We start from the raw sequence: 446,027 nt of genomic DNA, 5'->3' as shown, positions 1-446,027 counted from the left end.
AATAAACACAACTGTTCAATTCTAATTAGAAAATAATTGTAAAATATCTTATTCAGTGAGGGAACTTAAAAACTTGCCAGTTACCTGAGATAATTAAACAAGTATTTCAAGTTGGATAACCTCAGTGTGAGCAGTAGCCAAAGTATTTTGCATGGTAATTATAGGGATTCACAATGCATAGATGATGAATTTACCATACTGTTGTGCTCAGAGCTGCTTATGGTTGCCACCAGGGGAGTGGGAAGGCATGTACATGATCCAAAGACAATCACAGACCTTGTTAAAGTCAGTGAGTGTGTCAAACACCCTCCTTCAGGCTCAGTGGAAGGATCAATTAACCTCTTTATGCAGTCAAAAGAGCTACAGCCAAATGGAAACTGCCACCTGAAGCACTGAGCCACATGGCCTGGCCAGAGCTAGGTTAGGCAGATTATCAGGGGTTTCCCTGATTAAAAGCCCTTGGGCTAGGATATTGGTTTTAAAGCCTGTGTGTTTTAGATGCAGAAAAATGCCAGCAGAAAGCCTACAGAAGAGTTGAAAGGGACAGGACTCACTGAAGTAACACACCTGAGGATTTCTGATCAAGGAAACTGCCTGCTGATGTTTGTTTCTACTGTGTTCAGGGAAACAGGACTTTGTTATACATTCTTTGTAAATAAACAAGATAACAAGAAAGAACATATACAATTTGTGTAACTGATTTCTCCTCCTAAAGGACACAATCCTGAAATGCTCTCATTATTGGCTAAAGACATGGGCCAGAAGGTCAACAGCATTGATTTAAGTTTTATATACAATTGGTAAGTTTTTATAGGCTGTGACTGTAATGTAGAGAGTTTAAAAAACAAACCTGCCATTCTGAGAGACTAGAAATGAGGTGAAGGAGAAACAGGCTAGACCAGTGACAGATGAGGGGTTTAATATTTTTAATTATGTTAAATCATGCATTCTGAAAAGGTACAGATTAAAGCTATAATTTCACATTTTCATTCTATTCATAGCAAACCACTCAAAAATTCTTTATATTATTGCCAGAACACTTTGGTGAGATTACAGCCTGTTGTAGTTGCAGCATCCTTAACAAGGAATTTGCTCAATGAGTGTATCAGTTTGTCATATTTCCTCAAAGACCACTCCCAATACTCTTTTATGCCATCCATTCTGAACACATCTTTATAACAATCTTAAATCAGATTTATTATGATTAATCATTTTTAAGATTCCATCAGCTCATATCTTACTTGTTCTGCTAGGTCTCCCGCCTTGGACAACATCCAGAATGGCCTCTGATCCTACTTATTGTTCAACAAGTTATTTAACAAAACACAGCTGATCTTCACAGTTCTACAGTACTGCCAGAATTGTATACACATTTTTTGGTTGTGCTAGAATTTTTATTCTACTACTTATAAAAGTATAATTGAAATTCTTTAGGATTTATGTGCTAAGCTTTTTATAGGCCCTTTTTATCTCCAGACACAGCTACAAGTTTGCTTTCTCTTCTCACTGGAGAGATCAACATTAACTTTCTGTAAACACTAACTTTCTGTCATTTCTGGTGAGAAGATTTCTACCCTGTGTAGACCAAATCCTACCCTGTGTTGCATAGATCTGCTAGGGGGCAAAACTGTCCAAGGAACATCTTGCTTTTCTAGTGCATCTGTGCAGTGGCTGAGTGGTATTGCAATCTAGTAGTTGATGACAAGAAAAACAGCCCTGCTTTTGTATCTGCCAGGGCCCAAGAGGCCATGATTTGCCAGTTAGAAACTTACGCCCCTATCTTGCAAGAAACTCTGTGTGGATGAACCCCTTTGCCTTCATAGACCCCTTGACTTCATTGGGAGCTCTGTGTGAGTGCAGGGGTCTGCTGTCATAGAGCTCCTTACAAGATTGGGGCTTTAGTCAGTTTCTCAAGCACTGCATATATTGCATGCACTAACACATTGTTTCATTTTGCAACAGTATTAAGATGCATGCAACCACGCCTTTCCCCGCCACTCTGAGCCATTGTGCGTGCAGGCTACCTCCAGTGTGGTCCTTTGGCTCATGCTGCTTCTTTAACACTATTCTCTCCCATCATACCCTGCAGAAATAAGGGCAGGATCATCTAAGGGAAGGATTTTGTAAAAAGTACATTTCTTACCACAGTAATTTTGATGTATATAACCTTCCCTTTCGACATCCTCCTAATTACTTTATCTCCTCATAAAGAAAACTACATTTACAGTCCATTTCCTGATTTAACTAGTACCTATACCCAATTACATTACATTTCTTTTTAAACAAGTTGAATCTCTTTGCATTTCTGCTGTTGTTTTTCATGTTCATTTTATTTGCATAGAAACCAAATTACATTCTGTGCTGTACTTTCTTTTCTTTTAAGGAAAGTGTATTCTTTTAATATCTCCATCTGCTACCTTTTCTCCATAGGACTCTTTTTTTTTTAGCTTAAAAAATACTTACCTGGCAAACCCAAGGACATGGCCACTCTCCAGCTGGTAGGCGGGAGGGCTTTGAAAGTCTTCCAGAGATGACTTTGAAGTACTGTATTATGTATATTTTCATTCATACTGGAAATTTGGAGAGGATGCCCAAACACTTACCAGCTTGAGAACTGTGTAATATCTGCTTAAGACCCTGTCTGAGTGGAATGAGGTGCTCCAGATACAGAGGTGCTGATTGTCAATTTAGGAATCTGACCAGACACACAGAACAAACCATTATTGCCATATTTATCTTTATGTTAAGAGGAGAAATTCTATTCCTCAGAGTGAATTTTGTTGTGAGAAGCTATATAGTATCTTGTTCGCTTACACCAGTTCGCTTACACCAGTTCGCCTACCCTAACTGAGTTTCTGTTGACATGGGACTCAGTAGAAAAGAGCTCACCAATTTGGATCACCATAAAACAATAAAGAAAACATGTTATACATGGCGTCCTTGCTGTATTGCATAATGGGACAATCTGTAAACTAACAAGAAACTAAAGTTTAGTGATGATACTTCAAAAGAAGTGACTCAAAATGAACATTTAATAATTTGTTTAAAGGTTCCAGATAAGTGGGGCAGTTTAATCAACCTTCCTCCATGGACAATGTGGGAAAGAGAATAGAGAGGACAAGTGCAGTGGCTGGGAAGGGAAGTTTGTTGCCAGGAGGATGAGAGAGAGAAATAAGAGGGCCAACAGAGTTTTAAAAATTAATGAAACAGTTTTGAACTGGATTCAGGGATAAAATGGAAGCTGAAGATGATAATGAAGGACATCTGTGGTATGGTCCTGCTTCCCTTGGTGATTGCAGTGTGGCAACAAACTTATTAAAACCCTGAAAGTAAGCATTTGAGGAATTAGACTGTAACAAGAGGAGTTACTATGCTAGCACAAGATCAAGACATGAACAACAATTTCAGCACAGGTGGAGTCAAAGGATGAAATTTTGAGCTACTCACTTTTTATTTAGCTTCAGTCAGGTAAACTACTACTGAAGCCAGACGGAGTTTGCCCAAGTAAAAACTGAGTCGATATCAGATTTGTGTCCCTAAGCAAGATACATTTATTAGCAATGTTCCAGTGGCAGGGAAAGGCCGTTACTGTATGTAGCCAAAGAATACTGGAAAGGCAAAACAAAGAAAGCCTGGAGTAAAAAAAATAAGAATTCCAGTCTTAGGACCCAAGTTTGTATATGAGGTAAATGTAATTATTGAGGCCCCTGGGAGATGAGAACTTTATAGTGAGGAGGATTGCTTCCACCTTTAAAGCATTCAAGCAACAGAAATTTATGCAAGAGCCAGGAGATAAGTGAATATGGTCAGATAGAACAACCTGAGGTGTAGAATTGTGAATTGTGCTCAGAAGTAATAACCAAAGATGAGATAGCTACAAGGGGCTCCAAATATGTGGGACATTCCCTAATTTCTGTATGGAATTGTGGCTTCTGTGTATACTGCTTGGCATTTGGGGAAGAGAGATTAAGGGTATGGGGGGCCCTAAAGACTATCCTGTAAACAAGAAAGCTAAGTGGGAGAAAATAGAAGAAGGCGGAAAGTGTGTTGCAGTGGAAATAGTAAAAGGAAGACATAAAACCTTAATTAGATATGAGAAAAGAGCCATTAGAGTTAAGATTTGTACCAGAAAGAGAGACTTGTTTCCTGCAGGAGGTATTCCTGACGAACTGAATAGTCAATGTTTGGGACCTCAAGTGGGATGATAAAAGGGAGGGATCTGATTAAAAGTGCTGAGATCACTGAAAGTGCTCAGGCAGATTGTTCTGTGTGAGGAGAGTGGACACTGAAGACAAAAATCTTGGCAACTTGCTCTTATTTCTCTCTCTTTTTTCGCTCATATGTTGCATTTTCAGACACACCATTCCAGTTAGAAATAAGCAAAGTAGTTCTTGAATATAAAAACCTAATTTAAACCCTCATCCCTTTTTCTAAACTAAAACATATTGAGTGAGTAAGGAGTGCAAGGGGAAAGTTTATCTGGTGTAGTTTATATGGGGAAGTGGAATAAGGTGGTACAGAGTCTTTAACAGTCCTGAGGGCTGGTTGCTGTGGAGGGGCTTTTTTTTTTACCCAATTGACCTTGGACTTGTGGATGACTATTCAAACTAAACTGCTAAACCTTCTGAGGCTTGCCAATCACTAATGCATATCATCTAATAAATATTACTTAAGGCTCAGTATTAGCAACTGACTTATATAGAGATGCAGTTAATATGTGGAATACTCCTTCTCCCATAATATACTTCCTCCACCTCAAACGGACCCACTTAATAATTCCCTTATTTATTTTAGCCCCATAATCCAGCTCAGTGCAATAGCCTTTTATCTTATCCAGCAACAAATCTGGCATCAGTTTATTTCTATTTTTCAACACATACAGGAGTTTCTTAAACCTTTCTTCAGAGTCTCGGGTCCTTCTTTTTCCTTTTGCCATTTATATGTAGATATGTACCTCATCTGGCTCCCACTGACTTCAGGGAGCAAGACTGGGTCCACTAGATGAAATCCACATCCCTTCCTTGGCTCAGCTTTCCTTTTCTCATTGCTTTTAACCACAGCCCCAAGTAAACACATCCCTTATCTATTTTTCCCTGTCATGTTGACAAACTGACAGTGCAGCATGGGATAAGTGCCTCTGACAATCATCTTCTAATAAGCTCAGTTCTTCTCTTCTTTCTGGTCTGTAATCCTTTCCATTTCCTTCAGTGCCTTAATCTGTTCAGCAAGATTCCACTTCACTCGTTCCCACCATTCTCCTTAAAATTAACCAGTCACTCTTATTGTTTCCTCTTCCAAGCTTATGCCATCACTTGTTTCACTGTGCTTCCTTAAACGCTGCTTCACATTTTGCATTTGTCATAAAAAAAAGTCTTGTGTATTCATTCACCTTCATGAGTATCCCCTACTCCTTTCTTCAGCTATTTCTCACCTTTACCATTAGCTTTATCACTACCAAAAGCCAAACAAATGTAATGTAACCCTTTTGCCCGTCAGAGTTGGCAGCAACAAGGGCTGGGTTCAATATCTAGGGGATCCATTCCAATAGCACAATGCAAACTGGCTCGAGCCCCCACCCAGTGACCTGGGACAAATATATACCACCCCAGCTGGGCGCCTCCAAGAGGCAATACTTCCCCTCTCGCAAGCACATAGTCTGAGTGTAGCAAAAAGCCTTTTAATAACAGAGAGAAACAATGTGGCATTATGTTGGGGAAACACCACCAACAGGATTCATAACACAACCCATGAGCAAAAAAACCCACCCCAAGCAAATTGGGGCATGCCCTTTCCCTTTGGTTCTTGAGTCCAGCAACCCCAAATCACCCAAAGTCCCAAAAGTCCAATGACCCAAAAGTCTCTGTCCCTGGTCAGGGCAGCCCCAGAGTTCAAAAGTTTATCTACAGAGCTTTACCTCCCAACCTGGGAGGAGATGGGGGCGGAGGTAAGAGGCACCTTACGTGATCTGAAGCTGACCGCCCCACAGCTCCATAGGCCTTCGCTCCGCTCCACTCCGCCAGCCGCCCCACGAACTGCTTCGCTCAGCTCTGCTCTGCGGCCCACACGCAGCTCCCGCTGTCCCACGAACTGCTCCACCAGCCGATCCATGAACTGCTCCGCGTCCCACCAGCCGCTCCCGCCATCCTATGAACTGCTCTACCAGCCTGTCCACAAGGCACTCCAGCCGTCCCGCAAACTGCTCTACAATATATCTTCAGGCTCCTCCACTACTTAACACAACACTCAGTGATTTCAGCTCTTAGTCAGTTCAGCTCTTTGGTGAATTCAGCTTGTAGTAGGGGAGCCTCAGTACTGGTACACTATTAGCCCAAAGTGAGCTTAGCAGCCAGCCTGTAACTAGAGTTCTAATGAAATCAAAATTAGCTCTAGATATTCTACAGTAGAGAGGAGACAGTGCAATTAGCATGTAAGGCCCTCACTAAAAGACCTATGCCACCAAGTATTAATACTTGTCCCCAGCCTCTCTCAATTCACAGAGTTTTGGAACCCATGACCCTTGCCTAGCGAGTGCTACTTAGTTGATGGTGAGTCCCTCCATCATAACAAAAGGCCAAGTACAGTTCCAAGCACAGTTCCCATAATCAAGGTAATAACAATTTATTCTTCCTGCCCCAATAACAGAGACACTGGGGATCCCACAGCAGCCAAAGTGACCATTTGGGCAGCTATGGCCTCATTCTAGGCAGGGTGGGTGTGCCTATGCAAATGAGATCGGCCCCTGAAGTTCTTTTCCACAACTTGCTACACCTCACCACCAGATGTCAGGGTGGAGCTCATCCTGACACTGCTTACAGTAAATTAATTGTAAATGTAAATTAAATATAATTATATCTGATAATGCAGTACTGTTCATATCAGAGCCCTTCTTTCTCTAACTTGTTTAATAATGCTTATCTCTCAGTTATCTCTGATTCTAAAGCAGTGGTCCTTAAACTTTTGTACTGGTGACCCCTTTCACATAGCAAGCCTCTGAGTATGACCCCCCCTTATAAATTAAAAACACTTTTTTATATATTTAACACCATTATAAATGCGGGTGGCAAAGCGGGGTTTGGGGTGGAGGCTGACAGCTCACAATCCCCCATGTAATCTGGTGACACCCTGAGGGGTCCCGAACCCCAGGTTGAGAACTCCTGTACTAAAGATAAGGTGCAAGGAAAACATTCCCTATGCTGACTGACTATAATGGATCAGGGGAAAAAATTACAATATAATTCTAAATGCATTTGAAATAGTGTACAACTCCTATCTACACTTGGCATAAAAAAGTCTATAGAATGAACAATTCAAAATCCATTCGATAAACCCAGTTATAACAGAACAGCCACAATCCAATTTGTTCATACAAATACACTGCAAACAGAGTTAAAGAGGGTCAGTCAATAGTTATTGCCACTCTAAGGCCTTGATCTTTGAAACATTTACACGTGCTTAACTTTATCCGTGTCTATAGTCCTTTTGATTTAAACTTGAGTAAGTACTTCATGATTGAGGCCTAACTTTTCTTGTTTTAATACCTTTTTATGTGGTTGATAATTCTAATTATTGTCTGTACTTAGAGTTTGAACTAAATAGTTGATGGACAGAAATTTAAAATGACCAGATAGGAATCTCTATCTAAGAGCAGGATTAAATCTGAAGTATGTTTATGAAGTAAACAATATATTCCTCTATTTGCATGAAAAAATTCGCAACAAAACAACTCCCTATATCTCTTACTAATAATTCAGACACACAGGAAATCAAGCACATAAGTAATCTAGTGTCCAAATCCTTTCAGTTTTATTACAGAAGATAGTATTTTGTTTAGGACAATGCAGTTTATGAAATGTAAATTGTTTTATCAAGAGCTTGAAAATTAATCAGTTAAAATTAATTTTAAAAATTTATTAAGGATGTCATGTCACTAATTATAAACCAAGCTTTTCCCCCTATTTTGAGATAGAAGACAAATTCAATTACCTTTTTGCTAACTGTATGAGGCATATTCTTATTGTGAGGCAGAGCATGTTAAGCATGCTACGCTCTCTATTGCCAGTGATAGACAGTTGATGTTAGGGCAATAAGCTGCAACTTCAATAAAATTAAATGGTAGCAGGAATTTAAAACCGCAGATAGTTAGGTGGCAGAAATGTCAATCTCTCTTTCCAAATAAGCAAATCAATCAGGATGGAATTGCCCTGTGCCCAGCATTTCCTAAGAGGCACAGCCCCTACAGGGGAAGAATCCCTAACCAAATCTTGCCCCCTCAGGAAGAATCAGGTATGTGTTGGTATATAGCTTTAACACTGCTAACCATGTCCAAACCAATACAGTCCAAGATCCTGGTACTCTTCTTCAAAGATTTTAATGGACATAGGTTTGACTGTCTCAAGGACTTTCTCTATTTTCACATCACTCCTCAAATATTATGAGCAATTGGAAAAAGCTCCAGCTATCTGAGGACAAGGAGTGGAATCCACAAAGCTCCTAAACACAGCTTTAAGCACCTAAGTCCTATTTATAGGTACCTAAGTCACCTGCTTCAATCCACAAAATTCCAACAGAACACTTTAGGTGCCTAAACTCACTTGGCAGCTAAGTTTTTCAAAGAAAAAAATCCCTAGGTACCTACATTTCTGCTTTTGGGCATGCTCCTTGCTGCCTCCATCTAGAGTCTATCTCCTGCTTAAGCCCCAAAGCCCTTCATGAACCAGGGGAAGACAGGTGTTGCCTTGCCACCTAACTTGCCCAAGAGGCCTGATCCAGTAGACGTGCTCTGAGAACACCTACCAGCGCAGGCTCCTGTGACAGACTGTACCCCCACGTTCATCTCTTTTACAGGACTATGATAAATTTTGTACAAAGTTTGCCTTGTGAGGTATCATTTGAAAACTCATAACATGCTATGTTGTTATTGTCCTGGTAAAATAAGTGGTGGCAACAATGCACATAAAGTTATAAGGTTTCTCTGTATATTATTACTAGAAGTGTTCCAAGTCTGGGGGGAGCAGCCACACACCAGTTCCCCAGAAAGAAAAGGCTACTGAATGCCTCAGCCAAGCGTCAGCAAAATCAAATGGATCATCACCTGGTTTAAGTGGCCATTCTTTGGCAGGAAAGAAGATGTGAGTAAACATTTACACTTTGACAAAGAAACAGCTTGGGGTTCCCATCCACCCAGACTTTCTCTCTTCTAAACCCCAGCTGGAGATGATTCTCAAAGAAGGGGAAAAAGTATAAAAATGGGGAGCAGATGCCCCAAGTGATTCTGCCTTTCTCTCTACCCACGGCATCTACTACACCTGAAGAACAAAGGAAACAGCTTTGGACTGGGGAAGAGATCCAAATTGAAAGATTCGGCCAGGAAGACTGCTAAAACGTGGTGTTTTGCTTTGAATTAGGCATTAGTTGCAATTTACTTCTATTTTCTTGTAACTAATTCTGACTTTTATGCCTCATTACTTTTAATCACTTAAAATCTATCTTTCTGTAGTTTGTAAAGTTGTTTTAATGTTTTATCTAAACCAGTGTGCTTGCACTGAAGTGTTTGGGAAACTACATTTGAGATAACAGTATTTATGCATATGGTTTGCTATTAATAAAATAAGAGATTTTATATGAGCTTGTGTTGTCCAGAAGATGGCTGGGCAGTACAAATCACACATTTCTGGGGGAGAGTCTGGGACTGGGAATTTGCTGTTGGTGCTCTGAAGTGTAATTCAATAGTGGCTACAGCATAATTCAAGAGTGGCACTCACACAGTATAGCTGGCAGTAATTTACATGATGGAGGCTGTTTGTAAGCAGACCAGGAGTGGTTGTTCTCACAGCAAAGCAATGTAAAAGGCATCCCACATTACAGAATTAAGAGGACACAGCCATTCAAATGTCATACAAGTCAAGATTGTACCATGGGTAATGTCACATCCCTATTCAAAGGCTGGCTGCAGCAGTGGCAGTGCCCACCTTATGACTTTTAGCCCTGCGGTTTGAGTACTCATCTTGGATGTGGGAGACCCAGATTCAATTCTCCTCTCCCTGGCAGGGGAGAGAAAGGATCTGAACAGGAGAGTGCTTAACCACTGAGCTATGGGATATTCTGACGTGGGGTTCCTCAGTCTCTCCTGCTAAAGCTGTTGCACTCTAGATACGTAATGAAAGAGTGATTTGGTGACTGAGATAATGTGTGGGAATAACTCGGTAGCGTGGTGGTTCAGACATCCACGTGGGGAGCAGGAGATTCTCAGTCAAGTCCCTCTGCTCTAATCACTCTTTCATTATCAATCAGAATATCCTATAATTCATTGGTTAGAACACTCTCCTGAAAGGTGGGACAATCCTGTTCAAATCCTTTCTCCCACTCTGCCAGGGAGGGCAGAATTGAATTTGGGTCTTCTAAAACCAGAGCCGTCCCGAGGGGACACTGAATCAGGGTGACTGCTCCAGGCCCCACGCTTTGGGGGACCACGAAGGTGGGCACGATTGGCTGGTGCTACATGGGCAGTAGGTAAACCGCTGGCTTGGGGAGGCTATCCCCAGCCCTGCCCCTTTCGCCCAAGGGAGAGCGTGGGCCCCGGAGCGCCAGGAGGGAGAGCGCTCGGCAGCAGCGCTGCAGCCTCCCCAGCCCCAGAGCACCGGGAGGGAGAGCATGTTGCACCGGGAAGGTGGGCGGTGTGGCCCCAGCCCCCTGGAGTCAAGCAGAACTGCCGAAGCAGGGCCCTGTGGGGGGTGGGGGAGGAGTGTGGGCAGGGCCACACCTGGCTGTTTGGGGAGGAACTGCCTCCCCCAGCCTCCCCTCCCCCTCTCCAGTGCAGTCGGTCCCGGAAGTGATGTCACTTCTGCCCTGGGCCCCGCATCCCCCTAGGTATGGCGTAGCCCACAACCCAGTTAGTACACTTTTAGCGCAGTGGTTAGACATCAGGTGGGCACTGGCACCTCCACCTCCTCCTGATGTTGTGCATGGAGAAAGGCAGGCACTTTACTCATTCCCGCAGAAAACTATGTAGATGCATAAGACAGGAGAGGGGTTCCCATTTGTGGATCACTAGCAGACCTAGGCACCTCCTGGCAACCTAGACTTAGGTGCTTATCTCTGAAAAAGGGATGGTTTAGAACACTGGCTAGCTTGGACAGTTCCCCACATAACAAGCTGGCTTTTATGGGTCACATTCTTAGGAGCCTCTCTCTCCCCATTCATTGTATAGGTAGGGAACCGAGGCACCTAGCTCAGCTTTGTGAATTGCACTGTTGTTCCTGTGGCTTTTCTAGGCACCTAACAATTAGGCAACATGATGCTCAGCATTAAAATGCCTACGGCTATGTCTACACTACAAAATTAGGTCGAATTTATAGAAGTCGATTTTTTAGAAATTGATTTTATACAGGCGATTGTGTGTGTGTCCACTTAAGACCATTAAGTCGACGGAGTGCGTTCATAGTACCGAGGCTAGCGTCTACTTCCAGAGCGTTGCACTGTGGGTAGCTATCCCACAGTCTCCACCGCCAATTGGAATTCTGAGTTGAGATCCCATTGCCTAATGGGGCAAAAAACATTGTCGTGCGTGGTTCTGGGTACATGTCGTCAGGCCCTCCCTCCCTCCGTGAAAGCAACGGTAGACAATTGTTTCATGCCTTTTTTCCTGGGTTACCCATGCAGATGCCATACCACGGCAAGCATGGAGCCCGCTCAGCTCACTGTCACTGTACATCTTCTGAGTGCTGGCAGACGTGGGACTGCATTGCTACACAGCAGCAGCTCATTGCCTTGTGGCAGCAAATGGTGCATTACGACTGGTAGCCATCCTTGTCATCTCCTGGGTGCTCTTGGCTGGCCTCGGTAAGGTCGGTCGGGGCGCCTGGGCAGACATGGGTACTCCTGGAAGATCTCGGTGAGGTCTGTCAGGGTGCCTGGACATAAATGGGAGTGACTCAGGTCATTCTCTTCTTTAAGTTTTGTCTAATGGAGATTCAGTCCTACCTGGAATATCGGAAGAGGGATAGCTCAGTGGTTTGAGCATTGGCCTGCTAAACACAGGGTTTAGCCTGTGAGTTTAAGCCTTGAGGGGGCCATTCTGCCTCAGGCTGCTCTCCCACCCAGCAGCACCATGAATACCCAGGAGACAGTAACAGCTAGCAGTCATACTGCACTGTCTGCTGCCAGCCTACCCCTTGCTCCTCCCTCCATGAAAGCAACAGCCGACAATCGTTTCACACCTTTTTCCGTGCGGGTGCCATATTGCTGTCAGCATCATCATCCACCCACCGCTTCTGCTGCAACTCTGCCCTCCTACAGATGTCATACCATGGCAAGCATGGAGCCCGCTCAGATCACCGTGGCAGTTATGACTGTTCTAACCACGCGCATTATCCAGCAGTATATGCAGAATCTGAAAGAGTAGTTGACGGCAGTGCAGTGAGGAGAGTGATGAGGACATGGACACAGACTTCTCCCAAAGTACAGGCCCCGGCAATGTGGACATCATGGTGGTAATGGGGCAGGTTCATGCCATGGAATGCTGATTCTGGGCCCGGGAAACAAGGACAGACTGGTGGGACCGCACAGTGTTGCGGGTCTGGGACGACTCCCAGTGGCTGCGAAAATTTCACATGCATAAGGGCACTTTCATGGAACTTTGTGACTTGCTTTCCCCTGCCCTGAAGCTCCAGAATACCAAGATGAAAGCAGCCCTCACAGTTCACAAACGAGTGGTGATAGCCCTGTGGAAGCTTGCAATGCCAGACAGCTACCGGTCAGTCAGGAATCAATTTGGAGTAGGCAATTCTACTGTGGGGGCTGCTGTGATCCAAGTAGCCAACACAATCACTGAGCTGCTGCTATCAAGGGTAGTGACTCTGGGAAATGTGCAGGTCATAGTGGATGGCTTTGCTGCAATGGGATTCCCTAACTGTGGTGGGGCGATAGACGGAACGCATATCCCTATCTTGGCACCGGCGCACCAAGGCAGTGAGTACATAAACTGAAAGGGATACTTTTCAATGGTGCTGCAAGCACTGGTGGATCACAAGGGACGTTTCACCAACATCAACGTGGGATGGCCAGGAAAGGTACATGACGCTCGCATCTTCAGGAACTCTGGTCTGTTTCAAAAGCTGCAGGAAGGGACTTACTTCCCAGACCAGAAAATAACTGTTGGGGATGTTGAAATGCCTATAGTTATCCTTGGGGACCCAGCCTACCCCTTAATGCCATGGCTCATGAAGCCATACACAGGCAGCCTGGACAGTAGTCAGGAGCTGTTCAACTATATGCTGAGCAGGTGGAGAATGGTGGTAGAATGTGCATTTGGATGTTTAAAAGCGTGTTGGTGCAGTTTACTGGCTTGGTTAGACCTCAGCGAAACCAATATTCCCATTGTTATTACTGCTTGCTGTGCGCTCCACAATATCTGTGAGAGTAAAGGGGAGACATTTATGGCGGGGTGGGAGGTTGAGGCAAATCTCCTAGCTGCTGATTATGTGCAGCCAGACACCAGGGCAGTTAGAAGAGAACAGGAGGGCACGGTGAGCATCAGAGAAGCTTTGAAAACCAGTTTCATGACTGGCCAGGCTACAGTGTGAAAGTTCTGTTTGTTTCTCCTTGATGAAAACTCCCGTCCCTTGGTTCACTCTTCTCTGTAAGCTAACCACCCTCCCCCCCCCACCCCCGATCACCACTTGCAGAGGCAATAAAGTCATTGTTGCTTCAAATTCATGCATTCTTTTTTAATTTATCACACAAATAGGGGGATAACTGCCAAGGTAGCCCAGGAGGGGTGGGGGAGGAGGGAAGGACAAAGCCACACTGCACTTTAAAACTTATTGAATGCCAGATTTCTGTTTCTTGGGCAGTCCTCTGGGGTGGAGTGGTTGGGTGCTGGAGGCCTCCCCCACTGTGTTCTTGGGCGTCTGGGTGAGGAGGCTATGGAACTTGGGGAGGAGGGCGGTTGGTTACACAGGGGCTGTAGCAGCGGTCTGTGCTCATGCCTCCTTTCCTGCACCTCAGCCGTATGCCAGAGCATATCAGTTTGATACTCTGGTAGCCTCAGCATTGACTCCTGCCTTCTGTCAGCAAGCTGACACCACCTATCATCTTCAACCCGCCACTTATTATCTTCAACCTGCCACCTGTCCTCGCGTTCATATTGTGCTTTCTTGGACTCTAACATTGTCTGCCCCCACGCATTTTGCTGGGTTCTTTCAGTGTGGGAGGACTGCATGAGCTCAGAGAACATTTCATCGCGAGTGCATTTTTTTCGCCTTCTAATCTTCACTAGCCTCTGGGACGGAGATGATAGTGTGAGCGTTGAAACATTTGCAGCTTCGGGAGCAAAAAAAAAAAAAAAAGGGAAAGTAGTAGTTAAAAAGACATTTTAGAGAACAATGGGTAGATTCTTTCAGGGTGAACCTTGCTGTTAACATTACATAGCACATGTGCATTCGGTACAAGGTCACATTTTGCCTCTTATATTGAGGGTCTGCCAGTTTGGTGTGCGAGATCACACATGCAGGGCCGGCGGGCAGCAGAATTCGGCTTGCAGGCAGCCATGGTAAGCCACAGTCTTTTGGCTTCTTTAACCTTCATAACATGTGGGAATGGTTTCAAACAGCAGCACCCTTATTTCCTATACCAAACAGCTGTTGGGTTGGCCATTTAAAAGGGGTTGGCAATTTAAAAGGAGGGGCTGCGGTTTTTGGGTTAACGTGCAGCACAAACCCAACTAAACCCCCCTCCACACACCCAATTCTCTGGGATGATGGCTTCACCCCTCCCTCCACTACGTGGTTAACAGCAGGGAAGATTTCTGTTCAGCCACAGGCAAACAGCCCAGCAGGAACGGCCACCTCTGAATATCCCTTAATAAAATTACCCTATTTCAACCAGGTGACCATGAATGATATCACTCTCCTGAGGATAACACAGAGAGATAAAGAACGGATGTTGCTCGAATGCCAGCAAACACCGGGACCGTACGCTGCCATGCTTTGTTATGCAATGACTCCAGACTACGTACTACTGGCCTGGCGTGGTAAAGTGTCCTACCATGGAGGACAGAATAAGGCTGCCCTCCCCAGAAACCTTTTGCAAAGGCTTTGGGAGTACATCCAGGAGAGCTTTATGGACATGTCCCTGGAAGATTTCCGTTCCATCCCCAGACACGTTAACAGACTTTTCTAGTAGCTGTACTGGCCGCAAATTAATCATTAAACATGCTTGCTTTTCAACCATGTATTATATGTACAAAGGTACACTCACCAGAGGATCCTTCTCTGCCTGGCTGGTCCGGGAGCCCACCTTGGGTGGGTTTGGGGGTACTGGCTCCAGGTCCAGGGTGAGAAACAGTTCCTGGCTCTTAGGGAAAATGGTTTCTCCACTTGCTTGCTGTGCGTTATCATCTTCCTCGTCCCCAAAATGCGCATCCCTGTTGCATGATAATCCATTGATGGAGTCAAAACACAGGGGTGGGGTAGTGGTGGCTGCACCCCCTAGAATGGCATGCAGCTCATCATAGAAGTGGCATGTCTGGGACTCTGACCCCGAGCGGCTGTTTGCCTCTCTGGTTTTTTGGTAAGCTCGCCTGAGCTCCTTAAGTTTCACGTGGCACTGCTGCGGGTCCCTGTTGTAGCCTCTGTCCTTCATGCCCTTGGAGATTTTTTTCAAATGTTTGAGCATTTTGTCGTTTGGAACGGAGTTCTGATAGCATGGATTCGTCTCCCCATGCAGCAATCAGATCCTGTACCTCCCGTTCGGTCCATGCTGGAGCTCTTTTGTGTTCTGGGACTCCTCTGCTGAGGAGATCTGCACTCACCTGCAGCTTGCCACGCTGGTCAAACAGAAAATGAGATTCAAAAGTTTGCGGGACTTTTCCTGTCTACCTGGCCAGTGCAGCTGAGTTGAGAGCACTGTCCAGAGTGGTCACAATGGAGCACTCTGGGACAGCTCCCGGAGGCCAATACCGTCAAATTGCGACCACACGACCCCAAATTTGGCCCAGCAAGGTCGATTTCAGCGCTAATCCCCTGGTCAGGGAGGCATACAGAAATCGATTTTAAGAGCCCTTTAAGGCGAAGTAAATGGCTTTGTCGTGTGGACGGGTGCAGGGTTAAATGGATCTAACGCTGCTAAATTCAACCTAAACTCGTAGTGTAGACCAGGGCTTAGTCTCTTTATGGATTCCACCCAAATTATTCAGCATGTATTGCTACTTCAGGAAATCAGGATGACTTCACCTCTTGCCTCCTTTGGAACACAATGCAGAATGCATCTATCTGCATGGACTTTCACATCGTAAAGACAAGGACCTTTAGGTTGGTAAATGTTCCTTCCAACTGCTGCCCCTGGGTAACTTCTCCAAATTCAACTCCATTAAGATTGGAGCAGAGGATATAGCAGTGTTTTCATCTCACTTTTTTTAATCACAAGTCTTGAAATGTTTAACGTTTTTCTCCAGCTGCTGCTCTTAATTTCATGAGATCTCAGCTTTTGTTTAAAATAAGTTTCTAGCCCTCATGGCTGTGGAGAAAAACTTGAAAATGTGAGCTCTAACAGCTTAAAAACCAAAACATAATCAAAAGGAACCCAAATTACCGTATTTTTAAACCTCACAGTTATAAACCTAATCTCATGATAATCTTGGCCCTGACATATGATTTTTGAATGCTTGGAGTTGGCAATACTGTTATAGACCATCCAGGACTATACTGAGGGCTATACTATACTTCTTGGGTCTGCCTCAGCAGTTAAAAGCAGCCAGAAAACCAATTTAATTGGCTCTCTAGGATTCTCCTAACAAAAAGGGAAACCTCAGAGTAATATCAACAACAGGTGTTAAAGTAATATACTTAAAAATAGGGGAGACAATGTTTTACTTTTTATATGCACTAAGTAATCTGAGCATTAGCTAAGGCCCTGATCCAGCAAAGTACTTTAACATGTGCTTATCTTTAAGCATGTGTGGGCTCATTAAAGCCAATGGGACTACACACGTGTGAAGCTAAATACATTTAAGAATGCTGGCTGGATCAGGGCCTAAATATTTGACCAGTAAAGTTAATGAGGATGTGCCTCTTGCAGTTCCTACACTGACAATAGCTATTTAGTTAATATAAAAATATTTCCATGTACGTAGACTCTAAGGTAGCCTTGGTATAGAAGCATAAAATGCATTCATAAAGTTGTGGGAATAGAACCTGAGTTGAAACTGCTAGTTGATAAAGATACAGCACTTGCTTATAGAAGGTCTGAGCCTGAGGTTTCTTGCACAGAGCAGCTTGCAAATGTAATCCACACCAGCATGTGACTCTTCCTCCCCTCTAGTGGCTACCTGATCCACACAGGATGATAAGAGCTACAGCTGCCAGCTAGAACACTTGCGCCTTTTTAAATCCAGGTCTCTGCTACAAACTTCTGCCAGCATAGCTATCTTGGTTAGAAAAGTGAAGTGGTGTGATCCCTGACCAATATAGCTGTGCTGGCAAAAGCCCCTACCATAGATGCAGTTATACTGTCAAACTGCACTTTTGGCTGGTATTGCTTATTTCGCTTTGGGGAGCTGGAATAAACTATACTAGCAAATGTACATTTTTTGTCAGTATAAGCTGCATCCATACCAGTATGCCAAGACTGGTAAAGCACTCCTAGTATACACATGGCCTAACACAACCCATGCTGAAGGGTCTTAGTTCAGTCCCCATTGACAATCCATGGGGATGGGGCTGCTACACAAACAAGTACTCATGCAAAGTGGTATTAGGCAGGAAGAGTTGCATGCAGGAATCTGATTTTGTGCTGCTAATGTTGTTTGTTTAATACTGGTTAATAATTGAATCAGAATGTAGAACAGGGGTGGGCAAACTTTTTGGCCTGATGGCCACATGAGAGTTCCAAAACTGTATGGAGGGCCGGGTAGGGAAGGCTGCGCCTCCCCCAAAACAGCCTGGCCACCACCCCCTATCCCCCCCTCCCACTTCCCACCCCCTGACTGCCCCCTTCAGAACCCATGACCCATCCAACCCCTGCCCATAACCCCCCTGCTCCTTGCCCCCTGACTGCCCCCTCCCAGGACCCCTGCCCATAACGGCCCCCCTGGGACCCCACCCCTTATCTAACCCCCCCCCGTTCCCCATTCCCTGACTGCCCCCCAGGACCCCCTGCCCCTTATCCAACTCCCCCGCCCCCTGCTCCCTTACCATGCTGCTCAGAGCAGCAGGACTGCGAGCCAGCCATGCTGCAGCCCTGCCACCCAGAGCGCTGGCAGTACGGAAGCTGAGGCTGCGGGGGAGGGGGACAGCAGGGGAGGGGCCAGGGACTAGCCTCCCCAGCCAGGAACTTAAGGGCCAGGCAGGACGGTCCCGTGGGCCGCAGTTTGCCCACCTCTGCTGTAGAAAGAGGAATATAATCTTCAGTTTACATTACAAAACATTTGTATTTAGAAAGCTGTTAATTACTAGGGGCCTGGAGTGTCAATATTGCTGAACACAAATGTAGCCTGTGATAGAACCTAGACCTTTTAAGCAGTGTATTGTTTTAATAAATGCACTGTAAACACTGCATAGTTAAACAGAAGGAACTTAATTTGAAGATGCCTAACCAGATATGGGAGACATGCCTTAGAAGCCACTGTTTATTTCTATAGTTGCTGTTTGCAGGCAAAAGGAGGGCTGAAATTTTTCACAATCAATTTTTTCCTCAAGCTCCTCCCTCCCCTCAACACAAACAGTGTTCAACCTGTAAACTTATACAGGTAAACACTTTTAATATACTTAATAATAATAATACCTAGCTCTCACATATTGCTTTCCATCAGCAGGAAATGGTCTCTGTGTGAGGGGAGATCATGCATTTCCTCCTATAACTAAGCTGAAATGGCCTAACCTATTCTGAATTAAATCAAGTGCATGAAAAACAATTTTAAACAAAAGAATTAAACATTATTACATTCTAATGGCTGGATTGGTAGTATGACCTTAACTTTATCCAGCTGGAAAAGTATATGATTAGGTGAATTTCCCAGTGCAGAAAAACTATTTGCTGAAAAGAACTAGAAGAAACGATTCCCAAACCAGCCATTGCAAGGAGTAAGGTGAATATGAAGAAGAAGGAAAATTGCATAATTTGCATCCCAGAATAAGAGGAAGCAGAACATTCTCTCCCAGAGGCCTAGCTACTCATCGCACTCAAAGCCCATTACTGGTTTCTGAATCCACAGTTTCTAAGGGCTTAATTCTTGTCCTAGTTGCATGAGTCCCAGAATATATAAAATTCATGAGATTCTTGTCCCCTGACTGCCCGCTCCCAGGACCCCTGCCCATAACGGCCTCCCTGGGACCCCACCCCTTATCTAACCCCCCCCGTTCCCCATTCCCTGACTGCCCCCCAGGACCCCCTGCCCCTTATTGTTCTAATTGCCCCTACCTTGTTCTAAAGGTAATAGGAAATGTATTACAACAGAATCCAAGCATTAGTGGCCAGTCTGAGGTTTCAATCACAATATGCAAATTATACACATTATATAAATGTAGATCAAAAGATATAAAGAACGAAATTCAGCCTTGATGTAAGCAGGTGGGTCTCCACTGAAGTTAGAGTCCTTCATATCTAAATCAGGGTTGAATTTAAAGTTGTGTAGCCCTCATCTTGGTGTGAATTTCAGAAAAAAGGAAGGAAATTCAAGGTTGTCTAAAGCTGATCTTTATTAAGATTATTATTTTTTTTAATAAAAAAAAACTTATACTAACCCTTTAGCATTAATCCATTCAGGTGATGATGGCAAACAGTGTTTGTGAATGACCTTATCTGGGATAAAGGATAAATTGAACAATGCAGTTAGAGACTTCAATTTGTTTCTAAGACAGAGTATCTGAGCCAGAGATCCATGTTTAGAGCAGGGGAGCCTGCCTTAGCCCTGCTGCAGGCTGCTGCCAGCCCAGAGCCGCTCGAGGTAAGCGGTCCTGGGCCGGAGCCTTCACTCTGAAGCCCTCCTGCACCCCAACCCCCTGCCCTGATCCCCCTAACCCTGTGCTGCACCCCAACCCCCTGCCACACTCTGCACCCCAACCACCTGCCCTGAGCTCCCAATGTACCCCACATGCCTCCTGCAGCCCAACCCCTTGCCCTGAGCGCCTTCCTGCACACCGCACCCCTTCCCACACCCCGCACTCTCTCCCCAACCCCAGCCCTACATTCATGGCCCTGCATATAATTTCCCCACCCAGATGTGGCCCTCAGGCCAAAATGTATGCCCACCCCTGGTTTAGAAGAATACTAAATAAGAAGTTAGATGACAACAGTCTAGGTCAAGAACTGCTAGATCACCATTATTTTAAACATCATGGAAAAAAAGGGTCATAAACTTGAGAGAGCATGCTTTAGGGATGAGGAAGGGTACTATTTACATAAGATATAGGCATTTAGAGATGGACTTTATTTTGATTAAGGTAACTCAGAAAGAAAGGGACATGAGAATAAAAATCACTGGGAGGTTTTCATTAAAGGCACTTCAGTTACATTTTTGAAAGCAAAAGCAACATACACAGTTAAAGCCATTGTACTTGACCATTGATTGATAGCTCTCTCACCTCTTCTTGATATAGAAACTGACTTTGCATAAAAAATCCAACTCTACAGAAACAAACCATGAAAGTAGAGAAGTAAAAGGTAGAAAATAGAAGTAATAATGAAAACATTTTTCTCTCTTCCTTTGGATTCTTATGAAGACGGTGTTTTTGGATTGTTTGGGGGTTTTTTTGTAGCAAATATTATATATCAATGCTTCTTTATAAGCTTTCAGAGTATCCTCCTGTGTAAAATTATTTCGTATTAAAGAAAAAAATGTGACCTGACAAAGTGAACCCTAATTTGGGGGCTAGAAAACATTTAAAAAATCAGATAATACTGGATTTCTTTTAATGTGCCCTCTAGTAATGTTTGTTTTGTTTTCTAATTGCTTTATAAATGTTTTAGTATGGGATTTATGGTTAATTTTTTTTATAACTGCAGCATACAGTACTTATTGGAAGTCTCAAAGCTATGTGTATCTCTGTGATATATGTATTTCCACATTTCCATATTTCCCTTTTATGTAATGAAGTCTCTCTCACACTCAAAATGCCATCTGGAAACAAGCTTCATGCAGAGCATATGGATCAACTTTTAGCTGAGAGGTAAATTGTTGACTTGACACTTGGTGTTTGTGACCCACAGGGTGTCTTTACAGACAGCCGAGTCATCATTTTCCTTTTCTGCTAAGCAATGCCTGTTTCACTCATTCTGCAGAATACTTTTTTTTTTTTTATAAATATACACATCTAGGGCCTGATTTTCAGAGAAACTGTCCCCTACGACTCCAACTAAAATTGATAGGAATGGCAAGTGTTCAGCACCTTTGAAAATTGGGCCCTTAATGTTGGAAATGCAGTGAATGACTTATTACTGAAATTATACAGAATATCATTATGGTAGCTGGAATTGTGCAGGGAAGTCCCTGCAACCAAATGGATCAAAACAAAAAACACCCTATTGAAAGGAGACACTCCATTGCACACACTTATTCCCCTGGGGAGAGGATGAGAGTACACACACAAAATATGACAGATGTTAGCCACATCACTTAATGCACTACTGGAGAGTGCTCAGAGGTGAGGAGGTATAAGAACCTGAATAGAATACAATAGGGTTATGAGACAACCTCTACTTTTTCTGTCTGCATCCCAGCTTTTACTACTGTTTTCTACTATATACTTTTTGTGGAAACAGTGATACCTTTTGCTTTCTGTGTACTATACCTCTCTACTCCCCTGAGTGAGAATTCCTGCAACCATTTTGTTCTTAGAGTTCAGTGAATACTATTACATAGGAAACACAGCCTGTATACTCTTTCAATAACAAATCTCACTCCCACTAAAAATATACTGTTTATATATGAAGAAACATAACCTTTTTTTTAAAATTGCTGTTAGATATCTAAAACAGCACTAAATGAAAGACTATTATATTGTTTTGTTGAAAAGTAGCCTAGTATACAATTCCTCATATAAAACAGAATGCTAGAATTAATATAAACTATACAGGTTTTAAAATCTGTAATGCTTCATTAAAATTAATTGACAATCCATTTTAAAAGGAGCTATATTAGTGTCCTTAGTTTTTTTAAAAGCTTGTTTAAAATTTATTTTAAAATGTTTCCCTAACAGCCAACTGCGACAGACACACACACACTTTACAAACTGCAGTCACTTATTTTTAGAGATCTTAATGTTGCTTATACCAAACAGCTGATGACTGTATTGTTTGAGCTCTGTGGGATAAAGTGAAAAAATGTGCTAACTCTGAAGCTTCTTGTTCCCACTCTATCATGCCACTGAGCCCACACTGTGCAGGAAATACCTGTACTCCTACACTTCAGCAACAGGCAAGCTTTCCATTAGAGAGCGATGAGAAACTTTCAGCCAGAAAACAGTAACGTGCAGTCCACTCTGGATAGTAACTTTCAGGCTCTTGATAAGGAAATATCTGTGATTATGTCTCCCTGTAGTGTCTGGTCCACATAGAGGCCATGAATCTGCTATTTACATCTAACAAAGTTGTTCCATGAGATCATAGGATGCCTTTATTTACAAAGGTAGTAGTTGTGCTGTTGGTGCTGTAGGCCCTGGGCTCTGTCCTTGGTGATGACCCCTCCTGGTTTTGTTACAATAGCTCTGTCAACTGGGCTCCTTATGGTGGATACTAAACTAGAAAGTCTGAAGACTAGTTTACAGCTGAGGGTGAATTAATGGTGGGGGGAGAGAGAGAAATAAGAGACAAAATAGAAAGAGACATAAGAAAACAAAAAGATGTATAAAACCGAGGCATAGATCTTGAGGTGCAGCTAAATTGCACAAAGTGTAATTCTGGAGGCATGTGCAAGCGTAGATTAGATGGGTTAGCCTGCTTTAAAATCTTTATTACAGCTGTTGTTTTATTTGAATTGTTGCCAGTGCACTTTCTTACACTCCTCTCTTCTGACCTTTATGGAGCAGCAGTACTTTGCTGACCCTATTGTTACTTTGTGCAATCAGGTCCCTGTGCGCTGTTAGAGCAGCCTAAGGACTGCTGTAATTTATGCCAGCTGTATTGTCCACGAGAGGCTATAAAAGTACATTCATGCTCCTTTTTTCTCTTACACTGAGGTGGAGTAAGAGACTCCACCTCAGTGTAAGAGATTCTGTTTTTGTTGATTCTGCACCACTGCTCTTCATCCTCACTGGGCTGGTTAGAATGGTTTTAGTGCCAAATTATTCTAGCGATGCCATGCACTGTAACTGGAGCACACCTCTACCCCCAAAAAACTATGGACTGATTTGTACATAGAAGGCTTGAGTGCCAAAAAGATCTAAAAATCTCAGAATCCTAATGTAGAAAGACCCTGTGCCACTGGTGGCTATTTTAGAAAATAAAATCCATGTGTTGCTGGTTTTGGATATCAGTGGTGAAAACAATTGTGCCTCAGCAAAGAACACTGTGCACAATGTCTCTCTGAACTCACAGGTACACAGGGGGCATCACACCCACTGCTGCCCAACTGCAAAAAGGGTGCAGTATAAGATGTATTTGTAAAAGGTGCTCATACCTGACCTCCTTCTACAGCAAGGGACAAGTCTTTGAAATGAAAAGCAATGTAAACAGTAGTCAATAAATGTGGGACCTGAACTCATTATTCAAAATTCACCTTCCAATCAAAGAAAATTTGAAAAAGGAGCATCTTTTGCTCTTGAATTTGTTGAACATTTGAGCATTGCCTGACATGGTGGTGCAATGGACTAGAAAGCCTGATTCAGCAGATATGCTGAATGTTCAGCATAACTGGACACACACTTCATAGCTCTTTGTTTTTTCTTGTAGGAGAATTTAAAATAAAAAGAGAATGTTTGTTGTTAAAATAGTTCAAAATTAAACAGTGAATTCTGACAGAGCAGAACTAATTCCTGCTGATGAATAAAAGCATGGAATGCTTAAATCTTGAAAACTGTGTTTCATTAAAATATTCTTTTTTGAAGGGGAGAAGGATGGTTATGACTCTGCTTGCAGATAAAGTGAAGAGATAATTGCCTGAAGTGCAGAAAGAATAAGTACTGTTCTCTTGGTTTCGACCGTAATCCAGCTTCCTCTAAAACCAGGTGAATTTTATGTTGACATTAATGGGATTTGGATGAGGGCCCTTGGTTGCTGGGGTCCAGGTACTGATAGAAGGGAAAGGTCTATATGTATTTTACATTGTTTTATTACGATGAGCAGTGCCCTCAGCACATAGACAGCTAGAAACTTCATCATTACAAAGAAAATAATTTGAGGCAGAATAAAACCAGGGAGGAAGGGGAAGAATTGGATACACCCAGCACCCCCACCATGCCGCATGTGCCAAACAAATCATTTACTAGAGTTTGATCCGTTCCTTTTCAATCAATATGCAAATGAGGGGTGTGAGGCTTGTCCGTACAGCCCCCACCCCCACGTTACCTCGCCTGGATATTAACCGTGGCCGATGACAGTCAGTTTCCCTGAGCTCGCCAGGAAACTTCAGCCAGCGGGGGAGGCGTGTTACCGTGTGTCGCGCTAGCAGCGAGGCGCTGACAGCGGGGGAGCCCGGCGCGGAGCCGGGTCGCTGCCGATCTGGCGGGAGGCTGCCGGCTTTGGTCCCGTATGTGCGAGCGGCCGCCGAAGAGCCAGCCCGCCCCCGCGCAGCCAGCGGCGCTGGGGGCGCAGCACCGGCCCGGCCGCGGGCTGCGCTGCCCGTAGGGAGGCAGCTGGGCGAGGCGAGCGCGGTGGCCGGGGAAGCTGAGCGGCTGCTCCGGTAACCAAGGAGCCGACCCAGACACCCGCCCGCGCCGCTCCCGTCTCCTCCCGCCGGCCCCGCTCTGCCCAGTGCCTCGCCTCCGCAGCTGCCTGAGGGCACCCCCGCCCCGCCCGGCGCTGGCGAGCCCCAGTTGCCTGAGTTGGCTCCGTCCCTGGGACTTGGGCTTTCGTCTCCCCCTGCGGGGGCCCTGCCCGCTCCCGCCGCCGGAGAGCCCCGCGCCTGCGGGAGAGTGAGCCGGGCCCCCGCCGCGGCAGCTCGGCTCCTGATGGCGGCGCACCAGCAAACCAGGATCCAAGCCTACCTGGAGCGGAACAGGATCGGGCCCCTGTTCGAGGTGAGGCGGGGCGGCCCCGGCGACCGGAGCGGGGGCGGGGGGTGGGGTTGGGCTGCCGGGGCACGGCAGGTGCGAGCTAGTGTGTGACCCCCCCCCCCCCCAGTGAAACGTCACGCGATTCCACGGGCTGCAGGCGCGCGCCTTGTCCCCCGGCCGCGCACCTGCACCCTCACCCGCCCTGGCCCTGCTCTCCCAGACACGCGCCGCCTCACGCGCAGGGATTCCCCCCGCACGCAGAGCGCACGCCCCCAGCTTGGCCCCAGCCGGGGGAAGCCCGCCGGGTTCCGCAGCCCTTGGGGCGCGAGTGAGGAGAGCAGCGTGGGCAGCCGCCCTGGTCTGTGTGTGAAGGGAGCGGGGAAGCGTCCCGCGCGTTGCTAGGGCGAGGGGAGAGCGAGTGACTTTGCCCCGCCCGGCCTGAGAGGCGTCCCTGTCATTTCCATGGGAGCGCTGGGAAGGGCTCCCGAAGGCTCGCTGGGCAGCGCGACCTGTGCTCACACACACACAGCCGCCACATGGGAATACTTCCCTGGGCGTCCCTGTGCTTCAGGGCGAAACATAGAGGCTATGGGAGGCAGGAGAATGGAACAACTCCTTCTGATTGCTTAGAAAGAAATTCAACATAGCGAGAAATGAATGTGTATTTACAGGGAAATCACCGCACTGGGCTGGGAACATAATAGCAAATCTGCCTACTCCTACTGAAAATCTGTAAGAAATGACATCGGTGCTGCTGCACCCCCAGGCTTGAAGTGGATTCCATCATGTACAGCCTTTACAGTTCGGTTCAATGGCTCTCAGCATCCTCACTATACAAATTGCTCCAGCACCCGGAGACATGATGTATTTTACATCTGTATTTGCAATAAAACACTTGGCCACAGGCTACATACAGTATTTTGCTAGGTTTTCTTTAATATGAACAAGATCTACAAAACCTAAGTGTGTGTATGATCATATATAGTACTATTGTGAGACATAATCTGTTTTTCATTATTTTCCTTATACTTTACCAATCTTATTACATCTGATTCACCTATTAGTGGGAATTCACCTATTACTTACCTGGAAAATAACAGTTTGGTGAATTGTGTTTCTCCATGTTAGGAGGCATCTTCAAACTGCAATAAAAAACAGATTCAAATTTTGTTAGAAAACAAGTTGATAAGGGTCAGGTGTTTTATCTTACATGGACTAAGGCTGTTATGACAGAATACCTTGGTTCAGATTCAAGGAAGTGGATATTTTCATTCTTCAAATCTGCAATAAAAACTCTCTTTTAAAATTCAAAGTAGATACCAAGGAATAGACCAATTTTGGTATTTCTAGATTTTTATCAAAATCAGCACACACAAAAGTTTCCCCTTTTTGATGTTAATGAAATGTTAGATTTTTATAAACATGGTTGCTTGGCAACTATAATGAAAACAATGACTAATTTGTCTTCTCTTTTGACTTTTCACTAACAGACCTGCCTTTTATACACTAAAATAAAAAAAACCAAAACACCTGACCCAATATCAACTTGTTCAATATAGCCAATTTCTCTTAACCAAGTTTCACGATACTATAAGATGCTCATTTCTATTATTAAGAATTAGTAGGATGTATTAATTTTTAAGGACTGGGGGAAAAAACTGCAAGAGGTTGAACCTGTTTTGATACCTTGTATATTATTAGAGTTACACTTTTGGATGAAATTCATCTTGATGCAGAGCTCCTGTGCAAGGCCCTGCACACCACTTAAGCCAGAGGTGGGCAAACTTCAGGCCACATCCAGCCCACGGGACCATCCTGTCCAGACCCTGAGCTCCTGGCCAGGGAGGCTATCCCCTGGTCCCTCCTCTGCTGTCCCCACTCCCATGCCACCGTGCCGCCAGCTCTCTGGCCCGCTGTTCCTCCCGGGCAGCGCAGCTGGCACTAGCATGGTATGGGGGCGGGGAGCGGGGGGTTCTGGAGGGAAGTCAGGGAACAGGGGGCAGTTGGATGGGGTGGGGGTTCTGGGGGGGGGCAGTCAGGGGATGAGGAACGGTGGGCATTGGATTAGGCGTGGGAGTCCAGGGGGGCCTGTCAGGGGGCGGGGGTGTGGATAGGTGTTTGGGCAGTCAGGGGACAGGGAGCGGGGGTGGTGGATGGGGGTGGGGTCCCGGTGGGTGATTAGGGGCAGGGGAATCCTGGGAGGGGGCAGTCAGGGGACAAGGAGCAGGGGCGGTTGGATGGGTGGGGGATTCTGAGGGGGGCAGTCGGGGTGGGAAGTGGGAGGGAGTGGATAGGGAGCAGGGGCCAGGCTGTTTGGGGAGATACAGCCTTCCTTACCTGGCCCTCCATACAGTTTTGCAACTCCAATGTGGCCCTCGGGCCAAAAAGTTTGTCCACCCTTGACTTAAGCCTTGCAGATTACCTATGCAGCAGTTATAGGTGGATAAGCCATCAATACCTCCCAACATACCATTGAGGAGTCTCTGTACCAACTCCACTTAGGCCAGTATTGGGAACTGGTGTCAGGAAGGGAGTTATTGGATCCATAGAAAGGATGCAAGGGCCCTGTAGTTGCTTTTCTAGTCCATAAAATAAGTGTGTGCCTTTTTATGCAAAGAGTCTCCTGCCACTTCACCCAGATAAAGCCTGGCTGCTTCTGTTTTATGTGGGTGATGTGAATTTCGTAGAATCTAGGACTTGAAGGGATCTTGAGAGGTCTAGCCAGTCCCCTGCACTCAAGGCAGGATCTTCCTCCAACATTTACGGACTGTCTAAGAGGGATGTTTCTTTCCTCTTCATGAGAGGGAAATAAAAGTTTAGCTTTTCATTTCAAGATATATACACATCAAGATATCGACCATCCCTGACAGGTGTTTGTCTAACTTGTTCTTAAAAATCTCTAATGACAGAGATTCAAAAACCTTCCTAGGCAATTTATTACAGTACTTAACCACCCTGACAGTTAGGAAGTTTTTCCTAATGTCCAACCTAAACCACCCTTGCTGCAATTTAAGCCCATTTCTTTTTGTCCTATCCTGGGAGGTTAACAAGAATAGTTTCTCTCGCCCATCCTTGTAACAACCGTTTATGTACTCAAAAACTGTTATCATATCCCCCCTCAGTCTTCTCTTCTCCAGACTGAACAAGCCCCATTTTTTTTTTCAATCTTCCCTCAGAGGTCATGTTTTCTAGACTTTTAATCATTTTTGTTGCTCTTCACCAGACTTTACTCAGTGGAAATGTCAATTTTTCCTAGTTTGATCCTGACATCCTTAGTCAAGGAAAGCACCTTTGAAGTCAGTGGGAATTTGTCTTAATCAAAGACCACAGGATCAAGCTAATAATGGAACTACGTGTGTTGTTATATAGAAGGATATAGTAGATTGTGTGTACATTGTGTTCCTAATCAGTTAAATTGAATAATATTTTATAGCTTGTCATGCCTAACAAGTTTTGCCATAGTATAAAATGAAACAGATACTTGGGTTTCAGTGAAAGGTGGGTAAAATCCTCTTCACGTTATTTTTGGGTTCTTTATCCCATTTCCATTCCTGATTCTTATTAGTCACCAATTGGCAAGGACAGTTGTCCTTTGCAATGTGTACAATCTCCCTGGTGCCCAGCCAGTATAGGGTGAAGTTAGATGGAGCTCAGTAAAGGTTATATTTGGTCAGCAGGTCATGGCTATTATTGTCACTATATATGGTTCAAGGCAGAAGCTTTAAGGAAGTGCCTAAGTATTGCTGATTTAATAGTGAGCGAATGGAAGGATGCCACAAGGAATGGGCAGAGAAACAGTGAATTGAAGTGAGGAAAGCCAGGGATGGCAGAGGATAAACAGAAACTTGTCCATCTATGTACGTAAATGAGCAGTACGCTGTAGAAAACAGGATTTTGAACTCCAGATGCAATCGTACTGGCATAACAAGCTGATGTCTGAAATGCCAAACCATATGTTTTTATGACCAGTAGTTCCCTTGCATGTTAGTCTGGGTGGTTGAAGCTGTTGGTCAGTGCATGGTTTGTCCTGCCAAAGGTGCCAATTACTGACAGTTTTGTGTATGACAGTGTAACTGTCCTCCTTTCTGTCCTGTGTTAGCCTGTACTTGTTGCCTCCATTTCTGTCCATTATTCTCCCTATTGTACTGTACTAGTTGTGGCCAGATTTGAACACCAGCTCTTATGGAATTCAACTTCAACAATAGCAACACATGGTGTACATGGGGATCAGTAAAGTTGCAGTTGTTTGGGAAATCTTTATATTGTAACAATTATATGTTGTCCCAATGTTTTCAGGGGGATGGAATATTTCACTTGAATGACACAGGTATAATAACTGAAGTGGAAAATGTTTGAGAGTATTACCCCTTGCTAAAATTTCAGTTCTAGATACCTCTCCCGAGAAGGCTACTTGTACCTTCCTTATCTCCACAGTAGAGTTAATGAGCCATCCTTGCCACAGTGAGTCCGCGGGAATCAATTAGAATCTCCAACCCCTGTCAACAGGATGGTCAATACAAAACTCCAGGCATCCTGCTGCAAAGGGCAACACCCAGCTCCACTTAGCTAAAATCATGCTCAAGAGTGTGCAGCTATGATTGTGGCTTGGTTGTGGCAGGGGTGTTATATACAGCCGTTGGTGAGAGTATGTATGTATGTATTGGGATTTAAACAAAGGGTATCTCTACACTGCAATGGAAGCCCAAGCTAGCAAACCCTGGGTTTGTTAACCTAGGTCTTGAGCACCTACACTTATTTGTAATCCCAGGTTAGGAATTGTTGAACCTTGGGTCCCAACCTGGGGCTCCAGCATCCATACAGCATTATGCGAGCCATATCTCAAATTTTTCTTGTTGTCCTGTTGACAACTCTGTGATATATTGAGTCATAGAGTTTAAAGCGAGAAGGGACTGCCGGATCATCTACTCTGACCTCCAGGATATCACAGGCCCTTACGCTACCTAGCACCTACACACTAAATGCAGATTAATGTGGGAAAACTTGGCTGTCCACCAAACTTGACTGTCCAGAGGCCAAAAAAAGTCTGCTGGTAGATTGTGGAATACTCTTGGTGGACTCCCAGAGCATAAGTCCTGTGGGGCTGCGTCTACACCACAAAACAACAGCACCTGAACCCTTGGGCCTGGATTGTCTCAGGCTCGGACCTCCTCCCCGGTAATGTGAGACCTTGAGTTTGAGCCTTGGGTTAGCACAATTTGTGTGTAGACAGAAGGGGGTTAGGCTTGAGCCTGAGTTAGAAACCTGGGCTTACACTGCAATGTAGATATGCCCTCAGACTCTGTTTAACAGGAATTTTGAATGTGGAATTGTTTCTGGGGAAAAAAAAAAGTGAAGCTTCACAGTGTGAATAGGACCTGTGTATATATTGTGTATAAAGCTGGCCAGGAAATAATATTCTAAATCTGTACCCACTTATTTCTCTCCAACTGAAGTATTGAGTCACTCTGAATTCCCAGGACCCAATTCTAAAGTTCCTTTCTCATGCAAGTAGTTCTCACTCATGCTAATAATCCTAATAAAGTCAAGCTCCTTTGAACACTCGGAAACCAGGACATTACTCTTTTAGGATCAAACTGCTCCTATTTGTCGGAGAAAAACACAGTTCTCACTCTCAGGTTGGGTGCAGCAAATCGGATACACTTTATTATCTCAAGCAATTGCACAGAGGGAGAAAGTGCACTAGGACACAGGGTTTCCCCCACCTAGGCAGGTCTCACCCAGATAAACAATTAGAGCAAGTATTTATACCTTTATTACAGACAATAATAAGCAACAACTGCATATTGTTTATACATATTCCTTCATGATATCTTATTTTTCTTACCATTTCTCTTATAGTCTGTATTCTATTCTTATCTAATACAAGGTCACAACAGCCTCTTTCACAGTTGTTTTCCACTCGCTTCGCACTATCCCAGCTTCTACAAATCTCGAGTTATTAAAGCGAGAGTTAGCCTGATTCCTGCTCATTTCAGAGGCCTGCATCCAAATTCCCTTTATCTACTTTCAAATATTGAAGTAATTGGGCATTTAGCTATTAACCTGAAAAGGAACAGAAACAGTCCTTTAAAAAGAGATTGCGGCAGACCTATAACAGTTCTGAGACATATATAGTGATTTGAAGATTTTCTGATGTATAGAATTAAGTGTTTGGTTAAGTGTTGAAAAACTAATCTGTACATTGTTATGCAAACCAGAAAATGGTTAATTCCTTGAACTAGGTTTTTATTTATTTATATATTTATTTATTTATTTTATTTATTTATTTATTAAATGACTATACCTAAGATCTGGGCTCTGATTGCTCTCTTATAAAGCAATAGTGGAATTTTTTGTCTTAAGTTGACTTCAGGGACAGTTTTGCCTGAACAAAGGGTTGCAACATTAGGCTCACTTTGCCTACAGTTAACTAAACTTGTCCATAATTAAATTTCTAGCCTCTGAAAAACAAATATTTTTCAGTCTCTTTTTAAAATATGCTTTTAGTAACACATGTGCAAAACTACATTTTTCTTATCAAAGCTGTTGAGGGAACTTGTTTGATGTGTGTTCTAATTACGCAGTCAAGCTTTGTTGTTAGTTTTAATTTTTCTTTTGGTCTCAGAAGGACTAGTTGAAAAACATAATATCAATGGTTATTTCAATCCACTGTGTGTATCAGACAAATTATGTATGACACCTTAAAAAGAATTATTTACAGAATCATAAAATGATCTTAACATTTATAAGTGTATTTTATATATTACTTTACCTCCAAGCAGAAACATATTTTTTTATTTATTTATTTTTAGATACAGTGTATTTGAATTCACTAAGTTTACTTTTAGACTCCCCCGCCACCATTTATAGAACAGACAATCACTAGACACATTTACATTAAAAACCGCAAATAATCAGCCAACCACCATTGGTTAAGAGAACCAAAATAATTGTCTTGCTAAATCTCAGATAACCCTAAACCTGAATCTACCCCTCTGAATATTGTTATTCGTTGAACAGCTATTATACCATGCCTGCTCCCTTTGTTGGCCTAAGGCTGGAGTGAATTCCAGAGTTGTTGGTCATCTTCTGAGAATGTTATGCCCTTAGTCCTTAAATGTACAAATCCAGGGGCTGTCAACTTAAGTATCTCAGCTGTCATTGTATACTATCAAAAGTTAGAGTGCAACTTTCAGGATATAAAAATCATACTGGTATAATAGTCTCATAGAGATGCTTCTGTCTAGGCTGTTCAGAATTATCATTTATTTCTGTTTCAATTTTTCGGCTATCCAGACATATTCTGTTCCTGGGATGAAAGGTAGTGAATTCTGGGTCATGTGAATATTAGACTGAGAAATGTTGTTTCAGACAGCTAGGTGGAGCCCTAGAAAGACAAAGTTCTTTCAGTACTCATATTTCACAGGCAGAATTTTAGATTGCAGCATTCGTCGGATTTATCATACTGGATCAGACCAGCGTAATTGATCTAGCTTGGTATTCCCTTTCTGAGAGTAGTTAGAGTACCAGACGTGTCCATAGGAAGGTGAAAAACCTTTATGATGGACTACTATACTCCAGGGGACAGTGTTTTCTTATCCTCACACAATTTGTGGTTGGCTTGTATGCTGAAACTTGAAGGTTTATATCCTATACACTTTTATCCTATCTAATATACCTCTTGGATTTTGTTTCTGCTATGTATGTCTAGCCCTCTTCTGGGATACATTTATATGTATTGATTATTAATGGGGACTATCCTAGGGCCCTGATCTTAGTATCTTTATACCTGCAAGAGTAAAAGCTACTCATAGATAGGGTAGCCCCATTGAAATCAGTAGGACTATTTACATGGACGATGATCACTTATGTGTGAAAGGGTTGCCAGTCCAGTCCTCTATTAGCTTAGGCCCATATCTTCAACAGAGTCCACACATTTTGGGTGCCTCAGTTTTTGAGTGCCCAAACTGATTTTTCCCGAGTGCTGAGCACCAAGAAATCCAACTGAAATCAACTGGAACTTCATTTTCGGGTGTGAAGAGACTACATGTGGGAGTATTCAGACTTGCGTGCAGGCTTCTGAGTTTGCAGAAACATACGCTGTCAGGTATAATTTTGAAAATGTGACTCCCACGCTTCTATACACTCTTATTATTTAGAACTACATTATGCTGCCAGTGTAAAGTATGAGGTGAAAACTCACCGCCTTAGGGAATGTCTTCCTAAACCCCAATGCATATGGAGGAGTGGGACCACTAGTACACTTCCTTTGGGGACACTAGGTGCCCCCCGTGGAGTAGAGATGGAACATTTCCTTCACTGGGACTGCAATTATGCCTCACACTTACACAGACTGCACCTGGTAGGGTGCAGGAGATGGTTCTTTGCATACTGTTTCCATTACGCACCCATGTAAAGATCAGGCAGAATCTGGCTCTGACTGAGAGCTAAATTTTCATACACCTTTGCTGAAGTTGTACACTCTCCAGCCTTAGGTAAAAATATGTATGGATGAATGAACAATCAGGTAATTGAACTTGTGCAAACTCCATATTTGCTCTCTTGAATCAGGGTAATTATGTGTGCAGATGGGCCACACTGCATGTGCTTAACTGCCTATTTGCATGTGTAAGTGTGGGTTTTCTTTGCACAGTGGGTGCATACACAGTTTTTATTGGCACAGTTTAAGTAGTCATTTTTAAAGATTTTTGGCCCTGAATATTTGAGATATAGTGCAGGTCCAGAAAAGAACATGTGTGTGCCTCAGTAGTGCAGATCTATACATCCTGACTGATACATAATGAAAAGAGACATTCCTCAAAAGTCATAAACGAGATAATAAATTTTTCTATTACCGTGCTTCTGTGGGCTCCCCTGGTAGCTTGGATCACAGTGGAACAGGAACCAGGTAGTGCAACTTCAGGGGGGCTAAAACAAGGTGGGAAAGGTGTATTAAAATAATTTAGAAGTAGAATGCCCTCTGCTGTTTGCAGCATTCCGTACATATTTGTAGGGTTGCTTTTTTATATTAAAAACCTTAGCTAGGTATTTTTAAGAAAAAACCCAACAAGTCTGAAAAAAGAAATTAAGGACAAAACCTCCTTTTTGTTAAAAATGTTTGACATTACTGAAAGCATTGCTCTTACTCCTTTTAGGTAGCTTCTACAAATTTACCCATAATGTTTTATATCTGATGCTGACTTTGATTTGAAAGTGTAATTTTCAAATAGCTTCTTGACCCAAATGAAGAATTGTAAATTGCATTTCAAGCTGTGTCTGTGTGAAGGGTAGCACAGCAAAATTTAAGCCTCACCTAAAACGAACGTTACAAGATATCTTTTTGTTATATTAACAAGAATATTCACAGGTGAGGTTAACTTTTTGTTTGTATTGCAGGAAGCACAGCTAGTTCATAATAAATATTGAACATACAGAATTCACAACTACTGAAACAAAGTGAGGGTTTTAGGCTTGTGGGCATGTTTGAATAAGTTCATTTGCCCATCGTTGGGGCTTTCAGTGACTCTCATAACACATGGATATGTTGTAGTTTTTTTGGAAGCAGTGAAAAACATATTTTTAAATTGTCAGACTGAATCTTTCTACAGGCCAGTGCTTGTATAACTATTAATATGTATTAGTACTTTATTTTTATATAGCACCTTTCAACTGATGAGCTGAAAACACTTCAGAAAATACCGATTTAAGCCCGACAACATCAATCTAAATTTGTTAATCCTCATTCCCCCAGTAACACCCATATTTTTCCTTGCTTTTCCCGCACAGTCTCCAAATTTCTTTGCTCCCACTTTTCCAGCTCCTTTAAAGCAGTGGCTCTCAACCTTTCCAGACTACTGTGCCCCTTTCAGGAGTCAGATTTGTCTTGCGTATCCCCAAGTTTCACTTCACTTAAAAACTATGTGCTTACAAAATCAGATATAAAAATACAGAAGTGTCACAGCAAACTGTTACTGAAAATCTTTTTTACATTCTTCTTGTCTGTATGAAATTTTAGTTTGTACTGACTTCACTAGTGTTTTTTAGTAGCCTGTTGTAAAACTAGGCAAATATCTAGATGAGCTGATGTACCTCCAGAAGACCTCTGAGTACCCCCAGTGGTACATGTACCCCTAGTTGAGAACGACTGCTCTACAGTCTTCTGCACCCCATTTTCCCTTTCACTCACTCAGATTCCCTTTCTGCATCCCTCAGTTTCCTCTTGCTCCCACATGTTGCTGTGCTCTCTTGGGGCTTGTCTCCATTACCCGCTGGATTGATGGGCAGCGATCAATCCAGTGGGGGTCAATTTTATCGCGTCTAGTCTAGACGTGATAAGAGACGCAATAAATTGACCGCTGAGCTCTCTCCCATTCCCCCTGTACTCCACCGGAGTGAGAAGCAGAAGCAGAGTTGATGGGGGAGCGTCAGCTATCAACTTACCACAGTGAAGACACCATGGTAAGTAGATCTAAGTACGTCAACTTCAGCTACGTTATTCACGTAGCTGAAATTGTGTAACTTAGATCAATTTCTTCCTCCCCCAGCGTAGACCAGGCCTTAGTATCCCTGTAGACTGAAAGGGAAATGTGGGCCATCTTTACTGAGGGTAATCTATTTTTTCAGACTCATTGAAAGCAATTGAAGCATTTGATATAAGAACAGAAATTCCAGAGTTTCATTCCAGGATTTAGACAATCATGAAAATTGTATTTTAAAAATGACCCTCCTCACCCCACTACAAAAAAAAAAAATCACCCAGAAAGCTTCCAAATTCAGTGAGGTTTGCAGTTATATTGTATGGAAACAGGGTAGTATCTCTTTAAATCCCTTGTGAGCCTTGCAGTAGTGCTCACTGTGTTCTGTATTTTAGAAGCCATTAGAATAGTAGTGAGTATGTAGCTAGGAGTTGCATGTTGTGTGTATACAGTAAACAGTTATTTGGACCCCACCATGCCCATGTAGTTCCTTTGTATTATATTTGTTATGTGAAGAGAAAAAGACAAACAGTGATAAAACAGAATTGCTGCTACTTGCAATCTTCTGCCTTAACTGCTATTACATGATTATGTATGGTTTTACTTTCTCTTCCTCTTTGGTGGCTTTGCAGGCTGCTTCTTCCAGTCTCTTAGCAGGAGTGAGAGGGCAAGCTGTATGGTGCCAAAGCTACCTAATCTCTGCCATTTGGCCAAAAGCTCAATTTCCAGCTCTGCTACCTGTTGGGTGTTTGGCTTTTGGCTGGCTTCTGGTTTCTGAGACTGGTCTGGTTTCTGAGACTCCCTCCCCTCTTTCCCCACCAGCCAATCAGGCTGCCTCCTTGCCTTCACCTCTTCTCTTCTCCTCCAGTATGAGACCTAGAGGAAGCTGGGGGAGAAATATATGACAAGGTAGGCACCTGACGGGAAGGAAAGTCTGAGGAAGGGAGAAGCAGCCACTGGATCCACATGTACTGAGCAAGGAGTCCAGCCCAATGTTTGTGTGAGTGGCAGTGGGGAGAACTGAGAACTTGGGATGGGCTACTAATGGATTTGGGTGACAATGGGGCACATTAATACAGTGAGGATGAAGGGGAGGATTGATGGAATATGGGGTGAAGATTGAGGCAATGTTGCAAACTCTTGATTTTTTTGCAAGTCTCCTGATGTTTAGTGTTTTTCTTAAAGCCCAGCTCCTGGAGTCAAGGGATTACATCCAAATTCCAGCTTTCTTTTTTTAAGTAACTTTCTAGCCCTTATAGTTGCTGAGAAAAGCTGGAACTGAGTGTACTCTAAAGGCTCAGAAAACCAGAAGGCAGATAAAAGGCGACCTGTGATGATTCCAATATTTTTTTGGTGAAGGCTGACTCATGATTATTTGTAACACTTGCGGTTGGCAAAACTGTTGGTGTGTGTATGTGTGTGGTGGGGGTGATGGTTTTGAGGGGTTTGTGTCGAGTGATGAACCCACTGTAGGACTTTAAAATTTACATACAGGATTTTTTCCTTTAAAAAAATTATTTATTTATTTTTGCTGCACTAATGCAGGCAGGTCTGCCCTGTTGTGTTATCAGCTGCATTCTTCCTAAAAGTTGACAATAATATGTGACTGAATCTGGGGGAAACTTGGTGGCAAGATCTTGGGGATGAGTGGTGTGACATCTGGAGCAATCTTAGGGGAAGAATCTCTGGAAGCAATCATGGATGGATGGGTAGAAGAAACAAATTTGAAGAGGCAGATTCTATGACAAGGGTGGGGAATCTGCTCTGAGGGGGGTAGGGTGGGGAAGGAGGAACCTGGGGATCAAATCTGTCAGAGGAGAGAGAGGATCAGTCTAGATCTTGAGTCAAAAGAGGAAGAAAAGACTGGTAGAGGAGTATGACACACAGAGCTAGATTTTGACATGCTTGATGTGGATGTACAAGGCAGGGGGGAAAGTGCAAAGATTCTCTCCTTCCTCTGCCACAATGCAAGGGTCAAGAACAATTCCAATCCTTGTACTCATTTGAGCACAAGATCTGCACAAGTCAAACAGCATTAGTCATCCTGAAGGGATCAGTGACCATGGGGAACCATGCTGCACCTTCTTAAGGGGTTTTAAACCCCTTTTGTGGTAAGCAATCCTGGCAGGTACTGTACTGTGTTTTGCTGGTCAAAGTTGTCTCCTTGTGCTCTGGCTTGGGCAATGCACCCAATTTATAGTAGTGCCTATAAGGGACAGTTCAGCCTAGTATGTAGAGGAGAACAGATTGGAAAGAGATTTGGGGAATAAGACACAGAATGTAAGGAAGAGGAGATTTACCAGTGCGAAGGAAAGAGAAGAGACACCAAGAAAAGGAAACATGGTAACAAATAAAGAAACAAAATTATCACTGTTAACTTTTTACACAGATTATTTTTCTATGCTGTGAAGTAAAAATACTGAAAGAAAAGGTAAACAAAGGGAGGAAGAGAACCAGAAACAAATAAGAAACTCAAGAGAACATTTTTCTTCTGATTCCCAATAATAGGAAAAAAGATTAGAAGGAAGGAGTTAGCCAAAATAAGGAGGAACTCAAAATTAGTTTGGAGGAATACTGAAGAAAAGCATAGGGAATTAAAAAGGAGACTGAGGAGGGGGGGGAAAAGGAGCAAAAGATGTCTACTGGATAGAGCACTGGACTGAGAATCAGGAGACCTGGCTTCTATTCCTGGCTCTGCTGATGTCCTGCTGTGTGGCTTGAGCGTGCCACTCTACTTCTCTGTGCTTCTCTTTCCTTTCCAAACCACTTGTCTGTCTTGTCTACATAGACTGCACGCTCTTCTGCCCTTACTATGTGCTTGTACAGTTCCTACCACAATGGAGTCTGATTTTTAGTTGGGCCTTTAGGTACTATTGCAGGGTGGATTGGTTTAAATCAAAGCAATTTAAATCACTGATTTTAATCATGATTAAAATCAGCAAGCAGCAAACCTTGCTTTAAATATTTGATTTTAATCATATTTTGCATTTGTACTTTTTTACTTGTTTTCCTAAATAAAAGGTGATTCTCATTGGTTGCTAACCATTAAAATGTGTTCCTTTGTAACTAAATATAGCCTGTACGCTAAATTTGGTGCTTCTTTTTGCCAATGAAGAGGATATACTATTCCTACACACGTTTATTTATGTAATTATATAGCTTAACTTACATTTATTCGGATCCTTAATATTTATACTTTTTGATTATGTTAGAAAATGGTGAATAATGCAGTTCTTATTTACTAGATGATGATTAATTTTTTACTTGTGATTTGTGGCAGGCTGTACTTGGAAGGAAATTCAATTTAAATGAACAAAAACAGCCTTTTATTTATGTTTATTAAATAAACTTCCTTAAATATGCTGGATACATAAGAAAAGATTTCTCAAAACATGTTTTACATTTAAAACTAACTGATTTATTAAACAAAGGAAGATATTATCTGTAGTTAGTGAATTGAGCTGATTGTTCTGGTCACCATGTCCTTTAATATTTTAGAACTAGTAGATCTCATCTTCTCACACTTAGTTTTTATTCATAGACTGGAAGAGGCAAAACAAAATTTTCTGCTTTTCAAACTTTTCAACTTCCAATTGGTTTCTTAACTTTAAATTAATTAGTTCTTGAACTGAACTAGTTGAATAAACTAAAATTAAGAAAATATTCTGTCCGATCCTGAATAATAGGCTACTGCTGTCAAAAGTTGGCTTAATACTTCAGACTCTGGATCCAAGTGCTTAGCCAGTGACTTTCAGCAGTTCAGTGGTTTGACTTTCTTTAAAACTTGACAGCAAATATGTACTACTTAATAATTTTTGTATTTAATTTTAACAATTTGAGTAGATTATAATTAGTTTTGGCCTTAACATAGGTTGTCATAATTCCAAATTTAATTTTAAATGTTTATTTTCTAAAAATAAACCTATATTTAATTTAAATTAAAAAACATCCAATGTAAGTTTTTAAAAAAATCTGTTTTTATTTGATATTTTTGAAGCATCGATTTTATCCAGGGGTGAAAGTAAAACTGAAAACTTACTGGTACAGGGGCTGGCTCCACACACCCCACCCCCCCGAAGGGCAGGGTCTCGGGCATAAGGGGCGGGGCTAAGGGTCAGTGTCCCCCAGCCAGCCCTTGCACGCTGCCTGGCCCGCACCGCCCAGGGCTCCAGCAGCGATTTAAAGGGCCCAGGGCTCTGGCTGCCACTGCCACTACTACAGCAGCAGCCAGAGCCCTGGGCCATTTTAAATCACCAGCCCCGGGGCAGCTGCTCCTTTTGCCTCCCCTCCTGTTGGCAGCCTGGTGGGGGGGGGGGCAGGAGGGCGAAAGGGGCAGCAACGTTAAAGCGCTGCCGCAGCACCGCTTTAAATTAAGGCGGTAGGGCCGGTACCGGCGGCCACTTTTTACCGGTATGCCGTACCAGCCCATACCGCCGTACCAGCCCGTACCACCTTACTTCCACCCCTGATTTTATCCACCATGAACAAAAGAACAGGAGGCATGTCAAGTTTTGAAAATACTGTTATTCAATCAGTTTAAGTGGTATCAAACATTTGCGATATTTTCTTTCCATTTTGTCTGCCACAATGGCTGGTTAGGATGTGGAGAGGTCTAGAGGCTGCAATTTGATCCACGTGAGCCAGGGTTGCCAGGCGTCTGGTTTTCAACTGGAACGCCTGGTCGAAAAGGACCCTGGTGGCTCCAGTCAACACTTCTGACCTGGCCATTAAAAATCCGGTTGGCGGCGCAGCGGGGCTAATGCAGGCTCCCTGCCTGTCCAGGCTCCGCGCAGCTCCCAGAAGCAGCCAGAATGTCCTTGTGGCCCCTAGGTGGAGGGGTGATCAGGGAAGCTCCGCACACTGCCTCTACCCCTCAGTGCTGGCTCCGCAGCTCCCATTATCCAGGAACTGCGGCCAATGGGAGCTGCAGGGGTGGCGCCTGTGGGCGCAGGCAGCATGCAGATCCATCTGGCCCCTCGACCCAGGGGCCAGACATGGCAGCCACTTCTGGGAGCTGCGCAAAGCTAGGGCAGGCAGGTAGCCTGCCTTAGCCTCACTGTGCCACTGACTGGGAGCTGCCTAAGGTAAGCACTGCCAGGCCAGAGTCTGCACCCCAACCCCCTGCCTCAGCCCTGAGCTGCCTTCTGCACCCCGAACCGCTCATCCCTGGCCCCATCCCATAGCGCACACTCCCAGCTGGAGCCTCAACCCCTCCCAAACCCCAAACCCCTGCTCCAGCCCTGAGCCCCCTCCTGCACTCCAAACCACTCATCCCTGGACCCACCGCAGAGCCTGCACCCCAACCTCCTGTCCCAGCTCTGAGCCCTGTCCTGTGCTCCGAAACCCTTGGCCCCAGTCTGGAGCCCCCTCTTGCACCCCAACCACCTGCCCCCAGCCCAGTGAAAGTGAGTGAGGGTAGGGGGATGGAGTGAGTGCGGACAGGGCCTTGGGGAAGGGGCAGGGCAGGGGCAGGGCTGTGGAAAGGGGTAGGGCCTTGGGGAAAGGGCAGGGCAGGGGTGTTCGGTTTTGTGCAATTAGAAAGTTGGCAACCCTAACACAAGCAGATCTGCACCCACAAAGAGCTCCACTGAAGTCAATGGGGCTCTGCATATGTTCAGGTTCTGCCCATGTAGATCCAAGTCATCAGAAAACTGTAAAGTATCATTGTCAGGGTTGGCAAGCTCAAAATATGAGCATTTTTTTTTCTTATTTTCTGTGTAAAAAAGCAGTACAGTATCTTGCATGCTTTTTCTAAAAAAATAAAATAAAAAAAACAGGAAAAAAAAATTAGAAAAGGAGTACCAGCAGCATCTTGGCTCTTATTTTAAAACAAACAAACAAAAAAACACTTTACAAAACTTTAATTCTTTGCAATGAAGAACTGACCTGGCCTAATCCTGAAAGGATTAAGTGTCTCAGTAACTACAGTCTCTAAGTACAGTCCCATGGGACTACTCGCATGCATAGTTTCTCACATGCTTATGTTTTTGTGAATTAGCTCCTAAAACAGTCAATAAAAATGTTTTTAAAAGCTCTATGTAATATTATGCCCATATCCTTTTAAGCATCGGACAATGCTGTATGTTCCAGGGTATAGTTTTCTAAAGGACCTGTTCCTTTTATCTTTTTAAAACATAGCTTGTCCCTGGACCAGTTAGTCTCCCTTGTTGCTTAGTGAGGGCATATTGACTAAATAATCTATGACATTTACATTGGGGGTGATTTTCAAAGCACAAAGGGCAATTGCGCCTTTGAAAATCTACCCTGTTGTGTTTAAATACTGAAGTTGTTTTGTTTGGACTTGGAAGTGATTTAAAAAAAAATTCCTTGTGACATGAACATTAGAGGGCTTTTTGATGTCCCCTTTTATAATTATTTTGATTGTTTTTCATTTTTATTTTTTGCTTTCAGGAAAATACACACTTCTTAGTTTACATATTAATTACAAAGAGCCCTGCTTTCACAGGTTTTTCATTTTATTATTGCATATTGATTATATTTGATTAATAAAATATTAATAGTATTAATATTATAGTTATATGTAACCTAGTTTAACCTATAACTTATAAAATAGAAAGTACATCTAGTTTATGTAAGCTGATATTTATTTAGCTCTCCCATTATCTCAGACCTGCTTTACAGGGTGGCCCTGTTATGGTAAGTGTCACTTAAGCCTGTGCAACCTCTGCAGTTGGCTTCATAAAGGCCTAACAAAACTGTCATGCAACATCCCTTCATTCAAGTTGCATTTATGCAACTCAATTGCTGGCATATAAATATTTCCCAGTGAAGTTTGCAACCATGCTGTTAGTATAAATTGCAGATATGTGGTTTTTTTTTAAGGCTGTCTACTGAGGGGTTGTCTATACAAACTGTTAGTGGGTGGCAAATTGGGCTATACATCTACTTTGCACTAGCCTGCCGTGCACTGTCTGTGTGGACCCTGCTGCCATGCACTAAAAGTTCCCAATTGTGCTTTGATCTACCCTGCTTTGAAACATGCACTAAAGAACTTTTAGTGTGCAGCAACAGGATACACATAGACAATGCCTGTCAGGCTACTGCAGGGTTGCACCACAGCTTGCTGTGCACTAATTGTTTGTATAGACAAGAACTTAGAAGTTGATCTTGCAAAGATTTAGGCATATGAGTAACTTTCCTCATGTGACTTGTATCACTGGGACTTTCTTCATGTGAGTTGTCCCAGTGGTAATAAAGTGACTCACATGCCAAAAACTTTTGAGAATCACTAAGTTTGAGTCTAAAGGCTTTGGGTGAAATCCAAGATTTCATCTTTGAGTCTAAAGGAGCAAGGAGAGGACTGTGGTAAGGAAAAGAAACTACTAGCAGGCATAAGATGGTAGAAGTTAAAGTAGGTCAACTCCTACTTTAACTTACACCTTATACCTTTTTCTGATTCCTTAGGATGTAAGGTACAACATCTTTGATTCACTTTACATTTATGCACTGGTGAGTGAAGGGAGTGAAATTTACACCACCTCACATGTCTGAGTTTGGTTATCTGTTTCTGTCTTTTTGAAACTGGTAGTGTGAAAATCAGTACACTTCTGGTGTGTGGGTGTATGTTTTGTAAGATCAGGTTCCTCTATTTCTGTTAGCTGGCAGGCCTATTGCATGAAAGTTAAATGATCTTAAATGGTTTCCTTTTATTCCAAAGGTCTTTCCATCAATGTGAAACTGGTAGTATTTTTGGGTTTTGGAGATATTGAAAGTTGTACCTTCTGGGTTTCATTTCAGCTACATCAACTACAGATTCTGATGTAGTTTCCAGCTACCCTACTATAAAATTTAGGGAAACATATTTCAATTTGTGCCCTATTTGGCCTCCACTACTAATATAGAGGACTACAGATCATCTTTTTCCTATTAAATTCCACTGATTCTGTAAGTGTTGTAATGTTCTTTGACTATTTTAAGTTTGCATCTGGCTTAAAACTCTACTGTTTTGGTGGGTTGTGACTCTGCTGTAGGATTCTTGCTACTCAACCTAGGTAGAAGGTACAAAGTAGAGCAGGTTGAAATGACTTGTCCATATAAAATGCAGTTTCTGCAAAATTGAAACTTTCCAATTTTTCCATTGATTTAACCCATTTGGTCAGTTTAATACAAATTAAAATATTTTGAACTGATCCAACATTTTTTTGTTTCAAATCAGTTCATTATTAAACCTCATTTCCCAACGATGATTTATTGCCTTGTGGTAATTATAGTCCAGGTGTCTCATGCCCTCTGGCTGAGCGCCTTGGCTGCATTATATCTCCCATGATGCAACTTGGTCCTCCCCCATGTCCAAGCCGTGTGGTGCAGCATGGGAGTCACATGTCTAGGGGTGCATCAGGAAGATGTAGTCTGCCCATGGAGCCTGGCCCATACGAGGGAATGGAGCATCAGGCATCTGAACTACAACTCCAATAAGGCACTACAGGGAGCTGCAGTTTAAAGTTGAACTGACTCAGAATTAAATGTCAAGTCAGTTCACCAAACCAAAATGAAATATTTTGATTTGGGAATATAAAAATGTTTAAAAAATGCTGAAAGGAAATGTTTCTGAATAGAAACTTTTTAGAACTTGTTCCTCCAAAAATTTCAATATTTAACTTTTTGTCCCACTTCGAAACAAAAAAAAGTTGAACTATTGGGCTTTCCTGTGGCATGAAAATTCCCATTTTTGCTCAGCTCTAGTGTAAAGAGTAATCTCCTAAAGCTTTTTTCTGTTCCATGGCTATCTTGTAGTTATTTTTCTTGTTTCTAGTCATTCAGCTAGACTTAAGTAAGCACTTTTAATTGTTCACAAATTCAACCAAGTAAAAGAACCAGTGTCCAGAACACAATGGAAAAATAACTGCTCTCTTTCCTGGCTGGTTCCTTTTCTCTGATTTCCCTGTCTTCTCTATATCAGTTTCCTACCTCTTTCTCCTTTTCCACATGTTTTTCTCTTTCAGTGTTCTCTATTTTTCTCATTTCTTCTTACGTTGCTTTTCACTGGCCTTTTCTCTTCCTCTCCCCCCTCTGTCTTGTCTTGTTTTATTTTCATTGTTTTCTTGCTTTTCATGTTCTTTCTTTCATTTCCAATTTATCTGTCATTTTTCATGCATTTCTCTGTCTTTCCTGCTGCTGTAGCTCACCCCACTACCTTTTATATTTTCCATTCCTTTTTGTCCTATGAATCACTGCCATGGATTGCCACACCGATCGTCTTGGTTCAAACCTCATTCTAATTGGGAACACCTTACAAAGCGAATCTGAAACTTTGCTGGTTTTCCTCATAGAGTTTCCATCACATGATGGGGCACTGGTGGGTGGGAGATGTCCCCTGCAGAAAATCAGGATGTTCAGTCCCACCCCCATGCGTGTAGATTTTCCAAACTCTGCGTGGATTTCAAGGAAGCAGTTATCAGCTCATCTGTCAAAGGTCAAACACAGAGAGGTTTAGTGTGATATGTTCTTCAGAAAGAAAGACGCTGTGTCTGTGTCTGCCTATCTCATGGCTATCCCAAAGGAACTGCCTGTACGCTCAGAGCTTGAGAGAGATTCCAAATAATATAGACAAGCAAACTTTTACTAATCCAACCTGTTCACCTGGATACCTTAAAGAGTTTTACTGTCTCAGCTACCTTTGCTGTCACCTGATTCCCTGAATCTGCTCAGAGGCATATTCCAAAACATGAATGGGGAATCTGCCGAATATCCTGCAAGACAAGGTGTGTGAAGTAATATCTTTTATTGGACCAACTTTTGTTCTTGAGAGAGACAAGTTTCAAGCTTGCACAGAACTCTTCTTCAGTTTAATACCTTGTGTGTTTTAAATCGGGCAATGTATTATCCCAGGATAGAATGTTCTGTATGGTTCTCTCTACTCCCTCGCACAACATGTGCAATGTGGATCCCCAGACCCTCAGAGTCCAGGGAAGGAGGAGCAATATTTAGAGCCCTGCACAGATACAAAATTTGTATCCGCATCCGAGCTGCGAGCCACAAACATGGTCCATGGATATCTGCATCCGCCGATATAAAGCAGATATCTGTAGATTTGCAGGGCTCGAGATATAAAATTTGGATCTGCATCCATCTGCAGTCTGCAAACGTGATCCATGGACATAAAGTGGATATCCACAGATTACAGGATTCTAGCAATATTGCACAGCCAGGAATCCACCTACTTTTTTGATTCTTCCACCAGAGGAGGTGGTATTTGAGTCCGTTCTGTTGAAGGCAGCATGCTTTATCTTAAACGCTACTCCAGTGACAGATCATGGTTAAAGAGCATACCTCTTTGAAAGGAGAAAGGTGACAAATAGAATGAAGAACCTGGAGGAAATTTAAGAACGCAAATTTCTTTTGCCAGAAGTAATTAGTACATGCTTGAGACAAAAGATCAGAGGTAGGAAGCACTACTTCATGTGCTGTCCACAGGCTAGCAAATAAGCAGAAACTGAATACAGTGTATTAAAGGGTAATACTAAAATTTGATAGGACCAATATTTGACATGCCATATTTTCCCATATAGTATCTGTTTGCCAAGTCTATATAATTTTATGTGCTATTTTATTTCCCAGAATAATTGGCTTGATTATTTTTTTTCCTTAAAATATCAGCAGCTGAGCATTCATGCATAATGTTGTAATATCAAACCATTACGTACAGTCAGTGGAAGAAAATACATGTTATTAATAAAAGACATTCCAGTTCAGGTTGCTAGGGAGTTTTACAATTATGTATTAAATATTAAAATTACCTTGGGCTGGTGTCCTCTTAAATAATACAGGCAGACTCTTTTTATTGATAGAAAATAATACTTTTGAAAGTATTTGTAAACTCCTAGAATGGAGAGGAATTATTCAGGCTGGCAAAAGGAGGCAATGGACTGAAATTGAGAGGAAAAAAATTCAGCTGTGTATCAGGAAAGATCTCACTATCAGCAAGATTTAGGGAATTGTAGACCAGTGAGCCTCACTTCAGTACCTGGAAAGATACTGGAACAAATTGTTAAACAATCAATTTGTAAAAACTTAGATGATAATAACATAAGTAATAGCCAACACAGATTTGTCAAGAACAAATCATGTCAAACCAGCCAAATTTCCTTCTTTGAAAGGGTTACTGGCATAGTGGATGTGGGGAAGTGGGGGTGATGATCCTGATTTTGGTAAAGCTTTTGACAAAATCCCACTTAACATTCTCGCAAGCAAAGTAGGGAAATGTAGTCAAGATACACTCACTTTATAATGGTTTCACAACTGATTGAAAAACCATACTCAGAGAGTAGTTATCAATGGTTCACTGTCAAACTGGGGGACATATGAAGTGGGGTCCCACAGGGATCTCTCCTGGGTTCAGAATTAGTTGATATTTTAAATTGTATAATGGAGTAGAGAGTATGCTTATAAAATTTGTGGATGACACCACGTTGGGAGGAGTTGCAAGCACTTTGGAGAACAGGATTGGAATTCAAAAGGACCTTGTTAAATTAGAGAATTGGTCTGAAATCAACAAGATGAAATTAAATAAAGAGAAGTGCAAAGTGCTTCACTTAGGAAAGAAAATTAAAATGTACAACTACAAAATTGGGAATAACTGATTAGGTGGTAGTACTGCTGAAAAGGATCTGGAGGTTATAGTGAATCTCAGATTGAATACTTGCATGAATGTAATGCAGTTGCATAAAAGGCTAATATCATTCTGCGGTCTGTTAACAGGAGTGTAATGTGTAAGATCCAGGAGGTATTGTCCCACTCTACTTGGCACTGGTGAGACCTCAGCTGAAGTATTGTGTCTAGTTTTGGGTGCCACAGCTTAAAGATAAGGACAAACTGGAGCGAGTACAGAGGAGAGCTACAAAATTAATAAAAGGTTTAGGAAACCTGACTTATGAGGAAAGGTTAAAAAAACCTGTCCTGTTTAGTCTTGAGAAAAGATTAAGAGGGGACCTGATAGTCTTCAAATATGTAAAGGGCTATTATAAAAAGAATGGTGAACAATTGTTCTTCATAGCCACTGAAGGTAGGACAAGAAATACTGGGCTTAATCTGCAGCAAGAGAGATTTAGGTTAGATTCAGCTTTGGAATAGGCTTCCAAGGGAGGTTGTGGAATCCCCATCATTGGAGGTTTTTAAGAAGAACAGGTTGGACTAACACCTGTCTGGCATAGTCTAGGTTTACTTGGTTCTGTAGTAGTGCAAAGGGCTGGACTTGATGACTTCTAAAGGTCCCTTCTAGCCCTACATTTAATTATTCTAAGTTAGTTTATTAGATTGTGTAACACTCTCCTACAGGAATTGATAGGAGTCGCATCACTTGGGATAATTTACTAGCAAAGCACTCAACAATGTGCTGTGGGGAACGTTCCTTCGTTGGCAAGTGATTAATTTAGTAAGTTACCACTTCTAATTTAAATTCTAAGCTTCACACAGTCCACCACTCAAATGTCTAGTTTCATGCCCATTCTAAATCTCTTAGAGCTATAGTATTTTCTTTTTTCCAAGGAGGAAGATAAGATAATGCTTTGAATCTCCCCTGAAGGAAGAGGTAGACAGTGAGGGTCAAGGCATGACCTTCAAGAGGTATGGAGCCTGAAGATTTGCTGGTAATTTTGGGTCATTCCTTGTGGATTTCAGGATCTCTGTATGGGAAGACAATCTTAAAGTACTATTTACCAGGGCCACTTGTGCCCTTTCCATGCCCACGCCTTGGCTCCCCTCTGCACTGAGCAGCAGCGGGGAGCATAATTCTGTTAGACTCTCAGCTTTCTAACTCAAATGTTAAATTATTGAGTGGATAACTCAGGATTTCCATTTTTTATTGAGTGCTTTCAAAGGCATTAAAATAATTCATTACTGATGCTTCCTAAAGCAAGAATTTGACTGATGTTGAGTTATTGACCATGGCTTGGAAAACACCAGCAACAATGGGCTATAATAATGCCCAAAGCCATAGGCTGTGGTTTATATTTCCTTTTGGAAATCACCTCTTCAGAGCAATGTGTTATAACTTTTCACAGACCAGAAGATTGTTTTTCATTATTTCAAGAGTATTTCAGTACCCCATTTCTATTATGTAATTCTTTTATCAGCCAGCTGTAGAGCTACTACTGTAAGTAGTTTCCCCCCCAGTTTTTAAAGGTTAAGTACCTTCCAAACATTTGAAACACTTGTTTTCACTTAGAACATTTGGAAATGTTTTCTGGTGCCCCACACAAGTACATCAGTGTATTTTGTTTTTACTCTTCACCCTACTTTTTTTTTTTTTTTTGGTCTACTTTGTGTTTTGAGCCTAAGGATATTGTCCATAGTATTGCATAAAGTGTGAAATAAACATTAAGTCTCTCGCTAGAGTCTTTTTGCCCTAAATGTGGTGCAGCATCAGAATTATACTTTGCTTAAGGTTCTCTGTTTTAAGACAAAAGATTATATTACCAGTTTTTAGGGTTGCCAACTTTCTACTCGCACAAAACTGAACACCCTTGCGCCTGCCCTGCCTCTCCTCTGAGGCACTGCACTGCCATACCTCCAAGTCCCACCCCCACCCATTCCATCCGCCCATCCTTCTGTCGCTCGCTCTTCCCACCCTCACTCATTCATTTTCATCTGGTTGGCTTAGGAGGTTGCAGTGTGGGAGTGGATGAGGTCTCCCGCTGGCTCCCAGGTGGGGCCAAAAATGAGGAGTTCAGGGTGTGGGAGGGGGCTCCGGGCTGAGGCAGTGGGTTAGGATGCAGGAGGGAGTGAGGACTCTGGCTGGGGGTACGGGCTCTGGGGTGGAGCCAGGGATGAGGGGTTTGGGCTGGGGGGTACATCTGAGGGGTTTGGAGTATGGGAGGGGGCTCCAGGCTGAGGCAGGGGGTTAGAGTGTGAGAGGGGTTTCGGGCTCTGGACTGGGGGTGTGGGTTCCACAGTGGGGCCAGAAATTAGGGGTTCAGAGTGCAGGAGAGGGCTCCAGGCTGGGGCAGAGGGTTGGGATGTGTGAGGGCTCCAGCTTGGGGTGCAGACTCTGGGGTGGGGTTGGAGATGAGGGGTTTGGGGTGTAGGAGGATGCTCCAGGCTGGGACTGAGGGATTCAGTGGGCAGGAGGGGAATAAGGGTTGGGGCATGGGGTTGGGGCGTGGGCTGGGGGTGAGGGCTCTGCTGGGGGTGAGGGCTGTGGAGTGGGGCTGGGGATGAGGGGTTTGGGGTGCAGGAGGGTGCACCAGGCTGGGACTGAGGGATTCAGAGGGTGGGAGGGGGATCAGGGTGGGAGGGTGCAGGGTGTTGGGGCAGGGTGAGGGATCCATCTGGGGGTGCAGACTCTGGGGTGAGACTGAGATCAAGGGGTTCAGAGGGTGGGAGGGGCATCCAGGGTGGGGCAGGCACAGGAGGAGGTCAGGGTGCAGGTTCCGGGTGGCGCTTACCTCAAGCAGCTCCTGGATGCAGCAGCATGTCCCACCTCTGGCTCCTATGTGGAGGCGCAGCCAGGCGGCTCTGCGCGCTGCCTTGTCCGCAGGCGCCGCCAATGCAGCTCCCACTGGCTGCGATTCCTGACCAATGGGATCTGCAGAGCCAGTGCTTTGGGCAGAGTGCGGAGCCCCTTGGCTGCCCCTAAGCATAAGAGCTGGAGGGGGGACATGCTGCTGCTTCCGGGAGCCGCGTGGAGCCATGGCAGGCAGGGAGCTTGCTTTAGCCCCGCTGTGCCTCCGACTGGACTTTTGACAGCCTGGTTGGCGGTGCTGACTGGAGTCACCAGGGTCCCTTTTCAACCAGATGTTTCAGTTGAAAACCCGGCAACTGGCAACACTTCCAGTCTTGCAAGGTGGTCATTGGTACTTTGGAATACTATTGAGCAAATACTAGGGCAATAGATGGCCCTAATTCTGTAATGCGATCTGCACAAGGGAACTTGGGAGTCCCTACAGACACTCGCTGAAACAAGTAGGACTCTGCTTGAGTATTAGGATCTGCCCACAAATTGCTTTGTAGAACTGCCAATTTTACAAACACGACCCAGTTCACACAACTCTGGTTTGTTACAGTATCTAATAAAAAATATATATAAATAGACCCTTACAAGTAACTTGTGAAAAAGTGGGCACTTATGAATTTCTTACCAGATGGCTGATTGTTGCATGGGGATTACATATATATTTATGTTGTAAACAAAACTTAAAATAATGTCACATAGTGAAGCACACACAAATTATGAAATGCCATATTTACAGTACAGACATAGAGTAGAAGACAGTTCCTGCCTCAAGAGTCTTACAGTTTTAGTTTAAGACCATGCACAAGAGTAGGCCAAAAAAAAAAAAGCAAACAAAACAAAAAATCCCCCCCCCAACCAAAAAACAAACAGGTGGTGAGGGCGGTAATTGAACAGTAAGGTGAGCATGTATGTTGGTAGACTAGCTCCGTGTATGTCTTGCAGGTATAGAACATCTTTTGTTTGTTAATGGAGAGAAATAATCAATCAGTAGTAGTCTGCCACCTGCCAATGCATTATCAATGAGCAGTGTTCTGTAGGCTTGCACCACCACTAATGTAGGACTGTGCCAAATAGGAAAATAGAGTTCTCAGTTATTACTAATCTGTAATTTTTAAATTGTGTTAAAAATATGATAGACTAAGAAATATATTCCCTTTTATGGAAGGATTAGCAAAGCATCTTGGGAGGCTAAAGCTAAGGATTTTGCAAATGTGGCACTTTGGATTTTAAAGGGAGACTTAAGTTCTTGTATCAGATTCATGCATCCGTTGACTGCTTATGAAACGGTTATTTCACAAGCAACTTTGGAATAAACTTGCTGTCTCCTCTCTTGGTGGCACAGTGAATTCTGGGGATTCAGATGTTCTTTTTATTGGGAAGGAATGGGGTTAAAAGGCTGCCCTCAGTGATGTGATGGTAAAAAAAAAAAAAAAAAGGGGGGGGGGGGACGGCAAAATAATATCTTTTAATACAGAATTATGCACTGTGTTCTTAATTTGAATATGTAGGCAGCTTCATTTTCTGAAACCTCTCCATTATGTGGAACAAGTGGTTTATTTGATTTGAAAGGAAGAATTTATCCTTGAAGGCAAAGTCCTTTAAAAACCTATCATAACTGTGAAAATAAACATTAAGAAAGATCTCATTATTCTCATGTAAGCAACTTCTCTGTCGTCTCACTAATGGAAAAGGGCATACTAAGCAACAATATCTTAATAATTTGCTTCTGGTGATTAGCTTGGCAAGGTTGGGGAATTGTGTGAAGGCCAGAGGAGGGGGTTCAGAAAGATTTGGTGCCCATCGAGTATGGGTTGTAATTGCTAACTGATAACCCTACAATGAATCCATACAGGGTATAGGAGACAACTAGCATTGTGTAGCTTGGAAACTTGCCTTTCACCAACAGAAGTTGGTCCAATAAAATATATTTCTCTACCCACCTTGTCTCTCTAATATCCTGGGACCAACATGCCAACAACACTGCAACAAATAGTGGTATATTTAGAATAGTCTGTCTTTCCCAGTTGCTTTATAAACTTTACCCATGGGTTTATGATGTGTGTGTCAGTATAGGTCACTTAAATAACAATTCCAATATTTTTGCATTATGAGAACCAATGCTATATTTTTAAAATAAAGCTTAGTTCAGGCAGAAGCACATATACTAGCAGACTCAAGCCAAAAAAAAATCCCACACAAATGGAAAAAAAAAAAAGTATTTTCAGTCAATGTGAGAATTTAAGTAGAATAGTAAGAGAAGAGCCCATTTTTATAATAATCCTGTGTATGGAAAGAAGCACGCAATATTAATGGCATAGAACCAAACTGAATTCAGTCATTGCTGCATGTTTTCATAAGCATCTGAGAATTACCATAGAGACCTGAATATTCTGATGAGTTTTTTGGACAGAGATATTGAATATCTTCATTACCTGTAAAAGGCAAAGCAATATTATCTTTCCTATGGGAAAAAGGTTAAAAGTGAGCAACAGCTCAATCAAGTAATTGATTTTATGTTAAAAATATTTTCTGCTTTTTTAAACATAGAGAATTAAAACTAGCTAGATCAATATGCATTAGTCTTCCTAAAGAGCTCCCACCACATACACTGTTTAGCCAAATGTAGATTCTACAAATATATATTAAAAAAAACAAAACAAAAACCTTCTGTGTTTTTTTGGTTTTTTTACTCAGATGAAAATTAATTTCCACATTGTTCTAGGTCAACAGATTTTGACCCTTTAGTAACACTAAACTCAGTGTAGATCTACATAAAATCAGACTACAACATTTGTGTATCCTATCAAACCTATCCAAGTATCTCAATCTTTCACAGGTAAATATTAAAAAAAAATAAGATGCAGATCATATTAGAGATTCACAGTATGACTTTAATGATCACTTATTAGCCTGGATTGCATATACTAGCAACAATGTGTAAGTGCAAACTCCTAAATGACCTAACATTAAAAATGCTGAACATCCAGGTGTTTCTATCAACTCCATTGGCAGTTGCTGGGTGCTCAACACTGCAGAAAAATCAGACCCCACTTATTTAAGTGCCTAAAGGTAGGCTCCTAAATCTGTACTGAGCCACCGTTTTTTTGAAAACTCTTGATTTGAATTTAGTGCATGGAAATAATACAGCATATTCAATAATAAAGCTTGAAATACCTCGTCTCATAATCTTAGGATCCAATAGAGAGAGAGAGAAGTATTAATATCCAGAGTCATAAGAGGGCATTGTAGCGCCCAGGGTGAGCAAACATATTTGCACCCCCATTAGAGGCAATGTGTGGGGGGAATATGCAGGTTCACATCTCTTTCCCCCTCCCCCCCCAATTTCTGCCTTCCATTTAGCACAGAGGTTTTCAAACTAAGGGGCACACCTCTGTGCTAAATGGAAGGCAGAAATTGGGGGGGGGGGCACATGACCCCTTGGGCACCCCACTCTGCCCCTTTTGCCACCCGCCACGGCAAGGAATACTGTTTACAGTTTTGGTCTCTCATGTTTAAGAAAGATGAATTCAAACTGGAACAGGTGCAGAAAAGAGTTAGTAGGATAATCAGGGAAATGGAGGGCCTGTCTTACAAGACCAGTCTAAAAGAACTTGGCTTGATTAGCCTTACTAAACAAAGGCTGACAGGGGGTATGATTGCTGTCTGTCAATACGTCAGGTGGGGTGAAGAGCTAGTTAAGCTAAAGGACAATGTTAGCATGAGAATAAACAGGTATAATCTGGACCGGAATAAATTTAGGATGGAAATTGGAAGAAAATTTCTAACTCTGAGGCACGAGGTTCTGGAACAACCTCCCATTAAGAGTTGTGGGAGCAAACCACTTAATTAGTTTTAAGACAGAACTTGACAAATTTTTGAGTTGGATTGTGTGACAGGGTTGCTTGTGAAGGTGGAGGACAGGGCTTCACAGCCCTGAAGATTCCCTTCTGGTTCATGTCTCACTAGTTTCTAAAATGTCATGCTTTGGGGCTTCAGCTGTTCACCTACAGGGGTCAGTAATGGAATCTCCTTCCTCCCTAAGCCCCATGTGTTCTGTTTTTTGTTTTATTCTTGTTTTGGTCTCCTACTTCTGAAGCAGCTGTAGATGGCACATTGGACAGGATGGACAAAACTCTGAGATTCCTTTTTTAGGTTCTTGGCTGGTGGGTCTTGGTCACATGCTTAGGGTCTGACTGACTGCCGTATGTGAGATTGGGAAGGAATTTCCCCCAGGGTCAGATAGGCAGGGACCATGCCCCTCCCCCCCCGCTTCTTCTGCAATATGGGGTGTTGGTCACTTACTAGGATAATCTGGATATATGTCATGTAATCAATTCTTTGCTCTTGCAGGAGTCTTAGGAACTCTTGCACCTCAGTCCCTCTTAATTTCACCTGGGACTAGATGATCTGGTGGTCTCTTCTGGCCTTAAAGTCTATTAGAATTTGGCCACACAGGTTGGAGGGCAGAATTTTGTCCTAAAGCATCATATCTTATTTGTCCTCTTCAGGACTTAATTATCTTGAATGTAAGTGTGCGGTAATGCTTTCTAACTTTTCAGGATTGACTGTCAGCATGCACTATCCTTTGTTCACATTGTAGGAATCTATTACTTGCATGTGCTGGTGATAGTGTACCAAAAGTGTGTGTGGCAGCATGCACAGGCAAAGCTACATACTCAGAAATGGAGACGAAGCCAAGATTTCACTGAAAATCTGCTCCTTAATGTTCAAAGAGGAATTTGTTGTGTTACTTAAAGGGATGCTGTACCTCTGGTACTTCTAGTTGCCTTTTATGATTTTGAAATTTTCAGTATTAAAAAAACAATGAACTTTTTTGGATCCTAAGGAATCCAAACATTAATACTACAAGTGTCACTGATATGTCCATCTATATTGACTTTTAAAATCTGTCTATAGCATTTGTTTGTTATCCTTCAAGGATATCTGTGGAATTTACCCTCTCTTAAATTTGTTTGTGGACTTTTCATATTCTAGGACACACAGTTTTAGTTAGAAATGTCTCTTAGATTCTGTTATCTTTTCCAGCACACAAGCTAAAAATTTACTCTCAAGTTTTTTATCAGATAGATAAATAGTCATGGGGTGGCCCTATAATTCTAACATCCATAATAGTTTGTTTTGTTGTGACTTTAACAGAAGTTAAATGAGCTCTGAGGATTAATTTAAAATTGATAATCTTACATTTTGCAAATCTTGAACTCTGGGAAGCTAAAGCTATTTTCAATGTGAGTCCAATCCTATTCAGACAGTTGAAATCAGTTTCAAAATCATAATCCCATGCCCTTTTCTTTAATCTAGACATTGTTTGCTGCACTTTTATATATAGCAGAAATAAACCTTTTTGTTCATATTGTCCTAATTTTCATAGATATTTTCCACTTGTAACTTCTATAAAATCATCCAGTCCATCTTCTGTGCCCTGTCAGTGCAAGGTTGTTACCTTCAGTATGGATTCTACCATTTTGTCCTAAATATCCGTTACATTTTCCATGTTTGTTCCTCAGTATCTCATTCTCAATTCCCCTGAATCTTCTACTGCCTGTTGATTGTTTTGTTGTAGCCATTGGACAAGATATCATTTTGTTCCCAAATTGCCTTTCTGGAGCAGCTAGTTCCAATTACCAGCTGGATGTGGGTCCCTTCTGAAGGTCTTCAGCTGTATTGAGAGAGAAGAAAAATAAGAGCTCATTGCTTGCTGAAGAACGAGACACCTGAACCAGTCTTGAGTAAACATGTTTAGCTAGTGTTAATACATAAGTTGCAGAGTAGCAGCCGTGTTAGTCTGTATTAACAAAAAGAAAAGGAGTACTTGTGGCACCTTAGAGACCAACAAATTTATTTGAGCATAAGCTTTCGTGAGCTACAGCCAAGTGAGCTGTAGCTCACGAAGGCTTATGCTCAAATAAATTTGTTGGTCTCTATGGTGCCACAAGTACTCCTTTTCTTTTTGTTAATACATAGTAATTCAGCGTGATCCTGATCCCAGTCACTAAATAATGTCAGAAAACGTAGCCACCATGGTAGTTCATATTATAATGTATATATCCGCATACAAAAATACTGTATTGTAAAAGCACTTGCCTCCATTCATTCAGGATGGAGGCAGGACTGTACAAAACACTTTTTTCCAAAACTTCAAGCGGAAGAATTCATTCCAACACGGTTTCAGAGCAAAGCACAGGGACTGAGAGGCTTGTGTCTCCCCTATTGTACTGCTGCTGGGGACTGGAACAGCTCCTGGTGTGAGTTAGAGGAATCTTGAGGTGTAACCTGACTTAGTCTACCTAAGTTGCAACTGCCACCATGCGGCTGTGATATGGGCTGTATAAACTCCACAATGAAGGACTAAGGATTAAGGAGCAACTCAAGCAAATACAAATATATTAATTTGTCTTGCAGTCTGCAAAGTTTACCTGTAATAGTAGGTATGGATTCACCCCACATCTCCTTCTGGTCAGCCATCCTCTGAATTGGTGATCATTTTGTTCAGTCTTCTTAGCAGGTGAGAAAGAGGCTACTATTCAATGAACTAGTATGTAGGGAAAGCCCAGCATTTAGCCTGCTGTACGAGTATATAATCCAGACACTGAGATGTCTCTCATCAATATGAATGGGAATTACATGCCTAGAATAAGCAAGGAGAAGGAAATACAACCAATAGTAGTTAAAGAGAAACAGTAAAAGCCTGTAGAAAATCTGGCTTTTAGCTGCATTTAAAATGTTAATTGTTAATATGTATAATTCATTTTATAATATTCTGTCTGGAAAACTAAATGATGCGCTCTCAAGAAAAAATGCTCTGATTGAATAAAATTTCAGATTACTAACATAGAATCATAGGACTGGAAGGGACCTTGAGATGTCATCTAGTTCAGTCCCCTGCACTCATGGCAGGAGTAAGTATTAACATAACATAACTAGGTCCATCATTATTTTTTTTGTTACATGGCTGTCAAGTCAGCAAAATTTTGACAGGGTATTTAAAATGGCAGAATACAGACTAGGGAATTTTTAGATTACTCATTCAGAACATCAATATTTTATAGATCTAAAGTGCCATTTTATGTTATGTGTAAACTGTTTCAATTTGGTGAATAGTTTACATGAGAAATAATTGGGCTATGCAGTATTCCTAAATTCCAATGTGACTTTTATATTCAGCTAAAATTTTAGGACATGATACAGTACCATGTATTACATAAAATTTGTTAACCAATTTTATAGCAAATGAATTCCATTTCTTTGCTGCAAATATTTAAGTGGGGGCGTTTAAAAGCACTGTCTGGTATGGATATTATGAATGATTATGAATTTATATAAGTTGTACAGTCTCCGTATATTCAAGAGACTGCATTAATTCTAGTTCCCAAATACCACCATTTCATAATTATTTATGTACAGTATATCTGTACTCCATAATAGGAGTACAGATACTGTGTATATGCAGTACACTCTATGTGCATTTTATGCACTCTGACACACACACACAGAGTTGGGATTTTCAAAAGCATCTAAATGATTTAGGACTAGAAAATTCCACCTTTATTATAGGAGGAGCTAGTAGTGGCTCCTGTATTTAGGATGCCTAACACTTTCCATTTATAAAACATCACGGTGATTTTTTTTTTTTTTTTAATTTTTATATAACCTCCATTATCTGCAGCAGGCCTTTGAAACTCATCAGGGACAAACTGGCCTTTGTGCCATGGAAATCTTGGTCCGGTTTGGCTGAATTAAAAGCTGTTTTAACATGATCCTTTCTCTTTCTCTTGCTTCTGGTCTTAGCAGAATTTTGGCAGCCTGCCCAAACAAAAAACCATTCTTAAAAGCTCTGAGGCTGTGCTGCCACCACCGCAGCTCATGCAGCACTTGGAACACCTAGGAGTGCCAGAGCAGCTGTAGCTGCAGGAGTGGGAGGAGCCAAGTGAGACATCCACCCATCCCCTACAGTCAGTCCCCTACCCCCGACACAGTACCTTGCATCAACAGCCCATCCTTTCTCTCTGGGAGCACCACATGGGCCAGTACCCCCCTCCCCAGTTACTGGTGTGGGAAGAGAGAGGACCAGGCTGGGCTCTCCCAAACATACCCTGGATTCAGCATATGGTGCCAAAGTGGAGACTTAAGGCCTGATTCTCCTCATACAGTGGGGTAGATTGAGAGTGACTGCACTGAATACTCCGGAGTTATAAGTGAGATCAGAATCAGGCTCTTAAGTCCTAAACCAAGTTTATCAATGGCATGGCTATGATATTGTGGCTCTTGGTATTATAGTGGGCCTCTTCTTGAAGAAAATAACACATTGTTCATTTCATAATGAGTCTTCTCTTAACATTGGGTGTGGGGGAATCCGTTTAATTCTCCTTATTCCTGAAATGGGAACAGATGATAAAACATTTTTGGGATGAGAAATGTGTAACATGCACTTCTGCTACTAGTGGCTTCCTATCTCTCTCCCCCACCAGGTAACTAATCAAGAGGTATTGCCAATATACAATTCATTTCTGAAGCACTTATTTAAAATTATAACTTTACTTGATGAATTGCTTCAGTGGAAAAAGCTGAGATAGTATTTTTGAAAAATAACATGTTTGTGAAATAAAATGTCATCTTGTTTGATTTGGGGTCCAATTCAATATATTAATCTTTAAAACACTTACATAGTTTGGGTCTAGCAAAGTCCTAACTTTTTAGATGATCTCCCAGAAAAAGCATTGCAGAATCTCACCAACCCCACAACAAAACCTTAATTCAGTAAGGCACGCAAGCATATTCCTAACTTTAAACTTGTGAGTAGTCCCATTGACTTCACATGCATAAAGTCAGTCATCATGTGCTTATGTCTTTTGCTGAATCCGGGCCTTAATGCATCAATTCTTTTTCCAGTACAACCCTCTCCTTCCCCTTGGCCCTCAAAAGAAAACAATCAATATCTCCCAGCATAGTGGGCCCCACAAAAGAAATCCAGCGTTCTTCTTGCTAACCCAGCCCTTTGATAAAACAAATCCATCCATTCTGGATGGCTGGAAGCTGATGTCAGTAAAGGTCAAACTAGAAATAAGATGCAGATTTTTAACAGATCACCAAGGGATGAGGTAAATTCTCTATTATATGGAATCGTTAAATCAGGATTGGATACCTTTCTGTGCAGTAGCTCAACCACAAGTAATTGGGTTAGATACAAGAATCCCTGCGTGAAATTCTATGGCCTGTGCTTTTTCAGAAGGTCAAACTAGATGATCATAATGGCCTCGCTTGGCCTTAATATATGAATCTATTCTCCCCAACATAGATCTTCATGAACTTTCCAAAACCCCAAAGTAGTTATTTTAATTTTTATCTGGTTGAAACTGTATTGTGTTTTGCTGGCAAAAGTGAAATTTCAGTGGCTGGACAACAGGTGAATATTTTTGAATAATTGTTTTCATTACCTTACAGTGTTTCTGCTTTATAGTGAGTAAATGTTGTTTGTTTGATAAATGCTTGTTAAATTCAGATAGTGACGTGATTTCAGTAAGCATCAATGTGAATTTACCTGTAAATAATCGATGTGATGCAAAGAAAAACAGATGTTAAGGCTTAAACATTGAAGCACAAATGCCCTTACCAATGTCATAACACTGTGTGATCTGGAAGTGTGGTGACTGATAACCTGTACCACCATCATGTTGTCACACCAGAAAAAATCTTTTATTAGCAAACTCCATTTTCCAAATGACCATTGCAATCAAAATGGGAAAAAAATTCGAGGAATGTCATGTCCCACGTGATCCCTTTCTGGATCCAGGTGGAGGGCCATTATTGTGCATACCACTTGCCTTGGTAAAATACCACAAAACCCACAGCTCCCAAAACATCCGAGTGGATTTTTAAGTCAGCCTCCTGTAACCATTCCTACTGCTATAATGACACACCATTGAAATGGCTCAGAAACAGTTCCCACATCTCCAAATCCTCCTTCATCTCTCTAGTAACTCATAAAATGAGGTTGATGGTGGGATGGAAATTGTTGAAATCATGGTGGAATTCCTCAAGGGCTTCTTTTCCATGGGTCTAGATGATGAAGATGTCATCAATGTAGCGCAAGTAGAGTAGGGGCATTAGGGGACGAGAGCGGAGGAAGCGTTGTTCTAAGTCAGCCATAAAAATGTTGGCATACTGTGGGGCCATGCGGGTACCCATAGCAGTACAGCTGATTTGAAGGTATACATTGTCCCCAAATGTGAAATAGTTATGGGTGAGGACAAAGTCACAAAGTTCAGCCACCAGGTTTGCCGTGACATGATCGGGGATACTGTTTCTGACGGCTTGTAGTCCATCTTTATGTGGAATGTTGGTGTAGAAGGCTTCTACATCCACAGTGGCCAGGATGGTGTTTTCAGGAAGATACCAATGGATTGTAGTTTCCTCAGGAAATCAGTGGTGTCTCGAAGATAGCTGGAGTGCTGGTAGCCTAGGGCCTGAGGAGGGAGTCTACATAGCCAGACAATCCTGCTGTCAGGGTGCCAATGCCTGAGATGATGGGGCATCGAGGATTTCCAGGTTTATGGATCTTGGGTAGCAGATAGAATACCCCAGGTCGGTGTTCCAGATTACCCAGAAGTCACCTATTACAGGACAGCCCAACAAAGAAAATAACAGAACGCCACTAGCCATCTCCTTCAGTCCCCAACTAAAACCACTCCAATGCATCATCAAGGATCTACAACCTATCCTGAAGGATGACCCCATCACTCTCACAGATCTTGGGAGACAGGCCAGTCCTTGCTTACAGACAGCCCCGCAATCTGAAGCGAATACTCACCAGCAACCACACAACAGAACCACTAACCCAGGAACCTATCCTTGCAACAAAGCCCGTTGCCAACTGTGTCCACATATTTATTCAGGGGACACCATCATAGGGCCTAATCACATCAAGCCACACTATCAGAGGCTCGTTCACCTGCACATCTACCAATGTGATATGTGCCAGCAATGCCCCCTGCCATGTACATTGGTCAAACTGGACAGTCTCTATGTAAAAGAATAAATGAACACAAATCAGACGTCAAGAATGATAACCTTCAAAAACCAGTCGGAGAACACTTCAATCTCTTTGGTCACTCGATTACAGACCTAAAAGTTGCATCCGATCAAGTGAGCTGTAGCTCACGAAAGCTTATGCTCAAATAAATTTGTTAGTCTCTAAGGTGCCACAAGTACTCCTTTTCTTTAGACCTAAAAGTTGCGATTCTTCAACAAAAAAACTTCAGAAACAAACTCCGAGAGACTGCTGAATTGGAATTAATTTGCAAACTGGATACAATTAACTTAGGCTTGAATAGAGACTGGGAGTGGATGGGTCATTACACAAAGTAAAACTATTTCCCCATGTTTATTCCCCCCTCCCCACCCCCCACTGTTCCTCAGACGTTCTTCTGAACTGCTGGAAATGGCCCACTTTGATTATCACTACAAAAGGTTTTCTCTCCCCTGCTCTCCTGCTGGTAATAGCTCACCATAAGTGATCACTCTTGTTACAGTGTGTATGGTAACACCCATTGTTTCATGTTCTCTATGTATATAAATCTCCCCACTGTATTTTCCACTGAATGCGTCCGATGAAGTGAGCTGTAGCTCATGAAAGCTTATGCTCAAATAAATTTGTTAGTCTCTAAGGTGCCGCAAGTCCTCCTTTTCTTTTTGCGAATACAGACTAACACCGCTGCTACTCTGAAACCTGTCTTATAAAATGGTGTGGTCCTTCTATGCTTGTGGTGGCAGCTGCCAGCCAAGTGCAGAATGCCCACGCCGTGGCTATAACCCGACAGACAAATTTAAGGTACCCAATAATAGATTGCAGCTCTAAGAGTGTAAGTTTCTTGGTCTCTATACCTCTGATAAACAAGCGCAGTAATTCCTGAAGCTTATTCTGAGGGAGTCACAATATGCCTGGTCTGGGGAAAAGACTGTTTGGCTTGCCCTTTATCAACTCTCTTCTTTTCCGGTCCCCTTCTGCAGCAACATCCTTGCCTCTCTATCTCACCCCTGCCACAAGTGGTGTACCCCTTCCCCCAGCAAGCCAGACAACGCCCACCCATTATTGTTATCAATTACAAAGCAAGATATAGTGTCTTTTAAATAACTTCCTAACATGATAGGTACATTTAGACATAGCTAATTAGAGCTTTCTTGTAATTGGTCCTATGATTAAAAGGCTCTGAAGACTGTTCCATTTGTATTAAATGCATGGACAGTCACGGAAAGATTAGAATTTGAGCCTGCCTTAGAATCATAGAATATTAGGGTTGGAAGAGACCTCAGGAGGTCATCTAGTCCAATCCTCTGCTCAAAGCAGGACCAACACCAATAAAATCACCGCTGCCATTGAATAGATAATAGAGCACCCATGGAAAGGACAGAACAATAATGAAAAAATGTTCTCTTTATAAAGAATTCATGTAACTTGCATTTAGGTCAAGAAATGTTTTTCCAGATCGTGCACATCTTCCTTAATAAACAATAAAAGGATTCTCCCCTATATGTACATATGAAAGACACACAAAAATATATTTCCCTAAATGCTTCATTTTCACTTTCCTAACAGTATCTAATCTAAAGTATACTGTGCTAAAACATTAACGTTGTGGGGGTAATTATTGGGACAGTGGGTAAAATTCTGGTCCCATTGAAATCAGTGGAACTTTTGCCATTGACTATAGCTGGACCAGGATTTGCTTGAGTGTCCATACTCTGTAATTCTTGTTCTTGTTCGTAGTTCAGTAGCCTACTTTACCCTTCCCCAGACTGAACACTAATATTAGAAGAAAAATGTATTTTTATTCTGCAAAAAATAGCTGCAGATGAGCTAGTATGTGAAGCTTGCATCTGTTTATTTCTGTAAATAATTAAGATTATATAAATATTTTTTTAAGTCTGTGAACATAAAAGTGTGCAAATGTATCCCCAGAGAGTAGACTTCAAATAACTAGCTTTATATCTACCTTGCAATGGCAGATAAATCTATCCTAGAGAAGTTTGTTGGTTTAGAGAGCAATCCCACAATCATGCCCATTCTTTCTCACTCAATGTGGGGCAACCTGTGCAGGGCAGTACAGTGGAAGAGTCAACAAAAAAATGAATCTGCTCTCCTTTTTGCTGCACTCCTCCCACTACTATCCCATCCGTATCCCTAGTGTTACCAGTCATTCTCCCACTCTTTCTGTTTGTTGCAGTCTCTCCACTGGCTGAGGGTGGCTTCAGACCTGGTAACCTTTGAGTCTCTGGATTAAACACTTTGCCCTTGAGATGATAGAAAGTTGAAGAAGTTGTTCATTTTCTGGGAGCATGGAAGCCCTATCTGTCACGTGATTCTACAATCTATGATGCTGTTATGTATATTCTCGCATGTTCATTGAGGTCTGCATTTGAGAATATGATATTGTAGGCAGGACACCTTAATGCTGTAAAAGTCCACAGGCAGTATTTTCATAATGAATTGAATGGATTGAAAATGAAAACTGCTTGTTCTTAAGATATCTAGATTTAAAGGGGCACTGTTATCCTGAAAATTTAAAATCAACATATTAAAATAGTTTTCTTTGCACACCCTTTAATAGTACGTTCTGGATTAATTTTTAAGATTATTGTTTTTAAAAAATGGAAGGGTTTTTCTTCCCTTGTTGAGATACAGTTTGGAGGCAAGTCAGAGAGCATAACCACCAAACATACTCTCACCTGTCTGTACCCTTTGGCTTCTTCTGGGTAGTTGCCTGTCTGACTTCTGCCACTTCAGTTTCAGTTTTGCTGCTGCTGTTACTGACCTTTTGCAGGAGCTGGGGAAGGTCCTGCATGTGAGTTACTTGCCACAGAACAATGCATGAGAGTGATGCTGTCATGCAAGTACAGGAAGTGGAAATGATTGTACATGGTTTTCAACTGGAATGCCTGGTTGAAAAGGGACCCTGGCACCTCCGGTCAGCACTGCTGACCAGACCGTTAAAAGTCTGGTCGATGGCTAAGGCAGGCTCCCTGCCTGTCCTGGCTCCCATGGTTCCCGGAAGCAGCAGCATGTCCCTCCTCTGACTCCTATGCATGCCACACCCCAAGCCTTGGGTCTGCAGCTCCCATTGGCCAGGAACTGTGGCCAATGGGAGCTGTGGGGCTGGCGCCTGCAGATGGGGCAGTGCGCAGAGCTGCCTGGCTGAGCCTCCACCTAGGAGCCGGAGCGGGGACATGCCACTGCTTCTGGGATCTGTTTGAGGTAAGTGCTACCTGGAGCCTGCACCCCTGACCCCCTCCTACACCTCAACCCCCTACCCCAGTCTCAATCCCCCTCCTGCCCTCCAAACCCTTCAATCCCAGCCTGGAGCACACTCCTGCATCCCAAACCCTCAGCCCCACTCCAGAGCCCCCACCACCAGCCAGAGCCCTCACCCCTGTTGTGCCCCAAGCCCCTGCCCTAGTCCTGATCCCCCTCTCACAATCCAAACCCCTCGGCCCCAGCCCCACCCCAGAGCCCTCACCCCAAAGCCTGTACCATAACCCCCTGATTCCCCTCCTGCCCTCCAAACCTCTTGGTCCCAGCCCAGAGCACCCTCCTACATCCCAAACTCCTCATCCTTAGCCCTGCTCCAGAGTCTGCACCCCCAGCCCTGATTCCCCTCCTGCCCTCCGAATCCCTCGGTCCCAGCCTGGGGCCCACAGCCTGAACCCCTCATTTCTGGCCCCACCCCAGAACCTGCTCCCTCAGCCCAGAGCCTTTTTTCCCTCCACACCCCAATCCCCTGCCTCAGCCCTGAGCCTCCTCCCATACTCTGAACCCCTCAGCTCCAGCCCCCTGGCCTGGAGCCCCCTTTTGCACCCCAAGCCCCTCATATCTGGCCCTACTCCAGAGCCCACACCCCTAGCCGGAGTCCACACCCCCTCCTGCATCCCAACCCACTGCCTCAGCCCGGAGTCCCCTCCTGCACCCTGAACTCCTCATTTCTGGCCTCACCCCAGAGCCCACACCCCCTCCTGCATCTCAACTCTCTGAGCCAGCCCAGTGAAAATGGGCCAGTAAGTGAGGGTGGGGAGAGCAAGTGATGGTGGGGAGCGATGGAGTGAACAGGAGGCGGGGCCTTAGAGAAGGGGCATGGCATGGGCAGGGCCTTGGAGGAGGGGCAGGGCAGGGCAGGGGGCAGTCAAAAAGGAAAGTTGGCAGCATCCAGTCAGTAATCAGCCTCTGCCATGGAGCGGGGGGGGGAGGGGTGGGGGCAGTGGTGAGCTGGAGCCAGTTCGCACCGGTTCACCTGAACCGGTTGTTAAATTTTGAAGCCAGTTTAGAACTGATTGTTAAAGGGGTGGGCAAACTGCGGCCCATGGGACCATCCTTTCTGTCCCGCCTGAGCTCTCAGCTGGGGAAGCTCCCCTGAGAATTTTTACTCACCCAGCGGCGCTCCGGGCCTTTGGCGGCACTTCGGCGGCGGGTCCTTCGCTCACTCCGGGCCTTCAGCAGCACTTCGGCGGCACTGAACGACTTGCCGCTGAAGACCCAGAGCGACTGAAGGACGTGCTGCCGAAGACCCAGAGTGACTGAAAAGTATGAGAGATCTTAATTTGTGTCCTAAATTTGGTCTTTGCTTTCACAATTGGTATGAGTTGAGGGGACTGCTGAATGAGTCCCTCCTTGCTTCTCTTGTTAGACCCTTTGTGGGAAATGCTTTGAATGAAGTAAACAAGACCTAGAGGGCATTCTGTACGGCACTCATCAGCTGGAGGGAGGGTTTCCATGATGACAAGGCTGAAGATGGTAGGGTGGAAATAAAATAGCCTCTTGGAAAAAAAAATATGGAAGCAAGTTTTTTGGGGTAAGATTTATGCTCACATTTTAGCAATATTAAGTTAATGTTCCTCTATATAATATGGGCTAGAACTGAAAGTAAATAAAATAGATGATAATTATCAGGAACTGTGACCATATAATATGTTTGCTTATGCATATAATAGCTTATTGAAGCTTGCCTGTATAATGGTTAATTGTAACAGCACAAAATGTATCTCACTCAATAGCTTTAAATTGTTTTGGATCATCTTGTGATTTGCTAGCTATGCTACTGAATCAGAAAAGGTTTTGTTGAGACCAATTGTTTTAATTGTTTTGTTTTCCACTTGGGAATAGTTGTCTACTTAGCACATTGTGTCTATTTCTATCAAAGGATGCATAATTCTTCAAAACCTCAGACCAAATTCATGCCAATCCTAAAAGGATTTTGTCATTGTAACATATTATGTACACTTCAGATAATTAATGCATCTGTGCCACCAATAAGCAAGTTGATTCCTTTCTTAATGTAAACCACTTTTGTGACCTTTTCAGAACCACTTTAAAGTTTTTTCAAGTGTTTTCTTCAATATTTTGCTATTAAGATATCACCTAAATAGCAGATGAAAATGTCTAAATCTTAGAGAATCTGATCCATGAACTGAGCCAGATTCTCTTATGCAATACAGCATCTTTACAGCACTTAAATGGTGTAAAAGAGCTGGGATCTAGTTGCAACTGTCAAACTGAGAATTCCCAGTTCGGAATTCTCATCTGGCAGGGAATAACTCTTATGCCAGTTTCATTCTCTACCCTGCATACAGAGTTTCAGAGGCAGGGCAAACCCGAGCTCTTCTATAGTCTGGCAATTCACAGCTGGTGAAAGTCTCCAGAGTGCTCTGACAGCTAGGCTGGGGCAGCTTGAGAATTGGTGAGCCAGAAACCGCTCCCTGAAACCTCTCTTCTCCACCCCTTGCAACAAACATACCTTGGCAAAAGAAAAATATTTTACCCATAACCTGGAATATAGTAGCCTTTCATAAATAGACATTTTTGTATACTTATTTGAAATTTAATGTGCTGGTAATGCCATCTCTTTATATTATTGAGGTAGGTCAACTTCAACTCCTCAGACAGTTTAGCATGTATATTTTGTCGATCCTTCCAGCCAACAGTTTATGGTGACTCTGTAGTTCAAGAATCCTCTCATTTCCTTGTTTTAAGAACACGTGATGTTGTTGCAGCCCATTCACTAACCTGTATAGGCAAAAGTCTGTTGTTTCTGGAACTCTTCTGACTTTGTTTTCTAGACATTCTGACAGGATGAAACTGGTTCCTGTGCAGAGTATCAGCACGGGTTTATGCATCACCTCATTTACCAGTTTCCATATTTCATCTTACCAGGAAAAAAAGGTGGCTGTGGCTGATGTGCCATCTCCAAGTGAAAACCCATGAAGTGCTCTAACTGGGTAGAGAGACTCATTTAATCTTTTTCCTCTTCTTTGAAATGGGCCTTCCTTCCTATGACACGTGGACATGCTGCTGGAAGACTTTCTGGGTGGACTTTCACCAAAGTTCTGCTATTTCTACGTTCAGTTCCTTTTGTGATCACTGCTCATTCAGCAGCTGCTCTTGTTCCTCTGGATTTCTATTCCAAAACCAAAGATATCTCTATTGGCTTCTTATTAACAAATAATAACAGGTCACGGACAGTCCTCTTAATTTTTTTTATAAAAGCCATGAAACCAGACCTGTTTTCTCCATTTTGGTTTCTTTAGTGAAATGTCTTTTTTTCATCTAGGAAGTCTGTTTGGGGCTCTTTTTGCTCACACTTAAGCTTCTGCACCACTCTGGCTGTATAAAAGGGCCTTGAAGTGGATACAAATAATTTGCTCTACCATGTACCTGTGCAAGCTTTCAATTAACCTCCTTCACGTACCCTTTTACCAAACTGTCGTCTTCTAACTCAAGCCACTATTACATCAAACATCCACAACTACTAATGTTGGGGAAAACAGTCTAGTAGAGGAGTGTGTGCAGAAGGGCTAAGGAGGGCAGAGTTAACTTGCCATGTGTACTGTATGGTAATGATAGTTGTTGTGGAAAGGTGTGCGCTTATAACTTCTTTAACTTTTAAAACAAAGAGAGGGCAGAAGTGAGGAGAAAGCAGTGCAGGAAGTAAGGAAGACATGAGCCAAGAGAAATTAATTAACTCTGAGGTAATTTTAAAGTACAGGCAGCAGCAACGAGTTTAACAAATTGGGAGAGGACATAAAGGAAAAAATTGACCTGTATGGAAAAATATTTGAAAAAGGTTAAATTATCAGTTCTGAGTGGGGAGTTGGGCTCAATGGATTAGAGAAGGGGGGAGGGGGTGAAAACCAAGACATCTGGTTTTTATCCTGGCTCAAGAAGGAGAGTGGGGATTGCTGCCTGCTACTGAAAAACCTGAATATGTACTCCCAGTGCCTATTGCTTTCGTCTGTTTTCAGAGTGGTCTGCTGACACGCCCATGCAAATAGAAGTTAACTGGCTATGTGCCACAGTGTGAGCACCCTTTAGATCTTGTGCTTGCTGCACCCACTTAGGTTTTTCCCTTTTCTCCTGGCTACACTGTATTTGAAATTCCTTGACTGCATCTCTTGCATCCTACAAGTTACATGCTAAGGAGGTTTTCAAACTATTAACACCCTCCAGTTGCTGTTTTGAGACTGTTCTGCTCCTTGTCTGTATTTGTTTTCCATTAAATCTTTTATTCTACTGTTTAAAGTTAAGCAAGTTAAATAGAGCCCTTGCATAGCCATGCCCTTTCAATCCTTTTCTCTCCCCGTTTACTTTGTTTTTCCTCCATTTCTGATTTAAACAGATTACATACATGACCACAAGGGTCGAGGTTATTTACAATATTGAACCAGAACGATGCACCTCTGTGTTCATTTATAAAGTGTACAATAAAGGATTATAATGTGTCCTGTCTTTCCCTTTCATTAGCCATGTCTGTGATTTCTGTATATGCTTTTGCCTAGGAAACGCTTTAACTTGTGAATGTATACACACACTTAAAATGTAGCTTTTTGCCCAGGAATTCCTAAAGTATTGGTGTTTCACCTAGAGTGCTGTATTATGCACTATCTATAAAACTGGTTACTTTTAAAAAGGCATTTTGCCATAGTAGCGCTTATTATTAAAAATCATGGTAGCACCTCCTGTGCATACTGGAAATGTCTGAAAGCTTATAACTCTCTTTGGCTTGGCCAACTGCCTGGGTGTACCAGAGATTCACAAACACTAGTGTCCTACCACTTACTGAATAGGATCCCCTTCCAAGCAGTTATGTCGTGATCACATGCTTCTTGGTTTGACTGATGATGTGGCTAGATGGCTCTTGGCTGGCTCGCCAATTTGTTGATAAATTGTATAGTCAGTTGCTTGACTGCACTTTGGTTCGTAATGAAATATACTCGACGCCAAATAACCACTGTCAGTCAGATTTATTAATATGGTACAGGAAAAGGATTCTATACAATACCAGTCTCTGAAGAGCAGTCCCGTGCAGCAATGTTACATTCACCTTACACAAAATGTGTGCTCCCTCAAGTTACAGCCGTGAAGCCATCTTTGTATACCTTACTTGTTTACCACTACAAAGTACTGTATATATCACCTGAAACTGGATTCAATTTATCATCTTTTTACCTTGTTTATTTCTGGTACCATGGTGTACTTCTTTATCTTTTGTTCTTAACCCATGCATTCCAGGTACTAATGGGCGTGAAAACACCTCCTATGCCAGTACCAGGATAAATAGGTTTGTGAGGGTAACTCCCTTTCTGTTGCTATAAGGAAACAATTATGTCCTGATACTGACAGTTTAGCTTAGCACAAGTGAACAGGATTATAACAAAGGTACAGGACAGTTTGGGCACTGTAACAGCTATATTAGTGCTTAATATGTGTACTTAAATGCTTGTAATATATCTTGTGGATAACATTATCAGCATAATATATATGTATGCTAGCCAGCATGTATTAGTCAACACTGTGCATGGAAGAATTCAGGGTATGTACTCTGTTAGCTTCGTTTTTCATTTCTTCCTTGCATGTTGTGGGTTTGTGTCAGGTATGTTGTGGGTGTTGCAACCCCAAATGCTTTACAAGATTTTTGTGTATTGATTTTGTTGGTTTTGTACTTAGTAATAGGGTGGCTTGCCTCTTAAGGGCTAGAGACCTGGGGGCAGCCAATTCTGATTACTAAGGAGGAACATTTGAGGAAGGATCATCTGGTTCCCTTATAAAGGGCAGCAGGGAGCTGCAGGGGAATAGTTATCAGGGAAAACAGAGATTGTTGGGAGCAAGGAGGATCCAGCAGAGAAACTTGGGGAATGAGACTACAGGCAGGAAAGGCTTGAGACAATGGATGGACTTGCAAACTTTATTTTGAATGTTTAATTGAATAAAGCAGAATCGAAGAATGGACAAAAGTGTTTGAGAGTTATGAGAGAAGCCCCTTGAAGGGGCATATTGAGTCAGGGGGCCGCTTGCAAGGCTGCCCGAAGCCATGAGAGGGCTCATGGGAGGTAGCTACCATGAACAATTAGCTTAACCAGAAATGCAGAATCAGAGGATAGAGTGAACTACACAAAATGTGTTGGTCTGATGATAGACCATGTGATGAATCATGGTCTCTGACTTTGGCTTGATACACATGTTTTGTATACAATATTTGTTTTACATTCTGCCACCTGGGCTAAAATATATAGTACCATTTATGTATTTGTAGCTTAAATGAATAATACCAGTGTGGTTTGCAAGAAAAATGATTGATTTAAATGGGCATTGAGGGCACTCAGCATCTCGTATGCCTGTATGCTTTTTATGCTTTATGCTTTTTTTATATTGTTGGACTGTTAAAGAGTTAATTTACAGAACACATACCACACAAGCTGCCTTTAATTATTGACTTCATTGGATGTACTGGGAAAACTCTGAATACCTAGGGTTAGACTACATTAAAACTGGAAGCTAGTTTTAATTCAGAAAGTTTCATCCTCTGAGAAAATTTTGCAAATGCAGCTGTGTATAACTAAATTTCATTTTGCAAGCTGCTCAGTGAAAACACACACAACTACTCACATCTACAGTCAGTGGGAGCCGTGGGTGCTTAGCAGTTCTGAAAATTGGGCCTTGGGTATTTTCATTCCTGTAACAAAATCTATATGATCTGTTGAGTTTGTGGGCCAGATTCTGGTCTTACATTGGTATAACATTAAGGTTAATGGTGTTTCTCCTCCTTTGCCGTCATGCAAAGAGATCAGAATCAAAACGTGTGTGTCTTACTGGAATGCTTGTATCATTGCGGCTGTATCACTGTATGGAATACCAGACATGCTCAAGTGTATGTGATCAAGTGTCCTCAGGATCATTCCAGAGGACATTCTGAATAACTAGTAGTATTACACACATATGAATGCTCCACAGGTTAATACTAGTAATGGTTAATAATTTAACATGACTGACAACTCAAACTTTCCTCACAAATATTGACGTTAGGCTCTGGCTTAATTAATTACAGTTATTAATACACCTTTATTTTTTGATCAGTATAAGGTACAATGCTGCACTAAGTGTTTTGTTTTTTTTGTCCCCCCTGCCCATTTCTTTAAGGAACTGATGACCAAGCTGATAACAGAGACTCCTGACCAGCCAATCCCATTTCTCATTGACTATCTTCAGTCCAAACAGGGGAACCGGAGTCAGCTTCAGAGAACGTTGTCTGGATCTGCTGCTCTCTGGGCAGAAAGTGAGACATCAGGTAAGTGAGGAATATTTGTATGTTTTGAGATTTAAAAAAAAAATACTATTATGCCAAAGAAATAACATGAAGAAAACAGAGGTGAGTATTGTAAAATGAACAGAAACTAATATTTCTTAAATAGATTTTTTTATTTATTCTTTGTACCATTCAAGAAATCCATATGGTAGAAAGGAGACAAATCCATAAGGCATATATGGCCAGATGTTCCCCTAATTGGGTTATTCCCACTTAAGGGCAAGAAAACTCAATGAATTTTGACTTGTAACATTTAATTTTCTATCTTTTTTTCAATGCTCCACATTTAATCTTTCTGGGTACTCAGGGGGTTGGATATTGTTTGATGTGGGTATGCATGTTTATGAGCAAAAGCAGTTGGAGAACAGGCAGAGAGAAAGCATATGAAGCACGTGCAATGTGACCCTGAGGGAGAGCCAAGACAGAAGTTTTTTGGGCAGAGTGCTGTCTGGAAAGAGGCTTAGAACTATGAGCAATGGAAGTGCTGCCTCTTGTTTGATTCCTATGGTAAATAAACAGGATTGCGTAAAACAAAAAGCTTGACTCCATCAATTTCTCCTCTGAATGGAAACAGTCTGCAAGACTCTTATATAGGCTAATTGATCAAGTCAAAAATGGTAACAATATAATTCAAGATATACAAACTGTAAGAGATCTACAAAACAAATAAATATAGATGAAATATACAGTGGAGCTATGGGTTGGAGTTAATCTTTATTTAGATTTTTAATAACACATTTTAACCACCCTTCACCTCAACACTTTACAGGAAGAAGCTCTTACTATTGTATGAATCCCTGTGTGACAAATTTGTGTTTTGAGATTTTAAAACATTTGCAATAGCAAGCACTCTGAGTTTAAAATAGCAATCCCCACATTGATATGCCAGTAGATTTTGGTACATATTCATCCATAACAGTGTTTATTAAAATTTAGGTTTTGTGACAAAAGTTGACTGAAAATCTGTCGGAACACAGCAGGCCTCCATCAGATGTATAGTGGTTAATTTTTAATTGTGTGGTGAATACATTTCATTAAATGCAATTGACATTTACAGTTTTGAGTATAAGCACTTAACTTTTTTTCAGAACCACTGGAAGTTGGGGTAGAACATGGAGGGGCCTGAAAGGGGCCAGGGAGAGGGGAGTCAGACAGGAAGCAGATGAGCTCTGACCTCTGATGTGGAATAGCTTTGGCCTCTTGTTGATGCCCGTTATTTATGTAACTTTAAAGTGCAATTGATTTCCATACACTTTTCAAATAGTGCCATACAGTAATATGATTAAGGCTACCAGAATCTGTCCATTAATTTTTGTAATGCTTGTGTTTAATGGTAGCTCTTCCCTTGAATTACACTTAGAAAGTGTGACTGTAACTTAATTCCCACAAAAAACAAAATGTACTTAACTGGCAGGTGTAAAGCACTCATTAATGAAGGAGACCAAGCTGAATGTTAGCTATAAAGTTGGAACATATAAATAAATGCTAAATAACTATTTCCATTAACACTCTGTTGAGGAATAGTCTCAAAACAGGGATTGTTTTAAATACATCAAAAAAGAAGGATATTCAAAACAAGACTTAATTTAAACTCCATACCTGTATAATATATGCCAGCTCCTGCCCTCCACTGGCACAAAGTTGCCCTAAAGTGACGTAACTGGTCACAGCATGCTCTTCCATGCAAAGGGGATATTTAGGTGGTGTAAATCTGCTGTAAGGACTTCTGTGCCTCCCACAGGCTTGTGACTGGCACACAGGGCATGGCCTGTAGGTATGGGCATTCCTCCACCCTAGTGATTCCTGGCTGCAATATCCAGCCAGTGAAAGCTGGAGCAGCCTTCTCATTGCTCCAGTTTGTGCTTGTTTTCTGGCCCGTCAGAAAGTAGCCCTAGTTTTGGAGAAGTGCAAAGGAGGCTTAAAGATATTGTTTCCGTTTTCCTCACCCCACTTCTCAACTGTGTTGAGGCTTCGTGGTCACAGCTAAGGATCATCCCCTGCATTTTTACTCAAAGGCATGTCCATAAATTTCTCAAGTTAAATGTGAAAGAAAGCAAGCAGTAGTTTGTATATTCTTGTGCCAGGATCTGAAATTGTGTTTGGCATAATTCAGCAAGGGGAAGAGGAAGAGCAGCTGGCCTTATGGTCCTAGACTGATACTTTGGGTTGCCTGGATCTACTGGGTATATTTTTATCTGGTGTGACAAAGTCAGACCTGACAGCTATGAGAGAGTGGTCCTGTTGGGTTTCGGGGAAGTGGGTTTGTGCAAGCCGCCCCATGGCTAAAGGACCCTCCCCCAGCTATAGGAGAATCCACTGAGCCTGGGACTCAAATAAATACAGGGGGGACAACAGAAGAAAAAAAGGACAGGGTCAAAGGGTCAAAAGTAGGGAACCTGAAGGGGTCACTGAGCAGAAAACCCCAGGCAGCGCCCACTGCTCCTTGAAGATGTCAAGGAGCCAGCGGACGCAGCCCAGAGGAGCTCTGCACAAATGTGTGAACAGAGGCAGGATCAGAAATAGGCCCCACAGTCGCAGAGAACTCCCTGAGCCAACATCCTCTCTATGAGAGAGTAGTGGGAGGCTGGTTTATCAGCCATAGAATGGAGAAGGCCCTTTTTCCTGTGAACTGAAAAGAGGTTCTCAGGTTAATTAGAGACCAATTAAGGGCTGCCAGTGACCTTTAGAAACCCCTCTTCTGGTGGGAGAGGGGGGGGAGAGAGAGACACACAGACAGGAGGGGCGCAGTAGCTGCAGTAGGGTAGGGACAACAGGGAGAAAAGGTTTCTCCCAGATGGGAGGCTGCTCCCCTCCTTATAGGGGAAACAGTCATGTTAACTTTTGTTTGGAGAAGGACTGGCAACCAGAAGCCAGCATAATAAGAGAATGATCTGGGGTGGGGACTGGAAAACATTTATTTTGTGTTGTGAGTTTGATTTTTTTTTTTTTTTTTTTTTTGCTTAAAAGAACTGCTTGGGCCTACCCTGAGGCCCACAGTGTAAATATTGAAAAAATAAACCAAAGCAAAGAATTAAAAACCCCTGCAGTAGGATTGCTGCACTCCAGGCCTCCACCGCCAGAGAGAGAAACGCTGAGGCTAACAAGGTGAAGGAGGTGCCTTGTCAAACTGGGTTTATCATATAACATAACCTTGAAAAGTGACCATGCAAATGTAATCACCTGAAATTTTATTTTTGCGACAGAAAACAAAGGAACAAGAAGAGATTGTAGAAGTTATGATAAACCCTGGCAGGTAAATGCAAAGAAACCTAAAAAGTCAAAGAGTGACCTCGCTGTGTCCAACATTTCTCCACCATCACCGGAATCCAAGTCATGTAAGCAAATTCCAATGCTTTATTAATCAATACAACCATCCGATTGTACTCAGCGTTGAAATAAAATGCAAAACAGGGCTGTCTCTTCAGTTGAAATGGTTGGATACACGTCGTAATAGACTTCAGTTCTAGTTATATTTTAATACACACCATAGACTGTTAGTAGTATTGTGCTATCATATATGAATAGGATTAATTTAGAAAAAAATAAGTTTGAATGTTATGTACTGTTTTATGTTTTAAAATGTTGATTTTGATTGATGTTTCAATTGCCAACACATACACAAAACCTATTCTCTATATTCTTAGTGCTAATAATAGCAGAGGTAGGTAGTTTCTTCAATGAAATCAATCAATGCAAACAACTCATTGAAAACACATCTGGTTTTAGACACAAGTAGTGTCAGGAAATAGGAGGACTATTTGAGACTTGCTGGGAAAGCCTAATTATATGTTAAAGGAAAGGAACAAGAGTATTGACAATAACCTGTAAGGTAAATGGTGATAAAGGAATTTTAATGAAGTATCGTAGTGCCAATGCACACATGTATGGTACCAAATATTAAATAAACTTATTCTGAACTTAATAAAATCTAAGTTTTCATACAAGTAAAACAGATGCTTCATAAATCACTTACAACATTTCCCAAGATCAAAAACACAATGAAGCCATCCAGCTGTATTTGGGGGACTAGGATGCACTCCTACTAGGTCACTATTGAGAAAAAACTGGTTATAAATGTGTATATAACATTGTAAATTTAGGCCCATCAGTATAAACATAGCTACATTAATACTATCCCTATCAGGAGTGAGAATTCAGAAGAAAAAAGTATACAAAGAAAAAGAAATTACTAGTTTAAATTTTGTCTAAGAGCAGAAATGTACAGTTAGGCAGAACACTTCATGTTCACTGTCATTGTATAATTCCTACTTCAGAAAAAAATAATGGGGCCTAATTCTGATCCTCAGCTATTTAGATGTGAGGAATGCTCTAGCCTCTTGCTGCCACATAACCCAGCCACACATGAGGCTGACAGACCCTAAGGAGTCATCAGTATTGGGAAACCAAGTGGTGTTCTAAACCGAGTGGTGTTCTGGGCACCCCCTGGATTTGTTTAGGCATCTGCCACAGGAAACTCAGTGGTACTAGAGTTGTTGCAAGCTCAATATGAATGTAGGGAAAGGAGTTGGTGGAAACTGAACATTTAGGTTTATACACAAGATGTGCTCACTAGAGCTGATTTTTTACAATTTTCCTAGGGATATACAACATAAGCAGCAAGGTGGCCTCTCTGAGCCATTAATCTGCTAGTGGCCTAATCTCCACCACTGGAATGGCACTTGATTTAATGCTCAGTGCATTATAAAGATGGAGCCACACTGCAAACAAGAGGAATAGAAATACACATCAGAAGTCCATCTATCTTGACTCAGAATAATCAAAACTGGTACTTCCTTTCCCATTGCAGAGAAGAAAGGTACATAACATGTATAGCCACAGTACTTTCTAAAAGTTTCACTGTGTGCAGTTCCATAGATGTTGTGAAGGGGCATACCCTCATTCAGCTCTAACAAGGCACACCTGTAAAACTTGCTCTGCCAGGGTGGAGATGCTTAAAAAGAGAGAACCTGCCACAAGAAAGGGTGGTGAACAGCAAGAAGATTGATGTGCCTCAAAGACTGCTGGCCGTAGAGACTGAGAGGGAGACAGTCACAGGCCTTGCCGTCCTGATGCTTCAAGGACCAGGAGTAATGCAGCGTGCCCCAAGAGGATGGGCTGACGGTAGACATTAATTAAAGACAGTAGCCCAGCTGATATAGCTAATAATATTTTTAATAGAGTTTTAAAGAATTACCACATCTACCACTACAGATTTCAGTCCTTATTTTACCCATCTGGTGATCTTACCAACAATATTTGTGCTGAATTCCTGTGTTTTACTCTGAAATATTTATGCCCTCTTCCAGGACTCTACAAATCTTAGAACTGGTGATGGGGATTCAATATTATGAAGTATAAAGTCCAGGTTCTGGAATGGTATCTTAGCTCAAGTAATGAAAATGTCTTTTTATCATTTTATGTTATCCATATTGGAGGTCTGAAATTTCTCCCACACCTTTTAAAAACTGCATCTGAAATGAGATTTGCATATACTGTGTGCCATAAAAGCCATACTAGTAGACTAACTACAGAAACTCCTTCCTTCTGTAACTCTTTCAGTAGTGATTTCTGTAGTAAGTTTAAGTCCCAGAGTAACCAAGACTTCTGAAAGCCACTGCATCAATTGTTTGTCTGCCTGAAATATTTAATCCTTGATTTATTCTATCCTCTCAACTGTGCTCGTAGTTCTTTTGTTACTTCCGCTTTAATAAATCATGATAGTACATCACCGTGTCCCAGCATCTTAATCTTCACTTGGAGAAAAATTCTGTTTTATAATATTTATCGTCCCAAAATAAGTTTCAAAGTGATTAAATCAATTGAATATTATAGCTCATTGAGTCTTTGTCCTTAATTTTTTTTTATTGTTACCTAGTCTGACTTCTTGTGTAATTTAGGCCATATAATTTCACTCAGTGATTCCCACATCAAGACCATAACTTGTGGTTGAATGGCAGTTTGCGTTTTTGTGATTTAAAAGCCCCAATTGATGGAGAATTTACAACAATTCCCAATAAGTTTTTTCCAATGATTAATTATTCCTGCTGCTTAAAAATTTTCTTATTTCCAGCTGGAGTTTGCTGACTCCAGTTTCTGCCGATTCGATCTTGTAAGGCCTTTGACTGCTAGATTAAATGTTATCTATTTATGTTTATAGAATGCTTGTATCGAAGACTGTGATCAATTTGCCTCTTAATCTTTTATTTGATAAACTAAATAGATTGAGCTCCTTTCACATCATAGTAAGGACTAGTTTTTGTCAGACGACAAATCATGCCTATAGCTCTTCTCTGAACCGGGGGATACTGGAACAGTTTTGAAAGTGGGGGTGCTGAGAGCCATTGAACCGAACTGTAAACCCTGTATATGATGGAAACCACTTCAAATAGGGGGTGCTGCAGCACCCCTCGCACTGCTAGCTCCAGTACCTATGCTCTAAACCGTCTCCTTAACATCCTTTCTAAAGTGTAGAGACAGCATTTCAGCAGTGATCTCACCAATGTCCTATGCAGATGTAATATCTCCTTATTCCCGCTTAGTGTTCCTCTGTTATACATCCAGGGATCATGTTAGCACTTTTCGCCACAGGGAACTAAGAGATAGATGTTGTTGGCTTTAATAAGGGGATGGCTAATTTTATGACCAATAATGATGTCTGTAGTTATGCACACTAAGAAGTATATGCTACCTCACTTCAAGCATAAACTGGCTGCCACAGAGTGTCTCAATGACTGCGTAGGAATTTTCCACCACCACCATGGGTGTGTGTGCACATGCCTTATGGTGGTGGGAGTTGCATTCCCTGAAACTATTGCTAGAAGATTTAATGAGCCAATGGTCTGATTCACCAGCGAGTCCGATCTTTGAAAAGACAGTTGTGTCTCTTTAAAAAACAAAATAATCTCCCTATAGAAAACTGATTATTCTTTTTAGGAACAAAGGTTTAACTAAGAGACTGGATGTGTCTGTTGTAGCTGTTGGGAGGGAAAAGGAGGGGGGGGAGAGAGAGAGAGAGAGAGAGAGAGAGAGAGAATGGAAGCTGGTGGCAAAGGGGCAGCTTTCTGAGATGTAGAATGAAAGATTTCTGATATGAAATCTCAACTTTATAAAAGGGAAAAGCTAACTGACTTCCATACAAAAATGCTATGAATGTCATAAATTATAGGTGTATCCTTTCAAGGCAAAGATTGTTTATAGATCTGAATAACACACAAGGCTGATTCAGGTAATACGATGGGGATTTAAAATACGGAAACATTTTGATGAATGATTAAGCATAAACAGGAGAAGGGTAGGAATATTACTAAGGGGCTATACTAAATCTGAAGTGAGAAGTGAATAGAAATGAATAGAAATGATATGCAGTGAAACCTGTACAAGAGACTACCTAATTGTGGAAAAATAAGCCAAGACCCAAATTCAAAGGCATGGATGATATAGTTTCTTCTGCTAATTTATTGTAATATCAAAAGTTAATAAATGCTTAAGAGGGAAATTAGTAGAAGAAGCAACACGTGATTTTTAACTTCAGAAAAGACAATGGACTTTTGCTTTCTATTCTAGAATCTGTGGGAAATAATCAGTATTTCTATTTTTTCTGCAGTGCATCTGAGGAAAAATCGATTCTGGTTAGGGCTAATAAGGAAGACAGTTATTCAGAGTAGTATAAAAATAAGAAATAAGACTTTTAATAAACATTAAAAAATCCTAATATAGGGAATGGGAGAGCACTAAAATAAATGCAGTAATTAAAAGGATGACTAAAGCAACAAAAACAAATATAAAAAGGTCTTTAATTATTGTGCATGTGATTTCTATTGACAGTAAAGAGCTACATCCTCATAGTGAGGAAAGAATTAGATCCAGTGAAGTGAGCTGTAGCTCACGAAAGCTTATGCTCAAATAAATGTGTTAGTCTCTAAGGTGCCACAAGTACTCCTTAGCTTTCTTTATGTTCATCGGTTTGAATAACTCTTTTTAACCAGGAACCCAGCAATTCCATATCATTTCAAGTGCCAGTTTATGCTGCACAAGATATAGAAGTCTGTAAATTGTTTTTATGTATTTGGTGCAGATGTAGTTTGTAAATAAAGGGAGTTGAGATTTAGTGAAATCAAAAAGGAAGATGTCAAAGCTGTTTAAATGAGGTGAAGCAGTAGTCATGTTCTTATTTTCTTATAAATTATTTTCATTTGAATGTGGGGCAGTGACATTGGCTATTTCTTTTTGAAAGGAATGTTACTAGCATGACCCAGAATTTTGTCACTTCCATATAGTGTTTCTGCAGTGTGTATTAACTCGGGAGTTGCAGCTTGATGCAGAATGCAGCAGTCCACTTATATAGCTTTTGACATGAGGGAGCTTTCTATCCTCTGGCATAGCAGTTGAGGTCATCTTTTAGAGTTGAGCTAATGTTCTCTTAAGATAAAATCTCTTGGGTGTTGTAATGCAGACTCAACAGAAGAGTATGCTTCCCAAGAAGCCCAAAGGGAACAGAGTAAAAGCTCATATGCTTACAAGGCCTTTTACCTGGTATGTAATAGAGACCTATTTTGTTCAGTTTCAGAGTAGCAGCCGTGTTAGTCTGTATTCGCAAAAAGAAAAGGAGTACTTGTGACACCTTAGAGACTAACAAATTTATTTGAGCATAAGCTTTCGTGAGCTACAGCTCACTTCATCGGATGCAATTGTTTTTTTTTTTTTTTGCTTTTGTGTAAACTGAATTGAGACAATGGCAGGAGTATTTATATAAATAAAACATGTTTTGTTTATGGTAAAACTAATAATAAACAGAAATAGTAGTTCTTTATTTCCATTTTGTCGTCTTTCCTTTTATTGGCCAATAGGCACACGTTTCATTTACCATGTAGTGGTTTCACTTGCAGACCAATGTGTACATTGTTGGTTGTTTTTTTTTTTTTTGTTTTTTGTTTTTTTGTTTGTTTTTTTTTGGTCTGAGAATTCAGTGTTAGCTGTTCCTGGTGGTTAGTTGATTTGGTAACAAAGGTCATTTGGAAATCCTGCCTCAGGATCCTTCCCTCCCCCCCTCCTTTGGAACCTCCCCACTAACTGAAATAAAAATATATCCAGTTAATGTTATAGGAAGGGGAAAACTGACTTCAACATTATGAGCATTCTTGATCTTGTAGACTCATTGCACAGCTTATTGCTACTGTAGCTTTTTGAATTATGAAATCTAATCTTTATATATAATTTTACTTTAGTGCCAAGGTCAGTAGAGCATCCTAAATGGGACTGGCGGACAAAACCGGAGAGCCATGAGTTTGATGAATTAAATCATATTCTTCAGGAGAGTAAGAAGCTGGGGAAAGCCCTTGAGAATCTCTCTCGCAGTAAGTTGCTTTTAATTTTTTAATGTGACTGTGGAATATTGAACTTACTAATATATTATAAATATGTACTAAAGGTGGTGGTATTTCTTTTACACTGGTGTCATTTAGGAGTAACTCCACTGAAGTCAACAAAGTTACACTGGATAAGTGAAAGGGAGATCAGGGACACTGTTCACTTAAAATAAAACTTTTAATTAAAGAAAACAAGCCATTTCATGGCTTTTATCCCAATGAACAATCACTTACTTACATAAACTAGATTAAGAATTGTAAACGATATCGGTTTAAACTGGAAAAAAAGTAATTTTTTTAGAGAAGGTGTAAACGGTGGGTTACAAAAAAAATTTTGTCCTGATGGGGCCAAGAGGTAAAACCAAGGCAAATGGAGCATTTATTGTCCATTAGTAAAAGACATCAGACTTTTTTGGGGGGAGGGGGTGCTATTGCAGATATATTTCCCACACAAAAAAGGCAGGTCTTATATCGATTCTTTTCCCTGGGGTTTGCCATTATGGTGGAAAAACAAATTAACCCAATGTGTCTAGAATTCTAGAACTTAAATATAATCACAGGAAAAACTAATAATTTTAATTGGACCAGTAGTGCCAGTCCAACAGTTGAACTATGCCAAGTCTTAACTAGGGAGAAAGCAAATTGCCAACGTGTGAAAGCTGACTTATTTTAAAGAGTGATAACTTAAGGGCTGAGGGTGTTGGGAACCACATGTCCTCATGGAAACTCATATAGGATGTTCCATAGCACAGTTCTTTATGGCCCCAAAAGTCAAAGCTTTCCAGAAGTTTCTGCTGTTTGATGTAGTGTGCAGGTGTGTCCTAAGAGTGAAGGTCTTGTCTGGCTTTTGGAAGGAGAAGCAACACAGATCCCTGTCCCCTTCTATCCTACGAATCACTATGGCTATTAGCCATGAATGAGGAGGAAAGAAATCTGAAGCTGCTGTAGGAAGCCACTGGTGCGCTGTGTGGCAATGACTACTCTTTGCTCTTTCCCAGCTACCTGCTGTGCTGTAGAGGTAAATAGGAAAGAGTGCAGGGCGGGGCCAGTTGTCTGATGTGTATATAGGAGGCAGAAGTAAGAAACAGTTCCATAATGCCTGGGGTCCAGATTTAGAGGCTGTGCTTTAATAATAATTAATAATAAACTCCACAGATACCTTATCCATACTGACCAACATTCCCAAAGTAGTGGATGACTCTGGAGAAGATAGTCATCAACAGTGAGGAGGCAGTGCCTCCCGATACCTCTCCCAGGGAAGAGCTGATGTGCACATGTGTTCCTGCTGTGTTGGGAGTATGTGTCATGAACTACTTAAATACCCCGAGAACACTCTGAAAGGCAAGAGAGAGAGATTTCACAGACACATCATTATCCTCTCTACAGCATACACAGTGCACAACTGAGAGTGGGAAGTAATGCACCAAATGCCTCTGAGAGAACATTGAATATGCCCATTAAAACCAGATATTTCTGACCATCTAACTGAAAACACACAATTGTGTGGAATGCAGCTAGATTTTTATCAGTAATGTCACACTGGTTACATGCTTAAGATGTAGTACTTCTTTCAGTAAGGTACAGTTGTTGGTCTGAAACATGCTGTAGTCATTAAAGGTGACTTACCCACGATCAGTGCACATCTTGTCCTAAATGCCAGTGTACTGTGGTCTGCTAATTGAACTACAGTACTAGCCATCAGTATTCTGGGATGGTTTCTCCTTTTTTCTGTTCAACCTGAACTTTCAAATCATGTTGTTCTTGCTTGAGATCAATGTTTGTGATTTAATTTGAGATTGACATTTTTAGATAAGTTCAGTCGAACCTGTAAAGAAGATAAAGCTATCTCAGTACTGCAGCTGCTACATGATATTATGCCTTTGCTTATAGAATCTGTTTACTTTTAGTGTGATGTATGAGTAATAAAAGAAAATGATATTTGCTAAGATTGAAAAAGGAGGAATCTGCACATAGTTATTTCTATTCAGTTCTTAAATTAGGGCTTTCCTTACACTGAGATAACTGTGGCCTCAGTTGTAAGTATCCTTTTCCTACGCTCTTTAAATTTTTAATTACCTTTGCTGAACTATTTGGCATTTTATTCTAACCTACTATAAGTTACAGGACCACATTCATTTTTGAGTTACAGCCATTTGCAGAATAGGAATTTTCCTTGTGTGGGAGAGCTGGTACAGAGCCAGGAAATCAGAATATGGCTCCTGGGCGACCCCACCTCCCAGCCCTGGTGTAAGGGGTGTTATTTCTGGATTGTTGCCAGCTGGTGTAGGTTAGCAACAGTTTGATCTAACCTACTCAGGTGCAGATTTGCCCTGAAATCCGTGGATTCTGTGATGGCTCTTTGGAAATTGGCACGTACAGTGGCTGCAGGACCAATCTCCAGAATAGTTAGACAAGTATTCTTTCTCTGGGGACTTAATTAATTTTATTTCTCTTAAACTCATCCTTTGGACTGGACACTTAAAGATGGTCCTGTCTGCTCAGCAAGGATAGTAAAGATTAAAGCACTTTTCTCAAGAATGGGATTTATCCAAAATGTCTCCCTCCCACCTTGCTGGACAGCATACTATACACTGGTAAATTGCTGCATTGCACTTTGGAGGTGTTTCAGTGGTGTTGCATGGTTATAGTTTGTAAAGCACTTGAGCATCATTCAAGATGGAAGTCATAGAAACACAAAAAATAATTGTGATTAATAATAAAAGGGACAGAGACACATAGCATCAGACTTTGAATTGAAAGTGTCTTAAGGTTATTGGATTCTTACTGGGGAAAATAAAATTGTGGTAATGTCTTGTGGGTGAAGTGACTCAATGGAACATATAAGACTCTAGTAAATGAAACAAAATTGGGAAGTCTATTCTTGCTTTTCAGGCTCTGAATCTGAGATTTCATATCATTTCCCTGTCAGAGCGGTTGATCAGGTTATTCTGTTAACACTGGAACTATTACTCTCAGATTTTGGACAGAGCCCTGGTGCATGAAAACCAGAACGCTTTACTGAGCAGGAGAAAAATTGGCTCTTGGGAACTCTCTAGCCGTCTTCTGGCTGATTAGGAAAATGCAACAGTATATTTACATTCACTCTTAATGAATGCTCCTCTATATTACAAGTCGTATATCTTTTCCTAGAATATGGTGTACACAGCAACTTACCAGGCATGAGTTTGAGGGGGTGCGCATGTACAGAAGTGATTACAAAAAGGAAAGGATCTGGGCTGAACTAATAAATTACACACATTATGTTCTCTTTCCATATTTTAATTCAAAATGAGTCCCAATGAGGGCAGATGATGATAGATCTCCCTTAGTTTTGTGAGAGTCATTTTCACTCAGCTAACTTGCTGTTTTGAGTTTTTCATTGTTTTAAATACATTACATTTTCTTATTACATATAAGTCCATTAACTGGTGTGTTATTCATCAGAGAGGAGGTTTAGCGTTACAGGCTTTTTGATGCCTCGTTTTAGGCTAGGCCTAAGCTTATATATCCCCTAGTGTTTGTGAAAATGAACTTGTTGCTGTTAAATTTTTGACACCAAATGCTAAACATTGCTCCGTGAAAGGTTGTAGTCAAAGAGTGAATGAAAGTTAAAATATGCTATACGGTGTATTAATGATATTTGGTTTTATTACAATAGAGCAGTATGAATTATACTCTAGTATAAATGACGACTATATATAAGAGCTAGGAATTATTAATAATTTATACCCTTTCTAACTTTCTCCTTTAAAATATTTTGAAAGTGCACTTACGGCTCAGCATATCAAAGTTAGAGAAATCTGCCTAAAGACAAATTTACTTTCTTTACTACAGAAGATATTATTCCTAGATTGAATGGAATCAACCTCTATTCATTACTTCATGCTGGAAGTCAGTTTTAGGCAGAGGACCCTGCCTCCAGACACTGGCACAATGAACACATTTATTTCTTCACTCTGACAGTACTGTTACTACAGATTGCCATTTGACATCACAAAGAAATCTCCAATCCACAACAGAAAATGAGAGAACAACTTAGAGGACAAAGAGGTGGTATATTTATGGGCAGTATATTAATCTATGCTGAGATAAAAGAAAATCATGACAAACAATTGACCAGTATTCTAGATGTAAAGGAGTTGGAGGGTGCATGTAACAGGGTGGCTTATCTCATTCTTAGGGCCCTACCAAATTCACAGTCCATTTTGGTCAATTTCACAGCCATAGGATTTTTAAAAATTGTAAATTTCAAGATTTCAGCTATTTAAATCTGAAATGTCACCGCTGTTGTAATTGTAGGGTCCTGACCCAAAAAGGAGTTATTAACGCGGGGAGGGGGAGGGTTCACAAGATTATTGTAAGAAGGTAGCGGTACCTCAACCCCTACTTCTGCACTGCTGCTGGTGGTGGTGCTGCCTTCAGAGCTGGGCAGCTGGAGAGTGGCAGCTGCTGGTCGGGAGCCCAGCTCTGAAGGCAGAGCTGCTGCCAGCAGCAGCGCAGAAGTAAGGAATTCATGGTATAGTATTGCCACCCTTACATCTGTGCTGCTGCTTGCAAAGCTGGGCCCTCAGTCAGCATCCGCCACTGTCTGGCCACCCAACTCTGAAGGTAGCAACGCAGAAGTAAGGATGGCAAGGCATGGTGTTGCCACTCTTTACTTCTGGACTGCTGCTGGTGGGGTGCTGCCTTCAGAGCTGGGTGCCCGGCCAAAAGCTGCCCTCTGGTTGCCCAGCTCTGAAGTCAGCACAGAAGTAAAGGTGGCAATACCGTGACCCCCTTAAAATAACCTTGTTTACACACACACACTCACTCACTCCCTTTTGGGTCTGGACCCCCAATTTGAGAAATGCTCATCTCCCCTGTGAAATCTGTATAGTATAGGGTAAAAGCAAGCAAAAAACCTGATTTCATGGTGGATGCACTGTAGGTGTATTTGGGACCTGTTTGGTTCAAGGGTTGGGACTAGCTCGCTCTGGACGAGAGTCTGACTACATCTGGAGCCAATGAGAGCCACCAAGGGTGTCCCATTTACATGCACAGGGACCCGGAGCTTCTCTGGGGTCATCTTCTGGGCCTGTGGACTGGCTTCCCAGGCTTGTCTATAATTGCAATCCATGTAGGGGCAATCCCTTTGGAAATGCCTGTCTTGGCCATGCTCATAACTGTCTCAGGTCCCTGTGGCCAGAGAGTCCATTTTCAGCAACCCGAACCCCACCCAAGAGTCTTCATCCCATTGGGATGAGACTCGGGTGGCAAGCGGCCACTGAGTTGTGCCTGGGTGGTTGGCTGGGGTCTCAGACAGGCATTGGGATCCTCCGGACTTTGTCAGGCATGGGCTTTCCCCAGCTGGTTGATCCCTTTCCCCCAGCTCTTCTGGTTTTCAGTCCCGTGGCTCTCCACTTTTGGCCACCAAGTAAACTTCCCCCCGGCTGGGAGGATTTGAGTGAACTGCTCCAGGACTATGGCTTCTGCTACCTGGGTTCTGGACTGCTTGTCCAGTTCCAGCCACAGCCAGGCGTAATCCCTGAGGTGCTGGGCCACTGCTCTTCATCTAGCCCCCAAAAGGTACCACGCTCAACGGAAACACTGTTTGGTATGTCTCAGGGCTGATGCCTGTGTGATCAAGTATAGCCTCCTTCACCTTTTCATAGTCTAGTGCTTCTCAGTGGTCAAGGTTGCAATAAGCTGCCTGGGCGGGCCCTGTCAAGTATGGGGCTATAAGGGTAGCCCTGGGCTACTTCCTACCATGACTCTGTGGTCTGGGCGACTATTGGGTTCCTCTGCCTGGGTTGTTCCTGGTGGCTCCGAACTCCCTGTGGTGTCCGCAGGTATCGGGGCATCATAGAATCACAGAATATCAGGGTTGGAAGGGACCTCAGGAAGTCATCGAGTCCAACCCCCTGCTCAAACCAGGACCAATCCTCAACTAAATCATCCCAGCCAGGGCTTTGTCAAGCCTGACCTTAAAAACTTCAAAGGAAGGAGATTCTACCACCTCCCTAGGTAACACATTGCAGTGTTTCACCACCCTGCTAATGAAAAAGTTTTTCCTAATATCCAACCTAAACCTCCCCTACTGCAACTTGAGACCATTACTCCTTGTTCTGTCATCTGCTACCACTGAGAACAGTTTAGATCCATCCTCTTTGGAACCCCTTTTCAGGTAGTTGAAAGCAGCTATCAAATCCCCACTCATTCTTCTCTTCCGCAGACTGAACAATCCCAGTTCCCTCAGCCTCTCCTCATAACTCATGTGTTCCAGTCCCCTAATCATTTTTGTTGCCCTCCACTGCACGTTTTCCAATTTTTCCACATCCTTCTTGTAGCGTGGGGCCCAAAACTGGACACAGTACTCCAAATGAGGCCTCACCAATGTTGAATAGAGGGGAACGATCACGTCCCTCGATCTGCTGGCAATGCCCCTACTTATACATCCCAAAATGCCATTGGCCTTCTTGGCAACAAGAGCACACTGTTGACTCATATCTAGCTTCTTGTCCACTGTAACCCCTAGGTCCTTTTCTGCAGAACTGCTGCCTAGCCATTCGGTCCCTAGTCTGTAGAGGTGCATGGGATTCTTCCGTCCTAAGTGCGGGACTCTGCACTTGTCCTTGTTGAACCTCATCAGATTTCTTTTGACCCACTCCTCTAATTTGTCTAGGGCCCTTTGTATCCTATCCCTACCCTCCAACATATCTACCTCTCCTCCCAGTTTAGTGTCATCTGCAAACTTGCTGAGGGTGCAATCCACAGCATCCTCCAGATCATTAATGAAGATATTGAACAAAACTGGCCTGAGGACCGACCCTTGGGGCACTCCACTTGATACCGGCTGCCGGAGCCATTGATCACTACCCATTAAGCCCGACAATCTAGCCAGCTTTCCATCCACCTTATCGTCCATTCATCCAGCCCATACTTCTTTAACTTACTGGCAAGAATACTGTGGGAGACCGTGTCAAAAGCTTTGCTAAAGTTAAGGAACAACACGTCCACTGCTTTCCCCTCATCCAGAGAGCCAGTTATCTCATCGTAGAAGGCAATTAGATTAGTCAGGCATGACTTGTCCTTGGTGAATCCATGCTGATTGTTCCTGATCACTTTCCTCTCCTCTAAGTGCTTCAGAATTGATTCCTTGAGGACCTGCTCCATGATTTTTCCAGGGACTGAGGTGAGGCTGACTGGCCTGTAGTTCCCAGGATCCTCCTCCTTCCCTTTTTTAAAGATGGGCACTACATTAGCCTTTTTCCAGTCATCCAGGACCTCCCCTGATCGCCATGAGTTTTTAAAGATCATGGCCAATGGCTCCGCAATCACATCTGCCAACTCCTTTAGCACTCTCGGATGCAGCGCATCCGGCCCCATGGACTTGTGCTCATCCAGCTTTTCTAAATAGTCCCGAACCACTTCTTTCTTCAGAGAGGGGGGTTCACCTCCTCCCCATGCTGTGCTGCCCAGTGCAGCAGTCTGCCAGGGTCTCAGTGCCTCTGGCTTCTGCAGTCGGGGGCTGCGACGGCTCTGAGGCTGGAGCCTGCAGCGGACATCCTTCCTCTCTGGTAGTGAGCCACTACTTAGCTGAGCTGCTCACTCTTATACTGGTACTGCATTTGGGGCATGGGGATGGGGCTGTCTCAGCCCACTTACCCCAACCCTTTCCTATGCAGTGTGGGGTAAGATCACCCCGTTACACACAGGCACATTGCTAGCCCCTCTACAGCATACACAGGGCTCAACTGGGAGTGGGAAGGAATGCAACAAATACCTGTGAGACACCTTTGAATATGCCTTTGGATTTGCATTTCCCTCCTTCCAAGTACTTTCTAGGATATACACTTCACATGTATTGTCCCCAAAAGGGCTTTGGAGTTCCTAATACTTTCCAGGTGTTGCATTAGTCAGTCTCCTAAAGAAGTTACATACAGTTCATAATAACACATACACAATTGTATTTTTAATTCAATGGTCCCCAAAGGTAAAGGTAGAAGAGGGTTCCAAAAAGAATTAGATTAATTCATGGAACATAGGTCTATCAATGGCTATTAGCCAAGATGGCCAGGGACGCAATTCCATGGTCCAGGTGTCATTAAACCTCTGACTGCCAGAAGCTGGGGCTGGACGACCCTGGATGGATCACTTGTTAATTGCCATGTTCTGTTCATTCCCTTTGAAACATCTGGCATTGTACCATGTCAGAAGACAGGATATTTCAGAATCTTTAACATAAAATTCTGTTAGTTTTTAGATTAGATTGTATTAAATTAAATCGTATTCAGAGGCCAGAGTCTGAAAGACCAGGATTAAGTGATAATCGTTTGATTTCAGCTTAACAGTATGCGTTTAGATTTCATATTTACAAATAATTCTGTTTTAAACTGACACCATCAACTTGAAATGTAACCAGGTTACAATAAATGAATTTAAAATAGTTTCATATACCAGGTTTATCCCTTTGTCTACTTGACAATCTTTCGTTTTACAGTCATATTTTTCTTAAAATGTGTGTTCTCTCCCCTGTGCTGTATAAAAAAAAATATTCACACAAACAATGGAATTTGATAGGCTGTACGAGGGAAATGGTGTCAAATGCACAAGGTAATGAAAATGGAGTGGTGTTTTTTGCTCTAATTTTTATCACTTTTCAGAATTTTATGACTTAATTGTAACAATAGTGAGTAAACGTTATGAACAGAAGTGTGGTTTTTAAATTGACTGTGTCATTTTAAAATAAATTACTTTGAAAATAACCTGCTTTAACAACAAAAAGTCAGTATTTGCCAACAGTTAAAGAAGTAACTGTGGTAACTCAGATACAGTTGTTTGGTGGTTATGATTCACCCTGTCCAGGGAGCACCCATAGCCACTGGAAGTCTCTGCTAGCAACACTTCAATCAAGCTTTGCTATTAGGGAGTTAGAAGAAGTCACTGAGGCCCAGCATCAGTTCAGATGGCCCTGGAATCCTGTGGATCCTGGGGGATCTGCCTGCTTTGAGGGTTGTCCACATTGCCCCTTTTGAAGATGCATGAAAAAAGCTATGTGGGAGGATCTCTGTGAAGAAGTCCTCATTGAAATCCCTCTCTTGTTTTCCTGTATTGCCATAGGGAGGGAGTGATGTAGGTATGAGACAGGACTTCAGGATCTGGCCCTGTGATTACAAATATATGAATCCCTAAAATTCTGCTTTTTTTGTTCTGTGTTTATTTCTTATGATATCATCAGCTATAGTACATGTGCAACTTTTCCTACTTAATGTTCAGGGCGTGGTACCGTGGGACCTTCATCCCTGATTAGGGCCTATAAGCATATTTATAATGAAATAATAAATCAGTAGGTATCCTGTGGGAAGGAATCCTGCAAACAGAAAGCCTGACCATTTGTAGTATAGAATGATTTCCTTTTGGCATAATGGGAACATCAGGGTATGTCATCATTTTCACATTTCTCATTTCTAGTTCCCTGAATTTAAACTCAAGGAAAATTCCTTAAGAAGTAAATCTGGATGGAGAAATGCTCTTGCCATTAACCCTTTGAATCCAAAGGTTGGTGTATATCGTTATCTTCAGGATTCTAGGACATTGGACAGGAGCCAAGTTATGTTGACTTCCATGTGGCTCCTCCTTCCTTATACTCCTGCCATGGTCTCTTCTTTTCCTGCTTAAGAATGAGCTCTTCCCTAGGGTCTTGCAACATAACCCCTTCTCAGGCAGAACGTAACCCCTTCTTAGGCAGGTACGGAGCCCTTCTGCTTCTTGTTTACTTTACCCTCCTCGGTGCTAGGCATAAGCAGATTAAGCAATTGCTTAGGGCCCCACACAGCTCAAGGGGGCCCCCTGTTAGTTGTTAGTATGTGTTGTCAGGGTGCAACAATATTCCTGTTTATGGCCCCAAATAGGCTAGCACCAGCACTGCCTCCTAGGCATAGAGTCATCCTGGGCTTTGTAATGATTCTGCTTCTTGTGATTGCTTTTGACAATGAAAAGAAGTCCATCTGTGTTGCTTTCTGGCTCAAGAGACCCAACATTAGTGACTGGACATGTGGAGCAGGAGAATAGGGGACTGCTCACAGGGCAAAAAAACTGGTTTAAAAAATCATTGAAAGTTGCTGAGAAGATGTAGAGTGTCTGAATGGATAGATCATAATATCTGGATTAGCTTTAGTTTTCCAGAAAAAATCAGATGCTATGGAGAGCTGGGTTTTGGAAATCCTTACTTAGGTTTACAGAGCTGTGCATGGTGAAGAGACAGCTAAATTTCATTTTCACTCTTTACTTCTGGGCAGCTTCTTTCACTTGCATACACCCACACAACTCGAGGGTGAGGGTGAAGGGAGGAACAATGGATTTCATGGCATATGTTACTCGAACTGGGACAAGTTCCTGCTCCACATACTATATGGACAGTAGTGTAGTTATGTACTAAATAAAAGCCTTAAGGTATTGAAAACAGATTAATTGCTGTGGGGGTAGACAAAGTGCATTTTGTTGAATTTAATTTGTAAACACTGAATGACTGAGAAAATGTTCCATTAACATGTATTGATCAGGTCCTAAAATGTTAATTATAGTTCTATTTTTATTTCACTATGTTTTAAAAACAAATCAGTAAAAGTAAGCCATCTAAAATGAAAAATAACAACATGTTGGTATATTTGAAAATTTATCAATAAAGTTTAATAAATAAAAATTTATCAAAATCATACACCTACGGTATAAAAATAACATGCTGTTAACTGTGTGCAGTATTATTGGAAATAAGTTTAGACTGACTTAACCTCAGGGTAAATTTACAAAGATAAAGAACAATTTTAGCTCTCAAATCTGCTCCTAGATGTATAATGCATAGCTTATAAAATGAGCTGTCCTATACTGGAGAGCAGGATCACTTTATAAGTCTTAGATGACAGTCATAAGAACATAAGAATGGCCCTACTGGGTCAGACCAAAGGTCCATCTAGCCCAATATCCTATCTTCCAACAGCGGCCAATGCCAGGTGCCCCAGATGGAATGAACAGAACAGGTAATCATCAAGTGATCCATCCCCCAAAAGTTTTGGCTGAGGTTTAGAGCAAAATCACTCTATGGGTTCAGTGGAATGCCAGGAGAAAAGGGTGCAGGATGGTGTTGCATATGACATAGTGAGGCAGGATGAGCAGCATCCTGTCATAGCACATGGGGTTGTACTGGCAGCTATGCACGTCTAACACACTGCAGCCTACACCATATGCACACAGATATGATATAAATGGGACATAGTGAAGCCTCAAGCAGACAACCGTATATGTTGCTATCAGCCGAAAGTGTAAGTCATCAGAATATTAGGTGCCATGTTGTACTTCCTCAGGATTTGGAAGAGCTGCCCTATCTAGTAGCGTGATGTTCCCTGCAAGACACTGGACCTAATTCTCTTCTAACAGGTTTAATTCCATTGACTTTCATGGAGTTATTCCTGCAAGTGCAAAGTAGAGCAGAGTCAGGCTTATGTTGCCTTTTGATGGCAGGCAGATACAATACATATGCTGTGTGGATGTTTGTTGGTCAAAGCAGGATTTGAATCCTAATGTGCTCAGACTAGAAATATTAAATTGCTTTTTTAATTTTAGAAAACAAATAGAAGCAAATTTTAACTTTTCGCCAGTTCATTATCACAGCCACAAATTTCCAGAAAGAAAAGGAGTACTTGTGGCACCTTAGAGACTAACAAATTTATTTGAGCAAATAAATTTATTAGTCTCTAAGGTGCCACAAGTACTCCTTTTCTTTTTACAAATTTCCAGAGTTTCATAATTGTTTGAAAGCTCAGTTTGATTATATTGCACCTGAAGAAAATTACAGTACATTGCTTTTGGTCAAGTTCACTAATGGAACATAATATAACAGACTGCATTTGCAAGAAGAGAATTATGCAAGTTTCAAGATTAAACATTTGTTTTACTTACTGTAACAAAATACATTTCTACAAAAAATGTTTCTCAAATTGCTTTTTAAAATCTGCTTTGTTTTCAGGCATTGCTATTTCTGATGAACTTGAGAAGGTAAGAGATATTGTGTACCTAATGAATAGTGCAAACAGGCAGATTTTTATGTAGTTTTAGGCAATGAGAGTTCAATCTTGCAGTCCTTGCGCGTATGCTTAACTCTTATTTAGTTCAGTGGGGAGTTGGGTACCTACGGGCCATTGACAGGGCTCATATATGTTATGGACCTGATCGAAAGTCCACTGGCATCAGCGGAAAGTCTCCCATTGACTTTAATGGGGTTTAGCTCAGGCCACATAAAAGCTATTGAGCTGTACATCTTATTTTGCTTAATTTGGTCTACAGCGATAATTTAATAGGATATCTAAAGCTAAATATTTCCGAGAAGTATAAATATTTTTGATTTGAGGTCATATTTTTGGGTAGCTCCTATAAAATTTAAGTTAAAGTAATTATACTGTTTGTGAAAATCTTTAGGAGTATTCTTTGGCCCCAAATCTGATTAGGTATGCACATGCCAGAAAAACAACATGAAAACTAAGTTCACAGTTGCCTGCAGTATGAGCTCCTCAATTCTGGCCACTTAAAGTGGTGGAGAGACTTTTCCAAGACAGGGGTTTCAGAGAAGCATGATGGATATTGCCAAGGAGTCATGTGGGATATTGGGCTGCTATCTACAAATGATGGTGTTTACACACACCTTTTGTATGTTTTGGCACTGATCTTTCTAATGCTAACATGCATTCTAAACTCAAGTAATCCTGTTAATTACGTTAAGCATGTGCTTATAAGCATTTCAGGACCTGGACCTTTACTCTTACTTTTTACACATATCTAGAATTGTGTCCAGTAGTAGTTGTTAAATGTAAAATCAAAAGACCTGCTACTAGAACCCTGACAATGTGAATAGTTTGTATTGAAATGAGTGAGCCAGTCATAATTGTTTTGCCTGTCATAAACCTGTGAAATGTCACTTTTTTTGTTGAAGAACAGAAGCATTTTGAGTGAAAGAATTCATTATTCCACACACTTTTTTTTATTTTTGAGGAAGTATCTAAAGAAACTTATATTTCATCTTGATGAAGACCTGTTTTTGCCTCAAAACATGCAATATTTTGAAATGTTATGTTTCAGTGTGAAAATCACCATTTAATGGGAAGCAATGTATTGGTGACATTACTAAGATACTGATTTGTTAACTCCATTTTTGCTGAAATTTATTTAATTTGTTACTGTACTTAACTGCTTATTTAGAACATTCTGAAATTTTGTTTTAATCCTTGTCTACTTTTCAATCGTGCAAACCGTTTCACATCTTTACATTATTGCATCTGCTTTATCATATGTTTCTGAGTAAAATATGTAAAGTGGAAAAAATTAAAGCGAAACCATCACTTTGAAAATTACATTATTTTTTTTTAATGCAATGTAGTTGTAACTGTACTGGTCCCAGAATATTAGAGAGACAAGGTGCGTAAAGTAATATCTTTTGTTGGACTAACTTCTGTTTGGCGAGAGAGAGACAAGCTTTTGAGCTACACAGAGCTCTTCAGGTCACCAAAGTTTGTCTCTCTCACCAACAGAAGTTGTTCCAATAAAAGATATGACCTCACTCACCTTGTCGCAAATTCCTAAAATTACTATAATTAAAACAGATTAATTTACATATCTTTCCTCTTTTTTCAGTGTAATTACTTTGTGTATAGTTAGTTTTACTGTTTTGTTGGTGAGATGAAACCCTTTTCTAGCCCCTGCAAGAAGTTTATTTTTTTCCCCAGTAAGAGCAGGAGCAAAGCTGACACTGAAAGCAAAGAGGCAGCAGGCAGAGTGTGCACAGAAAGAAACTGAAGGAGAGGTGTTGTGATTCACAGATCAATAGATTTATGGCCAAAAGGGACCATTATGATCATCTAGTCTGACCTTTGAACTACAGGAGTCACCCTCTAACACTGTTCAGTAACTGTATTAAACATAAAACAGTATTATCCCTAAAGCTGCTCTATGTCTCTGCAGCACTATAAAACATCTCCTGCCTGGCTTAATTTTCATAAAGAAGCAGTAAACACAACTTCACAGGAGGAGGGATGAGCCTGAGCATGTTGGCTATCATAGTCTTAGGATTCCACAAAGGACCCTGCTCAATATAACAGGGGAACATAAAAAACTCACTCAGTTTTAAAGCATTTTTAGAATTCAAGATACACTATTTAAAGAGTGCTGTATTAGAAAACTGTTCTTTTAATTAGTTATTTAAAATCAAGTTGCATCCTTTCCTGAAATGTGTAGCCCTGGATATGTTTACTAAAGGTAATTAAATTATTTGAAAATATTTTCAATATTTATTCATAGCTACATCTTAAATGTGTGAGACACTCAGGTTAAATAGCAATGTTAATAATAGTGGGGTAATGGGTAATTATAGGCAATGGGTGGGTAATAGACAAACACTAATTGCGCATCTCCGTTCATGTTATTTCACAGACAGCGTTGCAAAGGCTAGGGCCAGCACTGCCCAAAAGGGTTCCTGGAAGTATGATTAGTTCATGCACTGGTTCTCCGGCTCCTCCAGTGAGGGCTGCTGCATTCTGGGTGCTATTTACATTTTAGAAAGGGCAGATGGTATTTGAACCACTGATATCACTAGGTTCCACTAGGAAAGAGTAGCTTGAAATGCAGCCCAGACTCTGAGAATGTCCTGCTGGTTGCCCAGAAGAATGAGTTGAATCAGCTTTTAGTATTTTGCTTCATCCTCTCCTGGGGCAGAACCTTCCACTTTGGGAGTGCACTGCTAGCTTCAGATCCTCAGCTTTATGGAATACGAATTGCAGGGTTGCAGCTGCAACCGCCTTCCAGTATACCTGCTACCAGCATGGGGCCCCTCTGCCTGTCCTTGTATTCCAGAGGCAATTCAAGTGCCTTGTTTTAGCTTGCATCAGAAAATAATGTGGCCAAGTACATTTACAATCTAGAGACTTGATGTTGGTCTGATATGTTTACAATGAAAATGTCTAATTTCAAATGCAGTTTTATGCATATGAGATGTAATAGTCGTATTGCTAACCCAATGTTTTCAAAACGTAATGAGTAAGACCCCAAAATCACGAGAGATTCAGAAGTCATGAGCTTTTTGAACAATAATATATTAATATACAATAATATATTGGGGAGTTTTATTTGCCTTTTGTTTTTTTACCTTTTTTGGCATTTCCAACCTTTTCTTCAGAAATGTAAGGGCTGTTTTTAAAAATAAAGCTAACATTCTGAATCAGAAGCCTCCAGGGATTGGGGCTTTACATAAAACTCCAGATAAAGTGAGATTTCAATAATATGGTGAGATTTGGCAACAGTGCATACCAATTCCTTTGTTTCACTCACTTTTAGCAGTAACAGTTAGTAATTGGAGAATACCAAAGAGTCAGTGATTCGGATTACACAGGGGTGAAGGTGGCCCAGTAAATAAGTTTTGACACCTTACCCCCCAGCCTAATATTAAAACATTCAATTAGGGTTTTTTTCTAAGACTGTTTTTTATCTGTGCTATCTCAAAGATACTTTTTTCATTTTCTAATCCTGTAAATACAAATATACTGCACCCATAAATACAGGATCCATTGAACTATAATCTAGAGAGGGGAACAAATCTCAACTTTAAACAACGGGTGAGTGCTGCAGTCGAGAAGTGGCAGAACACAAGTACCAGAAAAGCTGAGATGCTGTTCTGGCTCCCCAAAAAAGTGCCAGAACAGTGTGCTGGAGCATTCTGATGGGATTCAAGCAATGACTTTAAATCATCAAATTGGACACAATTCCCTCTCCTCCTCCCCAGCCTTATGGGAAGACACATGCGTATGGCTAAGATTACAGACTGACTCTCTTAAATTCCTACTCATCCTCTGGAAACTCCAGGACACACCATTCTGTATCCTGTTTGTCCTTTAAAGTACTCGTCAGGCTAGCATTTCAAGGTTTAAATGGGAGATGCAGGTGAAAACCTGACTGTAAATTAAACATTGTATCTTCATTTACTCAGTCATTTTGAAGGAACACTCCAAATAATGCCACAGTTTTCTCAATACAATCTTCTCTGACTTCTTGTTTACCACTCTTACTGTGAGGGGCTGTAAGATTGAAAGGAAAGAAATAAATTAGGTCACTGACGTTTTGATGTGTTGATCTAACTCAGTTTTAAAATGGAAGCAAGGTATAACATGATTTGTTAAACTTATTTATTAAATTGAGCTTGAAAATGCTGTGATATAAGATGGCCCAGGACCTCCAACTGTTTGAATGGAAGTCAGCATAAAAAGGGAAAACAGCATTCATGTGCTAAATAGTCATATGCAAAATGCACAATGTATATTGGACGCAGGGACAGGAGAAAATTGAGTCTGAAAAAAGTGTGGATTTTTAAGGGTCTCTTCAATTTTTCCTTATGGTAATCCACAATTTTCAGCAAAATATAAGGCAACAGATAAAACCAGTTTGTTAGCTCATTATAAATTACCCCTCTCTTTCGCTCGCTCTCTCCTTTGGCTAAGAGCAGTTGGAACTGTTAGCAAGCACTTCCGAGGGGTAAGAGAGGCCATGAGGCCTTTACATACTTTCGGAAACTCTGTAATTGGAACATTATCTGTAACAACGGTATGACACACAGTAATACTAGAAAAACACTAATCTTTATTTCTTCCCTCTAGTCACATGACATGGGTCAGGATTACATCTGTCAAGTGACAGGGACCACTGTCCCCTGATTCCTGTGGTGACTGTTATGCTACCTGACTGCTTTACAACACAATTCCTACAGCGAAAAACCATTTTCCACAAATTTCTGAAAACTTTAAGAGTACCACACAACAAAAATGGCAGCGATCCTAAAATGTGCTAAATCACTTTGTTTTCCCCATACAATTGTCTCCCTTTTAAACTACTAGCTTTTCAATTTTAAGATAGTTTTCAGTATTGCTACAATGTCATCTCAACCTTGCAGTAAAATGTCACCACCTAAACAATGATTTCAGTGGGCCTATAGGGAAACTCTGGGCAGAATTAAACTGACATGAAAAAGACAGTGGCAAACATACATTTTACAGAAGTGTAGGGTAAAAGGTGGAGTGAGGGAATGTGGTGAGGTGTTATGGTAATACAAATAATAATAGCTAAAGAGCAAAAGAGATTAAGACCCAGATTTTACAGCTGACTCTGCATTGGGGGAAGTTAATGGGTGGAATGGATGAAAGCCAACTGCAGGCTGGATATATAGATATCATTCAAAAACATCCCTTCCCATATAGGGTAAGATTCTGGCTCTTTCTAAGGTCTTCTGTGCCACTCCAAGTGGCCCTAAAACAGCCCTGAACAGGTAGCTGAGGATTTCCTCCTACGTAAGGAAAACCCTAGACTGGTGCAGAGTTAGACACCTATTATGTGAACAAAACGCTTGCGTGCTCACACACACACACACATGCACACATACAAAATTGATCAAGGAATATAGGATCTGGCATTTGAAATCTTTTCAATTTCAAGTTTTGTCTTTTAACTCCTACATTTGGCTTCCTTATGTTAATTGGATAGACATTATTTACAGATTTCAAACACTATGAACACTTTGGTGGTTTATATTATGAATAACTGCTAATATTTCAAACTTTGCATTTGCTATAATTTAAACTAGTCATCCCAATTATTTAGTGTTCCTTTAAAGATCATTTGTTGTTGACGAAGACAAAAATATATGATTGTGAATCTAAATAATCATCCTGCTGCTGCTTCTCCAGATGCCATTTATTAGAACTGTGTTGTTCTTACAGTAGGATTATTTCATGGGATGCAGAGCCAAATAAGGGCCATAAGGATTTGTCTTCCTAAAATGACTGTCTTTCATTACAGATCAGAATATACAATATATCTTAATTAGGAGCATTGCATTTTAAGTTTTGTTGCTGTCCTAGAAATGGCATTCAATGAGTGCAGGATAACTATCTCCATCACATCATTTCAAAATGGCAATTCTGGAGCGTAATGATTTTCTTCAAATTATCGCTATTCCGCATCAACTCCCACTGTACACATAAGGACACAACATCGAGAAAATGGGAAAGGCTTTTGCAGTACTTTTATACAAACTCTTTATGTAATCATATGGGCCATTTGTTTCTGTGTGATGCTGTGAAACATCAGTAAAGTTTTTAAAATGCCCAGTTATTTTTTTTTTGTCTCCTACTAGTTATTCCACCATATATCTTCAAGCAAATTGTCAAAAAATATGACTTCTAGCTTTGAAATTGTAGTTTATCACAGTGGTAATACACAATATACATTATTTATTGCCTATTGCAGTGCACTGAATGTCAGCCAAATAAAAAATATATTTTAATTGTGGATTTGAAAATATGGAACACAAAAAACCGGCAGGATTATTTTAAAATATTCAGTTAATTTCCATGCTCAGTAAGATTTTCACACTGAATTCATAATGCAAAAGAGAGATGATATTAAAGCGAAATATACCATCTTCACCGTGTTCTTCAATATTCAAGTGACCTCATTCATTGCTTAACATAATTGAAACAGTGGTGCTTCCAATAGGAGGGGGTTTATTAAGAATGTATAGTTTTAAAGCCAAATCAGTAGTGATGGACACCTGCCACTCCTGTTCAAAACTATTGGATTTTAAAGGGAAAAATGAAGAGAGGTTCTGAGTAAAGCTGGATGAAATTTTTCAGGCAAATAATTAGCTGCTGAAAAATGCAGTTTTGGGTAGCCCAAAACTATTCAGAACTTTGGGGAGTAATTATGGCCAAAAGAGAATTCTTTTTTAAAAAAATTGAAACATTTCATATCAACCTTTTAAAGTACAGCATTTTAACTTTGTTTTGAAATGACATTTTATTTTGAAAGTTAGCTAGATTTATTTATTCTTTAAAGAGGGGTAAAAGAAACACCCAAAACCAAAATGAAACTAAAAAACAAATAAACAGAAAAATTCTCACAGGTGGAACAAAACATTTTGTTCAACCTCAAATGATTTGTTTTGTTTTATAGGCTCAGCAGCTGAGCCAAAAATATTTTATTTCCTCAGCTCCAGTTCTGAGTACAAGGCTGGTCAAAACCTCTCTGGAGTTAGGGCCTAAATCCAATGTACACTGAAATTAATGAGAGTCTTTCCACTGATTTCTGTGGGCATTGGATCAGGCTTTTGACCTTTTAATCTCCTGTATTATTCGAATAAGAATCAATACATGAGGTGAAGCAGTAAGTTTTTGTTTGTTCCCTGTTTCCAATTTATAAACATCACTGAGAAGGAGTAGTGTAGAGTTGTTTTGGGGTTTTTTTTGCTTTTGTTTCTATTCAGGACACAACAGGTTTTAATGCTCCTCTTCTAAGACCTCGTGTGATTGGAGAATGGGTTGGTCGCGAGGAGAATGATGCTGATCCATTGGCTGCGGAGATGTTGCAACCTCCAGTACCAAGAAGTAAAAATGAACAATGGGATAGTGAGGATAGCAGCAGCAGTCCTGGAGGAAGGTGAGGTTTTGCTTTTATAGTTAATGACTCATGAAAATCTCATTGCAAAAAACTCTCTAATTTTTAAAAATTATGTAACGTCCAGTTTTAAGGATCAAGAATGTGAGGTGTATTATTTTCCATATACAGTATACCAGCAACTAGAAAATATGTAGTAGGGATTTAATGATATTGGGCACAATATTGTAGATCAGGGCTTGGCAACCTATGGCACAGCATGTGAGCTGATTTTCAGTGGCACTCACACTACCCGGGTCCTGACCACCAGTCCAGGGGGCTCTGCATTTTAATTTAATTTTAAATGAAGTTTCTTAAACATTTTTAAAAACGTATTTACTTTACATACAACGATAGTTTAGTTATATATTATAGACTTATAGAAAGAGACTTCTAAAAATGTTAAAATGTATTACTGGCATGCGAAACCTTAAATTAGAGTGAATAAATGAAGACTCGACACACCACTTCTGAAAGGTTGCCGACCCCTGCTGTAGATGCTTATGCACATGAGTAGTCCCATAACTTTATTTATGTGCATAAAGTTAGGTGTATATGTGTTTATGGTAGGGTGACTAGATGTCCCGATTTTATAGGGACAGTCCCGAATTTTGGGTCTTTTTCTTATATAGGCTCCTATTATCCCCCACCCCCTGTCCTGATTTTTCACATTTGCTGTCTGGTCACCCTAGTTTATGGAATTGGAGGCATGATTTTAGAAATGTTTTGATTGGTACTTCAGATGAGACAGTTTAAGCTGTCTTCCTTCTTTAGGTGGTTTGTTGTAGCTGTTTGCTAATTCTATCCTAGAGAAAAAGGAACAAATATGACTATCCTCATTTAAAAGAAAAATTGACGGGGAACAGCAGCTCCTTTATATTATTACAGGGCTTATCACCAACAAATCCCCCCCCCCCATTTTATTTCTCATGTTCAGTTCTTCAGTTAGCATCTTGGTACTAAGCTCTTTCTCAAGGAGAACATTATATTCAGTGTAGTGAATAGCTTTTGATAATTCACTGTACTCAGTTATCTCTTAGCTGAAGGGGGAAAAATCAGATTGTTAATGTGCCTCAATCACAGCAAATGCATTCAGTTTTCACAAGCAGAACATTTTACATGATTAGAATGACAAAAGTGGACTGTTTGTAACAAAAGGAAAAGGGTTCACATTTTTTTCCAAATGTGATTCACACTTTTTTTTTCAAATGCTAATGTTGTACAGTACCTTGTACAATGTTACATTCTGTGGTGCTTCTAGAGTCATCAGGTCCTCCATTGACTAGAAGCACTAAAGTGAAAAGGCTGTGTCTTCTATGTGCCCAGACTAGGACATTGACTGTCACAAGCACATTTCCATTCCTCCTTGACTTAGGTAGAAATACTCTTCCTTTGAAAACATCTGCAACATCTATGGCCTTGAGAGCTCCTTTATGTAAGAATTTGCTCCTCTACTTGGTCTGTCAGAAGCTGGTTTTGTTATTTTTTCAGGCTAGTGATCATTCCCTCAAGTAGGATGGCAGATAGCTCCTGTGTCTTTGCCAGTCAGTACCAAACTGAGCCAGGCTCCCTCTTTTTCTCTCCCAGGCCTGGCATTGTTTGCTGGTATAACAGGGTGGGGCTATCTGGGCCCTAAGGCTTTCCTTAACCCATTCCATGCTGGTGTAAGGGTTCTCTGCTTCACCACAGATGGGCATCTATAGGTATTCTTAAAAATTCAAGTAAATAGAAATACATGATGATGGTCAGCTCACTTAGCCTGGCTTCAGACTAGAGGAAGAAAAAAGAGCTGAGCTCCAACTGACTGCTCAGCACTGGCTCTCTAGTGGTGGTGTTGGGCAGTGGCAGTAATGGGCCATGCAGCTCATTATTGGGGCAGGCTTACCAGCCATGTGCCTGCTTTTTCAGCAGCATAATCAGAGCATAGAGATGTTCTGTTCTTGAGTGGTGATAGGAAAGGTGGATGCTGCGTCCCCTTCCTCAGGGGGAAGGAGGCAGAAGATGGCTTCTTCTTCCTAACCATCACCTAAGAGAGACAGAGAAGACAAGGGATCAACCACAAAGAACATTTTTATTTGTGAAGAAGGATATGGGAATTTTTATTTTCTGAGACTTTACTGCCAAGGGTGGTAGGGAGAATTCCGATTAGTTCCTTTGAGAGTATTATTCAAAGACACTTAATGGGGTGAGGGAAGCAACAGAGTCACCACTGTCGTATTGAGGGGAGTACATGAGAGAGAAGTATGTGGTGCCTGATATGAGGAGAGAATCCTAGGGTTTGGAGGAGCGTAATTTCAGATAGAAGGGGCTGATGAAGAGTTGTTGAAAGTTTAGCACATAAGTGTCCAGGGATTATATTAAATTACATTTTCAAAGTTTTCACATTCTCCAAAATAAAATCAAACAACTTGTTTTTATGTGATTTAAAGCTGTTATTTGTTACCTGGCCCTTAAAAGAATGCTCATGCCCCTGTAAGAGTGAATGGCCCCCAAATATATGTGATTTCATACGTGGGAGGGTGCTGATTTCATTTATGTTGTCTACCATTTCTCTTTTAATTAAATTCCATAAAGGGACACCAGTAAATATCTCTACTTTATTGCACAAGCAAAATTCATTCCTGCCCCACCACACATGGCCTACATAAACTGGCTTTGTGTAGGGAGCTAGCTGAGGTTCAGGAAGAAGCATAGGAGGCACCTGAGTCTTCTGCTTGGTGAGGGGAGTACATGAGAGAGAAGTATGTGGTGGGGCCTCACCATTTCACTCATTTCTAAAAATGACTTACGGAGCGGTGCACTGTGGGTAGCTATCCCACAGTTCTCGCAGTCTCTGCTGCCCATCGGAATTCTGGGTTAAGCTCCCAATACCTGATGGGGCAAAAACCATGTCACGGGTGGTTTTGGGTACATGTCGCCAGTCACCCCTCCCTCCGTGAAAGCAACGGCAGACAATCGTTTTGCTCCTTTTTCCGTGTGGACGCCATACTGCTTTCAGCAGACGGTGCAGTAGGACTGCTATCCATCATCATCCACTGCTTCCATTGCAACTCTGTTCTGCTGCTATTGTCTCAATAGAAAATTTCTCCATGTTGTCTGTCATGGGCTCCCGGGTACGTGTGTTCTTCCTCGGGAAATGTGCGCTGTGCTAACCGTCGTCATCCACCACTTCCACTGCAACTCTCCTGCTCTCATGAATCCACCTCACAGGTCCTCTCGTCGTTCTCTATCAATATCTATTGTCGTGGCATCCATCGTCAGCCACCGCTTCCGCTGCAACTCTGCTCTCCTGCAGACGCCACACCATGGCAAGCATGGATCCCGCTCAGATCACCGCAGCTGTATGAACCTTGTAAACAGCTCGCATATTATCCTGCAGTATGTGCAGAACCAGAACCTGCAAAAACAGGCAAGGAGGCGACGGCAGCGCGGTGACGAGACTGATGAGGACATGGACACAGACTTCTCTCAAAGTACAGCCCCTGGCAATTTGGACATCCTGGTGGCAATGGGGCAGGCTCATGCCATGGAACGCCGATTCTGGGCCTGAGAAACAAGCACAGATTGGTGGGACCACATAGTGTTGCAGATCTGGGATGATTTCCAGGGGTTGCGAAACTTTTGCTTGCATAAGGGCACTTTCATGGAATTTTGTGACTTGTTTTCCCCTGCCCTGAAGCACAAGAATAGCAAGCTGAGAGCAGCTCATACAGTTCACAAGCGAGTGGCAATAGCCCTGTGGAAGCTTGCAATGCCAGACAGCTACCAGTCAGTTGGGAATCAATCTGGAGTGGGCAAATCTACTGGGGGGCTGCTGTGGTCCAAGTAGCCAACGCAATCACTGAGCTGCTGCTATCAAGGGTAGTGACTCTGGGAAATGTGCAGGTCATAGTGCATAGCTTTGCTTCAATGGGATTCCCTAACTGTGGTGGGGCGATAGATGGAACCCATATCCCTCTCTTGGGACCAGACCACCTTGGCAGCCAGTACATAAACCGAAAGGGATACTTTTCAATGGTGCTGCAAGCACTGGTGGATCACAAGGGACGTTTCACCAACATCAACGTGGGATGGCCGGGAAAGGTACATGAAGCTCGCATCTTCAGGAACTCTGGCCTGTTTCAACAGCTGCAGGAAGGGACTTACTTCCCAGACCAGAAAATAACTGTTGGGGATGTTGAAATGCCTATAGTTATCCTTGGGGACGCAGCCTACCCCTTAATGCCATGGCTCATGAAGCCATACACAGGCAGCCTGGACAGAAGTCAGGAGCTGTTCAATTATAGGCTGAGCAGGTGGAGAATGGTGGTAGAATGTGCATTTGGATGTTTAAAAGCACGCTGGCGCAGTTTACTGACTTGGTTAGACCTCAGCGAAACTAATATTCCCATTGTTATCACTGCTTGCTGTGCGCTCCACACTATCTGTGAGAGTAAAGGGGAGACATTTATGGTGGGGTGGGAGATTGAGGCAAATCGCCTGGCTGCTGATTACATGCAGCCAAACACCAGGGCTATTGGAAGACCACAGCAGGGCATGCTGCGCATCAGAGAAGCTTTGAAAACCAGTTTCATGGCTGGCAAGTCTACAGTGTGAAAGTTCTATTTGTTTCTCCTTGATGAAAACCCGCCCCCTTGGTTCACTCTACTTCCCTGTAAGCCAACTGCCCTCCTCTCTTTGATCACCACTTGCAGAGGCAATAAATTCATTGTTGTTTCACAATCATATATTCTTTATTAATTCATCACACAAATAGGGGGATAACTGCCACGGTAGCCCAGGAGGGGTGGGGGAGGAGGGAGGCACCAGGAGGGGTGGTGGATGAGGGGAGGAGGGAAGGACTAAGCCACACTACACTTCAAAACTTATCAAATGCCAGCCTTCTGTTGCTTGGGCAGTCCTCTGGGGTGGAGTGTTCGGGTGCCCGGAGTGCCCCCCCACCCCCACTCCGCGATCTTGGGCATCTGGGTGAGGAGGCTATGGAACTTGGGGAGGAGGCCGGGCGGTTACACAGGGGCTGCAGCTGCGGTCTGTGCTCCTGCTGCCTTTCCTGCAGCTCCACCAGACACCGGAGCATATCAGTTTGATCCCCCAGTAGCCTCAGCATTGCAACCTGCGTCCTCTCATCACGCTACCACTACCTCTCCTCTTGCTCCCGCAACCTCTCATCTTGCTCATCCCTCCTGTCCTAGCGTGTGTGAGTTTCTTCACTTGCCTGCCCCCAGCGCTTCCCACTGCACCTCTCTATTCAGATTCAGTACAGACACCACTGTACACATTACTTTTGCTTACATCCACTCCTCTGCTTGGAATTCCCGGGGGCTTCCATGGTCCTTGGGATTGGGTGGTCACTCCTATGAAGGGAAGTATTTCTCTCTATGTGAAATATATGCTATATGTGAGACATACAAATCAGACAGTTCTGTGTATTGTATTGCTAAACAGCAAACACATTCCCCATTATTTTATTTTGCTGTAGGAAATATAATGAGTTGGCTGCACCCAGGGATACGGGTTCCTTTTGCTGCAGCAGCTGAGTGAGAGGCAAAAGGTGCTTCCTGGATTCTTGGGACTTGCCATGCAGCAAGCTGAGCCTAGCCAGAGTGCAGCAGTGCTTCTATTGCCAACTCTTTTTGTGGCCACTCCTTGTGTATTGTGGGCTGTAAGGGGAGATGGAATAGAACTGTTCTGACCTCTTTGTACTTCACAGAGTACCTCCTATTCCCCTAGCCACTGTGGTGAGGGGCTAGTTTCAGCTAGTTTACAATCCCTCTGGAACTGGACTTGTGAAATATTGGTATTCAAAAACGCATCTTGTATAGTCAAATAGTTATTTATAAAAATAAGCATAAAATAAATGCTTGGTTGTTCTAAACAGCAATATCCGTTGGTCAAAGTTAACTCATGTATAGTTCAAGTCAAAGATATTATATAACTAACTTTTAATTAAACATACATATAATACATCAATCAGTACTGGGAGCAGCATGCTCTGAATTTATAGGGCTAATTAGAATTCATGAAATATTAAAGTATTAATCAGTGTTTTTTGTTGACTGCAACATCTAAATTACAGTAAATTACTCTATTATTTAATTAAAACTGTTTGTAGCCTAGTCATTTGGTCACATTTTACTTGTAACTAAAAGAGGAAGCATTTTGTAACTCATAATCTCTGTTTCTATATAAATCTGGTAAAAGATGATTTATAAACATTGTGAAGTAATTTTAAGACAAATGTAAAGACAACATTTTTGATAGTTTATTGGCCATTCATTACCAGTACCTACATATGCTAAGCTTGTAAACTAACGCTGTAACAGCAAGAAGAGGAAAGTAAAAACTGCTGTTGTCCCAATATTTCTCCCTCACGCAGTTGTCCCCCAAGAATAGTGAAATATTCTGAGTATCCAGAGGTTTAACCCTTGCAGATTTAGGTCCATGTTGTCAAAGATGCAGGCTCTTTTTGTCAGCTCCTCCAATCACTGGGAGGATGGTTGTCATTGGTGCCATGTACCACTGAGTGCCTCCCCAGCCTAGCTCTTCTGACACGTCAGGTTGTGGTGACAGAGTGAAGAGGGCAAGTTGTTATTGCTTAGAACAGTTTAGGAAACTTTCGGACCTAATTTATGGCATTCTCTAGGGCGGTGTTTCCCAAACTTGGGACGCCGCTTGTTCAGGGAAAGCCCCTGGCGGGCTGGGCTGGTTTGTTTACCTGCTGCGTCCGTAGGTTCAGTCGATCGCGGCTCCCACTGGCCGCAGTTCACTGCTGCACATCAATGGGGGCTGCGGGAAGCGGTGGCCGGTACGTCCCTCAGCCTGCGCCGCTTCCCGCAGCCCCCATTGGCCTGCAGCAGCGAACCGCGGCCAGTGGGAGCCGCGATCGGCCGAACCTGTGGACGCGGCAGGTAAACAAACTGGCCCGGCCCGCCAGGGGCTTTTCCTGAACAAGTGGCATCCCAAATTTGGGAAACACTGCTCTAGAGGAATGAACAAATGTCTAGAATGGCTGGTTCCTAGGTCTTGCCTTTCTGTTGCTACCACACTCCCTTTTTTGGTACTAGCCCTTTCAGTATAAAATAGACTGTAGAAGATGCCAGTGGACATGTGGCTTGTGGGATGCTATGGGTACTATAGTCTGTGATGCCTCTAATCTCAATTTTAACAAGCTTTCCCTAATTTTGCTCCTCTCAGTACTGTACAGTGGAAGGAAAATATATTATCTCTTTGTTAATAATATGGAGTCTGGTTTTCAGAGGTGATAATCACCTATAGCCTCTACTGAAGGCAGTGGGAGCTGGCAAGGACTCTGCACATTTGAAAATCAGGTCTACTTATTTAAAAGGAAGCGGGAGTGATTTTTAGAAATTGATGGCATAGAGGGAGGGAAATTACTAAAAAAATTGGGAAAGGTACGTTAATCAGATTCAGGTAGGTTAGTAGTCACTGGTTTGTAAATTTAGCCCTTGATAGAGGCTCGTTGTTGCTGATGTACAATCGGGAAAGTTAGTAACATGTGATAAGGGACAATATGAAAGTACTAGTAGCAGTTTTGTCGGTAGCTGGCTGAGCTTCAAGAATTCTCTTTGTGGACATAGGATTCACTTTCATAGTTTCCAGCATGTCAAAAAATTTCCCTGGGATAGTTCTGAGAAGAGGATAGAGATCTGGGGATTTCCACACAGTGGTAATATGTGCACGCAGGAGGATTTTAGGGGGTTTTAATGAGAATCTCAGTTCTCAAGAGTTAAAAGCCAGGGACTCAACTAAGTAGCTAGAACCCATGGAGGCTCCACCTATATGCAAACAACCACCTCTTTCTCAGAACCTGCTCTATCTTACCATTACTTATGTGCCTCGGGGGAGGGGTGGTGGAGTGGTCTACATCTGTCTACTCTACACCTATATTCAGGAGGAAACAGCAAGCCCATTTGCCCCTGCTGGGATAAATGATGGTCTGAGGCATCTCCTACATTCTCTCCACAAAGTGGTGGGGTGGGCCTCAGATTTCTCTTCTATGGTGTGTCTCATGGGATCTGAGTAGTTTGGGGTTTCCCCAATTCCCAAGGGTCCTCTCTTAGGCACAGCCGCCAACTATCTTGCATCTCCAGGTGCCTGCCTGAATCCTAGGTTATGGGTACAAGTGCTTGATCAGTAATAAGGATCATGAACTGCACAGAAATATTAACACCCGTTACTGGAAGAGGAAAGACTAAAAAACATAGTCTCCTGACTTTCAGTTCAGTGGACCCTTCTGTGGGTTAAAGGGAAATTGTGACTTTCACACAAGATGCATGATTCTTGGTGGGGTCTGCTTATGCAGACTTCAACCTGTTCCCTGCATGTCCCCAATTCCTTGAGAAATCAGCTCCATTCTTCCGTTCCTCCCCTTCTCCCGCATAAATGAATTTGGTCCCTTTTGTACTGTTGTGATAATTGGACCATAAAAATTTACCCTAATTGTGACCTCAGCTGTGAAAAGTGAGTCAAAGTTCATAAAGTATCACAATAACCCGTAACAACAAATGTTGATGGGAAAAACTTCAAAGGGGAGACAGACTGAATTATTACAAACTAAAAGGCCTACAGATATAATTCAAGGACTGTGTTATGATCGCGCTTGGTAAACAAGAACATTTTGAGATACCAAAAAGCTATCAACCAAAATTGGTGTGTTGGAAATTAGGCTTAATTAGTGGACAAAGTAATGAAGGGATAGGCTGTTCTGCCCACCACACCCTTTGTGGAACCTTAAAGAAAGACTTTGGCTACTGGAGGGAGCTTCACCATCATGGCTGCCATCTCTGTTGTCTCCTGGGATCACAGAACCTTCTTTATCCTGATCCTGAAAGATGTCCTTACTAGTCTAGGCCAGAAAGAGGGAGCCAGATGACATGGCCAGCTCAGTTTGAACCACAGACACCAAGTGAGATGTGAGACCTTGTCTCCTTCCCCGCCCCCAAATGTGACCTTTTCCTTCTTTTCCTTATTTATCTTTCCTACCCTCTCTCTTTTTTCCTCTGTCTGATAAGAATCTGGGTTAGGTAGCCAAGACTGCATATTTTGAAACTCTGAAAGAGGGAGCTAAAGCAATGCCCTAAACAGCCTGATGTTGGAACATATATTCCATTTATATTGCTAGGTCTCAGAGTGGCTGATAAGACCACGTGCTGTGCCTGTGCTTTTCCAGCAGTGAGGCTGCAAGTAAAAGTCATCACCAGTGACAGAAGCTGCATTTTCTCTCTGTCATTCTCTTCTCTCTCCATTTGTGTGTGTTTGTCTTGTTTTGCGTTCTGGGAAATGGGAATGGACTTTAACAGCAACAGTAACAATGAGAGCTCCAGTCCATCTCAATTAACTTCTTTTCCTCAAAAAGGACAGTTATTATCATCTTTAGTACCATCTAGGAGACTATCAAACAAAGGGTTTTTTTCCTACTAAAAGCTCTCTCCAGCTAAAGAGAGAGAGAACCAGCAATGCTGTTAAAATAAAAGCCTTACTTAATACTTTACATTTCAAATGACTTAACTTGTTTTCCCTTCTTTTCCTAAGTCTTGAATAAAAGTTTTACAAGAGTTTTAGTTACAGGTTTCAGAGTAACAGCCGTGTTAGTCTGTATTCGCAAAAAGAAAAGGAGTACTTGTGGCACCTTAGAGACTAACCAATTTATTTGAGCATGAGCTTTCGTGAGCTACAGCTCACTTCATCGGATGCATACTGTGGAAACTGCAGAAGACATTGTATACACAGAGACCATGAAACAATACCTCCTCCCACCCCACTCTCCTGCTGGTAATAGCTTATCTAAAGTGATCATCAAGTTGGGCCATTTCCAGCACAAATCCTGGAAATGGCCCAACTTGATGATCACTTTAGATAAGCTATTACCAGCAGGAGAGTGGGGTGGGAGGAGGTATTGTTTCATGGTCTCTGTGTATACAATGTCTTCTGCAGTTTCCACAGTATGCATCCGATGAAGTGAGCTGTAGCTCACGAAAGCTCATGCTCAAATAAATTGGTTAGTCTCTAAGGTGCCACAAGTACTCCTTTTCTTTTTAAGATTTTTAATTGTGTCTTTGCCATAGTACTAAGCAGGCTATGGTCTCTTTATATCAAACCTGAACCCTGTTTATACTGTTTAACGTTGGACAGAGAATGGGCTATGTTAACACCTTTGGGCCATATATTCCATCTAAATTAATACAACACTACCCCCCCAATTAATCCCCATAGTTATAGGCTATTCCTAATTTTGGTTTAGAAGTAACGGGATAGTCCAGTCCTTAAAAAGGTTGCTAGGAGTTTGTGATAAAGCTTTGTCTGGGCATTATGAGAGGATATTCTAGATCTGTAGTGGATTATCTGCATATAAATCAATACTACCTAAATCCTTACCACATGTTTGCATGTGCATAATTAAAATATTTTTATATAGTATTTTAATATGAATCTTTACTTTCAGTTACATGTAAAAAATCACATAGAAATACCACCCAATTTTGGATATCTTTTTTTATGAACTGGGTCCATAGTTCTTTTTTAGGTCGAAAATGTGCTTTTTTGTTTCTCATACTCAAGTGAGTAAAAATATTATGGTGAAGATCATGAACCATAAAAAATATTTTTGTCTCTTAAGACACATCAATCTTACTGGCAAGATACTGTATATTCTATTTTCTTCTAAGCAAATCCAGCTGAGCTAAAAATTAAAACTGGAAAACATTGAAAAACATGTATTTCTTTTAAGCTTGTTAAAAGAAAGCATATATTTTTACTTACAAAACTAGTAAGATAGGGTTTTTGCCTTTTTATTGGGGACGAGGATTTATATTGCAAAACTCTGAAAACACTGAGACATTAAAATGATGTGGTTATGATGATTTAATCATACACTGGGGGGTTCTAAGCTTTCACTAGTGTTGCCAATTGGGACACTGCCATAACAGCAATAAGACATCTGTAACTGGCTTTACTGCTGGTATGATTTCCCCCCCCCCCCCCCCAGTTTTATATGTAAATGATTTGTGACCTGTTCCAGTGCTCTTTAAAGTCAGTGGGAGTTTTTCTATGGCCACTGGATGAGACCCTTAGGTAAGAACTAAAGGGTAGGCAATTGTACAAAGTTTAATTTTTTTTTAAACTGTTTGTCTGATTGCACTGGAGACTACTAGCCATCAGGGAATCCATGACAAAACAGCAGGGGTATAAATAACTAGGCTGTGGAGGGATGGTAATACCATGGGATAAGACTGACAAACCTTGGACAATATTTGTGGAGCAGTGAGTAAGAACAAAACATTAGCTTACAGGAGACTCCAAGTGGGGAAAATATGTTAGGTAAATAACCAAGGTCCATAAAATGTGCCAAAATACAAATAGGTTTGATATTTAAAGGATGGTTTTTGTGAGTGTGTGGTCAATTAATTGGGGATACAAATCCCACCGCTCAGATGTCACAAATATGTGCTTTATTGGTGTGGTTTGGTACTTAAGTGCCTACATAGTAGGATATACCTCATTATTTATGCATGAAATTTTGAACCCCACAAACAAAGAGCCCAGTGCAGAAAATCTCCAAAAATTAAAATTCATATGCCTGAGCCTGTGAAGGTACATAAGTTTAGTTTCGATAAAAATTGTGTGATTCATGCATGATTTCCCTGACTTGAGATAGTTACTGTGTCACCGAGATTATGTGATATTCAATATATATTGTCAAAAGGAGAAGACTTCTTTAGTGTTCAGTCACTTACACCCACTAACATTGTTATTAATTATTTGTATTACAATAGTGCTTAGAGGCCCCAACCAAGTTTGGGAGGCCCTGTTATGCTAGGTACTTTACATACTCCTAGTAAGAGATAGTCCTTCTCCTCTTTGAGTTAACAGTTTCAATAGACAAGACAGAAAATGGTGGGAGGGGAAGCCGATGTACATCTACAGTGCAATAAAAAAACCATGATACAGTGTATTAGAGCCTGAATCAGCTGTCTTGGGCTGTGGGGCTAAAAATTACAATGAAGACATTTGAGCTCAGAAACTCTCACCACTCATGGGGTTTGAGAGCTCAGGCTTCAGCCCAAGCCTGAATGTCTACATTGCTCTTTTTGCTATTGCCAAGCCCTGTAAGCCATAGCCAGCTGACCTGGACCAGCTGCAGCTGTGATGTGGGTCTTTTATTGCTATGTAGGCATATTCAAAGAGGTGAAGCACCTAATTCCAATTGATTTTCAGTGAGGCCTAGGCTCCTGTGATAAAGAAGCTTTTGAAACAGGACTGAGGGTTCTAAATCTTAAAAAATTTTTACCCAAAATGACTCATCCATGGTTATACAGCTAGGAATAGTCCCCTGTTACATACAAAATGGGAAATGACTGCCTATGAAGAAGTACTGCAGAAAGGGATCTAGGGATCATAGTGGATCACAAGCTAAATATAAGTCAACAGTGTAATACTGTTGCCAAAAATAGAAGACATAATTCTGGGATGTATTAGCAGGAGTGTTGTAAGCAAGACACGAGAAGTAATTCTTCCACTCTACTCTGTGTTGATTAGGCCTCTACTGGAGTATTGTGTTCAGTTCTGGGCACCGCATTTTAGGAAAGATGTGGATAAATTGGAGAAAGTCCAGAGAAGAGCAACAAAAATGATTAAAGGTCTAAATGACTTATGAGGAAAAATTGGAAAAAAAATGGGTTTGTTTAGTCTGGAGAAGAGAAGCCGGAGAGGAGACATAACAGTTTTCAAGAACATAAAAATTATTCTCCCTAATCTTGAGGCTAGGACAAGAAGCAATAGGCTTAAATTGTAGTAAGGGCAGTATAGGTTAGACATTAGGAAATACTTCCTAACTATCAGGGTGGTTAAGCGCTGGAATAAGTTGCCCAGGGAAGTTGTGAAATCTCCATCATTGAAGATTTTTAAGGGCAGGTTAGACAAACACCTGTCAGGGATGGTCTAGATAATACTTAGTCCTGCCATGAGGGCAGGGGACTGGACTAGAAGACCCCTTCCAGTCCCATGAGTCTGTGATTCCCACTCCAGTGGCCTAGCCACAGGACCATGCTGCCCCTCCCCAACTGACATTAACCCATAGTTTTAATATTAAGATCATGATGCAGGTTAAACCTATGTTGTTTAAGAGCTGGGCCTTGCACCATGATCTGAATATTGATAGACTAGTCAGACCAATGTTGGAATGAATTTCAGTTTTTCACTTGCAGTGCCTTACCAAGATCTCCTTGATGTTTAAATTTGTGGTCCATTAGCTTGAACTCCACAGCTGATTACATGTGAGGGGAGAGGCAATCTCTCTGGTATTTAAAGAACAAGGCCAAATTTCTGCATGGATGTTTATAATAGCAAAAAAAAAAAAAAAACCCTGAAAATAATTAGTCTATTAATTAAATGGTTTCATTTGCTCATGTGAATGAAATAGCTGCTGTAAAGGTACTTTTTTGTAGAGAGAGTAATGGTAAAAGGAGGTTATGCTTTCCCCCGCCCAGTTTAAAGATGGAGCCGAAGACCAAAGGATTAAAACAGCAGCAACAGCAACATAAGAAGCTACTGGCTGCCATGCTTTCCCAGGACTCTTTTGATTCTGTTCAAAGCACAGCTCCCTCAGTGACAGAAGAAGATATCGACAATGAGGATGATGCAATGGAACTGCTAGGTAATTGAAAACATTAATTCACGCAAGTATTTTTTCCATACTGTTTCCAATATTATATAAAGTATAACAAAATAGAGCCAAATTCTGCTTTCTGGAGTACAGATGTAAATCTGCAGTAGATGCACAGAAGTTAATGGAGTTATTGAAGACTTACATCAATAACTTAAAAATATATATAGGAGAGAAATACTAACTCTAAGTCTAACTAAGGGTGCACTCTAGCTGCATCAGTCTATTGTAAAATACCAAAGGTCTCAAGTGTTTAAGCTAAGGTAATTTATTTTATTTTCTCTTCCTAAAAAATATATGAAAGCGGTACTTGATACAGTGGACAAGTCTGCTTTACATGCTTTCTCTGGTTAATTTTTACCCAGTCAGATCCCAATCCTGTCTTCAGTGGGAATTTTGCCTAAGTAATGACGTAGTCTGACTAGCAGCAAATAGAGGGAAAAGTGTAAATTTGACTTACTGCACTGGTTTTAATTATACTTTTCCAGTAGACTGGATTGTGTTTTAAATGATATTCAAGGAGTCTGTGTCCTTAGCAGGGGCACTGGAACTTTTTATGTGCCTTAAGGGTGAGCAATGGGGAGAGGGGGCAGAGGTGAGAGAGCAGGGGGCAGGGCCATGGTTCAGGAACCAGTGGGGCCCCTCCACACACACTTCTAGGGAGTTTCTAGTACTCCTGGTCCTTAGTACATCCCCTCTCCCTTTCTGGAGTTATTTACTGTCAATCAAGTGAAAGAAGGGAATAGTACAAGACAGTTAGTTACTCTCTTCCTTCCATTTTTTAAAAATGCTCTAGCTTAAAATGGTCAAAAGGAACCATTGTCTTCAATATTTCTATAATCTTCATTTTACATGTTAGACCTTTTATGAGGGATCAGAGTACATGAATAATGTTACCTTTTCAGGATAGCTCAACCTTATATTTTAAAAGCACTATAATGAATGATTTATTTAGGGAAAAATCTGAGCTACAGAAAAAGCACAATCTGAAAATAAAAGGTCAAGCAGCACTTTATTCTATAGACTGGCTCCATGATTACATGATTACTGTATAAATTATGTTGCAGTTACTTCATTTTTACATTGTGCACATTGCATGGTAATTTAATGTATAATTCCCATGTACTGTAATTTCTAGTTTTGATATCACAGTACCATTTTAATTTACAAGGGAGGCAGTATTAATGGGCTTGATTACCCCAGCTCAAGGAAAACAGCGCAGGAATGGGCTAGGCACACTGCGGTGTTTCCACCAAATCATTCTACTGTGGATTTGGATTTGCTGCCCCAGGGAATGGGTAGGTGGTTCCAACACTTGGGTTGTGAAGGATCTTCTGAAGTATGGTAAGTATGGAACCTGAATAGATACAGCATATAATGAAGTAAACACTCTGAGAAACAGAAAATGCTTATAATGAAGAACTAGATAAAGCTTTTAGCATCAGGTTATACATTTTTGTGACTTTCCTATGGAAGATATTTATTCTCCATTTCATATATGCTCAAACTACAGAAGCACTTTTAATTCAGGATTCTGTATTTTGTTTTAGGCATTTTTTTAGTTACATTGGTGTTTGATTGAAATGCTGTATTGTTAATTATATATACGCTGAAACTTCATTCATCTTGGAAGCACAAAATAAAACACAGATCATCTGCCAAGTGGTGGGAGAAGACTTTTCTTTGGCATTCATACAGTGTTAAGAAATATCTTTTAAAGGTATACCTTTCTGTAATAGCCCTGCTATCTCAACAAACCTAATTCACTTTCATGGGGCCTGATCATCTTGTTAGTTGGCTTGGGAGATGCATAAATCAATCATCTTGCAGGATCAAACTGTTAGAGGGAGAGTTTTGAAACAATAGTTCCATATTCCTTATACCAGCTTACTATTTTAATTCTCATTTTGTGTTGACAGTACAAGTTTTAGATTAAATATAAATGTAGGGATTACATTGCTGCAGAAGTGCTCAAACTTTGGGATTGTGACAAAATGTCACACTGTAAAAAGCATCTTATTTTCTTTTGAAGCTAACAGCACAGAGCTTAACATTCTATCAGCAAACATAAGTATTTTTCATTGCTGTATTTTCCAGATCAGTGACTATACGATAACAGGAGTGAATTTTTATATTATATAGTGTACTAAGCCATTAACTGCTTTAATTCTTTTTACACATATAGCATTGCACTTTTCCAAGCATGGCTTCCTGCCATCACTCAATTCCAAAACATAGCTTCATATAACTGACATATCCCCTTTACTATTAATTCTTTTTTGCTTATTCAAGCTTTTCACAAAAAATATAAAACCTTATGCCTCTCAGTTTGCATCTTGGAAGAACAACTTCTTCTACTCGTAATAAATTACTTAAAATAGTATCCTGTTTATAATGTAGCTTTTCAGCTGGACAGTGGTTTAACCTTTTTTATATAGTCAGGAGAATCAGTGTCAGAAGTTGGTTTGTGGAATTAGCCATTAAAAACATAAAAATTACTGATAAATTAACATTTAATAATCTCATTAATTATATGAAAATTGTCAATGAAGTGCTACTGAGAATAAAACAAAGTCCCATTTTTAATAGAAAACCGTTATTAGAAAAGAAACAGCCATTGGGCGGGGCTCAGGCTGACAGCCCTGGGCTACAGGGCTCAGGCTGTCAGCTTAAATATTGTAAACATATCAATAAAACATTGTGTTCAATACATACATACATAAGTATTATGGCTAGGGAAACTAAAGTTCAGTGTTTTGTTTTGATTGTGGAAAAACACAGACTTTTTTAATTAGAGAATTTTGCTTTGTTTTGTTTTTATCACTGAAAATTAGGATCCCTGGGGATCATGCAATTAATGGTTGTGTCATAATGCAAATACACAATATTTAGTTCTGGCATTTCCTAACTTTTGAGCGCTTGACTTGGTGTCCTTAATAATGTTTTTAACATGTTTTTGTGTATAATTAGATTTAATCTATCTATTATAGCTGGGTATCAAGAAAAGCCAATAATTCGGCACAGGATTGATCAGAAATGAACATTTTAAAGTAATATTTATATCAGTTTTAAAACATCTCCTTCTACAGGGGCTGACGCAAAGCCCACTAAAGTCAATGGGTGTCTTTCCACTGACTTAAATGGGCTTTGGATCAGACTCAGAGTAGAATCCCTCCCCTCCAGCCATTGTATCGTTGATTTAGTTAGTCATATATAACAAATTTTTAGTTCTTTAAAGTTGAAGCCTAGGTTATTTCCACTTACTACGCTCTGTTTTATAATTGTCCCCTTGCCCATTTATAATTTTTGTTCTTCTTCAGTTATCATAAAAATATCCATATTAGGCAAATAACCTTACGCAGGAAACCAGTTAACCTTCTCTGCAGGGGAGTGGCTACATTAGAGAAGAAATGGTCCATTTCATTGTTCATGAATCAGAGGTTGTCCTGAGCTTGATCATTTAAGGTTTAACAGCAAAAACAAAAACTGCTTTTAAAAATGATCTTGTCAGTGATAAGTGCAATTTAGAAGGAGTCACTAAACTCCATTTACTTCCTAATAATTGATAAATTCCAGATGCCTTTTCAAAGAGATTCCACATTAAGCCATTAACCCATGTGGTGAGAAAAAACAAACCTTAAGAGAATGGTGGCAAACCCCCCCCCCCCCCTTCCCAGAACTAGGTTTATCATGGATTCTGAAATATTCTTGTGTCTGCCATGAAAGAAGCAGATATTGGGGCCTCCACAACCTGTGCATCTCTGGGTATCGTTCAGAGGGACATGGCCATCTGCCTGGAGACCCTGTGCTTCTGCGCTGACTCTGGTGGCCCCCAGAGCTTCTTGGCAGTCCATTCAGCTGTGGTGCCAAGAACTACACCCCTGAGGGTTGTACCTGAAGGGAAGGACATTCAGTGTGGAGAGGGGCTGTTCTAAAGGTAACAAAACCTAGTTTTCCATTTTGTTCCCCAGGTATCTGAAGCCATTGGAATGGTTAAGAGATGACATAGGCTACCGTATTTTCAGCATGGTGATGATGACATCCAGCCGTGTTTTTCTATCTATCTGATCCATACAACTCTCCCAAAGTTTTGTAGAGATTTGGGCTGGGATCATGGTTGGGAGGATGAGGATCTATGCAGATGATAGTAACAGGTTGTGGGGAAACAAACAAAAGATATGGTAAGGATTGTATCTGCCTGTCATGGGGCATCCACCCCTTGAAGAGGTGTCAGGGCCCTGTCTGCCCACGATTGCCCTTTTAAGGTGGCTAACTGCCCCAAGTTGATGTTTGTGATTAATTAGTAAACCAGCACCTGGACCTAGTAAGTTGCCCAACATCAGTTAGGGAAGGCGCTCTCAAGGAGACAGGAAGCTGCTGAGAAGAGGACGTCACCGGGAGAGCTCACCAGAGCAGGGAGGTGTGCTCTTAGAGCAGAGATCCTAGAGGGTATGGTCCAGGAGAGAGGGAACTCTCCTCCATAGAGCCCACCAGAGCAGTGAGCTTTGGAGGCATTCTTACAGATAGGAGGTTCCCAAAGGGAACGCTGCAGAAGTCAGACTTTGTCTGACAGAGGAGTCTCCCAAACAGTGGCAGGAAGCCCAGCCTGCCTGGAACTATGTGCTGTCCCAGGGAAAAGCAGCAGCTGACAGATATCCATGGACCCCTGTCTCTGGAGAAGGACTCTATCCAGGGAGCAGGAAGAAACCTGGCTCGAAGGGCAGACATCTGGGTCAGGAGAACTTTGCTGGTAAAAGGGCCTGGATACAGGTGAACAGAGGACTCAGGTGGGAACAAATAATCTAAAACTGACTCTGTCTCCTAGTTAAGGGACTGTGGTAAAAGTTTTACTTATACTTTGTGTTGGCCTTGTCTGTTAATAAACAAGACTCCCCAGTGGAGGTGCTGTTTTGTACCTCACACCTGCTCAGACTTGTTTATATCCCAGGTGAAGGGAAATCAAGGCACACTGATTGCCACACCTGATTGCAAGGGGGCACTTGGGAATGACTTTCACTATGACACTGCCCCTTTAAAACCACAATTTATTAAAACATTTAAACACATGCTAAACTTTCTGCATGTGAGTAATCCCATCCCTTTTCAGCAAAACACTTAGGCACATACAGTTTTGAATAGGGATGGGGTTACTCACGCTGAAAGCTAAACTCATGAGTAAATCTTTGCTGAATGAGAGCCTAAATAAGCATGTATGCCTGTCATTTGTTACTGGAGCTTGCAATCTGGGAGCATTGTTGGAAGATCATTTAGCAGCAGTCTTGAGGAAGTCCACAGATGGCAACAGTTTTTTGAGCTTGTAATGGGGTGCCTGCAGGGAGGCTGCGCAGGAGGCAGCCAATCAGAGCAGGGCTGAGGGGAGCAGCCAATCACGGCCAGGCAGGCCTCTATAAGAAGGGCTGCAGGACAGAGAAGCTGCAGTCACTACCTGGAGCTCAAGGAGGGAGGAGGACTGGCTGCCTTGCAGGCTGAAGATAGCTAGCACCCTGGACAGAGCAGTGCTGCAGGCAGACACCTGGGGAGCTAAAGGCAGCTCCTGGTGGTTGCAGGGATCTGCAGGCTGATGCCCTGAGGCAAGGACAAAGAGGGTGCTGGGGCTATGGGGAAGTGGCCCAGGAAAATCTACTGAGGAGTCGGAGAGGACACCACAAGCAATGGCCTTCTACAGGATCCCTAGGTTAGGACCTGGAGTTGTGGGTGGGCCTATGTCTCCCCCCACCCCACTCGCCACTGGAGAAGTGGCTAGACAATAGACTGCAGTCACACTGATATAAGTGGCTGGACAGGGATTGCAGAGATGTCCCCCAGAAGCGTGGAGCACAGAGTGTGGCATGCCTTGAGAGCTGTGTCACTGAAGAGGACACCACAGTCCTTGGAGTGACATGGGTCCAGAAGCAGAAAAAGTGATGGGCGGAGCACCAGCAGAGCAGAATGCACTGGCTAACAGAGCTAATTCCCATATCGGGCATAAGGCGGCGTCAGAGTGGTGAGTTGCACTCTGTCACAGAACCTGAACCTTGTTATCATGGTCTGTGGCACAATCACCACAAAATTAGACAACCGCAATGAGCTCTACATGAGGTTACACCTTAAATCAACTTGGAAATGGAAGCTGGTGCAGAAGGTAGTACTGTAGCTCTTAGTTTAATGACGTGCCTCCCTAGAGGAACATGATTCTAGTGCTCCGGTTTCCAAGTAGAGGAGGAGTTGGTGGTGGTGTGGAGGCTTTGCTTTTGTTTTTGATTTTTAGTGGAGTCTAAAAGGCCTTACGAGTCCCTCACAAGCAGGTCACAGGACAATCTCTCACCCCATAGCATACCACTGCAACTGTGGTCAGCAAGTATGTGAGCTGGAATCTTCTCCATTTGAGATGGAGCAGGATGTCCTTTGTTAAGGGATCCATGTGCTTGGAATTTTCTCCATACCTGTTGCCCCTGTGATCAGCAAGTTTGCAGATGACACTAAACTGGGAGGAGCGGTAGATATGCTGGAGGGTAAGGATAGGATACAGAGGGACGTAGACAAATTAGAGGATTGGGCCAAAAGAAATCTGATGAGGTTCAACAAGGACAAGTGCAGAGTCCCGCACTTAGGACGGAAGAATCCCATGCACTGCTACAGACTAGGAACCGAATGGCTAGGCAGGAGTTCTGCAGAGAAGGACTTATGGGTTACAGTGGACGAGAAGCTGGATATGAGTCAACAGTGTGCCATTGTTGCCCAGAAGGCCAATGGCATTTTGGTCTGTAAAAGTAGGGGCATTGCCAGCAGATTGAGGGATGTGATCGTTCCCCTCTATTTGACATTGGTGAGGCCTCATCTGGAGTACTGTGTCCAGTTTTGGGCCCCACACTACAAGAAGGATGTGGAAAAATTGGAAAGAGTCCAGCGGAGGACAACACAAATGATTAGGGGACTGGAACACATGACTTATGAGGAGAGGCTGAGGGAACTGGGATTGTTTAGTCTGCAGAAGAGAAGAATGAGGTCGGATTTGATAGCTGCTTTCAACTACCTGAAAGGGGGTTCCAAAGAGGATGGATCTAGACTGTTCTCAGTGGTAGCAGATGACAGAACAAGGAGTAATGGTCTCAAGTTGCAGTGGGGGAGGTTTAGGTTGGATATTAGGAAAAACTTTTTCACTAAGAGGGTGGTGAAGCCCTGGAATGCGTTACCTAGGGAGGTGGTGGAATCTCCTTCCTTTGAGGTTTTTAAGGTCAGGCTTGACAAAGCCCTGGCTGGGATCATTTAGTTGAGGATTGGTCCTGCTTTGAGCAGGGGGTTGGACTAGATGACCTCCTGAGGTCCCTTCCAACCCTGATATTCTATGGTTCCTTGATTCTATGATCCGAAATAGCCCAGTTAGCATTCAGTGCACACTGTAAAGGTTTGCTTCACCTAATCTTTTGGACAAGGATTGGCACTGTAACAACTAGTACTTGTTTCTGTAATGGCGTTATTAGTGTTACGTTTGACTGGATTGCTATCTGTGGTATGTCATCTTATTTTCTGGACTTGGAGAAGCTGCTGGTTGGTTGTTATATTTTATACATCATTGATCATCCAAGAGCCAAGCATGAGGTGTTTCTTCCTCTTCTTTTAATTATCAATCTCATAAATAGGGATGGTTTGCTTGTTGCACAGCTGCAAAGTGGAGAGAATCTGTCACTATCTACCCTTTATGGGGAATCTCCCAGTGTGAGGGGGTCTCCAGTAAGTATAGATCACTATCACACCACCCTTTCCTGTAGCCCCTTTGCATAAGTGATACAAGGGGTGGGGAGATGTCATGGCAGTCTGCGTCTCCTCAGCTAACGAATGCTCCTCCAGACTGATCTAATCTGTGTTGGGGCTGGGCAGAGAATCAGAAAGCCACAATGGCTCCCAGCTCCTACTTACCCCCACAACCTAATCTCTACTACGCCAAGCAGATCTCAGCTGAAGCAAAGAATCTGGCCCATAAAGGTTTTTTGATTCCCTGGAATGTTTGAAAATTCTTTGCTAAACACACTTTTTCCTCAAGTTCTCCATCTCAGCAATTAGCATAGGCAACCTGTCATATTTGCTATGTTTGTATCTGTGATGGGGTGTACCTGGCCTTCTCAGCTCTCCACAGGAGCACCTGCAGGCCTACTACACCCCACTCCAAGAAGTAGCGATGTGGGAGGAACAGTACAATGAAGTTGGGTCCTTCAGGACTGCCTAGAGAGGCCTCTTTGGAGCAGCCATCTTGAAAACTACAGAGATCTGGTCCTCCAAGGAGTAGAAGGGCCAGTCTGGGCCCTGCTGGCTTAGATAAAAGTTGCTGCTTGGCCTTACCAGTTCATTTCTTAGCCGGTACCAGAGGAGTGAAGAGGGATTCTCCCTGGCCAAAGGAGTCTAGTAGCTAGATAGAGTTCATGACCGGCTGAATTTAGATAGTCAGTGTCTCTCTCTGCCACCCCAGCTATGAGATAGGGCTGGGGATAAAAGGGCCTGGTAGGAGGAGGCATAAGGAAATAGCAGCAACTGATTGGTGTGATCTGTTTGTGGCTGCTGGATTTAGGGTCCCTGGGTTGAAACCTGGAGTAGTGGGCAGGCCCAGGTTCCCACTGGCTTCAGGTAAAGTGGCATAAGTGGACAAGGTTTATTTTGGAGCCTGAACAAAGTGCTGGATTGAAAGGCCCAGAGCCAGGGCTGAAGACACTAGTGAGGGCAAATAGACTGTTCATTAGACTCTTTAATACCCCAGAAGGGGTTCATTTGGACGTTGTGGCTCGCCCCCCCCCCCCCCCCCCCAGCCTAGTCACCGAAAACCTGCTAAGGTCGCTGGCAGCCTGCAGGGGAAACCAGGGGCAAGAAAAGGATTGTTGTTCCGCATCCAGCTGCTCGGAGGCCCTCGAGGTGAGTGCCTCTTGATAGCATCTCACTGAAGAAAAACTACCCAGATAGCATCAAGTTGGTATTAATTGGCTGTGGAGCTGGCTATATTCTATTCCTCTTTTACTCCTGAGGGCATTCTGTGCCAAAAAAATTAAAATTTTGTGCACAATATTTTAAAATTCAGCAAATTTTATTTGTCAACTAAATGCAGAGACTCCAGCATGGCATCGGGGAGCACAGGCCACTGACTGCATAGAGGTGGGAGATCACTGTGGGATCTGGGTGCAGAGATCTGGCTTGTAGGGGTGGTGCAAGGGAAGTGGTGCTTGTTGGCGGGGGGTGGATGAGGCTCGGCAGGAGGGTCTGGATACACAGGGGTTGGGTGGATGCGGGAGGAGCTCCCTGTACAGAGATCCCTCCCCCTGCAGCCGAGGAGCAATGGATGTAGGAAGTGTGTGTGTGTGTGTGTGTGTGTGTGTGTGTGAATTTGCAGAGCTTCCTACAGTTGGGGGCTAAATTGGGGGTGGGGTCTGACACGGCCCCAGATGCTGTGCAGGGGAAGAGAAAGTCCAGTCCTGCCCAGCCCAGCTGGGACTAGCAGCTGAGCCCGGCCCAGGGTAGGAGCCACCAGCTGGGTCTTCTCCAGCTCCGCCCCCTGTCCCACAGTGACTTACTTGCTGGGGAGGGTCGTATGACTGCTCTTGTGGCTTCCCTTTGCTTCACCATCAAAAAGCCATTTTTCTGCAGGGAACATAAATTCTGCGCATGCGCAGTGGCGCATAATTCCCCCAAAAGTACTGTTTGGCTACAAGGGATGGACTGGACCAGTGTGGGGCCCTTTGAAGGAAAGAAATAAACTTGGGAAACAATCTTAAATTCTTTAGAGATTCTAAGTCTGGTAAAAGAGAAGACTGAGAGGGGACATGATTACAGTTTTCAAGTACATAAACAGTTGTTACAAGGAGGAGAGAGAATAATTGTTCTTAACCTCTGAGAATAGGACAAGAAGCAATGGGATTAAATTGCACCAAGGGAGGTTTAGGTTAGACATTAGGAAAAACTTCCTGACTGTCAGAGTGGTGAAGCACTGGAATAAATTGCCTAGGGAGATTGTGGAATCTCCATCATTGGAGATTTTTAAGAGCAGGTTCGACAAACACCTCTCTCAATAATAGTTAGTCCTACCAAGGGTGCAGGGGACTGGACTAGGTGACCTCTCGAGGTCTCTTCTAGTCCTATGATTCTATGAAAACTGTCTCTTGCTTTTTATTTCAAAAAGGTTTCTTGCTCTCCACCTTATCACAGTTAAAGCTGGTCGAAAAAATTTCAGTACAACAGTTTTCCATTGACTAATGCAGTTTCATCATGCTAAGCATTTCAATTTGAAGTGTCAATTTTGATTAAGCGTTTGACTAGAAAAAGTCCAAATGTTTTATTTCAACAGTCATTTCAATTCATTTTGTTTTGACTTTTATAGTGTATTCAAATATTAATGTTAATATCTTTGTGTATTTAAAGTGTCAATTATATATGAATATAATTTAAGTCTAAATGAAATTAATCAAAATGACAGCATTGAACCAAAACTTTTTGGAATTTTCATTTCATGGGAAATTTCAGCCTTTTGTTCCAAATTGGAATTAACTTATCAAAATATGGAGTTTCCTGTGGAACAGAAATTCCAGTTTCTGACCAGCTCTAATTACAAAGACAAATTTTTCCACACTGTCACACTCAGTTTTCTTTCATAACACCACATAGTCTTGGCCACCCACTTGGTTTCTTCAGGTCTGTCTGCTGCTTGCTTAATATTTTGCTGTTGCTGAAAGAATACAATCCTCTCTTCATCTTCTTTCGAAGTGGAATATTATGTAAACCACAGTAGGTAGTAACATGTTTGTTACAGGAAAAAATAATTTCAGATTTACAATTGATAAGAAGTGTAGGACAATTATGAAGTTCTAGTACAAGTTAGTGGAGAGTGAATCAAATTCCAAAATAAGATTTACTAAAATTGAAATGTTATGAACTCAAGGAGGTGGTTTGAAAATCCAGTGTATCAAATGCACCAAAATGCAAATTATGTATGATCATTTTAAAGTACTTTTGCAACATTGTTTAACAGTTTCTGCCTTTCCATAATTTCTCCCTTTTTATTTGTTTGCAGTAGTTGAGTTTGTCATTCATATCTGCTCAAATTATATGCACTGGGTTATTTGTGTCCTATTTTTAATTAACAGATTAAAATGAGTTTTAGTAGTTGCTGTATTTGTGGAAAATACTTATCTAAGATTTACTCAATATGTGAGACAGATTTAATATTTTTTTTCTCCCTAGCACTGATACTGGTTACTCACAGAAATCCAGGTCTCTGCCACCAAGGGAGCAGCATACCCCAGTTTAACCTTAAACTAGTGTTTCTGTATAACACACAGCACTTGTAATGACACAAAAGAAGGTTTATTCTTCAAGAGCTTGCTCATGTCAATTCCATTCTAGGTATGTGCACACCCACGTGCACAGTTGTTGGACATTTTTGTCTTAGCAGTATCTGTAGGGCTGGCTGTGGCGGCCTCTGGAGTGCCACGCTCATGCACTGGTATATGAGGTGCCACAGCCCTACGCCCTCTCAGTTCCTTCTTACTGCCCATCACGGTTGGTCAGAGCACCTTCTTCTTGCCTCACAAGTGGATAGCAGTTTTCATAGTGCCTACTACTTTGTATATAATTGTTTACAGTAGTTTAATTAGTAATTAGTTGTTAAGTTTTACAACTTAGTAAGTTAGAGTCTCCGCAGGGACTTTGCCCTGAAGTGGGGCATGCCCCGGCCTCTGGTTTTCAAGCCCTGTTCAACCTGTAATAGGCCTAGGCCTATTAGTGACCCCCATAGCAGCTGCCTAAAGTGCTTGGGAGAGTTGCACGTTAAGGACAAGTGTCGAATTTCTAACAACTTTTGACTCTGAAGGAGAGGGACATTCATTTATGGGCCCTCCTCATGGAGGCTGCTCTTCGTCCGGCATTGGAGCCTTTCCCTTCTGACTCCATGTCTAGCACCTCGGCGTCGGTCAGGAGCACACTGCCGGCACTGAGCTCTGTCTGGCACCACTCTCCTTCGCTGGTGCCCAAGAAGCGCCTAAAGAAGTGAGGCTTCCTGGCACCGAGCAAGGAAGATCAGGGAGCATTGGCCAAAGGACCCAGTTCAGGCTGCCCATCCACTCCAGAACCTCACAGGGATATCTCTCCACTCAGATCCCCTAATCTCCCCAGGGATCTGCCTCCGACTCCTGGGAGCGGTAGGGAACCCAGGCACCTGGTACTGCCCTCAACATCTGAGGCAGCTAAGAACCAGAGAGTCACTCTGGGGTTGGAAGTGGCATAGGCTCTGCTCGCTAAGGGGAAGCTGGCCATGAGACCACCTCAGAGGGCTGTCGAACACTGTTGGTCTCTGGAGCAGAGGCAGTGCTACCTTACTCCACGACCAAGGTCACCAACTCCGTGTCCTAGGTCCCTGGGACCACAATCCCAGTCTCCACCAGTGCGGCACAGATCACCAGCGGTGAGGCATTGGTCTCCATACGCCCGGCACTGATCGTCCTCTCTCCAGCTGACTCCCCAGCGCAGATTCCTGTCCATGCACCGTTCCCTGCCGGTACAGGACTGCTCACCTTTGTGGCACCGGTGTCCGCACCCTTGGCACCAGTCCTCAGAAAGGCATCATTAACCTTACTCAAGACACTGCTCCCCCATGCCTAGGATCAGCTGCCAAGCACAGGCATCCACTGCCTCGCCTTGGTTCCCAGAAGGGGACTCGTCAGGGTTCGAGTGAGACTTTAGCCCCATGCTGAGGCAGCACTGATCCCTGTGAGTTCCGGAAATGGTCTTGGTTCCCATGGCAGCAAGGCCAGTGGCCAACCCAATGGCCCTATTGGAATGCTTGGGGCACGCTGATAATGTGGATATCCTGCTAGCACCAGTCCTCCCTTGCTGCTTCAGAGAAGCAACCCCCTGAACCGACAATACTGGGGTTGGTATGCAGTGAAGACTCAGATGTAAATTCTTCAATTCAGGGATCATCTCTTTGTCACAGAATCACAAAATCATAGAAATGTAGGACTGGAAGGGACCTCAATAAGTCATCTAGTTCAGTTCCCTGCACTGCGGCAGGACTAAATATTATCTAGACCATCCCTGGTGTTTAGACAAATTCCAGGTGTTTGTCTAATCTGTTCTTAAGAACCTCCAATGACTGAGGTTACACAACCTTCCTAGATAATTTGTTCCACTTCTTAACCAATCTTACAGTTAGGTTAGCAAGTTTTTCCTTACTACAATTTAAGCCCATTGCTTCTTGTCCTATCCTCAGTGCTTAAGGAGAACAATTTATCACCCTTCTCTTTATAACAATGTTTTATGTACTTGAAGGCTGTTATCATGTCCCCCACTCCTAGTCGTCTTGTTCTCAGACTAAACAAACCCAATGTTTTCAGTCTTTCAGTCATCTGTTTGTACAGTGCCTAGCACAATGGGGCTGAGGCTTCTAGCTACTATAGCAACACAAAATAATAAAAATATTTTCAACTGAAACTGGGTCAAAATGTTAAGTGTGTTAAACACTTAATATTCAGATCATCAGTGTTTTCCATCTCCAGAAATGTGGATATTTAAAACTACTATTATAGCCAATAGAAAAAATATATTAAAGAATGCAGTGGTACTCTAAGAATATCTAATATGGGCATCAACTAGTCTACTAAGAACAAAAATCACAGCATTTGTGAAAATTAACTATGATCTCGAGGGAGAATTACGGTACAATGAAAAGAACGACGTAGAAACATGAGGTCACATATCCCCTTTGCCATGTGATACAAAGGGGAACAAAATGTGACAGAAAAGCCACAGACAGACGGAAAGAACAGGTGCTCCAGTGCAGCTATCCTCAAACCCCATGCACTGCAGAGTTACTTCCGTGTCAGTAGCATGCGATTGGGACTCAGCAGTTTTGGCATGCGATGGTGATGGGAGATCAGTTACTCTTTTTGTGGTATGTTGTCTTTCCATGGGGAAATCCATTCTTAAATTACAGTTGGTACCATAGAATCACAGAATTGGAAGGGACCTCGAGAGTCCAGTCCCCTGAACTCAAGGCAGGGCTAAGTATTAGCTAAACCGTCCATGACAGGTGTTTGTCTGACCTGCTCTTAAAAACATCCAGTGATGGAGATTCCACAACCTCCCTAGGAAATTTATTCCAGTGCTTAACTACCCTGACAGGAAGTTTTTCCTAATGTCCAACTAAACCTCCCTTGCTGCAGTTTAAGTCCATTGCATCTTATACTAAGAGGTTAACAAGAACAATTTTTCTCCCTTTTCCTTTTATGTACTTGAAAACTGTAATCATGTCCTCTTTCAGACTTTTCTTCTCCAGACTAAACCCAATTTTCTCAATCTTTCCTCAGTTTTTTAGACCTTTAATAATTTTTGTTGCTTTCCTCTAGATTTTCTCCAATTTGTCCATCTTTCCTGAAATGTGGTGCCCAGAACTGGACACAATACTCCAGTTAAAAGAAAAGGAGCACTTGTGGCACCTTAGAAACTAACAAATTTATTTGAGCATAAGCTTTCATGAGCTACAGCTCACTTCATCGGATGCATGCAGTGGAAAATACAGTGGGGAGATTTTATATACACAGAGAACCTGAAACAATGGGTGTTACCATACACACTGTAACAAGAGTGATCAGGTAAGATGAGCTTATACTCAAATAAATTTGTTAGTCTCTAAAGTGCCACAAGTACTCCTTTTCTTTTTGTGGATACAGACTAACACGGCTGCTACTCTGAATACTCCAGCTGAGGCCTAATCAGCGTGGAGTACAGTGTAAGAATTCCTTCTCATGCCTTGCTTACAATACTCCTGCTAAGACATCCCAGAATGATGTTTGGTTTTTGTTTTTGCAACAGTGTTATACTGATTCATACTTAACTTGTGATCCACAATGACCCCCAGATCCCTTTTCAGCTTCTCTGAAGCCATCTGCAACCTCTGTGAAAAGGCCAGACAGCAAGAGTGGTGGCAGTGAAAATACCTTGTGGTAGGACAGATACTTTAGAAGCTGAGGTGGTGAAGGAATGAGGAGGCCTGGCATTTAAGAAGGGAAGGACCCTCCATGGACATGGCCAAGCATCCACATAGGGATAGATTCTGAATTCCCCACAAATTTGCTCCTTCTCAAAAGCTGCTCTCCAATTCCTCTTACCATGAGCCAAACTCATCTCCCTGTTTGCCCTGAGGGAATAATGCCATTTTAACTCAGTGAAGGTTTGGGCACAAGGATGATTTGGTTGCTTGGTTTACTCTCTTATGGCAGAGTACCATGTGGGTCATGGTGTCTCATCACTGACCTCTTGAGAATTTTAATGGAAAATCCGTATCTAGATTCCTTTATACACTCATAATTTAATGTAGGAGGTAGAAAGAAAATTTTGAAATGTTTGGTGGTCTGGGTGATGAGAACGTAATTTAATTTTGAACACTGGCCAAGTTTAAAGTAAACAAATGAGAGGACGGAGTAGAGAGGGGAAATTCTACATGCAGTTTGGTTGTAGTCCTCTTTTGTAATATGGAAATAAAACCATTAGAAAATAGAAACAGTGGGAATTATCTGATTACAGTGAGAGTGAAGGGGCAGAAAAATATGGTGCCAAACACTGTGTGGGCTGAAACAAGTATAATTTAGCAGGAGCACACTAGATAGAAACAAGAAATGGGAAACTTATTAAATGATTAAAACACACACAAGAATTCAGTGTTAGATGTCTTCAGCTAATCTATACAGAACAGTCTATATTTAAAGACAAAGGAAAATGGCTGTGGAGTAGGTGTATTAGGGCTGTCAAGTGATTAAAAAAATGAATCGTGATTAATTGCACTGTTAAACAATAATAGAATACTATTTAAATATTTTTGGATGTTTTCTACATTTTCAAATATATTGATTTCAGTTACAACACAGAATACAAAGTGTTCAGTGCTCACTTTATATTTCATTTTGGTTACAAGTATTTGCACTGTAAAAAAAAAAAAATACAGGTGAGTCGCGTCATACGTACATTTAACTCACGCGAATTCAACTATATGCGCTTGACAAAAGAAAGAAAAGTAACAAGATACCTGTAAATAGTGTGGGCAGTTCCACCCACCATTCCACTCAGTGAGCATATGCCCTGGAGTGAGCATGAGATGGGAGACATGAATCTGCTGTTCCCTCAGTCAGTCTCAGTTCCCGTGTGCCTCTCATAGTGTGATTCTAGTGTTTAAAGATACGTATTTTTCGTACAACATGGCCCCTAAACGCAAGCCAACTACTTCATCTGGTGCTCAACCGAAGAAACAGCGATCTGTTCCAATGCTGGAGGAAAAACTGGCTGTGTTGGACTTTTTGAGAGACGGTATGTCGGTCTCCAGTGTGGCACGTAAATATGGCCACAACGAATCTAGCATCTGTGCCATCAAGATTCGAGAGAGAGAAATTTGTCAAGCCATGGCATCAAGTGCTCCAGTAACTGCTAAGGTGATGAACCAGGTGCATGATAAGACTTCACTAAAGACTGAAAAGGCATTAAACTTATGGCTGGAAGACATGAACCGTAAACGTGTGCCTATTGATGGCAACGCATTGCGAGAAAAGGCTCTTAGCCTCTATGCGCTGTTCAAACCTCCCACTGATGAGGGACAGCCTTCTGATGAGAAGGAATTCAAAGCCAGCCAAGGTTGGCTTAACAGTTTTAGGAACCGTTTCAACCTCAAAAACGTGCAGACTACTGGTGAAGCTGCATCTGCCAATGAAGAATGATTTAATTTCTGAATACAATCCCTCTATGGAACGAAGCCTCAAAATCACACATAGTATTACGGATGATTTGAGACCATATGAAGAAATGTTTCAGCAGCTCAAGAGACAACAGCGACAGTTGCCGATCACCACGTTTTTCAAGGAAAAACAACCAGCAGCAGATAAGCCTACTCAATCAACTTCTTGAGCTGAACCAGAGCCAACCACTTTGTCTACGACTCGCTCTCTGTCACCGAAGCTCTCCGTCACCTCTGTCTCCTTGATCGACATCAAGCCAACGACCCCCTGTAATTACCCCCTGTAATTAAAAATACAGTACTGTAAAATTATATTTTGCATAGGTACTCTTTATTATAAACTGTACATTACTGTATACATATTACTATACAGGGTTGTATACACCAAACCATGTACAGTATACTGTACTTTATGGGCGATTTAAGGGATTTTCAAGGGTAATTTTGACTATACACGATTTTAGCCTTACGCGCTGACTTTAGAACCTAACCTCCACGTAAGATGCAACTCCACTGTAGTATTTTTCAATTCACCTAATATAAGTACTGTAGTGCACTCTCTCTATCGTGAAAGTGTAACTTACAAATGTAGATTGGGCGGGGGGGCGGTTACATAACTGCACTCAAAAACACAACAATGTAAAACTTTAGAGCCTACAAGTCCACTCAGCCCTGCAGAATGGGTTCGACAACAACTGCAATAGTCCACCCTACCTGAGAAGGCCTCCAAGTGGCTGGACCACCTGGTCAGGCAGGCCTTTTCCTCAGCAGGTCTATGGTTCCACATTGCGAACTGTCCGGTTCTGCTAGCCAAGTCTGATTTCAACACGTACAACAGGCTAGCAGAATTCAAGGACAAACTACCTACAGATGACCAGTCCCAGTTTCAGGCCTTCATAGATGAAGGGAGATTGGTGGTGAAGATAACCCTCCAGGCTGCGGTGGACGCAGCTGATACTGCCATCCACTCACTAGCCACCAACCTCATGATGCACAGGGACTCGTGGCTGCAATCCTCCAGTTTCCCCAGGATGGTCCAAAATACCACCGTGGACCTTCCTTTCGACAAGGCCAACCTCTTCCATGAAAAGACGGATAAGTCCCTGCACTCTCTGAAAGACTTGCTGTCCACCCTGCGATTCCTGGGCATCTACACCCCAGCTTCCAGGAGCAACACCAGTAGCAGCTCTTTCAAAAACAGCCTCACCCGATCTACTGTCCTACTATCAGCATCCATCAGAGCCCCCATGGAAATGCCAGAAGTCCCAGAGGCCCCGATTCCCAGCCCAGGCCAATGCCATTTCCTCAACCCTTTCCCAGCTGCAGGCCAAGAGTCACTTTTGACATACTGGTCAAGATCTGTGAACCACCTCTGATGCTAACCACCACTTATCTTTGGCAGCTGACTTGCCCTATTCTTCCACAATTGGGACATGATCACCATGGACAGTTGTGTGCTGGAGATCATCCACCATGGATATTCCATAGAGTTTCTCTCTTTCCCTCCTCGTTGTCATCCCACCAACTGATTCTTCAACAGGAAGCCAATGTCCTGCTCCTCAAGGGCATGGTAGAGGGCTTCCCATCCCAGTATCAAGGGAGAGGCTTCTACTCCCCATACTTCCTCATCCTGAAAAAGGGCTGTGGGCAGAGACCCATCTAGATCTCCATGTGCTAAATACATTTATCAAGAAGCTAAAGTTCTGAATGATTACGTTGGCATTGATCATGCCCTCCCTCCAACAGGGAGTGTGGTTCATGGTTCTCGACATAAAAGATGCATTCTTCCATGTGGACATCCACCCATCTCACATGAAGTTCCTCCGTTTCATGGTGGGACACCAGCATGACCAGTTTTGCTTCCTCCCATTTGGCATCACGACAGCACCACGAGTATTCATGAAGGTATTTGCCGCTGTAGTGGCCCCAATGAGATGCCAGGTACACTGTATTCCCTTATCTGGATGACTGGCTCCTGGTAGCACAATCATGATGGGAAGCTCTCTCTGATCCAGTCTCTACAAACCCTCCTGGTTTCCCTGAGGATCTCTGTGAACGAAGACAAGTCTGGTTTGTCACTCACACAGAAAATAAACTTTACAGGGGTAAGACTGGACTCAATTACAGCATGAGCCTTTCTCCCAGCTGACTGTTTATCCACCATGAAAGCCCAAATTGTCCACATTTGCCACAGGCCACACACCACAGTTTGCTAATGCCTCTCCCTCTTGGAGCATATGGCAACACCCCTTGCAAGACTCCATCTGCGATGCCTGCAAGGTTTGCTCCACTCCACCTATGAACTGACCAGGCATCACATTGACTCCAGGGCCACGTCCCTGTGGATGTCTGGCCTCTCTCACCCAGTGGTCTGATCCATCTAAGGTCATGATCAACACTCCTTTTAGCCCTTCCACATCACAGGCCACCATCAGGATAGATGCCTCCCTTATAGGCTGGAGTGCCCACTTAGACCACCACATGGTTCAAGGCACGTTGACTTAAGGAGAAGCCAGATTACACGCAAACGTCATGGAACTCAGGGCAGTGCAATCTCATCTGCAAAGCCTTCCTTTCCCTCATGTTCCCTTCACATACAGATTCTATCAGACAGCATCACAGTGGTGTTCTACATCAACAAGCAGGGGGAAGCCAGGTTTCCCCCCTCCTCTTCAGAGTTGATCCACCTGCAGAACTGGTGTGTCAGGTACCAGGTAACACCAGGTAATCATACAGGCCACATACCTGCGGGGTGCCCAGAATTCTCTGGCCTTACACTCAGCGGGAGTCCATAAATAGACTACAAATGGGAACTGCATGACACAGTCCTAACCATCATCTTCTACAAAGTGGGGTGCCCTCTGTGGGACCGCTTCGCTTGTCAAACAAATTGGAAACTCCCCCTCTCTTGCTCCAGGGGTCCATAGGCTGAGACTCTCAGAGGGACACTCTTCTCCTTCCCTGGACCAGGCAACCTCCGATATGCCTTTCCTCCCATTCTCCTGCTGCCTCAAATTATCTGCAAGGTTTGCTGAGACAGGACAACCGTCCTCCTCATAGCGCCTACTGGCCCCAGCAGTTCTGGTTCACTGACCTCCTAAAGCTCTCCACATGACCACCAATCAGACTCCAGACATTCTCGGATTCCCTCACACAAGACTGGGGCAGACTCCAGCACCCCAAACCTAGCTCTCTCCACCTCATAGTCTGGTATTTGGATGGGCACTTAACATAGACTGTGCATGCTCTGCTCCAGTCTGGCAAATCCTCACCTGAAACAGGAAAGAGTCCACCAGAATATGCTATAGGATGAAGGGGCATAGATTACTGCAGTGGGCGACCACAACCGCCATTTTCTGGACACAGTGACTGTCCCAGTCATCCTAGACATAACTCCTCACTCTTGAAACATCGTGCTTCACTCTCAACTCTATCTGGATACATCTGGAGGTGCTTAGTGACTTGTTTCCACCAATAGAGTGCAAATCTGTCTTTACACACTCTACAATGGAGCACTTCATGAAAGGCTTGCTCAGAACTTTTCCACTGGCCATCAAACCTGTACTTCAGAGGGACCTTAACCTTGTCCTCTTGGCCCTCACGAGAGTGCTCTTCGAACTCGTGACAACCTGCTCCATGACCCACCTTTCCATGAAAGAGGCATTCCTGGTTGCCATCACCTTGTCCAGAATGGTCAGCGAGCTTGCACCCATGATGGTGGACCCTCCTTACACAGTGTTCTGGAAGGAAAAGTTCTCATTGAGACTGCTCCCCAAATTCCACTCCCCAGAGGGTGTCTGAATTCCATCTCAACCAATCCATACACTTGCCTGTGTTCTATTGAAAGCCACATGCCTCCCCCAGTGAGAGAACTCTGCACTCCCTCAACATCAGATGCTCCCTCACATTCTACCTACACAGAACTAGACCCTTTCAAAAATCACTGCGATTCTTGATCCCCACCACAGAGCATTTCAAGGGTCAAGCCATAGCCTCCCAAAGGATCTCTAAGTGGATCTCTGACTGCACAGTGGAATGTTATAAAGGTTGAAACCTTCCTCCTCCCAGGGCTGTTACAGCTCACTGTACACAAGCTCAGGCTACCTCCTTGGCCTTGGTAGTGGACGTACCATGGCAGGACATCTGCAAAGCCACAAAGTGGCAATATGTCCAAACATTTGCAACACTGTACACCCTAACTCTTGCAACAGCCACAGATACAGCTGTGGGTCACGCTGTACTACAGAGGGCTCTAGCATTTCCCTTGCACTGATTACTGCTTGTAAGTCACCCATGTGTGGAACGCACATAGGGACCATCATTCAAAGAAGAGAAGGTTACTTACCTGTAACTGGAGGTTCTTTGAGATGTATGGTCCCTACATGTATTCCACTACCTGTCCTCTTTCCCCTCTGCTTCAGACTTGATTGAACAATGGGTAAGAGGGGAACTGGAGTGGCATCAACCCACATTACTCCATATGCCCTCGGTTGAGAGCACGAGAAGACGCACGTGCAGGTCAGTGGACATGGCTTGGAAATACTTCCAGACTCGGATGTATGGTGCGCATGCGCACCATACATATGGAATACAGATAACAACCACACATCTTGAAGAACCTCCAGTTACAGGTAGGTAACCTCCATTTCTGGAATGAGTTACTAAGAAATCAGAAAGTGACAGAAATTAAAACAAACAAAAGGGATGACCAAAGAAGAGTTTTTTTTAAAACCAGAGATACAGTGCAGATGACAAGACATTAAAAAGATATATCCACCTAGCACTATGGAATATTGGAACCAGAGAGACTTCAGTGGGGGTCTGGACGGGGCCATGGGTCCAACTATACCCATCCGTTGCAAGATTGAGGGAAATGTTTGTATCATCATCTGTTTGACTTTTTAACATGGAAGAACAAAATAAACAATGAGAGATGCAAATCTTTTAAAGAAGCAGGTTAAAAGTCTTATTAAAAAACAGAAATGTAAGTTAAAAGCCTATGAGAGAACATACCCCTACATCCACAGGCTACATACCATTGTAATAATGTTTTCTTTCTGAGCTATTGTTTAAAAACTCATTTACTGATCAGCAATATCATGGCAAAATGCAGATAGCAGCATTATTCGTGAAGTTATAAACATAAGATGAGATCATGACTAAAAGCATGTTTTCCAGATAAATCTGGGGAGTGGTCAAACCAGTTCCTCAGAGACAAAGGGAAAGGTGACATCTCTGCCAAGTGTAAACAAGGCTGATGGACCATTACTTGCTAAATGGCAATTCTTTGACAGGAAAGGGGGAGTTTCCTTCCACTCAGACTGCTTGTTGCCCTTCACTCCCTCCCCACTGCATTCTCTGCACCTAAGAAAAAGTTTGGTCAGTGAAACTGCTGAAAGCATGTGGTGAGGGAACTTTGCGTTGAATCTAATCTAGTTTGTTAGGCACCAGTAAGCATTTGATCATTATTTTTCTTGTAACCATTTCTGACTTTTATGCTTTATTACTTGTAGTCACTTAAAATCTATCTCTTTGTAGTTAGTAAACTTGTTTTATTGTTTTATCTAATCCAGTGGTTTCAAATTGAAATATCTGTGTGACTCCATTTGGGGTAAGAAGTTGGATGCGTATTATTCCCTTAAAGGAATAACAGCCTCAGTATATTTGTACTGTCCAGGAGAGGGCTGGGTAGCACAGGACATACATTCCTGGGGGAATATCTGGGAATGGGAGTGTGTTGGGGTCACCCTGTGGTAATCTTTAAGGCTGGTAAGAACCAAGGTGTAGCTGGCTGGCTGCAGCACACACAGACATAGCTGGGAGTGACTTACATGCTGGAGGCTGTTTGTGAGCAGTCCAGGTTGGAGGCTACAGAAGCAAGGCGTTGTAAAGGGCACCCCACGGTGGAGGGCTGGAATGACTCAATTACTCATTAGTCTGGACTGCACTCATGGTATGTCACAAACCCCTATTTTTTTAAAAAAAATCCTCTTGTTTTTCAAACTATTTTTTTCACTATTCATGCTATTTACTTTTTGTATATCAGCTCAGACAAAGAAAATATATGAGCCCAATTCTCTGCTGGGGTAATGCTGTTTGTTTCAGTGGAGCCACATCAGTGGAGAATTTACCTAATAGACAACTTCTGTTTGGAATAAACTTCTAGGCAATTTCACTTTCAGTCTCCAAAATTCTGCAACGCTAGTATTGGTGTTTGGTTAACTTTTTTTTTTTTTTAAAGGTAACAAATCATGTTTTTTTAAAAGCTTAAATTTTAGCTCACATGGGACCTGACAGTATCCTTTAAGAAAAAAAAAATCTAAGGCCAGAAAACAAATCTGCCAGGTGGATAACATTATTTATATTTTTCTTTATATTCATGAAGAAAAATATGAAAGTATACATAAATGAGTACAGTATTTACTTTAGGGAGTAAACTTGCACTGGTAGGTGGACAGGTGAAATCCTATGGGCCAAATCCTGAGATTTCCTCCATTTTAACTCATTTCTCAGAAGAGCAGGCTTCCACTAACTTCACAAAAAATAATGATTTCAGTGGTGGCTTGTCTTTACTGCAAAGTTAACTCAGGTTATCACTCAAGCTTGAATGTTGTCCCTAACTCGAGCCCTGTCCAACCGCAAAACCCCTCAACTCAGGCATAGTGGTGTGTTTAACTAGAGTCTATCGGGGTATGGACTAAATTCAAGTGTGCACAACTAGTCAATTGCTAACATCACCACTCTGTAGTGTGGACACCAGCTAGTGCCACTCAAGTCCTGCTAGTCCTCCAGTGCCTTCCCACAGATCCTCCCGTGTGCCCAGAAAGGACAGACAAGTTCTTCCACTATTCTCTAGGAAAAAATTCATTGAGCAGCTAAGCTTATTTCAACCCTAAGAACCATGGGATGTGCCCCCAGAAGTCTTGGTGCTGCTCACAAGCGAGTACAGTTCCGTTGTGAATACTGCAACTTGAGTGTTGTTTCACAGTGTGACCATTCTCATTTGAGCTGGGCTATCTTGAGAGGAGTTATTCCAGTGTAGATAACTCAAGTTAACTTCGCTGTGAAGATGCACCCTAAATAAGGACTGAATAAGGAGTAACTCATTTTGGCCTACTCATTGTATCTTCTATGGTAGATTAGTAACTTCTTCTATATCTCAGAGGTCTGGTGATGTTTTTATTGTGCATTGTGTTTTTCATACTCTTAACGTGGAATGGGCTAGATACTGCCCCCTCATTTCAGGTAGTTCCCATTGACATCAGTGGGAATTTTGTCCAAGTAAAGAGTTTGTTTGGTCTGATAAATTTACATCCTATATATATTAAACCCTACCTTAAAACATTTTAACAGTACATGTTTCTTGTGCATATGCTTAGGGCCTAACCCTGCAAACAGTCCTATTGACATCACTGGGACACATCACACTATTAAGTAGAATACCTTGTCGTAAAGGTTTACAGAAAAGTCTGAGCTCAACTCTCTCTCTCTCTCTCTCTCTCTCTCTTTATTTTAGCTTGTCTTGAACATTTAACCAACAAACCAAGTGTTAATTACTGTTTATGATTATTTTCTTAGGAGGTTCTCTTTTTAAATACAGTAGCTAATATAAGTAGATAAGCAAATTTAATTATAGGCTATGTTTGTTCATTACGTGAAGAAATTGTGTGTATTTGTGAGTATAAATGTATGCAGTTTTGAGTTAAACTAGAGACATCTCTTTGAATCCTTTACCAATCTAGTCCCATTAACTACTGATTATATAAGAAGGTGTGCATATGTTATAAGAGAACTAAACACAATTATTTATAAGGCAAACTTTTTATGGCACTACAGAGTAATATTTGTATATGGAAGACTTTGTTTTCAAAAGCAGATTGTTACCACTAGGGGGCACTAATGTTTTTCTTTATATTTTCATCAATCTAAATCTAGACAAGATTAAATCTGTTTAAAAGGCAAAGCCATTGCAGAAACAAAATTTCTATGTTCAAGAAAATGGAGCAAACCATTGTACGGTAAAGCCAAAATTTACTTTTTATTTTCAAAAGTAAAAAAAAAAAGTAAAAAGGGCATATATAGTAAGAGATGTATACACATTTAAATTGCTGGAGATCATATGTGACTCTCTTTTATTGCTACTAAAAACTTTTAAAACATCAAAAGTTCTGCAGCTCACTTACTAAAAAACACTGGCTTATTTTTGTTACTTGTTACAAATGGTACACATTTTAAACACTTTTATTTATTTTTTTTTGGTGTATTGTGTAGGACAAATCTAACATGCAGAAGAAACAAAGAGAGAGAGAGACACTCTTTTTTCCCCACTAAAGTCAATAGTCAAATTCCCATGTCAGGATGCAAACAGCTTATTCAACTTTATATGTGATCAAGAAATGTGTAGATGACACATAAAACATGGTTCTTCAAATATGTATACCTTATGCATTATTTTAACTGTCTCTAATGCTATCCACATTTGTCCTCTTTGAACAAAATGAGCTGTACTGTCTCCTTTTGCCTAATTCTCAAAGTTCTGCACAGTGGACATACAAGTATTTTTCATGGCTCACCTGATCATACAAAATTTTAAAAATTTGTCTTTGGGATATGCCATCACAATGAAGATACAGGCATACAGATGTGAAGAGGAATACACTTGTCAAAGGGTGGCAAAATACCAACAAATTAATAGTTGAATGTGAACACTGCTGCTAGCCAGTGCTATACGTAACTTATTCCTCCAAATTTCAGAGAATTGCAGATCTGATGGCAGAAGAGCTTTTGTAATTTTTATAAAGTAATACAGTATTACTCAGGTATGGAAGTTATGGTGGGAGAGAATATATAGGGCAGAGAAGAGATGGGCATTCCTTCTGCTACTGATGTTGATTTTGATGCCTGACATAAGTACTGAAATATTTTTTGTTATGAAGTACTTACAAATCTTACTTTAATTTTACAGCATTTTAACTATAATCTAATTAGTGTTAGATTTTTTACATTGTACCATTTAGATATAAGTGGAGAATGATTAAATTACAGAATCAAGCCCATACTTTCTATACAAAGTATCATATGCTTCTCCTCAATATACAGTGGATTTGCATGTACAACAAAACTACCATTAATGCATATGGGACTTGATGCAATAATTTTGATGGACCAAAGGAGGGGGAACAGAAAAGTGTTAATCACAATTTGGTTCAGTGAGGTTTAAAAAAAGTGCTAATGATAAAAAAAATTTAAAAATAGTTTCTGAACAAAGGCAGAAATAATAAAACCTGTGAAAGAGAGAAGTGTAGAAACTAACAAAAAAAAATTGACTTAACACCTCGAGTTTCAATTATGCAGATTCCCAAATTATATAGATTGTGCTATGTAGAAACAAAACTAAACTAAAGCAATGTTTTGCTTCATTACCTGGATTCCTAGTCATTTCGATGAGTTTACAGTTTGACTAATAATAAGGGTGATATAGAAGAAAGAAGCTTTTGAAACAGAAAATGCATTGGCTTTGTGTGTATCATTTCTTTTATAAATATTGTGAAATGTAGTGAAGTTCATGTAATGTTTGTGTGATTCTGTAGGAATATATTTATTATTCTAGAGACTGAAAAACTGTTAGTGATACATCTGATGTCTTGGGAAATACATTTTTTTCCTCAAACAATAGAATATATAAATAGTTCTCAGGGTATTATTGCTCCTCTGAGTTTGTATGAAGCCTTGACAGTTTGAAGTGTTTGATAATGATATGCTAAAATGCTAATTGAGGCTTTTGACTAGTGAGGCCTTTGATAGGGATGCGTCTAAAAGGGGGAGGGGCTTCTCTTACAGACAGACCTTTTATGAGCACTTTCCCACAGGAGATCAGAGGGGAAAAGAAGCTAATAGTGGGTCCAGGTAAATGTTTTAATTCTTTGTAGCTAAGTTTAGAGACAAACTAGTGATGCTTTCAGTAGTATTCATATATGGAAGTTTATATTTTTTTAATGATTTTTCTTTCTCTGTAAAATTGTCATATTGTTTATGATCATTTGAATAGAGTGTTAGAATTGTCAACTGGACAGTGCCTGGGTGCTTTCAAAAAAAGAAACTCAAATCTCTACCTGTGTGAAATAGAGACAAAAGTAATTAATTGCTTGAGAGCAAAGTCTAGAGAAAAATGGGATTTGCGGTCTGTCTCAGACCATGCTAGAGAACAGCTGGCCTAAGCTAGTTTGAGCAAGGGAAGATCTGAGGAAAAGGGCACGGGTATAGCTTTATAGTCAGAAACTGCAATGGGTATGTAGGGAATGTTGATTTTGGGGAAAAATGGCAAGATTAGACCCATGTGCACCAATGGTCCAGAGAACAGGAGCATTGTGAGCTATGTGATCAGTAACTGGGTTATCCACTTTATAATATGTACTATGAAATTACTAAAAACTATATTTAGAGAATGTTAAGGTTGCAAAAAATTAGGAACTGCTGGATTTAGGATTGCCTGTGGAATCTTTATTTGACCTCCTTGTGCATATGCATTACAATACAGTGTTCAGTTACATGATCACTTCCCCCTTCTCTGCTCCTTACCCCTTTTTTGCATTTGAGTTGGGTACTACTTCCTTCTCCTCTTGTTGCCAGGCTGTTATCAGGGGAACACTGAGACTGTGTCTCCTGTGCTCTCAATGCTCCCTTTATTTCAGCCTCCCCATCCTGCCCTGGAGTCCTGGGATGGAGCATGCGCAGTCACTCTGTGAAGTTAGCAAATGTACAGTCTAATCAGCACTTTGATGCTCTGTTGGATGGAGCAGGTTTGCTCTGTTGGATGGAGCATGTTTCACAGAATCTTCAGAGAACTTAGCTGCTAAATTCTAACAAGCCTCTACTGAGCATTTATGAATTTGTATATTCAGAAACTTATAACTTGAGAAACTTGTGTAGATTTCCATGGAGATGGCAAAAGGCACATTTCTGACATAAGGGACACTTCTTAACCTCACCCACCCTTGCCAGATTTTCAAGTTCCTTCTCCAAACCATTGAGGCTCTAGAGCTTCAGTGAAACAGTAATAAGGATTTTTTTTTTAACATGGGGAAAATACGTTGTTCTGCGCTTCTTTGTTCTTGGAAATGGCAGAACCATTTTAGCTGCAGTACTAATGTGAAGGAAAAAAATAAACTATGGTCAGTTAAAGGAGCTCTTTGTTGGAGCGACCAAATGGGAAGATGTCACCCCTTAGGGAAGGTAGCGCTGTGTCCACCCTACCTAAAGTTAACTGTGGTGGCAACAGGATCCAAGTCTGTTGATGTATCAGTGGTAGCAACCACAAATTATATATATTTATAGCATATGAATGGAGAATAGTTAATGTCATACCAGTTTATCATTCAGAAAGAGAAAAAAGTCATCCAGGCAGTTACAGACCTATTAGTCTGAACTCAGTAGTATGCAAGGCTTCAGAGCAAATTGTGGAGCAAAAATAATTAAATTCATGGAGATAAATGGTAAAGAGGATGTAATGCAACATGATTTACCAAAGGTAGATGATGACGGACTAACCTGTTTTCCTTTCTTGAGAAAATAACTGATCTTTTTTTAGAGAAGGAAAATAACTAATATACTTGGACTTCAGTAAAGCATTTGACATGGTACTACATGGGAAAATTATTAGTTAGATTACAGAAGATGGGGACAAGTACAAGAATTGTAAGGTGGATAAGGAACTGGCAATGCATTGTGCTGAGGGATGAACTATCTGTCTGGAAGGAGGTTATTAGTGGAGTTCCTAAGGATCAGTCTTGGGATAATCTTATTCAGTATTTTTATTAATGAGCTGGGCACAAAAAGTAGAAGTATGCTAATGAAATTTGCGCAAGATAGGAAGTTGGGAGGCATTGTTGATATAGAAGAGGGTCATAATTTTATACAGCAAGATTGAGATGACCTTGAAAGCTTGAGTGACAGAAATGGGATGAAATTCAAAAGTGCTCCATGCATGGTCATGCACGTAGGATCTAATAATTTCTGCTACAAGCTCTCAGTTGTAAGCGACGGAGAAGGAGATAGACCTGGGTGTTTGGAATGATCAGAAGATGACTATGAGTCACCAGTGTGTTGTGGCTGTGAAAAAGGCAAATGCAATCCTAGGATTGCATCAGGCAAGGCATTTCCGATAGAGATAGAGAAGTAATAATACCATTGTACAAGGCACTGGTAAGACCTCATTTGGAATACTGTGTAAAATTCTGGTCTCCCATGTTCAAGAAAGATGAATTCAAACTGGAACAGGTGCAGAGAAAAGCTACAAAGATGATCAGGAATGGAGGATCTATTTTATGAGAGGAGACTGGAAGAGCTCAGCTTCTTTAGTTTAGTAATGAGAAGTCGGAGAGGGGATATGATTGCTCTCTATAAATATATCAGATAGGGAAACACCAGGAATGTGAAGAGCTATTTAAGCTAAAGGACAGTGTTGATAGAAGAACAAATGGGTATAAACTGGACATGAACAAATTCATGCTGGAAATTGGAAGAAGGTTTCTAACTATCAAATGAATGAAGTTCTGGAGCAATGCCCCAATAGGAATTATGGGGGCAAACAACTTAATTAGTTTTAAGAGACATCTGGACAAATTTACAAGTGTGATTGTATGATGGGGTGGCTTGTGATAGGGAGAAGGGATCAGCAGCCCTATGGCTCACGTCCAATTTGCTTTATATTCCCCAAAGCTCATGCTTCAGGGCTTTACCAGATTCTTCTTTCTTTTCTTCCTCTTTCTTCTCCTCAGCAGGGGCAGCACCACGAGCAGGATTGCCTCCCCCACATATTTTTGTTTCTGGTCTCCTGTCTGTGAAGTATCAGAGGTGGACATGGCTGGAGATGGAGTACTAGACTGGGTGGTCCAATGCTCTGAGATGGCATCAAGAATTTTCTCTCAGCCTCCTGACTGGCTGGTTCTTGCACACATGCTCAGTGTCTAGCTGATGGTTGTATCTGGGGCCACAAAGGAATTTTCCCCCAGGTCAGATTGGAAATGATTTTGAGGGTTTTTGCCTTCCTCTGCAGCATGTGGGTCCGTGTCTCTCACCAGAATTATCTGGGTACATCTCACTTAATCATTTCCCTTCCATTTCCAGGACCTGGGGCACTGGTGCACCTTGGTCCTTCCTATGGCACATAATAGTCTAATCTCCTGTAGGCTGTAATAGTTCGGTCTAATTTGGGTTGTTGAATATAGTGTGTGGGTGTTGATGGTCTGTGAGATGCAGGAGGTCAGACTAGATGCTCTGGTGGTTCTGTCTGCCCTTAAACTCTATGACTGTATGCTGTTCTTCCCAAAAGGGCACATGAAAATAATTGGTGAACAGCAAGAGGTGTGTTGTTTTTGGTTTTGTTTTTTTTTTAGCATGGATTCAAGTACTCATTTGTGGGAAACTAGTAGTCTTTCCTACTTCAGGGAGGCATTAGCAAATCTCGGCTAATGATGAACAAAGCACCTAATTCCTTGAGTTTTACAAGCTTTAAGAGACATGGGTCCAAGTCACAGGATGAAGTTTCTGCGGTGCCTCTAAATTCTCAGTTAGTAAGGAGGGCTGAAATTCAAATGGATCATATGTTGCATTTGTCTCTTCTAGACATATCTCTGTCCCTATGAAGGCAGCCTGCCCAACATGAATTAACTCAATCTTGGCTGAGAATCTAAATATAGAACATTTCTCACAATGTGTAAAGCTGGCTGCCTCAGAGTAGAAACAGCTAAGATTTACCAAGCCATTAAACACAAGAGTTCTACTGATTTGGACTATGTGATTGCATTGGAGGAGGAGAAAGATATATTTACCTGTACCACTTCCACAGAGTAGGACTTCAGAAACTTTGCCACAATAAATTTAGACTTCCCTCATCAACAATCTAACACCCACTTAATGTGTTGTAAATTATCTGAACACCAAGATGAATGATCAAGATGACATACAGGAAGAGGAAGTTTAAGAATCTGTAAATTTGTGGAGTGACTGATCATAGCAAGGTTTTTTAAAAACTTTCTTATCAGTATAAATCAGTAAAAATAAATATTTTTATTGCACATGCACCCTCACAGAGCCACTGCACTGATGGTCAAGGACTATAACTATGTCATTCTTAATACATCAGTTTTGAGACATGGAAAACTGTAGGCTATATTGTCAGCTGGTATAAATAGTCCATAGCTCTATTGGCCTCAGCTGATCAGCTGAGTATTTAGCCCGAAATATTTTTACTTGATCTAGTAGTTCTTGTTTATAATCCAAAGAGTCCAACATTTATATACAAAACCTACATGTTATAAACACTCGATGGGGGAGAAAAAGTCTCTGTTATTGAAGAGGGTATGTTTATTTTTATGACAAACTTTCTATCAAAAGTAACCCCTCCCCTCCTTCCTTTTAGCTTTCGCTTGTAAAATTGATGTTGTATCTGTTCCAGACTTTTATTTTGAAGATTGTTAGTGTTTGGTTAGTTACTGGCTCCAGTGTGGAAAAGTAGACATCAAGTGAACTGTTGCTTAAACAGTTCCCATTGTTTGTAAATTTTTGTGGGAAGTAATTGATTATGATGTGAGCTACAATATGCGACTTGATACTACAGCTGGCTGGGCTTGAATAGTAAACACTTAATCATTGCTTTCTCTTCTCTCCAGATATTCAATAAACTGATTATTTTAATAAAGGGGAACAGCATTCCCTAATTCCTCCCCCAGTCTGAGGCTTTATTGAAGGTAAGCATTGTATAATGAAATCAAGATGAATTCTCTCCCTGTAAAGCTGTATTCATAAGACTTTGAATGCAGCTGTCTTGGTTTATAATTGATTCTCTGAAAGTGTCAACAAAGTTTTGGATCAAGGAATGCCACTAGATATAATTTATTTGGCGTTTAAAAAAAATACTTCTTCAAAGTCTCCCACAGGAGGATACTAAGGAAACTAAGTAGTCATGAAGTGAGAAGTTAAGTACTGTCCTACATCAGAAGCTGGCTAAGAGACAGAAAAAACAAAAGGTAAATGGTGGGGTACCACTAGAATTTTATGCTAGGACAGGTGTTAAGTATATTTATTAATGATCTCAAACAAAAGTTGAGTAGTGAGGTGGTAAAACTTGCAGATTACACAAAATTATGGACGTTAGTCAAAACTGAAGACAGTGAGGGACTTTGGAGGGATTTAACTAAGCTAGGTGAACGGGCAGCATAATGGTGGATGAAATTCAGTGTTGACCAATGCAAGGGAATGCACATCAGAAGGAATAATTTGAACTATTCATAAACATTGCTGGGTTCTAAATTAACTAATCACACAAGAAAACTCTTAAGTATCTCTGTGGACAGCTCAGTGAAAAACCTCTGCTCAATGCATGTTATCAGTCAGAAAGAAAACAAAATGGTATGATGACAAAGAATAGGATACAAATTGATGCTGAACATATATTTATATATATATATATTTACATAAATCAATGATATACCCTCCTTTGGAATACTGGGTTCAGTTCTGATCACCCTATTTCAGAGAGGATATAACAGAAAGAAAAGAGATTGAGAGATTTGTGAAGTAAATAATTAGATGCATGGAGATATTGACATGTTTGGGACTGTTTGATGTAGAGAAGTGAGGAATGAGAATGTGTATATACTAGAAGTATACAAAATCAGTGGTAGAGAGCCTCCTCTTGGGTGCTCCTACTGTCCTTTTTCATAATACAAGGACAAAGGACCATTCAGTGAAGATGAAGTGCAACAAATATTGAAAACTGCCAAAAGGAAATACATTTTTATCCAGCATAAAATTAACTGGTGGAACTCCTTACAACAACATACAGTTGACACCAAGAACTTACTAAAATTTGAAGTATTAATAATTTCCACTATGGGCTGCTTCCCTACCCCCCTAATTATCCATTGTGGTTTTTTTCCCATCTTTCTCCGAAGCCTCTGAATATTGGTCTGGAGCACTGGTCTGATCCAGTCTGGCAATTTCCATGTTTTTATCATTGAACAAGATTGTTACATGTATCACTAAAGTAAAAACAACAACAACAACAAAAAGGCATTAAAGTTACAGAATGCAGTGTAATTTCAAAGGGAAGCAGTGCGGTAAAGAAATACTACCAAATCCATTAGAAAATGAAATATATTGTGTGGTCTTCATATTTCCAGGCAACTCTTACCTTCTTCTCATTTGGATCCAATTGACTACACATGGAAGTATTAAAAGACCCTTTTCCCCAGGTTCTCCTGAATTGCAAAATCAAATTTAAGTAGGAGGGAGTATTTATCACTGATACATATTACTAGTGCCATTGAAAAGAAAAAAAACAAAGGATGTGAGGAAGGGAAAACACAGAGGAAGAGAGTAGAGGGAAAACAGGAGAGACAAGTAAGAAAGGCTGGAAAGGAAATAAATGCGAATTTAGGAAGGTAACAATCATGATCCTTAATGAAAATTGCAGTTTTAAAAAATCATGCAGTAAAATGACTCTATTTTTAAGGACACATAGTACCCAGTCTTGCTCCCAATGAATTCAGTGTCAAAACCCTGTCATGGGATAAGAGGGAAGGTCCTCTCATGGATCGGTAACTGGTTAAAAGATAGGGGAAAAAGGGTAGGAATAAATGGTCAATTCTCCGAGTAGAGAGAAGTAAATAGTGGTGTCCCCCAGGGGTCTGTACTGGGACCAGTACTGTTCAATGTATTCATAAGTGATCTGTAAAAAGGGGTAAACAGTGAGGTGGCAATGTTTGCAGATGATACAAAACTACTCAAGATAGTTAAGCCCAAAGCAGATTGTAAAGAGCTACAAAGGGATCTCGCAAAACTGGGTGATTGGGCAACAAAATGGCAGATGACATTCAATGTTGATAAATGCAAAATAGTGCACACTGGAAAACATAATCCCAACTATGCATGTAAAATGATGGGGTCTAAATTACCTGTTACTACTCAAGGAAGAGATCTTGGAGTCATTATGGATAGTTCTCTGAAAACATCCATTCGATGTACAGTGGCAGTTAAAAAAGCAAACAGAATGTTGGATCATTGGATTGGATCAGAATCATTAAGAAAGGGTTTGATAAGAAGACAGAAAATATCATATTGCCCTCTATATAAATCCATGGTACACCCACATCTTGAATACTATGTGCAGATGTGATCATCCCATCTCAGAAAAGATATGTTGGAATTGGAAAACGTTCAAAAAAGGGCAACAAAAATTATTAGGAGTATGGAACAGCTTCTGCATGAGGAGAGATTAATAAGATTGGGACTTTCGAGCTTGGAAAAGAGGTGACTAAGGGGGATATGATAGAGGTCTATAAAATCATGACAGTTGTGGAGAAAGTAAATAAGGAAATATTATTTACTCCTTCTCATAACACACAAACTAGCGGTCACCAAATGAAGTGAATAGTCAGCAGGTTTAAAACAGGCAAAAGGAAGTATTTTTTTCAGGCAACACACTGTCAACCCTTTGTGGAACTCCTTGCCAGAGGATGTGAAGGACAAGACTATAACAAGATTTAAAAAAAAAAAGAATTCAATAAATTCATGGAGCATAGGTCCATCGATGGCTATTAGCCAGGATGGGCAGGGATGGTGTCCCTAGCCTCTGTTTGCCAGAAGCTGGGAATGGGTGACGGGTTGGATCACCTGTTCTGTTCATTCCCTCTGGGGCACCTGGCATTGGTCACCATCGGAAGACAGGGTACTGGGCTAGACAGACCTTTGGTCTGACCCAGTGCTGCCATTCTGATGTTCTTATTAACTTCTATTAACTTCAGTAGTGTCAGGAGCAAGCCCATACTCCTCTCTTCCTTTCGTATCCTATCCCCAATATTTTCTAGTAGTTACTAGTAATATCCTTGGAATTATATTATACAGTATTATAGCTGCCTGTTCCAAGAAAAATAAATAACTCTTTACTGTGACTAACACATTTTTTTTTATTTTCTGTGATGGTTATTTATGGTGGTATCCACTGTACTGAATTTAGTGACCATATATATGATCCCAGTTTAATTTAGCGGATTCTGCATTGCCTGGCACTAATTTGCAGAAATGTTTAAATTGTATTAAAAATCAGCTTTAAACTATTCCAGTTGCCTAGCTACAGTGACCAGCTCAGTGCAAGAGAGATCAGAGGGGGAAAATTGCAAGGGTGAATCTTGTATATTCAAGTGATTTATTTTATCCCCTGTATCAGCATTCATAATTTAATTGGATTTAAGTCTGTGTCAAGGAAAAAAGGCTCAGGTTTTATTTGAAATGGGAGGCATAGGCTTACTGATCTGAAGGCAGAATTTTAAAAGTCCATCTTTTTCTCTTCTTTACGTAATTGTTTTATGCATATATATTTCCTAAAATAAGTAAAATAAAGAGGTGAGTAAAGACATAAAGTACTACATAGTGTACTTTAAGGATTAAGTGTGGCTCTACTCTGAAAAAATTAATAAAAACACATACAGGACCAAACTATGACGTTTAGCCACTGTCCCAAAGATGAGTAGCATTTTAAGACTCCAAACCAGAAGATGGAAGAAGACTTTCCCATATAGTACTGCATTAATGGAACAGTGTATCCCAGGGAGAAAAACATTTTTGGGGTTAAATCCTGGCCCCACTGAAGTCAGTGGGAGTTTTGCCATTGACTGCAGTAAGGCCAGAATTTCACCCTAGGAGAGTATGATCACGTGAAGAGCGTTGGTGGGTCCAACTTGGAGGAATATATGAAAATAAGGGTGGAACTAGTTAGAAAAAGTATTGAGGTGTCAAAGAGCTGGAAGAGAAATGAAAAATTACTAAGGATGTGTGTGATGTTAAATGCATAAAATTAGATATATTCCTGGACTGAGGCGATGAAGTCAAGGGAGTGAGAGAGAGAGTGTGCGTGACAGGGAAGAGGTTTGAACATGGACAGAATACCAGAGTTATTGATTTACATTTTCCTAGGGGAAAAAACACAGACTGAGCCCTAGTTTATCCACTGTATGTAAACTTTATATCTGAAATACCCACATCCAGGTGTGGATGAGTCTGCATTGCCTGGCAGAATATCAGTGACAAGAGATATATGAATTCATTCAGGTATTTGTAATTCTCTCCAGAACAATTGTTTAAAATTCTGCTAACAATTAAATATAAGTAAATATGCAAATACGTAGGATTATTCCTTTTTAATTTTTATGAAAGTATTTCTAGCTCGATGAAGACAAACAAATCCAACTGTGGCTTCAAAAAGTTTTTTTCTTTGTTGTATTAAAACCATAAGTTATAAAAATGTTTTCTTTTTCATGTAATGAAAAAATAAACTTGTCAAAAGATGTTGGAAACGCAACAATCATAATAGAAAATTGTTCTTAAAGATACAGTAAATAATAAAAAGCAATAACCAGTTACACATTTGTTCATTTTACCACAGACTGAGAGAAATAGAGAGTATTCTTTCTTTTCTGTCCAAAACACATCCTGTTTATTGCACTGACGTTTTTTCAATTTTATTGTGGGTTTTCAAGTTTTGCTATGGAATGAAAATATAAATTGTACCTACTATGTAGGACTAAAACTCTGTAATAATCTTTTAAGTTCCACCTCAGTTTTCAAATTCGCCAATCATTACTTTTATGTCCGTGCTTTCTAGTTCAAGACTGTTCAGTAAATTAATAAAGTAGCAAGTTGAGAGAGAAAAGTAATGGTTCTGTGACTTGTATAAAATAAACCTCTTGGATGATTACTTTTTGTTCTAATTAAAGATTTTGTAGCTAACTAAACATTTAAAAATATCTAGGTTTTGAACCGAAAAAAAAATCTGCCACTTCTAGATTTTGATTTGGAAATACAATTTTTATAGGGTAAAATTTTTAATTGCTTGCAGATTTCTGAGTACCAGAAGGTAGTCAGCCATTTTTTTTATTTTGAATCCTCTGCTTGCCGTTCATATTAGTTGTGTATCTGGCCTTGGGACAGGCTTTGGAGACTGGCACTAGTCCTGTACATGGTCAGTTTGTAGCCAATTACTGCAATAGCTCCATATATAGTCTACACTTGTGTGTGTTCTTGAGTAAAACTTTCCTTCTCCAGCTGCCTAACCCTGACTAGAGTCCTCTATTTCCCTCTAGCTGAGTGTACAAAGAACATAATAAATCTGACTGACTGTGTACCTGCCAAATTCCTTCCTCTCAATCACCTGATATATATCTAATAGATTACCTCAGCACATCAAAGCCAACTTCATACTGCAGTGTTTCCTTTTGATAAATGGATCTGTTAGATGTTTAATTCTTGATACACAGAAGATGATAAACTGGAAATCTCTAGTTTACACTTACAGTGGTGCCTCATCAACACACGCATTTGTTTCAGACTTTCAGCCAATCACTGCAATGTGGGACCAAAAGAATATGCTAAAATAAGGATCTGAGGACACATTGTTCCTCCAGATGTTACAGACTTAACTATTCAGTCACAAACACCTGAAAGCAGAAGGCATGAGTAATGCTTGTGATAGAGAAGATTCCTTATGTATTTGGCAAGGCTTTTGACAATGGCTTACAGATCACTTCCGCATTTGACTGCTGTGTGAGGGGTACGTTTTCAAGGGATGTTACCAGATAGTTTCTTGTGTATTTGTATATCTTTTAGCATTTGGCATATTGACGCGAGAAACACATTTTCCTGTTATGTAGAAACACATAGGAGCTGGATTGTATCAGTCACAAGTGGCCAGCCTGAATTGTGGGCTGTAAAAGGACAGTATTCTCTAGGGTATATCCATGTAATAATCTGGAATGCTAACATTGGCTTTGTGAACTTTACATGTCTTGATATATGTGTAGCGAGGCATATATTTCCTTTCTGATAGCTGTTGGGCATTAGCTATTCCTCCTTAAGAGATGGAATATCTTTTGTAATTGATTACTATTGGCTTGTTCAAAAGTGGCCATCAAATGGCACTGTGATGGGGTGGACTAGGCCCAAAGGTTTCCCACTGGTGGCCTCAGGGTCCTGACACACCCATCCCAGGAAAGGAGCAGTGGAGAGGTCCTCCAAGCGGGCTACAGTGGCTGCAGAGGAAGCAGCCAATCAGAGAGGCTGCAAGTAGCAGCCAATGATGGCACAGCAGGCTCATATAAAAGGAGCTGCAGGACCCACGTGAGCACAATCTCCTTGCAGGGACTTGAGGAGCAAGAGATGCTCCTGGCTGGCTGCAGGAGCTGAAAGGACCTGGATAGATCAATCTGCTAGCAGGGAGTGGAGGAGCAACAGGTGCTCTAGGCTGGCTGCAAAGGGCTAAGACAGGTAGTTGCTGGCAGGAACTGGAGAAGTTAGAGAATAGCTTCTGGCTGGCTGCTAGGACTCACTTAAGATGGTCCCAGGGAAGGGAACTGTGAACTGTTACCCCCCAGAAGGGGGCTAATCTAGACTGATACCAGCTCTATAGCTGGGTCAGAGGACTAAAGGGCAGGTGAGGAGACCCCAGGAAGGAAGTCCTGGGGGTGCTGCTCCACACCAGAGCAGGAACCTTCACATGTAAGCTGGCCAACTAGAGTACTGAGATGGGCCCTGTTGGTCAGACTGAGGACCAGAGCCTGGGGAGGGCTACAGGACATTACTGAGGGCTTTGAGCTACATTGTCCAACTGGGCCTATCCCAGAAAGGGGGACAGTGTAGGCAGCTTGGCCAGAGGACTGAGTCTCTGAAGACCTATGGATCTCTGCACAGAGGGGCAGGACGCCAGGGTGTTTCTGGGGCAGGCCCAGGCCTTGTGCTGTGTTAGGGTCAGGTGCAGCCTCACCGCTGAGTCGTGTGCTGTGGGTGGGGAGGTTGCAGGGTGATCGCCAACTTTTGTGCAACCAGTGGCCTGTGCTCCCCACTGCCATGCTGGAGCCTCTGCATTTATTTATTGACAAATGAAATTTGCAGAATTGTGCAGAATTTTAAAATATTGTATGCAGCATTTTTAATTTTTAATTTTTTTAATATGCAGAATGCCTTCGGGAGTAATCTATATATTGAGAATAAATATACTAAATTCACACTGTGCTATATATTAAGATATATTTTAGGTGTGCAGGTAGAAGCAACTAGTAACACTTTAACACATTCATATTTTGATTTCTAAATAAACTGAATTGCTTATAAAATACTTTTTAAAAAAAAGTCTCAGTGGAATGTGAAGGTACATATTGAAAATGATGTAATTAATGTGTTAGGTTTTAATGTTATTCCCAGAGTATGCTGGTGGCCTCTTCAAACATTGTGAAAAGTGCAAGGGGTTGTAATTTTGTAGACTCCTAGACTATGATCAGAAGGGACTATCATGATCATCTACTCTGACCTTCTGCACATTGCAGACCACAGAACCTCACCTACTCACTCCTGTAATAGATCCATAACCTTAGGCTGAGTTACTGAAGTCCTCATATTATTTAAAGACTTCAAGTTACAGAGAATCTGCCATTTACCCTAGTTTAAATCTGCAAGTGACCTGTGCCCCATGCTGCACTGTCTTATTTTAAAAAAAAGAACGAGGAGTAGGTGTGGCACCTTAGAGACTAACAAATTTATTAGGGCATAAGCTTTCATGGGCTAAAACCCACTTGAAACCTGTCTAATTTAAGGAGCTCCAAATATTGATAAAGATTCAGACATAAGTTCATGTTTGTCAGCAAACATTCTTTTAACAGTTATGCCAGAAAACCAGAAGTCATGACTTGTTTTGTATTGAAGTATTTAATAGAATATCATGGTTGAGAGGGACCTCAGGAGGTCATCTAGTCCAACCCCCTGCTCAAAGCAAGACCAATCCCCAACTAAATCATCCATTTCATGGACTCAAAACCAGGCAAAGAAAGCTGGCAAGATCAAAAGCATGTTTTGATAGCAGGAGTGTAAGATCCTACCCTCCATTGTCAAATCTCGGCTCAATACAGGTACCATCACAATAGAAGATATCAACTTCATGTGTTGTTTAGTTTAACCACTAGAGGGAAAACAGAAATGGAAATGATTACTTGGCAAGTCTAATGCATTTTTTAAATTGAAAATTATGATTGTATTCCTGTAAATAAATACTATTTTTAATGACTTATTAAGATCCATTTTCTCATATCTGTCTTCTTTTAAGATACCATTTATGCAGGTTTTTCATTTCTGGGCCTTGAAATAGGCACAACTTTGTCAACTCTTAAGATCCTTAGGGTCAGGAGTAGTGAGGGTTGAATATGAGCCTGGCTTCCTATTAGTAAGTACACACCAAGTATAAATGCTGTCCTCAGAAGGTTCTGGTGAGATCCTTCTTACGGTTGCCTCTGGCACTTCAGTAGTTTTTCCTGGTGCTTTAGTGTCTCGAAGAAATTTACTCCTGTTTTATGCTGTTCTTAGTGCTTAGATGCCTAACTCCTTTGTGCATTATTGGTTTTCTCTGCACCTTAGTGTCTTTATAAATTAGCACATTGGTGCAACTGCTGCAGTACTCTGGCGCCAACTTTGATCTCAGTGCACGATCACTGAATTAACAGCGCTTAAGAGCCATAGGTATTTTAGTCAGTCTTGAGGCTGAAGAGCTAGAAGTGCTTGGCTTCTCTGTTCCAGCATTTCTTTCAATGCACCTAGTACCCTTTCCCTTTTATCTTGAAAGAGCTATCTTATTCTTAATGCTAAATAAAACTAAAACAATGAAAACTGAAAATCTTCCCTGTTCACACTGTTAATTTTGCCCTTGTTGCTGCTTGTTGCAGCTTTAACTTCTCTTTACTTTTGAGATATCCATCAAATGTCTTACCCTCCAGAAGTGAGAATTTTACACAGATAGTGCCTTTTGAGAAGGGAATACTACTTAACTTCTATGAAGTTCCCCTATGAAAGGATTTATATTCCCCTATATACTCCCCTTCAGAGACTGGAGAGTACTTTTAAGGCTTTGTTTTCCCTTGCACCTTACTTTTGACATTTCTTTGAGGCACATTTTCTGTTTTACGTTGATCTGGCTTTTCTTTCTCAGAGTTTTGCCTCCCACTTAGTCAAAGGAACTGACGGAAAACTTTAACCAGCTGCATTTCTACTCAGCAGAGGATGACATGTAATGGCCACCAGGGCATCTGGCTCATGCTCTATCCCACTGCTATTGATCTCAAGATTAAAAACATCTCAAGATCTGCAAGAGCTGTACCAGTCTTGCACTAAAGAGCTAAAACCCATGAGTGAAAATCCTGGGCTCATTGAAATCAGTAACACTCCATGTATCTTGAGAAATAGAATTGTCAAGTAATTTTCTCTCTGACACAGGATGGATTTATGGCTGTGACAACATGTCACTTAAGAAATGGGTGATTTCTACTGCTTATCTGGGAAATAAATACAGTGTGAATAACAAGAAACACTTCAGTATTCTAAGCTATGTATCCTATTGTAGCCATGGGTTATAACTGTAGTAACTTATTCTGCAACAAGTAATCCAGGTTTTCTGCAATTATCTTGTACTGCAGTATTCAGTAAAACTAGAGTAGTTACTGTAGCACCACATATATTGTGCTATGTATATTGCTTCTGTAGATTTTGCTCTGCAACATCTCTCTCTCTTGTATTAGTGTGTGCTTGCACCAACAGTTTGGGGGAATCCACAAACTTTTTAGTTTTCTCTTACCCAAATCAAAACCATGAGCAAATATAAATCACAAGCCCAGTGAACCAATAGGTTACACAAACATTCTAGCAGAAGTAGAGAGGTTATACGGTACCATCAACTCTACAGTTTTTATGTAACCCAATTTTTTTTGGGGGGGGAGCCTCTCCTTTCAGCAGAAACAATAGAATTTATTAGAAACCATTCAGTTTGGAACTCTGGTACATGAGCCAGCATTCATGCTAATGCTATTAGATATCTATTAGCTCAGCTGCTGGACACAGCTGGGATAGATGAAATTGTGTTTAAATAAATTTACTCTTTCCTTTCCTGAAAGATCTAACAAGTACAGGTGATTCCCAACTAGGAAAGATGATATTCTGTGGGCTATTATGACCTGTCTTTCTTTAAGTGCAGACAGTACAGTGTCCCAGCTATCCCAGTATCTGGCCGAAACAGAGACATGGATGCAAAACAGATAGTTCTGGGTCAACCAAGGCAAAGCAGAGATGAAGCTGGCTGGTAGAAGGACAAAAATTGAGGAATTGACAGATACCATGACCTTTTACCCTAGTGAGGCCACCTTCTCCTGATTGTCAAATTTGTGTGCCACTGTGTGGTCCTTCTGAACTCATCTCAGACTCCCAGATAGCAACAGTAGCTAACATGACATTCATCCATCCGCAGGTAGGCAGGAGTTTGAGGGGCAATCACAGTGATCTACAAGTTTGTCTCATCCTACTTCCATCTATCTTGATACATATATGGCTACTATCAGACGTCTTTGAACATTGAAGCTATTGGAATGCATTTGGAGTTGAACATGAAGACTGACCAGAAATTAATGCTTCTACAACATGCACTGGTCCTCTGCAAAGCAGTGAGAATTCATTATCTTAGAGTTTTTTTAATCTCTTCACTACTTGCCTGAATTGTCCAATTCAGAATACTTATCTTCATCTACAGATCCTTAAAGGAACTGGGGAGATGGTAACTCTATTACCATCTCTGGCTCCATGCCCCCAGAACCACAGATAGATTCAAGTGGAACACTTGGACTGACCGATCCCAGGCATACCATACAGAGACAGAGCAGAAATTCTACAAGAACTGAACAAGAATCTTACCTTCTTAGTGTGTTGAAATGTCCCATCTATATGCAGACTCCTTTTTTGTAGGACAGGTGTGATCCTTGACTTCATCTGGAATCCAGTTACTTTATTAAGGGGCTGTGAAGGAGGAAGAAGGGGAGGGAGAGGTTTGTGAAAGAGCATATGGATGCTAGAGTGACTGGCATGTTAGAAATGCTTGTAATAGCTTTCTTTAAAAAAAAAAAATCTGAAAGTTCACTATAATGTACTGCTGAACTAAAAATGTTTCTGATAAGATTTGTGATTTTTATGCTTTGCCTTGACTTTCTTTATTTTTACAGTGAAAAGTGTATACATTTCCACTGGCTACTTGACAAACCAGCAAAGATAAATCCTCCGAAGAAACTGGTAGAGTAAACTAAGTGGATATAAAGAAATGTGAATGTGGCTCTCATACTAGCACAAAAATTAATTTATACAAATTGAACAGTTTGATGGAAGCTTGCTATCTGGCTGAATATTTACTATATAGCTGCTTTATAATTGTGGGTAAAAGGATGGATATTCTATGAACTATATATTGCAGTGTATTTAATAGTAATTTATCTTAGCTTATCAGTGAAGAGTTTAGTACTTTGCATATGCAAATTTTAAAATCTCCTACAAAGAGGATTAGCTGACCAGCAGTGTCATATGAACTGAAATATTTTGGCTGGATTTTAGGAAACTTGTGCAAAAGTAACCAGTTTCCAAAAATATTTATGGATTGTCCTTTCTGTAAGGAATGAAAAAACCAAAAAACATGTCGCATGCTTTTTCTCCCATTTTTTTCTTTTTTGTATTTTGATAATTGTTGATGTTAAGAGCATTAATTTAAATACAAAACATTTCTAGTATTATTGCACTGCATACACTTCTTGCTGAATGTGTGTTAGTAAAGAATGGCTGAAATACTTGAATTAAGGACAGCTCTAAATAACAATTTTTAAAAGTTGTGCACAAGTACTTCAGTTAAGTCAGAAAGGGTCTAGCTGAGTAAGATGAGCAGGATTTGGCCAATATAATTATGGTTTGTTTTAATTAATATCAAGAACCTGATGAGAGAGAGAGAGGAGCAAATAGTGACAACTTGGAAATTGGAGAACTGTGCATATAAGTCAGAGCTTAAAGTTCAGTTGAAAATAAAGAACAAACAATAGAATGTGGTCTTTCCTTCACTCTGACCTTAACAAAGACACTTTCATTAGAAAGTATGGATGCATATGGCAGTGGTTTCATACACCTTGTATTCCAAGCCATGGTTTATTCCTCTAGTATTTTCTTCACAGTAGTACTCATTACTTCTGAGCTCGCACTCGAGTCTGGTAGAAGGCCTTCCTTACCACCCAGAGCAAAAACTTAGACTATACGCTAAACCCTGCTTCTAAAGTGCATGCGTTCCTAGAGAAGCAGTATCACAAGGCCATTCCTACTTTCAGGAATTAAACACTGGAACATCATCTAGTTGAGAGGCTTTTATTTCCCTGATGGTCATGCTATTTCACTTACCACCATGAAATTAATTTTGTCTAAACTGCACATCCACCTATATTCATACAATTTAACTTTTGTTAAAAGAAAGCATAGAAGTTGATATGAATTCAAAAAGCTGCATCAGCGGAGGCTAAATTTGCCCTATTTCAACTAAGTTAGTACTTCTGGGAATTGGATGAAAAAGCTGAAACAAAAGACATCTGCATGTGTAATCACAGTCATCTGTGATAAACATTATGTACATCACCTAAAGATATTAAAGTGTTTAATTTCACTAAAGAGCTGTGCAAATTGGACACACACCTCTCCATAGATGCTTTGGTTCCATTTTTCAAAAATATGACTTTACCCCAAATTGCTGCAGCCCAGTATAGAAACCTTGATGCTTCCCTAACAGAGGATGAGTTTATCCAAGCCATTACGAATATGAAAATCAGGAAAGCCCCTTTGCCAGATGGCTTCCCTGCTGAATTCTATAGACACTTCCTTGATCTCTAACAAGATGCTTAAAATGTTTGAGTCACTCCTAGAGGGCATGCTTCCCCCTATACTGAGGGAAGCCCTAATATCAGTACTCCTTAACCCTGAGGAGATGCCAAACTATGTTCCAATTATAGGCCAATTTCACTTAGTAATAGTAATGTCAAAATATTGGCAAAAGTTCTGGCAATAAGAGTGGAGAAGTTGGGTTCTTTCACAACCCAAATCAGGTTTGTCACCAGCCGTTGTGGCTCAGATAATCTTTGACAACTTATTGATATCATAGCAGTGAAATAGGATGACCACAAGCCGTATTAGCATCATATATAGAAAAGGCTTTTGAGAGATTGGTGTGGGGGTATATGTGTTTTACCTAAAAAAAAAATTTGAATTTGAACCCATATGGTTCCTGGATCCAACTGTTATAGTCTTACCCAACCTCTTGTATTACAACGAGCAATGCGACCTCGTATACCTAGTGATACAAATAGGTGGCATCCTCTCCCTAAGCCTGCAGGGAGGGGAGGGTTAATACAATAATAAAATTTTGGTGTAGGGTTCTCTATATTCTAAGCAACCTATTTGTATATAGTCTTCCATCTTATTTTAGAAAAGTTAATAACAGTATTAAAGCCTTTTTGTAGGGTCCTGGTAAAGGCTCATGACTATCACTTAAAAATCTCCAGCTCCCTGTTGGGAACAGGAATTTCCCAGACCTGCAAAATCATTATGCTCTTATCATGTCAAATTAGTTCCAACATGCTAACACCCTTATGCCCACATGTGCAGAAACTGAACGGGGTTAATGCAGCCATTTCCCTCTGTGGGTCTGTTTTGTTACTATTTTATTGGATGGAGAAAAATAAGGTGTCTGCCATGGTGGCTGCATGAAGGATGTCGGTAAAGAAGAACCAATGTCATCCTCGCTGGCATGCAAAAGCCCTTTTTGGGGGATAAGCCAGACTTGCAAATTGAGGGTGGGGGGCTGTAATTTGGAAGAACTGGCTGAGCCGGGGTATCATATGAATTCCCAATTAGTTGTAATACTGAAGCAATGATATGACCTGCCATTCTCAACAGAGTTACAGTACTTATAACTGAATCTGTTGCTAAAGCATCAGTTTGGTCCAGAGGCCCCAGACCTACTGGGAACTTTGCACATACTTCATAAACTCCCCAGGCTCATGTCCACTATGTATACTTTGCTAATGAAGTCTAACTCCATTGGTCAGGAGTTCTTTGTGAAATCATGGGAAAGGGAGTTATCATGGGCCTTAAAAGAATCCCACTGGGAGAGCACATTTTGTAATGCTTCTGTGGCTATGCCTAATATAGCAAAAGATTCTATTCAAAATCTGTTGGATGCCACAGAGGTAGTGCAAGCTGTGAGGCCTCATCTACTGATATTTGGTGGTACTCTATTAAAGAAAACAGGACTCCTTTTGCATATGCTATGGAATGGTCCAACAGTCAGGCCACTATGGAAAGAGGTGGACACAAGAATGAAAATAGTGCTTATCTTCAGCAACTAAACCTCAGCTGAAAATTGTATCTTAGGTTCTGTATCTTCTACACTGGGTTTAACTCTACCACAAAGACTTTGGATCTTGAGAACTACAATGTTTACCAAGCACATGACTGTACAAAAATGGAGGAGTAGGTTTATGCCCAGACTAGAGCAGTGGTATTCAGACTTGTCTGAGTGAGCAGCAAAAGAATAGCCTATTGATGTACAGAGCAATTATATGAATTCAAAGAAATTTTGGGCCCCTTTCTTGAGACATGTGGATAAGGAATTCTGAGATAATTCAAATAGTCTTCCATTCCACCTGACCTCTTGGCATTTTCCTTCCCCTTTTTGCGTATCTGTGTATGGGTTTTTTTGTTTGTTTGTTTTTTTTAATGGGGTGATTGAGCAACAAAATGACAGATGAAATCCAATGTTGATAAATGCACATTGGAAAACATAATCCCAACTATGCATATAAAATTATGGGGTCTAAATTAGCTGTTACCACTCAATAAAGAGATCTTGGAGTCATTGTGGATAGTTCTCTGAAAACATCTGCTTAATGTGCAGTAAAAAAAAAAAAACCTAACAAAGTCAGGCTCAATTAGGAAAGGGATAGATAATAAGACTGTAAATGCCACTATATAAATCCATGGTACACCCACATCTTGAATACTGCGTACAGATGTGGTCGCTCCATATCAAAAAAGATAAATTGGAATTGGAAAAAGATTTTTTAAAAGGGCAGCAAAAATGATTAGGGGTATGGAACAGCTTCCATCTGAGGAGAGATTAATAAGACTGGGACTTTCCATCTTGGAAAGGAGGAGACAATGGGGGGATATGATAGAAGTCTATAAAATCATGGTGGCTGTGGAGAAAGTAAATAAGGAAGTGTTATTTACTCCTCATAACACAAAAACTAGGGGTCAGCAAATGAAATTAATAGGCAGCAGGTTTAAAAGAAAGAAAAGGAAGTATTTCTTCACACAACGCACAGTGAACCTTGGAACTCTTTGCCAGAGGATGTAGTGAAGGCCAAGATTATAAGAGGGTTCAAAAAGAACTAGATAAATTCATGGAGGATAGGTCCATCAATGGCTATTAGCCAAAATGGTCAGAGATGCAACCCCATGTCTGGGTGTCCCTAGCCTCGGACTGCCAGAAGCTGTGAGTGGACAACAGGGATCACTCAATAATTGCCCTGTTCTGTTCTTTTCATCTGAAGCATCTGGCATTTGCCACTGTCGAAAGACAGGATACTGGGCTCGATGGACCATTGGTCTGACCTAGTGTGGCCATTCTTGTGTTCTTCTTGTTACCATCCACCCTAACCCCAGCTGATTTTGTATTGTGCGGTCTTTCAGCTGGGATGAGATGTAAAGTTACATAATTTTATAGGATATCGTGTGATATGTGCACTATTAGGTAACATATATGATCTGTAAATAGTTTACCTTGTGGTATTTTTTAATTTTCTTTATGAAAATTAATACAAAATTAATCACAGAAAAGCATATAATCTAAATGATCTGCATGATGAGGAAGATACATGCAGTAGTGTGGATTGACCTATATTCAGTTTCTTATGCTCTGAGACGGATCTTGCTTCCACTGAAATAAATGGTAAAACTCACATTGACTTCAGTGATGCAGGATCAGGGCCTGTAGCCCCAAGCTTCTTCTCTATATTCCAACATTTTATTTTTCCTTTTTGTATGAACCACTAATTGCCAATAGTGGCAACAGTTTCATCTGTCAAGAGTGTCTCTGGATTAAGTTTAGAAGTGTGTGCAACAAGAGTGATGTCGTGGTGGGAGTCTGCTATAGACCACCGGACCAGGGGGATGAGGTGGATGAGGCTTTCTTCCGGCAACTCACGGAAGCTACTAGATCGCATGCCCTGATTCTCATGGGTGACTTTAATTTTCCTGATATCTGCTGGGAGAGCAATACTGCTGTGCATAGACAATCCAGGAAGTTTTTGGAAAGCGTAGGGGACAATTTCCTGGTGCAAGTGCTAGGGGAGCCAACTAGGGGGGGCGCTTTTCTTGACCTGCTGCTCACAAACCGGGTAGAATTAGTGGGGGAAGCAAAAGTGGATGGGAATCTGGGAGGCAGTGACCATGAGTTGGTTGAGTTCAGGATCCTGACGCAGGGAAGAAAGGTAAGCAGCAGGATACGGACCCTGGACTTCAGGAAAGCAGACTTTGACTCCCTCAGGGAACAGATGGCCAGGATCCCCTGGGGGACTAACATGAAGGGGAAGGGAGTCCAGGAGAGCTGGCTGTATTTCAAGGAATCCCTGTTGAGGTTACAGGGACAAACCATCCCGATGAGTCGAAAGAATAGTAAATATGGCAGGCGACCAGCTTGGCTTAATGGTGAAATCCTAGCGGATCTTAAACATAAAAAAGAAGCTTACAAGAAGTGGAAGCTTGGACATATGACCAGGGAAGAGTATAAAAATATTGCTCGGGCATGTAGGAAAGATATCAGGAGGGCCAAATCGCACCTGGAGCTGCAGCTAGCAAGAGATGTCAAGAGTAACAAGAAGGGTTTCTTCAGGTATGTTGGCAACAAGAAGAAAGCCAAGGAAAGTGTGGGCCCCTTACTGAATGAGGGAGGCAACCTAGTGACAGAGGATGTGGAAAAAGCTAATGTACTCAATGCTTTTTTTGCCTCTGTTTTCACTAACAAGGTCAGCTCCCAGACTGCTGTGCTGGGCATCACAAAATGGGGAAGAGATGGCCAGCCCTCTGTAGAGATAGAGGTGGTTAGGGACTATTTAGAAAAGCTGGACGAGCACAAGTCCATGGGGCCGGACGAATTGCATCCGAGAGTGCTGAAGGAATTGGCGGCTGTGATTGCAGAGCCCTTGGCCATTATCTTTGAAAACTCGTGGCGAACGGGGGAAGTCCCGGATGACTGGAAAAAGGCTAATGTAGTCCCCATCTTTAAAAAAGGGAAGAAGGAGGATCCTGGGAACTACAGGCCAGTCAGCCTCACCTCAGTCCCTGGAAAAATCATGGAGCAGGTCCTCAAAGAATCAATCCTGAAGCACTTAGAGGAGAGGAAAGTGATCAGGAACAGTCAGCATGGATTCACCAAGGGAAGGTCATGCCTGACTAATCTAATCGCCTTTTATGATGAGATTACTGGTTCTGTGGATGAAGGGAAAGCAGTGGATGTATTGTTTCTTGACTTTAGCAAAGCTTTTGACACGGTCTCCCACAGCATTCTTGTCAGCAAGTTAAGGAAGTATGGGCTGGATGAATGCACTATAAGGTGGGTAGAAAGCTGGCTAGATTGTCGGGCTCAACGGGTAGCGATCAATGGCTCCATGTCTAGTTGGCAGCCGGTGTCAAGTGGAGTGCCCCAGGGGTCGGTCCTGGGGCCCGTTTTGTTCAATATCTTCATAAATGATCTGGAGGATGGTGTGGATTGCACTCTCAGCAAATTTGCGGATGATACTAAACTGGGAGGAGTGGTAGATACGCTGGAGGGGAGGGATAGGATACAGAAGGACCTAGACAAATTGGAGGATTGGGCCAAAAGAAATCTGATGAGGTTCAATAAGGATAAGTGCAGGGTCCTACACTTAGGATGGAAGAATCCAATGCACCGCTACAGACTAGGGACCGAATGGCTAGGCAGCAGTTCTGCGGAAAAGGACCTAGGGGTGACAGTGGACGAGAAGCTGGATATGAGTCAGCAGTGTGCCCTTGTTGCCAAGAAGGCCAATGGCATTTTGGGATGTATAAGTAGGGGCATAGCGAGCAGATCGAGGGACGTGATCGTTCCCCTCTATTCGACACTGGTGAGGCCTCATCTGGAGTACTGTGTCCAGTTTTGGGCCCCACACTACAAGAAGGATGTGGATAAATTGGAGAGAGTCCAGCGAAGGGCAACAAAAATGATTAGGGGTCTAGAGCACATGACTTATGAGGAGAGGCTGAGGGAGCTGGGATTGTTTAGTCTGCAGAAGAGAAGAATGAGGGGGGATTTGATAGCTGCTTTCAACTACCTGAAAGGGGGTTCCAAAGAGGATGGCTCTAGACTGTTCTCAATGGTAGCAGATGACAGAACGAGGAGTAATGGTCTCAAGTTGCAATGGGGGAGGTTTAGATTGGATATTAGGAAAAACTTTTTCACTAAGAGGGTGGTGAAACACTGGAATGCGTTACCTAGGGAGGTGGTAGAATCTCCTTCCTTAGAGGTTTTTAAGGTCAGGCTTGACAAAGCCCTGGCTGGGATGATTTAACTGGGACTTGGTCCTGCTTTGAGCAGGGGGTTGGACTAGATGACCTTCTGGGGTCCCTTCCAACCCTGATATTCTATGATTCTATGATTCTATGAATTTTATTGGACGGTGCTGATTTGAATAAGAAAATGTATCTAAAACATGAAACGGCTGTGCGGCAGGGTGCTGCTAGACACACCTTAATCAGTGCCTGCCACTCCAGCCCCAAGTGCGAGGCTTAGATTGGGGCTGGATTGATAGCCTGATGCTTGCAAGGTAACTGACCACCCCTGCCAGCCTCGTTAGCAGGAGCTATAAGGATGTGAGGAAGTAAGAGCAGGAGAGCAGAGACCAGGAGGGGGAAGGTCAGGCTCAGACAGAAGTGGGAGTCTCCTAGTCTGTTTTTTGGCCAGGCCTATGGTAAAAAGGCCTCTTGTAAAAAAGCCTGAATATAGTTAGAAACTGGTGGTGTGGACTTGATTACAAATAAAGAGCACAGGTGTTGCACTAGCCTGACGTGTTCCTGGGTCTCAGAGACGAGGGGGAGAAGGGTCGAACCGGAGGGGCATGGTGTGTGCCCGTTACACGTGGAGGCTTGTCCGGGATACAAAGCCACTGCTAGGGCCTGGCTACCCGAGGATGGAGGGAACCAGTGACTAGCTAAACAGCAAGAGGAGCTCCAGAAAACCCTGCAGGCCTTCCAGCAGTCCCACCAGGCAGAGCAGCAGGCCTTACTTGCCTGGCAGACCGAACAACAGAAGACCCTCCAGGACTTCATCAGGGAGCTGGCCGGTGTACAGCAGCAGCTCCTGCACCGATTGGTGAGTCCCCCGGGAGGTGATGGCAGCTGCACACCAGGGTTGGGCCTCTGTAAGACGGGCCCCGGCGATGATGACCCAGAAGCCTTCCTGGGTACATTTGAGCGGGTGGCCACAGGTGCCAGATGGGACAAGGCAACCTGGGCCTAGTGGTGAGCTGGAGCTGGTTCGCACCGGTTCGCTAGAACTAGTTGTTAAATTTAGAAGCCCTTTTAGAACCGGTTGTTCCATGGGGGACAACCGGTTCTAAAAGGGCTTCTAAATTTAACTGCCCAAAAGTGGCGCCTTAGGTGCTGACTCCACGGGTGCTTCAGCCCTGGAGCACCCAAGAGGAAAATTTGGTGGGTGCAGAGCACCCACCGGCAGCTCCCCGGCCCCAGCTCACCTCTGCTCCGCCTCCTCCCCCGAATGCGCCGCTCCGCTCTGCTTCTCTACCCCCCCAGGCTTCCCGCGAATCAGTTGTTCGCAGCGCCGCAGCAGGTAACCCGGGGGGGGGAGGCACGCGGCGCGCAGGGGAACCGCTCCCTGCCCCAGCTCATCTCTGCCACCCTCGGCCTGAGCGGGAAGCCACTGCCTGCTTCTCCGCCCTCTCTGGCTTCCCGCTGAATAGCTGATTCGCGGGAAGGGGCGGAGAAGCAGAGCGGGGTGGCGCGTTCAGCGGAGGAGGCGGAGTGGAGGTGAGGTGATCTGGGGCCGTGCATGGGGTGGAAAGCTGCCGGTGGGATGCTTCCTGGGAGCTGCCCTAGGTAAGCACCGCTGGGACTCCCCAGCTCGCCCCCCGGCAGGTGCTCTGGCTCTTAGGGGAGGGGTGGGCACCCACAACGGTGGCCCACGAGACCCTCCTGTCCGGTTCTGGGGGCAGTCAGGGGACAGGGGAGGGGGGTGGATGGGGCAGGGGTCCTGGGGGGGGGGCATCAAAGAACACGGGGGGGGGGGGGGGTTGGATGGGGCAGGAGTCCCGGGGGGCAGGGGTGAGCAATGACCCCCTCGTGGGGTGAGGAGGAAACCGGTTGTTAAGATTTTGGCAGCTCATCACTGCCTGGGCCCCTATCTGGCTGGTGAAGCGCAGGCTACCTATATGGCCTTAAGTGATGAACAGGCCAAGGATTATGATGTAGTGAAGACATCCCATCTGGTCTAGGATGGCTTGCCCATGGACAAGCACAGGCAGAAGTTTTGGGTGGCCCGATGGACAGGGGGTTTGCAGCCCTGAGCTTTTGCCCAGAAGCTCACGGACTGGGCCACTCGTGGTTGAGGTCGGACACCCAGATGCTGGGAGAGATTATAGACAGGGTGATCCTGAACGATTTGTGCAGGGCCTCCAGGAAACCCACGAGTCTGGGTCTGGTGGCACCAGGTGAATATGGTAGAGGCCGCTGTCAAATTGACTGACTGAGGAATACGCAGAAGCAGATGTTCCTCAAAAGAAGGGTCAGAAAGCCTGGGACCTGGACTGGGGGAAGAAGCCCCGAGGGAATCTCCCCATGAGGAGAAGCTCGGATAAAAGAAAGGAGGAGAACAAGGGAGCCTCTAGTCACCCAGGACAGTTGGTCTGCTGGCGATGTGGGTGGCTGGGATACAAATGCAGAAATTGCCCAGAAATGGAGTGTGGGCTAGCTGAGCTTTGCAGTTGGATGAATGGTAGAGGGAAGAAGGAGGGGCGAGGACTGGCCACCATCCCTGTGCAGATGGGGAGGAAGCCCCAGAGGGTCTTCGTGGACACTGTCTTGGCCTGCTCCCTCATTCAGAGAGGGCCGGTGAAGCCCCAGTGGTTTATCCCCGGGGCAGGAGTGATGCTCGAGTGCATCCAGGGGGATTGGAGGCCTTGCCTCATGGCCCAGGTTGCCCATGGAGGTCAGCGGCCGGTTTGCTTGGCAACTGGTGGGGGTGGGAGAGGGATTTCCATGCCCTGTGGTCATGGGGACAGATTGGGGTCCTGTCCCAAAGGGGAAAGGATGCCAGGGGAGGGGCCCCCTGGCAAGAAGGGAGGGGAGACCCTGGTGACGGGAGGGGAGATCCCTGGATCTGTTGGCCTCAGGTCAGTGGAGGACCCAGGTCCCCAGAGGACAGGAGAGAGAGAGACCCTAGATAACGGAGCCAGAGTGAAGAAGGGAAAGAAGTAGAAGGTGAGGGACCGAAGGAATGTCCCGTTATAGAACCCCAGGGAAAGGGGCCTGAGGCCGAGAGGAGGGAGGGCCCCAAGGAATGCATGAAGGTGGTGTGAGGACCTGTGGGTAGCAGTTGACCTGTGGGGCTGTCCGCTGCCTACCCAGTATGCCTTTTGTGGCTGGGGAATGGACCAACCCTGTGTGGAGGACCCTGGGGACCACCCAGTGGGCAGCAGCAGGCCTCCCCGGAGCAGCCTCCCAGGCAGGGGGAGAAGGGGCTGGACCAGACTCCCTGGCGGCGGCTTAAAGGGGGAGGTGTGTGGCAGAGTGCTGCAAGAGAGGCCTTAATCAGCTCCTGTCACTCCAGCCCCAATCGAGGGATTGGATTGGGGCTGGGTAGATAGCCTGATGCTTGCCTGGTAACTAACCATTCCTGCCAGCCTCATTAGTAGGAGCTATAAGGCTGGGAGGAAGTGAGAGCAGGCGGGGCGGAGACCAGAAGGGGAAGGTCAGATGGAGGTGGGAGTCTCCTAGTCTGTTGCTGGTCAGGCCTGTGGTAGGCCAAGCTGTTGTAAAAAGCCTGTATATAGTTGGAAACTGGTGGTGGGGACTTGATCACAAATAAAGAGCATGGATGTTGCACCAGACTGAAGTGCCCCTGAGTCTCTGAGAAGAGCGGGAGAAGGGCGGAACGGGAGGGGCACGGCATGCACCCTGTTACAGGCTGGGTAAGTATATATTAAATGGCATACAGTATGACTCCAAAGCAGAAGAGATTTCTGGAACACGAGAAGAACTGCCATCAGCACAAGTATATTTTATTTATTTATGTATTTATATGGGAGTAATGGAACACAGTAACAGCCTGGGCTTCAGTCAATGATCCCTGAGAAATCCATACTATTCAGACAGAATTAATCAGTGTCTGTCGTGGTGGAAGAATGCTGCCATGAGACAGTCATAGCTTCCAAGGAAAATTCATTACTGGTGGATCCAAAATAGCTGTTGGCCTATAATAGCATAAATCAGGGTTCATTATCTCAATTTCCCACTTTCAACGGAAAATATGCTGGTTTTGGCACTATATTGAACTGAAAAACTCCTGTTTATGCCACAACACGTAAATGGTCTTAACCTTTCCAAAGATGGATGATGAAAATTTCTAGCTTTATACCTCATCCTTCTTGGCTTATGTTTCAGTGTTACGCCATTTAGGAAATTACAGTATATATTACAGTGTAGGAAGAAGGCAGAAGTAGTGAAGAATGTCAACTAATAGGATGACGGGCTTGATCTGGCAAGCTCTCTTCTCATGGAGCTTTCAATACATCTTAATGACAGTTCACACAACGAGGATTTTGGTCCCAACACTGTTGCCATAACCAGAAGGGGTTGAAGGATGTGCCAGTAACACACACCCCCTACTGGCCTACTACACTAAAAATATTTAGCACCATCAGACTTGTCCATAAAAAAGCATAAAACAAAACAAAAAAATCTGATTTTAAAAAAATTGTCTAATGGTCTCTGTGTCGGGATATCCTTTTGTTTGGCTGAAGTAGATACATTTTTCTCCTGTTCCTTTATGTTCTGGAGCAAAAGTAATAGAAAAGTTTATCTGGGAAATTATCAAAATACCTCACTGCTGGCTTGTAGCTATTTAGTGCAGCATTGTTATTACTATAAACATTACTTTGCGCTGTTCTCTGCATGGTGACTGTGGTCTACATCTTACTTGCCAGTGTCGTCATATAGCAGTGGGATTGAATTTTAGATTCAGATCCACAGAAGGAGAGTCCACAGTAGGCACAGATTTTCAAGCCATAATTACATTTGGAGCTCAGAGCCCACACAGTACTGAACCATGACAGGAAAAGGAATGATCATATGCAAACACACACACAATTGTTTGTCTTTTCTAATCTGTCTAAATAAAATAATAGTTGCCAAGCAGTGTCGCACACTACACTATTTCATACTCTATGTACAAGTCACTATAATTCAGTATTTATATACTAGTAGCACCCAGGATTTTCAAGGTACAATGAGACAAGTTCCCTGCTGAAGGAATTTGCTATGAAGGGCCTAATCCTCCAAACATTTTTCTGTGGTATTTTACTGTGGTATCACAGTAGACAGCACTATGCTCCATATGTATTTGCAGAATGGGGCCCAAAATGCATACTGGACTGGTGAAAAATAGGGGAAGGAATGCAACAAAAAGTAAAGTGGTGAACTTCACAGCTCAAACATGCAGAATGGGACAAAGATATGAAGGAGCAGCTAATCATACAGGTTGGGTAGAGGAAAGGGGCCAAGGGCCAGTAAGAGAGAAGAACAGAGAGAGTTCTGGGGTGAGATCCTGGCCTTGTTGAAGTCAATGAGTATTTCCCTAGCTTCTGTATGATCACATGGTTGTAAATCATGTTATAGTGTAGGAAAGCAAAAACAAAGACAAGGCAGAAAATGTAGCCCTTACAAGTATTCATTACCATGGCAGATGAATCTTCGTTTTCCACGAATCATTAGATTCTACTAGTATACTTTTCCCCAATTCATTTTTGTATTCAATGTCTTCTTTGGTACAGAAGTATTTTAACATTAAAGTGTTTGCTATGGGAAATTGTGAGGAATCCCATTCTCTGATTATGGAGCAGAAATATCCAAGTCATACACTTATAAGAAAAAGGCAAAAAATCACTTTATTTTTATTTATTTATTTATTATTTCACACAACTAATTGTTTAAATCTATGTAATATTCAACTATTTACTTTTCGATCATTTAAAATAGATCATCATGTAGAACTAAGGGCTTGTCTATCCTTACCACACTGCAAGGGTGCAGCTGTACCAGTGCCACTGTGCCTCTGTAGCGCTTAGTGAAGACGCTACCTTCAATGACTGGAGAGCTTCTCGCATTGGTATAGATACTCCGCCTCCCTGAGAGGCGGTAGCTATGTTGATAGGATAAGCCTTCCTGCTGACATAACACGGTCTACACAGGGGGAGGTTAGGTTGGTATATCTACGTCACTGGAGTGACATAATTCTACTGACATAAATTGGTCATGTAAACCAAGCCCAAGTTTGTTAGAGACTGAGAGAGGAGTCTTGCTCAGTTACAGCCTGACTGAGGTGACAGGCCATGCCTCTTTATGATGATATCCTAAAAGCTGCAGTTTTTTGAAGGGATAACCTTGACTAATAGCCTTAACGTGAGAATACTATTGAAGATACTGGTGTTCTAATTTTGAGTGCTGAGAGGCAATTGTTCCTCTCATCTATACAGGGAGATTACTTGAGAAGAAAGTTATGTGGAAGGAAATGTATCCTACAATGACAAAACAAAATAACTTACTTAAAGCAACATCCTGTGTTCTGGTTCCTGAGTCTGGACTGGGCCACGCTTACTGTAGATGACAAGCCGCCATCAGAACAAAACTAGGTGGCAGTTATGTGGGGATTTGAGAGACTTTCCTTTGGAGTGTGGGTGCTCCCTTCCTCTGACATGTAAGTGTCATCCTCATGGAGAGTGAAACTGGCTTTTTTTCTTTCTTTTTTAACACATTTTCTTTTCTGTGTACTCTGCTTTTGTCAATGACTTCTCATTGCTGTTACCTCAATTTCACTAGAAACCAACCCAGGGTTACACTTATATTGGTTTTATGAAATGCCGCTATTGGATCAAACAGAAACGGGATGGAGCTTATTCATGCACACACACATTCAATGCATTCATACCCTCATACACCCACACACTCACACAGGTGGAGAGTTACCAGAGACAGCATAGGAAGCCGAGAAGCTGAAGCATAGTAGATCTGGTGCGTCCGCCTGCGGTCACAGATCCGGCCCAGCAAGCAGGTCAAGAAGAAGGGCTTGTGAGCATGCTTTCTTTCTTTTATTGGAACTGGGTGGCTCCTGTCATGTACACTGAGTTTTCCTTCTGTGTCCGTCACTGAGAAGCATTCCCAGACGTCGTTCCTTTCATGCATATCAGGTTCTTCCTTTCTTTACAGTACCCCGTAATTGCCTTCTCAGGGCAGATTACATCAGACACACCTGGCCCGGGCTCTTTTCTCCTTGCAGTTCCTCTCCGCCCAGTCCCACATACACTTCCTTGTTCACACTCCCTTATCTCCCGCACACACACTCTCACACTCTCCCTGATTGCATGATGGAATATTGCAAAGCTTGGAGGTTATACAGGTGGTAACTGGAAAGGTTACAAAGCTTGCAAAAGTTACAAATTTTAAAAGGCTATGCTAGTGACAGAGGATGTGGAAAAAGCTAATGTACTCAATGCTTTTTTTGCCTCTGTTTTCACTAACAAGGTCAGCTCCCAGACTGCTGCGCTGGGCATCACAAAATGGGGAAGAGATGGCCAGCCCTCTGTGGAGATAGAGGTGGTTAGGGACTATTTAGAAAAGCTGGACGTGCACAAGTCCATGGGGCCGGACGAGTTGCATCCGAGAGTGCTGAAGGAATTGGCGGCTGTGATTGCAGAGCCCTTGGCCATTATCTTTGAAAACTCGTGGCGAATGGGGGAAGTCCCGGATGACTGGAAAAAGGCTAATGTAGTCCCCATCTTTAAAAAAGGGAAGAAGGAGGATCCTGGGAACTACAGGCCAGTCAGCCTCACCTCAGTCCCTGGAAAAATCATGGAGCAGGTCCTCAAAGAATCAATCCTGAAGCACTTACATGAGAGGAAAGTGATCAGGAACAGTCAGCATGGATTCACCAAGGGAAGGTCATGCCTGACTAATCTAATCGCCTTTTATGATGAGATTACTGGTTCTGTGGATGAAGGGAAAGCAGTGGATGTATTGTTTCTTGACTTTAGCAAAGCTTTTGACACGGTCTCCCACAGTATTCTTGTCAGCAAGTTAAGGAAGTATGGGCTGGATGAATGCACTATAAGATGGGTAGAAAGCTGGCTAGATTGTCGGGCTCAACGGGTAGTGATCAATGGCTCCATGTCTAGTTGGCAGCCGGTGTCAAGTGGAGTGCCCCAGGGGTCGGTCCTGGGGCCCGTTTTGTTCAATATCTTCATAAATGATCTGGAGGATGGTGTGGATTGCACTCTCAGCAAATTTGCGGATGATACTAAACTGGGAGGAGTGGTAGATACACTGGAGGGGAGGGATAGGATACAGAAGGACCTAGACAAATTGGAGGATTGGGCCAAAAGAAATCTGATGAGGTTCAATAAGGATAAGTGCAGGGTCCTACACTTAGGATGGAAGAATCCAATGCACCGCTACAGACTAGGGACCGAATGGCTAGGCAGCAGTTCTGCGGAAAAGGACCTAGGGGTGACAGTGGACGAGAAGCTGGATATGAGTCAGCAGTGTGCCCTTGTTGCCAAGAAGGCCAATGGCATTTTGGGATGTATAAGTAGGGGCATAGCGAGCAGATCGAGGGACGTGATCGTTCCCCTCTATTCGACACTGGTGAGGCCTCATCTGGAGTACTGTGTCCAGTTTTGGGCCCCACACTACAAGAAGGATGTGGATAAATTGGAGAGAGTCCAGCGAAGGGCAACAAAAATGATTAGGGGTCTAGAGCACATGACTTATGAGGAGAGGCTGAGGGAGCTGGGATTGTTTAGTCTGCAGAAGAGAAGAATGAGGGGGGATTTGATAGCTGCTTTCAACTACCTGAAAGGGGGTTCCAAAGAGGATGGCTCTAGACTGTTCTCAATGGTAGCAGATGACAGAACGAGGAGTAATGGTCTCAAGTTGCAATGGGGGAGGTTTAGATTGGATATTAGGAAAAACTTTTTCACTAAGAGGGTGGTGAAACACTGGAATGCGTTACCTAGGGAGGTGGTAGAATCTCCTTCCTTAGAGGTTTTTAAGGTCAGGCTTGACAAAGCCCTGGCTGGGATGATTTAACTGGGAATTGGTCCTGCTTCGAGCAGGGGGTTGGACTAGATGACCTTCTGGGGTCCCTTCCAACCCTGATATTCTATGATTCTATGATTAACAATGACTAAAGTTACAAAGTTTGCAAAAGATTACAGAACTTAATGATCATACTAGCAACGATTGAAAAGTTACAAATTTTACAATCACATTCTACTGGATTGAGCGGAGGCTTTACACAACAATTGCTTTTCAATTAATTCATGCAGTCACTCAGCTGTATTATCAATATTTGGTCTATCAAGGGAAAACAAAAGGAAAGGAAAACTCAGTGTTCCAGGAAGTACTAAGCTGAATGAAAAGCTTTTTAGCTACTGTTGCAGTTCCATCGCATTATATAAAAGCAATTTAACTCTTTCATCTTGAGAGTCAGATTTTTTTTTGCAAAGGACCATAGTTACACTAATTTGTATCCATTTTAATACTAGATGCTTTGGAATCACCATTTATAAGCAGTTGTTCTTTAGAATATGTATCTATTGTTGAGTAATGTTCTCTTGGAGCAGCTTGATATTGGAATAGTGACTGTGATGTGACGCATTATTGACTAGGTTATTAGTAATGACTGTGGATGTCAGATGTAGGCTAAAATTAGCATGGAAATCAAGATCTGGTGTATGGTTTTTTTTTTATAGAGGGGAGCTATGATATAGAGGTCTCTAAAATCATGAATGATATAGAGATAGTGAATAGAGAAGCGTTACTTACCCTTTCACACAATACAAAAACCAGGGGTCTCCCAATGAAATGAATAGGCATCAGGTTTAATACAACCAAGAGGAAGTACTTTTTCCACACAACATACAATTAACCTGTGGAACTCATTGTTGTGGGATGTTGTGATAACCAAAAATATAACTGGGTTCAAAAAATCTAGATTAATTCATGGAGGATAGGTCCATCAATGGCCATTAGCCAAGATGGTCAGGGCTGCATCCCCATGCTCAGGGCAACTCTGAACCTCTGACTGCTAGGTACAGGAACGCAAGACAGAGGTGGATCTCTCCAAAATTAACCTGTTCTGTACACTCCCTCTGAAGGTCTGGTACTGGTCAATGTCAAAGACAGGCTATTGGACTAGATGGACCATTGGTCTGACACAGTATGGAAGTTCTTATTAGCACATCCCAAAGCTTCAGAGAATTGAAGGGTTGGAAGATTGCCAGTAGATTCTGATGGCTACATGCAGGCTCAATAAAACTATGGACATCCAAGCAACTTAGGGAAGATCAGTTAGGGTAGCAGGAGAAGGATGCGGCATCTGCACTCCAGATTTGAGGTTTGCAACTGAAGACACAAAGTATTACTGCGGAGGCACAGTAAATCTTGGGGCACTATCATTCCAGAGTGCAATCTAGACTAGTGAGTGCTTGCATAACCATTTTCCCTGCAACCTTGGGTGCCTCACAATGCTTTCCTGCAGTAGCTCCCAACTTGGGCCGCTCATAAACAGCCAAACAACATGCAGGTCACATCCTGAGTGTCCATATAGAGCTGCAGCCTGCCAGCAACACTCCAGTCAGACTCTGGTTTCCACCAGCATTGGTTACTACTTGCAGGGTGACCCCAATATACTCTCAGTTCTAAATTTTCCAAAAAAACACGTGTTCTGCACTCTTCAGCTCTCTCCTGTACAGTTCAGATATAAGAAGTCTGTTGTCCCTATAAGGGGGTCAATATGCAATAGTTTGCTACTTTAACTAGAGTTACTCAAACTGTTCAATTTAAACACAACACTGGATTAGTTTTGAATAAAGAATAAAGCAAATTTATCTAACTACAAAGAGATAGGCTTTAAGTGAGGACAAATATAAGGCATTAAAGTCAGAACTGGTTACAAGAGAAATAAAGGCAAAATACTTTCTCGTAACTAAAACTTAAACTAGACTTGGTTCAAGGTAAAATCCTTACCACATATTCCCAGCAACATTGCTAACCAAATTTTCATGTCAGGATTCGTTCCAAAGTCCAAAGGCTGGTTCCTTTGTCATCTTAGGTGACAGAGAGAGAGAAAGAGAGCAAGAGAGAAAATACTTGGGGCATTCTTGTCCCCGCCACTGTTATAGTCCAGTCACTCTTTGAAATTAATTTTCCTAAGGGTTACTCCTAGATAAAATCCCTTCCTGCTGCAAAGATGGAGAGATGGAGGCTCATGGTGAAAGAGGTTCCATTTTGTTGTTTGTTAAAATGCAGATCAATCTGTTCCTGCCCCCATTCCTTGCCAAAGAATGACCACTTGACAGGTGATTGTCAATCAATTTTGACAACTGGCTAGAGGTATCAGCTTGTCTTTGAGGAACTGGTTTATGCCATCCCCAAACTTGTCTGGTAAAACATTTCAGTCATAATTTCAGTTTATGTTCATAACTTTATGTATAATATTGCTACATACATTTCACCAGGATATTATAGACTAACAAGTTATTAGTTTTTTCAAATGATATCTCACAAGGTATGTTTTATACAAAGATTATTACAGTTGTTTGAAGGGTGTGAATACAGGGTTGCATTCAGTCCCGGAGACTTAATCAAATTTTGTGTTTCAACAAGTGTTTTGGTTAAACAGGATTTGGCGAAGTGGGATTATGTTTGTATTTCCATTTGGAATGCTGATGACTTCGCACACAGCTGGCAGGATAATTTCTTTTCCCCTCCAGCACTGCATTAGGTAAATGCATATTCTTTGCAAAAATCTGATAATGTGAGTTGCTTTGCAAATATTATGCATTTTAGTATAGGTTACAGCTGTTTAGCTAAAATAATAGGATGATGACTTAACCCTATTTAACATTTTGCATTTTTTCCTGTTTTAGGTACTATTAGACACATCTCTGACATCTAACTTACTAGTATATTTTGGAAGCTTTGAAGCATTCTAACTTCATTTACTATTGTGAGGAAAAGGCTAGAGCAGTAGCCTATCAAATTTAGTACTAAGTAAAAGTGAGTGAGACACTTCTTGTAGTATAGGGAAATAAATTTAAAATTTATGACGGTTGGCACCTTATAACCATAGAATTACTGTACCTTTCTAAGTTGTCAGACAGCCAAAACTTAATCAAGCAGAGAATTGTTGGAAACCTCACTTACAGAAATAACAGCTGTTTGGGGAAAAAATGAGGCATGAGCTGCCATTTCCTTTAAAATCTAATCCATCCAGTAGTTTACAGCTGTTCAAAAATTGTGACTCTCTTATCTTTAAACAAAATTAAACTGTGTGTGTACACACAGACTTCAGTCTGTGTATGATATCCTTATGTATTGATTGGGTAACACTTGCTGACTGTAAATAAATTTTGTTTAAAACATTGGTTCATTTGATCTAGTTTGTGTTGGTAGTGTTAGCTATGGATAAAAAATAAAAGGAACAGATCCTTAGCTGGTGTAAATTGACTTCAGTGGAGCTGGCATTTTACACCAGATGATGATGATCTGGCCTAAAGAATTTAATGTTTTTTTTATTTTTCATTAGGCAATAAAAATGTTATTGTTAATACATCCTTCAACCAGATCTAGATTAAGGGCACCATTCAAAAAATTTTATTCAAGTTTACTGTTACTTCTTCAGGCTTAAAGTTTATATCTTATTACACTGCCACCTTGTATGCATGTTGTTTATTAAAAGGAATGCCCCCAAAAGAGTATCTCCATGTTGATGATGATGATGAGCAGGTTTTTAGGGCAGTACCTAATGGGGCTCCATTGTGCTAGGCACTGTACAAACACAGAGTAGTAGATGGACCCAGCCCTGAAGAGATTACAGTTTAAATAGGCAAGACAGACATGGGGGGAGGAGAGGGGTAGGAAACAAGCAGAGTGAACCATGTGGTGGGAACAAATGTCATGTTGATTCCATGATTTTGAGGGCAGGGTAGTTAGTTCGGAGGGGAACAGCTAAATGTAAAGAGAAGTGAAGGGAGAGGGGACATTGAAGGGAGGACGGGTGAGGAGGACAGGGAAGGGGAGAAGAGAGTAAGAGGGGCAGGAGTGAAGCTGAGGGGAAGAGACTGAGATAGGAGGAGGGAGAGGTTGGAGCAAATGGCCAGGAAAAGTCCAGTGAGACTTGTAGAAACCTTTCTGAATGTCTGAAAGCCCCTGCTTTGGCTGCTTCTGTGGCTGCCTGCTCCTACTGGCCAGAGTCTGAGGCTGGTTCCTCCCTGCAGTTTCCCCTAAGGCCACATGGCAGAGTGGAAGGGGAGAAAGGCACCACCTGTGTCTTATGCCCCCAGACAGAGTTTGCTGCTGCACAGTCCTGGATTTTGGAGGAGGAGTGCTGGGAGAACGGGTGGCCGTGGCCTCAGCTGGGCCCCATTTCAGCCCCTTCCCCTTCTGTGCAGACATTGCTGCTGCTTCCCACCAGCTGAAGTTTCTTTGTTATCTTTGCTACTATGATCAAACTGTTTATGCTCTAAAATGCAGCTATGCAGCTATGAGCTGTGATCTCATAGGATACCATAAGCAAGATCGGTCCTTGTCCACAGTTAAGGAAAACCAAAAGTGTGGCAGGTACTAGTGTTCGTGATTCAACAGGTGGTATGTCATCTTCTCATATATACAAGAAGGAGTCTTATTGCTTCAGCCCATATCTTCTCTGACTCCCCATTTATTTTAGAATCCATTTCAAAATTGCCTGTATTGTTTATAAATTCTCTGTGACTTTCTCTTCCCTTCCTCCCTCCCTCCCTTTATTTTTTCTTTATATCCTGCTTAAGCCCTTCAGCTCATCTACCCTCAGCTGCCTTTGGCTGTTCCTGTAATCTGTTTTCCTTTTGACCCTTTGAAATTGTACATTAAACATGCATCATAGAAAAAACAAGTTTACAGATAGATATATAAGTAGGACCCTACCAAATTCACAGCTGTGAAAAACATGTCATGGACCGTGAAATCTGACTATTGCAGAGGAGACCAGATTTCACAGAATTGGGCGGCTGGAGAGCAGCTCCACCTGAGACACCTCCTCTTTCCTCCTCTGTGGATTTACAACTAAAAGGAGCATCTTAAAGTATGGACTGAGGACCTTCCAATCTTTTGGAGGTTATCAGAGAGACTTCTGCAAGCCAGCAGCCTATTCCATCACTTCTACAACCCTGATATAAAGACTTTGCTATATATGTAATTTATTAACCATTTATAACTCTCTTCTTTTCTTTTGTTAATACATCTTTAGTTCGTTTACTAGGGAATGGCTGACAGCATGGTATTTAGGTAAGGTCTGACATACACATTGACCTGGTGGTAAGTGTCTGATCCTTGGGATTAGTAAGAACCTCACATATGGTGAATTGGATTTTCAGTAACCTCTCACTACGTGAGACCTATTTATCTGGATGGGAGCCAAGGGCTGGAATGACTAAGGGGGACTGTTTGGCTTCTGGATAATCAGTGTGGCATTGCAGAAGCTCTTTTGTTACTGGCTTGGTGAATCTAATTATAGAATAAACCACCAGTTTTGGGGAATTGCCTCCCCTGTTTCTTGTAGTTTGCCCTGAGTGTGGCATTCTCAGTGTGGTCCATTCCAGGCACCCGGTCACAGGGGGGTTACAGGGCTAGCTGTACCTCTGTCTCCTTTCTGGTCTCTCTCCCTTCAGGTATTAGGCCTTGTGTCTTTACCTCTCCCAGCCTGCAGTTCCATTTTTATTCTGCGGCCTGGGCTACAGTACCGCGTGTATCCATTATTCTTACCCTGAAGGTCTGACTGAATTCAGCCACCTGTGATTCTTCCCTTCAGGAGTCTGTGACCAGTGGTGTGTACAATGACTGGCACAACACTGGGTTTCCTACAACACAGTCTGAGTGTCTGTTGTTTCTTAGTTGGACACCAAGCTTCTTACCTGAAAATCTTTTAATGAGCATCACTCCCTCTGCTCCCTGTTTACAAGGATCTTGTCCCCTGTTTTTCCATTTTAAATTAAAGAAATATTGTCACATACAAACCATGCCAATAACCAGCCCAACATATAGTGTTCAATAATGATCATAGTGTAGCTTCACATCTCTATGACAACCTCATATAAAATTTACAGTACATGCAGTACTCTGACTTCATTTGATGTTTGTCTCCATGTCACCTATAAGACATGCCTAAGTTTGATCGATGGATTTTAAATTATGAATATTTTAACTTAAGCAGCCATATTTTTAAGTGATTCCATTTGAGACTTTCTCTCCTAAGAGAGATGGACCATGTTAAAATATCTAAAATTTTAGATTATTCCAATTTTGAAATGACTCAGAGTTGAAGAGGCCCAATGCTCTAAGCTACTCTAAGATTAATTTTATGTTCACAATTTTAAATTTGCTTAAATATTATCTTTAAACTTTTAGCTGGATTTGTAGATTCCCATTAGGACATAAAAAGAAATGTGATTCTGAAGAATATGGCCCATATTATTAGATCTGGTCTTAACATTTCCAATGGAAATGTTTATCTTTTATTGAAATTTTCAACCAAATTTATCAAAATGTTTTGTTGCAATAAGGTCACTTCAACATTTATATTGTATTTTATAATCCTTGTCCCAGTCTGTTTACCCAGTTCTCCCCCTACATCCTAGCGTCTTGTCAAATCTATCCCTCCTTTCTACTGTGCCGGTTCTTCCTCCCACTGTTTCCTAGTCTGTCAGTCTCTTTTTCCAGCCAGTCTCAATCTATGCTCATCCAACTGGTTCCCAGTCTCCCCTTTCCTTCACCAGCTCCCAGTCAGTCTCCCCCCACGGCTCTTAAAACCAGTCTCCTTGCCCAACCTGTCCAAGTCTGCCTTCTCACTCAGCTCCCAGTCTCCACTCTTCAAATCCCACTCACAGTTTCTCTTCCCACCTCTTCCTCTAGTCCCACTATCACCAGACTCCTTGTCCCAATCTACTCCTTTCCCTCCCGCTCGGTCTGGCTTTTGTCTGTTCTGCATTTGAATGCAGCTTCCTCTTCACTGCTGCCTGGGTGCCATGGGGGGGGGGGGGGAGGGGAGCAGCTGGAGGGCTCATTTAGAGCACAGGAGACACAGATGCCCTTTTCTCAGTTCTAGCGTCCAGCCCAACCTTGACCCGGAGCACCCATGACAGGGAAAGTTCTTCTGAGCCCCTGTAACTCTTGGCTGGAGCATGCTCAGTTGCTGTGTGCAGGGCGGGCTCTAGGATATTTGCCACCCCAAGCAAAAAAATTTTGGCCGCCCCCGCTTTTTTTGGTGCCCGCCCCTGGCTCTGCCCCAACTCTTTCCCTTCCCCAAATCCCCAGCCCCGCCTCCTCCTCCGGGCATGCCGCATTCCCCGCCCCATTGCTTCCTGCAGCTCCTCCCCCCCGCAACCCTCTGTCCTAGCTCACCTCCGTTCCTCTTGCTCCCCTGAACATGCCGTCGTTTCGCTTCTCCCCCCTCCCTCTCAGGCGAGGGAGAGGCAGCGCATTCAGGGGAGCAGGCGGAGGCGGAGCGGAGGCGAGCTGGGGGCGCGGGGGCACATTTCTAGGGGCAGCATGGCTGGCGCCGGAATGCTGCCCCTAGAAATGTGCCACCCCAAGCACCTGCTTGTTTTGCTGGTGCCTAGAGCCGGCCCCTTCTGTGTGCAACTGAACTTGGCTGAAATATTCCAAAACAGTTCAGTCTGAGGCACACAGTTGGTATGAAAAATTTCAGACCAAAGTTTGGTGAAGTTATAAGCAAATGAAAACAGGGTTTTTAATGGTAAGTGTTGGGCGCCCTTAATACCAGCACTACCAATCACACTTATATATTTGCAGGGTGTTGTAGTGGATAGGGCACTGGACTGGGAATCAGGAGACCTGGTTTTAATTCTCAGTTCAACCACAGTCTTCCTGTGTGACCTAGGACAAGTTATTTAATCCATCTATAAAATGGGAATTATACCTCATAGGCTGTTTTGGTGATAAATCCATTAATGATTTTGAGCCACTTGGATACTACAGTGATAAGGGTCATATAACTACACACGTGTGTGTGTGTAATAAATTAAAAATGAATAAAGCATAATATTTTCCAGGTTAAGCATAATCTCTTTGATTTTTCAGAATACATTTGCAGTGCTAGATAACACGAAAATACAAATCAGTAGCAACCATGTCAAGAGAAGATGCAGCATATTCTCCCAGTAACTGAATGTCCCCTTTGGATTGAGTCCCTCGCTCCCTACAATTAAATTGAATAGTTGGTCACCATCTTTCCACACATAAATTTGCAAACTTCTGGTAAATGAATTGGTGAAACAGAACTTGAAAAAATTGGCAACACTGTCAGATATAATACATATTTTTTCTTATATACTGTGCTAGAGAACATTAGAAATATGACTCAATGTATATGTATGTATGTATGTAAAATCTCCTAAAAATGATGTTTCCTTTTTTGTGAAAGTAAATTATATCTGTTTTCTTCCCAAAGTTCAGTAGCTGTTTCACTGCTAACATTTCCTTATTGACTCTACAGAAGAAATACCCTTATTGTTGCAAAATTTTCTGCAGCGTAATTTAGTTCATCCAATCATTTTGTGTTGTTACAGAGGATCTTGATGATTTAAGAATGGAAGGAGTAACCAGTGTGATGTCTTCTGGGAGTAAATTTAACCAAACTCGAAGTGCACATCCTGCTGAACCTCAGGCAAAGGTCACGTTGAACATCTGCGCCAGGTGTGCCAGGTAAAACAATAGTCAGCCATAATAACAAGTAGATTCTTTTCTCCAGCTTTTTTAGATAACTACTGTGTTTACTTACGGGCTAGGGCATGACCGCCCCTTTGCTAAAGGAAAATTACTTTGCTCCTAGCTATCCTTTGGCCTATTTTGGCAACTGAATTTTATGTAATGCGTGATACCATTCACATCAACAATGAATCAGAGTATAGGTAGTCTTGAGCCTTACTTCACTGCTTGAAACTATTTTAAGCCTTTCTGAATTCCATTAGTTATCTGAGCTTCTGTGGCTTTTCAAGGGATGAATCAGGGAATTTAGCAGTTCAAAATCAATTTAAAAGCACCTGTATAAATGGAGCTATAGTTGCACAGGTGCAGTTCAGCATTTCATAAAGTTGCATTTTAACACTTCAGAATCTCATCCTGTTTCACCTCTTAGAAATAATTTAATCAGTTTGAACCCTTTTTGATTTTGGTAGCTGGAAGTAATTTTTGTATTTCCAGTATGAGGGCATTCAAACAGCTTCGTGTTCCTGAAGCCAAGTCAACTAAGAATGCAACATTAGTTGAAATGCCTTAAATTTTAGATTTAATCTCTCTCTATAGACACAAGATAATTTGGAAGATTTAAAATCATTTAAGCCTGTTTAAATAACAAAACTAGTCTTTTTACCTGAGGTAAATGGCATAGATTAACAAGACCAATACAGAGGTTTGCTAATTTTCTCTCCTTGCCTTTACCGCTGGCTGCTCTGTGTTGTTTTGAGGGGATTAGCTACTTGTATATAGAAATAACCTCTGGTGAAATCAAATTGGTAATTTTGGTGTGTGCCACCCTAGTTTTCCATTTTTCCATTTTAAGATTATTGCTTTTTAAAATGTCACCTGTTTGCAGTGTTGTTGTAACCATGTTGGTCCCAGGATACTAGAGAGACAAAAAGAAAAGGAGTACTTGTGGCACCTTAGAGACTAACCAATTTATTTGAGCATAACACGGCTGATACTCCGAAACCTGTCATTATTTAGAGAGACAAAGTGAGTGAGGCAATATATTTTACTGGTGAAATAGATAAGCTTTCGAGTTTTCACAGAGCTCTTCTTCAGGTTTAGGGATGTTGACTTGAAAACACTCTCTGCTACTCCTAATATACCCACAGGCATGCTAAATCCCCAGCTGTACCACATTGTCAACACTGTTCCCAGGAAGTGATACCTCTGAGAGTTACATGGCAGCATTGTCAATACAGCTGTGTCAACACTGTGAGCGGTAAAGCCTGTAATTCTCGAAAATTTTGCTTTTGGTGGTGAGGTGTTGTACCTTCAAAAATGACTTAAATATAGTCCTGTACCCTAGAGAGGAAATGAATAAAATACAGTACTGATGACCATCTTCCTAAATCATAGGGAATAAAATGTTAATATTGTGCAACATGTTTCCAAACAACCACATATGTAGACATAATGTACATTTTCGCAACTCAGTGCTCATCCATATGTTAAAAGTTGGAAACAAATAAATTAGGAAGATTTGGGTTTTCTATATGTAGACTTGTACAAAGATTTAATACAAATACTTTATATGGATCTATTTTTAAGGAGTGAGGTTAAACCTACCTTTGGAAGTGTTTGAATTGTTACATTTGGTGTCAATGATTGCATTGAAACTAATTGTTGTTGTAATTTCATATTACCTTTCACATCTCTTTTTATTATTTTAAGGGTTATAAATAAATAGTTCCATGTCCTGCTTACCGCGGTGTTCTTATGAGGCAAGAAGTCACTTTAGGAGCCACACAGCTGTTATTTGGCCACCAACTCCAGCTCACCCAGACTCAGTGGGTTGAATCTTTGAGCCAAATTTTGGCCTACTCTAAGGCCCCTCTGCACCACTGTAATGGTGCACATGGACCATTACAACTGCCTTAGATGGGCAGCTGAAGATTTCCCTGGTGAGGTTTTCCCCCTGAGGCTAATTCAATGCTGACTCAAAAACTGTGGGAGGGGACATGAAGGAGGATTATAAATCCAGCTTTGCTGGGCCCCATGTGTGCTAAATAGTGCTCATATGCATCTATGGGTTGATCTGTATACTTCCCTCTCCCAGCCCTGTTGGATGATGGCAGAGAGGACCTGACTGAGAATTTGTCTGTCTCTACCATACTCATCACCTGAGTACCTGAACACCTGCCTCCATTCCTTTGACTCTTGCTGCTGTTCATCAGCCTCTTTAAGCTTCCAAGGAACCATAGACCTTTCTGCCCCAATGCCATTGGGGAAAGCTCTCAAGTTAAAGGTGGAAAATGTAAATGTACTTTCACTGCCTATCCTTGCTCAATTTACACTGGGGACACATTCAAGCAAACTGGTCCACATTCCTTAGTCTAGGGTGGGATGACGTAAGCCCTACATGCAAAACATATTTTTAAGAACATATTTCTAGCACATATTTATATTTTTTCCTATATCACCTGTACATGCACCCTACAATAATATTAATGGACCAGTGTATTACCAGTTCACATATGATACCTTAGATGACACAGTTTAGATACAGATTAAGACAACAGTGAGTTGGGGTACATTGAGCTGGTCAGGACAGCTGAATCTCACTGCTACATACCAGGGGGCCCCTTGTCCTCTGACATTGGGGTGCTCTTAGGGTCACATTGACCTATACTGTGTTTATAGTTATGCACCGTGATCTTGGTAGTGGGCACTTTATAAAAAAAATGAAAAATGAATACAAATTAATATAAGTTATTATTAGAACTTTTAAATACGGTTAAACAGGTAAGTGTGTTCCCATTAACTTCACCCATTTTATGGCTTGTAATAGTGGAGCTGTATAAGGTGACTTAAAGTGAATATTCCCATTTAATTTCAGTGGAAATTCTGTAGGTAGGAGACTTGTCAAATCACTTACCATTTATCACAGGTATTTTGGCTGCCTGTGGAATGAATAGAACTTCTTCACTTATGCATTTTTTGCTTAATTGGCAGAGATTTAAATATTGGGAAATGTGCATCTTGGCTCAGACAAAAATGTAATTTTACCCCTGCATTTGCACATCCAGGTCCTTTCACCCTCCTACACTTTTCAAATGTGCACTGCTCCAATTCGACTCCTAGGCCAAGGTACTCTTTCTGATGCTTTCCCTAGAGGTTTCCCGTCTTCCTAAGAGGAGGCTTTGTGACACTGCAGAACTGTTCTGGGAGGGATTTCTGTAGATGACTTCAGGAGTTTAGCAGTAATGCTTTTAAATAGTAGCCTAATCATCATTAATTCTTCTGATTTGATTGTGGATATGATGCACACTTTTATAAAATTTCTACCACAATTCTTTGCCATAATCATCAATTCATTTTATCCACTGTGTAACAAAAGATGACCCATAAAGAGCTTCTTTTTCAGTACATTCTCCAAGGTCCTGACTTCTCTCTCAGGAGAGAGCTTTCTTAGGAAGTGCTGGAAATAGGAGTCCAGAAATATCCAGGCATGGGTTTGAACTAACTGCAAAAAGTTCAATGATTGATGAATGTGCAGGCAGGTCTTTTTTTCTAAACCTCAAAAGCTGATAATTTCCTTCACTAGTCCTCTTCAATTGATAGGTATATCAAGGCAAAGATCAGTACTATTAGTAAAACGTAACATTCTCCTCCTAGAGATATGGATGATAAACATGTAGGTCTCATTCAAGTCATCACACCAAATTGCTTTGTAAAATTTTATGATACAAAGGAGGGTCTTAAATCTTCAGGGCGATAAAGAGGTTTGTTGACTAGAATACAGACTACAGATAAAGAGCTTCCTGCTTTCCATATAGATGTTTCACACATTGGGAGAGAAATGCAGGTGGATAACAGCTTGAGAGAGTTTTCAAACTGGAAAATAGTAATAAAAAATGTTTTTCCCATAGGCTCTTCAAAAACTAACCAGAGTGCAATTTAGGCATCATATTAAGTCATTTGAACAAAAGAGTGACATAATTCAAAAGGTTCATAGATTGCAGAAATAAGAGACATATAGAAATATCTAGTTTGGAATATTTGTTCTCTGTGATCACAGAGAAGAGAATTAGCAAAGGCAATTTTAGATAGGGAGAATAAATTTGATTTAAAACATTTGAGTAAAATGTTTGTCAACATTTATCTAATAAATAATTGCATTCCATGAAATGGCACAAATCTCTCAGCTGACTCAGAGAATGGTCTGATTCACTGTACAGTAGATCTTATAACTATTGATTCATGAATTTTAGTTTTAGCTGGTGAGTCGTAATCAGACATCTCCCACGTATAAAGAAAAAAACATATGGGTTCAATATTTGCCTACTTACAAGATTAGAAGAGAAGCATCTATGTTTTGTTATATTTTGTGACTTGGCTGTTGTTTCGGTAACACACTCAGTAATACTGTGAAAGAAATTGACATTTACTCTATAACCTGAAGAAGAGCTGTGTGTAGCTCGAAAGCTTGTCTCTTTCACCAACAGAGGTTGGTCCAATAAAAGATATTACCTCACCCAACTTGTCTAATATCCTAGGACTAACACAGCTACAACAATACAGCAAACAATGTACTCTATAAGGCATTTGTTGATCAGGTATAAGATAAAGCCAGTGTACTTCACTGAGCAATCATTTCAATGGAGTTAAGGGGCTTTTTTTTGAAAGACCACCCATTAGGCTTATATGCCTGCTGCCATGCTCAAAAGTTAAATCTTGTACTTGTGGACTCTTGCCAGTACATTCCTGGAAGTAAGACGCTTTTTGTTTTTAATAGTATAAGGGTGCATTCATTCTTCTTAACATCAGTAGCGTACAAAAAGGGGTTGCATGTGATTAAAAAAGAAATGGGATTATAGAAAACATACCCAGCCACAAGCTTGAGGGATTCTGAACAAGAAAGTCAGAAGAGAGCACTGGTTGCATACAAATGTGTATTTCAAACAATAAAATTTGCTCCATATTTTGATCTGAGACCAGCTGGACCAAGAGCACACAGTTCTCTCCCTGGCTGACCAACAGCAATAGTGAATTGTTTGGGAAATAAAATAACTCGACTGTTAATCTTACTTGAGCATTTAAGAATGTTATGGAGAGAGAATCTGTATGCAGCAGTATTATATCATCACAAAAGGACACTAGTGGGACTTGGGGTCACTGAGAAACCACCTATTGGAAAATTTGATAAGGAGCTATATAGACAACAGTGTATAAGGTTTGGTGAATGGATCTTATATAATTTACAAGCAGAAAAGGAGATGACTGTAATCAGAAAAGAGATTGATGCCATGCTACTTTATGTACTATACACAAATAGTACTACTAAATACCAGGCAACAGAGAAATTAGCCAAAGCATTTATCTACATTAGGAGGAATAGATACAGAAACAAAAGAATAAACTTTAAAGGAAGCTAAATGGAGTTGGACCCATCGAGGACTTCCCACCCTTACTTCTTGCTGTCCTTTGTGGGAAAGGTGAGATGTCTGACAATGCTCCTTCAGCCTTCACTTCAGCATACAGTTGACTTGCCCTCTTTCTCATTATTTATGTGGTAGTGGCTGGCCTGCTCTGATCACTGTTTCTAGAAGGAGGGCCTGATAGGATGGGCATTTGCCTCTCTGTGGCGCCATTTGGGCTGTTGGAATTGGGCAGGTCCCTCACAGGGGAGATGACTGTTCATTGGGCCTTGAGTGCTCTCCCAAACCTGATCTTTGCACAGGGTTGGATAAGGCTCTTCTTCTTTGAATTCCTGTCTGCAGATGATGGAGCAAATGACATCACTGTTGTGGGGGAGTTCTGTGATCAAAGGGATGGGGTTCCTTTCGATCCCTTTCCCTTCTCAGTAGTTCCCTGTCTCCTGTATGCTGTTTGGGAGTGAGTGTGGGATGGATTATTCAGCCAACAGTCCCTTCTCTCCCAGGCTGAGCTCTGTTTTGGTGATGGCAGCTAATGGGAAGCATTTCAAAGGATGCCCCTTTGAAAACTCTTATATGGTTAAGAGCCAGTCAATCCCAGAAGAACCTTTTCTCCCTTATTTTGGACTAAGTATACTTAATAGTGTGTGACTGTGTGTGTCAGGCTGAGATGATAAAGAGAGCATGGAGTTAAGCAGAGGAGTGCCTGGCCACTGGGGATGTGAAGTGCCTTCTTCCCAACACGCTGTTGGCAACTAAAGGCTTTTACAAGTTTAGTTATTTTTATCCCCGCCAGTAGCTGGCATCCTTGATATGGTGTGTCTTACATTACTAGAAATTAGGGAGGGAGGGAGAGGAGAAAAAGCAGTCCCACTAAGCCCTGATCTGCATTTTCCTCTCTCTATAAAATCTATAATAAGATCATGTGATTAAAAGTAGGTGGAGTCTATTAGAGAACTATCAGAATTTCTTCCCTAAACCCATCTTCATTCTGCATCAGTATGATCCCCTTTTGCCTGCTAGATTCATTCCCTGCAGTGGTATCTTCCTTAAAGCAATTTAACAGGCTAATTTATCCATATATAAATTTAAATGTGTTTTATCTAATGTGCAGCCTTTTATGTAAATCTGTAAAGGGACCACGTTTTTGTTTTTGTTTTATAAAAGTAAATTTCTAGCCATTTCCTTGTAAAGATTTTCCTTGAAAATGTAAACTGCTTACAGCAGTTTAGAGGAACAATCAGCTTGGCTCCACTTCTGCAGCAAGAGTGTCAGACACCTAAAGATAGCCCTCTCAGATAAATTTTAATCTATAATTAATTGATTAAATTAAGTGTGTGTAATGCAAAGAATAATTATGCAAATCCTCTCCATAATCGTGATGCTGACCCTGGTATTGTGTGTGTGTGTGTGTGGGGGGATATATATGTTAATGTTCCTAAACAATGGGTAGAAATGGCTTCAGTACAGCAGAAATTAATTTATTTCAGACTTAGTGGTTGATATTGAGTTAGTTTGTGAGGGGGGGAAAGGTAATCTCTAAAACACTGTGACCAAAGCTCTTACTTGGAGTGTTAATTAACTCTGAATCTTGCTTCTCCTGATGATATCAAGACCTTTGGTTGTGTCTGTTCTTTCTTGCTTTGCCATTACCTAATTGGGTTTCTGTTTATATGTAATAATTCTTAGTGGTTATCCTTTTGGAATGGAGGATGCTGAGCATCTCAGATGACATATCCTCTAGGCTTCTTTTTTGTAATCTTTTCAGATTATTGATCCCTGGATTTAATCAGTAGTTTATTTTTTCTTCTAATAATTTGTGTAAACCTGACAGAATTTAAGTGGGTTGATTTTATAGTAAAATCCCCAAACCAGAGTGGTTAATAGCATTATCTTTGAAGAGTCATGGAAGATGGGTGAGATTCCAGACGACTGGAAAAGGGCAAATATCATGCCAATCTATAAAAAGGGAAATGAGGACAACCCAGGGAATTACAGGCCAGTCATCTTAACTTTTGTGCCTGGAAAGATAATGGAGCAAATAATTAAGCAATCAATTTGCAAACATCTAGAAGCTAGTAAGGTGATAAGTAACAGTCAGCATGGATTTGTCAAGAACAAATCACGTGTCAAACCAACCTAATAGCTTTCTTTGGCACGGTAGCAAGCCTTGTGGATAGGGAGGAAGCAGTAAGCGTGGTATATCTTGACTTTAGTAAAGCTTTTGATACTGTCTCACATGACCTTCTCATAAACAAACTAGGGAAATGCAACCTAGATGGAGCTACTATAAGGTGGGTGCATAACTGGTTGGAAAATCGTTCCCAGAGAGTAGTTATCAGTGGTTCACAGTCATGCTGAAAGGGCATAATGAGTGGGGTCCTGCAGGGATCAGTCCTGGGTCCAGTTCTGTTCAATATCTTCATCAATGATTTAGATAAGGGCACACATAGTATACTTATAAAGTTTGCGGATGATACCAAGCTGAGAGGGGTTGCAAGTGCTTTGGAGGATAGGATTAAAATTCAAAATGATCTGGACAAACTGGAGAAATGGTCTGAAGTAAATAGGATGAAATTCAATAAGGACAAATGCAAAGTAGTCCAGTTAGAAAGGAACAGTCAGTTGCACACATACAAAATGGGAAATGAGTGCTTAGGAAGGAGTACTGTGGAAAGGAATCTGGGGGTCACAGTGGACCATAAGCTAAATATGAGTCAACAGTATAACACTGTGGCAAAAAAAAGCGAACATCATTCTGGGATGTATTAGCAGGAGTGTTGTAAGTAAGACGCAAGAAGTAATTCTTCAGCTCTACTCCGCCTCAACTGGAGTATTGTGTCCAGTTCTGGGTGGTACATTTCAGGAAAGATGTGGACAAACTGGAGAAAGTCCAGAGGAATGCAACAAAAATGATTAGAGGTCTAGAAAACATGGCCTATGAAGGAAGACTGAAAAACTTTGGTTTGTTTAGTCTGGAAAAGAGAAGACTGAGAGGGGATATGATTACAGTTACATAACAATTACATAAAAGGTTGTTACAAGGAGGAAGGAGAAAAAAAATGTTCTTTTTAACCTCTGAGGATAGGACTAGAAGCAATGGGCTTAAATTGCAGCAAGGGTGGGTTAGGTTGGACATTAGGAAAAACTTCCTAACTGTCAGGGTTGTCTAGGGAGGTTGTGGAATCTCCATCACTAGATATTTTTAAGAACAGGTTAGACAAATACCTGTCAGGAATGGTCTAGATAATACTTGGTCCTGCCGTGACTGCAGGGGATTGTACTAGATGACCTCTCGAGGTCCCTTCCAGTCCTCTGATTATAATGGGAGCTTTTGTACAGATCTAGAGACAGCAGGCATCTAAGCAGAGACTGTGAAACTTGCTGAAATGCTATAATGGATTTCAGAGAAGTAAAATGCTTTTGTTTAAAGAGAAATAGTTATTTTTAATTTTAATGTTTTAGTTCTAGAGCTAGTTTAAAAAGTCTGCTTTCTCCCCCAGTGAAAAATTTTAAATGAACAATTGTGATTCAAAATGTCTTGTTTGGAGTTTTTTATTTTAACATGGGTGAACTGAGATAATTTCAAGCCAGCACATCCCTCGGCCTGTGCCTCTTCCTGCTGCCCCCATTGGCCTGGAGCGGCGAACTGCAGCCCGTGGGATCTGCGATCAGCCGAACCTGCGGACGTGGCAGGTAAACAAACCAGCCCAGCCCGCCGGGGCTTTCCCTGAACAAGCGGCGGCCCTAGTTTGAGAACCACTGATTAAACAAGCCACTTCATTTTTTCTTTTCCCTCCCTCATATTTGCTTGTATGAAAGGTTATTTCAGTGCCCTCAAAAGAAGAGAAACACACTGAGGAAAAACAATAGCCCAACAAAGGTTTGGCTGGTTCTAGCACTCATCGCAAATTATAAATATAAATTAATTATGAAAAATTAGTTGATTAATTTGGTAAAGTATCCAAGTATTGCTCTTTTGCTTCTTCCTGTCAGCATTGCTCACTTTCTCACTCTCATGGGTGTTGCCCTTCAGCATCTTGCTATCTGGAAATCAAAGGGTATAATCTGTACTTTCAAATTATTTTAGAGTGACTTGAAAAATGCACCAGATACCATAATCACTTTCAATCCTATGCTTCAAATAATTTTATGGGGAATTCCCTGTGAACTTCCCTTTAAAAAGAAGGGACTGGGTCTCACTATTTTCAGAACCCTAGCCATATCCTGGGAAAGAAACAATAAGACATGAGATTTATGTCAATGGTTCAGCCAGAATCTCAGGAGGCAGTTTTTTCCCCCTAGTCATTACCAGGTTTTCCCACTGGATAAATTCAGCAGCAACAGTTTCAAATTGCTGAGACGTTCCAGGAAATGATGTGTTATCAGGAATTCTGTATGCTGTCAAGAAAATTCTGTTTACAGTTGAAGCTTAGATCTCTGTAAAAGGGAAAAGGGATCAAATGGCAGCCGGGGGGGGGGGGGTTCATGTCTTTGTACTACATAATATTTTCAGAGGTTAAACTTTTCCCATTGAGTTTGTCTTACTATATTATTTAATCTGAAGCTGAGCATGTGAGATATAATTGTTATTTTGGGCAGAAATAATTACCAATCAGTAAGAAAAAAGTCCAAGGAACCTTTGTTTGAAGATGTATTTTTTTTTAAAAAAAGGAAAATGAATGTGTGAATGTTGTGAGTTCAACATCTAACATTAAAAAAATGAGGCACTAATACAGTTATACAAATGGTATAAAAAGTCTCACTGTGTAATTGGAACAGTTAGTGTTGAATCTTCAAAAAAGGGATATTTAAATTGCATTTGTAAAAGTTGTACTTGTTCAAATAGGTTGTATGTGAAGCACATGTAGTCTGTACAATTACTTGATTGTGCATGCAACCGCATCTTGTGTGCACATGCATGTTGTCATTATTAGGTGGTTATTTTTGGAAATCTGGCACTTAATGCACTAAATTCACCTCTGAGGGAACTCTACTATAACTTTAATGACTGCAGATTAGTTCCTGGTTTTGGCTGTTCTCAAGGAACATTACAACATACAATAATGTGAATAAATATTTCCTTACAATATGTTCTCTTAGCCACAGCTGAACAATATTTCTAACATGGTTTCTTGTAGCACAAGGCCAGGTGGGGAAAAAAATAAAATTGAAAGGAAAGTTAGAAAACTTTAAATATCAAATTAAAAACACATTTACCCAAGTATAGAAGAGAGCGGTAGTTGCTTGCTGTTTTTTTTAAAATATACCAGCTCTAATTTGCAAAATTTGAAACAGTTGTTAAGCATATTTAGAAGTTACATATTTATAGAATACTATTTGCCCTTGTTTGTCACTCTGCCCCACTTACCAGGTTGACTTATTTAAAATATACCAAGTGGTCATCCCTTTACTCTGTCTTTCTCTCAGGTGTAGAATTCAAAAAAGAGACTCCTCTTTTCTCCCCAAAATCACAAACACATTTCCAATTTAAAAGGTCGAGCCCTCTTAATGTGTCTTGCAAGCTAATTCTACATGTCAGTGTCAGTGGACTCTTTCAGTTTGGTGCTGTATTAAAGCACTCTAGTGATGAATATCAGCAACCTCTGTGTGTCTGCTGGATGCAAACCATCCTCGGCAAATGGCACAGAGCTCCCAAGCTTGGAGAGGCTTGTTTGCTAGAATCTGAATCGCTGGATAACAGTTTCATGCAGCTCTTAAAAAAAAAATCACAGGAGAAGAAAGAGTGCTAAATCTGAAAAGACTGACAAAGATTACAATTTTTCTCCTCTGAGATAATGGTTTGAAGCCAGCAGCAGATAAGATTGCTATTAGAAAGGCTTAATTCCCCATCTTGTAAAAGGATTAGATAATTCACTCTCTCTATGGATTCCTTACTCTGGGAAATGTATTTCCACTTTTAGTTCTACTCAGAAATAGCTTCAGAATGTACTTATTTAAATGCACAAAGAACCACATTCATACATTTTGAAGAGGCAAATGGCACACAGAAAAGGTTATTTTTCAGACCGTGTCCATGTTTAACTTTTGCTCAGCAAGTGAATATTCTAGCTTTACCGACGTTTGTGGCTCTGAATAAAACATTGATAGTGTGGCAACATATTGTCCACACAGATCCTTGAAAAATGGACTGAAAAATAATGTTCTTAATTTGTAAAAAGAGAACAGATTGCAAACAGAGTCCTTTTTAACGGTTATTTCTGTGAATCAGTTACAGAACTGTTACACCACTACAGTATATGCTACAAGGCAATGTGAAACAACCCTCTTTAAAGAGTGTGTTTGTGTGTGTGTGTGTGTGTATAAAAAGGATGAGGACTATATTGAGTAACGCTGGGGGATGTGTTGTTACTCCTGCATTTTCCTCAGTGTAGCTAAGATCAGCATCTAGCTCAGAACGTGTGCGCTTTACATACTGAATAGTTCTGCTTGAAGAACCTATAGCAGCAGTAACAGCACTGTCTCTTCTGTTTGAGAATTTTGCACCACCTATTTAAAGAAATTACAAATCCCTATCGTAATATCATAAGTAGTAGCCAGGGACTAAGCTACCCATGTTACTGTGTATATTAATCTCCAAAAATTCTGTTAGGAAACTTTGTTAACCATCTATAGAATTCTTTCTCTAGTCTTACAGCTAAACATCAGAAAATCTTGCATTTGGATTAACAGTGGCCTGTATTACTTTAATCCAAATATCTTTATGATCTGTTTTATAATAGAGCTATTTCCTGAATTATGGCACATAATGAAAATAGAAGAAATGGCACTCTTTTTATTGCAACAATGAAGCATTTTGTGGAGTTTCTCACTGGTGACCCAATCTTGTGAAGTGTCAAGTGCTCTCAATGCTCATTGACTTCACAGTTCTGTACATCTATTTTTTGTCCTTATAGTTCTAAGACACTTTTCCTTATAGTTTGTTAATCTTCAATTTGTCTGTGTTAATGCGAAGGCCTTGTCTGCACTAGGAAAAGGTTTGCCAGTATAGCTATACCAGCATACCCTCCTATTGGAGACGCAGCTTATCCTGACAAAAACACTTTGCCTGTATTGCTTGTACCAGTTCTCCAAATGAAATAAACTGTACTAGCAAAAGGACTTTTTATAACCGTGTTTACACTCAGGCTTTTGCCGGCATAGCTATGTCAGTTAGTGGTATGATTTTTTTCACATTCCTGACTAACATAGTCTGATGAACTTGTAAGTGTAGACCAGGCATAAGCCATTCTGCAGGCAGTATGACAGTAACCTAGAACTTTATTTGTTTCTCCCAAAATAATCATATCATCTATCACTCAGTATAACTACTGCATCATATTTTATTAAAGTGAATTTTACTTTACTTCATTATATAAGATAATAGAATAAACAGAGTGGGTCAAAAATTGCTGACATTTACAGTGATGATTTCAGTGGAGTTGCTCTGGATTTACCCCACGGTAACTGAGAGCAGGAGTTTGGAGATGGTTTCACCAATGTAAATGAGATCAGAATTTAGATCAGTATGTTTTTAGAACAAAGAATAAAATAAGCTTGGCATATTATAGACAAGTCAGTATAAGGAATGAGTAGCCCGGGGCAAAGTGAGTGATTCAGTAAGGTTGGTTGCTAGGGAGAGGTACAAGGAAATAATGTGTGTTCTGAACATTTTTGTTCAAGCTAAAATTAGAAAGCTTGGGCGTTAAAGACCTTTGTTCCATGATCTCTGCCCCTATTACCTCCATTGAGTGATGCGTGTGTCTGCCTCAGGGAAATTCTAATTCAACACTGCAATGTCCGAGAGAGAGAGCGCGCGAGAAATGGCAGATGAAAATTTAGACTGTTTAAACCTACAGAAAGGAATCAGAGGAGAAAAAAGAAACTCTAAATCATGGGCTTCTCGTTCATAGCTAAATGTCTTTGAGTGTTTGTTGAAATATCATCATGGAATGTATTATGTCTTTAACGTTTTCCTTTTTTGTTGTTACATTCATAATATTTGTGAAAACTGAAATTTGTGGTGTTGCTTGAAATCAGATTATTGACATAATTTTAAAAAGCAAAACCGTGTTGAAAAGATCATTTATTTTTCTTACGGAATCCAACTTTAAGAAAAAAAAAATACATTCTATACCCAAACAATTTAGATTTCCTTGGCTGCCAAATTCTTGTTTCCTCTTAGTTAGGCCTTGATTCAAGAAAGCATCTTTATTCAAGAAAGCACTTAAGTATTTTCCTGAATATTATTCTTACAGGGAAGTCATTTTCTTTTCTTCACACAGATCATCTAATGGAATTTCATCAAATTAAATAGCCACTACATGTGCAAACCTCTGCCCTTCCCCCCCAGTTTAATGGCTTTGGGGCCAATATGCATAAAGTTCAAAGAATTGACTTAAGAATCATATTTTAAAAGTTAACTTTTTTCTGGGTTTATACTGATAGATCTTAGAGGTAGATAAAAACTGGTAAAATGGGATTCAAGAAGAACAAACAAACTTTTGTGAATTTGGCAACAAAAAAGCATCTAAAATTCAGTCCAATTTAATTAAAAACAATAAACTTATAGTGTTTATGTCGAACAAGGGTTTTTCTGAGCATCTTATAGCCCCTGTAGCAAATCACTGACTTCCTATTTTTGTTTAATTTTATTTTTATATCTTTAACCTAAAGAGCTCAGCACTAGATAGCACATAATAGTAATGCAATTATGCCTTCATGAACAAAATTTAGCAAACTCTTGCTGATATCTAAGACATTGTCAATAAAAAGGAAAACATCTGAATTTCCATAGTGTTCTTTAAGGGTTAGATCTGGCAAATTGATTCATGTGAAATGACACATTAAGTACCATGGGGTCCTGCATGGTCACAGCAGTGAACTCATGTGCAGTGAATTGTAGGATTGGGGCCCTAGTGTGGAATATTTTGCTTCACTGCACTTGAAAGTAAATGTGCATCTATTAAGCATCCTAGTATTTCAGTGAAGCAAAGAGCCAATAAGGCAGTGTGATTGCCAGGAATGCTGAGAGTTTTGTCAGCCACATCCACAAATGAACAGGAGAGCAGAAGACTGGTGTTCAGCATACAGAGCTTACCTGCAGAAAGATCTTTACACCCCAACAGATTATCATGGCATCAGAGCTACGTTGTACATGAAGGGCCTGATCCAAAGTCCATTAAGTCAAGGAAAAGACTCCCATTGACTTCACTGGGTTCAGGATCACAACCTAAATCAGGACTAGTTAAAGGTCAAGCCTCTGGCCTGGTCTACACTACGCAGTTAGTTGGACACAAGACAGCTTATATCGACCTAGCTGTGGATGTGTCTTCACTTACATTTGGCTCCCGCTGACTTAAGTTCCCCATTATGTCAATTTAATAACACCGCCTCCCTAGCCGGCATAGAGTCACAGTCAGTGTAGCTAGGCAGATGCAGTGAGAGTGTAGACACTGTACGTCAACCATTACTGACCTCCAACAGTTGTTCCACAATGTCCCAAGCTGACCACTCTGGTCACTGCAGTGAATTCAGCTGCCTAGGAGTCAGGCAGACAAAAAGCCCCACCTCCCCTTTAAAGCCCTGTGAATTGTTGAAAGTAGTTTTCCTGAGTGCCCAGTTTGGTGAGCACATCTAGCAGATCTCCATTGTTGTTTGTAACTGGCCAGCTGACCATGCCGGCTACACACTCCAGACGTGCTCTTGCCTGGAGTAGACAGGAGATATTCGATCTCCTGGATCTGTGGGGAGAAGAAGTTGTGCAGGCACAGCTCTGATTCAGCCGTAGAAACATGGACATCTATGAGTAGATTGCTTGGGGGATGCAGGAGAAGGGCTATGACAGGGACCACCAGCAGTGCCACGTGAAAGTAAAGGAGCTGCAGCAGATATACCAGAAGGCTAGGGAGGCCAACAATCAGTCTAGTGTGGAGTCACAGACCTGCCGCTTTTACAAAGAGATGCATGCTATCCTTGGTGGAGACCACTCACCCCCAACGGCACTGTGGATACTTCAGAGGAGCCCAAATCACAGGCCCCTGCCACAAACAGTGAGGAGAAGGTGGATAAAGGAAGAGGAGGAGGAGTATGTGGGATAGGCAACTGTGGGATCCAGCAGCGCAATGAGCCAAGACCTGTTTTTGACTCTACCACAGTCCCACCAGTCCCACCAGTCAAGCCCAGGCGAGCCCGATGCAGGAGAAGGAACCTCTGGTAAGTATGCAGTTTACTTTGAAATTACAGGAGTGGTGCCCTGCTACTTGGGGGGCACATCTTTTAATTTGCTTGTTTTTACTTGTGATAGAAGCAGGAGTGGAACAACCAAGGGAGGTAGAGTTGCTATCTGCTTTTCATCCCCCTCTACAGTTAGGCAGAGGAGGCCAAGCGGAGCACTGTGTTCATGTGCACCGGAATGTCCCATGAATCCTCTGTAGAGATCTCAATGACATTTTTTAATTTAAGTCCTCTGCAATCCTCTGCCAAAGGTTTCTGGGAAGGACTGCATTATTTCTTTCGCCTCAGTAGGACACTTTCCCATACCACTCAGTGTTTACTTCAGCTGGCACCATTACAGTACCCAGCCTAGCACCATATGGGTCTGCGTGGCATTGGGAGGGCAGCAGCAGCTGTGCTCTCTCTGCCTCTGTTACCCTCAGGAGTGAGATATTCGCTAAAATCACCACAGCCTGTGGAAAACAGTGCCAGTCTTCAGTTCCATTACCCTGTACAACTAGAATAATGCAACTGAGCTATTCCCTCATTATTTCCCCAACCCCCCCATCCCCAGAGGTCCGTACTCACTATGGCTGGTGCTATGATTGGCGTCATGCTGTATCACACCCAAGGATAAGTGAGAGTGTAGTGATTACAATTTTGGGGGAGCAAGGGAAGTAAGTTCAGCATCTTGAGTTTCAATTTCCCTCGTGAATACACTGACAATGGTATATCTGTGTATTGGATCTGCAGCTACCTTCAGGCTCTCCCCCTGCACACAGGCAGAAAGCCTGAGCCATATGAGGAGGAGAAAGAAGAGGTCTTGGGATGACATGTACCAGGAGATCCTGCAAGCCAGTGCTGCATCAGAGAACAAGAGCGGGGCCTTGAGGATCACCCTTGCAGACAGCCTGGAGGACAGAGTCAAGAGGAGAAAGGCGCAGAAAAAGAAGAGGGATGCGCATCAGGACATGTTTGTGCTTCTCAGACAGCAAACAGAGATGCTGCGTACTCTGGTGGACCTGGAGGTTCAGCAATCCTATGCTCACCTCCTTCTGCAGTCCATAGACAACTCAATATTGGGACAACCCTATAATGCCCCTCAACATTCCAAGTAGCATCCAGGGTCAGTGCAGTACCCCTACCTTTCCACCCGGGAGACATTAAAGACTATCACAGCTTCACATACACTCACCTGTGAAAGCCACGGTTGGTGTATATGTATCTGAAATAGACTTGACTGTTCTTTTCCTTTCCTAAATTCCATTCCCTTATTAAGGTTTATACAATTTTTAAAATTTCCTGTTTCATGTGGCAAGGTGGTCTGGTGCCAAAATGGGGATATACGTGCCATCTATCGCCTCACTGCAGTTTGGGAACCCCACTGTTGCTAAGCCAGCCACTATGTCACTAAACTGGGAGGAGAGGTAGATACGCTGGAGGGTAGGGATAGGATACAGAGGGACCTAGACAAATTAGAGGATTGGGCCAAAAGAAATCTGATAAGGTTGAACAAGGAGAGGTGCAGAGTCCCGCACTTAGGACGGAAGAATCCCATGCACTGCTACAGACTAGGGACCGAATGGCTAGGCAGCAGTTCTGCAGAAAAGGACCTAGTGGTTACAGTGGACAAGAAGCTGGATATGAGTCAACAGTGTGCCCTTGTTGCCAAGAAGACTAACAGCATTTTGGGCTGTATAAGTAGGGGCATTACCAGCAGATCGAGGGAAGTGATCTTTCCCCTCTATTCGACATTGATGAGGCCTCATCTGGAGTACTGTGTCCAGTTTTGGGCTCCACACTACAAGAAGGATGTGGAAAAACTGGAAAACATCCAGCGGAGGGCAACAAAAATTATTAAGGGACTGGAACACACGACTTATGAGGAGAGGCTGAGGGAACTGGGATTGTTTAGTCTGCAGAAGAGAAGAATGAGGGGAGATTTGATAGCCGCTTTCAACTACCTGAAAGAGGGTTCCAAAAAGGATGGATCTAGACTGTTCTCAGTGGTAGCAGATGACAGAACAAGGAGTAATGGTCTCAAGTTGCAGTGGGGGGAGGTTTAGGTTGGATATTAGGAAAAACTTTTTCACTAGCAGGGTGGTGAAGCACTGGAATGTGTTACCTAGGGAGGTGGTGGAATCTCCTTCCTTTGAGGTTTTTAAGGTCAGGCTTGACAAAGCCCTGGCTGGGATGATTTAGTTGGGGATTGGTCCTGCTTAGAGCAGGGGGTTGGACTAGATGACCTCCTGAGGTCCCTCCCAACCCTGATATTCTGTGATTCTATATCCTGCACATTGCCAAGAGTCATAGTGCTGCAAAGCAGGAGGTGAGATTAATAGCACTGCACAGTTGCATGACAACGGCCCCTGAGGTGATTTCCTGACTCCAAATTGATTCCTGACTAACCAGTAGCAATCTGCCGTTGCAAGTTTTCCACAGTGCGGTAGTCACTTGCTTCTCAGCTGTCAGTGCAGCACTCATTTTGATATCCCTGTGCTGGAGAGCTGGGGCAAGTTCAGCTCACAGAAGCAGGAATCAATGTTCCCTCTAATTTTTGACAGAGGTGTGCACAAAAAATTTCTTCTGTGCAAATTATTGTGCGTGTGGTGGTTTGCCGTCTGCGCGTGGTTTAGGATCTGTGTGTGCGCACACACGCGCACAGCCTAGAGGGAACAGTGGCAGGCATGTGGCCTTGGTCATCTGAAAGTTCTGCAGCTACTGCTCGTCATCCAAATCCTGCATGACAATGCAATCCCACCAGTCAGTGCTTGTTTCTCAGGCCCAGAACTGGCACTCCACTGTGCTCCATGAATACCACCACCAACGTTGAATTGTTTCCCTCTGTGTCCCACAGCAGTCTAACCTCCAAGGAGTCATCAGGTTCCTTGCGGCTCCTCTTGCAGCTCTGTAAATACTGAAGGATCATGCGCCCTGTGCTCACAATGCTCATGACAATAGTACAGAACTGTGCAGGCTCCATGCTTCTGTCAGAGATGGCGGACAGTGAAGATGAATGCACAGGTTTGTGGGATTTTGAAAAAGGTGTGAAAATTATGGGATGTAGATGAAATTATGGGATGGAAAGCTCTGCATTATGAATTGACCTCAGGCTTCCACTCAACTGTGCATGACTTCTTTCGGCCCCATCAGGCATTGCAAAAATTTCCCAAAAGACCTTGCATTGGATGGTAGTGAATTACACAGTGGAATACCTACCTATGATTTTCTACATCAGTACACTCTACATCAGTACAAGAGCTTCTGGTGAGTATGCTCACCACTGACACAAGGCACCAACTATGCACGCGCACAAGCGATGTACTAACTGTGGTAGCAGTATGCCGACATAACTTTGTAGGTCAACATAACTTTGCAGTTTAGACATGGGCTCTGTCTGTGAACTAGCAGTGGTTCATTAGAACTTTTTTTGTGTTTCCAGGAAAACTTTATGCAAACATTTATGCTCGATCTGAATATCCATAAACACTGTGAGGGTGCCATTCACCAGTGAATTTTTAATTTGTACAATATTCACTGGGGAAAATTGCATAGCATTTTCCAGCCTGGCTACCAGTTTCACTTACTATTATTGCATTATGGTAGCACTCAGAGGTCCCTGTCTAGATGAGGATCACAGTTCACGCAAATCAGAGAATTGATCTAATGTGTTTTAACCTGAATCTTGCCAACTGAAAGATTCGATTGGCTGAATAATCAGCTTTGTTCAAACCCGAACCTTTCCAAAAACTTCAGCACCTGTGCATCCACACAGATCAGTAATGTGTACACACCGAAACATGTGACACCGTTTCTGGCAATATGTAGAAGGGCTTGGAATATTGCTGTGCTGATTTTGGTTTAATTTAAGAAGATACTTTATAGGATCACGGTCTCTTTTTCACTCTCTCCACGGCACCTAAGGTATTCCATCAATCTATCTGTTCTTCTAATATATTGATATAGCACCCATTAGATATGATCAAAGAGCGTGATGTTGCATAAACTGATGTTGCATAAACAGCTATCCTATTAGATACTGCACACATTTGAAAACCTCATGAAAGAGTGGAATAATGCAGCTTAGCAGGGGCTAATAGTCTGGAGCTAAGTACCACAAAAAACAATGAACTTATCTGGACTCGGCAGACAATACTGACCTATTTTTCCATCAAACGTGACAAGTTCTGAGGAAGAGTGACAGTAAGAGAAAGTTGGCTAGTTCCATCACCCAGTCTGCGATCCCCATCCCTAACACTAGCAAATGGAAAATCATAAAGACTAAGGGGTAGATTTTGGATTTGCCGCAAACCTTGTAGATGGGGTAGTGTTGTAATGCACTGTCCCAGCAGCAGTGCAGAGAAAGAAGCACCTGTTATGCATGCCATCTCTTTCCACTCCTGCCTTACTCAAAGGGGGAAGTAGTCTGTTATTGGCCCGTACCAGCAAATACAAACCCCACAGAAGACAGGAAGGAGTTATGGAGCTGCTAAGGGCCTAGGCATCTCCACCCTGACACCTGCAAGGCATGCACAGGCTGGAGGAGAAGCTTAAAAGGAGGGCAGAGTAGCTCGCGTGCAAGCAGACAGTGGAGGTGAACTGAGAACACTCTGAGCTCCTGAGAATGAACTCTTGCAGTGTGAGGTGTGGCTTTAGTGACCTGACCAAGCCTACATAAAAGGGACCTGTGACTCTCTGAAGTTTAGAGACTTTATCTTTGTGTTTAATTCTTTACTTTACCCTGTGGGAACAGAGGGGACTGACAGAAAGTGATCCCAGGAGGCAGCCGCATAGAACCTGATCTGCCTACCGATGGACCCTGGATTGGAGCCAGGTGGAGAGGATGAACCAGGGCTTCCCTACCAACTCCTAAGGAAGAACAACCATGGAAGTCTGTCCCTTGGTAGGGAACTTACTTAGGGGAACACCTTAAAAATACAAGAGTCTGGACCATAAGACCCTAATTCAAGGGAGAAGACCTGGATTGCTTACTTAATCCCAAAGATCTCCCTGTTTTGGGACTCTCTCTCTCTCTCTCTCTCTCTCTCTCTGAATTTGAAAACATGACCTGAGTGGAGAGCTAAGTCACTGAAAGGACAGACCACAGAGTGCAGAGACAGTAAGAAAGAGGAATACCCAGGAGGAAGCCAACCTGCCACACCCCTGCCCAACCACTAGGCTGCACTATAAAATCTGGACTGGTGTAGAGAAAGTGAATAAGGAAGTTGTGGTTAGATGTTGATAGATGTTTGGCTGTGTGTGTGTGTGTGTGTGTTCCCTCTGTGTGCTGCCCCAGCCCTGTGCAGACAGCTGGCACGGCAGACCTCAAGCAATGACCACAAGATCCCTTAAGGGATGAAGACACCCAACCAGGTTTATTGTTGACGCAGCACAGTATTAGTATCCCGCAGACTCTACCAGACCACTAATACATGTATGCCTGTAACAGTGAACCAGCTCAGTGAACAGCGGGACTTTCTGTTCCTCCCTAGGCCAGACAAAGATACTCCCTCTGAGATACATCTTTATACCCCGATACAAACAAGTTAGTACTACCCCTCTGACATAGTTACTGCCCCCTGACATGGCTAGGTATTACTCATTACCTTGTATATGTTGGTTTGATTAAAACATCTTTATTACATACTGTCATCCTGACCTTATCTTTTAGGAGGGATCCGTGTGTTCCTGTTATCCTTGGAGAATGTTTTTGTACAATCCTTGATATCGGGATGTTCTGGAATCACTTGATATCAGGATGTGTTTACATGTGTACTCTGTGACTAGCACTTCTTAGGAGCATGTATTTCTGCAATATTAGCCCTGTTCTTGCCAGATTCGGTGAGCAGGTCCTGCCTTATACCGAGTCTCTAATACAAGGGCTTATGTCTCAGGCTGTCTTCCTACTACAGAAGTGTTATTTAGTCCTTCACATAACACAAGAACAAGGGATCACCCAATTAAATTAATAGGCTGCAGGTTTAAAACAAACAAAATGAAGTACTTCTTCACACAACGCACAGCCAACCTGTGGAACTCTCTACCAGGGGATGTTGTGAAGGCCAAAACTATAACAGGGTTCAAAAAAGAACTAGATAAGTTCCTGGAAGATACTACCCAGGATGGGCAGGGATGCAACACCATGCTATGAGTGTCCCTAACCTCTGTTTGTGAGATGTTGGGAGTGGATGAGAAAGGATGGATCACTTGATGATTGTCTGTTCTGTTCATTCCCTGGCATTGGCTGCTGTCGGAAGAGAGGCCAATGGGCTAGCTGTACCATTGGTCTGACCCAGTATGGCCGTTTTTATGCTTCCCCCACGGGCCACAGATAAAGTGGCATAAACCTCAAGAGGGGACAGGGCTTATTTGGGAGCCTGAAGAAAGGGCTGAATTGAAAGGGCCCAGAGTCAGGGCTGTAGACCCTAGTGAGGACAAATACTGTTTAATTTATTAGACTCTAATACCTGGTAAGGGATTCGTTTTGACTGTGTGAGCCAGCTGGAGGGCCAAGGCCTCTGACAACCGAGGTGATTAGGTCAACAACCTACGGAGTGCCAGGAATGGGCAAAAGATTACAGTATCTCACCCAGCTGCAAGGAGGTGCTCAAGAAGCTGTCTCTGAGTACCATATTTTGGGGCACACTCAAGTATCAAGCACTAAACATCAAAATTTACCTAACCTGTCCTCAGAAGTTGCAAGCACAAAAAAGGAGGCTACTGTTTATAATCAAGACTGAGGTGTTCAAAGCAGCATGTCAGAAGGTGTGTGTAAGTCCCGACATTACTTCGAAAATCTCGTTCTTGGACTTTCATCCTGGTATGCTGAAGCCCTACAACATGTATTTATTAAAATGATAATTGATTAGTTATTGTGTGCTGCTGACAGCATGGTCATTGCTGTATCCACACTTAGAAAAGATCTGCTTCAAGAAGTTTGTCATCTAATTAAAGCCGACAGCACTTTCGAAACAAATGATACACTGGCTGACTGTTCAACCTTAAAACAAAATAGGTCTCATGGAGCGATCACTGAAAGGATCTGCAGAAGAACATTAGATGTAAAGGAAGGATTTGAAAAAAGGGAAGGTTGTACTGTAATGAACAATCTTGCTCTTGCAGAGGCAAGGATTACGTTACAGAATAGGTCTTTTTGAAAAATCTAACTTTTATTACTGGCTTTTATAATGTCTTTTATTCAAAGGTCTCATAGGGATTTAAAATCATTGTAATAAATATGGGCTTGCACAATAATTTACCATATCTTAACTGAACATTAAATTAGTTTATGTACAGTACAACGATAAAGTCTTTTCAGTGTTCTAGGCAGTAATCAGTTGCCTCTCGCTCACAATAACAAAGCTTCTCTGTCAGAGCCATAAAAAACCTTCATAACAAAGAAAGTGAGGGATTTGAGACATGAAATTTACATTAAAATATAGATATTTTAAAACACAAATTATCAAAATGACTGTATTCAGAATCTCTAATTTGTAAACACTTCCCTGATAGAAAGAAGTGTGATAGACCAGTAATATAATAATAGTGTTCAACCATTATTAGATCTTGAGATCTTGGCGTCATTGTGGATAGTTCTCTGAAAACATCCACTCAATGTGCAACGGTAGTCAAAAAAGAGAACAGAATGTTGGGAATCATTAAGAAAGAGAGAGATAATAAAACAGAAAATATCATATTGCCTCTATATAAATCCATGGTACACCCACATCTTGAAGACTGCGTGCAGATATGGTCGCCCCATCTCAAAAAAGATATATTGGAATTGGAAAAGGTTCAGAAAAGGGCAACAAAAATGAGCAGGGGTATGGAATGTCTGCTGTATGAGGAGAGATTAATAACACTGGGACTTTTGAGCTTGGAAAAGAGATGACTAAGGGGAGATATGATTAAGGTCTATAAAATCATGACTAGTGTGGAGAAAGTAAATAAGGAAGTGTTAGTTACTCCTTCTCATAACACAAGAACTAGGGGTGACCAAATGAAATGAATAGGCAGCAGGTTTAAAACAAACACAATTAAGTATTTTTTCACACAATGCACAGTCAACGTGTGAAACTCCTTGCCAGAGGATGTTCTGAAGGCCAAGACTATAACAGGGTTCAAAAAAGAACTAGGTAAGTTCATGGAGGATAAGTCCATCAATGCCTATTAGCCAGGATGGGCAGGGGTGGTGTCCTTAGCCTTTGTTTGCCAGAAGGTAGGAATGGGTGACAGGATGGATCACTTGATGATTACCTGCTCTGTTCATTCTCTCTGGGGAACCTGGCGTTGGCCACTGTCGGAAGACAGGATACAGAGCTAGATGATACTTTGGTCTGACCCAGTATAGACATTCTTAAGTTCATTATAGAATGCTATAGTTCATACATGTATTGTACTTTGAAAGCATAATTAGTCCTCACAACATCCTTGCGACATACATAAGCCTTATTATGTAGCTGGGCAAGGTGCTCGTGGGAGCTGAACAACTGTGAAAATGAGGCCATGTAGTTTGGTACCTAAATATGGATTTAGATACTTAACTTTAGGCATGCATGACAGAACAAGAATTAATACTCAGAAATTCCTGAATAGCAGTCTCATATTCAGTCAACTAGACTATGCTGCTTCCCTGTAAAAACCGATAGCAAGGAAACATCTCAGAAGTGTAGACTCCAGAATCCCAGATCAAGTTCTCTGTGAAGTCAGGCCTTAAAGCTAATATGAAAAATGGGGAAACTAAATCCCTCTGCAAAATACAAACAGCCTTTTGAATTTGTCTGACAAAAAAGGAAGAAGTCAAAGTTCACCCCACATATAAAACAACACTTTCCCAGAACTGGAAATTAGATTGGAACAACAATTCTCAAACTGGTGACTCATGTGATGGCTGTCAGAATGGTGGTCAATGGAGAGCTAACTAGTCATATGGTGGTGGCTTTCCTCTTTCTTTCCAGCTGCTACATAACAGTAAAACACATTTCATAATGCATTAAATGTTTTCTTGTAACTTTTATATTGAGAGGCTTGATGAAGCTGTCCCTGGAATGCCGTTTGTGCACTGGCCAACAGAATGGAGGGTGGGGGGTTTTCCAGGTGATCCGTGAGCCAATCTCTCTAGTAAGATGTTTACACTGAAAAAGTTTGAGGACCCCTGGATTGGAAGATGTTAGAAACCCCCATTTTAGAGTAGCCCAGTGACAAGGGAAGTTTGATTCTTGTTGGCAATTGGATGTTCCATTATCAAGAGATGTTTTCTCTTCTCTCACCCTCCTTCAGCTGGGCCAGTAGGAAAGTGGAACTGTAGATCTAAATTTAAGAGTGAGTTATCCCAAATGCATATTCATAATGCCTCCACTATCTAGGCCATTAACTAATGGGAAAAAAAACATAATTTAATCTCTGTGAAATCCCCCTACTGCATCTTTCCATCTTGAGAATGGAAAGATGAAATATTAATTCCCCATTAGTCTGTCTTGTTTTCCTTTTGGTTTGTAACAATGGAACTAGCATAGCAGTTTAATATCTGATGCTTCTTAGGGGACTGCCTCCTGTACTTGAAAGGAGATGAAGTCAATAATTCTATGAGGTCTTTTCCATCTCTGACATCTATAATCGCAGGAGTTGCAGTGTGACTTTTGGTAGTTGTGATATCACAGAACAATGCATTTTGGGATGTTCCTGCCACACAGGAATTGCCCTTGAGAATAGAAACAATAATTTTGTATTGTATTAGCCAAAACTAATTTCTGTGCGGAATACTCCCAACAGCCTCATCTGTAGGAGGGTTTGCAACATAATTCAAGCAATAACTCAAATTGTTATTTTAGTTTAGCAGTACACATTTGAGCAGAGGCTGCATCTCAGGCAATTGCACCTGGTCAGTTTAATATCCAACTGCATTCTGTTTTGATAATATGAATGCTCCTGTTGCAGTCTGTATCTTAAAGAATTTGACCCTAAATTCAGAGGCTCCGATTCAGCAAAGCATTTAAGCATGCGCTTAACTTTAAACATGCAAATAATTTCATCGATTTAAGTGCTTTGCTGAATCAGGGCTATAGTGTGTGGTTATGTGTCACCTCCATGATTGTGGGGGTTAATTTTTCACTTTGCAGGGTAAACTTTATATGATAAGATTTAAAAAAAGATTGTCTTGCTTGAAGTAGTCACTTACAATTTTAGTGCGTCAGTCAATGCTGAGAGAATAATTAGCACTGTAGCTAAGAGGGCATCTATATGCAAATATATTTTCAGTATTTTAGCAATATTATATACTGTGTAAGTGTCAGAAACATTTATAGAAAGTATCACCCTTTCAGAAGACAGGAAGTCAAAAGAAATATTTTTGTAATTGGATTTTAAAAGGAAACTAATGTTTCTTATTGCTTACATTAATCACTGCCATTTTTCAAATAATACTGTGCTTATAGATTATTTATTTTATTTTTAGGAGTATGAAAAGAAGTTTTTCAAAGTGCTCGATAAAAAGGTTCTCTAATTACAACCTTGGATTTAATTTTTGAATTGGTCTTTCCTTCCTCTGATGTGGACATGGGGGATTTTGATAGAAGTGTTTCAATGAGGGAATGTAGCTAACATTGTTACTTCTGGTTTTATATCACCTTATTTTCTAAATGTGCAAGGGGCCAGTATTGCACTGATTCACATTCATGCCTGTACCTGCTCATGTATCTTATGCAACTCTATCAGGCCTGATCTCATAGTCGTTATTCAGGAAAACCTTGATCCTGGAATCCCTGGGACTTTTGCTTGAGTAAGTACTGCAGGACTGGGCCCTTAGTTGTACATAATCTGAGAAGTAATAATTCTTGTATATTTATACAAATTGCTGTATATGCTGCAGTTCAGAATTTTTTACAACTTCTCAATACATTTTATGGCCCAAATCCTGCCCTGGTTTACATCATCTGCAGCTGCAACCACATAGAGGTTCCACAGAAGTTAAGCTTAGCACAGCAGTTTAGAATAGCAATAACACTGTAATTTCTGCACAAAAATCTCCAGGCTGGCCAGGGGATGTTGCCATAGAGAATGGGGACTCCCACTCCCTTTTGCCTTCAGGCCAACTTCCAGAACCCTTCCTCTGCTTGGTCCCAGGAGAGGCAGGGGGATGGTAGCACCAGGTTGGTATCCTCTGGTTCTGGATAGATAAAGGTTTGAGTAAGGTGCTTAAGGAATGCCTCCGCCACCACATGCTTTAGCAGAGGCAACAACTGGGCCCAAGGAAATGGCATTGCGTGCCTAGATACAGTAAAAGTATCTACATTTGTCTCTCTCGGAGACCCAAATGCAGCTGATTTCACAAAACTATACCAATCACCTCTACTGTAGGAGATCACTGTACAGATAGTGTGGATGTGGAAAAATATTGGATATTAGGAATCAAGTATTGACCCACATTAAAGAAAATAACGTGTAACACCAGAGGGCAGCCAGCTATTTCAGAAAGGTCTTGTTACCTGAATTAGATTTAAAAGGACACACTGTCAGATAAGCAGAATTTTCAGAAGTATTTACTAGTTAGGAGTTCCTCACTTTCTGGATGCTTTGCAGACAAGGGGCCTGCCTCTCCATTGCCCTGCACCCATGTCATCATTTACACCAGTGCAGAGCGATTGTAAAATGCTACCAAATCAGACTGGTACTATTTTATATCCCCTTTGCACTGGTGTAAAAGACTATGCAAGATGAGGGGCAAAGAGAATCAGGGCTTAAGATCCCTATGCTAAAGAGTTTTTACCTTGAGTCCTGTGTGGAATCAGAGTCAGTGGAACTGCATGCAAAATCAGGGGTCTATGCATGCCAATGCCTTTGCAGTATCAGATCCTAAAGAATTAACAGAAGTCTTTGTGCAGTGCTTCCCATGCTAATAGTGGCTGCAGCATGATGCAACATAGCTCCCCTTAGAAGACATTCAGCAAGAATAAATCAACAGGAAAGCAGCATAAACCAAGAAAGGAGTAGCAAGTCTGATCCTTTTTTCAAATGTGATGCTACTCCTAATTTAGTGTGTGGCATCTAAATACTATGGGAGCAACACTTAGAAATGCAAAGAAATAGAGTAGATTAGATAGAAATGCCTTCTTGGAGGAACTGAGACAGAGTTCATCTGTGATCTGAGGTACTGTGTAGTTTGATTCAGTAGTTTGAGATATACCATAAAATTTAAAACATATTGTATAAGGATGATGTCTGTGTTTACCAAAACCACTAAAAATTGAAAATGAAGGCAATAAAAACTTTGAAAAACTTTTTCGGAGACCTCAAGACAAAGGAAAAATATTTTAGCACTTAAAAGACAATATTTTTGGTGTAGCAACAAAATAATTGCATTCTGTAGAGGAAAAGGCACACAGTAAAAGAATCTGTTTAATCCTAGCACTCAATAAGTGAAGATATGTAGGAGCTGTGTGATTTTTAGCCTTTTAAGAAGAGTTTGGTAAATCTAATGTATATTTATTTAACTTTACAAAACGAAAATCCATTTTAATATATGTCAACATGTCAGATATATTTAAATAAATACATTGTTGCATGCTGGAATGGAATCCAGATAATGACAAACAATATTTTTCCATACAAAAACTCCCATGGAATGGTTCTCTGAATGTTTAGTCCTGAGCAGAGACCTTGTGTACCTTTCTATGGGGCATATGTCCTAAGAGATAGCATAGGACAATACTCAAGTGGCCTATTTGTGAACAAAATGAGTTCATTATGTAAGGGGGTGAAGCGGACAACTCATCTACTGTTCAGGCAGGAGGAGCAGAGCTATTTGGTTGGTGATGTGAAGACCAATCAAACTTGTCTTTGATGAATGCTTATCCCTGTTTTCATGTTGCTTCTCCTTGCCCTGTTGGAAAAGCAACTGCTTCAGGAAATGGAAGTTACTATAGCCCTAGAACTAGGGGCCCAGATCTTTGCTCTGCTCAGCCTAACTGATTTAGGAGCCTTCGTCTCATTGAAAGTTATCGGAACTTAGGCTCCTAAGTACCAAAGTCACTTCTGAAAATGCACCTATCTCCAAATGGAAAACACTTGAGTTCAGAATAGCTGAAGCAGAACCTGGGATACTTATGGAGCTTCTGTTTTGGAGACCACTGAAGCCATTAAATAGCCCTAATGATATTTCTAAATGTTATGTTCTTACCGTCTGGAGCAACTTCAAATGAAAGTTTTCATGGATTTGTATTGGGCATTATGAGATGAACAAAAACTATCACAAAGGTGATAAGGGCAAAATCATTAACATAATGGCTAAAGATGCTATTTTCTAGAAAACAGTAGACAAAGAGAAGATAACTTACAACCCAGATGTTACAAGAGGAGAAACAAAGTCACCAAACTGGTGTTGGGGAGAGGGTGAATAGCTGTATGACCTCAGATTACTTTGAGATTGGAAATGAAAACCAGCCAGTAAGAAAAAGAGCAGCATGGCTTGGATTAACCAGGTCAGAGTGAGACAATGACAGAGTGAGGGAGTGAGCACTGAGAGAGAGAGGGACATTCTTGTAGAGTTTAATTAGATATGATTCTGTGCTTGTAACCTCAAGGTTTTGTTCCAATGAGCTAGAATGTTGTAGTTCCTAGACTCTGCTAAATTCATTCAATTTAAATTTGTTTTTTAATATTCTCCATGTTCTAATAAACATCCCTCCATTTAAGATTAACTATAGATAATTGACATTTATATGCGATTAAGTGCTGCAAATCGTTACCCAAGGATGAAAACAAGACTCAGGGTTCAGAGGAGCCTGAAGAGGGCCAGTGGGACTCATCTAAGCACTTGATTAGAAACATAAGGAAGAAGGGCACTTATTCCTAAAAAGTGCTGCTGAGACACTGATTGCAGTCTGTAGACGCAAAGAGGAAAGCATAGGGAACTGAAAAAAGAAGGTGCTTTTACACACATTTTCTCTTCTGTAAAAGTATAACTGAAAATATGCAGTGGTGTTGTAACCATGTCTGTCCCAGGATATTAGAGAGACAAAGTGGGTGAGGTAATATCTTTTACTGGATCAATTTCTGTTGGTGAAAGAGACAAACTTTCAAGCTCTCACCCACCTTGTCTCTCTAATATATATAGAGAGATGCTTCTGATTGATTTAAATGGGTTATAAAAAAAAACCAAATTCACATTAAGCACTTAGTAGCATATCAAGACATCTGAAGGCAATATCCCCAGCGGGAGGATATCTCCATTGGACCCATAAATATTAGCACAAGTCTTACAAGATTATGTACTGGAGATTTCAGTTGAATCTTTCCCCAGGGTCAGTTTCTTTTACTGAACATTTTGGGATGTGTGCTAGATGGAGCTACTCTGTAGTGTCCCCTTCAGGGCCATCCATGGCACTGCAGGCACTTCCTGCTTTAGTCCACAAGTTCTTGAAGCTTGAAGCAGGGTGGGCTGTGCCATCAGTTTGGCATCAGCCTCGAAACAGTCAAGTAACAAAATAATAAATTCTTAATTTAGCTTTCTGTGCCTTTAAATAAACAAACAAAACTAAAAGGAAAGCACTTAGTGGTGGTGCCTGAAGGCAAGGCTCTGACCTTGCCCCTGGGTTCTGGGCTAGCACTGAGGAGCTCCTCTTCTTTCCCACATTCACTCAGAACTGCCCCCTGAGAAGAACCAGGCAAGCCTTCTTAACTTGGCCAGCTAGCTCCCGATTGGTCAGTGTCTCCTCCTGGCCATTCTAGTCTTTGGAGGACTAAGTCTTGTTGCTAGCCAGTCTGAACTGGTTTTCCTTGCACAGAGGTGTCAGGGCACTGAGACCTCAAGCAGGGGGCAGAGAAGGCTATAATGTGGGTAATGAAAGTTTGCACGTTTGAATCATGAATATCTATTTTCTAGCTAATATTGTCATTTAATATTTGGAATGTTAAGTGGTTGGATATGGCCAGGAATAAACTACCCCAGTCTCATATCTACAGGTCAATTCAGAAAGAACAATTCAGAAATCTATATTACATGTTTTTCTTCATTTAGGCTGCAAGGAGGTAACTTGGCAGAAACGGCAGAGGATGTCTCACTAGTGTCTCAGACGACTGAGCAAGCGGCATCAGATTCCAATGGTAAGTTATACAATATATGTGCTGCTGCCCTTCACAGCAAAACATAATAATGAAGAAATAGTGGGGGTCAAATAATATATTGTAATCAAAAAATAATTAAATACATTTAGATTTAAACTCCACACCAAAGAATGCTTGTCCAGCACTGATCATCCTTGACAATAAAAATGAGTTATGCAATAGCTCAAAAGAGCAGTAGTACTTCTATGATTAGGGTTGTGCATTGAGATCATACTAATCAGCAGTGAGCAGGCAACCTACATTTTTCTCCCAAGAGAAATCCTGCCTCCAACTGTCTGAGCCCTCCTCTAATTCCCACACCAACATATGGGCTTTGTGGTGTGCCTGGGACAAGTTTGGGCTATTTTGCGCCGGGATAGGGAAAAGTGGAAATGGGCCTTTTTGTGAATGTTCTGCCAGCAGGCTTCTCACTTTCATACCAATGGGGGGGGTCTAGCCTGATCTCAGCTACAGCAGTTATGTCATGGGGAAGGAGGTAGCCCCTCAGATTGGAACAGTTTTGGGTACAAAATGTCTAGATGTAAACAACTTTGATGTGGATCTTTTTGGATTTTATCAGTCACCCACCAGTTAAGCCATTTTTGAGCCTGGTAATAAAAGCAAAACAAAACAGAACTACTGTGGACTGTAACAAATCTACTTTTACTTATTTCACTGAATGTCTGCCCTCCTGAATAACTGGAGACAATAGCAACCTAAATCTTCTGCTGGTATTTGGATAGTCTTCAGTTGTTGCCTCATTCCTCACCCTCATTTTGCAAACAGTGAGTGTCAGTGCTTGTAACTGAGTATGTGTCACTAAATAGAAAATTACGCTTTTGTTTGGAGGTTAGCTCTCCTCCTTCCTGCCCAAACACCCTTGTCCCAAAACAATAATGCACTCTGCCATGCTGTCACAGAAGGATATCTCCATTGGACCCATAAATATTAGCATATGTCTTACTCAACTGAAATCTACTGTAGATAGTATTGTCTTTCCCCAAAGTTGATTTCTTTTATTGAACATTTTGCGATGTGTGCCAGGTGGGGCTACTCTGAGTTGCCCCCTTCAAGGACATGACTGGTGCTAGCAGCAGAAGGTGGGCAACAAGGACTTTAGTAACTCAGTCAGTGGTTATGGGTCCATTATAGGAGAGGGTGGATGAGGTTCTGTGGCTTGCAACGTGCAGGAGGTTAGACTAGATGATCATGTTGGTCCCTTCTGGCCTTAAAGTCTATGACTCTATGACAGAACACTCCTGCTATGGGATGGAGACTCCTGCATCTGATGGGCATTTGGAGGAATTGAGGACATCCCCAAATCCTGTGCTTCCTCTCCAAAGATACTTAAAAGAGAAGGAGGGAGCAGGTTTCCTCAGTAATTGGCAGGCAAGTGGGGCAGGGACCCCCACCTTACCCCACACACATCTGCTTCTTGTGCGCGAGGAGCTGCACAGTAACAACCCACAACCCAGAAAGACAAAAAATGTAGCCTCCAGGGAAGAGGAGAGACGGCAGCAGTCATGTACTGCCAAAATTTTAACAAGGGGCTCTCTCAGAAATGTTCTGCCTCATATGGCATTCCCTGGGCAAAATATTCTCTTCTTAAAATGTTTTTTTCTTAAAGTGTTGACCAGCAATATATTTTGATTGAAAAATGACTCTTTCATAAGTAGGCACAATCCAGAAATAGGCATGAAACTCATAGCTGCCCAGCCGATCAATCTTTACTATATTTACAGTACAGCCTGATTTCTGCATATCTTATATTTCCCTGCAGTTGGTATTGCATATGTGGTGACAATCATCTCCAAACAGTAGAAAATCTTTTAAACACTGTTGGAAAACTCCTACAATACTAAGCAGAGCTATTCGAATACATTTCCAATTTTTAGTTACATCCTATGAGAATGCATCATAAGATAAACCTTTCTGCTAGGGTTTTTGGTTTTTTTTTTTTAAATCAGGCTTGTCCAATGTAATTTGAGTTTATTTTCTGTTCTTAGTTATCACTGCTAATCATGCTGTACTCCCTGCTGAGAGAGGAGTTATATACTGAGAAATGCTGATGCTAACCATTGATTCAGAATACACAAGCACAGTGCTGATGCTTAGCAAAATTAAAGTGCATGCCTCTGTTTTTGGATAGTGATCTGCTACTTAGATAGTGGGCATGATGTTAAGTTATTAGATCTGGAATACTTCTCTTGTACATTTTAGAATGTATTGGGTTTAGAATGAATTCGCTAAATATCTGGTCTAGCAACCCATACTCATGAATAATCCAGGATCATGCAATTCAGCCAACTGAAGTCAATGTGATGATTCGTGACAGGATTGCTTATGTGAGTAAAAGCTGCAGCATTAGGCACTAAACTAGGTTCACTGAGAATTCAGGGCCTAATTTTGATTTCTACTATGTGGGTTTTACATTAGCGTAACCCTGTTGAATTAAATGGATTCATGTATGATCTAATCTAATGTTAATGAGAGAATAAAATTAGACCCTCAGTATTAAGATTTTAGAATACAAGACTTTTGTAATAATGTTATAAATCAACTCTTATCTTTGCATGGAACCATATATCTTCACTAAAAATGATAAGCAGAGGAATTTAATAGCTCAGTACCAAATACTGCTCACAGCAAACAGCCTGAGTGTCCCTAGGTTATGTTACAGGAATTTCCATGGAGGTTAGGGGTGGGGAGAAGCAGCTCCTCCACAGGTCTGTTATGGATTCACTACCCCAGCCTCTGCTCTTTTCTTGGCATGTCCCCAGCTGGGGTCCATGGTGGTGAAGACACTCTGCAAAGCATTCCTCGTCTGCTCTGCAGCAGGACCACGAGTCCCATTGCTGTCACAACGCTATCTGCTGTTGGGGAAGCAATATTCCTCCCCCCCCCCCCCCCCCCCAGCTTGCGATTTTTCAGCTTGAATACTGAGGAATACTTGCTGCAGCAATTAAAGCATTCACTTAACAACTAATAAGGGTGTGATCCTGGCCCCCTCATGTAAAGAAGTGCACCTTACTCTGCAAGAAGTCCCCATGAAACCAGGGAGAACAGGCCCAAAATGTGAAAACTGTAATAAAAATATCATCTTGAATTGAAACATATCTTTACAGTCAGTGCATGCTTTCATGGGGAATCAAATACGAAAGTTGTACTAGAGAACAAATTGCTAAGGTGAAAGAAATAAAGAGCATGAATTGTTATGGGAAGCATCTAGTGCTAAAATATTGCTGCAGTTGATACAAGTATAATGTAAAATGAGATTCTTCACGATATGGTGCTTAGCTGCATAAATGTCCAAGGTACAGGAGGGAATTTGTTTCCTTTGGCAATTTTAACTGAAACACTCTGAAAAGAAGAAAAATAGTATAAATGTTGCTATACACAGTACATATGTGGTATTTATAGGTTTATTGTGTTGGGGTAAAGATTATGTTGTGTGATATAGTGTAATTAGTGAGTTTAATCAACTTTAGCTGTCTATTTATTATACAAACAATTCTTTGTTGTGAAAATTACAATCCCCTCTTCGTATACATTATTGGTTTCTATTTTCTGCTCCATGTAATTAACCAACAAATGATTTCTAACTAGGAGTGTTTAAAAAGGCTATAGTGAATGTTCTATAAACTCTTTTCCTGTAAACAGTAGATCTATTAAAAATTTCCAGGTTTGCATTCTGATGTATTGGAAAAAGTATTTAAATGAGGGTGTTAATTATTAGCATAGGTAGGGTAGATGTGCTTAGTTTTAAACATGTACGTACTATTTCATCTGAGACTGTTATGGCCAAATTCAGGGCTGAAATTAATGAAGCAGAGGCCTATGTGGGATAGTCCATGCAGAATTCAGCGTATAATTTAATTTCTAATGACACTTGTGTCTTAATGTTAATGGAAAACAATTCTTATACTTTGAGGTTTCTGAACGTTACCCTCTAAGACTGCTAGCATTTCTGTTTTCCAAGGATGTTTTCTTTTAACAGCACTCCAGTGGGAGTCTAAATTGGTTTGATTAAATTAAAGCTGCTTAACTGTGCTACTGTACACACTAAAGGACAAGCAGGATTTTGTTTTAATAGTTAAACTAATAATAAAATTAATAAGCTGCAGACATCTTGGCAGCTATATTTAGTTCTTTGTCACCCTAATCCATTTAGAAATACTCTCCCACATTCTACCAAGCCATTATTCACACACAGTAACTGAGCTCAAACCTAGACATGCATTAAAATCTACACAAAGTATAACTTAAACCCAACACTTGTTCTGTAGTCACATTTACCATCCTGGCAGTTAATTTACAGATTTTACATTTTCTGTGAGATTAATTATACTCTAATTAATTAGATGAATGTGACATTACTACTTTTCTACCTCTTTGGAACAGCTTCAGTGCCTGGGGTGGAAACACTGATGGAGGATGCTGATGAATTTGAGAGTGCATCTCAAATAAAAGGACCTGTAAGTATCTTCATTTACTGATGTGCCAACCTGCCAAAACAATCTGTTGAAATAAGACTTTATATAAAGCTGAAGGGTATACATGAAAAATAATACCTGAATGATGAATTCTGTGGTAATGTTGATTCCTTCATTGGGGCAGGAGATACTACCTTGAAACTATTTTTTTTCCTGTACACTTGGAACCATACAAGTCTTAATGGCAACATAGTTACCACTGAGAGCAGTGGAAGTTCCACACGTGGATCCAAAGCATTGTATACAACTCCTCTGCTATTAAGGAAGGTTAAATAGCTGTTTCACCAGCTTGGTATTTTTTGCTTTATTGATGACAGTAAATTAATCTAATTCTAAATTTAGTTATGAAATTTGCATTTAATATCTCTGAGTACAATTTAGGCCATTTGATATTGGGTGCTAGGAAACCATTAAAAGTGAAAGAAGTACTTGTTTAAAGTATCGGATTAATTTTTGTTTAAATGATGAAATGTTAAATCTGATAAAATTTGAAACAAAGTTCTTATTTTGGAATGCAGGAGAATGTTATAAAGGTTGTAGAAAATATAGTTAGAGCTAAAACTATTTGAAGTCCAAAGTGGCCATGTGTAAAGACTGAGAGCAGAGTATGCCCAAGTAAATTACTACAGTATTTCTCAAGCAAACAAAACAGAAACTAAACTAAAAAGTAAACAACTGCCTCCTACTGGTGAAGTTTAGAAACTTACTTAATTAAGCTTCATATTGGTATATTATGAAGTAATAAGTGTTGCTCACATACAGGAATTCTATTTTGTTATCTCCCTTAAATGCAGATAAGATGTAATGAATCCCTTCCCCAAAGTGAAAAGTAAGTAAGCCAATTTAGTTGTTGTTTTGGCTAAGGAAAGAAGGGCTCTATTGCTAACAATTAGCATATCATAGAATATCAGAGTTGGAAGGGACCTCAGGAGATCATCTCAAAGCAGGACCAATCCCCAATTTTTTTTGCCCCGATCCCTAAATGGCTCCCTCAAGGACTGAACTCACAACCCTGGGTTTAGTGGGCCAATGGTCAAACCACTGAGCTACCCCTCCCGCCTCTGTAGTTTGTGATCATACAACCACTTAACAAATACTAATAATACTAAATAATATTTAGCCCTTACAGTACCTTACATCCAATGATGTCAGAGCAATTCACAGACATGAACTGATTTTAAGCCTCACAACACCTGTGTAAGATAGATAGGAACAGAGATGTATAGCCAAAGGAATAGGAGAATTTTGTGTGTTGGCTTGAGGCGCCTGTTAATTTTCCAAATTATGCTCTGCTTCACATGGAGCTTTCAGCAAGCATAGTAATAAATTCACTTTCTATTTTTTTTCTTATTGAATCGAAAACCATGACTATCACTTTTAATTTTTCCACCTTGGCAAAAATTGTAGCAGGGGGTGAGGAGGACAGGTTTCCATGGCCAGCATTTTTTAAAATTGAATTTAATGAAGGAGGGAAGAGACAGTGAAGGAAAATAGTTCAATCTGTTTATCAAACAAAGGCTACAGCATTTTACAGCCTTGCATATTGATTATTTTAGATGTAGATGTAACTGTGTATTTCATATAGCCATATCTCATTTAGAGCTCTGCTTGTCATTCATCACCTTGTCTTTGTGTCTAATCGCATTTTAAAGACTATGATTTACAACAATAGCTAGGAATGTGAACGGGTACTTTTTTGTGTGTTTTTTCCAAACATAGTTTAAATGAGTTACACTTACAATTAAAACACAGATATCCTGAAGAAAGAAAGGTTGATCCAGTGGTAGGGCATTTGTCAGGGACTCAAGACCTACGTTCAATTCCATGCTCCCCCAAAGACTTCCTTTTGGTAAGTTACTCATTGTGACGCAGTTCTTTATTGGTAAAATATGGTGATAATGCTTACCAGGAGTGTTGAGGACAAATACGCACATTAAATAATGTAAGGCACATAGGTACTTATAGGATCCCCTTCACCATAGTATAGGGTTGCCAGCTTGGTATTATTTAAAAACCAGAACTCCAGCAGAGTGCCAGAACATCCCCTGCCCTGCCTCTTTTCCCCGAGGCACCACCCCATCCTGTCTCTCCTGCCCAAAGCCCTGCACTGCCCCTTCCCCAGAGGCCCTGCCTCTTCTCCCGAGGCCCCACCCAGTCCACTCCTCTTCTCCCCTTCCCCATTCTCTCACTGCTTTCCTCTCCTACGACTCCTCCCCCGCCTCTCCCCCGACTGCCTGGGTCAGGAGGAACTTGCCTGCGAAGCCAGGGCTGGAAGCTGCAGCCACCCAACACAGGTAGGAGGCGACCCTGGCTGAGTAGGGGCTGGATGTGATGACCCAGCACCTCACCACCTCCCCCCCCTCAGTAACTGCACTTTTGAGTCTCCGGTCAGTAGATTTGACCGGACACTCTCAGGTCCCCTTTCCAACCTGACTTTCTGGTCGAAAACCAGGGACCTGGCCACCCTACCATAATACCTAAGACAGACTAATAAGAGAGAATAAAAAATATACAGTAACTTTAAAATAATCTATTCAAAATATACACACTGATTTATTTCCACTTAAATAACCTCAAAAACACTTATACATACCATGTAAAAGCTTAGGGGGGCGGGGGAAGAGAACAATAACTATATTAATCAAAGACTTCCCAGAAATGGAACCATTTTTTCCATGATAGTGTCACAGTTGGATTTCCTCCTACTCAAGAGTGGCTAAATCTGCTAATGCCGAATTTAATGCTAAGGATGTCTTCCAGTGCAGTAATATGAATCTTTTGGCATTTAAACTGGTCTTTAGCAGAAATTTCTTTGGAGCCTTATTTGTATTTGACAAGTTTGTTTTAATTCCTCCTCCCCTAATAAGAATGACCTGTTGTGGGACAAATCAACCAACCTTAGGGAAGAAGCGTCTTTCGGCGAAGAGTGGGAACTGAGAGGAGAGCTAAAGGAGTTCTTTTCAATATCCACAACTTGGAACCCACAATTTAGCCTTTTGGTTTGGACTTGCCTAAAGTAATGCCCATACCTGTACTTTGAAAATATTGGCCTCAGCTGGTATAAATTGTCATAGCTCCATTGAATATAACTTACACAATCTGAAAAACTACCTCATTATGTTTTTGTTGGACCCTTAAAGAGATAGGATCAATTATACATTTACATTACTGTTTTACAATCAAGAACATGACAAGCTAAATTTCTGACAAGTAGTAATAAACTATTATTATTAATGTTTTAGGTGTTCATCCCTAATGAATTTTCTAAGAGTCAAATGTGAAGTACTCTGTTTAGTCTGTCAAGTCTGATGTATGTCAAAACTGGAAAGGGCATATTGTAAAGTGAGATATCTAAAGATTACTGGTCTCTCTCTTTCTCTTTGCTGTAGAATTTTACCTAATATCCAATCAGCAGAAAACAAACAAGAAAGTTACTAAGTTATCCCAATCTCTGAATTTCCCAATGCGTCCCATATTTTGTCTATCTGTTGGGGCTCAGTCTTGCAAACATTTACTTCAGGTGATAGGACCTGTAACTGAGAATAGTCAATATAAGACTAGTGTGACTTCAGTAGGGCTACTCACAGTAATAAGTACTATTCCCAGTAGTAACTGTTTGTGGGACTATAAACTTTTTGGGGACAGATGGACTTTATTTTATCTATTGTACAACATAAAACACACTGGTGCTAAGCAAATAATAAATACTAATGACAAATAAATTGATGTATTTTAAGCAATAACATGATCTTCCCACTATTCCAGTTTTCTGCTGTTGTATCCAAACTAAAACTGAATTTATTTTAAATACACTTTATGATCTTTCCCAGTTTGTGATCTCAGCTGGAAATTCTCATTCACACTGCTTTTATATACATTTCATATAAGAAAGGTACCAAGGTGAAATGCTTGGCTTTTGCTTATGCAATTTTGCAGTGAGACAGGATTCTTCCCCCCCCCCGCCCCCCCCCCCCCCCCCCCCCCCCCCCCCCCCCCCCCCCCCCCCCCCAAAATAGCAAAATTCTGCAAAAATATTTCTCCTGGCAAACTTTAAAAAAATGTCAGTGAGCTAGAATTAATCTAGAAACTAAAAAATAAAATATAAGAGGAAATGTACTGGTACAAAATGGGGCACATAAACTGGACAGTTAACACCATGCAGTATGGCAGTTACCTTTTCAGAACCTGGAACAAGCAGGGCTTGTGCTTATTTTGTTTTCATGCAACTCTTTGTACTCACTCAACTCTGTCTTGCATGCTGACATAAAAACATTTTTTTTCTTCAAAAAATGATTGTGAGTCAACCCAATTCAAATGTAACAAAGGGAAAGAAAGTCATCCAACTGCAAAAGGCATTTTTTGCCCTTTATTTCTTACTGTGAAAACAAATACCCAATAAATTGTTTTATAGAGGTTTATTACTTCAAATATTTTTTCTCCTGTTTGCTCTGCTGGTTTATTGAGAACACACACACACACACACACACACACACACACACACACACACACACACACTAGATTTAAAAGTTGAACTCTTTGATGTACATTAAATATGACTATTTCCAATGCTATATAACTGAATTTGATTACAAATACTTTGCTATTCTTTTCCACTATTTTCTCATGAGGCTCAGTTCTGAAAAACACTTAAACATGAACCTAATTTTAAGCATGTTAATAGTCCCAACTACTCATGTGCTCAATGTTCAGTACTTTAACATAATGCTTAAACCCTTTGCTGGATTGGGTCAGCACTGAGCAAGATTGGGGCCTAAAATAAGAATTATTCTTAGGTTCTGATCCTGCACTGAGAATAGTGGTGGCACATCCCTGCACCTGTGTGAACTGAAAGGAATATTATTTATGTAGCACCATCAGTGTTCTAAGACCAACTTTTTCAAACCTGAGTACCTGCTTAAACCAACAAGAGCTCCAAATGCTTGACACCTCTGAAAATCAGTTCACTTTTGTGGGTGACTAAACATGGATTTAACTGATAAACTTTAAGCACTCAAATCTGAATTTTGGCTTTAACGTTTCAATCTCTGTGTCAGATCTAATTAATATTATTACACAAACTACTACATGACTAATACGTCCATCAGCTATTATAGTGTCACTTCATTTCTGTTAGATACCGTAAGACACAGTCAAGGTACAAAACAAAAATGATCCATTAATAATAATATAGCTAGTACACTGTCAACCATTTGATGTGATGTTTCTATATACAATGGCTCTGATTCTATATATACTCATGTGGGTGTTTGCAGGATAGGATTCTAAGGGCATTGGATTTTGGAGAGTGTCTTTAGGGAAAATATGTGTGAGATACTGACTGATGGGTCAGACTGGAAGTCCCACAGGTCTCCAAAAGCTTTCACATGCTTTATTTTTATTTTCTTAAATCCTGGACAAACTCTTTTTTGTTTTTCCTTCATAAAAGCATTGTGCCCAAACTGGACCTGTTCAAATAATTCTGTGAATTTTCCTGCTTAAAAAAATAAGCAACGGGACAGTTTCATCTTCCTTAATGGAATAGTGCTATAATTTTGTTTTTTTTTTTTTTTCAGATACTTGCTTCAAAATTGTCATGTCATATTATGAAAGGTCAGAGAAAAGATATATTTAAAGTCTCTAAAGTTCACCCTTTAGCTGAACACTTTGACCTAAGCTCTGTGGCCAGAGAGTGAAATGGACAGAATTTTCTAATGATCGTGTCTCTTGTTGTAGTCATGTTTTGCTGAATATGGATACAATTTCTTGGCAGTGACACTGAATTTAATTAAGTTGCTTGCTCCATGTGCTGACTCTTGTTCTGACCATGAGGCCAGACTCTGAAACATTTGCCTCTTTCACACCTCTGCCTTCACCATTCAATAAGTTTTATGGCAAACACTATGATTAAAACTTACACAGTTGCCTATTTCTCACTTACACATTTGCCAAAAGCACACATTGGCAAAAAAATAGTCATGTGTGGAAATGCAGGTGCAATTCTAAAGAACCATTCTGGGCTCTGGGAATATAAAGAACTAGGTGGAAATGAAAGTGATGAATCCATTTTCCTCCCACCTATAGTCATGGCCACTGGGTTAGGCTGCAGGTTTTGTACTTGGGGTCACCTGTCAGAAAGGGTCCTTCCTGGAATTGACTTGATGGTACCACAGGTGTCTCCGTCCCAGCTCCCCTGCTCCGAGCAACACAGAGGCCTCCTTGGCCTCCGTCCTTCCTTGTCCCTACCCTGTTCACTCCCAGTTTGTCTTCCCTGCTGTCTCCAGGTCCCATTCTTTGAAAGACATTGTCTCCCTGAACTGAAGTAAATTGTTAGGCTACTTAGTATAGTGTCTACACTTTTTTGCAAGTGTCAGCATGTGAATAGCAGAGCTCTCTGAGTGTAACATGGCTGCTTTTGCGCTGACCAGGCCTTTTCCTCCTGTAGCCCCCCCTCTCCAACTGGTTACCTTCTTTAATGCCAATCTGCTCACAGGTTTTGATGGACAGGTCTGGGTTCTTCTCGATCCTGCCACCCACTCAGCAGGGTGTATCTTCTTTATTTTTTCCTTTGAATTTATTTGGCGGTGCCTCCACCCACCTTGCTCCTTCCTGGCAGGGTCACCAGGGCAGCTTGGGAGGAAAATTCTAACCACAGGGTAATCCTCACTTACTTGCCAGATAGTTGGAGACCTCTAAGACATAACACAAACACATACAATATGTTCAACACAATAATTATATTAAACAGGAGACAAATATAACATAACAGGGTAAAACATTATTTTTAGGTTCACCTGTGCCCACGCTGCTAATAACTGTGACTTTCCTCAGTCACGTGACTCAATGTAGCAAATGTAAGGTTAGTGTCCTGTTGGTACGCATACTTTGCAGGGGCCCTCGATGACTACAAGATTCATCTCTGCAGTGGTTTAGCAGTGTGGCTGACTGGGTTCAGCACAGATCAAAGGACTCACAAGTGAGAGGTGGTGGTAAATTCCTCCACAGGTTTAATATGCAGCAGGTTATAAAATCCCCAAACCCTTACTCCTTGGTTTGAGGACACAGTTCAGGGAGTACGGGGTCCCCAAAACATATTCCCTGACTGACTAGCTAAAAGATGGTGCACTCTCAAACTCCATGAATGAGCCTCAGGTTCAGAGATGACTCTGGACTCCTCAGTCACTCCTCTGCTGGCAGGGATCCTCTTCAGGCAGGAATCAGGTGGCTTCGATCCCAGGATTTCCCCTCACCACAAAGGGGTGCAGGCTCAAGGTGCAGATTACAGAACTGTACTAAAATCCAAACTGTAGTCTCCTAGCCCAGCATCCAGACACACACACAGCAGGCAGCAGCCCCGAACTAGCAGACAGAGCAGAGCTGACCATGTGGTGACTGGTCTCACCTAGGGAGCTAGAGGGCTAACTCAGCCTGGCTGGGGAAGTTTCCCAGCAAAACTCTACAAACTGGGAATCATCAGGGGAGAAGGAAAAGCCCAGCTGAGGCATATTGCTTTCAGGTCCCTTGAGGCCATTTCTCCAGGGGAACCCTGCATGCAGGCCTGGGACTCATCAGCTCCCCACACAGCCCGTCCTGCCCTTGCCCTGGCTGGCTCCAGACTGACTCAAATGTGGCTTCTCCCCTTTCCTGAACTCCCTGGGAGTTTGCAGTGGCTCCGTCTCCCTACCAGGGACAGCGTGCCTCTCCCTGAGCTGCCAGCAGACAGAGCCCCAGGAATCTAGGTAATCTCCTTGGGAGTTACACTCCCATACCATTGGTCTCCAATAATACCAGCTAAATAGGATGTTCATGTTTTTTCATGCCTGCCAGCATTTGGGTGCTCAGTGCTTGAATTTCCTTTTCTTTTGTCAATTATTTTAGAGACTGGGAATTCAATTCTGCAACTCATGTGCTGCCCTGACTGGAGCCATGTGGAACTTATATATATATATATATAAAAAAAATACTATAAGCACTATATATATATATATATATATATATATATATATATATATATATATATATAATACTAATACCTGGTCAGTCATCTTGCTGAGAGAATAATTTATTTAATATATATAAATAAATATATATATATATACACACATTATTCTCTCAGCAAAATGACCTACCAGGTATTATTATTTTATCCTGATTTGTTAATAATTAAATCACACCGTGTTTTAATATCATGAGTTTTAATATCATCATATCAAAGAGCTGCAGGAGACACATTAAAGAATCTCAATCTGAGCATCACTGCTATATTTTGATCCAGGTGAATGGTATTAGGAGAAATATCATCTCATGTTATCCTACCACTAGATTTCCAAGGCATGCCCAGTTCTAGAAGAGAACTAAAGGCCTAGTCCTTCAGCTCCAAGAGGTCCTACTGAGGTCAATGGAGGTTGTGAGGGTGCTTAGCATCTCTGAGGAGACATTCAGCATTTTGCAGGATTAGCCATATAATCGGAAGAGTGGGTGCATCCCTCGCCCCAAATAATCTTAATTTAAAAAGCCTCAAGATTTTTTTAAAATTTAATTTTAAATTAAAGTTTCCAAACATTCTCTTTTTTTTTAATTTAATTTTAAATGTAGGAAGGGCTACTCTTTTGCCAGTGATGATCCTAGTTTTAAGACTTTAATATTTTTGGCAACACAAATCCAAGATTTCCACCCCAAAATAACAAAGATTAAAAGACAGCCTGAATCATCATGAAATCAATCTTCTGCTTACATTTCACATACTGAAGCATGGGTAGTTCCTTGGTGCCCATGTATTTTATTTCTGTAAATAGAAAGCTAGTCATAATTTAGCTCAAACCTCAGTGTCAAAAGGACTAGCTCAACTTTTTTTTTTTATTGTATGTTTGGTATACAATGTGCTGGCAGGCTGCCATGCAGAGCGGAAAGCTTGTAATTTCAATTACATGGTATTTCAAGTAGAACGGGCCCTAATGTTGAAGATAGAGATTAGAGGTGGTTGCCAATATGCAACAAAGCTTTGAGGAGGATTATTATTTTTAAATTACCTTAAGAACCAAGTTGACTAGCTCACCCTGTGTGCTTGAGCAGATTGTGGAAACTGAAAGATTAAACAGTTGGTGAACTCTAATAGAAAAATGAAAGTTGTGTGAAAAACCTTCACGTGATATTGTGCAGAAAGATTAGCTACTTGAATAACAACCATCCTTCTCACCTTCCTGGTCAGGATTAATCACAGGTGCACATTCACAGATAATTTGTTGAAAAATGGAATTATTTGACTGTATTTGGAGGCATCTGTGACAAATGTTTTTATTTAAGCTTAATTTTATATGAATTGGCAAATTGCATATGAGAAAGTTTGAGTGTTTTTCTTTGTTGTGGTATTAGTTCCTGAAGCTTCCAGTAAAATTTTCACTTAATGAACAAAAATATGCATAACATAAAATTCAATGAAAAATTATTTATATTTCCAACTTGTCGGGAACTAATTACTAATGCAATCCTGGGCAAATTCTAATATTTTTGCATTTTCCATTTAAATACCTTGGTTTTATTGCAACCAGACAGTTCCACTTGAAATTTTCTTTATCTTTTATTTGTCTTCTATACTCTTATCCTCAGTCTAAAATTACTCATTGCAAGCTGCTCTTGGAGGCAATTGTTCTTGACTGCAGGGAAGCTGTCAATCAAAGGCAGGCTACCTCCACATCTTAAAATCTCTTCTTATTCTATGAATTCATAGGGGATGCTGTGGTCTATAATTAAAAATATACTCCCTGAAAATCACATGTTAAACTCCTCTATATTTCTGATAAAAGGCATTCTTAAAAGATGAAGGAATGCTTTCTGCTGGAAGCCAGCTTCTCCTCTTGGAGTGTCCTACATTGTTCTGGTAAACCATGTTATATTAGAGGTTGATAATTCTTAGGCCTTGATCCTGGCATCGGATCACTACACCTGAGCAGAACTCCATAAATGTCTGTGGGACTTCACATATGTAGATTGAATTGCAGGATCAGAACCTTAATGTGTATCATATTTCTTCCAACAGGAATATCATCAATGACTTTTAGCACCAAGCTAATGTGGTGCTAAAGTCTGAAGCGTGTACTATGACTGAAGCATCTACTACGACTCTTGCTAACATGAGCAATTTGTAACTATAGCAGATTTCCCCTAACCCTCTCCAGCCCCACTAAATTACAATATTCTTCAAAAATGCAATGAATTAGTTAAGGCCTTGATTAAATTTTGGCCTCTTCCTTTGTATTTGTTGGCTAAGTGGTCTAAGTAAAGAATACGAAAATAAATAGATTGTATGTGAAGACATAATGAAGATGTGGAAAAAAACTTAGCAAAATATTGCCATATGGCTGACCTTAAAAGTTGGCACATCTCTTGACAATATTGCTTTAACATTTTTCTGATGCTATATTACATCACCATGCCTTGGTTCAAAGTTGGTGAATGGGGCCCAATGTGACTTCCATAAGTAAAAATGACAAGGATGTTCTTTCAGTAATTTCCTTGTATTGAGATGTAAAACTCCTTGTTAATGTAAACATCCATTTGTAAAATGTAATGAAACATTAAACATAAGGCATAGGTTGGAACCATAATGGCAAAGAAGATATTAAATAAACTAAAAACACCAACATTTATATCCAACACTGACCAAACCTACCAGGTTGAAAGGAATAATCGGGATCTACCATTGTCACTGTTGATTAAAATTTGAATGAACTGAAGTTGTAATGTTTGCACAGAAATAATCTGGAGTATGTTTTTAAGGAGATCAAGAGGTTAGTTGGCTCCACTATTGTTATGCTTCAGAGTAAAGTTATGCTATGATTGCAAGTTTGTATTGGTCTGCTTGTACTATACCTGGCCAAAAGTTCTGTAAAGTGGCACAGGGAGGTGTAAATTACACCTTGCTGCACCAGCAAAAGTGCCTTGCAACCCTGAGGGTTTATCTTAATCTACATAGTGTTATTGCTGCCATCTGCCCTAAGGCTTTCTGTGAGGGGGGAGGGGCAGCTTTAAATCATGCTAGAGCTACATAAAGTCTCCAGTGGTTTAGCAGCATTTAAGAGGATGCTGCCACTGTGGTCATGCCCCCTTTTCTAGGCATCACCATCCACTTTTCAGGCCACACTGGCTCCTCAACATATGGAACTGGAACAGCTATGTGCTGGGAACACTAGGGACCCTTAGCAGGGTTTACACTAGTGCAAACTCTGAAGTGAATGTGGCCCTCAAAATATAAATCATTTCCATTCAAAGGGTTTATGAAAAATTGTTATCCCTGCTCTGCCTCCTAAATGATTGAAACCTACTTTGGTATGTCCCTGAAATGCACAGCATCAGAGAACGCTCACAAGAGTCACAACATTTTATTATCATAATAACCTTTGGCTTATTTGTGCTGGTTTTCATTCTCATTCATATCGTTATCAAATGAATGTATTTATATGGTGCTATTTATGTTCATGGTTATTTACAGTGTTTGTCACTAAATTTCAAATATGCAGTGCCTCGTGTACTTGGTAAGTAATGATGCAGTATTGCTTTGGCCTTTGGCACATTATGGCCTGACTGGTAGTTACTGATACTGGTGGTGTTGCATATACTGTAGATCAGTGGTTCCCAAACTTGTTCCGACGCTTGTTCAGGGAAAGCCCCTGGTGGGCTGGGCTGGTTTGTTTACCTGCCGCATCCGCAGGTTCGGCCGATCGCGGCTCCCAGTGGCTGTGGTTTGCTGCTCCAGGCCAATGGGGGCTGTGGGAAGCGGCGGCCAGTACGTCCCTCGGTCTGCGCCACTTCCTGGAGCAGCGAACCGCGGCCCCTGGGAGCCGCAATCGGCCGAACCTGCTGACACGGCATGTAAACAAACCCGCCCAGCCCGCCAGGGGCATTCCCTGCACAAGCGGCCGAACAAGTTTGGGAACCACTGCTCTAGATCTTTCCGTCAAAACATGACAAAGTGTAACACCGACAGACCCTGGTCGTCGTCGGGCGGGATCAAATCTGGGGCCTCTGGAGCTTAGTGCATGAGCCTCTACCGCATGAGCGGAAAGCCAACTGGCTGTTAGCTAAAGCTGTAGAGCAGACTCATTTAACTCTCTCTAAGTGGTCTCGGTACCGCTAGATGGGACAGAACATCACACCCAGAAGGTGTGTGGGTTGCAAAAACATTTGATAAACTGATCACAAACCGGGGGATAGATTCTACCCTCATTTATTTCATTAACTTCACTGGCAGTTGAAGGCATATGTTGACGGAAGAATTTGGATAAATGAAAATGTATATGGGTATATACTGAATGCATGGAAATATATGGGTGTATATTTTTTAAGTCATGCATATTGCTATCATTTATATATATACTCACATAAATTGTGTATGTCTTCATGTAGGAGTCTTTGTGCATAATTGTATGACTCTCTATAGTTACAAAGACATATGCAGTGTGTGTGTGTGTGCGTGTCTTTCTGTACATACATAAACATACACAAACATATACATGGACATTTATATAAGGAAAATGTATCTAAATACTCAATAATAAAACTATAACATAGGGCCACATTCTGATCCCTTTCCCCACAATGAACACACTTACTAGCTCCTTATGCCCTGGGTAGTACCATTGCTTTTAATTGAACTGCTCATAAAATAAGGTGTTATTCAACAGAACTAAAAATATTGTAATCTGGCCCTAAATAACTATGGTGTTGATCCTTCAAACACTGATTCATGTGAGTAATTCCATGCATGTGGATAGTCCTAATGAGTTCATTGGGTCTGATGCTGAGAACTCACAGTTGCCACTGAAGTTGCAAATGCTTAAAACCTCTCAGGATCAGGACCAGTGGGAGCTATTCATATGTCTGAAATTAGCAGAATCAGATCTACATTTGTATAGTCTAAGGTCTTCTCCAGATATTCTACTTTACCACTTGGGACCAAATAGGAATAATGTTAATTAAAATGGGAATGCTATGGAAGCAAATTTGAAAACTGAAAATGGTACCATCATTCCAAAAATCGCATCACTAAATAAATATGCCAATTAAAATCTTGAACAGCTTTGATAGTGTTGATTTATATGATTTTATATAAATGGCCAGTTCCTCTTTCCTGTGCAAATCTGGACCTTAAAATTTTAGATTTTTCTTTATCAGCATAGCATTCTAAAGTTGTATGGTCAAATCTAGCAAAGAATTTATGCTTCACAAGAGTCGGATACTTAAAAGGTGGTGTTCATTGTTTTGAATAGATCTGAAATAATATAAAATATTCTGTATAACAGTGTATTTTGAAGAATTATATTTATTTCTTGCGAAAATAGCAAAGGTGACTACAGTACATACAACTAGTTTTTACTGTTTAAAAAAACACTAGGTCTTCGGATGAAATATTTTTGGCAATGTAATAAAGTAAACTTTATGTTCTGATATGTTTTTAATTAATCTTTTTGCTCATTGTTTTTATGACTAAGACCTGAACATCTGGTCATATGTTTTAGTTTATCTCAAACAAACAGATAAAAAAACTTATCAAGTTTATCTCCATAGTTTTATGTTTTTGAAGACATTTTTTAAAAGCATGTTGAACAGTTCCAAAAACCTGAAGGTAACTGAATATCACAGTGTGCAATAGTCGAATGACTGGGTAGGTATTTTGCTTGCCAAGATCCCTTCCAAATGGCGTATAATGCTGCCATGATTTAGTTACCTTTCCTGACAGGAAGACTTCTTGCAATGATACAATAGCATTGGAAATGTTGGTCAGGAAATGCAGAGATATTTCCAGAAGTGCTGCTTTTCAGAGATATTGGGCCACATTTTATGTTGATTTAAAGTGAGTGCAATCCCACTAAAGTCAATGGGACTACACAGCATGTAAATCATTGCAGAATTTGGTCTGATAATGCTGCCTCAATTTGAGCACCAGTTTCGATGCAGGTATATCGTTGCTTTAAACTACTAGATATTTTTAATCTAATCCATCTCTTACCCATTTGTACCTTAAAATAAATAGTGTTTCACAATGAATATTTTTATATAAAGCCAACATTTTTATTAATTGCACTTTAAACTTTAAAGCGCCATTTAATTACCTAAATTAGAACATATCATTCCAACTTTCTTTTAATACTTTAGATATAAATGTAAAACTACATTTAAAGATTCTAGTTTTCCCCCTTCTTTTTACCTGCATTTAGTATCAACCTGTTTGGGACGTGGATGTCACGTATGCCAGAAACGGAGGGTCTCCAAGCCAGAAACTCCTGAAAGACTCCTTAGCCGCAAAAGAACTGCAGACCATGGAAAAACATCTAGCTGGTGCGTATACGGACAAGGAATTAGGAAACACCAAACCCTACTCACCCAAGTAACCCCACTGAAATCAGTTGGACTAATCATGTGTGTAAGGAGAGGAAACATTGGCTGAGACACTGACAAAAGTGGATGAGAAATTGAACTGTAACATCTCTTTCTGTTCGTTTGCTATTTAGTTGAACAGGGGGAAAAAGACATTTATTTGAAGCCAAAGATTTTAAACTTGACTGTGTATGGTAAGGTAATTAAAAAACTATCCTGATAATTTCATTACATATTTATTCCCATAGCTCAGTCAGACCTCAGGTGGTAGTGAATTATTGTTGCTAGACCTCCAGGGTATAAATCTTCCAAAAGACTTCAGCAGACCAGTGTATTAATAAAACATTGGCCTGAGGGATGAGCCAGCCAGGACTCTGTGAGATTTAATGGGAGTTCCGGTTGATGAGGATTAGGGCCATTGTGTGTAATAGAATCTCGGCTACAGTAGTGATAGTGGTAATTTTTTAAAGAATACGGTAAAGTAAACCAAAGTTTGGGTGAAAGTATTTTCATTGTTTCTTGAAAAATGTACTGGGAAATTTAGAATACAGTTTCCTCTTTTTTTCATTGTAATGAGTATTTTCTTGCTTCAGCTTTAAATATTTGATAAATGATTCAAAACATACACCCCTTCAGTTGTAGAATAAATCCAATTTACTCTGGATTATTGGTTAAATTAAACAATGAATAACAGGAAAATATTTTTGCAGTATGCATCCTTTTAAAGGGCACATATAGGGCCCTGCAGGCCTCTTATATATGTGCTGCATGTCATAGATTCATAGATACTAAGATCAGAAGGGACCATTATGATCATCTAGTCCGACCTCCTGCAAAACGCAGGCCACAGAATCTCACCCACCCACTCCTGCGAAAAACCTCTCACGTATGTCTGAGCTATTGAAGTCCTCGTGACCACACCATAGAAAATAATAAGCCTGTCTGTTAACAAATGTGACATTGGAGGCATGAAGATGTGGCACAGGCACAAAAAGGTAAGTTATGATATAAACTTAATTTCAGATCACTTTTTTCTTAGAAACCACAGAACTATAGGATCCGAATACTTGGCTGCTTCTGCAGTTTAGATGTGAAGAAATAAATACAGGCATCCTGATCTTAGGGGTGAGGAGTTCCTGAATTCTAATCCCAGCTGTTTAACTGATCTACTGTGTAGCTCTGGGCAATTCAATTACATACCTGCCTCCATTCCCCCCTCTGTAAATTGTACAATACCAGCCGCAGAGGGCAGTTGTGAGGGGAGGGTTAGTTAATTAGTGGCTGAGTGTGCTAAGGACTAAGAGTTTTTATTTGGACATTTCCAAGTATTAACAGATCAGGAAAACTATTGTGTTGAATTTTATCCTATTGTGAGCAAAATGTTGCTTTGCAGGTCTCCTAAGACTTGATTTTCATATTTCATAGATTGTAAAGCTGGAAGGGACCACTGTGATCATCTAGTGTGATCTCCCAAATAGCACAGGTCATAGGACTTCCCTGAATTAAGTTTGACTTTGAGGGTCTTGTCTTCTTGTGCCGAATCTTGAGAAACTTAATCAGGGCCAGATTGTACTAAACAAGCGTGCAACGTAGAGAGAGGGAGCTATGAGCTTCTCCACTACTCTTTTCCCAAGTCCCCTGTACCGGGACAGAGTCCTTGTACTCAGTGGTAACAAGGATTCTATATAGCTATTCCTACTTTCAAGACTGGCTTCTGTGAAGACACTGGGGAAGGCCCTGGCAAGGACTAGCCCGCTAACCTCAATGGCCAGCAGAGCAGAGTTGCTGCACTTTCCCAATGCTCTGGGAGCCGTTGTAGCTGGGGCTGGAGCAGAATAGAGTATTATGACTTTATAGTTTTAAACTAACCTTGTCTCTCTACTGGCCCAGGTGATATCACACAAAGCGTTTACTCTTTGTTGCCCTGGACTTGAGTAAGCAAATGTGAAAATCCCTACAAAGGGTTGGAATTTGCATTTGTTTAATCCAAATATCTGACACCTATAGAGGTCCTTAGCCTAATTAACTACGCTCCCTCCCACTATACCTGCATTTACCCTGTCTCATTTTTTGAGAAGCCTAAAAGCTTAGCATTCCTTTCATTGAACTTCTAGGTGCAGCCGGGGAGCCCATTTAGCAACATTTGGGACGGTTGGTATGCCTGCTTTCCCCCATGATAACTTATCCCAGGAGGTTTCCGTGCCGTCATGATTGCCAGAGTGCCCAGAAGGCCCTTTTTGCAAATTCTTGGGGCATCTTACCTTTCTGTAAACTTTTGGGGTTGAAAGCAAGCCTGCTCCTTCCCCCACTTATTGGGAGCTGACTTGGTGTAGCAATCAAAGTTAGCTCTGCCCAAATTTGTCAGTGCGCGTGGTCTGGTGACCACTCACCCATACCTTTGTGGAACCGTGGAATCTAGAACTCTTCCCCTTGATCCTGCTGCTTCCGGAGATTTGATAATGTACCATTGACATGGCTTCAGGCTGAGCTGCATGTTAGACCTCTCTTTTTGTCTCTCTCAAGTGCATCTCTTAGGTGACAGGCCTGGCTTCCTGCATCTTTCTCAAGGGTCGACCATGCAATTCAGCTACTTTGGGACTGGACTCCAGATGGCAGCTTCTCTGATTCCTGACCCTGTTAATATGACAGGCCCACCTGTGTCTAGCTCCTGTAAGCACCTAGAGCCTGTAACAGCAGCTGCTTAAAGTAGCTCAAAAACAGTTTCCTCAAAACAAAACATTATGTATTCACCCAAAAGGTACAAAACATGCGGAGCAAAGAGTTAAAACAAACAAACAAAAACAGAAAAGACCTATGTACCTATTTTTCCTTACCTAAACTTTAATCTTACCTTGCAAGCTTTGGTAAGTTCCATTCAACCCAGTTACTCCCACCTCTCAGTTGGGAGAGGCAATCTGCTTGCTTCAGTTTCTCTCATTCTCAGTGTCTCTGTCAGCATCTTCTCCCTCAGCAGCTGCTGACAGCCCACTCAATCCCCCTTCTACCATAGGCCAGCATTGTCAAGATTTTAATACCCTCTTTGATCCTAGGCTTAGGTCCGGGAAGGTCTAATCATTTCCCCATTGTTTCCTCAAGGACCCTTAGTATTGTCTGGGCCAGACCTTATCTTTTGCCCTTGTTTTATATCCTGTTCCCTCCCCTCCCCCCCCAACAGCCTCCTTTGATTTAACTCCTTGCAGTCTGTCAGGGTAATATCAAACAGGTGAACTGGGGTATGTATTTATAAAATAAAAATACATGTAACTCCCTCATACTCCACTGCAATTCGCTGGCACTAGCAGAAAGGGTAATGAGATATTCTGAAATGTCTTATCTGTCCTCACCCAGTTGTTTGGGTTGTTGGGAGCTGGCATTCGGCTGTAGAATCCTTTGATAGTCTATTTCCCTGTTGCTGGATATACTAGAATACAGAATCTTCCTGGTCAGTTCACCATGGCCAACCTTCTTCTACTACCTGTACTCCAGGGATAAGGTACAGGGTCACAAAATCCTCTTCAGTGGTTGCTCCCTCACATCCAGCCCTCCTTCTGTTTACCACGCCCAAGGGTTGGGCATGTCACTGCCCCTTCCTGTGCCTCAGTTTCCCCGTCTGTATAATGGAAATAATGATATTAAGCTCCTTTGTAAAGTGCTTTTGAAATCTACAGCTCAACAGTGCTATATGAGATCTAGGTATTTTATTTTATTTTATTTTATTTGAGAATGGGTCTTGTTGATCATCTGTTTCCCTGTGACTGGTTTTCTCCATTTGTCTGTGTATCAGGAATGGGGTTTTGGAATATGTAGACTTGCCTGGCCAGTTCGCTTTATTTAAAAAATCTAAACTTGCAGTATTTGGGTTTGGTTCAGCAGATGTGAATGCAACATTTTTAGCAAGTTCAAAGTTTCACCTATACAGTGCCCCCATCCTTCCCTGCAGACTGCACAGTAATGCTTTCATCTAAATGCCCGTCACATAAGTTACAGCTGTGCAGTGGCAGCTTTCTGTTATACATAGGGTGAGAGGCTTTTTTGTTGGTAGCTAATTCAGGCAACTTTTCTGTTTGGTTTGAAGGAATAGTTCTGTATTTTGAATGTGTTTTATCACAAAAAGAACTTTTTAATGCATTAAAAACCTTATGAATGTGTTGTGAATCAAACTGTTGTTCTGGTATTTCTGATATGTAAGTAGGAAGCCCTTGGATCTCTCTGCTACCCACATGTTATTTTCATTTAAATAACATTAACAGGAGGTTTTCTGACAAAATCCCCAGTCATGTCCCAACTACAGTATTTGATGTGTATCAAATAATAATGTAGTGTTGGAAATTCAAAACTAGGTTTATTCATTTAGTTGGAAAAGTTGATGTTGAAGCAAAATCCACAGATGTGGTATGTATTAAATAAAACTGAAAAGTTTTGTTGTGGAAATCTTTTTAATTATATATGGAGAAAGTGATTAAAATAGCTTTTTCTGTAGAATCAATCACTAATTTAAAATCATGGAAACGTGGACAAAGAATATGATGTTTATAGAACTCTTAGTAAAGCATGGATATTCCAGATCAGTTTTCCAGCATGATCTCCTCTTAATCAAGGTGAGGAAGTTAGAGGGCTTAGTCATTTTGCAACGATACAGGTTAATTTTAATTTAAAAAAAGACATACCACATTTGGTTTAAATTATGAAATTTACATTATTGTTTGTTGACCCCTGAGATTTGAACCAGATATCTTATAAATTTCAAAGTGACATGTATTGATTTTTTCTTAAAACATACAGTAATTATTTCAAAAGGTAAAATGAAAACAACTGCTTGATTTTAATGAGGGCGATGTTTCATTTAAATTATTTTAAGTTTAAAGCAACAATAAGAAATATCCTTAACTGTCTACTAAATATATAAACAATAATGACCCTTGTAAATTTGCTAGTAGGAAAACATTTGATCATTGAAGAGTCTGGATATTATATCCTTTGAGATTTCACTGACAATTTCAGTCCATCTTCTTTAGTACCAGTCTTCAAACATGTTGAATATCTTATTTTAGACTAGCAGACACAATTTATGGTTTTTTATTTTAAAAAAAGTAAATAAGTAAAATATTTAATAGAATATGAGCACCTTTTAATGCAGACCAATTCTACCTGTGTGTACTCATAATTTTTAAATGTATAGTATAAACACTGTGCATATTTGGTAAACACAGGTGGAAGTGGATGAGAATAGATTCTAAATTATAGTATTGGAAAATCAGATTTGGGATTGCTGTAGGATTCCTGGTATCCTGAAGTCTTTGCTGTCAAGACACAAATGCAAAATTTTCTGAGGGTTGGAGGCTTCATTATACACACAGAGCTTGTAGTCCATGGGGCTGTGCCAGTTCCCACTTGCTGAGAATGTTGCTTATACTGTTTAAAGCAAAATGGCACTGCTGTTGGTTCTAAAGGAAACCGATTGTGTGTATCAAAACCAAGTTAAATAGAGTCATCTGCCAGTGAAGGTGTGAAATTGACAACAGTGGTGAAACATAAACTAGATGATTCAACGAATGTCTTGTCAAATTCCTTGACATTTTTATTTGTGAGGGCTTTCATTTTGCTAGCGTAGTAAAGTACCAAACTACCATTACTTTAACTTTTTTGGACACACTGTAATGATATCATTTACCTGTAAATTAGAAACATAAATATCTTTTGAATGAATTCAAAAGCAAAGATTCTTCACTAACACTGAATTGTCCTGGCCTAGATAGGGGCTTTATTTTTTATACCTTAGAAAGGGAAACTCCCACTGAACTGACTGAGTGTTTGGCTTGTGTAAAGCAGAAATGGACCCTTTATGGACCAAATTCTAATGCATGGGCTTCTGCTGAAGTTAGTGAAACCTGTGCATTTTCAAACTGTGTGTCTGTGGAATTAGATGCTAAAATAGATTGGAGCCACAAAATTCAGATCCAGAATGTGTCAAAATTCCAAACACACCAGAGTTCAAGCGTGTTTGGTCAGTTATAAGGATAGGATCCAAGAGTAAAATTCAGATTGTGAATCAGGTTTAGATTCTACCCTCACAAGAGCTGAGGTTTGCTCAGAGCCAGAGTTTTGCACATCTTTATTTGTTACTAAAGAGTAACCTCACCAAAGTTAAAGGAATATAACTTGGGGAAAATAATGGAGGTTATTATTGGTTTTAATACTTTTCATATCAAGAAAAGATAATTACAAAGTGATGTCATTTCCGAGGTATGAACTTTGAAGGAGAAATGGCTTGCAAAAACATATATATTTTGGATTGTTAGTTCTGTCTGTCTTCCATTTGCAGGGATGGCTGAGAGGTGATGCGTAGGTTCTCTCTCCATAACCTCAAGCTGCGTTCACCATTCATTCAAACTTTCAATCAATTTTAAAATCATGAAGAAGAGAGATTACTGTGTATAAGTTAGGCTTCTCTACATGGACAGACAGTGTGCAGCAAGCCAGGGTATATATCTGCAGCACTTTAGCCTAACTATCCATATAGACCCTATACTAAAAATGGTTTCAGAGTAGCAGCCGTGTTAGTCTGTATTCGCAAAAAGAAAAGGAGTACTAGTGGCACCTTAGAGACTAACCAATTTATTTGAGCATAAGCTTTCGTGAGCTACAGCTAAGCTTATGCTCAAATAAATTGGTTAGTCTCTAAGGTGCCACTAGTACTCCCTTTCTTTATACTAAAAATGCTCTTTGAACTACTGTTTCAAACAGCAGAACATCAAAGAGCCCTATGGAACTTTTAATGCGCCATCACAGGGTCCACATGACAGTTTAGTGTGCAACAGGCTAGAGCACTGTACGTTCAGACCCTGGCTTGACACGCATGAAAGCTCCATGTGGACAAGTCCCCAGTGTATCCTTTTTTTACTTTAATGTTACTGTTGTCTTTTTTCTGCGTGCAGACATTGAAAAGGACCTAGCACTCTGGGAAGAAGCAAGTACTAGTCCACATAGTAATTTACTTACATCACATCATCCAGGAAATCTTCAAGCCACACTAGGCCAAAATTCAAGGCCTCAAGTGCCAAGTCAAATGGGGAAAAATATTCATTTGCAGCTGGAAGGAAACAAATCACCACCGGTCTCTACTACCAGCAGAGTGCAGGTCTCCAGTATCTCAAACAGTAGGCCTCAGACTCCCAATATGCAGAACAACAGGCCTCCAACGCCGTTGACTCCAGGAAGCAGACCTGCAACCCCAAGTTTGTTGCCACGACCTCTTACCTCTAGCAACCAGGGAAATAAGGAAGGAATCCTTAGTATGCAAAGAAGCAGGTCTTTAACGTCTAAGAGTCAAATTGGGAGGACCCTCGGCACTCCTTCAGGACTAGCTGTACAAATGAGCGGAGATGTTATAGGAACTGTTCCTCAAAGAATCAGTTTGTCAGAAGTAAGATTTTTAATATATTTATTTTTTACTAATTTTAAGACCATAAAAACTATAAAATTAGGATGCGAGGGTCTTTTATTTGTATTTTAGTTTCTCATAGTTAGGCTTGGAAAAATATATTTATTTACTTTGAAACTTGATTTGATTTTTATTGGTAAAAGTTGGTAAACTACAGCAGAATCGATGCCCACTGAGAGCAATACGATTTTTATGTGACTGCTTATGTACGGAATTTTAATCAAGATTTGTTTAGAAATGTAAGGGTTAATTATTTTTTCACAGAGCTGATTAATGTTACTTTTGTCCAACAGAAAAGCCACTCAAATATTTGACAGATAATAGTGATTACTTAAGTTTTGAATTGATAGATTTGCTTGATAATATCACAGAATTACTTTGAAATGAGAAAAAAAAGCTAACATAATAGAGCCAGTAGCTAATAAGTTTAATACTGCTTTGCAACCTGGACTGATCCATAGCATTAAAAAAAAGCTCGTTTCTTACATAGTAGTGGATTTTACGTTATTAGTCTGTGCTGAAAAGAAAGACAAGTTACTTTGGAAATTTAATTACCGAATTTAGAACACTTTTTAAATAAGATGGTTAGTACGGAGTCTGTAATGCTATTTTTCCAGAGTTATATTAGCATTTCCTTTAGATGAGCTATTTCTGAGAGTATATTACTGGCCTTAAAATAGGTTTGGAAATGACATAGGGCATAAAAGATGTCAAATCAGGTGAATTATTTTTAGAGCAAAAATTGAATAAAAAATTGCTGCTGTTTAGAGAGTTCTGGAAAGAAGAAAAAATAGAGGTTAGTGCCTGATACTTTTATGATCCAATAAGCCCTATCAGGCCTCAACTATGCTATGCAGATGGGTAAACTGAGGCAAAAGTGACTCCACAGCTGTAGAAGGTAGGGAGCCAGGCACTCCCATTAGATCTGGCTGGAAAACTGACATTCCTCCCAACTAAAAATTTTGCATTTTTTAAACGGACTGAAATGAAATGCCACAAACATGAGATTTTTTTTTGCAGGAAGGGTTTTTGAGGGAAAAAAAAATCACTTGTGAAATTGACAAGAGTCTTTCAGCCCAGCTGCCAGAGACAGGCAGAGCCTGGCTGCTCAGCCTCCTTCCAGGAGCCAGAACGCCTGGCCACTCAGCCTCCCCACTCCTGCAGCTGTGTGCATGCCCAGGCATTGACATGTAGATGTTTTGGGGGGTCTTTAATGCCATAAACTTAAAGACCAAGGGAGTTTAGGCACTGACAGGATTAGACAGTAGCTGAGTAGGGCTTTTGTGAATACCAGTGGTGCCTAAATGTTGGACTTAGGCTCCTAAAGTGACAAGTGCTTAAGTCCCTGTGAATCCCACCCAAAGTGCTTCCTCACTTGGTTATGGCATGTACCTAGAAGGAACAAACATAACTTTTCCCTCTTATCCTCTTCTTTTACATAGCGCCTATACTGAAATGGGAGTGGAAACAACCACTATCGGTTATAAAGGCTGCAAAACAGTTTCCAATGTAAAATTCAATTTTCATATGTCAAAACTTAACCTGACCTCTCATGCAAATTTAAAAGGAAGAGCTCGGCCATGGTTTTCATGTTTTCCTGGGCCTTTCTACAGTGGTAGCCAGGGAGACTGCTGTCCATTGGCAGCATATTTGACCATGCTCCTCCTGCCTGGGAAACATACAACCTTAAACTTGTCCAGTCGTTCTTGATTTTAACCAGCAGCTTCTCCATACCTTGGAAACTCCATCCAAATGAGCAAGGCTCATGTCAGGAGCCACCTGACCATTAACCTTATCCACTTCCAAACCTCGCTGTGTTCCTGTCTGAGAGGTGGTCTCGTGAATAACGCTGCGTCCCACAATTCCTACCTGCTTAGAGTCAAAATTATAAGGTGAACTAGGAAGTGGAAGAAACTTAAATATTAGGAATCCCCATTCGTATTAAGTAATTCCTGATGTATGGCATAAAAAACCCCAATCTCCAACAGTCAATGACTGCCTTCTCCATCCTGGTGATCTGCACTGGCTATAGTACAGGCACTTCCTATGCAAAAAGAATTAGCAATGAAAAGATTTGGGATAACCCTAAATGTGCAAAGGATCTCCAGGAGATAACCAAAGTCTGGACTTAAGGGGAGCTCTGCCCATGCAATATCCAACACCCCAACTTTTTGGTGGCAGGGTAGGTGCAACACTCCACAAAATTACAACACTGAGCATATGAGCTCCACCAAATGTCATCTTAGGGTGACCTTCTCACCTGCTTTCTTCTGATCTCTTCTGAATAATGAAGGGAGAACTCAGACACCTGCAGGCCTCTGACACCTGCAGTCTTGTTATGGTTGTAGTTGCGATAGTCCTTGATTTTGATCTTTCCTTGCTGTGGCACCTGCCCAAATTTTGGTATCTGCCTCGTCATCCCCAAGCAGTACTGGAAGTCCCTCATAAACCTGCCTGCCTTCTCCTCATTGGCTTCTGTTCCCAGGTGGCCTTCCTTTGCTTATTGGGGGCAATGGAACATTGGCTGGCAGTGGCCTGGCCCCAAGCCCCACTTGTCACTCGCTAACCATGTCCCTGAATAACTTTCCAGTACTTTGGGGAGTCACCCTTGGGACATCCACTGGGGATGGCTGTGGTTAGAGGGAAAAGCTGTGATAGCAACTGCACAGTCATTGCCCCTTGCCCCCTAATTGAGAAAAAGCAGCCCACGACTCTCTTACCTACCCAGACAATATGGGGACAGAGCCTGGCCACCAGAGCAATGCGACCTCTGCCATCTTTGTGATCGGGACACTGGCCTGTTAGCCGTGGGTACTCCTTTTTGGCTGGCTGGCATGCCTTGGCTCCTGGATGCTTAGAAAAGGAGAGGTGGGATTTCTGAACATACCCAGTAAGCATTTCTGCCCCAAGACACTTGGTGCAGCTGGGAGAGAAATGCAACATAGCCCAGTGCTCTCCCAGGCAGCTGTCTACAATGAGAAGTTTGCTGAATCCTCTTGGCCAGTTAAGAGGCCACTCTGTATCCTAGGGGCAACCACATTGTTGTGGATTTGCTGGGAAGGGTCAGGAACCCCTAACAAAAATTCCGTGCCAAATATGGCCTAGCTCTTCCTTTTAAATTTGCGTGAGAGGTTAGGTTAAGTTATGACATATGAAAATGGAATTTCACATTGGAAACTGTTTTGCAGCCTTTATAACCGATAGTGGTTGTTTCCACTCCCATTTCAGTATAGGTGCTATGTAAAAGAAGAGGATAAGAGGGAAAAGTTACGTTTGTTCCTTCTAGGCACATGCCATGAAAGAAGAACTTCCATTAGATGAGAGTGCACCGTGGCTATACTGCATTTACTATACAGGATGCTAGCCTGAAAGCTTGAGAAAAAAGAAAATAGGCAATCTGTTCTTCTCACTTACCTGGGTGTAAATCAGGAGTAAGTCTACATAAATAATTGTTAAAAGATGATGAACTAATTCAGTAAATGCTATTTTTAAAATATCTGTTAGTGCTCTAAGTACATTTCCTGTACAGCTTTTAATGTGCATCAAAGTTATATAAGGAAGGACTGAAATCTGAAAAGAAACTACTAGTAATAAATAAAATCCAGAGAAATTATTCTTTGGCTTGTGACAGAGCCCATATTCTAACCAGAACAATTCTTGAATAATTTGGCAAAGATTTAACATGTCAGCTGTTAAGTTTTTTAAAAATGCCCAAGACTTTAGCACTTTGATCCCCCTCAAAAAGAATTATAAGTTGCCTTATGATCAGAGTACTTCAGCATATGAATGCCTGTCTCTTGGAATAGATAGCACTATACAGCACCAGCAGGTGTGTTATATTACCAGCTCTGTTCAAGGGCAAATTGAATTATAACACAGAAATGTTACCTGGAGAAATAGCTTTTATTATCTCTCTAAAATTAATAAATCAAGGTTTTAAACCCTTTTGTACATACCTTTTTAGGCATTTAGTGTTTCCTTAAGTATTTTATGTAGTTTGATAAAGAAACTCTGAATTCTGTTTCTCTGTTCAGGACAGAATCCATTAGTGTCTGACACAGTTCATTTATAGTTCTCACGAACTGGTGTTGAAGGAAAAGAGCCCCATTGACTTTCTTATTTTCAGTTTCATTTCTTGAACAAATGGAATTTTACAATCACTTTGCATGTCTGAATAACTCAAAGTTGTTTTCGGTATATGTACATTTTTTTTGTAACGTGTCTGTTAACAAGAGAAAAGTTTCACTCGTTTGAGTTTACCATCGAGTGAGGCATTAACCCTTAACGGACAAATTCTGCTCTCAGCTAGCCTAATGTAAATCCAGAGCAAGTCCCTTGACATCAGTGGACTTACTGTGGATTTACACTGGTGTAAACTGAGAGCCAGATCCTTATCCCTTCTCAGATCTCTTTACCTGGGTAAGAGGGCTGGAATGGCATAAAGGGGATCTAATATGCTGGTTCTGGACAGGGGTGGATTCTCCCCAACACGGGCGCTGGTATGGTGGGGATGGAGGGTCTCCGAACCACAGTATACAGATTTTTGGAGATTCTGAGCTGCAGCCCATAGTACAGCCCTGAGAGGCTGCTGTATCTTAGACAGGCCTTGAGGATTGTCTAAGTTAACATGGGGACCACTCCATTCCCTGAAGCAGACCAGGACTGAAAGGGCACAAAAGTAGCTAAAAGTCTCCCCATCCCATTTGGCTGCCAATTCTCTGCTGAACCTCAGAGAGGCACAATGCAGAATTTGGCTCTATGGCAAAGAGTTTTATTTATAAACTCATAGATGTTAAAAATTGGAATAAAGCAGTGAGATCACCTACTCATCTCCCTGATAATGAAGGATTGTTCCCTATGTCACATTTTTGGAGTGAGTTGAACAAACTAATTTCTTTATAATTTTTCTTGGTAGATTACTACAGCTGGTTCAAAAATCACATTTATTCACTTTTTTAGTTACCCTTGTTCTTTACAGTTTGCTGTTGTCTGATCACTTACGGACAGATTCTGGAGTACTGTGTGTGTGCAATCCCACTCCTCCACTAGTGATAGCACTGGGACTAGTAATGGAATTACTGAAGAGAATGTTGGCTATAGCTGTATCTCTACTTGGACAGCATATAGTCTTCCTTCTCCCCTTCCCATCAAAAGGGTCTCCCAGGCTTTTGCTGCTTTCCTTCAGTAGTTGGAGGCGGGGAAAAGAGGAAGAGGTTTCCAAAGCAGTGTGCTGGGGAAAGGGGAAGCAGGGCCCTCATGGCATCTCCTGCCCTTTCGCCCCCTTTCCCAAACACACACCATTGGTTTCCTTCTGGAGCTCCTGTTACTTTGTCCTGGCAGAAGAAGCAGGCACACAGAGTAGAATCCCTCTAAGCAGCTTTATTATACTTGAGTGGCACTTCATACGTGGCAATAATACGTGGAAAAAATTTAAGAACCAAATTCATCCATGGAAGCTCTATGCATGCCTCAATATTCAGTGCACTCTCTTCCACTTTTCTTCAGTACCGGCCATGTGCAGTGTCCTGTTTCTTTATTAAAGGAATCAGTTAATAATGGACAATGAATGGACAATTCTACTCCAAAATCATAGGAATTCTGTATATACCTTACACTTCTTCACTAGCCTGAGATACGATGTAGGACAGCGTTCCATATTCATGTATTTTATGCCGGGGGATCTCTTTGTGAGGTATTCTGATTCTGTTCTGCAGTGTTGCTTTGAACAACTCTCCCTGTTCTGTCCTTATGCTTTAGGAAGATTGTGGAGTGACCAGATGATCAGGACTAAAAAAATGGACTAATCAGTGTGATAGCAGCATAAACAATGCTCCTATGATGCAGGAATTCTGCTCCATAAACCAGAAAACTTTGCACAGCTCTGCACTACAGTCACTGCAACTATTCTGACACTAAGAAAACAAACACTCATAATGCTAAAGTTTTTGGACCTCAGCTCTGTGCATAGCAACTTTCACTGTTGAACTTTAATTTTTGTTAATAGATGACTGGTTGAGTAAATAATTTACTCCAAAAAGGTTAGATCTTGTCCAGTCACTCTTGTCTTTAGTTTATTGTAGCTGTATAAAACAAGCTTTGATTATGGTTTAAGATGGATTATATGATTTTTTAAAGCATTCCCTATTCATATGTAATGTAACAAACTCTGAGTATTTAGAACAAGATTCTGAGGATCTGGTTCATGATCTTTATAACATCTATTTTCAGTCAGAATGACTACTATGCCCTGAAATGTTAAGACCATCTATATACATTTGGTTGCTAAACTGTCCTTCCCCGCCTCTCTCTTTGAAACCCAAGAATATTGTAAAGAAAGTTGCCATTGTATTATTTTATATTAAGACCTGACTGTAAAAAGTTAAATAAACACATTCCCAGCCGACTCTTAATAGTACTTACGTACTGATGCCAATCATTTGTTCAAAGCCCCACTTCCATTATCCTGATAGCTTTGTGATGTGTTGGAGGTAAAAATATGTTTAAAAATTCTTCATGGTCCTGCTCCTGCTCCCATTGAAGTAATTGGCTTCAGTAGGCTTTGGATAAGGCTTCTGAGTTTTGATCTTGCACTGTAGAAGTCAATGGGAGTTTTGCCTTTGACTTCCATGGGAGCAGGATCAAGCCCCATTGGAACAAAACCTGTTTGCCTCTTATTGCATGGTATCTCAGGACCTACTCCTGGTAGTACTGGAATATATGGAGTATTGGTGTTCAGAACATGTTTCCATTGGGTTTTGTATGACTATTTCCAATATACATGTACAGGAATCCATAACAATATTAATTCAAAAAATAATCTTTTCTCAGATTAACAGGAGAAATAAAATGAGCCCAAAATCTTCAGAAAGCCTTTCGTTGCCTTATCTGAAAGGCATTTAAATTGTGGGTTATTTTGATGAGGGAGTGCTGGATTTTATTGAGGCTTTCATCTGGCCAATTAACTGAGATTGAAGTACTTGCTTCTATCAGTATTCAAAGCCAATCCTTCTGTGTAATTTATCTAAAATATATCCTGTTTATGACAGGATGAATTCTTACATCAATTTCAGCTTGCCCACCAACCATGGATATTGCCAAGCGACGCAGAGGGTGAAGGTGTAGAAGCAGATCAAGATAAATGTGAGTATGTTTGTTGGGAGCTGATGATGCCTGAGAGAATATATGTAAAAAATACTGTCTCCTCCCCCTCTCACTTTCATAGGGCCAAATCCTGCACCCGTTATTCACAGAAGTAATCTTTACTCCAGTGGGGCTATTCACAAAATGATTACTCACCTGAGTGAGGGTTGGAGGATTGCACATGTAGGAATGTTTGTGTAAAGAAATCCTATAGTCAAGATCCTGCAAGTTCTTGAGTAGCCCTTATAGTAGTATATTTTGCCAGAAGATGGGAATGGGCAACAGGGGATGGATCACTTGATGATTACCTGTTCTGTTCATTCCCTCTGAAGCACCTGGCATTGGCCACTGTCGGAAGACAGGATACTGGGCTAGATGGACCTTTCATCTGACCCAGTATGGCCATTCTTATGTTCTTATAGGAGCATAGTCTCTTTGAAGGCTGTTGATCCAATCATGTGAGTAACGGTCAACAGGATTATGACCTAAATGAGAGAACAAGTAAAGACAAATATACACACTATGAATCTCCATCCATTGAAACTTTAACCAGATCATATCTGGTTATACAATACCTATAAATAATCTTGTTGGAAATGTTAAATGTTCTGCAATTTGAATTTATTTTAAGCACAGCAGCTTGTGATCTGTCAGGCTGAAAATGTATGCTATTTCCTAATCTATTTTTGGCTTTATGGTTATAAAAAAAAAACAGGCTGTTTAATCAGGTGCTTAGAGCACTTTGTACATGGAACTAGAACTGTTTGAACAAACAGCATTACAGTAAGAAATGCCAGGTTTCTACAGGAATAGTCACTGGAGAGTGATGTATAATTAATGAAGATACTGTCTGATAAACAGAATACATTTTTCAAAATGTCACTTGAAAAATTGAAGAATTACATCTGTTCACACTGACTCTGCAAGTTCACAGTTAGCCTGTGGTTTGACTTTCATGTTACAATTTACACACTGAGATTCCCAAAGTAAAAAAATATGTATCTGTGACTTGGTTGGGACTCACCCAGTGGCGCCTTCTGCTGGTTGTCCTTGGGAATTAGCTCATCAACCTCTGGAGCACCCTCTGCCATCTGGTGATCCACCTTACCACCAGCCCCAGTCCCTCCCAGAACCCGGTGCCTCCTCCCACTGGGGTGCTGCCCCCTGGCAGTAAACCCCAACAATCCCTGAGGGTCTCCCCTCCCCAGGGAACCCCCACTCATTACCCCCACCTCATCTCAGTCTTGGCTACTGCCAGTCATCACTTAGTCCCACTCCCCGGGGCAGACTGCAATGTATCAGCCACTCATCACAGGCGAGGGGAGTTTGGACCTGCTGCCTCTGTCTACCCGTGGGCTGCCCCCTTGCAATCCCAGTACCTAATTGGCCCTAATCTAGGCCTCACAGCCTGGGGGTTTCCAGGCCAGAGCTCCCCTGCTCCCAAGACCTTTACCCCTCAGCCCTGCTCCAATCTAGGTATTTCCTCAGCTCCCTGCAGCCAGGCCCTTCCCTCTCTGAACACGGAGAGAGACTCTCTGGCTAAGCTTCAGCCTAGCAGCCCCTTTATAGGCCCAGCTGCAGCCTGACTGGGGCATGGCCCCGCTGTGGCCATTTCCCCAATCACCCTAGCCTTTCTTGCCCTCAGCCCTGGCTCTCTCCCCCAGGGCTGGCTTTTAAGCCCCACAGGGCAGGAGCGGGTTACCACCCCGCCACAGTACCCCTTCCCTCTCATTGTTACACTTTTGGCTGTTTTACCTCTATGTTAGTGCATAACCTATAGGTTCAATTTGTCAACCTTTTGTGAACGTGAAATTCTCACTTATTTAGTAGGTGTTCTGTGTCTGAAAAGCACGCCAGTGTAAAGGCCCAGATACTCACAACTAAGGGTATGTCTACACATCAGCTAGGAGGATGCTTCCCAGAGCAAGTAGATAGAAATGCATGAACTGTGCTCAAGCTAGCACTCTAAAAGTAGCAGTGTGGCCACAGCAGCATGTGTGGAGGTTTGGGCTAGTGTCCTGAGTACAATCCTACCCAATTCCCTGGATATGTTCTCAGGCAGCTAGCCTGAGCCCCCTCCTGTGCCACTGCAAACTGCTACTTTTAGCACGCTAGCTTGAGCAGAGCTAGCACGTCTGTTTACCTGTTCTGGGAAGCACCTTATCAGTGCTGCGTAGGTACACCCACCGGGTTCTAAGAGGACCCTGTGCTTGCCCTCTGTGCAAGAGTTAATTTCACTTTGGGTTCACAAGTAATGCCGGATCAGTTGGTAATTAAATTCAGCCCACTGTATATCTATTGCAAAATCTTTGACACCTCTTTGGCACTTATCAACACAATTAGTTTTAGCTAGAACTTGTGACACAGAGAGCGGAGAAGAAAAAATATATAATTGTAAATAATAGTTTCCTTTATGAAAGGGATTTAGGCTGTAACATGCTCTCATTTTGATTTTATGCCTACATATTATCTTGCATAATTACCTATTGCACTGTTTAAGTTAGGTCATTCTTTGTACTAACTAGGTAGAGAAGGGAGAACAAAAAATGTTTGATCTAAGCAATGTTGCACGGTATGTGACATCTGAGAATGGCAGGTCGGTTAAAAATCTGTTTTTAAAAAAATAATTATGTGGTAATAGCAGCCATCTGGAGGTGGAATGTTAGTGTTGTAGCCAAGCTCACGGTTCAGAACTTTAACTGCTAGAAAATAGGACCTGCCAGCACCCAGCTGCTGAAATGGCTGTAAAGTGAAGAGCCAATGAGAGGCCTGGCATACCTACTGATACCAGTTTTCAATGCTCACTGCAGGTAGTGCAGCTGGCAAAGTATGGATAGATTCAATTTCATTTTTCATCCTAGAGTTAAGTTAATAAATGACACTTACGTCTGTGTGGACACTGTATATGTGATTTAGTGTTGAGGGGCCTGAAAGCTCATAATTTATGGGTCTGAACAGAAAAGCTGCTGAATTAATCTTTACAATAGTAACACCTGTTCTTTGACTCAGCTTTTAATAAATTATATAAGGATAATATTTTCCACATTCTTTGGCTTCTTTGAGATAATAGCTGTAAAGCCAGGTGTAAAACTAGTCTTGGGTAGTGGGAAAATTCCTCTAACAATGCGAAAAGTTAGGAGACAAATGATCTCAGTCACCTTGTGTTCTTTTATTTTATATTCTAATGAGCGTTACACTGGGTAACATTTACAGAGTCGCCTACATTGCTTATGAGTCTAAAAGAAGACTTTCACAGGCACAATTAGCAATTTAGTGCCTAATTTCCATCAATTTTTAGTGGGAAATAGGTGCCTAACTGACATTCATGCCTTTGAAAATCTCCCCTTAAGTCCCATTTTCAAAAATTACTTAGGTGGTTACAAGCTGAAGTATTATTGAAAGTCAATGGGTCTTAGGTTCCAAGGGGACTTTTGGAAGTTTGAGTTAAGTGCCTAAGTCACTTAGGTGCTTTTGAAAATGTTACCCATAGTTTGTAAAATAGTACAGGAAGAACCCAAAACAATTGGAAATAAATCCTTTTATTAACAGTTCAAATAAGTTAGGGCAAAGTGCAAATGAGTTTTCTTTGACATTAAATGCCAGGATAGAGACTTGTGGAACTCTTTATTTATTAAAAGAAAAGGTAATGGAGAAAAAGAGAAATGTTATAGCAGTGGAGGAAAGAAAAATAGTCACCAACATTGTTTCTTGGTACCTAAAACAATGTTTTTTTTTTCTTTCAGGGTAAATATCATCTATTCATGGGTTGTGGCCACAGTTAATAGATATATCATGTGAGTGTAGTAGTTGCCATTATAGTGTCAGACTTTGAGTCTAACTCAACTCTCCATATTAAAAATATAACTAAACAACAAAATTAACCTGCCCTCCTCCCCCAAAAGAAGAAGCCAAATCTTTACCCTAATCTTTACCTAACCTTTACCCTAGTGTGGGTTAAGAAGAAAGTGTCATGACCTCTATAGCAATTAAAGCTCTTACAGCTACTGGGTTTATTCTCCCTTGGTTTTCTGTGTACTCTGAACTCCTGGTGATTGCACTGGGTCTGTGTGCTACATTTGCATAGAACCTTGAACTTGCACAACATCAAAGACTTGAGATTCTCTTTTCATTTCAAATGGCACCCTAGGTATACCAAAAAATCAGCAGCCATGGGCCGATGCATTTTTCTCTTCAGATGCCACCATAGAGCCCCTCCACCCCTTACCATTCCTGTCTTCAGATGCCTGGTGTCTTGTTTTCCTTTCCCCTGAAACTTCAGAGAGTGCATGGTGGCCACTTCCCTTCTCAGGAGGAGAGGTGATAAGAAAAAAGCTTCCAATGCCTTAGGGTCTCTGGGGCTGGCAAGAAGCAACTTTCCCCTTCAGAGGGTAGCAAGACCAGGATATAGCATCACACAGTAGCTAAAAATCCCTTAATGGAACAAACTGAACCTCTTAGTGAAGCTGCAGAAGTTCATTCAGTGCTTGCCCCTGAAAACAGACCCTGCGCTGCTTGGTTCATATAGCACACACACATTAAAGTAAATACTGCAAGTTTGGTTCATTATTATTTGTGTTGTGGTAAAGGCAGGGATGGCTCAAGTTCCCTGTGCACAATGGAAAGAAGGCACTTGGCTAAAAGAATTTGCAGTCTAAGCCCTGCTATAGACCTCAGCCTGAATTGAGGGATAGAAGAGTTGGAATTTTTCCCCACATTTTTACTCATATTGATCTTGATTCTGCACCACTGAAGTCAATAGAAGCTTTACAGTTGACTTCAGCGGACATAGGATGAGGCCTTCTCTCACCACTTCTCTCTTGGTTCTGCCCTGAGCAGAAGACCCAGCAAGTCCCAGCCTAAGTTTACAAATACAAGAAGTTCAGTTTTTGTTCGAGAGAATCTCATTTTGGTGTACTTATTCACAGGTTAAATGCTTTTATAAAAAGGATCTGATATAGATAATTTCCACATCTTTATATGGCTAGACTATTCTTTTTCTAGCTTGATTTTGGAGAAAAAGTGGTTACAAAATTTGGGAAACAGTCATCACCATCGACAAAACAAAGCAAAGGGCCCAATTCTGCCAGCTGCTTCCCCAGTCATTGCTTGACAGTCATATGTGGAATGAGACCATGACAGAGTGATCTCATAAGAGTCAAAGATTTTTGCTGACTCAATTTTTTTCTAAAGCTTCTTCTTATCAGAGTTCTAATGGACACAGTCAAGTGAATTGTAAAACCAACACCAGTTAGGTAGACATTGCATAGCGTCACTTGTTGGAGGAGCATAATTTTTCGAGCTGAAAATTGCCGAACTGTTTCCTGACGAATTATTGTACTGAAAACACTAAAGCATATGCTTATGTGCTTGCAGGACTGGGGCTGGTGGTTCTATGGTTGCAGAGCTCATCCTATTGTTATCAGTGCCAGAAAACTTTCATAATCTTTGAAATATGAAATGGGATATTAAAAGTTCTTTTTTTGGGGAAACCAAAACGAATGAATGAATACAAACATTTTTAGAAGTTATATTAAACAGAACTGGGAAAGCAATAAATGAAACTTATCAGTTAAAAAGATGATAGTGAAGATATCCATAAAATCCTATGCATAAAAAGATCCCTCATTACTCCAGGTTCCTGTCACAGTTACATAATTTTGTAGATTTCAAAGTGCAAAATGAATTCATCCTCATTGAAACTATGTGAATATCCATTATATTAACTGCCAAGAAATACCATAACATAGATATAAATGTTTGATTTCTAGTTTAGACTTAAAAGGTTTCCCTTTATGTTCAAATAAACATTGCAAATGGGATTCTAGGCTTTTAGGAAAGATTTGTTGGCCAGTCATGATTTCCTGTAGTCTACAACATTTTACTTCATTTATTAACCAGAAGAAAGAACATGTACAGCTAAGTTGAAAAGATAAGAATGAATTATTATTTATCTCGGTTGTTTGAAAACTGCACTACTAAAAAGGTTTGTGTCAGAAGAAAAGCACAAATATAAAATAAAGTGAGCTATATAAATTATAATAAAAATGTCCCAAAAATGATAAAACAACTCTGAGTTGTATGTAAAGAACTATCTGGTTTGAGTTACTTAAATGTAAGTTATTTCAACAACGTGTTTATTGTTAAATGATTTGTCTAAAATGTTAATTCATCTAAAAGCAAAGCTTTTGAGGAAATTAAAGTAGGTATAATTTTTTTAACTAAAGAATTTAACAGAATTAAAGTAATGTTTTTACTGACTTATTTAGACTTAGTCACCAATAGTCAGTTAAAAAAGGTAGCCAATGTGACTAAAAGATTAAACTTTCCACAAAAATGCAACCAACTCTCCTTCACATTTTGACTAAATCAAGGGGATGCCATGTATAGGCCTAGATTCACCAACGCACACACTTAAGGTTAGTCATATGGTGAAATGATTTTTGAGTAGACGTGTACTTAACTCTTAACTTTAAGTACCTACTTTAAGCACATTAAGTGCTTTGCTGAATTAAGGCCTTAGCGAACTTGGCTACTCTAACTAATGCCCAGATGGTGTGGCCCTGTGGCCTCAGAGACTAACATGGCTACAACAACAGAGAGTATCCTGAGACTAACATGGCTATAACAACACTGCATACAGGGTTTACTGAAGGCATTCCTGGGGTGGCAATATGGCCAGTGCGTCCCTGTGAAGATTACGGTGATGCACTGGCCATATTGCCACCCCAGGAATGCCTTCAGTAAACCCTGTATGCAGTGTTGTTGTAGCCATGTTAGTCTCAGGATATCAGAGGCGTAAGGGTGAGGTATTATCTTTTATTGGACCAATTTCGGTTGATGAGAGAGACAAGCTTGTCTCTGTCCCCAGCAGAAGTTGGTCCAAAAAAAGACATTACCTCACCCACCTTGTCTCTTCAGTAAATCCTTTATGTGAGGGCTGGAGGCTGCAGAGGGTATTCCCAGCTGGGAAGAGCTGGCAGCTTTCTAGCTCCTTTGCATTACAGGAGCAGTGCAAAGGGATCAGTGCAGAGTTAAGGTTGAGCCCTATCTGTCTAGCTTTCTTGGTTCTTATATGACAACCATCACTATAGTAGCAGAGCACCGTCACAACAGGCAGAGATGATATTTTGTAGCCTAATACAGTTTTCGTCACATATTCTTAGCTTTCCTTCAGTTATGATCTCCAAGGGCTCAGTTCAAGAGACCATGAACCTCATTCTCTTTTGCCCTGCACCTTGTGTATCTATTGACACCTGTACAGAGCGAGTGCAAAGTAGATATGAAATGCTAACAAGTCAGAATGGTAACATCCTACACCCACTTTTCTTCAGTATAAAAGACTCAATAAGGTGGATGGCAGGGGAGCATCAAACCATGTATGCATACCCATCTGCACTGCATATTGGCAGGTCTGGACTATAGCTTGGTTTCACAGCTGGCTGATTGTTTCAGCAGAAGGGTCAGATTTCCACAGAAACCAGGAAAAATTTAAAATACTTTGTGATCCCAAAGTACAGAAGTGACCAGGAGGTGAAGAGTTCATGAAAAAAGAGCTGATTTCTTTCTGCAGCCCTTAGTATGCTACACTCTTAAAACTTTAAATCCCCTCCAACATCTGTGTAATACATTTTACAGGACTGGCAGTTATTCTGACTCAAAACTGCAGTAACTCCCTGCCGCACAAAGTGGGAAAGGCTTACGTTTAGGGAGACAAAAGTGTCTCTGTGAGCTGGGAGGGGTTACGTTTATATAAAATAATTGTGGCTGAGGAATCTGTTAGTGGGAAAATTCTTGAGTTAGCTCTGTTGAGTTGTGATCCCTGATCTATGAAATCAGCTCTCTTTATGGCCCAGGAGTAAATTGCTTTGGGCTTGTCTATTTAGCGGGAGGGTGAATTGTAGTTTGCATCAAAGTGCGCCCTGACTACTCTTTAGCACAAATTAAAAAGTATGTAGTTCATGTTAACGTAGTTCTGTTTCAAATAGGGCTATGTTAACGCAAACTAGGCACCTTTTAGTCTGGGCTAGCAGGATCTACATGGGAAAGTTACAGTGCGACACTTAAGTGTGTGCTGCAATTCACAGTGCAGAGACAGGTAGACAAGCCTATCGCATAGTAAAATCGTGAGAATCAGTTAATGTTTTGCATATTGCATTCCAAATAGAGCACCTGATTCTGATCTTATGCTAACTTCACTGACTTCAGTTACTCATAATTTTTATTCTGGTGTCCTGCCACTAGTCAATGGAGAATTAGGCCCACTAAGTGCTATCCATACAAGCATTAAATGAATGTCACCCTCCCTTATATTAGAAAATCAGACTGACTGCACAAATTAACTTTTCAGTAGCTTTAGTCAAGTACCTTTTCAAAGCTGTTTCCTGCCTGAGTGACCTGATGGCAGCCAAGGAATGGATCACTCTCTGTTGGGCATTTGACAGTTTTTCAAGCATAGTACTGTAGGAATTGCCATGCTGATCCATCTTATACAGTATCCTATCTCTGAGAGTGGCTAGTGCCTGATGCTTCAGAGGAAGGTGTAAGAATACACAGAATGGACAATTAAGAAGAAATTGGCCTTGTGGACAGGTTATTCCATAACCCTTGACTACTAGTGGTAGGTAGGTTTATGCACTGAAACATGAAGTATTTTATCCCTTATATCTTTTTGTCCAGTAACATTCATATAAATTCATTCATATAAATGTGTAATCATGTTTCAAATCCTTCTTAAATCTTGACCTCAGTGATATTTTGTGGCAGCAAGTTTCAGAGGTTAAGTATGCATTGTGTTACCAAAAAAATTGAATGTTGTCTTGTTCTTGTATTATGAGAGTATATAGGAGTGCCCAGCTTACGTTCTTTATGCCACTAATTATTTTACATATATCTATCATGACACCTTCATTGTCATCTCCTAAAACTGTACAATCCCAATCTTTTAATCTCTCCTCATGTAGAAGTGTTTCCATACCTCTAATAACTTCCATCATCTGTCTCTGGACCCCTTCTGTAAGTGTCCTATCTTCTTTGAGGAAGGGTGACCAGAGCTGGGCATGGTATATCAGGTAGGTAGGTAGGTAGATAAATAGATAGATATGATGCAGTAAAATCGTAGAAATAAGTGACTGGAAAAAACTCAGTGGAGCTTTTGGTCACTACTTCATTTCCCTCATCCTTCACCCTGCCATTGCAAGACATGAAAACATTTCAGTTCAAACACAAAAGTCCTGTCTTAGCAAGCAAAAAAGGTGTTTGCGCAGTTGTTTGTGGGGAGCCTCAGCTACAACATAGCTAATGCACATTCCAACCATGTTAGCTTGCATCTTAGTGAGTGTTAAAGGGGCTTTTGAATCTAGTTAAGCAGTCTTGATTGCATTAGCATGATTAAAAACCTCACCTTTTATGTTTGTCAAGACCGGGCCAAAGATTCTTGGTAATCATAATAATAATCAGTGCCACCAATGTACTAGATATTTCTGGAAACAAACCTAGCAAAGATTTTAGTAGTGTCATGGAATCTGGCTACATTTTTTTAAGGTTGAGTCTGATGGGTGCTTCTAAGAAAAACAGTTTCCAGCGGTTCTCAAACTGTGGGTTGCGACCCCAAAGACCCTTCTTTTAATGGGGTTGGCAGGGCCAGTGTTAGACTCGCTCGGGCCCAGGGCTGAAGCCGAAGCCTGAGCCCTGCCGCCAGGGGCCAAAGCCAAAGCTCGAGGGCTTCAGCTTCAGAGCCCGTGAAGCAGGGTTTGGGTTGTGGCTTTAGCCCCAGTCCCCAGCAAATTTAACACCAGCCCTGGGACAGCAGGCCTTGGGCTTTGGCTTCAGCCCACATGGCAGATGCAGGGGGGTGGGTCCTGTAGTAATTTTTGTTGTCAGAAGGGAGTCACGGTGCAATGAAGTGTGAGAACCGCTGAGTTAAACTTAAGGCAAGGATGAAAGAAATTAATGAAATAAATATAAGGTTAATGTGCGGTGAGGACTTAGCTAGTATTTCATAGGTATTATTTCTGTTAGATGCGTTCTGTTGAATACTCATGTACAAAGCTGGATAGAGTCATATGTAAAATCCAGATCTACTCCTTGGGAAAAAGAAACATAAACATCTTGTTCCAAGTATATGAGGTTGGTTATCTCCAACTAAAGTAGTTTGTTCATGTGGCACTTCCTTGGGTCCAACAGATGAGCAGTGTATTTGTGCGTGCTCAGAAGGATTGGATAAATATGAAATCAGTGTAATTTGCTAGTTCTTGTTGTGCTTAGTAGAGTTGGGAGAAGGCTGGTAAAAAAAAAAAACAACTCTTCAGGGATATTCACTCAAGTCTGCAAGTGAATTTGGTTTGGATGTCTTCATGTCCCTTTTATGGGATGGATCCTGCCACTGGATCTTCACAAGCAGATCCACTTGCAGGAATGCTCATATCTTTGCTTTCTGTGAGCATCTCTGTGATTCTTTCGTTACCAGCAATGTTTGCAGAAAACAAATATCAAAGTTGCATGGACGTGTGAGTATTTGTGGAAACTGAATTTTAAATTCGAACTGGTAGGTAGTCACTCTGGAACTGCTTGATGTTTGCTCATTCAGTCAGGAACAGAAACAGTGCGGTATGATTTATCTGATTAATCACAATTAAGCAACTCATCTCAGTCTTCCTACACTGCACGTTTCTCACGATTCATCAATAACATTAAAATATTGTTAAATGCTTTCAAATAATGAATAAAATCATGGAAATTGTCATCTGCTGATGGATATTTTAGTGATTAGAAGAGATGCTGAATTCATCAGAGACATTATTTGGTCTCCATGGAGTGGCACATCATTCCATTTTAGGTCAGAGTATTGTGTGTGGAAATAGGGGAATCCTGCACAATGTAGCAAACACAGTAAAGGATTGAGATTTCTCATTCTATTTTTGTATATAATGCTTTCAGCACTACTTTCTTGTTTTGTGTTTATTTTCACAGGTTTGTGAAATCAGTGGGAATGTTGAAGAATTTAATTAAAACAAAATCATAATTATCAAACCTACACCTGAAGATCTGTTTTAGTTTACATATAATAATTTTAAATAGTTATTTTTATAATATCAACAATACTTAAATGGAATTACTCTGTGTGGATGCTGTAATGCACCGAATCAGATTACCAACTATGGCACAGTGTCCTTAGGTAAAGAAGGTTTACTGTCACTTTTGAATACATAGTTGGTATAATGTATTTTGTTTAGTTTATACCCCTGTTATTTTGGAGTGACATTTGATATATTAAACTTTGCCTGATCAAAACAAACTTTGCTTAAAGATTTATGTATTTTAACTTGTCTAAGGTTTTCTACTCCTTATATTTTTGTAATCTTTTCTCATTTTTAGATTAATAAACATTAAAGCATTCACCCTCATCTACCAATATGTATGTACTGTTCAAGTCTCTCAGAGAGCTAGTTGCTCACCATAGTCACCTGCAAAGATGGGTAGGTGGGGGAGAAAGAGAAGGGGGTAAAGAAGGGAGGTGTAGCAGAATCAGGTGTTGCCTGTGTCACGTAGCTTTGTACTGAGTTTATCTACTTTGTTCTTAAAAAAATAAACACAGACTCTGTTAAAATAGAATACACACATGAGGAATGAAACATGCATGCTAAAAATAAAGCACTAAGGGAATTTCATGTAGACAATGAATTTTATTTACCCATATAAATTACTGAAACAAATTATCTGTTTTAAACAAGTTAATTGGTGTAAGCTGCTTGTTTGGAATTTTAAGACATGTCTGCGCACAGATATCAAATTAAGGGATGTGATGATGACTACATTTACAGATCTCATTTAGCTGTTGATAAGCATATTTGCAGCTTGTTTTCTTTTGTCTTCAGTTACATTCAATTGTTTTTGTATCTTAAAAGACATAACCGTATAATGAAACTGCTTGCAACTGTTACAAAAACAGACTGTAACCACCATCCAATTGTTTAAGAAATAAAAATGAATTCCCTCTCCTGAACACTCAAACAATGTGGGTCTATTGGTTGGATTTTTTCCCTCACTCAAACACACTGAATACTGGCAGGTAACAGTTTACACCAGACTACATGGACGAGCATGCTAGAAAATGTTCCTGACTCATAGATATTTTGCTTTATGAACCATAATACCTCTGGCCCTAGTCTTGCACTGAGCTATTCACAGGTAGACTGATGGCCCAATGGAATCTACCCCGCTGGCGCTCATTGCAGGATTGGGACCTTTATACTTAGCCCTAGTTCATGAAGAAAACTTGGTTACATAGTGCACATTTGAAATATGCTTGAAGGGGTGTGTGTGTGTGTGTGTGTGTGTGTGTGTGTGTGTGTGTGTAAGTGCCAACTCTGTGGGTGCTCCAGGGCTGGAGCACACGTGGGAAAAAATTAGTGTATGTTTAGCATCCACTGGCAGCCAGCTCCCCGCCTCCTCCGCTCCTGGCCAGCACCTCCCGTCTACAAGCAACTCCGCCAATCAACTCCTCCCCCTTGCTTCCAGAGCCTTCCACCCGCTGCAATCAGCTGTTCTACGGTGTGCAGGTGGTGCTGGGCTGGGAGCAGCAGCGACAGGGAGCACTGGGGGTAGGGGGCAGAACTGGGCGGGAAGAGGTGGGGCAAGGGTGGGGGCTTGGGCGAAGGGGTGGGGTGGGGGTGGAGTGGGGAGGGTTGGGCACCCCTGGGGCCCGGAGGAAGCCGGCACTTGTGTGTGTATGTGCCTACAGTCTGGGATAACCCCATTCCATATTTATTCTTTGTGCATATCCTGTTTTCCCATTACACAAGTCAAAACCGAACAAGGATTTGGTTATTTTTAGGAGGTGGTGGGAGGATGATGACAGGATTTCACCCTCCTTATTCAGAACCTGCCTGGTAACGTTGTGGATTGTTGCATGAGAGAAATTAGAATCCAGCCAGCCTCTTTGGCAGTCTGTTGGTTCTAGAAGTGCTTACTTTTGTGAGAACTTGAATGACATATTTGGGTGGGTTGTTAAAATGGGTGGGATGGGGGTAATTTATGCTTCCAGGGAGGAAGTCTCCTGGGTGCAGAAAGGAAAGGCAAGGCTTATGCATCTTGGTGGTGCACAGAACTTGCCCAGGTCTTAGGCACTGAGGTAAATTTCACCCTCAGTACAAATATTTAACTCCCAGTAAAGCTATGGGAATTCAATCAGTATATCAAGGGAAGGACACACTTCCTAGAGAATGTAGCAGGATGGCTGGACTCTGCAGCAATGCCAGCTCTCACAATACTTGGTGTTTTTTTGAAGCCTAGAGTCCTGCAATCATGTGGTGATGTGAAAATTTCAGGTTTCATTTTTTTAAAGGCAGTTTCTAGAACAGTTTGAATCATAGAACTATAGAAGATTAGGGTTGGAAGAGACCTCAGGAGGTCATCTAGTGCAACCCCCTGCTCAAAGCAGGACCAACCCCAACTAAATCATCCCAGCCAGGGCTTTGTCAAGCTGGGCCTTAAAAATCTCTAAAGCTGGAGATTCCATCACCTCCCTAGGTAACACATTCCAGTGCTTCACCACCCTCCTAGTGAAATAATGATCTGAAATCATGATCTGACTGACCCTAAAGTTTCAAAAACCAGAAGGCAAATAAACAGAGCCTTATCTTTAAAAAAAAAAAAAAGTGTCTCGTGATTTTTAACCCAATCTCATAATTGTTGACTGTTTGGTGTTGGCAAGGCTCTCTGTACTGTATGCGGCAAGCAAGATCTCCAAACCTTGCCCATAAACCAGGCGCTCAAGCAATCACTGCCGCTTGGTATTCTGGCCCCAAATAAGCTGGCAGCAAGGCTTAATGAGTCATTAGAGCTGCCTGGAGGAATCAAGAGACGCTTAGTAGACAACAAGCACCTAGGTCCATATGTATAAACAGCAGCTGGGAAGGCTACACAGAAGGTGTGTGTGTTACAAGCTGTGGGAAGGCTTATTCATTTTCTGTTTGGCCTTTTGGCTTCAGGAAGCAGTTTCCATTTGCCAGTTGTTTATGGAATAAACGCTGCCTAAACCGAACGGAGACTCACTTGTGCAAGTTCTGCTTTTTGCTGCCACTACCCTCGCTGGTTTGTTACAGTGTTAAGGTGCTTTTTTATTTCTACAACCAAACACCCAAAGCCAGCACTCAAAGTGCTGCATGATGAATGTGCCTCTTCCGAACAATATACAGAATGGACTAGGAACACTTTTTTCATAGATAGCTTATCAGCCAAAGCAGAAGCCTAAGCTTCTTCTCCCAGTGGAAAAAGAACTCTGCTAAGTAGGAATATCATTCTCATAGCAAAATGCTATGAAAAGCTGGATTTATTAGCCTTTTTAATGCAGCAGGTGTACATAATATCAGTAATATTTGCTAGCAAGAAAAATACCACTATATTTTGGGCCTGACGGTTATAAAAAGCCAGTCAGCTGTGAACCAGCTGAGCGGCGAACAGAGGAAAGGGTAACAGAGGGAGTTTGCCTGGGATCTGTCTGAGAGGAGGTACGCTGAGTGCTGCATTACGGGTGCTGTGTTGGTGAGTATCTGAGTGTCTGTTGCAGGGACAGTTTGTCAGTTTGACCATGTGCTTCACTGTTTGAAAAGTGTGAATTGGGAGTGCTTTGTTCCAAGTGAGCCTTGAGTGGGCCTGACTGTTATAAAAAGGCAGCTGCGAACCAGCTGAGCGGCAAACAGAGGGAGTTTGCCCGGGAGTTCGCCTGGGGAGAGCCCACTGAGGCTTTCATCTTGCAGGCTTCTCTGGGTAGTTACTACAACACCTGAGGAAGCTCGTAGAAGGAAGGTAATATGGATGGTGAGCGTTCAGCTGTTGTTACCTGCACAGGATGTGCCATGTTTGTCTTTCTTCCACAGGACAGAAGTGACTTGGTCTGTACAAAGTGCAAGCTGGTCTCCATATTGGAAGAGAAGGTTCAAGATCTGGAGAAACAAGTATCAACCCTGTGTTGCATAAGAGAAACTGAAGATTTCCTGGACAGACATCAGGATATGCTTCTACGGGCACAACATTCTGAAGATTCAGAGCAGGCTGCGCAGCGGGGACAGGAGGACGGTGAAGAAATTTGGCAGCACGTGACCTCCAGAAGAAGAAAGGGGAGCATCCATGTACCAGCAATGCAGATACAGGTAAGCAACCATTTTCATGTTCTCTTCGGAAGTACTAATGCGGAGAGTGGACTAGATGATACATCAGAGGGAAGGGAGCAGAAGGAGACTCTGCCGATTGGAAGGCATGAGATGCACTGTCCTAGGGATGGGGATTCCATGACCACCTCTCCCAAGAGAAGGAGGCGGGTGGTGGTGGTCGGGGACTCCCTCCTCAAGGGGACTGAGTCATCTATCTGCCGCCCCGAGCGGGAAAACCAAGAACTCTGCTGCTTGCCAGGAGCTAGGATTCATGATGTGACAGAGAGACTGCCGAGACTCATCAAGCCCTCAGATTGATACTGCTTCCTACTTCTCCACTTGGGCACCAGTGATACTGCCAAGAATGAGCTTGAGCAGATCACTGCAGGCTACGTGGCTCTGGGAAGAAGGATAAAGGAGTTTGCGGCACAAGTGGTGTTTTCGTCCATCCTCCCTGTGGAAGGAAAAGGCCTGGGTAGAGACCGTTGAATCGTGGAAGTCAACAAATGGCTACGCAGGTGGTGTCAGAGAAAAGGCTTTGGATTCTTTGACCATGGGATGGTGTTCCAAGAAGGAGGAGTGCTAGGCAGAGACAGGTTCCACCTAACGAAGAGAGGGAAGAGCATCTTCGCGAGCAGGCTGGCCAACCTAGTGAGGAGGGCTTTAAACTAGGTTCCCCAGGGGAAGGAGACCAAAGCCCTGAGGTAAGTGGGAAAGTGGGATACCGGGAGGAAGCACAAGCAGGAGAGCACAAGAGGGGAGGGCCCCTGCCTCATACTGAGAAAGCGGAACGATGAGCGAGTTATCTTAAGTGCCTATACACAAATGCAAGCCTGGGAAACAAGCAGAGAGAACTGAAAGCCTTGGACAGTCAAGGAATTATGATGTGATTGGAATAACAGAGACTTGGTGGGATAACTCACATGACTGGAGTACTGTCATGGATGGATATAAATTGTTCAGGAAGGACAGGCAGGGCAGAAAAGGTGGGGGAGTTGCACTGTATGTAAGAGAGCAGTTTGACTGCTCAGAGCTCCAGTATGAAACTGCAGAAAAACCTGAGAGTCTCTGGATTAAGTTTAGAAGTGTGAGCAACAAAGGTGATGTTGTGGTGGGAGTCTGCTATAGACCACCATACCAGGGGGATGAGGTGGACGAGGCTTTCTTCCGGCAACTCGCGGAAGCTACTAGATCGCACGCCCTGGTTCTCATGGGAGACTTCAATCACCCTGATATCTGCTGGAAGAGCAATACAGTGGTGCACAGACAATCCAGGAAGTTTTTGGAAAGTGTAGGGGACAATTTCCTGGTGCAAGTGCTGGAGGAACCAAGTAGGGGCAGAGCTCTTCTTGACCTGCTGCTCACAAACCGGGAAGAATTAGTAGGGGAAGCAAAAGTGGATGGGAACCTGGGAGGCAGTGACCATGAGATGGTCGAGTTCAAGATCCTGACACAAGGAAGAAAGGAGAGCAGCAGAATATGGATGCTGGACTTCAGAAAAGCAGACTTTGACTCCCTTAAGGAGCTGATGGGCAGGATCCCCTGGGAGAATAACATGAGGGGGAAAGGAGTCCAGGAAAGCTGGCTGTATTTCAAAGAATCATTATTGAGGTTACAGGGACAAACCATCCCGATGTGTAGAAAGAATAGTAAATATGGCAGGCAACCAGCTTGGCTTAACAGTGAAATCCTTGCTGATCTTAAACACAAAAAAGGAGCTTATAAGAAGTGGAAGATTGGACAAATGACCAGGGAAGAGTATAAAAATATTGCTCAGGCATGCAGGAGTGAAATCAGGAAGGCCAAATCACACTTGGAGTTGCAGCTAGCAAGAGATGTTAAGAGTAACAATTTTTCAGGCATGTTAGCACCAAGAAGAACGTCAAGGAAAGTGTGGGCTCCTTACTGAATGAGGGAGGCAACCTAGTGACAGAGGATGTGGAAAAGCTAATGTACTCAATGCTTTTTTTGCCTGTGTCTTCACGAACAAGGTCAGCTCCCAGACTGCTGCACTGAGCAGCACAGCATGGGGAGGAGGTGACCAGCCCTCTGTGGAGAAAGAAGTGGTTTGGGACTATTTAGAAAAGCTGGATGAGCACAAGTCCATGGGACCGGATGCGCTGCATCCGAGAACGCTAAAGGAGTTGGCAGATGTGATTGCAGAGCCATTGGCCATTAGCTTTGAAAACTCATGGCAATCGGGGAAGTTCCTGGACGACTGGAAAAAGGCTAATGTACTGCCCATCTTTAAAAAAGGGAAGAAGGAGAATCCGGGGAACTACAGGCCAGTCAGCCTCACCTCAGTCCCTGGAAAAATCATGGAGCAGGTCCTCAAGGAATCAATTCTGAAGCACTTAGAGGAGAGGAAAGTGATCAGGAACAGCCAGTATGGATTCATGAAGGGCAAGTCATGCCTGACTAATCTAATTGCCTTCTATGATGAGATAACTGGTTCTGTGGATGAGGGGAAAGCAGTGGACGTGTTATTCCTGGACTTTAGCAAAGCTTTTGACATGGTCTCCCACAGTATTCTTGCCAGCAAATTAAAGAAGTATGGGCTGGATGAATGGACTATAAGGTGGATAGAAAGCTGGATAGATCATCGGGCTCCATGGGTAGTGATCTATGGCTCCATGTCTAGTTGGCAGCCGGTATCAAGCGGAGTGCCCCAAGGGTCAGTCCTGGGGCCGGTTTTGTTCAATATCTTCATTAATGATCTGGAGGATGGTGTGGACTGCACCCTCAGCAAGTTTTCAGATGACACTAAACTGGGAGGAGAGGTAGATATGCTGGAGGGTAGGGCTAGGATACAGAGGGCCCTAGACAAATTAGAGGATTGGGCCAAAAGAAATCTGATGAGGTTCAACAATGACAAGTGCAGAGGAAGAAGGCCAATGGCATTTTGGGTTGTATAAGTAGGGGCATTACCAGCAGATCGAGGGACGTGATCGTTCCCCTCTATTCAACATTGGTGAGGCCTCATCTGGAGTACTGTGTCCAGTTTTGGGCTCCACACTACAAGAAGAATGTGGAAAAATTGGAAAGTGTCCAGCGGAGGGCAACACAAATGATTAGGGGACTGGAACACATGACTTATGAGGAGAGGCTGAGGGAACTGGGGTTATTTAGTCTGCAGAAGAGAAGAATGAGGGGGGATTTGATTGCTGCGTTCAACTATCTGAAAGGGGGTTCCAAAGAGGATGGATCTAGACTGTTTTCACTGGTAGCAGACGACAGAACTAGGAGTAATGGTCTCAAGTTGCAGTGGGAGGTTTAGGTTGGGGGAGGTTTAGGTTGGATATTAGGAAAAACTTTTTCACTAGCAGGGTGGTGAAGCACTGGAATGCGTTACCTAGGGAGGTGGTGGAATCTCCTCCCTTCGATATTTTTAAGGTCAGGCTTGACAAAGCCCTGGCTGGGATGATTAAGTTGGGGATTGGTCCTGCTTTGAGCAGGGGGTTGGACTAGATGACCTCCTGAGGTCCCTTCCAACCCTGATATTCTACGATTCTATGATAATAAGGGACTTGTATAGAAAAATTATATAGACACAATGAAAGTCTAAATCTGTGAAAATGCCATAATCTGTTCAGCAAGCAGCTGTCTTTCTTTCCAAACACCTGTTACAATCAAAGTCTCTTTATTTTGAGACACTTACAGCATGTGTTTTTACTTAGCTGCATTTTTTCTTCAACAGCTTCTTGCCATTGATGAACTATCTGAATCATCATTAAAACATCCTTCATGTGTCCCTATTAACTTCAATAGTGTTAAAGTAGCGATAAACTCCTTCTGTGTTGCCTCACTTTGAGTAGTTAACATCATCTGGCAGCATTTTTTTTAAGTAACTTCTTATTCCCCCAAGTCTCCATCTTTAAGGATTTTAGGTGTGTGTGGAAGAGAAATGGGAAAGAAAGTTCTTTGCAGAACTTTGAGTGAGAATGATTTCTTTCTGAAATGTGTTTATTTTGTGGAAATTTCCCCTGTGCAAATCTCTTGTCATGAAATACATACAAAACATTTAAAAAAATCAAATAATTCATCTAGATAATTGAAGGCAGTAAGAACGGGTAAGCATTTGACTGGCCCACCTAGTCAGAAATGACTCAATTTCTAGAGTACATTAATCAAGGATTATGCCTCAAATAAACTTTAAATAGGCAACAGATTCGGCAACGATGTTAAATCATTTAGTGGGGGGAGAGGTGTTATTGCTAAATTCATGCCTGACAAAGAAAGAAACCTTTAAACGTAGAATCACTTTCACTACCCAGTTGCTGATAGAAGGAAGAAACCTCATTATAGCTTAATTATAGACTTGAGTTATAAAATATCTGGCCCCGATAACTTCAATTTCTATGTTATATTTTCTGATCATTTGAGGCAAAACTCAAACTAGCTACAGTGTAGATTTTAAAACATACTAGTTTGCTGATTTGTCATTTACCATGGAAAACTGAGTTTAGCTAACTTAATCTGACTTTTCTGCTTAAAAAAGCATAAAACATGTTATCATGTGAATAGTGGCAAAAATAAACTTCCAGCTCCCCAATCTGACAACTTCTAACATGCAGTATCAAATAAAAAATGACATCTTTTCCCAGTTGCTGCACTGGAATTTAGGTTCAATCTGTGCAGAGCACATGCATCTCTAGTTATATTTTAACATACAAAGATGATATAAACTAATATGAAATACACCTGGTCTGTGTTTAGCTTTTTGGGAGCCCTGGAGCTTTAGTTATGTAACCTCATGCTTTCATTTGGCTGTACTGCGAGAAAATTTGAAGGGTTAACAATGTTTTCCTAGCACTGTAAATGTTCAGGTGCATTCTTCAAGCCTTTCCAGAGCAATTCTGCTGCAGCACCAGGTTTTCATTATTTGAGACACTGTCTACAAACATCTCCTTGTTTTATGGAGAGATAAACGGTGCTGTGCTTTCTGAGTGTTACATTGGGTAATGAGGAATGAGATCATGAAAACAATCATCTCAATTCCCTGGTTGTGACTTTAAAGCAAGAGCTTGAACACAGAAAGCTGCTGATGCCAACCGTTGGCGTTAGTCTCCCCTTCATGCTATAGCATTGCTGAGAGTTACCTGGGGGCAATGAGAGAATAGACCCTGCTCAGTGGTATAGTGCCTGATAGAATTGCTGCTTGAGCAGAATGTGTGCTCTGCCCCTGATTTTCTATGATTCGTGGCTGAAACGGGTGCATTGTTTCATCTGCAAGGGTTAAACCTAGAGGAGTCCTGCTCTCCTAGAGATCACCCTCCTCTACTTGGTGAAGTGAGGATTCCCACCAGGCAGGAACTGCGTCTGGGCCTCCCATCCTATTCCATCCAGAGCAGCAACAGCAGCAGCTGGTCAGAAAAGAGACATCCCAGGTAGGGCTCCCTATTCAGCTGTTCCCTACAGGCAGATTTGTCACCCTGCCAATGCTCCACAATTATTGAAATGTTGTAGGAATGGTAGTAAATATTTCTATAATGATAGTGTCTAAAGGCCCCAAATGCTGACTGGGAACCCATTGTGCTGGGTGCTGTACAGACATAGAAAAGAGATAGTCCCTGTCCTGAAGGGCTTCTAGTCTAAAGATACAAACATGAAGGGAAGGGGGTGGACACACAACATATAAGCAAATGAATATGGTGAAGACTTGGCACAGCTTTGTTAGTTAAATGTTGTGTAGTTTCTTATTTATTTAATCCACCAAAGTGCAGGCAATTGCAATGGGACTTTCAGACTTTCCAGCAAAGAAACCCCCTGACCCATTGATGTTTTTACATCAATCCAGACCCCCCATCCTGGTAAAGATGGAGCAGCAGGGATATTCCCTACCTCGTTCCATACACTGCACGCACATGTGTGCACTTTTGCTTGGCAATCTATGGGCTACTTGGGGACATGATTTCCTTTTGGAGACATTTCTTCTCCGGTCCTGAATCTCTTCCTCTCGTTATGACACAAAATGATGCAGCCCTCCATAAAATTGAGTTTGGGTTGCTACCCAAAAGTACCAGGGTGAAATCCTGGGTCCGCTGAAGTCATTGAGAGTTTTGCTGTTGACTTCAGCGGAGCCAGGATTTCACTCTCCAATGTCCATCAAAGTTGCTGAAGAGAGACAAGATGGCTGAGGTAATATCTTTTATTGGATCAGCTTCTGTTGGTGAGAGAGACAAGTTTTCGAGAGCTGCTCTTCAGGTCTGGAAAACTCAGATGGTCACAAGGTGGAACAGATTGTTTAGCATAAGTAGTTTACACGTATTTCAAGGGACCATTCAAGGTGAAGTGGCTCATTAACCCCCCTCCATTCACCAGGAGGAAGGGAAGGAAGGGAGGGTTATTAGTGGGTTATAGATTGTTATAATATGTGACAAATCCAGGAGGCATTTTTACAGGCTATGCAACCTGTCAGTCACTGCCAGCAAGGGCTAGTGCTCTGGAGGCCTTGCATGTTGCTGCTAGCAGAAGTCCTGGCGCAGGCACTGGAAACCTAATATGAGGAAAAATAAAAAGGGCCATTCAGACCTACCTATTTCAATCACCACAACTGTATCTAAGCAGCACATGAGGAATTTGTGGATAAATTCCAAAAACTTGCCAAAAATTCTCCCTGTGGGCTGAGAAGTATAGTAATTCAAAATCTCTCCATGCCTCCCAAAGTCATTCTGTCTCTACTGATGTGTGTAATCCAATGCCTATGTGTTCACAGTTCCGGGTTTAATAAGTATGGGGTCCTTCAGAGCAACTTGGAACTCCTATTCCCTTTAGTGACACTACTTTGTTGTTTCCAGAACACATTATCTACCTGGGTGATTGAACAGAGATCTTACGAAATTTAAAACACCTTCCTAGTGCTATTTATTGAAAACAGCTAATAGGCTTGCCTGGGGCATATGAATACATAAGCCTTTGGGGAAAGACATCAGCATCAACCTCAGCTGTGATTTCACATCTGCTGTTTCCTAAGGCAGTTTAGGATTATTGAGAGGCTGAAGCTAAAACTCTTGTGATCAAATCACAGCCAAGATCTCTCTATGGTGTATATCCACTCTTTCCTTTATACGCAAATTAATTCAGACCATAACGAATTAAACATTGTCTTCTGACACTTATTTTGTATAATGAATGTTCATATAAGGCCATGCCAAATTCCATTCTTCTAATGTTGGAACATTCTGAGATTTCCACCTTCTTAGACATGACAGTGAAATGATAATCCTTTTTGAAAAAATGAGGTTTGTATCCTGCCAGTTTGAAAAATCATGTAAGAGGAATACTTGCAGCAGGGTGGATTTTTTTATTCCTAATAACACCAAATCAGTTATCCTTGATTTTGATTTTTTGGACACGATCTGATTACACATGGAAAGCACACAGTCACATCTCATTTAACTAACATCTAAGTATTTAAGATGGAGTTTAATAAGTCCTATGTAATATTTTAAAATAAGTTAACTTCATGTTTTTCTTTGCTATTCTGGTAATGAAATCTGAAATCTGGCACAAGTGTCACTTAAAGTTGCATTTCATTTGATCTTCCATTGTGCCCTCAGAGATAGGCAGGCTGTCAGTGGGTGAGAGATTACTAGTAATAAGTAGAACTGTGCAAATAATGGATTTTTGAGGGAGGTGCAAAAAAATTTTTTTTAGTAATTTGGGTCAACTGTAAATGATTTTTACCTGAATTTTTGGTGAATTGAAAGATTGGAAAGAATTTCATTTTAATTTTGACTGGTTTTCATGTTTTTGAACTTTTCTAATTGAGGGAAATTTCAAAACAAAAAGTTATTTCAACCTGAAAGATTGAAATGTTTCATTGAAAAAAATGTCAGAATGAAACATTCTGCCTTTATCAGGATGTTTTTTTGGTTTTGGTTTTTGTTTGTTTGTTTGGTTGGTTAGTTGGTTTGGTTGGTTGGTTGGCTGGGTTTGGCTGAGCTGAATTCAGGAAGTGTTTCAGTGTCACTGAATCTGTACTTTCCACCAACACAAAAAGTTTTGTCTTAAAAAATTGTGCCCCGTGTGACCCAATTGGCAGAGGGCATGAAATGCATAGAGTTTTACAGGGATCTGCTGGGTTGGATATCTGTACTGAAGGATGGCATGTTGGATCTCCATTGAGAGCCAGTAGCCCACTGGTCATCATAATCATTGCAAAATATATGTATGGATAATATTTAAGGTGTTATGTATTTGTATTGAAAATTATCTTTTTAAGGTCTTGAAGTTAAGGCAGGTCACCAGGAGGTGACATACCTCAGAAATGTTTCTTTCAGTCAGGAGGTAAGAGATGTCTGTCTCCCTGTCTGGCCATTTCGATATTGTATGCCCCACACTGTATACCTATTTGCATATTAAGGCAGTTGCAGAATGAGAGATTATGAAATCTGCAATAAAGGAAATCTACAAGATGAAATGAACAGCAGGTTTCAGAGTAACAGCCGTGTTAGTCTGTATTCGTAAAAAGAAAAGGAGTACTTGTGGCACCTTAGCGACTAACCAGTTTATTTGAGCATGAGCTTTCGTGAGCTACAGCTCACTTCATCGGATGCATAGCATATCGTGGAAACTGCAGAAGACATTATATACACACAGAGACCATGAAACAAAACTTCCTCCCACCTCACTCCCCCGCTGGCAACAGCTTATCTAAAGTGATCCTCAAGTAGAGCCATTTCCAGCACAAATCCAGGTTTTCTCACCCTTCCCCCCCCCCACACACATACAAATTCACTCTCCTGCTGGCAACAGCCCATCCCCCTTTTGAAACCCCTCTTTATAATGCGCATGATAATCAAGGTGTTGAGATTCGTATATCTTGGGAGGCAAACATAATGGATGCTTCACCTAGAAGGCAAGCTGACAGCATATCTGTCTCATGAAACAGTCACAGTCAACCTGGCTGTAAACAAGGGTCACACAACCTGGCTGTAAAGCGCTGCAAGGATTTTGGTTGAGCAGCATTCTGTAAGGCATGTGAGTCTCTAGTTAATTAAGTCTAGGCCCTGGAATGTGTGTTATGGTTTTATTTCATACGTAATTATTTGTTTCCAATAATTCTACTTGCTGCTACTTTAGTACCCATGCTTTGTTAAATAGACATATCTTTGATTTCACAATAAACATATCAAAGTGCTGTGAATTAAGTGGATCTGAGGTGGAAGTGGTAACCCTATGCGCTGTTTCTTTGGAGGCAGCGAATCTCTGAATGCTGCAAGTGTCCAGCAGCCCAGGGGCTGGATACTCCAGGGAGACACTTGGAGGGCTTGAGGATTGAGATATGCTAATCACTAACCTGTTGAGTGACTGTGAGGCCTAGAGGAGAGTACATGTGTTATCTGTGGGGGAAGTTGGGGAGCTGACCCACAGCAGGTACAGACCAGACTTCCGATACTAAGGATAGATGGCAGCAAAGAGCCTCAGAACTCTGGGCACAACTAAGAAGTAGCACATCCAGCTCTAGTGTTAAGGAATAAGCTGTAGAGAGTATGTGGGACATCAGCAAAGGCTTTTGCTTAAATGGTGCACTCCTTCAACTATGCAACTCAAATAGGCCCTCTAACAATGTGTGTCTGTTACTTTGCTGCTGCTAAAGCAAATCCACTTTAAAATCCTTCAAATGTGTCCATTGCACCAGAAACCAACTGAGATGTGATTAGTTCCTGCCCATATTGAAATAATGGGAGTGTTGCCAGTCACAACAATGGGTGAAAGACTAGAAGCCACTGAAATAGATTCCTGCATTCTCTGTCTCTCCATTAGAACAATATTCTATCAATTTCCTTTTTTGGATTATACCAAGTGGTAAATTCTATGTAAAAATCTAGTAATTCTTCCTGCATTTTTAATAGGCTTCTGTTCAAATTTCCCTAATGTATTTTCACATAGGATTATTAAACTCCTCCAGGGGAAGAATTAAACTTGTATTGGTAGGTAGCAATGTCCTTCAGCAATTCCACACTGCTGCAATATTGAGGGATTAGCCACAGTCTTGCTGTGAGCCATCATCTCAGGGTGACCGTGTGCCACAGAGTAAAGTTCTGAATTTGATAGTCCCAATACTCCCTTTACTTGATGAGCTTGGAGGTCATCCAGTTTCATTCTTGGATGTTTATTAAATGCCACCTGAAAGTTTTAATCATTCTATCTATGTAAGCTATTTTGGTGGCATTTATTTTCCTAGGGAGAACATGGAAAATAGTTTAATTATGGGGTGACTTTTTTTTCATTATGAATATCTAACCTTCCACCCCCCATATTGAAACATGAGTTTATTCCAGTTCATATATGAATTTCCCCGTTGCGGTGGATACCCAGAGCCAGCTTTAGCATTTTTGACTGTTCCTGGGAATCAGTAATTGGTTTCCTTCTTTGCCCCCAGTGTAACTATATCCTGTCTACCATGGGATTTCGGGAAAGGTAGGGAGATGATTCTTTGGGATAGACCTGAAATTTAAAGTGACTCATTTTACATAAGATGAGCAGGCATGCCAGGAACATCTTTAGTTTCCTTCACCCACCCTGCCCCCAACTGTTTGCTGAGGTTTCTCACAACACAAGTGACCATTTTCTTTCAGTTTGTGTTTCAATGGTATCCTCACACGGAAAAAAATAGGGAACTTATTTTTCAAATGGAAGCTGAGACTCTGCTTTTTTTTTTTTTCAAGTTCCTCCAAGCTTGAGTAACATGAGGCTGAAAAAACCATCTATGAGAATGGCCAGAAACATCATTTGTTTTACTATCCGCTCAGATCGTTACACTGCTGATGTAGTCCGGGCAGAATAGTCAGAAAGCAGTAATTGTACCACTATTGTCCCTGTTTGTTTTGTGCAATGGGCACATTTATGGGAAAACAGAGATTAAGTCAAGTCCATCAGATATCTTCAATTATTGTCTTGGTCAAACAATACTAACATGATGTCATCAGCATAATTAGAATCCCTGATACTCCTGCCCCCGTCTTACAATATTCTTAATTTCTTGGAGTCTCCAAATTGCTGTTCCTAGTGGGTCCACTGCCAAAACGTTAAGTCATTCTTATCTAGTTCCCTCTTACTTAAATAAATGAATAAGATGTGAACCCATTACACTGACTGAAAGTCGTACATTGGGAATACAGGTATGATTCTGCCTATTTGAGGTTTTTCCACAGTATCCTTCATCATCGCATCTAATGGGCCAAAATAATAAATAAGCATCTGAAGTATTCTATTCAGTTGAAATTAACAGGTTGAGGTAACTGTACACTTTGGTAACAAGGCCCATATGTTAGAGGCTGAATTTTTCCCTTTATGAAGCACACTCATTATGAGTTTTATGAGTATATAATCCACTCTCTCCATTCTATGTGCCAGTAGCTTGGGATATATTTTAATTTCTACTTAAAGATGCAAGATGAATCTGCAGTTTGGGCACTATGGTTCTCTTCTCTGTCCCTTTTCACTGGTGGAGAAATTGGCTCCCTTGAAGCACTCTCCCCAGGCTCCTAAAACATTAATATTTAATAATGGAGCTCCACCATAGTTGGTCACAGAATAATTCATTCTCTTCTTGGGGTGGTGGTTCTTGCATTTATCTGCATGGAATAGATAGATGAACATCAATTAATATATGTCAAACCATAAGAGTTGAATCGCTTTTTTCAGCAGGATCACAGGAAGGTGCTTTCTTTCCCTCCCCATGCTCTCTCGCCCCCATTTATTTTTTTTAAATGCTTTCTGCTATCCAGCTCTTTTTGGGTGGACCTTGGTGAGGTATTTACAGTTCCTGTTTTACCCAATCCCATAGTTTGTCTTACAGGCATTATCAACTGTTACACATTTTTAGCCTACAAAGCTCTCAGGTTTGCTTTTAACCATCATACAATCTGTATAAAAAGGATGTGGCCTATTTCCATTTGTGTGTGTGGGAGAAACTATTGAAACATTATTGTGCTCAAATATCCAATAACATCTGAGGAAGAAGAAACCATTTTGACAGTAATAGTGACACTGTAAACTCCTCTTTTCACTAAGAAGAGGGGTATTTTTTTTCTACATTACTTTAAGGTACTGATTTTATTAGACAGCTTTTTGTTACTGTGTTCCCAGGCATTTCATTTTCATAAGTTTTAAGGACACTAACATAAAATATTTAAAAATTAAGACATTTTCCTTATTTGCTTGAAGCTGAAACTGTTTCTTTAGTGAAATATTACCTTTTATTGTATGTGTTTGTTGGTTTGTGTTTAATAATGATTGGAATGCTGATGTATTTTAGAGGGCTTTTTTTTAAAAAAGAGAACAAACAAAACTGCAGGAAACTTTGCAAACTGATAAAATAAAGTCATATAAAATGTTTAATCTCCCAGTTTCAACAGTATCTCTGGAATATATTTTTGTATGAGAAGCTGAGAAATTGGTTTTGTGATACAACCTAACACAGAAACAAAACAAGCAGCCACTTTTGACCCCTTTGAAAAGTGATTGTATAATTCTCGTGATGACAGCCAGCAGCATTCTTTGATTTATAGCAGAGCAACTTTCATTTAATATTCACCATATGGCAATTTTCACCACCTACATTGTTCGAGACCCATGTCAGTCACATACAAAGCAATGAACCTTATTCCCAAGCAATTCCACTAAAACAGAGGATGTGTCATGTGGCATGTTGATTGATAGCACAAAGCACTGATAATTAGATCTCTTTGAGTTCTTTATAACTGGGCTCTAGGCTTTTCAACCTCATCCCATTACTCTGATGCTATTGAATTATAAAATGCATTAGCTTGTTTTCAAATGGTGTATTTGAAAGATGTGGTGACAAAAAGTCATCATGGAGCAAACTTTCACGATACAACCTGAATCATTAGTTTAATTGATATTCCTTCATTAAAGAATTGGTTTTAATTTGCACTATGGAAATATCTTAGAAAAGATTTTGAGTCCTTAATCCCATATCTTAGCCTTCAAAGACAATATCTCATATTTTCTAAAATTGGAGAAATTGTTTTCCTTAATCTTTGCTCTTTACTTTTTTATTTATATAATCATAAATCACGTGCTGCTTCATGGAATAAAAAGAATGCATGAACACTTGAGGTTGAATTTCAGGGTGCTGCGTCTTATTCTGATGGTTGTTTTTTTTTAAATGTATTACTGGAATGTATTGAATTCAACAAATTGTCGTGTGTGTGTTTGTGTGTGTGCAGCACCACCTCTGCTGACAGGATTAAGAATCTGAAGAAGATCTCTGTGCAAGCTTGTGAGCTTCTCTTCCACCAATAGAAGTTGGGCTAATAAAAGATATTACCTCACGCACCTTGTCTCTCTGATATCCTAGGACCAATATGGCTACAGCAACACTGCAACCAAGGATTAAGAACTGTTTTATTGAACGACAGATGCTGTTGGACAGATTTTGCCACCATTACGCTTGCTGAGTAGTACTTTACTCAGTGAGTAGTCCCCCAGTCTGGCTATATATTTCTAACAACTAACTGCATTTCTTCTGTAGCTCAGGTGATAAGGGGACTTATTCTTTTGGAGCAATAGCTTCTGACTTCTATCCCACCTGCTGCTATGAAATTCAATGGCCATTGTGGCCAGCAGAGTGATGATTGCACACACATTTATTACACCTTAGAGACTAACAAATGTATTTGGGCAAAGCTTATGCCCAAACAAATGTGTTAGTCTCTAAGGTGCCACAAGGACTCCTCCTTGTTTTTGCTGGTACAGATGAACACAGCTAACACTCTGAAACCTGTCACATTTATTACAGTATTTTTAGCAGCATGTATGTCAGTTGAACAAGAAAATTAGTCTTCTCCATTTTTTCCACTCTTTCCTGGCAGCAGAGAGAGGGAGAGAGAGAAATGTTCAATTTCTACTGTAAACATGCAAATTCTGGGCCACGTCCTGCTCCCTTTGAAATCTATGAGAAACTTCCATGGACTTTTCCTGGGAGTTGGATCAGGAACTTTCTGATCTTAGAATTCCCCCTAAAAATACCAACTAGAATTAGATGATAAAAGAGAGCTAGAAATATATGACCTCCTGTCATAAATATAAAGGGAAGGGTAACCATCTTTCTGTATACAGTGCTATAAAATCCCTCCTGGCCAAAGGCAACATCCTGTTACCTGTAAAGGGTTAAGAAGCTCAGCTAACCTGGCTGGCACCTGACCCAAAGGACCAATAAGGGGACAAGATACTTTCAAATCTTGGGGGGGGACTGGGGACTGGGACTGGGGGAGGGAAGGGTTTTGTTTGTGCTCTTTGTTTACGTGGTTGATCTCTCTTGGGACTGAGAGAGGCCAGACAGAAATCCATCTTCTCCAACCCATCCTAATCCAAGTCTCCAATATTGCAACCAGTATAGGTAAGCCCGGCAAGGCAGATTAGTTTATCTTTTGTTTTATGTGAATTTTCCCTGTGTTAAGAAGGAGATTGATTCTGTTTTCTGTAACTTTAAGGTTTTCCCCCGAGGGGATCCCCTGTGTTTTGAATCTGAATACCCTGTAAAGTATTTTCCATCCTGATTTTACAGAGATGATTTTTACCTTTCTTTTTTTTTTTTAAATAAAATCCTTCTTTTAAGAACCTGACTGATTTTTCCATTGCTCCAAGATCCAGGGATTTGGGTCTTTGATGATTTTGTAACAAATTGGTTAGGATATTACTTCTCAAGCCTCCCCAGGAAAGGAAGGCTTGGGGAGATATTTTGGGGGAAGATGTCTCCAAGTGGTCTCTTTCCCTGTTCTTTGTTTAAAACGCTTGGTGGTGGCAGCATACTGTTCAAGGACAAGGCAAAATTTGTACTTGGGGAGGTTTTTACCTAAGCTGGTAAGAATAAGCGTAGGGGGTCTTTCATGCGGGTCCCCACATCTGTACCCTAGAGTTCAGAGTGGGGAAGGAACCCTGACACCTCCTGAGGTCTCCTCCAACCCTAATCTATGATTCTATGATATTTTCTTTAACAGTTGTGAAAATAGAGGGCAGAGATAGCCAAATTGCAAGAGAACACTTGCTAGGAAAGACAAAAGTAATGACAGCCACGGAGTGTGGAACTGGATTGCAATAGTAGGTTTTTGCAAAAATACATATTTGGCTCAATCTGCTACATGAATGCTAGTCAGTAAAAAAATTGCCTGAACTTTACTGTGTTTCAGTGGCTGTCTCTGGTCAAATATTCAATGGTAAAATTAGATAGTTATTCAAAACAGGATCATTCTGCTCCTCCTCTACTTCTGCTTTTCCAAACAGCAATTATAACGGCACACAGTGAACCAGGCTCAGCATGCCAAACTACCTTTAAATCTAGTGAAGCCACAAAAGGATTGGCAGTTGTTTTTGGATGAGCATCCATTCATGATGATGCTTATCCGAGCTATCCAACTTCTAGAAGTCCCTACAAAATATCACTGTTCAGCTACGTTAAATACATATAGCCCTCCACCAATAGGCCATCCCTCCGACAGCACCTTTGGTTCCTACTTTGTGGCATATTCTTGGGACTTTTCTGTTGACACTCCTAGATGTTAATCCATCTTCTGATGTTAGATGGTTTCATGACTATCTTGTTTTTCCCCTCCATTAAATATTTCCTTGTTTTTATCAACTGTTTGTGTATCTATTTATCTATTCTCTGATTGATGACATGTATTAATGAATGATGGCTCTCACTAACATTATTCATTGATTATATGCAGACAGTTCTTTTATATATATATATAGTGTAAAATTTTCAAAAGTACCTAAAGGGTATGGTTACACTGCAATAAGAGATCCACAGCACAGCTGCAGCTGGCCTGGGTCAGCTGACTTGAGCTTGCAGGGCTTGAGCTGCGGGGCTATAAAATTTCAGTGTAGACATTCAGGCTCAAGCTCTGGAACCCTCCCCTCCCATGGGGTCTCAGAGCTCAAGCTCTGGCCTGAGTCCAAATGTCTACACTACAATTTCATAGCCCGGCAAACCTGAATCAGCTGATCCGGGCCAGCTGCAGGTCTTTTATTGCATTGTAGACATACGCACAGTCACTTAGAAGCCTAAGTCTCACTGAAAGGACAAATTTCTTTGGGCCAATTTCTTAAAGGTATTTAGACACCTAAAGATGCAGATCAGAGCCTCGTGGGAGTTTCATAAATCTGGCCTTTAGGCTTCTCAGTCTCCTACGCTCTTTTAAAAATTTTACCCAGAGTTTGCTTCACATTACTGTAGGTTTCTGTTGAGTCTCCAATTTATTCTGATTATACTATGGGTGTCTGGCATACAAAGTGCATTTCTTTTGTCGCGTTCCGTATTGATAAGATAGTATTAAAATAAAATTAGGTACACACTTTGGCCCAGATCCTCAGCTGATGTAAATCCATGTATTTCCATTGAAGTCAACTACAGCAATTTACTCAAGCTGAAGATCTGGCCCTTGATTTCGGTAGGTTTTCCAGTTAACAAAAGTAATGCAGGAAAATGTAAGTTTTCTGTAGAAAAATTCTAATAGAAATTCCTTATCCATGCCTGTTCCATTAGCTATTATAGCTACTTAGCTAATAACTTTTTTGGACAAGCAATAACTTACTCTTTGAGAGACGGCCCCAAATTCTGTTTTTATATCTCACAGGCCAAGGACGTATGAAAAGGCTGCCAAATCTCAAAAACAAGTAGATTTCAGCTGAGGTGAAAATCGAGCTTGTGTGGCCCCAGAGGTAAACACTGACCAAGGTGAACCTGAATTTATGTATCATAAACTGTGAGCACTGTAGCATTAAATTAACTAGTTTACTCTTTTTGTCCTTTGACTGGGTCATCTGCACTTTGGGTTATTTTCTCTATCTGCTTAGATAGAAATATATCCAAAATTTTCAGCTGAAAAGAGAGGAAATGGTAAATTAGATAAAAGAATCATTCTTAGATTGAAAGGATGAGGAATCCGTAACACTCTGGGTGAAATCCTGGCTCCACTGGAGTCATTGAGAGTTTTGCTACTGACTTCCAAGGGGCCAGAATTTCACCCCCTATTTTTTCCAGCCTTTGGTAAAGGACTGGTACCAAGCAGAAAGAAGAAACCACGCTTGGGTGCAATGAATATTGGTTACAATACTGTCTTTCAAAATGGAGAAGAAAAGTGGTAATACCATCATTATCAGCCATTATACTTTTGTTGCTAGACATCATACTTTAAGGTTAATAATTATTGTCTTTGTAGCAGTTAAAATGATACCAACATTATTGTGTGATAGTCTTGATTCAGAAGATTAAAACGTGTGGATCCTTTTTATTTTAAAAATCTGTAAACTCAGCATCTGAAATCAGGTAGCTTTAATTATTCCAAGCATTTTAGGGAAAATGTCTAGGCTTGTCAAGGTTGTTTGAATCTTGTTGAGACAGAAATGAATGCAAAAGTTACTTTATCTCATTGATAATTAGATGAATAATTTCTCCGCTTTTTTAGCTGTAAAATCTCTCAGTGGGTTGAAAGATTAGCTAAAAGGGTCTCTGGATAGTCTCCAGGCTTTTAAAACTAATGCCATCAGTTTTGAATACATTTTGGAATAGCACAATCTTTTACCTACAGTCTAAAGGATTGAAATGCAGCTCCCACTGCCTGTTCGTGTAGGAGGTCAGGGAAATCCCTAATGTCTTGCTGACACAGTTTGCCCTTACCAGGTCACTTTCAAGGGACTTTATACAATGGTGACTAAGCTTAATGAAATGAAGCTATTTAGTATTGCCTTATAGTCCTGTTCTTCCACTTTTTGTAGTGGTGTAAGAATAAGCTGCTCTTGTCAAAGGGAGTCCCAAAATAGGGTGACTTTTTGAGATAAAACCCTTCAAAAGGCACAAGGAAATCACCACTCAGAATCTGTACAAGCATCCCATGTCAATTTCAAATTTATGTTGCTATATGTCAATGAGCAGCTAACCAGAACTCATGCCTTGTGCTCAAATGCCATATGCAGTGTGGCAGAGTGATCAGCTGGGTCACTTCTTATTGTGCTGGTTATTATTGTTATTACTCATTCTGGGTATATCTCAAAGGTTCAGGTTTTTGATGTAAAGAGTTTCTTTCATGTGTTTGTTTTTGTGATTCTGCGAAAGTCAAATGAATCATGTTGTTTTTAACTTAAATAAAAAAGGCATAAATTCTACATCCTCACCTCCGTTACTCATTGTAACCTGCTTCATTAACCTTTGCAATTTCATAGCCACTAAGTACTATAGTTAGTACTTAGTGCAGAGGTGGGCAAACTACGGCTTGCGGGCCACATCCGGCCAGCGGGACCATCCTGCCCAGCCCCTGAGCTCCTGGCCCGGGAGGCTAGCCCCCAGCCTCTCCCCCGCTGTCCTCCCTCCCCCACAGCTATGCGGCCGCGCGGGCAGAGCTCTGGGCGGTGGCTCTGCGAGCTCCTGCAGGGCAGTGTGGCAGCATGTCTGGCTCTGGCCGGAGGGCGGGGCTGCCAGACATGCTGCTCTGAGTGGCATAGTAAGGGGGCTGGGGGGTTTGACAATGGGCAGGCGATCCCAGGGGGCAGTCAGGGGACAGGGAGCAGGGGGCAGTTGGATGGGGCGGAGGTTCTGGGGGTGGGGTCCTGGGGGGTGGTTAGGGGTGGGGGGTCCCGGGAGGGAGCAGTCAGGGGACAAGGAGTGGGGGGAGGTTTGATGGGTGGAGGGTTCTGAGGGGGGCAGTCAGGGGGTGGGAAGTGGGAGGGGTCGGATAGGGGGCGGGGGCCAGGCTGTTTGGGGAGGCACAGCCTTCTCTACCTGGCCCTCTGTACAGTTTTGCAACCCCAATGTGGCTCTTATGTGGAGCCAGGATTTCAGCCTATGTTCAGTTCATGGTCTGTTATGTATAGGTGCTCATGTAACCTTTGGGTGGGCTAGAGTTCACTTCATTACCCTTCTCCAGTGCCTACAAAACCCCCAACTCCTATAGAAGAGTAGCTGCAGACCCAGAGTTCAGTCTCTAAGGGTTTTCATCAAGGATTGTACAGGGTTAACCTCCCCACATTCAAGTCCCAAAAGGAACTAAAGAAATGAATTTAATTAAATGACTTTATAAAATCTTATGATAAAGAAACACACAATCTAATTTTAACAACATGACATGGTTATGTTATAATCCACAGACATTACCTTCACAGTTATACATAAACATAAATAAAGAAAACAAATTAAAATCTGAACAGTTCAGTCCCCACAGAAATACAGTGAGAAGAAACTGAAAGTTCCCAAAAGCTTAGGTTTTGTTCGCCAAATCTATACAGTCTGCTGAGTCTAAAACACCATCTTCCCTCCACTTGCTTGTAGGACTCTTCAGCTGGAATCCATGCAGACTCTTCCTCTGCTGAAATCACTGCTAACCAGTCAGCTAACTTATTAACCAATCACTCAGTTAAGTATTTAGATTTAAAGAAAACCCTACTGCAAAATGTTTCAGAGTTAGGGACAAGAGCCTGCTTTCTGCTCCTGGGCTCAGCTTCTCCCAACTCACACAGGGCACATAACCTTCTGCACAGCAGCTGCCCAGACTGCTTGCCGTCATGGAGTCTGACCCCAGCAATAGGGAACCTACTAGAGCATACCCAAAACCACCACACCCAATTCCAGAAGCTTCTGCATGTGGAGTGCTAAATCCACCTAGCAACAATGACCCAGACACAGCTCGCTTCTGTCTCCCCACAATGGGTCTCTTAACCAGATATCTCCCTATTAGGCACATGGGTTACACTCACGTGACCCAATCCTGTATTTTTAAGGCTACGGACATTTTTGAAAAATGCTTAAATGTAAAATAGATGCACAAGTTCACCTTGTAATGGATGTTTTGTGGATACAGAATTATTATCATGCTCGTAAACATACATTTTCATCTTTCTTTGCGGCATCTGTGGTTATTGGCAGGGGAATTGTTGGGCCAGATTTTGATGTCGTAACTGCACTGCGTGTCTGAGATTTGTTTTAATTTATGTACGGTTCTTAAATTAACCTTCTTGCTTATGGTACTACCTCTGTGAAACCCCCACCTGCCAAACATGCTGCTTCTCAGATCTGCATTCTGGGCTATATACTTCCAAGTCTAGAATTCCCATTGGAGTGAATGGGAGGTTAACATGAGGAGTGAGGACTGTATATATGTCCCACTATTCGCATTCTTGAAAGGATTGTGTTGGATTCTTTGGGAGGAAAAGAGGAAAAATAGAGTAAGAATTAGTCAAAGGTTTAAATTCCTGCTAGTTTAACATGTTTACAAGATGGAACTAGAACCTATATTTGATGTTTCATGTCCTAATGTTGTCAGGCTTATTTCCGGGTGGGTTTGAGTTCATAAGCTCTTTCTTTTATTGTACATTTGGTGGTATTAAAAGTCCATGATAGATGCTTCAATTGTAACTGGTCTCTCTCCTTTCATTTAGAGGTATAATCAGTTACTGAGCTTCATGTAGCTATTGCATTATATCATAGGAGGGGAAAAAAGCTGAACAAAGGCCTAGGTCATCTCATAGAAAAAAAACATATGTACTGAAAGGTGTACACCACACAGGTTCAGTACACAGTTTTCAAGAGATGTTTCTGTAGTTGTTACACTGTCAAAATGTAATATTGATTGATCCACAAGATCATGCTTCCAACTACAATGTACCATTCTGAGATTAGTGGTGCTGGAACAATTTGTATAGTGGGGGTGCTGAGAGCTATTGAACCAAACTATAAACCCTGTATATGATGGAAACCACTTCAAGCCAGAGGATGCAGCTGCACCCCCAGTTTCCCTAGTTCCAGCACTTATTATGATTGTGCTGAGCTAGCATTTGTAAAAGAGACTGTTAATGTAGAACATAAAACCAAAGAGACTGTATTAAGATCTGACTCGCGTGTTTTGTTATGGTCTGTGATCCCTTGTGTATCTACAGCAGAAGCATTCCTTTGTTTCCATGTTTTTATTTCAGCTGATTAAAGAGGCTATACATGGCTAAATCTCACTTTGGGACAAATGTTTATCTCCAGTACACACTGAAAACATAAGAAAAAGTTAGAAATGACTTACTTTATATAAGGCTCACTTGAAGAATGTCTCCTGATCAAAGCTTTGCTACCTTCATTTCTCCTTGTAATTGAGAATTTAATAGAGCATCCTTTTAGCTAGCCCAGTGATGCAGTATCTTCCCTTTTTGTTTTTTTAAGATTTTGACTCAGTCTACCAGTGGTTACCACTAGAAAGTCAGGGCTCCATTGCAGTCAATGGTAAAATTCCCATTGACTTGAGTAGAGCCAGGATTTCACCATCAGTAGTTTACCAAACATGATATGTGAAGTACTGCAGTATTTCCCTTTATTTAGAATAGGAAATAAATGTGTTACCTTATCTCAGAGAACATGTGTGTTAACTGGTGGTAAATATTAACTTTGTACTGGTGATAACATTCTGAATTTTCTCAACATACCTAGTACTTTTGTATTTGTCTGGAGTATTTTGGATTCTCAGTGGGTTTTGGTACTATACAAGTGATCTGCACAGTGAGTACCAGGTGTATTGTACTACATGTGTTGGACACATAGGGACTTTCACCTTCTGTTCGTGTGTCAGAAATTTCTATGCAAAAGCGATCTTATTTGTACTATTATATCACATTATTTAAATCATAGCATTTATAAATATCAATTTTAGTAGCCTATTTTTCCTGGTGTTTTCTTTGACATAACTTACACTTTAGTGACTGTGAAGACATTATTTAACATCCCTCTCCAAATCCAACTTGAACCTATCCATTGAAATATACTGTGCTTCAAATCCTTGTATTTTCACTCCTTGGTTTAGTTAAATCCTAGACTGCTAAATGGAACTCTGTTAGAGTCAATATTTAGATAGTAACCCTATTTGTAAATATTTTGAAATACAGGTTAAGTCAGCGGATCAAATAAATTGTTTGACACTGTTGTTTTTATTCCAACCGGACACCAGTAAGTAAAGCTCACTTGCAATGAGAATCTGAGACTGGAGATTCCTGCTTTGAGCTTTATTTGAGACATTTTAGCTATGCTTCATTGCTGCTTCTTTTTTTTTTTTTTTTTTGGCCATAACGTCTTTTGGGTTAGATTTAGGGGCAGTCAATATCTAAATGCTGGCTTAATATATTACCTATATTCTAGCTTGAATGCTAGCAACTTAACCTTAAGTTTGGGCCTACCTTTCTACCAATTTTTGGGAGATTTATGGACATAACTCCTATTACTGATAGTGGAATTTGCAAGTGTTAAACATCACCACATCAGTGGAAGACTAGGCCACTAAAGGGTAGTTAAAACGAATATCAAAATTCCAAAGTATTTGTATTTTAAATCAGATTTTCTTCAAACTTTCCCACCCTTCGTTAGCTAATCATAGTACTTACTATAGTACCCTACAGTAAGTCACTGACTTTCAGTAGCATTTGTGTATTTCAGATCTGATTATAACAAATTACTCTTACAGAATATGCTGTGCTTTGCATTTTTCATGTTAAAATATTTAGGGATTTAATTATCATTAACTAACAGCAATGCTTGAATTGTACATTGGCAGGGCAGATTAGAAGATTATCCTAAAGCTGTGCCAATATAGTTATTAGCATTTGTGGCCTCTACAATATTGTTGGCATAGAAACTATGAAAATAACTATATTATGAATCATTTTATTAAATATTTCTGAATAGTGTATTGTTCAATTCCCCATGGAACCAGACTGGATTAAAGGACTAGTTCCTTTTTTTCATTATCAATAGCATCCAACAGAGATCATGGTAGACTTTTAATGACCTCTTTTTTAAAAACATCAAAAATATATCTACCCTAATTTGACAGCTAATTAAAAAAGGTTTATCTCCGGTCTCATGTGGACTTTGGTTATAAAATCACTTATATCAGCTTTGTTTGTACTTACACTGTATTATGAAACAATAAGGTTTAATAGTTCAACCACTTTTCCTGTGTGGAAACAAACTTTGCTCTCTCAGGGTATCAGAGCTGACGCGTTAGAAACACAAACCAGCATTCAAGCTATACTGTTATTCCTCAGTTGTGATATTAATGCTAGCTTTTGCCAAATGAATGTTTAATGATCATAACAAAGCTATTGCTCATATTTAAGCTAAATTAAAACAAGGTTTTGTTTTTTTGGCCCTTGGATCTCTAGGGTAAATCCTTCCATTTCCACTGAGAGAAATTAAATACTCTGGATATGAGATGTACTTTCCCCCACAGCTCTACATTTTAAGAGTCACTAGTTTGTGCCTCCTTTTCTGTTCTTTTCAGTCTTATCACAAAGTTGGGAAGTAGAATACTTACGCCTTTGTCTACACTACCGGGGTAAGTTGACCCAAGTTATGCTACTCCAGTTACGTGAATAACATAACTGGAGTTGACATGGTTTAGGTCGACTTAATATGGTATCTATACTGCATAGTGTCGACAGGAGACACCCTCCTGCCGACTTCCCTTACTCTTCTTGGGGAACTGGAGTACCAGGGCCAACTGGAGAGTGCTCTGCCATCAATTTAGCGGGTCTTCACTAGACCCCTCTGCACTGATCTCAGCAGTGTCGATCTAGCTGTAGTATAGACAAACCATTAGCCTTGTGTGTGACTTAGAGTAGATTCAGAAAAGCGCTGCATGCCTACCATGGTATGAGTTGGTGAGGGCTCTAAATTACATTGAAGAGATAAAGGGAAGTCAGCATCTCATGGCCATTAGAGGGCAAATAATCAATTTCTCATGAAGCCAATACTGACAATATACATTTGTCAGCTCAGGCAGGTCTCTTAAGAAATGACACTGCTAGTCCATCCAATCATCCTAATCCATACACAAGCCACATCAATATATTGTAGATGATGTGTTCAGGCCATATAAGTTTCCAGACTCTACATTTATTCAAATAAGTTGTCATGCTGACTTATGTAATCAACTCTAATGAGCAATTACTGTAATAAGGATACAAATATTTGTGGTCTATAAATTATAAAGGCAACTTAGTTTTCTTTTTAAACACTCCAGAGCTATCATTTATGTCATCTTTTGATCACAAATTATAGAAATTAGACATAGAAAGAACCTAACAGGCATCTATACAATCACTCTGCCAGGCTAGGATTGTTTCCTATGGTATGTTTTTCAGCATACCTGCCGGCCTTTCAAAACAACAGTGTTCAAAACAGGTCAATTGATAAGGGTGTTCCTCAAAAATCCCCCCTTCTATCAGTCCTTTCTATCCCTACTTCTTTCTCATCTACCCTCCGATCTCTCTGTTAGTCCCTTCTCTGGAACTGAGGCATACAGACCAGAACACAGCATCTAGAATCAGAGCCACCAGCACTGTGTACTGTTACCTCCCTGCTCCATGATATTATGCTTGTGGGTATACAGCCCAATATTATGTTGACTTGTTTTGCTCCCATAATTCATTGCAATATACTACTTTGCTATCTATTATCACCCAACGTCTTATTTGCCTCTATTAACTTACAGGTTCCTTCCAGTCTTGTTTTGTATTTTTCCAGGTTGAATCTAATTTTGTTATTTCTTTCCCATGTTTGTAATTAGAGCTGGCCAAGAGTCTGAATTTTGGTCCCACAAGCAATTCCAAGATTTTGAATAGGTTTGGTTTTTTTTGTCACAAACTGGGACAAAAGATCAAATCTGGGAATTGTTTGTAAAACAAAATATGTCATCCTATTTTGTTTTAACCTTATTGAAATGTTTCATTTTGATAAGGTCAAAAGATTTTGTTTATACTTTGTTTTGACTATCATATAGTATATATCATAATTTTTTATGTTTCAACTTTTATAGTAAAGTATAATACACTATATAACATACAAGTCAATGTGGCATTTCAGTTCTATTGAATTAATATTGATCAAATTGATGTGTTCCCACAAAACATTTCAATTTAATCTAATCAGCATTTTCTAATGGAAAACTGCTCATCAGAAAAGTTTGGACCAGCATTATCTGTAACCTCTTTAAATCTTTTTATATGATTTCTTTATTATAATTTAGTAACTTCAATTAATTTAATTGACATGATCCTTGTTTCCTCTTACAGACTCAGAATGAAGATATTATAGTTCAGTTCTACTCTGAAAGATGACCATAAAATAATATTGTGAGGTTCCATGCTTGGTGTTTTCTCAGGGATTTCCATATCAAATGTACACAGTGTCCCTGTAAAAAGGTGATTTTTCTAACTGCCAGACTCAACCTCAGATATTTAAGTTTAACACTGTTCTCTCTAGCCCATACATAATCACCAATAATACAGATTCTTCAAGTCAAATACTGCTCTTAATTTACTTCAGTGGGATTGCACAGGTGTATTTTAGCATATAATTTGAAAACAATGATTTGCCATGCAAATGGAGATTAGTTAATGATTCTGTCGATGATGCAAAAAAAAACCTGCAAAAACGATTCTGTCGATGATGCAGAAAAAAACCTGCAAAAACGATTCTGTTGATGATGCAAAAAAAAATCTCTCCCAGGGTTGTGCTGTTTTTGCATGGTTTACAGCAACAAAGCATACTACTGGGATAACTCATAACAGCAAATATGAATCTGAATATACAACAGGAGTAGGTTGCTGAATGGAAAGCTGCTATTTTTACATGGTGACCTTTTACAGTAGAATTGCAGTTTAAATAAGATTGGACCCAACATCGATCCAGGCAGCATCTTTCAAAGCAGAGGGGTCCTCACAGAGAAAGTTCTACCAGATTCTCCCTTTCTTTTGTATTAGGGTATCTCTACCTGTTGATCTCAGCTGTGGCAGAATGGCACAGGTTGTTTCTCTAGTAGGCAAATCACAAGCCATTAGGTACTTTATGGGTCAAAACCAACACCTTAAACTCCACCGAAAAACCCACAGGAAGCCCGTGCAAATTGCAAGGCACAGGTGTGATAGGTTGAAGATGAGAGACCTTGCTTAGCTAGCAGGCTGCTGCGCTCTGAACCAGCTTCAATTTTCAAATGGATTTATGATATAGCCCCAAGAAGAGCTGAGTGAAATTTGGAATTTGCATCTTAGGAAATTCCAACATTTCAACATTTGCTTTTTGTCCTGAAATGGGATGAAAACTTGAAACTGTCAAAATTTGCCATTGAGTGGAAATTCCAAAAACTTTTGATTCAGAAATGTTTCCTTTCAATATTTTCAACTGAAACATTTCAACACTTTGAATTAGAAATGTTTTGTCTTGGTTTGTTGCGGTTCAGTGTTGAAATGTAGTTCATTTCCATATTCTATTAACTGAAGTGTTGTTCTGGCCCCCATTCTCTCCTATGGGCGATGCTCCCTGGTTGGACTACATCTTCTATACTGCACATATAGTCATGTAACTGCCATGATGCACTGTTCAGGGGAAACCATTATGGGAGATGTAGTTCTTCTTTGAGTAGATGCAGCTGTGTATTCCACTTAGCTAGACAATTTTGCCTAGCAATACCTGTAAAAGTCAGCAATCTCGCCTGATTGTCATAGCCCCTCCCCTGGCTATATGAGGCAGCACCACTTCGCCCTGCCCACCACAGTTACTTCTTACTGCCCAGGGCTGGAGTTGGAGCTCTGTGTGGTTCTTAACCTCACAATGCCGCAGGTTTTGACTTAATTGTTCTAATTGCATTTATTTATTAAGTACCCTTAGCATTAGTGTTAGTTAGTTAGCTCACTTAAGTGTTTTCCCTGGTGATGCCCTCACCAGGTTTCAAAAATTGTCTGTTGTGTGGAGGGGCAATCCTTGACAACAACCCTCACATCAAAGAGTGGTGTTTGATTTGTAAATCATTCACAAAATGGACTCAGGTGGCTAGAGACCTTGGCCTTTGCCTAAAGCAGCAACTTCTTTAGCAGTCCATGAGGCCTTTCTCAGCACCAAAGCCTACATCAAATCGAAGGTCACCATCAACCTCAGTGCGTGGTACTGGCTCATGCTCTGGGACTGGCGCCTCTCTGGAGAGGCAAAGAAGCTACTTCTCATTGAGTGTGCAGAGGAAAAGTTTTGATAAGACCAACTGGGGTCACTCCAGGCCTCATGGGGGCGCTTTTTCCTCTTCCAGAAAGAATACAGCTATTTCTGGCATGTAGGATGGAGCAGGTCTTTCCAATCACTTCTTGGTATGGGATAGGAGTGTTGGAGATCCCGTACCATTGATTCCAGTTCCATCCCTAAGGCATCTGTTGAACCAGTACCGATGCCGGCAATGGCTGTTTCCACACTGCTGGCATATCAGGCAGCGGTGAACCTCCTCTGCCTTTCCATCTCAAGCTCTCCTTTGGTCCAGTACTTTGCCAGGGCTATGGCATCTTCAGCCTCAGTGCTTGGCAGCACTGTTGAACCTTCGGGTCTGCCAGTACCACATCCCGATATTCCCTTGCCACAGACTGTGGAAGTGAGGCCAGTGCTGAGCTCGGCACGAGGGACCTCCTTGATACCAGGAAACTCTTCAGCACTGCTGCACTTCACAGTGCTGATGTTACCATGGCAACACTCCCCGACCTCCACCTTGGTATTGTCAGCAACATTGGTACTGCTGCCAACTTTGGTACCAACACTGCTCCTGGTACCAGAGACAACTGGGTCATATTCAGTGCTGGCTGTGCCATCTCCACCATTGACACCAGTCCCTGCCTTGCTGTGGGAAATGGATGAGTCAGACTAGTTGCTCATGCCTTCAGGCTGACTCCACCTGTATTCTCTGAAACTGGAGACTCCTTGGCATCCAGGTGGGGATGCTCCTTCTGCTCTCCATCACCTGACCCATACCTGGGACAGTTCATGGAGCAGCACTGGTCTTGAGACTGGCACTTTTCCCACTGTAGGGACAAAGGACCCTGGCCTGGCATCTACTGGCCACCAATACTTTACCCCTATACTCCGTGGCCCCTGTGGAATCCATGGGATGCTCCTCTATGGCAGAGGTCACACTCCTCATCCCATTCTAAGGCGAGATCTCCAGGCATGTCAATGGCTGGGGCTGTCGACCCATTGCAAGCTCAAGCACTGGTTGTCCTTCCTTTTATGGAGCCTTTAGAGCTGCCCCATCTAGGTCCACCTGTTCAGGACCAGGACCCATCACTGGCGCAGTTGATGGCCTGTTCATTGTCCCCAGACAATTTGGGGTGCCCGGCTCTTCCTCTCCATCAGTGCTTGAGGATTTCAAGGATCTTTTGAAGCATGTAGCTGCTTCCCTGGACATCCAGGTGTTGTTCTTGCAGTAGAACACCCATAAGCTACTGGACATCCTGCAGCCATCTTCCCCAGGGAGAGTGGCTCTCCCCATGTATGATAAGCTACTGGAGCCTGCAAAGGTTCTTTGGTGCATATTGGCTCCTATGGCAAAGCGTTTGGAGAAATGCTAGTTTGAACCAATGCAGGGAGTTGAGGGGTTTTACTCCCACTTGGCCCCTAATTCCCTGGTTGTAATCTCAGTGAATGACAGAGCTCAGAACGGCAAATTTAAGTCCACCCCTAAAGACAAGGAGTTCAAATTGAAAGGATTTAATAGGTAGAAAGATCTACATCTCCTCTTCCCTTCAAATGTGGATTGTGAACCAGCAGATATTCAGTGAGCTGTAGCTCACGAAAGCTTATGCTCAAATAAATTGGTTAGTCTCTAAGGTGCCACAAGTACTCCTTTTCTTTCAGCAGATATTGTTATCCAAATACAACTTAGTAAATTGGATGGCTATGTCTAAATTTACAGACCAACTGCCTGAAGCCTCCAAAGAGGAATTTTAGGTGTTTATTGCTGAAGGCTCCTTGGTGGCCAAGATGTTACTGCAGTCCACACTTGACATAGCAGACACTTTGGCCAGAGTGATGGCCTAGAAGTGACCATGAGAAGGGTGTCCTGGCTGCAGACTTTGGGCAGTGCTTCCCATGTGCAGCGAGCTTTAGAGGACTTGCCCTTCAATGGTAGAGTACTTTTTGGGGGCAAAACTGATGAAATTTTGCAATCATTCAAGGACTCTAGGGGTACCCTATGTTGTTCAGGGGTGTATGCACCAACAATGCAAAGGCTCTATTTCAGCAGTCAGCAGCAGCACCAGCAGCAATACTGGCCACAGGGCCCCTTTGGGCAATATTTCCCTCCTACGAGACAGTGGGACTACCTTAGAAACGGGCATGGGTCCCAGAGACGGGGCCATTTGGGCTCTGGGTTTGCCTAGTCAACAAACCCTTCCTCCCTCAACCCCCCCACCACCACCACCCCAGAAGCCGGTTTGGACTTTTCTCTAGAGCAGCAGCCCAGTCATGACTTCTATTTCCTCATTTCCCCCCACCCCGTTCAGGGACCTGCTTCGTCTCAGTCTGCAATCTCAACCGTTCATGAGAAGTTTGCATGTGCCTGAGGCTCTTGGGCCATGTGTCCGCATGCACAAAGCCGGTTCAATTTGCCAGGTTGCACCTTTGCCCTCTTTAAATGTGGCTCAGAACAGTTTACCATCCAACCCTTCACCCCCTGGATTGGTTGGTCTGCCTCCCTCCATTGATCCTGGACTCTTTGCAATGGTGGATGGTTCAGGGAGATGTATGTCAGGGCAGTCCCTTCACTAAACCCTTTACCAACCGGAACTGTGGTTCCTGACACCTCCCTAATGGGTTGGGGAGCACATCTGGGGTTGCTGAAGGTTCAGGGTCTGTGGTTGGAGCAGGAAGCTTCACTGCATATCAATGTGCCAGAGCTTCAGGCCAGCCACAATGCCTGTCACACTTTTCTAGACCACATTAGGGGCTCAGTGGTTTGTATACTTACCGACAATACCACCACAATGTAATATGTGAACAGGCAAGGGGTAGCACACTGCAGGGTGCTCTGCCAAGAGGCAATCAGGCTGTGGCAGTTTTGCATCAAAGAGAGTATCACTTGCCCAGGGCCCAGAATCACCTCACGAACCATCTCAGCAGGAATTTTTCCCTGAGTTATGAGTGGTCTCTGAAGACCAGTGTTCTGCAAGTCATCTTCATGGCTTGGGGCATCCTGATAACTGACCTGTTTGCTACAAGGGACAACAGGAAATGCAGGTTATTCTGCTCTTGCGGGGGTCTCAGTTTGGGCTCTCTGACGAACGCCTTCCACCTCAGTTGGCAATCAGCTCTCCTCTATGCTTTTCCTCTGATCCCGATCATTCCACAGGTCATCCTCAAGCTGAAAGCAGATCGGGCCAAGCTGAACCTAATTGCCCCAGCAGTGTTGGTTTTCCAACTTTCTTGTGTTGTCTATTCAAACTCCCATGTCCTCTTCATCCAGAGTTGCTCAAACAAAATCGCAGTCACACTTTGCATCCCATGCTCTGCACCCTGCATCTCACTGTGTGGCTGCTCCATAGTTGAAATGAGAAGGAAGAGCAATGTTCAGTGGCTGTTCGACACATTCTACTCCATAGTAGAAAGCCCTCTACCAGAATGGTCTATTCACCAAAATGGAAGCGGTTTTCAATGTGGTCAATGGCGCTCAGAGTTTAGCAGATTCTGGCTCACATCTAGACCATCTTGGAGTACTAGCTGCATCTTCAGTCTTCAGGCTTTATGCTGAGCTCATTGAAGGTGCATCTGCCAGCAATCTCAGCAAATCATCCCCCCATTCATGGGAGACTGATATTTTCCAATGCCATGGTATCAAGATTCTTAAAAGGAATTCTTCATCTCAATCTGCTGGTGTGAGAACTGGTTCCTTTGTGTGACATTTTTGTGGCATCCTGTCCCTTTCCTTTCTTGTGTCAAAAAACTCTGTTCCTGATAGCAATAACAACTGCAAGGAGAGCATGACAGTTGCAGGCATTGATGGCAGAGCCACCTCGTATGCAGTTCTCCAAAGACAAAGTGATGTTGCAGCCACATTCCAAATTTTTGTCTAAAGTGGTCTCGCAGTTTCATGTGAACCAAACAGTATATTTAACCCTGTTTTTTTCTAAGCTGTATTCATCCCCAGAGGGACTGCCTTCACACATTAGATGTCAGATGATATCTAGCCTACCTGGACAGGACTAAACCTTTTTGTGCTTCAACTTGTCCGTTTATGGTGTATGTAGACTGTATGAAGGGACAGGCAGTCTCTTAACAAATGATCTCTTAGTGGATAACATACTGTATCAAGGCTCCATATGAAATAGCTTCCACTATGCCCCCTCAATGGATGCATGCTCATTCTACAAGAGTGCCAGCTACATCAATGGTATTCTTAAGTGATATCTCAATATTGGACATTTGAAGGGCTGCCACATGGTCATCAATTATGCCATTACTGCGGTATTCAGAGCAGATGCAAACTTTGGGAAGGCAGTCCTGCAGTTCTTGTTAAAACTGAGTCTGAGCCCCACCCCCTAGTGACACTGCTTGTGAGCCACCTAAGTGAAATACGCCATTGCATCTACTCTAATAATAAGAAGAAACTGTTACTTCGTGTAACTCTGGCTCTTTGAGATGTAATGCAGATGTGTATTCCATGACCCATCCTCTATCTCCTCTGCTAGTCTCTGAGCATTCGGTGAGAAGGAACTGAAGGGAGGTCAAGGCAGTGCCACCTCATATAGCCAGAGAAAGGGCTATGGCCTCAAACCATGAGTGCTGTCTCCTACGGGTACTGGTAGGCAAAATTCTCCAGCTCTAGTGCACTGGACATGCACATACCTAAGTAGAATACATATCTGCATCACATACTGCAGAACCACAGTTACAGTAAATAACTATTTCTTCTCCTGGGAGCCCAGCCAATAGAGAATGGGTCCTAGAACCATAACTCCATACGGTAATGCACCATAGGTAAATGTAATTTAATGTTTTTGAGAACCGATTTGAATGAAATATTTTGGGGCAGTTAAAAAAAAACAAAATATTATGATTTGGATCAAACCAACTCAGAATGAAATATTTCATTTCAATTAAACTTTTCAGTAAAATCAAAATTTTCCCATAGAAGAATTTTCCATTTTCCATTGAAGCATCATTCTGACAGAAAATTCCCAACCAGCTTTAGTCCCAAATGAAACATATTGCAGCATTGAAGTAATCTAGATTTGTTGTGACAAGGTATGAATCATAATTACAATTTACAAAATCCACATTGACTTAATCCCAAACACTGAGGGTCCCAAGAAGACTATTGTTCTACAGTGTATTCACAGACACATTAAACCCTATCCCAATGCAGTTGCCTGTTGGGGAGAACACCAAGTCCCTTGTAGTAGGGGTGGCCTCAAAATGAGCCAATGCCATTATCTTGGGTCAGGATTGGGAACATTTCTCTGAGGTACTGAGAGGGTTTATACTAGCCCAAGAGGGATTAACTGAGAGGGTCGTGGGAGACACGATCTCAAAACCTGTGATGTTGGCAGATGTAGGTGAGGAAACGGAGGATCTAGCCAAGGTGAAGCTCCCCCAGAAGAGTCACCTAACAATTTAAGCGATATTGTCCCCCACCCCAACAAGAGGGGGACATCCTAACCAGAGGGACTGACTTCATCAAGGATGAGAGGGAAGATGAAACCTTGAGCCAGCCTTTTGACCAACAGCTTGTGGTTAATGGGGAGGTGATAGACCCACAACAAGCAGAGCAGCACCCCCAATTTGAGCTCCTGGCAGAGCGACTGTTCCAGCTGGAGAAAGACTGACTGACTGGGGATCTAAAGGAGTAACAAAACCCCCTCTAGTTCCACTTCCTGTGTAGGCATCCCACTTGAAAGAATTGGGATGGACCTCACTGGGCCCTTAGAAACAAGTGCAGCAGAGGACAAACATATTAGTTGTAGTTGATTACACCACCTGCTATCCTAAGGCAATCCCAACATGTGCCCCCAATGCAAAGACTATTGCAGCGGAACTGCTAAAAGTCCTTGCCAGAATAGGGGTACCTAAGGAGATACTCACTGATCAAGGCACCAACTTTACATCTCAGCTGCTGAAAGAGGTGTGTGATGAATTCAAAATAAAGACTCAATGTAAGTCTGTCTCTCACTCACAAATGGATGGTCTAGTTGAATGATTCAACTGTACCCTGAAAGGGATGTTTAAAAAGTTTATTGCTGAGGACCCTCATCAATGTTGTTTGCTATTTGAGAAGTTCCCCAATTATCTACAGGATTCTCCCCATTTAAACTCTTATATCAGAAACAACCCCTCTTGACCTGGTCCATGAGATATGGGAGGAACTGGCTCCTATGACAGAATAAGTTGTGTAGTATGTACTGAAGCTCCAGGAGAGGCTCAGAACCCTAGGGACCTTTGCCAAAGAAAACCTCCTCAGTGCTCAACAGGCCCAGGAACAAGCTTATAACAAAGAGGTGCATATTTAAACCAAGCGATTTGTTACATCTATTTCCAAGTGCAGAGCCCAAGTCAGCTGCTAAATCGGAAGGGCCATGCGAAGTAGTCTGCCAAGTTGGGCCAGCTAACTATGAAATCAGACAGCCCAACAAGAGGAAGCTCACCCATGTCTTCCATATTAACCTTCTGAAGCCATGGAAGCAGTGGGAGAGCTTATTTATCACTCCTTATTCACCTGAGCTAGAGTTGGGGCCCCAAGTGCCAACCTCACTGGCTAACTGCAAATCCAGCAAAGTGTAGGGAAAGAAGGGGAAGAAGAAACCACCTACCAGGGGAGGGTTAGGTCCGACTCTTTGTGGACAAAGTCCAGGCCCTCAAAGCATGCCCTACCGCAACTATGAAGAAACAAGTCAGAAGGTTGTGGGGGATCGCAGGTTATTGCTGCTGATTCATGCCCGCTTTTCAATGATAGCCTTATTAAGGACAGTAGCCCAAGAAGATTGACTGGTCCAAGACCTGCGAAAAGGCGTTTGAGAAGTTGGAAGACCACCTATGCAAGAAGCCTGTCCTGTTCAGTCCTGACTTCTCAAAAGAGTTCATTTTGAAAACCAATCCCTCAGAAGTGTGACTAGATGCAATATTGTCCCAGAAAACAAATGGAGAGGAACATCCTGTTCTCTAAGGGAGCTGCAAACTGTTCCCTCAGGAGCAGGCATATTCTGTGATAGAAAAGAGGGGACTGGCTGTGAAATGGGTTGTGGACTCTCTGATATTACCTCCTGGGAAATCCATTCAAACTCAGCATGTGTCAGACACCATTAAGGTGGTTAAATACCATGAAAGACACTAACTCCTGAATTATGTGCTGGTATCTGTTCCTCCAGTCGTACACCTTCCAAATTCAGCATAAAGTGGGAAAAGATCACCAAAATTCTGATTTTTCCCCCCAAGGAAGGGGAAGCAGCAGATTGTTGGCCCTAGTTCCCCAGGTTCCATCCTGAGGGGCAGGGCATAATTTTGGGGTATACAAACCCTACACAGGACAACAAGGGACTAAGGAGCTGCTCTGGGCTCAGCCAGCTCTGCCCTGCCACACCTGCAAGGCATGCACAGGCAGGAGCAGGAGCTTAAAAGGGGAGGGGAGCAGAGCAGCTCACTTGTTGGCAGACCAAGCAAGAAAATAAACCTTCAGCCTTCAACTCCTGAAGAAAGGGCTGACTGAAGGCAGGAGCTTCCCAGATGCCCTGCCTGAAGACCCTTCCTTGAGGGAAGGAAGGGGCAGATCCTGATGCACCTTGAGAAGGAATTATTCCCCTCTGTTTCTTATTAACTCTGTTTGTTTGTGTTAATTCCCCTTGCTTTTTGTTCATGGACTACCCTGGAAGGGGAGAGACTTTAAAGTGACCTGGCTGGAGGACCAAGTCACCAGACTAGGCCATTCACCATAGAACAGGAGTTCTCAAACTTCATTGACCCGTGACCCCCTTCTGACAATACAAATTACTACATGACTCCAGGTGGGGAGACCGAAACCTGAGCCTGCCTGAACCCCGCTGCCTGGGTGGTGGGGCCAATGTGAAAGCCCGAGCCCACTCCCCGGGTCGGGGGGGCCGAAGTCCCAGGCAGAGGGCCTGTAATCTGAGTCCTGCTGCCCAGGCCTGAAGCCCTCCGGCTTCGGCTTTGGCCCTGGGTGGTGGAGCTTGGGCTTCAGGGTTTTGGCTTTGGCCCCGGGTCCCAACAAGTCTAAGCCAGCGCAATCCACTTTGGGGTCATGACCCACAGTTAGAGAACCGCTGTCACAGAAGCAGAGCAACCATTGGCAGGAGACACCCAGTTGGGAGAGACATGTTATGCCATGCCTGGCCATAAGGCGGTGCCAGCAGCAACTTAACCCTTCACACAATGCAGGTCCCCATCTTCCCATGAAGTCAATTTCAGGATCAGGACTTTGTTTTGCTGTCCAAGTTCATTTCTGCCTGGGATGATCAGAAGAAATAAAAATGTAGCCTTTGAACTTTGCTTTGTTTGTGCATGAAAGTGGAGCATTTAATACTGTGGTGAATAAGGATGCACATCTTTAAACAGCCAGACTACTTGTATTGGAATAGTCCAGTGATTGCTTTAATAATGGGCAAAATTTCCCTCTTAACCTGTGTTTTAAATCTTATACAAGGATCCATGTGCTACAGAGAAGAAGGAGAAATTACATGGGAATATATTCATTTATTTCAAGGATAATGCTTTCACAGCCAAGAAAGAAGTCAACACCACTGAGCAAACAAACTTGTGGTAAGTACATTTGCTAGAAATATTTATACTTTGATCCTAGAAAATATCGTGAGATTAGTGCTGGTACAGTGATTGTTCAACCTGTGTGGTTTGGAGGAGAATGGGCTTATAGCATTTCCCCTGCTATTTAGTGCACTCTGGTCAGTTCCAAAGGCAAAAATATTTTCTTAGAATCATTTTTATGGTTCCCATGGATAAAAGGAATCTGTGACATGGATGATGTATTGCTATGATAGACAGGGAAATCAACCAAAACCACTTTTCAGTGTGGTAGTGTGATGTTAACAAAGGACTCTACCCAGTACATCAATGGACAACAACTAAAGTGTTTTATTATAAATTACTTATTATATCTTTATAATTTACCCCTTTTTTGACCCAAGCGGAGAGCCAAAGTTTGGGGCCCTGTAGATTGTTTCCATTGGGAGGAGAAATTGATAGTGAAGACAGGAATGTTCAATGGTATCCTGCTTATGTACAAAGACTGTACAAAGTCTTGTTTCCTTGAACACAAATAACTGGAGACAGTTTCTTTGCTCATAACTCCAATCCTCTTGCCTCAAGCACTCGGTCCCAAACCTTTCTCTCGCTTTTCACAGGTCCATGTTCCCAGTGCTTGTTCTGTCTGTGCCTACTGCTTCTTGCTGCCTTCCCTCTCAGAGTCTCTGGTCTTTTATTTTGTTTCTCTCATGGACACACAAAACTATAGCTAGCGAAACCCTTTCACCCACATGTGCCTTACATGTACCTGCGTTTGGAGTGAAGATTACATAAAAGAACATAATGCCTTCTTACAACTATATTAAATGAAGTGGGGCAGTGACATTCCCCCATTTCAAAGAGGTTTTACCCAATCAATAACAATATGTATATATGCAAAACCCTTCACAAAACACATCATTCAGACAGGAAGATTAATGGAGCTAATTCCCCTCATGCAGCTATATGACAATATTGCATTCTACAAAGGTATAGCTTCTATATAAACAATTACCTCTATATAATGATTAGATCACACAAATCACATTGGGTACTTCCTTAGGGCAGATGTCCTGAGATTTAGAAATGGGTTGGAAAGGACTGTAATAGCAAAATCACTACCTACAGCTGGTAATAAGAGTAAAAATGTCTCATTGTGTGTCGGTTTAATTTGTATTGAAATAAATTGCTTTTTGAAGCAGTTTTGTTAAAAATCTGAACCAGTAATACATAGTTTAGTAAGTCCTCCATGAGTTCAGGGAGTCTAACCAAGGGTGTAAGCATTTTGAGAATCTGAGCCTTAATCTGATTGGATTATATATTTGTACAATCTCTGCATGTAGGTCTGATCCAGCAAAGCACCTCCTGCTAAATGCTGAGCATCCATCATTAGGACTGCCACCTGTCCAGGTTTTCCCAGGACTGTCCCTTTTTTGAGGAAGCTGTCCTGGGAAATCTGTAAGGGTGCTCAGTACACTCTGCCAGCTGTGTGCCATACCTCCAGGGTGGCAATCCTATCCATCACTCCCACTAAAGTCAGCGAGTGATGAAGACACCCTCCTACCTTATCTTTACTTAGCTTTGCCAAGAATGGGTCATTCCTGAAGGAAGGAACATTGCTTACGTGCTGTAGACTCCCAGCGATTGCTCTAGCATTTGGGGGGTTTGGAATACGAATTTAGTTAATTAAACAATTAATTTGAATTAAACTGGTGCTTCCTTCACCCTCTCTTTCATTTGTGTATTTTGATTTTATATTGCTGAACTAGTGGTTTCATTTTCACCAGTGAGGACTGCAATAAGCTCACGGTGTCACTTTCAAAGTGGCAGCTGACAGACTGAATTTATGTTTTTAAAACCACAGCTGTTAGAATAGCCTTATGCTGCACAGCACATGAAAGACCTTAAAAGGCTGATCTCATCATCTTCAGTTCAGTCCATTTTTTATAAAAATTTATTTATATATTTTCTTCTGCTTGTAATGATGGATTGAAACCAGGCTCTGGCTGCAACCTTTTGAGATCTGACTTTGGTCAGTGATAGAGTATTGGAATGTCTGATTTGAGGGACAGACGATTTATGGCATTCACTGTTAGTGCGTGCAAAATCAAACGCAATCCTGTCTTGGGAGCTAACTGGTGCTTTTTTCTTCTTCTTGGTCTTACTTTAGAAAAATCCACTTGCAGTCTCTTTTCTAAAAAGTTTTTATTATAATTCATTCAGAGATGTAATAATTATGATCAAAGCATATTTTATAAATTGGAATTGATTACATTTTTAGTGCTGGCCTGTGAACAATAAACTTGTTCTTTTTGGGAGCCATATTAAATATTAGTGAAAGTTCAGAAGTTAATTTCTTTCCAGTACATATTTGGGGGGTAATAAATGATTTCATACAGACTTTCTGGCTCTGTAAGATTTTCTTTTGGCACAAGTTTACTTAAAAATAAAAATGTAGAACAGACAGTAGCTGCATTTCATAAACCATTTTATTATTTTGATGTGATCTTTATTACTGTGTCTAAACTGACACAGGAAAAAAATCTTGGCCAGCTCATTAGATAATTAAACTGCAGTGCCCTTAATTTATAAGAAAGATAGTAATTCATTTGTAAGCAGGTAATCTTGATGGCAGTTGGTATCTTAAATACAAAATTTTATTCCTGTTAGTTTCCTTATAGACTTTCCCTGGATCAAACGCTTTCTGTAATTCCAGAAGTCTATTAGAGAGTTTATTGTTCTGGTTTTGTAATTTTTAATATTTATGCATGTGCGTATATATCTTAATGGAGCTGCAATGGTAGCACTTTGCTTATGACAGAAATCCATTTGAAAAGTCCTTTTATACATACAGGAAATGTTCGATATAGTATGTGCCTCTTTCTTGTGTCATAATGACTCTGATGAACTGCTCAGGTTCAGAGTGTGAAAATGAAGTGGAGCTTGTGCCCTGGATATATGTGAACAATTCTACAAAATGCCTGTTACTCAGACTCAATGGTGGAAGAAAATCAATGCACTCAGCAGTTGATCACTCCAAGATGTGTCAAAACCCTGTGAGTTATTTAAGGGATAAGACCCAACATAAATAGCCTTTCACTATCCAGTAAGTAGAAGTAGTGATAGTTAATTACCAAGGCATACTTCCAGCATATTTATCACCATCATCTTAACAGTGTCCAGGGGCCCTTACCGTACCATATGGTCCATGCCCTGAAGAGCCCACAGACTAATTCTAGATTAGACACAATGAAAGGGAAACAAAACATTCACAAGTAGCAGGAGGAAATACACTGATTACAGCATTAATATTATGTGATTATTCAGCATAGATAAGTCCACATGATGGAGCAAAATGTGGGGAGTGTTAATGTGTAAATAAGGATACATAGTTTCTTCTAGCTATCTCTTTAGAAGTGGGTCTTTAGTACGGATTTCTATAAAGAGAGGTTGTTGGTTGGAGGAAAGGGTAAACGGGGCTCAGCACAGCTCTGGCGGTTGATTAGTAGTGTCCACAAGCATAGTTAAGTTGCTGGTATGGTGAAGTACAAGACTATAGGTAGTTTTAGAAGCACCACCACTGGGAGATATGGACATACCACCAGGGGGCAGCTGGCTGCACCTCACTGTCAAACTCCGAGGGTGGCCACGGCTCTTCGCTACACTTCATTTTAATCCTAGCTCTCTTACTAACTCCTGCTATGACCTTGGGTAGGTCACTTAATATATCTGCTTTAGATTCCCTATTTGTAAAATGGGTTAAATACTTGCCTGTCTCACAAGGCATAGTAAGGATTAATTTGCTGATGTTTGTATAGAGATTTGCAGACAAAAACTGCTATGTAAATGTTTATTGTTTTTTTTAAAGGCTACCAAATTGAAGTTGGACAACATGGGTGCAAACTATCTGATTCCAACTCTGTCCTTAACAGAGCACACAGACCCTGTGTTTGTATCCAAAATCACCACCCTCATTGGGATTGGCTGTATTGGAAACTCAAATGCAAAAGCATGAAATAGGGCTCAGCATAAGTGTGAGAAGTGTGTAGTGAGGGGGTACCCAGAGAAGTGGACTATGTTCCCAGGCCTAAATGCAAGGAGGCACGCTACTGGTAAGTGGGAACCCCATTAGGCTCCTGCTTTTCTCTCCGCTCTGATAGAGGACTATAGAACTGCCACTATTCCCAGTGCTCCTGAATGTTTACACTTGCAGTCCTAACCTATGAAGTAACAACTCCTAATCTAAATACCAATGATAACAATAACACTTCTAAATCCTAATTAGATTGGGGTGCATCATTTGCAATGGATTTATTCAACAGATTTCACCTCATGTTCCACAAGCAGCTTGGAATTTTCTCAAAACCTTGTCTATACTTAAAAAGCTTTGCCAGTATAGCTAAGCTGGCATAGCTATTCTATCAAAACCTTCCTAGTTATATCAGCCAAATAGGCGGTGTGCTGGCATAGTTTATCCTGGTTCAGCATGTGAAATAAGCTATAATGGTAACTACAGTTTGGGGGCTTTTCTGTTTTGCCAATATAATTGTCCATGCTAGTGCTTTTGTCAGCATACCTAGTTCATAGAAATAAAATTACACCCCTTAGTGACACGGTAATGCTGCAAAACTTTTAAGAGTAAACCGGGCCACAATATACTTGCTATTTAAATTTAAAATTGTTTTTGGCAAAATATTGTTGAATTCTCCTTGCTCTGTAGATTGTGCCTATGCAGCCTGACATAGGTGTTCAGAATCTGAGCTGTGTTGATTATATTTGGCTGGCTGTCAACTGTCTGGTAAGCATCGGTTCCCTGACTGGATATGTGTAATTTTGCATATTCCAATCCAAGTAACTATAATGACCGTTTGCCTTCTACAAATATTCACTGTAAAGCGTCCGTTTCCATGAATATTCCATTTGCTAGAAAATTGGCAGAGCACAAAAAGGACTGCATTCAGTGTTAATTAGTTTAAAAATAGTAATGAATGTTCACTGATATTTTTATGAAGTATTTGCTCAAGTCTGTTTGTGACATATTTTGGATCATGTAGTTATATATTAAAATATCTAGTTCATACCTGTCTGGAGACTTTGATGTATTTAGTTATGACCTTTTTTCTGTGCATTGCACATTTTAAATGGAGAAAAATCTCCCTCCCCTGTTGCAGGGACAGTTGCCATTTTGTGTTCAGATGCATCTTGTGACAGAGCACAATTTGTGTGTCTCCTCACATTCACAGAAGTCTTAATTTTGGTGTGTCCTCACTATAAATTATGCTGTCAAGCAATATAGTTACTGTTTGTGTGATATGGCGCAATAAGTCACAAGACAAATCAAATCAAAGCTCTTTTCTATCTCCTTAATAATGCCAGAATTCAGACATCTCCCTCTCGTTAGAGGTGTGTGATACTTTTTGCTAGATTTCTAACTTCCCTTTTGAAGTTACCTTTTAAAAAAAGTTATGCTTTAGAAATTAACCAGCAGATTTCCAGGTATTTCTCCTGAAATAATTCTCATAGGAATAGTAACAAATCTTTCAGTGAAAACACCAAGAATTATTGTGCCTAGGAGGAAGTAGTCCACCACTGAGAGCAGTTGCGCCTAATGGTCAGCCCACACTACCACCTAGCTTGACTGAGAAGGGTCCAATAGATACATATAGGGACCAAATCTGAAGACTGTACCTTTTTTAAGGGCCTGGAATTTTGCAGGGAAGGCAGGACAAGGTTCCACTCTCACCCAACCAAGTGGGAAAGTTTTGGGAGAAGGGGATCATCATAAAGGCTGCATCCTCCCTCACCACAGACAGACACTGATAGGAGAAGCCTTGTCTGCTGAAACCTGCAGATTTGAATGCTAATTGGGAAGAATGTTTACCTGATGGGAGGTAGCAAAAGCTTTGCAACAGACCCAGCTGCGGCCTGGGAAACAACCCCAGTCCCAGAGAGGGCTGAGAGAGACTGTCTTAAGGCCAGGAGCAGAGAGCTGCTAGCAGTACAATTCAGCTGCCATAGGGAAGAGCTGAGGCAGGTTTTTAAGAAATGTTTCTGTAGCAGGTCCCAGGAGAAGCTGTGAGGAGTTTCAAAGTCAGGATGGGAACAGCAGAGTATGCAGATCTTGTGAAAATGTTGGTGAGTGAGGCAAAAGTAGGAGCAGCCCAGGGAAAATGGGGGATTGAAGGAATGGTCCTTAGCTGCCTAAACAGGGTCTCTGAGCTGGACCCCAAAGGAGAGGGTGGGCTTGGATTCCCCCATCGATTCCCCCAGGCTAAGAGGAGAATCACAGGTGTCAAGAATAAAAAAGCCAAGAACAGCAAGTGCCACACAGAGGCAGGGAGATGGGCTTGAAAGACATTCTATTTTGAGTTTCCCCTTCTGGGGTTTAACAGAAGAGTCCAGAAAATAGGAAAGCACTGAGCAGTGACAGGGCTGGAAGGCTAGGCCATGTACATAAACAGACTGTCACTAAAATAACTGAAGGGGGTGCCAGGCTGAGAAAATCCCTGTAACGCTGCACCTGGTTGCTAGGAGGCTCTTTGGAGATAAGAGGCATGATGACAGTGCCTCTCACTAATTATTGACTGAGGTGAAGCTTCTGTTGATATTTATCTCTTGGGTCCACAAACTGTATTGGAAATGCTCATCTGAGAGGAAGTCAGTCTGGTTAATGGACATGGATTACTTTTAGTCTGTGTACAAAACATGAGCTATGCACTCTGTCTGTTTCTACAGAACACGTAGAAAGGAGACACCTTTAAATAATGACTAATTATAAACCTTGTTAGTGGAGCTGTGTGAACGTTTCCAGCCCTGCCAGCCATTCTGTTGACTGTATGTTGCATTCTGATGTGAGTGGCTTTTTCAGATGAAGGTAACCAGAGGCACTGGACTGGGATTTGGAAGACCAAGATTCAGTTCACTGCCCTGCCACAGACTTCCCTGGGCAAGTCACTTAGGGTGAGATTTGTGATGGTCTGTTTAGAAAAATCACAGTGTGTGCCTACCTGCATCTTTGGGCATCAACATTCCTTTTAAAAATCTGGACCTTCCTGTCCTGTGTATTAATTCTCCATCTGTAAAAGGAGATGCTGTTCCAGGAAGTAGGCCTGCTGGTCAGGTTAGCTCCATCTCTTCCCAAGAAGGGGGAAGAGCATCTCTGTGCACCAAGTCGCCAACCTAGTGAGAAGGGCTTTAAACTAGATTCAAAGAGCAGAAGTGACAGAAACCCACAGGTAAACATACAAATAGCAACTTTAACAGAAGGCTAGATATTGGGGAAGGGGGGAGACATGCAAAATTATAAGAGGGTTATAGAAGCAACAAAAATGAAATCTCTGCGGGAATCTGATCAACATCTTAGATATCTGTACACAAATGCAAGGGTAGGGGAATAAACAGGAAGAACTGGAAGTATTAGAACAAACTAAATTATGACTTAATTGGCACAGCGATATTGTTAGAGTGCTACAGCTCGTTCGGGAAGGACAGACGGAAAAAAGGAGGTCTTGCATTATCCATCAAGAACGCACATGCTTGTTCTGAGGTTTTAAAAAAAAAAAGTGTGTGTGAACAGAGCTCCTACTATGGGCCACCAAATCAGGAAGAGGAGAGGGATGAGGCATTTCTAGAACAAATAACAGAAATATCCAAAACCTATGACCTGGTAGTAAGGGGGGACTTTAACTACCCAGACATCTTCTGGAAAAGTAATGACCACATACAAAATGTCCAGTAAGTTCTTGGAATGCATTGCAGACAACTTTTCTTGTTTCAGAAAGTGAAGGAAATAATCAGAGGAACAGCCATTTTAGACTGGATTCTGATCAACCAGGAGGAATTGGTTGTGAATGTGAAGGCAGAAGGCAATTTAGTGAAAGTGATCATGAAATGATAGATTTCATGATTCTAAGGGAAGACAGGAGCAGAATAAGGACGATGGGCTTCCAAAAACTTCAGAAGTGGTAATAAGGTCCTGTGGGAAGAAAATTGATGGGATAAAGGAGTTCAGGAGTGATCATTTCTCAAGGAGACAATATTAAATGCATAACTACCAACTGTTCTAATGCAAAGAACAGATAGGAATAATAATAGTAAGAGGCTGATATGACCTGAAAATCAAAAAGGAATCCTGCAAAATGTGGAAACATGGATGAATTGCTAAGGAGGAGTGTAAAAGAATAGCACACACATGTAGAGACAAAAATCAGTCAGCAAATCAGAGGCACCTAGCAAGGGACATAAAGACGTTCCTTACACACATTTGGAGCGAGAGAGACAAAAGAAAGTATTGGCCCTCTAATGAGTGGGGAAGGATAACTGATGACAGCAAGAAGGCTGAGGTGTTTTAATGCTTATTTGCTTCAGTATTCATTAAAAAGGTTAATGGTGACCAGATACTCAACACAATTAATATGAACAACAAGCAGGAAAGAACAGAAGTCAAAATAGAAAAAGAATAGATTGAAGAATGTTTAGGTAAGTTAGACGTATTCAAGTCAGCAGGGCCTGATGAAATTTATCCTCGGGTACTTAAGGAACTAGCTGAAACAATCTGGGAACCATTAGTGTAACAGGGTGGCTTGCTCCCTGGGATGGAGAGCATGGGGCTACACCAACCCAGCTTATAGGATGAGCCCCACCTGAATGGGATCAGGAAATACCTTATAAAGGGCAGCAGGTGGCTGCTCAGGAGAGAGGCTGTCAAAGCTATAGATGGCTGGAAGCAGAAGCAGCTGCAGGGAGTGAGATTAGCTTTTTCAGAGACTTTGAACTGTCTCCAGCTCTGGGAAAGAGGGCTGAGAACCCCCAACTATGGGGAAAGACAGTGAACTAAGGTTGCAGCCCGGAGGACTAGCATATGCTTTAAGAGTGAATAAATTGTCCCCCAGGTGGTGAATGTTTAACTTCTTTTGGGCTATCTTGAGGGTTGGTTGGTGGGGGGGGAGAGGGAAGCAGTAGATGTGATGCGTCTAACTTTTGGTAAGATTTTTTTTCTTTTACACAGTCCCATGTGGGGTCATAATCAGACAAAGGAAATATGATCTAGATGGAATTACTATAAGGTGGGTGCACAACTGGTGGAAAGACTCTACTCGAAAGGTAGTTATCAATGGTTCACTTTCAAACTGGGAGGATGTATCTAGTGGAGGTCCCATAGGGGTATGTTACGGGTCTGGTACTAGTCAATATCTTCATGAGTGACTTGGAAAATGGAGCATAGAGCATGCTTATACAAGTCCAAGATGACACCAAGCTGGGAAGGGTTGCAAGTCTAATCTTTGGGTGGACTAGAGTTCACTTCATTAACCTTCTCTAGTGCTGCCCAACCCCCCCCCCCCCCCAAAAAAAACCTCAGCTCCCATAGAAGAGTAGCTGGAGACCCAGAGTTCAGTCTCTAAGGATTTTCAGCAAGGATTGCACAGGGTCAAGCTCCCCACATTCAAGTCCCAAAAGGAACTAAAGAAATGAATTTAATTTAAATAACTTATGATAAACATCTAATTTTTACAACATGACATGGCTGTTATAATCCACAGACATTACCTTCACAGTTATACATAAACATAAATAAAGAAAACAAATTAAAATCTGAACAGTTCAGTCCCCACAAATACAGTGAGAAGAAACTGAAAGTTCCCAAAAGCTTAGGTTTTGTTCGCCTAAGTCTCAGTTAGTGTTTGATCACCAAATCTATACAGTCTGCTGAGTCTAAAACACCATCTTCCCTCCACTTGCTTGTAGGACTCTTCAGCTGGAATCCATGCAGACTCTTCCCCTGCTGAAATCACTGCTAACCAGTCAGCTAACTTATTAACCAATCACTCAGTTAAGTATTTAGATTTAAAGAAAACCCTACTGCAAAATGTTTCAGAGTTAGGGACAAGAGCCTGCTTTCTGCTCCTGGGCTCAGCTTCTCCCAACTCACACAGGGCACATAACCTTCTGCACAGCAGCTGCCCAGACTGCTTGCCATCATGGAGTCTGACCCCAGAAACAGGGAACCCACTGGAGCCTACCTAAAACTACCACACCCAATTCCAGAAGTTTTGGATGTGGAGTGCTAAATCTGCCTAGCAACAATGACCCAGACGCAGCTCACTTCTACCTCTCCCACCATGGGTCTCCCTGTTAGGCCCATGGGTTACACAAGCACTTTAGAGGACAGGATTAAAATTCAACAGGACCTGGTTATATTAGAGAATTAATCTGAAATCAACAGGGTGAAATTTAATAAAGTGCAAAGTCCTTCACTTAGGAAGGAAAGGTCAAATGGACAACTACAAAACGGGGGAATAAGTTGTTAAATGGTAGTACTGGTCAAAAGGATCTGGAGGCTATTGTGGATCACAAACTGAAGACGTCACAATGTGGTGTAGTTGAAAGGCTAATATCATTCCTGGTTTTATTAATAGGAATGCCATATACAGGACATGGGTTGTAACTGTTTAGCTGTACTCAGCACTGGTGAGGCCTCAGATGGAGTACTGTGTCCAGTTCTGGATGCTGCACTTTAGGAAAGATGTGGATAAAATGGAGAGAGTCTAGAAAAGCGCAACAAATATGCTAAGTTTATAAGGCATCTGTAGCGGGGTGGTCACCCCGCTCTGGCCCTGAAGGGGTTAAAACAGCTCTGGGAGAGGGCTGCCTGGGGGAGCTAATAGTAAAAGCAGCCCTGGAAACAGCTAAGCTGATTGGGGGAAGCAGCCTCAGCTGGGGCCATGCCCCAATCAGGCAACAGCTGGCCCTATAAGAGGGCTAAGGGCCAGAAGCTAGGAGTGTCACTCTAGCCCTGGAGTAGGAAGGGCTAGTTGCCTGGGAGCAAGCTACCTGAAGTGGAGCAGTGCTGGGGAAGGGCAAAGGGAGTTGGGGAGCTCTAGCCTGGTAAACACTCAGGCTACAGGCCTTGTTGAAGGCCTATGAAAGGTACTGGGGCTGCAGAGGGGCAGCCCAGAGATAGGCAGAGGCAGCTGGTCCTAACCCCTTGCCAGTGATGAGTGGCCAGTGATGAGTGCAGTCTGCCCCAATGAGCGGGGGCTAGATGATGACTGGCAGTAGCCACTGAGGCAAGGTGGGTTTAGAGGGTTGGGGGTTCACCTGGGAAGGGAGACCAAGAGTGTGGGGGTACTGCTGGGGCAGAACCCCAGGGTAAACAGGCACCAAGGTCTGGGAGGAACACGGGGGCCAATGGCAGGTGAGACACTGGCCTGCAGAGGGCACCCCTTAGGCTGGAGAGCTAATTCCTGAGATGACCAGCAGGAGGCGCCAGGGCAGTGAGTCATCGCTACAGCATCTGAGGAAAGGTTGTTTAAAAATGGTTAAGTTTAGTCTTGAGAAAAGAAGTTTGAGGGGGGACCTGATAAGTCTTCAAATATATTAACTGAAGAAGGCAGTGATCAACTGTTCTTCATAGCCACTGACGGTAGGACAAAGAAGTAAAGGGCTTAATCTGCAGCAAGGGAGAACTAGGTTAGATATTCAGAAAACTTCCAATTATAAGGGCAGTTTAAGCTCAAATAGGCTTCCCAGGGAGGCTATGGAATCCTAATCAATGGAGTTTTTTAAGAACAGGTTGGTCAAACACCTGTGGGAGGTTTAAGTATACTTGACCCTGCCTCATTGCAGGGGGCTGGACTTGGTGACCTTGCCAGGTCCCTTCCAGCTCTACATGTCTATGTTCCTATAATACGAAGCCATATAAATGCCTAGATAGATGGATGTGGTGTTACGGCAGCAGCAGGAAATACTGCATTTCTTTTAGTACCACTTTTGCTGTATGTGGGGAAGGCAGGTTTCTTTTCCTCTCCATGTGAATCTCCCTCTCCCCCCCCCCCATCCCCCCAATTAGATGGGGTAGTGAATTCACTTGCAGTCCTCCACATCCTTCCACAAAATTGTAGGAGGCAGGAGGGAGCCAGCTAGTTGTTCTGGAAGACCTTGTAATCAAGAGAAGTTATAGACTACCCTTACGCTCCAGAACAAAGGATATGGGAAAGGGAGAGGGAGTTGTTGTATGGTGAGAGAATAAGTGGCAGAACTTTAGGGTTTACTCTCCAGACTCATTAGCATTTTCAGGTTCATGTAAAGCTAAAACTTCAAGCAAACTTGGAGAGCTATGACTCTAATCAGCTTCTTCAGGTTCACAAAAAGCTATGTTAAATTTAAATCAAACACAGATTTCCCCATTATTGGCACTGAAGAAAGTTTGTCTGTATTTAAAATGTCAGGTCAATGGAATTGCATTTGGTTCTAGGATTTATGAATGAACTTCAGCATCCTATTCTCAAGCACTTGAGAATTCATATCTGTGTTGAGGACAAAGTGGTACACACTGGCATCCCTATAACATGAAAAAAGACTCGCTTAATTCAGCGGCTAATTTGGTGTAAATAAAAGTGGTGGTGGTCTTTGGACCAAAATTATATCCCTCTTCATAAAGATGTTACTGGAACTGTTCTGATTTGGACTAAGTGGCTGAATTAAAATACTGAGAGGTATAGTTACATTTGTTACTGAACTTTAAAAGTAATCTTTCACATTTTAACTGTAAATTAAGCATAAGCCTGGGAAATATGGAAATATGAGCCATGTCTCTCCCACTTCATAAAATGGTATACATTCTGTTTTTCCTGGTGATTTATTAAGGTGATGTCATCTATGCTGTTGCCTCTCAGTCTGTGCTTACTAAACTTGATGTAGTTGATCATTCTTTCTGTTGCTTTAAATCATCATGACTTCAGGAAACATAATTAAAGATAATGTATAGCAGTATCTTGGCTTTCTTTTGTAGGTACAAGTTATTTCCTCTTCTGGCACAGATGAAAGTCTGTTGACTGCAATCTGTCTTGGCCAGCTTAATGGTAAGGAAAATCATGCCTCAGCTATTGTGATCTCCTTTTCTTTGGCCTTGTCACTAGCCACATTGCCTTCCTCAAGTAGATTTAAAACACTACTGCTAGGATTATCTTCCTGTCTTGTCTCTGACCATTTCACCCCTGCACCCACAGTATGTTTTTTCCCTCTTCTGCTGATGACTCCTCCTCCTCCACTGCATCACACACAATCTCCTTGCTTTTGTTTTTTAAGGCCCTTCACCACTTTGCCCCTGCTGATCAGATTTACTAATTAACCAAGTGGTTAACCTCTGCCTGCCTCGATAGCCAACTTTTCCGCTTCTCTTTTAAGCATCTTTGGGCTTTCTCCCATGCCAATCCCAACACACGGGGAAAGACTTTCAATGTAGCTATTTGCACCAGCTGAATATCTATCTGCCCCATGCCTTTTTATGAAGTCACCCTCCCAACCCCTACCAAATTTGATTTGCCTTTTATCCTGTCTGGCTCCTAAATTATAAGTTCTCTGTCTTTACTTGGCAGTACAGTGCATACCACAATATAATACAAATTATGATCATTTATACAGTGCCTAACTGGCAATGTGTGAACAAATACAGTAGCTGACATGCCTGAGGAAGTTCTGCATGGACAAATGTGTATGCAGATAAGCTCACCTAAACTTGAAAATGTATCCCAGATGGAGTTAGTCTTAGTGATGCATGATACTAACCATGGGTGACATCTAAAAATAATCCAAAAGTTAGATGCTCATGCAAACTTCATGTAAAATATAGTTAAGATTTATTGAAGTTGCATGTGTGGATTTGGGCTTGGTTCTTTTGAGGATGAGGTGGTGTTCAGGGTGTGACACTTTGTCCATAATATCATTTGTGTATGTATGTGATATTATATTATAAAATCAGTGCCTCATGCACACAAGCCTCAGGGTTCCTAACAAAAATATGACCCCAAACCAGCCATTTAAAAACCAAAGCAATAATAGCATAATTAGTAAGGCCAGAGCTGGTGTAGAGCTGAACATAATATTTCTTCATCCTTCCATTCTCTTCACCAGAGCTGGCCTACCAACCTATAGGGACAAACGCCACAAGTTAACGTCACATACACATGTCATGAAGCTCAAAGTTAAACAAAAAAATGCAGAGTGAAAGAATTTGGCAGTTGCATCTGTCATACATTGATGATAGCAAGGCTTCAGCAGAGGAAATCCTGACTCAGGTCTTCTGGAGGACTCCTATTTTTTTTCTTTTCTGGCAGCCAGTGCAGTGCAGTTACAATTGGGTTGTGGCTGAAGGCCCTCAAGAGGCCATGTGGCATTCAATAGATACAAACTTCATTTGTTTCCCAAGGGTAGCCCCAAGTTAAGAGCTTTTCGGTAATACAACTTGCAAGTCATGAAGGCAAGGCAACATCTGGCTGGAAAGATTGGAAATCTTGACTGGTCTGGAGGTGAGAAGTCACAGTTCATGACTGCTTAAACACTGACTTTTAAGTTAATCTTAGACAAAAGTCACACTGGAGTTACAAATCTCAGGGCTAATTCCCTTCTTTCTTATCTTGATTTTACACTAGTGTAATTCCATTGACTTCAATGGTAATAGTCAATAGCCACATCCATAGTCACTTTTGACCATCTATGTGCAATTGAGTAGGCAGTGGCCTGGCTCTGCCCATCCGCTCTAGGTTAGTTTCCTCTTCTACTTAGAAGCAGATCTCAAATCCCTATGGTTCTGGAATTTGTGGTTCTGTCAATCAGGAACTTGGGTATGTCTACACAGCAAAAAAATCTCCCCATGGCAGCAAGTCTGGGAGTCCGGATCAACTCCGAGACCCTCACCACTTGCTGGGTTTCAGACCTTGAGCTCTAGTCCAAACTCAAACATCTACATCTATTTTTAGCTGTGTGAGCTCAAGTCAGTTGACTGGGCTCTGAGACTCGCTGCTGTGGGTCTGTCTTTGCTGAGTAGACATACCCATACTGATCCTACGAAAAGCCAAACAAACAGAGAACATCTACACTCCATCTCCCCACAACCAAACCTAGGGCAGAGCTCAACATGGAGCCCCTGATTCTCCCTCCAGGCTTTGCTTCCTTGCATGACTTTGGGGCTCATAATGTCACACAAACATTGTCCCACTCAATATCTTCCAAATGTGGCAGAACTCTATTTTAGGCAAGCTAATTAATGATGATTTCCATCTATTAAACCAGAGTGCAGATACACAAGAAATCTATGGAGAGCTTTGTCAAAAATGTGAATATTTTCACTCATCACCTGGATTTCTCATGGAGAAGGAGAAGCCTTGCATTTCTATATATGTAAATAAATGTTGTTCTTGGCCTTACTTTGTTTTAATACCAGATGTTATGAGACACAAGGTGAGTTATTAAACTACTTATCTTGTTAGAGTGAACTACCTTTGCTGCTGGGCCAGGTTTTACAGAAGCATACTAAAGCACCTCACAGCTGCATTTGTGTCCCATGCGGGTTTTTTTTATTATTTTTTAGATGACGACAGTGGAAACACACTTTTTAAAAAAAGAATATATTTTTATAGCGTGCACATTCTCAGACGTATTTTCCTTTTCCTTAAATAATGCTGGATTCTTTGCTTTTATTACATATATATCCATCTAGAAGGGTCTCAACACATTTTAAAAACTGAGCTAAATCCCAAAGTCCTTAGGCAAAATTCCTGTTGAAGTCAATAGGAGTTTTGTATGAGTAAAAACTGTCAGCATTTGACCCTATATATAAGGCCCTACTTAATTCATGATATTGCGGATCCCACAATTTTAGGCTTTCACTGTAATTTTGACAGTCTTGGCCCCATGCAGCTGGCAGTAGAAAATCGTGGAAAAGTAGTAATGGACGTTATTACTGCAAATAATAGTCCATTATTACTTTTCTGCAATTTTCCATGGCTTGTCAGCAACTCAGCTGCAACTTTTGAACAATCATCCTGGGCTACAAGTAGAGCCTTACCTATATATAATATTCACACGCACAAAAATGTATTTAAGGTTATTTAATTAGAATACCCACCCACACAAACACCTAAAAGTAAGTGAATGTTCAGTTAAGGTATCCTCCTTTAACATACATGAATGTGATTAGCTCCCAACCCGTCCACCAATCAGTTTCACTGAGGGAGTCCCCCTCTTTAGAAATAGGCCCCATATTTCCAAAGACTATACGTAGTATTCCTCGTGATCCCATAACTGATACCTCAGCAATTAACCTACATGTCTGTGGGACATCTATGCACTGGTGAACGCTGTGATATGTTTTTTCATTGAAAAGAACATGAGGTTGGAGTTAAGATTGTGTTTATACATGTAGCTCAGGTGTGAAGATTTGCTATGCCCAGCTATCCTGGTCAGTCAGTATGCCAAGCTATGATCTATTTTAGGATTTCATACACCCATCACCATAATTAAGCAGGTATCACCTGGTTTGGTGAAGACCAGCCTCACCTGGCATGGGAAAGAAAAGTGTATTAGATCATCAACTGGTATAAATCAGGGAAAATCCACTAATGTAAATGGAATTATGCCAGTCTTCACCTGCTGAAAATATAAGTAAAATCATTCCTTGACAGTGTCATTACACCAGGTATAAAATGGCTTACCGTACATTCAAAATGCAAACCTTGGTAGAACTAGAGTTGAAAAAATTGAGTTGCTTGTGAAATAATAAGTGAACAATCCCAACAATTACAGGGAAACATTCTCAGAGACTGGAGAGGCTCTGGTGCTTCAATTCCCTTAGTACAGCTGCAAGTGGGTTGGGTGAGATGACAACAGCGCTAGTGGAAGACCAGAAGAGGCCCATTTGAAATGGAATGTATCAGAAAAATTGAAAGGATGAGGACTGAAGGTTCCCTTTGCCCAAGATGGCTTTAAGATAGTATAGGCTCTGAGATGCCATCTGAGCATCTTCTCTTACCTGAGAAGATGCTCAGATGGCATCTCAGAGCCTATACTATCTTAAGGCCATCTAACTGTCTCGTTACCGTGTGTACGGTAACACCCATTGTTTCATGTTCTGTGTATATAAATCTCCCCACTGTATTTTCCACTGCATGCATCCGATGAAGTGAGCTGTAGCTCACGAAAGCTTATGCTCAAATAAATTGGTTAATCTCTAAGGTGTCACAAATACACTTTTTTTTTTATTTTTTGCAGATACAGACTAACACGGCTGCTACTTTGAAATCTGCATCTATGTTTGCAGTATATTAGTGCTACAGCTATACTATTACTTTGGGAGCTATGAGACATAACAGCCAAATTATTTTGTAGTGATAATTTACTGAAACTGTCCTTTCACTATGAGTTGATTTAGCATAAATGAAATAGTGCTTATCTTAATGAATTAATTTGATATTCATGTGGATGTCATATACACTTCCATTGGGCTTCAAATGGACTCTAAAAATACACTTAATAGATATTTAAAGTAAACTGAAACATTAGGTCTAGTTGCTGCAAATTTTTAATAGATGCAATGCACTGGAGTCCATGTTTAACTTACTTGGACTTTCCAATATAGGGCCACGCTGCTTAATTAAATTCCGGGACTTGTATTGGCTTTAGATTTATTGACTATAAAATTGGAAGCTCCCGGAAAAAATCTCCAGCATTACTTATGATTATTTGGTGTTTCAGACACTTTTTATTGCTGTTTTTTATAGTCCGTAACTTTAAACCACCTAGCATGCTGAAACACTAAAGACAATGGTTGCAGATTCTCCAGTTGCTATTAAGTCCCATAAAGTAATTACTATAAAGCAATAGATCGTGCATATTAATTTAAGAGAGGGTAATTGTGGATAGTCTTTCTGTGATAGAAGAGCATTTTTTTTCTTTGCTTACTGTGTGTAGTTTTAAAAAAACAAAACACTACTTCCATTATCTTCATGTAAGGTACAAAAATGGTATGGTAAAATCCTGGTTTTTGTAGCTGAGATTCTTCTTCTTTGTAGTCCACAGCCATAATACTACTTTCTGTAATTGTTTAAGATTTCAAATGTTACACTGAGTAACACATGTTCTTTATTTTACTGGGTGGCCTTCTAGGAAAACCTGGGTGAAGGTGCTTCAATGGGTGGTAATTCTCCCCCCGCCCTCCCCATCAATCAGTACTGAAGCAATACCTCAGTATGGTGTTGGGAGAGGAAGGGGTCAAAATATGGGAAGTGTGATCCTTTTTAAGTGAATTGTAAATTGTCACCCCCAACTAGTTCTGGTTTTAAAAACAAAACAGTAACTCATGCTTGCGTTTTTTTTTTTTTTTTTTTTTTGCAATACTACTATCCCTGTTTTCCTGGCCAAATGCTGCTTGTACATCATATTTAATTCTTAAGGTGCTCCCCACCTCAATTCTCCCTGTTCTTAAATGGACCTGGTCCTCACCACTTTCTGTCCTAATCTGTTGTATTTAAACCAACTCCACATTCTACCTCAGAGACTAATGTACTTTGTCTGGTGAAGTCATTCCTTATATTCTGTAATATATGCTAGTTTGTGAAGCACTATTGCATCCTTTAGGATAAAAGGCACCAAATGTTTTGTTATATGTATTTGTGACATAACTCAGGGTACAACCTGGACTGAGGGATAGCTGTGTCCCCCTAATTCTCCAACCTAGAGTGCCTTTTACACTGCTTCACTGTGAGAGTAACCACTCCTGGTCTGCCCACACGCAGCCTCCAGCATGCAAATAACTATATTGTGTGAGAGTGATAGCCAGTCACCCATGAATTACACTGGGAGTTTGCTGGTGTCCTCATGCAGTCCCAGACTTCCCCCCCAGAAATATGCATCTTGTACTGCCCAGCTCTCTCCTTCTGGACAGTACAAGCTCATAGAAAGTTCATCACTTCATTAATAGAAAACGATACGCACAAATCCGTTATCTCAAATGGAGTTCCCCAAACACATTGGTTAGATAAAACAAGTTTATTAACTACATAAAGATAGATTTTTAAGTGCTTACCAGTAATGAGGCATAAAATTGGTTACAAGAAAATAAAATGTAAAAAGCAATTAATATCAAACATAACCAGTGTTTAATTGTAATGAAAGAGGTGCTGGAGCTCAAGCAATTAGGTGCTGGGGCTCAAGCAACTCTTTTTTTACTTTTGTAACTGACGTACCAAGCCCAGAGGTGCCAGGGCTATGAACTGCCATGCAGCCCTGGCAGAAATTAAGCACGAAACATAACAAGCTAAATGACTTAAAAGCTAAAGTTTCTTTCACCGCATGCTTTAGCAGTCTTACTACCTGGATGCCCTTCAGCCAGGACCCTGGCCCCAGTCAGTGTTAATTTCCTTGTCCTTCATGTGGTGGTGATGCCTTGGGCAGAGAAAGTGAGAACTATTTTAGGGCATCTGTTCCTCTTTCTTATAGTTTCTTTCTTTGGCTGAGGTTCAGGAGATTGAAGGTCTGTGGGGATGGGAACCTTCAGCTGTTTCTTTGCCAAAATGTAGGTTTCTTGCTCACTTTTTTTTTCCTGCTGGTCCTGGAAGAGGCAATTCTTGACTTGGATCCTGTCCTCCACTTAGGACTGGTCCAAGAGGTGAATATAGCTGGACAGCTTGGTAATAGTGACCATGATATAATTACATTTAATATCCCTATGGCAGGAAAAACAGCACAACGGCCCAACACTGTAGCATTTAATTTCAGAAAGGGGAACTACAAACAAATGAGAAGGTTTAGTTAAACGGAAATTAAAGGGTACAGTGCCAAAAGTGAAATCTCTGCAAGTTGCATGGAAACTTTTTAAAGACTCCATAATAGAGGCTCAACTTAAATGTATACCCCAAATAAAAAACATAATAAGAGAACCAAAAAAGAGCACCATGGCTAAACAACAAAGTAAAAGAAGCAGTGAGCGGCAAAAAGGCATCCTTTTTAAAAGTAGAAGTTAAATCCTAGTGAGGAAAATAGAAAGGAGCATATACACTTGCAAGTGAAGTGTAAAAATACAATTAGGAAGGCAAAAAAAGAATTTGAGGAACAGTTAGTCAAAGCCTCAAAGTAATAGCAATTTTTTTTAAGTACATCTGAAGCAGGAAGCCTGCTAAACAACCAGTGGGGCCACTGGACGATTGAGGTGCTAAAGGAGCACTCAAGGACAATAAGGCCATTGCAGAGAAACTAAATGATTTCTTTTCATTGGTCTTCATGGCTGAGGAAATGAGGGAGATTTCCAAATCTGAACTATTCTTTTTAGGTGACAGATCTGAGGAACTGTCCTGGATTGACGTGTCATTAGAGGAGATTTTGGAAAAAATTGATAAATTAAATAGCAATAAGTCACCAGAACCAGATGGTATTCACCCAAGAGTTCTGAAGGAACTCAAATGTGAAATTGCAGGACTACTAACTGTAGTTTTTAACCTATCATTTAAATCCGCTTCTGTACCAGATGACTGGAGGATAGCTAATGTGACGGCAATTTTTAAAAAGGGCTCCAGAGGTGATCCTGGCAATTACCCTTCCCTTTATATTTATGACAGCCTGTAAACACCTTTAAATCCCTCCTGGCCAGAGGAAAAACCTTTTCACCTGTAAAGGGTTAAGAAGCTAAGACAACCTCACTGGCATCTGACCAAAATGATCAATGAGGGACAAGATACTTTCAAAGCTGGAGGGGGGGGAGAAACAAAGGGTTCTCTCTGTCTGTGTTGTCTTTTGCTGGGACCAGAGCAGGAATACAGGTTAGAACTCCTATAAAGGGCTAATAAGCAATCTAGTTAGATATGCTTTAGATTCTGTTTTGTTTAAATGGCTGATAAAATAAGCTGTGCTGGATGGAATGTATATTCCTGTTCCTGTGTCTTTTTGTAACTTAAGGTTTTGCCTAGAGGGATTCTCTATGTTTTGAATTGGATTACCCTGTAAGGTATTTACCATCCTGATTTTACAGAGGTGATTCTTTTTCTTTAATTAAAATTCTTCTTCTAAGAACCTGATTGCTTTTTCATTGTTCTTAAGATCCAAGGGTTTGGGTCTGTGTTCACCTATGCAAATTGGTGAGGATTTTTATCAAGCCTTCGCCAGGAAAGGGGGTGTAGGGCTTGGGGGAATTTAGGGGGGGGGGGAAAGATGTTTCCAAGTGGGCTCTTTCCCTGTTAAACACTTGGTGGTGGCAGCAATAAGGTCCAGGGACAAAAGGTAAAATAGTTTGTACCTTGGGGAAGTTTTAACCTAAGCTGGTAAAAATAAGCTTAGAGGGTTTTTCATGCAGGTCCCCACATCTGAACCCTAGAGTTCAGAGTGGGGAAGGAACCTTGACCCAGGCCTGTAAACCTGACTTCAGTACCAGGCAAACTGGTTGAAACTATAATAAAGAACAATATTTTCAGACATATAGAAAAACATAATTTGTTCAGGAAGAGTCTACATGGTTTTAGTAAAGGGAAATCATGCCTCACCAATCTACTAGAATTCTTTGAGGGGGCCAACAAGCATGTGGACCCGGAGATCCAGTGGATATAGTGTACTTAGATTTTTCAGAAAGCCTTTGACAAGGTGCCTCGCCAAAGGCTCTTAAGCAAAGTAAGCTGCCACGGGATAAGAGGGAAGGTTCTCTCATGGACTGGTAACTGATTAAAAGGTAGGAATAAATGGTCAGTTTTCAGAATGGAGAGCGATAAATAGTGGTGTCCCCCAGGGGTCTGTTTTGGGACCAATCCTATTCAGCATATTGATAAATGATCTGGAAAAAGGGGTAAACAGTGAGGTGGTAAAATTTGTAGATGATACAAAATTACTAAAGATAGTTAAGACCCAGGCAAAGAGCTACAAAAGGATCTTCAAAATTGGGTGACTGGGCAACAAAACGGCAGATGAAATTTAATGTTGATAAATGAACACTGTAAAGCATAATCCCAACTATAAAATATATAATATAAAAATAATGGGGTCTAAGTTAGCTGTTACCACTCAAGAAAGAGATCTTTGAAAACATCCACTCAATGTGCAGCAGCAGTCAAAAAAGCAAACAGAATGCTGGGAATAATTAAGAAAGGAATAGATAATAAGACAGAAAATATCATGTTGCCTCTATATAAATCCCTGGTATGCCCACATCTTGAATACTGTGTGCAGATGTGGTCGCCCCATCTCAAAAAAGATATATTGGAAAAGGTTCAGAAAAGGGCAACAAAAATGAGTAGGGGTATGGAACGGTTTACATATGAGGAGAGATTAATAAGACTGGGACTTTTCAGCTTGGAAAAGAGATGGCTAAGGGGAGATATGATTGAGGTCTATAAAATCATGACTGGTGTAGAGAAAGTAGATAAGGAAATGTTTGTTTATTCCTTCTCATACCACAAGAACTAGGGGGTCACCAAATGAAATTAATAAGCAGCAGGTTTAAAACAAAGGAAGTATTTCTTCACACAGTCAACCTGTGGAACTCTTTGCAAGAGGATGCTGTGAAGGCCAAGACCACAACAGGATTCAAAAAAGAACTAGATAAGTTCAGAGAGGATAGGTCCATTGATGGCTATTAGCCAGGATGGGCAGGAATGGTGTCCCTAGCCCCTCTGTTTGCCAGAAGCTGGGAATGAATGACAGGGGATAGATGACTTGATGATTACCTATTCTGTTCATTCCCTCTGGGGCACCTGGCACTGGCCACTGTCAGTAGACAGGATACTGGGCTAGATGTACCTTTGGCCTGACTCAGTAGGGCCATTCTTATGTTCTGCTGGAGAATGGCCACTTAACCAGGTGGATAGTTCATCTGATTTTGTTGACACCTTGTGGAGGCATCAGTTTTCCCTTTGTCTCTAAGGAACTGATTTGTGCCTTCTTTTCTAAACTTGGGACATGTATCCACAATGTCATACAGTAGAATTTTATATTTCCTCTAATGTTGCCATATATTTTTACCAGGACAATAATAACTTTTCAAATACCCCACAAGGCATATTTTGTACAAAATTTACCATAGCCTTATTAAAAGGGTGAACATAAGGGTATAGACTAATACAATTTGAATAATGCTGTGACCATCTGAAGTTTAGTTTTTTCTCACAACACCACAACCTCTGGGTGGCATATCTGATTACAGTAAAATCATTAACTTCATAACATTATCTGTCTTAGCCAAATGTTTTATTAGGCTAAATGCCAAGTCATTTAATCATATTTTCCAAGCCTGTAGGGGTATCCAAATGATCTTATAGGTTTTTGCCTGCTATTTTTTCTTTAGTGTTGTACATCATGAACACACAACTATAAAGTTAGTCAAACAAATCCTTGCTTGAAACTTAAGGGGACTAAACACAAAGTAATGTTTGAATTGAAACGAAATATGAAGTAGAAAACTCAAGTCCTCCATACATAGTGTGTGAGCTAAACATTTCTCTTCCATTTTTTACATGCCTTTGAATCCTTAAAACTAGGGCTGTCAATCGCAGTTAACTCACACAATTAACTCAAAAAAATTAATCACAATTAATCCCATTGTTAAGCAATAGAATGCCTATTGCAATTTATTAAATATTTTTGGATGTTTTTCTACATTTTTCAAATATATAGATTTCAGTTACAACACCGAATACAAAGTGTACAGTGCTCACTTTATATTTCTGATTACAAATATTTACACTGTAGAAATGATTAACAAAAGAAATAGTATTTTTCAATTCACCTCTCTCAAGGCTGATTTCCCACTCCGGCACTTTGAGTGCAGAAGGTGGGGGGGCCCACACGGATTCTAAAAATTAACACTGGCCACTCCAGGCTGGTATCAAACTCCCAAGGTCACTGCTTCTTTCTGACCTTGGATGGGGTAGATGCTGCCAACACCCAAGTGCAAAATCCCTTTGGACCCAGGAAGGTGCACTTGGGAATTCCTCCCTGTAGGCTACCCTCAAGCTCTTTCAGTGCCCTCCCTCCCCCCACTTTCCAGGGAAGAGCTGAGAAAGAAAAACAAAGGAAATCTGCTGTTGCTACCAGCTACTTAAACAACCTATGGACACCTCTTAGGACACCCACATTCAATCCTGTTCTTAAAGGTAAATGTTATTAAAAACAAAAATATATTTGGAACTTAGGCTTTTTGCTAGATTTTAAAAGAACCACTTATAAGGATTAAGTATCAAAATAACTTGAGGTCCAGCTTAAAGGTTACAAGCAAAACAAAAGCATTTGGGGTTAATGCAGCAAAGTCCACAAACCAATAAGAAATAACCCTAATCGTGTCTTCCTAGACATTCCCTGATCTACTTACATATCTGGGGTTTCAGATAAGTAGTTCTAGGTATGATCTGATGATTTTCCATATCTGGTTTAAAGCTTTTTATAGCATTGCTGCTATGTGTCTCCTCTCTCCAGAGAACAGACAGACAATGGGAAAGTTTTTTCCCAGTTTTAAAAAGTTCTTGCCCTCTCATTGGCTCTTTTGGTCAGGTGAGAACAGCTACTAACAGGGATTTTGTGGCTGGCTGGCTGGGTGGGTGCCAGTCCCCCCCTTCATTTATCACAACCTTGTAAAAGTACTGGAGTGTAATCTCTTGATCATGAAAGTGCAAGTTACAAATGTAGGGGGGAGTTGTTTTTTTTGTTTTGTTTTGTTTTTGTTACATAACTGAACTCATGCTGCCTGCTTCTTGTTGACAATGTCAGCTGAAAGTGAGAACAGGCATTTGCATGGCACTGTAGCTGGTGTTGTAAGATATTTATGTGCCAGATGCGCTAAAGATTCATATGTCCCTTGATGCTTCAACCACCGTCCCAGAGGACATATGTTCATGCTGATGATGGGTTCTGCGTGATAAGGATCCAAAGCAGTGCAGACCAACACATTTAATTTTCATCTGAGTCAGATGCCACCAGCAGAAGGCTGATTTTTCTTTTTTGGTGGTTTGGGTTCTGTAGTTTTGCTCTTTTAAGACTTCTGAAAGTAAACTCCACACCTTATCCCTCTCAGATTTTGGAAGGCACTTCAGATTCTTCAGTCTTTGGTCGGGTGTAGTTATCTTTAGAAATCTCACATTGGTATCTTTGCAATTTTTTTCAAATTTGCAGTGCAAGTGTTCTTAAAACAAACATGTGCTGGGCAATCATCCGAGACTGCTATAACATGAAATATTTGGCAGAATGCAGGTAAAACAGCAGGGGACATAAAATTCTCCCCCAAGGAGTCAGTCACAAATTTAATTAACACATTTTTAAATGAGCATCATCAGCATGTAAGTATGTCCTCTGGAACAATGGCCAAAGCATGAAGAGGCATATGAATCTTTAGCACATTTGGCACATAAATATCTGGCGATGCCAGCTACAACAGTGCCATGCAAATGCCTGTTCTCACTTTCAGCTGACATTGTAATTAAGAAGCGGGCAGCATTATCTCCCGTAAATGTAAACAAACTTGTTTCTCTTAGCAGTTGGCTCAACAAGAAGTAGGACTGAGTGGACTTGTAGGCTCTAAAGTTTTCCATTGTTTTCTTTTTGAATGCAGGTTTTTTAGTACATAATTTTACATTTGTAAGTTCAATTTTCATGATAAAGAGCACTAGAGTATTTAGGTGAATTGAAAAATACTATATTTTACAGTGCAAATATTTATAATAAAGAAATAAAGTGAGCACTGTATACTTTGTATTCCATGTTGTAATTGAAATCAGTATATTTGAAAATAAAGAAAACATCCAAAAATATTTACATAAATGGCATTCTATTGTCTAACAGCATAATTAATTGCATGATTAATAAGGACTGATTTTTTTTAATTGCTTGACAGCCCTACTTAAAATCCCTTCACCTTAGGGAATATATTTCACGTATGAGTTACTTATTTTAATATAATTTTAGGAAATCCATTTTGGAAATGAGACAGTTTAGCCAGTGGCAGGCAAGTAAAATTAAAACTGGGTCTTTTGCCATGAAAAATATAAGCGTTCTTCTGAAGTGTTGACTTAAAGCTCATAACATTTCTGGCAAATGAAGAATGAAATATGCTGTCAAAATATGTAGAGAATTATGTCCAAAAATGTTAGTTGCAAGTCAAACTGTCAAAAGTTAGGAAATGCCAGAATTAAGCCTGTCTTTGTGACCTCAGTTCACCTTGCTTGTGTGTATGCATGCTGATATGTCCTTTAATTACATGAGCAGATACCTATTGTTCCACAGGAACCCTTCCTTATTCAGTGCACAGGGTGGACTGTGCTCAGCGAATGAATCAGGATAATGCAGTGTATGGGGCAGTTGTCATTTTGTTGCAGAAGTTGGAAGATGTGTAGCAAATGAGCAAGCAGATTGTAGGAAGAGAAAGGAGGTTTTCATGGATAAGAATTTTGCATGATATGCTAGAGAACTGAATTCTATCCCTGCCCCTACCACAGAGTTCTTATATGATGCTAAGCAAGTCTTTTAAACCAAACTTTACATGTAGCCACTACTTGTGGCCATTGTTTTCTGGGCAAACAACTTTAGACCCTGTATCTGATTTGCATAAATGCTGAGTGTTCACAACACCTAATCAAAGTTAATGAGAGCCATGCTTTCAACATCTAAGGTGCTATATAATGCTAAGTACTCAGAAAAATCAGGCCCTAGATGTTGGGATTCCCTCTGGGATGTTTTCCACTAAGCTTATCCAGAACACCTTTTCCAGTTCTGGGAGAACACTTCAACCAGTTTTCTGGGATCCAAAAAACTTAGTTCAACTCCAGATTTCATCACTCAGGTTCCTTTATTTGGCATACGGCAATGCTACACTGAGTTGATCAGACTCAAATGCTGGGGATGCAGGATATATCACAGCTCAAAAATCACACAAACCCTCTTCATTTACATATCTTCATACATTACATCACATTTTTGGTTGGCTTGATTACTTTTCAGGAACCAGTGCAGCATGCTCTGTCTGTGCATTATCCATTCTCAACCTATTCCTTACCTGATGTTTACGTTCCTAGTAAATGGTTCCCTGGCTGTTCTCCCTCTTATCATAGCTGGCTCAGACATTCTGTCTTTCAACCTAATCTGTTTACCTCCCTAATTCTGTCTTCCAGGAAATGAAGCTTCAGTTTGGGTGTTAACTACTCACGTCAGGCCAGGCTTCAGCTGCATTCCCCTGCTTCTCCATTTTATATTTGCATTCATTTCATCTGCATCATACTTCTGTCTTTCTGTATTCTTAAGTGTATTACCCAGCAACACATTCCTGAGACCGCAGTAGCTATAATTATTTGACCCACCATACTTTAAGCCTAATATTGATGAACCAGGGGGTGCAAGCTCGCCTCCTTTGGTACAGTCACCAGGGTGTCTCCACTACCTGTACAGAATTGTCCCCCACTGCCTTGGCTATTAGCTGGGCAGTGTGTACCAATTGCTCTATTTTCCTTTGTATCAAATCCATTGTAGTAATGCACAAGGCAGGTTGGTCACCAGTGATTCCCGTTTGGTGTTGCCTGTCACATTCTCCTTCATCTGCATACTAGACCCAATCTGAGTCAGACAAAATCCATCCTGGCTCCCCGGGCACAATGTTCCCACTGAAAAGTTGTGGTATCCTAGAGCACAAACTATCCCTGAGCCACTCCTTCGCTCTCTTTAATGACTAGTCAGGCCCAGTCTCCCTCACTTGTGGTCAGGTTCATTTGGGCGGAGTGCTCACAGAACTATCTGTGCTTGACTTGTTTACAGCAGTCTATTTCATCTCCTCCTGGTATTGCCATCTCTACACTGTGAAAATGCTGTTGTATAGGTCCCATTCTGTGTTGTAATGTATACCAATTCTTTAGGATTCCCTGTCCATCTAAGAATAGAAATCATAATTGGTGCCGTTGAATTATTAATTTCATGTGGTGCTGAAGTTGTGGGACCTTGTAGCCTTGCAAATCTTCCTTCCCCACATTTTTAATTCCCTTTCCACTAGTGAGGTCCAGATAAGTATGTGCTGTTTAACAATCTTGACCATTTCCCCCCCCCCACCCCCCGCTTTCTCTTCTATTCACTGCATTAGATGCATAACAAGTTTGGTACCATTTATTTTGTATGCAATTGCCTGGAACTATTATTCAGTTAATCACATTATTTACCAATATTAATCCAATTCAAAATCTGTGCAATGGAGTGCATATTTCTAATATTTAATGCCCGCTGCTTCAAGGTTTAAGTACTAATCCCCATCATCCTTTTTTAATGGCTTGACCAAATCCATCAGTTAGCAAATTAATCCCTCAGTATCTGCAGAATTCCATAGAGACCCCCAACTCCAGTGCTACCGAGTATGGTTGCCACCATGTCCCTTTTGGTTCTATGGGGTTTGTGTCCTTGGGATATGTCTCCCACTGGATCTTGCCATAACTGAATGTGGGCCCTGATATTTTTGGTAAACCTATCAAATGGATGGGAGTGGCCCAAATAGCCATAGAGATTCAACACAGCTCTGGTACCCCACCAGGCAATGTTGGAAACCGCCACTATTGCAGATCTGCAAAACAAAAAAGGAAGAAACAATTTCTTGCTTTTTTTTTTATTTACCTTTGGGAGCCTTGAGTTGGCTTGTGTGAGCCCAAGTCTACCATGTATGTAGAGGGGCCAAGTCGATCCAATATCCTGCATGGACTGTACCACTTTGCCTTTGAGGGAGAGTAGTAGGGATCCTGATCCTGTATCATGACTTTAGATTCCACTTGATGTACAGTTAGATGTCCTTTGGCATTGAATCATGCTTTGGTCTTCTGTGTTTCTGCCTCATCAGTTGTCACCAAGTTCTTTTGGACCTGTAAAACTTACATCTGCAAGTCCTGCACCCAGGCTTCTTGCTAAGATAACCCTGTCAGATGGGCTGGAACTGGGTTAATTGTGTCCTCCCACAATTTTGTTGGCCTTCCCATCAAGGCCTCCTGAGGGAAAAGCCTGTGGATCTGCATTCCCTAGTTCTGATATGCATTAGTAGCACTGGTAACACTTCATCCCAATTACTGACTCTAGCACCAACCCCTCTTCTGAGTTTGGATTTGATGGTGGTTCTCCATTCACTCAACCTATCCTACTGCTGGATGATGGGGGGTGAGGGAGAAGAATGTGGTACTTCTGATCGATGTCCAACAGGTGGCATGCTTCTTTGACAAGACCCTACAAATCCATTCCCATTGTCTGAGTGAATTGCCTTAGGCATTCCCCAGCAGCACAAAAGTGTATACCAATTGATTTGCTGTAGTTAGGGCAGTCATTCCATCCAATGTGAAAAAGCATCCACAACTAGCATGTATTTCCTACCCCTTCATGTTAAAGGTAACTCCTCCAGTATTATCTATTTTAATTCATTCCTATGGACTTATGGGTTTCTTTCTCAAGAGCTCCCCTACATTTTCGGTTAGCTGGGTCATGTCTGGCACAGACTAGGCAAGCATCAAGATGCTCCTTCAGATCTTTCCCATCTGGAGCACCACCCCACTTCAGCCAACGAGTCTTTGGCCTCTTCCTGTTTGGTGTGGCCACCTACAGTGGACGCATCCACCCATAATAGCAGATTTCTGCATATCCTGCACTCGACCCCCACCAAACCATTTCATGATTTGACCCACAGGAGTCCTTTCTGTTACTAAATCCTGATCTGTTCTGCCCTCAAATGAGCACTGCTACTAGGATAGCTTCTAAAGTGGTCTCCTGTGGCCATGGCCATCCAGTGAGTGCTGCATCCTTGGATGTTATGTTGGCTGCCTGATCTCCTTTCACCCCTGGCCCTTTTCTGCTGTGTAGCCACGTCCACTCTGTCAAACTGCTCCGCCATATCAACTAGCATTTGCCACATTCTACTGAATTTGCTCTCTCCCTATCAGTAGCTCAGTATTTAGTCTAGTAGGCTCAGAACAACATTAACGTGGGGCTCCTGAACACCCCCATCAGAGTCAGAACTATGGTGAGCTTAGAGTGACATCCCCTTTCTTCCATCAGCACTGATAACTGCTGCCAATTTACTGCCATCATTATACTGAGAAGTATTCACAATCTCCCCATCCCTTAGTTTTACTGCTGCCAGACTGCCTTTGTCCTTCTACATAGTGGTTACTGCCATCTGCATATCAAACCTCCTCCTCTTTAACTTTGTCTGCAGTCCATTCCTTTGCTTCCTTAAGCTGAACAGCCTCCATATTTAATCCTTGCAGAGCCAGAGTCCAATTATGAATGTTTTTTCATTGCTTGCTTGCCCAGCCAATGCTTTCCATCTAGCAGTACCTTAAGCAGGTATGGTGACTGGCAAACACTTTCTAGCCTCACACCAAGTATTTATCCTTGATAGTAGCCCACTCTCACATGAATTATACTTTAGTTCCAGACTCCGCAGCAACTGGGAGGCAAATGCCACTGTCCCATTCTGGTCTCCGTAATTCTTTGTAAACACCATCCCTATGCTATTCAGAGTTACCACAAGGTAAATTTAAAAGGTTTACTGTAATCTGGACTAGCCAGTACTGGAGTGCTCCCCAAAGCCTTTTCAGCTCAGCCACTACTTCAGTGTGCTTCTTCCAGCCAGTCCGAATGAGGTACTCTTACAAATTCATACAACAGGTTTGTTTCAGCATATGGGGGAGAAAATTCCCAGGAAAAACTCTATTGTTCACAGAAAATACTATAGTGCCTATTCTTCTTCTGTGGGGATGGGCAGTTTGGAGATCAACTCTGCTGTCTGGTGGTCTATATTTTGCCCTTTTTGCCTATCGACACCCCCAAGAAGCTCACCACTCAAGAAGGTCACCTGCCCAACTGCACTCTACCACTATTCACTTTTTAATCTGCACACTGCAAAACCTTAAACAAATCCTCATTATGTTCCTTTTCTGTAGGGGATTGTATCAATATGTCATCAATGTAATGGGTTAAATCATCCCACCAAGGAAAGTCCCAGAGACACAGCTTCATGTTGGCATGTCCGATAGCAGGGGAATCATTATACCCCTGGGGCAGGGCAATCCATGCATATTTTACGTCACCTCCCATGTGAAAGCCATCTTGTATAGACACTCTCGGATGGGGAAAGTTCCAGAACCTGTTGTTAACATCCAGCGCTGAAAATGCATGGAGGTGAGGCTTTAAGAAAAACATCAAATATTGCAAGACCCATGATATAATCATGAAAGCTGGCAACAATGCAGTTTGGTCAGTACGTAGGAGCTGAGTGTAAATGGAGCATGCTTGATGCACATGGAGTCTTTAGAGAACTTTGTTGCTAGCAAACCTCTCCTGAGCATGTATGCTCTGCAATTTTCAGAGGATTAACACGTGGTCAAATTTGGGTAAATTTTTCCAGGGGAAAGCAAAAGGCACACACCTTAGAATAGGGCCACTATCCTGCTCGGTAATTTCAAGTCTTCTCTCCAAAGGATAGCAGCACTAGAGCTTCTCAATGGAATGGTTGTAAGAAATTTCAAACATGGGCAAAGCAACGTATTTTCCCTAATATCCTTCTTGGGAAAGGCTGAACCATTTTAGCTAAAACTGTCTCAAGCTGAATTTTTTTCGGATGATCAGAATGGAATATTTCAGCCAAACCAGTTTGTTTGGCAAAGTAATAATTGAAAAATAGGGTCTCATTGTGGAAAGTGTTAAGCAAAATGTTACCAGCCAGGCCTATAATATTTCAAACAATATGCAGTGACTTCCACTATTCCACATTTTATTTTTGTTTTAAAAAATATTTTAATTTTAAATTACACAGTTCTGGTTTTGTATGTTTAAAACTCATCTTAAATCTCACACTTTTGTAGGAGAATAGAGTATCATATTCTAAACTTCTGTGTTTTTTAAGAATATGGTTCTGAAGCCATAAACTATTTAAAATGTTAGATGTAGTTACTTTAGAAACAAGTTATTTAGTATTCAGGAACCATACATCTTATTGTTTTCCTTTGTAGGGGAGAGTTTGAGTTAAATTCTGCATTCTCTCATACTAGTGGAAATGCAGAATAATTCTAGTCAGCAAGAATTAACAGTTCCTGGAGGAGGGCCAAACACACAAAATAGATCCGATGCAATTAAAATATACCAACCCCTGAGTGTCTTATACCTGTTTGTTCGTAAACTTGAACTCCACAGGTAGATAGTTTGCTCTGTAGACTGTGTATCTACCTCTCATAGGTTTGTGGACAGACCAATATCTGAAAGTACTGTAACCTTTGTAAGGTTGAATATGATGGGCCAAATCCTATTGTGTAACTACAGAGTAAATCCAAAGGAACTGTATTGAAGGAAACAGGTATTTGACATGGAACTCATGTTTATCCTAATTTATATGGAGTAATATAGTTACTCCAGATCCAGAATCACATTAATGTGGGACAGACCACTCCAGACAGTATCTACCAGTGAGTCAGTTAGACAGTCATGAGAACGGAGTGGTGTTTACATCACATCGGTATTATACTTGGACATTTGCAACCTGTCTTCAAAAAGAAATGTATCAGTCTCCCTTTCCCACCTCCTCCCATCCTATAAACCTAGAGTTAGAACTCTCATAAACTGTTGAAAAATTACATCAGTTTTCTAAGCACAATAGTGTATCTAAGAGGCACGTACAAATGCTAAAATTGTATGTGTGACATTATGTCTGGCTGGTAGTGGAAAAGGAGAGATGTGTAGAGGAGCTGAAACACCCAATTCTACCATTAAATAATGACTTGCTTATGAGACTCACTGAACTATTAAATACAAACATCTGGTTTAGGTGTTCAGTATCCAAATGAATTACCCACCAAAGACTAACAAGGCACATAAAGCCCCAGCCCACTCGCCACAACCAAAAGCACCCAATATTTCACTTATGGAAAAACATAATGTTTTGTTAAGGGTGGAGTCAGGCACATAGAAGCTGACTTTTTTTTCCAGTGCTGACAATATGGCTCTGACTTCTACAGTCATGTTCTTCAGCGGTGATTAATAGCCATCTTGTTAAACCTACTAAACACCTTAAGTTAAGACTTGTCATCATTGCCTACACCTCATGCCACCTCAACTTGGTCCAGGATCCCATGCCATCTAATAATTTATTATCAGGCCTGGTCAGAACCTGGAATCCTCTCAGGAAACCCAGGTGCTGGTGCTTCAGTAAGTGGAATACTTTTTCTCTGAGGAAATGCTTCAATATGATCTTATGATTCATTTTTATTGCAATCAGTACCTTTTTTGAATAAGCTATGAAACCTAGGGGCCAGATTATTTGTCAGTTCTGGTTCTTACTACTTCATGTCACAAACTCAGTCCTAAGCCTGGAGTTGCATTTGGAAAGCATACTTCCTTTGGTCCCCCAGTGGCTATGGTCTGTCTCTATACTCAGGTGCCTCGTGTTGTGCTGTTCTGATCACACTGTGCTCAACTGTGAGTTGATGTAATAGGGACTTGTGTAAACATCAAACTAGATAAAAGAGGTCACACATTGTGTTGCTGTTTGGAGGCATCAAGAGAGTGAGCCTGGCCACGTTGTTCTCTGGAAAGGCAGAAATCCGATATTTTGGTTCATGATAAGTAGAATGATGAGGTAACTGTCTCACTGCTGGGTGTTTAGGGGTGGGTGAAATGCTGTTTTTTCTCTAGTGTGTGCATTGAGCATGTTCCTCCCCTTAGTGAGAGGAAATGCTGTTGGTGGCTAGAAGAGAGGTGGCTGAGCCTCTCGCAGATAAAAGTTGGAGGGAAATTCCCTTGCACTTCTCATTCCCATAATCCCTACACTGTTATGACCTTGGGAACCGCCCCTTTGCACTGTTTATAGGAATGCCCACATAGGGGGAAAGGGAGGAAAACACACATGATTGTACTTTAGCCAACTTAGTCATAAGAACAGCCCTGTTTAGCATGGTAGCTCTCATTTTAAGGTTGTGGGGTTTTTCATTTGTTGTTAATGACAGTATTTCTCATTCATTCTTCTGAGCCTTCTTGTGAATCTTCATGGCTGCTCCTCACTTTTCATTAACCGGCAGTACTTTGTAACAGTTATCTGTGGATTTGTTTCACAACTCAATAGCCCAGATATTGAGCCATTAGGTAGGTGGCAAATTTGGATTACTGCTAATGACTGTGTAAGAATCTCAGACACCCACAGACTGTGCTAAAACATCCTGTTGTTTTTGTTACCCTGACCCATCTCCTGCTTGTCTCATTTGCTATCATCATGATGTCTTAGTTCGTGCCCCAAGAGCTTACAATCTATCACTTGCCATGGCCATTTACAACCACAGCAGAGAAAACTTAGTTAATGCTGATTGAGTCACAATTAAAAACAAATCCATGGGATGAGTTTACAGCTATTGTAACTGAGCATCAGTGGCAATGCACAAAGGTTTATGGAGAATATTTTAAATAAATGAGTTTGCTGCTTCACATTTCTAGCTGTTGATGTCTCCATTTATGTAGTATTTTTCAAACAAGGTAATTTAAAAATGCTACTAAAAGTGATTTAGTGCAGTGCCATTTATTAAACATAAGTTAATGCTGCATAAAGTTCTTGCATCTAGATTTATGAAGCTAAGCTAGCTATTGCATGCTAATGTAATACCTTGTAATGCAAAACATATTTACTGAAGCTTAAGAACAATGCAATTCACAAATAATTCATACTGTAGCTGTTGATCCTTAATAAATGTGTTTTCAATAGCTGACTCTTCTTTTACCAACATAAACAAATTTCTTATTAAATCTGAACTAAGGGCATATTTTGGCACCACAGTTTAAACCATTCCCACTATATTGTGCGCAAATGGTTTAAATTGTAAAAATCTGTAGCGTACCATGTTTCAAGTTGGGTAGTTTAGGATTCTGAGCAGGATGGATACCAAGAACATCATTTTCCACTGTGGGAAACATTGGAGTTACGAGTGAACATGTCTTATTGCTTGCTTGTTTGTTGATTTTGGGGTGTGTGTGTGTGTGGGGGGGGTCACATTGAGGTTCCCCCATGATCCTATTTGACTAAAGGCCATGTGTGTTTACAGAACTTCTAAATACTGTGGGCTAAACTGTAACTTCACAATCTGCACTGGACAAAGGGCAGTGTGTAGCTGCACCGTTCTAGGAGTGGACCAGAGAGCTAATTGTGACCCAGAGACATAGTTTCCTTCCCAGATCTCTACATGCTCTGAGGAAGCAGAGAATATCAGTAAATTTACTTGACCTTTTTAAGAAGCTGCCTACTATACCCTGTGTGCCCTGTCAGTTACTTTGGCTGGTGAACAGAGAGGGTGGAGCAAATGTTCCTTCCACTCCCGGCTCCTGTCCATCCCATCCTTGCCCACTTGACTGCAACAGGATGTGTCAGATGAGTAGTCTTTGCTTTCACCCTCTCAGAGCCACGGTCACACTCTGCACAGGATTGAACATGAGACTGAAAGGGGTCTTACTCTCCTTAATGGCCAAGTAAGGGCTGCAACAATGTACGGACCAGGGAGTGAAACCCTGACCAACCTTTGCATCCAGAGAAGAGACAAAATGCAGCTATTCAGCAGGAGTACTCTGGAGTCAATGAAATAGACAAACTGTTCATGGGGATTCCACAGTCCTCTGGCATGCCACAGAGCATAGTCTTATAGCTGGCCACTCTACAGGGGTTCAGTAATCATCTCCCTGCTTATAGGTCCAGTTTTTTATTTCTGCCAGAATTACAGCATTAAAGAGATGCAAAAAAATACACACTATAAAACTAGAGATTTGGTGTTATTTCTCTAGATTTTATCACTAGATTGGTGTAAAAGTGGGAAATTAGATCCTTTCAAAAGAGCCACTTTCCCCTTTATTTCTCAGAGCAAAAAGCCTTTTTCTGCCAAACAACTGTTCACTGATCATAAACGTGGTCCCATGTCCTCTGATGGCTACAAGCATAGTGCATGCCGGGTGGTACTCTCCAGTACACAGTACCGGCAAGAGATTTTTAGGGGGTATGGGGTGCCAGAAAGACTTGGGCCTGCGCTCTGCTCCTTAAAGGAGCAGAACACGGCTAGAGAGGGCATTCATTCTTTATATGGCTTTAACAGCACAATGCATACGCTAACAAACTTAAAAAAAGGCTTTGTTTAAGTTTGTTAGCTTATGTATTGTGCTGTTAAATTGGTCAGTAGCCCTCAAGAGCGGAGTGGTGGTGGTTGGGGAGACGGAAAGTGTTTAAACTGTGTTTTTTATTCTGTTTCTCCCCATTGGTCTGAATTATGCATGATATTCATACTGCATCACATGAAGTCCAAATCATTAGAGGAATGCCTCTGCTTGTACTGACCAGAGGATGTTTAGATTCTGATGTCAGCCCAGTTCTGCAGCCTGACTGGTATCAGGTGTTGTCCCCAGTGTACACAGAATTCTTCTTTGCAGCCAAACTAGTCTAACAGACTCCTGGAACTCTTACTATTTGCATGTCTGTGGATGACTTTTGTGGTAAGAGTTTCAGGAGTCTTCTCTGTTCCTATGAAGGAAGTTGAATCTCCCATTGAAATGCAATGTTTGGGTAAAATACCATAATGCAGGTTAGGATACAGTTCTACTTAAAATTTGTCTTTTAATAAGTCATATATATGCTGAAATGGCTCCTCGCCCACCTCCCATATTCCATTTAAACTGAAATACTATGTATTTTTTGGGGAAAGTGAGTAGTTAAGCATGTTACAAACACCCATTTCATCACTGTATTGGAAAATATAACTGAATTTAATTTTCTATGGAATTTGAGGGAAGTTTAACAGCCCCAATTGTTTTCTGTGTTGATCAGAATGAATTTGAAAAAATTACATGCCTTCTAAGAGAAAAGAATCAGTCCACACTTACTGGAAAAAAAATTCCTTCCAACTAGTGTTCAGAAGAGTGCTATAAGACACACACATAACCTTATGAGCAGAGGGTGGAGAGGATACTCTCCGACATTATGACCAGCATAATAATAATAAAATCTCAAAGAGGCAGAGGTTCACAGATTTGCAAACCTAAAAACCTGTATTATGCTTTAAATCACCTGAGCACATACCAGGTTTATGAACATTAAAAAGTTAACTGCAAAGGAACACTGAACCCTATTAACCTGAATATGTGCCAGCCAGTATGTCCTCACTGACTAAAGGTGCAGTCATACCTGGACAGCTAAAAATTAACCTTGCCCATTTAAGCTAAATGGAGTCATGTTACTGGCTCCATCTCTGTTATTACATAACCCATAAAACTCCAGTGGGGCAAGGTGCTGGCACATAGGGTCTCAGGTATGTGGTGTGGTTTTTCAGACTCTCTTTTGGGAATAGTCATGTGGGTGAAATAGCTGGTATTTATGATTATGCTATTTCTATGCACGTATATTCATCTTAGTATCTGAAGTTATGAATATTAGCTATGTTTGCTCCTGTGGTAATGCCCACAAGGTATTTAGCCAGCACATGAAGAGACAAGTCAAATTGAATGGCCCATTAAGAAATACTTAGCTCACAATGGACCCTAGAAAACACCTGTCTACACTTAATGGACTTTTTATGAATGTTCTGACTATAATAGGGGTGGGGGTGATGGGCACGTAACTTGCCCATGTGACTCTAAACACCATGTTTCACAGTAAGAACAGATTTCCCTTTACTTGGCAGAAGCTAAAAGGCCCTGGCCTGGAAACATCCATTTTGCCTCTTTTCTGCTCTGGCCTCTTTCCTGCTCCAGCCTCAACATATACTAATGGGAGCATTCTAACCAAGGGACTAAGGACTTCAAGGTAATCTGGAGGCTTCATATTTCCTTTGATCCTTTGCAGATGGGCTTATGAGTTGGATATGGTACAGAGACTGTTCTAGCCTCATTGATTGATTGCTGATTTCTCCCTTGCAAAGGACAGAGATCAGATGTCTGCTGACTTTCTCACATGAGTCAGCAGCCTTTGATACCTGTGGTAGAAGCAACATAGCCCTTGCTTGAGTGGTTTTGTTCTTTCCTCTCCAAAAGTCAAAGCCTCTTCCCATTGAACTCAATAGCAAAACTCCTTCTTATCTCAATGGGAACAGGATTTGGCCCTAAGTGATCAGAGAATGTGATTTTGATCAATTGCTTATCTTTCCAGAGACCATTCTCATGCATGTTCTGTCAGGTTGATTTTGATTGCCCCTCCTGTACATCATGCTGAGGGAAATAATAAAACAATCTGGGCTGTAGTTCTATCAAGATGCACATGGCATATACAGTTCTATGCCTCTTTTACATCAAACCCAGATGGCACAGCATCTTTGCTTTCCTAGTGCCTGGTGGAGAGCAATACTTAGATAAAGGCAAACTGGCAGAAGCTTAGTGTGGACAGAAGGGAGGCACTAATAGTGTGTTAAGGGAAAGTGTGGTGATTGTCCTTCTTATACTTTCATTTGAGAAGTTTTCAGTTTGGGGTGCTGCTGGATTCTCAATGACACCTGGAAGTCCAGGTAGCACCAGGGGCCCAACAGATGCGGTTGTAAAATTTTAGACAGGTAAGGAGGGTGTCAGAGGGGATGGGGAGAGCATAGGGGGCCCAGGCTGGGGGTGGGGAGAAGTCACATGGACGGTCACATGGGGCGCTCACGTGCTCTTCCTTGTGTGCCTCCCATGAGTGCAGTACCTGCAAAAATTATTTCTACTTGAACCACTGGCTACAGCAGAGGGGGGCAAACTATGGCCTGTGGGCCACATCTGGCCCGCAGGACTCTTTCCGCTGGCCCCCGAGCTCCTGCCAGGGAGCAGGGTCAGGACAGTCTTGCAGAGGAGCCAGCCCAACTCCCTAGCAGGGTGGTGAGGGGGGCGGAGGCTAGCCCCTGGCCCCTCCCCTTCTGCTCTCCTCCCTCCCTGATCCCTCCCTCAAAGTTACAGTTCCCCCAGTGTGGCTGCAGCTCCAGCTGGGCGGCATGGCTATAGCACCACCAGACCTGGTGCTCCAGGGCGGCACGGTCAGGGGGAGTTTGGGGTGGGGGAGGTGAGGAGCAGGGCAGGTTGTGGGGGGGGTGGTCCATGGGCCTGGGCCCTGCTGCCGGGTCAGGGGCAGAGCAAGCCAGGGCCCCCGTCCACCTCCAGCATGCTTGAGCCCTGTCCCCAGCAGTCAAACCCAGACAGGGAGCGAGCCCTGCTGGACTGCCAGGGAGAGCAGCCAAATGAGCAGAGGAAATGCACAGGGAAAGGACTGAGCTCCTCTTTCCCCCACCCAACAGGTAACATGGGGCGGGGAGAGCAGGGAGGGTTGGATAGGGGGTGGGGGGCCCCAGAGGGGCAGTCAGAGGGTGGGGAGCAGGGGAGATTGGATAGGGGCAGGGGTCCTGGGAGTGGTCAGGAGGTGGGGAGCAGGAGGGATTGGATAGGGGATGGGCATCCCGGGGGATAGTCAGGGGGCAGAGAGCAGGGGTGTTTGGGTAGGATGCAGGAGTCCCAGGGGGCAGTCAGGGATAGGGAGCAGGGGGGCTGGATGGGGGTGGAAGTTCTGGGGGGCTGGAATGGGGGCGGAGGCCAGGCCATGCCTTGCTGTTTTGGGAGGCATAGCCTCCCCCAGCCTTCCCTACCCAGCCCTCCATAACATTTCTGTCCCCGATGTGGCCCTAGGGCCAAAAAGTTTGCCCACCACTGGGCCAGAGAATTTATAATTTAGAATGTTAAGTATCCTTTAAAAAACATGTCTACCATTCATGATGGTTAAGATAGCCTTGAAAATGCGAGCCAAGACTAAACAATGCAGCATTGTCTTCCTGAGCAGCAGGCATTTTGAACCACTAGCTCTCAATGTCATGTCAGTTTTGATGCCTAATGTTCACAATTTAAAGGTAAATGTTTATTTGGGTACTGAAATTTTGCAGAACAAAAAAATATTTCTCTGTGATGTGTGATGGCAGTTTTAGTAGGAGTGCTCTCATTCTCCTCTATATACCAAGAGAGAAGACCCTGGTGCATCATGGCATGTGTAGCCCGACCAGGATGCTGAGCATACAGAGAATGAGATTGAGGCATGTCAGTGGCTTTTTTTTTCTTTAAAGTTTAAAATGCCTCCTGAAAACAAACCTGTTTTCTGACCAGCTCTAAATACCCAAAAGAGGGAGAGATTGAATCCCTTACCAGTTTTTTTCAAGGAATATTGATGAGATAGCATTACAGTTGAGAGCACATACCAATAATTTAGGGTAAAATACATTTGTGGGGTGTTGAAATTAGAAATTAAAATGTTAAAGTATGGAAATGCACAATTAGGGCATCCAGCATCCTTAACTCTGTCCTCCAATGACACCATGAAATAAACAGAGGATTATGATTAGAGGGTTTTTGTTCAAATTTAAATGAAAATCTCCTATTGTTCTTAATGAGAGTGAAGCCAAATGTCCTCAGGGAAGATAGTGATTGCATGTGGCCAGAATGCAGAGACAATAGAATCCCTTAAGAACAATGGGGAGAAATGTGATTTACAGAAAAGCTGATCAGTGGAGGTCAACTGTGGCGTCAATCCCATGGTGTCAGTCCCATTGAGAACTAGGGGTAGTGGCACTGCAGCCATTTCAAAATAAGGCTTCATGGAATTCTCTGTAAAAGAACAATGTTCTTCATTAGCTATTGACGGAGAAACTTTTTAAAAAAAATCTTACAACAATTTGCTTAAATGTGTAGCCTATCGTAGAAATGCAGGGCTGGAAGGGAGCCTGAGAGATCATCTAGTCCATCCCCCGTAACTAGACTATGCCTGACATGTATTTGTCTAAACACCTGCCTCTTTGTTCTTAAAATCCTCCAATGATGAGTATTCCACAGCTTCTCTTGATAACCTATTCCAGTACTTAATGATCCTTTATAGTTAGGTTAGATATTAGGAAAACACTTTCTAAATCTCCCTTGCCTCTAAGCCCATTACTTCTTGTCCTACCTTCAGTGAACATGGAGAATAATTGATCACTGTCCTCCTTTATAATAACCCTTAGCATATTTGTAGACTTATCAGGTTCCCCCCCAATCATCTTTTCTCATGACTAAACTAACCCAGTTTTTTAGCTTTCCTCATAGGTCAGATATTCTAAACCTCATATCAACTTTGTTATCTGGACTCTCTCCAATTTGCCCATTTTTTAAAAAATTATATTACCCAAAACGGGGAACAATTCTCCAGCTGAGGCCTCACCAGTGCTGAGCAGAGCAGAACAATTGCTTCCTGTGTCTTAGATATGACGCTCCTGTTAATACATCCCAGAACGAGAAAAGACTTTTTTGCAACTGCAACACATTGTTGACTCATTCAATTTATGATCCACTATAACCCCCAGATCCTCTTCAGCAGTTAGCTAATTATTTCCCATTTTGTATTTTGAGATTTGATTTTTCCTTCCTATGTGTAGTACTTTGGACTTGCATTTATTTAATTTCATCTTGTTGATTTCAGACCATTTCTCCAATTTGCAACATTGCTTTGAATTCTAATCCGGTTTTTCAAAATGCTTGCGACCTCCCCCTAGGATGGTGTCATCTGGGAATTTTATAATCATAATCGCCACTCCATTATCCAAGTCATTAATGAAAATATTTAATAGTATTGGACACAGAACAAACCTCTGCTGGCCTGGACCCCATTATATATGACAACAAACCGTTGATAACTACCTTTTTGTGTACAGGCTTTCAAACAGTTATGCACCCACCTTACAGTAATTTCATCTAGTCTGCATTTTCCTAGTTTGTTTATAACCATGTCATGTGGGACTGTGACATAAGCCTTACTAAAATCAAAATATACCATGTCTACAGCTTCCTCTCTATTCACTAGGTCAGTAACCCTGACAATGAATGATATTAGGTTGCTTTGGAATGATTTTCTCTTGACAAATCCATGTTGGCTATTCTCTATTACCCTATTATCCTCTAGGTCAGTGGTTCCCAAACTTTTTTCCCTGAGGCCTCCCTATGCAGCTGCAATAGGCACTGTGGTCCACTATTAACACTCCTTGAGGAAAATTATTAATTTTCATTATAACATTGTAAATAAACAGTGTACATGTTTCCTTTTCATTTTCATGTAAACAACTGTAATGATAGAAATCCCTAGCAATATGCACTCAAAGAAATGCTTCAAGATCTTTGAAACCAAACAGTTTGTGTAAAACTACACTTTTAAAAACATGTTAAGAGCAAAATGTGGTGTTCAAACAGGGAAAACACATTTTTGTATAAAACTGAACAGTAAGTAACACACAGTCTTAACAAAATTGTTAAACACATTCATTGATTTTAAAACAAAATAGTTGTCCAACTTTGAACACTATATTGTGTTTTAATATTTTCAGTGTAAAAAACTGAATTTCTGTGCTGTGTAAGTAGAGTCCCAAACCTACTCTCTACTAATTAGAAAATAATCAAATATTTTAAATAGAAATATAAAATAACGTACAGACCAGGAGTCTTCTTAATGGGATGGATGTGCCTGCCTCTCCTTTCTGTTTTTCCTGCTGGGAACATATGTTAGTGAGATGCAACCTGATCTCATCTTCAATTTTCAGCCTTTTAGCCAGCTCACTGTGCAGGCATGGAGTTGCTAGGGGCTGTGTGCAGCATTGGCACTGACACGGCTGGAGCACCCATGGAAAAATATTAGTGGGTGCTTAGCACCCACTGGCAGTAAAGCCCCCCTTCTCCCTCCCAGTGCCTCCTGCCCACCAGCAGCCCTGCCGATGAACAACTCCTCCCTTCCTCCCTCCTCCAGCGCCTCCTGCACACCACAGAATAGCTGTTCAGCGGTGTGTAGAAGGTGCAAGGAGGGAGGGGGAGGAGCAGGGATGGGATGCACTTGGGGAGGGGTGCGGAGATGGGGGGAGGGCCGGAGTGGGGGCAGGAAGAAGCAGTGCAGAGATGGGGCCTTAGGGGAAGGGGTGGAGAGGGGGCGGAGCAGGGGCAGGGGTTTGGTGGAAGGGGTGGAGTGGGGGCAGGCCTGGGGTGGAGGTGGGGGGGGTCAAGCACCCTCCAGTAGAGAGGAAGTCGGCGCCATGGTGTGCAGGCAGGGGGTAGCTCAGAGTGCAGGGAGAGGGGTAGCTGGGGGCTGTGTGCAGGTAGGGCGGTAGCTCAGAGTACAGGTAGGAAGAAGCCTGGGGCTGCGTGCCAGGAGGAGTGTAACTCAGGGTGCAGGGAGGTGCTGTGTCTGAGGGAGGTGCTGCTGCTGCAGGGCCCAGTTGGGCCCTCAATCCCTAGTTGGTACAGTGGGGGCAGCTTCGCTCCTTGTGGCTCTGTGTGCGCTGGGCTGGGCCATGCTGTTCTATGTGGTCACCGGCACCCAGTGGTTCGTGGGCACCAAGGACTACGCCTAACTAAGCTTGGATGGCATGGCAACCATTACCTAGCCCATGCTGGGAAACTGACCCATATGCACGAAGTGCCTGGTGTCGCCACTCTCCCCCCACCCCCAAATGTTCCTCTGCATCCCACTAGGAGGCTTGGGATGGGGTGTGAGCAGCGACATCAGGTGCTGTGTGCATCCAAGTCAGTTTCCACATGTGAGCTGTGCTGTGAGGTGTCAGGGGCTGCTCCTGCCTTCTCCCCCCCCCCCCCGCCCCCAGGGGCTGCTCTTCTGCCCTCCCATTGCCCAGCCCATGTAGGGAAACCTACCTGGATGCACAGAGCGCCTGGTGTCGCCACTCGTCCCCCCAAAACTCCACATGATGGTGGACCACCTGGGACTGTGTTGCACCCCCCAGTCCCCATTTGGGCCATGGCCCACAGTTTGGGAACCCCTGCTCTAGGTGCTTACAAATTAATTCTTTTAATTTATTTCAGTATGTTTCCAGGTATTGAAGTTGGCTGACTGGTCTAGAATTCCCCAGGTCCTCTTCGTTCCCCTTTTTGAAGATAGATAGATAGTATGTTTGCTCTTCTCCAGTCCTCTGGGATCTCACCTGTCCTCTATGAGTTCTTAAAGATAATTGCTAATGGTTCCATGATTTGCTTCAGCGAGGTCCCTAGAAACCTTAGGATTAGTTTCATCAGGTCCTGCCAACTTGAATTTATCTAATTTATCTAAATATTTTTAACTTATTGTTCTTCTATTCTGGAACCTATTCTTCTATTCTATTCTGTGTTTCTTCTCTCTTGTTGTTAATATGAATTGTATTAATCTTTTTAATGGAGACTGCAGCAAAATAGGCATTAAACACCTCAGCCTTCTTGGTATTGTCTGTTATTTGTTTTTCCCTGCTAAGTAGTGCATCTATGCTTTCCTTCCTATGCACAGGAGTCCAGAGATTTTTAACTGTGTGGACAATTTAGTCTATTATTCCATTAACAAAATCATTCAGGACAAAAAATAAGTCTAACAATGGTCGCTAAACTTCTTAAAGGGCTCATTTTAAATTAATTTTAATTCCCAAGTAATTTAATGGATTTACTTGTAGATTCGCAGGAAATTCTGCCTACATTCAGAGTAATTGCTGTGGTTTGGGGGGGATATGCTGTATTTTTCATAAATAATCATAAAGAATCAGTCTCTGTTTTAATTGCAAATTCAGCTCAACCTGGACTATGGAACTGCAATTGGAGCCGCCATGATATAGCAAAACTGAGCTTCCACTTAGTTCAAACATCATATAACAAAGGTAAACCAAAGTTTTATCCCATTTTTCCTGGATGAACCTTAAAATTGTAACCTTGAAATCTTACTCTTGAGAAGAGTTAGCAGGAATTGGAACACTGAACCACCAATTTTGTGTAACAGCGATGATAACTTTATGTATGGTATGTATATATATATATATATAGTTCAGCAGACAATGTTGCAAAGACTTATGCTCATAAATAATCATATTCACCTGTTTATAGTTCCTTTTAATGAGACTACTCATAAATGCTAATCAGGCCCTTAATTTAGGCCAGGGATTGGCAACCTTTAGCACCTTGCCCGCCAGGGTAAGCCCCCTGACTGGGCGGGCCAGTTTGTTTACCTGCCGCATCCGCAGGTTCGGCTGATTGCGGCTCCCACTGGTTGCGGTTCACCGCTTCAGGCCAATGGGGCCTGCAGGAAGTGGCACGGGCCAAGGGATGTGCTGGCCACCGCTTCCTGCAGTCCCCATTAGCCTGGAATGGCGAATCGCGGCCGATGGGATCCGCGATCGGCTGACACTGCAGATGCGGCAGGTAAACAAACCGGCCCGGCCCGCCAGGGGGCTTACCCTGGTGGGCCGAGGGCCAAAGGTTGCCAATCCCTGATTTAGCCCCTTGCTTAAGGGCTCAATCCTGCATCATGGACGTTCATGGGAATCTTATCCTTGAGTTTAATCACATCAAGTTTGGGCATGGTCTGTGTTGTAGCCAACAATTTGATGGCACTCAGAGCTTTGCAGGAGGTGCTGATAATTGAAAAATGTTGACCAATTCTATTCAAAATTTTTTAATATGAAAAATTCCCCCCCCCCCTTTTTTAAGCAAATGTTTTTGTGGAAAATTTTAAATTTTGTCTTATGCCAATTTTTCACCAAAGAAACAACAAACTGAAAATGTTTGTTTTGAAAATGAAAAACTGATTTTATTTTTCTCAGCCTTCAGGCTTTGATTCATTTCCCCCTTTTTATTCTTTTTCCATTTTACCACTGGAAAAGGATGGGGAGAAGGGAGAGGATGGGAGAAACTAAAAACCTTCAGTATTTTTGTTCTTTAGTTTTCTGATATCTTGTTGGAAAATCAAAACATTTTCAGAAGAGTTTTTTTTTTTTAATTTTGTTGGAAAACATACTTCTCATTTTTTGACCAACTCTACTGAGGGTCATGACCTAAGTGAGTGTGGAGCTTAGCTGTACTGTCAGTGGTTCCTAAAAGGGTATGTATCATGCAACTTCTAAACCTCAAATCATTTTTTTTATTCCTGTGGAGCACATCTGATTCCTCTTGGGGGTGGGAAACAACGTCATCCCAAACCACTGAAAGACAATGAATAAATTGACACGAGAAGAGATGCAATAAAATTACATACATTCTCATAAAGGCATCTATGGCTTTATCCTTTAATTTGCCATGTCACAATTTGAAAGAATGAATCAAATAAAAATTAGAAATGTTATTTGTGCTTTGCTTTCATGGTGGAAATGACACTGTATTTATAGCCCTGCCGCTAACTGCTGCTAGAACCTAATGTTCCATATAAAAATTAATACCTATAAATAACTGACAGTGGAAAGAATAAAATCCAGACACTGTCTATTGTACAGATCTAGTATGTGTACATAGACTCATAGATTTTAAGGCCAGAAGGGACCATCATGATCATCTAATCTGACCTCTGGCACATTGCAGGCCGCAGAACCTCACCCACCCAGTCCTGTAATAGACGCATAACTGCTGGCTAAGTTACTGAAGTTCTCAAATCTTGATTTAAAGACTTCAAGTTACAGAGAATCTACCATTTACTCAAGTTCAAATCAGCAATTGACCTGTGCCCCTCACTGTAGAGGAAGGCAAAATACCCCACGGTTTCTGCCAATCTGACCTTGGGGGAAATTCCTTCCTGACCCCAAATATGGTGATCAGAGACCCACCAGCCAGACACCTGAGAGAGAATTCTCTCTAGTAAGGCAGAGCCCTCCCCATCTCTAATGTCCCATCTCTAACCGTTGGAGATATTTGCTAATAGCAATCATGGGTGGGCCATACACCACTGTAGGCAACCCTATCATACCATCTCCTCTGTAAACTTATCAAGCTAGTCTTGAAACCAGTTAGGTTTTCTGCCCACACTATTCCCCTTGGAAGGCTATTCCAGAACTTTACTCCTCTGATGATTAGAAATCTTCATCCAATTTCAAGCTTAAACTTGTTAATGGCCAGTTTATATTCATTTGTCCTTGTGTCAACATTGGCCCTTAATTAACTCATCTCTGTCCCTGGTGTTCATCCCTCTGATGTATTTATAGAGGGCAATCATATCTCCCCTCAGCCTTTGGTTCGGTTAAGTCTCCTCTTGCAAGGTAGGTTCTCCATTCCTCTGACCATCTTAGCAGCCCTTCTCGGCCCCTGTTGCAATTTGAATTCATCTTTCTTAAATATGGGAGATCACAATTGCACAATGTATTCCAGATGACGTCTTACCAATGCCTTGTGTAATGGTAACAACACTTCCCTATCTGTACTGGAAATACCTCGCCTGATGCATCCTAGAGCAGCATTAGCCTTTTTCATAGTCGCATTACATTGCTGGCTCATAGTCATCCTGTGAGCAACCAATAGAATAATAGAATATCAGGGTTGGAAGGGACCTCAGGAGGTCATCTAGTCCAACCCCCTGCTCAAAGCAGGACCAAACCCCAATTTTTGCCCCAGATCCCTAAATGGCCCCCTCAAGGATTGAACTCACAACCCTGGGTTTAGCAGGCCAATGCTCAAACCACTGAGCTATCCCTCCTCAATACATGTTGGCTTTTTGCTTCCTCTGTCACTTCCAACTGATACATCCACATCTTATAGCAAAAAAACGTTTTTAATCCCTAAGTGGAACCTTGCACTTTGCACTATTAAATTTCATTCAATTTCTACTACTCTAGTTTTCAAGGTCATCCTTGTATGATATTCTGATCCTCCTCCATATTGGCAATACCTCAAAAAATTTTATTATCACACTTCTGGTTTTTGTGTGAAGATTATTAATGAAAATGTTAAATATGACTGTCCCAAGACCGATCCCTGAGGAACTCCATTAATAACCTCCCTCCAGCCTTGAGTTCCCCTTTCAGCATGACCTGTTGTAGTTTCCTCTTTCACTAGTTCCTTACTGACATTTTGAGTCTTGTATTAATCCCCATCTTCTCCAATTTAATAATTTTCCATGTGGAACTGTATCAAATGCTTTACTTAAATTCTTCTGCATTTCCTTTGTCTAGGAAATCAGTTGTTTTCTCAAAGAGATCAGGTTGGTGTGGCATGATCTACCTTCTGTGAAACCATGTTGTATTTTATCCCAATTACCTTTTACCTCCATGTTCTTAACTACTCTCTCAAAATTTGTTCTAAGACCTCGCATACAAATGCAGTCAAATGAATGGGTCTGCAGTTTTTTGGACCTTCCCCACTTCCTTTGATATAGACACTATATTTGCAATTCTCCAGGCAGGTATGACCTCTGAGTGTAAGATTAATTAAAAAATCCTTGCTATTGGGTTTACAATTTCCTGTGACAATTCCTATAATATTCTTGGTTGGAGATTATCTAGGCCTCCTGATTTGGACCCATTAAGCTGTCTGAGTTTGGCTTCCACCTCGGATGTGGTAATTTCTGCTTTCATATCCTTGCTCCCATTAGCCACCCTGCCACTGTCCCCAAGCTCCTCATTACTCTTATTATAAACTGAGGCAAAGTACTCATTTTAGATGTTGGGCCATAACCAGACATCTTCTCTATTTATTTATTTTGTGTTCTGACCTGTGTAATTTTTTCTTTAGATGTCTAGACAAATTTAACTTTAGCAAATTAAAACTTGAGATGACAGTTATTTCTGTTAAACAAATGTGTAGCTTTGTAAACTAAACCAAATACATTGAGTTATAACTTCAGTGCACAAAGTCACATATTTGCTTGACAGAAATAAATATTGGCTCATGTTTTAATTTTGCTGAAATCATATTGTATAACTCAAATTATACTGCACTAAAAAACAAAGAAACAAACAAGACTATTTCTGTCCCATGGATTTAATATGAATAGTGGGCCACATTCATCCTTGGTGTAAACTCCTCTGCCGTTAAAGTATTGGATCATATTGTTTAGACAGTGAGGAAGAAACCAGGCATTTCATTATAAACTAAAAGCTCCCTTAAATAGCATCTGTTGTACAGATATTTGTGCAAGGTTTTGTATCAGTACTGTATACAATATATAGCTTGAAAGGAAGTTCTTTGATACATTCAGTGTTGATCCATGTAATCCTAGTTATCCTTCCTTGTCTTGAGTGTTTATTTCTAGTTACCAGAGGTCATTCTGCTCTTTTTCCTGTACCTCACTTGCTGAGTTTTACATTAAAGCCAGGGAACATATAAAAACAACTAAAAAATCATGAGTGGTGTGGAGAAAGTGAATAAGGAAATAAGGAAAATATAGGAATATAATATATTATATTCCCATAATATAGGAACACAGGGCCACCAAATGAAATTAATGGGCAGCAGGTTTAAAACAAATAAAAGGAAGTTCTTCTTGTGGAACTCCTAAGGAGGTTGTGAAGGCTAGGTCTATAACAGGGTTTAAAAGAGAACTGGATAAATGCATGGAGGGTAAGTCCATTAATGGCTACTAGCCAGGATGGGTAAGGAATGGTGTCCCTAGCCTCTGTTTGTCAGAGGGCAGAGATGGATGGCAGGAGAGAGATCACTTGATCATTACCTGTTAGGTTCACTCCCTGTGGGGCACCTGGCATTGGCCACTGTCGGCAGACAAGATACTGGGCTGGATGGACCTTTGGTCCGACCCAGTATGGCCATTCTTATGTCCTTAACATTCATTTCCTTTTATTTGAATTATAAAATCTATTCCAAAAGATGTTCAGGCTTTTTTGGGACCCTCAGAAAAATGTCCGTGATTTTTTTTTAAAGTCTTCATAATTTTCCTGCCTCAAATGCCACTTCCTGTGATATGGATTAAAAATCAGTGTTCATGGGGCGTAGTCAACAAAATCATGCTTGCTTTAGGGTTCAATATTCAAATCAACTGGAATTTTGCTATTTCCTTTGTTGGAACGGGATTTTGAACTTGTTAAAAAAGAAGTTTGTACTGAAAGGTTTAATATTTCCATATGGAAATTTCTTAGGACAAGAAATCAATTTGCTATTTATTTCAAAAGTTTTCTATATTATGGCAGTAGTTAAAACAATGCATTATTTTTAAAACTATTTAATTCTTTTGCTTCTATTAAGGAAATTAGGCCCTGATCCTGCAAATTATGCATGTGTTTAACATTCAGCATCTGAGTGATCCCATTACCTTTAGTAGGATTACTAACCTGTTGAAAGTTAATCATCTGTACAAATGGATTGGAATTTTTAAATGCATATCTGTTTTTTGACAATCTTGTAACAAAGATACCTAATGGTGGCTCAACTTTGTTTAAAAAGTGTAGTCTATGGAATCTAAAAAGTTTTAACTACCATTAATATTTCTCCTCAATAAAAATCTCATTTTAAAATGTGCAGTCTGTTAAATAGCTAGTTAAATATTGAAGCAGTGGTGTGGTTTTTGTTTGTAATGCCCAAACTTTTATTTGAAATTTTGCACTGCACAGGAGCATGCACGTTACATTTAAAATTTAGGCTCACAGGCATTCTATCAAAGTAGCCCATTGAAAATGATTTTCTTTGATTACAAACTCACTGGTACGTTTCAGCAGTTGGCTAATAGAAACTACCACTGTGTCCATTGCTTCCCCCTACCCTCCAATGTTATCCTCTTTTTAAAATGCACCCTGTAGGTGTTCATGTTAGCTGGTATTTCCTTTCAGGGTCTCCAGTAAGTTATCCTTTCTTTGTGGGTAAGTAAGAGTTTGCAAAACTTTGCATCCTCATTCTTAAATTAAATGCTGACAAGGAATGGAAGTGTAAAGCATGCTAATAAGCAAGACCTCCCTGTGGGAACCTGTGATAGAAGACTGTTTCACATTGAGAGGCAGACAGCACTGTTGACACTGGCTGTCAAAAAGGCTTCATGTCTTTGAAAGAAAATCTTAATCTTCTTTATTCATGTGTGAACAGGTCCAGGCCTTCATCCCGCAGCTCATACACATTGGCTGTTTAAACTGTGGGTTGCTAGGCTTTGGGTAGAGTTTGTTTGCCTGTGTCTACATTGTACGAATGGATGAGGACTGAAAATTAAAATCTGTCTGACACAGAGCACTGCTTTTCTGTCTCTGTTTGAAGAGACATGGCAACCCAGGGTGAAATGAAAAAGAATTTTATTGAGCGCAAAACCGCTCGGTGTTTAAATGTTGGACGCGGGAACTGAATGGTCAATTTGGGAGGCTATTAGATTGTTTATAGACATTGGGGTGGCTGTCAATCATGGAACAATAGTGAAATTTGTGACAGGGAAGAAAAATGCTTTTTAGTGGCTGAACTCTTGTTTCCTGTTAAAATGCTCACATCAACAAACAAAAAGAGGTTTTGTCTGAAGGAAGGAAGCAAGGAAGGAAATTTCAGAATAGCAGAGATGCTGCTACTGTTATGGTATCTCTTGATCCTTGCGACAGACACCCTCTAGTTAACATTTAAAACCAAATTTGACAGAGAAGAAACCTGTTGTGCCAGGACCCTGATTTTGCTCTCCTGATGCTGCCTACAAACCAGGAATAACTCCATTAATTGAATGGAATTACACTGCTGAAAAATGGGTAAAAATACAGAATGAGATTTCATATCTCTTGTTCTGCATGTAAATCTGAGATATTAAACATTATACTTCCTACACTGTTCATATCTCTTCATTGGTAAGGGAAAGCAGTACAGAAATGTTACCTATAAAAAACCCCCAATTTCCTTCAGCAATTGTTGTTTATAACTGGGGCCAATGGGCTCTGATTTCAGAAGCAATATTCTTCCCAACTGTTATTGCTAAGGTTAATGGCCAGGATTTTGCTACCTCAGTTTACAGAACTTTATATTATGACAGCCATAAAACTTCACTCTGTGCTGAAATTTGGCAAGTAGCAAATTTACCACTGTAATCTTTGGAGTAATAGGATGCAAAAATGTTAAGCCTGGTGGCTTCCAAAGCTGTTCGTATTTTTATAACTCAAACTATTTTGTTTTTACTCCACACTGGCAGAGAACTCTCCACAACCTGTGAAATGTCCTACTCATGTGGCTTCTAGGACACTGGAGGATCCAGTGAAGGGGAGGAAAAGAGGAACTCATTTCCTACTGTTGCTTCTGCTTGTAGCCCACCCTCTAAGGCCACTTACAGTCCACCTACTCAGACCCTTTCCCCCCTATTCCTCTCAGTTCTTGGGAGAGAGAAGCGAGCTAGTTCAAAGGGATCAGAAAGTGGTTTGTGTAAGTGTAACCCCCACATCTTTGGGGTGTGGTGTTCTGTCCCATCTAGTGGCACCAAGGCCACTTAGACAGAGAGAGAAAATGAATCTGCTCTACAGCTTTAGCTAACAGCCAGTTGGCTTTTAGTTCATGCGGTAGAGGCTCATGTACTATGCTCCAGAGGCCCCAGGTTTAATCTCACCCGCTGATGACTGGGGTCTGTCAGCATTACAGAAGGTATGTGGAGAAGGGAAAAAACATCATCTAGTGCCGATTACCACCATATCTGGCCTCCACCCTATGCCACAAGTCAGAGCATCCCCAAACTAGCCATTTTTTTCCTGAAAAGGAGTGTGGCAAGAGACCACAGGTGGTTTTCAGGTTTGGTGTAAAAGGACCATTGCTTCACATTCTCCTTTACATGTTCCCTGTCTCCCTCAAAATTTCTTTCTACCCTGTTCTTCTTTCTAACTTATATGATCAGTTTCCTGCACCAGTAATCTGCCAGTCAGTGTATATTTTCCTGCCATGCCCATTCCATAGGTGATCTCAATCTGTTATAGCCCTAGCTACAGAGCATGGCTTTTTAGCTGAAGTTGTAAAGACTCATGCTTTTAGCTTGGGAGGTCATTGGTTCAATTCCTGGTATCAACCCCATGCTGGCTTTCACTCAAACCTTCTCCCTCATCCTACCCTTCATACATAAAGCTTGAAAAATTTACCAGATACACAATGCCCAAAGGACTAAACTGAGATGAAAGACTCCACTGTCTGAGTACACAACCTGAAAGCATGTCCTATCCACAGTGTGGGATGAGTGCTGGGGTGCCTTTCACCATGCTGACTTCTGAAACTTAGGGCTCTATCTTTTGTGGCCTCTAGCTTGTGGATTTCTGATAGATATGAAGTCTTTCCCCACTCCGCTGATTGTTTGGGATATAGAGCTGGTATGACGCATACAGAAACAGCCATTTTAATAGCTTTCCTTTGTAACTGCCTGATTCCTACTAACTCAGAGCAGGGTGGTCCCCTTTTAAAGGAACTTTTCCCCCTAGCATGCTTTTCTGGGGCTGGCCCTTTAAGTTTGGCAGAGTCAACCAGCTGCAGCCCCATATAGCCATTTAGTAACTGGTTGTTGCATCTCCCTCTCTTCCAGCTGGTAAGTTTTTCCTCCTCTTATCTTTACAGCTAGCTTTTTACTAAGCAAATAGTGTAGTCTCCTGCTGCTGGAAGGAAGAGGGTGCATTCTCTCTCTCTCTCTACTCCTAGGCTAACTCCAGTGCCTTATGTTTAGTATCTGTAAGTTTCTTGGGTTGGATAACTTTGATTACTTTTCTTTTCACTTCTGATGACTTAAGCAATATATCTCAAGGGAAATAATCCTGGGTATGCTTTCACATCCTTGTTTGGGTCATGTGTAGTAGAAGGACAGCCAGACAGCCTTGGGGAGGAAGGTGGTTTAAGAAAACCTTAATTTGAATTTGGAGAGAAGTCTGTTCACTGCTTTTGCTGGTTGGGATACTGCGGGTAGAGAAGAGATTTCACTGCCCCTCCCCCAGTTGTGGTGCTCCCTCTGTACATTGCTAATTTTGAGGGGAATCCAATTTAGAGGCCCCCTCCCCTTCATCCCAAATCACTCTCTGTGGGAGACTTTTCATCTAGTGTTCCCTTTCATCAGTTTAAGTCAGCTTCTTCTCAGCCAAGGAAAAGGCGTGTGGTCTCTGTAAGATTCTCCTTCAGTGTCTAATAGAGAAGAATCCATTACCCTCCAGGACGAAGTGGGAAGCACCAAGTATGCTCAGTTGCACTCCCTTACCTTTTCAGTGGGTCAAATTGATGCCCAGTAGTCACATCAGGGGGGTCATACTCTAACTCTAGAAGGCAGTGATGGCTACAAAAGGCTGCTTTCAAGGGGATGCTCTCCACTAGAATAAGGAGTCATCTTTGTGTCTACAAAGACTTTCAGAGTAGTAGCTGTGAGCTGAAGCAGTATTGAGCTAATTAGAGGTATAACAGTAATAATGTAGTATTTGTTTGTGTGTAATGCCTGAAGTATGTTAGGTGCTGTATGAACACACAGAACTCTACAGGCAAAACAAATGGATAAAGAGGGAGGGGAGGGAAAAGGGGAACAGCAAAGTAACAAGGCCAAGTGGTGAATGGACATGTCTATTAATACAGAGCTTTAAAGCCACAATGATGTGGGTTTTTAGTTTTGCTTTTTAATATATATTGAGAGACTATCTAAAATTTCCCTGCAGCTTTGTCATCAGCTAGGTAATTATCTGTAAGCAACACAGTCACGGTGGATCTTCAGAAATCATTTGCATGAGGATTCAGTTCTTGGTTCCTTGCTCTTCTGTATCTACATCTTAATCCCTGGGCATCGATACTTACTTCCAGGATTTCAAAGATCATCTCTGTGCTGATGACTGACAAATCTGATTCTCCACACTCATCCCCATCCATGAAGTCCTGCATGGCTACCAGACTCAGGGATATGTTGTATTAGATGGCATTCTGCCAGCTGTAGAGTAAAATATGCCCAACATGAGCTACTTGTCTTTCCCCCTGAAAAGTGTCCTCTTCCCTGCTGTTAATACCATCATGCCCCAAGTCTGTGTCATCTTTGACTCTTCTGGACACACATCCAGGCTGCCAGCAAGTTTGCAGATGACACTAAACTGGGAGGAGTGGTAGATACATTGGAGGGTAGGGATAGGATACAGAGGGACCTAGACAAATTGGAGGATTGGGCCAAAAGAAATCTGATGAGGTTCAAGAAGGACAAGTGCAGAGTCCTGCACTTAGGACGGAAGGATCCCATGCACTGCTACAGACTAGGCAGGCTAGGCAGCAGTTCTGCAGAAAAGGACCTAGGGGTTACAGTGGACAAGAAGCTGGATATGAATCAACAGTGTGACTTGTTGCCAAGAAGGCTAACAGCATTTTGGGCTGTATAAGTAGGACCATTGCCAGCAGATCAAGGGATGTGATCGTTCCCGTCTATTTGGCATTGCTGAGGCCTCATCTGGAGTACTGTGTCCAGTTTTGGGCCCCACACTACCAGAAGGATGTGGAAAAATTGGAAAGAGTCCAGCGGGGGACAACAAAAATGATTAGGGGGCTGGAACACATGATTTATGAGGAGAGGTTGAGGGAACTGGGATTATTTAGTCTGCAAAAGAGAAGAATGAGGGGGGATTTGATAGCTGCTTTCAACTCCCTGAAAGGAGGATGGCTCTAGACTGTTCTCAGTGGTAGCAGATGACAGAACTAAGAGTAATGGTCTCAAGTTGCAGTGGGGGAGGTTTAGGTTGAATATTACGAAAAACTTTTTCACTAGGTGGGTGGTGAAGCCCTGGAATGGGTTACCTAGGGAGGTGGTGGAATCTCCTTCCTTAGAAGTTTTTAAGGTCAGGCTTGACAAAAAGCCCTGGCTGGGATGATTTAGTTGGGGATTGGTCCTGCTTTGAGCAGGATGTTGGACTAGATGACCTCCTGAGGTCCCTTCCAACCCTGATATTCTATGATTCTAACAATTTATAATGCTGCTTTCACAACAACGTTTTTAAAAGATCTACCAGGATTAATCAGCAGGATAATAGCTCACCTTAATTAATCGGTCTCGTTACAGCTGGTATGGCAACATCCATTTTTTCATGTTCTCCATGTATATATCTCTTCCTACTGTATTTTCCACTGCATGCATCCGATGAAGTGTGTTTTAGCCCACGAAAGCTTATGCCCAAATAAATTTGTTCGTCTCTAAGGTGCCACAAGTACTCCTCGGTTTTTTTGTATTATTGTCTGTGTTTGCAATATAAAGTCCTGGGGCAAGGACAGTATTGGCAATTGTCTTGTACAATGATGGGCACAAATAATTAACAATGTTCACTGGTATAAGGGAAATTGTATGCGCTATGAGGTGGTCCAGCAGCAAACTACATTTCAGGCAGCAAGTATTTTTTTTTCCTCCCCCAAGCTTTATTCTGGAGACCTAACTTATCAGGGCCGGCTCCAGGCACCAGCGAACCAAGCAGGTGCCTGGGGCGGCAAATGTAAAGGGGTGGCAGGAGGTCGGGCTCTGTGGCGGCAATCCGCCCTCGGCGGCGGCGGGAATTTGGCAGCAGCTCAGTCACAGCGCGTTTCGCGCTTGGCGGCAATTTGGTGGCGGGGACGCGACTCTTCTTCGGTGGCTGGCAGCAATTCAGTGGCCGCACCATCACTCCGCCTCCGTGTTCGGCGGGCAGGATTCCGCCTCCCTGTTCGGTGGCAAGGTGGTTTTTTTTTTTTTTTTGAATGCTGGAACCGGCCCTGTAAGTTATAACAAAAGAAACTAAAGGTTTTTAAATAAATGGAAGAGCAAACAGAGCACAGCTCAAGTTACAATCCGGCTTTCTGACAGCCAGGAAGGCAGCTCTGCCTACTCCGAGGCCTCCCATTCCTCGGAACTACAAGGGAGCTCTGCCTTGTCTCTGAATGCCTGCATTAGCCTACAGCCCCCAGCCCTATATTAGTACAAACTGTACATTTGTGGAGGGTCTCAGCTAGTGTCTTGTTTGCACAGTGCCATGCAAAATTGGGCCCTGGTCCATGACTCAGGCCCTTAGGTGCTACTGCAATAAAAATACTAATCAATAGCAGGGAGTAAATTTGGTATACTACTGCTAAGAACGAAACGCCCTGTTTCAGGGACCGTTACAAAATAATATCTCAAGAACTGAGTATTTTGGACTTCCGGTTAGACTTAGGGTGACCAGACAGCAAATGTGAAAAATCAGGATAGGGGGTGCGGGGTAATAGCTTATAAGAGAAAAAGACCCCAGAATCAGGACTGTCTCTATAAAATCGGGACATCTGGTCACCCTAGTTAGGCTTAAACACCATCATTTTTAACTTGGGTGATTAAATGTAGGCAAATAAATAGTATGATTTTTTTTTTAAGAGGCCAATGGAAGCGAACAGTGCACAATATCTCTGAAGGGTCCCCACTTGGTAAGGTGCTTAACTTTAAGGACTGGCTTAAAAACAGACATATACTTAAGTAGTACGTTTGCTGGATAAGGGTTAAAATCAGGCCTCTTTGTTGCTTAATTTTAGGCAGTTGAGATTGAAAATTATGATCAAAATGTCCATTTTTAGGGCATGTTCTGTACTGAAAAAAGTCACAATACATAGTTTATTGCTCAAAGTGTAAACTTTCTGTGACCCATTTAACAAAGGTGAAAGATAACTTTTAAAAGGCAAATGTGTGGAGTATCTGCAGAATGTATATTAAACCTTAATGAAAACCACAAATTGCTGCCAGGCTTTGGGGCTGATTGATTGTAGTTTCATATTAAGCTGATTTGTAGTTGACAAACTGTTCTCCTTTTCTGTCTTCCTGTAAATGAGAACTTCAGAGAGTTTATGGTCTGTAAAATCACCATAATCTCGGGGGGGGGGAGGGAAATACAATAGGAAGTCTTCTGTGCTCCAAAACAAAATGGAAACTGTGGTCACTGGCAGGAACAATTTGAACCAGATCGTGATTTATTCCATAAAATGCATCTGGCTTCTTGTAGGATTACATCAGAATAGAAAAATGACTGAAGAGAATGAGATGCTTGGGCTGAACTCTCCAAAGCAATGCAAACATGACATACAGAGCATCCCACACCTCTTTGCCATACAAGCCTCCTATAGTATCATCATACCCCTTGCAAGCTTTCTTTGCCCTCTGTTGTTCTTTCTGTCTTTGTACGAGAAGGAGGCCTGAACAGATTTCAGGGATATTATTTGTTGTAGGTCCGTTAGCAAAACTGAACCCGGGTGACCTTTGAGCCATGAGCAATCCTGTTTGATGAATTGTAGAGATTTATATTGTAATGTGTTGTCCTTTTCACTTTCACGTCACAATATCAAAATGATCAAAACGCATAGCATGCAATCCACACTGGTGTTAAAAAACGTATGTACCGTGAGGAAATGGATCAATTCATTGGCTCCAAATCTCAATCTATTTCATGGTGCCAACCTTTAAGTGTTGGACAAATGGCTAATTGCTCCTCTTTCCTAATTAGTTTCTGCCTTTCACCAGATGATGTGGCCCTTAATGTTCACAGCTCTTTGTTTGTAGTTATCCCATTATTTTTTGAGGATTGTATACTCTCTATTCCTGTTTCTGTTCTCAGGTCATTAAACAGTGAATTATCTGTTCACTTCAGAGACATCCCTCCCAATAACAAGAATGAATGCAAATGGGCGGTTGGGTAAATACTTTGTTGTCTTTGGTCATTTAAAATCTACTAAAAAAGAGCGGCTGGGCACTGGGGATCTGAAGGATTCTATGAGTAGTAGAAAGATCGATGGATGGAAACAGCTCTTCTGATGAGTCTCAGCGTCACATAAGAAATACTGTATGCAGATTCACAGATCTACCTCATTTTTATGCCTGAGCACTCTTTCTTAAAAAGATGCTAATGCTGTCCAGCAGTGAGGTTCTGATACAACTGTATAATTAGCTTTTCTTTTCCCATGAAAGAATATATTGCCTCTGATTTGCTTGTCCTTTGTCAGTCTAGATTAGGATTCTGAATCCAATCCTTAAATCTACCCTGAAAATGGCAGGTTAGTAAGTGGCTGTTCTTGGCATTAGCAATGTATTGCTTTTAGCAAACAGAGAAGACTTCATTCTATACAGTAACAGCTCTGGCAAAAGGAAGCCAAGAGCCTCAGAGGGGGCCAGCAGTTTTTGGTTAACAGCGTGAATTTGTTTCTGAGCTTTTTCTTAGTATCACAATGGGCTCTTGCTGTGTACTTCTAATACCTCTGCAATGAAGTCAGGGTATAGTATGCCATCTGTCCAGGAGTCAACATTGCAGGTCAAGCTAATTTAAACTGTCACTTTTCATCTCACTGTGCCTGTATGCATTACATTTAATAGTTTGAGTGAGTGATTGTATCTGTTGACCTCTGTAACAAAGGACAAAGCTCATGTTTATATTTCTTCATTATCTTGAATTGTCAAGGCTATGGATATTTGATCCTGCCATGCAAAATACAGTTAAACCAGTGACTGATATTTCACCTTCATGTTATGAAAACCATACAGTTCTTTTTCTTTTCCATTTTTATAGAAAGATAAGTAAGAAGGGAATAAAACATGTGGTGACTTTCAGTGATTTTAATCTCTGACTGGAAAAGTTTAAATTCCAAAGTCAAGGCTTTTATTTATTTTGCAAACTGAAAATTAAGGGTTTATGGAGTCTGTTCACCTACTGATACACAGAGGTTCTGTGTGATGAACCTTGAGGAAAATTATGCTCATAAATCTTCTGGACGCCAATGGAAGAACAATCCCAAATGATTATATTTTTAAGGTCAGGAATGAACTGACAAGTCTTAGAGCACTTCAGTCTGGTATAAATGAAATGTTCAGAATAGGGGCAGTAGGGAAATAATGAAAAATGTGTGTATTGGTGCAGTATAGATTTTTTTATTTTTTTTTAATAGAGGAGCTGCTTTGGACAGTGGTATTAGCTTTGTCCCTTCAATTCATGTTCCTGCTACTTCTCACCTTGTGAACTGTTGCAACTTCCTTACGCTACTAGATTTCCACCATGTTTTTCTCTTCCCCCAGTGCAAAAGTAGTTAGAAGCATTGGTGACGAGAAAAGTGACCCTCCCACAATCATGTTACTTTTAGGGTGTCTGTAGTTTTTGTTTTTATTCTACAATACTGTGCAAATTCTAAGCTTCTAAATAAGCTCTCTTTATCCATTACAAGGATGCCAGGCAGCCATCACAGGATAAACCTGCTGCTCTTTCACCCTAGGCCCGATCTATAGACATATATTGCACTTGCTTAGTGAAAATTGGTCTAAGAATTGATTTACCTAAACGAGTGCAAATGGCCGTGTAAGATAAGTATTGGTTACACTAGTGCAGCATCTCTTTAGATCAGGCCCTCTAGTCCTGCAGAAAATTGCATGCAGCCAAGCAGCAGCAACAGTCTGATCATCTGCCACGTCCATTCAGGCTCAAACTCTTTGGAGTTACTTAAAATGTGGGCATTAATTAACACAAGAAGTGTTTATTTTCAACAATACTAAAATAAGATTAATGGCCAAAAATCCATGGGCCCAGTTGTACACTAATCATTTATACATAGAAGAGACATGGTGCACACAGATTTCCCCCTTCCCCCACCAGCTGTGTAAAAAGGAGTGTTTGGTGTCCCTGCTACAAAGCTCCCCTTATTTCCCTTAAATCACAACGCAGGAGCTCTCCATGGCTCAAATAATCCATATGTGTGGATGAGCTGGGCAAAGTGTGGATCAGGCAATGCCAGGGGAACATGCACTATTCACTGAGACACCTAGCAAACAGAGGTTGTGTCAACTTCCTGAAGGAGACTTACCCATTCTAGGGGGCCCTCTTAAAGAGGACTTTGGGACAAGTGCTGGTTGTAAAGCCCCTGATAACACCACTGAGAATGGAAGCAATATTGCAGGGGCCCCAGAATTGATACAGTGCGCGGGACCTTCATGTATGTGCCCCTGGTAGAGCCTTGAGATCCAGTAGGTTTTTGCGGACAAGAGCCACTGCTTTCTTCTGGGAGGGAAGAATCCCACTCCCTCACAGGAAGAATGCAGAGCTCTGTATTGCCACACAAAACTACAATATGTTCCATTGTGAATGTTGCAGAGTTGAAAGAATGTTGAATTGCCAGAATTGATTAATGTTCTTACAAAAATTTGGCCATTGTGCATATATGTTATATATTTGTGATGATCCATTTAATAACATAAACACAAACATTGAATTGCTCACAACAAGAAAAAAAGGAATTGAAAACACTCTATGCAATATGTAGCTTTTCGCATGTAATTTCTTTATCTAATAATGACTGTATCAACATACAAATGCAATTAAACACAGCAAGTAAGGGGACAGACCTAGACCATGGATATATAGACAATAGAGTTAGGGCTAGCATCAAAGAGTTATATTATTACAGAAATTTTAGCAAACCCTTCAGTTTTTCCTCTCTTATTGAAATGCTGTTTCTTATCTGAGTTGCTTCTGAACAATATTTCAATTCAGTATATCTTAGCTGTGCTTTATTAATCAAAATGGCACTATAAAGCCTTCCTTGTGGTTATTGAGAGTTAAATATTATATTCTCGGTAAAGGTTACCTGTCCAGAAACTAGATTCATAATTGGAAAGCAGAATTAATGGGATATTAGACCATTGTGAAGGAGAAAATTACGAGAAGCTATAATAATGACTTCATTGGCTATTATAAATCTGGCACAGTTATGATGTAACACAGTGCACTGCCATAGACTTAAATTGCCATTAAATAATTCTAGTAATCCAAAAGCATGGACAAAAGAGATTTAAAATTACAAATGAATTAATACTGATCCAGAGTACCCTGAAATAGGGACTGAATGTAAATTAAATTGTTAGAGTGTAATAGTGACAAATACAGTTGATAAGTACAGACATTTCCATTATCAGTATTTAAGACATGCTATAATGGGTTTGTTTAACCATACGGTATAGGTAATTACTTAGATAGCATGATTTAACCAAATAGGCATCTGCTCATTCCTGTTGAAAGTGCAAAAGTGTCCACATCTCAAAAAACACCAAAGCATGATAATTTGGCACCCTTGTTGTCACACTCATTTACATTCTTTCCTTTACACATAATCCCTCTAGATCAGGGGTGGGCAAACTCTTTGGCCCAAGGGCCACATCTGGATATGGAAATTGTATGATGGGTAATGAATGCTCACAAAATTGGGGGTTGGGGTACGGGAATGGGTTAGGGTTTTGGCTGGGCGCATGGGTTCTGGGATGGGACTGAAGATGAGGGGTTAGCGGTGCAGGAGGGTGCTCAGGGCTGGGACCAAGGGTTTCAGAGGGTGGGTGGGGGATCAGGGCTGGGGTAGGGGCTTAGGGCACGGGGGCGGGGGTCAGGGGTGCAGGCTCTGGGTGGTGCTTACCTCAAGCAGCTCCTGGAAGCAGTGGCATGTTCTTCCTCTGGCTCCCATGTGGAGGCGCGGCCAGCCGGCTCTGGGGGCTGCCCCGTCCATAGGTGCTGTCCCTGCAGCTCCCATTGGCTGCAGTTGCTGGCCAGTGGGAGCTGCGGGGGCAATGTGTGGAGCCCCCTGGCTGCCCCTATACATAGGAGGAGGAGTGGGGCCAAATTAAAATGTTTGTAGGGCCGGATGCAGCACCCGAGCCATAGTTTGCCCACCCCTGATGTACATTAAAGCATCAGTTCAGGATAGTTTTCTTAACTCTACTATCTGTATTTATTCTATCAATTTGACTTCAGTCTCTCGGGCTGTCATACCAACACCTTCTTTGTCTTTGGTCCCCTCTCCCCTTCCTGTTTTAGTCTTTTGTAGTCCCAAAGCAGACGACAAAAATACCAGGAATCAAGTAGGCCAGCACTTTCTGTGGGCACTAAATTCACTTCAAAACTTGTTCTGAAAAGGTGTGTGTGTGTGTGTGTGGGGGGGGAATTATTTATGATTTTGCTCTTAGTGAATATGTTCAAGAGCCATATCTTTGCTGAACGTTTTAGCTGCGCAAAGATATTTCTGCCCTCCAAATGAGTTGTGACGGTGAATTTGGATATCCACTGGACTACTCCTAGGTGCTCCTGAATGAGAGTCACAAACTGACTAAGAGAGGAAGGTCTTGGGGCATGTCTACACATAGAGCACTGCAGCGGTGCAGCTGGTGAAGACGCTCTGTGCCAACGGGAGAGAGTTTTCCCATCAGCACAATAAAACCACCTCTGAGCGGCAGTAGCTACGTTGGCAGGAGAAGCTCTCATACCGACATAACATTGTCCATCCTAGTGTTTATGTTGGTATAACTTTTGTTGCTCGGAGGAGGGGTTTATTTGCACATCCGAGCGATGTAAGTTATGCTGACATAAGCTGTTGTGTAGACATAGCCTTAGTCTGACATATGATTTATTTTCATATTTCTGCCTAAAACTGGTGGATCCAGGTGACTTTTTGGGAAGGGAGGATTGGTCCTTACAGTGCATTGTTCACATGTTAGCTAGTCAAATTTAAATGTGGGAAATGTTTGGGCTTCCTCTGCTTTCAGTGGAAGATTACTCCACACCATAACAAACTACAGTCAGGAAGTTTTCCCTTACATTCAGCCCAAATCTTCCCATTGTGATTTTTCACTATTACTGTCATGGTAGCTTATCTCCATGCATAAAGAACTATAAGAAGATCGTATATATGATGGCTGCCCAGGCTGTCTTCTTGACTACTTGTCCCACTCTAGAGAGGCACACTCTGGTTTCCACGTATCATTATCAATCCCTTCCTATAACTTCCTACTCAACTTGGGGGCTGGCCTGGCCCAAGAGGGAGAAGGCATGTGTCACAACCAGGATGTGAATAGTCTGACTTAGTGGTCAGAGCAGGAGTCAAGCCAGGTCAGACTTCAGAAATTCAGAATCTGAGACAGGGCAAAACCAAGAGTCAGGTATCAGGCAGGGTCAGGTTACTGGAGATCAGTAGGAGCAGGAGCAGGTATTGAAGGGAAAGCAGTCCTAAGCAGGGGGGAATCCAGTTGCATGGACAATTTCCTGTTCCTTTATTTTGGGTTAAATAGAAACTGGGAACCAGTTAGGACCCCCAGTGTTCTCTCAAGAAGAGGCTGAATTCCTCTCTGAGTTCAACTTCTATTCTGACAATTGTTAGCATGTCACTTGGTGGCAGTTTGAAACTCACTAGCTCCCAAGAGCCCTGTGGACCGGGCCTTAAGACCTGGGACACATATGAGGAGGAAAAGGACACTCAAGACCACAAGATCCAAAGAGGTGAGAATCCAAATCACTGAGCACCTTCCTCTAACTCTTTAAGAGGGTAAAGAGTTTCATTAGCTGCCAATCATCTAATGATCCCTCCCCTCTTTCTTCTGCTGTGTCTGCCATCTAGTAGACATCTTGACTCTTTGTAGTGTTATAGAATCACAGAATATATATAGAATATTATTAGAATATTATAGAATCATAGAATATCAGGAGGTCATCTGGTCCAATCCCTTGCTCAAAGCAGGACCAACACCAGCTAAATCAACACATCACTGTATGGATATGTTGACTGTTTGGGTTTTGAAGCAAGTGTCAGTAGACTCTATTGTATGATAACCAAATCGCTTTATTCCCAACCAAAGGCATATTAGGAAGGAAACCTCTCCTAGAACAGTACAGAATTGAGAGTGAATAGCACTCGGAGAAAAACAACTCTCCTAAACATCTTAAACCACTGTCCTTTCTTCATTCTCTGTTGGATAAATAGATAATAGCAAAACAGCTGTTGAGGTGATAACTAACTGCAACAGACACTGTGTGTGTAGGCATTAGTAAATGAGTTTTTTGATGGTACTTGTGCACATCTAATTTCAAGGAAAGCAATTACCACCTCAGTTGTGAAGAAGAGACAATCTGATAGTGGTTCAGAGTCTGGAGGTGGCTGAAAGTGGGCTTTTCTCCTTTTTACCCTTAAAAACAGGTCCTTGGCTTGACTGGGAAACACATCTGAACATCAGTTTTACTCTCTAATGTATGTGTGTCTGCTGAACATCTGTAGAACAGGCGACAAGCCAGTGGCTTGAGAGAGGAGAGCTATTAATGAATGACAGTACAAAGGGTCCACAGTAAATTAAACTAACGTAATTCTTCCTACTACTCTCATTTTAAGTTTCTTTCTTCTCATAGAATCCCTGTAGGGTTTTTCTCCTTCATACCAGGCAGATACTGAATGTCTCAGAAAATATGCTATAGTCATTTGTAGGTAATTAGTTTGGTTGCCAAACTCCTGACCTATTTTTTTTTGAACACTTTATTTCTCAGGTCTACTTCCTAAAATCTGAATATTTTAGGATAAATATCCAGCAAAGAGTAGAATCTGTGCATTAGTTTGCTACTTGGCTATCTATAAGTAGAAATAGTTTGATGAATATTTAGGCCTGTGCAAGGGAAAAGTGTAGTACTACCTAACTAGCTAAATATTTATCAACTTACAATCTGTACGTGATTATTAAAATTACTTTTCAAAGCAGTGGTTAGAAATGTCCCTGTGATGTTTTCATCATAAGAATATGTCTGCTATACATTCATATTGCAATGAATGGTGTGAACAGTTTGTCAGTTGTAACTGCCATTTCACTACTGCTTCCAAGAAGCTCTTTCTCTAATGCTGCAGGAACTTGGGAAACACAATTGCCATGTTAATGGACAATAATCAAGATTATTATCCAAAAAAAGTCCCCAAAACTTTTATATAATAGAATATTCTGAGTAGGAATTTTGAAAATATGCCAATTATAATTTGGTTGCATTCACACTGGGTTTGCATCTTCAGCACCATTAGACTGGCATAACAGCAGCTTCCAATCTGAATGTTAATAATTTAGTTTATTTTAGCTAAGACATCTATTTTTTTAGTGATTCACACTTAGTAATTAGCTTTTGTGGTGTCGATATCTTTATATTACATTGTAATTTTCTTTTAGCTACTTAAACTGAGTCAAAAGATTAAGGCCCAGATAGTTCCCTCCACTTCAGAGAATGCAGGGTGCTCCAGTCAGACAGAGAGTAAGGAGAAGAGTGCTTCATTGTCCCTCTGTAGTTAACTTGAGGATGTGGCTGAGGGGAGAAGAGGTGGAGCCACTGTATGAAGTATTCTCCCCATCTGCAGGCATCTTCACACTTTAATGCTGAAGCTCTAATACTTGCTTCTCCCGTGTAGCCCCCTCCAGGGGGAACAGAGGGTTGTGCTGGAGTAGCATGCCTGGACAATGTCAGAGTGAATCCTGAAGGAGCCATACCATGCTACCGGAGAGTCAAGGAGCAACCTTGTTTCAGAGGTTGACCTTGCAAAGTTTCTAACTAGTCATCAGGCTGAGACATTTTACTGCAAAGAGTGCATGGTCTGCTAAACCCACAGATTCCTTTCTTGGGAATCTATGGATTTAAAAGGTCCCCCTCCAAAATGTTGTAGCCTGATGAACTAGCTGGAAACTTTGTAAGGACAACCTCTCTGAATATCCCTCCCACAGGGATTTCCTTAGAAAGGTACAATTTGACAATACAGTTTCACTAGCAACAGAAAAACCTGAGTGTGTCACTTTGGTTATATAATCTAGCTTTCTTTTGTTTTCATCATAAAAGTTCCGAACCCATGCCATCTTGAAGTTAGGGCTTAGCCACTTTATATAAATATGCTTATTAAACACTTTATGCTGTTAGGATATTAAAATATATTTGCTGTTCATTAATAGAAAGGCTGGACTTTATTATAGAAGAAGAATATTTCTATTATAACAGAAAATGCTATTTGATCTTGGGCTGTGAAATAGGGTATTCTAACCTAAGAGTTTTATCATATCTCCTTTGTTCCATTCTTGTTAGTGTTATGAAAGTCTTGAATACTTGAATAAGACTGAGCCATCTTTTAATTCTTAAACTGGCCTCTATAGAAGGGCTAGACTGTCTTTGATCTATGTAAAAGAGAGGATCCTTAAAGGGAAGACTCCACTTTTGTTTGTCCAAATGTTGCAAGGGGAGTCTCTAGGCTATAGTCAACAATTCAAATTATATTTCTGCTTGTGTCTTAGTGTTGATTTGCATTTAAAAGGGATTTCAATGGAGATATCAGTTCTTTGATGGGATTTATAACAAGAGACAAAGGCTAGTTAATATCTGATCTAATAGGTAAGTCCACAATGATGTAATTTAATTAGTAACCAGTGGTTTGGATGCCGACTGACCGTCATGTTTTCAGACTGCATAGAGCAGTGGTTCTCAAGCTTATTTGATCACGCCTCCCCCCCTTACTTGTGTCTGTAGTAGTTTGACGCCACTCCCTGTGCCACAAAAGAACATATACCAGTAAAATAATCAACGTGCAACTCCCATTAAATATTAAAAACAGTAAGGCATTGATTCAAACAGAGCCAATGGTCCATTGTAATAAGAGCTAAAGCAAAATTGCAATTGTGGTTGGTGCTTACGATTAACTGTGCACACCGCATCATAGCAAATGGATTAACAACAGATGGCAACGACTTTGTATAATGCTATGCAAGCTGAATAGAAATCCATCAAAGTGCACAGCGCCGTATGAGGACCCAATATGTCTGGAGGAATCAACGTTGGTAATTATTCGTTGCTGTGGGTAAAATATGAGCAGAAATTTTTTCCCCCTAAAGCTTCTCATGCTCCCCAGAATACATTCTGTGCCCCGCCCCCCGCGCCCGGAGGGCCCAACCCCCAGTCTGAGAACCTCTGGTGTAGAGGATGTGCCTATTGGAGATGGGAAAAAAATAGACTGCTGAACTGGGTCGGGGAGAGAGAGTGTTTCATAAAAGAATATTATCCCGCAGGTTGGTTGAAAATAACTTGTTTACTGTAAAGTTTGTGAATAAATGTTTCAGCAGATTCCAAGACTTGATCGGGGCCTGACATAAAACAAAGTATAAAGCACTTGCCATTTCCCCCATAAAGTAAAACATAAGGCCAATAAAGTTTAATAATAAAATATAGGATTAAAAGTAGAGTAGGTAAAATGGTAAACAATTGGCCACTCAACATTTACAAAGAGATCCCAACATGTATGCTGAAACTTAAATTATATTCCACTGTAATTATACTACGGAATGTATAATGTTGTGGTCTGAAGGTTTTTTTCATATGACTTTGGGATGGTTGCACTATATGTGAATGGTGAAGCCATGAGTGAACCTTCATGGCTTTCTCAACTCCTGTAGCCCAAACTGCTGCTTCAGACTCCCTTTGCCTCAAGACTATTCTGATTCCTTTAACTGCCACCCCCCACCCTGTGCTCATCACAACTGCCCTTACCTTCCATTTGGCACACCATTAACTCCTCTCTCTTTCCCTGGCCTCCCTCTTATATTATGATGGTGACCTGAATTCTGATTTTTTCCCCTGGCAATCTTGACTCTCCCCCATAGCATTGTCAGCCTTCCATCCCCTCTGGCAATATGAAATGTGGAGAAGGTAGTCTACTTGAACAGTTTTAAGTGGAGTATTGAAACTGTTAACCAGCGAAAGCATTGGCTTTATAACTGACTTCATACCTGTGTTTCTGATACTAATGTGTGATGCTTCATCAGCACACTGACTTTTGCTGTTACCATGTAAGTGTCATAATATCAGGACCTCAGCCTCGGAGACTTGTATGAGATAGTCTTGCTCTTTGTCTAATTGCTCTTACACAACTGGCAGAATGTGGGATCTTTGTGAACCGCAGGAAATGTCTGTCTCTCTGAGCATGCATGCTCTATTGAGAGGCCCTCTTATTTGTCTAGTTACTAGTAAGAGATCATGACAGTATGGATGACCATAATGAAAGCTGTACAATTAGAAGTGAGGTATTTAAGATGACATGAACCTATTTGATGGAGTGTCTCTGATTCTTCTCAGAGAGAAGCTATGGGGGCAGAGTCAGTGTTGCTTAGGTGATACTGATTTTTTTTTGTAATATCTATGGGGTTGGGGGAGGAGAGTGGTTGTTTGTTTTTCAAAGTAGACTCTTAATTTTGAATTTGCATGCACTTACAAGTTTTTCTGAAATGTTCTTTTAAGACTTATTCAAGAAAGTTTGCAACCTTTTTAACTTTTGCTTAACAACTCTTTTTGTCGGGGGAGGGGGGTGGAACACAATTGATGTATCTGCCATGTCTCAGTTTCTCCTCTGTGCCTGTGGAATTTTCATGTTCCACACAACAGGTATTTTAGCTAAAGTCTCTCCTGCTGGGGTTTGATTTATTATTATTAAACAACACTTCACCTTTTATCCAGGCTTCTCAAGTCTTTTCTGGCTCTTTTTTGCCTGGGCTTCACAACATTTCTATTCTGAGGCCTCCTGGTAATCTGGTTCCTGGGCTCCTGTCCCAGCTCTATCTGAGCAGGGCACTCCACCCATTCTCAATCCAAAGCCTGAGCCACTGTCCTACCCCGGGCTGCTGCCATCCTCCTGACAGTCTCTATGAAGAACATCCTCCAAGGTCTTTCCCAGTCTTCAGTCTCTGCCAATTGAGCCAAGACTTTGACTTACATCTGCAACAATAATCATGTGTTCTTCAGTGTCATGGCATGTTCTGTCATGTGCTCTGTCTGGAAACTATACTCCTGAGCTCAGACCTTAAAAGAGCTACAGCCCTGAAACTTAGAGTACATGTCCTGTGGTAATCTAACCCTTAGACAAAGATGGTCAATTCTACAACTGAAAATGGAGGTGATAGGGCTTCAAAGAAGAGTGTCAAAGCTTTTCAAACTTGGATGCCTAAACTTGCACTCCTGAATCTATGTTTAGGCACATAAATTAGAGGCCTGATATTTTTAGCTTTGCTGAGCACTTGTATCTCTCTGTATGGGACAGAGAAAATGGTTTCCTTTAAAAACAATGTAGTGGACTGTGGGTAAGTTGGGAGTTGTCTATAATATTTTTGTGAATCCTCTGCATGCCTCAGTTTCCCTCTATACTTTGCATTGCTACTCAGTGGGTGAAAAAAAGGCTAAAGCTAGTCTTGGAGGAGAGCAACAGACATGAGGTTTTTGTGTGGTGTGGCTGTTCGGGGTGGAATCAATGGGTTATTAAAGGACTGTCTGAAACCAACCCCATATCCATGGAGAATCCAAAAAGACAATAGGAACCCCACTGGTTAGGACATTCATACCTAGCAACCAGCAGCCAAGAGGAAGGCAGGGAAGCGGAGTGCAGGCCCCAGCTTGAGAACAAAGGGGAAAGGCATTAAGTAGCTGGAATAAAGGCTGCCCTTTGGAAAGAGACAGATCTCACCTTGAACTGAGCCAGAGCCAGAAAGGGATTCCATGGCATCTTGGCTGGGTGGATGCTGGTGTCACAACCCAAGGGCCCCCTCCCTTAGGGAGTCCCCTGGGGGGGCAAATCAGCACGATATATTGCTAACACTGTTGCAAGCATTACAAGGCATGTTGGGGAAGGGTTAAAGGTGTGAGCGTGGAGTGGAAGATTCTTTTGCAGGTTGCGAGAGGCCTAAAGGGGCTGTGAAGGAGAAAGGAATGGGTTAACTTGACAGTCCAGGTCTGAAGATAAGACACCGGCTTCCGCCCAAGGTTACAGCACACAAGCGACGCTGGGCTGCCTGCCCAGAAAGACAGGGGCCTGGATTCCCCCTCCTGCCCCCCCGACCAGCCATGAGAAAGGAAGATTCAGCTGTACAAACCTGCAGGGGCTGCAAAACCCAGCGAAACAGTGAAGGCCAGTGAGGGGGTAAGCAACTGCTGTAGTGTCCCTGAACCTGATGTGTTTTGGGAATGCTGAAGAAGCCACTAAGGCCAGTTTGGACTGGTACAACGAGCATGGGGAACAAAGGCCCTGAAGGAAATGCCCTCAAGAGACCCCAGGACTTGAAAACCCTCCAGGGATCTGAGGCAAATCGGAGATCAACAGTGGACCCTGGATGACCTGTGCACAGGGCAGAACTCCCGTCCACCCCTCCCACTCTTCTTACGTTACACCCAGGCTTGGCCAGCTTCACGTAGTGCGGGTGTGAATATGAAAGTGGGTTAGGGCTTGGGGCACTAACTCTTTTTTCCTTCCTTTGAGTGACATGGCTCGGTCTCTGAGGTGTTGAGGCCATATGGCCTACTCCTAAGGTAGAATGGGACCTCTTGGGAGCCTGCCACAAAGCTGGGGTGTAGCACAGATTCTGTGGATCTGTGCTATGACCACACTTATTTTGCACAGCTCTGACTGAAAAGCTTAGTAGCAGTAGAATGCCTCAGATCCCTGGAGGGTTTTTAAGCCCTGAGGTCTCTTGAGGGCATTTTCTTCAGGGCCTTTGTTCCCCATGCTCGTTGTACCAGTCCAAACTGGCCGTAGTGACTCAGATTTATAAGTGGCCTGACACTCTTCTTGTCATGCTGAAATCTTGTGGACTGAATCCTGTAAAATCCATTATTTTGTATATATAATGGTAGTTTGTGGCCATCCTTTTCTACACTTACTAGTTACGAAAAATTCTGCTGGAGCCTTTCTTTACACTGTTCTAAATAGCTTGGCGTTTCGCACTTCTTAGAATGGATGATATTGCAAGAGGCACATTTAACGTCTGTGTGTGTGTGCGCGCGCGCGCGCATACACAATAATCCAGTATCAAAATAAATACAATAGACCTAAATCTCAGATTATTAATATTTTATGCAAGTGAAATTGCTACCACTGTCAACTTCCTTTCTCAGGCCAATTCATTAATTATTGTACTGTAGCTGTCTAACTTGGGCCTCATTCCTGCAATGATATTGGAAACAAATCTTTGCAGAGAGCTCCCCTAAAGCCAATGAGGCTCTGCACGGAAGGATCCACACTGAAGTCAGTAGATTTTTTTTTTTGATGGGGGGTGTTAAAGAATCCAACTATATGTGATTGATGTCTCAGGATCGGGGTCCTAGACTGTAAGCTCATTAGGGCAGGGGCCTCTACTTATTATGTGTCAGTAAAGCCCTAGATGCACATCACCCTATAGATAATAAAAATAATGAATTTCAATCCTTTCTAAAGCGAAAAGAGGATTATATTCAGGCTTCCAAGCTTGAGTTTGATGAGATGTGATGCTAAAATGACAGGGAGTCCAATGTGTGGGTATGTTTTTTCACATTAGCAACTGCTGTCCTAAACCGTATTGTAGTGTGTGATATTAAACAGCTGCCTCATTTTACCCTAAATGTAGGAGTAGTGGATTTTATATCACTTTTAAAATTGTAAGGCATTTTCAAACCTTTGAGAAGAAAGGCACACAAGCTGTAAAATAGTAGCACTGAAAAACTTCATGGTAGTTGGGTTTGATCTGCAATAATTTGCTAATGCAATAAAAAGTTGCTGACATCATATAATGCTTGTTCTTGGCACTTGTATATCACATTATCCAACCACCATTTCCTATTATTTAAATACCAAATCGGTCAAGTCAGTAATTTGAGTCTATCCCCAGCATGTACTGGTGAAATATTATGCGAATAGCTGCCATGATTAATATTTACAACCAGTACCTTTCCAGGAGAAAAAAACCTATACTATATAGATATAGTTGTATAGATGTATAAAAATAAAGGTATCCTGCCAATACATTAACCTACAATGCATATCAAATTATCTGGTGGCTTTGAAAGCTGGATGTGGTAGTATTTCTTGCCCATTTACTTTTGCCACTGTGAGGGAAGAAATAAAAGTTATTTAGGGTCACTAAAAGAATTCTTTGAGAGTTGTTCATCGTTAATAAAATTACACTCAGGAAGTTTAGGATGGATGAAAAAGGGAAAGTTTTATAAACTACGCAGGCATTCTTCCTGTAGGGATTATACACAGGATATACACTGGGATGTAGCACATTAGGGATTGTGGTTTTCGTCTTCATTTTTTGTGTCTTAAATGTGATGATTCATACCATTATAAATGAAAGGCACCTGCACCCAATGGGACACTCACATCCACATTTAATTGAACCATTCATTGCTCTGTGAAAACATGTTCACAATGAACCAAGGAATACAGTTAGTGGTGGGTGTAAACTTTAGTGCAAAGGCTATCCTCATCATGTATGCAGTGTAGTTGTAGCTATGGATATTAGAGAGACAAGGTGGGGGATTTACTGTCCTTTTTTATAGAACCAACTTGTATTAGTCAGAGAGACAAGGGCATTGGATGACGTACACCATATCTTGTGATAGGCAAGTGTAAGATCCATGGATCTCGAAAGGTGTGTTGTGGGGGGTGTTTTCAGGTTTTGCATCTGTTGTTCTGGGAGGATCTGGTGCCGCTTTGAGTTGGTGTGTCCTGGTCTGTGGGGAGCTTGCTTCTGATGATCAGCTTGGAGAGGCTGGGGTTTGTTTAAAGGCCAGAAGTGGAGATTCTGGAAAGATGTCTTTCAGGATGGGTTCCCATTGAGTATGGGTTGTAGTTGTTTGTTGTTACCCTGTATGGGCTCCAGTGTGGGGTGGTAGGTGACAACTAAGGGTGTGCAGTTGTGGGGGTTTCATTTCTGTATACAGTCTGCAACTCACTATCCCCCTCTCTTTATCCTATGACTGCAGAGGTGTTAAAAGGCCACTCTGCCTTGAATGATCCCTTACAATATGTGCTAACTACTTATATTAAATCTGTTCCACCTTGCATTTTGCTGTGATACTGGGAGTACCTTTCCCAGACCTGAAGAAGAGCTCTGTATGGCTCGAAAGCTGCTCCAATAAAAGATGTTACTTCACCCACTGTGTGTCTGTCATTATCCTGGTGCTTCACAGTACCCTTCAAGGCATGTAAGTATTGCTGTAGCCCTTTAACAGGTGGATAAATTGAATTTCTGAGACATTGAGTTGTGACTGTAATTTCCTATGATATTCTTGAAAATCCTTATTTTGAATGCAAATTTTATGTAAATATTGTGGGACTGGATGTAACTTCTCTGGAGGAACACATAGGCAATGTAAACCTTGGAAAATGTGATAAGCTTCAAAGGACTATTTTAAACAATGCCCCAAATAAGAAGGAACTTTTGGGGCAAACAAAATTAAGCGTGTATCCTAGGAAATACCCAAATGCAAATTCCCACCTCCTGACCCAGCCTTTTGAAGCTATGCCCTGAGAAGAGAACCATTGTCTGCTGATTACCTATTCCCAGAATCTGAAGGTCAAAGGTTGAAACTATATAAAGCAGAGACTGACTAATTTATGCGTGTGTTTTATTCTGAACTGAAGCAGTTGTGAACATATAACCACAGAAAAACTCCTTTTATGGGTTTGAAGGACTGATCGCTTACCGGAGCCTTTGTTGGAGTTGGGGTTGATCTCTGGTAAGCTTATTAGCATGTGAGTAGGTTCTTTTCCTGTTTTCATATGTTTTCTCCATAATGCTTTCACCTTAAGAATAAATGTGCTTGCTTAGAAAGAGCTGTGCGGTAACTTGTAATTCTGGGCATTACAACTGTTCATAGCCTCTTAGAAGAAAGGAAAACATTGACACAGGCCTCTTTAGGCAGTCTGGCTTGCTGGGGAACTCACAGTGTAGGCAGAGAACTGTGCAGCTTGGGGGAAAAAACCTGGTCAGGAAGGAGAGAGATGTGATTCTCCACCCAAGAGAGGTGATGGCTGAGGAGCCAGGAGTCTACAGTAGGTGCTCTTAATGGATCATGGAGGGGAAATACAGGTGCAGTTGCCTTGAACTGTGATGTGAGTGCCTCGCTCAAAGGTGCCCAATGAATAAGGCTATATCTACACTGCAGCTGGGGACCATGCTTGCATGTGGCAAGATTAGACACACGCTAGCTCTGTTTGTTACTGTGCTAAAAATAACCATGTAGCAGTGGGAAAAGTGATTAATGACTGAGTTCCTTGCTGCTTAATGCAACCAATAATCTACTGTACATACAACTTAAAGAAATGTATATTAATTTAGTCATTTTTGTTGATGTCCTCAGATAATAGGACCAGTATGATGTGTATAGGGTAAGGTTACTACGGAAAAACTGAGACACAGCCAGGTTATATATCTTGTCTGGGCTGGGCTGGGGCACTGTAAAGTGAAGGCTTAAAGGGACTAGGAATGCAGATCCTTAAGAAGGGGTCCTTCCAAGACACAGTTGAGGCATGTTGATGAGGATGGTTTGAAGAAGTTTATGCTGTTGCTCTCTGTTGTACTTAAGTTTAGTGGCTAACAAGAGAATGTTAGCCTCCAGGGCTGATCATGGGGTACCATTGGACTTGCATATTGAGTAGGAGCGTCTGCAGGTATTTTGTGAGTTCCATTTTAGACATGCAAAACTGAAAATGTGGCCCTTTAAAGTCAGGCTGTTGTGTTTTTTTGTTTTTTGTACCAAAGCTAATGCATAAACCTCTGGACAGAGCGGAGGGTAGGGGAAAAGGATTAGAATGAAAGTTCTGGCATAGTCTAAATGATATGTGCATTAGAGAGTGCTGTTCTTCGGCCATTCTTTTTCAGCTTGTATAAATGAGTAGTATTTCCTGTCTTGTTGCTCCTTATGCAGTAAAAAGTATCCATAGATGTACTATTAGAGTGAAGAGAGAACTCTGAAAAACATTCTGGTTCCTTGAGATCTATTCTTCTATATTCACCTCACATAACACCTTCTCATTACAAACGTTGTTCAAGTGAAACCAGTCTGGTAGTGAGTCTCCTCTAAATAAACTTTCTTTTAGACTCTTGGTCTTAAAGTCTATTCGCTGTCTCTCTATTTGCTTTCCTCTTTTGTGTGCAACTAAGATTTATGAAGGGCTGCCGTTACGGTGCTGTGTGTCGTCTTACATCAGCGTCTTTATACTCAAGTCCTTGGAGCACAGAATTTAGAGTGGCCATAAAATACCTTTCAAATGTTCTGAATCTGATACAGACAACCAACAGAATAAATGGGTAGTTCCATTAACCTCTACATGGAACTACAGCTCCTGACTAATTGAAATTAGAGTGGGGGCCAAACCAACCCCCCTATTCCAAAATCTCAGAACTTGGAGGAAATTCTTGACATAGTATCTTGTTACTCCTATCTGTTCTGGGTCAAGCCAATTCTGGATTTGAGCAACACTGATCTCCAAGGATGTTCAAATATGGCTCCAAAATTTGTGGCTCATGCCATTCTCTAATTAAAATATGAAAATCTAAGTAGGCATTTCCTCTGTATGAATTAGTAGTTTGACATTTTTTAGTCAGCAGCCTTGTCATAACTGGGTTTTTCTAGTCCTTCCAATTAAGATGCTTGATTTTTTTTGTCTTTCTACCTTGGCTCCCTGTTTTGGCATGAGATTCATTTCGGAATTTGATAGGGAAAGCTTCCATATGAGGCTCTTCTATTCAGTCTGCTATGCGTCTTGTATGGAAAGGACAGCATACAAAGAAGGAACAGGACCTTTTTTAGATGGCTTCCCTTGAGAAGTGAACAGCCTTGTCACCCAGAATAACTTGAGTTTACTCTATGTACCCACAGCCACCCAAAAAGCAACTTTTAGGGGACCAAACTGGAAGAATGTGAACCATTGGAACCAATGCGCAAAAATACAGCAAGTTTCTACAAAATGTGAAAAAGTGAAATTCAGACTTTGGACTGCTTCAGCTGTAATCCAAGAGTGTATCTCTCCTGAGAGCCACATTTCTTATTGTTATAGCACATTGGATTAGATTTTAATTGATCTCTTGTTCTTTCTTTCCTGGGAGAATGAAGGCTTTGAAGATGAATACTTGCTCATAAACTAAATGGTTTCAGCTGTTGCCACTGCACATAATTTCTAAGAAGATTTTTGTCAGTTGTTTAGGGATATCTCTGTTTTTATGGAGAAGGAAGGCTGTATGTTAACCCAGGTGACTGCAACAAATGTGGGATATTGGGGAAAAGTCACTATCCAATAAATGTTTTCAATCTAAAGCAAATGGAGACAGATGCAGTGTGTGCTTTTTTTTAGGTGCTTGAGGGAAGGAAGAAGTGAAGGCCATAACTGAAAACACCCACAAATTAGATGCCAAAATTATTTCAGGGAAGTCCTGTGGGCATGTTATTCAAGAGGTTGGACTCAGTGATCACTGGCCTTAAAATGTGTGTGTGTGTCTATACCCCTAGAATGTCTGGAGAAAGATGTGTGTATGTAAGGGAAATGTGAGTAAGGGTTGTCTAACCAGGCCAACATAGGTGCACTTTTGTGCTATGTCCGTATGCAATATCTTTCATGGAATGGCATGTCCAGCGTTCTCCTTTCCTTTCCTCTGAACCCGGAGAAAAGTGACATGCTGCTTTATGGTACTGACAGATTCTCTCATCTTGTAGTGTATAATCAAAGCAGTGTGAAATAATCAGATTATAACCACTTTATATAGAAATATACTCAATGAAAATCAAAACTATATGGTGAGGAGTAAGTATGGGCTTGGGCTAGGGATTCAGGAAGTATTGCTCGGGCATGTAGGAAAGATATCAGGAGGGCCAAATCGCACCTGGAGCTGCAGCTAGCAAGAGATGTCAAGAGTAACAAGAAGGGTTTCTTCAGGTATGTTGGCAACAAGAAGAAAGCCAAGGAAAGTGTGGGCCCCTTACTGAATGAGGGAGGCAACCTAGTGACAGAGGATGTGGAAAAAGCTAATGTACTCAATGCTTTTTTTGCCTCTGTTTTCACTAACAAGGTCAGCTCCCAGACTGCTGCGCTGGGCATCACAAAATGGGGAAGAGATGGCCAGCCCTCTGTAGAGATAGAGGTGGTTAGGGACTATTTAGAAAAGCTGGACGTGCACAAGTCCATGGGGCCGGACGAATTGCATCCGAGAGTGCTGAAGGAATTGGCGGCTGTGATTGCAGAGCCCTTGGCCATTATCTTTGAAAACTCGTGGCGAACGGGGGAAGTCCCGGATGACTGGAAAAAGGCTAATGTAGTGCCCATCTTTAAAAAAGGGAAGAAGGAGGATCCTGGGAACTACAGGCCAGTCAGCCTCACCTCAGTCCCTGGAAAAATCATGGAGCAGGTCCTCAAAGAATCAATCCTGAAGCACTTAGAGGAGAGGAAAGTGATCAGGAACAGTCAGCATGGATTCACCAAGGGAAGGTCATGCCTGACTAATCTAATCGCCTTTTATGATGAGATTACTGGTTCTGTGGATGAAGGGAAAGCAGTGGATGTATTGTTTCTTGACTTTAGCAAAGCTTTTGACACGGTCTCCCACAGCATTCTTGTCAGCAAGTTAAGGAAGTATGGGCTGGATGAATGCACTATAAGGTGGGTAGAAAGCTGGCTAGATTGTCGGGCTCAACGGGTAGTGATCAATGGCTCCATGTCTAGTTGGCAGCCGGTGTCAAGTGGAGTGCCCCAGGGGTCGGTCCTGGGGCCGGTTTTGTTCAATATCTTCATAAATGATCTGGAGGATGGTGTGGATTGCACTCTCAGCAAATTTGCGGATGATACTAAACTGGGAGGAGTGGTAGATACGCTGGAGGGGAGGGATAGGATACAGAAGGACCTAGACAAATTGGAGGATTGGGCCAAAAGAAATCTGATGAGGTTCAATAAGGATAAGTGCAGGGTCCTGCACTTAGGACGGAAGAACCCAATGCACCGCTACAGACTAGGGACCGAATGGCTAGGCAGCAGTTCTGCGGAAAAGGACCTAGGGGTGACAGTGGATGAGAAGCTGGATATGAGTCAGCAGTGTGCCCTTGTTGCCAAGAAGGCCAATGGCATTTTGGGATGTATAAGTAGGGGCATAGCGAGCAGATCGAGGGACGTGATCGTTCCCCTCTATTCGACACTGGTGAGGCCTCATCTGGAGTACTGTGTCCAGTTTTGGGCCCCACACTACAAGAAGGATGTGGATAAATTGGAAAGAGTCCAGCGAAGGGCAACAAAAATGATTAGGGGTCTAGAGCACATGACTTATGAGGAGAGGCTGAGGGAGCTGGGATTGTTTAGTCTGCAGAAGAGAAGAATGAGGGGGGATTTGATAGCTGCTTTCAACTACCTGAAAGGGGGTTCCAAAGAGGATGGCTCTAGACTGTTCTCAATGGTAGCAGATGACAGAACGAGGAGTAATGGTCTCAAGTTGCAATGGGGGAGGTTTAGATTGGATATTAGGAAAAACTTTTTCACTAAGAGGGTGGTGAAACACTGGAATGCGTTACCTAGGGAGGTGGTAGAATCTCCTTCCTTACAGGTTTTTAAGGTCAGGCTTGACAAAGCCCTGGCTGGGATGATTTAACTGGGACTTGGTCCTGCTTTGAGCAGGGGGTTGGACTAGATGACCTTCTGGGGTCCCTTCCAACCCTGATATTCTATGATTCTATGATTCTATGATTCTAAGTCCTACCACAACTTCACCTTCCTGCCACAATTTCCTTAGCGATAAACTAGAGACAATAACACTTCGTACCTAGCTTTCAGGGATACAGGAATTAACTGGGTAAAGTTGATGCAGTTCTTTGAATGTTCAGAGGTAGGTGTTTTTATAATTGGTTACCACTAATCCTTGTGGTGAAGCATGCACAAAAATAGAGAATAAAATATCTTGGGTATGAGAGATGTACACACTTTCACTATATGCACTACTGTGGAGAAAATACAAAGGCTGAATCCTCTCTTCTGTTCCAGCTGCTTTGCACCTATGAGAGCAAAAAGCCAGTAGAAAACTGTCTTAAGCAGCCATTTGAGGATTCCTCTTGCCTAGGGGAATACTGAAGAGGTGCAAAAATGGCTCTTACACCCCCCACCCCATGCCGCAATAAGAAGGGCATGATCCCTGGTTGCTGGAACAGTCCTTTGGCATCATGGGCAGTGGAGCATATACTAGAACAGCCTTTGGGTTTCTCTAATTTATACTGTGGTTATGGTGGGCCCCTTGCCAGCCCCAGGATCAGGGGAATGTAAAAGTGACTTAATCATCTTTGTTCTTTGCAGTCCCATAGCATGTAAAGCTCAATTGGATCAGAGAATATGGTCCTCGGTTTCTAATGAGATGACACAAGACAAGACTGCAGGCAGGATCAAATTTAATCTGATTTAAAAGATCCTTTAACACTACATATAATATATTTTACTATTGTTTAAAAAATTGCATATGTAGTATAGACAGAGCTAGGAGCATTGCCTACAGGTAGGATTGCCCAGCACTTCCAATTATAAAACCTGTTTTCAGTTGGTTGTAATTTTACTACATTTACTACATTTTAACCATTTGGGCTAAAAGCATTTCCATGCTGGGTGTCTGCCGTGGGTTGAATTTTCTTGAAAAGTTCCAGCTAAATAGGTACAGCTGTTTCTGAGAACAGGATTAGGGAATATGTGTTGTTTTGCCTATGTTGGCTTTCTGACAACCATTTTGTGGATAAGATCTAGTATCTCCAGACTTTGAAGAAAAGGTTTGAAATTTGGAGGTGTTGGCCTTTGTGTGCTGTTCCTCTGAAAAAAACACCCAAACCAAATGACAAGCCTTTGAAAAACCTACATTTACATGGCCAGCAGGGACATGTTAAAGTTTGGCAGCTAAATTTTTTGAAAATTCCTCCTGTACTGAATATGCCTCCATCCTCTCTCACACCTAGGGCTTCAGGACTTTCCCTGCAACTGCTGCTCCTAGCTGCTGTGGACCAATGTGGCATCAGGCGCCTGAACTGACAATGGGGAGACTGGCTCTCCTGTGCTTTTGTTGCTTTCCCTGCTGACACTCAAGCATCATGGCGGAGAAAGCAGACTGACTGAAATGCTGAGGGGACAAAGAAGCCATAATTGATGTGGAGGAGTGGGAGAGTGACAGAGGGAGTATATTGGGACAAGGAGCCTGAAAGGTGTGGAGACGAGGATTGTGAGCCACTGAGGGGATGGGGATGCAGAGATGAGACAAGGAGCTGGGGGTGGGAAGATGGGACCTGCATGGACAAGAAAATGGGACAAGAAAGCAGGGGGAGACACTTGGGCTGGGTGGAGGTAAAACTGGAACTCATGTGGGGAGTCTAGAAGGGGAGAATGGCAATGTCTGGGAAGATAGATTGGGACTTGGATGAGGAGCCTGAGGAAGGTGGAGATGGGACTGTGATGAGGAGCTGGGGTGGAGGGGAAGAGACAGGCGTTGGACAAGGATAGGGGAAGACAGATTCTGCCATATCAAAGAAATCATTCCCCAGTAGAAATGGTGCAAAATTGTGGGCCACTGTTGCAACAGTCAGTTCAGCCTGCAAATTACCAATGTGACGATATAGACATGAACTGTGACCGTCTAGATCATTGTTGCAACCAAGGTCCTATATTTGCACCAAGTCTTGTACAAATAAGGTCAAGTTAGATGTCTGTAGAAAGGTTGTAATTTGATGGTTATGATTATGCCGTCTGTATGCATGTATCATTTTTGTATTTGAAGTTATGAATATAGGCTATGTCCTTGTATCTCAATGTGTTTTATTCTAAGCAGCCTCAGTGAAGCATTTGGTCAGCTTCTTGAGAAAGGACTATTCTCAATAAGTGCCCAATCAAGAAACACTTAACTGACAATGGACTTTGGGAGATGCGAATCCACATCTGAGCTTTCCTGGGAACGTTCAAACTAACATGTAAACAATGGCGTCGGACGGCAAAAAGCTGAATCATTCATGGATGTGTGACTTGCCCAGGTGGCTATAAACTCCATCTTGTTGCTGTGAATTTGCACAGAAGAACAAAGGGGTTTCCATCCACAAGAGAGAGAATATAAAAGGCTCCGGAGGCCCCTCCATTTTGTCTTCAATGGACTTGTGTTTTATTCAAGAGATGGCCTCTCCACCCCCAAGAGATGCCTGAAAGAAACTGGAACAAAGGACAGTAACTACGAGGGTGTGAGTGATTGCTGGACCCGGACTAGGAAGGAGTCCATTCTGTGAAAGAAGCTTATTGGAATATCTCTGGGGGTGAGATTTCATCTGTAATCAGTTTCTTAATGTATTAGGCTTAGACTTGTGTGTTTTGTTTTATTTTGCTTGGTAACGTACTTTGTTCTGTTTGTTATTACCTGGAGCCACTTAAATCCTACTTTTTATATTTAATAAAATCACTTTTGCTTATTAATTAACCCAGAGTAAGTAATTAATACCTGGGGGAGCAAACAGCTGTGCATATCTCTCTATCAGTGTTATAGAGGGTGGACAATTTACGAGTTTACTCTGTATAAAGCTTATACAGAGTAAAACGGATTTATTTGGGTTTGGATCCCATTGGGAACTGGGTATCTGGGTGCTGGAGACAGGAATACCTGTTAAGTGGTTTTCAGTTAAAGCCTGCAGCTATGCGGGACATGGTTCAGACATGGGTCTGTGTTTGTAGCAGGCCAGCGTGTCTGGCTCAGCAAGGCAGGGTTCTGAAGTCCCAATCTGGCAGGGAAAATGGGCTCAGAGGTAGTCTCAGCACATTAGGTGGCAGTCCCAAGGGGGTCTCTATGACCCAACCCATCATGCCCTCCTTTCTGTTCCTGCAGTCACCCGCCTCATTCACTATACACCTTATTTGCAGCTTCTGCAACAAATGACACAGGGCCCTACAGACAACCGTTTCCATTACTACACAGCCCTGATTTCATGCCCAGAACTTGGTCTATCCTGTACACTGAATGAGGCACTGATCACATGGAAATAATAGGATGTGATCATGAAATTTAAAGACTATCATATGGATAAGGGGGCTGAATTAAGGTGGGTTTCTCTGTTTTTTACACACACGCACACACACTTTCCTTATACATAAGCAAAATTTTCAAGAGGTTTGCTAGATTAAGCTGGTATACCAATCTATATAAGGAATCTTTTTGCACTTTTGGAACTAAAATGTAAATGTTCTATTTTTATTTCTAAACAACATTGTCTTAAGTATTTGTAAATACATCCCTGTGTAACACCACGTAACAGAACTCCTTTAGAGATAACAGCTCCAATCTCTCCTAACTCTATTCACTCATTCGAACCTCCCAGTTATATTTTTTCGTGGGAATTAAAGCAGAAGTTGGAATGGAATGCTGGTCTGTAATTATAGATGGAACAAAATAGAATCCTGAAGTGCCACACTGTTTTTTCTACTGTACGGTTCGACTTAATACATTATGATCTACAAAATTTGTGTGACTCCACCCAACGTGCACAACTAACATATCACAGAATATGTTGAAGATGCAAGACAGGAGATGCACACTATTTGCTATTGTGCTTATTTGAAAAATTTCTAGCAGTTCATAACAAATGTTTTATTTTAGATGTCACAAAATCAAATCCTTTTTATATTCCATGATTTCCATATTAGGCTGGAATTCCAAAGGAAATTAATAAGGGCCTTTGTGTCTGAGGAGTTTTGTAATGCGGCTATGATTACCACTAAGAATGTTTTTCTTAAAAGCTGGATGTCCACACATGCCCTATCGGTAAACCACTAGGCTGCTGAATTAAGATTTTATTTACCACTGGAATAAATAAACTACCCCAGTGTGCACATACTTAGGAACCACATGTGGGAACCGTTTGTGGACTATATCAGTATCAGTTGAGTTGTTTGATATTTGAAAGATGTTTGATAAATGTGGGAAATGTATCCGTATAATCTATAACCTTGCCTTTCCAATGTATTCCTTTGTATGTCTTAGTCCCAATGAGACTGAAATTATTTTATTGCCCTATCCATCATGTTTTGAAGCTGTTGTTAGGGAAATTTCTATTCTTTTGCTCAGTTATTGCTAGGGAAATTTCTTTTCTTCCACTTGGTTATAGCACTGATTGATTGCTTTGATCTTAGTACAGTAAAAATATCTGAAACAGCTTGAGATATTCATAGGGAAAAAACATACATGGCAGAAATATACTTCCTTTTATGAATCCCTTTTCATTTTTATATGATTTAATTATAGTTCTCTTAAAATAATCTAATTTTTAAAAGGATCTATGATTATACATTATGTAGAAGTTTGGAAACAGAAGTTATATATATATATAAATCTCCCTGATTCAATGATTTATTTCTGAATAGCTACTTGATGACATAGGTAATGAGGAATGAAATGTTGAAAGTATTTTTACAGAATATTTTTAATAACTGATAATTTTTCTATCAGTTACTTATGGTCATAAAAGTTTGATATTATATTTAAAAAAATACTTGATTGTTGGCTTGCACTGGCTGATACACCTGTCATAATATCTGTTTACAATATATACATTTTTTCTGCCAAGTTAGCTCATAGTTTACGATGTGGTTAATACTGAATTTGCAGCATGGCATGATTTTATACAACAATCTGCACTGTATGAAACCAAATAAATTATGTTAACTGTATTGAGAATGTAATTAAGCTGCAGCTATGCATACGGATATTGGACATACATTGCTGAAGTGTAACTAAAAATAAAATTTGTACAATTAATCATTTTGAAGTGAATTTTACTTCTCTGTGTGTATTTTTGTTCAGGGTAATTAGCTAACCACAGTTTGTTTATGTAAGGTGTGTGTAATCTGTTTATAGAACATGGCAGCTGACATAATGTAGTTCTTGGCAAGCTGTCACATTCCCTTCCCTCAAGCAACAGTTGAAATGATAAAATAACATTTAGATGAATAATTCCCCAACAGGTAAAAATCATTACAACCCGCGTTCTCCAATAATATTTTCAATCCACCTTGTTAAAAACTTTTTGTAGAAATAGGCGTAGGTACAGTTTGATTTGTTTCAACAGAAGAACAATGCTTCAGTCAGTCTGGGATACCCAGAAATGTGGTTGAAGTAAGTTTACTGCTATTGAGAAGTGTATTCATTGTAGACCAAGGTGATTCATGCAGAAAGTAAACTAAGTCATAATTGTATTGAGGGAGGGGATTACATATATGAATATCATTTAAAGAACACTGATTTATAAATGGAATGTGATGCATTATGTAGTGGGGGTCTTGAATCAAAGTACCTACCAGCTACCAACATCCAGATAATTACTCCCACACCCCTCCAAGAGGGCCCTCTGTACATGGATCTCCCCTATCCTACGTGGAGGAAAGGGGTTTCAGCCACCTCCCAAGAACCATCTTGCTTCTCTTCTAGACCCTGTGAATAATGCTTTAGGGATCAGGGATCTATGCTGTTGGAGGGGATAGAGAGTGTTTGTGCCTAGAGCAGGAGTGAGGAGGGAGGCAGAGAGGGTGGAGTACATGCATCTTCCCTCTGAAGCTGCAGAAATTTCCTAGAGAACAATAAATCAGTGGCTGTATTATCATTTCTGTGCAGTCTACCTCATCCTGGGGGGTCCCAGAAACTGTTGTGACCAAGGGTGTTCCTTAGTAGGATGGTGGTCGGCCCCTGTGACTCATGGAAAGAAAGGGTTAAGGATTCTGCAGGATAGATGACCCAAATTCAACCGTTAGAGACATTTTGGTAGATAATGTTTGTGGCTTTGTGTGTTTACATATATATTGTTAGAGGTTAACAATGTAATCAAACAGTCCCTCTCTATGCTGTATTCTGTTAATTCAGAGCTCAAAAGGAAATCTTAACATTTAAATGAACTGTAAACACAGGATATCTCTGTATTCACCTCTCTTTGAAATGTATAGCAAATCGCCTGTGACTGGTGGAAAACAAGCAATTGTCTTATGTTAATCCATGTAGCTAATTACAGGTGATGCTTAAGAAATAAGTCTACTTCAAAGTCTCGATGATTACCTGTTGTTCACCTAAGGACTCTGAGCTGTCAAAGAAGGCCTGGAACTGTATAAAGATGTCTTGTGTCCTGATCCTTTTTCTCAGATCTGCTTGATGATTCATGCAGGGGAAGCTTAGATCCTAAGACTGAGATCTCCAGAGATCACCCTAAATATGGGCACCGGACTATATATAATCTATGGACTAATTCTGAAATAACTCTTTGCAACTATAAAGCTCACCATCTCTACTGTGAATCTGATCCCAGAACTGTACTCATGTCTGTATGTATACTGATCTTTTAACCAATACACTCTCTCTCTTTTCTTTTTAAATAAGTTTTAGTTTAGTTAATAAGAATTGGCTGTAAGCATGTATTTGGGTAAGATCTGAAATATTCATTACCTGGGAGGTAATGTGTCCTATCCTTTGGGATGGGTAGAACATTATTATATGATGAATAAGATTTTCAGCAATCCTCATCATATTTGACTTGCGTGTCTGGGTGGAGGCCTGAGGCTGGGTTGCTTTAAGGGAACTGTGTTATTGGCTACTAGTTACCCAGAATCCAATAAAGATATTATAGAAGCTGTTTTGTACTGGTTTGGTAAATCTAAGTATTTTGGGGATTTGGGGATTGTCTGCCCCATTCTTTGCAGTTCACCCTATGGAGTAATTTCAGCATGGCTCCCTGGGACCCCGGTCACAGCTCCACTGCCTAGGAGCTTGGGTGGTGGAGGGGTAGTGCCACCAGGAGCTAGAGCTGATACAAAGACACCGATTCTTTGTTGATGTCCTATAATCTCTCAATTCTACAAGGGTGAAATTCTGGCTCCATTAAAACCAAAATGCCAATTGACTTCAACAGAGTCAGTAATTCAGCCCAAGGATTCATGAGGATCCACCAGGTTTGCTGCAGTCCCTGTGACTGCTTACGTGGGGCCAGAACCCCTAGTGGAATGATGTTCAGGTACAAACAGTTACTGGTGAGCAGAAAGTTGGCTGACCCCAAAAATAACTCAAATAAATGCAAGTATATCTTCAGCCCAAGCATTAACTACCCGATAATAACTTCCTGGCATAGGGCCAAAAACTGTCATTAGCATTCAGCATCACAGAGTGAAGGAGGGAAAAATAAACATGAGGAAGAAAGGAAAGTAAAATAAGCAGTGGTACTGACAGAGCAGTGTGGAGAAACTAGCCCTGTTTCTGCCTGTGCTCTGTCTGTCTCTTTGGATAAAGAGAGGCTTTCAGTTCCTAGTGCTTGCAGTCTGGCACCTTTCATGGCTGCCACAACAACAACAAAAAAGCAGCGAGACAAAGACATTTTGCTTAATTATGTAGCAATTTTCTCTCTAATAGATCCTCCTCCTCCCCACCCTAAAATGAAGCCACTGGCAGGTGGCATGTCACACAAATGAAATAACAATAGTATATATTGCAGATCAGACATGCAGATGTTTGGTTTTGTGTTTGCATGCTACCCAGGTAGTGTGGCCCTCTCACAGTCATTGCCATTGTACTCTCTGTAGGCACCTTATCATGTGCCTTAAATAAAAAATCAATTGAATTTAGAAAGTCCACTAACTGTCTAGTTGGTGAACTCTCTTATGGACTAGCCTGATCTTGCAATTGTTACTCACAAGAGTAGCACCCTTTTTAATTTGTTTGTCTAGCACTGTCCCTCTCTCAGCTGAATATAAACCACCCATTTACCCACTTGACTATGCTGAGTAGTAAACTCCCTGGCAAGTTGGGGAGACTTAGACCATCAATATCTGCAGAACTTAACCCTTAGTTAAAAATCCAAAATAGGTTTCTGGACATTATAGCTGTGAAGATCACCTTCTGAAAAGGAGTGAATTTGGTGCTGTATTCCAGAGTCTATAGAAAAATCGCTTTAGTGCCCCAGCTACTCGTTTTCCCAAGACTGCACTGTCTTATCACTACTACTTAGAACACTCTGGGCTCAGTGAGTTGGAATCACAACAATTTTTTGCTGATGCTGCTGAGGAAGAAGACTGAGCAGCAGCAGACAACCCTGGGGCAGGTCCTCAACTAGTGTACATTGGCATAACTCCATTGAAGGTAATATACTGAGGATCTGCCCCAGGGAGTGAAATCCTGGTTCCATTGAAGTTCCTGGAAGTTTTGCTACTGAATTTAGTGAGGCAGAATTTAACCCATGAGCTATAGTTATCCATGGGATGTGGGAGGACTCAAAAAACTTAAATTAGAGAGGGGTGACATAGTGGGGAACCTCCTTGCGGTAGACTGTAGGCTGGGGTGCTGGAACAATTTTTATAATGGGGGTACTGAGAGCCATTGAACCAAACTGTAAACCCTGTGTATAAAGAAAACCACTTAAGCTGAGGGGTGCAGCAGTACCCCTAGTTCTAGCACCTATGGGAGTAGATGTAGTGAAGCCATTCCCACTCTAAGTAGCTCGGAGGCTGGGGTGGAGGAACATGTGCTCCTTCTTGTTCCAGTGGTGAGGAAAGGGCACCAAACTGACCACACTCCTTCTGCCTGGATGATGATACAAAAGCTGGGTCCAAGGGCACTACCCTGCTAGAAATTGCAGCTCCACTTCCAGCACCCTGGAGTAAGGGTATCCTGGTCTTCCCACCAGTGTGATGCACCTGGTCCTTGATGGTGCCTCCCTGACACCGTATTCTGCTGTCTAGTATGTTTAGTCCTCTGGCTAGTAGGTATCTGGTGAAGGCTTTTCCAAGCTACATTCAAATATGTTCCATTCAACAACTACAGGCAATCTTTTTGCCAGTACTTCTGTTTGTCTGTATAACTGTACTCTATCATTGTTTTAGCACTCTGGGATGTTTTCTAAATTTATGCACTTTCTCTTCCATGAGATGTATGGTATTTCCCCAGATGCTGGGATGGGGGAATTGGGCATGACCTGTAGATATTTTTTTCTGAGAAAGATGTTCCTTTAGCAACCTATGTTTAAAAAGAGTGCAAGCATGTTCTCATGCCTGCCTTCAAAAAGTGGCTCAAACTACATGGCCAACACATATTCTTTGTCAAATATTTCTCCAAACCTGAATCTGCAATCATAGTTGTTCTACAAAGTTATTGTAGTAGTATCCGGTTTGCATTTAAGTGCAATTCATTTTGTTGTGGGAGAAAGATGACTGGGATTATCAATGACTGGCTTAAATGTGCAGCAGTGCTATCGGTTGCACAAGTGGCCAGTTCAAATGGGTAAGATAGAAACTAAAATGGCAGTAACCTTCCATTGGTGAAGGTGAGAACACCAGTGTTATCCCACATGTTCCAACATGTTCACGTTCCAGAAGCTGGTCTTGTATCGAAAAAGGTAGAGATGTTTTAACTTTGTATTTTGAGCTGTTGTTTAAGTTGTTTCTCTGTTGCAGCTGTTTTGAGGTTTATCTAGCATTAAGTGAATGACTGACTTCAATTTATATATAATAGATTAATGAATGGGTTTAAGCAATATGCATAGCCAGGTGCCATCTGTAGCTACACATACTGTGTGCCAGATGTGTTCACATGGGCAATGGGGAAGTTTGGTTTGTACCCACCAATGCTCACAGGGTCAGCTTGGTAAAAGGGAAGAAATCCCCCTCCTCACCCCAGTTGAGGGCAGATGGAATCCTCCCTGAAATGCCCTCTGTGAATGGCTCCTTTTAAATTATGGCCTGGGTTTTTTAGGAGCCCTGCTGGTGAAAGCTTTGCGCTCAAGTAAGATGATCTAGAATACTGTAACATATTTTCCCGAACAGCCTGGTACCATTCTGTCCCTATCTGGTTCTATCCACTTTATGAACTGCAATGGTTAGCTCTCAGCCTCCTGGAGGAGTGGGGTTTGTGGTTGTTTCTGATGGATTTTTAACCACTGGGGTTCTGTGGCCTGATTTTTCCCATCTCAAACTAAAATGTGTGTATTAGTTTGTTTTCAAATTGGATCATGCACAGAATTGTGTTGTTGATACTTATGGTCATGACATGGTTGCACATACAGATATTTTAGACTTGAAGCTTTCCCAGTGCTTGGAGGTGGACATGTAATCACATATTGATGGTGTGAGTCTGAGGCCTTGCTTGTGACCCATGGAACACTAGTGTTCAAAACATTATAAATCTATGAACTAGCCTTTTTGAAGTAGAACATTCAATGAGGATCACAGCAACATCTGCCAATTTAAACCATGGATTTGATTAAAAGTTTGATTAAAAACATCAGAAAATGGTAACACATTTCTGCAGATAAGCTTTGCAATGTTTGTATTCCAGCCCAGTGTAGTTAGTTGATTCAGAGTGTATTTACCTTTCCTGGTCACAGTTTAAGTATGTGGTAAAGTTACATTCTATTATTAAGTGCTGACTCTTTTAGCCTAGATTAATGGGTTTTGGTCATTCAAGACTTCATTTCCTTAGAAGAGGATGAAATTACTGAAGTGTGAGCAACACCATAAAATTGGGCTTTTGTCCTATTATGGTATAAAGAATACAGAGAGTTTTCCAGGCTGGGGACATACATGTATTTCATACTTTCAACTGTGCAATTTCCTATGAGATTCAGGACAGATTGTGGTATTGAAAGCCATTTCCCTAATGAAATTAATGTTTTGCTTTAATAGCAATGGTTAGATGCTCCCTTTTATAAATGTTGATAAGACCAGAGAAATACCATCCTGGGCTGAAGACACTTTCCTGATGAGAGAAACAGCATTTTCCAGTGAAAAAATGTTTTTGTTTTGTTTTGGGTTTTTTTGGACAAAAATCCTGACAAGCTCTAGTTAGAATTTCTTAGGATTCACTGACTAGAATTGGTCAAACATAATTTGTTGACTACATCATCTGGCAAATGTTGCCATTTTAAATTGATTAAATGATTTGATGAATAATATTTGTGGCTCTTTTAAATGGTCAAATGCTAGTAGCTGAAAAATTTGTGTGTATTCTCCATTATCCAGATGACTCTAGCACTAACCTTTCCATTCTGGTAATCTGTGAGTTAAAACATCTGTTTAGGTTCTACACACTGGTCTCAGATGAATGCCCATTAGAAAGTAAGCTATCTCACACAACTTCCATATAATTTGGCACAAATTCCAATACCTCATATTTGATCTAGAGACAATCCTGCACTAGTATAGCACATGTGCTGCAGGTAAGGATACAGGTACATTGGTAGAGTTGTGTGGGGGACTTCTCAGGTGTTCCAGCTTGTACTGTGCTTTGCTCTGTCGCTTGCTTGTGTAACAGCTGCCAAACACGTTTTTCCTTTTGCTGTGCTAGCAGTATCTCACTTTCTCGGGCAATTAATTCCATGTTCACTTTATACAGGAGTAAGCTAACTGTGACGTTGCCCTCCGTATGTTTTATGGAAATATGCTTATGAGTGTGAATATGTTGTAACTGGACTATGCTTTATGCAAAAGGTCTCTTGTAAGGTATCATAACAAACGTTATAACAAATTGGAGCCTAGGAGAAGGAACCTCAAATGATAGATATTACTCTCCTTTTTTATTCTTAACTCTGGAAGATGATTAAATACCATGACCATGGGTGTGCAGGTAGAAGCTAAATAGAATAGAATATTACTGATTCTAGCTCTGTCACATAATTCACCATGATGCCTATACTGTGCCTTCATCTTCAACACAGAAAATCTAAAATACATCTAATAAACATTTAGTGTCTGTCACAGTTAACATTTGAAATAGGATCTAAGGTAGGCCTGCAAGGGGAGGAGCCCTCTGGCCCCAATTCAGCAAAGCACTGAAGCACATGCTTAACTTTACTGTTGTGAGTAGTTACACTGACTTCAGTGGGACTCACTTTGTTCTTAAGGATAAGCACTTGCTTTGCTGGATGGCAGCTAGAGTGCTCAACATCTTCCAATAAACTATTGTGCCAACCTTTTCTGTAAGCAATAGGGAATTTTTGGCTCATTTTTCTACCGACTCAAACATTCATTTATTTAGATTTCTATAGACATTGAAAGGGCATCTGTCTAATACCCTAGCAGTCTTAGCCTTATATTAAAATAGTGAGGTAAACACTGCAATCTAAACCAAGAGAGACAGGTTTTTCCACTGCAATGATTGGATAATTTTGCACAGAAGAGACTTGAGCTGGTCAGAAACTATAAATTAATAATTAAGATAAAGGAAACAGGTGTTATAGTAATTGTATCTTCAGTACTGATAAATCTGTAATATATGTAGTTTGTTTACAGAATGTTTATGGAAAATTTGGTCAGAGCATAAGCAAGATGTTGCTTGCTGCTTTAAAGATTAATATTTCCTATAAGTACAGGAGTGTGGTTTATTAAATTTAAACTCACCCAATTTGATTTGGCAAAGGTTTGAAAAATGACTGTTTGATAAGAGATGGTATTTAAAATATTTCATGTAGTCTCTCCTAGGGTATCTGACAAACTGTTAAATGTTAACAATAAAGCATAGAAAATCTGTTATGAGCACATAGATTTGGTGTTATACATAACAGATATGGAATTATTTATTATAACAATAACCTATTTTGCTAGGGATACCAAATTTTGGAAAACTTTTTCCTGAGGTGATGGTTGCCTCCATTATTCTAAAACTCCCAGCTAATTGGATACTGGCTTTGGAGACACTACAACTCCATGCCCAAATTTCAAAGACACTCTGTCTAGTTTCATGGTATTGACCCAGTTTTGGAAGGAATTCAAACATACAAGATTCTTTGCAACTTTGAACAAACCATGTTCAGGGCTTTCTGAAGCAGGGATCAAGTCAACATAGAGAGTCCACACTTGTTTTACTTTCCATAGCCAAGACCCCAAACTATATTGGAAAAAAAATGCTTGGCTGAATTTTTGATGATTGGCCAGAGGCAGAAAGCCATGATTTTCTTCCTTTTTCCATGTAAGGAAATCTCAACTAAATATTTAAAGAATCCTTTTCACATGAAGTGATTTGTTTCTTCTATTTCTAAAATTAATTGCCCTGATGCACTTTGGATCAAAATTTTTGGTTCAAATCAATGAAAAATGAAGAACAAATTCTTGGACACTATATACCACAAACTTTCTACCAGAAAGCCTGGAGACCTTCTCTTCACACCACCCCCCACCACCACAGTATCTGAGCACCTCACAATCTTTAATCCATGTGAGGTAGAGAAACACTGTTAACCCCATATTTCTCATGTTCTCTTAAACTCTCATTGTGGAATACATGGAGCAAAAAAAATACAGAAGGAGTCCAACCTCACACATAACAAAAACATTGAGTATTAAAAGTAATTACATATTCAAATATAGCTATGAGAAGTACTTTTGTTTACAAATAACACAAATTTGGGGATGCTATAAATCATTTAGATAACCAGGACAATCAGGTTTCTTCCCGCTTTAGCTACATATCCAAGCCTCAGCTGTTAGTAATAAACTCAGATTTAAACTGATTGAATAATTATTTTATTCAGTCTAGTTTTCTTTTGAAAATAGTTACATCAAATAGTTTGAAAACTGTTCCAGATGTAGCTGTTCTTTCACATTGGGAATGCATGAGCAAATGGAAGATGGATCATTTGATCGATTAAAATAACAAAGTATGACCCAGTCTTCTATCTTAACATATCTGACAAGCAATTTCACTGTTAATGAAACTAAATCAGAAAAGCCCTTTTCTAACAAAGACAAAGGTTCAGTTATAATTATGTACATAGTCAAAGAATGTCTAGAAACCTATACCCATGCCAGGAAGCAAACAAAGAGAGCCTACCTCTCCTCTGCTGTTACAGCCTTTACTTGAAGAATGCCATAAGACTCAGTCCTTTCCCACATATTATTCTATAATAAGGTTTGTTGAAATTTTTCCATGTAAACTGTTCTTCGGTAGAAAATTGGGGTTTTGAGTGAATGAGTGAGGACAATTTTGACTTGGAAAAAACCAAACCTTTTAAATTTGGAGCAGCCACCTCTGTGCTTTGTGGGAGTTATAGTTCAGGTGTCTCGTGCCTCCCAATCTCCGCGGTGAGTCAGGTTCCACAGCCCAAATACATCTCACATGAAGTACCACAGTGGCTTAGCAAGAAGGGTAGACCATGGTGCACCCCTGGAGTTGCAGTCTGGTCAGGGAGCCCAGCCTATAAAGGAACATGGGGGACGGGGGGGGGGGGGGGGGGGGGGGGGGGGGGGGGGGGGGTGGGGGGGGGGCATGAGGCACCACAGCAGCATTTCTGAACCGAAAATTTCAGTTTAAACCAAATGCTTTGGCCAGAATTTGTTGGGTTTGGCCAAAAATGTTCAGCTTTCAACAAAAAGCAAAAATTTCCACAGAAAAAGATCAATTTTCCAACCCTCTCTAATCAATAGCCATATAAAGCTGAGACAACATGAGTTGAGAGCAGTACAAAGGACAACACCACCTCTTTGGTGTTCCTTAGGGCAAATGTAAACTACTTCATCTCCTAGCTGTCTCATTGCCAGGTTGGACACAGATCAGCCGGCTAAAGCTGAGATGATGCTTGTAAGAGGAAAGATGCACTTAGCAAATAAATGTAAAAAAAAAATAAAAAAAAAAATAAAAAAACCTTTTAAATCATCAAACTATTTTTCCTACAATCTGCATATGTGTTAGTGGTTTCTATTTTAAAATACTTCTTATGAGGATTAGCACCAATTACAAGACATCAGTGTGTCTCAGAAAAGTCATATTTGGAAATCATATTAGTTCCCCATCTTCCAAAGTCAGGATGCATTTGTGACATTGCAATGCTATCAAGAAAACAGACTGATATCACAAGTTAAAAAGGCAAGGAGGAGTAGTTTATTAATATGACATTGGGAGACAAAAAGCTAGCCAAAATTGTAGGTGGAATGCAATACATGTACAGTAATTGCATAAACATGATTTTTCATTATGGTACAGTGAAACATGACTGTTCAACTATGAAGATTCAATAATATTCCTATTATTTGAATATATTAATGTCCAAGACATTCATAATCATCATTTAAAATGAATTAATTATTTCTATTTTTCCATTTTAAATTTTTGTTAGCACCCATCAGCACACATAATTCCAGGACTGGATTAAAGTAGGACTCCCTGTCTCTCATGGAGGTCATGGAAGTCACGGATTCTGTGACTTTCCGTGACCTCCATGACTTCTGCAGAGGCCAGTATGGCTAACTCCAGAGCCTCCCAAGCAGCTGGCTCCAGGGCCCGCTGCTCGGGTGGCTCCAGGGCCAGCCACACCTGCCTCTGCTGGAGCGGCCCCACAGCCAGCTCCACTGGCTGCACCGTAGCCAGGTGCAACCCCAGGGCCAGTCGCACCAGCTGCTGTTCAGGTGGCCCTGGGACTGCCCAAGCACAGTCCCCAGGGGGGCTGGAGTAGCCACTGCTGGTGGCCCCCACGGGTGTGAAGCAGCTGCTGCTCAGCGGCCCCCGGAAGCTGGTGCCCCTGGCCCTGGGGGCCACTGCCAGCAAGAAGCCCCCAGGTTGCCACCCCCGTGGGCCGCAGCCCCCACACTCCCCCCAAGATTTAGTCCTGGGTATTTATAGTATAAGTGATGGACAGGTCACGGGGCTGTGAATTTTTGTTTATTACCCAGGACTAAATTGTAGCCTTAATTATAAGTAAGAATATTATTAACTAATTATTTAATGCTATCTTAATTATGTTCTGGTAGCATTAGGGAGCAGAAGCATCATCTTATGACTTGGGGGAACAATGATACATACACAAAAAATGAATGTGCAACATAAAGAATACATCAAAAAAAGACAAACCACACAACACCAGTCTGAAAACTATTCATTCAAACTATTTTAAGAACACTGACATTCGTTGAATGTCTTCATTATTTGTATCAGTCCACAGTCAGTTTGGATAACCAAGGGGGCTAAATACTCAACATGTACTATGACTGACGCTTTGTGTGATAGGCCCAGAGGTGGCAGCATGGAAAAGTCTGAAGCCATGAACTAAGAAGTGCCTGAACAGGAAAGACCCTAAAGCTGAGGAGAATTATTTAAATACAAAAGAGAATTGAGAGTTGTTGGATATTTTTCAGGGTACAGATGCTGTACACACAAACATGCCTATATATGATAAGGCACACGGCAGCAATCTGAACAAACATATATTTGGATATGATAAGTTATGGGTGAAAAACAAAGAAGGAAATTGAGGCAATAGCTAAGTCATAAAGCGGCAAATTCATGACGAGAGACCTGTAGATTTGGGATAAATTGAGTTGGATTGCAAACTCCTGAATTCTATTTTCATTTTCGTCACTGTGTGGCTTAATTTCTGTGACTTACTTTACCCATCTCTAAAATGGGCATAATACCTACCTTTGCCTTTCCACAGCTATTGATACTCCCTGTATGCAATATTGTAACTTAAATATAATAGTTAGTTTATATATGCAAATATAGTATAAATCATGGTGATTTGTAAAATGGTATACATTTGTATGAGCAAAGCTTTGAGAAAAATACATTTTGTGTATTACATATTCCTTCCATAACAATTTTTTTAAAATTCACTGAAAGATACGGTATAAATTATTTTCTTGCAGAACAAACAAATCACATCAGTATGCATTTTACACTGTTTTCTATGAACCGCTCAGGTCATTTAATTTCCTTAACTTTTTCATTTAAACTTTTTCTTTTTCTTTAATGTCCAGATCCTACAAACACATTCTTAACATTCACTGGGAGTATACCCATTGATCTCAATGGGATTACTACATTTTTACAGGAATTGTAAATTTACAATTAACTCTCACCTCGTAGGTATTTTGTGACAGTGCCAATTAATGTATGTGTCTGACTGAGGAAACTTTAACTGAAAAACGTCAGCATCAAAATTGGACTTTCAATAACAATGACATTTTATGGAAAACAATCATTTTTGATGAATATTTTATTAAAATGTTGCAATTTAAAAAATGTTCTTTTTGAAATAAAAAAAAAATCTCACTTTCTTTTTTTATTATTGTTATTTTACTACTTCCCCACTCACTTTTTCCTAAATTTTTCCAGTGAAGAAGAAAGGGTATTCCCACTACCCTCTCGCTTCTCTTACTATTTTACTCCTGATCCTTTAAAAAGAGGATTTTTTTTAAAAAAGTGAGATTTTTCCCACCAAAACAAAATGAAAAGTGTCCAACCCAAATATTTCTAAAAGAAAATTTTAATTTCAAAATTTTTCATGGAAAAATTGCAAAGGAAATGGAAAAAACATCTTTTAGAAATGTTAACAAACTAGATTAACCTTTTTTATTTTTTTCATGAGCTCTGTTAAAGACAGAATCCAGTTCTGTAGTCACCCACTGAGGGATGCTGAGGAGGAATAATAGACGATAGACGATCAGGGTTGGAAGGGACCTCAGGAGGTCATCTAGTCCAACCCCCTGCTCTAAGCAGGACCAACTAAATCATCCCAGCCGGGGCTTTGTCAAGCCTGACCTTAAAAACTTCTAAGGAAGGAGATTTCACCACCTCCCTAGGTAACGCAGTCCAGTGTTTCACCACCCTCCTAGTGAAAATTTTTTTCCTAATATCCAACCTAAACCTTCCCCACTGCAACTTGAGACCATTACTCCTTGTTCTGTCATCTGCTACCACTGAGAACAGTCTAGAGCCATCCTCTTTGGAACCCCCTTTCAGGTAGTTGAAAGCATCCATTAAATCCCCCCTCATTCTTCTCTTCCGCAGACTAAACAATCCCAGTTCCCTCAGCCTCTCCTCATAAGTCATGTGTTCCAGTCCCCTAATCATTTGTGTTGTCCTCCGCTGGACTCTTTCCAATTTTACCGCATCCTTCTTGTAGTGTGGAGCCCAAAACTGGACACAGTATTCCAGATGAGGCCTCACCAATGTGGAATAGAGGGGAACGATCACGTCCCTTGATCTGCTGGCAATGCCCCTACTTATACATCCCAAAATGCCATTGGCCTTCTTGGCAACAAGGGCACACTGTTGACTCATATCCAGCTTCTTGTCCACTGTAACCCCTAGGTCCTTTTCTGCAGAACTGCTGCCTAGCCATTCAGTCCCTAGTCTGTAGCAGTGCATGGGATTCTTCTGTGCTAAGTGTAGGACTCTGCACTTGTCCTTGTTGAACCTCATCAGATTTCTTTTGGCCCAGTCCTCCAATTTGTCTAGGGCCCTCTGTATCCTATCCCTACCCTCCAGCATATCTACCTCTCCTCCCAGTTTAGTGTCATCTGCAAACTTGCTGAGGGTGCAATCCACACCATCCTCCAGATTATTAATGAAGATATTGAACAAAACCGGCCCCAGGAATGGCCCTTGGGGCACTCCACTTGATATTGGCTGCCAACTAGATATGGAGCCATTGATCACTACCCATTGAGCCCGACAATCTAGCCAGCTTTCTATCCACCTTATAGTCCATTCATCGAGCCCATACTTCTTTAACTTGCCGGCAAGAATACTGTGGGAGACCATGTAAAAAGCTTTGCTAAAGTCAAGGAACAACACGTCCACTGCTTTCCCCTCATCCACAGAGCCAGTTATCTTGTCATAGAAGGCAATTAGATTAGTCAGGCATGACTTGCCCTTGGTGAATCCATGCTGGCTGTTCCTGATCACTTTCCTCTCCTCTAAGTGCTTCAGAATTGATTCCTTGAGGACCTGCTTCATAATTTTTCCAGGGACTGAGGTGAGGCTGACTGGCCTGTAGTTCCCAGGATCCTCCTTCTTCCCTTTTTTAAAGATGGGCACTACATTAGCCTTTTTCCAGTCGTCCGGGACCTCCCCCGATCGCCATGAGTTTTCCAAGATAATGGCCAATGGCTCTGCAATCACATCCGCCAACTCCTTTAGCACTCTCGGATGCAGCGCATCCGGTCCCATGGACTTGTGCTCATCCAGCTTTTCTAAATAGTCCCGAACCACTTCTTTCTTCACAGAGCGCTGGTCACCTCCTCCCCATGCTGTGCTGCCCAGTGCAGCAGTCTGGGAGCTGACCTTGTTCGTGAAGACAGAGGCAAAAAAAGCATTGAGTACATTAGCTTTTTCCACATCCTCTTTCACTAGGTTGCCTCCCTCATTCAGTAAGGGGCCCACACTTTCCTTGACTTTCTTCTTGTTGCTAACATACCTGAAGAAACCCTTCTTGTTACTCTTAACATCTCTTGCTAGCTGCAACTCCAAGTGTGATTTGGCCTTCCTGATTTCACTCCTGCATGCCTGAGCAATATTTTTATACTCTTCCCTGGTCATTTGTCCAATCTTCCACTTCTTATAAGCTCCTTTTTTGTGTTTAAGATCAGCAAGGATTTCACTGTTAAGCCAAGCTGGTTGCCTGCCATATTTACTACTCTTTCTATACATCGGGATGGTTTGTCCCTGTAACCTCAATAAGGATTCTTTGAAATACAGCTAGCTCTCCTGGACTCCTTTCCCCCTCATGTTATTCTCCCAGGAGATCCTGCCCATCAGCTCCTTAAGGGAGTCAAAGTCTGCTTTTCTGAAGTCCAGCATCCATATTCTGCTGCTCTCCTTTCTTCCTTGTGTCAGGATCTTGAACTCGACCATCTCATGGTCACTGCCTCCCAGGTTCCCATCCACTTTTGCTTCCCCTACTAATTCTTCCCGGTTTGTGAGCAGCAGGTCAAGAAGAGCTCTGCCCCTACTTGGTTCCTCCAGCACTTGCACCAGGAAATTGTCCTCTACCCTTTCCAAATACTTCCTGGATTGTCTGTGCACCACTGTATTGCTCTCCCAGCAGATATCAGGGTGATTGAAGTCTCCCATGAGAACCAGGGCCTGCGATCTAGTAACTTCTGTTACTTGCCGGAAGAAAACCTCGTCCACCTCATCCCCCTGGTCCGGTGGTCTATAGCAGACTCCCACCATGACATCACCCTTGTTGCTCATGCTTCTAAACTTAATCCAGAGACTCTCAGGTTTTTCTGCAGTTTCATACCGGAGCTCTGAGCAGTCATACTGCTCTCTTACATACAATGCAACTCCCCCACCTTTTCAGCCCTGCCTGTCCTTCCTGAACAGTTTATATCCATCCATGACAGTACTCCAGTCATGTGAGTTATCCCACCAAGTCTCTGTTATTCCAGTCACATCATAATTCCTTGACTGTGCCAGGACTTCCAGTTCTCCCTGCTTGTTTCCCGGGCTTCTTGCATTTGTGTATAGGAGTTGGTAGTCATCGTCAGTTTTCTAGTAGAGAAGTCAATGCTCAATGGCCAAGATTTTCATATGACTTGGGAGTTTAGAAGCTTCCATTTTTAAGTGTCCAACTTTAGACACTTTCAAAGGGTCTGATTTTTCAGAGGGAATGGGCAGTATTTTCTGAAAATCAGGCCCCTGATCAAGTTGGGTTCCTAAAAAATGATCACCCAAAATCACTAGTCAATTTTGAAAATCTTGGCCATTGTTAGAAGTTTAGCTATAAGTTTAAACATAAAGGGCTTGTTTGGGATCTTATTTATACCATTTTCACATTGACTTCACTGGAGATTCATTTGATTTACACTGGTGTAAGTTAGAGCAGAATCAAAACCCAAATGTCTGTTAAAAATTTTACAAGCAATTTAATTTCTTTCCCTGACTCACATGTCTGAGATCTTTAGTACTGATTTATTGCAAGATCATGTTACTCTTTTAGGTTAACAAGTTTATCCAGTAAAGTATTATTCATGAAGTTGACATTTTAATAAGACTTAATAGAATGTTTTAAAAAGCTGAAAAACACTTCAAAATATGATTCCTGACATGTAATTAGAAAAAAAAAAAGGATGACTCCAAAGTACAGTACATTTAAAAACGCTACCAAAGTCTTGTATAGGTTAAAAACTGGTGATTTGTGCAGGGTGTAGGAGCAGTTCTGTGATGGCAAACAAGGATACTGGTTATAACGACTCACTATGTTGTGATAACCTGTCCATCAGAGCTGGACTGAGACCACCAACCAGGTGTCAGATTGTAATGATGTTGGGCTCTATCAAATCAGGTCGGTTCTTAGACCCAAGGCTGTGGGTGAAATCCACTGATGTCAGTGCCATTGACTTCGCTGGGGCCAGGAATTCACCCTGTACTTGCAGTTTCCTTTAATATGAGTATAAAATGTAAGTATACAGTTTTCCCCATCATTTCAATAGCTAACAGAATAGTTCAGAAAAAAGAAGTTATTTGTTTTTCTTCTGATACATTCTGAAGTGAATGAGAGGCTGTATGTACTTTCCATTAAAATAGTTAATTAAATGAAAGCTTGGATTTGACTGAATACCCTTCTTCCCCACCCAGCAATAAATTCTTTGGAACAGTAAAAGTTAAGCAAATATTTAGTTGCATACTATATGCCACATTTGGCATGGATAAAAATCAATAGTATTTCTTAAATTTTCTTACAGCTCATTAACTTCTATTTGGAGAAATATTTAATCTAGTGTTAAAGCTTCTTAAACACGTAAGTAACCTTAATTTCTGCCATTCTGCTCTCATGTGAGGAAAGAATACCTGTAAAATCTGTAGCTCTGTAAAGTTTTATATAGTGAATTACTTCACCTTCCTACTGGATCCCTGAAGCGTAGCTCATGTACCGTGTCTAACATCACAGCATAATTCTCTTAAATTTAATTCTTTTGCAGTGCAAATGCAATGTTTTAATACATACTCACATACCCACCCCCACTAATATACAGAGGTGTGTCTGTTTTAAATGATACTCTGTGTGCGTGTGTGGTTTTCATATATGGGTGCCCAAAGTTAAGTTCCTAAATCCATACCTAAGCACCTAAATAAAGGTACATTTACACTTGGAGCTGGAGATGTGAGGAGACATACTAAATACAGAATGTAGCCACAGCAACCAAGCAATACGACAGACTAGCCACCCTGAGTACGTACCTAGGGTCTCTTACGGGCATGTTTTCAGGGAAGCTAACCTGTCCTAATGCTCATGTTGCCCAGGCGTGGTGTCAGCCTCTTCCTGGTGTGAAGGCTTAGGTAGGCTAGACACTGTGCCCTCCTTGCCATGAGGTCCAACCACCTACTACTTCTCAGGTAAGTGCTGGCCCCACCTCCTCCTGTCCTCCCCCTCCCACTCCCGAATCTGGGCAGCGTGGGGTGGCTGCTGCACTGGCTGGTGGCATGGTTCACGTAGCCGTGATGCTCCCCCATGTCATCCTATGTGTGCCCAGGGCCCCAGGGCTGCGGCTTCTCCTCAGCTCCTTGCTGCCCTTTGACTGCTCACAGCCTGTAAGAGCCACCTGGGGTTTGGGGTGGGGGGCAGGACCTGGCTCTGGGGCCAGCAGAGCCCCTGGTGAGCAGTGAGTGCAGGGGGTTGGGCCCAGGAACCTAGGCCAGAGAGGGTCAGTCTGGGCCACTGTGGGAAGCCCCAGACCCTCCAACTACCCAGGGACGTGGGCCAGGGGCTGCTCTTGGGCACCCTGGTACCCCGCCTGGGCTTACTCCTGCGCTGCTGCTGGAGGCAGCACTGCCACCTTCAGAGCTGGCTGCTTGGCCAGCAGCTGCTGCTTTCTGAGGCCTGGCTTCAGAGCTGGGTGGCCAGAGGTTGTGGCTGCTACTGGGAGGCTACGGGGGAGGGGGGCTAAGGCAAATTTTGGGGTGGCTATAGCCTTCACAGCCCCCGCACCCACCCAGTGCTGCCACTGATGCTGCCACAGCTACATTATATATTTTTAGCGTGCTAGCATGAGTATGTCTCCTCAAGCTAGGAATCACACCCCCAGCTCCAAGTGCAGACATACCCAAAGTGGCCTGCTTCTGAAAAGTGCAGAGCGATTGACCTATCTTTCGAAAATATTTTCCTTTCTTGAACATTACTCCAAGAAGTTAAAAAGGCTTCTTTGTCACCCATTTTAGAGACCTCTGAGCCAGGCTGATCAGCAGGAACTTCAGAACAAGCAACTATCTGAGTTACTGAGGTGGAAAGGGCTAAGTACACATTTGTCTATCTTAAAAGTCAGAACTGTGCCTTCTTTTAAAAAATGACAATGTCTAAGGACCAGCATTCCCAACCATATGAAAGAAAAGTTTTTGACTTCTAGCTTCCTTTGCGAGATGTTAATGACACTAATAGAGCCGGGGATGGAGGGGAAAGGGGGGGCGAGATTACTATTTGTAAACCAAGTGAAAAATCATGTTTCCACTAGCTTTGTCCAGACCACTTCGAGTTTTCAGTTATGGTGCAAGGATATTTTCACAGGCAAGACTTACAATACAATTTTGAGTTGACAAATATTTCACATCAGTTCTGCCAGAACAAAACGCTGTGTTTTCTTACAAAAGTGACTCCAGTGAAAATCGAAAAACTTATTGCCAGAGTAAATTAATGTTAAATTTTAATTGAAGAATTAACAGTTCACAAACCAAATATCGGTATTTGTGCCGCTTTGGGCACAGTTTGCCAAGGTGCTATAAAAAAAGCCATGTTTCTCTTGCAATTTTTTTCTTTAAACTGTGTTGAAGTTACACAGCTTTTATTTGTTAATAAAAATCCCAAATAAAGTCTCTCCCAGCTCTGACCACATATGGGGTGCTTTAACTTTTAGTCTCTCTGTCACCTAAAACATTAAATCAGACCATAGTCTAGAGTCATCAAAGAGATAATACACTGTGAAAAGACAAAATTAATTCAATTTCAGTGACTTTATGGCATTACATGGTGTATAGGTACCGCTAAAGTTAATCAAGACAATGTACATCCTACATCTGTGTGTTGGAACAATTTCACAGTGGTAATAACATTGATGGATTTTACGCAAAAGGACCAAAGGAATGGAACAGTTTTCTGTTTTCTAACTCTCAATATGTAAAATCAGCATCTTTGTGGGAGCAGGGTGTTTAATGGAAGCTGCTTACATCAGACATTAAAACCAACATTATTACTGGAGGGGGGAACTACATTCTGACAGTGTTTCATTCTCTTCTGTGCTTTCAAAGCTGTGCTAGATATGTCAGAGATGATTGAATCCTTTGCAATTGCAACAAATAATGTATTCAATTACTTTAATCTTTTTCTGTTTGCATATTGATCTTGAACAGATAGGAATGTTCTTGAATTTATTTGTAGTTCAGAATTATGAGTAAAGTAATTTCTGCAAATAATTATTGGCCTACTCTGTCGCTTGGTTAGGAGAAATTCATAAACACCAATTTAAAATGTGAGCTATTGGGTTTAGGCATACAGGGTAAATAGTAAGTTTTTGTTCCCTGATTGGATGCATGATATAAACTAAACAGGCTTCCAGTGAGAATATTCACATTTACAAATTTAAAATTCACTCTCTGGAAATTTTAAAATTTTTCTTAACATTTTTTTTCTTCAGAGCGTTCCTGCCCACAAACTCATGCACTAGAATATTTGCGCAAAGCAAAAAGCAGAAGAGGTTCAGACACAGTTCAAGTGGAAGTTGAAAGTTTGTGTGCCTGTGTAAAAAAATCATTTTTTGGCAGTTATCCTCCCTTCTCTATTCATGATTTTCCACTTCAGTGATCCATCAACCATCACAACTGTTGGAATGGAAGATAGCAAGGAATTTAAAATGATTAATCTTAAGCAATGCATTTTATTAGAGATAATTGTGACAACTTTCATTGTTTCCATTGTTTAAAAATTGATCATAGGCAATAATTAATAGACTAATGTGTAAACACAGAGTGCAAGAGCTGATTTAGTTGGCATCATGCAGTACAATATACATTGGAATTTTAATATACTAGGTCAAGTGATTAGTGAAAAGTAAAGTAAGCAATGGAAGGTGCGTGTTAAAGGATTATGTAGATGTTCCAAAAATTCCACATTAAAGCTTTGTGAACGTCTGCACCCAGTGTAATGGATCCTTTCTCTTTAAGAGCGGTAATGCACTGAACCACTGCAGCATTCCCACATTGCAGCATCCCTGAAAAGATGCTGTTTACTTCCCACAGTTTCGTGACTCCTAGTCCTCTTTTTACTCATTTGCTCATGGAGATGAGCATCTGTAGTGCAGCTCCTACACTTAGCATAGGCCTTATACGCAAAAGCCACATAGCCCTAACACAGCTGCATGGAGGGCAGGGAGTAGGATGGGTTGCTCGGTGGCAGAATCTTTCCTTTTCTGATCCCCTTTTGAGGCTCTGTTAAGGCTACAGACAATCTAGCTCAGAGTTAGTAACTTCTGAGTACTAAGGCTTTCAGGATAGCTTGAGGAATATATGTAGGGAGGGGTATATGTAAGTACACAGTAGATAGATTATTCTTTTTTGATACATGTGGCAAAAAGAAACAGCATCAGCGTCTCTGTGCTATCATACCATTTACAGGATTTTAAACAATACTTTCAATTCTTATTCCTAATTTCCTAATAATGCAAATTGAATCATTCATTGTAATATTGCCACTAACACCAAATGTAAGGTTGAAGTTTTGCTTCTCTCCCAGAGAGGAAGTCAAAGTCGAACGAAGCCTCGAGAGAGGCTTGTGGAAAGAGAGAGGGGTTTTTCTTTGAAGAGTTACCGTATACACTAAATTAACCTGGCAGCCATTTTTATTCTGGAAGTTCAGAACCACCAGTCCTATCTGATAAGAGTAAGTCTATTCAAATAAAAACAGAGGAAGAATGTCAAAACTATAAGTAGCATGAAATGCAATGGATTTGGCATAGAGAGAGAAATTGCTCATTTACTGCCGCTGAAGCACTACACTTTTTTAAACAAAGCAAAATTAATGAATATCCTTCTTGAAGAAAATATTTTGCTTGGCTCAAAAGTTAAAGATTGGGTTTTGACATGGGACCTGAGAAAGGAACTCAGACTTTTATCCCTCCTGCCAGGTTCTTCCAGTCCATTTTTCGAAGTTTTCTCTGTAACCAGGAGTGATAGTCAACAGAGGGTTGGGTTTTTTTTTTTTAAGCAGACCTTATGAACCATGCTTTCACTGAAAAAGATTCCAGACCCATTCTCCTTGGAACAATTAAACTAGATGGCACAAAAGAAACCTTCATAAATTCATGAACATATGCAACTTTCATTCTGTCTGTCATGGGCAGAATAGAACTTTAATCATGGATAATAAATAATTACAAAACTGAATCTTTCCATGTAAGAAACTGAAAGATCCAGGTAACAGAGCCTATCCCAAAAGTATATACTAGAACAAAACCACTCCTACAGCACAGTGAAACAGAACTTTTCAGTGGGATGGAGATCTCTGATACATTTTAAAATCAAGGAGACTCCAACAACAAAACAGTTTTAAATGGTTTATACAGCAATATAACCAGGATCAGCTGAAAGCACTTAACAGTGAAGCAAATGACACTACGTGATCTTGTCCATACATAAAAGTGATCTCAGATGCTCATCAGTAAGGAATTTACTTAAATAATTGATGGGTCTTCAGTTACTATGGAAGGAAAAGTGTGTGAGTCTTTCCTAGTGCTATTGAAAGTAAAAGTTGAAAGATAAAGTAACTATTCCCAAGGATTTCCATGTCAGTCTTGCTTTCTATATTAATCATCTCTATCACAAACAGTTCTTTGGCTGTACTCCATGAAGACAAGAAAATGCCTTCACAAAGCCCGTGGAGACATTTTTCATTCACTTGTGGATGTCTTCAGACTGAGAGGTAATCTTTCAACAACAGAGAAATCTAACCTGACAGCAAAGCTCTTGACAAGCAATGTTAAACAGACTGAGGGCATGTCAAGTTCCATCCCAGAGTCCAAAACAAAAACCAACCAAAGGAAAAAAAACAACCTTGTGTTTGGGCCCAATAAAGTCTGCAGCCATGGGCCCTGTAAATGTTAGGGCTAATCTTAGCTTCTTTTCTCTGTGTTTCAAGTGAAAATCTAGTCCCTTCCCTTTCCTTGAAAATGTCAAACAGCGTAAATGGATCACTGATTTTTTTCCTAAAAATCAGGGAACATCTTCATAATCACAAAGGGGAGTTAGACACCCATCTCTGTGTGTCCTTCACCCTATTCCCTTCAGCTACCCCGGATTGGCTATTGAGATCCATAAAAAAACATGTCCACTGGTGCCTGGGGAAAACCCTAGATCAGTTTTCAGCTGTAGGAGCAGTGGTCTCCAAACTGCTGCCAATGGCACTGAGGCTGCTGCAAATTCCCTCCTAGCAAGCTGCAGGCCACTGAGCTAGCTCACATGTTTAGCTGGCAGTGTGACCTCTGTGCAGTTCAATGGCACATTCTAATCCCAGGTCTGGCACTGATTCCCTCGGTGGCCTTAGATATGTCACTTTAGCTCTGTGTTTTTAATTTCTCCTCTGGAATCCTGGGGACTGTGATGGGGTGGTCACCCCACCCAAGTCCTGAAGGGGTAAATTAGGCCAATCAACCTGTAGGCTGCACCTGGAAAAAAGCCAGGCAGTGCTAAGACCTAATTGGCTGATGAAGTCCAGCTGGGGGAAGATTTATAAAGCCAGGAAGCTGGTAACAGAAAGGGGGTTGTAGGGAAGTAGTCTGTAGTTATTCCCTAGGAGAAGGGAGGTGTGTTTTAGGCTATGGTGTCTGTAGTTAATCCCTGGGAGGAGGGAGTTTGAGCTATTATACCCAGGGAACTAGAAGCTGTACAAAGGAGTCTGGGGAAGGAGTTGCCAGGTATAGGGTCCCTGGGCTGAAACCTAGAGTAATGAGTACTGTCTACTAAGAAAGTGGCACTGTCAGGGTAGTGCTGGAGATGACTACCTGAGAACATTCATGTAGAAGGACTTTGGGGCCCCCAGAAGGGGAAACCACATAATGACCCAGCTGGAGGTCCAAGACACGAAGAGGAGACTGTAGTTCCTGGAATGAGAGAGGGGGCCACAGGAAAAGAGAGAGTGATAGAGTGCAACTGCTGGAAGGGGCATCAACCTGGCAGAGCTAATCTCCAGAACCGCCAGGAGGCAGTGCTGTCCAGGGGTCAGTAGAGCTCCTCTGTCACAGGGATAATAATGGATACATATCTCACAGGGATGCTGTGACAATTAATTAATATCTTTCAGGTGCTAAAATTCACTAGACTGCACCATAATCTAGAGCTCCCCCAACCTCTCCTTTATTTGAGCTATAATACATTGTAAAACTTACTAAAGTGTTGGCAACTGTACAAGGGCTTTGGGTTGAAATTGCTAGAATTTTTAGTACCAACTGAAGGGTCAGGTTCTCTATTGCTCTACACCATATGAGATCATTTGCATCCAAGCCGAGTGGGTGTCAAATGCTAGAGAGTCAGAATTTTAATGTTTTATATCCACTCTAAATTCTTTGCATGGGTGTAAATGCCGCACAAGGGGCACAGGGCAAGAGCGAAATGAGACCTAAAATTGCATTTAGTCTGATTCCTCGTGATGTGAATTTGGGCAGCTGAAGATATTAAGGGTAAGGTGGTTTTTTGTTTGGAGTTAGCAAGTTTTGATGGTATTTCATAATAGCAAAATGGAACTGCCTAGTATAGCGCCTGAGATGAAATCAGTTCTATAAAATCTCTGCTCTCTGGCCATATTTACACTTACTGGGGATTGATGCTGCTGCGATCGATGCAGCGGGGGTTAATTTAGCGGGTCTAGTAAAGACCTGCTAGCTCAATAGCAGAGCACTCTCTGGTCAATTCCAGTACTCCACCTTCCCGAGAAGAGTAAGGTAAGTCGATGGGAGAGTGTCTCCTGTTGAGGCAGCGCAGTGTATGACCTAAGCTATGTCAACTCCAGCGACATGAATAATGTAGCTGGAGTAGTGTAACTTAGGCTGACTTGCTCCAGTAGTGTAGACAGGGCCTCAGCTAGGTGAGTGTAATTTCAATAAGGCCCCAATTGTATATAAGAAACCTCCAGCAAAAGTAGTAATACAAAAGAAGTGAGCTTTGCCTGGTTTTGGCCTGAGAATAGGTGGAACTTATTGTTCAACTGGGCGTTAGGGCTTGTCTACACAGTGGGGTAATGTGCTCTGTGATGGTGTGATTTCTAAAGTGGATGAATGTGTTACACATTAATTGGTCCATCTAGTCCTGCCTGGTGCACGCTAAAGGTTCCCTAGAGACCTTTAACATAGGGCAGTACAGCATTAAAGAGGATTAGGGAACCTTTAGTACACACCAGCAAGGACTGCATGGACCAAATAATGTGCAACACATGAATGTGCTTTAGAAATCACATCATCATCAAAGCGCATTACCCCACTGTGTAGAAAAGCCCGTAGGACTTCTTCATTGCACTGACTGTTGGGGCACTGTGAAGCCTGTTAGGCTGCTTAAAGTTTTAGACAGTATTTGAAGAGTTAAATTGGGTTAAAGCTGTGTCATTTTAATACTTCAGCAAATTTTATATACATAAAACCTTAAGTTCCCTTTGAGATTTTGTTGATTTGAATCCCAAACTCATGGGAAATTGGGGGTGTAAAACCACTGGAAATAAAAACTTGAAAAAATATTCGCATGATTCCCCACTGAGACACAGCTCTGCTGTGTCTATCTTTGCTTTCTTAGCAGTCAGCTGACATGATTGTTCAGGCAGTGGTACACATATAAAATATCACTCAATAGAGGGATATCAATGGGAAGTGACGGCCTGATTAAATGCTGGCCCTCTGCCAAATGTATACCCCTGGTGTGTGCACCAATTCAGGGAGCAAGGTTTCCAAATGAAATGAAGTGGTGAAGCAGCACATTGTGGACAGGATAAGTGCCCTCATTAGTCACACTCTGGACAGGATAAGTGCCTTCATTATTCACTTGAGTCCATTGTATTCAGAGGAAAATATGTATCTTTTTTGTTGACACAGTCACAATACAGCACTTTATCAAGTTATGTCACTGAATTAAGTATGAGTCCGTGACCTATTTAACTTCTTTTAATGTTGCTCCTATCACGCTGAATACATTAGCTTTGGGATCACAGTCACTAGAGATGGAGACCCCTATTAGATCATTGTGGCCTTCCCTCTGCAAGGGAAGGGCTTAGGGCCCTGATGGTGGATGTATCAAAAATTAAACTGAATTAAACTTGATCATAAGTAAATGTCTAATGCAACTAACACTTGATACATCTTCTTCTTTTTTTGAAACCAACCCGAAGGCCAAAATGGGAATAATGTGAACATGTAAATGAAACTAATATCATTTGGATTTAAGATACTGCACAAAAATGGATTAACGAACGCCTCTTTTTTCATTAAAATATTAAATAAAAAAGTGATAGGAAATTTATTTCTTTAAAGCATATTGTCACTGGTATGATACAGCCATCAATTTCGCTATTATATAGTATTAGTTTTTTGTAACAGCTACAAAATACATTTTTTGCTTTGGTAGCTATAAAAAGTGAAGACTCTTCAGAATATGAAATAAATCACTGGGACTGTTAAATCATTTGTCATATTTAATATAACGAAGAGTTGTTGGGAAAACACATGAGTAAATGAAATGTCCTATTGCAGCTGTTCACATTGCACTTTGTGCCAGCAGGAGGGCAGATGACTGAATGACAAGGACTGAGGACAAGCACCATTTGCTGGTAAATGGCCTCCAAAATTAACGTTCACCAGACCAGGAAGACCCTTAAACTCAGCCTTAGCTATCTGATAGCAAAGCAGCACAGGGAATGGATTCATCCTCTGCAAAAGGTACACTGAATTTTCTGTATAACAGCCACCGGTCATTGATTTCTTGTGCACAATAAACTGATGCCCAACCTTAACCAATAATTCAGCAGCAACTTATACAGTGGGCAATTTGGTGGTTTTGAAACATTTAGAACCTTTTTGAAGTACTCGCACACAATTTTTAAAGTGGGTAATTGTGAGACCAGTTTACCTTTTAAATCAACTTAAGCTAGAAATTCTCAAAGGTTTTGCCTTCACTTGAAAAAGACCTTGAAGATACATTAATTAACGCAATGTTATTCACAGCTTTGAAGTCAGTATAGACTGGGACGAGTCATACTCAACATTATGGCAGCTGGTCATGGGTAAAACATACAGAAGTAACTCATTGTCTCACCAATCTAATGCCAGGGACATTTGTGCAGGCACTTTAGTCACTGTCATTCCAGGCATACTTTATATACGTCTGGTTTCAAAGTAAAATTAGAAAATCTACACTTTTGTCCTCATTAGCGGGCTTGGCAGCATTGGAAATTCACCCTCGCACAAGGCCTGCAAAAGGCACTTGTGTGGAACTTAAGTTGTACAGAGGCCTAACGTTTCTGACATATCTGCAAAGCTGACTTTATTGCTTTAGAAAGCATACAGCGAGTTACTTCTCACCTGCTATGAACCACTTCATTGGTGCTGATGATATGTAGCAGATGTACATATATATAATTTTAATTCCAGCTTCAGTCAGTGGAGAAGCTCTCACCTGGATGGGCTGTGAAATAGCTAAGGATGTTAATTTAGGACAGTGATTCTCAACTAGGGGTATGTGTACCTCTGTGGGTACGCAGAGGTCTTCCAGGGGGTATATCAACTCATCGAGATATTTGCCTAGGTTTACAACAGGCTACGTAAAAAGCACTAGTGAAGTCAGTACAAACTAAAATTTCATACAGACAATGGCTTGTTTATATTGCTCTATATACTGTACAATATTTTTATTCCAATTTATTTTATAATTATATGGTAAAAATGAGAAAGTAAACAATTTTTCAGTAATAGGGTGCTGTGACACTTTTGTATTTTTGTCTGATTTTTGTAAGCAAGTAGCTTTTATGTGAGGTGAAACTTGGGGGTATACAAGACAAATCAGACTCCTGAAAGAGGTACAGGAGTCTGGGAAAAGTTGAGAGCCACTGATTTAGGAGATTAGCATCACCAAAATATACCAACTGTTTCTGGGAAAATGAGGACAATGAAACTTAAGAATTGATCTGGTGGTTAGAACAGGGAAACTGAGATCCAAAGCCTCTTACATTCTACTCTGGCTCTGCCTTGGACTTTCTGTGTGGCCTTGCTCAAGTTATTTAACCTTTGCCTCAGCGAGCTTTCTGCCAAATGAATATAATACTTCCTCATGGTGATGCTTTGTAGACTTGTGATGTGTTTGGGGCAGGGTAGACAGCCCCCAAGCTAAACAGTAAGTAGAGATTGAATGTTGACTTGGGGGAGCCAAGAGAAATAGTTTGGCTGGAAAATATGAACATACAGCTGTGTGTAGCTTTGCTGTTGCTTGTGTATTGATGTGAATGGCACAAGCCTACCTTTAGGGTTAGGAAGACACTTTTCCTAGGGGCAACTGAAGCTCAGTTAAATACATTGACATCCTCCTATGAAAGGCACTCGGTAAAAATTGTTCATTTTTATCACGAGGATGGGGATTCCTTGCTAAACTAATATTGCCTTCATTGCCACCTGATTTTTAAAACTACTGACAAATATAGTCCTCTAGCCCAGTTTCACTGTGGCTAATTTTAACATTGGTTATGAGCAAAAGTCCACGTTTCCCTATACAACTCACAAAGGCCATATGTTAAGCATATAAACATCTTCCATTATCCCTGTGTGTTAGTTATAATAAACATTCAGAAAATAAAATGGAGGTATTTGATTCCCAGAAGTATGGCTCACAGAGCTACTTGCACCCGTTTAAAGGGCTAGCCAGATAAGTGCTCAGAACATGCTTACAGAGCTGTTCAAAGTGGTGAACATATAAGAGTTACTATCTGCAGGATGCTGCCTTCCTCAGGCAGCTTTTACACGCCACCAGACTTCTGCTTTGGAATATAGAGCCAAAAATATCATTGAGTAGTTGTTAATTGTAAAATGGTGGTTCAATAATTAAGTTAAGGTCCAAGGCTCCAATCCCATAATTGGCTCTGTGTATGTGCACCACTGCACCCCCATTTACTGCTGTGTGTTCTGCAAATGCGCATTGTTGGATGGAAGGACTAAATTAACAACTTGATTTTAGGTGTTAGTCTTTCTGTCTTAATTTAGAGAGAATGCATATCTGGTTTTGGGAGGAAAAGCATCTGCTCTGTCTTGAATGCAGACAAACAAATTACTGGTCAGTAGGGTTTTCTGTTATGCTGGGTGAGGAGGCAGGTTGGGATAGCTGTTCAGAATAGCCTGTAGTGTGTTTTAATGTTTTGTTGTGGGAAATCCAAATTGAAGTCAGTTTTGCATTTAAAAATAGGGTGGTTCAGGTGGTGACAAACTGCTCAACTTTAACATCCAATTTTAAAACATCCTATCCAAACTCTAAACCCAAATTAAAAACTGAAATCTAAGGGCAGTTATGAATTCCCAAAATCAAATACATTCAGAATTAAGATCATCACAATTCCCTTTGCTCAGTCTGTTATTTCTGTTGAAGCAAGCTCTTGTCTTCTGTAAGTATAAGGATCATTTGTGCCTTTTACTGCCCTCCTCCCCCACACGCCCACATGCAGTAGCAAGGCAAGACTCCAGACAGTTTCACAGGCAATTGATTAATGCCCACTCCATGCACCTTTGCCCCAAGGCAGCCTCATTTACCAGCTAGTGGGCCTGCGGCCTGATCAAACATCCAAAGTATATGCTGTGGTAGTCTTTTGGAAGAGTAGTAAGGTGCATCTGTGATGGGTTGGATCACAGAAACCCCCTTAGGGCTGCCAACTGATGTGCCAAGACTACTTCTGCCCCTGCTTTCCTGCCCTGGCAGCTTGGGACTCCAGAGCCCTGCCTGGTTTGAGCCAGACCCACTAGCCTGCTGCAAACCCAGACCGAGGTCTGAACGACGTCCCCTAACAGCTGTAGGCTTAACTGAAAGCAGCTTCAGAAGTGTTCCTGTTTTTAACACACAGATGCTCAACTCCCAATGAGGTCCAAACCCCAAATAAATCCATTTTACCCTGTATAAAGCTTACGCAGGATATACTCATAAATTGTTCGCCTTCTATAACACTGATAGAGAGAGAGCTGTTTGCCCCGCCATATCTCCTAATAGATCAATTATAATAGCTCTGCAAAGAGTAATGCTGAGAACAAGGGTTAAATGGGGTAGAGGGGGAAATGCAGATGCGGCTTGTGAGCTGTATCAAGTCACTTACTACTTCTGTATTTTTCTGAAAACCCATGTCTTTCCTAGCAAGTCAAATATCAAATCCTTTAAAATATTTGAACAAATCCAGACTCTGTGATTGTTTGGATCTTGTTTAGCATCCAAACAGCATAGGTCTGTCTCTGGTAGTCAAGTCTGAGTCTAGGAAGAGTGACAATTCCACCATCCTCCCTGTGAGGCCAGTAACTTGGGGTTTCTTTCTTTTCAATAACTTACAAAATCTGACCTTTTCTTTGCATCTACATTGCTAACTAAATCAGGGCCTCATCATCTGCTTCCTTAATTACTGTCAACTTTCATCAAAACATTTCATTCAAACAAAAACAATTTTTATTTTTCACTTCATCAAAAATTTCAATTATCTTTGCGTTTTTTTTGTTCAACCCAAAATATGTGGTGCTGATTTTTGGGGGAGGGCTAGGGGAGAGAATTGCCAGGAAACTGAACAATCTGTTTGCACAGGTCTGGCTTAGATACATTATGACAGTGCATATAGTTTTCAGATAGATGGAGAGGGGAAGAAAGTTGCACAGTGAACATTATGCTTTGCATCTTGAGAGCCCAGCTGAATAGGGCCCTCAAATTTACTTGAACAAATGTGCTCTCTCTGAAGATATAAACCAATATAATGATACAAAAATTCTTAAACTTGTATTTCACGCATAACTGCTCTGTAGCCTGGCTCTTTCATATTGCTTTCGAAAATAGCACAAAGGCTTAATCCAAGCCAATACTTACCGCTTGATTCTGATATCTGATAATTGCAGCAAGCATAGCAACCAAAATTCAAACAGCCTCTGAATTCAGATAATTTACACTGGGATACTGCTGTCCTCTAAATGGCATGTCAGGATAGACTTGTGTCTAGAACATCTGTGCTCAAAGGTCATATGACTCAAAGTCAGAGTTCTTGGTCTATGCGGCAGTTGTAGATATGGTGAAACTGACTACATTTGCCAAAGTGTAGATCTGAAAACCTCACTCACAGCTGATTTCATAGATCTGCTGAAACAAACATAACAGTATATGATCTAAGTTGTGCTGTCCTTATTTCACACAAACAGCTCTTTTTCCAGTACTCTACTTTTCTTCTAACAAAGATCAGAATAGAGCCTATTGAATACGTCCTTGTAAAATTTCATTTTATCACCAAGCTCGTGTAACCTGATAGAAATTATTAAATATTTGTACACACACACGTAAACCCATTTTAGTCTGCAGTGCCTTTATAAACCTAATTGGTGGTGGAATATCTTCTTTTGGAGGAAAGCGAATTCAAACAATTTTGCAAGTATTTCATTTTATCCAATAACAATTGATGCATGACTGAGGGCTTCTCTACATGACCGGCCTGATCGATGAGCAGCGATCAATCCAGCAGGGGTTGATTTATCGTGCTTAGTGTAGACACGATAAATCGATCACTCTAGCGTCGACTCCAGTACTCCACCTCAATGAGACGCGCAAGGGGAATTGATGGGAGAGCGTCTCCCGTCGACACACTGCAGTGAAGACACCGCGGTAGGTAGATCAAAGTACGTCAACTTCAGCTACGTTATTGACGTAACTGAAGTCGCGTAACTTAGATCGATTTCTCCCACCCCCCCGTCATGTAGACCAGCCCTGACACTCGCCTGCTAGTGCAAATATAAAGTTGGCTTCTCTTGCAGCAAACGATGAGCAGTCAGGCATGCATGCAAGGAAAAATGATTTGGGGAGGAATTTATTTATTCTGTGTGAACGGAGATTTGCTGCAGTGGAAGGCAAAGAAAAACGCAGACGAGTGGCTAATGTGCTGGTGGGTTCCTGTAGTTGAAGAAAGGCCTCAAGGGATTTATTTTTGTTTGCTGCTGCAATGGAGGCATATATCAGTGGAAAGCCTGTCAGTGGTGGAGACTGCAGCAGGGCAAGGGAGTAGATGCTCATATTGAGGCCTATAGAGAATTTACCCATCCCACAAAAATGAATGATGCAGGCTCAGGGTGGAATGGACAGTCCATTATGAGGAGCCTCCAGTGTCGGGGATCCTAGGAAGCCTTGGGGCATGTCTACACTTACCTCTGGAGTGATTGATCCACCGGGGGTCGATTTATCGCATCTCCCGTCAACTCCTGTACTCCACCGGAGTGAGAAGCGTACCCGGAGTTTACAGGGGAGCGTCAGAAGTCAACCTACCGCAGTAAGTAGCTCTAAGTATGTCTATTTTCGTAGCTGAAGTTACGTAACTTAGACTGATTTAGTTCGCCCTCCCACCCGCCCAAACACACAGTGTAGATAGGCTGTGGTGACTAAATAAACCCTGTGACCCTTACTCTTTGAGTGGAAAATCCAGAGGGAAGGCAGAAACAGCATCATAGGCTGGTGTTGTATTAATTTAGATGGAATATATGGGCTAAAAGTGTTAACATAACCCAGTCACTGTCCAAATTAAACAGTGTTAAACAAAGCTTGGGGTTTGGTATACAGAAACTCAGCCTAGTTAGTACCATGGCTCAAACACCAGTAAAAATCTGTTTAACCTTTTATTAAGGAAAACAAGGAAAAACAGCTAAAGCATTGAAATGTAAAATATTAAATAAGGCTTTCATTTTAATGCCCCATGTTCCCTTTAGCTGGAAAGAGGTTTTTTAGAAGGAAAAGTCTGATCTTGTTGCATCTCAGGTAGTGGTTGGGATTCAGCTGGTGCCAGTAGAAGTAGAGAGATCATCTGGCTCCCTCTCTCTGGTCTGGTCAGGACATCTTTCAGGATCAGGACAATGAAGGCTAGGGGTTGCAGGAGACCATGGGGTGTCAACCATGATGGTGAAACATTCTCTACTATCCATGTTTTCTCCCAAAGCCTTTCTTTAAGGATTCCAAAAGGGAGTGGTGGGTGGAAGTGTCTATATCATTTTCCTTTAATGAAACGATAGACTTTCTATGAGCTTGAATTGTTCAGTAGTGTGCTGAACAGTACAAGACACACACTTCTGGGGGAACAAGACTGGGACTAAGAATTTGCAGGTTTGCCCTGTATGTAATTCGTGAGTAACTGATCAGAGTGCTCATGTATTTGGTTGAGAGTGAATGTGTATGCTGAAGGCTGAGAGAGCCACCAGGAGTGGAAGTTCTGACCATCAAAGCAGTGTAAAAGCACCCCAGGCTAGAGAATTAACAGGCACAGCTGTTCAACAGTCCAGTTTGTACACTGGGGAATGTCATAGGTGGATTTAAAGATGAGATGCAAAAAAAGAAATCAAATGTTCACATTCTTCTGCAAAAACCTAGCATGTAAGGCTTTAGAAAAATACAGAACAAAGGGATATCACCCACACAAGTGTTTTATACATGGTTAAAGCTGGTCAGGGATTTCTGACTTTCTGATGGGAATGAGGTTTCCACAATCAAAATTATTTGCAGTGAAATTTCAATTTTGCCAAAATTCTTGCTTTTCTATCAGGAAAATGGAAGCAAAATATTTTGTTTGGGATTGTTTGGCCTTTAGCAGAATGTTTCATTTTGTTGAACTGACACAAAACATTTTTGTTTCAAATCAGTTTAACGTTCAACTCAATTTCACTATCATGGTGCATTGTGTCATGGGAGCTGTAGTTTGAGGCCCCCATTTTTTTTCTCTGAACTGGGCTCCCTGGAGTACTTCATCTCCCATAATACAATGCAGACTCTGAGGACTAGAACTGCTGTATTGCAATGCAGACTCCTTTCTGACCAAGCTATGTAGAGCATCATGAGAATGATCTGACTCTGGGTGCTTCATGGGTAATGTCCAGCCAGGGAGCCTGGTCCATTGGGAGAATAGGGGCAGCAGGCTCCCAAACTACTTCTCCCAAGAGGCAATGTGCTGCCATGGTGAAATACATGGTGTTTTGGGTCAGTTCAACAAACTGAAACAAAACATTTTGATTTGGGAATATCTAAATGTTTTGTGTCAATCAAATGTCAAAACAAAATAATTCTGAAAAATTTTATTCAGAATATTTCATTGTGAAAAATTTCCATTTTTCTGCTCGATTTGGCAGGCAAACAAATGTAGAAGTATTGGACTGCCCCACAGGATTAAAATTTTGAATTTCATTCAGCTCAACTCAAATAATTATACTTATCCACTTAGCACTTATGACCTTTTCCATGATTATTGCCTGGAAACATACATAATTTATTTGATTTAATTCTTCATATTGTTTTACTATGTACAAATCACTGAACCCTGGGCATTAAAGACTGTTTGAAATATAGAACAGTGGTCATCTTAATATACTGTGATATCAGGATGTTGCTGGAATATAGAGGCAACTGGTGGGTGTGGAATAGGGTGACCAGATGTCCAGATATTATAGGGACAGTCCCAATATTTGGGGCTTTGTCTTATATAGGCACCTATTACCCCCACCTCCGGCCCCGATTTTTCACACTTGCTGTCTGGTCACCCTAGTGAGGAAGAGGATCAGATCACTGACATCAAAAGTCAATATTTGCCAGTAGTTGCTGCATAGCATAGTTGTTTCCTGTTCTAAGTCTAACAAAGAATTGTGGTATCTCTCGTATTCCACCACATAGTCTTCATTTGGTAGGTGTTAACTTTCAATGAACAGAACTGCAAATCCTTTTAATTTTTAAAAAAAGGATATTGTATGGTTGCAAGTTTCTCTCTAATCTACAATAATTTAAAAAGCGACTTTGAGAAAGGTGTACTGAATAAAAACGGTATCTGGGACTTTCAAATGATTGCCTATAGTACCCCCAGCCAACAGGTCATCACCATGGTGCATTCATTGTGGAGTTGGAGCTACAGTGACCTGGGCAAATGTAAGAAGGGTGTTTCTTGTTTATGTGCTGAATGACTCTCCCAGCTTTGTGAGTGGGGATATTCAGCACACATTGCTGAAGTATATGTAATCTTGAATTGTTTGTTTTATTTATAACTTACCATTTAGACGGTACCTGAAAGCTCCTATATCTCTAATTTCAATCACAGTTTGTCCAGTTTGCACCTCTTAGATAAGAAAATTAAAATATAACTTTCTGGTGACAGATACTGCAAGATTTCCCTGGGATTAACTCCAAGGTGTCATGTAATCCAGCACCTCCTCTGTCCAATAGTATCACACTATTTTTAGTCCAAATTTAATAATGTGAAAATGATGGATTTTGTTGCTCTGTAGCTCAAAAAATAACCAAGCAGAAATCCAGTTTGATGACATTTTAGTCCAGCGCAATGGGACATCCTACATATTAAATCATGAAAAGACCCTTATTTATGAGATTTGTGCCTATAATTGGTTAAACTGCTGTAAAAATGCTCAAAATGTTAAGCATTAATGTTGTTCTAGCTACCATGCGATATCCCCGTTCTGAAGTGATACAGCTCTGAATGACAAAATAGCCATGACAGAGGACTTCATATTTTACCGCCAAAGAGTGTGAATTTTGTTTTATAGCCATTTAATAACAAATGCACAAAGTATAGAAATTAAATATTTTCTGTCTTCCAAAAAAATTTAAACTTTATTTCCTTTCTCATTTTACTTGGCAGTATTCGGTATTTAGTCATTTGTATTCATTGTACCGGTTGTCCATCAGCAGTTTTTTCCGCTGTTTTACAAAATATGAATGTCAGTATACAGTGTTGTGCTGCTATAAATTGAAGCGATGTGTCAGTGAAATAATAATGGCAAGTGCTAAAATACTTTGGCTTCATGTCAAGTCTGATGTAAGCATTTCAAAGAATGACATAGTCCATTTTTCTTGACTGCTTATTCCATTTGCCCCTGGAGGTGTAGTAACCAGATGTTAGTAGCACTGGGTGTCTAAAGTGTTCAAACGTTAACAAAACTAAAAATGTGCAATATTTCTGCCTTCAACTTGTAATTGTTCCGTTTCCATATTCACTGCTGCTTTTTAAAGTATAGTTATCTTTCACCAGCTTTTATGGTGACTGCTGTTGACTTAAAACACACACAATAAATAGCCGGAATTCACCATGTGATCCAAATTCCAGCATCAAAAGAAATAAATGTAAAGCAATCACCACAAAAAAAAATTGACATTTACCAAGAGATACCACAGGATTACCGCAGTTGTTTCATTATTTTTAGCCATAGAGGAAAGTGATTTTGACTAGCTATATCACTCTGTAGTAGCCTTTGGCAAATGCTAGCTTTTAGATGATAACCACTGTATATATATAGATTTTTTTTTAATTTATACTGATAGCACGTGGCTTGTGAATATCCCTTGTGGAATCATTCAAGTTGGATACGCAACTTTCAACAGTTTCCATATCCCATTTCTAAAAAAAAAATCCTACCCCAGAATCTAACTTCTGCAAAAGTGTGTGTAAAGGGGGGAAGTTGTTCTGCATCTGCCTACTTCTAGTTACTTTTCCTGGCAAAGAGCCCCAGCTGTAACACTGCCTACTTGAATCCTGCTGCTAGGTCTGAATGAACAACAGGACACAAGCCCCAAAACTAATTCAACAATGCAATGACTGTTTTGGGAAGTCCATGTTGTTACAAATCTGCTGATCTGCAGAAGATTTTCAGAACTGTTTCTCCCCCCCCCCCCCCCGCCACCCTTGTTCTGTGGACTGGCAGCTTTGGATCCTGTAGTCAGAGATGGCATGGCATTAAATTAATTTGCAATAGTTTGTGCCAACAAGTGCTCACATTCAGACCATGAGCTACAATATGAGGCAATTAAATATAATTGTGCATGGGAAGTCATTTGACTCAAGCAAAACCTGCGGCAGACACAGGACGCAGCAGTTCAGCAAGGAAAGCAGAGTTTAGCTGAGTGATGTGCTCAATTTATTCATCTACCTCTAACGCCTTCACTCCACAAACAACTCCTTCCCCCCATTTCTTTCCCTTCTCTTACAGCCATATTTGTGCCCTTTTCTACACCATCTCTTATACAGGACATATGACAAATCTAGGGCTATGTCTACACTAAACACCACTGGCAGCAGCTTATAGTGTAGGGATAGCTGCATGCCACAGTGAAAAGCAGGTGGCATCCACACTGATATGTAGCTGCAGGTGTCAATGAAAAGCTCTGGAGGGGGAGGCAGTGGGGAAAGACTTCAGGAGCTCCCTGCTGACGGAACCTTTCACTGCAGTGAGGAAAGGCTCAGGCAGCAGGGAGGCCTCTCTGCTCCCTACAATCACATGACTTCCCCAGAATTAGTGTTAGGGTCAGTATTTAATCAGTATATCTAAATGGAATATTAATTGGCCATCTTGAGTGATATCACTTGGCTTACTTTACAATGTCTGTAATGTGCCATGTGTCTGTGATATAAATAATCCCAGTAATAGCTTATTGGAAATAACTAAAACATGAAATATTAGTTGCTATTAAATGTACTGCTGAACCGCCATCAGCCTCTGAGGCCCTTATACAGTGCAAGTTATTTATGAGCCATTCTCCCTGTCTTTTACCCAGGTAACTGCTATACTATAAATACTCAAATTCTGAAAGAGAGCAGCCAGTCTTGTAATGAAAGATATGTGCAACAAGATACTGCATAATGGGATGCATGGTGGAAATAAGTGTATGCAAACTTACTTGAAACCATGGGCAGGAGGACAATGGCCTTTGTCTTCTGTTAAATGGAGGCATTGGAAGATTGGAGGTCTTTGGTGTTATGCCCTTGAAGTTTTTTGAACCTTCAAATATTACCAACTAATAAGATTTGCTGGTGTTTTCAGGGATCTAGCTCCCACTGCCACTGTGATATGATCGGGCTGGATTTTAAGATGTCAGCTGATCATGAAGAATGCGGGTAGCTGGGGAAAACTGAAAGAAAAAAAACCTGAAGAAGTTGGTCTCTTGATACTACTTTGACAATGTTGGAAAATAGCTGTTCTCAAGGGTATTCTCACCAGGCAAACTTGCCACTACATGAAACAGAGTCAAAATATTTTCATTTAAAAACATAGACCAGTCAAGAAGACCAGATCCAAAACAACAAACAAAAGTGGTTGCAGTCTCTTTGTAACAACTGTTGTGGCATCTAAGGTCTTGTCTTCACTACTTGGGAGATCAACGCTGCTGCAATTGATGCAGCATGTGTCAATTTAGTGGGTCTAGTGAAGACCCACTAAATTGACGGCAGAGCACTCTCCGGTTGACTTGGTACTCCAGCTCCCCAAGAAGAGTAAAGGAAGTCAACCAGAGAGCATCTCCCATCGACACAGCACAGTGAAGATGCCTGGGTAAGTCAACCTAAGCTACATCGAGTCCAGCTACGTTATTCACGTAACTGGAGTTGCGTAACTTAGGTTGACTTACCCTTGTAGTGAAGACAAGCCCTGAGAATAGGAGTGCAGTCCCTTTCCAACACTGTGCAGTTCTCTTCCCTTATGGCCTCTTCGTTTTCCATATTTTCTGTGATATGAAACCAGGCTTATAACTTTCTATATGTGTATGTCATTTGATAAGTCTAGTCAAAATGTATTGGAAAGTATTTTTTTCATATGATTATAAACCGGCAAAAATTGAGTGTGATGTTTTGGCTTTGAGGCCTCTGTTAAGGGTGTGGAAAGAAAATGCAGCAAGGTTAATTCTAGGTTAAGCTATGTTGTACTGATGTAATAATGTTGTCTTTAGAACAAATTAGCTCTTGGGGACTCAGTGACACAGTGGAATACTAAACCTCTTTTTAAATATATGTGCAGGTTGTTTCTTGTTTGAAAAATACCAGAGAAAAATTACACAATGATCAAACCTGGAAAATGTTTACTTTTGTAGAAAATTTAAAAATAGAATCTCAATTCTGTTGGCAGTTCACTTTTTAAAATGGGCTATTTGTTCTAGGCTCCTGCAGCATATGGCTTATTGCGATTTATACGGCTATATTGAAACCACATGAACTGAGACACCTAAGGGAATGTTGTTTTAAAAAAAAAAAAAGTTGCGTTGGACTGAAATTTAGTATGAATCATATTAGAAGTTTAGAAACACATAAAGATAAATGTGCCCCATGTGACTCAAAGAAGCACATCTGGTAGGTGATCCTGTATAAATAAATACCTGAAACGACTATGGTTTAACAGCTATCAATAAAAAATGAAATCATACTCTTAAAAAAACTTGAGGAAAATGTATATTTTATTAATTTAGTCAGAATATAATGTGTATTTGTCTGAACATGGGTGGGAGGGAATAATGTGTACTCTTGCAAATATGGTCTAAACAATCAATGGCATTGCTCACATGAGTAAAGTTACTCAAGTGAATAAGTGTTTGAAGGATCAGATATTTTGACTTTAAAAGTCAAATTATATGTTTTATTCTGTACTAAGAGCCTGATTCAGCAAAACACTTAAACACATGCTGGAATCCCAGGACTCCATGCAAGAGTGAGGCTCAGCTCATGCTGGTCTCATTGTAGGACTGAGGCCTAATGAGAAAGCAGTGTACATTTTGCAGGGTGGTTTTGTATGAAGTCTGGTGACCATAATAGTGCACTCTATTCTCATTTTTAACAACTTTAAAAGGTTTACTTATTCTAACACCTAACACTTTTTTAAAAAGTATTCCAGCTCTCTCCAAACTGTTCCCACACTTTTTATTGGCATATGTTGTATGTTAGTTCATCAGCAGGTTGAGAAAGAGTGGGACTACACTGTATACGTTCCTCTGTGTGTAGTATTTCCAATATAGGGAAACTGGACAGTATGTTTTGTGACCAGGGGGCGGGGGGGAGGGTGGTGTCAAACAGGCAACCTATGAAATTTAAAGTTTCGATCTTGCACAAACTTCCACATGTACTTTGATTTTTTTTCTATGTGAAAAGTGACAAAAATCAAAACGTAAAGCAAATAAAAATAAGCATACAATTGTTTGCAGGACCAGGGCCTAAAAGTTTGTTTTTCTTAGGTATAGAGTTCAACTAGCTTATCATTTGAATAACGAGGTTAGAGCTAATATCTGAAGAAATATAATAAATATTGGAATTAGCTGGAAAATTTGGAAAAAAAATATTTTTTTTAAAGTCCACTCTCCTTTTCCCCACTCTTTTGACTACCTCTACAGCTCATCCAAATTTTTAACCACCAAAAAAAAAAAAAAGAGGGGGGGGAAATAGTTTGACACAAATGTTGTGGAAGTATTTTCCCATTTTTCAACCAATTTGAATAAATATGAATATCCCCAGCTAGTAGAAACTCTCCTCTATATGAATCCAAAAGAATATACTATAATAGTAGGCAAATGTTATCAAAATTTTTCCATGAGTAGCTGGTTTTTTAAACTAATTCCTTTTGGCTGTATTTAGGACCATACCATATTTGCTTTGTCAGATTCAAACAAATGCACCTATTGTCAGGAATGTTGATGGAAACAGTGAATATTGAAGAAAAATACTATGTGACCTACAGCTGCAAACAAAATGAGTCAGTACCACTCAAATAGATCTGATCCAAAGCCTACTGAAGTTAATGGGAGATTTTCTGTTTACTTCAATCGTCTTTGAAGGAGGTCCACACTGAATACTGGCAACGAACAGTTCATGTACAAGCTACAGGCTATTAATTGTTTGCTGAAGTTTTGGTGTCAATCATTTTGAATATGAACAAATCTCCAAAGTTGTAAGCGGCTAGCAGACAATTTGTACAGAAAAAGAGGGAGGAATGCACTGAAAGAAAATAATCACTGTGAATTAATCACTCAGCTCTTTAATTTAACAAAAGAGCAGCAGTGAGTGTTTGACAACTGAACTCTAAACTCTACAAGCCTCTGCTAGCTCACATGGATAATTTGGATTTAGCCATTGGATCACTTATTAGGATCAAATTCAATGTTCTTTTAGATATTTTAAAGCTGTATTCAAAATCCAAGCCTGCAAGGCAGTTGGTAGCTCTTGTAATTGGCAACTATTTCACTCTAGCCTCATCCACCAGCAACAGCTAGAAAAAGCAATCTCAGTCACTCTCTAGAGCTCTTCTCTTCTGAAGGTTTCATCTCCAGACAGAGCTCCATCCCTATTCAGCTCACCAGAAATAATAAACAATTAAAACAAGTCTTGAAATGTGACTGTCAAACTAGTAAGTATTTCCACTATGTGTGGTTGGAACACCAAAGGCACTTGATGAAATGGTAATGAGCCCAGTGTTAGGCAAACAGCAATGTGCCAATACCCTGGAACTAGAAAAGTGAACACTAATTATAAACAAAAGTTTAACTGACTAGTCTAGTGGTGCCCAAGTTGAGTGAAATGACAAAAGTAAGCAAACATCATAACAGATTAATATGAATTTAGACTAAAAAAAATTCTGGGCCAGATCCTCAGCTGGTATAAATCAGTCTTGCTCCTTTGACTTCTGTGCAGTGGTTTTGATTTACATGAGCTGAGGATCTGGAGTAATTTTTGTTTTAATAATCTAAGGTGTTGCTAGTATTGCTGCTAAGAATAATTTTTTCATTTCTCAGAAACATGTTGACTCCTCATTTAAACACTGATCATATTTTTCTCATGTTTCTGTTTTAAGTTAGTTACAGAACTGGATTTGTTGGAGCAGGAAAAATCATGACAACATCTTTGTATTTTTTTTTCTTTTACTAACTTAAATCTGGGACTTAAGCTACCTCAGCTGCCCTGGAGTCCCTTCTGTCATGACAGATTGTCTCTCTCCTGTCAGATCAGTTAATCTCTCTAGTTTTTGACAGTAGAAAAAATATAAGTAAAGGTTGAAATCCTAAGGGGCACAGACGCTATTTACTGCCACATTGGGCAGTTCAACTCAAGCCTAACTGAGCCCCAAGACTGTCAGGTAAGCTCAACAGAGGCTGAGGAGCAGCTGCTCAGCCACTTTGATTGGGTCTTGTGGAAATCTCTAGGGATCCTGTTGACTCAGTCCTCCTTGCTCTAGCACCATAGAACTACTGTAGCTTTAGCCTCTTTTTGTGGTAATCTGTCAGATAGTTGAGACCAAGAAGAAGTGTGGTTCATTAGGTATTTGTACACCATGCTGTAATTAGATTTGCCAAAAACTCAAGTAGCAAAACTATAGTGGCATACAATGAACAACATTCACCTGTTTGTCATGGGCCTGTCTACACTAGAATTGAAGTCCTCTTAATTGAACAGATGGGATAGCACTGTTGCAAGTACCAAGCATTCACAGTTGGCATGCTAGTTCGGTTTCAGGTCTATTGCAATTTTCCTCGTGTCTGCTACCCTGTGGGTATCTATCCTGCACTTCATGTCACAACTTCCTGCAGCAGTGGTTTCTGGGACATTTTTCTTCTATAGTACTTTATAGAGCTAGGGGGAATCTTGGGAGAAGTAGTCTAGCTCCCATAATTTTCTGGGAAAGTAGCAGAATTCCCTCATGAATTCCTAGAAATCTTTCTTTCTGGTGGCACCATTTCCTAATTGTTTTCTCAAAGTGGAGGAGAGTTTGAACACTCAACTCTTGCTTCTTTCTCAGCTAGAAGGGTTTCTGCTGGAGCTGCTTCCAAGAGACAGACTGAGGTGAGCAGCTAACAGAGTTCATCATGCAGTAGCCAATTTAACTTAACAATTTAAGTGGAGTGGAAAAACTAGACTTGACAGGACACCTAAGAAGACACCAGTGCAGTGTGTAGTGGTAGCAGAAAGAGTATATGTGCTGTTGGGATTAATAATACCGGCCATCTCCATCCATGTAGTGTTACAGCAGTAGAGACTGACTTGGAGAACAAAGAAGCACATCAAAGAAGCACACAATGGTTAGACATGCTTGAAGCAAATCTATTATAAATGGCAATTTTTATGCTTGTGTGCTGTTGAGCATTTTTGTGTTCAGACATAAAGTGAGCTAATGGGACAACACAGTGATCCACATTTTTAGAGTAGCATAGTGAACTTGGCTATTCTCCTAACCCCATTACTGTCCCCACTACTATAGCTGTCAGATTGAGTTACCTTTAGGCAACAGGATTGCATGTCTCAGAACAGCCATGAGAATTCTAAATTCTGAGTAAATGGTCTGTCATAAGTAAGATCTGTCCATGGTCCTCATTGTTTGTCACTCTTAGACTCCTTTTCAGGGATGCTTAAGCTTGTAAAAATATCCATTGTATTTATCCATATGAAATTATTGACCCTAGCCATGATATCAAATGATTTCTATGCAAATATTACAGATACCACACCAAATAAATGTCAGTTGGATATACAAACTTAATTCCAGCCATCCTCAAAAGTGTGGGGAAAGGAGCGAGTATAATCATATTAAACTTTAGTAAAATAGGAATTCAAGCTATTACTGGGCAGTATAATAAAACTACAATACAAGCTATTGCAAAATAATGCGGACTGATATCAAATGGCTTGTGCTAGACCTCCTCCTCCTTATGGTCTGGTCTGCCTTGCAGTTTTTGAGACCCTGTCCTGGGAGAAAGTCGTGTAATACTTTAAAAACTCCCGCAACCCAATCTGGGTCTATGCTGGTTATGTGCTATGTATATATCTTGTGAACCTTGTAACCGACACTTGTAACCTTTCATAACTTAAGCCTGACCCCAGATGTACAGTACCTTCCATCTTAACTTGTGTAAATTTGATTTTAAACATTAACTTTAATAAAAATTTTAAATCTGTTAAGTAAGCTTTGATGGACCCAATCCCTTTTTTGAGAGGTTCACTTTTTTATTTTCTCTCCTTTTCTCTCCCAGGAACAGTTCTTTGTGCTAGGCTGCTTGTTTTGCTTTCTTAATTATTGACTCTCATATATTGGCTTCAAGTTTTGAGTCAGTTCAGTTATTCTTGATTCCATCCACTTGGTTCCCCAATTTATATTCTCTAATGGTTACATTGGCCCTGACTCTGCTCTCGCTTCTAATTTGCACTTGTGTGAGTAACTTGAGTGAAATCAACAGAATTACATTGATGTAAAATCAGTATGAGTGAACATAAAAATAGCCATACTGGGTCAGGCCAATGGTCCATCTAGCCCACTGTCCTGTTTTCCAACAATGGCCGGTGCCAGACACTTCAGAGGGAGTAAACAGAACAGGGCAATTCAGTGATCCATCCCCTGTCATCCTGTCCCAACTTCAAGTAGTCAGTGGTTTAGAGACACCCATTGCATGAGGTTGCCTCCCTGTCCATCTTGGTTAGTGGCCATTGATGGACCTATCCTCCATGAACTTAGCTAATTCTTTTTTTGAACCCAGTTATACTTTTGGCCTTCACAACATTCCCCTGGCAATGAATTCCACAGGTTCACTGTGTGTTGTGTGAAGAAGTATTTCCTTTTGTTTGTTTTTAAGCCTGCTGCCTATTAATCTAATTGGGAGACCCCTGGTTCTTGTGTTATGTGAAGGAGTAAATTTTTTTTTCTCCACATCATTCAGGATTTAATAGATCTCAATCATATCTCCTCTGTGGTCTCTTTTCCAAGCTGAACAGTCCCAGTCTTTTAAATCTCTCCTCAGATGGAAGTCATTCCATACCCCTAATCATTTTTGTTACTATTCTCTGTACTTTTTCCAATTCTAATACAGTAACTCCTCACTTAACGTTGTAGTTATGTTCCTGAAAAATGCGACTTTAAGTGAAATGATGTTAAGCGAATCCAATTTCCCCATAAGAATGAATGTAAATGGGGGGGTTAGGTTCCAGAGAAATTTTTTTTGCCCTACAGTACTATAGTTAGGAGGTGTCCCTGCCTTACCCCACACAGGCACAGCCCACTGGCACTGGAGACAATGAGGCAGGCAAGGAGGCTGAAGGTCCTGTAGGCTAGGAGAAGCACCTTGCGCAGCAGCAGCAGCAGCTTCCCCTACTCTGCAAGCACCAGGGGCGGGGGAGAGCTCAACCCTCCGCCCGCTCACTCCACCTCTTCCCCCAAGCCCCCACCCTTAACCTGCCTCTTCTCCCCCCCCTTCCCCCTTTACTCCACAGGCTGTGTCCTCGCTCCTCCCCCCTCCCTCCCCTGCTCCTGCCCGCGGCAATCAGCTGGCTTGCAGCGTTCAGGAGGGAGGGGGGAGGAGCGAGGACAGGGCGTGCAGCCTCCCCCCTCCCTCCCCTGCCTCCTGAACACCGCAAGCCAGCTGATTGCCACAGGCAGGAGGCAGGGGAGGGAGGGGGGAGGCTGCACGCTGCGTCCTAGCTCCTTCCCCCTCCCTCCTGAACGCCGCAAGCCAGCTGACTGCCGCGGGGAGAGGAGGGGGAAGGCGCTGATCCTGGGGTCTGCTGATGGGTGGGAGGCACTGGGGGGGGGGGCGTAGGGGAGCTGATAAGGGGGCTGCCAGCTGTGGACAAAGCAGGCAGCCAAACGACGTTATAGCGAAGCATTGCACAACTTTAAATGGAACATATTCTGTAATTGAGCAAGGACCTAAGATCGAAACAACATTAAGCGAGAGGACTTTAAGTGAGGAGTTACTGTATACCTTTTTTGAGATGGGGTGACCAGAACTGCGCGCGGTATTTAAGGTGTGGGCATATCCTAGATTTATATAGTGGCATTATATTTTCTGTCTTATTATCTATCCCTTTCTTAATGGTTCTAACAGTCTGCTAGCTGGTTTGACTGTCACTGCACATTGAGTGGCTGTTTTCAGAGTACTATGCACAAAGACTCCAAGATCTTTCTTGAGTAGTAACAGCTAATTTAGACCCCATCATTTTGTATGTGTAGTTGGGATTTTTTTCCAGTGTGCATTATTTTGTCTTTATCAGTATTGAATTTCAGCTGCCATTTTGTTTCCCAGTGTTCCAGTTTTGTGAGATCCCTTTGTAACTTTTTCACATTCTGATTTGGACCTAACTATTTTGAGTAATTTTGTACCATTTGCAAACGTTGCCGCCTCACTGTTTACCTCTTTTTCCAGATCATTTATGAATATGTTGAACCGCACTGGTCCCAGTACAGATTCTTGGGGAGACCCCACTATTTACCCCTCTCTCTCTCCGCTATGAAAACGGACTATTTATACCTACCCTTTGTTTTCTATCTTTTAACCTGCTACGGATTCATGAGAAGTCCTTCCCTCTTATCCCATAACTTCTTCCTTTGCTTAAGGCCTTTGTTGAGGGACTTTGTCAAAGGCTTTCTGAAAGTTCAAGTACAGTATATCCATTTGTCCATATGCTTGTACATCCCATCAAATAATCCTAAGAAATTAGCGAGGCATGATTTACCTTTACAAAAACCATGTTGACTCTTTCCCAACATATTGTATTCATCTGTGTCTTATAATTCTGTTCTTTAGTATAGCTTCAACCAATTTGCCTAGTATTGAAGTTAGGCTTACAGGCCTGTAATTGCCAGGATTGCCTCTCAAGCCTTTTTTTAAAAAAATGGGTGTTACATTAGCTACCCTCCAGTCATCTGGTGCTGGGGCTGATTTAAGTGATAGGATACATACCACAGTGGGTAATTCTGCAGTTTCATATTTGAGTTCCTGCAGAACTCTTGAGTGGTCCTGGTGACTCATTGTTTAACCTGTCAGTTTGTTCCAAAATCTCTTTTATTGACACCTCAATCAGGGATAGTTTCTCAGATTTATCACCTAAAAAGAATGGCTCAGGTGTGGAAATCTCCACATCCTCTGCAATGAAGACCAATGCAAAGCATTCATGTAGTTTCTCCACAATGGCTTTGTCTTTCCTGAGTGCTCCTTTAGCACCTTGATTGTCCAGTGGCCCCACTGATTTGTTTGGCAGGCATCCTGCTTCTGAAGTACTTAAAAACAATTTTGCTAGTAGCTCTTCAGATTCTTGTTTGTCCTCCCTAATTACACTTAACTTGCCAGCGTCTTTCTATTTTCCTCAGTAGGATTTGATTTCCAGTTTTTAAAGGATGTCTTTTTGTTTCTAATCTGCCTCTTTTACGCTGTTTGGCCATGGTGGCATGACCAGGATGTATCTATGGCCTGAGCTGCTCTTTTCTAGGGGTCCCACTAGGTCAAGGCCAATCAGCTCGAAAGGGGTGCCAATCACCGGTAAAGGTTCCAGGGGGGCCCTTGGTGTCCCCTTTGGACTAGACTTCTGGCACTTGGGACAAGCGACACAGTAATCCCGGTCCTCTTGATGTATGCCCGGCCAGAAGAACTGTTGGGCCACCCTTGGTAGGGTCTTTTCTCTCCTGAAATGTCCCGCCCAGGGAACTGCGTGGCGCAGGTGGAGTAGTCCTCTTCGGAACCTCCGCAGGACCAACAATTGGCACAACTCTGCTCTCGTCTCCGGATCCTGGACCACCCGATAAAGCAAGTCCTTGTGAATCTCTCAATGGGGGCCTTGGGGCCGGTGTTGTAGAGGATGGCCTCCCTGGTGCAGCTTACCGCCTGCTCCCAGACTCGGCTAAGGCTGGGGTCCCCCCTGTGTTCATCCAGGAAATCTCCATCAATATCCAGCCATCCTGGCTCTTCCCTTGACGGACTGTCATAAGGACATAAGAATGTCCATACTGGGTCAGACCAAAGGTCCATCCAGCCCAATATCTTGTCTGCTAACAGTGGCCAATGCCAGGTGCCCCAGAGGGAGTGAACCTAACAGGTAATAATCAAGTGATCTCTCTCCTGCCATCCATCTCCACCCTCTGACAAACAGAGGCTAGGGACACCATTTCTTACCCATCTTGGCTAATAGCCATTAATGGACTTAACCTCCATGAATGTATCTAGTTCTCTTTTAAACCCTGTTATAGTCCTAGGCTTCACAACCTCCTCAGGCAAGGAATTTAACAGGCTGACTGTGCGCTGTGTGAAGAAGAACTTTCTTTTATTTGTTTTAAACTTGCTGCCCATTAATCCCATTAAGGCTTGGCTTTCATTGGCTACTTAGGGGTCTCCTGATGTCCCCTCCAAGTGGTCCTGTGGCCCGGTGTGGCCTAACAATCCACATCTCCGAGGGCAGCTTCTCCCCTTCTTCATCGGCCCTCTGCTCCACCCTTGTATAAGGTCAGCAAAACCCAGCTAGTCATGCCCCAGAATCATGGGGTGGGGTAGGCTAACCTAAGGGCCACCCCAACTAGGGACTGCCCTTCCTGTTGGGCTGCCTTCAGTTGTAGCCAGATGGTGGGGTAAGATTTCATGTCCCCATGTATACATTGCAGCCATATTGGTGCCCCAGTCGGGCAAGAGTATTCTACCAGTCAAGCATGGATGACAGTCTGGCTGCACCCGGAGTCCACCAGTGCAACGGTTGGAGTTCTCTCCACTCTCACCAGGATCACTATCTTTGGGGGCCCATCACTCCGGGCTCATTGGTCTGCCACCAGGACCTGCCCATTAATGCAGGCCATGTAGGGGCACTCTCTCCTGAAGTGGCCCGTTTTTCCGCACTGGTAGCACTGGTCCCGGCTCCCCTGCGTGTGTGGGGTGGTTTGTAGTAGGCCCGGTCCTCCTGGTGATTCCTCCTGGCCCCATCTGCCTGGCGTATGACTGGGGGCTTCCCTGTCCTATCTTACACATCCCTCCATCTGTGGGCTGGTCCATCCTTCCTGAGCTCCTTGTCTTGGGACCTGCTCACTCCTCCTACTTGGCCGCCATGTAGTCTTCTGTAAGGGACGAGGCCTCCACAAGGGTCTTCGGGCAGTGCTGCTGCACCAACTCCTTCCCCCGCGGTGGGCAGGATCTGAAGGAACTGCTCCAGAGCCAGAGCCACAGCCACTTGGGGGCTGGTCCGGCATTCTGGCTCTAGCCACCTCCAACAGAGGTCGCGGACCCGCTGCGCCACTTCCCGCGGTCTGGCCCCGGTTGGATATTTCTCTTGGCAGAGCCTCTGCTGGTATGTCTCCGGGTTGATGGCAGTCTGGTCTAGGATAGCGGCCTTAACCTTCTCATATTGCAGCGCCTCCTGCAGCTCAAGATTGTAGTAAGTGGCCTGAGCCAGCCCCGTTAAGTATGGGCCTAGAATCGTGGCCCAGTGTTTGGGGGGCCACTGAATGGCAGTAGCTACCTACTCAAAAGTCACCAAGAAGGCCTCAGGGTCATCCCTAGGCCCCATCTTTATAAGACGCACCAGTAGTCCCCCAAGGCCATCCCCAGGCCCCCCTTCAGCTGGCGTGGGCGAGGGACTTGGAGCCATCCTCAATAAGGTCACCACCTGTTGAAAGAGTTGGTCCTGATTTACTTGCTGCTTGGCGGCCAATTCCCGAATCATCTGTTGCTATGCCACCTGTAGGTGCTGCTGTGTAGCCAGCTGCTGTAGCAACTGTGCCTGCTTGTTGCTGTTGTTGTGCAGCTTGTTGCTGCTGGTTTTCCAGCAGCCATTTCAGGAGCGTCTCCGTCTCCATCCCGTAGGTGTGGGTCCTTCTACCAGGCCCTGGTCAATGCCTACATTCTCCACTATGTGTGATGGGGTTAGTACCTCGTCGGCACCTTAAGTCAAGGGGGTGGAAGGTAACCCAGCCTCTCTACGCCCAAGTCCATGTTCTAAATTATTAGAACATGTAATTAGCACAGTAATGACCCAATGGCCAGAGTCCACCCAACTCACTGTGTGGGCCACCCCCTCTCAAAAGTGAGTGGCCGAGGTAGGGGGACCTGGGCCTGCCCCCTCCACCGACTCCCGACCCAGGCCCCTGTTGGTGGCAAGTTCTCCTCACCAGTGGTCCGTCGGGGATCCTCCCAAAACATGCTGGCCTGAACAGTCTCAGCAGCATTCCCCTTTAAGGCCTCCCTGGGTCACTTCCTACCCATTCCTCAGATTCAGTCAGATCCACGGCATCCTCTGCCTCCCTTCTGCAGTGCATCTGGGTGTGTCTGGCATCTGCATCCTGGGATGCAGACCTCTCTTGTGCTGGCAAGAGTGACAAGCCACCTTCCCCACAAGCAGTTCCACTTGACTGAGAAGCTCTGCAGGCTTTTATACCTGACTTCCAGGTGGAGCATGCCCAGCAGAGCCCCAGGGGCAGGGCTTCCTCTGCTAGGAGGGAGAGATTAACCCACATCGTACCAGTGTGGGGCTGATCCGCCCCGTCAAAATGCCCACTTTTCTTTGCTGATCTAAAGAGTGGTAACTGCAGCTGGTCAGAGACATTTCAATGGAATCATAGTCCATCAGAAGATGTGATTTCATTGAAATCTAAATACTTCTCAGAATTGGATCACTTCAACAGAATTTCATTTCGGTGGGGCGGGGGAATGATGGAATTTTGTCTGAAATGTTAAAACATCCCTTTTTACATTTTTGGAACAAAACATTTTAATTTTGTTTTGAAATCACTTCAATTTTTACATTTTTTTTCTTTTGTATTATATAAATGGTAAGTACACTTAATCCTGCTTCAGCACGGGGGGATGGACTATAGATTACCTCCTGAGGTCCTTTTCAGCCCTACATTTCTATGATTCCATGATTATACAAAATAAGATAAAAACTTGAAACTGAATCAAAACATTTAGACTTTATTGAAACAAAAAGTTTTGAATGACCTGAGACAAAAATGAAAAGCAAAACAAAAAAATCAGAATTTTCCTTTGGAGAATTTCAAATTTGGGGATTTTGCTCAGATTTGGAATGAAGCCTAAGTCTGAAATCTCAAACTCAGTTGTGAAGCAGAACTTCTGTCCTCCACACAGCTGTACTGATGACAGCTAAACCCTGTTTGTTGAGAAGAGAAAAAGAAATGCTTGCTTTTGGGAGGGATGCTGGAAGCTTAAAGATACCAATGCATGAAACAAAACTACCGAGTGTTTACTTGAATAGGAAACCTGAGTCTGGGAGTTTTGGGAGCCAGTGGAAGTAAATGAATTGGCTGGTGCTTACCGCTAATGCTGCCATGAGAGAATTGTTCTAAAGTTATTTGCACCATTAATTTTGATTGTGTACATGGTGTGGGAAGGATGTTATTAGTTGTTGACAGAGTCTTCTATAGATGTGACATCTTTCATTGATGGGAAAGTTAGTTGACAGAGAAGAGACTAAACAAAAAAAAGATGATACATTACAAAATCAAGGAGGAAATTGAACGTGTGCTAGAAGCACGGACTGGGGAATTAGAATCAATTGCTGGACAGGATGTGTTTGATATATTGTACATTCATAAGGCAGCCTACACAGATATGAAAAATAGCTCATTTTGATAGCCAGCAAGTTTAACTGTTTCACAAGATGAGAAAGCAATTATTCTTTTCTTTTGTGGTGATTTCCAGGGAAACTGACTATTACTGGTGCATTAATATAAGGCTATCAGTGACAGACTTTGCTTGAAATAATTTTTCTTGATGCATCAGCAAACCATATTTCATTATTGTGACAGAAAAGTAAGGAAATAGAGCTTTATGTGAATGAATTAATGCATACAAATATTGCAAAGAGCATGCTATTGCAGACAGTTTATTTGATTGTAGAGACTTGGAGAATCAGATGTTCTATACAGTAGATCCATTCTCTATTTTCATTTTCCTTACTTGAGTTGTGCAGGGGAGAATACAACTGTTTGTTTTCCCATGGGGACTTGCTCTAGGGATACCAGTTGATAGAATCAGGTGTAGCATGCTTTTGATGGCCAAGGCGCCCCCCCCCCCCCACACACACACATACAAGGGGTTGTCAAGGGGTTAAATAACTCCTTTGGTTATGATCAGACACAACATGCCACATATGTAGGGCTTGTCATGCTAGGAGGCCGGCCCTTAAAAGGCTCTGGGGGCAGGGCGTGAAACTGGCACACAGGGAGCAAGAACCTTGGCTGCTCACTGAGGAATGACTTGAAGGCACCATCCACCCCATTCCACTGAGAAAGAAGACGGGCTGGTTGTCCTTCTTTGTTGGAACTCCCAGGACTAAATCTTGAGTTCAGCCATGTAAGAGTATAGGAGCTGAGGTATGTCTTCGTTTGGTGGTCTGAAGTCCTTCCTTGCATGTGTTTGTGGGGAACATTGACTCCCACAGGCCATGGGAGGGTTTTGCTTTCTATTTGGACTTTTGTACTCCTGGAAGGGACTGGACTCTCTAAGAGGCACAGCCAGAAGACCATACCTCATACCCTTGAACTGGACAACAGGATGACTATCCCCCAGGGAATGGCATATGAGGTAAGAGAAATACCCATCCTCATTCCAAGGGGGTGCTCCAAAGACAATACTACATGAAGCTATGTGTGTATGACCATTTATCATGCACAGAATGATTAAACTGGTGTTTTTCCCCATCTCATATGAAAGAGGTAATGAAAAACTCAGTGAATGTAACTACTTTAGATGACTTTCCTTTAGGGTGGGGTGGTGATATCCTACAATTGGTTGAAAACGGAGATTGACAGTACCATTGGATTCACAGTCAAGTCAGAGATAAACAAAAACTAATCCAAAAGAGAAAGGCCCTATTGTAGGAAATTAAATATTTGTTATATTTTTCCAAAGATTGTTGATAAAACAATTTTTTTAGTGGTGGTGTTTTTTTATATGAGTAATAAATCACTCATCTGCTGACCCAAAAACCAAGTTGTATTTTCATTTTTCATTTTTCATTTTCCAAAAGCAAAGAGTTTGCATTAGTTTAGTATGGAGATGGGAAATCAGTTTAGATTCTGGATAAAGGTTTCTGATAAAGTTATGGTTCAGCTTCTAGATTTCTTAACATCATTAAGATTACTACCATAGTATTGAATGAAAGATCCTTGTGGGTGGGAGTGGAGGATGTCACACATACTTTTGACTTGTTGGGGCTGGACAGAGTTTAGGCACTGTATCTTTCTGGGTCTGTAGGCCCTCACTCCAGGTGTAGACCACGTCTGGCACTCCTCTTGGCAGTGGAGATGCCTTGGTCTTCTTCCTTGAAACTAGTGCCAGCTCTCCTAATCCCTCCCAGGAGCTGTTGCATGCTCTGAGTACCACGAAAGTTGTGGACCCTCTGGTTTACAATTTTCCCCCTTCGGACATTACAATACAGTAAAAGCAAGTCACACAAATATTTTACAAAGGGATTTATAAACACACACATTTTACTCTTCGACAGCCCAAAGGGTATAAATATTGTGAGGGAATAAGTTGAGTGCCTGGTATTAAATGGAAAAATAACAAAACCAGCACACAAATCCCTGCCTCCATTTTCTCACCACGCCAAGCACCCTTCGGGATTTGCTCAGTGTCTTTTCAGGGGTTCAGGATTCCTCCTCTCATGTTGCTCAACCTTGTCTGCTTCCCTCTTTAAAATGGCCAGGGAGTCATCTGAATTCAAGTCTGTTGTCAGGTGACCCATTGCTTGGTTAGAAACTCAGCTAGTTTAATTGGTTTGTCAGGCAGCAGCTAGCTCACTGTATTAGGGTGCAATATCTGAATAATAACCCTTGACTGCTCTGCATTGTTGGCCTTCTGCTAAGTGTAAGAATTTCTCCTGATATCTTCCTGGCAGTTTCTGCATAAGATGAAGGATAAAAGGCAACAGTCCAGACTTACAATCAAAACGGAACTCCCAAAACAAAACTGAGTTTGTAGTTTGACATAGACAGACTGACATTAATCCACCACAGTCCCAATTCTGCAATCCAACCCTCCACAATACTGAGATCTCCTGCTAGTCTGATCATTTTCACCCTAATCTGGCTCTGAAGTTTTTCCATCTTGATACTGAATATTTTAAATTTCTTCACATTCGTTGGAAGAGCATTCAATATATGTTTCAATTTTTTTCCTCTTATGGCTGGAAATGCCTTTCCCTCTGTGGACTTAGTGTTTCAAGCCCAGGAAAAAGATCTTCCATGCTAGCAACTTGAGATATTAAAAGAATCCATTTGCCTGCTGCTTGCTCAAAAACCATCTCAAGTTTCAATAATTAAACTCATCTATGATGTCACAGTGTGATTTGTTAGTATCTCTGCAGGAACTTGGCTTATTAAAAGCACCATGTTAGCTGCCTTGTCTTTGATTTAGGCATTTTCTTTTGATGAACAGCTTGGCCAAATATAAATGAATACTAAGTTAATATTCTTTCAAATAGGAAGAACATTGATGAAGCAGGTAGATATGAAGAATACAAGTGGCTAGCTCTTCCAAAGGACATCTTTGTAGGCGATTCAGCAGTCTAGCACCACTCCACTACAGTTACCATTTCTACTGCTGCTGATCCATTACGCTTCATGAATGTTTATGTTCTTCTGAAGCATATATGAAAAAATGATCCTGGTGTCTGTCATTTACTAACTATACTAATTTGTCTTTTATAGTCCTGCTGCATGCTATACAGTCTATTGGCCCAAGAAATAAGAACAATGCATGAAAATAATTCAGTGTGTGTGTAAAAAGGAAGAATTTATAGTGAGAATCTGCTAAACTGAATTTGAACAAAAACCCATTTATTGACCTTCCTAAGTGATCTGAAGGATTAATTAGTGAGAAAATGGCGCATGGAAATTATGACTAGGAGCAAGTTCTACACTTCAGATTATAGTCTATAATACTCTTATTTTCCGTTTTAAAAGAAGCTTTCTTTAAGGTATTAGCTTTTGAATTGACATTTAACAGTCCACAATTAGGTTTTAGGTTACATTTAAACTCTGCTTTCATTGCTGACTTCAGAAGTTAACTACTGAACGAGTTATTCAACTCAGATCTGTAAAGAAGAATGCTATAAATTCTAGATATTATGTTCTTGTTAGTAAAACCTCAGTACTTACAGTTTCCCTGAAACATTTTTTTCAGTAATTAACCTTTAAAATCGTGACAGGGAAACAAAACAAGTTTTGGCTGACATTTACGGTAACACAGGACTTCCTCCTCCCTACTCTGTATATTTTTTTCATTGCAGACTTTGGGAGGAGTTCTCTGTGCCTGTTTCTCATTAGAAAACATTGGCAGGTAAATGTATTAGGGTTGCCACCTTTTTGTTTGAAGTATAAAGTGTGTATGTCCTTTTGAGAAAACGTCATTGTCCATTCTACTCAAAGAGCTCCTCAGAGAATTATTCCATGGCAAAGATCTGCCCTCTTCTACGCTCCATTGATTGCCCCATTACACTCTCTCTCTCTCTCTCTCTCTCTCTCTCTCTCTCTCTCTCTGTGTGTGTGTGTGTGTGTGTGTGTGTGTGTGAGAGAGAGAGAGAGAGAGAGATTGAGGGCAGACAGGGAAGGAATTTATGGTTCTATTCTCTGAGCCGAAAGCTGTGGTTTGTTCAGGAGCATGATGTATTTTCTCCTTCTATCTGGAATTAGAGGTCTGCTCAGGCCTAATCTTAAAGCCCAATCTGGACCCAAACCTGAGCCAACCTTGACCCGACCCAAACATGTTGAGTCATTTTCAGAACCAACCCAACCTGAAGTTGATCCTTCCCCCTGAACCTGTGTCAACACTGTTACTGCCACCTAGCCCTGGGGCTCAGCTTCAGGGCTTCCTACTCCCTACTCTGGGCCTGTGGTCTGTCTCTAACCTTGTCCTGCCCATGGGGTGAACGTGGTGGTGGCTGTTGCATACCCGCTCCTGCCGGCTACCACCTTGCTGCACTGTGTTGCTGCAGACGGAGAGGCACTGCAACTGCTTGGCGCACACTCCACAACACAGCTAAGTGGCAGCAGCTGGCAGGAACGGAATACACAGCCATTGCTGCCAGGGTTAGGATTAGCAACTACCCGACCTGACCCCAGGAGGGTCAGGTTGTTTTTAGACCAGACCCATCCTGCCCTGAAACCAACACTTATAGTCATGTTGCAAAGCTGTATTTGGGATGGCAAACTGTCATTTTAAGGCATTTAAGGATGCCCAAATACAGTACAATGATGAAGAGAACCTTATAAATACATGTAATAAAAGACTAAATTACACCAGTAAAAACTGGTTCCCAAATCCTAACCAGCGTAGTGGTGAATCATATAGCAATGCTAGCCAGACAATTATGCAGGGCTGATTATATTTATCCAAGAAACTTTTTAAAGGAAAATATGGTAAGGATTTTCAGAACTGACCACTTCACTTCCATTGGCATGTAGAAAGCAACTGCTGTTCCTCTTTTGCACTAGCTATGCTAAGTTGTACATGTGAAATTTGTACCTGCAGGTTAGCGAGGTGGTTTTGAAAATTTAGTGCTGGGTCGCAAAGCATAGTTAAAACTGTCTTTCTTTGATTAAGAGCATGAATTGCAAGTATTATCCAAATCACCTTCATTGGATTCTCAAATCAACAGGTTCACAAGGTGAGCTAGTCAGTTTAGTCACGAGCCATTCTCCAGCATATTAACTATTAATTAACACAGGCATGAAACAAATCCAGCTAAATAATCAGTACACTAGGTGTTGAAAAATAAAAGCACATATAAATCAAATTGGCAGTCCAAAGATCTCAGCTAAATAAAAAAGTTTGAGTAAAATCAACTGGTTTTTTTCAGATACAAACCAGTAAATTAGAGACGATAAATATCAAAAGGGTTACAGGAATGATGCAGTAACAGCAATTTTGTGGCAGTATTTTTCTGTTATTGCTCTTAAAACTGAAGCTCAAATATTATTGTGATAGGAAACATGTATGTATACAGACAGAAAAGCAAATAATTATTTTTATAATATACACATATATATATATATATACTCCAAAACAAGGTGGTTGTGAAACCCACACGCCTCCTGGGTGTGGTGTTCTGTTCCATATCGTGGCATTGAGACCACTTAGAGAGAGAGATAAAATGAGTTTCCTCTACAGCCTTAGCTAACCATGATTTGGCTTTTAGCTCATGCAGTAGAGGCTCATGCACTAAGCTCCAGAGGCTCTTGGTTCGATCCCGCCCGCCGACAAGCGGGGTCTGTTGGTGTTACAGTTGCAACAAAGAATATAGAGAGTTAATTTACAGGACCCATGAACTAGAATTTTTAACCTGGATCCAAAGTCTTATGTTTGTGGCACTGAGTTTGTTTCAGCATCCAGGAGTAAATTATTCTCTCCTAGAAATCTGCCTCTCTCTATCTGGACCTGTGGTAGGGAAAGGAGCTAACCCTCCACCTCTCCCATTCAACGGTTTATCTCCTGATCACCTGAGGAGAAAGTGCAGTCAGAACAGAACTGGATTAATGTGTTGCTATCTTGACACACTCTCATTAATGTTGATAGCTGTGGTGCACTGAAAGGACATAGAGAGGGAGCTGGAGTAGAAGAAAAGCCACGTTAGCATATAATAAGAGTGCTGATATGACTAATCATAGCCTTCTGATGTATTCAGAGGCAAATGAAAAACAGAAAATGGGGGAAGAAGAAAGCAGATTGAGAGAACTGAGTAAAATGACAGACAAAGGGAGAATGGGGAAGAAAAGAAGAGACAAAGCAAAAAGAAAAGCTATGGGGGGTAATACCTGGTTTTCTTATAAAAACAAAATCCAGGATAAACTTGGTATTATAGTTACATGTATGATTTTGTTTGGTCTAAAGACTTGCAGGGGTGGCAGTGCACTTTAAGATCATAAGTGATGAGCAGATGTTTCCAGTAATGAGTTTCAGGGCAGTGCTTCTCTGTTTACATATTTTATTCAGTATTTTGAAAGAGATTTACTGCCCCAGGTTGCAGTCACTTGAGATGTCAGCCTGATTGCACTGTTGTATCCTCTCTGAGAGAAGAAGGATGATATCGCTCATTGACAACAGCAAATAGAGAAGCAGCAAGGGCACTTCTAGGTTGCACTTCCTTTTATTTAAAATGAAATATTAGAACAATAACAGATAATATAAAACGTGTTTTTTCCTATTCCTCTTCTTTTTGAGGCACTTCTTAAGGAGATACATTAAGTACAGATAATGCAGTGATTTTGAATTTGCTCAGCTTTCCAGTGTGCTTAGCCAAGACACACTGTACAACAGGACACCTGGGTTATCCCTTGCTCTTTTTGGTAGCTACCATGGGATCTTTTACCTCGACAACTGTCAGAGATGCTCCTGTCGAAGGATGTTTCTTCTCTCAACACTCTGGGCACATGGAAATATGGCATGAGACAATGGTTCAGACTCCTCCTATTTGTATAACACAGCCAGTGATAGCGTAATGTCTGAGTTGTTTCCCACAAGAAATATGAAGCTCTGTTCCAAAAAGTGAGACTAGGCAGTGACTAGGCAGAGATTTGCCATGATTGGCATAAGCACCAACACTTACACCTATCACTGATTTATTCTATTGTGTAAGAATCTTTTTTTTTCCCACTAACAGCGTAGGGAGAATTGAATCCAGATGTTAGCATTTTACTTCAGTCAAAAGAAGACTTCCCAAAACTTACTATTTAAAATGTTTTATTATATGCAAGGAAATTATTGTCTTCTGAGAAATAAATATCAACATTAATCGCTTTTTAAAAATCTGTCTGATTTCCAAGAAGGTGTGTTAATGTTTTGGGCTAATGTATAAATTGAAGCACTAATGATCCCTTTTTATTTTTAACTTCATTTCAAATGTACATCAGTGCACACAGCCTATACAAAAATGATGCTGCAGAGGGAAGCTAGATATGAGACAGTTAGTTAAACTTCTTTAATGATTTCAGTTAAAATCTCCAGTGGTCCATCCAGCCCAGTATCCTGTCTTCTGACAGTGACCAGTGCTAGCTGCTGGAGAGGGAGTGAACAGAACAGGGCACTTTATGGGGTGATCCAGTCCCTGCTTCTAGCAGTCAGAGGTTTAGGGACACCCAGAGTATGGGGTTGGGTTCCTGATCATTTTTGCTAATAGCAATTTATGGACCTATCTTCCATGAACTTATCTAATTTGTTTTTTTGGCCTTCACAACATCCTCTGGCAACAAGTTCCAAAGGTTAACGCTGTGTTGTGTGAAGAAGTACTTCCATATGTTTGTTTTAAACCTGTTTCCTATTAATTTTCTTGGGTGATCCCTGGTTCTTGTGTTATGTGAAGGGTAAATAACACTTCTGTATTCCCTTTCCTCATACGAGTCATAATTTTATTGATAATGGTGGATTCTGTTTGCCTGGAGAAATGAGGAGAGACCTTAAAACTTGACATACTGAGAGATCCTTCCTGTGTTCCCTTTTCCCCCTATAAGGGGAAGGGCAAGACGATTATGTTTGTAGCCCTTACCTAGGGTTGTGAGGTGTCCTGGGGACCTGGCAGTGTCCAGTCAGATGTACTGACTGGATGCCAAAAGTCCAGTTACTGCAGACATTGGGGGAAGGAGGGAAGACACTGGGTCATCCACTCACATCAGCCCCTGCTCAGTCAGGGTTGCCTGCTAGCTGCATCTCATGGGAGGGCAGGCAGGCAGGCAGGCAGCAGTCTCCATGTCAGGCTGCAGCTCCTGTCCCAGCCCTGTAGCAGAGGGAGCCCAGGTGGGGGTGGGGAGGGAGGTGGAGAGAATTGGGCGAAGAGGAAGCGGGAGGAAGGAGCAGGGGCATGGCCTGGGGAATAGGCAGGGCCAGTTTTCAAAAATTAGAAGGTTGGGAACCCTGCCCTCTCCCCGTCTTCCCCAATTAAAGCTGAGTTAGTAAAGCTGCAGCCTTCCACCTTCAAATCCATTGCTGCATCTTTGCTTCATTCTCCAGCACTTCCTGATCAGTGCTTAAATAGGGAATCACTCCTCACTCCATGACAATGTGTGGCTGGCTGTATCATAATCCTGTCATGCATTTGAGTCCCCAGACTTCAAAAAGGCATGGAAATTACTTTACCTGAATGAGAAGTAGCCTGCCTAATTGCCACTAGAAGATGCCATCTAAGTAAGCTAGAAGGACAAAGCCAGACATACTTCCCCTTATAAGTAAATACAACGGTAATAGTCCAAAATAAAATAGTTTAGCATATTACAAAGGTGGTATTTGTTCCCCTTAGTACAGAATACTGTATTATTTATAACGTTTTAATAAGATCCCTCAGTAGATGCTAGAGAATAAACGGTAGGGGGAGCAACCTGTTTAGTTGTCCTTTGGAGGTGACAGTTTGGGATGGAAAGTCTTAGTCTCAAAAGACAATACATGAGGCCTGAAGAGTCTTGACAACTGCTGGACCATGGTATGGGGAGAAAAGTTTGGGTGTGCTCGGGGGCTGGGGAGGGGGAAGTGGGGTGTGTATTTGTCTGATCGGAACAAGTTGATGCAGTTGAGTGAAACTCCATTTCTGTTGCAGTTGCGTGTACCGTATAATGGTATCAAAGACTGCAGAGATATCTAGATATCTGAGTTTTCTGACTCAGGCCAGGATAAAGTTGTCCATCTGTGCCAACAGGGATATTTATGTGCTTGATATTTCCTGGTCTGTAACTCGATTGTGAGAGATCCAGGCTATTGACATATGACAGGTGCTCTCTAGCGCCACTCTCTTGATGGCCAAGAAAAAGGAAGCTGGAAAGAGCATGGTAGTTGGTGAGGTTACTGGAGCTTAGTGTAGGATTCTTCAGAACAGCTGCTTTCTTTAAGGTTGCTGATGGCTTTCCTTCTTTAAAGGAAGCACTGATTTCAGTTATCTCAGAGCCACGTGTTCTTTACTTGACCTCACCAGACATGAGGAGAAGAGGCTGATTTCAAAGATCATGGGCCAGATATTCCGTAGAGCTTTGAGGGATTCTATTTGAGTAATGGATCCAAATTCCATTAATGCAGATGCCATTCCTGGTTCTCTGGTGATTACTGTCTCAGTGCTACCACTCTGATTTTTGTCTACTACATAGGATGAGAGGTGTTTGCAGTGGGTGGGGTTTGTGTGACAAGCTATTCCAGTTAATTAGCTCGCTAACTGTATAGAACAATTCTGTAGTACATAATTTGCCTGATGCAGTTCTGTTCTAGAGGAAGGCTCACTTTCAGTAGTATAAATCTGTAGCTGGACGTTGAGCTGTCCATGCATTGTGGCTGGGAAGATTTGATACTATAAGCACTGTTCCTCCTCATTGTTTCATTTTGCATAGATCTCTTTGTTTGTTTTAATAACCAAAGATCCTGCTCAGAAAACCTCAAAATGAAACATAAAATATTCCCAAGAACAATTCTCCACTCCCTCTTGTTTTGTCACCCCACAAATCCTTTTCTAATGTTGGTGTTGACTTTACTAGATTGTAAGCTTCTTCAAGCAGAGACCTTGGGTTTATTTTTTAGCTATTCCTTTGAAGTCCCTACAGTATAACACTATATGAGTAAGAATAATATGTCATTGATGCTCACTATTCAGTTTTATAATAGTTATTCAGTCTCATCACACTTTAATTTCTCTGAATTTCCAAGCAACCACATCAGATACTAAGTTTTGGCTTTTCTGTTCTACACTGAGGCGTGTGTCTGTAGCTGAAGCAAGGTCTCAGGAGTCATTTTAACATGCACCCAGGAGCTTCAAATCCACTCTGATAACAAAGCCAAACTGGAGTACTATGATACATCATCAAAATGGCGGGGGGAGGAGTTCTCATGGAAAAGCTGAAATAATCCAAACCCCTTCTGAGTATTCCTCATAGGCCTGGAGCAGTGTGACATTAACCAGGTAGACTTAATGCAAGATCACAGTAGACAACATATGAGTACAGAATTCAAAAGCAATGGAATAGTATCAAATTACAGCCAGAGATTTCTTAAATGGTTGTTTATGTTGCAGTATGACAGCGAACTATAAGTGCAGAATAATTGCTAAACATTAACAGTCAGTTCCTATGTGAGAATTTAGAGAAAATGCTGAAAAATTGTTTGCATCTGCTTAACATTTTCTCGTTAATACAGCATTTGTCTTTTAGATTCTAGCAGCTTCTCAGTTTAAAGCAGATTTAATTATGTGCTTCTCTACCATTGTTCTATTTTTCTTGGTGACATCTGTACAGGCAGAAATATTAAAAAATAAGTCTTTGAGACTGCTTCTTCGCTAGTAATGTAGTGCAGTGGAGAGTCAGGAGACTGGCTTTCTTCCCACACTAATTACATCACATATCCGCTATATTTCAATACATGGGTTTGGTTCTGTCCTTGTTGGAGTAGGGGAATAATATATATAAAAAAATTAAATACTCATTGAGGTCTTTAAATCCATTTACTTTGGCCATCTTATTTTGTTTGATTTGCATGAACAGCTGACTTGTACTGCCAGAAATGTTTTTGGAAACTGAATTTTTAATTTGTGTGGACAAATGTTTGTGCCTGAAGTGCTTGTTCACACACGTGATCAGGGAAGAGAAATAAGACCATGTGACTTTTCTGACCAGTTACAATCAAGCAGCACATCTCAGATTGCAGATATTTGTGATCAATTCATAGAATCAAATATTCTAAGAGAATTAAATATATAAATGTAGTAGTTGGAAGCCGATGAATTTGCAGCGAGAGAGAGAGTGCAGTGGGAGAAGAAGAGGGAACTGGTCATGTAACCGTGAAGGATCTCAACAGACTCGGGAACAGAAGAGGATGAAGCCACTGAAGTAGATGCTGAAAGAGAATTAGCCAAGGTTGGAGCAGAACCAAGCAGAAACAGCTATGAAGCCAAGAGAAGAAAGAAAGTGAATGATTGATGACTGGTTATCACATTTTTTTTTGTGTACAAAGTGACTGTCATTTCTGTGTGATGTACAGCACCAAACACATTGTGTACAATAAACAAATGGTACATAATAACTTCAATGGGAAGTCCCTTAGGCTCTTTTGAAAACTGAAGCCCTACTGATATTTTAACAAAATATCACAATTTGCTTTAACATTACTTTAAATGGTGATATATCCTGAGCTTTGACTCCAAATTAAGTGGGTGGGTTTTTTGTTTAGTTTAGTTTTTTTGTTTTTTGGAAGGCTGGGATTAATATGGTGGTCAGTTCCACAGCTCTTACCTAGCTCTTGTATAAGATCCTTTTTTGATTTGACTGCATCCTTCGTTAATCTCCATTATAATGACCTTCATTAAAACAGTCTCTTCATACTTCAAACTCTTCACTCCGAAAGATAATGGTTAATGTACTCCAAATTACACTTGTTTATCTTCTTCATCACTGCAGCTAATGTTCGTACAGCACTTTGAAAATGTAAATGTTATTGCTGGTTGTTATTACTAATATTATTTTCATTTTAAAAGAAATACCCTAATCCAAATTCAATCTTGGTGCAAATAGATGCAAGTTCATTGCTTTATTGAAATGAATGTGGTTATGCCCACTTATTCCAGTACTGAGTTTGGCTCACTAACCTAAATGTGGTGGTGACAGCTGAAAACTTGAGGTATGGAACAGGAGAAAATGCAAGCAAGAAGGCCCTAAGTCAGTGTTGTTAGTTCTGCTCAACTGCACTGAAGAGTCCTATGATCCAATACCATGGCAACAAGTGTGTATAAATGTCCAATGAGTTGGTGTGTATCTATTAATGATGGATGAAGCCTCCATATTATACATGTCATAAGATCAATGGCCCAACAAAAATGATCTAAGAAAGAATCCAGTTTAGATAAAAACATTGACTTCATCATTGAAATATATGCAGTACTGCCAACCCCAAATGTTCAAAACTCATTACACAGCTCCCCCTGCCCCCACTGCCCCAAAAATGCATGAGATTGGCTTAACAATCATGAGTATTTTTAAAATACATTTTGGATTATTTTCTTTACCTTTTGCTTTTTCACAGTTAAGGGTGTACAAAGTTCATGTTTTCAAACTTTTCTCTGCAACTCAGAGAGCTACAAATATACTTAAAAAAACCTCTGAGATTCTCCCATAACCACAGGATTCCTGGAGTGGGACACTATGTCAAATATCCAATATTTGAGACTCATGATAAAATAATGAAAGTTGGCAACCTTATATAATGTGTAAGAGAAATACATGTTGATGTGTACAAGAAATTTACTAAAAGTAGAATAATATATCATTTCCTTATCTGGTATTATAAACACTCTAGGCTTAACAAATTTGGCAGAAAAGTAGAAGTATGTTGTATCTAGAAATCAGGTTACCGCTAAATACACTTGATCTGTGAGTACAACTGGTCTGGGTAATAGAATTCAGTGGAACCTTGCTGATGTTTGTTGACTTGATTGGATGGGTAAGGCTGTGTGTAACATGATACATTTTTCTGTCTGGGATTTGCTGTGTTTTCTTTTTATTTGACTTTTCAAATTAGACATCTCCAATCTTGCCTATTTTTTATGTCAGTTGCACTTGTTCTAAGCCCAAAACTTAATCTAATCAAACAGGAGACCAAAAATAAACACTGAAGAAAAAGCAAGCAAGCATTATTAATGTGATTGAATTCTATAGGCCCTTCCATTGTGGTCAATACTAGTTCCTCTGGAGAACTGTGTAAAGGATTCTGGGTATAAATGAATGTGTGTGTAGTACAGAAATTGCCAAAAAGTCATGATGCATCAAATAGTTGCTTGGTAATTTCTGCAAATTTCCATTTAATCACAATCTGCTCTACCAGTTGCTCTACCATAACCACTAGGAAATCTGCAATGGTTTTTATGTTTTTGTTTTTTTCACATTAATGTATTAAAGGCATGTTGAGTCAATTATGTACTTTGTTAAGTTAGTTTCAGTACAACAAGGAAAGATGGAAAATACCTGGCTATTTTATTGTTAAACATGCTTTTATGGGGAGAACAGCATCTAGAAAAAGGAGAACAACAACACACAAGAAATTTCACAATGACCACCAGCATGTGGCATCAGGAAGCATAGAACAGGATTATCTGCAACAAATTCCTATACCTCTACCACTTCAGCTAAAGGAAAGCTACGTTAGTTGGTGGTAGCCACAAGCTCCTATGCTAGAGGTAGATATGGTCATACAACTAGTCAGAGTTTTATGTACTTCCTCTGTCGGGGAGAGCTCATCCCAAGTAACTGAGGACCATAGAATTCAAATCACCACTAAACCACCATTTTATGACAACCCACCACCACCACTGGACATCGCTGGGTATAGAACTAGAGACTGTCAACATCAAAAGCAGACATTTCTTCTACTTGAACGAAGAGGGTCGTTGAATTGATGCTACTGCAGTAGTATAGGCTTGTTACAGTTGCACGGCAAATACATTGTAAATATGAAAAAAAGGAGCATGGGAAAAACAGAATTCTTTCAAATATGCTCTTTACTATGCATTCACGTTACCTTAAACTCTGAGGTGACGACTTATTGTGTTCCTTCTAGAAAACAACTGGCAGAAAGGAAGGAGCAGTGAAGAACAATTTAGGAGAAAATGCTACACAAGAGGTGAGCTTTGTCCTAAAGGAGGGGAGGAAGGACACCAGCCACTGAAATCAGAATTAAAAACAAGGGCCACAGTAATTGTGATACTTAGCTGGCAATCATTTAATACTTCAGTGTCATTAACATTTACTAAAGGACCCTGCTTTCACACAGCAAATACCGAGAAACCTGGTTTCTCTCCAAAATAAACCAGACAGTTCAGTCCAACTCAAACATGCTGGATAGGTGTCCACGTCAGGAAAACTACCATCACAACTGACATTCTCAGCAGAGAGGTGAAGGACTGATTGAAAAATGTGATATCTTCTCTTCATTCTGCATGGCTTTTCCAGTGAAGGTTGAAGCACATAAGTAAGCCTAGGAAGGGGAAGTTTGCACGGCTGTGCGTGTTTTTGTCAATAAACAGAGGACTTTCATTTCCAGCACTGAACAGTAAATTTACTTTTCAAAAATACTACCATTTAGAAATGTAACACAAGATGGAAACAGTCACAATGGCTAGAGAAAAAAATTGAACTGAGGCTAGACTTTTCATTTACCCAAAAAAAGGGGGAGGGAGGGTAGAAGTTTTCCATATTTCTTCATCTACATAGTCAAAGTCTGGGCTATATCAAAATGTATTAAATATGAAGTGGATTGTTTTACTCAGCAGTGGTCCCTCACAGTTTCCATTATCCTTCACTATAACAAGTATTCTGAGGGTGTCTGATAACTGAACGATGCAAACTGTAATTTGCAATTTTTGTTATGGTGTAAGGAGGTGGATATTTACTCAAGTTTTTTTTTTTAAAAAAACTGAGTACACCTTAATACTGTATGTATAAATCTATATAAAGCAGGACTATTGTAAATTAACCTGAAGAAACATCCTGTTGGCCCTTTTATTTATTATAAAATTCTCTGTTTCAAGAACTCCAGCGAGAAGGTCAAGTTTTATTCCTCCAAGTGCTGGTCCATTTTTTTCAGATCAGTTGCAAGCTTGCATGCTGAGACATTTTTATAAGCTATCAAATACCTTCAGCCAGCATTTGCTTGGCTGATTCTCAAGGAGGATCAAAAAAA

The 446,027-nt window shown here is 41.4% G+C and overlaps 1 protein-coding gene and 1 long non-coding RNA gene across 6 annotated transcripts; both read left to right on the top strand.

Moving 5' to 3' along the window:
• The first annotated feature begins 24,536 nt into the window (after positions 1-24,536).
• On the top strand, positions 24,537-377,112 carry C2H8orf34 (chromosome 2 C8orf34 homolog). Of its 4 annotated transcripts, none has more exons than XM_043539523.1 (14): positions 24,537-25,166; positions 71,560-71,707; positions 74,929-75,060; positions 80,950-81,078; positions 93,092-93,120; positions 100,418-100,590; positions 114,093-114,259; positions 181,883-182,018; positions 212,664-212,749; positions 217,151-217,224; positions 231,453-231,573; positions 238,548-239,035; positions 246,124-246,193; positions 376,825-377,112. In XM_043539523.1, exons 1-14 carry the CDS (start codon positions 25,098-25,100, stop codon positions 376,857-376,859), a joined length of 1,857 nt encoding a protein of 618 aa, XP_043395458.1. In that variant the 5' UTR covers positions 24,537-25,097; the 3' UTR covers positions 376,860-377,112. The 4 variants fall into 4 exon arrangements, with proteins under 4 accessions (XP_043395458.1, XP_043395457.1, XP_037748395.1 ...); XM_043539522.1 differs by having other exon boundaries at positions 24,538-25,166; positions 246,100-246,193; XM_037892467.2 differs by lacking the exon at positions 376,825-377,112 and adding an exon at positions 257,162-258,190 and having other exon boundaries at positions 24,538-25,166.
• Positions 377,113-403,364: 26,252 nt separating this feature from the next.
• LOC122464452 lies at positions 403,365-445,749 on the top strand. Of its 2 annotated transcripts, none has more exons than XR_006288490.1 (3): positions 403,365-403,828; positions 406,368-406,525; positions 444,906-445,749. It is a non-coding gene; the product is annotated as an uncharacterized LOC122464452 (long non-coding RNA). The 2 variants fall into 2 exon arrangements; XR_006288489.1 differs by having other exon boundaries at positions 403,372-404,287.
• Positions 445,750-446,027: the final 278 nt, after the last annotated feature.

Source organism: Chelonia mydas, chromosome 2, assembly GCF_015237465.2.
Source record: "Chelonia mydas isolate rCheMyd1 chromosome 2, rCheMyd1.pri.v2, whole genome shotgun sequence".
Lineage (NCBI taxonomy): Eukaryota > Metazoa > Chordata > Testudines > Cheloniidae > Chelonia > Chelonia mydas.
This window is presented reverse-complemented; position numbering and strand designations above follow the sequence as displayed.

Bases quoted from the DNA above. Each gene is read 5' to 3' on its own strand.
- C2H8orf34 (XM_043539522.1), top strand. From the start codon at position 25,098: ATGGCGGCGCACCAGCAAACCAGGATCCAAGCCTACCTGGAGCGGAAC. The intron at 182,019-212,663 runs GTAAAACAATAG...TTCTTCATTTAG, and splicing joins ATCTGCGCCAGGTGTGCCAG to GCTGCAAGGAGGTAACTTGG. The intron at 212,750-217,150 runs GTAAGTTATACA...TCTTTGGAACAG, and splicing joins AGCGGCATCAGATTCCAATG to CTTCAGTGCCTGGGGTGGAA.